The 576,716-nt window shown below is 39.9% G+C and overlaps 1 protein-coding gene across 1 annotated transcript; it reads left to right on the top strand.

The window, feature by feature from the left end:
• Nucleotides 1-92,824: 92,824 nt before the first annotated feature.
• On the top strand, nt 92,825-573,062 carry LOC127570314 (cadherin-18-like). The gene is made up of 13 exons (XM_052015743.1): nt 92,825-93,135; nt 266,225-266,369; nt 448,962-449,433; nt 470,394-470,688; nt 484,994-485,113; nt 547,062-547,229; nt 549,197-549,384; nt 549,494-549,747; nt 555,390-555,526; nt 556,322-556,443; nt 556,953-557,070; nt 559,725-559,976; nt 572,474-573,062. The coding sequence occupies exons 3-13, from the start codon at nt 449,212-449,214 to the stop codon at nt 572,962-572,964; spliced, it is 2,367 nt and encodes a 788-aa protein (XP_051871703.1). The 5' UTR covers nt 92,825-93,135; nt 266,225-266,369; nt 448,962-449,211; the 3' UTR covers nt 572,965-573,062.
• Nucleotides 573,063-576,716: the final 3,654 nt, after the last annotated feature.

The following is a 576,716-nucleotide window of genomic DNA, read 5'->3' as shown; positions in this document are numbered from 1 at the left end:
AATTCAATGTGATGATGTGTTCTTTGACACACTTCAGAAGGATATCATGAAGTGCTAGACCTCCTACTCTGACACTGCAAAAGCCCCAGTAAAATGATGCAGTTATTCATGCTGTTTCTCCAGTAGTACTTCTACTTTCCTCTTAAAGAGGGATCAAAAGAATAAAGCTTGAATTTCCAGGTTATGGAGCAGAATATCATCTTCACCAACTGGAGGGGAATCTGATGGAACAGTTCACCTGAATCTTATAGAACCTGTTCAATATCCATTCCTTTGAATGCAACATTGTGCAGAATAGACAGTTTTAACACCAGTGACTTAGCAGTTTGCAATTCTAAGTTACCAACTGGCAGAAAAGAAAGTATCAGCGGGTTTACTACTGAGAGAAACACATGGAACAGCTACTGAGAAGAATGGTTGAAATGTCAACATTCAACAATGAGGATAAAATTATGTTTTTTTTTCTTTTCATAGGACACAGGCATCACTGGGAATTCAGCCACTGAGAAGGTGGTAGACCTACCTCTCGAACTACTACAGTCCTGGTGGGTGAAGGGGATCTTAATTAGCTGAAAGTCAAATTTTCTGTTGATTGTGACAGGGAACTGAACATCTATAAATTTTGCCCTTGTTTTAAAATGACAGGGTAAATCAAATGTATTAAACAAAAACTGACCATCTGGCTGTATGCTAAAGTTCTAAATTATTGGAGTAAAACCATGGGCAGAATTTCTGTCAACTTAACAATGATATCAACTTATCAAAAAACTTATCTGACAGACAATGTTTTGAGTCTTTTAACCCCACTTTTATTAACAATTTTTACTAATTGTGCAACTAGAACAAATTTTATGAGGCTGTACACCTGCTGGGATGTTTTGCCCTCTCAAAAGACGTGCTTAAAATTCAGAATGCTTTCCTCCTGGCATTTTTGACCATTCTTTTTAATGTCTATAAAATAATGCACAATGAGTGCTTATGTTTCTGGTGAGCTCTTCTAGCAGAGAAGAGATGCACATCCAAACACAAACTCAAGTTTATCCTTTTTGATTTTTTTTCCTTTACTTGCAAAGGAAGTAGCAACATATAACCACGGCTGAGAGCGACTGCTCTATGGTTACACTCCCCCACAAATCTTACATAGGCTAGGTTAAAGGGAGATTCGTGGCTGTCTTTCATAAATCCCCCCCTTCAATGCATTCAAATAGTAGAGTTGGGACATTCTCACTTTTAAGTCTTTATTCCTTTCACAATGTGACTTGTGTGAAGTATTCCAAGCAGCAGATTGTACTGCTTTTTTTTTAACTCTTGCTTCTGTTAAGTGGTTGCAAATGAGTAGTTTTGAACTTCAGTGGTGGTTGATGGGATTCTTCCTAACAACTGAAGTGGTAAGTTTATGGAGGGCATTGCCTATCTATTTTGGAATCTGCCTTCTACTGCCCAAGTTGCACAGGGTAACCTTACTCCGTGGTCTGATATTTTTCCACATTCTACCATTTTCAATGACTCCTTGGTTATGGAGAGGACCCAAATTGTTTTCAGGATAAATGTGAGTATGATTGAAGCATGGCAAATTTCTCACCCTGCAGTCTGATCTCCTAGAGCAGGGAAGCAGGCCCTTCGTCCCATCGACTCTGTGCCATTCATCAAGCACCCATTTACACAAACCGTACACTCATCCCATTTTAATTCTTCTCTCATTGCCATCGATCCCCAGAGATTCTACCACTCACCTCCAAACGATGGACAATTTGCAGTGGCCAACTAACCCACGTCTTTGGGATGTGGGAGAAGCTGGAGCACCCAGAGGAAAAAAAATGCTGTCACAGGAAGAAACTGCAAACTCAGCACAGACAGCACCAGAGGTAAGGATTGAGCCTGGGATGTGGAAACCATGAGGCAGCAGCTGTACTAGCTGCACCACTGTGCCACCCCTGTCTCCTGGTTGCTTTGTATACAAGGAGAATTTGTAGGGAATGAGGATTTGCTTTCCCAAGCAAAATCTGCATTCCAGAGAGTAATAAAGCATTTGAAGCATATCCAAGTTGTAATTAGGTGTTGTAAATTGTCATGATACAATTGCCTGTTCAAGTATAAGGTTAATGATGTCATTCCCAATTCAGGGTCTGTTCTTTGATATATAAAATTTTCAATAATAGCAAAAGTGAAATTGTCATCGACCATGTCTCTTGGTTGGGGGGAGAGGGGTCAGTAACTAGATGAGGATTGGGGTGTGGTTGGGTTGCAGGGGAAGGTCACTGGCTGGGGATGGATGGAGTTCTTCTGGAATGGTTGGAACCTAGATTCTGGGGCTCAGAGGGTGATCTTCACTGTAGACTGATACTTGGTAGGGAGCCAGGAACGTCATCTATGATTGGGGCATGGAAGGGTGAAGGGAGTGTTCACTGAACATAGCGAATGGAATGGGTGGGTGTGCGGTGCGGACGATAGAAACCATCACCAGTATCGTGGCTGAACAGGGTGGGAAGGGGATATCTTTGAGAACTGGGGCCTTGGATCAGGAGGGGCTGTCACCTTCACAAATGTTGACCTCAGAGGAAATAACTGAATACTGCTTCTCTAAATGTTCATATTACATCATACTGGCATCAATGATGAAAATCAAAATGGCCTGAATTTCATGGTCAGCAAGAAAAAGGTAGAGTATAACTTTCAACACTTTGAGCATGGCCAGTTTTAGAAAATCCCCACAGTGTTCAGATGAGTTAAATATTTTCATGCATCTATTTTCATTGCAGTAGAAACTTTCCAAAAATGAAAAGGAAACATGGTTTCCTGAACAATGGTGAAAAAAATGCATGGCCAAATCTAAAAATACGAAGGAGACTTAAACAAAAATCTACTGTCATTCATATTTTATTGATTAATGAGAGTTGAAAATTATACTTCCGTGCTGACCGAGAGCAGTACAATGCCATTCATCACATAGTTAAGTCGTGTTCATACACTGTCATTTCTACCAATTAAACTACTGCCCTTATGTTTGTTTATGAGGTGATCTGTGTTAAGCCTTTACCATGACCATCAGTTGTTCTTGCTTCAATGATCAAACAGAGGCTGGCCTGCTGATGATAATCTTTAATTTTAGAAATCCAAATTGCTGGTCTGATTTCAGTTTATGATGTTACATTGCCAGTTGAAACTCATTTTGAGGCTAAATGAACACAAGAACGCAAAGAAAATGTTGATAATTCCTTTCCTCCCACAGATGCTGCTTGACCCTTTGAATCCCTCCAGCAGCTTGCTTGTTGTTCCAGGTTCTGGCATCTGCAGTCTTGTGTCTTCATGAAAATAGGAGAAGAGTGGGCCACTCGACCCCTCAAACCTGCTTCACCATTCAATATGATCATGGTTGATCTATGCTAGCCTCAATTCCTCTCCTTTCCCAGTTCCCCATAACCCTCAATTCCTCCACCTTTCAAATATTTGTCTATTTCCACCTTAAGTATATCTAATAATCAAGCTTCCACCACTTTCAGGGACAGAGAATGCCAGAGATTCAGTAAGAGAAGAAATTTCTACTTACCTCACTTTTAAAAGAACAGCCCCTTATGTTGTAGCCATGTCCCTTTGTTTGTGACTTTCCCCACTAGTTAAAACATCTCAACCACTACCCTGTCAAGCCCCCTTGGGATCTTATATGTTTGAATAAGACCACCCCTCATTCTTCTAAACTAAGGATTAGGTTTTCTTGACTGATAAAGGGACAGTAGAGAATGATGTGAAGTGACCGGCTGAGAGAACCTGTTTTGAAGGGCCTAATTGAAGGTGAAAATGCCCAGTGTAGGGCACCACTGGAGTTGAAAAATACAGTACTGCAGCAGAAAGGAAAAAGTGGCAGATGTACAGTATAAATAGGCACATGGGCTGAAGAGAACTGATTTATACTATTACCATCAGAATAATACTGCATTACTTGTCTTTGGTAACTTGCACCAAACCTGCATAATGGTTTTGGCCACTGATATTTCTCAACTCTGCTGACTGGATTCCATTAACTGCAGATGTAGGTACAACTGGGAGCCAATACTCTTGTACGTTGTGACCAAAATTAGTTTCCCCACTGGTGGAATTTGAGTTAAATTACGATGAAGTTTGCACAATTTAGGGCTCCATTCCTTTAATTTAAAAGGTTGAGAGTTGATTTCATCAAGGATTTCAAAATATCAAGGGGGACTCACAGGGTTGGTAAAAAGAAACTATTGAGAAATGATAGCGAACACTTCTATGGATCATGGAAAAATAAAGGTTAATGCAAAAGTTAATGCAGAACATATTAAAAGACATCTAAAGTGTTGTTCTTTATTACTATTGAAAGACTCAGTCATGTTTGCTGGTTTCATTGATTGACTTGCCTTTTTTCTAATATATGTTAATGGCATTTGTAGAAATAGTTTTTCATTCAAGGATGCAGCATCTTGCTGCTCTATATAATCAATGTCTCAACTGTGAAAACCCATTGCTGCAAAGTTAGGTCTTCCTCTCACTCCTGCTTTCACTCAACACGGGTTTGTCAATGCAGCTGCTGTATAATGTCATTGTCTTAAAGCAACTCATGTCCTGATTCAGGGCAATCAATGTTCAGCCACTCCTCAATACTTTCTACATTGATATTCTCATCTCTAACCATTTGCTGCAAAATAACTGTTTGAGCTGCTCATGAAATTTCTTCACCCAAGCTGTTATCACTGTTTGCCTCTGGAGAGATGTTGTGTCATGATCTGATCAGTATGATTGGTTTCACCATACTCCATACTCTGGAGTCAGAACAGGCAGCCTCTTCTAAAAGGATTATAAACCATTCCTCTTACTAAGATGTTTTTGTAACAGTCCATACCATTAATTTCTTTTGAAATAATGTAATCAATCCCTAATTTAATCTAGACAAGTGTGAAGTAACGAATTTTGGGAATAAATTCTGTTCAGACATATAGCGTAAATGACAGGGACCTTAGGAGCATTGATGTATAGAGAGACCTTGAGTGCAAGTTCATAGCTTACTGAAAGTAGTGACACAGATGGATAGGGTAGTGAAGAAGGCATCTGGTATGCTCACCTTCATAGGCCAAGGCATTGAGTATAAGACTTGGAATATCCTGTTGTAGCTGTAAAAATCATTGGTTGGACCACACTTGGGGTATTGTGTACAGTTCTGGTCACTACACTGCAGAAAGAATATGGTAGCAATAGAAAGTGCAGAGGAGGTTCACCAGGACGTTGCCTGGGATGGAGATTTCAGTTATAAGGACAGATCGGAGATGCTGGAATATGTTCCTTGGAGTGGAGGATTCTGGGGGTGTGGGGGAACCTGATACAAATTTATCAGAGACATAGATGGGGTAGGTTGTGAGAAAAAATTTTTTTTTCATAGCAGGGATGCCTAAAACCATAGGTTTAAGGTAATGAGTAGGAGAGTTAGGGGGAATTGGAGAATTATTTCTTTCATCCATAAGCTAGTTGGAATCTGGAATGCACAAGAGTGGGTGGTGGAGATGGGTAGTCTCACAACATTTAAAGTATCTAGGTGAGCACTTGAATCATCAAGGCATTCAAGACCACGGGCTAAATACTGAAACTTAGATTAGTATAGATCAGTATATGATGTTTGAAAATGGACATGGTGGGATGAAGGATCTGTTTCTGCACTGTATGACTCCCTGACTCTATGTCTTTATGCCCATATTGTATATAAAAAAACCTAGCAGCAACAGAGAGGGTGTACAGTAGATTAGCACAGATAATACCAGAAATAAAAGGTGATACACATTATTAAAGGTTAATTAAACTGGGTCTTCTTTCTCAAGAGAAAAAAAGGCCAAGACGTTAACCAGAGGTCTTTAAAAGGATGAAACATTTTGATAGAGCAAATGCAGAGGGAATGCTTCCATTTGTGGTGAAGAGCACAAGGAGAGGTGATTCAAATCAAGAAATCCAATAGCGAATTCAGAAGCAGCTTCTTAACCCAAGAATGGTGAGAATGTGGTTCCTATTATTTTGTTAGAAGTATAATAGGAAAGATCCCCTAAAGCCAGTCTCCCTTCAATGATGACCACAATTATACTTTAAAATCTATCCATCAAAAGCACCCAAAACTGTTGCTCTCTTGGTATTCAAATGTGCTTGCATGAAAATGTGAAATAACTTATCAATATAGTTCAATATTTTACAAAATCAATACAAGAACTTTGTAACCAGACTATCTCTGCTCAGATTGATCTGAAGTCCCGTGACCATAGCTACCTACTACTGAGCAGCTTTGGGTACTTCTAATCAACTGGAGAAGCAAGCAGAGAGAATCTAATCAACTGTCTTAAAATCCCCTTGAGACTACACAGAAGGTGCAAAGGCAAAATATAACTATTTTTTTGTCTTGAAATTCTGACAACCTTCAGTGCAGTCAATTGTCCATCCTGAAGAAGGGTCTTAACCCAAAAGATTGACCGCCTGCTTTTCTCCACAGATGCTGCCTGGCCTGCTGAGTTCGTCCAGCATCATCGTATTTTTCAACCAATAGTTTTCTCAATATATTCAACTTTGTTTTAACATTGTCAGATTCCTGAGGCTGAACTGAGTTTTTAAAGCTTTTGTTGAATGTCTATATGCTCACACATTAGCCTCTATTAAAATAAAACAATGTGCTGGAAAGACCCAGCAAGTCAGAGGGAGAAATAAGGGTTAATGAGTCATCTGAAAGAAGTTAGAGATTTAATAACCAGAGAAAGGAGGAGCAAGAGGAGAGGGAAGAGCAAAAGAGAAAGTCACTAATATCATGGAGAGCAGAAGAAACTAAGTGACAATTAAAACCAAAAGAAAGTGGAAGTGGGATAATCAAGGACAGAAAAGATTAAGGAGCTATAAAAGGCAATTAAAAGCAATTAATTAGTTGAAAAGCAATGTGAATTTTCCCATGGCTAGGAAATGGAAAAACATTGTTCTTTCCTCCCATTAAGTATATGTGAATATTGCCAAAACATTCGAGTACTGCTTCACCTGATGATTTGAAATATCCCTTGAAACATCAAAAGCAGAAAGAACATAAGAATCCCAAAGCCTACGAATTCCTGTCCAAGTCGCACATCAACCCAGCTTGGAAATACATTTCTGTTGCTTCCTTGTCAAAATCACGGAACTACTGATCTAAGTAGCACCACGGAAATATCTTCACCATATTAACTATAGCAATTCAAGGAAAATCTGAAGAACAAATAGGGACAGGAAACAATTGCTGATCTTGTTTGCAACATCCACATCCACAAATGAAGAATAAATCCCTGTATAACTTATTGATACTAACTTAACGATAGCATTATGGCTTTTCAGCACAAGATTAAATCATTCAACCTGTTGTGCCTGTACCAGTGTAAACTCCAGTTTAGTGATATACTGTACATATTGAGAATGTCATGCATTTGCATCCAATTAAATTTCATTGTTGTTCACCTGTTTATTTAATTCCCTCTGAAATATTGCAATTAATTCTGCATCAACAATCGTGTGAGGTGAAGCATTTTCTATTTTAATCAGTTTTGTGTGATGTAATTCCTTTGACTATCCCCCTTTCAAACTATTGCACTAATTATGAATTTATGATCCTTTCAGCTTAAAGAGAAAAAGCATACAACAACTGAAATACAGACCAATAGGATGCAATCTTTGCTGTTACCCATTCAAAATGCTTTGTGATTTTGGATGCTTCCATTTCTTTTCTTGCAAGCCTTTCTTGCCTTTGCAAATAAAGACATTTTTTTCATATCCCCTCATATCTGTATTCCCTCTGACCTAGTATTATCATAATGAATATACTTTGCGCTTTTTCCAAGGTTTGTTTAATGATAGTGTGCTGTAGCTCCATGGAGTAGGCTAATTGCAGCTTAAACTACGTGTCTTATAGATACATTATTAAGCCCCAAATAACAGAATAAATAAAACTATGACTATCACATACACAGCTTGTTGGGGAGATGGGGGTGTGGGGGGGGGGGTTACATCTTCAGACAGCTTTTAAATTTGTTTTTGGCTGTCAGAATGCCTGTAAATGCCAATATTAGACTTAATTGCTCACAAAATCAAGCCACTGTGAGTAATCCACCCAGATAAAGGTTACCGTTTCCCTGACATGGAGAGAAACCCCAATTACTCAGGCTCAGAGCTTCGGCCAAGGTTAGCAAACACAATACGCAAGGGTAAAGGAGGAGCTTATCTATTAAATCTGTACAGCTCAGCGGCACTGAGCAGCAAAAAGCTCCATCTTTTTAACAGGCCATGTATTTATGCTAACAAGTGTCCTCATCTTCTGAACAAATGTCTTACTCAGCAGTTTATTGAGCACTTCTGAAAATCCAAATATACTCCAATGGTATATTTGGCAATTCATCTATAGACTTGGTAATTTTTCTTGAAAAATTTAATTAAGTTCATTAAACATGGTCTAAACCACACAAAGCCAGATTGGCTATCTCTAGTTTGTCCAAACAGCGCTACTGCTTGTTAATCCTATTCTTCCTTAAGATTTCCTGCAGTTTTATTGGTCAGTAGTGCAAAGCTGGGAAATTATAGAGGTGATGGAAGACTGGACAGGGGGTAGCTGAGTTTTCGATCATTAACAAATGTGGAAAGCAAAAGAGAGGACTTGACATTTAAAACATCTTTCACAACATCAGAATGGGGAGATGTCCTTTACGGTCAAAGACAAACTTTTGAAGTGCAGTCGGCGCTGTAAAGTAGCAAATTACAGGCATTCATTTCTTCTTGGAAAGCTTTCACAAAACATCAAAATGGCAACATTTTAATCTGTTTTAGTGACAATAGCTGAGAGAAGATTAGGATATGAGACAAACTTCCCAGCTCCTTTTCAAAATGATGCCAGAACATTTTCAGTTCAGTTGAGAAGGAAAATAGGTTTTTGGTTTGAGACCTGGGGATTTCTGACAGGCTAGCTCTGCCTCAGCACTGCATGGAAATATCATCCCATATTTCTGCTCAAATGTCCGGAATAGGATTTGAAACCATGACTTTGTACTTAGGGGCAAGGGTAATAACAACTGAGTCAAATTCTCACAAGCATACAAAAATATGTATCATCTTAAATCCATCAGTGGTAAATCCTGGTTGATATAAGCATTTCAAAAATTTAGGGTATCTGCTGCCAATAGAATGACTCTGTTTGATGGATGATTAATTAATAATCCATTATTAATGGATGTTGAAGGAAATAATTACTGATCTAATGCATTTGATCCACCACTCATACTGTTTATCACTCAGGATGTGTTTGCAGGAACAAAAGTGCTGGTGGACTCAGCACTAAGTGGGTCATTATAGCATTGCATACAGTACATAAAGATGCGTACAGGCAGTACCTCTGTGCCAGATACCTGGTCTCCACTGGCTCTACTGAAACAATTAAACTGTTAAAATAATGTTGTTGCCACATTGCTCAGTGTGTAATAAGCCAGCAAGTCAATATACAGAGTCTCTCTGCCTAGATGATTCACTCCACGCCAGTATTTCTAACCAACATATGCACCACAAACCCACTCTCAATTCAGACCAGTGTCACCATTCTGACCTTTCACCATTCTTCTTGTAGTTCATCATCATATGTTAGTCCAGCCACAACTTACAGGCTGCAAAACCAATGATAATTGTTAAGAAGGTGTTTAAAAGAACTAGAGGCCTGGCCAGGACAATGCATAATTTCAACCTAACTGCAAAGTTCCCAAGGCTGATGTTGTGACAATAGAGTCTCTCTTGCCCTTTACAAGTGTTGTGTGAAAAAGATTCTTTTGGGATCTTAAAGATGGAGGACTCTGGACACAGGCTTTGGATCTTAAAAGTAGTTTAATCGCAAAGGCAGATGCAGGAACAGAATGAATGGAAATGAATGCACACTCACACAGGGGACCGTGAATGTGAGAGGGGAAAATTGCAACGAGGATGAGATACACACACACACCCCCACCATAAACAAGGTACAGCTTATCAAGGGATAAACACTTCAATGCCTTGACCCAAACAAGCATTGGCCCTAACACGCCCTGGAATCTGACTAAGACGCTCCCAAACCACGTGGTGGTGCACACTCTTACCAGTGGTCTCTGCATTGTTGTCTCACTATTCCTGGGGCAGTTGAAATAGAAAGATCCAGGAATGTGCAGCACTCTTTACAGTGCTGGGAGGCTGGGTGGAGCCCAGCCAGGTGATTTAGACAGGCCAATGGCTTGGGGGGGGGGGAAGGTCAAGGACAAAGGTGTTTACCAAGGCCAATGGTCAGGCAGGTGCAGGAACAAAGGTACTCTCCAAGGCCAATCCCTATTCCCACACCTGATGGGTGAGGTGGAGCCAAACCTTGATTGACAGTGGTGTCATTTCTGATCCGATAAGCAATGCTGTCCTCCGACCAGAGGAGTCAGTGTTGTTACTGTCACATGACAGCCATGTGCTCTCCTACTACAACAAGGTGGAAGAATAGTCATTTCAATATACCTTCCTCCCCAAGCTTCTAAAGTGAGCACTGATAAACCTGATCAGGACAATGGGCATCTCCCACAGAACAGGTGGATGGTGGAACCATGTGGGAATCCAACCTTTGGAAACATCTATGTGATTCTTCTTGGACGCTGATCTACCACTACACATCTTACTTCTCACACCATACCAAATTACCCGCTCCCCCCACTCAACCCAAGACCACCTAACACTTAAATTTTCTGTCCTTGCTTCAGATGAGCCCCTGATGATCCAGGTACACTAAAAGACAGATGTATTAATAAACTCCAAGGACTTAAAAAACACTTTTCGGCTCAGTGGTATAATTACCCAGCTGGAAAAATCTTGGTGTAATTATTGGGATCATTAATCCTTGGTTTTTCAGATTGCTCTCTCTTTAAAAACTAAGATCTCCCTGTTGGAACATCACTTATTTGAGGACATGTAGGCAAATTAGAATGATTGTTGTAAACAAAGCAAATGAAGCTTATGTTTGGTAAAGAGAGATAAGAAATTGAATAAAGGATTAAACAATATTTTAAATGATACCAAGTTCTGAATGGCAATTTAATATTAAGGGAAATGTACAATCATTTTGAAGTCCAGTATTTGTTTAAAAGTTTAGTACTTTTTCAAGAAAGAAACCATAAAATGGTTGCCAAGCAGCTGAAAGTTAAAGAGCTTTTGGCCCTGATTATATTTGTTTGTTGGTAAATAGAATTCATTCTTGTATCGTTCATTGAATTACAGCTGTTAACTGAACCATATGATCCAAATGTTTCTCGTTGACTAGGTTTGGAGGGATTCTGCCCGGCATCGTAATCTTAGAGAATATATCCTTATTCTGAGAGAAAAGTGGGAGGAAGTAGACATTTCAACCTGATGGCTGGCACGTGCTGTATTTCAATGCAAGTTTAAAACAATGGAGAGGAATAGAAATAAACAGAGGAGTTTGGACATGCCAGGCTCCAACAATATACTGCAGCAGCTGAAGAAGGCTTCTTTGACAGCATCTTCCAAACCTATCATTTGAAAAGACAAGTGCAGCAGATGCATTGTTATGCCACCACGTGCAAGTACCCCTCCAAGTTGTACACTGCTGAATACTTATATATTAATATGTAACTGACTCAGATGTACATGTGACAAAGACATTACTATATGTGTCACAACTATATATGTGATAGTTGTTTTCAGTCTTCAATATAGAGTTAATGCATTGTCTGAAGATCCTGCTGTCTCCAAGAATTTATTTACTGCAATACTCACCAACTCAATACAGATAAAAGGCCATCTCCCATTGCACAAAATTGTAATGAGGATAGTTAAGGAAAAAAAAAAATCATGTTCAGAGAGGAAAAACAGTGCATTTTAGGGAAGTTCTTCAAATTACTGAAGAAATATGATTGACGGCACTAAACACAGTAGCTGAGAACTCCTGAGACAGGAAAGTGAAAATGGTTGAGATGTTGTAGTTTTGACAATTATTGGTGCACAGTTAGTTAGGAAACCTGTGTCTAGCACTCAGGCAGTGGCAATTAGAAAGGCACGGTAATCAGTAGCACTGAGAGAGATGCTGCAACTGCAGAAAGCATAAGAGAATTACATCCGGGAGGCTGAACATAATGAGTGCATCAGTGTCACTGTTTATATGAAAAAGAGCAGAAAATGGTGGCTCAGGTGTAGACAATTCATTAGGCATCCTTGCAGTACAGGCAGACAAGAATGTGCAAGGCAATAATGATGTAGATTGTGAGGTCAAGAGTCCGTCTTATTGTACTAGGGGACGACAAAAGTCTTCTTACAGTGGGATAGAAGCTGTCCATAAGTTTGGTAGTATGTGCTTTCAGGCTTTTGTATCTTCTGACCAATCGGAGGGAGGAAGAAGCGAGAATGTCTAGGGTGGAAGGGGTCTTTGATTATGTTGGCTGATTTATCGAGGCAATTGCAAATGCCACATAGAGTACCATAATTTTTAGTGAATGATGACTTTCCAATCGCAACTGAAGAAAACACTGAAACAATAAGAAAGCAAATGTCTGAAATGAGTCTACGATTAAATGTTCACATATTGGACCATTTCAGATGTGCCAAACCATGGATGCACTGCTATTTTAGAGCAGAAAATACCAGCTATTGAGTATCATCTAAAGAGTGGACACAACATACTCACTCCAACATCTTGAGAGGGCTAATCTTGGATGAGTCAGAATCAAAACTGGCATAGGAAAAACAAAGGCTATTGCCAGAAGCTTCATATATTGCTCTGAATCATAGAGTCATACAGCAGTGAAAGGACCCTTCTGCCCAACTGGTCGATGCCGACCATGATTCCCATCCAAGCTTGTCCCATTTGCCTATGTTTGGCTCATATCTCTCTGAACCTTTCCTATCCATGTACCTATCCAGGTACTTTTTAAATGTTGTTAATGTACCCAACTGTTGTAAGACAAGTTCATGAAGTCTCAAAGAGCAAGAACTCTGGACACAGTCTTTGGAGTTACCATGATTTATTTATAAAAGACAAACACAGGACAGGACAGGACAACGGGGGCAATACACACATACAGGTGATCATGAACGGGGGGGAAGAAAAATCGCAACAAGGGTGAGATGCACATACACACAACAAAATGGGTACAAACAAATCAAGGAAGAAACAGTATGACACCTGCCACCCTCCTTGACTCACTGCAAGCATCGGCTCTATGCTAGAGGGATAGTCTAACTAACTACTCTTAAGCAGTGCACAGCTTTCCTCAGCATCCCTCAGAGACAACAAAGAGAGAGAACCAAGCATGTGGCACTCTTTATACTGCTGGAGGGCTGGTTGGTCCAGCCCACGTAGTTCAAACAAGCCAATCGCCCGAGTGTGCCAGGTACAAAAGTGTTTAAAGCGACTAATAACTAGGTGTGCAGTAATGGGTGGGGGTGGAGCCAAACCTTGATGGACAGTGGTGTGTCTTCCAACCAGGTAAGTGCAGTGTTGTCACTGTCACATGACATCCACGGCCCTCCATGACAGCCACGACCCTCCACAGTACACTGACTCAACCACTTCCTCTGGAAGCTCATTCCATATATTGACCACTCTCTGCATGAAAAAGTTGCCTTTCAGGTTCCTATTAAATCTCTCCCCCTCACCTTAAACCCATGGCCTCTAGTTCTTGATTCTCCAATCCTGGGAAAAAGTCTGTGCACACTCACACTATCTATATCCCTCATGATTTTATACACATTTATAAGATTACCCTTCATTCTACTGGCCTCCAAGAAAAGAGTCCCAGGATGGCAGTTAAGGCAGTGGTATGCTTGTCTTGTAAGATGTGGGAGATCAGGGAGGTTTCCAGTGTCCCTGACCATGTTAAAGAGCTGGAGCTGGATACACTTAAGGTCATCAGGGATGCTGAGAGCATGTTGTATTAGAAAATTTAGAAAGATCTAGAAAATCTAATAAGATCTAGAAAATTTAGTGTCAGCATATACAGTTTATTGAGATTGCTGAATAAGATCGAAAGGTACTACAACTGTGTAAGTGGCTGACAACCACCTCAGAGTGTCTATATTGATTTTTATCAGAGAAGCTATGATAACTTTGTTGTTCTTATCAATGTTCAATCTAAATTAATTGAAATTCAATTGGGGCACCAAGAACAAATAAGAAGTTGAGATTTGCAACCCATGGGATGCCTGAAGATTTGGTGTCAGAAACTGGACATCAATTCTGGTGATATCTATTTGAATGCTTCATGATGACAATCAGTACAAAATCTACATTAATTCCCCTCTACCATCCTGCCTGCAATGGTGTAGTCAAAAGGTCTGTGCACATTCTCAAGGAAATCTCGAAGAGGTAAGCTTCCTAAGGTTGTTCTAGTTTAAACATGAATCACCGTTCAGTTAACTTCTGAGTCAAGATTCATACAAATCCACATTCTACCATGGGATTCATACCAGTATAGCTGTGAATGAATAATTTATTCCAAGCACACTTAAGTTTATACAGCCCAGCTTAGGAGAGAGGAACAGCAGTTGAAACAATAACAAAGTCATGATTCACATCCCAACAAAAAAAAACAGAGGTTTCGTGGGTTTCGCTTCGGCAGACATCAGGACTTCGGGACAGATAAGTTTTTCTTTTTTTTTATAGGATTTTTATTATAAGGTTTAGTTTTATAAGGTTCTTTTTTATAAGTTTTTATGTAAATTTTAACGGGAATAGTGGGGACTGGACTGTGCAGGCACGTGACATCAGCAGGTAAGGCACGGGCTGTTTAAAAAGCAAACCGCCATATCCAGCGGGCAGCGTTGGAGTGAGCAGCTGAGTGAAAGGGAGCAGAGTGTTTTGGGCTTTAGCTCAAGGAGCTTCGGTGTAAAGGGGTGAGGAAAGGTAGGTGACTTGAGTTCAGGAAGGAGTATGAGTGCGGTTTCCTGTACTTGGTGTCAGATGTGGGAGCTCCCGGAGTCTCCCTGCCTCCGGGAAGGCTACATCTGCACCAGGTGTGTCGAGCTGCAGCTCCTGAGGGACTGTGTTAGGGAACTGGAGATGCAGCTCGATGACCTTCGTCTGGTCAGGGAGAATGAAGAGGTGATAGAAAGGAGTTATAGGTAGGTGGTCACACCGGGACCATGGGAGTCAGGCAAGTGGGTCACAGTCAGGAGGGGGAAAGGGAAGAGACAGGTACCAGAGAGTACCCCTGTGGCTGTACCCCTTGACAATAAGTACTCCTGCTTGAGTACTGTTGGGGGAGACAGCCTACCTGGGGGAAGCAACAGTGGCAGTGTCTCTGGCACAGAGTCCGGCCCTGTGGCTCAGAAGGGTAGGGAAGAAGAGAGGAGGGCACTAGTGATAGGAGACTCTATAGTTAGGTGGGCAGACAAGTGATTCCATGGACGCAGGAAAGAAACTCTGAAGGTAGTTTGCCTCCCAGGTGCCAGGGTCCGGGATGTTTCAGATTGCATCCAAGATATCCTGAAGGGGGAGGGAGAACAGCCAGAGGTCGTGGTACATATTGGTACCAACGGCATAGGTAGGGAAAGGAATGAGGTACTGAGAAAAGACTATAGAGAATTAGGAAGGAAGTTGAGAAGCAGGACCTCAAAGGTAGTAATTTCTGGATTACTGCCTGTGCTAAGTGACAGTGGGTATAGGAACAGAATGAGGAGGAGGTTAAATGTGTGGCTGAGGGATTGGAGTAGGAAGCAGGGATTCAGATTTCTGGATCATTGGGGCCTCTTTTGGGGCAGGTATGACCTGTTCAAAGAGGACGGGTTGCACTTGAATCCCGGGGGGGACCAATATCCTGGCGGGGAGGTTTGCTAAGGTTACTGGGGAGAGTTTAAACTAGAATTGTTGGGGGGTGGGATCCAAACTGGAGAGACTGGGGAAGACGTGTTTGGCTCTCAAATAGAGAAAGCTAGTAGTAGGTATGATAGGCAGGTGATAGAGAAGGGACGTGCTCAGACAGGTTTGAGATGGGTGGATTTTAACGCAAGAAGTATTGTGAACAAGGCGGATGAGCTTGGAGCTTGGATCAATGCTTGGAGCTATGATGTGGTGGCAATTACAGAGACTTGGATGGCTCAGGGACTGGAATGGTTGCTTCAAGTGCCGGGTTTTAGATGTTTCAGAAAGGACAGGGAGGGAGGCAAAAGAGGTGGTTGATCAAAGATAGTGTCACAGCTGCGGAAAAGGTGGATGTCATGGAGGAACTGTCTACGGAGTCTCTGTGGGTGGAGGTTAGGAACAGGAAGGGGTCAATAACTTTACTAGGTGTTTTTTATAGGCTGCCCAATAGTAACAGGGATATTGAGGAGCAGATAGGGAAGCAGGTCCTAGAAAGGTGTGAGAATAACAGAGTTGTTGTGATGGGGGATTTTAATTTCCCAAACATCGATTGGCATCTCCAGACAGTGAGGGGTTTAGATGGGGTGGAGTTTGTTAAGTGTGTTCAGGAAGGATTCTTGACACAATATGTAGATAGGCCTACAAGAGGAGAGGCTGTGCTTGATTTGGTATTGGGAAATGAACCTGGTCAGGTGTCAGATCTCTCAGTGGGTGAACATTTTGGTGATAGTGATCATAATTCTATCTCCTTTACGTTAGTACTGGAGAGAGGTAGGAACAGACAGACTAGAAAGGCGTTTATGTGGAGTAAAGGGAATTATGAGGCTCTCAAGCAGGAAATTGGAAGATTAAATTGGGAACAGATGTTCTCAGGGAAAAGTACAGAAGAAATGTGGCAAATATTCAGGGGATATTTGTGTGGAGTTCTGCATAGGCATGTTCCAATGAGACAGGGGAGTCACGAGAGGATACAGGAACCGTGGTGTACAAAGGCTATAATAAATCTAGTCAAAAGGAAAAGAAAAGCTTACAAAAGGTACAGAGAGCTAGGTAATGTTAGAGATCTGGAAGAGTATAAGGCTAATAGGAAGGAGCTTAAGAAGGAGATTAGGAGAGTCAGAAGGGGGCATGAGAAGGCCTCGACGGGCAGGATTAAGGAAAACCCCAAGGCATTCTACAAGTACGTAAAGAGCAAGAGGATAAGATGCAAAAGAATAGGGCCTATCAAGTGCAACAGTGGGAAAGTGTGTATGGATCCAGAAGAAATAGCGGAGATACTTAATGAATACTTTATTTCAGTATTCACTACGGAAAAAGATCTGGGGGATTGTAGTGGGGACTTGCAGTGGGCTGAAAAGCTTGAGCACGTAGATATCAGGAAAGAGGAGGTGCTGAAGCTTTTGGAAAGCATCAAGTTGGATAAGTCGCCGGGACCGGATGAGATGTAACCCAGGCTGCTGTGGGAGGCGAGCGAAGAGATTGCGGAGCCTCTGACGATGATCTTTGCATCATCGATGGAGATGGGAGAGGTTCCGGAAGATTGGAGGGTTGAGGATGTTGTTCCCTTATTCAAGAAGGGGAGTAGGGATAGCCCAGGGAATTATAGACCAGTGAGTCTTACCTCAGTGGTTGGTAAGCTAATGGAGAAGATCCTGAGAGGCAGGATTTATGAACATTTGGAGAGGTATAATATGATTAGTAATAGTCAGCATGGCTTTGTCAAGGGCAGGTCCTGCCTTACGAGCCTGATTGAATTTTTTGAGGATGTGACTAAACACATCGATGAAAGGAGAGCAGTAGATGTAGTGTATATGGATTTCAGCAAAGCGTTTGATAAGGTACCCCATGCAAGGCTTATTGAGAAAGTAAGGAGGCATGGGATCCAAGGGGACATTACAGTGTGGATCCAGAACTGGCTGGCCAACAGGAGGCAAAGAGTGGTTGTTGAAGGGTCGTATTCTGCGTGGAGGTCGGTGACCAGTGGTGTACCTCAGGGATCTGTACTGGGACCCTTGCTCTTTGTGATTTTTATAAACGACCTGGATGAGGAAGTGGAGGGGTGGGTTAGTAAGTTTGCGGATGACATAAAGGTTGGAGGTGTTGTGGATAGTTTGGAGGGCTGTCAGAGGTTACAGAGGGACATAGATAGGATGCATATTTGGGCTGAGAAGTGGCAGATGAAATTCAACCCAGATAAGTGTGAAGTGGTTCATTTTGGTAGGTCAAATATGTTAGCGGAATATAGTCTTAATGGCAGGACTCTTGGCAGTGTGGAGGATCAGAGGGATCTTGGGGTCTGAGTCCATAGGACGCTCAAAGCGGCTGCACAGGTTGATTCTGTGGTTAAGAAGGCATATGGTGTATTGTCCTTCATCAATCGGGGAATTGAATTTAGGAGCCGAGAGGTATTGTTGCAGCTATATAGAGCCCTGGTCAGACCCCACTTGGAGTACTGTGCTCAGTTCTGCTCACCTCACTGCAGGAAGGATGTGGAAGCCATAGAAAGGGTGCAGAGGAGATTTACGAGGATGCTGCCTGGAATGCGGAGCATGCCTTATGAAAGCAGGTTGAAGGAACTTGGCCTTTTCTCTTTGGAGTGACGGAGGATGACGGGGGACCTGATAGAGGTATATAAGATGATGAGAGGTATTGATCGGATAGATAGTCAGAGGCTTTTCCCCAGGGCTGAAATGGTGGCCACAAGAGGACATAGGTTTAAGGTGCTGGGGAGTAGGTATAGAGGAGATGTCAGGGGTAAGTTTTTTACTCAGAGAGAGGTGAGTGCGTGGACTGGGCTGCCGGCAATGGTGGTGGAGGCGGATACTATAGGGTCTTTTAAGAGACTGTTGGATAGGTCCATGGAGCTGAGAAAAATAGAGGGCTATGGGTAAGCCCAGTAATTTCTAGGGTAGGGGCATGTTCAGCACAGCTTTGTGGGCTGAAGGGCCTGAATTGTGCTGTAGTTTTTCTATGTTCTATGTTCTAACTCATTAGGAAGAGGAAAAGAAAAGCAGTTTGGGCTATGTAAGAAAGTGAAAGCATTAAGACCAAAAAACAAGTACAAGGTGGAGGAGTGGTATATTGATGACATAGTACCATGCTGCAGTACTGATATCACAGAATGGTCATGACGTAGAAGGAGACTATTAGACCCATTATGTCTGTGCCAGCTCTCTACCAGAGCAACTCACTAGTTTCACTCCCTGCCTCTTCTCCATACCCTTGCAACTTTTATCACGCCATTTATTTATCCAATTCCCTCTTGAAGGCCACCATGCAATCACCTCCACAATATATTCAGGCAGTACATTCCAGATTCTGTTTAAAGTTCTTTTCACTCAAATTATTCTTAATTCTCTTCCCCTTTATTGTATGCCTGTGAATTCTAGTCCTCGATCCCTTCACCAACAGGAATAGCCTCCCACTATCTGTTCTATCCAGGCCACTCATCATTTTATTTACTTCAATCCCATCTCGTTCATCCTTTTCTGCTCTAAAAAAGAGATTTCCAGACTTTCAAATCTATCCTTTCAACCATAGTCCCTTATTTCAGGATCCATTCTCATAAATCTTGTTATGAGTATCTAGTGTAAATTGGAAAAATACACTGTTTCAGGAAAACGGGATTAGTGTGGATGGATCCAATGAGTAGAATTGATATGGTAGGCCAAAGGGCCTGTTTCTGTGCAGTGTGACTCTATGACACGACAACTCTAGAAGTGCACACTTTGGCTGAACAATTGCAGCAAGAAATACAACAGCAAATATTGAAGAACTATGTGATTATGAATTTATTCCAGAAATGGATATAGAGCCAACTGCTGAAGAGGGTAACACAAGACAAATATGGGTTAATTTAGGATATTTCATGTTTATCAGATCAAAAAGTAATTCCAGTGTCAGAGACCCCAAAACACTTAAGGAGTTCCAAGTAATTGATAATGACAGTTAAAAGATTGAACCTGTTATTGCTGAGTACTTACACAGCTGTGAAACACTTTTTCAGAGGGAAAACAATGTGGTATATTTGAATGGAAGAGAATCATGCATGCATTCTCTGTAATAAGATAAATACACATTTGACATCAAAATACATGTTAGCTGTTGCTAGCCTTCAAGATAGAGTTAACAAGAGTTCTAAACTCCTGGTGTTTCTTGGAGTTTATTTAATGGAGTATTCACCAACTCTAGCCACCGTGGCCACAAAATTCCTCCCAATACACTACACTGGTGAAGAGAATAGTTAACAAAAAAAAGATATTTGTCACATACAGAGTTAAAAAGTTTGTGCTTTAGAGAAGGTGTCCCAATACACCACACACTGACTTGGAATTATTTTGTCTTTTTCTCTTAATCATTAATTCTAAATCCTGGAACTCTCCACCAAAGAGCACTATGGGAGTATATATTCAACAGACAGTCAGCAGCAGTTCAAGAATAAAGCTTATCACCATATTCTCAAGGTAAATTAGAGACGGACAATAAATGCCAGTGATTCCCACAAACAGCAAATGAAGTCTACTTTCTATGAAACGGTTTGAACAATTTTAACAACGTTCCTTTCAAGTCTCTATCCACACAACACAATGCAAAATGGGGTGGTGTTAGAATTACTCCAGTACCTATTTTTCAGTAAGTGTTGAATAGTAAGTACTTTTGTGTGTTAGAGAACAATTCAATTGTGATTCTTAGCTCCATTCCTGAATTTACTCATGCCAATCAATGCTCATGAATGCGCTCAATAGCATATGTTGACACATGGGGGTATTTTTTTCTCTCTTGGCTAGGTGAAGGCATTTTAAGCAGAATTAAGCATTTGTGCAAACTTACTGAGGCTTGACTTCATGTGTGTATTGCATTAGTAGAACCCAATAAAACTGGAGATAAAACAGCAGAGGGGGCTGGCACACTTCCAATGGGGATCTGACCTGGACATATCCATTTAACGTTAATTGTTTTCTGTGTAGACAAAAATCTGCCTGTAGCAGCAGGTTCCACAGTGATACTGGCAAATCAGGAAGGGTGGCAGAGAATAGTTTTGGCAAAATTAAATGTCTGGGAAGTGTACTCCCGGGATTTTGTGCTATCTAATTCAAAGTGTGATTACCAAAATGAAACTTGGTCAAACATTACAGGCTCTTGTAACTCTTGGATGAAGAAGAGGCCTAGCACTGGGATAAGCAGTGGGGGCACAATCACTTAACCGAGTTTAACAGGAGGCTTATCAACATTCCACTGGCAACTCACCAATAAAACTAATCAACTAAAAACTGAAGCTATTGAAGTCAAATTGCTCGCAGCCAATTGGTAGATCTGTGGCTGTAAATTCTGAGTGTCTTACAGGTGCCCTTGGTGCAAATAATGTCCAAACTGCACAACGTGTGTGAAAGAAAAGGGAGTAAATCTATTCTTTCTAACTGTCCCCTCGCGTAGTTTCAATAGGAATGTGGGGAAGTAGAATTTATTCATTGGCAACCGGTGATTCAGAAAATTAGCTGGACCTCATTTGGTTTTGATCAATCCTAGGGTTAGGACTAATGGACTGAAAGGTCTTCTGACATGTTTTCCATTCTGTTTTAATATAATGATTAAAGCTCCTATATATTTAGATTTCAATATTAAACATAAATAATACATACTCAAAAATTTTTCAACTGAAGAAATTCAGAACAGAAAAATATGTGTATGCAAATAAATTGTGTGCATGTGAAGTAATAACAATTATATAGGTTTGACATAAAGGTACATATTAGTGGTTGCTAGCCTTCAATCTGGAGCTAACATGTATCCTAAAACTTGTGTTGACTCCAAGTGTTTATCAGCCAGCAAAAGATGACATGATTTAATCCAGTAAATCAGCAAATATGTAGAAGTAATACTTAGTTAAGAGAAACGTATCGCTTAATCAGACAAGCAATTCACTGGAGGTAGTTTTTTCTTGAGCAGTTCTACTAAAGCCTAACCCTCTTCCTCACAGTCTTCCATAATGGTGTAATCAGTAAACTTTCAATTTATTTTGTGCTTCTGTATAGACCTTGTCAAACGTGGATACTTAATGCAAAAATGAAAAGTAAAGGTTTTTTCAGATTGTGTCTATGGTAATCAGGAACAGACTTGGGAACTCATTGCCTGATTCACAAATATAAAGGAGCTATTAAGGTGATAGACTGCAATGTTCCATACAATTACCCACTTTAAACATCTAAGTGTGAAATGGTGTTTTTTATAAGTTTATATTGTGAGTAAAGAGACCTGCTTTAATACATTTTAGGACGTCACAAAATTGATTTGCAATTCATAGATATATGGAAACAAGCCACTGGGCCTGTGTAGCCTGCATAACATGGGTTGCCCACCCAATCCTTCTCCCAGTCCCCAAATCCCTATGCATACACATGAGGAGAAATACTTAAGTTTATACATCACCTTTCTCATGAGAAAATGTGAACAACAAAAGAAAGTTGCAATGCAGGAAATATGGCAGCCAGTTTTTTTACACAATTAACTGACCAAGTTATTTGTTTGATGATGAATAAGGGCCTCAACAATAGAAGTAACTCCTTGCTCTTCTTCAACACAGTGCCATGGCATCATTTTATGTCCATGTAAGAGTACAAACCAGTTTCAATATAATGTACCATCAGAGCATCTCATCTGACTGTGTAGCCCTCTCTCACCACCGCACGGATGCCAGTCTAGAATTTTGTGCCCAAGTTTCTGGAGTGGAATTTCAACTCACAACCATCAGATTCAGAGTGTTCCTAACTAAGCCGCAATTAATGCAAAAATAGCTTCAGTCACATTTACTGAGCTTCTCTTATTTCATTAATCTTTGAAACATTCAATCTAATTTTGAGTGTTTTGCCTCTATCCCTTATCCTGGAATTCCATAAACTCAGGTTTCTCCATGTTAAGGAGCATCTCCCTCCCTTCCAGATATCTTACATTTGGTGATATGCTGATGGGCCCTCATTCTTCACCTCACAACTGCAGGACACAGGGTCTCTTTCCAGCTTGTCACTTCCTTTCATAATTTTAAATGAAGAGAAGCCTGCAATCTATTTTTAAATTGTCCCAAGATTGCCTTCAGTTATTAAAGTGATCAGAAATTACTCATACTGCAAAAGAAAACATAAGGGTGGGTAAAGCCCTACGGTCAATTAAAACTCATCCATTGAGTACATTATTGCTCCCATTTTAGCATCCAGCTTTATCTTAAACAAATTAGGCCTTGAAGTTACTCAGTGGAATACCAGCACATGAATACTTAACATGTTCAGATGAAATTTATTTTTCCATTATTTTAGAAGCAGATCTGGTTCATTTAAAAGAAATGAGTGACTGACATTGTGAAGCTTACTGAGCGAATGCTGAAAAATGACTAGGGAGTTGGTAGTGTTTTTCCTTCTTTAAATCTTCCCTGCTGATTACTGTAGACATCTGTAAATTTTTGAGTTATTTCCATCCTGATATCTGCTTTGTTTAACTTAACAACCTCAAATATCTATCCTCTTATTTTGACTTTGTAATTCTACGACAAGATTTACCTAAACTAATGCTCTCACTTCCTTTGCTAACTGATTAGAATTTAATGGTCCTGTGTTGAGATAATGTTAACTGAAGACAGATATAACTGCTTGAATTTAGCCGGTGTTGCTCTGGTCTAAGATCATTTGTAGTTTGGAATCAGTGTTGTTATTCTTCTCTGTAAAGTATTTCCATAGATTGGTTTCATATCTTTTGATCAGATTTTAAGACAATACAACTCAGTTTGGTCCAGCACATTAACTAAAGAGCTTAGTTAAGGGAAAGGTAATCCAGTTCCAAAAAAAAAGGAAAATCTCTGGTTAACCAAAAAGGATTAGAATTGTTTGGAGTTATCTTCACATTCCAACAATATATCTTCGGCAGAAACCCCAAAGAAACAGTGGATACTTGTGATTATGTTTCTGAGCAACTTGCCAATAGTCAGTGGATGAAGATTTGGACAAATTTTCTTGCAGAATATAACCATGATTATATCCTTATAATCTGAGCTGACTGATGTTGTAAGAGCTTCAATTAAATCCACTTTTGTAGCAGTCAAAAGTTGTTCTTAACTAGAACTTAACTGTTTCTATGCATGAACAAAAGGGAGAGGGGAAGGGGGGAAAGGGGTGGGAGAGAAGGAAAGGGGAAATAAAAAGGCAGGGAGAATTAAGAAAACTCAAGGGGCGGAAAACATTGGTGGGAAGAGAAAAAGGAGAGAGAGGAGTGGTAATAGGATACAGAGTGAAAGGGCAAATAGAGAAAAACACAGGAAAAGGATATAAAATGAGTGTAGAAGAATAAGGAGAAAGAGGGGTAGTGAAATACATATAGGGGAAAATGGAATTGGGAGACAACATGTGAAATAGAGAGAGAAGTAAATGAAGAGAGAAAGAGAGAGAGAGAATAGGAAAGAGGAGATGTGCTTGTCTTTTCAAGAAAACTCCTAAAAGATATGCCTTTTGCAAAGTGGGAACTCAAGATGTTTTCACCATCTTTAAGAATGACATGGCTCATTAGGGATGCACAGTCACTTCTACTGTGCGATCTCACTGGTGTGGAGTCAGTGACAGTGGTATATCTAGCTTTGGCTGTAAAAGGCTGACTGCTGCTTGCAGACTGCTATCTCGTTAAACAGAATGTCATGTAACTGTGCCCATTTTGTCTTTAAACTCATAAGATCAGGTTAATTAAACTGGAGAAATCAGTTTTTAAATGATAAAGGTAAGACAAAAAGTCAACATAAACTGGCAGAAGTGAGAACAATTCCTGCTCACAGCCTTTATATTTCACACATTATCTTGCTTCATTCAAAACAGTCAGTGGTGTAATTTTTTTTTAATTTTAAGTTTTATTTACAACGTGGTAACAGATCCTTCCGGCCCAACAAGACCATGCCGCCCATTTTAAACCCATATTAACCTACCCGTACGTCTTTGGAATGTGGGAGGAAACTGGTGCACCCAGAGGAAACCCACACAGACACGGGAGAACATACAAACTCCTTACAGACAGCGACGGGAATCAAACCCCGATCACTGGCGCTGTAATAGCGTCGTGCTAACCGCTACGCTACCATGCCACCCCAAAGCAAAAATAAGCAAAGATATATAAGACCATCTTGTTAATAAAGGATGGGATAAAGGCATTGGAGAGAAAGAACTTTGGCTTAGAAAATTAAGAAGGGGAGTCAATTTAGGTGAAACTAAGGGGCTGCACTTATTGATGGGATTTGTCTTTAGATCTCAAACTAGTAATGATAATCCAGGGCATAGATAAATCAGAATGGTAGAGGCATATCTGATAAGGACAATATGATAATTATGGGGGAATTTAATCCACATATACTGTAGATTGGGCAAAGCAAATTAATGGTAATAGAATAAAATGTAAAACAAAACAGCCTATAAAAGCTTCCATACATATGTAAAAAGGCAAAGATTGGTAAAAAAAGTTAATGTGGATCCATTACAAATTGAGGCTGAAGCAGATTGGGCCTATACTCACTTGAGTTTAGAAAAATGACAGGTGATCTCTTTAAAATATACAACATTTGATGAACTCAATTCTGAAATGATGTTTCACCTGGGTATGGTACCTAAAACCAGTGGTCACAGTCGCAGAATAAAGAGCAAACCATTCAAAACTGGTGAATGGAAATTTCTTCACCTTGAGGGCAGTGAATATTTGGAATTCCTTACCCAAGAGAGAGATGGAATGATACTTAGGAAATCACAGGAAATGTGGACAGTACAGCAACATGTCACTGAGGTCTGAATGGTCTACCCCAGTTTCTTTTCCTTAAGTTCTTATATTAATTGAAGAGGAATATGCTATAAAACTGGAAAGGTGGGCTGTGGTGGATAAAAGTTTCTCTGGGAAACTTTATAACAAAGTTATAGGAAGATCATGTATGGAAAAAAGAAAGGTGCTCTGGTTTCCTTCAACATGACAAAGTTGTGTGGATAGGTAAGTTAATTGGCCACTGTAAACTGTTTATAGTCTGTAGGTGATAGAATCTCGGTTGATGAGAATATGGGGAGAGTAACCAAAAATGGATTAATGTCAGATTAGTGAAAATGGGTTGTCGATGGTCACTGTGGACTCAGTGTGCAAAGGGCCTGTCTCCATGCTGTATCTCTCATTGACACTGAGATTCTAAGGTCATTGTAAGGAGAAATGTACCAAGAAATAGAATAAGAAATAAATGAACAGATTAAAACAGTGCTTTCAACACACAAAAAAAATCAGTCAATTCAATTCCTAACTTGTGAGTTTCAGTTATACAGGACTGAATATCTGGGACTAGTTTCTTAAATCCCAACTTTCTTGCCTTTAAGAAGTCACATTGATCACTTTGACAAAACTATTTATCACTGGACCTACACACACAAAATGCTGGAGGAACTCAGCAGGTCAGGCAGCATCTATGGAGGGAAATAAACAGTCGATGTTTCAGGTCACAACCCTTCATTAGGACTGGTGAAGGGTCTCGACCCAAAACGTCGACTGTTTATTTCCCTCCATAGATGCTGCTGAGTTCCTCCGGCATTTTGTGTGTGTTGCTCCAGATACCAGCATCTGCAGAATCTCTTGTGTCTCCAATCACTTGATCTAATGTCTCCTCCTTTAGTTTAGTGTCAAAGATTGGCAAGCCGAGCTCTAAAATCTAACCTAACGTTCAACTGCAGTAGTAAGCAAGTGCTCTACTGTGAGGTTTCTGTCTTACAGATGAGATGTTAAATCAAGGTCCTCTCGGGTGAATGTTAAAATACTATGATGCTATTTTGAAGAAGAGCAAAGGACTTCTTCCCAGTGTCCAGGCCAATATTTATTTTGCAATCAACGTCACAAAAACAGATTAGCTAGTGATTTTTCATATTTCTATCAACTGAACATGCTTTGTACAAACAGAATACTTCATTTCCTATGTTTATAACACCAAAACCAATTATAACAATGGCTGTACTTCAGAAATGTTTCATTGCTGCTAAGTGACTTGGGACATGTGGTTGTGAAAGACACCATATAAATGTTTTGCTGCAAAGTACTTTGGGATGTTTTCTTTTACTAAAAGCAAGTTGCTATTGACCTCCAGCACTTGAATGTACTCCCATGTCCAGGGTCAAGACATGGTGTTAGCAATTTTTTAAATGATTACCTTGAGATGAAGCACTTCTTAGATAAAGAGAAATTCACACAATGGTTTTCCAAGGCGGCCAATGGAGCCAAAAAAATAACATGAGAAAGAATATTACAATGTAGAAAATAGAAGCAGATGTAAGCATGTACACCCTTGACTAAACTCTGCCATTCATAGAGTTCACAGTTGATCCCGGCTTTCATCTGCTTTCCCACCAGATTTCCATATTATCTACTTTACTCAATGCCCAAAAACCTACCAGTTTTGGCCTTCACAATTAACAAATGGGCATCCATAACTCTCTGAGGAAGAGGTTTCCAAAAATTACAAACATTTCGATGAGAGAGCCTTTTATCTCTGTCCTAAATGGCTTTTTTTTTTCCTAATTCTGAGTTCCCAATGTCTTGACTTTCCTGACAGAGGAAGCAGTCTCAGCAATCCCTCTCAGAACCTTAGCACACTGTAATCATTGAGAAAAAATTAACAACTTATATGGTGGGACCTAATATTTCTGCAGAAATGTGAGTGAGGGGGTGAAAAGCACCCTTTCCAATAAACATATCCATGTGCTCTGTTTGGCCTTAACCAACCACAATACCACTGAGTCTCATGATTTTATGTCCTATATGCAACCTTCATTTTATCATGTTTCTCATTTGCCTTTGCTTTGATCTTTTCATTTTTTCTAGGCATCATGATTATTTGACATATACTCTCATTTAACCTTAATAAGTGCTTATACATGTATCTTAAATTTGAAAAATCTTTATTTTTGGTCAAAACAAAAAGTAAGAGGTAGAGTCAATATATATGACTACATCCTCCAGAAATTACTTGCTTGCATTAATACTGTGGCCCAGAGAATATTTTGGACCACAATTTATGTATACAAAAGGATTTTTAATTTGAATACGCTGTTGTTGACTTGAAATTAAAATAGTATTTGAACCTCTAGGGATAGTTTCTTTACACCATTGTTCATTCCAAGAAAGGTAGATTGTGTCAAATCACTTTGGCCGATCCAAAGATGGCACTGGAATTTGCAAGGACCCCTGCTCTCTGGAATGGCCCTCCATGCCCCCATCTAAACTGGATCAAACAGCTTTCTTTTCTTCAAACCTGGAATCTGAATTTGGGAGCCATCGAAGTATTGGGGCCACTGGTCGATATCACCAAGATGATTTTTTTAAGTCATGGACAGCTGAAATGGAACATAATTCATTTGCAAAATGAAAGTGCTTCAGCTGCTTTAAGAAGTATTGGCTCAACCCTGGTGTCCAGGTACATGATCAAGGAGCCAAAGGGTTATTGAATCCTATTTTTATCCCTCCTTCCCTGGCACAATGAGGGCAATGTGAAAGAGTGCCTTATTGAGGGGTGCAGATTTGACATTGTGCTATAGTATAAAATGCATTTCAAGATGTTATTAAACTGGAAAGAGTGCAGAAAAGATTACAAGGATGTTGCCAGGACTCAAGGGACTGAGTTATAGGGAGAGCTTGGACAGGCCAGGACATTTTTCCTTGGAGCATAAGGCACTGGGTCCAGCAGCATCGGAGGAGAGAAGGAAATTGTCAACGTTTCGGGTTGAATCCCCGCACTGGGACCATTTTCTCGTGTTTTGTGATCAATTGGCAGGACAGTGTTTAAAACATGGAGAAGAGGGAATATTTGGTTGTCCCTTCCATCTAAATAAAGGGTTTTCCTTCTGAATCCTATTCCCTGTGGAAAATTTCTCCCACTCAGACCATTGTTCTTGATTGACTGAGCATCTGGTAGGAAGTCAAGTGTGCATCTATTCAAGCTGCTGAGTTCATGTTGATCAACTTATCTCAAACAATGAGTGCATATTTTAAGACACACTTCAAAAATACAATTATGCAAAGAAACTAAGAAAAGACATGGCCTGTCAGATTCATACTTATTAGATTGCACTGAATTCATTTACAACTGTATTCTTTGTGCATTATGCTTTTGTAATGCAAGGCAAGAGCAATTTATTTTCCACTTTCATATTCAGTTATCAAAGCTACTTCTGCAGATAGAACCTGGGAAAAGAAATTAACATGTCGCCATGTTTCACTTTTATGAATATTGCTTTCAAAATTGTTAAAAGCATTAATTTACACAGTATCCTGTTGGACTACTCTAGGAACTTAATCACAATATATAATATATATAAAGTCACACATTTCTACTGATCAACCACAAATAACCTTTTAATGTTGCAACCAACTGTCCTGAATAAAGAAGTAATTAACTGGCTAGTACAGCCCAGAACCATAATGGCTCATAATACATTTGCAAAGCTCTTGCTAACCCTAACACAATCATAAAACAATTTTAAATGAGTAGGTTAAAATAGCACACACAAAACATTGTGCATTTCATGTAACTGAGTGATGTACGGCCAAAGAACAGCAAGATGTTAGATTAAGCGTTATCATTTAATCTATGAATAATTTCTACAGTCAGCCACATTTCTCAGGAATAGATCTTGATCAGAGATAAGATTCTGGGTTGTCCAGTGGAAATCTCAGTGGAATACTCAGAAAACTAGCCAAATAAATCTTTATGGCAAACCGAAGGAGAGAGATCAGAAGAATTCTACAAATTTCAGGGTTGAGATATTCTCTCGCCTGGAGAAGTAATATCATATTGCAAATTACTCATTTCTGCTACTCTGGGCCTCTTTAAGAATATCTAGAAAGTAGATTCCTGGGAATGGGTTACCAACACTTTTGGAGTGAAGAACAATCTGGATGATATTGCTATTTAGTGTTGAAGTGACTAATGCATTTAATGCAAACTTTATCCATGTTCTCTTGGAACATAGTCTAATATTCAATTGATTAAGTTTTAATTAACATAGCTCACAAGGAAATTTCATGTGTAATTCTATGTTCAATCAGAGGAAACTTTCAGAATGGGGATTAGCCATACCTTGTCCATTTCAGAAAGGCTTTTCTCTTTATCAGTGCCATTGTGGATTTTGCACTTACCTTGTTAAGTTCATCAGTGCTCCAAATAGCATCTTAACACATTTATTTAAATTTGTGTTGTTCTCTTTTCTTTAGAGTTGTCCATAGAGTCATAGAGCACAAAAACTATCCCTTAGGCCCAGCATGTCCATGCCGACCTTTTATCCCTTCTATACTAATCCCATTTGCCCACATTATCCTTCTATGTTCTGCCTATTTAAGTGTCTGCATAAATCTCTCTTAAACTTTGACTTCGCTACCTCTACTCACAGTGCGTTCCATATATCAACCACTCTTTTCTCAAATCCCCTTTGAAATTCCTTCCACTCACCTTGAGTCTATGCTCTCTTGCTTTGGATACTCCTACCAGGGGAAAGAGATTCTGACTATTCACCCTATCTATGCTTCTTATCATTTTATATACCCCTATCAGGTCATCCCTCAGCCTCCTTCACTCCAGGGAAAATAAACCCAGCCTATCCAAGCTCTCCTCATAATTAAAGTGCTCCAATCCAGGAAACACCCTGGGTGAATCTCCTCTTCATTGACTCCAGTGCAACCCCATTCTATCTATAATGCGGCGACCAGAACTGCATGCAATACTCCACATGTGGTCTAACCAGAGTTTTGTAATGGTGCGACATAATGTCCCAATTTTTATATGTTATGCCCCAACCTATGAAGGCAAGTATGCCATATGCTTTCTTCACCACCCCACGTACCTGTGTTGTCACTTTCAGGGAACCTTGGACATCGTTCCACTTGTTAAACCTACAGCCTAGAATTAGATGTCATTGGCATGAAATAGACAAATGAAAAAATTGGCATTTCAGCTAAGGTTCAGGAAGTACTGTCATACTAGCAATGTCATTAGCAAAAATGTATCATATTCAAAATAACCACTGAACTTTCTTTTTTCCAAGAAATAAAGAAACCCATTTCAAAAAACATTTTTTGATGAAACATTTCTTGGTAATTGGAGCAGATGCTGTTTAGATGTCCTTTTTATTAAAGTGGTAGAATATGCAAAATTCAATGTCTATTCATAAGGACACTTGCAAATTCTAGAGGTTTCTTACCATCACTGAACTTGATTATTGGTGCAAAACAGACTCTGTACCACTTTATAATAACTACTGCACAGCTAGAGAACTCCATTGGAAGGCAATATGCAGAATCCATAAATACTGAGATATGTGCAGGGATTCTAAACAAACTCACCAACAAAGAAATAAGGAGCAGGGGAAAAAACTAAATTCAGCTCGGAACTCAAAGGCAACTTTGAACACTCCAATAAAACCTTATCTCAAGTGAATGGTTAACTGTGCTGAAGATTTTTAAACTACTTAGTATTTTAGGCCTTAGCTATCCTCTCGGGCAGATGTGAAAGATTTCACAGTACTATTTTAAAGTAGAGTTGAGAGTTCTCTGGGTATCCTGGCCAATATTTATCTGTCAACTAACATCACTGAAAGAAAAGAGTGTTCAGTCATGAGAAGAAATTTTCAAATAATGAGCACTGGAAGCATTCAATACTTCTCAGGATAAGAAAGGTCCTGATACAACCACTTTTTGAATGGGTGGCGTTGTATACGAGTAGAAGCTTCTCTTTGGCTTTGCCCTACTGTGTGCGCTGCCCCTGAGCATTTGTCTTCAATTAAAATGCAGTATTTCAGCAGCTTCACTGGAATTAAGGGAAATGTTACCATGCTGTTCTCACCAGCTCCCTTGTCAATCAGAATCGGATTTATTATCACTGACATATGTCATGAAATTTGTTGTTTTGCGGCAGCATACAGTGCAAGACATAGAAGTTACTATAACTTACAAAAATAAATAAATAGTGCAAAAGAAGAATAACAAGGTAGTGTTCATGGACCATTCAGAAATCTGATGGCAGAGGAGAAGAAGATGTTCCTAAAATATTGAGTGTGGGTCTTCAGGCTCCTGTACCGCTTCCCCAATGGTAGTAACGTGAAGAGGGCATGTGCCGGATGGTGAGGATCCTTAATGCTGGATGCCGTCTTCTTGAAATCTTGAAGATGTCCTTGATGGGGGGGCAGGTTGTGCCCATGATAGAGCTGGCTGAATGTAGAATCCTCTGCAGCCTCTTTTGATCCTGCGCATTGGAGCCTCCATATTAGGGGGTGATGCAACCAGTCAGAATGCTCCCCACCGGGCATCTGTAAAAATTTGCAAGAGTCTTTGGTGACATACTAAATCTCCTCAAATTCCTAATGAAGTAGAGCCTCTGGTGTGCCTTCTTCGTGATTGCATCAATGTATTGGGCCCAAGGATAGATCTTCTGAGATGTTAATGCCCGAGAACTCGAAGGTCTCACCCTTTCCACCGCTGACCCCTCAATGAGGATTGGTGCATGTTCTCCCACTTTCCCCATCCTAAAGTCCACAATCAATTCCTTGGTCTTGCTGATGTTGAGTCCTTTGTTTAACATCTGTTTTGCCGGATGTGGATCCTTCCCTTTTCTTCTTCCTCCTCCAGATCCTCTTTCACCTCTCCTTGCTCCAGCAATTGATCAGCTCTCCTGTTTGCTACCTGGTATCAGTACTGAAACAGAGTGAAACTCTGTCTGTTGAGTACTGAGGGTGCCCAAATGGTGTTGACAATGGAATTTCATTGCATGGTGGCTGCTGGCATTCCCCTCCAGACTTCTGATGATGTGCATCTTTCATTGTTTAGTGCATTCATGGAGCAGGGAGGGAAGATCTTTTCCCTCCTTGTCTTCAGCATGATCTTATCTTCAAATCTTTACCCCTAGGCCAGAGCCACTTCAGAAACATGGTTGTCAAGGAAGACTGCCTAAAATTGAATGAGCCATCCAAGTTTCCTGTTATTGCTCATGAGTCACCTACAGCTTGTATATTCAGGGAGTTTGAAATGCTTAAAATTCATGGGTTTTGAAAGGGCTATCACTGCCTAGGAGCCTACAATTCTGGCAAACCTCTATGCTCACTCAGCCTCATGTTATCAATGTCTTCTAGTGGGTCACTGTGCAAATAAAAGATTTCTTACATGGAGCTGCACATAGATTAAAATGCTGAAAACATTGTGATAACTGGCGATGGGATGCAAGTTGTGTTTGTCTGTTGTGAGGTTTCAGGTATTTCTCTGGACAACGGTGAAGCAGAAAGATTTTCTGAGAGCAAGTTTAATTTCAGTGATTTTGTCTTTTGTGTTTGCATCATCAGAGTTGCAGAAGGGTCATGTCTAGGTGCCCCAGCTTGTATTTCAGATACTTTCAACAGTTCAATCAAGTCATGAAAAGGATGGGACACATTTGTGCACCAGATGACAGTAGGAAAGAAGTCCATTTTGGTCTCAGCTGTAGGTGAAAGACATACAAGTTGATGACTCCAGCTATACTAGAAGATAATACATATATAACACAGGGATACAACTAGTAGTGCCACTACCTCACATCTTCAACAACTAGGTTTAATCCTAACCTCTAGTCCTGATACTGGGTTTCAACCTGAAACAACATCAACAATTACTTTTCCCTCTACAGATGCTGCCTGATCTGCTAAGTTCCTTCAGCAGCTCATTTCTTTTCTTTACATTCCAGCATCTGCAGTCTCTTGTGTCGCTGAAGCTCTAGTGTCATCTGTGTGGAATTTGCACATTCTCCCAGTGGTCATATGGACTTCCCCTGGATGGCCTGGTTTCCTAAGATAAGATAAGATAAGATATCTTTATTAGTCACATGTACATCGAAACACACAGTGAAATACATCTTTTGCTTAGTGTGTTCTGGGGCAGCCCGCAAGTGTCGCCACGCTTCCGGCGCCAACATAGCATGCCCACAACTTCCTAACCCATACGTCTTTGGAATGTGGGAGGAAACTGGAGCACCTGGAGGAAACCCACACAGACATGGGGAGCACGTATAAACTCCTTACAGACAGCAGCCGGAATTGAACCCGGGTCGCTGGTCCTGTAAAGCGTTACGCTAACCAGAACACTACCGTGCCTCATACCGGGCCTCCCACATACATATGAGCAGGAGCACACGGTGAATCCAGTAGGTAAATGAGCAATTCCAAGAAACAGATATGTGATTGGGGAAAGACGTGTACATCTTTCCTGGCTCAAATTTAGTCTACCTTGGTCTAAGAAAGATGCAGAAGGAGTGCACCCAGATGAATACAGAACCGACAACTACCGTTAACTACCGTACTGATTCCGTGCTGCCTCCTGTACCCGTGAGGAACTCATCCATTTCATTAACTTCACTACCAACTTCCACTCTGCCCTCACAATCACTTGGACCATCTTTGGCACCTCTCTCCCCTTTTTTGATCTCTCTGCCTCCATTTCAGGAGACGAGACTATCACCGGCATTTACTACAAATTCATTGCCTCCCACAGCTCCCTCGACTACATTCCACCCCCCCCCCACCCCATCTCTTGTAAGAAACCATTCCTTTCTCTCAGTTTCTCTGTCTCTGCCACATGTATTCTTGAGATAAGGCCTTCCACTCCGGGACATCCCAGATGTCCTCCTCTATCAGGAAACAGGGCTTCCCGTGCACCATGGTTGACAGGGCCCTCAGCTGTGTCTACTCTATTTCCCACACTTATGCTCCTACCCCTCCTCCCCCCCACCACCCCACCAGACAGAACAGGGATGTAGCTCCCCTGGTCCTCACTTTTCACCCCACCAGCCTCCACATCCAGCACATCATCCTTTAGCATTTCTGACAGCTACAATGTGATCCCACCATCAACCACATCTTCCCCGCCCAACCTCTTTCGACTTTCCCCGAGGATACTCTCTCCATGACTCCCTGGTTTGCTCATCCCATCTCCTGACCACCCCTCCCCGCTCCCCCACTCTCCTCCCATCCAACTCACACCCCCCCCAACTCCCATCCCATCCCTCCCCGCCCCCCCACTCCCCTCCTTCTTAGGCATTTTCCCTTGCAAGCATAGGAGGTGTAACACCTGCATCTACACCTCCTCCCTCACCACCATTAAGGGCCCTAAACAGCCCTTCCAGGTGAGGCAAAGATTTACATGCATCTCCTCCAACCTTGTTTATAGCATCCTGTACCCTTGATGTGGCCTCCTCTACATAAGTGAGACCAAACGCAGACTAGATGACTGCTTTGCCAAACATCTAAGTTCTCTCTGTCATGGCCTTCTGGATGTCCCGGTTGCAAGCCATTTTAATTCCCATTCTGACCTATCTGTCCTCAGCCTCCACTACTACCACGGCAAGTCTAGGTGTAAACTAGATGAACAGCACTTCAAAGTCCACCTGGGTAATCCACAACCCAACTGCATGAACCTGCTCCCCCTCTGTCCCTTTTCTCTCTACTCCTGAACTACCCAGTTCTCCTCAACAACCACCCCAGCCTTCTCACCCTGTACCTTTCCCCTCCCTGCCCACTCCATCTGCCCATCACTCACACACTCCTCCCATCCTCCCCTACCCCACCTCACTGTTCCCACCTGTCCAGCCCAGCTCCCTTATCTGATTCCATGCTCCATCTTCCTTTTCTATCAGATTCCATCATTTGTAGCCCTTCGTTGCCTCAGTTTATCACCTCCTAGCCTCTGTTGCTATTTCCACTCTTCCTTCCTCTATCTGCCCATCACCCCTCCTTACCTGGATCCACCAGCTTGCCAGCTCTTGCCCCTCCTCTCCCTTTTCCAGCTCCTCTTTATACTGTCTCCCTCCCCTCTGCCTTTCAGTCTAGATGAAGGATCTCGACCCAAATCGTCGACTGTCCATTTCCCTCCATAGGTGCTGCCTGACCTGCTGATTTCCTCCAGCTTCTTGTTTGTTGCTCCAGCTACTGTTGCTGATGGATTTTGAAGCCAGAGCTCAACACAACTGCGTGCTTCAAACAGGCAAAACAGAAGTAACAGTATGTGGCCACACTTCTGATCACCACTTCAAAGGAGATAATCTTGCACGTATATGAGATGTAACTCAGGGAAAATGGTTAATGGAAATCAACATTCAGACAGAAAAAAAAGTATTACTGCATTCCACTCTGGGGAAAAAAATCATTTCCCACCATGTAGCACTGAAAAAAACACAATGCAATAAAATGACTAGACAAGAGTTCCTTCCATGCTTTCATTTTATGTCAGGTCGATGAAGGCAATAACATCAGGACAGAGCTTTGCTGATCCAAGACTGAACTCTGACATCCTAAAATAGTCAAACTTTACTTGAAAATGTCTATAAATCATTGTCAGACATGATAGCCTTGATTTTAAATCCTTCCTTTGCCCTGCAAAACTGACACAAACAAAGCAGACAATTCCACCAATCTACTTGAAGATGCTTCACTTCCAACCAGCAATACTTTATTAATGCTGAGTTATTTCAGAGAAAGAGCTTCCAGTGTAAGCAATTACAATTATTATAAGGATAATTTAAATTAGTGTCCAATAAGGATTTTGTTTAAATCTTAAAAACATTAAAGCCCTAACCATTGACTTTCCACACAGTTGTCCACTGACTGTCAAAGGATAATGACCTGCAATAACTCCTATTGATTTTAGAAGCTATAACTGTTGATTTTGTGAGCTAGTTTGACTTTTCTGCATCTTTATCTCACTGCAAAACCACAATATAACTGTACGTGGCTGTTGCTTTAACTGCAATCTTCTTGATGCAGAAGATGGAGAGGATAAAGAAATACTCTGGTAGAAAATTGAAAGTATTGAAGAGAAGAAAGGGGGAGGAGAGAATTGAAAAAGGGGGAAAATAGACAGATGGTAAAGAAAGATAAGCAGGAAATATAACAAAGATAGTGTGATAGGAGGGTTAGAGTGGGGGGGAACAGGATGTGGGAAAAAACAAAGAATGGAAAGAAAGTAGTGAATGGAGGAAAATAAGGGGTATAACAGACACAAGGAGAGTGGAAGGTGGGAAAGAAGATGGGGAGGATGAAAGAAGAGAAGAAAAACATCAATAAAAACAATGATCCCAAAGACATGCAAGTTTAATTGGCCTTTGTAAATTACCCCTTGTGTGTAGGTGAGTGGTAGAATCTGGGGAGTTAATGAGAGTGTGCAGAAAATAATAATAAAAAAAATAGGATTAATGTAGGATTCGTGTAAATGGGTGCTTGATGATCAGTGCAGACACAATGGGTGGAAGGACCTGTCTTCATGCAGTGTGACTCTAAAAAGTAGGATCTCAATGACAACAACAAATGAGGAACTTTGCTCAGAGAGAGTCTTACCTACTTCTGAGGATGCAGGCCAAAGACTGCCTTCATGATAAGCTGCCAAAGGTTAAACGTACTCTGCTTGTGTTTCAAACCCACCCCACAACCTCCATGGGACCGCAGTTAATAATTAGCACTTTAATATCCTTGAGCTATTTGTTTCAACATTTCCTCCAAGATGGAGTGGATGTTGGAGCCTGGAATCTCCATGGCAGCTTTCATTTTGAAGGAACGTGACGCAGTATCCTTTGAAATGACCATGCAGCTCACAAAGGATCACTGAAATTCATAAAGTGGACTCTTCTATTCTCTACCTCAGAATTGTCAACAATTTGAGAGAACTTATGAATTGTCACATCCAGTAATCTGTGACTGGTAATAGGAATTGGTTTCCATTGTTTTAAACTTCTGTTGGATATTTAAAGATTTATATGATTTTCTTGCAATGCAAAGGGTAAATCCACAAATTGTGTGATGTCTCTTGTTCAATTAGTACAGTTAATGGCATCGCAAATTACTGATCATCAACAGGAAAAAAAATTGTTAATCCAGTGACTTAAAGGATCAAAACGTGAGCAGGCCTCCCATTGGTTACTCAGCGACAGAAACGCTGGTAGTACTCAACAGGCCAGGCAGCATCAGTGGGGAGAGAAACAGAGTTGAAGCTTTAGGTCAAGGATTCTTCACTCTTGAAGAGTTGTTGAGTTGACAATTTCAACAAAGTGCAACCCCAGTGGCTTGAGCAAAGCTGATGGTAAGCCACGGGAGATCAGCTCAGGCATGATGCTCGAGATGCTTGCAGCCATTAACCTCAAAGTTCAATCACACTTGGCTGTTTGAACACGTGTTGAATTACAGAAACATTTGAGCAAGTCAGCATAAAATATCTTAAAGGAATATACTTTGTGGGTAGAACGTCTTCAATTTTGCAATTTTCAACAATGTACCAGTGAAAATGACCAATTAAAATGGTTTGGCACTCTGTTTTGTTGGTGCTATATTTCAAATTCCCTTTCATTTTATTAACTGGCACATTAATCTTTTGTTTATTGACAGCTCCAGCTGTTTACTTGATTTTTTGTGCCTGAAGCAAAACTAACACAAAGATCTGCAGCAAAAACTCATTTAAAATTACAATGAGAAAAATATAAAATCAAGAATGTAATCGCTGCATAATCACCCTTCCTGTTTTCTCATAGCATGACTTCAATAAATAGAAGGTGTGAATACAGTTCGATATTATCTTCATTATCCTTCTATGAATATAATGGGTTTGCTAGGTTCTTAATCAAAGTTCTTATGGGCAGGGCCACAATAATTTGTCATTACAACTTGTCTGTTGGTAGATCCATCAGCGACTTTCTTGCTAGTTTGATCAATAGTCCTAGAGGCCTTTAACTATAGCTTACTTATGACCAGTCTATTCTTATTAGATCAAAGACCATAATATTTGAAAGCAATTTCATCTCTCTGGAACAGAAGTGCTCACTGTATGTATCATCAAGAATCTCTGTTTTATCGACCAGGCATTCATAATGCAAATAAATCACAAACTCAGCAGATAATTCGTAGAAAGGAACTGAGCAGGTTTGCTGAATCAGTTAAAATGTTCTTGTTACATTTAAATCTCTGTCAAGAATAGGGGAAATAAGAGATGAAGTGCTATAATTTGAGTTTATTCTTCCATACATTGCTGTGCTCATCATTGAATAGTAGGTTCTGCACACTGCTGATGAGGAGAAGTCGGACTCATTTTCAAATAAGGTGCATAATCAGTGGAGTGACTATTCTGCTCACCCAGTTATGAACTCAGGTGAGGTCCATATTCAGCATTTTTGTTTAAGTGCTTGCACTGAACAACACATACTAAGCAGGTGTTTGGTTTCAGTTCGATGGAGGAGAGGGTGGAGGGACCAAGGAAATGGTGACGACTCACTCCATTATGTTCAGATTTCTGAACATTCCATGAATACTTCCTCATTATTCCTCTTGCAGTATTTATTTATTTTTGTAATTTATGAACTTTTTAATGTCTTGCATTGTACAGCTGCCACAAAACAACAAATTTCAAATCACATGTCACTGATAATAAATCTGATTCTGAATCCTGTGCAGCTTCTTCCCCAAGCTTGTTTTTTCTCACTTCACTCTTTTTTATATTTTTGATTTTTCTCTTTGGTCTCCCTTCATTCAGGTAGATTGCCTTTGCTGTACATCGATTGTGCAAAGATGTTGCACAAGAATACAGTGCTCAATGTCTTTCTTCTCTTACTTTGTCATTACTTCTGATCTGCCATCTCCATTTCCTTTCACTTTCAGCATACAATTTCCTCAACCCTACCCTTCCTTTTGAACCCATACACCTTCTTTGAACCATCCATTCTGCCTCTTCTTTCATAGTCACTCATCTTCCCCTTAACTTTCTATCCACCAACACATTTCCTCCCATTCCAAAAAATGTGAAAGGAAATGGTAAGGATCCACAATGTTCAATTGATTTCCCTCATCATTTTTCCCTTCAACACTCACTTCTTGTTTGTTACTCTCAAAACAATTTTCTTTTTTCATTTTTCAAAGATCTTTTACAAAATGTAATAGAATCATGAAATAAACCCTCTCTGTATTTATTTCTTGTTCTCCCCTTCTTTCTTATGCTCACTAAAATTTAGGTTCTTCGAGGGCAATTTTGACATAATTGGTGAACAGGGTAATTCATGGGATTTTGTGCAATTGTCTTGAGAATGTCTTTAAGAAATACTTTAATGGAGTCACTATGTACTGGAGCTCAGCCCTTGATAAGACAGTGTTCTCAATTATAATGCCTTCTCTCCAGTTTGACTTGTTGGTTTGACTAGCAAACTTCATACCTGATGTCACGTGGTTCACATTTCTGCTCCTGCAAGGTCAAACCTAGAAACTAAGACAATAATTTTGTTTGGAACTCAATTAAATTGTGCTAAATTTTCTTCTAAAGTACCTCAATTTTATATACTACAGAAAAAATGGGGTGGATGTGTTAGTTCACGATTTGTGCTACTAAATTCTGTTGATCTAACTAAACAGGAAAACAGACCTAACCACTTGGTTTATTCACCACAATGAAATCCATTGATGCAACTGCCATTCAAGGCAGCTTCTAGAAAACAATGCAACTTCTTGAATATGACAATTTGTATGGCATTTCCCAGATCATGTATGTCCAACCATGAACTCCATAGACAGAGGAACTGGAAAGATACATTCAAAATCCCACCGGTTTAATCTTAGTATCATTATGAATGCTTACATATATTGGTATGTAGCTGATGCCATGTAAACTTTGCAGTGTTTTCGTATTTAATAGGCACAAGTCCTCTTATCCCTTCATAGAGTGGAATAGATATAGAATGCTGCATCAATGCCAAGTACCTGAAGTCTGTGCTCATTGTCCTCAGGCTCGAAATCCTCCTGTTTTGACTATTGCTGCTTGGTCAGCTGCCAAACACATTTAGCTCAAAATAAACCAGCATAAAATGGGGCACAAAGTTGTACTGTTAGAGTAGTCTTGTGACCACATATAAAAATGATCAAACTTTATATCAAATTATGCCTCAAGAGACCAATGGGATTTTAAAATGAACTTCCAAAACAAAAGATGAAAGGAATGCAGAAGGAATTCTTCATACAAAGACAGACACGATTGACTGATCTTATGAATACATTAACCAAGGAAATGGCTGAGGTAATCAGCCACACAACAATGTGAATTTATTCAGATTCATCCGTCTTGCCCATCAAATTCTGGTGCTCAACCCGTTAACAGATTTGCATACTAACACGGCGAGTAACCACCATGGTTCCACCGAGCCTGCATTGGTCACACATCCTTAGAAGCATCAGACTTGACACCGAGGAAAACCCACTTACCAGCATTTTAAAGTGCAAAGAAAATCAGAACTTTAATCTTTCATAAAATTTTTGTGGTAATGGTCAAAAATTAAACACTTTCTTGGGATGACAATTCACTAAATCGACTGGTTTATGGATGTCCAATAAACAGATAGCATTAGGTTAGTTCAATCAGAAGGAGAGGGAAGGGATATTGGGGGTGTGGTAGGAAGTTATAATCAATCACCAGTGGAAGTTTTTAGAGAAAATCATTAACAATTTAAAAGGCAACTGTGGACATATGTGATAACCTGCATACAAAATCAAATTCCACAGTCCTATTACTGAAATGTAAAGTATTTCAATCCTAGGAAAGTCAAAAGAATTGTGCATGTGAATAGTGTGTAAAGTTAAACAGGATAGCATAGTGATGGTATATACTGTACAATAAACCATTAAAACAACTACCCATGACCCTAGACCAATTTTACCCCACCCAGACTGATTCAGTTTGAAATCAGGAGTGACTGTGCTAATGCTGTTGTAGGTTCACCTGCTGCACTGATGATTCAGGTATCTCCGGTTCACTTGGTGTCTTTCAGTAATGCACATCCCAACTGTCAACAGAAATATGAGCTTTTTATTCCTCTTGGCAATATCATTAAGGAGGATTGGCAAGCATACATGGTTTGACACTCATTCGCTTGGAATTGGTTCAATCAAAGCAATAAAATAATTTTCTTCATAAGGTCTATATTTCATTAGCAATTAGTTCAAAGGTAGCCAGTTAAAATAATTACTTATATTCTGGAACTCTTAGAATCTTATTTTCACATAACATTACCATCCCAATTCCCTGCATTTACCCCAACTCCACACACTTGAATACACACACACACACACACACACACACACATTCAAGGACAAACACACACATGCAAAGAATAATTCCCTTGTAGAAAGCAGTGAACACAGCAGAGGGAAAGATCAAAGAGAGGAAGTGATCTGAGTGTGCGGCTTCTTCCATCTCAGCAGTTAAAGCAGCTGGCAGGAAGTGTGAATGAAGGGCAGAGGATGAAGTTTCAACGTGACAGTGGCACAAAGAGTACAGAGTTCAACAAAGTAGTTAAAATAGTCTAAGTGGTGTAGTGGTGGGTTTGACGGGGAACAGTAGGAACTAGAAACATTACTGACAAGTTACAAGAGAGTGAGTAGGGTGGGGGAAGGATAAATCACAGAGGTGAGTGATCAGATGAGCCAACAGGATGGAAGCCACCTAGGAGTGCAATTTCCCAACAGCATTGAGCTCTAATGCAAACTGTGATTATTTGCGGTACTTTCCTTTGCCATAAAACCCGTTATTTTCCACCCCCCTAACTGGGAGAAATTTCAGTTCAGAAATATTGGAAACAGTGAGAGAATACATTACCTGTCCTTCTTTATGGAGCATGGCAGGAGGCTGACCAGTTGTGGGAAACAAAAGATAGGCATAATTTTTGGCTCAAGGTGTAAGAATGCAAAAGGTTCTTCCCTTGGATAGGCTACTTCAGGGAGAGTCTGATAAAATAGTTGGTCCAAAACGTTTATTGTATTTATGTAGTATTGTTAAGTCTGCTTAACAATACTCCAAATAGAAGAGAATGATTAGTGCAGTACGTGTTCAAAGTTAAGTATGTTAAAAGAAACTATTCAAAGATGAAATATTCATCGATTGTGTCCACCCACAACGGGAAAACAACAGAAATCAAGAAGAAACCAAGGAAAATTCTGAGACTATTAATCACTATATGATAAACTGTCTGTAAGGAGTTTGTACGTTCTCCCCGTGTCTGCGTGGGTTTCCTCCGGGTGGCTCCAGTTTCTTCCCACATTCTAAAGATGTACAGGTTAGGAAGTTGTGGGCATGCTATGTTGGTGCCGGAAGCATGGTGACACTTGCGGGCTGCCCCCCAGAACACTACACAAAAAATGCATTTCACTGTGTGTTTTGATGTACATGTGATTAATAAAGAGCTCATCTTACTCCAGAGAAGATTCAGTACCTTGTTGACTTTGGTGATCTGTACAAAATACACAATGAGGAAATTTGAAATTTTAGTCGCTCCAAGAGATCTGTTAAATACTGTACAATTGAAAGTTACTATAATACATTTAAAAAGTTAATCATGTTCATGATAATTACAAGATCCAGGACTTCATTAGCATACAAGTTTTCAACAAGCAATAACTACAGGTTTGTTTGCATAAGAAAAAGATGTGAGGAATAGAAATCTGTACAAAGTGATGAGACACCCTATGGAAACTGGCAATGAAGGAATCAACATGCAACTTTGGGGAGCTGTATTGATATTTGAATAAATGAGGAACATCCAAGGTTCAGTGGCCAAATGCCATGCAACTCAGATCAGGCAGCAGTTCAAAAACTGCACGAAAAGAAAAGCATTTTTTCTTATCAGCTTAAATTGGACACTAAAATAACAAAGAAAATAAAGGTCACTGATCTGAAACATTGACTGTGCTTCTTTCTCCATTGACGCTGCCTGACCTGAGGCAGAGCCATTTTGGTATTTTCTGATTTTGTTGACAGTGATAAATAAGTGTGCAATGCAGAGATCCCCAGCCAATCTCCACAGGAGTTCAGCCCAGCATGACATTGGCCAGCAGCTTCTTCTTAAACGCCCCCCTGCTATGTTTGCTGAGTGAGATAAATTGCAAAAGATTACATAAATCCTTCCATCAATTGCTGGCCAATTTTTCCATAATTATAAGAAAGGCTTGATTTTCATGTCAGATTTTTGAATACATGGGAACCAAAGTTTGTCATTCACCAGGTATCCCAGTGAAGCTTTGGATATTTCTCCAGGGCTTCCTCAAATCTACAGAAAATCAAGAAAAACCCTGCGGAATTTCTGACTTGTACCATTTTAAGACAAGCTTAAAAAATAGCTGGTATGATTTTGATTTCTTTCCCCATGGGCAGAAGATTTATACAGCCACAGACTATTGTGTATTACCTGTTGTGCTTATTTGAACGTCTTGTTAACTGGCTGACCCCAGGGCTTCAGCAGGCAGGACAGTCAGTAAGTTTGAACACAAAAAAAATACCATTTAGTTTAATTAAAGAAAGCTATTTTGAGGATAACAATGCAGGTACAGTTTAGAGGATCACAAAGCTACACTGCAAGAAATAATTGGAACCCAAGTGTGAGACCACATGATTCTTAAAGTGCCAGGCTCCACTAAAACATGATGTCATAAATAACCATCCTTCTAATGAGAGAGATGCAAAACTATTCACTAGAATTTGAAAATCAAAAATACTGGGTGAACAGTTAGAAATGTTATTGTTTAAAGCAAGAAAAACAGCCAATGGATGCTGGTAAATATAACATTTTATGCTGTATGCAGTAAGAATTTAAATGTATATTTAAAGCAGGTATATTTAAAGCAGAGGTTGATAGGTTCTTGATTAGCAAGGGCGTCAAAGGTTACAGGGAGAAGGCAGGAGAATGGGGTTGAGAGAGAAAAATAAATCATCCATGATTGAATGGTGGAGCAGACTTAATGGGCCAAATGGCCTAATACTACTCCTATGTCTTAATGTCTAATGGTCTAATTAACAGAATAGTGTCTGTCAATCAGTACACTCAGCGTACTATGAAATTGTTATCACAGTTAGAATTAGGTTTTGGAGCAATTGAAGCATTTGTGCAAGAGATATGATTGTCCAGGCAATGTAATAGTTACAATCATGGGATAAACAACATGTATAGTTCAGTGACAGAAAACTCCCTTCAAGTAAGTTGCCTAGATCTCTTGGTCATGCAAGTAATGTGATTGAACTAGAGAAAGAGTTTATGATGTACTCAATATCTAATGTCCAGCAAGAAATCATTTGGGTGAATGTTAATGTCTATCAAAAGGACTTCTAATTTGGGGAATTAACCAAACTAGTCCATTGACACTTACAAGCATTGAAGCTTTCTTGCCATTTTAGACCAAGTACAGTTTGAAATCTGGGTCACTGACATCCCTGGGATTGTTCCCACTCTGTGATCACAAATGAAAACTGCCAGCTCCTCCATTCCAATCCCATCTGGCTCACCCTAGCTCAAGCACCACACACAGAAGAGGCTGGTATCTCTTTGTTACAAGTATTGGTGAATGGCCAGCTCAGTGATACATAGATCATAAGCCTTACAAAATAAAAGCATATAATTGACTGACAACAATCACTAAAGGCAAAAATTGAACCAACACTAGAAATTTTATACAAAGTTGAATATAAAACAAACTTAGTGCTTTAAAATATACTCAGTGCTATACTAAATACTTTCCAGGAAGGCAGAATTAACAAAAGATCCTTCTTTGAGATTTTTTAAATTCTCCTCTTTCACTGAGCTTGAATTCATTTCATGCTTTATGATGTAGTCTGCTTTCAGCTCCATTGGGATAATGCCAGTTAATAGAGATGGAAAGAGGTATGTTGGAAAGCAGACTGTTCCCAGGGTAAGACTTTGAAAACAAGAGAACCAATACCATCAGGGTCAATACACTTTCTGAGAAGAATCTTCCAACAATGATGATTTCCTTTTAGTTCTCATTTCTCAGGAACTGACTTTCAGTGAAATCAGACATCTATGATGAAATTCACCATTATCTTCAATTCACCAGCACAGCATTAAGTCGATTGAGGAAAAGAGCATTTGAAGATCAGGATCTCAGACTCATAAAAAAATACAAGGTCTACCCTTTAGAGTAATCCCTGTCCTCCTATATGCTTCTGAGACCTGGTCTACCAATGGCACGTAATTCAAGGCACTGGAAAGATACCAACAATTTGTCTGAAAAAAACTAATTTCTTTGGAAGAATGAGTGAATGACACAATGACAGTGCTACCTCCCAGGTCAACATCTCCAGTATTGAGTCCCAGATTACACTTTGTCATCTCTGACACACAGAGACAGATGGCATAATTGGTGGGGGAAGGCGGTGGTAGGAGAGAGAGCACACGAGAGGAAGGACAAGATTCAAGGATGTGCTCAAAACATTCTTGAAAAATGCTTTGACCCCACTGACTCTTGGAATCTCCAGCTCACGATTACTCAAAATGCAGAAATATTTGGGATTGTGTCAAGGACCTCGTCAATGCACAGGACTGCACCGAAGCTCCACATAAATGGTATAACAAACACATCACCATAGAAACTACCTTGTTATTTGTCCCATTCAGCCACCTCCTGCCTCACCTGTGAAAGAGTCTGCAGTTCCATTAGCCTTATTAGTCACATCATAATCAACAAAACCAGAGTGGAAGCAAATCACCTTTGACCTTGAGGAACAGCCTTAGAAGAAAAAAGAACTTTACTTTCTCATGCCTCTAGTTGAAGTAGTGGATTGTGCTTTTATGAAGATCTTTTCTTCAAATATCAATACCTAGCAGTCAACACAAGAGAGAACTCCCATTCATTTAATACTTTAGACATCCAACAACATTATGAACCATTTTTCTGCCAAGGAATATATTTGTGAAATATGTCTATTCCTGTGGTTTTGATGCTAAATTCAGTAATGGAATTGATATCGTTGTGTTGTTGCATTCTTTTCTGCTGGTTAGTTATTGATCATTTGGTGCATTGCAGATCACTTTCTTTCTTTCTTTGATCAGTTGCAAAGGAGAAAGATGGAAGTTTCCATCTTTCTCTTTAAGTACATTCACTGGATTCTCTTTCTCACTTTCTAACTCCCTGTTCCACACATTCTCCTTCTCATTCTTGAGGCACCACCTCTTGAAGATTGTCAATGATGGGTAGAATTACTTCATTTTGTACCTTTTCCCAATGAATGGAATGGAAATAACAAATGACTTATAGCAGGCAAGATTTGCCCATTATATTCATGCATTTTAACTCAGCACATTTTGACAGGTGATCTTACAAAATGTTTTTAATGGTATTCTGCCATTTATAAGTTATCTTCATTTGCCCTACTAATTTTTGTGCAATCCCAAAAATGCAAATCAATACAACCAAATAATAACTACAAATAAGTGATTTGATCTATTAAAATACTTAAAAAGGAACATTGAATCCTACAAAACCAAAAAGTACTTCATTGGGTGTGGATCACTTTGGAATGTTCTGAAAGGGACCTGGAAGTTGCTATAAAAATGTGTCATCTTACCTTCATTATGTAGTGTAGCAGTGAGCATTATGCTTTACAGTGCCGGCGACCCAGGTTCAATTCCGGCTGCTGTCTGTACGGAGTTTGTATGTTCTCTCCGTGTCTGCGTAGGTTTCCTCCCACATTCCAGAGACGTACGGGTTAGGAAGTTGTGGGCATGTTATGTTGGCGCCGGAAGCATGACGACATTTGCGGGCTGCTCCCAGAACACTCCACGCAAAAGATGCATTTCACTGTATGTTTCAATGTATAAATTTTTTTTTAATTTAAAAAAAATACAAAGATAGCATGCGACTAATAAAGATATCTTATCATACTGTGTGCCAAATCAGATCATTCTGAATGCTGGCAGGGCAGAGCCAACTCTGGAAAATGAGATCCCATACATGAACATTACTTAATGGCTACCTTCATGAAAGGAAGGTTATAAATAACACTTCCTTGAAATGTGCAGACAAGTTTATGTTAAGATCCCGGTCCGTCAATAGTCACCACTTGGCACTTTCATTTCATTGCACTCCCATTCCAATCACCACCTTGACAGTCCACTTGCCCTACCTGATCTTAGATTTTCAGTTGGACTTCATTCCTTATTCCTGAGAAAAGGTCAAGCTGTTTATATCTTAGTTCTGCAAGACTGAACTTTTGATATGCTGAAAACTACATCTAAAAGAGAATTGATTCTAAACATTGCAATAGCCTTCACTTTGAGCAATTTCTGGTGGAGCTCTTTTCTTTCTAGCCTGTACAAGGATAGACTAAATTTGTAGAAGATAACATTACAATTGAATGTAGTGATAACACTACACTTGTAGAAGATAACACTACAAGACACTACAGGTCAAATATGTTGGCAGAATATAGTCTTAATGGTAGGACTCTTGGGAGTGTGGAGGATCAGAGGGATCTTGGGGTCCGAGTCCATAGGACGCTCAAAGCGGCTGCGCAGGTTGACTCTGTGGTTAAGAAGACATATGGTGTATTGTCCTTCATCAATCGGGGAATTGAATTTAGGAGCCAAGAGGTATTATTGCAGCTATATAGGTCCCTGGTCAGACCCCACTTGGAGTATTGTGCTCAGTTCTGGTCGCCTCACTACAGGAAAGATGTGGAAGCCATAGAGAGGGTACAGAGGAGACTTACAAGGATGCTGCCTGGAATGCTGAGCATGTCTTATGAAAGCAGGCTGAGGGAACTCAGCCTTTTCTCCTTGGAGAGACGGAGGATGAGTGGGGACCTGATAGAGGTGTATAAGATGATGAGAGGTATAGATCGGGTAGATAGTCAGAGGCTTTTCCCCAGGGCTGAAATGGTGGCCACAAGAGGACATAGGTTTAAGGTGCTGGGGAGTAGATATAGAGAAGATGTCAGGGGTAAGTTTTTTACTCAGAGAGTGGTGAGTGCATGGAATGGGCTGCCGGAAACGGTGGTGGAGGCAGATATGATAGGGTCTTTCAAGAGACTGTTAGATAGGTACATGGAGCTGAATAACATAGAGAGCTATAGGTAAGCCTAGTAATTTCTAGGGTAGGGACATGTTCGGCACAGCTTTGTGGGCTGAAGGGCTGAATTGTGCTGTAGTTTTTTCCATGTTTCTATGTTTCTATGAATTCAATGTTAGTGGTGAATTAGAATGAAAGCTTGTTGAAGACATTAGATGCCTACTAGTTTGGAGTGTCAATGAAATGCAGGGATAGAGAATGAAAGAGAAAGAAAAATACATATGGGACAAATAATATAGAAGTGAGCAATTTACCACAACAAAAGAGATTATCATCCAGAATGAAATAAAGCTGACTACCGAGAATAAGAACCCTGAGAGATGGAAAGGAAAAGTGAACTGTGTAAAGGGATTATATCACCTGAAATGAATTATAAAAGCTTTATAGTTATGCAAGTATATAGTTCAGTTGTTTAAACAGTTTAAGTGATCTAGATGTAATTTGTCTGTGTTATCAATAGAATTGTGGATTGCCTTTAATTACATTCCTCATTCAAAATGTTCCAGGCAAAATGTTTTATTAAAGTTAATGATTGAACTCATCTAATATTTTAATAAAACAGAAGAAATATTTTTAATCTCATCACATTAGCTGGTGCTGTTATAAAATTATGTAAAAGAAATAATGGGCTCTACCTTACAGAAACTTTAATGGTGTGTTAATGACACATGCTGTGATTAAAACACAAATGAGCCAACATATTCTGGGGTTGAAGAGATTTGGAAGTGAAAATTCCTCTTCTTCCTCTGCATCCAACAGAACTTTCATCTGAAAGGGATTGCCAATCTTAAAATTCTTTTTTCATGCATCTTTTAATTAAGCAGTTTAATGCAATTAAACTTTTAATATTACTCCCCCCCCAATTATTACCAACAGTCTCTGATCATCAAGAGCATTTGCATTTTGATTCTAGTACCATCAGTGCAGACTATGGGTGGGGCCTCAATTTGCACTGCCTTAGCCCATTCCTCTTCACATAATGGCAAGGCCTCAAGGTTGCAAGAAACAGTGTGGCCATAGGAGGTTAGTGTGCAAGAGATAACTGGCAGGCAAAGTCTGGGTCTCATGTAAACTGACCCACTGATATTGCTTTTAGAGTATTACAATCTATCATTTTAGCCAGAAAGGGAATAAATGAAAAAAACCTATTTCCTATAGATCTTTCTCAATCCAATCTTCCTTTCCCTCATTTTAACTGATATTTATACATGTAATTTGTCTCAAATTCACTTAATTTTATTTCCTACCATCTCTTTGCTTCTTTTCCAGTTACTCAAGATAGAACATAGACCAATATGGCTCAGGAACAGGCCCTTTGGCCCATGATGTTTGAACCAACCATGCTGCCCAGTGAAACTAAACCCACCTGCCTGCACATGATCCATATCCTTCCATTCCCTGCATGTTCATGTGCACGTAAATGCCCATTTAATGCCACCATCATGTCTGCTTCTATCACCACTCTGGCACCTAACCTCTAAATAAAACTTAAGGATATACACCATGACCATCATTCACTGAGCTCTATCTCATTACTAGCTCACATTTCCAGCACATTATAGCACAAAACATTTTCAAGCTGAAGACCCCAGAGAAATATCTGCAGGGTATTTTCTCTCCAGCAAGCTCTACTTCTTTTTGTTGATTCTAACGTTCAAATTAATATCAAATATTGTTTTATTCAGCTCTTTAAAACCTTAAACAGTCAATAACACTCAAAGTACATCCACAATAGCAAGTAAAATGTACTATTCCATCATTCTTTGAATCAGTTAATACAATCAGCACAAAGTCATCATGTTAATTGTCAAGTTGTACTTTATCTTCCTAATTTATTTGTTGTATAATCACTTATAGTAATGATTGCAGGAACTATGCATGAATAATCTGAAAATTGATCATATCGAATGGCATTCCAAATGTTCTGGTATTGTTGATTGTTTGGGTAAACAAATGAAATGCCATCTGATGTTTAAATCTAAATTGAGTTGAGTACCATTCATCTCAAATAGGTGTCAAACATTTTTAAAATGCATCTGTTCAGAAGATGTCACTGGCCAGCAGTATTGACCATTCTAAATTGTCCCTTGAACTGAGATCTTATAGCCATTTCAGAAATCAGTGAAGTATCAATGACCTTCAAACCCACAGTCAGTTTTGTTTGCTTTGTTTACTTTATGGTCATAAAACTTCTCATTTTAAAATTAAGCTGTGATGCCAGACTGCAAGCTTTATATGACGCGAATACATTTGTTGCATGTATTTCTCCCACATTTAATGCAGTTAAGTGATATCTCCAAGTATAACATGATTGTTACTGCAACAGATTACATGGACCTCTGAAAATTAAATTAAAAAAAAGAATAAAACACCAGCCTTAATTTATGCCATTGTTTTACTCCATTAATCTGTTAAAGTTAGATGGTTTAATTCCAAGGTCTTTGTTTTTATCTGATGCTCAAGTTGTAAAATATACCACTGAGAAACAGAAATAGTCAAATACAAGGGCAGTCACTTGAGAAGAATAATCGATTTTGCATATTTATGAAATTTGACTGATGTGAAGGAATTTGGAGAATTAAGAATTGTGATTGGTTCTGACATGTTCTGTCATTAAAATCAGAACTGTGTCTGACAACAATGTTAATTTATCTTTAACTTTGATGGAGCAAGAATATTGTAAAGTTCCTTTACAAGACTGTTACCAAACATTAATTCACAATGAGCAATGTCAGAAGATTAGGTTAGTTGATCAAAAAGTTCAAAATTAAATGTATAGGTTTTAAGGGGTGTCTTAAAAGGAAGAGTGACAGAGGGACAGAAGTTGAGAACTTTAGAGCTTAAGGCTTTGGCAGCTCTTGGCATCGTGGCTGATATTGGACTGATTTATAGGGGGTGGGTAAAGATAACAACTTTGAAGTGCAGAGATAGGGAAAATAATGTTCTATTATGTCCTATTAACACATTTCCTTTTCAAGAACACCTTTTCCTCATTAAAAGCCATGCATTGCCCAACATGAAGTCATTCTAGGACAGCAAGCAAAGTCAAAGTTGAGTTTATTGTTGTATGCACAAATACATGTATGCACATAGCGTCATACATGCAGCATTCACAAGAAAAACATTAAAACACAGAGGGATTGGGTGAGAAGAATCTAGGGTGAAGTAGGACAGATCAGCAAAGTTTGGGTGGCCTCATATTTACTGTGTAGGGTCAGGGACAACCAGGAATCCTTTCAAATATTCAAATCTACAGGGAACAAAAGCACAGGCAGGGCTCTCTACATTAGATGACATCAGGCAGGGGAGAGTCAGGCAATGTTACAGTGATGGAAATGCGTAATGTTAGTGAAGGTGTGGACATGAAGTCCAAAATAAAACAGGATCCAAGTGTGAAGTGTATGGTTCAATTTCAGACAGATAGGGGGAGGGATGGAATTAGGAAACAGTGTTTGGTTGGGAACTGAGGCCATGATTAAGGCGAGGAGATTTTAATCACCTCAGCCTGCATCAAGTAGGAATGTGACTAGTTCTAATAAGTCATTGGTTATTACATAAGTCAATGTCTGCTGCTTCTGCGGCCAACAACAACTTTGAGCAGATTTTAGACCAGAAGACTTTTGTTTGTACTTGCAAAACCAATGATCCTTAGAAGCATTTGAAGATGATTCATAAGATGACCTTAATTTCCTTCTTCACAATTTGTTTTTGCAAGTTAAAGTCGAGTTTATTGTCATATGCACAAGTACATGTATGCACAGCTGCAATGAAAAACTTACTTGCAGCAGCATCACAGACACATGCATCATCTCAGCAGCATTCACAAGAAAAACAAATGTAAATTATATACAATAAGAACAAAAAAAAACAGAATCCATTTTAGAGCAGTGATCAAAGTGGTCACAGCGTTGTTGAACTGTAGTGATTAGGGTTGTGTCAGTTGGTTCAAGAAACTAATGGGTGAAGGGAAGTAACTGTACTTGAACCTGTTGATGTGGCACTTCAGCCTTCTGTACTTCCTGCCCATTGGTAGCTGCAAGAAGGTGGCATGACCTGGATGGTGGGGATCTTTGATGATGGATATTGTCATCTTGAAGCAGCACCTCCTGTAGATACTACCAATGGTGTGCCTGTGATGTATTGGGCAGAGTCCACAACTCTCTGCAGCTTCTTGCATTTCTGCACATTTGAATTTGAGAAGAAGTGTTATTGAATCTCAAGTTATTTCTGGCTTACTGCCAACACTTGAAGGCCCTGCAGGTGAAAAATTTCCTTAATCTCCATTTCCCTCTGCCTTACAAATGATGGCCAATTCTCACCCTCTCTCCCTGCCTCCCCACCACAATCCCTGAATCCTTCTTCCCAAGGATCCCCAATTCCTACTGCAATTTCCAACTACTCTACCCATGATCTGACTGCTTCGCCCACAACGTCTGAATCTCTCCCTTGATTATTAACTCAGTCTGTGATCTCTAATGTTCCTGGCCAGATTCCATACAATTGGGCTTCACTGAAAAATATCTTCAACCTTAAGGACAATGAAATGATTTGCAAATGTAAATGCAATCCAGAAGCAAAAGTATGCCAGTATGGGTGAGTATAGCAAAGTGGTAAGAAAACTGGCTAACACAATCGGTAAAATTGGATTAAAAAGGTTATGTTAATGATGTGACTCTACTAGCAAGAAATTGAAGCTACTTTGACCCTAACCAGAGCACAAGAGCATTGTGACATTGGTAATCAACAAATTATTTGAACAAGAACAAAATTGAGATATGATCATGTCTTATTATGAAATTGAATGTCAGGAATAAATTTTTGTCTGCTTTACTTAATAAAATGTTCAAAATATTTCCAGAGTGAAGAGGAAATTCATCCATCAACCTCATGAAGACATATTCAACAGTAACAGATTAAACTTAGATCTACTACACTACAGCAACGATTCCCCAAGTTTTGTACTTTTTGTTCATTACTCACTGGAATGCAAGATTGCTAAATCTTCCTCAGTGCTAGATGGCAGTTCAAGCCCACTATTGGCTGAAGGATATAATCCATCATGTTTGTCTGAATCTTTCAATAAAATAAATTTATGTTCAAAGGCACAAGTAATTGCAAGGGTGTTTCAGGAAGATTGAGCTTGAGGAGGGGAATAGAGGGATGTCTGTAATAGCCAATATTTATCACTGGGTTAAATTTTAACCACCTAAATTGGGTTGCGCTAGTCTGTTAGAGGACTGCTCACTCAGATATACAGCTGGCCAATTTTCACATTCTCTCTCATACAGCTGTTGCAGTTCATGTTATCATCACTGCTGTAAGTTTTAGAACTAAAGATGCACTTAAAGCCAGTTTTGAAGTGTTGAATAATGATTAAGTTTGAGTTACACTTGCAACAAACTCCAGTTAAGGTGGCAGCCTTCTAAATTCGTGACACCTGACACGTGATTATTATACTTCTATTTTCTGTAATGTTTTTAAAAATTTCCTGATTTAGCTTGTTGATCACAATCTCCCAATCCCTCCCAACAAAACTGCAAAATGATAATAACTTTTGATAGCCATCATGCATTCTTATGATGACTCACTGTTCTACCTTCCAACAGACCACTGGATCTTGCAAGAAAAACTGACCAAGAATATCCAGCTGTCCCAGAGCCTCCATCTCCACAATATCACTTACGTCAAAATGAATAAAAGCAATAGGCTGTGTGGAAGCTTCTGCGAGTCCAGGAGAATTTGTTTGTACAGGAGTATTCAAGTTAAAAGACAATATCAAATTCACAGCAGCTCCAAATCAACAGGAATATCCAAACACACAAGAGCATTAACCTGCACAGGATCATGTCTGCCTGCAGGAGAGGATCCAAACACACACAATTATTTGATTGTATAGGTGCATCCATAACAACCAACTGCACCCTGCCCCACCCCCAATTACCGCATCTCCTACCAAAACATATTCTCACACTCCAATGACACAATGGGCTATCCTCCATTTTATAAGTGCATCATACTTGGTGACAGTATTGAGCCTTTTGAATCACACACACAAGTTTCTCAGTGTTCAGACACCACTGCAAATCCCACAGTCAAGCAGTGATGAAAAGAATATACAAATCGTAAAACTTAACGCAAATCTCCTCAGGATCATATCTCATAGGCTTAAACCTTACACTGACAAATATATGCATTCAATTGCCAAATAAGAACAAGTCACATAATATATTTTGGATGCTTTGATTTCTGTATTGATTCAGAAAAGAAAGCATGTTTTCTTAAGTAGACCCAACTAAGCACATGGGCCCTGAAATTTTACAAAGGCAGTCTTGGGATGGGTGGGAGGCAAGTGGGGACTGCACCATTCCACTGAAGTTCCACAATTATTTGATTGTATAGAGATCAAGGGAAACACCACAGAACTTCAGATCATGTAATTTGCATTTATAACTAGGAATGGTAAGCTGTTTTACTTTTATTACACTCAGTGGATAGTTTATTCTTATTGAATAAATTGAACATCAGTTGCTGCTTCTTCTGCATTGTATATTCAGGGAGTTTTTAAATTTGGGGAATAATTACAAAAGCAATCGGTTAGGTAGATGTCACAGTCACTTGATTTAAGAACTGAACTTTTATTCAAAGAGTTTCATGTGTTACCCATTATAAGTGTGCATATTGTCCCGCAGTAAACAAGAAGTTACCCCATGAATAGCCAAAGTTGCTTGATGGTTCTTTGAGTGGCATTTGTGATTCTTTGAGAAATGACAGCCTGCAAACTAATTCCCTACGGGTTTTATCAAATTGCTGCTTTTGCACATTGATATCCTATTAAATTTCCTCCAGAAAGTTGGGGATGATGCTCAAGAGCTTAACTATTTTAATACTGAACTTGCTTTATTTTCTTGTGCTTCTCAACAGCTCTGGCATGGAATGATATTTGCAAGAATGCTGGCTCATTCTTACAGATACAAAATTGGTCTTAAATTGTATTTTATATTAAGCAATGCTTTCTTTTTGTGTTAATGCATTCTTTTCCCCCTTCCCTTTATTTCTCCTTTAGTATATGGTTTGACTCCAATCCATCTTTCTGCCTCCTCTGCTATTCCTTGATCTTCATCCTTGAATCTCACTGGTTTCCGAGATACCATTCTCCACTAGGATACCCCCATTCGCTGAGGTTCAATGTTGCCCTTGAGGCACCATTATCAGCTTGCATACCTGGCTACTGGCAGGGAAAAACTTTTGAGTTGAAAGGGATGGAGAAGTTTAATCATCAGGCTATCCACTGAAATGCCTGCTCCAGCAAAATAAAAATGGCCTGACACACAGTTTCATTTCTGGATCCATTGGACAATGTGACATGGAACAATGACAGCTGAGCCATTCTTTGTTTCAGAGAGCAAATTTATTCCCCAACTGGTCTGTCATATCAACATTGCTTTACACAGAATATGACATATTTCTCTCTCAGAGCTAATAAGTTCACACAAAATATAACCATCTCCCTGCCTAGCAAGACAAATGTTCCAATCACACTCAGGCACTGTTTACAAGCTGCTCACTTCATTCACAGTGACATCGACCAGCCAATAGTTTCACACAGACTCACCTGTCAGTAGCTCTCCTCAGGGGAATGAAAGAATATTTGCTAATTCTTATTTAAAAAATTTTATTTTCTTGCTTCATGAGCTATCAGCTCATCACTTCTGGTCCAGGAAGAGGCCATCTGGTCTCTCAGCTCTATCACACCATTCAAACTGATCAGAGCGGATCTGTGCTTTAACTTCATCTATCACTTTGTGCTGAAAAGTTTGCCATCATTAGTGAGCTAAAAACTGTTGTGTTTAGCACTACTGTCGCATCAGGGCCTCCTCGAAAAACAGAATTGGTCACAAACAAGTTTGCAGCAAGATTAGCAACACACGAAAAGCTGGAGGATCTCAATGGGTCAGACTGCATCTATGGAGGGAAATGGACAGTTGACATTTCAGGTCAAGACCCTTTATCTGGACTGAAAGATAGGCAGTATAGAAGGGTGAAGGGAAGCGGTGGAGCAAGAGCCAGCAGGCAATAGGTGGATTAGGAAATAGTGACAGAAGCTGGGAGGTGATAGGTAGAGGTGACAAAGGGCTGAAGATAGAATTTGATAGGAGAGGAAGCTGGAGTGTGGAATCAAGGGAAAGCAGATGGGAGTACTGGGAAGGGAACCCGTGGAGGGATTGTGTGGGGGTGGTGGGTAGATGGAGAGGCTGGAGGAAGAGAAAGAGACATGGTGATGAGGACTGGGTAATTCAGGAGGAGAGAGAAAAGGAACAGAGGGGAAGCAGTTTACTGGAAGTTGGAGAATTCAGTGGTTATGCTGCCAGGTTGTAGACTACCCAGGTGGAATGCAAGGTTCTGTTCTAGTTTGCTACATGCAAACTAGATCTTTCGGCAAGGTTAGTTTTATATCCACAAAGAAATATTAAATGATAACTTGCATGGTTCCTGATAGGATCACACTCACTTCAGTGCAGTTTCTGACACTTCTCCTGTGTGACAATGAGAGAAGGGTGTTAATCCTTAAAAATCACACTTCCCATGGCAGTCAGACAGAAGTAACATACACCACAGCTGTTGTACAGGTTACAGGAGCTGCAGGGAGAGCAAAAAGCTTCCAGATTTACCCATGTGCTCAGAACTGAGATACATGCCAGCAAGAAGGTCCAGTGCATCAGGGCAGCCAGGAGACCTTGTTGGGCCAACAGAATTGGCTGGCAAGAGGTGGCTGGAATAGTCTTCTCCAAGAGTGAAAATCCCCATATTCGTTATCTCTCATACAAAAACAAACACAGACAGACATATACACAGAGGAACATACACACTTGTGCATGCAAACAGTGATGCTACACATTAGCAGAATGTTCTCCTACAGGGACACAGATGCCTTGCATAAGCAGATCCCTATCCCAAGGGAATGCGAGAGCTCATCACATTTTGTGCAGGAAGAGACGTGGCCTTGCTGCCTCTTGCCCAATTTCATCATGAGTGGAGTCCTGCTCAGGTTGTGTGGAAAGCCAACTCTTAGGAGAAATGAAGACAGCAGCTACCAATCTCCTGTGACTCAAGATCTGTCAGTGCAGCTCTGAAAGTTGAATCAATGATGGGACGTTACTAGAAGATCATTGCACCATTTGTGTCATATTTCCAGGTGCTGGCCCTCAATTCGGCCCCATTGATGGTGCCTTGTTGTACAGCACATGGATTCCATGCACCACTAATTGCATAATGACACACACCTGAGTCCCATCAGGAGACTAGCATAAGAACCTTGGTTTCAATAATACTAGTTGCCAGAGTATTGGTCTACCTCAGGGTATTCTTTGTCTCCTGACTGCTTGGAGTGCTCAACTCTAGAGCAGTCCTGGTTTTGCTGTGTCGGGACTCTGTCTCAGAGTCCCGAAGCAAGATTCCTTCTAGTTGCCACCTGCATTCAGTTCTGAGGAAATATCCTGACTTCGGTTTTGTACTGGGGTTCTGCATTTGGGTTCTCCGCGATCTTGTGTAACATTGTGACAATTTATCCATCTCTTGCCCAGAGTTCACCAGGTGTGGAGGCTCAGGACATTGATGCTCCCCCTCAAAAAGGCTTTAAACCTCCTCCCTACACAGCCCATCAGGAAGTACTGCCCAGAATGCTCCTTCTGTTGACCAGGGCCAATTGCTTTAAGCCAATTTACCTCAGGCATGAAGTTCTCATGGGTCTTTATAGACAGCTATGTGGACTCGAGGTGAAAGGCAGAGATTTGCAGCAGGTGGATTGCAGCTATAAAGGGAAAGTAATGAGCTACCACTCAGACCTTGAAGCCCTTTCCCCTGCCCCCCCCCCCCCACCCCAATGAGATTGTTGAACAGGAAAGGTGCTAATGTGTGTAATTTTGGAGATAAGTATTTGAGTTTCCATTCATTAAGTTTTGTTTTAACGATTCTCAAAACACTGACAGTTCAAAAGTGTTCTCACATGTTTCTGTATGTGGAGATAAGTCACGTGTAGCAGTTGCTGCCATTGTTGCCTGGCCTGAATAGGTCACTAATGTTGTGCTCTTATGTCAACAAGCTCAAGCAAAACATTGATTGCAATTAGACAGTGAGTCATGCTTTCCCATTCTAAATGGGAGACTCACAAGAATTTTGACCAACACTGCAGCTACCATGTTACTCTTGCAATGATTGAGCATGACCTCCAATGTGAAATTGATTCCTATCTCGGAGCGCTTTCCCCACTGCTTTGTAAGCTCTAACAATGCTTACTGTGCCATGCAGTCCCAAGGCCCCTAATGATGGAATACTGCCTGTGGTGTCTCCACTAATATACCTATCAAATGTAGTCAGCAACAGTGCTGGAAAAAATATACCTTAGTTCTAGCACACACTCTTGGTGAGCATTGAAAGGTGTTTGAGCAGTCTGCAAACTGTTGTGAGGTTGGACAGTCAAGTCTCTTGTTGTCCACAGATTGTCTTTTAAACAAGGAGACAAGCAGAAATGTGTTCCGAGTTTCACTGAGACCATTCCAGCCTGGTCATTTGAGTTCCAGTATATATCGGCATGGTCAGAATCTTGTGTTGTGTGATCAGCAATGTCATTATTTGCCTGCTTGGTATCAGGGAAAGGTCAGACAGACTAATGTGGATTGTGATCAGAAGGGCCCAGTCCAATTTTGCCAATGGTGTGATTTCACCTGCAAATGATCAGTAATGTGAATCACTCTGGTAAAACTGATTGAGTTACAAGGTGATTAAAGAAACAAGGGTACATATCTATTGTTTCAGGACTCTTGCCTGACAAAAATTCTATGTCATTATGAACCAACCAACAGTGTAGTTTCTCCCAAGCCTACCTTTTATAATTCCCTTGACTTCAGCATTGCTTTTAAAGTTTATATCAAGTGTACAGCATAGAAACAGGCCTTTCAGTCCAACTGTGTTTATGCTCCCCATGAGCCTCCTCCAAACCATCTTCATAACAAGTCTGAGTGAGAACACTATTCTTGTACCAGTCAAATCTCTTGAGCTGCTGGTCCCTGAGGAATGACACTCCTGGAAATGCATTAATATTATTTACATTAGCCGAGATGAGATTAGTCAATGAGAACCCACAAGCACTTATGCAATTTTGTGTCAGCACAAAAAAATGCACTGCTTTGTTCAACTAAACTTCCACACTTAGATTGAGGCACATTTGCTGCAGTACTGTAGTAAACCATGGGAAATGAATGTAAACAGCAGCACATCCAGAAATTATAAAACCTTACAAACTAAGTGCAGGTACTTCCATTTACATAATACTTTCAGCAATAGCTAAAACATTCCAAGCTGCTTTCTGGAGCCTTTTCAAAAGTAAAAGCTATGCTGTGTCACACAAGGAGATACAAGGGCAGATGACCAAAACTTCAACATTGAGGAAGTTTTTAAGGTTCATTCTTAAGCAGAAAGGAGAGTTCAAGATGCTCAGAGATTGAAGGAGAAAACCCAAGTTTAGGGCTTTAACAGCTAAAGGCTGGGATGACGATAGTGGCTTGAAGTTTCAGGGATATGCCAGATACAAAACCATCTAGGGATTTAAAAAGAAAGCTTAAGAAATTGCTTAACCAGGAACTAATTTAGGGGCAGCACAGCAGTGTAGCAGTTAGTGTAATGCTATTACAGCACCAGTGACCTAGGTTCAATTCCGGCTGTTGTCTGTCAGGGGTTTATATGTTCTCCCTGTGTCTGCATGGGTTTCCTCCGGGTGCTCCGGTTTCCTCCCACATTCCAAAGACATACAGGTTAGGAAGTTGTAGGCATGCTACGTTGGCACCGGAAGAGTGGCGACACTTGCGGGCTGCCGCTAGCACCTTCTCAGTGACGCAAAAAGACACATTTCACTGTGTTTCAATGTACATGTGACTAATAAATAAATATCTTATCTTGTATCTTATCTTAAAGAACTGAATAGGACTTGGGGCGAGAGTCATTTACCTCCCCATCATGTCTGAAACATCAACATCCATGTAATGACCCAGGCTTGAAGTTCATCCGCCCTGCCTCTAATACTCCTTTCATTGAAATAAACATATCAGCCCCACCATGTTCCTTAACCTGTCTCTGCCTGTCCTTCCTTTCAGACTTGTTTGTCAGAACCTCTACCATCCCATCGATCACTCCACCTTCTGCCTTGCTGATCTGGTTCCTAACCCCTGCCTCTCTAGTTTAAACCCTCCCAAATCACACTAGTAAACCTCCCTGCAAGGATATTTGCACCCCTCCAGTTTAGGTGCAACCTGTCCTTCTTGTACAAGCCCCACCTGCCCTGGAAGGGAGCCTAATAATCCATATATCTGAAGTCCTCCTCCCTTACCCAGCTACTGAACTGCACTATCTTTATTTCTTGTCTCACTAACACATAGGACTGGTAGTAATCCTGTGATCACAACCATTGAGGTCCTACTTTCTAAACTTACTACCCAACTCCCTGAATTCTCCTTGCAGCACAGCATCTCCCTTCCTGCCTATGCCATTGGTACCAATGTGGATCACAACCTCTGGCTGCTCATCCTCCCCTCTCAGAATGTCCTGTATGCACTCAGAGACAACATTGACCCTGGCACTAGGGAGACAACACACCATCCTGGAGCCTCACATGCTACAGAATCACCTGTCTATACCCCTGACTATAGCATCCCCATTCACTATTGCTCACCCAGACTTTGCTCAACCCAGCTGTTCAGAGACAGACATAGTGCCACTGTTCCAGCTGCTGCTGTTGTTTTCCCCCCCTCCCCCCCCAAAACTGGAATACTTGTTTGAGAGGGGGAATGGCCACAAGAGACTCCTGCACTACTTGCCTACCTCTCCTGGCAGTGACCCATCTATCTGGCTGAACCTTTGGTGTGACCACCTCCCTGAAACTCTTGTCTATAACCATCTTTACCTCTTGTATGATCCTCAGCATACCCAGGCGCCACTCCAACCAATCCATGCAGTCAGGGAGGAGCTGCAGCTGGACACATTATCTGCAGACATACTCATCAAGGATACTTGACTGCTCCCTGATGTCCCATATCTCACAGGAGCATACCACTCCACTGACTACCATTACCTCCCCTTTAATACACTCTAAGACAAAATCTAGTGAAATTAAAGGAAAGCAAACAACTTAACTTGCACTTATATACCTTGTTGTTTCTCACCTCTTCACCAAAATCCATACTTCAATCTACCAACAGCATTGCCATCTCAAAACAGCTACTCACTACAGCCTGCCTTCCAGTAATTTGCTCCTCCTCTCTACTGCTAAAGCTGCTAGGACATAAAGCAACAAGTCCTGACCTGCAAACAGACTTTCAATTAGTTGTTTTTCTTTCCACAGGTGCTGCCAAGCCTGCTTAGTTTTTCCAGCATTTTCCATTTTCTGTGTCTTATTTTTATCATGTTGGTGCAGTTTTTAAATGCTGCTTGTTAAGTTTAGCCTGCTGGACACATCCCACCACCCTATTATTAACAAATTACACAAACCCAGAAGCTTAATGTACAAGTAACTGCCGCCATTAAGCTATTTTGGCTTGCCCTATCACTGACAGAACTCTGTTCTACACATCGTTCTCCCATATGTTCTCCTACTGAAAACTAAATTGCATCTTTCTCTTATATAAATGTTGGAAATATTCAGCAGGAAGATATTCATGAAACGTTAACTCTGCTTCTCTTTTCACAGATGTAGTCTGACCTGCTGAGTATTTCCAACATTTAACTTTATGCATGTAACCATAACAGTTTATTCTGCATTCTGTTATTGCCCTCCCTTGTACTTCCTCAATGCATTGTTGTAATGAAATGATCTGAATGGATGGCATGAAAAAACAAAGCTTTTCACTCTACCTCAGTATGTGTGACAATAATAAACCAATTTACCGATTTACCATTTTCTCTTTTTATTTCATTATTTTTATCCTTTTTATATTTTCTACATATGATTTTTTTCATAACCACGTGATACTAGGCTGGTGCAGCATTCTTAGGTTATCCAATTTCAGGATCCAATCTTTGATCCACGGCATAAGGGCAGTCCGGGTCAAGAGCACACACTGAGCTTAAATTTGATGACAAGTGCCGGAAACTAAGGCGGAGCTGCACAACAGTTCTTTTGCCTCCAAATTGTATTTCTCTACTAGAAGCCTCAACTTCAATTTGACCATCCTTGTGAACATCTTGTATCCATCTGTAAATATATATGTGTGGACATACCATGATTCTGTAGGGCAGTATAGTCACGTAGTGTTTTTGCTACTTAACAGTGTAACACTAATTAGAGAACTCAGTCAGTAGCCTGAAGACTAAGCATGTATATTTAAATGTTCTGTTTGTAAATAAATAACCATCTTTTTGTGTATGTATTGCACCTTGATGCATTTGTGAAGCCATTTCAACAACGGTATCAAAATCTTTCATAAATAGCATTGTCAGATGTTTACAAAATATTTAAGGCACAAGAACAGAGCATTCAGTGTTCAGAATCAGGTTTATTATCACTGACATATGTCGTGAAATTCGTTGTTTTGTCGCAGCAGTACAGTGCAAGACATAAAAATTACAATGTTACAAAAATAAATAAATAGTGCAAAGGACAAATAATGAGGTAGTGTTCATGGGTTCATGAACTGTTCAGAAATCTGATGGCAGAGGGGAAGAAGCTGTTCCTGAAACATTGAGTGTGGGTCTTCAGGCTCCTGTACCTCCTCTCTGATGGTAGTAACGTGAAGAGGGCATGTCCCGGGTGGTTAGGGTCCTTAACGATGGATGCCGCCTTCTTGAGGCACCGCCTCTTGAAGATGTCCTCAATGTTAAATGCTTCACGAGCCTCCTCCCACCTCTCTTCATCTCACCCATTGAAATGTTCTTCCAGTTGTTATTTTCTCATTCACTTAACTAGACCACACACAAAAATCAAGGTCTACCAGACAGCTGTTATCCCTACCATCACGTATGCTTCTGAGACCTGGACTACTTACAGCAGACACTACAAGGTACTGAAAAGATACCAACAAGGTTGCCTCTAGAAAATCTTTCAAATTCACTGAAGGGTAAGTGAACCAACATCAATGTCCTCTCTCAGGCCACTATCCCCTTCATTGAGGCCGTACCTACACACAGTCAGCTCCATGACAATGAGAGCAATTATTAGATGGACAGAGGAAAAGATTCAAGGATGTGTTTAAAGCCTCCTTGAAAAAAATTACAACATTCCTATTAACTCTTGGGTATTCCTGGCATAAAGAGTCACCATCGCACAAAATGCCCTCCCACCAGGCACCTCTGCCCCATGACTGGAAGAGTCTGCTGTTCTCAATTACCAGATACCAGAATCTTTTGTGTTTCAGATTCTTAGTTTAGTTCTCAATTACACTTAAACATCTTCTCCAAGTTTAACCTATAAAAACCCTTTATCATATTAAAGTCCTTGCTATGGTCATTTGATAGTATTGTGGGTCTCGTTTGGTAGTGCTCTTACTTCTGAATCTTAAGGTTTGGGGTCCCAAATCGAAATCATGAGCACAAAAGGCCTATGCTGATACAGGAGTTCCACTCTACTTTTTAGATTAGATAGTAAACTGAGGCCCATTCTCAGAAGGATGTAGAAGCTCTAATGCCAGTATTTTAACTAAAAACAGGAGAACACTTCCTAGTGTGATGGCCAATGTTTATTATTTGAACAACATCATGAAAACAGATTATCTGGTCATTATCACTTTGCTGTTAATCAGAGCCTGCTGCTTTTCCTACATTGCAAGTGACTACTTCATTGGTTGTAAAGGACTTTGGGATGTTCTGAAAAGGAAATGAAAAATGTAATATGCATGTAAGTCTTTTTATCATCTTTCATTCTTTTTTTCTAGAGAGAGAGGAGCCAATCTGTTCCATCTCTGCTGACTAGTTTACTCTCTCAGTTCTGATATCTTTCTTATAATTAATTCATTCTTCAAACGTTTCACCTGTCCTGGATTAGGGCAGTGCTCTCATCAGTGTGGAATTCACACAAGAGACGTTGAAAATAAAATGGACCCTTAGGCTAGCTGTCACCATCTCAGTTAAATGCCACTGATTGACCTCTGGCTGTGGGGAAAGTGTGGGGAAAGTGACCCGCTAAAAATCTTCCTCCAGGCAGTATTTTTCTTTTAAGAATATACCCTTTAATTTTACGTAAGGGAAGAGATGGTTGTAATTATGATAACTCTGAACTGTTCGTTGACAAAGTGCAAACTGGCATCATCCAAAATAGCACACAAAATGATATTAAATGGGTCTAATTACAGGATGATTATATCTGTCTGCAGAAGGCAGTTGGAGATGATAATATGCCAGAAGTTGAATTTGAAATACTGTGCATGGAAGAGAAATACAATGTTTAGTAAAAAATTATCACCATCCTAATGTAAATGACTTTGGTAAAGATGCACTCATTGGGAGACTGACTCCTCATCTTTCTCCTCACTTATAAGGCAGTGTAGGCCAGGGTTTTCTCTCTCTGCTTACTTAACCACATGTTCACCTCATACCTTGCTCAGGACCTCATACACAGGCAGAGAGGATACCCATAATCAAGAAACCTAACTTACACACCATGATTCAATTGTCATTAACCTTCTCTGCAAGGACAATCAAGGAATAATTTGCAATAATCTCAAAATTGGCTCATTATGTCTTATTGTCTGGTTAATGCAGGTGATACAACTAGGTCTAATTTGAATGGAGCTTATTACACGATGTCCAAAGTGATGAGTTCATTTTTAATATGAAAACTAAAATCCTATGATGTAAATTGAACACCTATTGCCAATTTTAAGCTGGAACAACTTGGAATCTATGCTTTGCAGCTGAACAGCCAATGAAAATGTCTAACAATGATGTGTTGAATTATAACTGTGGGGCTAGATGACCTATTACCAACCTAACTTCCCCAATCTCTGTAATCGCCAGCCTTCTTCACTTCTTGCAACTTACCTTCCCCTCTCCAACAGAAGTGTCAATCCAATAAGATTCTTCAATTTTTTTATATTTAAAGAAATGTGGAAATGACAAATATGCCCCAAGGGATCATATTCAGACAGATGTTGACATCCACATATCAACATGAGTTAACCATGGAAATGAAATACATTCTTTCAGTCAAAGCAATAATTCATTAACGTTTCAAGAATGGAGGGTAATCCAAAGGTTTATTTATAGGCAGTTCAGTAACCTACCATTTAGTAGCTGCAGAGATTACAATAACCATATGTAGAAAATGCCATGAAAATTAAAATTCAATAACATGAGAAGACATTTTTGCAAATATATTAATCCCAAAATTTTACAATAATTAAGGGTATAGTTAATGTTTAAAACATATCACAATGTACTATTGCACAACAACATTTGAATATAAAATAATTCAATAATTACCAGTTGTAACACTATATTATGTATGATGATGGAATAGTAATCCAGATCTGGATCTAGTATAATTATCACAGGAATTGATGTTAGTTACTTAATTAAATAAATCTACAATTAAAACGAAAACATATGTTAGTAATTGTGCCTGTGGAATGACTGGATTATTATTAAACCCCAAGGATTCAGGGAGGGAAATTCGTCATCTTTTCATACTCTAGTCTCATCACATCGTAATTGCCTCTTAACTGAAATGGCCAAGCAACTTGAGGGGATTTATGGATGGGAAATATATACTGGCCCAAATTTTGTGAATGAATGAATGAATAAAGCAAATTATCTTCTTCTTTAACCAAATTTATCACCTTCAGAAGCTGCTTTGGATGGCTTGATGCACGACCCATCCCTCATAGACCAATTTTCGCTTGACAACTGCTTGTTCTGAATAAATGTGATGGTTGACTACATTATTCTGAATATTATCTCCAGTAACCTTGGGTTCTTTCCAGAAGAAAAGATCTAGTTAAAAATAAGCTGTGGAAGTATCAGTTTGAATATATAATCAAACTCTTCACTAAAATGCTGCATTTTGTTTTGCTGTGGTATTAAATGAAGGAGTTACTTCCATTAAAAGAAAGGTAATAGGTTTTCACCTTATCACCATGCTGTTCAAAGCAAAAGTTTACTAATCGCTCTTCAGTTGAATCCTGCTGACAAAATAAATTCAAAACTAGCTAAAGGGTCTAAACTCTAAACCACAGTAAGGATGATTAGTCCTTAACTGTAACTGCTGATTCAGTATGTTAAGGAATTCAAAAATTTTCAGCTCTTTGCTTGTTAACTACACATAAGGAACTACTGCAGCTGCTGCCAGGAAACACACATTTTATCAGAGCAATTTTGAATTTATGCTCAGATACAAAATGTCAATATATCATTTATTTCCCTTTGCAAATAATTCCCAATCCAGGAACATTGCTTAACATCTAATCTTGCAGCACCACGGCATTATTACCCAATTATTTATGTTTTAATTGCCCAACATGTTGAATAATGTCAACATGGCACACATTAATTGACTTTCACACACTAACAACTTCATGCATATGACGGCACTCTCAAAGCCTTTTAATTTAAATTCAGGTGCAGCTTGAGTGATTAAGTAGGTTGTGGTGCAAGTATTATAAATCTGTTTATATTTGTTTTTATGCCAAAGGAATTGTAACTGAGGCACTGAATTTCTTAGCTAACTAGAATGGTCTTTGTGAGGAATGTCTCTGTCTAAGGGAACCATTAATATTGTAAAGCCCTAAGCTACTTTCCCAAAGTTTTTCTCATACAGAACAGCGAGCAGCCCTGAGGATGTGGCAAATGAAGAGTTCTTCCCATCAAAAAAGACCAAGCAGTTTTCATTTGCTGCCAGACTACTCAGCAAACTAGGAGAATTATAAAAATCAGGAAGCTGCCTGCAATGCAAGGCTTATGCCTATGATGTGTAACTACAACACCATTTACAACATATTGTACAGAAAAAGAAGCTTAATGTGCTTGTACTTGTTCTGATTAACCCATCTGTATTCACCCTACCAGAGATATTCCCTTCGTTCTATCCATCCCTTCCTTCCCCCCCGCGCGCGCGCGTGCGCACACACACACCCACACACACACCCACACACACACACACACACACACACACACACACACACACACACACACACACGTCATGTATATTGCAGGGACGGACATCAGTGCCATGACCAGTTAAAAGAATACTTTCAGCTTGGGCACTAAATTCTCCATGCTTTTTCCACCATAATCTTGGCTGATCCAGGCTGGGAGGAAAAGGAAAATATACCCAGTTTTAGGCAAGTGTGATGTGGACAATGAAGGTGGCATCAAGGGCAAATAATTAGACAGGGACATAAGCAAAAGGTACCACATTCAACAGAGTGACAATGAAGAAATATTGTACTATTAGGGAGAGAGACTGCCATATTGCAGTGTTAACTCAAAGTCTGAAAGGCAAGTTGCTTCCCTGACACTGGGCATAAGACTTCAAAATACCCATGGAAAACTTTTTAGTGGAGATGTAAGTCACATAAAGGTCACGCATAATGATATGTGCCTTTGGTCTTAGAACATCTAAGGAGTTAAATGAAAGAAGATACAGGATCTTACGTAGTAATCTCAGGATAGTTTTTTGTATCATATATTTAATACAATACGAAGAGAATGGCAGGCAGGCCAAAGGATCATGTAAAAGCAGGTGAAGGAGAGGTGTGGTTACTACCTGCAGACAATCGTACAGATTCTGGTTAGATCAAGTGAAGACAAGTCCAAAGGGATAAGCTTCGGCTGAGTTGAATCCACACCAGTAGATAAAGCACCAGCTGTGTCAGGTGACAGAAACAGATTATCATAAAATTCTTCTAATAATACTTCTTTCACAGCTCTTTGTTGTTTAATTTACCACCACAGGTATAATTTATGAAAGGTTCACAAATCCAAATTCACTACATACAAAACTTGAATGTTTTCTTTCTCAATGTGATAATCAACTCACACTTTGTTATTTATGACAGAAACCCATAGCCTGCACTTTTATTAAAAATAACTTTTCAAAAACAAAGTAACACACAAAAGACTGGAGGAACACAATGGGTCAGGCAGCATCAAAAATAAATCTTTAATTCAAAGCAAAGTGTTACTGCAGGGTGGTGATGATGGGTGGTGGCGGTGGCGATGAGGTGCGGTGAGGGGCAGAAGGGGGAAGATGGGCTACATTGACAATGCCTTCTATTCATTCCGAAAAGGCCTTAGGTAATGTTGTTGATACCCAGGACTCCCTCTTCAGGGACACCTGGGTGAGAGGCGGATGCTGGAGTTGAATGGACCCCTTGACAGTCTCCACCTGGACCTGTCGATAATTACCTTTGTCAAACCCAGGACCAACCCAATGAGGAGGAAGATCTTTGTTCTTACGTGTTTCAAGAAAATTGGCGATAATCATGGGGGATTTTACTCTACATACCGACTGGAAAAATCAGACGTTCAAAGGAAGCCTAAATAAAAAGCTCAAAAAGTGTTTTCAGGATAGTTTCTTACAACAGTACATGCTGGGGAAAACTAGAGAGCAGACTATAATAAACTTGGTATAGTTCAATGAAATAGGAAATTAATAACTTCATCACGAAGGTGCCCCAGGTAACAGCAATTATAATAAAACAGAAATTTACACTCGTTTGATGGAGGGAAGTATGGGTCCAAAACTACTATCTTTAACTTAACTAAGGGCAGTTATGAGAGCTGGCACAAGTCACCTAGCAAATTAGATTAAAGAAAACAAATAAATTAGGCTAATTTGGTTAAGAGGTCTTTCGGTCAAGATTCCATGGTAGGCAATTCAACTTTCAGGAAACACAGAACAGATATAACTCCAAGAAAAATTCCAAGCTGAGGACCAGGAAAATGATACTGAACAAAATGTTGGAGCTTCAGGCTGTCAAGTATTCGGATCATGATGGGCTTATTCCGAGAGTCTCTAGAAAAGTGGCTGGTGAGTTAGTAGATGCATTGGTTTTATTTTTCCAAAACTCCCTACATTTGGGGAAAGCTTCATTAGACTGGAAAACAGCAAATGCAATAGTAAATTAAGGAGATAGAAAACAGGAAACTATAGGTTGGTTAGTTTAACATGTTATTAGAAATGTGGGAAGCTGTTAATAAAGACATTATGACAGGCAACTAATCAAGCAAAGTCAACATGGTCTTGTGAAACTAAAATCATGTTTGACCAATTTATTGGAATTCTTTGAAGAAGTAACATGTGCCAGACATTGGAGTACCATGCACGGCAGTGCATGGGCAGGCATGGTAGTGTAGTGGTTAGTGTAACACTTTACAGCACCAGCGACCCGGGTTCAATTCCGGCTGCTGTCTATAAGGAGTGTGTACCTTCTCCCCTTGTCCGCGTAGGTTTCCTCCGGGTGCTCCGGTTTCCTCCCCCATTCCAAAGACTGTGGGCATGCTATGTTGGTGCCGGAAACGTGGCAACACTTGCGGGCTGCCCCCAGAGCATTCTACGCAAAAGATCCATTTTACTGTGTGTCTTGATGTACATGTGACTAATAAAGACATCTTATCTTATTAGCCAGGAGGGATTTTATTAGGTACCGCATGAACAGATATTGTGTAAAATAAGTGAACCCAGTTGAGGATGTAATATATTGACAGGGATAAAAGATTGGCTGCCTAATATGAAACTGAAATTAGGCTTAAACAAGTCCTTATGTGTTTGGCAAGATGCCACAGGAATCAATGCTGGAGCCTCAACTTCATTCAATTTATACAAATTGAACTTGGATAAAGACACTGAAAGAATGGTTGCTAAGTTTGCTGATGGTACAAAAAGTAGGTAGGAATTTAAGCTGTGAAGAGCACAGAAGAAGGTGACAAAGGGATATAAACAAGTTAAGTGAGCTGGCAAAGATCTAGCGAATGGAATATAATGTGGGAAAATGTGCAAATGTGCAATTAGAAATTAAACAGAATGTTATCATTTACTGCTAGGGCAACTTATACAAAAATAGAAAGGTTATGCTTTGGAAAAATGAGATATTGGTTATATCTCATTTGAAGTATGCTTACTGTAGTGTTTTCCTTATTTAAGGAAAGATGTAAATACATTGAAAAAAATTTCAGGGAATGTTTACCATTCCAATACCTGGAATGAGTCTGTCATCTTACAAAGAAAGATTGGACAGGCAAGTCCTCTATTTACTGGAGTTTACAAGTGTGACAGTTGAGTTGACTGCAACAGATAAGATCGCATGGGTCTTGACTGGGTAGATATGGAGGAGAGGATGTTTTCTCTTGTCAGAGAATCTAGAACTATGGGGGGTTGGGGTCACAGTTTGAAAATGAGGAGTTGTCCATTAAAGACAGAGCTAAGGCAATTGTTTCACCCCTTGGAGGGTTGTGAGTTTTTGGAACAATCTTCCTCAAAGGGTGGGTGAAAGCAGAGTCTTTGAACATTTTTAGAGTAAAAAAAAAGATGCTTGCTAAGCAAGTGGGTGAAACAATGTCCTGCCTACAGAGGAATGCGAAGTTGAGAACTCAGTAAATGGCTGTGCCGGTTTAAGGGTTGAGTGGTCCGCTCCTGTTCAAATCCATATGCTCATAAATTTGTATGTACAACCAGGACAATCCCTGGGCAGTTATACAGAAATAATAGACATTGTGGGGACATTTTTCTGCAATTCTGAATGAAAGGAAAATTGTACTGATTTGCTTGCTAGTTTGCATGCCTCCCTGACTTATTTTATATCTATCCACTATTCAGAGAAGTCAATTTGCCTAAGCACAATCAAAGAAAAATCTAAATCAACATTGTTACTTCCAAAGGGTCATTTCATTGCTCCTGACTCTGTTAGGCACTGGAGTGTATCTGTAAAGCATCGAATTATAGCTCAGAATAACAGATATCCAATAGTGAAGCCTATTCTGCACTGTGGCTTTTCACTTTGCTGCAAAATGAATTGTGATACCCTGCATAGAAATATGAAGTATAATAGTTATTGAGTTAGAGTCTTAAATATGTACAGCACAGAAACATGCCCATCAGCCTACCATGTCCATGATCTTTTTGCCCATCTACACTAATTCTATTTGCCAGCACGAGGTCCATGCCCTTCTATGTCTTGCCTATTTAAGTGCCTGTCTAAATGTCTCGTAAACATAAGAAATGTATCTGACTCCACCATCTCCTGGCACCAGCTGGCAGCAAATTCCAGATATCAACCACTCTCTGTGTGAAGAACTTTCCCCTCAAATCCCCTTTGAAATTCCTTCCTCTCACCTTAAACCTATGCTGTCTTGTTTTTGATATTCCTACCAGGGGAAAAATATTCTGATTATTTAGAGAAACAAAGGACTGCAGATGCTGGAATCTAGATAAAATGCACAATGAGATGCTATAAAATATTTTCTCCACAGATGCTGCCTGGCCTGCTGAATTCCTCCAGCATCATCGTGGTTTTCTGATTATTTACCCTAGCTATGCCTCTTATAATTCTATTTACCCATATCAGGCACCACTCAGCCTCCTTCACACAAGGGAAAACAAGCCCACCTTATCCAATCTCTCCCCATAACTGAAGTCCTCCAATCCAGGCAACATCCTGAGGAATCTCCTCTCCATTCTTTCCAGCACAATCTCATTTTTCTCATAGTGTGACAACTAGAACTGCACATAATAATCCAAGACTAGTCTAACCAGAGTCTTGTAAAATTGCAACATAATGTGGCAACTATTGTATTCTATGCCCTGACCTAAGAAGGCAAGCATGCCATATGTCTTTTTCACCACCCTACCCACTTGTGTTAACACATTCAGGGAATTATGGACTTGAACCTCATGGTTCCTCTATTCATCAACATTTCATAGCACCCTATCACTTACTGTAAATGTCTTACCCCTATATGACTCACTAAAATGCATCACCTCACACTTGTCAGGATTAAATTCCACCTGCCAATGCTCCACTAAACTTTCCATCTTATCCACATCCTTCTGCAGCCTTAGACAACCTTCCTCACTATCCATAACACCACCAACTTTCATGCCATATACAAACTTACTAATCAAACCTCCTACATTTGCATCCAAGTCATTCATATACTGTATATCACAAACAACAAGGAACCCAGCACCAATCCCTGTAATACACCACTGGTCACATACTTCCAATCAGAAAAGCTTCCTTCCACCACTACTGTCTCCCTTTGATCACAAAGCCAATTCTGAATCCAATTAGCTAGGTCTCCTTGGATACCATGTGCTTTAACCTTCTATGCCAGCCGATTATGCAGGACCTTATTAATATTTATCCTTCAATCAATATCACCAAAACAGATTATCTGAACATTTCACACTGATGGTATAAAACATTTCTTAGTGTAAACTGGCTGGTTTGTTTTCAACATTACAAAGGTGACTACCCTTCAAAAACTACTTTATTCATTGTAACGTGCTTTGGGACATTCTGAGGTCATGAAACTCACTAGAAATGTACTAGGTTCTGTTTTATTTACAACAAATCAGTTGGAATCATTGTCTTTAGGTATGAATATGAGCCATTAGACATTATGGAACAGGGTTCAAACACTCATGCTTTGGATAATTATTTTATGGAAGAGAAAATTGAGGGATTAATATTCATATTTATTTAAATGGATTAGAGATTTCACAGTGATTGAAAATAATAGCATTGGAACTACTTATACGAGGCATTCTAAGCATACAAAATATGGAAACAATTGAACTTTCTTTGACACTGGTGATGTTAATTTGCTTAGGTGTGCATGAACTACATGAACTAGTGAAGAATAAATTTAAAGACCTCCAGCAATTCACTAGATATTGAGGAAACCAAAAATATTCATTATAAATGCTTGGAATAAATCCATATTGGGTAAAATCAGTCCTGTTAATTTACTTCCAGTGTCAGATCAGTATTTGTGGAATATGTCTGAAGATCTACAGCAGTGAAGTGGCAGATATCAGTCACATTGTCTTACACTGCTGAATAGATTGGGATAAATGAGGCTCATCAAGCAATTAAGGGAAGCAAATATATCTCCTTAGAGACAGAGACAACAGATACTGGAATCTGGACCAACAAACAATCTGCTGAAGGAACTCAGCAAGCTGAGCAGCATCTGTGGAGGGAAAAGAATTGCCGACTGAGCCAATCCTGATGCAGGGTTCGACCTGAAATGTTGACAGTTCTCCTCCCCCCAACACCTGGTGCTTGACCCCCGAAATTCTCCAGCATACTATCTGTTACCTCTCCTTAGACATGGAAATCCATTGTGCTTAGAACAAAGCATGGACTGAATGTGATTTTTATTGACCTGACCAAAATCCTCTATGGTGTCAAAAGAAAAAGACTGCAGACTGTGCCACACTAACTATGTTACATAAGAAACTCCCTACAGATCATTCACCCTTTGTACTACTGCATGTTTGAAAAGGAGTGAAACAAGGTCATTATATTTTTGCCCCAGAACTGTTCAACATGTCTTTAATCATGCTGCGAGGGCATGCATTTGTTACCAATTTGATGACTGGTTATCTTCACAGACTCAAAGCTAAGATCAAGAAGCCGGAGAGCATTCTCACAGAGGGACTCTTTGCAGTTGATTGCTCACAATTGCCCACTGACATAAAAATATGTAGGTGATTGTTGGAGCTTGTTGGCTCTTTGGGCTCAACATCAATCGCAATGTGAAACGCACAGTTGGTCATGTAGTTTTCATGGAGAAAGAAACAGAGTCAATGTTTCGGGTCAAGGATCCTTCATCAGAACTAGAAAATTAAGAAAACAGGTATGAATTAAGTTGTAGAGAGGGCTGGAGAGAACAAAGGGAATATCAGTGTAAGGGTGTAGATCACAGTTAGAAAGTTTGTCAAGGTAACAATCAACTTATAATGCTAAAGTTGGAGACAGAAAGGAAAAATGAATAAATTGAAAAGGAAAAATACAGTTATATCCATAGAGAGAGAAAAAAACACAGGGGAGGGGAGGGGCAGATGTTGGAGTGGTATTCTGTATTAATATCTAAACAACAGATGAGGTGTTGTTCCTTGAGCTAATGCAGGGCATCGTTGTAACAATGTTGAGGACTGAAGACAGAGAGATCAGAGTGAGAGTGGAAGGCAATCTGCAGTGGCTTGTCATCAATCCAAAGGACCCCAGGCGAAAGGCTCAGGACAGAACCCACTGGCAGTCCTCAAAAAGATCAACATGAAACAAAAGTGAGATTAAGAAAACAAAATCAACTCCAGCTGCATATGACAAGTTACATAGAACTGCAATGCCAAACACTATAGCTACAATGCTCACAGAGTGGCTGACGCTGTACTTCAGAGTTACAGGTGTATTTATAGATGAGATTTATTACAACATACTGTTGACATAATCAAGATGACACTAAAATAAGTGGTATTGTAGAGACTGAAGTAAGTTATCAAGAATTACTGTGGGATCTTGATCAGCTAAGCAAATGGGCCAAGGAATGGTAAATGGAGTTTAATTCAGATCAGTACGAAGTGTTGCATTTTGGAAAACCAAATCAAGGTAGGACTTTACAGTAAATGGTAGGGCCCTGAGAAGTGTTGTACAACAGAGGGACTTGGAGTTTAGGTACATGGTTTCCTGAAAGTGGAGTCACAGGTAGACAAGGTGGTGAAGAAGGCTTTTGGCATCCTGGCTTTTATCAGTCAGAGCACTGAGTTTTGAAGTTGGGATGTTATGTTACATTTGTACAAGGTATCGGTGAGGCTGCACATGGAGTATTGTGTTCAGTTTTGGTCACCTTGCTATAAGAAAGATGTTACTAAGCTGGAAAGAGTGCAGAAAAGATTTACAAGGATATTGCCAGGACCCGAAGGTCTGAGTTATAGGGAGAGGTTGGACAGGCTAGGACTTTTTTCCTTGGACTGCAGGAGACTGAGAGGTGATCTTATAGTTGTGTATAAAACCATGAGGGGTACAGATAGGGTGAATGCACTGAGTCTTTTTCCCAGGGTTGGGGAATCAAGAACTAGAGGGCACGGGTTTAAGGGGAAAAAGGAAAGATTTATTAGGAACTTGAGGGCCAATTTTTTTTACACAGGGGATGGTGCATACATGGTATGAGCTGCCAGAGGAAGTAGTTAAGAAGGGTACGACAACAACTTTTAGAAGACGGTTAGATAGGCAAATGGATAGGAAAAGTTTAGAATGATGTGGGCCAAACACAGGCAAATGTGACTAGCTTAGTTGGGCATCTTGGTCGGCATGGACCAGTAGGGCCAAAGGATCTGTTTCCATGCTGTATGACGCTATGAGTCTATGACTATATCAGGAAATTAGTGATAGATTATCAAGAAGACCATCTTTTGTCCTGAATATCCTTCCTCCTATTCAGCACCTTCTACAGTCATAATAAGTTCCATGCTGTACACACCTTAAAGACTTGGAAGTTATTGTTACTATTGGATGTTGTTTAGTGCAAAATCGATGTTTAAATAAGAATATGACTCATCATAGGAGTTAAATATTAATGCATCTGTAGCAGGGTAACAATGAGCAGCGTAATAACATTTTAATAAGGTTTGTATTAACTTCCAAATTTTTTGAGTTTTCCATTAAAGGTCTATTGTCTTGAAATTAGTTTTTATGAATATTGGCATATGAATGTTTTGTGTTTCTTGTCGACTAATTCATTGGAGACATTAAACTATCAGTTTGAGTAAGTGAGTACCATATTTTAAAAAGCATACAAGGGAATTACATTTGCTATGTTAACCTAATGTTCAAAGAGACTAATTTCCAAGCATTTGTTTCAAGGCCAAATCGTAAAGTTAATTAGCAATGGTTTTGTGGGGCTTAATTTTTGTTCTGCATCCAAATGTGATGTTTTTATGTTTTTTCATGTAGTTTTGTAAATGCCTTTGCTGAGCCTCTAGTGGCTCAGCTGGTAAATAAAACATGTGTTTTCACAAACAGGAAGAATTCCAGTTTCAGGGGCTGAGCTGTACTAAGTTTTGTGTTCCTACACATGTTTATCACAAGGATATTCTAATTGTCCTCAAGCCTAAATAAGGAGAAGCTGCTTCAGTGGCTGAAGGAATATAAACCAGAGGGGATTGGTTTATTGATTGGTAGTAAAAAGAGAGACAATATCAGTTAAAGATTTTTATACAGAATAATTGCTGGAAACAGATTGATGAGTAGACTTCAATAAACAATTGGGTAAACATTCGGTAAGGAAAGTAATTCTGGCAACATTAGAAACTAGTCAGAAAGTGACTGATTTGATTGCTCTTTGCAGTAGCAGTGTCGACTCAATAGGCCAAACAGTCTCTGACATACAATTTTATAAACCTCCAATCCACTTGCATAAACAGACCAGGGAAATGTTAACCACAGTTGCCATCTGGTTTATCCTCTCTATATCTATGGCAGTAAAGACTGAATGTGACTCAGCTATGATGTTCACTAACCAGCATTACAAATGTTCACTTAAGGAAGATACCAGCGTGTTACCATTGTCTCTTGGAAACACTTTCTAGTGCACTTGGCTACATTGGCTGTCAAACTCTCCATCTTGGGGTTTTTAGACCTACACCCCATTAAAAGTCTTGCTGTTTGCATATGGTATCACATTAACCCAGCTCAATCTCTGATCACAGTTACATGGGGAGCGACCTAAAACTCTTGAGGAACAGTGAAATGTACTGAGGAGCAGCTGGATGTCCTCATTAAGCAGCAAAATACCATTTATGAGTCGACTGCTGCTCTCAGTAGATATGGGGATGCAACTCATGAACAACAGCCAGTGGTGAAGCAAAGCGTTGCTGAATGTGAACAGCCTGAGGTTCTCCAGGAACAGAGAGATGCTGCATGTCAACAGATTACTTCCCTGCATGAGCAGAGAGATGCTACGTGCAAGCAGATTTTTCTCCTACAAAAATAAGGAAATGGTACATAAGAATTTATCTTTCTTCCTCTGGAGCAACAAGAAGCCTCTTCATCAGCTTGCACTCCTCTGCAGAATGAGCAAAGTGTTGCCCAGATAACTAAGAGCATTAACTCCAGGCAGAGAAGTGAAGACAGCAAGGGCCAAACATCTGTGACTTGGGGTCTGAAATACTGGTGGGCAATCTAAGCACCAGCAGGTCAAAACACTACTGCCCACACAGTCCATTGACAAGTCATCTGATGTGCAGGTTCAAGAGCAAGTAATGCTCTTCCCTCACTAGGACTCCCACAGTGGAATCTCAGGCAGCACACTCACCCATGCCACATAGCCAGCCAAGCCAGACTGCTCATTCATTTGCCTTGGGCAGCTCTCTGAAGCTGGCCTGTGTTGGTCAAGAACTTCTTGTGAATTATGAAAAAAACATATGTGTGAGCACAAAGTGAGAGGCAACGGGCTTCCAATATCCAGACACAGAGATGTCACTACAGTGTAACATTAGGACATCAATGTCTGCCCAAATTGCAACATTTGAAAGCCAGGGTGTTAAAGTTCAAACCTAAATTTTATATTTTAAAAAAATTATATTATTTCATTTTTGGTTTTGTGTATGATTGTGAATGGGTAAGCAATGTTGAAGTTCTTCCAATTTTGGGGCAAACTTCATTGTGCAGGGATAAGTAATGCTGGTGTGGCAGTTGCGGGCTTGGCGTTATGCCTCACCTGAAAAGATTGCTACTGGAATGCTGCCAGCAGTATCACCACTAAGGCACCACTGAGCAGGTAAATGCAGGAAGAAACACTCCCTGTTGGTTTTAGCACACACTGTTGACTTTACGCAGCCTGCAGTGAGTTCTGAATCTCTCAATCAGGTCTCTAATAATTCTTTTAATTCTAGCCTCTTGGTTTTCACCAAATTTATTCTCTCAGCATTTGGTAGACATACATCACTTGCCACAGCCGTAAGCTCTATAGTTTCCTTCCTAAACTTTGTAGCCTCTCTACCTTGGCATGGTGGTTCAGCACTTAGTGCTGCTGCCTGAAACCTCCAGGGACCAGGGTTCAATCCTAAACCTTGGGTGCTGTCTGTGCGGAGCTTGAATGCGCTCTCTGTGATTTCCACATCCCAAAGGCATGCAGGTAAATTAATTGACTACTGTAAATTGTGCCATAATGGAGGTTAATGGCAAAATGAATCAGTAGGCTTGAGAAATAATAAGTTACAAGGATACGGGCAAATAAAGAGAGGGAGAATGGGGCCAATGAGATTTTCCCCTGGGAATTAGCATGAGCCTGATGGTCACCTTTTAAGTCATGGTAAATATAAGTATACCTCTTCTTCTTGCTCCTTAAAACTTACCATTTAGACCAAGCTCTTGGACATCTGCCTTAGTGTAGCCCATAGTCAGTTTTTTATTTGATAACATTCTTGGTAAGCATCTTAAGTAGGTGCTGTAGAACTTACAGTTGTTGTTATCCCTGTAGAAAAATCTTATGTTACATCATTTGGTGGTCAGTCAATACTGACTTTAATATATCAGAAGCTGTAGTACAACAGTTCCAGGCTCCAAAAACAGTTATAACCTTTAATTAACATACTTTACACTGTTAATTACACTGGCATTTTTTCTTCTACTTCTTCGGCAGTCCCTTGGGATTGAGGATGATTTGTTTCTGCTCCAGTTTTGTCAGTTCTGAGATGGCTAATGAGCCCGTTGTGGAAAATGCAGACCCATCCATGGATGGGACAGGACGTGGCCTATGGGGAGGGTTGGTGGGCGGTTTGTGAGCTGGAATGCTCCTTCCGTTGCTTACACAGGGCCTTTGTGTGTTCCTGATACATGGCCTCAAGGGTCTCAATACTATCTTGAATGCTCCTTCTTTATTTGGAGTGATCATGGGCCAGAAGTTCTCAGGAGTTGATGGGGATGTTGCGCTTCTTGAGGGAACTTTGAACACACCCTTGATTCTTTTTCCTTGTCCATGGGTTAGTCTAAATCTTTCACTTTATCTTTGGAGATTGAGATTTTTCAAAGCTCAATTCTGAGTGTATTGCCTGTAGTCCAGAATTAATTCACGGTAAACTTTATCAGACATAAACTGTGGCAGGTGAAACCAATCTGGTTTCTTATCAGTTGAAGAGCAAGCCTTTATTTGATGGATTATGAGAGGTGTAAATAGGTTTCAAGATATCTCATTACAGCTGAGATAAATGGTGGGTGATTTTACCAACCAGATCAACCAGTTTGAAATCAATGGGTCATAAATTGAGCTATATGTGACCATATTTATCATTCTCCCTTCGGTGGGTTAAGTTAAACTGACCTTTTAAGTATGGGACAAATCCACTTCCACTGAGGTGCTTTGGTTTAAACTGTGACGATTAGTGAAATGCAAATTGAAATACCAATCAATACCAAGCAGTTGTGTCTATCATTTTTTTCAACAGATTTCCTGCACTTGAACAGATTTTGGTCTTGAGCCATATCCATTAATTAGATTAGGCCAAATACAGATTGAAATTTAGAATGTGACTGTAGTTTTAAGCCTCGATTTTTAACCCAGCATCAATGAAGCAGACAGTAATTAACATGATGGTTGAGGTAATTCAGTCCCAAAGTACTGCAATTTTAACCAAGGACAGTTCAGATTTGGGGATGGTGAAAGCCATCGTGGCATGCTAAAACTTCGTCCATCGTGACTCCATTTTAACATTTAGGAAGTGAGAGACCCAGACAGCGTAGAACCTGGCTGCAAACTACTGAGTGAAATTGAATTGAGTAATTTATAAACAAACATTTGGCAGGAGTGGTGCCTTGGACTGCCCATTTCTCTCATCCATCCACCAACAACAACTCCTAAGCCTTTTACATTTAGGGCCTTTCCTGTTGCAGAACCTTTCATGAACTCCGAATGCCAAAATCAAAGCCGAATTTATTGTCATATGCACAAGTACATGTACGTACATTAACAAAATGTAGCCACTGTTACATATAGGGAATGAGGCAACACATTTGCGTACACTGAGACCCTGCCATCAGCAATGTGGCAACGTGATGGTGGTTGAGAGACTGGCTGGGATCCTGGGAAACTATCCCCTACTCCTTATCAAAATAGTGTCCTTGTGAAGACACAAAAGCCTGAAAGCACCAGGCTCAAGGACAGCTTCTATCCCACTGTTATAAGACAACCTGTCCCCGACTGCACTTTATTGTCTGCCTGCACTGCACTTTCTCTGTAACTGTAACACTTTATTCTGCATTTTGCTATTGTTTTCCCATGTGACAATAATAAACCAATTTACCAATTTGGCTCCCACACAAGGGAGCAGGCAGCTCCTTAGTTTATCATCTCTTCCAAAAGTCAACACCTTGGCCAGTGCAGCAGTCTTAAAAAAATCAAAGTGACCGTTAAGAAACAGTACAAATTAATAAGTTTGTTGTGGAAAATTAAATGTTATTTGTATGTTTTTAATATTAGCAACCTCCCATTAAAAAATAAGGAAAAATTTTTTCCTTTAAAAAATAAGGTCTCTTGATAAGAAGGAAATAATTGTTTGCATCAAGCTTAATTCCCTCTGACCGTGACCATAGCTGTTCACACTTAATTATGAGAAACTCTTCTGAGTGTCATTTGTTGAAAGTGTTTCCTGTTTAGACGCTTCTTCTGTTAGTTAATTTATTTTTCTCCATAACTGCCAGCCTGTGTTGAAGTCCCATTGTTTCTGTTCTCTTGCAAAGGAAAATTAACAATGGTCAACCATTAAAAGCAGATTATTCCAAAGTCATTATGCGTGGATTGATAACTAAAGTCTGTTACTATGGATGATTGAAATGGGATGTCAAGCCTGCAAAGCCAAAGAGAAGTGAAATGTATGGGCTGGCAGTGAAATTGAAATTTTCAAAACAATTTGTTTCTTTCAGCTGGTTGCCATGAATAAGGTGTACACATAGCAAATGAATGCTAATTACCTTTAGTTTTTGTGATTGGTTTGTTGAGCTTGTCAAATTTACTAAATTATATTAATTAGCCTAAAGATAACACAGTGTGATCATTACATTTCCTGCAATCATTTGCTTTTATTATTAAAAATCAAGCTGCTGGTTTGCCAGCATGTAATCTACAAGAAGATTATCTTCAGTCTCTTGATTAATTGCCATCCATATTGAGTCACATCAAGTCTATGGAACTGAAACAGACCATTCAACCTGACCGCTAGTGTTTTTGCTCCATGCAAGTCTGCTCCCACCAACCTTCATCTTATTTACATCGATACAATTTGTTTGAAACTAATTACTTATGAGTTGGATTAAATCATAATGATTTAGATGTAAATCTGTTTGGATTCTGTAATGTCTTCTATTTGTTGAACTTTGACTGCGAGTTACTTCTTGTTGAAAAGACAACACTGGAGCTCTTTGACAAAATGGTTGGATGTAGGATGCCAAAGGGACATTTCAATTCCATTAATTCTTTTACATTTTCCAATCAGTTAGCCCATAAGGTTTTAATCTTAATATCTGATAAACTGCAGGTCAACCCAGGGAAAATTATCATCTATTGAAATAATGAAGGGAATGTTGCATTTAAAAACAATAAGCTAACTGAAGAAATGGCCTGTTGAAATAATAAAACTGGAGAAGGGTTCTGTCAATTCTGTCCTTGACCATTAATGGTCATACCTCCAGTTTCTTGTAGCCCAATGCTCTGGACACCATTTACCAAACCCTTCCCCCAACTTTTATATCTCTCACCCTTTAAGAGATTTCCCAGAACCTGTTCCTTTGACCATAGTTGTGCTTTTAATCAGGAGTTGCTTCTTCTCTATGGTTTGATACCAACTTTTGTGTAATATTGTTGTAAACCCACAATAGGCTGCTCTGTAATGTTAAAGGGGTTGTCAAAAATGCAAGTTTCTTCATGGTATTTTCCAGATGGCAAGGCTGACAATTCCAAATGCAAAACTAAATCTTCTTGAGTGTGACCATCCATTTGTTTATGACTCACATGCATCAACCCACATTTTGTCTTTGGTCCATTGTGTGCTTTTGCTGATTGTTTCATCTAAGCAAAGCTTCTGAGTTTCTTTGAAGCAAACACTGCAGATGGGAGAAATCTGACGTAAACTGAGAATGCTGGAAATGCTCAGCGGATCAGGAAGCATCAGTGTGGAGAGAAACAGTCAACTTCAGGTCAAGGATCTTTGATCAGAGCTAGACAAATGAGAAAACAAGTGTGTTTCACATTGCAGAGAGGAGGAATGGTGGAGGGGAAAGAGATACAAGGAGTGTCTGTGATAGGGTGCAGAACAAAGTTGTCAAGATAACAATTACTTTAAATAAAATAGTTGGAACACAGTAATAGAGAAACAAATTGAAACACTAGAAATTGTAACAAAGATCTGAGACCCATCTGTGAAAAAGGGTTACATAAAATTGTTTAGCACAATATTATTGGATTAGTTCATTGCATTTAACTTTAATTTAATTGTTCCAATAAAAATCAGTTTTGTATATTAGTAATCAAACTAATATGGCATCTGTTTATTTCCATTCCATTCCATAGTTAAATACCTTTTGAAACATGGCCATTATTTTACTTTAAGAAAACATAGCTGATTTGTACACACTGAGATCCAGCAGAAAATAATGAAACAAATTACTGGATGATCTGTAGAGGAAAAACATGATTTAGTTGTTCTCTCGTGGGATCTGGGCATCACTGGCATCCTTAATTGGCCTGAAGAAGGTGGTGGTGAAGCATTTTCTTGAACCACTGCAGCATTTATAGAGTTTTTTTTATGAAGTAGTTTACTGTAACTGATTGGCTTGGTAGGCCATTTCAGAAGGCAGTTAAAAGTCAACTGGAGGCTGACAAGAGTGGCAGACTTCCTTCCCTAAAGACGCTTCATTAATCAGATGAAATTTTTTCAACAAACTGGTTGTATCACACTAATAATTTTTTTTTCTTTTTTTTTTGTTTGTTTACAGAATGTAAGTTCACCTACTATCATTTATCTGTTTCTGAACTTCTCAATTACTAGTCCATTAAAACAATCATGGTGCTGTCATTCCCGAAACAATGAGATTACCATACCTGATAACACATGCTGAGACACTGAAGAGTTTCTGTCATCTTTGATAATAGCATGGGACCTCTTGTGTCCACCTGACTGAACCTTGGTTTAATGCCCCCACAACCTGATGTGAGAATGATCAGGATCATAATTAACATTGACTAATTGACTGGTTTAATCATAATCTGAATTATTAAAAGGGATAAGATCTTCAGAAAGTTATTATTAATTAAATTGGCAGATTCTCAGAAACTAAAATTTACGTCTAGTTTCTAAAATATAAGGTTAAAGATTGCATTAAACAGTTTACCTCTTGATTTGCAGGTGAGACAAATATTCAGAAAAAAAGAATAACTTTACGGAATGCCTTTTGTCATTTCTTAAGCACCTATCCTCTGAGTTTGGCCTGAATCCATTCAAGTGTGGAAAATCAGTTAAGGTTCAAAAAGCAGCATAGCTCAGACCTCTTAAAAAGTTTATCAAAACCCAAACAAATATCGCAAACAAAGTGGGAGAAATACTAATACTACAAATATTATGACATGAGATGTTACATCATTTTGGTAACTGCTCATGATTTCTGTCTATAGCTCTGTGCATGTCATTGCCTTTTTCTTTGAGTTCACTTTCCTTATAATCACACTCACCATAACTTGATAAATCCAACCTTCCCTTCTGGTTGTACCATCTCTGTACTTACGTTGGATCTAGGAATGCTCGATGTCTAACCGTTTGCACATCAGAGATACTTGGATGGAGAAAAAATTGAATTTATCAGCAGCCTAAAGCTTGTGAACAAATATTTTTCCTGATGTTTACACTTACAAACCTCTGTTGAGGATACAGCATGAAACATCAGATTCATTTTGTTATCTATTCAATGACTTGTTACTTTTGAGATATTGTCACATTGTAGGGGTCCAGAAGAAAAGCTTGTCTTTGCCTAAACAAAAACTTCAGGATATCCTTTCCAGTTGAAATCCTGTTTGAAAAGTTCAGCACTGATACTGGATTCCCCATAATGCCTTGGGATAGAAAATAGTGTAATTTATTTGGTCAATATTTGGTTCAGCATGAGTTACACATTCTGACTGAAGGCGTCCTGTCCTCAGGAAATCCCCTATTTCACATCCCATTCATAATGTTCAAAATAATGTCACTGTGTTAATGTAGCAGGCACAATGACCAATTTACACACAGCAATGAGATAAATGAATAGGAATCTGGTTTTGATTTTAGGTAGATGCTGGGTGTTTTTGGTTTCTTATAGCCCATAAGATTGACTGGGTGTTTTTGGTTTCTTATAGCCCAGCTGACTAAACATCGCTTCTGAAGAAAATTGCCATTAATTTATTTACACTGATGCAAAGAATATTGTTTGTATTTTGACAATTTTCTTAAAATACACATTGTAAATATTAAATAATTGGCAAATTTGTATTCATTTAATGTCAACTATATCATTGTGTGATTAAAATAAATAGGAATGTAACTACTTTTAGCTAGACTGTGCCCATTTTTAACATTGGCACAAAGTACATTCATCACATTCACAGTTATTACTCCGGTCTCCACTGAAAGTAAATATCTGAGTATAATTTTATTTATTGCAGAAATGAGAAAAAAATTAATAGATAAATTGTATCATTTATAATTTATAATTGACATAAATTTTTTAAGTATAATTATGTTTAACAAACCTAGTTTGAGGATATAAGCATCTGTTACTGCACTTGACATTTATGAAACTTTCTTGACTTTTATTCACAGTTTCATAATGTGTTGTAGATTTTAGGAGCAATATCACTGTCACCAGTAATTCAGTGGGATGGGAAGTGATTGCTCAGATGTATTAGTATGTAGATGCTATTCAGAAAATTTTATACAGGTCTGAAAATCATGACAACTGAAATTAGAAAGAGTTTAGTTCCTGTTAATTTCCCATAGCAATATAGAAATATGTAGCATTGACATTGATTTTCTGACAACTCTGTCCAACAATTTCTGATGTAGAGATGATAACAAGATCGAAAACACAACAAAGCTCCCGAGAGCTGCTGTTCCATCTACCAATTCATTTCTCATTCCCAGAGATATATCCAACTGATTTGAAAGCATTGATTCAGTAAATAGGTTGGGGTGAACTTCTTTGATCTTTAGTTCAATATTTCCAAAATTCATTCTCTGCCTGGATATTCTTAGGTCATGGTATCAATGTTTTTTTTTACTATGGTTCATTTTAGATGCCTGTCTTGAGTAAACTGATGTCAGCATCACATTGTGTTTCTTAGGTGACTGCTCTTCTCATTGAGATATGAATTGTGAGGCAAAGAAAGACCGAGGATCATTCCGTTCACTGTTCATTTCTTGGTACTTCCTTGTTCCAATAACTATCCTCTTCCTTGCAATCAAATCATATGAAAGCTCTGAATGTTTGCCTTTAATTGTCTGCAAACTGAAACAGTATAAAGGGCACTCCTCACAAAAGCTATTCCATCCTAAAAACTGGGAAATCTGTCATTCAACAGGAAAACTGCACTTACCTGGTTCTATTCTGATCTATCCACTTTAGCCATTCATTAGTCTTATCCAACTAGAGATTCACCTTCATTGTCTTCTCTTCTTTTTCCTGCATCATTAACCCTGGAGTCGCTCAAGGATCTACCCCTGACACCCTTATTAGTTATCTGCTGCTCTCCCTCAGTGATATGAACATCATTTAGAAGAGGTCAGTTTCCACATGTATACTGGGAATATTCAGCTCTTCCTCGTCACCTTCTCTCTCAAACTCCTTGATTTGTCATTCTCCTTGTCTCACTTCCAATACTAGGTGAGCAAAAAAATTTCTCCTAACTAAATCTTATGAAGAACAAATCCATTGTCTTTAGTCACCATCACACATTCTACTCCCTATCTACTGAATCTATCCCTTTCCCTCACAAGTGGAACCAGATCATCCCTGGCCTTGATGACATCTGTTCTTGCTGACAAACCCCCTGCTCTCTGTCCTGCTCCCTTTTCACTAAATATTCATTCCTTTCTACTCTGCTTGATTCATGGTCACCGATGCTGCATTCCTTTATTAATCATGGAATTGACTTAGATTATTTTTCAGCCTCTGATGAGTGTTTCAATTCCTTCGGTTTTGATTCCACTTTCCTTCACTTCATGTGGCTATATTAGATTTGGTCATTCATTAAAACCTTAAGTATCCACGCATCTCCACAGGATTACTGAATCAACATTTCTTTTGGCTCATGATTAACTTTTAACTTCTTTTCAGTCAACTATATTTACTGTATGGCCTGCAGCAATGTACCCATTGACATTCTTCCTCTTCAATATCTCCTGACGTCACTCACTTTTTCCAAAGCTTAACATTGGTTTACTTGTGACTCAGTTCTTTTCGCATCAACTTCAGACTTAATTCAAGGCCCCCTTGCATCATTCCTAACCAACCTTCTGGTTATAAACAGCCATATTTCTCCTAATCAGGTCCATCCTGAGTTCTTATATACACACGTACGTATATGGTGTCAACTTTTCACTGTGAATCTTCCACTTCCTGTTCATTCCCCCTTGGTCTTTCTTAGGCTTTACTTCTCTTTATTTTTCACCCAGCTACACTTCATATAATTTCTTGTTATGCACATGTTGTAAATTTGTATGTTAAAGATGCTGAATAGAAGCAGGTTTTGTTGTGCCTTGCTTGTGTGACTGTGCCAAATCTGTAGAAAATGTTCTGATCAATAAGAGGTGATGTTAGGCAATTAGCTAGTACTAATGGCTTGAAAACTGGAAAAATAAAGGAATTTTCATTTATATTGCAACAAAGAATGTCCCAAAACACGTTACGTCAAAGAAGAAGTTTTGATATACAATATAGTCATATATGGCAGGCAAATTATGCACACGAAGGCCTCTCAAATAGTAATGTGATAATGAGCAGATAATCTGTTTTAATGGCATTGGCTGTGATATAAATATCGGCCAGGACACCCAGGAGAGATTTTGTCTGCTTTCCTCAAAAAATGCCTTCAGCGTGGAAGTGCAATCCTCCTTCAGTATGGTACTGCTTAAATATTACGTTCACATCCAGAATGAGACATTAAATAACTTCACCTTTGAAAAGACATTTTTAAACATCCATGGTTGTGTGTTTGACCCTGCTTCCAAAATTCTGTTGCTTTGCAGTTAGCTACTTCTGCATAACACACTGAGCACCGTTGACAATGCATACGTTTCTGGGCAATACTCTTTCACTCAGGCAGCTCCACTGATCCAGGTCTGATCCTGACCTTGGGGGCTGTCTGTGAGGCATATGCACATTCTCTCTTTGACTGCATGGATTTTCCCCAGATGCTCTGGTTTCTTTTCACGTTCCAAGACCATGCTGGTAGGTTAATTGCCTACTGTAAATTGCACCTGGGTTTGATGAGTGACATGAGGATCAGGGGTGGGAGGTGGGGTGGAGTGGCATGGGAGGAGAGTCAATAAGCACGTGAGAGGGAATAGGTCACAGGAAAAATAAATGGGGGGTTGGGAACGATGGGATTGCACTAAGACCCTGCATAGACTCGATGAATCACCTCCTTCAATATCTTAAGGAAATATGAGAAAAATGAAAAAGCCAGATTAATATTTCATGAATTATAAGCATACCATATCTTAATGTACAAATATAGCAACAACATATAAATGTAGCATACATATGATTCTTACTATTTAACATTCTTTTCTTTAGGCAGTCCTGTACAGAATCTTACCAGATTACCTATTTTCAATCTTCAAGCTGAAAAATTCCTGCAGGTAGTTTTTACTGATAGGAGAAAGTATATACCCAGTATGAACAAAATGACTGGCCTTATCTAAGTGACCATTTGTGCAAAAATGGCAAAAACTGAGATTTAGTGAATTTCCAAGAGTGCTGGGCAACACTGGCACTTAATCATTAAAACTGTGTCGCTTAACTAAAACCAAGCTTCCCAGCCAGAGTCCCAAGCAGCGGAAAGAATTTCCTTGCAGTAGAAAGAAGTTCAACTCCCAATGGGAAATAATTCACTTCCTGGATAAGCCTATCCTCTAGGTTTGATCTAATAAACCAAGATAGATGATTAATCCTCAACAATGCTATTGTGTATGCACAGTATTCAGGGACAATGTATGATTTATCAGCTAGACATAAAACATTGGCTCTGTTCCAATCACCATTTTCATCAAGCATCTTATTTTGAAGCCACTTGATTCCCTAAACCACACCATCAACTGAGCAGTGGGTACTCCTCATGAATATTGTGGTGAGATGCAGAACTCAGCATAAAATATGTGAATGCATCTGCACTGTCTTTCTAAACCCTATTCCACAGAATGTTTGCTTTATCAATTGCAAATGCAGAGCCATGCTGAAACACAGCCATGATAGGCAGAGGCTTATACTCGGTATGGCCCAGGTAGCATAACTCTCACACCTCTGTCAAAAAATTCCATGTTCAATTTCCAGTCTAGTGACTGGAGGAAAACTATGAAAACTGGCACTGTGATACTAAAGGTGTTAAACTGAGACCTCATCTATTCCCCTCATAGCATTATTTCGAAGAAGGACAGGATAATTATCCCTAATGTCCTGGCCAATATTTATCTCTCAGTCAACATTGCTACAATCACTTATCACCACTGCAGTTTTTGGAAGCTTGCTGCAAACAAATTTTCAGCCACATTTCAACAGTGGCTATATTTCAAGACTGAAAAAGTTTGCAGACATTTTGAAAGGTACTAGATAAATGCAAGTCCTTTAGTCTCTTCTGGTGGTCTTTCCTTCTCATTTGGTCTCAACACTTCTGATCTGTCGGCAGGGCTGACTTGTCAGCCATGTTGTAGACCAACAATAGAAAGGAAGAGCTATGCAGGTTAGCTTGTGACATATAATACATATCAATATCACGGAGAAACAATGAACTTTCTTATGATGGGTGCGTTCATCATTTAAATACACAACTAAAAAAGCACAAATCTGGGAATACTCAGCAGGTCAGGCAGCATCTGCAGAAAGAGAAACAGAGATAACCTGTTTCAGGTTGATGACCTTTCATCTGAACAGACAAAAGTCCTGGATTCAGTTCCTGGCCCGTGTAGAGCAGGGAAGTCTCATCGGTGTTCTGACGAGAGGTCATCATCAGAAGTCATCAACCTGAAACATTACCTCTGTCCATAGATGCTGCCTGAACTATTCAGTTTTTCCAGCATTTTCTGCTTTTATTTCAGATATCCAGTGTCTTCATCTTGTTTGCTTTTGAATTAAATACACTCCAGATTTTCTGGTTTTTATGAGTGAAAAGGCACATCAGCACAATAGCAGGCTAATTCATGACTCAGGATACTCAACACCCACTTCTCTGCCCTTATTTTGCAACATATCTACTTCATTTATGCACCATGTAATCTAAAGTTTGTAGGGAATCCTTGGTATAGCTTAGAACTAAAGATGGTTTATAAGCAATTCTGTGAATATTGTCATTATAACCACAAAATTGGATACTCCACACATGTAATGCTGTGTTGCACTGAAATATCCAAATGCAAATAACATCCACAGAATGAGTGTGATTTGGTAACAAAGAAAATATTGAAATACTACTCAGGTCAGAACTCATAATGACACAGAAGGAAGTCATTCAACTTATTGGATCTTACTGGTCCCCATTAACCCCATTCCCTCTCTCCTTATGTCCCTATACCCCTACAACATTCTCTCACACAAGCTCATCAAATCGCTTTTGATTATATTTTCCATTAATCTACACTAAAGGGTGATTTGCAGGAGCTAATTAACCTACCAGCACATCATTGGGCTATGGGAGGAAACCAGAGCAGCCAAAGGAAGCTCATGTGATCATGGAGAGAATGTGCAAACTCCACAAATACAACATATAAGGTCAGGAAAAAATCCAAGTCCTTGGAGCTGTGAGCCAGCAGCACTTTCTGCTTCATCACTGCGCCACTCACCCACTTTTTCCAAATCGTTTGAAATGTTCCCTCACTTTCTGTTCCTGCGCCTGTTGCATATTTCCAGCATTTTCTATTTATAGTTCAGATTTCCAACATCCACAGTAGTTTGCTCTGGTTTTGGATTTGTTTATTTTAAGAATTGGTTCTGTTTTAATTTCTACAGTTAGTTATATGAGTACAGAAAAAATGTAATTGAGAAAACTAAAAGATGCTTTCATAGGGCAGGCACGGTAGTGTAGCGGTTAGTGTAATGCTATTACAGCGCCAGTGACCTGGGTTCAATTCCAGCCGCTGTCTGTAAGGAGTGTGTACATTTTCCCTGTGTCTGCGTGTGTTTCCTCTGGGTGCTCTGGTTTCCTCCCACACTCCAAAGGCGTTCTGGTTAGGAAGTTGTGGGCATGCTATGTTGGCGCTGGAAGCATGGCGACACTTGCGGGCTGCCCCCAGAACACTCTACACAAAAGATCCATTTCACTGTGTGTTTTGATGTACATGTGACTAGTAAAGATATCTTATAACTTATCTTCTCTTGAATAAAACAGGACAAGATAATGAAAGTATAACTTTTTAACTTTCACATCTTATCCAGTTTTATTCATTGTTTGAGCACCAACCCACTTCTGTCACCTTACCCAACTAGCCATACTTCATTTTATCCAAACCTTATCCCAACCCCTGTTACCCAGTTTCTTTCCTGTCCCCCCCACCTGGTTCCACCTGCCTATCACCCACACACTCAACTCACTCAGTCCCCTCTCCCTCACTCACCTCCGTTCTCATTGGTCCAGCATCCCTCCCTTACTCTTCACCTTCCTTCCTTATCAGATTCCATAATCTGCAGCCCTTTGTTGTCTTCACTAATCACCTCCCAGCCTCTGTCTCTATCTCCACCCTTCCCTCCCAGCCTTAGTTCCATCTACCCATCAACTCCTTCTCACCTGGATCCACCTATCACTTGCCAGCACTTGCCTCACTCCCCCTCACCCTTTTATACTGGCTCCCTCCCTTTTACACTCTCAGTCATGCTGCAGGGTCTCAACCTGATATGTTGACTATCCCTTTGCACCCACATATGCTGCCTGACTCACTGAGTTCCTCCAGCAGTTTGTTTGTTGAACCATATGTCAGTCGTGATATAACCTATTCCCCCTTTAGAGTTGCATTACAGTCAGGCCTGAGTCAACTTTGTTCAATATGCAAACTTTACAGTGATGGATTGCAACCATGAGTCAGAATTCAGGCTAATTTTTCTACCCCTGATTTACAGACACTGAGGCCAATTGTCACAACTCAATCTGGTGTCCTGGCTGGGTCTGGCTTACGCTACACTAAACCCAACCTAAAGCCATAATTTTTATCTTTCACTGAATAACCTCACGAAGAGAACTTTTCCAAGTGTGCTCTGATGAACAATCCAGCCCATTGTCAGTGCAAAACAAAAAAAAAACGAGCTGTAAATTAAAGCATGAGAACATGTTTGAAATTAAATGGCAAATGACAGGAAATGAAAATAATCAGGCAAAGAACAGAGAAAGTCAGGACCAAGGTATCATAGAGTCAGTGATTATGTAACGCTGGATAAGTTTGGAAGAAACACTTGTAATGAGTCTTGCTGTAGCCGGCTTTAAATAAACATTGCACTGGTAATTACACAGTCAACACTTTCCACCTGCTTTATTTATTTAATCATTTATTTTCGGGCAATTCATGGATTGCATTCAGATGAACTTCTGTTTTAATATGGTACTTTTGCTCCCATTTTTATATGGATAGATTTAGTCGAAAGACTGTTTCAACTGCGAGAAAACTCCCATTGTTTGTACGAATGGTGTAAAACACTCTGGGGACGAGCAGAGGAATCCTGGATATTGATTGGCTGGTTAAATAGAGGCCTATTAGTTTCAGTGAGGCTAGATTGATTATACAGCAGTAGCTGGAGCACAGACGCAGAGAGAGCACTAGTAGAGCTATGTGACTGATAAGAGCTTGATCGCTCTGATACCTATCTCACTCTGGACACTGGAGGGTTTGGAGAGCTGTACGTTTCCACTCTCTTGCTGAACGCTGTCAGCATCCTAGATCCCCGTAGCTGAAGACATAAGGAGAGGGAGAGAGAAGCTCCTTGAAGAGGAAGACGCGAGAAAGACTGCACCTTGGAAAGCTTCTCTGCAACCGTTCAGCTCGGAGCATCTTAAAGAAGCTGCGAAAGGGACCGAGAGATCCCCTGAAGCTTAAAGGTGTTTTGAACCGGCGAAGAGCTTGAGTTAAAGCTGCACGAAGTATTGAAACAGCTGGTTTGCATTACTGTGAGTAAAATGAAATCCTTGATATCTACTTGCGGGGCGACCTGCAAAAAAAATTAATAATGGAGCTAGCGTGTAGGGAGGGACTGATCTGCTGGCCAGCTATGGGTGGAGAGATATTTTGGGGTGCTACTTAAAACACAAAGCGAAGCGATTGATTGTTACTTCTGGAGTACAGGGGAAGGTGAATCGGATGTTGAAAATGTCCGGTTACTCTCTAGTTCCTAGCTTCTCCACGAAAAGGGATACACTTGAAATGTCAAAGTTTCTTTTCGCATCTCTTTCCTTGCTCCCCGACATTTCCTCAGCCCCAGATGATCGGTTTGTACATCGGTACTGCAGTATTGCCAAGTAAGGTGCTTGCTGCATACAAGGGGGGACGCGAGATCCCCACTGCTACTGATGCACTTGCTATCGCTAAAACTTCTGCTCTTGATTTTTTTTAAAGATTTTTTTTTACCCCAGTCTAAAGAGAATGCGAATAGATGGCTCTGAGCCGATTTATTTATTTAAAAACAGCGATGCCGCTTCGGACTGCATTACCCTGCCGCTAACGGGTCTTGGATCGCTGAATAATACATAAAATAAACAGCAACGATAGAATAGTGAGCGAAATAAAAGTTGTGATAGACCCTTGAGCTTGCAAAAGAATTGGGTTTCCTATCAAGGTGTTCTTCTGGTTATGATGTGATGTACACTGTTATTCACGCAGGCTTATTCATTTCCTCGGTTTTGATCTGGGCTATGAGGACATGTATGTCATAAGCTGTAATAGTATGTCAGGCTTCACTGAAGTAGGGAGCTTGCACTGAACAATTAAATCACAAAGCATGGAGTATTCTGTGTTTCCAGCAAATGGTGAAATGTATTTTGTGTGTCAAGTGGGTCTCTCCTCTAGCAGAGGGAAATGTGGTATAAAATGGGTGGATTTTCTATTGCCGGTATCATCTGTAAAATATCTTAAATTATGGCTTGTTTATGTGAAAATGAAAGTATTTCCCTGAACTTTTTCTTTAACCTCACTAATGAGCATGGAAAAGGTGAGCATTCCCAAGTTTTTGTGTGTAAAGAAACCTTGTAAGAATGATGTAGAGTCCTGCTTTGCACAGATTGACGTAATTATACAGTAATACATTATTGATCCCAAAGAAGGTACAGGAATTGACAGTGAAACTATCTTTTGAAAGCTCTAATATTCTGTGATGGAGTAGTCTCTGCAGTCGCTAGGATGGTGTAATGTGCAAATCTCATTGCTGGGTCTTATTTGTATGTAGCATAAAATAGGGGAAAATTGTAACATTAACTTCTGAAAAATTCTTAAATGTTTACCAGCTAATTCTAATTGGATACCTTATTTGATAGAGGCTCAATGTCGCTAAACTTAGTAATAATTTTGCGTATATACACACATGTATATGTGTGCTCCATTTATCTTGGTATAACCTTAAAGCCATTAGTTTTTTTATGGATTTCTCTGCATGGCATACCAGCTGGAAGCAGGAGACTTTGACTGCAGGAAGTTCCAGTTGAAAGGATATTTTTTTTGTAGTTTCTATTGATATATTTTCTACAAATGTTTGTTTTATTATAACTTTATGCATTCCACTGCTTAAAATGTTAGCTGCTTCAGTAGAAGTAGCAATCAGTTGGTCCCTACTACAATTTTTAACCAGCTGTGACTTTTATAAGTACTAGATTTGTAAGGCAAAACCAACAGACAAGTGAATACAGAAATAAGGTAGCACAAGATGAGCAGATTTATCTGTCTTGAGTTTTATTCACAAGATACGAGGTTGAGATTGTACTGTACAATTTCTGCTTCCTGTGAAATACTGTTGTAGTAAAAACAACATAAAGGAGCTGGTGTATCGGAGGGCCAGGGTGTGAGGTTAAGCTTTTCTCTTGTGTCACAGTAATGTAGCTCTATTGTGCCAATGCATGAAGCAGTTCTATATTCAACATGCAAGAGTTTCACACACTAATTCATTACAGAGATGCCACTGGGGAAAAATACATCAAAGTATTGCAGAGTACAATCAGCAGGCTTGATTATTCCAGAGTTTGGAATAATGAAATGATTTTTTTTTTGTTGTTGTTTGAATTCTTGCTTTTATGACAATGGACATCATAGTGTTTAAACAGCTGATCATATTATATTGGATATCAGGTAGAGAGCAATCTGTCACCTTCTGTCCATTTCCGTGATGGAACAAAATCATCTGGCAGTTTAACTGAACTGAATTTTAAAAATAGATCAAAGGTAATCTAATGAAATGTTATCTTTGATCAGAACTAGTAATGTATTTTGAGTGGAAGAAATTCAACCACCTGTGGGTAGGTCTCATCACTTGGGGTGCTCTTTCACTTGGTTTCCCTCTCTCTTCCCACCTGCAGATATATAATAATTTTAATCAACCTTCAATGTGCAACCCTGCATAAGATTTTGATTTGTCTATGTGTACTTGGTTATGTCATCAACAGCGATGATTAAATAGAGATGGTAATGTGGGCTTCTAGGGAGCTGAGGTGCATCTGACTGTGTTGTTTGAAGGAAGCGGAGCCACGCTGGTTCCCATTGCTACTCCTTGCCCTACATTTTCCCTAGTGCTTTTTGATAAAGCCAAGAATGGGTGAACAGGACTTGATTTTGAAGGTTTGGTTCAGTTGGATACAGAAAATGCATCTAGGGCATTCAAGTATTTGCATGGCTGGAATGTGCTACAGTATAATTAACTAATTTGGATGTTTGGATCCAATCTCTTTCCCTCTGTCATTATTTTAAAATGCTATGGAAATATTTTGCAGATTAAGCACATGTAATGTCATATTTCAGGAAAAGTTTGCTGATTCAATATTTTCTGATCTTACAGTAAAAACAGATCGTATGTACATGTTTGTGTAATCTGAACTAAAATGAAAAATAAAGGTGTTTGGCTTTAAGACTGGGAAATACGGCAGGCAACAACTTTCTCGCTCATAATTGGTCAAATTGGCACAGTGGTAGAATTTGCAAGCATTGAAATGACTACTCCACGGATACCAGATTTTTTTTCCCAATTGAATATCTAGTTTAAAGCAGATTGTTTCAGGGTAATCTGGTGTCTGATACAAAAGAAAAGTGGGAGTAGGCCATCGTATCTGCTCCACTGTTTGAGAAAATAACTGATCTTGTACCTTGGTAATGACCCTAAATCCCTTTAATATCCAAAAATCTATCCCTTTTGTCTTAAATGCACAAGGTGATTGAGTCTCCACTGCCATTTTAGGTGCAGAGCCCTAAAGATACCCCACCCTCTGGGTGAAGAGGTTTCTTCTCAACTCTATCTTGAATGGTTGACCTCTTACTGAAACTATAATCCCTAGTTTTAGAGACCCTAGCTGGGGGTAAAAACGTAGAGTATACAAGCCATACCTGGTTACTCACAAAGGATGTCCACTATCTTAGGAGTCAATCTAATGAACTTTCTTACAAATATATTCTTTCATGGGGAGACCTAACCTGCACAATATTCTTGGTGTGGTATCACCAGGGTCCTACATAATTCTTGGGCTTCATGCACACTCCTTTGTAATGGCAGAAGAAATGTAAGACCTCACAAACAACTGCTTCATCAGATGCTCCAGCCCCATCTGTAGAAGTGTCTGTAGTTCTAATATTAACTTCAGTCAACATAGGAACCCATAAAATCAGAGTGGGAGCAAGTCATCCTTGAGTCTGAGGGACTACCTAAGAATAAGATGATGTAATTACAGTAAGATGTCATTTTTTTTTCTTGTCCTTCAATCCTCTTAAAGTTCACTGTATTATTTGTCTTCCTAATTGTTTGTTATGTGTGCACATTAACTTTCAGTGATTCGTACACCAGGACGCCAAAGTTCCTTCAAAGACCAACATCTTTCAATCTCTCTCTCTTTAGAAAAGAAGAATTTTTCTTTTGTATTCTCCACCAAAAAGATGACTTATTTTTTTTCTGCTCTAGTTCCACATCTTTGCCCATTCACTTGGCATATCTGTATCTCCTGAAACCCTTCTGTGTCCCCTCATTATGCACATAACTCAACTTTTATCAGTAAATGTATATCCTATAATTTAACCCCTCATCAAATCCTTGATTTATCTTGTGAACAGCCATGATCTCCGCTTCAATCCTTGTTCACCCTACAAGTCAGTCTTCCAACCTGGGAAAAAACCCTTATTCCTACTTGTTCTCTAGTCTGTAAAACAATCCATGGCCTATGCCAATATATTACCCTCAATCTTGTGCTCTACATTTGATTTTCTTGTATGGCTTACTGAAGGCCTTCTGGAAGTCCAAGTACAGGAGACTAATTGGTTCCCTCTATTCTTCTGTAAGTTACATTCTCAGGAACTCCAACTAATTTGTTAAACATAATTTCCCTTTTCATAAAAGTAAGGCAGAGGTATGAATTTAATATTTGCTCAGTGTTTTGGTTCCACTTCCCTAATAACATTATAGCATTTTCCCTGATAACTGATGTCTATGGAATTTTGGAAGTTAACAACCAGTGCATCCATTATCCTCATAGCCTCTTCTTTCAGTCTTGGGATACAGGTCATTGGCTTTTGGGAATTACTGACTTTCAGTCTCTTTACTTTCTCCCATTTTTATTTACGCTACTTTCTTTCACTTATTCATTCTAGAGCTGTTGGTCTCCCAACTATTTTTGGGGGTACTTCTGGGTTTTTTTTTGCTGTGAAGATGTCCGCAAGATGTGTTTAATTTCTCTGCTATTTTCTTATTCCCAATATATTTTTAATTTCAGTCTGTTAATCAGGCACATTAACTTCTTGACTAATCTTTCCCTTTTTGCATATTGGTAAAAGCTTCTGCAGTCTCTTTCTGCTTAAGAGAAAATTTGTTGGGGAGAGGTAGCTAGCAAATGTTCTTACCAGTGTTGAGCAAAACCAATTGAAATTAACTGACCTGGTCTCGTATTAAAATCAGTGTATTATGTTGTAACTACATCACCACAAAATTGAAACAACAGAACCTAGGTGGAAAGTTATCTGCAACAGTATGCTGATCAAATATGTGCATGTTGAAAAAATATGGTTGTTATTTATACACCTGTTTTTTAATTTCCCTGCATAAGATTATATTGCACAAATTATGTGTAGAAGCACATGTATGTCAGTGGATGGTTTGATCAGCTTCAGAAGAAGAAAGCCTGATTGATCTACAGATCAATCTTTCCTTGGAACAAATTGTTTTAGATGAATCCCATTTTGTAAATTGTATGTTGCTTGACTATAAAAGATCACTTTACTACCATTTTGTCCGTTAACTGTGCCTACTGTTTAATCGACAAAATCTATCAATGATTCCCAAACCATTTGAAATGTCCATGCTTGAAGATAAGTAACTATGCAGGTTCAAACTGATGAATAAATTTGTATTTTTCTCCCAAGTAAGCACTACTATACTCATTGTAGATAACTATTTTATTCTTACCAGCAATATGCAATCCTTTAGCTAGGGAGAAGAATGAGTAAGGTTTGTCGGGGTAGTGGGGGTTGGTGAAGGCAATTGTATTCTTGAGTACTAGTTTATTTTTAAAGTTGCTCTTTGTTGCAGATCTTGTTTATTCATTCAGTACATTCCTTGAAAGCTTAGCAAATATTCATAATGATTGTGCTCCCATTTTTTGTCTTGGCCAATGAAATGTGGTGTTATCTTTCATTGCTTTACACTTTTTCTTAAAATGAGAGGCATATGGTGATTTGGGACTTCAGTACATCCATCACTGAAATGTACATCTCCCACCACCTTATGGCAGCTTTGAGCTACTGCACATAGTAGAAGCAGAGCAGCTTGTATCTCCACATTCATGCTGCTGTTTTCTAATGAGTCACTATTGAAGGTTCTTTCCTCATTTCTTAATTCAGGAATGTTTGGTGCATAATATGCACTGTTGTTTTCCTCTGTGCTCCATACTCAATATAGATAGATATAGAAAATAAACTCTGCCTTATTTCTTGCAAATAAATGTTAAGTTCTCATTGCTGGTATTGATTTTGTTGTGTTGACTTATGGAAAACTGAAATGCAGAATGTTTTTTAAATGTTTTGATATGTATTTAATGTGTTAAATGTTAAAAGCCTAAACTGGGTTTCAGCAAGAAGATGCCCTCCCAGACATCGCAAGTGTATGTTCTATGACAGTTGCTTTCATTTGAAGGGAATTATGAATGAGAGCAGGATTGGGGTACTTAGCTTCTTGACCCTGTTTTGGCATTCTTTTAGATGATCACTCATCTGTGGCCTAACTCCAAACACCTGCCTTTTTCCTCAACCCTGTAATTTGTTAACCAGAGAGATTAATCTCAAACTGTAAAATTCATAGTTGATCTAGTATTGATAGCTGTTTGTGAAAGAAAATTACAAATTTCTATCACTGTGCTGAAGTGCAACCTAGCTATTCCTGAATTGCTTGGATCTAATTTTAAACTGTTACTTAGTCCTACACTTCCCAACAAGTGTAAATAGTTCCTCTCCATTTACCTGATGAGTTCCTTGATATCCTGAAAACATCAATCAAATCTTCACTCATCCTTCTAAGTTGCGTCATCTTGTGCTGTTCCTGGTAGATTGAATAGCTTATTGTGAATGCAGTACCTCTGCAAGCATGTTAAATGACAAACTCTTGAGCATTGAGTTATAGTCTAAACAAAAACAAATCTTGCATTTATTAGGTTTGGATTTCATAATCTTGCCTTCTGAATATAAATATGTGAATTAGGATAGGGAGTGGACAACTTGTCCCCTCAAGCCTGCTTCACCATTTAATAAGATCGTAGCTGATCTAATTAGTGCCCTTGCTCCACATTCCTGTTTACTTAAATCCTTCACCTGCTTAGCAGGTATTCTCTCGCGCGTGCGCGTGCTCTCTCTCGTGCGCACTCAATATTTGAAGAAACTGCTTCCGTTCCCTTTTGAGGAAGTGGATCCCAAAACTCAAGACCATCTCGGAGAAATGCCTCTTTTCTATTAAGTGGATGGCCCCCTGTTTTAATGGTGACACCCCCACCCCCACAGTTCTAGATTCTCCCATGTGGAGGAAATATCCTTCCCACACCCATCCCTTCAAGACTCCTCAATCTTCAGGCCCTTCTTGCCCTTCCTTACTCCCACAGATAGAAGCCTACCTTGCCCAACAGGGTCTTTGACCCACTAAATCTGTTCTAAGCATCAAGTGCCTTTTAATGTTAATCTCACTTGAACTGCATTTTCCCAGCATTCCCTTTTAACTCCCCTCCAATTCTACCATTCACTTATTCTTTGGGCATTTTAGTAGCCATTTAACTTCCCAATCCATGTCTTTGCGAGCACCAGGGGGGAAACCGATCTTCTCGCAAGAGAACATTTAAACCCCACATCAGTGATCAGCATCAAACCTAGGTTGCTGGAGATGAGGCAGCAGTTTAACAAGCTGCAACACTGTACCACACTGAAGACAACCCATATGGATATCAGTTTAGTAAACAATCTCTGAAGTGCTCAATGCCTTGTACTACTTCCTTAAGGAGGCAAATATTTGTACACATTACTCCAGATGCACCCTTGCCAATGCAAGGTAAAACTGGATTTGGGGGAGAAGATAGTCCACCTTTTGTCAGTATGTGCACATTAAGTTGTCATATATGGTACAACATCAGAGATTGAGATACTAGGCTAACAGACAATTCTGGATGACTGATCCATCAAGGTGTGTCTGTGGGGGGGGGGGGGTGGTGGCGGTGTAGATGAGAATAAATTTGATTAATTAAATCCAACATTAGTACATTTATTAAAACAACACCTGGTTCACATCCCCTAAAAAAAAATGCTTTATCTGGTCTGGCCAAAATGAGATTTCAGACCTCCCAGCGTGTCTGACTTTTTAACTACCATCTGTAGTCAAGGGGAAATAGAATTTTCCAATAAATGCCAACATTGACAGATTGTTGATGAATGAACCAAAACAAAATCAAACCCCACAGAAGAGTATGTTGCTTGAGAAATGGTAAGTGCCATAAAACTTCCTCACTATATGAAAATTGGAAAATGAAAACAAAAACTACAGATGCTAGAAATCTGAAATAAAATCAGAGAATGCTGGAAACACTGAGCAGGTCAGCTAGCTTCTGTGGAAAGTGTTTTTTGTGATTTTTATTATATATATATATATATATATATATAAGTACCTCCAAACCCATTTCTCTATCTATCGTAAACATTGGGAGATGGAACTATGATATCCACATTTTTATTTGGGGAGGGGTGCAAGGGGAGTGGGCTCTGAATTTCATTTTGACAAGTTGCCAGTGTCTGTATGACAATAGCAGAGTTTTAACTAACTTCAAAATATATCAGTAGCAAGAATTCTTTAAAATTGAAACAAATGCATTAAATGCTGGCAACTGAAGAGAAGAACTCTGAGCTGGGGTGGTATTTTGAGTATCCTCCTAAAGCAGATAACTTGTATGATTTTGTATATTGTTTCAATTTACAAATATTTATGCAATATGTCTGTATCATGCAGAGCTAGACTTATTTATTATGCAAGATTTAAATTTTAAGGATGAGCTATAAATTTGGGTGGGGGGGGGGGTGTTTGGGAGTAAACTGGCAGCCATATAAAAAAAACGAATTCAAGTCATTGTTATGACTTGTTCTGAGTGAGTTTCTTCTCATCCTGAGAATTAAACATGATGAAATCATCTCCCAATCTGTCCATAATGATTTGGGCTCCACTCGTGCTACATCCTCATTCTTTAATCTAAATCTGTCATCATAGTACTCCCCTCTTATTTGTCCAGCCTTCCATTAAGTACACCTATTCTATTAAGGGCAGGAGTAGGCCATCTGGCCCTTCAAGCCTGCACTACCATTCATTAAGATTGTGGCTGATCTTCTACCTTGGATCCATTTTCCTGCTCTATCCCCATTATCCATTTACTTCCATAATATCCATAAATATATTGATTTGATGGCTGAGCCTCCATAGCCATCCAGAGTAGGGAATTCCAAAGATTGCTCCCTCCTGAGTGAAGAAGCTTCTTATCTCTGTCTTAAATGGGCCACCACTTATTTTGAAACTGACTCTGGTTCTAGATACCTCAGCCAGGAGAAATATCCTCTCTGCACCCCCTTTCAAGCCCTGTAAGTATTTAGCGAGTTTCAATGAGGTTACCTGTCATCCTTCTAGACTTTGGGGGAATACAGTCCCTGTACACCACACTTGCCTTTCCAGAATCCAATCCAGTGAATCTTCACTGCACTCATTCAATGGCAAATATCTCCTTTGTACAGAGTCTTGGTCACCTTACCCAATCTGTTGGTAGGTTAACGGGCCACTGTAAATGTACCATATGTATAGATGAGTGGTAGAATTTAAGGAAAGTTGATGAGAATGTGGGGAATGTATGTGTATATGTGTGTGTGTATATATAATGGTCAGCACAGATGTAGTGAGCTGAAGGGCCTGTTTTCCATGCTGTCTCTGATGTTATGATAATGTTCCAGGTACAGATTCTCCAAGGCCTGTATAATTGTAGCAAGACACTTTGCTCTTGGTATGGAAGCCACAATACCACATCCATACTCATAGTGTGCTGAACTGGCATGTTGGCTTTCAGTGACCTCTGCATAGGACATCTAGGTTTCTCTGAAAATAAACATTTCCCAGTCTGTCATTTAAACTGCAACTTATTCACCTGAACTACTCCCTCTGGTAGCAAGTTTTGCATTGTCATCACTCATTATATAAAGAACTAGTTTGTGATTTGCCAAGGCAAGGTATAACTGTGATTTGTGTCATCTTGAGCTCAGTGGTTAGTGCTGTTGGTTATGAATCTGAAGATGGAGTTCAAATCTCAATCCAGAGAGAACCTTGATTTCATTTCCACTTGGGAGTGGTACTGAAGTAGTGCTTCAGTGTTGGAGATGCCACCTTTCAGATGCAGTGTTAAACAGAGGCCCTGTCTGTGCTCAGGTGCTTGTTAGAAAGGAGTATGCCACTATTTTGAAGAGCGAGGAAGCTATCTTGAGTACCTTGGCAAAATTTAACACTCTATCAACACTGTTAAAATGGATTATCTGGTCTTGCCATGTTGTCTGGGAGCTTGCTATGACACTTCAGTATTCTGGTGGTAAAGCACTTCAGGGAGTCTGAAGAGGTGCTAGAGGAATGGAAGTAGTCTTGGGTGAAACATGCCAGGAGTTATTTTTTTTCTATACCATGGCATTATCACTCAATGGAGATGCGGAGCAGAAATGTACTGTGTCTCAAGGGGATACAAAACCAGGGTAAATGGCCCTATAGTGGATGTTCAGTTCCTGCCAACTCATCATGAAGGCGAATGCAGGGCCAGCAGGAGGAAACTTAGGAATCTATTCCTGAATGAGGAAAACTAAATGGTGAATTCCACTGGGGAGGGGCACCAGGGGAAATGGTCGTGAAGCATTTGGGGCTGGTAGGGAAGATGAAAAATACTTGACATAATTGTAAATTTTCTACCATTTCAATGATGTAGATGTTATGAAATGAGCATAATTTTAGTGGTTTATATTGATGGGTGTAATACAAATATAACTGGAAACTTTAAGGAATTGAATGGTGAGTTACAGAAACTGAAGCCATCAGCACAGAAATGTGGCCCTTTGGTCCACTGCATCCATGCTGACCTTTTGAAATCCATCTACACTAATCCCATTTGTCTGCATTAGGTCCATATTCTTTGCCTTGTCTGTTTAAGTGCCAATCTAAATGTCTCTTAAATGTAGTAATTATATCTTGACCACCACTTTTGGTGGAAGTTCCAGATATCAACCACCCTGCATAATTTTTTTTTAAACCCTTATCCTCTTTTAAAATTGTTTCCTCTCACCTTACACTCATGCCCTCTGGTTTTGATATCCCTGTTGCTTTGTCATGTACCTTGCCTTGTTAAAGGTTCCTAATTGTATCCTTAACGTGGAATCTTTTTTGCATTCTTTACAAACGTACTCAAATTTTAAAACAAAAATCCATCTTTAAAGGCTCCAGGTTAGTATAAACAACTTAATAAAAAAAAGTCTTCAATGCATCAGCAGAAAGCAAAAGCATCCTGATATTCTTGCATGTTATTAATCCATGGAATAAATTTGGGTAGAATATCACAAAACAAAAATATTAAGCAAAAAGCTCGATCCTTCAGGAACTATGACATTTTCAGGTGAATGAGCTTGCTGGGGTAGTTTTTCTTGCCCATTTGTTATGTAGGAAATGCAAGCACTTAAAAGGAATGAAAGATACAAGAGGACGAAGACTTCAGTCTTTGCAGGGCGACATAGAGATTTTGTGACTACCAATCTCGTCCTAGTGACTTTATTGAATTTGAATAGAGCAATATTAGCAACACCACTGTTTACACCAACACTGCTGGACAGAAGTGTCAGTAGTCATCAAATCTGAGGCTTCATCTATCTTCCTTGATCATTCTCTTTGCACTGTTTCATGTTTACGCCTTCATTCCTTGATTTAGAGGCTGATGATCTTTCAATCAACCAATAATTGGTATTGGTTTATTATTGTCACTGGTTTATTATTGTCACATGTACTGAGGTATAGTGGAAAACTTGATCTGTACGAGTGGTATTCCAGACAATTCATTACACAGTGCATTGAGGTAGTACAAGGTAAAAAAAACAATAACAGAATACAGAGTAAAGTGTCACTGCTGCAGGGAAGTGCATTGCAGGTAGACAAAAAGGTGCAAGGGCAGACAAGGCAGATTGTGAGGTCAAGAGTCCATCTCATCATGTAAGGGAACGGTTCAATAGTCTTATCACAGTGGGATAGAAGCTGTCCTTGAGCCTGGTGGTATGTGCCCTGATGGGAGAAGAGAGAATGTCTGGAGTGGGTGGGGTCATTGATTATGCTGGCTGCTTCACCAAGGCAGTGAGAGGTATAGATAGAGTCCATGGAGGGGAGGCTGGTTTCTGTTATGTGCTGGGCTGTGTCCACAACTCTCTGCAGTTTCTTCTGCTCTCAGGCAGAGCAGTAGCCATACCAAGCCGTGATGCATCCAGATAGGATGCTTTCTATGGTGCATAAAAATTAGTGAGTGTCAAAGGGGACATGCCAAATTTCTTTAGCCTCCTGAGGAAGTAGACACTGGTGAGCTTTCTTGGCTGTGGTGTCCATGTTGTTGGACCAGGATAGGCTATGGGTGACATCAGCTCTGTTGTAATGCACAAAGCTGGAGGAACTCAATGGGTCAGGCATCATCCGTGGAGGGAAATGGACAGTTGATGTTTCTGGTTGAGACCCTTCATCTGTACTGTAAAAGGGGAGATGGCCAGTATAAAGGGGTGGAGCAAGACCTAGCAGGCAATAAATGGATCCAAGTGAGGAGGGGTGATGGGCAGATTGGGGGAGGGGAGCAAGGGGAATGCAGGAACAGTGACAGAAGCTGGCAGGTGATGGGTGGAAGCAACACGGATTGAAGATTGAATCTGATAAGGAGAAGGTGGAGCATAGAATTGAAGGAGGTGGGGAGGGCAGATGGGAACAGTGGGGGAGAGAAACCAGTGGGAGGAGTGTGTGGATGATGGGCAGATCAGTTGGGTAGATGAGGGAAAGAAATGAGGGGCTGGGGTGAGTGTAGAGAGAACTGGGTAGATCAGGAATAGAGAGATAAAGAACAGGGGAGTAGTTTGCCAGAAGATGGAGAATTCATTGTTCATGCCGTCGGGTTGTAGACCACCTAGGCAGAATAAGAGGTGTTTTTCTTCGTGTTTGCATTTAGCTGGCTCCTGGTAGTAGAGGAAGCAGAGGACAGACATATCTGTGTGAGAATGGGGAGGAGAATTAAAATGGCTAGCAACCTGGAGCTCTATTCAGTTACTAGGAGTTGTAAACAAAAGACCAAAGCCTCTTAGCTCAGGATTCAGCCCTGGGAGTTCATTCTTTCCTTTATCTCCTGTGCACAAACATTTTTGTTCTTTCGTCACCACAGCCTTGTCTCCCATCGCTTAAGTTTGTTAGAAAGAATGGATGTTGGAGCAAAATCTTTTCTTATTTATTGGACTTAAATTGAATTCTTTTAAATCTGAAATACCTTGGATGATTTTCTTATTATTTAAGTGTTGTGGACTGTTACTTGTGATGTGTATTGACCTGGCCTGGTTGATTATGTCAGTTGAACTTCTATTTCTTAAAGATTAGTTTTGCTTAAATTGACAATTTGCAATCTTGTTCAAAAACATGTTTTGAGATTTATTTAATATGCATGGAAAAGAATGCTAATTTACACTGTTTGAAAGTTAAGGGAACTTTTGTCTAGCTTAAGTGCAATTCCTTACATCAAGGAATCATGTCTATTGATCTAAATGATTTTATTCTAGTGTAATTAAGGCAAGTTTTTATGCCACAAGTTTTTTTGACTGACTAGATGGATTAGTAGCAAAATTTAAGTATAACCTTGGGGTTCAACATGTTAAAGGATCATGGTTATTTGACATGGGTCTCTGTAATGTAAATCCCAGTATATCCCAAATGCTAGTCTTGTTATCAAAGACTCTATGTAACATTGGAATTTAAAAAGAAACTGCTCCAATGGACCAAACCTATTAGTGCAAATGAGAATTAAAATATTTTGGCAATTCTTTAGAGAATTGGGGTGGGGGGGGTTAGTTTTTGCAGAAATTATGTATTGATTGCTGTTCCAAGCTTTTCCTTCTTTCAAAGGCTTTTGATGGGCAGCAGGGTTCCTGAGAGAGAACTCATGCACAGTAACACCTGTGGCCCAGCCACCATCTGGATCTCAGTCTGACCTGCTCCCCTCCATCTGACCCAGGTAAATGTAACTGGGTACAGTGAAATAGTATGCCAGGCCCACCAAGATGTGGCCTGACAAATTTCTACATGTAATTTGATTGCACATAATTCACCTGGAAATTGTTATTGTCCTGTCCCTTTTACAAAGTTTCCCACACTGTGCTCCACTATTGGTTTCACAGTGGTGTTGAAGTTATTTATTGTGTTTGTCATTTACACAACTTCAGTGTTTAAATTTAAACATGCAGTCAAATGTTATTGGAATCTTTTTTTTCTAATTTTAACTTGGCTGCAGTTGCAGGAGCATAGCATATGTCTTTAATTTTTGTTTAAATATTCTAGTTCCATCTTCAATTATGCTTTAGGATGCTAGAGTAATGCTGAGGTATTAGCCATTTTGGTTTTCAAAACCGCTTAAACCACTTTTTTGTGATGTAATTTATTTTTGAATTGGGATAATTTGTTTCATGTTTGTACTTGTTCTAGGAAGTATTAATTTAAATAGACAAGATTATCCCATAACAATAAGATCATTATCTTAATAATGTGACTTGCTCTCTGTCACACTTGTTCCAGACCTTCATATTTTCTTTACAAAATGTCAGTGTGTATCCAGACTCTGGCAGCAGTGGAAATATAATTTGCATCATATATTCTGCAGGGAATATTGCATTCATAGTTGATGACAGTAGCTAAGAAAAACATGTAGCAGTGGAATGAATACAGCAAAGGTGTTCCACCATCCAGGGCTTCAAGAATGGAAGTTCATGTTAGAAAATCCCAAGTGGGAATAATATTGACTCTAATATTCTGAAACATCTTGAAGGTGAAAAGGAAGGATTTATTGGAGCATAGCATTAAGGAATAGGAGTAAAACTATGTGTAGGTTATGTGGCCCCTCAAACCTACTCTATTGTTTTGTAAGATCATGGGATGATCTGATTTTGGTCTCTGCTACACTGCCCTGCCAGTTCCTCATAACTCTCAACCAACATCCACCTACCCCACTGATCAAAAGATTTGGTTTTCCTCAGCCTTGAATGTGGTCAATGATTTATCTTTGGCAGCTCTCTGGAGTAGAAAGTTGCCAAGATTTGTAACCCTGCTTGGGAAGAAACTCCACCTCACTTTTTGTTCAATACCAATTTAATCTGGTACAGATAAGACAATATTCAACCCATGGACAATGCTCTGCCCCTTTAAAGCTGTAGAAGTCTGAAATAAAAAAGGTAAGTATTAAGAAAATTGGATGTTCTTGGGCTTGATGTGAAACATGGGTGGAGGTTGGCTATTTTTCACGTTGAAATGAATTCCTTTTATGCATATAAATCGAACGGGTTCCAACAAAGTAGAGAGTAGCATTACAGAAATTAGTTTATTGTCCAGCTTTTCTTGCTAGGATATGGGAGGGTGGGGGGACTGATTTGAACATCAATTATGTGATGATGCTTCCATGTATGAAATGCCTTGCTAATGTAAAAACTAAAATTGCTTTCTAATAGCCCATTCATTTTGCTCTCTCTCAATTTACTGATACTTTAAATGAATAGCACTATTTTTCCATGAAACTTTATTTTCTACATAGTGTTGGTCTTGAATTGACTCTCCTACAAATAACCTGAAGTAGAATGGCCAAGAGTTTGAAGGTTCTTTTGTAAGTGTGAAATAAACGTAATAATGCAATAGCATAATAAATCTCCCAACTGCAGGAGAGTGAATTTGATCATGTTGCAATCTATTGCTGCTTTGTCTCCCTGTGTACCTCAGGTTTAATATCACTAACTGCTTCAACAAATACCAGTGTTCAGGTTGAAGTAAGTGGCAATTGGGAAGTTATTGAGTTGCCAAGTATAATGTCCTGGTGTAATTTGTTTCATTGTTTGGATTATATATAACTGCAATGTTAACCACTTTCAAATTCTGACTCTGAAGTTCTCTGAGAAAGTGCTCTTAATGCCCATAGACTGACTTGGACCTTCTATTCCACAGTAAAATGAAGTTATTTTTGTTTAAACAGAGGGCAACCATTAAAAATGGGATGTCAGTTAGCATCTGAAAGGGAAAGGCAGACTTGGTTTATATTTTATATCAATTCAAGACTAGCCCTTTTGGATGATTTTTATTTTGAATTCCATCTTTGTTTATAAGGCATTCTCTCCTTTTTCCTCTCTTCTGTAGTCTCCTTTAGCCCCATAACCTTTTGAAGGTACCTAAACTCTTCTAATTCTCTTTCCCCATTACCAAATTTAATCACTTCATAAATGCTTTCAGCTGCCAAACTCAACCTAAACCTCTGACTTCATGTTTTCCTCTTTTTTTGAGAAGACCTCCTTGCAGCCCAATTCTCGATGTCTTTACTCGTATATGTTGAAATGTCTTGTGCAACACCATAACATTTCCCAGTCTGATGGCACTTTTTGGCGAAATTCCAATGAGGAGAATTAAGATCATGCAACATTATAGGCAGTACACAAACAGGGACTGAAGTTCACAATCACATATGAAAAGTGCTGTCAATTAAAAATGTACTTGAAGGCACGCGTACACCAGCAAATTTCCTATATATTTGAAATATCAATATAATTCTTCAACTAATTTGTGATCCTGTGCAATGGAGCCAATTATGCTGATTTGTTCAAAGTATTTCCAATTTAGAAAGGTTAAAACAATGAGAAGTTGGAGTGAAGATTCTAGAATCCTGCCCCTAAATAAAACTCGGTGCTTCAATTTTTTTTGATCCATTAGGAAAACAGACAGGAAATAACCCAATTTATGTCAATGCTACAGTGATTAAATTTGGAAATAAGTAAGACCAGAATTCGAGTTTGGATATCTCAAAGGTCCCAATGCTGGAGGTGAATAGAGATGGGGAGGGCTTGCAAAAAGTTTTAAAAATGCAGATGGGAAACAACTTGACAATGTCATTTCAAACTTGGGCTATTTGGATCATAAGATAAAAGCAATGGCTCCAGGACCTGGCTCATTGCCTTTCTGGGTGGATGAAATACAAAGACTCAACATTTTGTAGAATAGTATCCCATCTTCTATTAAGAATTTTGGATCCACTACCTTGCTAACTCAATAATCTGGTCCAGCTACTGATTTATTGTACAGAGCTGCTTTTTGTAATTTTATACTTGCCTCCAAATCATTAGGTTTAGGGTTAAACTGCTGTTCCAGAAATTTGATGACCATTATCTAAGCAGTTAAGTGCAGAAGTGAGTAAGCATTATGTTTTGGATGAAATGGTAAGGTCTAGTCTTGTTTTTCACATAGTTTAAGAGTTCCCATGATATTTTGATGAAGAACAGTGGAATTATCCCTGGTGTCCAGGAGGGGGCAGGGTGGGGAGGTGGGGTAATCTTCCTTGATGCCTCAGTTTGGCTGTTTATTGGATTGCTGTTTGTCAGATCCTGCTGTGCACACATTGTTGCACCCTTGTGTGAATTGGTAACTACTCCATCTGTGGAACTTTGGAATAGACTGTGGCTTTAAAGAGTGCTGTATAAATGAAAGTTGTTTTGATATGTTTCTAACTTGACTTCATGACGACACTTTTGGAGAATATGGAGTTGTTCTCTTTTGAAGCAAAGAAAGATGAGGAGATCAAATAGAATATACAAGATCATGATTGATTTGGATAAAGTAAGTGGAGAGTTGTTTGAGTAGAAGATCATTTCAAGAACCAAGAGCACTATTTCAAAATTCTGATCAGATAAGATGGGGGAATAGGTAAAGTGCGATTTTAAAAAGAAATTAATGCAAAAGGTGATAAATTCATTGCTTGCAAGGATGGTGGTAATAGAATTTTAAAAAAAAAAGTCCCACAAATCCTGTTCTAAATGTCAAGGGTGGGTGATGGAACCAGAGTGCAGTACTGACAATAGTGCTGTACGAGGAACCATCATAGACTTGATGGGTGAAATGGCCTCTGGGCTTTCAATGACTATTGTATAACTCTGCGTGGAGGTAATGCACCTGCTTTGCTTTGCTTTGTTTTCTGTGTGTTTGGGCACAAGTGCATTTCTCTGCATTGCAAACTAAGAAACCCATTTGTCAAATCTTTGTCATAGCTTGCTGGCCTGACATATGAGGGGTCTTTACCATCAAACCCTGTCACATTTTGATAAGGTGTGTAAATATAGATGCAATGTGACAAAATTCAGAAAATCCTGTATCTTAAAATAACAGAGCAACGTGCAACAGAAGCTCCGGTTGTTGGCCTTTATTTGGAACAGTTTTCAGTTGTGCAAGTCCAATGAATAAGTACCTTTTGTTTTACTGCAATGGATTTCTGTAGTTTTATTGCTGTTTTGGGAACACTGAAAGGAACACTGTTTTCCTGGTTAGCCTATCTCCAATTCAGTGTTCTGCCAAAGTTATTGCACTGGATTAAAATGATGGTATTCTGTAATATAAATTGAGAGACAAAAGATTGGGATTATAGGCCTGGGTATTTTCTGACTTAACTGTGAGCAATGTTTACCTCAAGTACCAGGCAACCTGGGACTCGATGTAAACATAGAAAGCCATAAATTCCTCAGAGGTGCTTGCCAGAACTCTGGCACAAGCTAACTTGTGGACCCTGTACCATTGTTTCAGGCTCCTGCACTTCCCTCAGTCAAGTTGACCAGCCTGCAGAACCTGATGTGGGCTTAGTGTCTCTGTTAATTTTAATGGCAGGAATGACTGAAGCAGAGGGTAAAATGCAAGGAATTTTCATTTATCTTTTAATTGTTGATTTTACCATTCGAATTTTGAATTATAGGGTCATGTGATTTTTTTTTTGAATATGGATTTTTTTTCTGTAGGAAACTTTTAACTGAGCAATTATCAAACATTTAAATTGTTTTGACAATCGGTTTAGCTGGGGGAGTATGGATTTCAAGCTGTCAAAGCACTCGGTCACTGGATCATATTTGGGTCCTACCAACTGGTGCTATTCAATGTGTGGGAAGCCTTGCAGACCGGGTGGAAGTTGGCTTTGTGTGGGGAAGCTGCTATCTGGAAGTCCTACTGGATTCTAATCTGTCCTTGCACCTGCTAGGTAAAAGCACACCTAGGAATAATGAAGGAATTCTTGTAAGATGTATTGGAGGCAAAGATCCCAAGTTTAAAAAGAGATCATTGTAACAGCAAAACCTGGAATAAAATGGTGAGAAAGTAGAATTTGCGAGTGGTGCTTGAGCTGGTATGGAGGTAAAATTAAACTTCCTTTTTTTTTGGTTCTTCCGTAGAACTAAGAAGGGTAAATTGGGGTGGAAAAAGGAGCATTGCAATGAACACAGGCTGTGAACGTGTGAGTAAATACTACTTTCTTTTCAAACAACAAAATTGTTTCCATAATTTTGATTCTGAACTTGAGTTAATGTCAGAATGAGTCTGGACTACTTTGTGTAGGAGTCTGTGGGCAATGAAACCTATTTGGATTCCAGTGGCCATGGAATCTCTACGTAAGGCACTGTGCTGGAGTGCTAATTAAAGATGCTCCGAGTGAGCCAAGGGGGAAGAATTTCTGTTGAACTTCCAGAGCCCAGATGTCCCCAATAGAAATGGATTCACAACATAAGTGGGCAGGAAGCAGGTTTGGGAAGAAGCTCTCCCAAATGTATGCTCTGTGGCTGGAGGAAAAAAATTGAAGGGGAGAGGCCTTTGCCAGTTATGTTTGTCCTTGTTATAACATGGACATGGTTATGGAGAGGGTGGGGGGCTGGGAGAAGGAGCAGCAGGAGTTGGAACTAAATCAGAAGAGTCACTGAAAAGGGGGTGGTCTCGAGATTATTGCTCAGTCCATACTAAAATTGGTATAGTGACAGATCAAGAGTTGACATGTCTGCAGGGCTGGTGCTAGGGAAGAATGAATACAATCAATGTTGGTACATGAAGGTCTGAACAGAATTGAAATCTGTGCAGTCATAAAAGGGAGGGGGGGGGTCAAAGTTTTAATGTAAAATGGAAAGGAAAATCAAGGAACTTGCTGAAAAAGAAGGATGGACATAAATGGGACATGGAATGGTAGTGTTAATGCTTAAATATAGCATTTATTACCTTGTTTTTATTAAACTGTCCATACAACACTGAACACCCTCCAATGTGAAATGGAGGACTCTGGTCAGTATGGTTAAGGAACTAGATATTACTGAAACATAACTAAAAAAGATCAGAACTGGGATTTAAACATTGAGGATTATGATATAATAGAGGGATAAGGGAATGTAAAGTAGTTATGCTTGCTTATTAGAGGAATAGGGGACAGGGAAATAGTCAGTAGAGCCAGCATCAGTAACAAGGAAAAATAATTTGTATTGATTAGAGATGAGGAGAAAAATGCCAATGATTGGGGTAGTGTGCAAAACATCTGCTTGAAAGAAGAAATCTGCAAACAAACCATGGCAATGATTAGCAACAAACTCATCAGTGAGGATTACAACAACCCTGGCAGTTAATTGGTCAGAGGAAGAGAAAATGGAATGATTCCAATCTGTGCAGCACTCTCCTCCAGTGTTGACTAAGAACCAAGCAAGTGGAAATCTGCTACTGGATCTGGGAATGGTGAATGAGCCAGAGGTGATTGGTAAGGATAAGGGGACACCTGGGAAAGAATGACCATAATGTAACATTGGGATAGATATTTAGAAGGTTGTAAATTTGACAAAGGCCAATTTATCTTGGGCTGTTCCTAAGGATTCAGGATGACCTGCTTCCACTTCAGTTATAAGGATCTTAAAGTGACTGTTTCCAGCATCTGAAGTTTTCCTTTCCAATTTGTTTTGGGATTCTGGTGTTGGTCACATCAAAGATGTCACCTGCCCAACAGAACCAAATGAGTTATAATTAGTGCTGGGGATATTGGCCCAGGATAGGAGACTGGCATTAGTTTACTTATCCTTCCAATGTTTTTGAAGGATTTTGCAGAGACAGTGTTGGTAGGGTTGGGATCAGTGTTGCCCAGTAGATTAAGTTGTATGTCACATCTGAAGTCTAGATCTTTTTAAATGCCTTTTTATCTTAGCTGGGCAAAGGCTGTGTGGGAGAATTGAAAGGTGACTGGCGAATCACATCATCAATTATCTTTGAGAGGTGGCTCCTGAGAAATGGGAAGTGGCTCATTGTCAGAGGGTTGTGTTGTATGAGTGAGTAGGTTGACAATGCAGCAATGTTTCCAAACTCTCAAGGACTCCACGTGGGTAGTTCTTCTTTCAGACAGCATATCACTCTGACTGGAAGTTGCCAGAATGCTAGTGTATGGACTGCCCTGAAGTCTGCTTTATTTGGCACGTGAGGAGACTCTAGCCTCCTCTACCAAGAAAAAAACAAAACCAGTTTGAGAATGACCAGGATATCCATAAGCTAATTAACTACAAATACAAGGTGTTCCTGGATTTGAAATACCATGCCTCAAAGCAAAAGAAACAGTTCTGCACCAACCTTGAGGCAGAGATCCAGACCTGAAGAAAGACTCTGGATGGCTGAAAGAACATTAGGGGCCCAGCAGCTCTTTGGCCATGCCAGAAGTGGGTTCTTCAGTGCTGTCGATAGTTTCTGTGACCCAAATCCCACTCTACTGGGAGCCAAGAGCAGAGCTGACCTTCTTGAACACCTGCTGAAAGGAACTTTTCAAAGACCTCCTTGGTGTAACTTGTTACAAGACTCGTGGGGAAGCTGGCATATCCATTTCACCTTGTTCTCCCAGGTGCAGCTGGTGCTGTTTGCTCGTTGACTATTTCCCTTCTGGTGATGTTAGTTTGAAGTCTCTGCATGCATAGATTTGTCATGTACACAAACCTGATTCAATGTTGGGTTATGTGAAACACTGTGGGATTTCATAGTGGAGGGAAAAAATGCCCAAGATACAACTTCAAAGCCGCCTTTTTCTTTAATGTCTGTGTACATTTTTTTCATCTTGCATGTTACATTGTGAAAGGTAATGCTTATTCATATCCACTTGTGGGATTATTAACCTGTGGACCTTGCAATCTCTTAACATTAAAAAAAAGTAATAGAGCCCTTTAAATGTAAAAGCAATGAAATAAAGAATACAATGACTGTAGTGTGCTTTAGGTGTACTACAATGTCTCACTCCATATTAAATTCTATGGAGAATCTTTTCCCTTGTCAGATTGGAAAGGCATTCTTTCTTAATGTTTTTCTTTGCTCTACACTATACCCCACCTATTTTAATCTCTATTAGCTTCCTCAATAATTAAGCCTCTTATCTCAAACTTGAGCTCAATTTTTGTTCAACTAATGCTGGTTCTTTTGATTGTAGCCACAAAGCAACTCTCCAATCTACTTTTCATCACCATTGATTGTCTCCTTTCCTCCACTGGTATCTACCCACTTCCCTGCTATTTGCTTGTCCCCTGTAAAGCTATCAATTTCCACTGTGTTCTTCAATTGTTCACTTTTCTCAGTTCTTTTCCCTTGACATTTGCATTTGAATTTTATTTTAAGTTGCCTTCTAAATTGTAACTAATACACTGAACAGACCCTTTTTTTTTGATGCATTCAGTGGTACTGCCTCTGGTTTCATTTAATATCGATTTGGGAACTCTTGTGTAATGTCCTAGTTAATTGTTGGGTCACGATCACAAAGGGAACTGATGGCATTCATCTCTTGGCAGTGAAATGAGATCCAGACTTTGAGACTTGCTGGCTGACAGATCGCATCACTCTTCTCCATTGTAGGATTTGACATGGACTCTAATGGCAAAAAGTAAACTCACTGAGATTTCCCACAACGTTACACTGGGGAATCTCCTCTTTAGAACTGACGTTAGATGGGGAACAATCATTTCAATGGGGAAAGTGATTTGGTGTTTCTTTTGTGTGACTTTGATTTGATTTAATATTTGTTTCCAACATTTAATTTTGGCAAAAAATTAAAGTAGCTACATCTGTTTTAAATGTCTTTGAATCCCAGTCTTGACAAGAGGCAGAGCTCTGTCCTCCACTTTTTATCAATGGTGTTCTGGGAATGGGACCTCTGCACTACACTGCTGAAGCCTGCCTGCACTGCAAGGTACAAGGGCCACAGATCTGTCCTCTGCACCCAGCCCAGGTAAGTGGACCATGGGCAGAGGCTCCAGGAAAATGGGCTGGAGTGGGGCTCACTCAACACCAGCTGTAGGAAGGGCAGGATGGGGATAGACTGAGAAATCCACTCTTTCTTGTTTTAATTTTTGTATATTTTTTGAATAAACCACAATTAAACTCAAATTGCTGATCATTGGGGCAGATAACGAATTCACAGCTGTGATATAATCACTCTAGTACTTTCCAAATTGAAGTTTTCAACAGACATGCATTGATTTTCTTTAATCTTAATTGAACTAAATATAAATGATTGGGCAGATTATTTGTGCTGAACATGCATAGGCAACAATCCTAATACAGTATGTGGAGAAACATGAATGATGAAAGAAAATTGATCAAGTGTTGAATGAGAAGGTCATTGATTAAGGATAAACATGGAGACACTTGGTCAATATTAGAGTGGTTTGACGTAATTGAATGTTTAAGCATGAAAGGAAAGTGATAATCTTGCATCTAAGATTTAAAGCTGCATTGTTGACACATAGTGCAGTGCTGGACAAGTACATAATGTGATCTTTCCGCATTGTGTGCTTAACAAAATGATGGAAGACTGGTTTACCAATTTACTGCAAAAACAAATTGCTGGAAACAGTCAATAGGTCAGACACCCTTTGTCAGCACTGGGAAAGAAAGAAAATGCGAGTTGGCTTTTGGTTAAACAAATGGAGAAGAGGTGTGTCGAGCAAAGGGAATATCTTTGATATGCTGAGTCCAAGTGGCTTAATAGGGGCAGTTACAGTCACATTAAATGGCTGTCTATGTAATGAGTTGCAATGGTGAGATTATGGGATGCGCCCAGAAAGCTAAACCATATGGACAGAATTTTAAAAACTGAACCAACACAATGGGCAGAAATGGCCAGTTCTGATGCAGATGGAAAAGATGGACAATTTGGATCACTTTAAATCTACTCCTGTCTGAACTTGCAGTGCTCTAGTTGGACAACTAAAGTTGAACAATTTAAATTTGAGACTGGAAAGTTGAAATGTGTCCATGAGGTTTTGGTACTAAAGCTTATGTAGGGCCTTGTTGTAACAGCACAAGAGACCAGACACATTCAGGGTGGAAGTCAAATGGAGAATTAAATTGGCAGATAGTCGGAGGCTCTGTTGCTGCTGAAGGCCGAGAATGGGTGCTGTGCAATCCCAATCTACGGTTGGTTTCCACAATGCAGATCAGATCACACTGTGAGCATTGAATGCAGTACACTGGATTGGGGGAAGTACAAGTGAATTGCTGCTTCACCTGGAAAGACTGTTTGTTGGGGGGGCAGGGGGGTGCAGGAGCCCTGATTGGTGGGAAAGGAAGAGGTAAAAGGACAGTTACATTACTGCCATTGGGTGGGAGAGTGCCGCAAGAGGTAGAGTGGTAGGTGTGGACAGAAGATCGTATGAGGGGAGGAGCGGAGTGAATGATTCTCGTGAAATGGGGAGGGGGAATAATGGTCTGCTAGGGAATCTTGTTGGAAACTGTGAAGGTCCATCCATTGAATGTGGAGGCTGTTTGGTTGGGGATGGGAGGGAGATGCTAGGAAGGTGAGGACCACAGTAATGGTGCCAGGAATAGATGAAATGCAGTCAAAGGCTCTGTTCACCATAGGAGGAGGGAAGTTACTATTTAGGAAGAAGCTTTGGAGGCACCTATGTGGAATGTAACATTGTAGAAGAACTTGAAGGACCTGTGTGATTGGAATAGAGCTCGTACAGGAGGCAGGGTGGGAGGAAGTATAGTCGGATGGATGTGGGACTCTGTGGCGTTTAATGTACTGGGGGTGTGGGCCTGAGTAGAAACTAACTTGTTCCCCAAAAAACAAGTATGTGGGCACTCGCTATATACATCCTTTTTTTATCTGGAGGAAGTGAGATTCCTTCCACACCTTCTCCCACCACCACCACCACCACCACCCCCCCCCCCCCCCACCATCCATCTCAACTCTAGTGAGTACAGGCCAAGAGCCATCAAATGCTCCTTGTACATCAACCCTTTAATTCCCAGGATCATTCTTGTAAATCTCCTCTGGACCCCCTCCAATGCCAGCATAGATATGGGGCCCCAAATGGCACTCAATACTCCAAATGTGGTCTGACCAATACCTTAAAGCCTCAGCATTACATCCTTACTTTTATATTCTAGTCCCCTTGAAATGAATGCTAACATTGCATTTGCCTTCCTTACTACAGACTCAACCTGCAAGTTAACCTTCATGGAATCCTGCACTAGGACTCCCAAGTACCTTTTGTAGCTCCAATTTTGAAATTCATTCCCCATTTAGAAAATATTCTACACCTTTTATTCCTTCTACCAAAATGCATGGCCATACACTTCCCTACGCTGTATTTCATCTGTCCCTTCCCTGCCCATTCTCCCAACCTGTCGGTCCTTCTGCAGACTCCCTGCTTCCTCAACACTACCTGCACCCTCACCTGTCTTTGTATCATCTGTAAACTTGGCCACAAAGCCATCAATTCTGTCATCCAGATCAATAACCTGTAATGTGAAGAGTAGCAGACTCAACACCGACCCCTGCAGACACTACTAGTCACCGGCAGCCAATCAGAAAAGGCCCCGGTTATTCCCACTCTTTGCCTTCTGCCAGTCAGCGATCTTCTATCCATGCTAGTACCTTTCCTGTAATACCATGGGTTCCTCTTTTGTTTAGCAGCCTCATGTGCAGCACCTTGTCAAAGACCTTCTAAAAATCTAAGTAAACAACATCCACTGACTCCTTTGTCCATCCTTCCTGTTACTTCGTCAAAGGATTCCAACAGACTTGTCAGGCAAGATTTCCCCTCGAGGTAACCATGCTGACTTCAGCCTATTTTATCATGTGCTTCCAAGTACCCCAAAACATCATCCTTAATAATTGACCTCAAAATCTTATCAACCACTGAAGTCAGGCTAACTGGCCTATAATTTCTTGTCTTTTTGTCTCCCTCCCTTAGAGTGGAATGTCACTTGCAATTTTTCCAGTCCTCGGGAACCATTCCTGAATCTAGTGATTCTTGAAAGATCACTACTAATGCCTCCACAATCACTTCAGCTCCCTCTTTCAGAACCCTGGGGTGTAGTCCATCTGGTCCAGGTGACTTATCTACTTTCAGACCCTTCAGCTTCCCAAGCACCTTCTCCTTAGTAATTGCAACAACACTCACTTCTCCCCCGACTCTCAAATTTCTGGCAAGTTGCTGGTTTCTTCAGTGAAGACTGACACAAAATACTTAGTTCATCTGTCATTTCTTTGTTCCTCCATTACTACCCCTCCTGCATCATTTTCCAGTGGTCTGATGTCCACTCTTGTCTCTTGCTCTTTATAAACCTGAAAATACTTCTGGTATCCTCTTTGTATTATTGCCTAGCTTAACTTCATATTTCATCTTTTCTCTCCTTTATTGCTTATTTAGTTGCCTTCTGTTGGTTTTAAGTTTCCCAATCCTCTAGCTTTCCACTAAATTGTGCAATATTGTATGCTTTTTGTTTTGCTTTGACTTCCCTTGTCAACCACCATTGCCCATGCTCGCTTTTAGAATGCTGCTGCTTTGGGATGAACTGATCCTGCATCTTCCGAATTGCTCCCAGAAACTCCTGCCATTGCTGCTCCACTGTCATCCCTGCCTGGGTCCCCTTCCAATCAACTTTGGCCAGCTCCTCTCTCATGCCTCTGTAGTTACCTCTTCCTCAACTGTAATGCCGCTATATCTGATTTTTAGCTTCTTCTCAAACTGCAGGGTGAATTCTATCATATTATGATCACTGCCTCCTAAGGATTCCTTTACCTGAAGCTCCCTAATCAAATCTTGTTCATTGCTTAACACCAAATCCAGAATTGCCTTTTTCCTTGTGGGCTTGACCACAACCTGCTTTAAAAAGCCATCTCATAGGCATTCTATAAATTCCCTCTCTTGGAATCCAGTACCAACCTGATTTTCCCAATCTACCTGCATACTGAAATCCCTCATGCCTGCTGTATCATTGCCCTTTTTACATGCCTTTTCTATTTCCTGTTGTAACTTGTACCCCACATCCTGGTTACTATTTGGAGGCCTGTATACAATTCCCATCAGGGTCTTTTTACCCTTGTGGTTTCTTAACTCCTACCCACAAGGATTCTACATCTTCTGATCCTATGTCACTTCTAAGGATTTGATTTTATTTTTTTAGCAACTGAGTTACCCCACCCCCTCTGCCCACCTGCCTGTCTCTTCGATAGGATGAGTGTCCTTGGACATTTAGCTCCCAGCTGTGACCTTCTTTCAACCACTACTCTGATACCCGCAACATCATACCCACCAATTTCTAAATGCACTATGAGCTCATCTACCTTATTTCATATACTACGTGCATTCAAGTATAACACCTTCAGTCCTGTATTCACCACCCTTCTCAAATTTGTCTCCCATGTTGCCTTAAGTTAAATTCTTATCCCTTTCTAAACTGTCTTGCTCTTTATTCTAGAGACTTCAGTAACCTCTCCTGCACACTCCTTCCCTTTTACTTCATCCATATTCTTCCAATCCGTTGAAGCCACCCCCATACTATTTAGTGTAAAGCTCTATCCACAGCCCTAATTGGGCGATTCGCCATGACCCTGGTCCCAGCACAGTTCAGGTGGAGCCCATCCCATCAGAACAGCTCCCTCCTTCTCCAGTACTGGTACCAACGTCCCACAAATTCAAACTCACTTCTCCCACATCAATCTTTGAGCCACATGTTTAACTCTCTGATCTTATTGACTCTGCCAATTTGCACGTGGCTCAGGTAGCAATTCAGAGATTATTACCCTTTTTTGGTCCTGCTTTTTAATTTAGTCCCTAGTTGCTCAAATTCCCTCAGCAGAACCCTTTGCTTGTTCTACCTATGTCATTGGTACCCACCAGGACCATGACAACTGGATCTTTTCCCCTCCCATTCCAAATTCCTCTGCAGGTCAGCTGAGATATCCCAAACTTGGGCCCCAGGCAGGAAACGGCCTTCAGGACTCTTGATCCCATGCGGTAGAGAATTGTCTATTCCCCTGACTATACTATCTCCAATTACAAGTATACTTCTTTCTTTTTTCACCCCACCCCCCAGCCTCTTGAATGGCTCCCTGAACCAGTGTTCAGTTGCTCATCCTTCCTACAGCCCCCACTGTCATCCACACTGGAGCAAGAATCTCAGACCTGTTGGACAAGCTCAAGGGCTGAGGCTCCTTCAACATTACCTCTTGGACCCCCCTACCTGCCTCACTCAGTCACACCCTCTTGTCCCTGACTACAGACTGAATTTGAAGTAGTTAATCTAATGGGTGTGACTGCCTCCTGAAACGCAGCAACTTTGAGCCCAAGTTCCTTGCGCAACCAACACTTGATGCGAGAGCTGGTGGACCCCATCTGCAGCATGCAGCTACATCACATCACCTGATCCTGCATTCCTACTTCATTTAATTAGTTGTAATTTGTTGTGTTTTTATTTAACTATTATGTGTATGTACATATACATACAGTGACATGAAAAAGTTTGGGCACCCTGGTCAAAATTTCTGTTACTGTGAATACCTTTGCTCATTGCAGCCAAAAAGTTCTATTTTAACTTCATCAGTCCACAGGACTTGTTTCCAAAATGCATCAGACTTGTTTATACATTCCTTCGCAAACTTCTGACGCCAAATTTTGTGGTGAGGACCCAGGAAAGTTTGGAGAAAGGGTGCAGAATTTCATGAAAAGAACACCTCTCCAGCTGTTAAGCACAGGAATGGATCAATCATGCTTTGGGCTTGTGTTGCAGCCAGTGGCATGGGGAACATTTCACTGGTAAAGGGAAGAATGAATTCAATTAAATACAAGCAAATTCTGGGAGCAAACATCACACTGTCTGTTTTTAAAAAAAAAAGCTGAAGATGAAAAGAGGATGGCTTCTACAACAGGATAACGATGCTAAACACACCTCAAAATCCACGATGGACTATGTCAAGAGGCACAAGCTGAAGGTTTTGCCATGGCCCTCAGTCCTCCAACCTAAACATCATCGAAAATCTGTGGATAGACCTCAAAAGAACAGCGCATGCATGACGGCCCAAGAATCTCGCAATACTAGAAGCCTTTTTGCAAGGAAGAATGGGCAAGAATCCCTAAACAAGAATTGAAAGACTCTTAGCTGGCTACAGAAAGTGTTTACAAGCTGTGATACTTGCCAAAGGGGGTGTTACTATGTACTGACCATGCAGGGTGCCCAAACTTTTGCTTCGGGCCACTTTCCTTTTTTGTTATTTTGAAGCTGTAAAAGATGGAAATAAAAAAACTAATCTTAAAACACTAAAGAAATGTGTCATCTTTAACTTTATGCCTTTTGGAAATCAGGTCATCTTTTACTTGCTTAGCTATTCACAGTAACAGAAATTTTGACCAGGGGTGCCCAAACTTTTGCATGCCACTGTATATTCACATATCCATCCTTGCCAAAGCCTCAGATTCCCACTCCTACACTGGCCCAGTCTCTCTCAATGCCCACTCTGCTTTACCCTATTGGCTGAGTTGCCATACACTTAGCCAATCACACAACTTTAGGAAAAAAAAAGCTCCAAGCTCCTCCCCTCTGCTGCTCTGGCTGCTGCAACTGGAGAAAAAACCTCCCAAATAACTTCCTTGTGTGATAGCTAAATTAGAAAAACGTAGCTTGACTATCACTGGCAAGACCATCATTATTGCCCATGAGCAGGAGTGGTGAGCTGTCTTTGTGACCTATTTGTAGTCTCTTTTGAAAACACTGGCCTACTATTATGGGTAGGGAATTCTAGGATCTAGACCCAGCAACCATGAAGGAATGTTAATGGGAATTATTTGACTTTCTCATTGTCATACACTAGACTTGGGGAACCTGCAAGTGGTGGTATTTGGTATTGTACTTGCTGCCCTTGTCATGCTTGGTGACAGAGGTCTCTGGTTTGGGAAATGGTGTCAGAGTAGCCTGGATGAGTGTTGTGCATTTTGTAAACAGTATACACTGCTGCCACTATGTCAATGGTGGAGGGAATGAATGTTTTGGGTGGCAGATGGGGTGCCAGTCAAGTTGCATGATTACAAGAAGATTTGGGTTAATTGGAGCAAATCCAAACCTTTTTATGTGCCTCTATTAGGGTAACACTGTCCAGTGGGAATGTATTCTTGGATATCCCACCAGAATCCAAGGGAAATGACATGCTGGGCTGAAGATGACCATTGATGTTGCGGCAAGGTTTTGACAGATCTCTCAAAAGGAAATGGAGTTCCATTATTTTTTAAAAATTATATAACTTAAGGCTTTAAAAACATGTAAGCTGCACAAGGTCATATTTTGAAGTTCCCTCTACCTTCTAACTTTTAAAATCAACAAGCACTTGTGGCTCCCCCTGGCTGTTGTGGGAGGAATAGATTTTGACCAGTTATTTGTCCTATTAGTCATTCGTGTTTAATGTAAATCTGAGAAGGGCAGAAAATGAATTTCCCTCCAGTTATTCTCATTATTTGAGTTACTTGGCTGTGATACTTAAGTTTGATCAGCAGTAGAAAAAACATAACTTACAGGAATGATGGTTAATTGACAGGCTCAGGATATCCATGGCACTCCCAAGATATTTGCTGTTATTTTATTAGTGGATCGCCTTGGGTTTGGGCAGCTTGTTTCTGGAGTTGAACAGTTTTTACTTTTTGACAGGATCTTTCCAAAAATCTGTACATGTCAGATGAGAGTTAAGTTTTTGAGACACTCTAATACATTTACTCAAATCTGGATCTTATTCGGACTTTAAAATTTGAAATGTTAAAATTGTGATTGGCAAAAATAAGCCAGAACAAAAAAATACAAGGGCACAAGAAAATGGGAGCAGCAGTAGCCCCAAGGCCCCTCAAGCCTGCCTTGCCATTTGGGATGTTCATGGCTGATCTGCACTGCCTCTCCCCACCATTTGACAACTACAAGAGGCAATGGCAGTATATGCCATGAAAATTTAGCTTTTTACAGCAGCAGAGTACAAGGTGAGGACAAACAAGTTGACAAAATTAATCAATAAATTTTATACCCAACTACTGATGGTTCTAATCTGTGTGCTGAATAAGCCATTGTGTGAGGCTTTATTGTAGGAAGTAAATTCCAAGTTCTGCAGACAATTAGTAACTAAAGAAACTTGTGATGAGGTAATTTGCTAGTAAATCTCCAGCCTTTCAATGAAGTGTTGATCAGTTTAATTTTTAATTGGTATGGCAACTGCTCTACCTGTGACTGCAAGAAACTGCAGAGAGTTGGGGAGACAGCTCAGCGCATCACAGAAACCAGTCTCCCCTCCATGGACTCTGTCTGTACTTCTCCCTGCCTCAGTAAAGCAGCCAGCATAATCAAAGACCCCACCCACCCTGGACATTCTCTCTTTTCCCCTCTCCCATCAGGCAGTAGATACAAAATCCTGAAAGCATGTACCACGAGGCTCAAGGACAGCTTCTACCCTGCTGTTATAAAACAATTAAATGGTTCCCTAGTATGATAAAATGGACTCTTGACCTCACAATTTACCTAGTTATGACCTTGCACCTTATTGTCTACCTGTACTGCACTTTCTCTGTAGCTGTGACACTAACCTGCATTCTGTTGTTATTTTACCTTGTACTACCTCAATGCACTGTGTAATGAAATTGATCTGTATGAATGGTATGCAAGATGAGCTCAGTACACGTGACAATAATAAACCTTCAATTATTTTATTCATCAGCACATCGCTAGCAATGCCAGAATTCATTGTTCATTCCCAATTATCATTGAACTCCAGATATTCTAAAGGATAAAACATTCAGCTACATTGCTCTGGATTTGGAGTTTGTGCAGGACAGACTGGGTAATGAAGGACATTTTTTAATCATGAAATTTCTAAGACATGAAGTGAACAAGGTGGATTTTTATGATTGTAGTTTAATAATCACCATTATTATTTTAAGGAAGTAACTACATTTAACTCATTAAATTACCCAGCTCTTGTGGTGGAACTTGAATGTGGTTTCTGGATTATTTTATGTAAACACCTGCATCATTACCAGTGTAACTAAACCACTGAGCTCCTCAACACTAGCAGTCAGTCACATGACATTAGTTGAAAAGACATTAAATTCATATAACATTGCAAATTCTACTTGAAAGGGGTCTAATGCCTGATCTTTGCCCAAAGATAACAACAGACCAAGCAAAACTGGCTAGAAATAAAAACCTTGGAGATTCTGTATATTTAAAAAAAACCTGCTGTAGATATCAATCAAACATTCTGTTTCAACTCCATTCTTGGGGAAAGTGTTTAATTCTGCTAACTCTCTATCGCCTAGCTTCAGTGAGTGTTTTGGTGATTGTACCTGATCAGTGCAGGTGGAGCATGAGTTGTAAAGCCAGGAAGAGCATTGTTCCCCTCAAGTTGTGGATAAGGTGTTAGAGCTATGATACACAATATACAGTCCGTGGGATACATCTGTCAAACAGGATTATTGAATCTGTTCCATTTTGGTGAGTGGTGAGTGCACCACCCCCCTCCTTATACCTGAGCAGCTAGTAAGGCACTTGCACAAAGACCCAGGCTAAAGAAATCACTGAAGTGTTGTATATAAGTTACCACTGTGATGGGTGGTCAGCTACTGTTTAAAAGAAACTGTGGGGTTGTTCTTGCAATGGTGCACATTCACTGGGTATGTGAGCAGAGAGGAACTTAAGACTGCCCTGGGGTTCTGTACACAGGGCTTCACTTGCTTTTTTTTGTTTAAAAATGATCCTGCTTCAAGAAATGCTTTGATAACAGATTAAAGTGCCAAAGCTTATTAATGCCAAAGAAAATGAAATGTGTGACTGCCTTTTGATACTTGCCAATTTTGTACAGACTATTTTAACAAATTGTATATAAGTTATTATAAACATTTTAACAAATATAAATTTGTTTTGACTTCTAAAACTCCTGTAACATTTTTAAATTTATTTAATTTTTAATGTCAATTACCTGAACCTTTTGTCCTCTCCTTCAGAGTCAAACCTCTCTGAAACGAATGGAGTTGCTGAACCTGCATTAGTTTTAACTTGGTGTGCATTCAGAGGGCAGATGTGCTAGGAGACTGCAGGAAGCTGGCACATCACTGGACACCAAGCTCCAGACTGACACTGAGGAGCATTTCCCTATCAGAATTGCCATCTCTTCAATATGGCATTAAATTGAGGCTCAGTCTGCTCTGGGGGGGGGGGGGGGCGGTGGAAGCATAAAAATGTCATGGTGGTATTCTGGTAGAGAACAGTGGAGATATTCAATGCACTGCCCATTATCCCCTGGATAAGATCACTAGCACTACTTATTGCATTGTGATTTGCTTGCTGTGCACAAATTGACTGCCACCTTCCTTGCATTTCACCTGAGTACACTTCAAAAGAAATTCATTCGGTGACGTGTACTTTTGGAACACTTGCTTGAGTTCTTTGAGGATGTAACAGGGAGAGCTGATGGAGGGGAAACCTGTGTATATAGACTTCCAGAAGGCATTTGACAAGGTGCCAATAAGAGGCTGGTGCATGAATTAAAGGCCTATGGTATTAAAGGAAGAATATTTTAAACTGGTTGTCTCAGAAAAGAGGGGGTTGGAATAAATGGGTCCTTTTTGGACTTGGAGGTAACTAGTAGAGTACTGCAGGGATCAGTTCTCTGCCTGCAATTGTTCACTCTTTCCATTAATTCCTTGGAAAAAGGAATGGTATGTAAGGTTTTGAAATTTGCTGCTGACTTGAAAATAGCAGAAGACCATATTGTGAAAAGCGTGCTGTAATCCTGAAAAGGATATAGATTGAGTGGGTAAAAGACTAGCAAATGAAGTTTAATGTTGGGAAGTGAGGGGTCATGCACATCGATAAGAGATATTATTATCTAAATGGAGAGATTGAAAGTGAGTGAAATATTGAGGGATTTGAGTGTTCTAGTGCGTGAATCACAAAAAGCTTGTAGGCAGATCCAATGATTCGCTGAGAAGGCAAACAGCATTTTGGTACCCCATTGCAAAGTAGGTGGAGTTTAAGAACAAGGTTTTGTTGCAATTGTACAGGGTGTTGGTGAGGCCTCACCTGGGATACTGTGTACAGTTTTATTCCCCTTGCCTGAATACAGATAGAGCAACATTGGAGGCAATATAAAAGAGATTCACCAGACTAATTCCTGGGATGAGAAGGTTGACTTACCAAGAAAGATGAACTAGTTCAGGCCTGTATTCCTTGGAGTTCAGAAGAATGAATGGGTGACCTTGTTCAAACACAAGATCTCAAGGTGGCTTGACAGAGTAGATGTTAAGATGTTTTCACGAGTGGGGTAAGGATTGGGACAGAACTACAAGATGATAAGGAGCTGGACATTTAAAACCAAAGTACATAGAAATTTCTTCTCACAGGAAGATGGTGGATCTCTAGAATTCTCTGCCTTGGTAGGTGGATGTGGATAAATATTTGATAATCAAGGAATATGGAGAAATGGCACAGAAGAGGAATTGAGTCTGGCATAGATCCACCATGATCATATTAAATGGTAGGGCAGGCTTGAAGAGCCTGATGGCCTAGCCCTGATCCTATTTTCTTGTGTATCCTAAGGTTGCTAAATTAATGCACCCAAAGTAAACACTTTGTTTCATTCTGCTGTTGCTTCTCCTCCCTACCCCACCCCCCTCCCCTTCAGATGGAAGATGTGCTGCCTCCTTTATGCAGGTTGGTATCTGTGATAGCCCTGGGAGGGGAAACCAGAGGAGACAATTGCACTTATAAATTTGGAGCAAGATAACAGATGGCAGTTACCCATTTTAGTGCATGCTGACAATTGTGTTCATCATCGTACTGGATCTGTGGAGAATTTGATTACAGGTTATTTTCACTTTCAAGATAAAAGGCGGAGAAACTTAATTGCAAACCTTACAGCTCCAGGAAACTCCTTTCCTAAATTGCTCCTTCAGTTGCCCTTTATTCAAGTTAGCCGAAAGCCATCATTTCCTCTACTTTGGCTCTTTGTGGCCAAAAAGTATTATATAACATATAGCAAAGTACTTTGGACCAGACCTGGAACACTGCAACCAGATGTGAACATTCAACCTTGGGTTTTGGAGGGAGTGCAGCATAGATTTAGCAGAATTAATACTTTGAAGGTTAATTTAGAAGGAAGGAGCACAAACTAAGATTTTAAAAACAGAAAATACTCAGCAGGTCAAGCAACAAATGTGGAAAGAGAAGCTATTACTATTCAGGTGTTTCCACTTTCATCACAAGCAAGCTTGTATTCTCTGAAATTTAAGCTGATTGGATGATTTTGAAGTTTACAAATATGAATGTAACCTATTAATTGCTGCTCTTTGGTGGGGCAATGATACTAAAATATTTTCTCTGAAGATTTCAATGGACCAATTGCAAAGAGCAAATGCATGAGATGGAAGTAACTCCAAGCAAGGTGTGACCTGTGCACCCAGACCTTCTCAAGAAGGTTTAAAATAAAATTTGAGAACATTGTTGCAGCCCAGAGAGCAGAGAACAAGTAATGACATAACTCATCCTTAAAACAACAGTTAGCTGTAATATTGACCATGAATGATAAGACACTATTATTGTCAAATTTGGAGGCAAGCATTTTGGGAGTAAAAGTTGAGAAACCTTTTGCAAGCTGCTGGTGATTTATTTTTTTTTAAAAATCTTTTTTTCTATAAAAGGCAATTGATGACAGGTCAGCTCAGTTAAATCTGAAACTGATTTACTTGAATTTCCAGCTTGGAATGCTGCATTCAGTCATGGGGAAACCATGCAGAGGAGATGACCACCTTGCAGAATATCTCTGGTCAGTCTGCATGGTTGACCCCCTAAGTTTCCAGTTATGTCATTTTAATTCTCCCACTGCAGCTTCTATCTTTTGCCTCCTGCACTGCTCCAATGAAGCTCACTGTCAGATTGAGGAATAATACGTCATCCTTTAACTTGGCATATTACAGCCTTCAGGACTTGACGTTGAATTTAATCACTCTGCTTGTGTATCTAACATTTGCACCATTTTTAGTCCCTTTTTTTGCTTCTGGTATTATTTTTTTGCCTCCTACAGATGCCTTTTATTATACTATTTCAGCTGGCATTACTGCCCCATGTGTCTTCCCATCTCTTAGTCTCTACCCTGTATATACCTCTTTAGTTCTGTCCTCCCCCTCAATTTGTGCAACTTTTGGTATGTTTTCTTTCTAACTCTTTTAGTTCTGGAAAAAAAAATGTTATTGACTCATCTGCTTCTCTCTTCAGAGAGATTGCTTGACCTGCAGAGTATTTCCAGTATTATGTTTAATTTCTCTTTTCCCACCCCCCCCCCCCCCCCACAAAAACAGCTCAGAACATACAATGAACCATGTTCTTTTTGCTACATCTGATGTTTTCAGAGCGTGGGCTGCGTGCTCATATCTTGTGCTGATCAGCTGGCAGAAGTATTTGCAGACATATTCAACCTCTCCCTGCTTCAATCTCAGGTTCCCTCCTGTTTTAAGAAGACCACTATCATCCCAGCACCAAAGAAAAGCAAGGTAACATGCCTCAATAACTACCGACCAGTGGCTCTGACATCCACCATCGTGAAGTGCTTTGAGAGGTTGGTCATGGCTTGCATCAACTCTAGCCTACCAGACAACCTGGACCCATTGCAATTCACCTATCGGCAAAACAGGTCTACAGCAGATGCCATTTCCCTGGCCCTACACTCAGCTCTGGAGCATCTGGACAGTGAAGACGTACGTCAGACTATTGTTTATTGACTACAGCTCTGCCTTCAATACAATAATTCCAAGCAAGCTTGTCACCATACTCCGAGACCTAGGACTCCACGCTGCCCTCTGTAACTGGATCTTTGACTTTCTAATAAACAGACCGCAATCAGTGAGGATAGGCAGCAATACCTCCGGCATGATTATTCTCAACACTGGTGCCCCACAAGGCTGCATCCTCAGCCCTCTACTCTACTCCCTATACACTCATGACTGTGTGGCCACATTCTGCTCTAACTCCATCTACAAGTTTGCAGATGATACCACTGTTGTAGGCCATATCTCAGGCAGCGATGAGTCAGAGTACAGGAAGGAGATAGGGAGCTTAGTGGAATGGTGTCATGACAACCTTTCCCTCAATGTCAACAAAACAGAAGAGCTGGTCATTGACTTCAGGAAGGGGGGCAGTGTACATGCACCTGTCTACATCAATGGTGCTGAGGTCGAGAGGGTTGAGAGCTTCAAGTTCCTGGAAGTGAACATCACCAACAGCATCCTATCTGGATGTATCATGGCTTGGTATGGCAACTGCTGTGCCCAGGACTGCAAGAAGCTGCAGAGAGTTGTGGACACAGCCCAGCGCATTACAGACACCAGCCTCCCCTCCTTGGACTCTGTCTTTACCTCTCATTGTCTTGGTGAAGCAGCCAGCATAATCAAAGACCCCACCCACCCGGGACATTCTCTCTTCTCTCCTCTTCCATCGGGTAGAAGATACAGGAGCCTGAGGGCACATACCACCAGACTTAAGGACAGCTTCTACCTTACTGTGATAATACTATTGAACGGTTCCCTTGTGGGATGAGATGGACTATAACCTCACAATCAACCTTGTTGTGACCTTGCACCTTATTGCACTGCACTTTCTCTGTAGCTGTGACACTTTACTCTGTACTGTTACTGTTTTTACCTGTACTACATCAATGTACTTTGTACTAACTCAATGTAACTGCACTGTGTAATGAATTGACCTGTACGATCGGTTTGTAAGACAAGTTTTTTCAATGTACCTTGGTACAAGTGACAATAATAAACCAATACCAATGTTTTGTTTTGCAACATTCCTGATTTCTTTGGTAGCACTTTTTTCAACTTAGTGGTCTGAACTATTTATTAAAATATTCCTTTCCTTGTAGACCACTTTTTTGGTTAATGGGAGCTGATATTTAGACTACGCGGCAAGGTCCTCTGTCATCTCGTATTATTGTTGGGTGTTCTAAGTATAAAATTGGAAAGGATTAAGCAATAAATGCTGTCTCCAAGAATAGAGGAGGATGAAGGAAAACTTGCATTGCTTATTGAACATGAATAAAGGTCTGAGAATGACAAAACTGGATAAAACCTATGGTTTTACTAACTCAATGCACTGTGTAATGAATTGATCTGTATGAATGGTATGCAAGACAAGTATTCTCACTGTACCTCAGTACAAGTGACAATAACATTCTAATTCCTTGATCACTCTTACATTCATTGTTTCATGCCTGCACTATTCCAAGATACTTCATAGTTTACTTTTGAAATGTATTTTGCAAGTACCAGTCAATTTTACTCCAGGTCCCCCAAGTAGCAAATGAGACAAATTATAAATTTGCTTTAGAATTCCAGGCTCCGTGGAATACTGACCAAGCACTGCAGTAAATGCAGCTCTTCAAATAGTTGTCTGGAATTCAACAAGTACCTGGAATATTGTCTGAACCCTTGCCTGCATGAAGGCAGAATACAAGTTCAATGGCGATGATTCAGAGCAACAGCTGTGTGTAACATTCTTGTTAAATGGAATCTCTACAATTATACTGTGTCCTTCATCCTTCAAGATAGCAGAAACACAAGTCCATGATAGATGATTGTTGCATGGGTGATTTCACAGCTGAATGCACAAGAGGGATTAATTGTCAGGGCACACTGAGGCTTTGGCCCTCCCAATAATGATTTCTGAGATGGTCAGCACTGGCCAGGATGTCCTGTTCAACTACATTCCTTATTGGAGAATTTGAGTAACCTTTTTATTTGAAAGGAAAATGGGTGCAGAAGCTTTCTTTTCACCACCACCCCCCACCCCCTGAGCAATTAGATGTAATGTAAGTGTCTCTCTTCATGCCATGATAACCAAATTGGAGAAATAATTAGATTCAAGTATTGCAAACTATAATGATATGGTTATCTATTTTTAATATTACTTTTGAGCATCAGGGAATCTCCCAACAGAAAGCATTATTTCTGAGAAACTAGTTTTAATATTTCCCTTTCCTCCCCATTCTGCTGTGCTGTCGGACAGTGTAGTGTCTCGTACCTATATTACTATCTCTGATATAAGGTACATGCTGTGAAATAACTTCAACGGTGGGATTTAATTTGGTTGTCTGTTGGCTTCACTATTTTGAATGAAACATTAAGTGGGTTCAAAAATGTTTGTATAGATTTTAATTGGTATATTTCAGCAATAAAATTAGATTTCCTGGGGTTATGAGATAATGCAAGCCTTGTAGATTGGAATCTACAGCTTGTGCAGTAGAATGCAATTTATTTATTTGATTGCTGCTTTTGGGTACTTCCTGTTCACTAGAATCCATGCCTCCTTTTTCTATAGCCCTACCATGTAATAGTCCAATACACTCTCTTCTGGTCTTTGCATACTCTTTAAGCATTTATTCATTCATTCTAGCAAAGTAACTGATATGAAATTTTGTCTTTTTTTTCATAGTTCAATCTCTCTATGAATGAAAATACAAATGAGAAGTGCAAATATTACATTTTTTTAAAATCCCATCACAACACTATACTATGGTGCAAGTTTATCAGCATATAAATGGGTATCTGTTACGAGTAATTTGCTATTTTGTGCAATCTGGCAGGATTTTTTTTTGCTTTATCCCTGTTCCATATTTCTTGAGACAGCAATTTGTAGGATTTGCTTCAGGTCATATTCCTCATAATTGAGCATGCCATTGTTTGACTTCTTTTAATTAACACATAATCTGCTGACTGGTTAAGACATGAATGACATTGATAAGTGCAATGAATGATATTAGCTCACATGAAGCTCTTACTAAAGAGTTTGATTTTATTTATCATTAATATTACTACAGCTTCTTACTGGCCTGGGGAAAAAGGCAATAACAAACATTTTAGTGGACCCTAATGTCCTTTTTATTTAATGTGGTTGGTGGCCTTCCCATATGAAGAAGTAAAGCTTGGGGTGGAGGGTTGGCTATCAAGGACATTTCTGCCTTTCCTGTCACTAGCAATGGAGGGAAATCCACCATCTCTGACAAGCCTCTTTGAGCTTGTCTCTGGAGGAATTGCTTTCTAGCTACCATGCATTTCTGAACTTATTTCCAGAAACCTTTTGTGCGCTGATTCGTTTGATTGTACATCAGATGGTGATTATATTGATCATTGTGCTCCTTTGCTTGCCTCTAAATCTTGATAGAATTTGCTTTCCTTTCTCATACTTTAGACTGTCGTATTTGCTATGAATAATGATTGCTTAGTCTGCTCCTGATAATACTCATTTAGCTGTCTCCAATTATTTAATTCTTGATTCTTTCTACATTCTGGACACTCGTATTTGTATTGAGCGGCTCCATTCTCCTGCTGGTCAACACTCCTGATTTGTGTGTGTGTGTGTGTATGTGTATGTATATATCACTACCTTCCTTGCTTGTATCAAAATGCTTTTAACATTGTTCTGCTACACTTGGGATATTCAAAGTCCAATTGTTTTTTTGAAATCCTCTTCATGGCTTCAGTTCCCTGCCAGTAACATGTCAATGCTACTAATGGTGCTCTGTTCTCCTACATCCCCGTCCCCTTCAGTTTCCCAGATGATATGTTTGGTGATTTTTTTTCAACTAAGTATTCTACTTTCTCCATACACCTTTATCAGTTTGTATAGTTTTAGCTGTTGCAATAAAGATGGGGCTATCGTTATATCTGATTTCACTTAAAATCCTGGCCACATCAGGAGACTCCTCCATCACCATCTTTCAGTGCAAGCTTCACTAATACCACTTGTAATGGATTAAGTAAATAAGATGTCAGTACGCTTGTCTCAACCCAACTGTTAACCTATACCATACTGTTTCTTCAGCAGTCTTGTGGATTTGTTATCAGTCTGACCAGCTTTTCGGAAGCACTATACATCCCTTGCCGTACACTGCCAGAAGTCTGTTTAAAACCTGAAGTTGGATATGGTATTAAGTTTCCAATTATTTTCATTTATCCTTATCTGAAATCTGTGTGTTATTTGTACAGTGATCACTTAATGCTCTTTTCATTTTTCTCTGCAGCATTTCAGTAAACAATTCCCAGAATATACTTTGTGGGCTGATTCCTCTATTATTCACTTTGATATTTACCCTTCTAATATTCATGCATCTGCCCTCATTTTGTTATGCAGCCTTGTCATCACCATGATAATATGTTGATCACCTGCTTGCAGGAAAATCAGTAGGTCATTAATTTCCTTTTATTTTAACCTATACCTATTCCTCTGTCAATGTTGTCCTTGCACTGCAGCATGACTGTAATACTATACAGTTGATGAGACTGAAATGTGAATTCTGGTCAGGCAGCAGTAATAAAAGATCACTTAATCTTGAGTCTTATGATCTAATGCTGTTGCTCTGAATTATCACCATTGAACTTGTAAATGCATTGGACTGCTCTGACGTGCAGCACAACAAAAAAGAGCAATGGAGTGGACAGACTCTGAATCTCAAACCACAAATAAGCTTAAACTGGAACATGCCTCATTTCATTCCCATTAGTTAAACTTTTACCTCAGCAACTAGAAACAATGGCTGGAAGTATGAACTAGTCACATGACCTGTGAGACTTTGAACAATGAATCTCCGTAATGAAATGTACTAAGGGTGGAGAAAGAAATAGGAATGGTGGGGAAGGAAACGTGTTGATTTGACGTTAACTTGAAATATTAAGCAAACCAGAAGGCATCTGTCATTTCATACTCCAGAGTTATTAATCCAGAAAAGAGGTGAGCAGATTGTATGAAGTGAGAAATGTAAATACTGGTAGTGATTTGCATAAAGAAAAGGCTCTTTACATTCATTGCATCTGCTGATTCTTATAAGTGCATATGCAGAATATGCTGGTATTTTGAACTATTTTTGTTTCAAATTTTGGTTGTTTGGAATTTTTGGGGGTGTACTAAATTTTCTACTTTCTAGATTGGGAAATTTGGTACACCCCCAAAAATCTGATCAATACAATCCCTAATGTAGTAGGGAATCCTGGGGATTTCACGCAAAAAGACAAAGCCACAAGATGAGGTGCATCCCACAGGCATTCAATTAAGCATTGCACTCAGTTGTTTCCATTTCCTTGATAAAGTGGTACTTCAGCTAAAATAATTCTTTTGCAGTAAATATTTTCTGGGCTGTTGAGGATCTCCAACATATTTTGAATTGGTTATAACAGGGTAGAAAAGAACCATTTAAATTGGAGGGAGCTAAAAAGGGGAAATTAGCTTTGAAGGAACATGATTTTCATCATTACATGTTAAGCACCTGCTTTAATTTTCTGTATTGACTGGTGTGTTTAACTTGCTTTATCAGCACAAATGCAGCAATTTTTTGATAGTTATTGCAAACATTGGGAGAACCTGTATTAATGCAGAACTATTCATTTTAATAACATTAGGCATTATGATGAGTGTTTAGTTTAAACTTCCATTAAAAAGAAATTGTGAATGATCGATGCTCATAATCTTTATGAACAATAATGTATGAAACTGTAATCATCAGGACCTGCAATCTGAAATGTAGTGAGTTGCATTTTCCACATTAGACTTATTAACCACCTCAGAACCCACAAACTGAAGTGGAGATGTGTCATCTTTGATCTCAGTGGGCTCTTTCTCAGAGAGTGCAGTGCAGGTTGACAATAAGGTGCAAAGTCATAACAAGGTAGATTGTGAGGTCAAGAGTCCATTTTATCGGACTAGGGAACTGTTTAATAGTCTTATAACGGGTAGAAGCTGTCCTTGAGCCTGATGGTATGTGCCTTCAGGCTTTTGTATCTGCTGCCTGATGGGAGGGGGTAGGAGAGAGAATGTGTAAGGTGGGAGGGACCTTTGATTGCGTTGGCTGCTTTACCGAGGCAGTGAATTGTAGACAGAATCCGTGGAGGGGAGGCTGGTTTTCGTGACATGCTGAGCTGTGTCCACAACTCTATGCAGTTCCTTGCGGTTTGGTGACTGCTCTGCCTGAGACCAAGCCCCCCTCATTTAGCACGATTACAGTGCTATGTGACGTGATAGATGTCCTGCGATTTGAAGGTGGCCTCTGTTTCTCCTAATGCAGTCATAGGCAGAAGAAATTGCCTCTGCTAGGTTGCTGAGTATTAGATCCAGTACGTTTATCCATGTTGTTGTTTGCTACCTCATCTTCTGCAAACCCAGTCTGACAGCTATGCTCTTCAGGACTTGACCAGCTCAGCTTGTGTTGGTGTTACCAAGCTGTTCTTTGTGATGGATGTTAAAATCTCCCATGCAAAATACATTACTGACTCTAAACAGTGCCATGTCCACCTGAAAGGGCAGATAGAGGCACATGTGCAAAGATATTACCTCTAACCTGAATCTGTGGTTTAGGACTTGGGAATCCTGAGATGCAGGTACTACCACCGAGCCAAGTTGCACAAATGTATGATGTAGTTAGCAACTCTCCTCTTGATTCCTGGAAGTCTTAAATTAACAAATATCACTATTCCAAAGAGGAAGAAATGTCTGATGCATCAAAGGATACAGTGTAGGATATGAAAATGTATAGTCCAGTTTTCTTGTTTGGAGTTGGAGGAAAAATCTTGTATATTTTTAATCCAAATTGTCCAAGCACTAAATGTAGTGAAGCCTAATTGTATGGGGTGTGTTACTGAATTTGTAGTTCTAAAGCCCAAGTCATTAATTCAGAGATGGTAGCTGAGAATTAATTACATAATCTGGAATAAAATGAACTTGTTGATGGAGACCATGAATCTACTGGATTGTTGTAAAAACCCATCTGGCGCATTAATGTACTATAAGGTGAAAATCTGATGTCCTTACCAGGTTTCACCTATGTGTGATTATTAATCTGTATGGTAAACGTGCTTGAATTTTAATTGTTCTTACAAATGCCCTATTATGCCTCTCGGTTCAAGAGCATGGCAGTTCAGTAGTTAATGCTGCTACCTCACAGCTCTGAACCTAGATTTGATCCTGACCTCAGATTCTGTGTCTGTGGAATATACACATTCTCCCTGTGAATGTATAGATTTCTCCTAGACGTTCAGTTTTCCTCCCATATTCCAAAGATGTATGGGTGGTAGGCTATTTACTACTGCAAATAAGTGGGTGGTAGAAGAATTGGGGGCTGTTGATGGACATGTGAGAAATTCTAGGTTGCAGAAATTAATTGGAGCAGGGGGTGGGATTGCTGTGAGAGCCAGTATAGACTAAATGGGCTGAAAGATTGCCTACTATGTCTTAATGAAAATCCTCCTTTTGTGATGAATCACATGAATAAATTGTTTTATTAAGAACGGGTTATGAATGCTGGCATTCACCAGCAACAAAAGTAAGGACAGCCGGTGCATGGGAAATTATTTGAATGCTACTGTATATCATTGTCCTCCTTCACTGAAGAATGGAACTCCTTGCCTAGCAGCACTCTAATAGTCCCCTTACTACATGGTCTGTTGTGGTTCAAGGAAACAAAGTTACTGTTGCATACTAGAGCATTGTCGAAAAACTGGCCTTGCTACTGATGGCTGGCTCACCAAGGTTGAATAAAAATGTACAAAGATTTCCCATTACTCTAGGAGACGATGAGTAAATAGGAAATGTCATTGTGAATATTTAACGAAAACATTTGTCTCAAAATGGCTTCTGGAGGGTTCTACTAGCAGCCTGATCCGAAGGTGAGAGAAATTGTACTTCAAAGTTTGGTGGCTGTGAAATGTGCATTTAAAGCAAAGCTGCTGCAGTTATAAATGAAACGAAGAGCTGAAGTCCAGTTTTCCAATCCTGTCATCTGGGGCTGATAAAGCTGAGTCACTGGTGCAGATCCAATGAAAAGGCTAGAAGAGGTTGGGTGAAAATTGCCACATGATATGGAGGAGGACAAAAATGATTTAATCTTTTCAAAGGGAGGGCTCCGACAAACCGGATAGATACGACTGTGTTTGCAACCCATCCAAAAACACTACAATCCGATGTGCAATGACGAATGCAGGAAACGTTATAAAATGAGGTGTTTTGAAATAACCTGCTGCAAGGAAATTGTTAAAGCACTGACAACTACCAATGATGAATTGCATGTCTAGGAGTTGTTCTTCCATGCATTTAGTTATTTATGATGACAATACAGACAAATAATGACAAGTAGATCAGAAGATAAATGACAGGATCATAAATTTTTAGATTAATACTGTTGCAGATACCACAGTCACATTACAACATGTGTATTGAGTCTGTCAGTGTCCCTTGGTACAGCCATTAATTGACAGCCCATACAGCCCAGGAGGAAAACGGAATTAGCACAGTGTGATTGCTAAGTAGAATATGTGCAAGGGAGAGATATCCCAGCTTTGAGTTATGGGTCACATTTAAATGATTTGTTGAGCTTTATATCTGCAGGCAAATTGATTCTGATAAAGCAAAGATCTGAATAAATATGTCTGATGACATTGAGTAGGTGAAATGTGAGAAATACTGATAGTACTGAAGTATGATGCCATCGTTTACAATGTGCATCTCTCATCTCTCTTGCTCTTTTGCTGTCTGTCATTCACTCACTCTCCCTCTGTTCCATTGTCAATAATACCCAAATAAACTATAAAATATAGTTGGGTGCCATTGAGAACCTCACTGAAGCTTGAGAATATTGTATAGTATTGTTCAGAGTTAGAAATTGATCTCAACAGCTCTGAAGAGGTTAAATGAAGCCTTGAAATGGGGTGGGGAAAATCTATTGGGTTTGACTTTTTCATGCCCCCTTATTGACTGAAGCATATTTATTTTCCTCACTGGAAGATCAGTCAGCTGGATTTTGGCAATTGCCACTGTGCCCAACTGGACTCGAAGCTGCCTTTAGAAATAACAGCAGAAAATGAGCAGAATTTCTGAGGAGATTGAATAGTAGGTGAAGATTACAGACTGACATACTCACACTTTTGAAAAGCAATATGCGTCAGAGATCATCTTAATTGGGGTTAAACTTCAAAACAAAAAAAGAATTGAGCTCCCGGTATGGCCACCGAATCAATGGACAAAATAGGTGTGGAAAATTTGTCAGCAAAGATGGAACAAAACTAAAATAATGTAAAGTTACAGTTATTAACACATCAATTCTTCACCATCTTCCTGTTCCTTCCAGTATTGCTGGTGGGTTACGTTAGATTTTGGAGATGGACAACAATTTGAACACCTTTTATTAATTAGACCTGGGTTTGGGAGATCCATGGATTCCAGGGAAATGTGATCTGGAGTAGGCATTCTATCTGACTCTTAGATCTCATGAGTACACTGAAAACATTAGAAATAAAATTATTGCTTAATTGGGAATTAACGTGTGCTTATGGAAATGGAATGACAGCTCTGTCTTGCTGTCGAAGAGTGGAGTCCCAAGTTCTGCTGGGGAAAAATTGGCAAAATATCCTTTTCTGTTTCCCAATCAAGGAGTATTTCACTTTGGAGTGTTTAGTTGAGCCACAGATGTGCAGTTGGGGTACAGTGGATGAACTCCAATCTTGTGAATTGAGCGTTTTTGGCTCAGTGGCAGTTTCTCCTGACAGTCTTGAGAATGTGGTCACAGGATGAAATTCAGCTATGTAACACAGTGGTCAGGAGACACTCCACTCTAACTCTGGAATTGTCTACTGAGAATGCTGTGGTTGCTTGGGCATTGACTACATTCAAGGCTGCAAGGAAATCCTGGGATACGGGATTCAGTAGGGTGGTGATGTTGATCCCAAGGATTAACATTGACTTTGAATGGTGGAGGAAGTTCAAGTGACCGATTTGGTCTACACTTTTACTTGCTCTTCCCTCAGTTCCTTTTGAAATCTGAAGTGGAACAGAAAGCTGTGGCTTGCCCTCCTTTACCCCTAGCCTGAAATTCACAGGATGAGGTGGTGACTTTCTTAAGGCAGTGTTCTCTAAATGTGTGTATCAACCAACTTAATTTCTGGGATCTTGTTCTTGAATGTATAATCAGAATGTAGTTTCATACAGCATCAGTGCCAATGCTTTAAGATGCAGGTAAACATATAGTGATGCCATGTGCAATGTTGCAGCAATTGGGAAAGAAAATAATAATGGTTACATCAGGCTCTGAAGTATTGATGGAATCAGAATGGATAAACGCTCTATCTTGTTGAGAAATTATTGGCTTGTAAATGCTTTTCCTATGCTTGAATGTGGGTTAACTTTGTTAGACAAGGACGTGGAAGTATCTGGGATAAAGGCAACACAGATTGGCCATGCCCTTTCCCATGATACTGCCAATATTCCCATTGTCCCTTTTGCAAGTGATTGCCAGATTCCCCCACAGAGTTGCCTGGTATCACAATAGGAGGAATCAGAAAACTCTCCATAGAAATCCAGATCTTTGGTGTAACTTTGCCATTATATATGAAATCAGTTGCAAATTATGGGTCACTAAAAATCTGTGAACTTTCTTTGGTCTGGCAGTTTCCATGGAAAGAGAAATAGTTAACATTCCACATCAAAGACCCTGCATTCTGACCCTCTGATTTTCCACAGGTGCTGCCTGATCTGAGTGTTTCCAATATCTGCAGTTTATGGATTTTCATGGTCCACTAAAAGATAGTTTTTGGATAATATGCCATTCATATGCAAGACTGAATATGCCTGAAGCATTAACTCTGACGTAAAAGAAAGGCCACTTTCCAACTGTAATAGGATGCACATTTTTGTTACAGTGCTATTTCAAGCTTCCTCATGGTTTCAAAAGCTCTAAGAATATCATTCCTAAATTAATACAAGGAGAATTGAAGAGCTAAGCATGAATGAGTTTGAACTTGGAAAAATTAATATCTTGAATACAAAACACTACAATTGAAAGTTTAAGAAAATTACTTAAATAAAGAATTGTAATATAACACTTTCTAACCAAGCCATTTATTTTTTTTAGTTGCGTGTCAGGTCCTGTACTTCGCTCACTAATTCCCATTTATTGTTTGTGGCAATTATTCTCCATTTTCACAAAGTGTGCTGGGGGTGGTATATGGTCTCGTGATGGTCTGCCTTGGGTTTTGATTTGAGCACAATGGTAATTTGAAAATATTACTCAGCAAAATGAATGTTATTCAATACATTGTAATTTTGACAGTGTCACCTTTAAGGTCAGTAATGGCAGGAATTATTTCTGCACTTTTGAGCGTACTTGGCTGATCTGATTTACTGCTTACTCTCTCCATTTTCTCAATACTGTTGACGCCTTCATTTAAGCTGTAAATATGGTCAGCTTTGCAATTCTTGCATTTTCACAAAATCAGCAAGTTTCACAGCAAGTTGTATTGGAGAAGCAGTGGAAAAAATTCACTTTCTATTTGGAGGGTTCACTGTGCCAATCAAAATGGTACTTTACATTATAGATGCCTTTTCTTCCCTAGAATAAAGTTATTGTTCTTTTGAATGATGTATCTGTCTAACATTTACTTGCTCTATCCAGTTGTTGACATATTTGAAGATCCATTTTTGATTATTGCTCTCATCTTAAAAAGATGAGTAAAGGGAATTTATTCTTGGATATCATCAAAAATGTCAGGAGAAGTTCATTGAATATGAAGAAAAAAGAGACTCCAAAATATTGAAATATTTTGAAAAGGGAAATGGAATTTAAACTGCTAGAAATACTAAGCAGATTTGGCAGCTTCTGTGGGGAGAAGCTGGAAATCTGCAAACTACATTGGCTCCCATTTCATCAATGTGGGACTTGTCTGTCATCATTTGTACTGCAATGTAAAGGCTAGAGAAGTACAGGACTACAGACCAGCTTCCCATCCTCCACGTCAAGTTCAGCTCATCCAAGTCTACTGCCTCTTTCTTACTTTGAGCCAAATCTTATCATCCGACACTGAGCAGCTTCTACCCAACGCTACCTCGCTTTTAAAAAAATGTCACCTTTCCAAACTCCATGTTCTTGTGCCTCCCTGCCTTTTTTACAATCACTTACTACTCTTCAAAAACCCTAGATTCTCCGATTCTGCTCTCTTGCACATCCACCAATGGAGGTGTGCCTTTTAGCTGCTCAGGCCTTGAGCTCTGGAATTCCCTTTGTGAATTGCTTCCTCTCTCCATCTCTTCCTTTTACAGACACCAACATGTTTTTTTTCTGTTCCCTCTATAAACATTAGATAGTACCATTAAAATGTGTTTGTTCTGCTGTGAAAACCTTAGGACACCTATACATTTGTGAAAGGTCCTGTACAAGACAATGTTTTGTGTATCACGAGATTGTTATTATCCATGTCGCAGTAAAACATTTATGATTTGCTTATTTCAAGGCAATCTGTCCTTGGTCTTATCTGAGTCTAGTAAGTTCAGTATTGCAATTATCAACTAAGAGGTGAGAAGATGGTGCTTGTACGGTGATAAACCTTCATGCATGTAATCTGCTGAACTTTGAGATCAACTAGGTGTTGATAAAAATGGCATCATAGCAGATTACACACATGAAGGTTTATCACCATACAAGAACCATCTTTCTCACCTCTTAGTTGCATGAGGCTCCACCATATTTTCAGCTGCTGAACATTGAGCTTTTACTCGATAGTTGAGTACACATACAAGCTGTTGGGATAGAGACTAGGGCATTGGTGCAGTGAGGTGGATATAGGAGAACACAACAATCTTAAATAATTATATATTTAAAAAATAATGGTGCTGGCAATCTAAAGCAAAAATGGAAAATGCTGGAAATGCTCAGCAGATCAGGCTGCATCTGTGGGAAGAGAAACAATCAATGTTTCAGGATAGAGACCCTTTGTCAGAGCTGAAAAGGAGACAAAAGAAGTTAGTAATGCTGTGGGGGAGGAGGATATCTCTGGGGATGAGCTCCAAACAAGGTTCTGGTCAATGACTGTATAATTATCTCATTCTTTTGTCCATGTTCTTGCCAACTACTCCTGTTAACACAGTTGTACAGCTTTGAAATTAGCCTTTTGGTCCAACTCATCCATGTCGGCCAAGGTGCCTTCCAGAGCTAGTCTCAGTTGCCTGTATTTGACTCGTATCCCTCTAAACCTTTCCTATCTGTGAACCTGTCCAAATGTCTTAAATGTTGTAATTGTGCCTGCCTCTACCACGTACTCTGGCAGCTCCTTCCATGTACCCATTGCCCTCTTAATGAAAATATTTCCACCCCCCCCCACCCTAAACCTATGCCCATTAGTTTCAGACTCTCTGTGACCATCTACACTCTCCGCTTGCAAACCTTCATCTCCCCATACATTAAATTTGACAGTGACTAGAGTCCCAAGAGGAAATATCACTTTTTAGATTGGGATTTAGGATGGAGACTCTTAGTGTGGACTTTGGCAGTTCTTGGGATTGAGGATAACAGGCCTGCATTCTGGTTCATTGGGTTCTGATATGGCTGATGAGGCCATTATTGGACCTACAGACTCTACTACAGATGGGGTAGCAGGTGCTTGACAGAATGGCCAGATTGGTAATTTGACCATCCCATCGACTGTGACCATCCACCTTATCTATGCTTTTCATGATTTTATAACCTATGAATCTATGTAAGGCCACCCCTTTGGCCCACTTTGCTCGAGGGAAAACAACCCTAATTGTGAAATGCAGTGCCAATCAAAGGCCATCTTGAGTACTAATTGGTAAATTGGGTTATTATTGTCATGTGTACTGAGCAACAGTGGAAAAATTTATTTCGCACCTTGATGGGCAATGATGGTGGACACTCCATTATTCTGTAGATGCTTGACTAGTTTATTGTCATTTAACTTTTCCATCCACCAGATGCAAGTGTGGTACATTGGAATAATATTCAATCCCGAGTAGGAACTGAATAACAGATTTAAGGAAAAGGGTGGTTTACATTTCAATAATACCTGACCTAATCAAACACTTTCTGAGGCATGGTCAAACATTGAAAGTGGAAACTCTGCTAATTACTGCTCGGCTAGATCTCTCAAAAAAAAACAAGTTTGACCAATTTTAATGAATGCTAATTTCCGGATTGAATATTAGCCAAGACTCTACCAATAACCTTTTTGCTCCTCTTCAAAATAGTACCTTGGGATTTTGTTGACTTGCAGAAGCAGACAGGGCCCCAGTTACACATTTTGCCCCAAGGAAAGCACCTCCAGTAGTCCAAATATTCCTTTGTATACACTGCAGTGCTGGTTCAGCTTTTCATGTCTATGTCACTGGAGTAACATTGGAACGTGCAACATTTGCATTCAGTGGGAAGAGTGTGAGCCACTGAGCCATGGCTACCACATCATAAAGGCATGATTGTATTTCAATTTGCACATGCACTCAGTGCACTTAAACTGTCTATGTAACTTTACCACATGGGTCCATTTATAGTTAGCTGGAGCAAAAAGTTGTAGCTATTTGTAAAATGTCTGAATTGTTGCATATCCTGCAGCAGTACCAGATAACCTTTGCTCTTATCAATTACCATCCACTGTCCTTGCCAGGAGGAGTGCACATCCTCTCAAACAACTCAACTGCCCACCTGTAAGACACCTCTCGCCCTGATCTATGGAAGAATCTTTAGGTCCCACATTGATTTCAATGGCTACCTTGGAACCCACAGAACTGGAGTGGAAGCACATGTATCCCAATAGATTGCCTAAGAAGACTGTCCTTATGAAAATGAGGTTAATCCTAGAGATTTCTCATATTAACTTGCTTTGGGTGTCGAAACCTGCCAGTACTTCAATTTGAAGTGACTCGCATGTGAATTTAATTACTTGTTTTATAATCATAACTTGCCTTATTCCCCTTTGCATCATAGTGCACATTTTCTTCTGTCAATTATGAATCTAAGTGGGGTTCTCTGTTAATAACTGGTACACAGCCAAAATTATAATATCCTGGTCCTAAGTGGCAAGGTGGCACTTTCTTTCAAAATTTTACTGAACCATTTTCTCGATAAATTACCAACTGCACAGCTAGATTAATTAACTTTTGGAACTTGTACTCATTTATCTTACAATATTCCTTGAGAAGATAATGTGCACTGTGGTTGGCACTTAATATTTTTGTATTCAAACTAATGAGTAAAAAGATTTTGCAGTTGTACTGTTGTAAATAGCTAACATTTTCTAAAGTGCTATTCCCTGCAATGGATGCTTTTTACAAAATTTGTCCTGAAGTGTTTTGCAGTTTAGTAATGGCAGCCAGTTAATACCAGGAAGGTCTCACAAACTGCAAACAAAAAATGTTTCTCAAAAGATAAGTATTGGTCACAAGAAGACTATGATGTTTATTTGTAGTATCTTGGTATGTTTGATTTCAGGGTAATGATTAATCTGTCATCTGAAAGACAGCACGTCCAACAGACTAAAATCACAACTTATTTGCCATATAGCCTTGTTTTATACATTCCTTTGTCCTCAAGGGACTTTATTACAACCAGCAAAGCAGAAATGGTATCAAACTAAAATGTTTGAGTCTTGGATACGTACCAGCCCCTAAGTGCCCAGTAGTCATGAAAGCCTCAAGCATACAGTGGAACATGTATGCTCCTTCCTCATGGACACTGGCCCTAAATTCAGAAGAGAGCAGAAAATCAGGATGGACAATGACCTGATGGCCTGCTACCTGGAACTGCAAATGGTTGCCATGGTGAGGCCCAGTAGACAGACTGATTAAGTGATTCCTTGACTTGCCTGCATTCTTCTGCATTTGTCGCCCAAAGTTTTGGACAGTGGAGCTGAAATGCATTTGAGGAACTGTCTCGTCAAGTATTCGGGTAGGGAGTAAAGCCTCTCACATTTCATATCTACATGGTACATGGTCCCATGCTAGTCCATATAAATTACAGTTGCATGAAAGTCATGAACGTATTTTTTTTTTAAAAAAGTCCATAGCAGGAGCCAGTGCTATGCAACACTCTTCACCACTAATTCCTGTCTCTTCAAAATCTTCCGAATCCATTGGCAAGTTAAGCAAACTAACATTAACGTCCTTCTCCTAGGCCAGCATTACACTCAGTTGGTTCCATTAGGCAAGCCATGTTCTTCACATTCCTGATACCAGACTTCTGAAACATGGTCAATATATTTGGGAGTGGGAAGAGATGACCAAATGAACAGAGAAAAATTCAAAGTGTTCAAAATCTCCTTGGGGTGGGGTGGGAGAAGAAATTTGGAAACCTGCTTTCCGCAGCTGTGAGGCAATAGCACTAACACTCAAATTACCAACCTGGCCATTCTGTCAAGTACCTACTGCCCCATCTATAGTAGAGTCTGTAGGTCCAATAAGGCCTCATCAGCCAAATCAGAACCCAACGAACCAGAATGCAGGCCTGTTATCCTCAATCCCAAGAACTGCCTAAGTCATACTAGGACTCTTCATCCTAAATCCCAATCTAAAAGGTGATATTTCCACTTGGGACTCTTGTCACTGTCAAATTCAATGTATGGGGAGATGAGGATTTACAAGTGGTGAGTGTAGGATGCCTTCTGTGCTATTTCTGAGAGAAAGTTGAAATTGTATGGGGTTGGCTCACAAAAATGTATGCAGGGTTAGGGTTGAATGAGCAATCACAGTTAAGCTTTGGTTCTGCACCAAAGATGGTAGTGGAGGGATGTTTGTCAGATTGGAGCCTGTGACCAGCAGTGTGCCACAGGGATCAGTGCTGGATCTTCTGTTGTTTGTCATCTACATTAATTGGATAAGAATGTAGTTGGCATGATGTAAGTTTGCAGATGACACCAAAATTGGTGATATTGTGGACAATGAAGAAGGTTGTCTAATGTTAACAGGTGATTGACCAACTGGGAAAGTGGGCAAGGGAGGGGTAGGAAGAGTTTAACTCTGACAAGTGTGAAGTGATGCGTTTTAGGAAGTTAAGAGGGCAGGATATACCCAGTGAATTGCAGGACCCTGGGGAGTGCTGTTGAACAGAGACCTGGGGTATATGTACACTGCGGTAACACTGGTAGAGAGGGTAGTGAGAAAACATGTATCTCATGCTTGCCTTCACCAGCTAAGACATTGAATACTGAAGTTGGGATGTCATGTTACAGTTGTACAAAAATATTGGTTAGGCCACACTTACAGTGCGGTGTGCAATTCTGGTCACCACACTGCAGGAAAGATGCTATTAAGCTAAAAAGGGTGCAGAAAAGATTCACAAGGATGTTGCCTGGATTGAAGGGCTTGAGTTGTCAGGAGATATTGGATAGGCTGGATCTGTTTTCCCTGGAGCAAAGGAGGCTAAGAGGTGACGTGATAGAGGGATATAAAAAATTAACTTCAGGAAAGGGGGCAGTGTACATGCGCCTGTCTACATCAGTGGTGCTGAAGTCGAGAGGGTTGAGAGCTTCAAGTTTCTAGGAGTGAACATCACCAATAGCCTGGCCTGGTCCAACCACGTAGATGCCACAACCAAGAAAGCTAACCAACCCCTCTACTTCCTCCAGGAGGGTAAAGAAATTTGGCATGTCCCCTTTGACACTCTCCAACTTTTATCGATGCACCATAGAAAGCATCCTATCTGGATGCATCTCAGCTTGGTATGGCAACTGCTCTGCCCGGGACTGCAAGAAACTACAGAGAGTTGTGGACACAGCTCAGCGTGTCACGGAAACCAGCCTCCCCTCTGTGGACTCTGTCTTTACCTCTCGCTGCCTTGGTGAAGCAACCAGCATAATCAAAGACCCCACCCACCTGGGTCATTCTCTCTTCTCTCCTCTCCCATCAGGCAGAAGATACAGCAGTCTGAGGGCACGTACCACCAGGCTCAAGAACAGCTTCTGTCCCACTGTGATAAGACTATTGAACAGTTCCCTTACATGATGAGATGGACTCTTGACCTCACAATCTACCTTGTTTGACTTTGCACCTTATTGTCTTCCTGCAATGCACTTCCCCGAAGCTGTGACACTTTACTCTGTATTCTATTATTGTTCTTACCCTGTACTACCTTAGTGCACTGTGTAATGAATTGATCTGTCCGAACGCTATGCAAGACAAGTTTGTCACTGTATCTCAGTACAAGTGACAATAATAATACCAATTATGAGGGCATAGATGGGGTAGATAGCCAGAGTCTCCTTTCCGTGGTAGGGGTGTCTAAAAATGAAGGGTGTAGGTTTATGGTGAGAGGGAGGAGGTTTAAAGATTAGATGGGTAATTTTTTTTTACACAAAAGGTAGTTGGTATCTAGAATGAGCTGCCAGAGGAGGTGGTAGGAGGAGCAGGAACAGTAACAACACTTAAGAGGCATCTGGACAAGTACTTGAATGAGCAAGAGATAGAGGGATATGGAATTGATGCTGGCAAGTGGGATTAGTATAGATGAACATGATGGTTGGCATACTTGCAGTGGGCCAAAGGGCCTGTTTCTATGACTCTAAAATGCTGGAAACAGTCAGCAGGTCAGGCAGCAGCTATTGGAAAGAGAAGCAGTTAATGTTTAAAGTCCAGGATTAAGTTCTGAATTAGGGCTGTTGACAGGCAAGTGAGAAGAGAATAAGTTGCAGGGAAATGTGTGGGGTTTGGGACTGATGGGAATGCTCTGAGACCTGTATGGACTTGATGGGCTGAATGGCCTTCTATGTCATGAGAAATGTGAGTTTCATGGTTGCATAATTTTGGTTTGTATCCCCAAACTCCAGGGTGGGGTTCATATTATTCTTGGCATCTATCTTCATAATTGAAATGATAAATAAACTGACAGTGTAACATTTGCAAATGGCTTTTAATTTTGTCGTTCCCTTGTAGTTAAATTAGATTTAAAGCCACTTGAGCTTTGTGTTTGACCAATAAAGAACATAACTGCATGGTAATAACTGTTACATTATTGAGTTTATTTTTGGGGATATCAGATTTAAAACCAGAAAGATTGTTATGTATTAGTGCTTTCATATTCTTGGGTGTAGATGCAAATATTTCTTAAATGTAGCTACTGTCATAATATAAGAAACACAGCAATGATTTTGTGCACAGCAAGTTCCCATAAGCAGCAATGCAATATTGACTACATTCATTTTGGATGGATGATTTGGATGCTGGTTGAGTGATTTTATATATTGCTTATGACATCAGGACACAGCTCCAGCAACCTGATTCACTCCTGAACTCAAATGCTGTCTGTATAGAGTTTGCACGTCCTCCCTCCGACTATATGGGTTTCTCTCAGATGCCTGGATTTCCTCTCACATCACAAAGACATGCTAGTAGGCTAATTGGCCATTGTAAATTGTCCCTGATACGGGTGGTGGCAGTAGAATTGGTGGGGTGGGCGAGAGAGAAAGAGGGTGATGGTGGTTGATGGGCATGGAAAGGTGAATAGATTATAGGGGAGTCGGCCAAGAGTGATGGGAATGCTCTCTGAGCCAGCATGGATTTGATGGGCTGAATGACCTGCTTAACTGTCATGAGGAGAAATATACATATCCTCTGCTATTTGAAATAATGCCTTGGGATATTTTACAATAATGCACACATATAAACAAAAAAACTTCTCCTGAGTGAAATATAACCATGACCATTTCTGCACTATTTTCCATCCCCAGGGGAAATTTGAGTGGGCATTTCCTACTGGAAATCATGTTTGCAAGAGCTCATGCAGTTCCAGGGCCAGCAATGCAGTACATGCAATGATATGATTCCTCCAGAATGCATTTCTTTATTTCTTATTTTGGTGTTGCTGTGTGAATTTTCGGGGACTTGTTTCTCGTGATTACCAGTCACTGACTGCTCAAACCATCCAAGGTTCCATAACGTAGCATCATTGCCATAAATAAACTGACTTATAAGACAAACAATAATGGAAAAGCTATTACCTTGCACTTGCATCCTTTATTGATAAGCTGAAAGATGGGAATAAATCTAGTTTCAATCAAGCATGAGAGAACAAAATTAGAATCTATTTTTAAATAATGTTCTGTTTACTTGTGATTGACAATCATTAATAATAGTGGAAACTGAGAGGAATTAAAATATACAAATTAAAGTCAAGAAACATGCCAGATTTCTTGGGATATAATCCTGACTCTTTTAGCTATATCCAGTTCTGCTCTTCAGTTCAGATCACAGTGAACTTTGACAAGTTGGATCTAATTAGTACGGTGCAGACTGGAATAAGGTGCCATTAGGGGTACGTCTGGTTCTAGGTCTGGAATTTTCAGTCCTCATCTTAATATCTCCATTCGACTTCCACCACCATTTTGAGAAGGGTTCGTAGAATTATAGAAATAAAGCACTTAAGGCTGTTCAGCCCATCAAGTCTACGCCAGCCAAAATTTCTACTTCCTGTTCCTAGTCCTAGTCCATGGCCCTGATATTCTGCTGAATCTCTAATTAAGGTCTGTCACGTCCTTCTGAAATTGTTCCAAGAGAAGTGATGGAATTTCACCTGAAGCCTAACTTGAGCATAATCCAAAGGTGTGGTATCTAAATCAAAGTCTAATATTGCTCACCAATCTCATCAACATATCTGTATTCTATAACGTACGAAGCTGTGCATTTCTTGCCAGCAGACTATTTGTTGCATACATTTTAATGGGACTGGTGTACTTGCACTAGATTTAAGTTGCCAGAGGTTCATTGGGCAGAACTCCCAGCTAGACAGCAGGGTGAAACATGCCTGTAATGGCTTAAACCCATACCAGAGCTGGACTTTGGGGCTGGCATCTGGCTGGAAGATCTGCTCTTATTGTGACATAATTAGAATTGCATCTTTACTTATTGTCACATCTTCCATCTGAACATGAAATAATGTATGACTGTATGTATTTAAATAAAAATATACAAATGAATTAAAATGTGAGGAACTGGTCAGTAATAAGTTGGATAAACATTCAGTTGGCAATGATTTATTGTAGTTACGAAATGATGCAAGGCAATTTCCACAAATGGTATCCAAGGCTTACAGATTTAATTTGTGTGTGCACTGAATTGCAAATGTCAGTGTAACTCAGGAGCTGGTTCACCAGTTTGTCTTCAGCAGGGCAGGAGATGTAGCACCCCCCTATCCAGGTAACTTTACAGCTTGGTCTTTGATCTGTGGCATGACTCATCTGGTGTAAAAGCAATATGTTTTACAAGTCTCCTGGCCCTTTCAGAATCTTTCTAAGTTACTTACAAATCGTTTTAAAGTTAGAATTGAAGTACATCCCCCACTGCTTTTCATAGGTTGCCCAGGAACATCACTCTACAAACAAATCCATGCATGCTGTTCAATATGACTCCCAGCAGGGCAGCACGAGCAATCTAATGGCTACAAATCGCACTCACCAGCTAACTACCTGTGTCTGATAACTGTAATGTAGTGGAGACAGAAAGATGTAACCATCGAAGGTGGATGGCTTAAAATCTGCATTGTTGTAAAAAAAAAAGGGGATGACAGGAAATCAAAATTAAATCTGTGAATCGTGGAACTCGGAAGCCTCAGAAATACACAGCAGGCCAACAAGCATCACTCTATTTAGATAATTTCTTACTGGTTCACACTGAGACCTTTTCATCAGAAATTAAAGTCTTAATTTGTTGAGACTCCTCAAATGAGATAACAGGGCATAGAGAACTTCTGGAATTAGCACTGATATCAGACTCTTATGCTGGAGATAAATGGAAACTGGTGAACGTTTTCTTGAGGATCCTAAATGGGAAAATACTTGAACTGTCAGGAAGTGGCAAACCTGGAAAGTTCTGCGAGACTTTCCACTCAGAGGACTGGGCAACAAGTGAAAGGATTAGAACTTTTGAATGTGTATGAAAGTGGCAAATTCTCATTTCTGATGCACCAGCTCGATCTTTCTGCCTTTTGAGGAGTCACAAAATTCTTTTCTTCTCACAAATTCAAATGTTCAACTGTCTCCTTTGGCTGTGGTAAGGTGAATGCTTAACCAATATCAGTATCATCTCATAGAAATCCAAATACATTTCCCCCTGCCAAAGCAACTTTTTAAAGCAAGGTCAAGCTGTTGGGTTGAAGACCACCACCAAAATTTAAGAGAAGAACAGAAATCATGAAGTGATAATTAAATGATGGCAAGCTTGTGTTTCTAAGACATGAAGTTTATGAAGTGAGAAATAGAAACCGGTGTAAACCATATATCCCATCAAAAGTGCTCTTCCTTCCCGTGAGGTCATGACAATTGGCAGTTTCAGCAATTAATTTACTGTTCGCTTTCCATAAACAAGCACACCAGTATCTCACCATGCAGTTTACTTTTTTTTCCACATTGTTTCAAAACAGAAATGAATTTACGAGAAGAATTTTGTGACTCCTCAAAAGGCAGAAAGATTGAGCTGGTGCATCAGAAGTGAGAATTTGCTACTTTCATACACATTCAAAAGTTCCAATCCTTTCACTTGTTGCCCAGTCCTCTGAGCGGAAAGTCTTGCAGAACTTTCCAGGTTTGCCACTTCCTGACCATGATTCGGGACAGAACACTTATAAGTCACTAAAAACAATGTTGTTTTGTGGTCTAAAAGATAGAATTTCTGTCCCTTGCCATCTAAAGTGCCTGAAAATATCTTCACAATGGCTCTACTTCCTAATTGTGGGATTATTTTTCTGTGTGGAGTTTCCCACTGATGTGTTGCAAGTTCTCATGGTCCTCAACATGAGATGTGGCAGGTGTGATTTTTGCAGTCAGAAAGGAATACACTACAATGTAAGCAACACTCTTTCAGCTACAGGGGATTGTTACTACTGATGAATAAATGCTAAAATGATAGGATGGGGGTGGTGGGACTTATTCCTAAGGAGAGAGGCTGGTGAAAAAGAGCTAAAGCCTGAAGAATACTTTTTATGCAAGAGAATTTAGGAGATCCTTTGTAAGGATAAGAGTGAGAATAAATGCTTATTTCAGGGTTAGCCACAATGCAGGCAAATTCCTATATCCATTCTACCTGCTTCTGGGTACTGAAGGTAAAATTCATAAAGTCACCTCTCCTTAGGTTTGAGTGACCTCCCTAATGCAACAGTGTGTAGTAAACACTGAGATGTAGCAGAGATCAGCAGCAAAAGCCTGAAATGACCCTGCAACTAGGTACCTGAAAGTAATTGTGACACTGATCTCCATGGGCAAAGCAATCAATGCATATATGGGATTGTATTTGAGTTTGAAGATCTCAGTGAGGACAGAGAATTCAGTCTGAGTGTTAGCCCTTTAAATAACACATCAAAGGGAAATGGGCCAAATACAAGCAGATTGATCTGAGAGTAAATCAGGACTGACATTTGTCAATGAGGCAGAAAATCTCACTGCAGATAATATTGCATGTTGCATTATTTTGACTTTAGGGAAGTCTTGCAATAGGGAAAAAGTGTTCCAGGGGAAAAAAAAACATTCCAGGGAAAGTGATATTCCTGATAGTTCTAAGTGTTTGCTCTGATTCAAGTTGATCCAGTTTGGTAAATTGGTTTATTATTGTCACATGTACCAAGGTACAGTGGAAACTTTGTTTTGCATGCCATCCATACAGATCATTTCATTACAACATTGCATTGAAGTAGAAAATAATAAAAATGCAGAATAAAGTATTACGGACACAGAGGAAGTGCAGGCTGACAATAAGGTGCAAGGACATAATAATGTACATTGTGAGATCAAGAGTCCATCTTATTTTACTAGGGGACAGTTCAATAGTCTTATAACAGTGAGATAGAAGCTGTTCTTGAGCCTGGAGGAACATGCTTTCAGGCTTTTGTATCTTCAGCCCAATGGGAGGGGGTGGAAGAGAGAATGTCCGGGGTGGGTGGGGTCTTTGAATATGTTTGCTGCTTTGCCGAGGTAGCGAGAAGTGTAGACAGAGTCTGTGGAGGAGAGGCTGGTTTCTGTGATATGCTGAGCTATGTCCACAACTCTGCAGTTTCTTGTGATCACGGGTAGAGCACCAATGCATCTGGATAGGATGCTTTCTATAGTGCGTTGATTAAAATTAGTGAGAGTCAAAGGGGATGTGCCAAATTTATATAGCTGTAACATGGCTTCCTGGTGCATACTCAGTGCCCTAATCAATGAAGGCAAGCATTACATATGCCTTATTTACCACCCTCTCTAATTGCATGTCTGCTTTCAGTGAGCTATGGACTTAGACCCCAACAGCATTAATGCTGTCGAGGGTCTTGCCATTAACTCTACATTTTCCCCTTATGCTTGACCTTCCAAAGCGCAATAACTCATTTTTTTGTATCCTCCTGAGGGAGTGGAGACACTGGTGAGCTTTCTTGGTTGTGGTATCCACATGGTTGGATCAGGACAGGCTTTTTGGTGATGTTCACTCCAGGGAACTTGAGCCTTTTGACCTCAGCACCGTTGATGTAAAGAGGAGAGTGCGCTCTGCACCCCACCCCCCTTCCTAAAGTCAATAAGTAGCTCTTTTGTTTTGCTGACTGGATAATTTTGTTTGTCAACTGGTTAATGCTGTTGTTTTCCAAAAAAAAGTGTGAACATATTTTTCGCCCCTAATGGTTAATTTTGTTACCACCATTGGCTGCTGGTGTTATATTCAGAATGCATAGTCTTAAAATGGGTTGGGAAGTGACCTGTGAGGAGGATGCAATGAGTTTGAAAAGTGATACAAACAGTTTAAGTGAGTGAGCAAGAAATAGCAGATGGGGTATAATGCAGGAAAACATGAAATGGTTTTCTTACCATTATGCTAGTTTTGCAACCTTAAGAAATGTTGGTATGCACAGGGATCTCATCGACACAAAGTAAATATTGCAGGTTCAGAAAGCAATTGAAATGACAAATGACATGTTGGCTTTAGATAATTTGTCCTTTATTATCTGTGCCTGGCCTGAATCTGAATGTGTGGGTAAACTAGCCAAGATTCTCAGAGGAGCTCAACCCCAGAATTCTCTGAAAGTAAAACACCGCAAATATGTTATTAAAACTGCAGCAGAATGATATGAATTAGGATTATATGATAGTAACCTTACATAGCAATTCACTCTTAACTGTACCTTCCACTCACATGTAATTAGCTCTTACTCAGATCCTGGATGCAGCCCACACTGGTGATCAAATGAAGCAGTGGCCCTGATCTGTGTAAATTACTTGGGCCTGTCTATGGTTTCTTTGCAGATTGCCAAGGTTTGCCCTCAGACCCTCACCCATTCCCTTGTTTAAAATAGAAAAGAATCACCTCAGTGACGTTTGAATGACACATCCCCTCTACTTGTAAAATGTGTATCTTAATCCAATTAGTCCAGTGCCATCAATTTTCACTGAAATGTTGTTGTCGTGGGGAAAAGATCTGAGTTTATTAGCATTTGGAGAGGTTATTTTTGTCCATGGAAATTCAGTAGCTAGACTGCAGTCTCTGTGGAAGAAACAGATAATGTAAATTGTGTCCTTCCATTAAACTTGCTTGTGAAAGAAAATTATTATTATTGCAGAACTCCTTAGTTTACAGCCTTTTTTATTTTAAAAGTTACCTCACAAAAAAAGGTCTTGGGATGTTTGGTGACATTCTGGGTAAGATTTTTGGTCAAGGTTGTTCGATCAGGAGTTCGGCAGGCCAGGCAGCATCCGTGGAGAAAAGCGAGCAGTCAACACTTCGGGTCAGGACTCTTCTTCAGGACTGAAGATAGGAAAAGGGCAAGCCCAATATATAGGAGGGAAAAGCAGACCAGTGATAGTTGGACAAAAGAGGAGAGGTGGGGTGGGCACAGGTGGTGATAGGTAGATGCAGGTAAGAGATAGTGATAGGCAGGTGTGGGGGAGGAGGGGAGAGCAGATCCACCGGGGATACATATATTGTTGAAGATATCTGCCTACATCACTTGATGTGATTGAACAAGGCTTTGATGAGAGCTCATATGGAGCACAGTGAATGAAAATATATATTTATGAAAAAGAACTGCAGATGCTGGAAACCAGAAATAAAAAACTGAAAATGCACTCAGCAGGTCAGGTGGCATCCGTGGAAAGAGAAAGATATCTAACAATTAATGTTGGAGATCTTTGTCAGAATTGGGAAAGGGAGATTTGAAAAGGGTGGTTATAATTTGCAGAGGAGGGATTAATAGGACAAAGGAAATATCTGTTGGGTGAGGCCAGGTTCGATGGTTTATTGAGGGCATTTAGAGAATGATTATGCTTCTTTGTCTGGTGTCTGTTGCTTTTAGCAATGCTGTGGGATACATCCAGCTGGTCAGGAGAGAGCAAAGCTGAGCCAATGTCACAGATGGATGACTTGCCACAGAAATAACTAATTCTGATAAGTCATGACAGAGAAAGCAAATTGCCTGAAATTGGAGGATTCAGTATAGAGATGGGAAGGCAGCAATATTCTATAAAGGAAGATGAAATGCTGTTCCTTCAACTTATGTTAGGCTTCATTGTAACAGTTCAAAAGGTGACAGACAGATATGTGGGAGAGGGAAGGAGAATTAAAGTGGCAGGCAGGGGGAGGCGTGAGGTAACTCCTGCAGACTAAATGCAGATGCTTTGCAAAGAGATCACCCAATTTGCACATAGAGGCATAGCGTCATATGTTTTCTCTAATGCTGACGAGACATAATGTGCACACTAAAAGCAGTAAGGTAGATGGAAAAAGTGCAGATGAATGGGTGATTCACCTGGAAGGACTGTTTTGGTCCCAAGATAGTAGGAAAGGAAGAGGTGAAGGACATGTGTTGCATCTCCTGCAGCTATATGGAAAAGTGCAATAAAACCATAAGTGATGGAAGAGGGAACCAGAGAGTTGCAAAGGGAATAACAGAATGATGAAAGGGAAGATGTGGCTGGAGGTGGGTCTTGCTGGAGATGGCAGAAGTTGCACTAGATGATCTGTTGAACATGGAGGTTGGTGGAGTAGAAGGGGGTTTCTAACCTCCGTCTGTCCAGGAGGAGATAGGACGAGAACAGAGATGCAGGAAATAGATGAGATGTAGTCAAGGGCTCTCTCCACTGTCTACAACCCTCTGCAGCCTCTTTCTTTCCTGCACATTGGAGCCTCCATACCAGGTGGTGATGCAACCAGTCAGAATGCTCTCCACCGTTCATCTATAGAAAATTGCAAGAGTCTTTGGTGACAAACGAAATCTCCTCAAACTCCTAATGAAGTAGAGCTACTGGCGTGCCTTCCTTATGATTACACCAATGTGTTGCGCCCAGGATAGATCCTCTGAGATGTTGATGCCCAGGAACTTGAAGCTACTCACCATTTTCACTGCTGACCCCTCAATGAGGACTGATGTGCCTTGGTTTCCTCAGATTTCCTGAAGAAATGATTCTATTATCGTCTGGAAGGCAATGACATGATGTTTAACAGTGGGGTCATGGTCCAGAGGGAGGTATCAGGATGTGTCTGACAGCTGATGTTTGCCCTTCTATGAGATAGAGATCAGTTTAACAAACTACAACTGTACCACCCCTTTCGTCAAGGTTGATGACTATATTGGGATTGGTTCTGAGTGCATAGGGTTCTGTGTGTTTGGAGGAGATAGGTTGGAATGAGGGGAGTGGAAAAAAAAACGAGGCAGCCAATGTCCCTTCGGCAGTTAGAAATGAATAGATCAAGAGAGGGAAAAGAGGACAGAGGGAGGGGTCTAGGTCAATTGGGAATTCTGGAGACCAGCTGAAGAGCCAACAATCTGTGAAGACTTCGAGCCAAAGAATTGTGTCCGGGGTTAAAGGGTGAACACATTGAAACATAACAGAATTCCAAAAAGGATGGGCAGGGTATAGTCTGAGAGGTGGCTTCCTCCAGCTGGAAAGTCTGGAATTAAATGATATGGTTCCAGGATGAAGTGTTTTTTAGGAGTGAGGTGAGGACAGTGTTGTAAATCCTTTGGAATTCTCTATATCAAAAGACTGAATATCTTTCTGTCTGAGATCAATAGAGTTTTTTTGGAAGCTTTAGAATATGAAGACATGAAGATCAGATGGTAAAGTTGACTTTAGGTACTGGATCAGCCATGACATTTTTCAATGTTGGAGCAGGATTGAGGACCCTCCTTCAGCTTCTTATGTTCCTGTAGCTTCTCAGCAACGCAGGGACACAGCCTTCCTTATCCAGCTACCTCATTACACCCACTGCTATGAATGTATCCAAGGCTATTTACCATTTTATATGGGAAACATGTACATTGATAAATTGGGATACCGTCTTTTGGAACTATGTTTTAGTTAAAATTGTGGACCCATTTCTTCAGTGATTTTTTTTTCAGCTTGGAGAAAAATGTTGAGGAAAAGTATGAATTAATTTCAGATTGACTTGAGGAAAAGTTATCCAGGAATTGGACACAATAGCATGGGACTAAGTTATTTTGCACACATTAAAGTGATCATTTTCTTGTGTGATTCACCTCGAGGTTGACATTTGTCTGTTTTTCAGTCATGCAGCCAAAGATGCTGTAGACCATGCAGAGCACTGCTGACTTCTGAGGGAAATCTCTGACATTTGTTATTAATTACTAAAAAGCACGTTATGCAAGGTTTGGGAAAGAGACAGCAATTAAAGGTCTGCATTGTCACCTCGGTGTCAAACACACAGCATCTCCCAAACTTGTTTTTTTAAAGGCCACTTGAGCTCCCTTCACTCATTACAGCCAGTACTTTTTGAACACAGTTCTCTTTTGAACTGCAGGTTGCTGATGCCCTTATTCAGTTGGCATGGGGTCCATTAGAGTCGATTTAATGAGCTATTCATGTGTTTGGTGGGAATGGGTGGTGATGTGGGTTGGGGTTAGGTGGCCGGGGTGCCTACATGATGCTGCGGAGATTGCCGTCCCTCCCTCGCCACCTTCATGTTTTCCCTTGTCTCCATGTCGGCCTTTTATGCTGCTGTCTTCCGGCAGCCACTGAGGGAGGTTCTGATTCATCTCTGAGTGGTCAGCTTGGTGGAGATGCAGCAGCTCAAAGCTGTGGGTTGAGGCCCTGAAGGGACTCACATTCCCTGCCTTAGCACGTGAGTGTGTGCAAATTGTCTTCTTTGTAACATTTTGCCCAATGTTGTGATTTTGTTTCCCCACCCCCTGCCAGAAGATGGCAACCGATGCTGTATGCTTAGTGCACCAGTACAGCGTGAATATCAATTTCTTGGCATGTTTTGCATAAGGCTTTGCTTGGGTATGTGAGTTATTGAAGTTACATTTGATTGACATGGTCTCGTCTTCACTTTCTGAAGATGTATACGTACTCCATATCATTTTAATTAAAAGAGACATTTTGTCGTTAAATCAAAAATCAGATGAATCAATTATTAATCAAGGTTTACTTCAAACTTTGCTGAAAAAATTAATTTGGAACACCCAGCTTAATATGTCCAACTATTACTGAGCAATACCAGGGCTTGCATTTAATCATCAATTCATTGTTGCTAGGGAGGGGATTTGGGAAGCTTTGTTATGCCATAAGGGAGGTGACATTTGGTAACCGGTCATGAGATAATTTGTGTTAATAAGAGCACTTCAACAGATGGGCAAATGCTGCTTGGATGAATCTAATAAGTAGGGCCATGTTTTATAATTTTATTATTTATATAGTGAGTATCATTTGTATTTAGTTTTGATCCTTGCATTGTGTAAAGATTGCATGTTACATCTGAATACCTCCTTTACATGTTGGGCAATTTGTGTCATCTACCTCATCTGTTTTGTTTGATGCTGTGGCAGCTTTGAGTGGAGGGATTTTGAACAACTCAGAGAGGCAAAATAGAGTAATTTGTTAATTAGAATTGTGCAGCTGTTGTACACTGACTTTTGGATCAGTAAACCTGTGGGTTCTTGTTTTGTGGGACTGGACTGGTCCATCTGCCATGTCTTGCATGTTACATTCACTGTGAGCTAAGGTTAAAGATCTAGTCAGAAGTGTCATAATTAGGTCCATACTGGTGTTAAAGAGCGAATACCTAACAAATTAGCTCCTCCAAAAGCTCACAGTAAATTTGGCTGGATGCATGCTTGCTGGAACACTAAATTTGTCTTCCATTACATTCATTGCCAAGCTGAGAAACTATTGCCAACCTTGGTGTCCTGCAATGGATTAAGGAGGAACATTTATCCTTCTTTGTGGTGTAGTCCATTTAAAATCAGGTATCAGAGACTTCATTGTGAAAAAGTGTATATTGTAGGTTTAATTAAGAGATGCCATGATTGATTGTGGTCTAATTTCTTGACCTGTCTTCAGTCCATATATTGGCATGACAACCATTTAAGGACCAACAATGTTCTTTCTTTTAACAAACAATAATTTACAGTGTCAACTCTTAAGTATGGAAAGAGTTATTTCTGTTGCTATTAATAGATATCAAACAATCACGTACATCAACTTCAGTTATTAAAGTTGGTGTATCCTGTCATATAATGCGTATCCATAAGACTTTCGATGTTGGGCTATCCACACCTTCCTGTGCATCCTTCTGGTCTTATCTTATTGTCACAATTTTTGTCAGATTTTTTCTTAATTTAATGTGATAGTTTGTGTTGCTATTATACATTTAAACAACTGTTTTGAGTCTTCCAGACATTTACCAGCAAGCATGAAGTCACCTGCCCTGTCAAAAATATGCCCTCACATCCAATTTCATCTCCTTCCCAGCCCACTGTCTCAGGTTGAACCAGATCAACTGCAATCTCACTCTCCTTTCTGTCTTGGGCCCTTTCTATAAAGACTTGGTAAGTAGACGCAACGGATTTTACGGTATATTCTCCCTATAACTTTTGGATGTCACAGCATTGCCTTAGCCCACCTGTTCATCAAATCCTCTTCTGTGCCTTCTTCATCTGCTCTTGGTCAAGATTTCACAGTTGTTCTGAAGTTCACTTGTTCCTTCCAGGGATCACAATAGGAATCAAATTTACTGCTAAACCACGTTGATCTAATTGGTTTCTGGACAGATCATCGAGACAAACAGTAAAAGCTAGTCAAGCAGTGAATATGGAAAGGATTTCAAGTCTTTTATGCCCTTTCATAAAGTAGTAAAAGCTACTATTGATCTGCATTATTATTTATAAAAAATAAAGACCTTTCATTTATATCATACCTTCTCAAGATATTAAGATTTCCTAAAGCAATGAGATTCTTTTCTTGGTCATTGTTGTAATGTAGGAAATATTAACATATAGTTTGCACACAACATCAGCATGATAACTAGCAGATAACCATAGGATCTCAGAAAATGTACAACCCAGTAAGGAGGACATTTAGCCCAATGTCTGTGTCAATCCAAAAGGCCCAAACCTACCTTCCAGCGCTAGGCCTGTAGCCCTGCAAGTAACAATCCTTCAAGTCTACAGGCAAGAATGCAAGGTTTAGTGAAACTAGTTGCAGATGAATATTGGCTAAGGGACTGGAGAAAATGGATCATTTAAGTGGCCTTCCATTCTACTTATACCCAAGGTGAGAAAATATGTTAATCTCAGTGTCCTACAGTTGGATTAGGGAGGAAGAAAATGGCAGGATGAATAAAAATATTCATCCTTCTTTGTGATGTAGTGCATCTAAAATCAGATACGAGAGACTTCATTGTGAACATGTTTACATGAAGACACTATAGCATCATTTATTCTGAGGAGTCTACAGGATGTTGGTTTATCACTTCATCCAAAAGAAAGCAAGGACCAGCACTCTCCCTACATTAATTGTTGTGTTCAAATGTCCACTGAGGGATTTGAACCAAAAACCTTTGATTTAGAGTTGAGTGTACTACTAACGGAGCCATACTTGACACAGTTAACTTGGTTTTATTCCCAATACTACTAGAATTTTTAAGTACCTTACCACTTGAGTTTTCTGTTCTGTTTCCAGATTTTCAACAGTTATAGTATTTTGGTTTTGCATTTATAGTAAGTCATAGCTAATTCTCTACCAGATGACTTTGTGAATTGCTGGAAAGGTTGAACAAGTCAACTACTTTAAGAGATGTGCTCCTTAATTATAGAAATTTGGGGCCATATTCTGTTGGTCATAGGCTTGATCAGTTAGCTGTCTAAAACTTAAATCTATCAAGCTCGATGACTGTCTTGATTATGAAAAGGGAAATATTTTTGTTACGCTTTCTTCCTTTGGACAACCAAAGAACAGATTGGATACCCTTGGTTGGCTCAAGCAGAGTGCTGAGACAGAATATGCTGTATAGATGTACATAACTGTAATAGGTGAAATGAGGGAAAGTAAGGGCTGCACAATGGTAAGTTACTGCACTGGTGGTCGAGAGGCCTGGTGGTATGAGTTCCAAACTAGCCAAGGAATTCTAATTTGGTCATTTCTGCAATAAAATCCTACATCAATAATGTTGACTGCTAAAGTATTGGGGTGTCATAAAGATTCATTTAAATAGCTAATGTTGTTGAAGAAAGCAGATGTGATATCCTTGCCTATTCCTGAATTATGTGCAGACTGTGAATTGCCTTCTGAAGTGACTTAGCAAGCTGTTTATTTCAAGGTTAGTCATTCAGGGCATACTGAGTTTGCCAGTGATGCACACAACTCAATATCTTTTTAAAAATGATTACACTAGGAATCCTAAGAAAATTGTGTCATTCAAAATGATTTTTGGGAGTTTTTTTAAATTTTAAAATTTTAGAATAAGCTGTTGAATATACTTTTGTTAAGGAAGGAAGACGTTTGTCTAATTTTGATTCATTTTGGTTTGACAAACATTTGAAGAAAGCAACTCTTGAAAGAAGGTTTCAATCAATGGAAACAAATTGAGGTGAAGATTGCCAAAGATGTAGTATTTAAAATTTCCCATTTCATTTATTGCATTCAGATCTAGTCCAGTCTAAAATTTGCCAGGTTATACATTTGTCTGAAGATGTATAGTCTAGTGCGGTAAAACTTGCAATCAATGCTCTTTTGTTCACAGACTTCCATCTTTTAATACAGTTCTCCAATTCCATAATCACTTCACATTTCAGCATAATTTTAAAGGTTGCTCAGTGGAGAGGGGTCATAGTATCACTTCTTCAGTTTTCAGAGAGCAGAAGACGTCCTTTGAATTGATTCTGGAAAAAAACTACTTTTAATCCTTTCAGTGGAATGTTGTATGACTAGGAAGGCACGCATTTGTTGCCTATCTCTAATTGCCATGAATCGATGCACCATTGGGACAGTGCTATCCAGATTGCTGAGTGGATTGCTGGTGGAAGGAAGTGGAGTATAATGTATTCTCTACCTGAAATATAAGTAAATTAATTCATTCTGACCTTGAATCTGAATACACATCACTGCCCAGTTGGATGAGAGAATTCAGGAAACACAGATGTTTAAATGTCAGTCAGGGTTAAATGGTCCCAGTGTTTCTTAAATGAGGACAATATGGATGCAAACTCTATTCAAGAGATTGGAACACAATGTGAGCTGTAGATTAGTTCAGTGAATACGTCCCAAGATCCCAAGAGTTCCCTTCCTCTTCGCTATCTTTTGTAGCAGATGAGTCTTCAGTTTAATATTTTCTCTGAAGCACAATCCTTCCGACAGGAGACAACTCCTCAGTGTTACTCTGGAGTATTGCCCAAAGGGACTGGGGCTTCAACATGTGACCATCCAGCGTTCTGAGCAAGATTATTCCTATTGAGCTAAACTACACATTTATAATTCAACACAAAAGGAAAACATAGAGGATCAAAGTTTTCAAACCCTAAAACTGGACAGGCTACTGAATGTTCTTTGTGCAATGCTTGGGCAATCGATCTCCTTTTGGTCTTTCAGACTTCTGTTGGCTGGAAATTTTTGCATCAACATGTGAAATAATGAGAATGCCTTGCTATGAAACTTCCATCTCTTGGTGAAATAAAGATTGTTGTTTCCTACTGTATGTTTCAGAATGGAATCACTGGTGTTTAGCTATTTAAAGAACAGTTGGTCATGGACTTGCACATTAATACTGTAAGTTTCTTCTGTCTAAATCCATGTAGAATCCCATGGAAGATCCTTAGTTTTGCTCAGGGTCCCCAGCATTATGCTGGAGAACAGCCACTTGGATCTGCTGCCAGATTAGACCAACATAGGATTCAAGACCACATTAAGTTAAATATGGATTATAAAGCTTCAGATTAGAAGACAACTCAGAACTTGCTATATAAAATGATTTTTGCTTTTGTTTAATGTTTTGAAACATTAAAAAAACTCTTGTGGTTTTATTTGATCACTTAGCTATGAAGATTCTGCTTCTGCTCAGTCCAGTGAGATTGGTCCATTACATCTGGACTAAATGGTAATATGGGGACCAAATCAACCAGATCTGTTCCATTGGCCATGATGTTAGATCTATGAAACAGTCTTTTTTCCAATTATGAACACACTGTTGTAATATAAAAGCAGCATCTCATAACCACCTCTGTGCATGCCAAGAAACTCTGATATAATCTATATATGGATTAACTGTTTTGGTTTTGATGCAATAGTAAGTTTTGCTTTTTCCTTATGGTTCTGAAGTAATCAGAAATAGATTTATTATCACTGACATATGATGTGAAATTTGTTGTTTTGTGGGAGCAGTACAGTACAAAGACATTAAAATTACTATAAAAATAAATAGTGCAAAAATAAAAGGAATAACAAAGTAGTATTCATAGACCGTTTAGAAATCTAATGGCAGAGGGGAAGAAGCTGTTTCTGATTCATTGAGTGTGGGTCTTCAGGCTCCAGTTCCTCCTCCCCAATGATAGTAATGAGAAGAGGGCATGTCCCGATGGTGTGAGTCCTTAGTTACAGATGCTGCCTTCTTGAAATAGCATATGAAATTTTAGAACTTGTGAGAAACTGTTTATCTATTCTTATTTTCACCTCTTAATAAATCCAGTTATTGCAAAATGCACAATCTTAAGTGTTGGTTTTATGTCTGTAATGTCATAAATTGGTGTGAATGAATTTTGTCATGAAGGAAAATTGCTAATACTCTGCCTTCATAGGAAGTAAAGCATCCAGTATACCATTTCTTACAATTTACTAACTTTTTTGATCCTGGATTAGGTTAGAACTTGTAGATTAACTTTTCTGTGAAGTTTATATATGTTCTTTGTTGCATTTGTAAGTAAAATGAACATCAACAAACCAAATAGGCTAAATCCCAATAGTGAGCAAATAAAGATACAAACTAAATTTCAGTGTGTTCTTAAAACTTTAATGCATTTACATTGGATTACAAGGCGGTAAATGCGATTTATCAATGTTGCTTGTAATGAATATGCAAACTGAAGCATTTTATTATCAAAAAGCATACAAAATTGTAAGCTAGAAATGGTCATGCCAGCCAAAGTAAATTCTGTAATGAGTAGTAAAATGTGACTTGTGTATCTGTGAAATCAAAATGAGCAATGATATATAATTGGGACATATTTCACATTGCACTGTGGAATGAAGGGTTTAGATAATTAAAAAAGCACATCTGGTGTCTTGGATGATAATGCAGTCACACTGAGTGGAGGATCTTTAGTTAAAACCTTAGTTGATACATGTCCACCCCTCACACTTGTCTTATACAAATGACGATTTCGATTTGGTTAATTGGTGAATAAAACCTCGTATCATTTGTGGTAAGCTAGTGGCCTGTTTAAAACGTTATCTTGTAAAACATTATCGTGGAAGGAAATCTGACCACCTTACCTGGCTTGGCCTATTATCTCACTCTGAATCAATAGAAATATGCTGGATTCTTAAGTGGCCCAGCAAACCATTCAGCTCATGAGCAATTAGGGAAGGGTATCAAAAGTTTACCTTATCAGTGATGCAGGTCCAATGAATAAATACATTTATGTATTGGACAAATTTGTTAACAATTGGTTATCACTTAGGCATCAATTATAAAGGTAAAACTTACAACTTATTAAGTGCACTGACTTTAATGTGTATTTCAGCAAGTATGTACCTCATAATGAAGCACTTAAAAGCAAAATTTTGGGGCAATTTCAATCACCAATTTCACACAGTTAACGAATACAGGAAACAGGTAGAAAGATTGTTGATTGAAGTCTTAAGTCTGTTGTGAGATAAGGTTCTTTGGAGTCTTAAAGATAGAGGACTCCAGACAATCTTTGGAATTTTAAAAATAATTTAATTCACAAAGACAAACATGGGGACAGAATGAATGGGAACGGATGCACACTTGCACACACACGCAGGAGATCATGAATGTGAGGGAAATCGCAACGGGGGTGAGATGCACGTGCGTGCACACACACACCAAACTGATTACAGATGATAAAGGAATAAACAATACAGTGCCTGACCCCCTGAATCTTTGCAAGCATCAGCTCTAACGCTCCCTAGAATCTACTAGGATGCTCCTAACCCTTGTGGAAGTGCACACTCTTACCAATGGTCTCTTCAGCATTGTTCCACGATTCCTGGAGCAGTCGAGAGAGTGAGCCAGGAACATGCAGCACTTTTTATAGTGCTGGAGGGCTGGGGGGGTGGTCCAGCCCAGGTAATTCAAAAGGTCCAATGGCTTGGTGCCAGCAAGGACAAATGTGCTTAAACGAGCCAATTGTTCAGGTGTATACTTGATGGGTGGGCTGGAGCCAAACCTTGATTGACAGTGGTGTTGCTTCCAACCCGATGAGCAATGCTGTCATCGGACCAGGGGAGTCAGTGTTGTCACTGTCACATGACAGCCATGACCTTTCACACTACAAAGTCGCTACCTGATCTTTACGTTGTTCAGAATTGAATGAAATTTGACACTCATGCCAAATTGACACTTTCGAAGAATCTTTCTAAAAAGCACTTTGCAAGCTATTTCATTATTTTTTTTAAAACATCAATCGTGAATTGCATTCAAATGAATTTAACACAAGCGTCCTGCAGTTTTAAGAATTGCTTACTGGAATTATCCTGAGGACAAAGGCTTATCAAGATAAGATAGTCAAGAAGAATAACAATTGAAGCAAGGTGGTAAAGGGCAACTGGCCAATGGATATACAGAGAAAATGTGCAAGAGATATTTGAAAGAAATCAACTGGAAACAATTAATATGTTTCTAACTGAGTTCAATGAGAATACCCTGTCAAATCATTCCAACACAATTGCATAGAAATTCATCCCGGGTCAGCAGTGATAAGAGTGCTCTGTCATCATGTCAACATGTTTCACTCAACCTCCAAAATCAGCTCCTTTGAAAATCAAAGGAGTGAATTTTAGAGGCAAAGTGGCAACTCATTGACATTACTTTATTGCGTGTTTAGCCATACCAATAACGATGACTTTCTGAGCAAATAAATCTCTCTGAAGTTGGTAGTTTCGGGAGTAGTTTTATGTGGTGTTTTCTTTCAAGAAAAAGTCTCGTGTTCCCTAAGAACTGGATGTGACTGTCATCTATGATCTTGAAAGTATAATCCATCCCTTCTCTTTGTGGTGTCTTTAAAGTCAAAGTCAAGTGTATTATATGCACAAGTACATGTATGCACAGGTGCAATGAAAAACTTACAGCAGCATCACAGGGACATAGTGTCGTACAAGCAGCATTCACAAGAAAAACATAAATTAAACATAAATTACACAATTTTTACAAGAAGAACAAAAAACAAATTCCATTTTAGTGCAAAGTGGTTATCATGTTGCTAAACTGCGGTGATTAAGGTTTGCTGGTTGGTTCAAGAAACAAAGGGTTGAAGGGAAGTAGCTGTCCTTGAACTTGGCGGTGTGGGACTTCAGGTTTTTGTACCTCCTGCCTGATGGTAGCTGTGAAAAGATGGCAGGGCCTGCATGGTGGGGATCTTTGATGATGGATGTTACCTTCTTGAGGCAGCGTCTCCTGTAGTGGTGGGGAGGGATGTGCCATGATGTATTGGGCAGAGTCCACTAATCCCTGCAGTTTCTTACGTTCCTGCACCTTCGAATTGCCTTACCAGACCACGATGCAACCAGTCAGAATACTTTCAGAGTACATCTGTAGAAGTTTGTTAGAGTGTTCGCTGACAAGCCTAACCTCCTTAACCTCCAAGGAACTGAAGACCAATGTACAGGTTCCAATTGTCAAAATGTTTTTGTTTTGCTTCCTGTTTGGATTTTGACAGCTTTTGAGAATCTTGAACAATATGTGATGTTTGCAATTATAAATTCACAGTACTAGATAGTCCATGAAGGAAAAACTGTGTTCTCAGAAGAGTCATCAAAATTTATCTTCCAAGTAATACCAAGAACATTCCTTTCAGTCTAATGAAAAGTGCGGATAGTACTGTAGGAAAGAAAGTGCTTGCTAATGAGCACATCAAAGCTACATTAGACTTCTTTTTGATTTTTGTAAAATGTTATCAATGGTTTACAAAACTTTGGAAATGTTTGTTACTCTTACAGCCCCAACAGCATTTTATCAAGAATCCCAATCAGTTCGCCCCTTAGATATAATCTCACAATTCTGGTATCATTAGATGTGTATTCCTTTAGATTTGATTGTGTAATACTGATGTTTCTTTTGAGCAAAATGAGTACTATTAACAACAAAATGATTTTGAGTCAACAGAAAATAGTGAACAGTACAACATTTGACCCAGGAACATTTTATTATTTTGATTTGAAATTCAAGGCTGACTTCATTTTTATCCTTCACATTGATGAAAATAGGAAGACAAACTGAAATAGGCACTTAAAATGTCTGTTACAGATAAAACCTGCAGTAAGTAAGACAAAAAGCTGAATTAGCTTCAATTGTTCTTCTGGGGTTCTACACTTCAGTTAGCCTATCAGCTTAAAATAAAAAATAAATTTGAATAAACAACAATCTTATCCCAGATTTGCATGCAAATTATTTAAATGAGGAGTTTAGATCCTTTTCCCACCATGTTTTCAATTATATGAATTCAGCTTTTATTATTTACTGGCCAAGTAATGCTATCAAACTGTGTACCTGGATTGGTCAGCAATTATAGTTAATAATTCAATCAGGATTTGGAACTTACTATTTAGTAATTACTATTTAGTTGTGCAATACATTCTTACCATTACATTTAATTTCATCACTACTGATTATTGTGAGGGATGCACATCATCAATTATTAGTAAATTGTATTCTGTGTTGTATTAAATTTAGATTAGCAAGATCATGATAACCTGCATTTTTTTTTAAAATTTCTCCATAATGCCTGGAATTTATACCACAATAGGGCAAGATTTTCCTGCATCATGGATGTACACCATAAATATTGTGGACCATAAATATGACAATTTTGCAGTTACTTTACTACTTATTTTCTGGCGTTTATAATGGGATTGCACTGCAGTGATCATACTGGGGAATCAAAAGCTTTGCTACTGTTTCCTTCCAACAGTTTGATGAATATGTTTCCCATTAATGTGGCAACTAAGATATCTCCAGAAATAGTGGCACACAATAACATGCACAAGGAGGGGTACAGGGGTATTGGACATGATCCTCCACCATTACACTTAATTGTAGTCACTTTAAGATCATCTGTATCTGCATACATTGCAGTATGTGTGCTTCCTAAAGTTAAAAAATAAATCTGCAAGGCAATCATCCTGGTCGCCTTTAGCTTCACAATTAATAGCTGAGGGGTAATAAGAAATAAAACTAGGTAGCTGAGATAGCTTTAAAAAATTACATTTATGTACTGAGCTAGAAATTGGTTTACACAATTCCAAAGAAACAAATGTTGTGATATTGAAAATTAGCTTATCCTGGAGTAGAGCAACTTTGCACACATTAGGTGCCTAAGCGTCCCTTGGGAAATATGATGCCTCATTTACCTGCAGGATTTTTTGGTCTCCCTTGTACCTTTTCTTTGGTTTACCCCAACCCTTCTGTGGTGGTCTAATATGCAAAATATTTCACTTCACTGACTCAAAAAACAACAGCTCTCATTTAGCTTAGCATCATACAGCACAGAAACGGACCCTTTGGCCCACCATGTCTGTGCAGCCCCTGCACCTCACTACACTAATCCTACTTACCCGCATCAATTTCTGCTTCACCCTACCATGTCCGTGGAAATGGCAAACTGCATGGGGACCGGGCAGGGTGGAGTTCAGGTGGACCTGAAAGGGAGAAGTCAGGGTGGAGCTCAAGCAGACCTGAAAGGGCGGTGGCCTGGTGGACAGTGTAGGGTAAACCAGGAGCAGGGATGGACAGAGTGAAGGGGCCACTAAGCAAGGAATGAGCAACAGCAATTGGCCACAGGATGAAGCGGGGAGAGCAGGGTGATTGGGAGTGCACTGAGCAATGTGAAAATAGTCACAGAATAACCAGGATTTACTATTCCTATTTCTCCTGAAGCAGTGCCATTTAAAGGGCCAAAGCCTAACTATATTCTTCATTCTAACTGTGACCACTGACATCTTCACACTTTTGGCAAGAACTGCTTTGCGCATGAGGTCGGGATCATGATCACATTCAACTTCTTAACCTTGCGGCCACTCTGAGCAGCTGCTGTTGATCTCTGCCACACCTCACGTTTGTTGGTCATTGCTTTATAAGAGCACACAAGGTGATCGTAGGCATCTGCTTGCACTGGAGGTTTTGCCACACCGTAAAAATTCATAAATTGTACCCCTCTTCCTTGACAGCTGTCAGTCAGCTTTCTGTCAGAATGTTTCTCATGAGGCTATCCAGGTCCCATTGACCCTCTCAGTGCATTCCTTGTAACTGGAAGACTGTTGCTCCCATTGTGGTTATTGGCAGCAGCAATCACACCTCTTGTGTCACATGCTTAAAAACAGCAAGAGCTTATAACTCGTTGATAGGGGACATAATGCAGAAATCAACAACATCAGTTTCAGTTTTGCGTACAAATACAGCCATGCTGTTCTATGAATCCTGCCTTTTACCTTTACCTTTCTCCTTGTAACTTTCACAAACACTAACAGTAACTTGCAAAATTGTTTGAACACCAAAGAATATGTGTGGAGCTGATTCTAGTCATTGCCTTTCACAGCCTCAAATTGACTGAAATTGGTTTGCAGCCAATGAAGTTAAAAGATCATCCTTCACCAGCCCAGGTAGCACCTATAGTTTTCAGTATTGGCTGACATTGAATTGGGCTGAGAACAAGCTGGCATACAGATAAATTGTGATCACTATTGACTTCAAAGAAGATGTAACAAACTGTTGGTTGGGAGTACTGACTAAGCAATCCCTCATAAAGTTACAATATTACATCTGTAGCTAAGTATGTGATGCTATTACAAATAAAATTTAGAATTCAATTTGCCTTTTCTGCCTGATCACTTTGTACTTGAAGATTTTTGACTTATAAAATGTTACTTTTTGATTATGTGTACTTGCAGGTTTCTTTTTCTCAAAATGAATCACTACACTTTTTTTCAGCATTAAATGGTATTTGTTATCCATTGGTCCACTCTGTCACCAACTTTCTGCATCCTCTTTAGTTTTCTAAAACCCTGATCGGGGAATGGGCAAACTTTGATGCCCTAATTTAGTGCAACTCTTTATTAACATAAATTGAAATCTACTTCAGATTCCTTGGACATAAGGATCCTCCAGGTATTATTACTCCAACCATGTGGAAATCACCTATGTATCCCTACTTATGGTGTTATGTTCTACAATAGCTACAAAGCTAAAAGCTACAATGCTTTTCATACCATGTAAGAGCCCTTTAATGTGGCATCTTATCAAACACCCTCTGAATATTGTTCATTCAGTTGCCACACTTCCTTTATTTATATACACTGTGATTTCTTCAAACCGTTCAATTGGATTAGATCAGCATGACTGCCATTACAAATCCATGCTGACTTTCCCTGATTAGCCTATGCCTCTAAGTTTTCTCTAAATTGATTCACTAATATGGACCAGTAAATTAGTTGTCATAAGTTTCTGTTGTTGCTTGTTCCAGTTTTACATTAAATACTTTGTCCAGGAATTTCTTTGGGGCTGTTTGTGCTTTGTTAAAATATTCTTGCCAATGGAAACCCATGCACTCGTGTGAGAAAGGTTGAGAGCACTTTCGACTAAAGTCAGTAGTGGAGCAGCTCAAAGGAATTTTCCCGCCATTGAAAATAATCTGGCCCAGTTTACTGAAATTTCCATGAGTCTTTGGGTGGACTAAGTGATAAATAATGCTACTTGTTCTTTAAGTTCATCAGAACATGACCACACGAGAACAGTTCATCAAACCTGACGGCTGGTCCTGGTACACCAAGTATTCTAATGCATCTCTACTTTTTTCACAATTCAGTAGTTACCAGCTGCCCTCTCTTTCTTTGACTTGGAACAATCTGCACATTATATGTCCTGTCTGATTTTGTTACACTGAATAACTTCCAAGGCACCTGAAGGATCTGCACAGATGCCTTTCTCACATTGTAAAGGAGATGCAATTACCAAGAGGTCTTTCAGCATAAAAGATCATAAGTGTACATGATATATATATTTATTTCTGTGATCTTTTCACAGGCAATAGTACTATATTACTCTGCCAAAAATACAATAATAGGTAAAAGTAGTGTGAACACATAAACAAACATCATTGCCAAAATATCAATGTGCACTTCTTTAAAACTTTAGTATCACATATGAAGAGATGTCTGATAATTAACAATTAGATTCATTGCAAAAATGACACAGTGGAAACAATTGGATTGCTTTAGAATTGTCACCATCATATTAAATAGGAATTTTCCCCAGCTGCATAAACCCCCCTCTAATGAACAAGGAACTGATGCATTGCATTAGAATTGGAATTTTAACCTCATTCACTTCAATGACATTGAATAAGCAGGCTGGAATAGGAATGGGTATATTTCAAATCATGCTTACTCTTGGGTCTTGAAATGTAAAAATTGCTCAGCAATTGAAATGGTTTCTTAGTTCTTTGATAAATGAGTTTCAATTAATTTTCAGCCACTTATTCATAATTGTGGTGATACATTTCTTATCACAGGCATATCTTCAACCAGGGGACTATCTATTAGATGTTATTTTCAGGCTACGCTGTCTTCTTTAACATCATTGTATTCACTAGTGCACCTTCAAAGCATTTATGTTATGGAAGTGATTTGTTTTGCTTAATTTATTGCATTAAGACTATATCATGGCTGTGAACATCTTGGAAACAACATTTCAACCTGAAGGTCAGCAAAGGTTAAGTGAGAATTATAACAAAGTTTATTTTGAATTACTTTTGGAAGATTTACTAATGATGAAGAATTGCAGTGGCATTTTGAGAGTCATTTCTATCTATGTCTCAAGAGGATTGTTGCTAAAGCAATAGGATAATTTTGTTTGGTACAAGAAGCCATTCTGAAAAGAAAATGGTGCCTAGCAAAGAAAGTATTAACCAAAATCATTTGCAAAAAATGAAATAAGAGACTGGTTGAAAAATGCTTTGGGATTTCCCAAGCTTATGAAAGGCCCTATGGAAATGCCATTGAAGTATCTTTCAATTATCTTGCAGGCCTCACTGTTCAGCTCTGTGGGATTAAGACAGCGCTATCCTGGGAGTGCCAAATAACACCCCTCCCCCCCCAGGACATTGTGGTCCAAGTTCCTCTGTGCGATTTCATGTGCAGGCAGTGTATTGAAATGCAATTAGAATTGTTTGGTAGGTTAAGAGAAATGGCCAACACACAACAATAATTTATTCTTTTTTGGATAAACAACAATGTTAAATAGAAAATATTATCCAGGTAGAACTTCCAATTGCACTTTGAGTCATGTTTGGGGAGCTTTGTCTAGTTGAAGTGGCAGTAGAAATCTTGATGTGTCATTTTGTCTTCAGATGACAATCTGAGGGTGTTGCATCCACTCCAGCACTACTCTGGAAAGCCAGCTTGGAAGTGAAGCTAAGTTCTAATAACTCCAGCAGATAATTGTTATTTCTATAAATCATAGTATATTCAAGTTTGCATTTATACAAGATAACTTAGAGTGGTGTGTACGTGCATGTTTGCACATTAAGTACCTGCTTTGCTTGGTAGCTTCTTCACAATTCTACTTGGATAACATTGTTAAGAAAGCTTTTGTTTTGTCTCTGAGTATGGCTTAGATGCAGAGCATGGAGCCTCAAAGATCTGCACATTCAGTGTAAATCAATTTCTCAATTAATTTGCATCTAAACTGCGGTTAATAAAACTAAATTTTCTCATTTACGATTTATCTGTCATTGAGGAATGCCATTAAAGGAATCAAATTCCACATTTACAAGCCCATAAGTTTTAAATAAGAAAAGGTAACTTGGAAGTAACAGTACAAAGATATCTGAGTTACCTGGGTTTTTAAGATTGGAATTCAATCATTTCAAAGTAAAATAATCAATTCTGTCTCTCTGATTCGGAATATGATTCTGTCTCTCTTATTAGCTCTCTCTCTCTTGTATCTCGATCAAAAACTTGTGGCAGAGCTGCTAGGTTGCCTGTTGAGCACACTTCAGGTAGCATACTTATATATGCAAATTGCTGCCATGCTCTCAGTTGATTGGCTCAAATGTTATGTTCATAAAAGAAGAAGCTACCAGCCTTAACTTTCCACCATTGGTTGGATTTCTAATAAGGAACATGCAATCAAATCCTTAAAGAAAAATTACAATATTTTAAGCTGCTCCCTTGCCCTTGATGCTAATTTTATTTTGCTAATATCGTATCTAATATTATTAGAAATAAACAAGTTGACAGGCTTACACTGAAAATGACTAAACTGTCGCTATAACGTCATGATTTTTTTTTGGAAGTTCAGTTTCTCTCAATTACTTTTCTTGGTGTGTTAAGCAAACATGATTGAGGGGAAATAAAAGTGTCAGCAGGAAGCAATTGGAATTAACAGGGTAGATGCTGAGGGGGATTTGCAGGCTTGAGGCTAGATGCCAAAAGCCTGTCTCCTCAAGCTGGAGAGTCCAGAGCAAGGAATATAGTTGCAGGGCAATTGGTCACCCATTTAAGACTAAAATGAGGAAAAATGGTTTTATGCAGGAGGTATAACTTCTTGAAACGCCCAACTTCCATGGCTGTGGATCCTTGATTCTTTTCTGAGATCTTTGAATATGAAGATTGTGCGGGAAGCAGATCCAAGACATGGTATCAGTTGTGATTGTATTGAAAGGCAGAGCAGGCTTGAGGACTCTCTTCTATTTCTTGATTCTGTGTATTTCATTTCTGGGTGTTCATTGCAAAGTGTTAATTACTGGACATTCTTGCATTTGGAATGTGCACTGTAGAAAGCATCCCACAAATCTCATAATTTTCTCAGTAGAACAGCAATAACTGTATGAATTCTTAGGCAATGATTGTAATTATGGGGTAGATTTTCTGTTGTGTCAATGCCACCGTCTGCCTATCTTTCACCATTTCTTCCAGTCTAGGCCCAGTGCAGTCTTCTGCTGAGATGGCAGCCTCCAACACACCAGTGAGACCCAGGACAGCATCATAAAGCAGGGACTTTCTGACAATGCAAATCACCCTCTGTGCTGACACAGTGGCTTTGACAAGCAGTGAGCTCAGTCGCCAGGTTTATTAACTATTATAGCTCTTTCTAGATGACCTTGGAATTCAATAACACCTATTAAAGAAATGAAATTCACATTTGAAGAATTAAAATTATCCAGGATTTCTACAGAGATAAGACCCAGCAGAAGTTCTGGCATCTGAGTGGAAGAACTGCTTGATTATGTTTCTCAAAAGCAATCTCATGGGTGAGCTTCAGAATCTTTTACTGAGGCAAGGGTTGATAGTAAGGATATTTTAAAATCATGAAGCAAGAAGCTAGAACAAAACAAACCTTGTGGAACTTTGATTTAATGGAATATAGTAGTGATTGTTTGTTTGAAAATTAACTTAAACAAATGCTTTAAAAACTGCAGAGGTAGAAAATCTTCAAAAAAGAGATGCTGAAAACACGCATCAGATCAAGCAGCTTCTGCGAAACAGTTAATGTTTCAAGTGAATAACCTTGCATTAGAACTGAGGGACTTAAAAGTTTCCAAGCAAAGATGATGGGGAAAAGGGTAGTGAAGCAGCGGGAGGATTCATTTATTTAATATTTAAAATTAAGAAACATAAATTCTTTTCACCTCAGCATCTGAGTTCCTAATTGAGTAAAAATTATATATTCTTCATCAAGTGAATGTCAGGGAATGAGATTGAGATTGGTAGGATGAGGAAACGAAAGATATTCCAGGGAAGATATCTGAAGCTTTTGTTAAAGAAAGGATTTGCATCATATTGTACCTTTCACAAACTTAGAGCATCCAAAGGATCTTTACAACAATTTTTGTTATATAGCAGGGCAGTCAATTTATGCACAATAAGCTCATGGTAATGTTAATTTCATAATGACTGGAAACATTTCATTTGTCGGTGTGGGGTAAACATTAAACAGGACACTGGGGACCTGCTTTGAAATATTGTTGTGGGATCTTTAACATCCAGCTGAGAGAGCAGGCATGTCTTCCATTTCACATTTCATCTGGAGGACAGCATGTCCAATAGTGCTGTACACTCCCAGTACTACACTGAAGTAACAGCCTAAATGCTTGTGTTCAGTTCTCTGGAGTAATTGTTGAAACCACAACCTCCTGATCCAACAATGAAATTACTATACATTAAGACATGACTGCCATTTTATTAGACGATATTAATGCATTAGGGAGATGGATAGCACTTCCGACTAGAATTAGGGTTTTGATGAGAATGCCATTGGTGGAAATAAACTATGCTCTTGATTTTTTTTTCTTATTATGGGATGCATCTTCCCTTGCTCTGGGTTGTGTGCCTCTGTGCAGCCCTCGGCACAGTCTTCCCTGGGACTCTCCCAGTACAGGGCTAGCTGAGCATAAGCACAGTACAGGCAGTGATATGTGGCAGGGACTGGGTAGAAGATGCCAACACCAGCACTGGAAACAGGAACTTCACTGGAGATACCCAGGTAAATCTTGGCATCCAGGTGTAAGATCTGGCCCATGTGTGTATCATCTTAATTACACAGTAACCTTTAGAAGAATATTTCACTTTTTTCCAACTGTGATGGATAATTTTTGGTGACTGAGATGAAAAATATTTTTCTTTCCAAATGATTTTAAAGCAGCTAGAGCAGCTTCTAACAGGCAAACATTTTCATTTTATTTTTGCTTCAGAGACTGGCTGACGGATGAAATAGACTGTGGTTAATTAAAATACTGCCCAATGGTTTAAGTATTTGAGAAAATGACTCGTCCCATCAGGTCATATTTCCTTCTTGGATCCTCAAAAGACTAACTGCTTCATTAAAAAGTGTTTCTCTGCTTTACTTATTCTTTTTATTTCCCAGAATGTAAAATATTAATGTTTTCATCTTAATGATAGCCATTGGCGTTTTCAACAAGAGGGAAGCAGGAGACCGGAGTAGGTCAGAATCTCTAATCGGCTGCATCCTCAAAAGAGTCTGCCAGAGAGTAATCAGATATAATTTCAGCAACTTTGATGCTCCTCACACTATGTAAAATAAGATTAGTGGGTCATTAAAACAACAGGAGTTTGCAGCCAGTTAGGATCACATGGTCTGCAGAAAAGAATCAAACGGCTTCATGATGAAAGTATGTTGAATTGTGAAAACAAAATTAGAAGTGTCACTTTTTAATCTTGAAGAAAGAGGCAATAAATAGTGGAATTTGCAACAGCAGATTGCTGTGTTCCTCAGATTAAGCTGGGGCACCAGGGCAGAAGCATATTGGTTTAATTTGATAAAAGTGAGGAGTTTGTTTTCATACAAAGAAGGTGAAGTCATTGAATGGATGTCTGACCAAAACCTTGGAGGCAAGAACTTCAGATTTATTTAAGAATCAATTACTTTCTCTAATTGGGTATGTTGGGATCTGTGGATCGATGATTAAGTCCTCATCCATTGTTAGTGTTGGATTGTGGGCTAAACAAAGATCGAGTGGGGGGGTGGGACATTTGTATTCTTCTCTGTCATCCTTTTCCTCCCTAATGAATCTATTGCAGCAATATTTAGTAGTCTAGAAGAGAAGCTGCATCAGTCGCTATTCAGGGGTCATGATAATGGCGTGTAGATCCGATATGAGCAATCTAAGGGGACTTATATTTAACTAGCAGGTTGAATGTTTTATTACTGTAATCGTTACTGAAGTAGAAAAGCAAGGTTGTATCAAAAAATCACAGTATTTTGGATTTTCTCTCATTGAATAAAGTGGAGAAGTATCCAATAATATTATTTTGCAATATTTAAACATGGTTCTGGCATTAAACACTCTTAATTGATGCCAACAGTAGTGTCATGGAGTCATGCAACATGGAAACAGGCCCTTCGGCCCAACCAGTTGCCCCTTGGTTTCCTATTAAATCTCTCCCCTCTCACCCTAAACCTATGCCCTCTAGTTTTTGATTCTCCAACCCCGGGAAAAAGACTGTGCGCATTGACCCTATCTATGTCCATCATGATTTTATACACCTCTATAAGTACATCCCTCATTCTCCCGTGCTCTAAAGAATAAAGTCCTAGCCTGCACAACTTCTCTCCATAACTCCATCCCTCTAGTCCTGCAAAATCCTCAAATCTTCTCTGCACTCTTTCCAGCTTAATGGCATATTTGCTATAGCAGGGTGATCAAAACTGAACACAATATTCAAAATGTGCCCTCGCCAATGTCTTGTACATCCCAACTACTACACTTAATGCCCTGACCAATGAAGGCCAGCATGCCAAAAGCCTTCTTCACCACACTGTACCTGTGATGCTACTTTTAGGGAACCATATACTTGTACTCCAAGGTGCCTCTGTTCTACAACACTCCCCAGGGCCCTACCATTCACTGTGAAAGCACATCATGCAAAATTCATCCACAGTAAGAATTCCAACCTCATCTTTGTGATTGTTCTTAATTAACTCTGATTTAATTAACTCTGTGCTATTTAAGACAACCAATTTGCATTCTTTGACTTCACTGTGCTCGGTGATCTCTTCCAATTTCAAACAACCTTATGCAGTGATCATGACTGGTCAGGGTTGTGGTTACTCTTGGCTTCTTTAGCCTTTGGATCGTTCTTGGCTGCTGCTGCTTCTGTCTACCTAATCTCACAGTTTGCTGCTCGAAGCCACATTAGGGAAGGCACCCAAACTCCATACTTGGGGAAAGGAGACATCAGTTATTTTTCTTTCAGCTGACAGGAGGCATTTTCTTATGTTAATGAGTTCCCCGTTCAGATAATGCTTGCTTGTTCTTGCAGGGAGCTTTCTAGCCCTCAAGAATTTCGGTGTCCCCATGCACAAAGAAAGTTCCTCCTGCAGGTACTATTCCTTGTGTCTGGGTCCATCTGACCTCAGGGAAGCATCCAACCATCCTCCTATCATCGAAACAACCATTTTGATGCTGTAGCAGCACTCCTCGTTAACTGGACAAATGTTGCTTTTACTAAAGGTATGTGTCTTTAAGAGCTATCTGCAAAAATCGCACCTATTGTGTGATACACTGAGAGCTGAAAGAAGCTGCCACATGTCGGTAGGGAACACTGTACTGAAAATGACAAGGCCAGGCTCAGTGCAATGATACACAGGGAAACCTGACGATGCTGTTCCATGAACCTCCCAACTGAAGTTGTTGCTGTTTATACAACTTACACAAACAGCCCTTCTTTTTCTTCTCCCCCAACTCCTTTGTCTTTTTCCTGTGGCTCCTTTCCCCAGCCTTGATGACCTGCCTATCTCCTCTTATCCCCTCCTCCATCCTTTATTCCATGGTCCACTGCCCTCTGCTACCGGATTCCTCCTCCTTCAGCCCTTTGCCTCTTCTACCGATCACCTCTTAGCTTATCTTCCCCCCCCTCCCCCACCCACCTACCTTCCCCCTCTCACCTGAACTCGCCTATCACCTGAACTCACCTATCCCCTGCCTGTGTGTACTCCTCCCCCTGCCCCCCTCACCTTATTCTGGCTTCTGCCCTCTTCCTTTCCAGTCCTGATGAAGGGTCTTGGCCCGAAACGTCGACTGTTTATTTCCCTCCATAGAGGCTGCCTGACCTGCTGAGTTCCTCCAGCACTTTTTGTGTATTACTTACACAAACAGCACTATGGTGACCCACAACACTATTATTAATGCCAAAAATAAATGGAAAAATGCAGTTTTTTGGCCAGTGTCCCAAACTCCTTCAATACTGCAGCAGATTGTCAGACTGGATTTTATGCTTGAAGTGGACCTTGAACCCTTATGAATGAGTGCTACAGACCAGTGATAATTTTTTCCCTTTCTAACTCAAGTGTTGTGTCAAACTGGAGTAATTCTATTCACAGCACACGTTTGGGAAGCAAACTTGTAATCTTCCTGCTATGTTCCCCCACCCCCCACCTCACCACCTATCTATTTCTGCCACTGGAAAGGATGCAAAGGCTCTGTGTGGTGTCACACACCAGAGAAGCTGCATGTTGAGTATGGTCCAATTTTGTGGATCAACAACAAGCAAAGTTAGTTTGCCTTTAACCACAGATTCTGGGCAATGACCCCATGTTGGCATACATTTGTGCCTAATTATTAAGCTATAATTAATAGCCTTAAAGTAGACTTGTTTCCATCTAAGGTTAGTGGCCTGGGTTTTGCTGGCATTCCTGCAAGGAACCCTCACGGTTGTGTCAGAAGTTAGGGACACCAGGATGAATGCACAGGTCAGAACTTCTGGCTGATCTCCAGTGGTTTTCCAACTCTCCTGCATGCCTGGTTGGCCAAACTAAGTCCAGTGTGGGACAAGAGTTCGCTCAGATTCCCCAGCACAAGCTTTGGAATCTGCTATTGGGTCTTGCGCGAGGTGAGATATACAACAGGAGCTATGACCCTATCGAATTCAGTGAAGGGAATTTAAAAATAAGATCTGGAAGATCTAAAGAGATGTAATAATACATATTAGAATAAGTTATTAATAGCATAGAAAACAACTTAAAAAATAACTTCTCTGGAAATTTCTTTGTTTTTGTTAATCAAACTCGCTTTTGATTTGTTCTAAATTTATTCTAGAGTTTTAGAAATTATTTTGTGGTACTACTAAATAAAACATACGTGGCAGTCCACTGCAGTTTTGGATCATCTTTAAATGATGAATTTATTTCCATATTCCTCAGAGGGTTTTGTGGTAATACACTAAGGCTGAGAGCAGTCAAAAGTTATCATTGTAAGCTTGAAATGTTCTGACTTTCTCCGTCTTTGGAGTTCATGCATGCCAAATCTGTTGTGCTGGGGTGTTGAACAGAGTGGAAGCTTGTCCACAGTGAGTATGCAAGAATGTCAAAGAAATAAAGGGCTCTGTCAGTTCCTTGAGTTCAAATTGCAGCTAATCAGTCATGGAAACATCATTTGACTGTGTCTGAAATGATCTGTGACAAGTGTATATAAGTGCAGGAATTGAAGTTGCCACCTTGGTAATTGGCAAGATAAGCCTTTAAGTGTCATGATGTCCTGTCTGTCCTTGATGCTTTCACTTTGTATTGTTTCTCTGTCCATAGAGTCATACAGCACAAAATAAAACAAGCTCGTCAGCCCACCACATCCATCCTGACCATCAAGTGCCCATATATACTGATCCCATTTACAGATACTCAGCACATAGCCTTCTATACCTTGCTGATTCAAGTGATCATCTAGATACTACTTAAATGTTATGAGAGACTATGCCTCTACCATCTCCTCAGGTGGTGTGTATCAAATTCTAAACACTCTTTCGGTGGAAAATTCTTCCTCAGATCCCCTCTAAGTTTACTTAGCCCTTATCATTCTGGTCTTGGACATCTCTGCTAAGAGGAAACGTTTCCTACTATCGACCCTATCTATGTCCCTCATAACTTTGTATTTCTCAACTAGGTTCCCCCTCAGCCTCCTCCACTCCAAGGATAAAAAACTCAGCCTATCCAGTCTCTCATCATAACTGAAACCTCCATCCCAGGCAACATCTTGGCAATCTCCTCTGCATATACTCCAGTATAGTCACACACTTACAGTGTGGCGACCAGATTGCACACAGTACTCTGGCTGTGCTCTAAGCAACATTTTATGTAGTTGTACCTTAACCTCCCAATTCTTATATTCTGTGCCCTGGCTAATGAAGGCAAGTATCACATATGCCTTCTTAATCAAGTTATCTTCCTGTGCTGCCACTTTCAGGAATTCTTGGACTTGTACACAAAGTTCCCCTGTTCCTCAATACTCCCTGGGAGTTTGTCATTTATTGACTATGTCCTAGCTTTATTAGTCCTCCCAAGATGTATCACCTCATAGTTATGAAGATTAGATTCCATCAGCCATTGCTTTGCTCATTTAACAAAATTGTCATGATTGTCCGATGGTCTAGTTTACCCTCCTCACTATCAACAACATTTTCATGTCGCCTCAAATCATAACTCCTACATTCACATCCAGATTGTTAATGTGGATAATAAACAGTGAGGATCCCAGTGTAAATCTCTGGGGTGAACCACTATCACAAGTTTACAATCACAATATTTTATGTAGTTGTACCTTAACCTTCTTACCCTTAATATTTTATGCCTCAGTTAATGGACCCTCCACCATCACTGTGTGGCTCCTATTAATAAAGCAATTTTAGATCCATTTTGTTGGTTTTCCTTGGATCCTATAGGCTCTAATCTTTTGGTCAGGTCTCCAATGTGGGACCTTGTCAAAAGCCTTAGTGAAATCCTTGCAGACTATTACCAATCACCCTGCCCTTATCAATCCATTTGGTTACCTCTTTAAAAAAAAATCAAATTGGTCAGGCAGGGTCTCCACCAAACAAATCTACGCTAACACTCTTTGATTAATTCCTGCCTTCAAACTGTAAAATAATCCTAGTCTCAGATTTTTTTTTTCTACTTACTTCCCTAATAACTGGCATTGGATTCACAGGACTGTTAATACTTAGCCTGTCCCTCTCGTCCTTTTAAGTAAAGGTACCACATTTGCTGTCCTCCAGTCATCTGTGGTGAGCAAAGATTTAAAAATCTCACTCTGGGCCCCAACAATCTCTTCCTTTGCCTCCTGTAGCAGCCCCTCTTTACTGAAGCACTGGCTTGCACTGGCACATATAATTGTGCAGTGCAATTTGATGTTTGTAGTTCATTTGATGCAACATTGCTTGAAAGGTCAACCTTTCTAGCTTTTTTTTGGGAGAGACTGGGTGGTTATGGCATGTTGATTCTGCAGAAAACAGATTAAGGATGCCTTAAAGCACAACTGGTTGCTAAACTTATATTGAAATAGTAAAGCCTAAATTCACCATTATAATTCTAAGTTGGTCAAGGGCAAATTTCTACTCCTCAGTGGATCCCTAGATTGGACAAGAAAACTAGGCATGTTTGACTAGTGCAGTAAGACTAAATCTCATGTCAGAGTTAGGCTAATGGGCCATGGTGCGTGACATTAAGCAACGTGAAAGTTTCAGAACATCTTTCAAAAAGCATTAACAGTAAGACGTAATTAGAGATTTCCTCGATGACTTGAATTGTTCCATGAACGTTTGTTTCACTTTTCAGGGGAGCTCTTCCTAAATTTACAAGTATATTAAAAGACTTAATTTCACCCTTTTATGTGGACATTCTGACAGTGCAGATACAATTTTCTGTTCATGTACAAAAGAGGAGAAACTGCTAGAAAACAAAGAAATTGTGCAAGCTAGCTATCTGATGAGAAAACAGAAGAAAATATGTGGGTCTGTCACTTTTTGAAGAAAGAGAATGTTTGATTTTTATATACATGAAGGACAGCCTTTAAGAGAAATTAAGCTGGGCCTTTCAAAATATTTGACTCTCTGTTAAGGATTACTATTTAGCTCTATAACAGTTCTTGAATGAGTGGTCTCCAGGTTACAACAAACACCTTGTTTGTCAATTGGATCAAAAAGATTTCTCCCCAGACTGATTTCTGTCCACATCAAATTATCACTCAATTTAGATAATTTGAAATAAAATTAACAAGACCTGCCTGGCCATCCAGTTGTGCTTTTAACCTTATCTCAAATGAAACTGCATTTCAGCTAATAATCCAAAGTATTGACCTAATGGAGGACCTTGACCTTTTCAATCTAGCAGAAAACATTCTGATCTGATTAACTAACCGTGCACCTTACATCAACTACCCAAGTTTTATTTGTATTTTTGCTTGCAGTGGATTGCTTCCCCTCTTAGATTTCTGCAGACATAGATTTTGTTAATATTTTTATATTCTATTCATGTTTGCTTTGATGGATTTTGCATTTTAACTTATCCAGACTCCCCAGCAGATGAGCAATGCTTTTACTTCATTATCAGTGTCAATCCCAAATAAAGAAGGAAGATTATGATCAGGTAGAGCATCTGGCTGCGAAAGATCTCCAAATCATTGTGGGACTGATCCAATAAATGAACCAGTAGGGTCAATAATCTGATTTAAAGCTAGGTGTGGAGCCAGGAGCTGCAACAAAGGTCCTGCTTTGACAGAAAAGGCAAGGGAGTAAGTTGAGAAAGAAAATTTTAACTCAATGAGAAACTGACAATATCACATTGACTGCTGATTTTACACCTTACCAGATTTTTACTGTCTATGAATTTTGGGAAGTAAAACCTGCCCATTTGTGGAAAAAAAACAATTGGATGATCTAATATAGATGTCCGATCTGGTAGGTGAGGCCAAAGTTGCCCTCAAGTTTCTGCCTCACTTTTGTATCTCATTACTTAATGTTTCTGAAGAATGCCTTCTCATGGTTTGTTTCATTATCATCTGATGTAGACAGATGTTATCAGTAAGAATGCATGACTCCAAGTGAACCAAAAATTGACCATAATTTCTATCCCTCAGTGCCGTGGGGAACCTAGTGCCAATGTTGAGCTTTTCAAACAGACTAAACTGGAAAGAAATCCTCATTGACATCCTTTAGCAACTGATAAACTCAGAGATATCTTCCATTATTTGTTGTGCTATTGGTTGGACATCAAATATTCTTAAATTGGACAATTTGAGGTCTTGCAGTGGGAAACAGGGATGACAATGTATAATTAAAAGGAACAGTTGAATCAGTCAAATTGGCATGGCATGATTTTTGGATTATAAGTAAAGAGGGCTCAGAGAGGGGAGCAACTTGGAAAGAGCTATTGACAGAACATCCTGAGTGGTCATCAGTGTGCACTGCCGAATAATATCTAGAGCTAAGAATAAGCAATATTTAGAGTTAAAATTTAGCTTGCAAGAGAAAAGCAAATAGAATTGACCACCTGTAGAGAGAGTCAGATACTGAGGGTTACATTTAAGGATTAAAGCTGTGTAAAGTGCAAACACGGAGGTCCTATTAGAGTTTGACATTTGTAGTATTCTACATCATACTTTTACTAACTTCAAATATTATTATGTAAATAATATGCAGGCTTTGTATTTATATATTTTTTTACTCATTTGTTTCTGGTTTTTAATATTGTTTGAGTTCTGGGTTATGCTGCTCTGTGAGCCTTGACTGGCATTCCCCACCTGAATGGGTTCAGGCCAAATTCTGAATCGATGTAGGAGAAACCTACTAAACTGGTCTCATCGACCATCATACAATTCACATAGGATCTTGGGAAAAATTGTATCACCAGTTGTAAATGTGTCAAAGTAGTATTCACCTCACTAATCTCCACACATGGTTTGAAATGGAGATTAATATGCCAAGGTTGATCATCCGAGTTTGTTGTTTGATTGAAATTTTTCTCTCACTCAGAACCATGTGAGGAATTTGGGAATGGTGGTCAATGAAGATCACAGGATTTCCCATTCAATAAAAATGACCCATGTAAAATTCTACATGACCCATTAATTATAGCATTTGAATGCTCGGTTTGTTTCCTGAATGAATAAAACACTGCTCCATAAAATCTAGATTGTAGATTTCTCCTCAAACTGAAGGATTCTAATGGGATAATACTTGTCAATTGCCAACACTCACAAAAATCCATGTGATTCCAAAATCATTGACTTTTATTGAATGGGTGCATGTTACCCGTGCTTCACAGAAATAACCCTTGCCATTGCTTACGTAGGCACATGTAGGGGATGGAGTTAATTTGCTACATGCTTTTGTTCATGGTAGTCATTTTCAGAACAAGGTCTTCAATTCTGTGTAGTTGAGTAATTTGATTTCAAAGATACTAGCCAAAGATACAAAATGCTGGAGGAACTCAGCAGGTCAGGCAGCATCTATGGTCAATGGATGGACATAAACAGTTGACGTTTTGGGTCAAGATCCTTCATCATGACAGCCAGGGTGATTGATTGGATATAGTTCCTTGCAAAGAAGAAGAGTGCAGCATGTTTTGTAAATGTCTTAGTTTAATTGGGGAAAGTTAAACACCAAACAAATCCAAGTTTGTGAATTGGGAAACATATTACAAGGAGTCGCAAAGCACAAGAGTCTGATGTGTAATGTGTAAGTGAAGAGAGTCACTTGCACAATTGTTTTAACATCAAGCAGATCAGCATTTTATATATTATTGTTATAATCTCAACAGATGTGTGAAATGAAGTCCAATGGTTTCAATTCAGATTAGAGTATTGGTATTGGTTTATTATTGTCACGTACCGAGGTACAGTGAAAAGCTTGTCTTACAAACTGATTGTATAGGTCAATTCATTACACAGTGCAGTTACATTGAGTCAGTACAGAGTCCATTGATGTAGTACAGGTAAAAACAATAACACTACAGAGTAAAGTGTCACAGCTACAGAGAAAGTGCAGTGCAATAAGGTGCAAGGTCACAACAAGGTAGATCGTGAGGTCATAGTCCATCTCATTGTATAAGGGAACTGTTCAATAGTCTTATCACAGTGGGGTAGAAGCTGTCCTTAAGTCTGGTGGTACGTGCCTTCAGGCTCCTGTATCTTCGGCCCGATGGAAGAGGAGAGAAGAGAGAATGTCCCGGGTGGGTGGGGTCTTTGATTATACTGGCTGCTTCACCAAGACAGTGAGAGGTAAAGACCAAGGAGGGGAGGCTGGTGTCTGTAATGCGCTGGGCTGTGTCCACAACTCTCTGCAGTTTCTTGTCCTGGACAGAGCAGTTGCCGTACCAAGCTGTGATACATCCAGATAGGGTGCTTTCTATGGTGCATCTGTAAAAGTTGGTGACAGTCGAAGGGGACAAACCAAATTTCTTTAGCCTCCTGAGGAAGTAGAGGTGCTAGTGAGCTTTCTTGGCCGTGGCTTCTACGTGATTTGACCTAGACAGGCTGTTGGTGATGTTCACTCCCAGGAACTTGAAGCTCTCAACGCTCTCGACCTCAGCACCATTGATGTAGACAGGTGCATGTACACTGCCCCCTTTCCTTAAGTCAATGACCAGCTCTTTTGTTTTGTTGACATTGAGGGAAAGGTTGTTGTCATGACACCATTCCACTAAGCTCTCTATCTCCTTCCTGTACTCTGACTCATCGCTGTTTGAGATACGGCCTACAACGGTGGTATCATCTGCAAACCTGTAGATGGAGTTAGAGCAGAATGTGGCCACACAGTCATGAGTGTATAGGGAGTAGAGTAGGGGGCTGAGGACGCAGCCTTGTGGGGCACCAGTGTTGAGAATAATCATGCCGGAGGTATTGCTGCCTATCCTCACTGATTGTGGTCTGTTTGTTAGAAAGTCAAGGATCCAGTTACAGAGGGAGGTGTTGAGCCCTATGTCTCGGAGTTTGGTAACAAGCTTACTTGGGATCATTGTATTGAAGGCAGAGCTGTAGTCAATAAACAATAGTCTAACGTAGGTGTCTTTACTGTCCAGATGCTCCAGAGCTGAGTGTAGGGCCAGGGAGATGGCATCTGCTGTAGACCTGTTTCGACGATAGGCGAATTGCAATGGGTCCACGTCGTCTGGTAGGCTAGAGTTGATGCGTGCCATGACCAGCCTCTCAAAGCACTTCATGATGGTGGATGTCAGAGCCACTGGTCGGTAGTCATTGAGGCATGTTACCTTGCTTTTCTTCGGTACCGGGATGATGGTGGTCTTCTTAAAACAGGGGGGAACCTGAGATTGAAACAGGGAGAGGTTTAATATGTCCACAAGTACTTCTGCCAGCTGATCAGCACAAGATCTGAGCACACGGCCAGGGACACCATCTGGGCCAGGTGCTTTCCTCATGTTCACGCTCCGGAAGACTGATCTTACATCCTCCACAGTGATCACAGGTTCAGCTTCATTGGTGGCTGTCAGGGCGGATGGTGACAATCCACTTCCCTTCTGTTCAAAACGCGCATAGAATTTGTTAAGTTCATCTGGAAGGGATGCACTATTGTTAGCTATGCAGCCCGACTTCGTCTTGTAGCCTGTTACGGCATGTAAGCCCTGCCATAACTGACAGCCAGTCAGGGACTCTATTTTGAGTCAGTATTGCCTCTCAGCATTCCTGATGGCTTTCTGAAGGTCATACCTTGATTTCTTGTACAGATCAGGATCACCAGATTTGAGTGCAGCAGTCCTCTCCTTCAGTAGGGAGTGGATCTCCCGATTCATCCATGGTTTCCTGTTTGGGAACACCCGTATTGTCTTCTTTGGTACACAGTCCTCCACACACTTGCTGATAAAGTCTGTGATGGTGGTGGCATACTCATCAGGGCTGGCAGCTGAGTCTTTGAACATGGATCATTCTACTGTCTCAAAGCAGTCATGTAGGAGCTCATCTGCTTCCTCAGACCAGCACTACACAACTCTCCGTACCGGATCCTCCCGTTTCAGTTTCTGTTTGTATGCAGGGAGAAGGAGCACATCCTGGTGGTCTGATTTCCCAAAGTGAGGACGAGGGGTGGCTCGGAAGGCATCTTTGATGGTTGTATAGCAGTGGTCAAGGGTGTTGGCGCCCTGGTGGAGCAGGAGATGTGCTGATAGTATTTTGGTTAACACACTCTTGAGGTTGGCCTGATTGAAGTCCCCTGTGATGATGAAGAGGGCCTCAGGGTATCCTGTCTCAAGGTTGTTGACCATGGAGTATAGCTCATTGAGTAGTTGGTGAATGGTGTTTTGGAATAAATAGGTAAGCAAGAATATTGTTAGATAGGTGTGTAATCTGTTATTTAGCTTAACAGAACACTGGTAACTGGATAGAGGCACAGAACTATACAGCACACAGACAGGCCCCTCAGCCCAACTCCTCCGTGCCAACCAAGTTGCCAAACCGCGCTAGTTCCATTTGCCTGGGTTTGGCTCACATCCCTCAAACGTTCTTATCCACATAACTGTGGTAATTGTATCCGCCATTACCACTTCCTCTGGTGGCTGGTTCATTTTTATCTGTCTCTCTCTGCAAGAAAGGCGTGTGGGCAGCAATGATAATGTTGGAAGTAAAATAGTTGCAGCTAGGCTGGCTCCTTTACAAAACAGCAATGTAAAAAGTGCACAAGGTCATTATCCTATGATCCTAAAAATCTGATATTGCTAATCAAAATGACTGATCTTCAAAATTATAGCTCGCTTTGCAGGCACCACAGTGGTGCTGTGGTTATTGCTGCTGGTACTCAATCCTAGGCAACAGTGTTCGATAATCTCCCTGAGTGCTGTCTGTGTAGAATTTGCGCATCTTTCCAGAATGTGTGGGTTTCTCCCATGTGCTCTGGTTTCCTCTCACATCTCACATGTAGTGGTAGGTTAATTGGTCACCCACAATCGTTGGGCAGATGGGACTTTTGCCAAGGCCCAGAGAAGATGCTAAGGCAATAGCTCATTGTTATTTTCAAGAACCAGTTTCTCATTTCCACCAAGCAGGAGATCAGAAATGTGGCAAAGTAATTGCACCTGAACTAGTATAGATGGGTGGCTGGAGAATTACACAGAAGGTGGGGGTGGGGTTGTTATTTATGGCCATATGAAAAAGAATACATGTTACAGGGAATAAGTGGGGAAATGGGACCCCTTGGTATGCTCTAAGAGCTGGTATAGCTTAACGGGCTGACTGGATTTTCACATCACACTAGACATTTTGAGATTTTACTGGATTTCATCACTTTGTTCATTCCCATTATAACTGTTGGAGCCATTTATCACTACTATATTACTTTGCAGTAATATTGCATTCTAAAAGCTTTATTAGATTTAAATTACACAGCATCCGATGACCCTGTGATCTCTGTCTCGAAGGCTGATGTCAGAACATCCTTCAAGAGGATGAACCCTCGCAAGGCTTCAGGCCCCGATGGTGTACCTGGCAGGGTACTGAAAATCTCTGCTGCCCAACTGGCTGGAGTGTTCAAGGACATCTTCAGCCTCTCACTGCTGTGCTCGGAGGTTCTGAGGGCATCAATCATACCAGTGCCCAGGAAGAGCAGGGTGATCTACCTCAATGACTATCGTCCGGTAGCACTCACATCTACCGTAGTGAAGTACTTTGAGAAATTGGTTATGGCTAGAATTAACTCCTGACTGAGCAAGGACCTGAACCCGCTGCAATTTGAATACCACCACAACAGGTCTACAGCAGATGCAATCTCACTGGCTTTCCACTCTGCTCTGGAGCACCTAGACAACAGCAAAACATACATCAGGCTACTGTTTATCAATTGCAGCTTGGTGTTCAACACCATCATTCCCTCGGTATTAATCACCAAGCTTCAAAACTGGGCCACTGTACCTCCCTCTGCAACTGGATCCTAGACTTCCTTATTGAGAGACCACAGTCAGTGCAGATCGGTAGTGACATCTCCTCCTCGATGACAATCAACACCGTGCACCTCAAGGATGCGTGCTTACCCCACTGCTCTACTCTCTCTACACTCATGACAGTGTGGCTAACCACAGCTCAAACGCCATCTATAAATTTGCCGATGACACAACTGTTGTTGGCAGAATCTCATATGGCAATGAGGAGGCCTACAGGAATGACATAGATTGGCTGGTTGAGCGCTGTCGCAACAACAACCTGGCACTCAATGTCAGAAAGACCAAGGGGCTGATAGTGGAATTCAGGAAGCGAGGTTAGGAAAACACACAGCAGTGTTGAGGTGTCAACAGTGGAAAGGGTGAGCAGCTTCAAGTTCCTGGGCATCAACATCTCAGAGGATCTATCCTTGGCCCAACACATTGATGCAATCACAAAGAAGGCACACCAGCCGCTCTACTTCATTCGGAGTTTGAGGAGATTTGATATGTCACTAAAGACATATTTCTATAGATGTATGGTGGAGAGCATTCTGACTGGTTGCATCACTGCCTGGTATGGAGCCTCCAATACATAGGATCACAAGAGGCTGCAGAGGGTTGTAGTCTCAGCCAGCTCCATCACAGGCACGACCTTCCCCATCATCGAGGACATCTTCAAGAGGCTGTGCGTCAAGAAGGCAGCATCCATCACTAAAGACCCTCACTATTTGGGACATTCCCTCTTCTCAGGGGAGGAGGTACAGGAGCCTGAAGACCCATACTCAATGATTCAGTAACAGCTTCTTCCCCTTTGCCATCAGATTTCTGAACGATCCACGAACACTATCTCACTATTCTTTTTTTTTGCACTAATTATTTATTTTTGTAATTTATAGATTTTTATGTCTTTGCACTGTACTGCTGCCACAAAACAACAAATTTCATGTTATATGTCAGTGATAATAAACCTGATTATGATTAATTATCCATTCTAATTGCAATATTTTTGTCACTCTGGATTTGTACAATACCTTAAGAGTATTCCCTACATTCTATGTTCGATTAGTGTTTCAGAATGTGCTCATTCAACAGAGAAGCAACAAGTGGATTTTTGTGCAGGTATTGACTGACGGGGATTCTGCTTCTGAATCTCTCCTCACTGGAATTACCTGGCAGTAGTTATGGGAAAACTGAACAATGTTTAGGACACAATCTTATCAGTATTGTAGAAGAATCTGAATTGTTTGTAGATTGATTCCCTGCGGGGCAGCACCACTGCAGGCATGACAACTTAACATAGTGGTTTGACGAGCCTCAGAGGTGGAGGAAGGTAGGTTTGTAGGAGCGAGCCAAGATGTTTAGAAAGAGGTGTTGGGGGCAGATAAGAATAGAAACTGGGAGCATTAAGAGTGGCAGCAGCCTAGTTTAGTTTCAAAGTGTTAATTCTACTTCTCCCTGGCTCCAGAAAATTATCCCTATAGACCGAGCTGCTAGCTGAATCCATCTGTGTGACTCAGTTCAAAAATGACAATTGGCTTCATTCTGTACCACAGGACCATGCTTGGCATTTTGATTGGATCAACATGCTGATTCATGCCACTTTGGTTGACTATTAATGGGGCTGAGGCTAAGGTTATGGAGTTGTTGACGTAGGGCAATAGCTCATTGCTCGCTATTTTCAAGAGCCAGTTTCCCACTTCCGCCAGGCAGAAGGTTGGGAATGCAGCAGAGCAATTGCACCTGAAAATTTTGACACAGCCAGAGAGCATTTTGACACAGCCAGAGAGCATTTTGACACAGATAAGAGAATTGGAATGCCATTTTGGACTTGTCATGCTGAGTAACATGGTAGGTCTTTAAGCCATGAAGTTTGACTGAACCACATAAAAGAGTTACTAACCTGAATTCTTGACTATTTTGTTCTGAATCGCAAAAGGTTGGTTTGCAGGTACAACAGGTTATCAAGAAGGCAAATGGAATGTTGGCCTTCATTGCAAGAGGGATTAAATTTAAGAGCTGGGAGGTTATGCTGCAACTGTACAGGGTACTGGTGAGGCCACGCCTGGAGTACTACGTGCAGTTCTGGTCTCCTTACTTGAAGAAAGATATACTGCCTTTAGAGGCGGTGCAGAGGAGGTTCACCAGTTTAATTCCGGAGATGAGGGTGTTAGCCTATATGGAGAGATTGAGTTGCCTGGGACTATACTCACTGGAATTCAGAAGAGTGAGAGGGGATCTTATAGAAACATAAAATTATGAAAAGGATAGATAAGATAGAGGCAGAAAGGTTGTTTCCATTGGTAGGTGAGACTAGAACGAGGGGACATAGCCTCAGGATTGGGGGAATAGATTTAGGGCAGAGATGAAGAGAAACTGCTTTTCCTAGAGAGAAGTGAATCTGTGGAATTCTCTGCCAAGGGAAGCAGTGGAGGCTACCTCATTAAATGTATTTAAGGCACAGTTAGATAGATTTTTGCACAGTAGGGGAATTAAGGGTTATGGGGAAAAGGCAGGTAGGTGGATCTGAGTCCACGGCCAGATCAGCCATGATCTTATTGAATGGTGGAGCAGGCTCGATGGGCTAGATGGCCACCTCCTGCTCCTATTTCTTAGGTTCTTATGTTCCTCCTCTGCAGGTAAGAAAATAAAGGAACAATTTTACACTGAACTCACACAAGCATTATGTAAACAACCTTGTGATTAATCATATTGCAACAAGTTAATGCTGGTTTGTGTTCAAAAACCAGCAATTTAATGGAAGCATCACAACAGATCATGAGACACTGTGCTGTTATGACATTTCAAAGCTATATAGTAACGTTAAAACTGAATTCATAGAAGACTGCCAAAAATCATGTTTCTTCATTGCATTAAATAACCATCTTCACAAGTGGTTACATTAGATGGTAAATAAGTTTTATTTATTCAACGGAAATAAGCAATATGTGCATAATTGATCTGCTGTGATGTTTTTAGCAGCCACACTTTCCGCCTTTGCATGCATCTGCTTCACAGCCGGTAATATACAGTTCCAATGTCATGGGTTTTGTTCATCATGACAGCTTAACCAGGCACATATCTATGGTCGAACTATTGAACTCAATGAAGTCCTCGGTTTGGTGGTGATTATTGACTGCAGAACATATTCCAATGCATGCTTAAATTGACATGGTTAACCAAAACACAACACAAGGGAAATCATAATCCACCACAATGCTCATATCACACGACGGTGGCAAATATTGACAAGTTTGTGAAAACTGAAATAGTAAAGAAATTTGCTATAGGTGGCAAAAAAGTAGGAAGACACGTAGATGTTCTTTTTCTTGAAGCATGGTAAAAGCAATTCCTCCCCAAACATTCTGATTTTTTTTTAAATTGAGTGTGAAGGAGTAAGATATTTATGACATCACTTTCTTATTTTGAAGTTGTAGGTTTATAAATTCCCTGAAATTGTGAGGCTGATATCAGGAACATTTGTCTTCATGGTCATGTGCATATTGTGTGTCCTGAGTGCACTGCTAGTAAGCTTGGTGTGAATCTTGCACATTGCCAAGGCATTTGCTCCAAGAGGCAATAGTTGCTTCTGGGATTCCTTACTCCACAGGGATCAGCAGCGATCCAATCCATATCTGATCCATCAGGCTTCATAGAATGTTTGAATGATACACCAGCCTGTTATGTAGGTGCTGATTCTGAAAGAATTATTCATTTGTCCCATTTTCCCTAAATCCATGTAATTTCTTTTCCCATTCAACAACAATCTGCAAGTAGATGTGTGGTTCCCTTTGGAAAGTTGCCGCTGAATCTGCTTCCACTGCCCATCCACACTGTGCTTTGTATCTCATCATAATGAACTCTGCCTTCTGGAAAATCATCATTAATACGCACCCTTTGGTTTCTGCAGTTGGCACTGAGAACTGACTTTCTGTATGTATCCAAAACTCTTGATGATTATGTAAACCTCAATCAAAACTCCTGTTAACATTTTTGCAAGCAGTCTACAGTTGGCCAAGGTAAGGATCAACATATAATTTGGAGGCCTTCATCATTATAATAATAATAATTTCACCAAATTAACCTTTGTCCGTCAAGTGTGCTGCCTGGATGTTTGTTTCTATCTTCAGAACACAAAGAAATTGGAGAGCTAACTTGATACAGAATAAACTCCGCAGATTCTGCAGATGCCAGAAATCTTAAACAAAATATTGGGAAATCTCAACTAATCAGGCAGGATCTGTGGAAAGAGAAACATGACCCGAAATATTGACTGTTTCTCTTTCCCCAGATGCGATCTGATCTGTTGAGTTTCTCCAGTATTTTCTAGTTTATTTTTAATCTCCTTGGTCGACATCTAGGAATTGGAAACTTTGCAGGGCATTTACTAATCGGAACACAAAAGTTAATACAATTAATCTGTAGGGAATGCAATGCGAATTGACAACCTGTTTGGGAGCTGAATTTTCTAAGCAGCACATTGCTCAAGAGAAGGAAATATCCTGCATAACTATTGCATTCTTTGGGCTTTCCTGCAGTTTAATTGCACAAGAAGGGTTGGCTCATAATTAGCTGGATTAAGTCCTGCTAGATTTTATTAAAGAGCCATAGAGTCACAGAGTACTACAGCACAGAAACAAGCCCTTCGGCCCATCTAGTCCATGCTGACCTGATCTTCTGCTTAGTCCCATCTACCTGCACTTGGACCACATCCCTCCAAACTCCTCCCATCCATGTACCTATCCAAACTTCTCTAATGTTACAGTTGAACATGCATCTACTACTTCCACTGGCAGCTCATTCCATGCTCATACCACCCTCTGAGTGAAGAAGTTTCCCCTTTGATGCCCCTTAAATATTTCACCTTTCGCCCTAAACCTATGACCTCTAGTTCTAGTCTCACCCAATTTGAGGGGAAAAAGCCTGCATGCATTCAACCTATCTGTACCCCTCATAATTTTGTATACTTCTATAAAATAAGATATCTTTATTAGTCACATGTACATTGAAACACACAGTGAAATACATCTTCTGCGTTAAGTGTTCTGGGGGCAGCCCACAAGTGTCGCCATGCTTCCAGCCTCATTCTCCTGTGCTCCAGGGAATAAAGTCCTATCCTATTCAACTGTTCCCTATAACCCAAGTCCTCAAATCCTGGCAACATCCTTGTAAATTTTCTCTGTACTCTTTCAAGCTTATTGATATCTTTCCTGTAGGTAGGTGACCAGAACTGCACACAATACTCTAAGTTTGGCCTCAAAAGCTTCTTATACAATTTCAGTGTAACATCCCGACTCCTGTACTCAATACCCTGATTTATGAAGACCAAAGTGCTAAAAGCTTTCTTTATGACCATATATACCTGTGATGCTAATTTCAAGGAACTATAGATCTGTTTTTCAGGTCCCTCTGTTCTACTACACACCTCAGAGCCCTACCATTCATTGTCTTAGTCCTACCCTGGTTTGTCCTCCCAAAGTGCAACACCTCACATTTGTCTGCATTAAATTCCATCAGCCATTTTTTAGCCCACTTTCCCAGCTGGTCAAGATCACACTGCAAGCGATAATAGTCTTCCTCGCAATCCACTACACCCCCAATCTTGGTGTCATCCAGAAATTTGCTGATCCAGTTTACCACATTTTCATCCAAATCATTATTACAGATGATAAACAACAACAGACCCAAGACCAGTCCCTGTGGCACACCACTAGTCACAGGCCTCCAGTCAGAGAAAAAACATCTATTACCACTCACTGGCTTCTCCCACTAAGCCAATGTTGAATCCAATTGGCTACTTCATCCTGAATGCCAAGCGACTTAACCTTCTGGACCAGCCTCCCATGCGGGACTTTATCAAAGGCCTTGCTAAAGTCTATGTAGACAGTGTCCACCACCTTTCCCTCATCAACCTTCTCGGCAACCTCCTCGAAAAACTCTATAAGATTGGTTAAACATGACCTACCATGCACAAAGCCATGTTGACTCTCCCTAATCAGGCCCTGTCTATCCAAATACTTGTATATCCTGTCCCTTAGAATGCCTTCCAATAATTAACCTATGACTGATGTCAGGCTCACAGGCCTATAATTTCCCGGCTTATTCTTAGAGCCTTTCTTGAACAACAGAACAACATTAGCTATCCTCCAGTCCTCCGGCACCTCACCCATGGCTAAGTACGTTATAAATATCTCTGTTAGGGCCCCTGCAATTTCTGCACTAGCCTCCCACAAGGTCTGAGGGAACACCTTGTCCGGCCTTGGGGATTTATCCACCTTAATATTTAGTTGGGGAAAGGCGAATTATGAGGCTATAAGGCGAGAACTTGAGAGTGTAAATTGGGATGACATTTTTGAAGGGAAATGTACCATGGAGATGCGGTCATTCGCCAGGGATCTCTTGCAGGATGTTAGGGATAAATTTGTACCGGTGAGGCAGAGAAGGAATGGCAGGGTGAAAGAACCATGGGTGACAAGGGAGGTGGAACAACTAGTTAGGAAGAAGGCGGCAGCATACATAAGGTGTAAGCAGCAAGGATCAGATAGGGCTCATGAGGAATATAGAGTAGCAAGGAAGGAACTTAAGAAGGGGCTGAGGAGAGCGAGAAGGGGACATAAAAAGGCTTTAGCGAGTAGGGTTAAGGAGAATCCCAAGGCTTTTTTCTCGTACGTGAAGAGCAGAAGGATGGCTAGAGTAAAGGTAGGTCAGATTAAAGACAAAGATGGGAAGATGTGCCTGGAAGCTGTGGAAGTGGGTGAGGTTCTCAATGAATACTTCTCTTCAGTATTCACCAAGGACAGGGGTATTGATGACGCTGAGGACAGTGTTGGTAAGGGTAATGTTCTAGAGTATGTAGATATCAAGAGAGAGGATGTGTTGGAGCTGTTAGAAAACATTAGGACAGATATGTCCCTGGGCCTGACGGAATATTCCCCAGGCTGCTTCGTGAGGTGAGGGAGGAGATTGCTGAACAGTTGGTTAGGATCTTTGAGTCCTCGTTGTCCACGGGAATGGTATTGGAGGATTGGAGGGTGGCAAATGTTGTCCCATTATTCAAAAAAGGTAGTAGGGATAGTCCAGGGAATTACATACCAGTGAGCCTTATGTCTGTGGTGGGTAAGCTGCTAGAAAGGATTCTAAGAGATAGGATCTATGGGCATTTAGAGAATCATGGACTGATTAGGGACAGCCAGCATGGCTTTGTGAAGGGAAGATCTTGCTTTACAAGCCCAATAGGGTTCTTTGAGGAGGTGACCAGGAAGATTGATGAGGGTAGTGCAGTAGATGTGGTCTACATGGATTTTAGTAAAGTGTTTGACAAGGTTCCACATGGTAGGCTTCTTCAGAAGGTCAGAGGCCAAGGGATCCAGGGAGGCTTGGCTGTGTGGATTCAGAATTGGCTTGCCTGTAGAAAGCAGAGGGTTGTGGTGGACGGAGTGCATTCGGATTGGAGGGCTTTGACTAGTGGTGTCCCGCAGGGATCGGTTCTGGGACCTCTACTTTTTGTGATATTTATTAATGACTTAGATGAGGGGGTGGAAGGGTGGATTAGCAAGTTTTCAGATGACACAAAGATCGGTGGGGTTGTGGATAGTGTGGAGGGCTGGCAAAGCTTACAGAGGGATATTGATAGGATGCAGAGCTGGGCTGAGAAGTGGCAGATAGAGTTCAATGTGGAGAAGTGCGAGGTGATACACTTTGGAAGGACAAACTCCAAGGTGGAGTACAAGGTTAATGGCAGGATTCTGGGCAGTGTGGAGGAGCAGAGGGATCTGGGGGTTCATATCCACAGATCACTGAAAGTTGCCTTACAGGTGGTTAGGGTAGTTAAGAAAGCTTATGAGATATTAGCTTTCATAAGCCGTGGGATCGAGTTTAAGAGCCGCGAAGTAATGATGCAGCTTTACAAAACTCTGGTTAGACCACACTTAGAGTACTGTGTCCAGTTCTGGTCACCTCATTATAGGGAGGATGTGGAGGAGTTGGAGAGGGTGCGGAGGAGATTTACCAGGATGCTGCCTGGATTAGAGAGTATGGATTATGAGGAGAGACTAAAGGAGCTAGGGCTTTACTCATTGGAGAGAAGGAGGATGAGGGAAGACATGATAGAGGTATACAAAATATTAAGAGGAATAGATAGAGTGGACAGCCAGCGCCTCTTTCCCAGGGCACCAATGCTCAATACAAGAGGGCATGGCTTTAAGGTAATGGGTGGGAAGTTCAAGGGAGATGTCAGAGGGAGGTTGGTGCATGGAATGCGCTGCCTGGGGTGGTGGTGGAGGCTGATACGTTGGTCAAGTTCAAGAGATTGTTAGATAAGCATATGGAGGAATTTAAAATAGAGGGATATGTGGGAGGAAGGGATTAGATAGTCTTAGGTGTGGTTTGAAGGTTGCACAACATGGTGGGCCAAGGGCCTGTATTGTGCTGTATTGTTCTATGGTTCTAATTCACTTCAATACAGCCAGCATCTCCTCTTCCGTGATCTAGATACGGTCCATCACCTCACTATTCTTTTGCCTCAGTTCTATACTTTCTGTGTCAGTCTCCAGAGTAAATACAGATGCAAAATTTAATGATCTCCCCCATCTCTTTTAGCTCCATACATAGATGGCCACTCTGATTTTCAAGAGAACCAACTTTGTCCCTTGCTACCCTTTTGCACTAAAAATAGCTGTTGAAACCCTTGGGATTCTCTTTCACCCAGTTTGCCAGAGCAATCTGTGTCCTCTTTTTGCCCTCCTGATTTCTCTCTTAAGTGTTCTCTTGCATTTCTCATACTTCTCAAGCACCTCAATTGATCCTAACTGCCATTACCCGATATGTGCCTCCTTTTTCTTTACGAGCGCAATATTCCTCGATAACCAAGGTTCCCTAAACCTGTTTGCCTTTTCTTTTATTCTAACAAGAACATACAGTTTCTGTACTCTCAATATTTCAATTTTGAAAGCCTCCCACTTACCAAGCATCTCTTTGCCGGAAAACAGTCTATTCCCAATCCACGCCTGCCAGATCCCTTCTGATGCCATCAAAATTGGTCTTACACCTCAGTTTAGAATCTCAACCTGAGAACCAATCCTATCCACCTCCATAATTATCTTGAAACTAATGGAATTATGATCACTAGATCCAAAGTGTTCCCTACACATACTTTTGTCACCTGATCCAGTATCGTGCTCCCTCTAGTTGGGACCTCTACATATTGATTAAGGAAACTTTCTTGAACACATTTGACATACTCTATCCCATCCAATCCGTTTACAGTTTGGGAGTCTCATCAAAATGTGGAAAGTTCAAATCACCTACTATCGGAACCTTATTTTTCTTGCAATTTCTTGCTGTCTCTCCACAAATCTGTTCCTCTAAATCCTGCTGACAATTGGGAGTCTATAATATAGTCCCCTTAACGTGGTCATCCCTTTCTTATTCTGCAGTTCCACCCATATTGCTTCAGTAGACGAGTCCTCCAGTACGTCCTCTCTAAGCACTGCCATGGCATTTTCCCTGATGAGTAATGCCACCCCTCCCCCTTTAATACCTACCTCTCTATCATCCCGAAAAAATCAGAATCCTGGAACATTGAGCTGCCAGTCTTGCCCCTCCTGCAACCAAGTCTCACTAATGGCTACAACATCATAATTCCACATATTGATTCAGCTCTAAGTTCATCTGCCTTATCAACAATGCTCCTTGCATTGAAATAGACGCATCTCAGAACATTAGTCCCACTATGCTCATCAACCAGTCAATTTCTGTCTTAAGAAATCTCTCCTAAGTTTAAGAATGTCAGCCAGCTCAGCAAGTTGCGACTTTATGCAGTGATGGTAGTGGGCTACTACATTCAAAATCAAGCAGGAAAAACTCAAATTAATTAAAAGGTATTTTGAGCATTATGGTTCAGAGCTCCGGTGGGTATCAAAGCTAGATAAACATGCAATTAATAAATCAATTAAAATGTAACATAACTGATAACATAGCTATAGATTAAGACTCTACAATCAGCATTCTGCATCCTTATAACAGGCTGCACAGAGCCCTGGTTTCAATTTGAAATACTCCCTTTGCTCTCACCTTTGGTTTCCTGGCATGGCACCCTTTCCTTTCACAGTCGGTGTTCCTTGATACCTCCGGTTGAAAAGATGCAATAGTATAGTTTTCAGAAGTTTAAAATTTCTATTAGCACTTGCAGGTTGTATTCTTGTAAATGAAATGTAAATAATCAGAAGTGTTTTTTGATGATTTGATCTTGCAGTTTGTAGTTGCTGCCTAATTAAAGAGATGACACTGAGGAGAAAGTGATGTGGTGTGAAACCATTTCACTTTGAATGGAAAGCAATTACATTCTTCGGCAATACCCCTCGGTCGGTTTAATTACTAAGATGGCATTCTTATTAACATGATTCTTTATCCATCAAAAAATGTTCCTTTGGACACATTAAATGTTCTTCAGAATCATTAATTGTACATGTAACGTCTCAACATCCACAGGCAATTTGTCCCATTAGATTTTGTCTGGGCATGTTTCATCAACATTTAGTCAAAGGATGGATCTGTTTAGCAGAAACCTCACTGCAGCACTTTCAATAGGACTGGAAATATAATCAGAATTTTTGCCTTAATCATAACAGGGAGAAAAAGAATACTGACAGAGCTTTTATATTCATTGTACTGCGTGTCTCCAGAAGATCATTGCAATATTCAAAGAGCTGGTCATTAGGAAGGAAATGGGTAGGACTGGGGAAAGGCCATTCAATTCAAATCTCTTGTCTTATCATTCATGCCTGTTTTTGAACCCACCCAAAATATATCTCTGGTACTAAACAAAAATATTTCTCTACCATTGATAAGGACCTATCTGTCATTGAGCTGGTTACTTAATCATCTTTCAACAGATATCTTGAAATGTGTTGCAATGATTCTTTAAATTATGCTTTACCTGAAGCCAATTTGTGGCTTGATCCTTTTTATCACATAAATCGAACTCTCTCCCACTTCTTCAGTTTCACTTCTTGACTATTTTTGTTTTTTTAAAAAAAAGTGTGGTCTAGAATTTACAAATGATTATCCTTCAGGGTTGTTGTGAAGTGCACTGACCAACATGTTGATTCTTGGCCCATCCCTGCAGTCATGATTAATACCTGAGGCCAGAGCGCTGCTGAATTCCCACTGCACACTTACTTGGCTCACTGCAGAATGTGCAAGGAAATATAAGGCAAATCCAAAACTAGAGTCAGATGTAAGGGTTTGGGGAAGCAAAAGATTGGTGATTGGAGGTCATTTGAGACTTGATGGATAATGGATGCAATTTTTCTCCAGAGCTGCTCCCTGATCTCAAGAAGTATTGGATACCAAGTGATATTTCATGTGTGAATAGATCTCAACTGCAAGTGATGAGTTGAATGTGGCCTGACCCAGAAACTTAGGAAATTAATGACTTTCAGAGTTTATTAAGATAGTGTTCTGTGCCCAGATTTCTGGCCCAGTGTCCATTGACAACCGTATCAGCCAGTGAGATAGAAGTGGAGCAGAGCTTACAGCAAAACAATCAATTGTTCAACAAACAGAATCTACTTAAAGGGGAAAGGAAACAGAAGCAACAACAGCTTGTCCCAATCAGAACAGCGCAGTATCTCCAGAAATTTAGTGAGCAGAGGATAATTACGTTTAAATTGTAGATAAACCAATGTCCGTCAGTTGCAGACTGGTGGTCAGAGATTGAGAGGGGATTTCTCCAATCGTCCCCAGTCTAACTGGCTATAACATTAACACGATATCCATCCATTAACAAAACATATATCTGATATCTCCTTATCTTCTCTCTTTCCTTTACTAGGATTGCTTTAATTCTCTCCATTTACATGATCATGAGAAACTCTTAACTGGTGTATGGATCCTATTTTTATGAGAGCACTGTAATTTCCTGGTCACCATTACTGACACCAACTTATTTTTCTATATTTTCTTGCTTAAGTTTAAATTCTACATCTGCCATTCTGGAATTCACTATCCAGATCAATAGTTCAGGTCTCTGGATACCAGCTTGGAAACTTAACCTTTATGCGATGGCACCTCTTGTATTCATTTGTTGGAGGCTGATTGATCACTTGGGTCTGTGAGTCATTCACCAATTTTATTCTTTACAAGCTGGGAAATTAGTGCACCGTAAAATGTCGGGCATCCATTTAATGTTCTAGGATCACACCTGAGACTAGATGTTCCTATTGACAGTGGAAAAAACTTACTCTTGTAATCATCAATAATGCTGCATATAGCACCTGCTTTGCAATTGTTTTTAGCAATTTGTTGTCTGTTTTAATGAGAATAAGGACCTGTATTTATGTAGTGCCATTCATGAACTTGGGATACTACAGAGCACTTTACAGTCGATTTTACTGCCATTGACTGTCAGCCAACAGCCAAGATCCTTCACTCCAATTAATTCTGTTTAATTCAGCTTGTGAAACTATTGACAGACACAAAAGAATGTAGTCAGCATCACAAATATATATAGAACATAGAAAAATTACAGCACAATTCAGGCCCTTCGGCCCACAAAGTTGTGCCGAACATGTCCCTACCCTAGATATTACTAGGCTTACCCATAGCCCTCTATTTTACTCAGCTCCATATACTTATCTAACAGTCTCTTGAAAGACCCTATCGTATCAGCCTCCACCACCGTTTCAATGAAATGCAACTATAGGTAGAGAGAATAATATTGCCTGAAATTTCTCAGAATCAGAATCAGGTTTAGTATCACTGACATATGTCATGAAATTTGTTATTTTGTGGCAGCAGTACAGTGCAAGACATAAAGACATAAAAATTACAATAAGTTATAAAATAAATAAACAGTGCAAAAGTGGAATAACGAGATAGTGTTCTCGGAGGTATAAGTAAAAAAAAAGACTCCTGCAGAATGGAGTCAGCAAACTTAAACATTGCATATCTGTGGTATGGAGCAGAGAAGAAGAGAAAATTCACCGAAGATGAAAAACAGAGTTCTTCTTTAGAGAGGTCCTGTCCCCCAGCAAGGGGTTAGTGAGAAATGAGTATGCAACAGACATATATTGAAAACACAGGGAGTTAAATTGATCTTCAATAGCGGCAGAAAATAGCAAGTCAGCAGCAGCTTAACTACCTGCCAAATGTTCTTAACTATTGACTTCATTGAATAGGCTTACAATTCTCTTAGCCTGTTTCAACCTAAACACCAAGAATTAATTTTCCCCTCCACAGACCTTTGGAATCGATGAATGGTCGCTATTCATTGTTCTTGGAATGTAAGCAGCAATTAACAGGACAAGACATCGCCACCTTCTCAGAGCAACTTGGTATGGGAAGTGATTATGAAGGATTGAAGCCTGTCAGACCACACTATTATCAACATGGGGTTAACTTGGGAACTCTGAGCCACAGGAGGATGAAGGAATGATGATAAATGATGCAGCTCGTTTTGTTGGATGACTTGGAAGGGAATTTAATAGTGATGGGTGTATTTGCACAAGGTTGTAGCTCTTACTCTTCGTGGTGTTGGCTTCTGCAGACTGTGGGGATTGCACCCAAAGTAACATTGGTAAGTGGCTGCAGAGCAACATGCAGACTATTTGGACTGTAGCCCTGGAACACTTGTGATTGAGGCAATGAATATGAGACAAGAGATTGGGTTAGAAAAAAATGCTTCATTTATTAACGTATAATCTGTGCACAAAACAGTGTTTTGTGCATGTTGCGTAGTGTTTGCAAATGAGAGGGCAGCCATGAGCTCAGCAAATAGCTGCTGTGTGTGAAACTCCAGGTTGGTGTCCTATAGCTGCTAGATGGAGAAGCCGTGTCCCAATTTAGCAAATTTTGTTGGTGACCCACAATTTTGTATTAAGGTAAAATGCAGCACTGATTTAGTGTATCAAAAATGGGTGAATTCCAGTCTGCTGATGGGTGCACAATGGCAATGTAATGTGGGGGAAAGGTGTCCATTAAAATAACTTGGCAAAGGCATTACAATTTAAAAGGCAGTTTACCTTTAAAGTTTTAGGCTTCAGAAATTCAATGAACAAAAGATGACCACAATATTATAAAGACTGTTATGAACTCACTCTGAGGATTTGGCATCTAATTATAACGAGGCTCAGTGCCTCAGAATGAAGCACGATTTTAAATATAACCAGACCTCAGCAGATTTACCTGGTCTTGTAAAACCTGTCAACTAAAAAAAAAACAAGGTTTCTCAGGTCCAGGAGTTAAGTGCCTTCCAACTTGTTTTAGCATCTTGTATTATTCTTCCCACTTTGGCCCTTAAGATCCACTCCCCTCATCTCCCCAGATCTATGACCCTTCTAATCATCCCCAAAGCTCTACTCACCCCACCCTTTGGCCATTCTGATCTACCTTCTGAGGTCCTTCTCTTATGCTAACCCACTGGTCTAGCCCATTGAGGCTTCGTATCTTCACTCAAGGTTTATAATCCCTCTTTTCCTCCTTGATTCTCTGTTGGACCGGTTTCAATTTGGTTGGCTGTAGCTGGGAAAACTGGTCAAAAGGTCCTGCCCTTAATTTTGGTAGATGTGAAAGAAATTCCATTATTGCAGGTTTCCTAACCTTTCAACTCCCAAATCCCCAATTTCTCCCCAACTTTAAGAAAATATAGGGCTGCTGAAACGTGCATTGTTCCATTCTTAATACCAGTATCCCTCGACTTGAAAATGTCATCTGAAAAGTGGAAAGGAACTCCCTGACTGTTTTTCCCTGGATGAAAACGTCAACAGGTGAGAAAAGAATCCTCCCCAGCAAAAACAAGGTGGAAAATGGATTAGAGAAAAAATAAGCCCCCATTTATTTCCCAGAAATATTTAATTCCATGTGGCAGAAACAGATGTAAAATGTTAATTGTTGATAGTACAAGTGACAAGAACGACGTCCCAATTAATTCACTTGTTGCTCCAGCTTTCATTAAGCTGGACAACAGATACCCAACATTTCTGCTTTCTACAAACTACTGCCGTTATGTTTTTCTGATGAATGTAACAGACATGGGTACAACTGGAGACAATGATATACAGATGTGGTTTATTGTCAGACCTATGACAATGTACAATATTGACTTGAGGCAACTAATTTGAAAAATATTGTAGTCTTAATTTTGCATTAAACTTCCTAATGTGAACTATTAAATGGCAGGATACTTTTAGTCAGCTGAGAATAGGAGCAAAAAATGACTTATTAGTATGCTTCCAGTTGTACCCATGTCTGTTACATTCATCAGAAAAACATAACGGCAGTAGTTTGTAGAAAGCAGAAATGTTGGGTATCTGTTGTCCAGCTTAATGAAAGCTGGAGCAACAAGTGAGTTAATTGGGACGTCGTTCTCGTCACTTGTACTATCAACAGTTAACATTTTACATCTGTTTCTGCCACATGGAATTAAATATTTCTGGGAAACAAATGGGGGCTTATTTTTTCTCTAATCCATTTTCCACCTTGTTTTTGCTGTCTTATAAGTATAATTATCATTGTTCAATTTCATTGAAGACCAATTACTCCGCAAGTATCTATAACATTAATATCTAAAAGAAGCAACATCACAAACATGCTCTCTTTGAACTGATTTGATCGTGGTGACCAGAACAGCTCTTCATTCCATATTATGTAGTGTGGATTTAGAAGCTATAAATCATGCCTCTGGTTATGAGAATGAACTATGGAACAATATGATAGTACAACAGGATCAATAATTATGATAAAGTTTAACGAAGGGAGACACAAATAAAGATGTTGCATATGACATGGGAAATAAGAGTGCAAATTCAACAGGAATCTTGGAATACAAACACACAAATCAAAAAGTAGCAATAAGGTTAAGAAGAGGATAAGAAAGTAGAGGTGTGGGAGAGTCAAAAAGAAAGATATACAAGACTGATTGCAGAACTATAAAGTTCTATCCATCAGGGAAAAATGAATAGGTTGAGACTCTTTTCTGTTGAAATGTTTAGCTTAGGTGAAATCTCACAGAAGTCTTTTAGCATTTTGGAAGGTTGTGATAGAGTTGGTATTTAGAAGAGTGTTCCAGATTGTGGGGCAGACCAAAACCAGAGGCCATTAATATAAGAGTCACAAAGGATTCAAGAGGGAAATCAGAAGGAATTTCTTTGCCTAGAGAATGATAAGAATGTGATCATTGCTCCCACAGTGAGCGGTCAAGGTGAATAGTAGAGATAATGTTACGGCGCGATGAAATGAGCTTTCATGGAGAAGGAATATTGTTATATGATGATAATTAGATAATGACCATATAATCTCTTTTGATGTTAGTTGAGAGGTAATTATTGACCAGCACATTAAGAAAAATACCATCTGCTATTCTCCAATAGCTCAGATTAAAAATAAGATGCTGAAATATTTTGTTCTAATATATAATCCTGATCTTATTACAAATAGAATACTGAAATGCTGAATCTTTGAGTGAAGAATCTATTGTATATCGAAGAAGATTTTAAGAGCTTATCTTCCAGGATTCTCCTTTGTGTGTGCCTGATTCAAATTGGTTTCTTGATGTTTTCAGCAAGTTTAAGAAGAATTATGGATCACAGGAGGTATCAATCATATGATCAAGACCAGAACACACTATAGTATTTAATCATGGAAAGTCATGTGTAAAGATCTTGCTGAGCTTGACAAATTGCTGTGCCTGATTATGACTCTCAACGGTCTCTGTATAAAACGTGGTTGAGTTGCCTTCAAGGTGAATGTTGAACATTGTGCATCAAAGATATGCCTGTGCCAAGTAAATGTGATGGGCACCTGGGATTAAGATAGAAGAAGAAATATTCTTAGCAGTTAACTATTATTCTAACAATTTGTAGAATTTTATTATTGGTATGGAAAGGCTGGTATATGAAATTAATTTTTAATGCTGCAGTGTATATAAATAAGTATGACATCACTGTATGGTGTATTTGATCATGTGTACATTGCCATGTTTGTGTGTACTTTCTGAAAAGAGCCTCAAAAGCTAGACCCACCTTTAAGAATTTTCTCTGCTAAAGCATTTCTAAACTACATCTAGATACGTTTCTCAATCAATATGCAAATCTGTTTAAGAATTTATATACCAACATTAAAGGGCATATAAAAACATAAGAAATAGAACCAGGAGTAGGTCATTGGCTCTTTGAGCCTGCTTTGCCATTAAACAAAATCATGGCTGATCTTCTACCTTGACACAACTTTCCTGCACTATCCCTTGGTTCCTCTCAAATTCAGAATCTCTGTTTTGAATGGATTCAAAAACTGAGCTTCCACAGAACTCGGGGGCAGTTAATTCCAAAGATATACTACTCTGTGCATTAAGAAATGTCCTAAATGGCATGCTCCTTATTTTGAAACTGTGACCACCTGTATTAGACTCCATTGCCAAGAGTAGCATTATCACTCCATCTTTCCTCTCTAGCCCTTAAGATTTATTTTCACATTGTAGTGGAGTCACCTTTCATTCTTCTAAGTTCATGAGAATCAAGGCCTAGCTTACTGAATTTCTCCTGATATGACAGGCCCATTGTGCTGGGATAGATGTTAATGCACTGAAAGCAATTCAGAGAAGGTTTCCTTGAGTTATAGTTGGAATGAACAGGTGGTCTTTCAAGGAAAAGTGGGAAAGACTTGTATCTGACAGAATTTAGAGGAGAGAGAGCTTGAAATAGGACCTGAAAGGTCCTGACTAGGTGAATGTGGAAAGGATGTTTCCTCTTGTGAAATAACCTAAAAGAGGAAACAATTTAGAAGGCGTCACCCACTTAAGAGAAAGATGAGGTGATTTTGTTTTCTCCAAGGGTCATATGTCTTTGGAACAATCTTTATCAAAGAGTGGTGGAAACAGTCTTTAAATAATTATAAAGCAGAGGAGGACAGATATTTGATTTGCAAGGGAATTAATGGTTACCACAGGAGATGTGAAAACAGATTTGAGGTAACATTCATATCAGTGATTATCTTATTAAATGATGGAGCTCGTTTGAGGGGCTGAGTGACTTATTCTGTTCCTGATTTCTGTGTTCATGTGCAACTATGCTGCACTCACTCTATAGCAAGTATATCCATTTTCAGGTAAGGAGAGAAAATGAATACAGTAAACCAGCTGTGATCTCTCTAAAGCCCCAGATAATTACAGCAAGACAATTTCACTCTTTCACTCAAATCTTCTTGCACTGAAAGCAAACATGCCATTTGCCTGTGCACCTGAATGTTAGATTTCATTGACTAGAATCCATAAAGTCCACATACACTTTGAGACAAACTTTAAGGGATGTTACCTCAGGCCCAGAGTTGTATCATACATGCTGTTGTCTTAATTGAATAAAGAATTCAACAACCTCCAACAGCAAGGTTTTGTTGGTCAAGACAAACCGAATGATTGAGTGGCACCCACTTTTGTGCCCAAGGCTGACAGCCTGTCTGAGTTTGTGGGTATAAGGTAAACTTCAACAGAACCATGGATGATGAATGGTACCCTTTATCCATATTGCAGGATCTGTGTGCTGAATTGGCGGGGGCTAAGACATCAGACGTGTGTGGACCTGTCTCCCTGCATATGCACAATTAAACATGGACAAAGAAAGCCAACACTCTCCAACAATCAGCATCTATTGAAGGCTTTATACATTTACCAAGCTTCCCTATGGAATGAAGTCATTACTCAAAGTACTTCAGACCATCATGGACAAAACTTTAAAGGGAGTTCAAGACAGTGTAACAGATGTATTGTTTTGATCATAACTGGCATGGAGGAGGATAATCTCCAGATACCTGAATATGTGTTTGGGAGGTTTCCTTAGCATACTGGTCAGCTACAGAAAAGATAATATGCTTTTGTGCAGAATGAAGTGTTTTATTTGAGGCTGAGGATGGATGCTACCAATGAACAATTGAATAAGGTAGCTTCAACCTTCTGTCTAAAGGCTATAAAAACTGAGAATTTCACTGAATTTCAGCCTTCGCTTGGTATGATTCAATATTATGTCAGGTTTCTGCTGGACTGCGCAATAGTACCAATACTTCTCCAGCAACTGCTGAAAAAGGAATAAAAACAGCGATGTTGAAAGGAACAGCAGAAGGTGTACAACCTTGGTAAGAAGTCGTAAGAGGGAGTCTGTCTGCTGTACTGACATAATTGGCATGGTGAAGCTCACTTATTGGTGCTTCCAGGTGTGGACCTGGATCAGTTATGATCCACAAATGGGCTGTGGTCAGGAAAGTCCTCTTTGTCATACACGCTGACAGAGAGTTCTTGTTAAACAGAATATTCACATTGGTCAATGACCACAAACTCCTGTGGTCATTCTTAGGCCCAGATCTGCAACTCCCTTAATGGTAGCCTCAAGAACACAGCAGTGGCCCATTCTTCTGACTTGAGCTGAATACAATATTGAGCATTTTATATCAACTCAGAACGCCACTGCAGATGTATTAACAAGATCACCTTTTAAAGACGCAGATATTAACAAAGAACATGCAATATGCACCCTGCAGGCAGTAGAGGGTGATCTTCTCATAACAATGGAGATTGCAAAATTAACACAGAAAGATCCTGCAGTTGAACAAGTATATGCATACTTCAAATAGTTGAACTGATCAAGGCATATGTTTGAATGAGAATATAAAACTTCCCAATCACAGCAAATTATATGAGTTGTCTACAATTCAGGGCTGAGTCAAGTGAGGACATGGAGTAGTTATATCCAAAGAGGTACAAAGCAGAATAATGAAATAAATTCATTCAAAACATTTGGATGTTGTTAACTTGAAGCCAAGAAAACGTACAGATTTGTCTATTGACCAAGCTTAGATAAGGATCTAAAGAAACGAAGCAACAAATGTGCATTCTGCTAAAACGGAAGATCTTAGCCACTGATGGCATCACTCCATCTGTGGAAGTGACCAATGAAGCTTTTCCTATGTGTCCACATCGACTACTGGGGTTGGAGGACAGCTATTGAAAATGGATTGATGTGAAGCATGTAGCGTCATCCACCACCACTGAATATAGAAGAATTCCATTCTATTTTTGTGAGATGTCTTTCTGAGGAGATGGTTTTGGATAATTGTTCCCAGTTTTAGTAACTTCAGTTTCAACAACTGATGAAGTGAAATAAAATCAAACATGCCTGCACATCTCTTCATCATCCAGCCTTGAATAGAAAACTGAATGGTGGAGAAAGAAGCAGTAAAGAAGTCAATCAGATCTTACACTGATGCATCAAATCAGATTTTGCTCTGAGCTGCTTATCAAGTCAACACTTCTCAACAGGGCATGTTTTTGCAGAAATATCTGTACAGAAGACTTGAGACATACAGCTGTGATCTGAGTCTTGTTCAGCTGACGCTGGAAGGGAAAGTGGAAAAAAAACACAGTTGAAGCAAAGCAAACACCATAGCACATGCTTTCAAGAGAAGAGGTCACGTGCTGAGACCACCAGATAGGTCGGTGATGAGAAAATGGGGTACCAAAGAGGTTGTGGAGTAATACTTTTATCTTGTAAGAATTGGTGATGAATTCAGAAAGGGTCAACATAGACCACTTAATTTCAGTGCAACAGAGCCTAGAGAGGAAGTTTGAATTTGAATCTGCTCCTGGGCACAAAATGTAACTGTAGAGAATCAAGAAATGATACTGACAGTGAGTCCAGAGATGGATGCTACATCAATGACATCTGTTGAGTTTCCAAGATTAACTCAAGCAACAGGATGAAGCAAATTCAAATTGTTATTAAAATTATGTAAATGTTGTTAAATTAGTTTTGGTTTTCTTTTAGAGTATAAATATCAGCATGACGTTGTTGTGTGATATGTGTATATCATTTTATGCATGTGTGTCGCATAAAAAGAATCTCATATATACCAGACTTGTCCATGTGTCCTTGGTATTACTCTGACACAGTTTGTATGTTGCTGCACATAAGACCAGGAGCCCCCAGGGCTTAGGGTTAGGGTTAATCCTGTTAAAAACTCAGATGCATCACAACTATTAACATTACAGTTGTTTTTGCAGTGAAAATAGTCCTTAAAATTCATGTCAAGTCAGTGAGTCTGTGAATTCTGCTACAGTTTAGCTTATGGAAGGAGCAATGCATGCACAACTTCACCTTGTGGATTTGTATGAACTGTGCTGATTTCAGAAGTAGCTGTCAATTCTCCACTGTAATGATGTAAAGGCTGACAATTTCCCCTGTTATCACAACATGAAGATTCCAGGCCAGCGTAATCAACAATTAAAACACTTCTGACATTCTTTGGAATCAATTTGGGATGCCATGTAAGACTCACACAGCCAGTTCCCTCAAATTCATTTGCACAACTTCCTGAAAAAAAGTGTTGTCTAACTGGAACTTGCTTAGAGTAGAGCAAATTTGCACTTATTTCTATGTGTCTTAGCACCTGTCATAAAGGTTGATTCCTGATTGTTCAGTGGGATTTTGTTTGTCCTAGCAATTTATTTCTGGTGTACTCCCCCAAATCATCTGCACAGTGAGCTCATATAAAATTCATCTGCAGTGACACTTTCAGCCTCACTGCTCTGATAACAACATTTGTTCACGGGAACAAACAGCTTTTCCTGACACCATTTCTCCTGAAACAGTGCATTTAAAGGTCCACATTTCAATCTGCCTTCAATGACATTCCCACAATCTCAAGTGTGACTTCATGTGTGCCTCAACTGCTTTATCTGTGGATATCAAAGTCCCAGTCCCATTCACAGTCAGCCTCCATCACTCCAGCTTTCTGATGCTGACCCCTGCCACGTCTCAGAATTGCTGCTCACTGCCAAGTAGGGAGACCACCGAAACTGAATATTGAAGGGTGGGAGTGGGCAGAGGGGGCAAAATACCTCACTTACTTTTCCTTCCGCCCACAGAAGCAGGTAGTATGGTTTCCTGTATATGCCTGCACTACATGCTTGCCCATAGTTCAGACATTCAGAGACTGCACTCAGGTTGTGGAAACCACCTGCTACTAGAAATTAGGTGTAGACCCTGGAGGGTCTCGAGAAGCTCTAAAGTACAGAGAACATCCTCCTACTTGGAATGTTCTTCATCAGTCTGTCCAGGCTTTTCTTACCCCCTTGGAGAATTATTCCATCCCTTCCCATTCACTTTGAAGCAACAACTTCATGCGGCTGGAAAAAAGTGTTGATGCATTGTGGTGTAACTTCTTAAGAGCTGGCTGCAGAGATCACACCTGCTAAGCTCCATATTGGCAGCATGTGTGAACATGCAGGATCACCAGGAGTGCTATGCTGAAACTGACAATGTTGTTCTAACACTGTGAAAAGTTTCTAACATTCCAGGTCTGATCCAAGCTGACAACATGGCAATTTTCAAGCAGGTTATCTGGGTATCTATTTACCCTTTGTGACATAAATCTTCACATCCTGGTACATTTATTACATTATGTTTTTAAAACCCTTCTTTCAATGTTCTGACATGATTTCTGTTTTCTTTTTAAGAATATGAAGAGCAAGTATTGGGACTATTTGTATTGCATGGTGAAATGAAAGATTCGAAGTGACCATTGATTTGGCCACTTTACATTAATAAAAGGGGGACTGGCTTAAAAATAAAAAAAAACACTATGATGATGGAAGTTCATTGTAGTTGGTGCACAAATTAGATGATGCTGAATTGCCAGCCTATTTAATACTTCCTGGTTTCCTGTACAGTTGCTTTCAAAGAAAATGAATATAATGCAAAGCGTTAGGTAGGTTGTCACTTTCATGCTTCTGGCCCAAGGGTGAATGCCACCCTATTATTCCTGGAGCTTCTATCGATTACAGAAGGAGCGGAAAGGCTGATCGAATGAGAATTCATCCAGTCAATCCATCAAGCTTTTTGACTGATTGGTTTGAATGGATCATCTCAATAAACCAAAGCATGTGAGCTAAATTAAGTTGCTCAAGTATCTCTTAAAAAAAAGTATTCAAACCTATTTCCACAAATAGTGTCTCTATATTGAAAAAAATGGTGTTTAGAATGAATGGCATGTTAATATGTACTACAGGCAGCAATTAAACTGTGCATTATGCTTAACATTGTTTTAGTTTCACAAAATAATTCAAATTTCCATTCAAATTTATTTGATAGTCACAAACGTAAACTAACACAATTGAGCAGCATTAACAGAGCTTAATTGTGCATCAGGTGATGAGTGACTCGTTCTGTCATGCCATGTAGATGGTGGAGTGGCCTTGGGATGTCAGGACATGAGTCACTTATCACCTGATACACAGCCTGGAATCTGCTCTCGTAGCCACAGCATTTATGTGGCTGGTCTAGTTGAGATTTTGGTCCATGATGACCCCCAGGATGTTGAATGGTGTGATGGTAATGCAATTGAATGGGAAGGGTAGGGGGTTAGAGTCTTACTTAGATGGTCAATACCTGACTCTTCTACAGGATGAATGTTACCTGCTTCCAATCAGCATTTGAATGTTGTCCAGATCTTATTGCATGCAGGCGTGAGCTGCTTCATTTGCTAAGTTCTGAATAGAATTGAGCATTTATGCAATCATCCATCAGTAATCAAGAAATCCACAACCAGTAAGAATAGGGAGTAACACATCTGGCATGATTATTCTCAACACTGGTGCCCCACAAGGCTGTGTCTTCAGCCCCCGATTCTACTCCCCTTGCAGGTGACACCACCATAATGGGCCGGATCTCAAATAACAATGAGTTTGAGTACATGAAGGAAATAGAGAGCTTAGTAACATGGTGTTGTGACAACAACCTTTCCCTCAATATCAGCACCATAGATAGCATCCTGTCTGGATGCATCACAGCTTGGTACGGCAACTGCTCTGCCCAGGTCCGCAAGAAACTGCAGAGAGTTGGGGACACAGCTCAGCACAACACGCGAAGCAGCCTCCCCTCCGTGGACTCTGTCAATACTTCTTGCTGCCTCGGTAAAGGAGCCAGCATGATCAAAGACCCCACCTGCCCCATACATTCTCTCTTCTCCCCTCTCCCATCAGGCATAAGATACAAAAGTCTGAAAGCACGTACCACCTGGCTCAAGGACAGCTTCTATCTCACTGTTATAAGACTATTGAACAGTTCCCTAGTACGATAAAATGGACTCTTGACTTCACAATCTACCTTGTTATGACTTTGCACCTTAATGTCTACCTGCACTGCACTTTCTCTGTAGCTGTGACACTTTACTCTGCATTGTTTTACCTTGTACTACCTCAATGCACTGTGTAATGAATTGATCTGTATGAACGGTATGCAAGACAGACTTTTCTCTGTACCTCGGTACAAGTGAAACAATAATAAACAAATTCCAATCAGTGAATGTCCCTGTTTCTGATCTAATGGAAGGAGAATCTCTGATAAACCAGCTAAAGATGGTTGGGCCTAGGACAATGCCCTGAGGAGGTCCTGTGGTGATGTCTTCATGTTGGAATGTTTGATGCAACAACCACAATAATCTTCCTTGGTGCACTGTATGACTTGAGCCCTTGGTGGTCATTACCTTTGGTTTTGCCAGAGCTCCCTGATGCTGCACTCAGCCACAGGCAGTCACACTCCGTCATTCATTTCTTTGGTTCGTATTTGGGCTAAGATTGTAATGAGATCTGGAGCTGAATAGATCTGGTGAACTACAAACTGGGCAGCAATGAGCAGGTGTAACAGTTTTTTTTTGTTGCTTCAAATTCCAGTATCTGCAGTCCCTTGTGTCAGCAATGAGTGGGTTATTGGTGCATAAGTGCTACATGACATTATTGTCAATGACAGCTTCCATCATTTTGGTGATGTTTGGGAGTAGACTGATTGAGTGGATATTAGCTGGATTGGATTCTTCTTGCCTTTTTAGGTACAGGACATACTGTACCTGGGCAAAATTTCCAGATTGTCAGGTAGGTGACAATATTTTAACTGTACTGGAATGCCTTGGCTAGATAGAAAGCTGGTTCTATACCTTTTGTTTATCCAGTGCTTTTATGTGTTTCTTTTAAACACGAAGAGTGATTTAAATTGGTTGAAAGCCAGCTTCTTTGGTGGTGTGGATCTCAAAAGGAAGCCAAGGTTATCATCTCTTCAGCACTTCTGGCTGAAAGTGGTTGTGGGTGCTTCAACCTTGTCTCCATCGCTCATGCACTGGGCCCTGTCGTCAGTGATGCTGGGGATGTTCTTGTCTGCATAAAGAAGCCCTCATAAAAGAGGAGTCAGTTTTAGATGATGAGCGTTCTATTTTTGAATGTAGAATTGATCAAGTACTGTCTACACCTCAGTTTTACCAAGGCACATGGTTTACTTGCATCAGTGATGTTCATGAACTGTGCGCATAATTTCAGCAGGAGTGAAGCTGGACCCCCAATAATTCCAAATAATGGAAGAAAAACTGCAGATGGAATTGGGAACACCTACAAAAGTCTGACTGAAATTGTTAAGTTAGTTAATTATTAATAAATGCAATAATTAATTTCATTTTTAATAAACCACAATGCAATTAACAGTATTTTAAATCTTCAGCTCCCAATGGTCTCCTAACATTCCATCTGTGGTCCCGGTACAATTAGATGCATGCTGGACATTGTATTTGTGTTTCTGTCTAATCAAAGAAGGTACCAAACTGATACTATGATAACTGTATTCAATAATAGTAGAAATTTATGGAAAGCTTATTTACTTTCACTGAAGAAAATGGTTGAATTTGGACTTAATTACTTTGAAAGCAATCTCATTATATTGTGTAAATGCACAAGAGGTGCACCGAAGAAGAGACACAGCAACACAAAACTGAGATATGAATGAACTGATCTTGCTCAGGTTTAGAGGTGCTGTAGAGCTAAGCATTTCCATCCTAGTCAGATTTTGACCCACGATCCATGTGAATAATTAAATATCACAGGAAGTTTGTGTTCTTCTGTTGCTTCTGCACAAGCTAATAACAAATAAATTGTCCTTTTAATAAATGGCGCCCATTAGAATTCTTCATGATCCATTTATCAAATGTCATACTTTATTGTTTCTCAAAGACTCATTAAGTAGCAGCTCCAGATGTCACTTTTTTTTGATAATTTCTTATGTCAATCCTTTCATTTGGTGCAAACTCTGAACGCATTCTGATTTAAATGCTATAATTTTTCTTTGGAGTATTATGATAAGAAGTGGTTTACCCCCAGGGAACTTGAGAAACATTAGTGTTTGTAATTTTTGTTTGTTCATTCATGGGATGCAGGCGTTGCAGGCAAGGCCAGAATTAATTGGTGATCCTAGAATGTCCTTGAAGGTTTAGGTGAGCTGTAGTACATGGGGTGAAGATACTCCAATGGTGCAGTTACAAGGTAGGGAATCCCAGCAGCACTGAAGGAATGGAATTTCCAAGTGAGGATGATGTGTGACAGTTAGCCTGACTTCAGTGGTTGGTAAGATGTTAGAGTCCATTATTAAGTATGAGGTTTCAGGGTACTTGGAAGCTCATTGATAAAATAGGCCAAAGTCAGCATGGTTTCCTTAAGGGGAGATCTTGCCTGACAAATCTGTTGGAATTCTTTGAGGAAGTAACAGGCAGGATAGACAAAGGAGAGTCAGCGGATGTTGTTTACTTGGATTTTCAGAAGGCCTTTGACAAGGTGCCGCACATGCGTCTGCTAAGCAAGATAGAAGCCCATGGTATTACAGGAAAGGTACTAGCATGGACAGAGAATTGGCTGACTGGCAGAAGGTAAAGAGTGGGAATAAAGGGGGCCTTTTCTAGTCAGCTGCCGGTGACTAGTAGTGTTCCACAGGGGCCACTGTTAGGTCCGCTACTTTTCACATTATATGTTAATGACCTGGATGACAGAATTGATGGCTTTGTGGCCAAATTTGTGGATGATACAAAGATAGTTGGAGGGGCAGGTAGTGTTGAAGAAGTAGGGAGTTCTGCAGAAGGACATGGACGGGTTGGGAGAAAGGGGAAAGAAGTGACAGATGGAATACAGCATTGCAAAGTGTGTGGTCATTCACTTTGGTAGAAGGAATAAAGGTTTTGACTATTTTCTAAATAGGAACAAATTCAGAAATTGGAGGTGCAAAGGGACTTGGGAGTCCTAGTTCAGGGTTCCCTAAAGGTTAACTTACAAGTTGAGTTGGTAGTAAGAAAGGCAAATGCAATGTTAGCATTCATTTCAAGAGGATAGAATATAAAACCAAGGATGTAATGCAGAGGTTTTATAAGGCATTGGTCAGACCACATCTGGAGTATTGTGAGCAGCTTTGGGCCCCATATCTAAGGAAGGATGTGCTGGCATTGGACAGGGTCCAGAGGAGGTTAGCAAGAACGATCCCGGGATTGAAAGGGTGAACACATGAGGAGCATTTGATAGTTCTGGGCCTGTACTCACTGGAGTTTAGAAGGATGAGGGGGGATCTCATTGAAACCTACCGAATATTGAAAAGCCTGGATGGAGTAGATGTGGAGAGGATGTTTCCAGTAGTGGGAGAGTCTAGGACCAGAGGGCACAGCCTCAAAATAGAAGAACGTCCCTTTAGAACAGAGATGAGAAGGAATTTCTTTAGCTGGGGGTGGTGAATCTGTGGATTTCATTGCCACAGACGGCTGTGGAGGTCAAGTTATTGGGTATATTTAAAGTGGAGGTTGATAGGTTCTTGATTAGTAAGGGCATCAAAGGTTATGGGGAGAAGGCAGGAGAATGGGTTTTAGAGGGAAAAATAACTCAGCCTTGATCGAATGGCAGAGCAGACTCGAAGGGCCGAATGGCCTAATTCTGCTCCTATGTTTTGCGGTGACTTGCAGGAGAACTGTTTCCATTTTATGATTTTATGATCACCATTACTATTCTTGTCTATTTCCTTGCAAAGCATTGAACTGAGTTCATATTTTCAGAACACTATTGTGAGATGTAAATGCATGCTGTGTGGATTACTGATCCAGTAATTTGACAAATGTGCCATTTTACCTCATTCAAGCATACTCAATCCTCAGCCTGTGTCGAATTTATTGTATCCCTAGAGGTGCTACAGAAACTTTACACCTGTGTTAATGTTTCAGACTTGGGAAGGGAAAATCCTATAAGATTCCCAGCCCCCATTACTATCTACAAGGAGTCTGGTCCAAGTTGGGCTTGTTTGTGGTGCCACTAATGGGCAAATATTCTCCTAAATCCACGTGGTGAGGCTCAAGCAAGACCAATGGACAGTTGTATGAGGTATTGCAGGACACCATTATGCATGCAAACAACAACTCCTGTTACATCAAACTTAATTCCCAAATGGTTGTCAAAGCTGAATTCCAGCTCTCCATTGCTCACCAAAACAGAGTCAGATCCATAAAGTTAGCTGTCATTAAAAAAAAAGAAAATGCTGGAAAAATTCAGCAGATCGAGCAACATCTATAGAAAGAGAAACGGTCAACGTTCTGGGTCTATCACTCTTTATCAGAACTAGGAAAGAGAACTACACTAGCTATTTTTCAGTAGGAGAGGAGATGGAGGAGGAATGTGTAGAAGAAAGGGAATGTCTTTGATAGGGTGTGTCGAAATGGCTTAATGGCTACAGTTACCAGCACATGTTTTGTTAATGGCATGATTGTGGGACCTGACGAGCAGGCCAGACTGCTAGCCTTTTTGGTGGAAAAAAACCTGTAGAACTGAATTGATGGGCTGGAGCTGATGGTGAACTGTGATACCCTTACCCTTCTTCTGCAGTGTGACATGTCCTGTTTATCAGAATGTAATGCTGGGGAGATTTTGAAATGACTGAAGTGTCATCAAAGGTAACTGATGTGAATAGAGGAGTTGATGCTGTTAATAGGGTCTTTCAAAAGGCAGATGATAACATGCACATATCAGATTTTTTCCAGAAGGGAGAACCATGCGTTATTTAAGCTGTGTCAGCATCTTAATGTCTCCCATATCTTAAGTGTCTGCAGTGTTTCTGTAATATGAAAGAGGATTAAAATCAGTCATTATATTTCTTGGCCAAACTTGTTTACAAGGAATCAACGTTGTTGTTGCCTGAATTCTCTATGGTTTAAGAAACAGTGGAGCAGTAAGCTGATGAATTATATTTGTTTAAATGTGCTCTGATATTCCTATACTTTGCAAAGACTCTGGCAGAAGAGCTACTAACAATTTTTCATGGTAAAGTGGCAATCTACCATTTCATCCATCTACACAGTCACTGCTGAGATCTTCAAAGTGCCAGACTGCTGCCTTATTGTTGGCAGCTTATCTTTGGCTGCTATAGTCACTGAAGTGATTAAGTATTATCTGGAGGACACCTGAATCAGCAGAAATTATGGTTTACTTAGTGAATAGGGAGTCTTGTCACTTTGTTGGGGTTCACATGTTCACTTTTGTACAGTGTAAGTGATGATATCTAATGCTGTCAAGACACTACAATGCTGGTGTGGAGCTATTGGCATTTGATGGAATGGGGAGCTTGTGTTGACATGTACATTTTATGAAGACATTATATCAATCTTATTTCCTTTTGGATGCTCCTACAGGCAGCCTCAATTGCTCCAATGTCTCTTTATGGGCCTTCGTGCCAAATTTTGTTTGATAACGCTTCTTTGAATTGCTATGGAGAATATAACCATGTTAAAAGAACTACATATTCGCTAGATGTTGTTTATACATTCTGATTGCACTTATAGCCTGAGTACATTATGAATTTTAGATTGATGAGATTGCACATGCACACTGCGGGCATCATGGAGTTGAAGCAAGTTGAGCTGGGAGTATGAAGTCCAGTCTATTAGTGGTCATGTGCAGTGTGCTCCTGACATCACCGATCATTCAGTGATTGCAAAGAATCAGACCATTCTCAGAGCTGCAAAAATTTTTTAAAAAGAGGAATATTTCAAGAAATGGTTATTTAGAAATAGCTTATTTGAATCCTCATGTGAATTTTGATGCACATTTGGGCTTTTGGATGCAATGGAGCTCTGTTAACAAGTTAAGTTGGGTTTTGGCAGAAGTGAATGGTATAAACCAATGTAGATACTTTTAAGTAGAAAGAATGCAAATTTATCTCCTCAAAGGCACTTGAAACTTAGCACTTTATTTAACTCAGAACAGGGTAACTCACCCCTCCAGAAGCAATGGCAACGTAATTGACATACGTTTGTTGGGTCTGGTGTTGACCCTGAACTGAACTTAAGTTTAGGTTGAGATGCCAAACTCGTCCTTAAATTTGACTTTCACACTTAATGAGGTGCAACATTAAAACGTATCAGTAAATCGAAGAAACCCATGAGCAAGGTTTTTCACTTTCCTTTTATTGGCGAATAGTAGTAGAAGTTCAAGGAAGGTAAAGGCCATCATTTAAAAATGGACATCTTAAAAAGCTGAAACATCCTTTCCTTCAAATCATCCACCCTTCCCAAAAGTGTCTCCCTCTGAATTTCCCTTCCTATTGAAATATTACCAGAGCTTCCCTTCTAAACTCTCTTCACTGAAATTTAATTCCATTCCAGTGGCTGGTAAGATGTCCCTGATTTTCCAGACGTTGGCTGCTGAGTCCCTTGCACTCCTTTCTGGGCCCGTCCTTTCCATATGAGACCAGCGGTTAGAATTGCTGTGGTCTCTGCCACAGGTCAACAGGAGCTATTTTTTTTTAAATGAAAATGTGCTACTAGTTGAAATCTCTTCACTACAGTTTTCTAAAATGAAAAGACTTGCCATGTTGATCTCTCCTAGTAGCAGAACTCCCTGAAGTTACCTATTAATCTCCTTGCCTTTCCAAAGACATTTCATCAAGGGAAGAAGTGTGTAAGCTTATCTAAATGTAGCTGGACCAAGGATGTTTAAACATAGATCAGTACAGCACAGGAACAGGCCCTTCAGCCCACAATGTTGTGCCGAACCAATTACATTAGTAATAAAATGTCCAACTAAACTAATCCCTTCTGCCTCCACAATATGCTACCATTTCCCTCACATGCATGTGCCTATCTAAGAGCTTCTTGAACGTACCTATCGTATTTGCCTTCACCACCACTCCAGGCACCCACCCGTCTCTGTGTAAAAAAATTTGCTCCACACACCTCCTTTGAACTTTGCTCCTCTCACCTTAAATGCATGTCCTCTGCTATTAGATATTTCAACCCTGGGGAAAAGATACTGGCTGCCTACTCTATCTATGCCTCTCATAATCTTATAAACCTCTATCAGATCTCCCCTCAGCCTCTGCCGCCCTAGAGAAAAGAACCCGAGTTTGTCCAACTAATCCTCATAGCACATGCCCTCTAATCCAGGCAGCATCTTGGTAAATCTCTTCTGCACCCTCTCCAAAGCCTCGCCATCCTTCCTGTAATGGGGCAGCCAGAACTGAAGACAATACTCCAGAAGCGTCCGAACTAAAGTTTTATAAAGCTGCGGCATAACTTCCTGACTCTTGAACTCAATGCCTTGACTAATGAAGGCAAGCATGCCATATGCCTTCTTTACCACCCTATCAACCTGTTCAGGGAGCTATGAACTTGGACCCCAAGATCCCTCTGCTCATCAACACTGTTAAGGGTCTTGCCATTAATAGTGTACTCTCTCTTTACATTTGATATCCCAAGGTGTAACACTTCTCATTTGGCGGGTTGAACTCCATCTGCCATTTCTCTGCCCATAAGAAGATGAAATGAAAGGATTTTACATTTATTTTTAAACTTAATTGTCCTGACGACATTTCAAGATCCTATTCACTTTCAAAACCCCTTCACAGCTCTGAGCTTCCAAAGTAGTTGGGTATAAATCTCACAGGGACTTGTCCTCCACAAAAGCCTTGAACATATAACCCTGAATGAATACTTCATCAGTTATGTATATGGAGGTGAATATACTTAAAGCAGTAAAAAAAAATCAATGTTCACAAAGAACTGACTTCTTAATTACAACAAAGCATGATACACTATATCGTAACATTCTGTCCCTGGTGTTGAGTTGGTATCTTGCTTGTAAAGTAGTTTTGCTTATGCTAGGAGTTTGTCAGTGCCTCTAAAGGCACATTAAACAGTGACATTTCGTTCAAACGCCTGCTGCAATATTCAGCATCACATGAAGCCCAAAAGTGTCTGCATACCACAGGCCTTTCGCACTGAAGACTTTCTTTTACAGTCATTGAGCATGCAAAGGGAATCAGTTAAATTTGTGCAACAAGTTGAGGTCAGGGTTGCATCCATGGTTGATTGCAAGGTAGCAAGGTTTTGAAGCCATAGAGTACAGCACAAAACAAGTCCCTCAGACCTTTTTGCTCATTTATACCAATTCCATTTGCTTGCATGAGATCTGTATGAGATATCTTGGCTATTCAGGCATCTGTCTAAATATCTCTTAAATGTAGGGATTGTTCCACTATCTCATCTGACAACTCATCCAACAACGACATTAACTACTTCCTCTGTGGGGAAAAAAACACTTTCCCCTCAAATCCTTTGAAAACTTTTATATCTTAATGGTATTGAGGTGAAGGAGAGAGTTGGGGATCACAGTCAGACAAGGGTAAATGCATTGAAGTGATGGCCAGTGATTGGCAGTTGAAGTAGAGATAGGATTGATCATTGAGAGATTAGCACTTGGTGGATACGGGTTAGGAATAATAGTTGAAGATGCTTTGGTGTATTAATTGATTCAATTTCAAATGAAAAGGTGAAAGAAATAAGAGGAACAAAGAGAGGGGATGAGAAGAAAAACAGGAACAAGCAAAAGAGCAACACACACACACAATGCTGGAGGAACTCAGCAGGTCAGGCAGCATCTATGGAGGGAAATAACCAGTCAATGTTTTGGGTTGAGACCTTTCATCAGACGTGAGTCAGAGGAGTGTTGATAACGTGCAACATTTAAAAGGTTGTCATCAGGGATGCAGTCCATGGAGGCCAAGTTCCTTGGCCTGTGGGTGACCTAATCCTTCATACTATCTACTGTTAGGCCTGATTGCATGATGGTACTGAGGATCTGGTTTGGGCAGACACCAGACTTGTACAGAAAACAAGGAGGAACGAGTTGCCAATATGAATCAGAGGCTGGTTAAGTACATGAGGTGTTCTCTCACCATAGCTGGCAGAAACCTGATGACAAAGTATAAAATAATCACTCTGTTGATCCACAGGGACCAAATCAGGCCCATTCTGAATAATTTGGCTGTCACATTCAGGCCGGTTAGCTTACATTTTATCTACAGGGTCATGGCAGAAATGTAATTGCAGGTTGACTATGTAGAAAACCACAGACAGGGAGGAAAGACACAGTGCCACACTAATCCTGATTTAATCCCTACATTTAAGAGATATTTAGACAAATGCCTGAATAGCCAAGACATAGAAGGATACAGATCAGGAGGTATGTAGACTCTTGACTTGCAAACACCAATTGTTTGCCATGTCCTGATGCTCTATCTGTCCCCCACTCTGAGAAAGTTGGGTATGGCCACATGGGCTGAGTAGGCACAGGATGTCCTGGACTTCAAACCTTTACCATTCACAGGCAGAGGGTCTTTACTACAGAGCCATTGGTAATGGCCAGCCTGTAACATGCTGGAAGCCTGAGAAGAGAGTGAACCTGACTGGGCACTTTAACAACCAGATAATTGATTGGTCTCATTACTGGATCTATCTGACCGGCACTAAGGTATAGCCTGGAGAAAGTCCAGGTGTGTGCAGTCCTTTAATGCGCCTGGGACTTCTACACCTGCCACTAGCCACCCTGTGACATGTCTCATTTATTTACTGTCTATATTAATGGCTTCAATAAAGGATTGAAGTGTACCTTAGCCAAATTTTCTGATAATGCAAAGAAAGATGGGTTAACAAGTTGTGAAGGAGAGACAAGGATCCTGCAAAGGAATATTGATAGGTTAAATAAGTGGGTAAGAAATTGGTTGGAGTATAATGTGGGAAAATGTGAGAATTAAGGAAGGAAGTATGACAGAGTACATTATTATTCAAATGGAATGATACGACAAAAAGCTGTAGTACAAAGGAATCTAGGTGAGCAAGTACATGGAACATAAAATGTTAGCACACAAGTATATGCAATTAGGAAAGCTAATGGATCACTGGCTTTTATTGAAGGGGTTTGACAATGAAGATGCAACTTCATAGAGCACCGGTAAGACTGCAGCTACAGTGCTACGTGCAGACATAGTCTCCATACTTAAGGAATATTGTACTGTGGGCAGTGCAGAGGAAGTTCACTTGGTTGATTCCAAGGATGAAAATTGATGTAATGAATTGGGTCTATACTCTGTGGAGTTCAGAAGAATGGTAGGTGATCTTATTGAAACATATTAGACTCTGAGGGAGATTGAAAGGGTTGATGCTGGAAGAAAGTTTTCCCAGTGAGGTTATCTCAAACTGGAAGGCATAGTTTCAGAAATCACCGACTTCAGATGGAGATAAGGAGGATTTTCTTCTTTTCCCTTTGTGACTGATTGGAGTTCTGTATCACAGAGTGCTGTGGAGGCAGAGTCATTTAATATAAGCAAGATGGAGGTTGACAGACACTTAAACTTCAAAGGAGTCAAAGGGGATGGAGAGAGAGCAAGAAATTAGTATTGAGGTCAAGATTGGACCAGCCATGATCATATTCAGTGGTGGAGTTGATGTACTTTTCTCCTATTTCTTATGTTGCAAGTTCTCACATTGTGCTGTGACACTGAACTACTGAGTTTTGTAAACCAGGCCAATACAAGATAACTACCCAGGTTGTGTTGCTACTCAGTAGTAATCATTTTATAGCCAGAACCAAAGTAATGCTAATGTTGTGTTATCCAGATCCATGAAGCATAACTGTCATACAAGGCAGACAAATTTGTGTCAAGGGGTAGCAGTTTTCTCAGAACCAACTTGGAGTTCATCATATTAGCTTAAAAGGCCATGATGGTGGTCCAGGCACTCTTAATTGCACTCAGAGTAGAAGTTATAGTCCTGTGTGTGCATGTATTCAGCAAATTTCCCCTGCACTGCTGTAAAACCTTGCAGTCTAGAGGGTTATAATGAAATCTGTAGCTAGCATACATTGTTTGACTGAAATATTCCATAGGGATCAATACTGGAGCTTGAGCTTCTCACTATATTTATTTATGACTTGGATGATGGAGTAGAGTGCAAATTTGCAAAGCATATGAAGTTAGGAGAATTTGGGCTTAAAAGTGTATGGTGAATAAAAATAGTGCTGCACAAGAGAATCTCTTTAGTTTTATGGTGGGCTATGGGGAATTGATGTTGCTGCCACGTGCCCAATGACTTTCCTGTGTAGACCTATTGCACGTGTGGAAGCCAGAGATTCAAATACACATCACGCATACGCATAGGAAAAAAGGGGTATGTGTGTATGTGAACAGAAAGATGTGAAGGGACATAAGCAGATTAAGAGAATGGACAAAATTGTGGCAGAGAGAGAGAGATCAGTGTGGATAAGCGTGAAGTAATCTATTTTGTATGAGACAAAGACAGATCTGAGAATGTTTTTAATCATGGGTGATTAGGAAGTAGCAAAGGGACATAGGAAGCCAAATACACAAATCATGAAAAGTAATGAACAGGAACAAAATGTAATCAAAAAGCTAATGGAATGTCAGACTTTATCTCTAGGAAATTAGAACTGAAGAGTGAAGAAGCCTTGGTTTGAGCCCATTTGGATCACAGGGTTCAGTTTTGTGGCCAAACCTTAAGAATTATAAAGATCTACACCCTGTTTTAATGCTGGGAAAATCCATTTAGCATAGAGTGCATGGAAGGTATATGTATGGTTCATAGAGGACCTACAGCTGTAGAATTCTGCTGCAAACATGGACCAAAGTGCCTTATAAAAAAGAACAGATCTTGTACATTTAATATTCTCAAGTCTTTACTTTGTACTGTATTTGAGGAAAGTAAGTAGGTTGTGGGTCGCAGAGGATGTGGGGCACAAGAAGGACAGAAACCTAGTTGTGGAAGGGGAGAGACTGGATGTTAGTTGGAGAGATGGAGCAGCCGGGGGTGTTGGGAATCACTACCTGAAGGATCAGGTGGAGATCACTAATGGGAATGAGGTTGTGATCTAATGCTGGGGAGGTCAGGCTGAATGCATGTTGTAGGGATGGGTGGTGGATGGTGCTGTTCATTTGAAATGTGGTTGAGAAATTGTTTCAGGCCCTGTTTGGGTAGGGAGGTGATGCAGCACTCCAGGGAAGGGTACTTTTTTTCAACTTACAGAGCTCCTATTTGCATTGATTTCCCCTGCCAGTTTCCACAGGCTGTGACTTGCTCAAAAAAGGTCTCATATTGTTGTCATCATTCCCTTTGGCCTGAGTGGCCTATGTTACCAGCAGACCATCTTGCCTGGCTGAATTTCATGGAAATGGCATCCGGGCATGCATCCCACATTGATGGAAACAAACCAGGGCTCCTCCAGATATAAACATGTCACACACTCTGGGTAGCTGGAAGCGAAATAGCAATCTTTGCAAATAATATGGTAAGTGTTTAGCGATTGGTTTTCCTGTGCAATTCTACTGTGTAGTGTATGTAGTTGCAGCTCTATGTGATTGAATTTCCTGGATATATTGTACAGATTTGCCAAAATGATTCCAGGTCTTAAAGGGTTGAAACAAGAGGACAGAATATGTAACCATGACTTTTGTTCCCTGGAGTTTACATGTTTTAAGGGTAATCTAATTGAAGAGTTTAACATGATAGATGGGTTCAATAAGGAAGATATTGGGAAGCTATTCTCTTTGCTATGAGAAACTAGAGCAAGAGAACATAATCTTAAAACTGGAATAATTTAGACTTTGGAATATGAAGTACAAATTCACACAAAATCTAATGAAAATCCACAGTCTGTTCATCCAAAAGGCTATGGATATCAGCACAAGTGTGCTCAGTAAACTTAAGTTATATAAGATTATAAATACAACAACAATGGCAACATGTGTTTGGATAGAAGCTTTAATGTAGCAAAATGTCCAATTGTGATTCATTGAAGTGATATAAACAATTTAACACTGAACTAGCTTGGGAATTATAAAATAAGATATCTTTATTAGTCAACTGTACATCAAAAAACACAGTTAAATGCACCTTTTGCGTAGAGTGTTCTTGGGGCAGCCCGCAAGTGTTGCCTCGCTTCCAGCACCAACATAGCATGCCTACAACTTCCTAACCCGTACATCTTTGACATGGGGAGAATGTACAAACTCTTTATAGACAGTGGCCGGAATTGAACCCGGGTCGCTGGCACTGTACTAGCGTCACGCTAACCAATTATTTGGTTAAAGAGTAAGATTTTAGAAAGAACTTCAAAGGATCAAGGATTAAACAGATTAAATTGTATTTAATTATCCCAGCCTCTCCCTTGACCTCAGGAGTGTGTATACTTTTAACTTCCCAACCTCCTGATGACTTTCAGATAAAGCTGAGTTTTAATGACAGAAAGCTGCTGGCTGGCACCTAAAGGCAACTTGAAGGAGATGGGTTGGGTGCAGGATATATAGGAAGTGTCAGAGTGGGAGAAGTTTGGGTGGTAAGAGATGTGCAGGTTAGGAAGGTCCTGGGAAAGGGAAAAGAGATTTTCACTCAGGAGAAAAAAAAGTCTGAGATTGGAAAACCCTACGTTTCTGACTAACATCTGGAAGAGCACTGATGCTTCTCTTGACTTCCAACAAATGTAGTGTGTGTCAAGGTCAAAAAAAGTGTAGATGCTGGAAATCTGAAATATGAACAAAAAAACTTTCTAACAGATGAGGCAGCATCAGTGGAAAGAAAAACAGAGTTAATGCCTCAGGTTGAGAACCCTTCATTAGAATTGGTAAAAGTAAAACAAGTTAGTTTTAAGTTGCAGGGAAGGTGGGGGAAGGGATAGATGGGACAAAGAGAATATCTTTGGGTGAGGTCAGGATTGCAGTGGGGAAAAGTAGCAGTTGATTGTTAATGGCAGCAGTTAGAGAGCAATAGCACAGACAAAGAAATGTACATTGTCACAAAACGTAGGGCCGCCAGAAATGCCCAGAAAGTCAAGTGTGCTATTGAAGAGAGAAAAACTGAACCACTATAACAGATGATTGACTTACAGCAGACATGGCCAGTGTGATACAGAAAGTGACTTACAGAGTTATAGAATTCAGTATTGAATCCAGAAGTCTGCAACATGCCCAGACAGAAAATGAGGTGCTGTTTTTCAAACTTGTGTTGAGTCTCATAACAGTGCAGAAGGCCACAGTCAGATAGGTCAGAGCGGGAATGGGATGGAGAATTAAAATGGCAAGCAACGGAAGCTAAGGGTCACTCCTGTGGATTAAACACGGGAGCTCCAGAAAGTGATCACCCAATATGCTTTTGGTTTCTCCAGTACACTGTGAGTGCAGTGCACAACATTGAAAGAAGTACAAGGGAGTTGCTGCTTCACTGGGAAAAACTGTTTGGATCCCTAGATGATGGGAAGGGAAGAGGTGAAAGGGCTGGTTTTGCATCTCCTGCATTTGCAATTTGTTTTTGAATGACCTCTCTTATTTCTGGATTCTCTCCCTGCTGGCAGAAAGAACACAGTTGCTTCTCTGTTCAGGCTTGAGTTAAAATTGCACTGGGGTTCAGTGAAATAATTGAATTTAAGTAGGACTCCCTCCCATCCATAGGTGTAGAGATATGTCTTGTCTCATTAAAATTGATGAAGGTGTTAAGCAGGAAAGACATGAGTGAGTAAATCACCCAAACAGACGTTAACTGCCCATCCAGAAAAAAATGTTCATGAAGATCTGTCACTGGTGAATCGTGTGCAACTGATTAAGCCAAAACATTTCAACTACTATACTTATCATTCCTGACAGAATTCTCAATGTACCCTCTTGCCTTAGAACAAAACTAAATTCCTATAGGATTTAGATTATTATGGAATCATTGAGGAGTACACTGCTGAGGTCCCAAAGGATCTCCATGTATACAGGGAGAATATTTCAACCAATGTAAATACTGAATGGGTCAGACCCCGGAGTCAGCAATTTCTTGCATAACTCTACAATGGCCTGTCTTGTGGTAGTGGAAAAGCTTATCATGTCTCAAATGACAAGCTACCATTTGGAATAATATCAAGTAGAGCCACAATAGGACCATGTTCATTTCCTTTGAAATAGTATACTTGTAATAATTCAATTTGTGTATGTATTTTACAGTGTTTTTATTATGGAAAAGATGCCTCCTTTTGGTCTAACAAATGATTAAGTCTATTTGAACATAATTAGGAGGTGGGATTTACTCCATCCTGACCCTTTTCCAATGTATGAGGTATTGCCCTGTAATCGTACCAAATCTGCATGATATTTTCTGTTGACTGAAATTCTTGTGTCACATGTAAACAAAACAGATAACAGTGAAATGTTACTTTTCTTCAACTTTCTTACACTAATGCAGAAAAATATGCATAATTCTGAGTTCTGGTACATACACAGTGGAAAAACACATTATATAAGAGATATTTAACCTACCCTAAAGTATAGAATTATTTTTGCATGTTGCCAATAATCTGTATTAATTATTGGTCAAGCATATGGCACCACTTAATTCTGTTGAGTTTCTATTATGTTAACAGTAACCATTGTGCCACGTGTGAGCTTTGTGCCATTGTTTTTATGAAATATTATTCTTCACAATTGTATTTTAATGAAAGCTGTTACAATCATCACATTAGTCAGAAATTGTCCCATTAACATATTGACTTATTTTCCATCAGATATAGGTATGCAATCTGTTTGATGCTGTAATGATTTACAAACAGCAGTATAGAAGGATTCCCCACTGTGTTTTATTACATAGCCTTTGGGTTTCAGGATTTTTCACAGTGTGAAACTCTATTTGAGAATATTTTGAAATAGTAAGAATATCACATATTAAGATAGTGTGTGGTGAAGGCATTATGCCTAATTAATACCGTGAATATTATAATGTAATTATTTTGCCCCCATAAATGGGTTCAATCAATTGTTTTAATAGGGACTTGACCTAGGGAAAGTTAATTGATAATAAACTGTTCATTTCATCTTCTGCACACTGAAATATACATGAAAAGCACCTAATCCAATTTCAGTGTTTTCAATAATGTAAAAACAGAATATAAAGTCATTTATGTTTTCTTTGCTCCTAATTTGTGTCATTGTGGTTTCTATACTTTCCTCCCACAACTTGGTATCCATGTAGAGAAAGTAACCAATAGTCATGGATTGAGGTATTATGCAGCTAATTTACAATTTTTTTTAAAGAAATGCATCTGATTTAAAATTTGACTGACTCAAATTATTGATTCATATTTGACTGGCTCTACCTGCCCATCATCCTCCATGTCATCTGGTTGTACCCATCACCTGCCAGGCCCTGTCTCACCCTTCCCTTTCACCTGCTTATACTGGCTATCTTCCCTTCACCTCTCTGTCCTGATGCAGGGTCTCGGCCTGAATTTTCAACCACCCCTTTGTCTCCACAAATGCTGTTTAACCCACTGAGTTTTCCAGCAGTTTGTTTTTGACTCAGGTTGGACAACTTTGTAATTTAATACGGCAAGTTAATTAAGATGAGTTGCATTGATGCAAAAGAATATTTCCGTCATCTAGTTCCACGCACAATTTGAAACATTTGTCTTAAATTGTTTTTTTCAACTTTATCTTGGATTGACTGTTTTAAATCTGACCAATTAATCAATGGGTAGAAGGAACCATTAACTTACAAAGAAAATAATATATTAAGTAAAAGGGCAAAGCTATGGTTGATAGATTTCAATGTTGATAAATGTGAGGTTACATGTTTTGTATTTAGAATCACAGATGGTGAATTTGCAAAGTGAGGAAAAACAAATAACAGTGGGGGGGCCACAAAAGGTTGACTTCCATTGAAATCTGAGAATAGTTGAATGTTTTAACATGTGGAGAAAGGGGAAGGAATGTAGAACAAAGGGGGAAGGGAGGATAGTATAAAAGGGAAGATCTGTATCAGCATCAATGGCAGGAGATTAAATTGGTAAATTGGTTTATTATTGTCACGTGTAACGAGGTACAGTGAACAACTTTGTTTGCATGCCATCCATACAGATCATTTCATCACATCAGTGCATTGTGGTAGTACAAGGGAAAGCAATAACAATGCAGAATAAAGTAAAAAAATGTTATAATACTAGTTGAAAGAAGATAATACTGGTAATTTTAGATTTCTTTGCTTCCTCCTAACTTTCTCTTTTTTCTTTTTGCTTCATTTTTTTCTGAATTTCTCTTCACAAGTGAAGAGAAGGCAAATTCAGTAATTTCCAATTCAGTGCATATATGCATGAGATTCACAATCTCAGATCGCAATTTCAAACCTAAACCTCCTGGGGAATGTCGGTGAGCAGAAAGGTTTGTGTCCTGTGTAACTGTTTGAAATTGCATTGAAATTTTTATGTCTCACTATTGATCTCTCTCAGCCTATCAGGTTGACTGTTTCCACTGACAAGAAGGTTGGTACCAGGAGATGCAAAATTTAAAAGAAATGCAGATAATGACAAATTGTTATTATCTGAATGCATTGCTTCAAAGAATAGCAGAATCAGATTACAATAGTATCTTTGAAGAAGGAGGAATTGTATTCTATTAAGAAATATGAAATAAAATCACTTTTCCACAGGAAAAAAAGAGTAAGTGAGTTGGCAGCATAGTCAAAGACCCCACCCACCCGGGTCATTCCCTCTTCTACCCTCATTTGTCTTCCCAAAATGCAACACCTTGCGCTTATCTGAATTAAACTCCATTTGCCATTCCTTAGCCCACTTACCCAGCTGATCAAGATCCCTCTGTAAATTCTGATAACTATCTTCACTGTCAATGACGCCACCTATTTTAGTGTCATCTGCAAACTTACTAACCATGACCATGCCTTATATATTCTCATCCAAACGATTAGCTATAGGATGACAATAGTAATAGCATCGACCCCTGGGGAACACCACTAGTCACGGGCCTCCAGTCCGAGAACAATCTAACAATCTTCCACCATCACCCTCTGCTTCCTACCATCATGCCATTCATGTATCCAATTTGGTAGCTCTCCCTGAATCCCATGTGATCTAACTTTCCATACCAGCCTACCACGTGGAACCTTATCGAAGGCCTTACTGAATCAACCCTTGTCTTTCCAAATGCTTGTACATCTCATCCCTCAGAATCCCCTTTGGTAATTTACCTACCTGAATTATAAATGAGCAAAAAGAAAATGTCCGGATGAAGGGTCTCAACCCGAAACGTGAACAGTCCGTTTCCCTCCACAAGTGCTGCCTGACCCACTGAGTTCCTCCAGCATCTATTTTGTTGCACTAGATTCCAGCATCTGCAGTCTCTTGTGTCTCCAAAAAGAAAAATCTACTCCTTTATCTTTATATTCTCTGCTTTTTTGAAGCAAGATTTTTTGCATCATTTACATTGCAGCTTTGTGTCTAAACTGAAGTTGACAACAGGGACAGTGACATATTTAGATACCACACGGGAACCATCAAATCATGAGTAAATTCAAACATTACATGGTGCAAGACTAATGTATTCCTATAAACCAGGAAGTGTATTGTATAACAAGTGGATTGCTTTTAAGTGTTATAAAACATTCAATCTATCATGTGCCATTCACTAAGACTGGCAGTGATTAGTTTTGATTTTTAAATGGAGCCTATTTTGGCACTTCACTGTACAATTATATACTGCTTCTGATGTTTAAATTGGTTTATAACTTGTGACATTTTTGCTTGTTAAAAAGCTCACTTAGGTTTTCCTTGATGTTGATTACTCTGTGCATTAGCAGTCAATTACTTGTTAAATCACAGGACAAAGCAATCCCTTTGATTGGCATTCCAGCATACTATTTTAAACAGCCACCTCCTCTCTCACAGGTACACCATTTCTGTAGGGTGTATCATCCTCAAGATGTACCACAGTATCTCATCATGACTTCTTCAACAGCAACCCCTGATTTTACCACGTGGAAGGTAAACAGCAACAGATGTACTTCTACTTCTAATGAAAACAGAAAAAGCAAGAAGTTTAAAATGTTGAGAAGTGATTCCATTTAAATGTACGAAATTTGCATGGGTCTAAACATGGTAAATACACAGCTGATGTTTTCCCTCCCTTGCATTATGTTTTAATTCATGGTTATTGATTACCTTCTCTATGCTGACACCAGGTTGTCAGAGTAAGGAATACAAACCACAATGATCACTGGGGTGTTTAAAACCAGTGATCATGGTCTCAAGGGGTCTGCCATTCAGAACTGAGATGGGGAGAACTTCTGGATATTAAGTGAATAAAAGGAAAGTAGGGCTGAGGTAAAAAGATCAGTCATGATATTGAATGGTAAAGCAGGTGTGAGAGGCAAATAGACTACTTTTTTCATGTTCTTTTGATATGTTTGGTAAATCGAGCAGCATCTGAGGAGAAAGAAAGATGATTAAAGTTTCAGATCAATGATATTTCCTTAGAATCAATATTTCCTTCTTTGTCAAAAGGTTAATGGTCTCAAACATTAACTCTTTCATTCTCCATAGATGTTGCCTGACCTGCAGAGTATTTGCAGTATTTTCCATATGTATTTCCAGCATCTGAATATTTGTTTTCATGACTTTATTCAGTCCAAGACCTCCTTGTTCCCTTCCAAATCAAACATTAAACTGTCCAGGAAATTCAATGTCATTTCATCATCATCAATTGGTCAAGATCCTGAACCCCCCCACCCCCACCCTCAGCACAATGAATTCATTTTGCCGCATGGACTGCAGAGGTTCTGATGATAACAGCCCACCAGTCTTCACCAGGACAATTAGAAATGGCTAACCTCACCAGTAGCAGCCATATTCCAGGAATAAATTTTAAAACTATCTGTTTATATATGCCATGAATATCATTGCAGCCAAACCTGAGAAGATTAAGCAAAACACGAAAGTCAAAATGGCTGTTTTAAAATGGCTCTCCTCCCTAATTATAAATATTTATACCTCTATTCCATTGAATTAAATTGCGTTACTCTGCATTGATCAATTGCATTTTATAAGGGTTCATTCTTAATCTCATTTTTGCAGTTTGCTTTTGTCACCTGCATCAGTATTAGGTTACATTATATTTGTGCTTCATTTGTTGGGTTATTATGATAGGTGTTGTGATGCCTGGGATAGATTGGAGGCGCAACAGACTGCAGATGCTGAAATCTAAAGCACTGCCTCCACAGATGCTGCTCAACTCATTGAGTTCCTCCAGCAGTTTATCTTTGCCTGGAATAAATTGGGGTGTCCACTTCTATTACTCATAGTCAACGTGCACATAATTGATTTAATTATGCAAAAGGTTTGATTTTCCAAGAATATGTTAAACTCTAATGTTTACTGTCTATCTACTGGGCACTGAAAGTCGTCAGATATATTCCATGCATAATTTTCTCTATGTTGTGAATATTAGGTCTTGGTTTTCCTCCTTCATTTTCTTTTAATGTCTTTCTTTGGCAACAACAGTGTGTTCCTGTCCCAATGAAGACAGCTGAGTTGGGTCCATCACTGCTGCATATAGTTGTCTTGGATTTATCAGAACAATGCCTTGGGGTTTAATGGGGTGAAGTTTTACTAAGGCACATGAACATACAAAATAAATGGATTGATGACCATGTTAAAGCACCAATCAAAATAATTTCATGTCATGCATGACTATGTTTCACTATTAATATTACACAATGCATTTCCACCTGTTCTCGTAATGAGTGCTGAGAATTCATAAACAGTAGTTGAATTCCATTCTGAACCTAGAGAGATGTGCCAAGTTGTATCAGGGGAACAGGAGACAATGAGCTCCTTGAGTCCATTCCACCATTTGATAACACAATAGCTGATCTGTAACCTTGTTTCATATGGTCTATTGCCGTAAATGTCTTTGTCCTCTCTGCTTTAATAAGTTTGGTTAACAAAAATTGATCAATTTTAGATTAAAATTAATAATTAAGCTAACATTTATTGCTCTTTTCAAAAGGAATTCTAAATTTCCACTCGCAATTTGCTGGTTAACATTTCCACTGAAATGTTAACCAGCAAAAAAGAACCTGGTTCTTTTTTTTTCCAATTTTGCTGGAAATTGACTGAAAACAGAGGCAAACTGTAGATTTGCAGATACAAAATACCAGGAAAATGTAGCTTTAATCTCTTCTGTGCACAATACTTCAAGGCATGCAAATATAAAAGAAGGAAAATATGTATGTCACATCTTCCAAGTGTGTGCCATTCTCTTCAACTGTAACTTCAAAGTATATAATTTTGACAGTCACACATTCAGAAGAATGCCTAAATTAAACAGTTTAAAGATTCCCTTGCGTTAAAAATAAAACTGTCATGGAAAAAGCTTGTCATTTTGGTCATGATTTTGCTTTGTCACAAAGCAGCAGTTATTAAATGAGTTTGCCTTTTGCTTATTGAGCTCTGAAATTGGCTTATTGTGGCTGTATACAAATGTCTAACAATGTGTGTAATCTCTGTGGAATGTTCTGCCAAACTGAACTGAGCAGGTGAAATGTGGCTGGTGATTCAATGATTTATTTTGGGCAAGTTGATCTGGGTGTAGGTACTTCAATCTGCCAGATAACAGCAAATATTGAGTTACTCCCCAGATGTTAACCCAGGTAAATGAACCTTCATTTCTTCAACCCACACAGCTCTTCTGCTGCACAGTAATTGTTGATTCACTGCTCTGCAGGAACGAGCAGAGTCTTTGTTCATCAAATGCATAAAGTTTGCAGGAGAATTTAACTTGCATCAACAAATGATGCTAATTAACATGTATAATTTTATTCACTCAATATCCATAGGATAAAGTCCTCCATCGACGTATTCTTGCTGTACCACTGTGCCCTCCAACAATATAGGCTCTTGTGTGAGACCCTGGAAAAACTTGGACCACATTCATATCTCACAAGCCATTTCTTGATGAAGGCAGATTTTGATGATGAAATTTACTTCAATCTTCAATGTGTCAGCATAGTCTTCACCTATGCTTCTGAGGCTTGGACTACCAACGGCAGGCACCTGAAAGCAAAATGTGGGCCATCTCTCTGTAAATATTATGATGTATAACAAAGCCATTATACCTCCCAACCCTTCCCCTTGCCCCCATTGAATGATGAGTAAAACATAATGGTCATAAATCTCTTTGACCTGAAAGCCAAGGTGCCACCATCCCACCAATAGACCCCTCCATTGTCCAACTGTTCAAGCCCAGCAGTCTGAGACTAAATAAATGATGGACTAAAGTTGTCAAGAAAGTTTAGAGGTGAGCTGAGATCCATTAACTTTGACTCTTTGTCTATTATATCTCTCTTCTAATTAGTATTCTCTGGAGTTAGTGTCTGAATGCTGTATGGCTAAACCAGTTTAGAACAATGTTTCCACCAGCTGTTGGGCCATCCACAGCTAATACACAGATGCCTCACACCTTGTGGGTGGGGGTGGGTAAGAGAGTCATCATTTACCAAAACCTCAACAGGACTGGCCACGATGGCTATAAGAGCAATTCAGGGGCTGAATATCCTTCAGTGAGTGACTCACTTCCTGACGCCCCAAAGCCTTTCCATCGCCAGTAAGTCAGAAATGCAATGAGATGCTCTTCACTTGCCTGAATAAGTGTAGCTCCAACAACTTTAAAGAAACTTGACAGCATCCAGGGCAAAGCAGCTGGTACCACAATTGGTACCCCATTTGCTACCTTTATCATCCATTTCTTTCATTGCTGGTCTATAGGGGCTGCAGTTGTTCACCTAAGCGACTCTAATGGCACCTCTCAAACTTGCAATGTCCAGCACCAAGAAAGATAAGGGCTGCAGGCATATGGGAACGCCATTACCTCCAAGTTCCCCTCCAGACTGCACACTACCCTGTTGTGGAAATACATTGCCAGTCCTCCATCATTGCTGGGTCTGAATCCTGGAAACTCCCTATCCAAGAGGGAGGAGTACCTTCCCCAGAAGGACTGCAGTGGTTCAAAGAGGTTTCTCCCCATCACATTCTTGAGGATAATTAGGAATGGGTATGAATGCTGTCCTTAACGATGACTAGATTCTGTAAAAATGAACAAATTAATAAAGGCTCTTTGTGACAGAAAGGCCAACTTGCAGATAACTTTCTGGACATCCCTAGACACTTTACAACCAATGAATGAAAATATATATAAAAAAATCTGCTGATGCTGGAAATCTGAAATAAAAACAGAAAATGCTGGAAAAACTCAGTAGGCCAGGCAACATCTGTGGAAAGAGAACCAGTTAATGTGGTAGGTCTAAAATCTTTTCTGTTTGTCTTTATTACAACCAATAAAGCTACCATGGAATAGTGAGATTACAACACAAATGCATAGCAAACTAATTATGACCAAATGCTTTATTTTTTTGGAAAGGAGTATTGAGGGATACATTTTGGATAATGCACTAGGGATAAATCAATTGATTTTCCTTGAAATAGTCCCATGCGACTTCCACCTGAGGGGGAACAGAGCCTTGGTTTAAAATCTCACTCAAAAAATGACATGCAAATATGTAGCACTCTCCGAGTATTGCACTGAGTTGTCAGCATATATGTTTGTGCTCAAGTCATTGAAACAAGCCTTGAAACCCAGGATCCAGGCAAGAGTGCACAGCTGACACTGTTAAATAGCTGACACTAGAAATCAGAAGGTTTTCTAAATCATTAGAAGTTAAGTAAAGTATGACATTGAAAGCTTATTTTAGTAGTCATTAGAGACTGCAAAGTCTTCAGGTGTAAAACTGGGATCAAATTTTCTTTAGCGAACATTCATTTTCAGAGCACTACTAGATCAGTTTTTGGGGATCAGACGTGATATTTTATCTTCATGACAGTGCCAACAAGTACACGAGGTGAAATTCTGTGGTGTCATAAGAGTGTATAACCAAAGAAAGGCAGGGATCAGCACCTACCTCCCCACCCCGCCCACCAACACATAACACACGCTGTTAAACTGAACACCTTTTTGTGACTGGATTTTTTAAAGCTAACTGAATAGAGAAAGACCTGTCAATGTTGTATCAAGAAAGCATTGTCGCAGAAGAAATAGCTCTAAATCATGACAGGCAGGTGAGGTTAAATGTGACAATGTATGAGTGGAGCAAGTGTAATTGACATGGTGCAGAATATGTTTTTCTGAGATTTCTCCAGTAAGTGAAAGAGCAAAGAGATTTCTTGTTAAATCACAGTCACATTTAAATGAAAAAGGATGGACTAACCTCTTGGCTTTAGGTTTGCTCTTAAGCTTTTAGATGGAAGTTGGAGACTACAGGAAAGATTACCTGCTTGATTGCCTAATAAGTTTACAAGTTCAATATTCACCTATTTTAATTCCATCTTTGTCAAACACTTAAAGGGAATTGAGTTCATCTTTAAGCACAACTGAATCCATAGATTATTTAACATCTTCCCTGATGTTATTTTTGGGTTATAGTTGATGGGTAGCAATTCCAGTTGGGTGTAACTGTTCGTTCACTGATATGTATTTCCGCTACCACCAAGACCTATTTCATGCCATTGACAGGCGTCATCAGTTGGTGCTCTTGATTTGTGCACCAGTTTTCACTGAGTCACAAAATAAGCCCTTCAGCCTGACTCGTCCGTGCTGACTGAGGTGCCTTTCTCTGCTAATCCCACTGTTCTGCTTTTAGCCCATATCCCTCTACTCCTTTCCTAGCCACGTACCGGTTCAAACGCTTTCTAAATGATGTGACCATATCTGTCTCTACCACCTTCTCTGGCAGCTTGTTCCATATACCCATCACCCCCTGTTTGAAAAACATGCCCCTCAGGCGTCCTTTAAATATTTCCCCCTCACCCTTCTGTTTTAAACTCCCTTATCCTCAGAAAAATACTGTGACTATCTATCATATCTATACCCCTCATGAATTTATAAACCTCTGTAAGGTCACCCCTCAGCCTCCTTCACTCCAGTAATCCTGGAATCCCATCTATTTAGATGGAGTTACTTGCTGAATGCAAGTGGGAAAGTATATCTTCACCTGTAATTTAGTTTAAATGAAATAGCTTTGATGGGTCTGGAACTCAACTTGGAGATTTTCAAACATAAAATAAAGGAATTCTGTTTGGCATGCCATCCCCATCCTAAAGGTATCCCAAAGCACTTCATAACCAATGGCTTTTTTCTGAAATATTGTCACTGTTGGATTATAGAACATGTGGCAGCCAATTCGTGCACAGCGAGGTCTCATGAAGAGCTTTGGTTTCAAGGCAGGATGCCAAATGTTAGCGAAGGAACAAGAGGACTTCTTGGACATGATAAGAGGCATAGATCGAGTGGACAGTCAGAGACCTTTTCCCAGGGAGAAAATGGCTGACACAAGTGGGCATAATTTTAAGGTGATTGAAGGAAGATATAAGGGGGATGTCAGAGGTAAGTTTTTTCACAGAACGCACTGCCGGCAGAGGTTGGGGGGCAGATACATTAGGGACATTTAAGAGACTCTTAGATAGCCACATGAATGGTAGAAAAATGGAGGGCTATGTGGGAGGGAAGGTTTAGATAGATATCAGAGCAGGATAAAATGTCAGCACAACATCGTAGGCTGAAGGGCCTGTACTGTACTGTTATGTTCTATGTTCTATTCGGCCCTACGAATCTGCTCTGCCATTTGATCATGGCTGATTTATTTTTCCCTCTCAACCCCATTCTCCTGCCTTCTCCCCGTAACCTTTAACACCCTTACTAATCAAGAACCTATCAACCTCCATGTTAAATATATCCAGTGACTTGGCCTCCACAGTCATTGTGGTAATGAATTCCACAGATTCACCACCCTCTAGCTAAAGAAATTCCTCCTCATCTCTGTTCTAAAAGGGCATCCTTCTATTCTGAGGCTGTGCCCTCTGGTCCTAGACTCTCCCACTATTGGAAACATCCTCTCCACATCCACTCTATTCAGGCCTTTCAATATTTGGTAGGTTTCAATGAGATCCCCCCCCCTCCCCCCATCTAAATGTCAGCGAGTACAGGCCCAGAGCCATCAAACGCTCCTCATACATTAGCCCTTTCATTCCCTGAATCATTCTTGTAAACCTCCTTTGGACCCTATCCAATGGCAGCACATCCTTCCTTAGATATGGGGCCCAAAACTACTCACAATACTCCAAATGTGGTTTGACCAACACATTATAAAGACTCAGCATTACATTGTTGCTTTTATATTCTAGTCATCACGAAATGAGTGCTAACATTGCATTTGCCTTCCTTACTACAGACTCAACCTGCAAGTTAACCTTTAGGAAATCCTGCACTAGGATTCCCAAGTCCCCTTGCACCTCTGATTTCTGAATTCGCTCCCCATTTAGAAAATTGTCTACACCTTTATCCCTTCTACCAAAGTGCATGACCGTACACTTCCCTATGCTGTATTCCATCTGCCACTTCTTTGCCTATTCTCCCAACGTATCCAAGTCCTTCTGCAGATTCTCTGCTTCCTCAATACTACCTGCCCCACCACCTATCTTTGTATCATCCACAAAACTGACCACAAAGACATCAATTCCATCATCCAGATCATTAACATATAACGTGAAAAGTAGCAGACATAACACCAACCCCTGCGGAATACCACTAGTCACAAGCAGCCAACCAGAAAAGGCCCCCTTTATTCCCACTCTTTGCCTTCTGTCAGTCAGTCAATCTTCTAACCATGCTAGTACCTTTCCTGTAATACCACGGGCTCCCATCTTGTTTAGCAACCTCATGTGCGGCACCTGGTAAAAGGCCTTCTGAAAATCCAAGTAAACAACATCCACTTGCTCTCCTTTGTCTATCCTGCCTGTTACTTCCTCAAAGGATTCTGACAGATTTGTCAGGCAAGATCTCCCCTTAAGGAAACTATGCTGACTTACCCCTATTTTATCATGTGCTTCCAAGTACCCTGAAACCTCATCCTTTATAATGGAGTCTAATATCTTACCAGTCACTGAAGTCAGGGTAACTGGCCTATAGTTTCCTGTCTTTTGCCTCCCTCCCTTCTTAAAGAGTGGAGTGACAGTTGCAATTTTCTAGTCCTCCAGAACCATTCCTGTATCTAGTGATTCTTGAAAGATCACTGCTAATGCCTCCACAATCTCTTCAGCTACCTCTTTCAGAACCCGGGGTGTAGTCCATCCGGTCCAGGTGACTAATCCACCTTCAGACCTTTCAGCTTCCCAAGCACCTTATCCTTAGTAATAGCAACAACACTCACTTCTCCCCACGATTCTCTCAAAGTTTTGGCATGTTGCTGGTGTCTTCCATAGTGAAGACTGACGCAAAATACCTATTTAGTTCATTCGGCATTTCTTTGTTCCCCATTACTATCTCTCCAGCGTCATTTTCCAGTGGTCTGATGTCCACTCTTGCCTCTCTTTTATACTTTATATATCTGAAAAACTTTTGGTATCCTCTTTTATATTATTGGCCAGCTTACCTTCATATTTCATCTTTTCTTTTTTAAACTTCAAACTTTATTTACACAGGACGGTAACAGGCCCTTCTGACCCAATGAGTCTGCGCTGCCCATTTTAAACCTATGTTGACCTATCCATACATCTTTAGAATGTCGGAGCAAACCGGAGCACCCGGTGGAAACCCACACAGACACGGGGAGAACATACAAACTCCTTACAGACAGCGATGGGAATTGTACCCCAATTGCTGGAGCTGTAATAGCGTTGCACTAACTGCTATGCTACTGTTCTGCCCCAAATCCACTTATTGGTTTTTTAGTTGCCTTCTGTTGGCTTTTAAAAGCTTCCCAATCCTCCAGCTTCCTACTAATTTTTGCAATCTTGTATGCCCTCTCTTTTGCTTTTATGCTGTCTTTGACTTCCCTTGTCAGCCACGGTTGCGTCGACTTCCCTTTAGAATGCTGCTTGTTCTTTGGGATGAACTGATCCTGCATCTTTGGAATTACTCCCAGAAGCTCCTGCCATTGCTGCTCCACTGTCATCCCTGCCTGGGTCTCCTTCCATCAACTTTGGCCAGCTCCTCTCTCATGCCTCTGCAGTTACCGTTACTAAACTGTAATACCAATACATCCGACTTTACCTTCTCCCTCTTAAATTGCAGGATGAGTTCTATCATATTATGATCACTGCAAGCTCTCTAATCAAATCTGGTTCATTGCTCAACGCCAAATCCAGAATTGCCTTTTCCCTAGTGGGCTCGACCACAAGCTGCTTTTAAAAAGCTGCTCTCATAGGCACTCTATAAATTCATTCTCTTGGGATCCAGTACCAACCTGATTTTCCCAATTTGTCTGCATACTGAAATCCCCCATGACCACTGTAACATTGCCCCTTTTACATGCCTTTATATCTCTTGTTTTAATTTGTACCCCACATCCTGGCTACTATTTAGAGGCCTGTACATAACTCCCAACAGGGTCTTTTTTACCCTTGCATTTCTTAACTCTACCCACAAGGATTTACATCTTCTTATCCTATGTCACTTTTTTCTAAGGATTTGATTTCATTTTTACCAACTGAGCCACCCCACCCCCTCTGCCCACTTGCCTGTCTTTTTGATAGGATGTGTATCCTTGGATGTTTAGCTCCTAGCTGAGATCTTCTTTCAACCACGACTGTGTTGTGCTATAAGCTCATCTACCATATTTTGTATACTGCATGCATTCAAATATAACACCTTCAGTCCTGTATTCACCACCCTCCTCAAATTTGTCTCCATGTTTCTTGAAGTTAAATTCTTATCCCTTTCTAAACTTTCTGCCTTATTCTTTGTTCTTGAGACTTCAGTAATCTCTCCTGCACTCTCCTTCTCTTTTACTTTATCCATACTCTTCCAATCTGTTAAACCCATCCTGATACTATTCAGTTTAAAGCCCTATCTACAGCCCTAGAAATGCAATTCACCAGGACCCTGTTCCCAGCATGGCCCAGGTGGAGCCCGTCCCATCAGAACTGCACCCTCCTTCCCCAATACTGGTGCCAATATCTCACGAATTCAAACACGCTTCTCTGACACCAATCTTTGAGCCATGCATTCAGATTGATGCTGAGGTTTCTGGCCAATGAGTTTAGCCCCATGACTTTCTGACCTAAAGCTAAGCCATCAAGGAAAAACCTAACATTCTTTTTAGCAACAGCCTTCAATGTTGCCTCGTCTTTTCCTGAACTTTCAAATGGTTAGCGTAACGCTTTACAGTGCCAGCGACCCAGGTTCAATTCCTGCCGCTGTCTGTAAGGAGTTTGTATGTTCTCCCCGTGTCTGCGTGGGTTTCCTCCGGGTGCTCTGGTTTCCTCCCATGTTCCAAAGACGTACAAGTTAGGAAGTTGTGGGCATGCTATGTTGGCGCCGGAAGTGTGGTAACACTTGCAGGCTGCCCCCCAGAACACTACGCAAAAAATGCATTTCACTGTGTGTTTCAATGTACATGTGACTAAGAAAGATCTTACCTTACCATTTCATGGGCATCTGCAACCCTCCAGTGCTTTGTGCAAAAGACTACTGGATAGAAATTCGTCCTCCATCAGCAGCTGCACCTTGTACTCCAGTGCTGCTGCTCAGTTCCATTGGAGTTGTACTACATGTTAGAACTTTGAATTGCATGCAAGACACCTACACACAAAGGGCACTGGATACACAGCAGTGACATCAGTCATTATAAAATGTAGAATTTGGGGCCATATGGCAGCACGATAAGGTGCAAATGAAGAGATTTTCATGAACAGGAAAATGTCCTCTGATGCGAGAACGAGAATGGGAAGCAGTTTGAAAAGGTAGGCCTGTAGTTGTTCTTGTTGCTGTGGTGAGTTGATAGGCCTGCTGATTAGCTAATTAGCCACTTAACCAATAAAAAGAAGTTAGGGTCAAGCAGAGCAGGTATTTTGGAACAGCTTGTGTGAGTGGACAGTATTATAGTGGGAGCTGAGGTTTTGGCTAAAGAGGCTTCACGGTAGCATAGTGGTTAGCATAATACTTTACAGTGCCGGCGACCCGAGTTCAAATCCGGCCACTGTCTGTAAGGAGTTTGTATGTTCTCCCCGTGTCTGTGTGGGTTTCCTGCGGGTGGTCCAGTTTCCTCCCACATTCCAAAGACGTACAGGTTAGGAAGTTATGGGCATGCTATGTTGGCGCCGGAAACGTGGCGACACTTGCGGGCTGCCCCCCAAAATCACTACGCAAAAGATGTATTTCACTGTGTGTTTCGATGTACATGTGACTAGTAAAGATCTTATCTTATCTTAAGAGGCAGAGTAGGTCAGCAGAGGCTTCTGGTAGGTTCTCTTTCTTTCGCTGTTATTTGTAATCCTCTTTGCATAGAACAGTGGGAATGGCAGTCAGGGCAGAAGTCTGCTCCTCCTGTAGGATGTGGGAAATCAGGGAGGCCTCCAGTGTCCCTGATGACTTCACCTGCAGGAAATGCGTCCAGCTGCAGCTCCTTACAGACCGCGGTAGGGAGCTGGAGCTGCAGCTGGATGAACTCCAGATCATTTGGGAAGCTGAGGAGATGATAGGTAGGAGTTACCAGGAGGAGGTCACATTGAGGGTCCGGGACGAAGGTAGTTGAGTGACCGTTAGGGGAGGGAAAAGAAATAGGCTGTCGGTACAGGATACCTCAGTGACTGTTTCCCTTGATAACAAGTATATTGTTTTGGATGCTGTTGGGGGAGATTAGTCACCGGTGGAGAGCCACAGCAGCTGGGTCTCTGGTGCGGAGTCTGGCTCTATGGCTCAGAAGGGAAGGGTGGGGGAAGAGGAGTGCAATAGTGATAGGGGCTTTGTTAGTTAGGGGGACAGACAGGAGATTCTGTGGACAAGAACGAGACTCCCGGATGGTATGTTGCCTCCCAGGTGCCAGGGTCAGGGCCATCTCAGATCGAGTGCACAGCATTCTTAAGGGGGAGGGTGAGGAGCCAGAAGTCATGGTGCACATTGGCACCATCGACATAGATCAGGGATGAGGTCTTGAAGAGAGATTATTGGGAGTTAGGAAGGAAGCTAAAAAACAGGACCTCAAGGGTAGTAATCTCTGGATTGCTGCCTGTGGCACGCGCCAGAGAGGGAAAGAATAGGAAGGTACAGCAGACTAATGAGTGGCTGAAGAGTTGGTGTAGGGGTTCAGACTTGTGGATCCTTGGGATCTCTTCTAGGGTAAGTATGGCCTGTACAAAAAGGACAGGTTACACCTGAACTGGAGAGGGACCAATGTCCTTGCAGGCAGGTTTGCTAGTGCTGTTGGGAAGGTTTAAACTAGCTTGGCGGGGGATGGAAACCGGAGTGTCAGATTAGAGGATGGATCAGTTGGTGTAGAAGTAGATGCGATGTGTGCAGAAAAGGTGAGGAAAGATAAGCGGGGATGGGGCATAAATGCAATCAGTTAGATGGGTTGAAATGTGTTTACCTTAATGCGAGAAGTGTTAAGAATAAGGGTGATGAATTTAAAGCATGGATCAGTACTTGGAATTATGATGTTATGGCCATTACAGAGACTTGGCTGCCGCAAGGGCAGGAGTGGCTGCTTGAGGTTCTGGGGTTCAGATGTTTCAAAAATAAAAGGGAAGGGGTTAGAAAGGGTGGAAGGAGGCATTGCTAATCAAGAAATAATATCACAGCTGTAGGAAGGGAGGACACCATAGATGGATCGTCTATTGAGTCAGTGTGGGTGGAAGTCAGAAACAGGAATGGAACGATCGCTCTATTGGGAGTATTCTATAGACCCCCAAGTAGCCATCGGGACATCGAGGAGTAGATAAGTAGGCGGATTTTGGAAAGGTGCAAAAATAACAGGGGTCATGGGTGACTTCAACTTCCCTAATATTAATTGGCACCTCCTTAGTGCAAAAAGTTTCGATGGGGCAGATTTTGTTAGGTGTGTACAGGAAGGATTCCTGACACAGAATGTGGACAGGCCGACCAGAGGAGAGGCCATTACTAGATCTGGTATTAGACAATGAACCTAGTCAGGTGAAAGACATCTCTGTGGGCGAGCATTTCGGGGATAGTGACCACAACTCCCTGACCTTTAGCATAGCCATGGACAAAGATAGGAGCAGACATTATGGGAAAGTATTTAATGGGGGTGGGGGGTAGGCAAATTACAATGGTATTAAGCAGGAACTTGGGAGCATAAACTGGGAACAGATGTTCTCTGGTAAGAGAACCAGCAGAAGTGTGGAGGTTATTTGGGGACCACTTCCATGGAGTTCTAGATAGGTTTGTCCTGCTGAGACAAGGAAAGGATGGTAGGGTGAAGGAACCATGGTTAATAAGAGAGGTGGAAGGTTTAGTCAAGAGGAAGAAAGGAGCATATTTAAGGTTTAGGAAGGAAAAATCAGATAGGGCTCTTGAGAGTTATAAGGTAGCCAGGAAGGAACTTAGAAGAGACTCAGGAGAGCTGGAAGGGGACATGAGAAGACCTTGGCAAGTAGGGTTAAGGAAAACCCTAAGGCATTCTATATGCATGTGAAGAACAAGAGGATGACTAGGGTGAAGGTAGGACTGCTTAGGGATAAGGAGGGAAAATGTGTCTGGAGGCAAAGGAGGTAGGGGAGGTCCTAAATGAATATTTTGCTTCAGTGTTCACCAGTGAGAGGGAATTAGACCCATGTGAGGTAAGTGTAGAACAGGCAAATGTGTTGAAGCATGTCAAGGTTAAGAAAGAAGCAGTGATGTAGCTACTAAAAAGCATTAGGATAGATAAAAGTCCCTGGGGTCGGACAGGATGTACCCCAGGTTACTATGGGAAGCGAGGAAGGATTGCTGGAGCATTAATGATGATCTTTGAGTCCTCCCTAGCCACAGGAGTGGTACCAGAGGATTGGAGGATGGTAAACATTGTTCCATTGTTCAAGAAAGATAAAAGAGATAATCCCAGGAATTATAGACCAGTGAGTCTTACTATTGGAGAGGATTGTTAGGGACAGGATTTATGAGCATTTGAATAAGCATAGTCTTATTAGAGATAGTCAACAAGGCTTTGTGAAGGGCCGGTCATGCCTTATGAGCCTAGTAGGGTTTTTTGAGGAAGGGACAAGACAAATTGATCAAGGTAGTGTGGTGGATTTGGCATAAATGGATTTTAGCAAGGCGTTTGACAAGATTCCCCATGGTAGACTCATTCAGAAAATCACGAGGTATGGATCCATGGAAAATTGGCTGTGTGGATTTGAAAGTGGCTTGCCCATAGAAGGCAGATGGTGGTTGTAGAAGGGGAGTATTTGACCTGGAGGTCAGTGACTAGTGATGTTCCGCAGGGATCCATTCTGGGACCCTGCTCTTTGTGATTTTTATAAATCATTTGGATGAGGAAGTGGAAGGATGGGTTGGTAAATTTGCAGATGACATGAAGGCTGGTGGTGTAGTAGATAGTGAAGAGGTTGTTGTAGGTTGCAATGGGATTGAGACAGCATGCAGAGCTGGGCAGAGAAGTGTCAGATGGAGTTTAATCCAGAGAAGTGTGAAGTGATGCTCTTTGGAAGAACAAACTTGAAGGCAGAGTACATGGTCAATGGCAGGATTCTTAGCAGTGTGGAGGAACAGAGGGATCTTGGGATCCAAGTACACAGATCCCTCAAAGTTGCCACACAATTGGATAGGGCAGTTAAGAAGGCGTATGGTGTGCTGGCCTTCATTAGCCAGGTGTTTGAGTTCAAGAGCTGAGAGGTAACGTTGCAGTTCTATAAGACTCTGGTTGGACCACACTTGGAAAATTGTGTTCAGTTCTGGTCACTACATTATAGGGAGGGTGTGGAAGCTTTGGAGAAGGTCAGAGGAGATTTACAAGAATGCTACCTGGGTTGGAGAACATGTCTTATGAGGAGAGATTGAGCGAGTTAGAGCTTTTCTCTTTGGAGTGTCGGAGGATGAGAGGAGATTTGATAGAGGTATATAAAATTACGAGAGGTATAGACAGAGTGGACAGCCAGCATCTTTTCCCCAGGGTGGTAATGCTGGTACTAGAGGTCACCCGTTTAAGGTGTGTGGAGATAAGTTCAGGGGAGATGTCAGAGGTAGGTTTTTTTTTACACAGAGAGTGGTGGGTGACTGGAATGAACTGCCGGGGGTGGTGGCAGGGTCCGATACGATAGGGTCATTTAAGAGGCTATTCGATAGGCACATGGATGAAAGAAAAATAGAGGGTTATGGGAGGTGAAGTTGAGAGGGGGTTAGATTGAATGGGGATAAGGTTTATATCGGTCGGCACAACATCGTGGGCCAAAGGGCCCGTACTCTGCTGTACTGTTCTGTGTTCTATGATGCAATACTTAAAAATAGATACAGGTTATGTGCATCTTTATTGGGGTGTCCTTTATAAAAGATAGCTCAGATGGAATGAAGAACCAGATGTAGGAACCTTAATCAGGTGAGGCCTTATAGATTTTTGGAGAGTGCAACAAGAGCTCCAAGTACAAGACAACATGGAAGTTATTTGGCAACTTATTTACTTTTTAGGAGTTGTTCTCACTCCTAAAAATCTCAATGAATCCTCTGTGCAGTGCCATTTCAGCACAGGAAAACAGGTCTTCTGTTAAACAAACTTGAATTTCCAGGCTGTTCTTTTATGGTTTAGTTGTACACTGGGAGTAATAGGGCATCAATTTTCCAGCTCTTCAATACAAACATTTTCAGTAGACTTTTTCAATTCTTTATTAGGTGTTACCCAGATACTGATGCCTCTTCAAATCAGTTGCAGATTAGCAGGAGGCACAATTCGTCAGATGATAGATGTACATTTAGAAATCCTTAACTGCAGATCGTGAACATAGAACATAGAACAGTACAGCACAGTATGGGCCCTTCAGCCCACGATGTTGAGCCAACTAATATAAACCTACTCTGTGATCAATCTAACCCTTCCCTCCCACACAGCCCATAACCCGACATTTTTCTTTCATCCGTATGCCTATCTAAGAGTCTCTTAAGTGCCCATATTGTATCAGCCTCTACCGCCATCCCCGGCGGTGCGTACTAGGCACCCACCACTCTCTCTATAAAAAAACCTACCTCTGACATCTCCCCTAAACTTTCCTCCTCTGACCTTAAACTGATGTCCTCTGGTATTGATCATTGCCACCCTGAGTAAAAGGTGCTGGCTGTCCACTCTATCTATGCCCTTCATAATCTTATACACCTCTATCTAGATGCCTCTCACCCTGCATTGCCCAAAAGAGAAAAGCCCTAGCTCGCTCAACCTTTCCTCCTAAGATGTGTTCTCTAATCCAGGCAGCATCCTGGTAAATCTCCTCTGCACCCTCTCTAAAGCTTCCACATCCTTCCTATAATGAGATGACCAGAACTGAACACAATACTCTATGTGTTGTTGAACCAGAGTTTTATAGAGCTGCAATATTACCTCGCGGCTCTTGAACTCAATTCCCCGGTTAATGAAGGCCAGCACATCATATGCCTTCTTAACTACCCTAGTAACTTGCACAAAAACTTTGAGGGATCCATGGACTTGGACCCCAAGATCCCTCTGTTCCTCCACACTGCTAAGAATCCTGCCATTAACCTAGTACTCCACCTTCAAATTCGATTTTCCAAAGTGTATCACTTCAATCTTTTTTGGATTGACCTCCATTTGCCACTTCTCCACCCAACTCTGTATCAATATTAGGGAAGTTGAAGTCACCCATAACAACAATCCTGTTACTTTTGCATCTTTCCAAAATCTCAGTGTCCTGGAGGCTATTGGGGGGCCTATAGAATACTCCCAGTAGAGTGATTGCTCCCTTCCTGTTTCTAACTTCCACCCACACTAACTCAGTAGATGATCCTTCCACGACGTCCTCCTTTTCTGCAGCTTTCTGGGAGAAATGTAATGCTTGTAACTTCACTAATAACCTGTCAGTCATTCATTAATATGACTGCAATTTATTTTGGTCTTTGTGGAGGTTTATGTCTGTGTAGCAAAGTAATTATGCACAAAAGCACAATTTTACCATGTTGCTATGCTGAAACTTGCAGGAGAAAATTTGCATATTTTTTATATTTATAAATAGACTAATGACTTGGCCTTACCTTCAGATATATATATTTCTCCTCATTGACATGAAAATGTGTCAGAATTAGCTTGTTTGTAATCAAAATCAACACACATTCTTTAGATTATTTTTAATTGGCACCTGAACTATTTTCTAAAAATAACATATTGAAATAGTTATAAAACAAAATATATGCTTGGAACAAATATCTGGTCATATGAGGATTTCATTAGATTCCTTTGATAACATGTTTGACTGAATAGAAGTTTGGATCTGTTGAAAATACGTTTTTTAATTCCCTCGTGAAGTGGTCATTGCCAACAAGGCTGACATTTGTTGCTTATCTCTAATTGGATTTTGAACTGAATGACTTGATAGATTATTTCAGAGGACATACAGTCAACTATATGGTTGCGGGTCTGGAGTTGCACGTGGGCCAGACCCAGTAAAGGCAGTAGTTTTCCTTCCTTAAAAATTATTTGTGAAGCAGAAATAAAAACAGAAAGTGCTGGAAACACAAGGGATTGATGAAGACCCTTCATCAGATCAAGTAATTCCGAGCAAGTCAGATGAAGGGTCTTCGACCTGAAACATTTGGCAGAGGCTGCCTGACTGTTGAGTGTTTCTATTATTTTCTGTTTTTTTTATTATCAGAATTCCAGCATCTGCAGATTTTTTTTGATTATTTTTTTCACTAGTGAATCAGATGGTTATTTACAGCAGTCTGGTCACATCATGTTCACCAGTATTGGTACTCCATTGATTTTCAGATTTATTAACCTAACTGAATCTCAGTTTGATTTTTTTTATTACAATTCACTTTATCATTCCCCATTGAATTTCCAATAAAATCCTTCTAAAGAGATACGTCTGCAACACACAAAAAGCTGGAGGAACTCAGCAGGTCAGGCAGATTCAATGCAGGGAAATGGATAATTGACATTTCGGGTTGAGACCTTTCACCTGCTCTGAGATTTCAGCATCTGCAGTCTCTCATGTCTCCAAATGTGCCTTGAAAGTTGGTTTCACCTTGATTTGGTGCACTAAAACTTGTTGGTTATAATTCTGGCACCAAATTGGGTCTCCCAAAAATGATTTCAAAAGAGGCTTAAAGTATTGTGCAACAACATCATTGTGGATTCCACCTCAAAAGGTGTAAGCCCCAGTCGATGCAATATCATGGGAAGCCAGCTTCAGGAAAGATCCTTCAGCTTTAAAGGCCCAACCCCCAATGGCCGTCAGACATGACCAATCCACAGACTGTCACAGGGAAGAGGAAGGCTGCAGAGGATAGGATCTATGAAATTACACATTTTTGTGCCTTTTATCGCAGGGTCAGCTACCTCACAGAGACTGGCCACACCTACCCCATGTCTGTGATCATCTGTTCTTCATTAGTTTCCTTTTCCAATAAAGAAGCCTTGTTAGTTTCAGCACAAACTGAGCACTTTGGAATGTGTATGAACAAATGACAGTGACTTTTGGAGGTGTGAGATGTATCCTTAAAAGCAGATTTTTTTTTAAATCTTGAGTAAAGCACTGTGCTTCTAGTTCTCTGAAGACTGTTCCACAATGGTCAATGTGGTTTTAAGCCACAATCTAAGATTGTACAGGCTGAAAATTGCCATGTGTGATCACTGATGTCATTGGGTGCTCTTGTAGGGATAAAGTGAAGCTTGCTATCAAGGATCATAATCAGAAGTCCCTAATTCTATTTTGTGAGTGGTGTGATTTCACCCAAAATAATCTACTCTGGCTGAAATTGATTTTAGGATCAAATTGTAGCACAGAATAAGGCAGTATTCTGAAATCCAGTTTCTAGTCTACAGTGTAAACTAGTCCTCTGTTGGCAGTAATTCTCCTGAGCTAGAAGGTTATTGGAATTGGTTTATTATTGTCAATTGTACCGAGGCATGGTGAAAAACTTGTCTTGCATACCGTCCGTATAGATCAATTCATTACACAGTGCATTGAGGTAGTACAAGGTAAAACAATACAGAATGCAGAGTAAAGTGTCACAGCTACAGAGAAAGTGCAGTATAGGTAGATAATAAGGTGCAAGGTCATAACAAGGTAGATTGTGAGGTCAAGAGTCCATCTTATCGTACTAGGGAATAGTTCAGTAGTCTTATAACAGGGATAGAAGCTGTCCTTGAGCCTGGTGGTAAGTGCTTTCAGGCTTTTGTATCTTCTGCCTGATGGGAGAGGAGAGAAGAGAGAATGTACCGGATGGGTGGGGTCTTTCTTTATGTTGGCTGCTTTACTGAGGCAGAGAAACATATAGGCAGAGGCCATGGAGGGGAAGTTGTTTTCCGTGATGTTCTGAGCTGTGTCCACAACCCTATAGGTCTTCTCAAGAGTCTTCACAGAAATCTAGGCTGAGACTATAGTGCAACATTGAAGGAGGAGGTTGCACTCATGGAGTTGATGCCTTCTGTGTAGGAAGTTAAATCAGTAGTCTCATCTGCTCTCTCAAATACCTGTAAAAGATGTTGTGGTACTATTTCCACGAAGAACAGTGTAGCGAATCCTAGTGTTCAAGTTGATATTCATCCTTCACATAATATCAATATAACAGATAATCTGTTCATCATCACATTGCTGTTGTGGGAGCTTGCTATACACAAATTGGCTGCTGTGTTTCCTACAAGAGGATTCAGAATTTCTGTGTTGGCACTTTGATATGATATGAAAAACATATTAGAAATGCAAAGCTTTTTCTTTTCCTTCAGAGATGGTTCTCATTTCTGAGCGTAGACCTTTTATCATTGTCAGTTATTAGCAGCCCTGCCCTGTCTATTGGTTCTTGTCTTTAATAGCTCCAAGGAAGACACTAGCACAGGTTCAATGATCGACAATGAGATGAAATGGCTCAGGGATCATCAGAGAGATGGACTGGCTTCCTCTGTTAGTGTAACAATCACAGAAATTCCTTCATATAGTAAATCTGATGAGAGATCTTTGTAAGTATACGTGTTTCAATTTTCTGTATTTTTTGTTGCTGAAGCTGTAATCAATCACACTGCCAATTTCTCCTCAACATAACAAATTCATGTTCAAATTCATTTTCATTTCCATCTAAAAATATTTCTTAGCAAAAATCATCTAATCAAACTACTAGATCATTGTCCCTGGGGTTCTGTCTTGTAGTTCACATGATTTATACATGGAGTCACTTGACAAATGAAAAGTTTTTTTTTATTATTGCACTTCAGAGAGGATTGACTTTTATTATTTTTGTTGTGACAATGTTGGGTGCAATGATTGAGAAAGAGAAAGGCTTGGATTTTGACCACACAAGATCAGATCTATATGGAAACTTGCCTGTTAATTTTTCATGAACGTATCAGAGTGCTGAAATTAAATATGTTTGTGTACTGTTTTTGTTATTGTATAATCTCCTGGAGGGCATACTTAGCCAGCAGCACATTGCTGGTATAAGATGGACATAATGCTAATGACATGTTAATAATTCAGTGATTCAGACATGCAATTTGAATGATAATCCTTTGGGACTAGTAGTCCAAGACCCAGAAACATTGCTTTGTATGGGTCAGGTATACTGTCTTGGAGGCAGATTTCTCTTCGCAACATCATAGATTGAATTTGGAAGTACATTTATAATTAGAGTTATCAAGCTGCAGAAACCTTTTGTGCATATAGTCTGGCATAATCATTCATGACATTAATAATACATTTGATAGTGAGCATCCAGTGTTATTAAAGCTTGAAATTCAGGTGCATGCACACTAAAGGCAGAATCAGAAAACGCACGAGGTATATGCAGAAGGTTCTATAGTATCCTGCCTTCTGTCGAAATTAAGTGGCATCCTATAATGTGGATAAAACATCAAAAGACTTCCAAATTGCAGAAAGAGGGAATCTGGATGAGAAAAGAAAATCATGACTTCTGCACACACATTTCTAGGCTTTCCTCCACATTCTCAATACTTCCACCACCTAGTTGTCCTCCTTTGGTTTATGCCTGAAACTAACCTGATAGAGAAGGAGTAACAAAAGATCCTTCACTAGCTGAGTGCATCCGATATTCTTGTCCTCCTATGTTTATTCCATTATCAACAATGCATTTAAAGGGTCTGAAAATTGGCAGTCCTCTCGATACTATAGAGCAAGTTTGAGTTTTGCTGTGTGAAGAACACATGCAATAGCTGCACATTGCCAGAAGAACATGCATAGTCCTTAGTGGATTTATATTTTGAGAGTGCATACGCATCCTATTAAAGATTCCTTGAAACAAAATGCAATGCTGAAATTACCATCCAGGCTCATTGACCTTGATTTTCCATGGGGATCCTACCAATCTGATTCTGTGATTTCAGTCAGAAACTGGATTTATGCTGAGACATACTGCCCCCTGGAACTTTAGGACCATTACTTCTAATCTTGTGAAATGAACTATGAAATGTGGGGAAATTAATCCTTAATTGTTTTTGAATATATTACCTTCTGATATTGATGGTCTAATTTTTGTATAGTGGATCATCTGTTATTTATAAAATCAATTGTTTTAGATTAACCTGAGTAGCTTTCTATTCAATACCTCTAATTGTATTTCATATTGATCACTTACTGAGTTTTTTCTTTAATGAAGGGTTCATGAAAAGATGAACATTTGTTCAGTGGCATTTGACTGTGTTAAATCATGTCAACAGTAATGGATAAATTGAACACTGCTTAACTAGAAATGATTCAAGTTGGGTGTATTTGTGGTTTTGATTGGAGATTGTCCTTTTGGAAGTGATTATCTATCTTCTTCTTAAAATCAACCATAAATTAGCCTTCCTTTTGTACTTAAATAACATCTTAGATTTATCAAAACAAGTCTTTCTTTCTGAAAACAAAACAACTGGAAGATTCTCCTGATTTTTTCTTGATCGGATTTATTTTTAACCAAATAATGGTTTTCACCATCAGAAACTGTGAACCTAACACCTCTGTAATAACACAGAGGCAAGAGCCAGTCAAGTTGGAAATCTGAAATAAAAACAGAAACCTTCACCAGGTCAGAAATTCCTGTGGAAAAGAAACAAAGTTAATGTATTTGACCATTAACCTTTTATTGAAATAAAAGGTTGCTTTTGATGAACAGTCATCAATTTGAAAAATTGGACTGGAATGCAGTGACAGCCAGCCAATGGCTTTGAGAATGGCTAGCTAGCTGCAAAGTGACAGCTGCAGGTTTATAGACTTCTACACTTGGGCATTTCAGTGCAGCAATCGAGAGCATGTTGGAGGTCAGAATTCCATGCATCTCACCACTCATTTTGCCCTTGGACTCACCATTGAATCCAGGAGCATTCTTTAGAGTCTGGGGAGACAATGCACTCCACATGTGGCCACTCAGATTTATGTAGCTGGCATATCTAGCACAGCCTTATTAATTTGAAGGGGTCAGGAAACCTTCATTTAGGAGTTAAGTTTAAGTGTGTTTTCTTCTTACATTTTGCTTTATTTCCTTAAAGCTATGTGCTCTCATATTTGACATTTCTACCCTGGGAACAAGACTCTAACTATCTACCCTATCTATGCCTCTCATAATTTTAGAAACTTCGATCAAGCTCAGCCTCTGACACTTCAGAGAAAACAATACAGGTCCGTCCAGTCTCTCCTTTTAGCAACTACTCTCTAATCCAGACAACATCCTGGTGAAGCTCCTCTGCACCCTTCCAAAGTCTTCAAATCAATTTTGTAATGGGGCAACCAGAACTGAATGCACTACTCCAAATGTGACCTAACCAATGTTGTATACAGCTGCAACATGACTTCCTGACTCTTATACTCAGTACCCTAAATGATGAAGGCAAGCATGCTATAGGCCTTCTTAACCACCCTATCTATCTGTATTTCCACTTCCAGAGATCTATGGACTTGCACCCCAAGATCCCCCTTTACATCAATGCTCCAGCAACAATATTCCGGCAATAGTATTGAAGACTTCTGCTCCAGGAACACATCTTAGCCAAGCTGTTCCAGTGCATCTACTGCACTGGCGTCTACCCAACAGTGTGGAAAATTGCCCAGGTACATCCTGTCACAAGAGGCAGAACAAATCCAACCTGGCTACTTACTGCCCCATCAGTCTACTCTCGATCACCAGCGGTTAGCGTGATGCTATTACAGCGCCAGCGACCCGGATTCAATTCCAGCTACTGTCTGTAAGGAGTTTGTACTTTCTCCCTGTGTCTGTGTGGGTTTCCTCCGGGTGCTCCGGTTTCCTCCCACATTCCAAATATGTACGGGTTAGGAAGTTGTGGGCATGCTATGTTGGTGCCGGAAGCGTGGCGACACTTGCGGGCTGCCCCCAGAACACTCTATGCAAAAGATGCATTTCACTGTGTTTCACTGTACACATGACTAATAATAGAAATCTTATCTTATCTTACCTAAGGGCCCTGCCATTTTACTGTTTATGTTCCCACTACGTTTGACTTCTCAAAGTGCAACACCTCACATTTGCCCGGGTTAAACTCTATCTGCTATTCCTCCACCCGTCTCTGCAACTGACCTATATCCTGCTGTATCCTTTGACAATCTTTTTCACTATCCACAACACCACCAATTTTTGTGTCGACTGTAAACTTACTGATCAGCCCAGCTACATTTTCATTCAAGTCATTTATATATATCACAACAACAGGGATTCCACCACTGGTCGCAGAATAACACCCCTCCACTGCTACCCTCTGTCTTCTATGGCCAATCCGATTCTGAATCCAATCTACCTAGTCACTGTGGATCCTGTGCATCTTAATATTCTGGATCAACCTACCATGAGGGACCTTACAAATACCTTACTAAAATCTATGCAGACAGCATCCATTGCTCTACCTTCATCAATCATCTTCATCACTTCCTCAAAAATCTCCATCAGGTTTGTAAGGCATGACCTCCCCCATTCAAAGCCACGCTGACAGTCCCCAATAAGTCCATGATTATTTTCCAAATATAAGTAAACCCTATCCCTAAGAATCTTCTCCAATAATTTCCCTATCACTGATGTAAAGCTCACAGGCCTATAACTTGCCAGATTCTCTCTATTGCCCTTCTTAAGCAAAGAAACAACATAGTCTATTCTCCAGTCCTCTGAGACCTTGCCTATGGCCGGTGAGGATACAGAGATCTCTGCCAAGGTCCCAGCAGTCTCTTCTCAATAACCTAGGAAAGATCCCATCAGGCCTTAGGGACTTATCCACCCTAATGTTCTTCAAAAGACCTCACCTCCTTGATATCAATATACCCTAGAATACTAATAACCCACCTGCCCCACACCCTTCGTCTTGGTGAATACTGATGCAAGGTACTCATTAGTACCTTGCCCACATCCTCTGCTCCAGGCATAAATTCATAAATTCCCGTTTTTTGCCTTTGAGTAGGCCTACCCTCTTGTTTTTAATGTACATATAAAATGCCGTGGGATTTTCCTTAATTCTACTTGCCCCAAGGACATTTTTGTTTCAGATTTCCAGCAGCTGCAGTTGTTTTGATTTTCATTTACTGTCGAAGTCTTTCTATGGGTCCAGCCAGGTGAAACAGCCCTTGTGCAGAGCTGGCCGTGCTGGAGAACTGAGGGCCCAGCTCCCGGCTGAAGATTCTGCTGGAACTATGCTGGAACAAATAGTGTGACTGAGGAAAGGTGTCGAGAGCTTTCATGGGGTCAGAAGCTCTGGCCCTTTATTTTGTCATTTATCTCATTACTGTTTCACCATCCTTGTTGTGCAGTTGTTGTTGCTACGGTACAACCAGGATCATTCTTTAAAAGTACTTTGTTTGCTGTACAGTGGTTTGGAGGTTCCCAAACGTTTGAAAGCAAATATAGAAATTAAACTCTTTCTTAAATTGTAATATTGAACTGATAATCAATGCAGCCGCAATCACACAAATATTTTCTACTTTTACATACACCTCTGATTCAGCTTTTATCAACACCTTTGTGAAACATCTTTTGACTAAATTATATATCTAATTACATTACTGCCTATAAATTGTACCATTTGTACATTTTAATGCATAAATCACTAATAAAAATACTTATGTATATGTTTTTGAAGTGTTTGCCCCCATTTCCAGCAGAAGTATCAGCCATTGGGAAATGGGACTAGGCACCCCTTGCTGTTGCTCATGTCAGTACATGTGTCATTTCTCTCCCATCATTTGTGCAAGTGATAATGTTGTCAATATGTGCTGCATTCAGTACTGCCTTTCTGACAGAAATTTAATCAACAGCTCGTGAGATAAGACCACTGTTGAATAAGGAGCAAAATATAGTCAATCAGGAACAATTTGTGATTGGGACATTGTTTTAATTAACGTTTCCTCCTTCACAGTCATTTCATATGTAGCTCTTTTACCGACAAGTAGTATTGACCAATCTGCAATGTCACTACAGAATGCTGCATTCAGTGGCTTTGATGATCCTAATGCTTGCAATGGATTGGGGCCACCAATAGTGTGGGACCTGGTCAGACTGCTGGAGAGTCTCCATGAGGAACCTGGAGCAGCATTTTCTTCCCCTGCTCCTCCCGCTCCCCACAGTTTTCCCTCATTTCCATGGCAGACTTTGTTCAGTTATATTGTGGCTGTCATGGAATGTGCACTTTAATTCAACTGACTCACATCCTAGCTGTGAACTCTGCAGGTAACTGCCATCTGTAAATGTGCAGATCATGCTTTAATGCTTCTAAGTGGCGCAAGACCACGATAATGATTTCTTAAAGTGAGGATGCCCCATTTTCACACTTTTTTCTTCACTGACACCAATATGGCATTAATGAAAAATTAGATGCATACCAAGTGAGGAGAAATCCAATTTCTCTGCCTTATTTTCTTGAATGATTGTCTTTAACTTTTTATGGCTTGTTTGAATTTGCACAAAAAAAGCAGTTAATTGGTTAGTTGAGATTTATAACCTAATTATAGCCAGTAATTGCAGGGGATGGTAACAACCAATGCATTTTTATTATCAACATATCTGAACAGATGTAGCTATTGATATAATTAGCCAAAGATTTTAATTATCATGACATCAGAGGAATTCTTGAAATAACATCTCATTAAATCAAACTTGAAAAATCAGTCACATTTACTTGATAAAACTGTCAATGAATGATAAATGCCTTGACATTTACTGATATGACACACTTAAGAGTGAGATTTCCTGGAATCTGGTTCTCATAGGATTCACTTTCCTTAGCTGTTTTCAGCTGGACTTGGAGATTATTGGAATTTGGCGTAGAGTAAAGGGCACTTAGATTCTTCACATTTCATTACAGCATTACAATGTCTGATCAATATTTACACAGTGTAAAACAAAGAAGAGCAATTCACTTTCAGGAACACCATCAGTGGTAAGGCAACAGTGCTTGCCATTGACTTTATAGAATTCTCCTCATAAAGATCGAGCAATCCATGTTGGCAATTTCTGCTTTTGCAATGCCTGCTGCTGATAGTTGTCTGTTCAGGAGGATCTCTGGCATCAAGCTACAGAGCAGCCAATCACATTGAAGAACTTCCAGCTTGAAAAGCGATGTTTAACTATTTTGTTATAACATTACACAGTTTGCTGAATAAAGATTAAAATACACACATTATTAAAATGGGAGGCTAAATATTATAATTGTTGTAGTATTTTTGTAAGAAGATTACTTGAGTTGTTTCCCTTTTAAAGGAAGACAATTATGTTTGTATTATTTGCTGAGTCTGGGATATCCAGTGTCTCTTTTTTTGCTAATTAAGGAAGAGGCAATCTCACCCTGTTGCCAGTTAACTTACATAGGGGATAGTGAGTTGCTGGAGATATTTACTGATTGCTCCTCTGTAAACAAAATGAATTCCAGTGGATGCCAATAAAATAATGCTGAGGATCACAGGGCAGGCAGACAAAGGGAGACAATGTGTGCATTCAAATATTTGCCTTCTTCCCAAATAGCTGACTGCCAGGCCACTGCAAGCCAATCATCTTTTGTTGTTGGATGTCATTGCAATAAGTAGCCTGTTCTCATTTTTACAGTTCCACCAATAACAAAACAAATTAGCATTTTGAAAGCAAGAATCTGGCAGGAAACATTTGAAAAAATCTCTCTCTTAATGGTTCTCATTTGAGATCAAAATTGTAAGCTGCTGTTTGCCATGCCATTATGTCTAGCCTTCATATGACTTTCATCAGTTGGAAATTTAGCAAGCCAATGGTCACATTGTACACAAGCAGCTTATGAATATAAATAAGAACTTGAGAGCATCCATTAGTGGAACAAAATAAAACACTGTGGAGAAGCAATACCCAACATATTCCAGCTATTATTGAACCCACTTTACTTTCAGAATGAATGGAGCCAATAATAATCAGCAATGGAATAAAAGTGAGTGGAATATCCTCATGCATAAGATGATAATATAACTGATGTTCCTCCTGATCCATAGCAGTGTCAATAGACTTTGCCAGTCTGATTATCCCCTGAGACCAGAGGCAATCCTCGCTCTATTCACCCAACTACAGCGCAGTCCAAATTAGCATTTTCTCTCCATGATTATGAGATTTTATGTTACTTTTGGGAAAAATTGAAAGATTTGGATGTTTCACAAGTCATCGTGAAGCCTGAGTTGGTTTGCAAGCCATTTAACCCCGAATCAAGCTCCTTCTGACTGTACAGACGTGGGGAGATACCCCCATCAGGAGGTATCTAACCCATGTCCCTTCCTTACTATTGGTGGCTTTTTTGCCAGACTGAAGCCTAACCTGTGTGTCGGGAGCAAGACTCGTGTTTTAATGGAGTTCTGTGTGGAGACCACAGAAGATGTGATTTGAAGAAAGGTTTTCAGTCAAATGCTGCTTTCTATAGGCCGTGCTGAAATGAAAAGAAAGATTTGGACTTTCCGTTGCACCTTTCACAATTTCAAGACATCTGACAGCACTCAGAGTTAATGAAGTACTCTTTCAAAGCATAGGCAGCATTGTGACCCAAGAAATAGCAACTTATTTACACACTTCCACAGATATGAAAAAGATCAGGAAGCCCGTTTTAAAGATGATATTTAAAATATAAATATGCCAGGACACTGAGATAACTCTCCACCTAAACAATGCCACGGGTGTCAAATTGACTTCTCAGCTGAAAAAGAACACCTTTTGTAGTGTCTCTTGAATGGGATTTGAGCCCACAACTTCCCAAACCTGAGGCAAGAGTGCTGTCAACTAAATCATAGCTGCATCTGTGCAAGCTTATGGATGCATGAGTAAATGAATGACAGCCATAAAATCTTAGACCATCTGCCTGGCACATGTTGCTATTGGATGAACTCGCCTTTCCGTGTTCTTATGAATCTGTTTCTGTTCTGAAAAAACAGTGGGCAGCTTTGAGCTTATCCAGATGCATTTGTGGTCTGTGAGATGGTGTATTGGGGCTCTCCATAGACCAACCTGCCTTATGCAACAGCTTGGACATCTGCATGTCTTCTCCTGACAAAGATCTAGCCATCACCACAATGGAAATTTTCCAGTTTTCAACATCATGGATGATCTCTTCAGTACATCAGAAGTCTGCTGCTGGACCCAGAGTGATGCAGCAATGTCATGATGCTCTTTGCTTTGCAACTATTGGCTATTATTCGTCATGGTTCAGCCCATTAAGTTTTGCAATATTGCAGGGAGCAACTTCTATATAATGAATGTATAAATAAACTTCAGTGTATGAATAATAGCTGGGCTTTAATATCAGTGTCTTATTATTGTGTACTTTGTATGACTAAGATCATTTTCTGATGCATTTGAGGAAATGTTATAGCTTTGGGTCAGAATATGCAAAGGATATTGTATCACCTTGTGGTTCAACAAGTGAGCAAAGGCTTATACTTTACCCTGAGGATATAAACTACACTCATCAGCAGGCTATGATATTGCTATTGTACCAGGCCCTTGATGAACTATTAGCCAAGATATCTATCACAACAGAACTTCCTCTTTGCCATCCTTGTATATGAGCTTTATTCAGTCAGAGTGCAAATTGGAATGTTGACCTGTTTCTGTTTAGGATTATTCATATTGTTCATTGATAATTTATTTCAGTTGCATTGTTGATCTTCCATTCATTTGTCTGCTAATGGTCAGAGAGGAAAGGATCTAATTAGGATGGGGATATTTGTTTATCAGCTCTCTTCTCTTTGCATTGAGATTCAAAAGAGGATAACCAAGGGTTACTTGTCGCGTACGTAGTTCTATCAAGGACACAAGGAAATAGTTTTCACTGGTGATCTTTCTACCCATTTTATGCCCAGTTATCTGAGTTCTATGGAAACATGCCAAACCTTCTCCCCTCCCCTCCCCCTTCCCCGCTTCCCCAACCTTTGGTTTTAGAGAGAAAATAGGAAGTGCTTGAACTATTCTAGGCCAAAACAATATATTTTTTCCATCTGATTCATCCTGAGTGAATGCAACATGCTCAGTGTCACAAATGGTTGCAGATAGGAGCATAAGGTAGATGAAGGGTAAAGTTGTCTGCTCTGATTCAACAAAATGTAAGAGGACTTGTTACAATCACTGCAAAATCCTTCCAACCCTCACACCAGATAACTTAATGAGCTGTATTAAATTGATAAGTTAGTACTGCTTAACAGTAACTTTGAACAATTTAGTGTGTCATTCAAAGGCCACTCATTAGATATATAACAAGAGTAGGTCAAACAACCCTCAAGCTGCCTGGACATTCATTATCATAGCTGCCTGGGTTTATCCTCAATTCCACACAGAACTGAATGAAGACTCACCAAACTCACTTCAACAGGACTAACAAGGAAGTTTGCATTTCATTGACATGGCTATCTCAGAAACTGCCTTCCTAAGGTTAATGCTCAGTGAGTCTTTCAGTTTAGATTCAAGAAAATATTTCTGCTAGATGTTAAAGCTTAATGCTGTGCTAAATGGAGAAGGAATCTCTGGTGTTGTAGCAACCAATGGTAAATAAATTAATGAAGTATACATTTAAATGCAAATGTTACAAACTAACTTTGATATTACACAATGCACACTGCTGAATAATCTGATTAAAATTATAATTCAGTAATTTAAATTTCAACAAATATTTGCAAAAAGGAAATTCACTTCTGCCTAATGACTAGTAGGATACATAAAGAAATTGTTTAATTATGACTTGACTAATTAATTATCATTCACAATGTAGAATAGTCAATATTTAGTTTGATGGCAATGTGCAGAAATGACATGTATTTCAACTAAAGCAGTATACGTTCTTCTTCCCTCTCACTATCCCTCTTTCTCTCACTTACTCTCTCTGTAAAGTCATTCCATAACTGTGCAAAACTCTGAGGAATTTCAGTCAGTTTTGAAGACAACCAGTTTGCAATTGATTCAATAAATGGTATTCCTGATAAATGGGGAATGGGGAAAATGGAGAGTGGAACTAATGGGGAGCTGACCTGACAGTGATCTGAATTTCTTGTCATTTTGGCTCTATGTAAAAAAAAGAGGAAAACATGTAAGGTTTCTATTGGAATAACTTGTAGCAACACAGTAAATGCTGGAAGAACTTAGCAAGCCAGGCAGCACCCATGGAGGGAAATGGACAGTTGAAGCCTCGGTTTGAGACCCTTCATCTAGTCCAGGTTCCTCCAGCATTTTTGTGTTTCTTCAGATTCCAGCACCTGCAGTCTGTTGTGTCTCTATAACTTGTAGTTATGTGTACTCAATGTGTTGTACTCTGCTTCTGAAATTCATTCCATTTAGCTTCAATAGATTGAACTTCAGAGAGTGGATTGATAAGGAATATAGGTCACTTCTGAGCAGGAATCAGTTTAAATGCAATGGAAAACATTTCCAATCCCCAGCTGGTCCTTTGAATTATAAATAATGTTAACCTATGATACTCTGAAAATAAATCTGAGTTGGTTCACTCATTGGAAATGTTGTGCTTTAAGGTATTACCACCGACAAGGAGAATAATTCAGTACTGGCTGCAACAAATTTACGGCATGTTATAATTCCAGAAAGAAAGTCTAGTTGTGTACCAAATGTGATGGTGATGGATAATGTTGTTCTCAGGTTCTTTTATTCTATTAGAGTTAAATTTAACAAATTCTCCTTATTTCAGTGAAAGAAGTTTGATTTCCTTTCAGTTTGATTTAACTCCCAGAAAGAAAGTTGGAGTTAGGGTGGAGGGAAGGTGAAATGGAAAGGTTAGATTTCATTTCTATTGGTCTTGGAGAATGAATGCTGGTGGACCAGCAGCCCATTATACAGATAGCTTGTGCATTGAAGCACTTTACATTTTTTTAAATCTGCTGTATAAATGGAAGTTTTGTTGCTCTTTTCACCACTGCAAGGTCAAAATTACCCCCATGCAATTATTGCCTACAAAACAATATTCATCCTGACTTTATCTTAGAATGCCAGACTTGACCTTGCACCTTATCGTCTACCTACAAGGCACTTCCCTGTAACTTAACTCTGTATTCTGTTATTGTTTATACCCTGTACTACCTCAATGCATTGTTTAATGAATTGATCTGTACAGACGGTATACAAGACAAGTTTTTCACTGTACCTTGGTACAAGTGACAACAATAAACCAATACCAATACCAATTGAAAATGCCTGGACTGGATTTCAATTTCCATGAGGCCTTTTGGCAGAGCTCACTGACTGCCCAGTTGCTCTAGTGAGAGACCGTCAGGAGAATCAAGTCTGTTCGAATTCGGGACCACCAATAAGTTGTACCCCATTTGTCCCATAGCTGTCCAACCTTCAAGGAATTCTGGTTACCTTCTGAAGCCAAGCCAATTGTGACAAGTTCCTTTGGGGGGTGAGATGAATAGTCAGGGTGCAGGGAGAGGGGTTGACAGGAAGGTTTGTCTGACTCAGCAGTCGACTACACTCCTCATCATACAGCCTCTGCAAAAATATAACAAAAAATTTTTGATACCTCCTTCAGAATAAAAAGTAATGGTTTCTGGTTAGGCTGTTCAGCGCTGGGGCTCGCAAGCAACCCAGTCTGACCCTTTGAGCTGTAGTTATAGCTCTGAATCAGGTTATGCATGATAATTAGGGTTTCTGCCAGTAACTGGTGAATGTGATTGGCAGTCTTAAGACAGTCGCTTTCAAAAAGGTGGTGACTGGAAAATCAGTGCTAAAAGGGTCATAAGTCTATCAATCTCCTTCTTTGGGCTTTGTCATTCTGTTAATGAAAATTTTAGCTTGTTAACGTTGAACCTCTGTAATTCATACAATTGTTTCCATGATTTAAGTTGTAAAGGAATCCTAAGTATGGAAGTCAGTTTTAATGCTTCTTGATTTATGCCTACATTTTTAAAAGTTAGTTTGTACAAGGTAATTCTGTTTTAATTTACACTGAATAAAGAAGATAGCATGCTGACATGCTACAGGGATTCAAAATAGAGTGAGTTCACAATGTGGCAGTACCCCAGTATATGGGAGGCAGAAATGTGTTTCAGTCATTTTGAATTCTGAGAATGAGTTTGCCATAATAGATCAGAGAGAAATTTCCCAATGTCTCAGTGTTTTGCTGTTTGTTCTTTGCCTTTCTAGGAGATTGTGTGCTTGGGAAGGGAGGTTAGGAGGTGGGTAGAAATGTGGAGAGAACTGAGGTTTGTGGCATATTGAAACTCCACAATAAAATGTAGAGCAAACTCAATGGACCAGCTGATCTTTTCCTGATGGTTACTTCTTGTTAATATTCACATGATAACTATGTGAGAGAAGAAGTTTAACAATATCAATCTTCTAATCCTTTAGGCATAGATGAAAAGAACTCATGACAGAAGTCGCAGATGTGTGCTCTGAAGATGTGTTCTGTTGGAAGCTGCCACACATTTAGCAAGATTGACAAGTTGACATTTGTTTATCACTGAGGAGTTTCTCTGACACCTTCTCCCGGATTGTAAGTTACTTATTCCCTGTCCTCTCAGTGGTCTGTATCTCTTTGTTGGTATGAGTGGGCTGAGACACACAATGTTTACACATTGTTTAATTGGGATGAAAGACTTTGTATTGTGTTGCTCCTGATGGAATATCAGTGATATTTACAGAGGAAGAAAATGAGTTGCAGACTCTTTGACTCAAGAAAATGACATTGAGGAATAAAAACTTTTATTCCGGCTGATGTCAAGGTCACTCTGGTACTGTGCTGAATCTTATTAGGTATATATCCAAAAAGCAAATATGTATTGCACAGTACCTGTGTAAGCAGTGACTATTGCTATTTAAAATCGCTTCTCATGCAGATGCACAGACCACATCTCCAGCCTGGGAAAATCTGGGGTCTTTGTGATGTGTTGTGCATTATCAGGTTCAAGTACAAATAAGGCATTAAAAGTTTTCTTTATAAAAGACAGAAAACACAACCTTCATTGAGAAAGGAATGCACAATCCTGGGAGCTTATGTCAGGTGACCAGGTAAAAATGTATTTGTCATTTAGACTTGGAGGCTACTGCTGTAAATTTCATTTAGAGTTTGGAACATAGCTAGATAGATATTCCAAACATCTAACTCATGGAAATAACTTTCTGCAACCCTAGATTTTTATCTTGCTACATTACTGAAGGAGAAACAGCTATCGTTTCATCTTGTAAAATGAAATAGAACCTCCAGATGCTGGAAACATGAAATAAAAACAGAAAACACTCAGAACACTTGGCAGGTCAGGCAGATTTTGCAGAGAGAGAAAAACAGAATTAATGTTTTAGATTTTAAAACTGTCATCTGATGAAGGTTCTTTGACCTGAAATATTATCTTTATTTTTCCACAGATACTGCCTGACCAACTTAATGTTCTGACAATTTCTATTCTTGGTTTTAGCTTATTGTTTTCTTCAAGAAAACGTTGCTAAAACACCTTTTCCTCATGCTTTCCATTGTTTTTGATTCTGTTCATTATTTACTGTTCCTATACCAGGCCACTTTCTCCACCCTCACATGTTAAATAGAAAAATATTAATAATAGAAGAGTCCTTGTTCATGAAACAAAATTCATTGTAAAGATATTTTTAATTGCACACCACATTGGAACATATAGTACGAACATTAATGGGTGCAGAAGTGACTAAAGTTTCATCTGAAATCCAGGCCATGTTAATGTCCAGCATATGATCTTGAAGGCACTGCCTGGATGAGTGGTGAATGCAGATTCACCATGGTATTAGATAAATATTTGAAAGGGGAATAAAAAAAATTTGCAGGGCTAAGGTGAAATGGCAGGTGAATCAAACTGACTAGTTTTCCACAAAGAACTAGCACAATTCAATTTATTTCCTTTCGAAAGTTAGTCAAACTTGTGATGATCAATGATGATGTCAAAAGTTTAAGTTTCACAATGCTTCAAAGGAAAACTTTTCTTATTTAGAGCCATATGGTTGCAGAATTGGAACATGGTAAGGGCAGAGAACTGTTGCAGATGGCAAATAACTCATTAACATGTTGCAATATCACACCAAATGTTATGCATATTAGTTGGGAAACTAAAAGTAATGGTGGTAATGTTTAATGCCTTTAATCGGCAGCTAATTGTCACAGATTATAAGTAAATAGCATCCTGGAACAGAATGTCAATGATATTAATGGCAGCCCCTTCATCTTCCACTCACAGCTGCAGGTTTCTGGCCTTCATGTATGTCTACCTCTCAAGATGGGAAGTAATTGTCGCATAAAACCATGCTGAGCTTGCCCCTCTATATCTTCTCTTATTCCAATGACTTTCTCACTTCCAGACCACAACTTCCTGGTATTTTATGCTTCTGTTTATAAAACTCACAATCCTGTGATTGTAACCACTTTCTCTGCCACTTCCAAAATATTACTCACAGATCCATGTGGTCTTGTACCACTTTTACAATTGTATCCTGAGTTATTTTGGTTCCTATTCTTTCAATTTGCATTGATCAGCATTAGATTTCACCTGCCATAGTGAAGAAATAAGTTCCTTTATTACACAGGGTTTTAAGATTTGAACCAACTTCTGGAGACTATATTTTGGGATTCAGATTGGTTTTTGTTGAAATTCAGTATACCATTTATGAAAATACAGAACTGAAATGAATAGGGGTGTTAATGAGCATCATTGTTAGGTTGGCCAGTTGGTACCAAAGTCGATGATTGTCCAGATGCAGTGAGGTATTGCCAGTGATTTTTCAGATCATGGAATCGTACAGCAAGGAAACAGGCCCTTCAGCCCTCTGAACCACACCCACTATCAATAACTCATTTACACTAATCCTACATTAATCCCATTTTATTCCATCCACATTCCGACCAACAACCGCCTACCCACCCACCCCTCCAGATTCCTCCACTCACCCACACACTAGGGGCAATTTACCATGGCCAATTAACCTGCCAACTAGCACATCATTGGGATGTGGGAGGAAACCACAGCACTTGGAGGAACCCACGCAGTCACAGGGAGAATGTGCAAACTTTATAACTCCACACAGATAGCATGAGAGGTTAATATTGATACTAGGTTGCTGGAGCTGTGAGGCATTTTTTCTACTAGCTGTGCCACTGCACAGCCCATGGGGTGAGTAGTATTCCAATGGACTGTTCAGGGGTAGGGTAGTGTCTTCTCTGATTGCCCAGTGACAGGATAGTACTCCCACTGCTTGTTGAGGTGCAGATTAGTACTCCCACTGGTTGTCGAGCTGCAGGGTAGTATTCCCATTGCTTGTTGAGGTACAGGATAGTACTCCCATTAGTTGTCAAGGTACAGGGTAGTACTTCCATTTGTTGTTGAGCTGCAGGGTAGTACTCCCATTGGTTATCAAGGTACAGAGTAGTACTCCCATTGGTTGTCGGGGTGCAGGGTAGTACTCCCATTGGTGGTCAAGGTGCAGGGTAGTACTCCCAGTGGTTGTTGAGGTGCAGAGTAGTACTCCCATTGGATGTTGAGGTGCAGGGTTGTACTCCCTCTGATTGTCCAGGCCAAGATAGTATTTCCATTAGTTGTCTAGGGCTAGGTAGTATTCCGCTGATTGAGCAAGTGCAGAACACTATTCAGACTATATAGCATTCATTTTGATTATCCACATGCAGGATAGTATTCCCATTGTTTATTCAAGCATAGGATTGAATTTCTGCTGACTGCGCGCTTGAAGGGTAGAAAAAATTCTACCAATTTCTGTTGAAGCAAATTCACCACTTTCAGTTTGGAGAGTGTAAATGTCCATGCTTTCTCATTCTACCTTACGCTTGGGCTGTCTCTCGAGACGTGGTTTGAGATTTTCGAGGATGGCAGGTTTGTCTTCCTTTAGAGCTTTTGAATACTTGCACCTACTCGAGTTCCATTCTTCTCAATTTTTGCCTTTGCTGTTTTTCCATCTGCTTTGTGTTTTGGAATTGTTTGGTCCCTGGAGGGAAATCATGAGACATTTTGATCCTCTACATCTCCAAAAATAGCTGCCCAGCACCATGAATATATACCAGGTATATTTTTATGATTCTCGGGAGATTAAGTCCTAAATATACAACCCTTCTAAGTGGGAATTCTTCATTCCAGTTAGTTTATTATGCTGTAATAAAATACTTAATAGTTCAGATAGCTTTTGAGGAGAAGGAAGTAGAGCTATCATTTCTGGTTGTTGGCCTAATTTGGACAGGATTTCCCAGCCAAACCTTTGGAAAGAATTATGTCAATATCATTCATTATGGTACTTTTGGTACTGGATAATTACAAAGCACTGAAAGTTCCTTTGGTCTGTTTGTTCAGTTTAGCAACATGGATGCATTGATGCCATTCTGTGATTCTGAAATAAAAGCAGGGTATGTTGGCAAAATGATTAATTTTTTTGAAAGTGTAACTATATCATTAGGTCTAGAGTGCAAATTCCACCATGATGGCAAGGGAATTTAAATTTAAGATATTAAGTCAATCCAGAATAGAAAACCTATCTTCGTAGTTGTTTAAAAAAATAAACAGCTGTTGGAGATAGGAATCTGTCATTCTAAAAAGATCCAAACTATACATGACAGCAGATCCACAGCAATGTGGATGATTCTGAACTGTCCTAAGAAATTACTTTGGAAGTCATTTTGTTCCAGGATAATATGGGACACATTATAAATATTAGCCCAGAGTGTAAATGAATAAAAGAAAAGCTATTCAAATGAAGCCTTTTTCAGTCAGAAAGCCTGTAGATATTGGACTGGATCTTGCTGAGCCTGGCCCATGCCTTGCATTTGCCCCTTGCATTAGCCCTGGGGGTCGCACTTACCTTGTACAGGCACAGAGTTTCTAAAGTTCTCTGTGGCTCACTGCTGAATGGAATGGGCCACAACCCTGATGATCAAAGACATTGACGAACAGTGGAAAATACCTTAAATAATTTTAAAAATTAAAACTTATTCATAAAAGTTAAAAAACTAAGAATTAATTATATTAACTGAGAATATATTTAAGTTACCGAAATCAGCTGAAATCATTGATATTAATTGAAATAATGTTTTAAAAAATCACACCTCCTCGTAACTTCAGGCCTGTGATCAGTGATTCAATTTAAATGAATGGGGCTGTGAATATTGTTATAGAGGTGAGCGCCCAGATGTGAAGTGTATCCAGCTCTGGAATTATGGATTCCATGTGAACTTAATGGTGATGAGGGAGATGGAGAAAGATCATATGTGAAAAATTCTAGAGATGTCCAGCATATGTGTGCAAAGGCCAAGAATATGTAAAATGCAAAAGTGCAAAGATATTTAAGAAATTTTGTGGCAATTCCTATGACAAAAGAGATTTCCCAGCACTGGAGAAGAAAAAATTTAAATAATTTGACAATTACAAAACTGAGAAAGGTATTTGCTAACTATGCCCGTCCACAGGTTGTATTCCCTAAAAAAGACCATTCATAACTCATATGACTCGATGACTCGAAGAGATTATTGAGTTGAGTTATTTTATTTTAGTTTATTTTGGTTAGCATTTTAAATGGGCATATTATTATGGATTTCCATTCATCTGGAAATGATTGAAGCTAACTGATACAGATCAGATTCTTCACACCTCCCATTTGTTGACTTGACATTTGATTATCTGTCCCAGTTGTGAGAGTGAGTATTGTTTCAAATCATTGCTCCACAGTGAATGGAGTTTAAGTCTTCAGATACAAAGGATCCCTGATCTGAGGCACAAAAATTGAAGATTGCAGTTCAGAAATCTGAAAAAGCATTGTACACTGACAATAAGATCTTCATCAATCCCAAGCTTCATAGTGTCTCTGATTTGTCCAGCATTCAGGATATTGAATAACTTAACATTTACTGTCATGAAATACAGGAGGGATCAAAATTATCCTTTTTGTTTTCTGTTGCCTGATCCATTTGCTGACCTTTTGCCTCCATTTATCTCCCTGCCTATTGTTTGAGACCAATTCTATTCACATTCTCAACACTCTGTTCGACTCCATTGAGCTTCCTCTCCATTCTCAAGCACGCACAATCCTCTCCAGTAACATCATGTTACTGCTACGACCTCAGCCCATCCGTTGCTGAAGAGTGAAAAAAAATCAACGTGTTTGGAATGACCAGGTGGCATGAAGCTACAGTTGGCAATGTACCTCTGAAGGAAAATTCATGTACATGCTTGTAAAAACTTAAACATCTCAGAATAATGCATTAATTCCAGCAACTGGTTATTAAGTGTACCATTCATGTTAACATCCTTAAGAAGGTAAAACCTCTATATTGTGTTACTTGAACTGATGTAACTCAGTGTAAAACTACTGAGAGGAATTATGTGCAAGACGTTCATTCCCATAAACAAAAGAATGAGAGAAGAGCTATTACTTGTATTCCAGATTGCAGAGATACTGTAATGAATTTGGTTGAAATTGAGAGCAGGACAAAGAAAAAGCCAGAACTCAAAACTGATTGGATTTTGTTCCATGTAATCGAATAATGACATGTGCTTTTTTTATATGAGGAAAAAAGTGTTGAGTCAGGGATTTGATTGGAATTGGGTTAGTGGAATCCAGAGAATCAAGGTTTAAGATGTGAAGTGGTTTGGTGCTGTTTTTCATTCACTTGGAATGTTTTTCATAAAGCTTTTGAAAGAAATAGCTGGGCCATTCTCAGTGAATTGTTCTGTAAGACATTTTGATGTAGATTAATTCTGGAATCTTTGAAGCTCTATTTAAAGGGATTACATTTGAGATATATTCATATTCTAATTAAAGAATATGGTGTCACAAGATGGAGATCCCAAAAGAATTCCTTCATTTATGCCTGAATATAAATACTGTGTTATATGAGAGTAGTCTTGATAACTATTATGTTAAACAATGTCTTCTTTTGTCCCAACAACAAAAAAAAACTGGATTTGGTCCTTATAGTGCATTGGCAATGGATATGACAATGTAAATCTCATCTGTGGCTACACATACAAATCTGAAATTTGAACACCAATGCACAGAATAGGCTGACTGTGGGCAAGTGAATTGTGTAATTGTAAGTAGTTTTTTGAATAGAAACTTTACCTTTGCTAGAAGATCTGTTCATTGGAGTAATACCAAAGAAATGACTAGTACCAAACCATGTAGGAGATACCAGTCAGAAGACCAATAACTTGGTGAAAGTGAGAAGCAAAAAGAAACGTTTTGAAGGAGAGTGCGGTGATAGCAGTGGAATTCCATCAGTTTGGGGCTTTGGCAGCTTAAGGCACAGTCAGTTGCTGAGGAATGATTAAATCTAGAGTTGAGCAGGAGGGCAGAATTAGAGGAGTGTAGATTAAATCTAGAGTTGAGAGGAGGGCAGAATTAGAGTAGGGCAGATACCTGGTTGGGTAAACGACTGAAGGAGATTGCAGAGATGGGGAGGGGTGATATCTTGTTGGGATTTGAAAGCAAGGATGAGAATTTTTTTTTAAAAGTTGAGATTTAAGAAGAAGCATGACCAAGACAAATATTATTAGTTTGGGTATGAAACAAATAAAGGAGCATTTCTGCCCGAAAGATGTTGGTCCCCAGATTATAAGAAGGTTCTTGAGTTTATTGAAGGAAGAAGTTTCCACTGGCTGGGTGAAGGGAAGAGGTCACAAGAGGGTGTGGGGCATTTGGTGGTAGGAAGAGGGATCACAATCTCAAGATATGGGCCTTTTGGACTGAAATAAGGAGAAATGTCTTAACTCAGAGGGTGCTAAACTGTGAAAGTCCCTACCACAGAGGCTGTGGAGGCCAAGTCACTGAATATATTTAAGAAGGAGTCATAGAGTCATACAGCATGGATCAGGCCCTTCAGCCCAACTCATTCATGCCAACTGTGTTGCCCAGTGAGCTAGTTCTATCTGCCCACATTTGGCCCATAGCCCTCTAAACATCTCCTATCCATTTACTTACCTAGATGGCTTTTAAACGTTGCTAATGTACCCACCTCAACCACTATTTCTGGTGGCTCATTCCAAATATGCACCACTCTTTGCTGAAAGAAGCTTTCCCTTTTAAATCTCTCACCTCTGATCTTAAACCTATGCTCTCTTGTTTTTAGAACGCCCTCCCTGGGAAAAAGACTATGTTCCTTCACCCTATCCCTCCCCCTCATGATCCTATATACCTCTATCAGGTCACCCCTCAATATCCTACGTTCCAGGGAATAAAGTTCTAGTCTATGCAACCTCTCCTTGTAACTCAGGCCCCCAAGTTCAGGTAACATCCTGGTAAATCTTTTCTGCACTCTCTAGTTTAATAACATCTTTCCTGTAACAGGGTGACCAAAACTGTACACTATACTCCAAGTGCGGCCTCACCAATGTCTTATATAACTGCAACATAGCTTCCCAACTCCTATACTCAATGCCCTGACTGATGAAGGCCAGCGTGCCAAATGCCTTCTTCACCACCCTATCTTCCTGTGATGCCGCTTTCAGCAAACAATGCACTTGCACTCCTAGGTTTTTCTCTTCCCTAACACTCCCCAGGACCCTACCATTCACTGTATAAGTCCTACCATGGTTTCATCTCCCAAAGTGTAATACCTCACATTTCTCTGGATTGAAAGCCATTTGCCAATCCTCAGCTCACATACCTAGCTGATCAAGATGCCCCGGTAATTTTTCCCAACCTTCTACACGATCAACAGCGTCACCTATTTTAGTACCATCTGCAAACTTACTAACCATGCCTTGTGCATTCACATCCAAATCATTTATATAAATTACAAACAACAAAGGTCCCAGCACTGACCCCTGTGGCACACCACTAGACACAGGCCTCAGTCTGAGAAACAAACCTCGACTATCACCCTCTGCTTTCTACCACTGAGCCAATTATGAATCCAATCTGCTATCTCTCCCTGGATCCCATGTTAATCTAACCCTCCAGATTAGCATGCCATGAGGGACCTTGTCAAAGGCCTTGCTAAAGTCCACATAGACAACATCCACTGCCCTACCCTCATCTACCCTCTTGGTTCCTCCTCGGGAAGTACTCCAAGAGATTTTTCAAACACAACTTCCCATGCACAAAGCCATGCTCACTGTCCCAAATCAGACCCTGTCTCTCCAAATGTTGTTAGATCCTGTCCCTCAGAATCCCCTCCAGCAATTTACCCACCACTGATGTCAAACTCACCGGCCTGTAGTTTCCTGGCTTGTTTTTGCTACCCTTTTTAAACAATGGTACCACATTATCCACTCTCCAGTCCTCCAGAACCTCACCGGTGGCCAGAAATGAAGCAGACATTTCTGCATGGGGCTCCACAATTTCTTCCCACAAGGTCCAAGAATGCACTTGGACAGGCCCTGGGGATTTATCCACAAAGGGCCATGAGGAAAAAGAGGGAATATGGTATTGAGAGGACGATCATATTGAATGGAGGAGTAGGCTTGAAGGGCCAAGTGGCCTAATCCTATTTTCTATGTTTCTATGTTAAGGAAGGTGGATGGACTTAAAATACAAATAATTTCACTGAATCATAGAACAGGATCTAGGGGTTGATTAGTCTCCTGAATTTTGATTCTTCTTGTGGCTGTTCCGTGATAGCAGCTATCTTTCACACAATGTTTGGGTCCTGCCAGCCACTCATAGGAAAAAGCTCATGCTCAGTAATTTAATTTTCCAGCAATTTTGGCACCAGGAAATAAATTATTACTGTCCATTCGGTTAATAGCTTGCCTGATTAGTGATCTTAGTTGCAGCAACTCCAGGAACGAGAGAATTTGCCATGCTTTTCCTTTTTCTTTCTTATTTTATTTCAAAATGCTCCTGAGCTCCTATGTTGCCCTGTTCACTGCAGCGACTTTGACTATGGTTACACTGTTTGTTGCATTGATTTTCTGTGTCTAGGACAAGAGATGCATCATCATCATTATGAAATAGGGCTGCCAAAAGTGATGTGATGGTAATTCTGGTACAATCACCACACAAGTGCAGTAAAATCATCAAAGATCTTCCTATCACAAAATGTTTGGTGAAGGAATGAAACTCAAGTTGGTCAGAATTGATTTGCTGGGACTAAGTGGTCAATTGGGATCTAATCAGAATTGTTTGGATCCATTGAAATGTCAGCCTTTTCACTATGATTGAGCACATCAATTTAGAGGTGGCATTGTAAGGGTAATGGGGGGGAAAATTCATTGATCAAGTACCAATTGCTCAGATGCCGTTCAATTCCAAAATAGCATTGATTTGGGGCTCTCACATTTGTGGCACTGAGTTATTCTAGGTGCCATTTCTGTTTGCCCTCTTACAGAAATTATGATCTGTACTATTAGCCTGTGTTGTCAATAAGTGAGTATTGCTATTTTGATGCCAACACCTACCATCTTGGAACTTAAGAATCCAATTAAAACCTATGCTTAACTTGGCACAGCTGAACTCTTGTTCAGTAGCAGGAAGCAACATAGCGCCCCCACTCATCATCGTCAGTCACTTGGAGGTCATTTGTCAATCCTGCAGGTACTTAGTGCTTTCTACAATTCTTTCAAGCAGTGGAATGGCAGGCGCTGTGCTGACTTCAGGGTGCAAACCAGTTGCCCCGAAACGTGGGTGAATTTTCAGGCATTTTCCTTGGAGTGTAGCAGTACCAGGGAAATGGGCCAGGGATAAGGACAGCAATACAAGCTGCCAGAAGAGGGAGGAGAAGAAGGAAGAAGAGAAAGGCTCTTAGTAGGAGACCATTCCTACAAAGGATGATCAGTGAATCATTTATGCACTTGAAACTCGCTGAGGAACATTTTGTGAGGCATCTGACCTTCAGGAAGGACATACATACTGAATATTTCCACCTGTTCCATCAGTACCTGTAAATTCAGAGCAGGTCAAGGACTACATTGTCTGTAGCTGTCAAAGTGGCCATGAAAATGATATTTTGTAAGTCGGGATCTTTCTATGCATTTGTTGGAGGTTGTGTGCTGCATTTCCACTGTTGCAAAAAGGATATCATTGGGTCTCCCTATTCCAAACAAACTGATTGCACTTCGTTCTCCCTTTTGAGAAGGAACAGATAGAGACCGTGGATTTGGGAAGTGTGCAGACTTCCTTATGTTGAATCCGACTGTTTTAATTAGTTTTTTAACATGTATCGTGTTTAGTACATCTCAAGTGGCTGCACAAGCAATTGCCAGTTCCTAGCTTACTGGTTCGTCCATCAGGTGAATATGTGTTTTCTCATTGGTTGGTTTTGCCGCAGGTATCTAATAGGTTTCCTGATTGAACTATTGTTAGCTAAGGAGTATCTCTTATCTCAGGTATAAAGGTGTTGTTTTTTGTTAATCTCTCTTGCTCTCTTCCCCACCTGCCCCCCCCCCCCCCCCCCCCACCGGCCCTAGCTCATCTTTACTTCCTTTTGTCTCGGCTCATCTCCTAGTAGTAAAACTAGTGCCATGTGCTCTGTGACTGTTTCTTTGTTTTAAACTTTTCCGATAAAACTTTGTGAAGCACCAAGTTGTTTTCAACTCATTCCTGGACTCCTGAAAGAACCTGCAGATTCGAAAATAACCGGATCCAACACTTATGATGCAGGATGCCATTGAATGCAGCAAATCATTCACCCCATCAACATCCTAAGCAGTCCTGTTACTCTCATTCTGTGGTATTCGCCTATGCCATTTACATCTGAGTCACCAATGCAAACCAAAGGGCAGTCACTGAGTGACAAAGCTATGTTACTGACAAGGCTCACAGCTCTAACATGGAACAACTGTAAGGTATAAAAGTGTACATGCTACAAATGCCTTTCCACCCCAGTGCTTCAGTTGGAGGCACCCTGTGACATCCAGCACAGCAGCTGTTAACGTTCAGCCAGCCCCACTGTCTGCTGTACACTCCAGACCATAATGAGGACACAGCCCTTTCCACAAGCATAACTGCAACTTAGGAGGGACAGGACCAAGAAGAGGAAGAACAGAAGGAGGGCTAGCAGGAAGAGGAAGAAAAGTGAAGGATGATTTGCCCATCCCCGATCGTCACCTCATGTGATAACAGAAAATAGGAACCCAATTTTCCATTTACCAGCATTGATTAGGTACAGTGTAAAAGTAAGCGCTTTACCGCCACACAGATTTTTTTCAGGTTATCCAGTATATAGTCCCTGTTAACTGGTGAGGGGCTGAAGCCTTCCAAAATACCCCCTATGAATGTCATGCCTACCTTACCACGTTAGCTAATGGGAAGTTAATTACTTGCTTCACACTGATAGTTTAATTCATTTCTTTCCCCCATTTCACCCAGGCACTTGTAGGATTTGCTCACTAATGCCGATTGTCTTCCAGCCTGGTGGGTGGAGTAGACTGGAGAAGCAGAAGGAGAAGCACATTAATCATGGCAAGGCAGTCAAATCTTTTATCCCTGTGTTCAAGGTTAGAAGAGTTGTTATTTTTGTCTGTCCTTCAATGCATTTCCTCTAGCAGCCGAGCTGAAAATTAACCGTGCAGTAGTGCATTTCTGTCACGGTTCAAAGCACTCAAGCTATTTAATGGTCCATTAATGAGGTTCTAAACATGGATGTTATTAAAAATGTTTAATGGTGCCTTCTCCCACTTGGGCATGGGATAATGGAAATGAGGCAGGATGACAGTAAATTCCCTTTCCTGAAATCCTTGACGAAGTTTGGTGGAACAAGGGAACATTTTACACTTTAAATTTTCTGTACTGTATCCTCCTTCAATTTGGATTTAATGTATGGAACAGGAAATCAATTGGGGTTTGGGAAAAAAAAAATGATGTTGTTTGTCATGTGTTTGCTGAGATCCAAACCAACGGTCTACTCTGGTTGGAGAGTAGCAGAGTTAAATCCAGGTTTTCTCAGTGCTTCTAGCTATAAGCGGCACCTTTGTTTTTCTTGAATAAAATTACCTTTATTCATCCTGTAAGTAGATATTCGGCCAAGTTCAGTCGCCACTTGCACCCTGTAGGCTTGTTCTTCACCACAACCTCACACGCTGGCAATGAAAGCTTGGGCAGAAACATACACAATCTTCTTCATAATGGGGCATTTTTGACTTTGGCTGACAGTGTAAGATAAGCAATATTGAAGTGGCTGCCCATCACACATATCCCCTTATTGAAGTCAACATGAATGAAAATTAGATGAGATACAAATGATGCTGCTGCCTCTCTGTCACAAATTATACACTGCTGCACTCACTCAAGATCTAACCCAATGATTGATTAAGGGTGAGAAAAATAGACACAAACAAAATCATAATGTGAAAAGTGTGCAAGAATCGTGAGGAGAGAGAGAGAGGAAAAATTAATAGAAATGTAATGGACCGATGAACAGGGAGGCATATAATGAAAATTGGACAAAGATAAAGAATTCACAAGGAAAGAGAATCATTTTTTTCTTCCATAAGCTGCAATCTAGTTTATATTTTTTTAAATGTTCATGCATTTCCTTTTCAGAATGTTCTTCTACTCGGATAATGATCAAACTCTCCCAAATCAACTGTACGCAGTGCAATTCAGGATAAAAATCCCACTGCTCCATCACAGGAATATTCATATCCCTTTTGCAGTAATATGAATTATTTCATTTCCCACATTAGTCATTCTTGTCACCTTTATATGACTGTAAATTTGATGATAATTGCTGCTCAATTATAGGCAGCTTTATGATGTGGTTTTTATCCATTAGAGTCATAGTAGGAGCTCCCTAGACACATTTCAACTAGGACTTGCACATCTGTTAGAGAGCCAAGCTCTCATCCTTCAAGAACGTAAGAAAGGAAAACAAAGAAACACAGTTAGCTTTAGATAATATGCATGGAACCCTCTTATCTATGGTTGAATGCGACCCAAGGTCACAGGAGTGAAGAATGAGCTAGATCGGCTGGTTGAGTGGTGTCGCAACAACAATGTCGCACTCAATGTCAGCAAGACCAAGGAATTGATTGCAGGCTTCAGGAAGGGGAATTCGGGAGAACATACACCAGTCCTCATTGAGCAGTCAGCGGTGGAAAGGGTGAGCAGCTTCAAGTTCCTGAGCGTCAACATCTCAGAGGATCTATCTTGGGCCCAACACATTGATGCAATCATGAAGAAGGCACACCGGTGGCTCTACTTCGTTAGGAGTTTGAGGAGATTTGGAATGTCACCAAAGGCTCTTACAAATTTCTCCAGATATACAGTGGAGAGCATTCTGATTGGTTGCATCACAGCCTGGTATGGAGTCTCCAATGCACAGGATTGAAAGAGGCTGCAGAGGGTTATAGACTCAGCCAGCTCCATCACAAACACAACCCTCTCCGTCATCGAGGACATCTTCAAGAGGTGGTGCCTCAAGAAGGCGGCATCTATCATTAAGGACCCTCACCATCCGGGACATGCCCTTTTCTCAGTATTACCATCAGGGAGGAGGTGCAGGGGCCCGAAGACCCAAACTCAACGAATCAGGAGCAGCTTTTTCCCTTCTGTCATCAGGTTTCTGAAGGATCCATGAAGCCATGAACACTACCTCATTATTCTTTATTTTTGCACTATTTAGTTTTGTAATTTATAGATTTTTATGTCTTTACATTGTACTGCTGCTGCAAAACAACAACTTTTACATCATATATTTGTGATAATAAATCTGATTCTGATTCTGAAGATCAAGACTACATTCAACGCAAGTTACAGGGATGATTTGGGCATGAATCAAGTGTATTGTAGTCCAAATTTTGTCCACAAATTCTTCCACCTAATCTAAGGGCATAGCACATATTTGAAATTTACCTTGGAGCAATATCAATGTACAAGAAAAGGTCCTGATCTTTTGTTTTAAAGACCTTTGTGCAAAATGCATGACCAACATTATGGGAGAGACACCTTGCAAGGTCTGAGTAGCGGTCCCCATCTGCAGACATCCTTAAAGGGAGAGCCAGAGAGACAGCTATAGAAATAGTAGAGAATTTTTTTTACCCTCTCAAGTCTCCTCCATGTGCTGGAGTGTGTGATTCTCCATTAGGGTATTGAGAATCATTGATCGTTGACCATTGTTCTCCTTTCATGCATCCACAGAAACAAATGAAAGGTCTTCAAATTTAGGCTATACTGCTTCCAGTCACCATGTTGCTGCGACTTTTCCTGGCTCTGGAGATGATGGTGGAACTCACTTCCACAGCACCGATGTTAACCTTATCTCCTCCTATTTCCAGTTTATTCATAGCAAGCCCCAATCCCACAACCAGACTACTTTGCAATGAAAGTAAAAAGCAGGACTGATATAATGGGCTGCTGATTAGCTATCACTTGTCAGTAACACTGATATTCCATGTGTCTTTTTTTGATCTGCTGTTGTCACAGTGAAATACCCTTTGGATGCAGGAAGAGGGATGGAATTAAAATGTATATTTGCAGTGTTGTTTATCAGGTGTTTATGCTTAAATTACATCAAGAGTATCCCCCGAGGCCTTATGTTATTCATTAATTGGCAATGGGTATTGCTAGCAAAACCAATATTTCCTTCCCCAATTATCCTTAATGTGAGTGGCTCACTTAAATTTTTCAGAGATAATTTCAGAGACAATCGCATTATGTTTCTGGAGGCCAGACAATTTCCTTCCCTAAAGCACACGGAAAAAGTAGTTGGATTTCTCGGACAATCTAGTAGCTTTAATTCCTTAATATATTTAATTAACCATTTTTGGACTTTACCTGGCACAATTGAAAAACAACAACTGCAAGTACAGGAAATCTAAAGTAAGAACAAAAAGTGCTGGAAATGCTCTGTAGGTCAGGCAGCATCTGTGGAAAGAGAAATAGAGATAATATTGCAGGTTGATGAACTTCTATCAGAATAGCAGTTGACCTTAGATGCTAACTCTGTTTTTCTCTCTCCACAAATGCAGCCTAACCTGTCCAGTATTTCCAGAATCTTCTGAATTTATTCCCAGTTGCCATAGCAGTTTTGATGTTGCTGGTCTTCTGATTTAATCACATTGCTACCAAATCTACTGGCATTGTAGCCATTCATTTGATGAAATGTTATTTGACATCTCAAAGCCATGTTCAGTGTCATGTTTAGGAACTCCATTTATCAATTATTCCAATATTTGTACACTTTTACTTAGTTTCCATTTGCATCAAAGAGTAAAACTTGTTTTATGTTTGTATGTTGTTTTTATGGTTGTTGATTTTATGGTTGTTGGTAAGTGTTTATGTTAGCTTCAGCAGCAACAGTGAATATTGCAGTCCTGTCCATCTAACTGAAGCCATTTGTGGTATCCAGGTGCTATGTGATATCCAGCTGCCATGTGATATCCAGCTGATAGTATTTAGTTAAGAGATTTCAGCTGTCATTGTCAAAGGGCAAGGAACAAGCTTCCCACCACTGCTGTGGGAAGTGAGGGTTGATTTAAAAAGAGGCAAGAATGAACACGAAGTGAATGAAAACCATCCATGCCCTGTTATTATAAACTTTGTTCAATGGTTCTTAATTATGTAGCTATCATTCCAGTATTCATAATCAGCTTTCACTACATGGAAATTAAGTGACAGAAGTGAGCTACCAGCCCATTATAAAGCCAGATAGATTTTCTTTTCGTTGACTTCAAGAATCAATTAACTTCAATCCCTTTTGTTTTCTATATGGCTGTCTAAGCTAAAGTCTGCCCCAATCGCACCCTCACTGACCTCTCGTACATTCTCTAGCCCTTGGTTGCAGCACCTTCAGCTGTCCGGCCCCTGCATTTTGGAACCCTCCATAACCCTGTCTGCCTCTCTTTTCTTCTCGCCACCTATTTCTTGGACTAAACCTTTTTCCTAATACCTCCTTCTTCATCTTGGCATCTGTGAAGCCCTTTGGAGTTGTAGCATCAGTTAAATGCAAATTGTATTGTTGCTGATACAAGATAATCCAACCAGAATTATCTCTTGTAAATTATCACATTGTCCCGTGACTGGAACTTTTCTGTCAGTGTTACTTTGTTTCAGACAATATGGTAAAAAAATATAAAAATCTGCTTTTGTTATTCAACTTATTTGATGAGTCTGTGGTGGTATTTGAAACTGTGCACAGCAAGATTATATGCATACTCAGGAATATTTCCTGCTTGATATTTTAAGTGAGTCATTAGCATACTTTTTAAAGAATTAATATAATTTTACTGGGAAGATAAAAAGGAGAGAATTTCAGAGTACAATTGCAATATGTTTACGTATAAAGACCACAGAATTTTTAAACTGTATCACTGACTCATGTCAAAAATCTACAAGTAAATAAATACGAAGATTAGGAGCTTTTGTGTAGGTCTCTGAAATAAATTGCTGAAGCTCAGCTACTCTCTTGATTCTGTCATACACATCATAAATCAGAGGCATATGACATTTTCCTTGTAATCTGTCACCTTGTAGGAATAATAGCCCAGTGATTAATGAAGTCACAACTAATTGCTTCTGTTTACTTCCTAAATGAGATCTTGAAAAATTAGGTTCAGTTTAATTACCAAGTGCTGTGTCTGCATTTGGAAATTATTGCTGTAATTACAGGTTGATATTTCTTTATATTATGATCTTGGAATGCGGCCTACCTTCAGGCTGCTTATTTATCAGTTTGTGTTGTTGGTTGGAGAAATCGATAATAAGTCAGACTGTTTGTATGGAAACATTTCATCCTTTGGGTCTTCCTAGTTATGCAGCACAATTATTCATTGACCCTTGCCACACGTGCAACTTGACAAGAAATTCAACAGTGTTCTTTCTTTTTTCCCCATGGACCGCTGTTGTGTCATGTAAAATACCTGAATAGAAAGCAAACATGTAAATGTGACCTTTGTGAGTCCAGTCATCATTCTCCATCGTACAGCCTCTGCCACTTTTACTGTCATTAGAAAATTAAAGCAGTGGTTCTGAATGCTATTCTTGTGCTACAAACTCGCTTCATGACTTTTGGGGAAAGTTAGCTGGCTGCTACATCTCTTTACATCTGGGAGAGAATGCTACTGAGCATTGAAAACGGTATGGAGCAAAACAGCTGTCCTGCTTGGTGGCCCCATGAATCAAGTTACACGGCATGTCATGGGATGAAGATCCTGCAAATCAATACCTTTGCAGGCTTGGACCCTGGCTGGTAGTGAATTAGATTATCTTAGCTAGGGTGAAGCTAACATTGCTATAATTAATCTTTGTATTGCTTGATTAGTATCGTGATAAACTAGCCAGTCTCTGCAGTGCCTGTGATTTGAAATGTTGGGACATTGGACTGACAGGATTAGAAATGATGCCGCCTCAGATGAATAGCTGCAATGCCTATGAATGCAGATTCTACAATATTATAGAAGCCTGAATCGATTTTGGGATATTTTTCTAGCCCAGTCACTGAAATAGTAAGACTTGAGCATAGTAAACTATCCACTTAAACAAATCATAAATGAGTGACCATGTCAGAGTTTCTGGGATTGGTATGTATTAAGAAGTTAGGCCAGATCTTGGGCACAAAGCAGTCATCAAAGGAATTTTACCCAGAGCTCAGCCATGAACACCAATTATTTGAATTGTGGTTGGAGATGTCAATGGCAGGTCCTCCAGCTGTTGGGTATCAAATGGAAACGTGTTTCAATGCTGAGGCCCAGATCCTGCGATTGGTGCCTCGCTTGTTTTAAGAATGAGCTGTTTACAATTGCTGTCTTGATATTTGTATGTTGATTCACTATTGTAAACTGGCTAACTCGCAGTTGACCTTCCACCAGCCCCATCCTGAAGGGGAAGGAAACCTGTTATTCTATTGAATTATCAGCCTGTAAGCCTTCAAATATTTGGAAAACATGAGCAAAAGCACCCGTTGTTAGCCCAGGTCCTTTAGTAGAGAAAGATAATTGATCCCAGGTATAGTACATCTGCAGTCTTTCTACTTTACAATAATATACTGTTTGAAATGTAATCACTTTGATACTGTCGGGAACAAGGTAACCAACCCATATACCACAAGCTTCCTCAAACGGCAAAACAAGCATGCCCACATGATATTTTTAGTGCTTGATTGCAGGATAAATATTGTCCGAGATCCTGAAGATATTTTGTTTTCATTTCTTTAACATAGTAGAGTGGGTTCATTTATAGTCACCAGTGTGGGCAGAAGGGTTTTCATTATGAGATAGCATTGTGGATGGTACTGCACTACCTCAGTTCTACACTGGAGTGACAGCCGAGATTACTATGTTCATACCTCGTAAGTAAGATTTGAATCCACAACCTAGTGAATCAGAGGTGCCAATGCTATCAAACAAGCCGTTGTTCCCTGCCTTGTGAAAAATCCTGCTCCAGGTATACAGGATGGAGTCTCACTGCTGGAATAGGAGTGCCAGGGTTTGAACTTCATAACGTAGAGTGGACTCGCAGTGCATTAACTATAGTAGATTTTGAAGGAAATGGAAAAGCTCTCAAGGGAAAATTGTTTTGGGTGAGAGTTCAATATGAAAGAGCAAAAATGACTGAAACATGTTGTTTAATAGAGAAGTTTAATCTATTTCTGGAGCCAAATCTAGGACTTGTCCTAGTTTGCATGTTACGTCATCAGTAATGTCACAGTTCCAGCTGAGGCCACCTCAAAAGCAATAGTCTTATCTGCAGCAAAACTGTCGCATGTAAAATTGACAACAGTTTTTCAAGTCATCCTCTTTGTTTACTTACTTCATGCAGCTAACTGCAAAAGTATTTTTGTTATACTATTACAATTTTCCTCAATATACTATACATTATGAATTAATTATCTAAATGCATTTGTAGTAATGCATATACTTGTGACCACAGTAATATATCTTTCAGCAAATGCATATGGCTGATGAGATGCTATTGTGCATCCATTGCCATCAATCAAAGATATATTGATTTTCCAGTATAGAAACCTTGTGTAGTTCATTTGAATTAGACCAGCCATTATGGATAAAATAAACTTCAACAAGTGCGCTTAATACCAGAACACCATCAACTACCTCCTGCCGTATGATACAAACCTTGTAAGGCAGTTCAGAGTTATTTTTCAAAAACAAGATAAAGGCACTGAATTACTTAAGGAGATATTACGGCATATGGCCAAAATGTAGGCCACAGAGGTAGGATTTTTGAATAATTCTTAAGGAGGAAAGGAAAAAAAAAAGCTGAGGGATTGAGGGAAGGTATTCCAGAGCAGAGGTTCTAGACATCTGAAGGCACAATGCCAATAGTATATTAAGTTTGAAGATGATCAGGAGGCCAGAATTGGAAAAGGAACAATATCTCAGAGAATAGAGACACAAGAGATTGCATATGCTGGACTCTGGAACAAAAGATAAACTACGAGAAGAACTCAGTGGATCAAGAAGCATCTGTGGAGGCAGAAGGATCGTTGACACTTTAGATGGAGTCCTGCATCAGGACTGAGAGTTGTGGTCATAGGAGATTATAGATGTATGGAGGGGCAAGACCATGGCAGAATTTGAAAACATGGATGATAATTTTAAAGTTGAGGTGCTGTTTAAATGGGAACCAGAACATAATGGACAACTTAACACAACAGCAATCAACTTTGATATGCTTTACCAACTTGGCATGTGAAGTCATTTCTAAACAAAACTGGATATTCAGCTTTTTTATGTTTACAAGGTAATATCACAGTATAAACTGTAGTTTATCACTTTGATCTGCTGAGCGTAAAGTTGAACTGATTGACTCTAGCTCTGCAATACTCTTTGATTTGTAATATAAGAGGTTATTCAATGTTCTGAAATAATGGATGCAATTTAATTGACCACTTTGAATTTAATTAACTTTGCATTCTAGGAAGTATACTTGAATTTATCAAAGCTGCTCTCACCTTGCTTCCTGAAACAAAAACAGGTTGAGATTTTACTTGGCACTAATGTAACACTATGTAGTAGATTGGAGCTTAACTCACCAAGACATTCTGGTGCCGTTGCACCATCCCAACCGCAAATGGGAGCTTTGGCTAACTTAAATCTGCAGGTGTGTAAATGCACCCTGTAATGCCATGGGTAGTCTGGGTAGTTAGAACATCAGAGAAATGGGAGTTATGTTCAACTGGGGCTTGAATTCCTGGAAAAGAGTGTGTGTGTGTGTGTGTGTGTGTGTGTGTGTGTGTGTGTGTGTGTGTGTGTGTGTGTGTGTGTGTGTGTGTGTGTGTGTGTGTGTGTGTGTGTTCATGTATGTGTGTACGTATGCGGGGTCTATGTAAATTCTTGAAGATTCCTGGAGGGGCGCACTGTATACTTGGCATAGAGGGCAGAATGTACCTGAGAATGGACATCAAAGTGAGAGAGAGGCAGAAACTACATCCTACAGAATGATACAAATTCTGCTATTGATGAAATAATTATTGAGATAATGGCAGCAAAGGATGGACCAAATCATTTGGCAAATAAGATTTGCAACACCATCCTCAAAGGGTCAGTGTAGGTCATATAAAAGGACATAAGAGAGAGGACTAGAGTCACATCAGATTCTAATGTGATTTTCAGACCCAATAGCTGAGAGGGCTTTAACACAATGCCATTGTACGCAGAGAAAGTGGTGAAACCAGGAATATCTGCACCCACCCTTCTGGCCAGAAAGCTTCCAAAAGAACATTATTGCCTAGAAATTGGGTTACACTCATTTTTTGGTGGACTGAAACATAGCTGTGTTAAATAACAATGCACAATTGAGCCCCTAATAAAATAAAATGTAGAACTCGGGTCTTCTTTTGTCAATGGAGTTCTTCTAGTACAAAGTGTTCCTAGTTATACCAAGACTGATCAACTTCAGTGATAATGTTTAGCTTTCTTTCCAGTTTATGCCACAATGGGTGGAATTGGGTATTACATAAACAAAGATGTCATTTGATGAAGAGGATGGAACAGCACCAGGCACAGAAATGTGAATGGCTCACTGATGTGCCCAGTCCAATTTTGTGCCAGGTACAATTTCACCTGGAAATGATTTCCAGCACAATCTACCTTGGATAAACTCAAAGTCAAACTGCAGGTTGCATATTTTTTGGATGCTACATAAACCAATTTCCAAGTGAGTGCTTTAACCATTGGAGAAATGTTAGGAGAAAATGATGGAAAGCATCTTCCAGAACTTTTGAATGACAGGTCTCAGGTTCTACAGGTCAAACTGATATTATCAGGTCTCTGTACTCATTGATCATTGGCATTTAGGCAATGGATACAGTGCAAGTGCTCTAGGTAGAGTCCACCTCCACAATGTTGTGGACTCCTTCCACTTTCACTGCTCTTTACATAGCGTGTGCAACTCTGTTGTGACTTAAGTGTATAGGTGATCTTAATGTTTGGCCATAGCCTTCCATGGATATTTAATGAAATAGTGCACCTTTCCAACAACTGACATCCTGATCTTACCACTATTCTGAAAAGTGTTGTTGCTGTTTTAACTAATCTCAGTAAATCAAAGGCTGTGCTGGTGCTGGACTTGCCTTTCCCACAAAGGTAAAGGGATCATTTTATGGCATCCCCTATGCCTGTTATGGCTAACCAGGAAATTGCACCAGCTTATTAGTAGATGTTTGAACCTATTCATCCTACTACCACTATAACCCCTCATCCCACACAAACAATGGGAAAAGAGCTCTACCGTTGTAGATAAGGTCGAGTAGTAGGCCAGCTGATATTGGGAAACACTTTACCTGTTGTATCACTCAAATACAAGTAGTGTTTTCTGAAGTAAATAAATGTTCATCTGATGTAACATAAGGCTTCATCTCGATCCTTATTTCACCATATAAGTAGTCAATCCACCTCTGGAGCAATCGAAGAAATACAGAGGTAACAGGTACTTCTCACTTTAGCTTTTGTTACATTACTAATTTATTCAGTTTTGAAAGCAGATATAAGGCAATATAAGTCAGCTGCATAATGCAAGGTACAATGATTGTTTGAGTGATGAACGTTGATGAACACAGCTAGATGGGCCTGAATTCAAGACTGGAAATTTCTGGACAAGATCAATGTGAACTAATAGGCCTTATGCTTGTAATAGACTTTCCATCATAGATCATACATGTAAGCAACATCTTCGGTTTCTTTATCCCAATCAACCCTGTCAAGGAAGCAGATGGAAGAATCTGTAAGTTAGTTCAGTGCATTTATTAACAGTTCTTTGAAGTCATCATTAGCAATAAGCATTAATGGGACAGAGACAGCAAAGGAACCAATATTAGTTTAAGCCAGTGCTGAAGAAGATAGGTATAACCTTTTGTCATTAGTTATTAAATGTTAGTTTGCTGCCTCATCCTGACTTTTAATTTACCAAGCATCCCAATTTATTTCATGACAGCAAAAGGTCCTACTAAACAGAGTACTGATTGTTTTTTTTTATTCTTGTTAACAATACTGTCGCTTTCCTGGCTGTTTAGCAGAGTGAATTTAACTGAACTCCCATCAGTAATGGTTGGTCCAGGATGGAGCTAAGTTAATTGGCCTGTCAAGACAATCATGTTGCACTGATGCAGCATGTAACTTTGAAAGTAACACCCAAAGAGCAATATTCTCACTCATCTAAGAAAAGATCTTTTTTTTTAATGGAAGAAGAGCCATGTTTATAATGTAACTTATTTATATGTTGTAAGTGGTACTGAAAATCTGAGGCTACTTAGCCTAAAAGATATGATAAGAATATATCTGCTGGTGCCTTCAAGTATTGGCCCTGGCCCCATGGGTTATACAAGGGCTTATTGAGAGGGTCCTGATTTGCATCCTTCAGATGGATCATCATGCCTTTTCTGTTCTTTTTCAGTTGTTCTAGGTTGTCGGAAACTTCAGAATTTCACTAACATGGTGGGGGATGAGGAAAGACAGAATGTGTTTTGGCTGTTACTTACCTTTTTAGAAACATATTCCCTGCCTTCTACCTCAAACAGGCTGTTATGATTTACTGAACTGAAAATTAACCTTGTCTTCATCTTTTTCATTGCCTGGATTAGTGGGGGAACCATTAGACTCCTTCTGGTAAGAAACTGAATCCATCCTGAACTATCAAAGAGGGAAATCTATTTTAATTGGTTATTGTTTAAGAGAAACCATTTGAATAATCTACTGGGGTTCTTTGAGGATATATCTAGTGGAGTTGTTGAAAGGGAACCAGTAGCTGTGGTGTACCTGGACAAAGTTGAGCATATGGAATTGGAGGTAATATTACTAGTGTGGATTGAGAGTTGGTTAACAGATAGTAAACAAGAGATAGAATAAGTGGCCTCTTGGGCTGGCAGGCTATGGCTAATGCAGTACTGGAGGAATTGGTGCTTGGGTCCAACTATTCACAATCTAGATGTTTTCATGTTTGCTGATGACGAATATGAGTAGTGATGAGAATGCAAAAATACTTCAAGAGGATATAGATAAATTGCATGAGTGGACTACTACGTGGCAGATGACAAGTGACAACAAAACATGAGGTTATCTATCTCAGCATAAAAATTAGAAATGATGAATGTTGTTAAATGGTGTTAGTTTAGGAATTGTTGATGTTAACAGGAATCTGGATGTCCTTGTACATAAGTAGCTGAAAGCTAACATGCAGATATAACAGGCAGTTAGGAAGATGAACAGTTTTGTTGCTTTTATTGTGAAGGATTTGGGTGCAAGAGTAAAGATAGCTTACTACAGCTATTTAGGCTCTTGATGAAATCACACCTAGTGTTGTGTTTTATAGTTTTGGTCTCCTTATCTAAAAGAGGATATACTTTCTGTAGAAGGAAAGCAGCTCCTGGGATTGTGATTGAGGAAAGATTTAGTAGGCTGAGTTTAGAAGAATAGGAGATGATTTCATTGAACTGTACACAAGTTCTTAGAGAGCTTAACAGGATAGATACAGGGAAGATATTTTCCCTTGCTGAGGAATCTAGAATCTGGGGTTCACAGTCTTATAATAATGGATTGACCATTTTGAAATTTCATCACTCAGAGATGAATCTTTGGGATTTTCTTCTCCAGACGGTGTGAAAGTTCAGTCACTGATTTCATTTGGAACTGAGATTGATAGATTTTAGGATATAGGAGAAATCAAGTAGCATGGGATTGACAGGAAGTTGATGTTGAGCTGGAAGATCAGCCATAATCTTGTTGAAGGGAAGAGCAGCTTGAGGGGCTGAATGGCCTAACCCTTGTGTTCTTATGCTGCTGATCATGCCTTTTCATGTAAATCATCTTACAAGCTATAATGTCTGCTCCTCAAAGGGAAATCATAACTCAGGTAACAGAACCATAGAACCATAGAACCATACAGCACAAAACAGGCCCTTCAGCCCACCATGTTGTGCCGTCCATCAGACCACCCTCACACTACCTAACCCCTTCCTCCCGCATATCCCTCTATCTCACATTCCTCCATATGCCTATCCAACAAGCTCTTGAACCTGTTCAATGTATCTGCCTCCACCACCACCCCAGGCAGTGCATTCCATGCACCAACCACTCTCTGGGTGAAAAACCTCCCTCTGACATCTCCCCTGAACCTCCCACCCATAACCTTAAAGCCATGACCTCTCGTCTTGAGCATTGGTGCCCTGGGAAGGAGGCGCTGACTGTCTACTCTATCTATTCCTCTCAATATTTTATATACATTTGGATTCTTGAAGCTTTTTGTCAGCATTGTTCCACATAGGAGGAAATAGCCTCTATATTTTAAGTTATAGTTCAATCAGAGTAAATCGTTGTTACTTTGATAAGAAGGTGAAGTCAAATGCTCTTTAAGAGCTATACTAATAAAGCATTGCTGTTTGAAAGTCTGGTTTTAACACAATTTTGGACTGAATTGTTGATTATAGTAATTTGAATCTGCTTGGAGGAGTTAATACAGAGACCTTTGGAGTAGTACTCTAGTGCTGATTAAAAACATTTTTCAAGGAGATCTATCTGTGGGATCTGTAGTCCCACTTCCACTGAAATGGGGGATGTCAGGCTGACGCACAGCAGCTGTCAAAGGGAGAGGGGATGCAGGTTTTTGAGTGCAGCATTAGAAATATTGATAAGATCATCCAAGAAGGACCTGCAATTGCAGAAGGTGTCCATTGTCTCTCCTGTCCTCCCCTCTTATCTCGAGGAACCATGTCTGGATTCATGTCCTCCTCCTATTTCTCCTTGAGTCCAAGAGATTCCGCAAGCAAAATTCTCCTTGACTGAAGATTTCTTTTTTTCTGGTGACTCCCATTAAGTCTCCAACAAAGTAGAGTAGCACAACATTCACCCTTTGTGGGTCATGTTCTTCAGAAATTATCACAACAATTGCTGAGGCAATGTGGTAAACTTTTCGCCAATTATCCCAGAGATCCTCCTAATGTGTTTAAAAAGTTATCTTCAAACTTCCACCTGTCAACAGAGAAAGGTGTCTTTATGCCTTGAAATCCACTGCAACAACTTGTTTACTTCTATTCTGTTTGATGCTGTTAGAAAAAGCATGATTTGGGGGGAAAAAAAACACACATGCACTTGGTTTGCTACCTGTGCGAATTCTTCAGTGTGACTGGCTGCTTAGCCAGTTTGATTACATTATTGTTGATGGACACCAGAAACCCCTATACATTGATGCCAGAAATAACCCTCAGAAAAACGGTAGCCCACTCCGTAATGGTCAGTAGACCTCAGTGAACTGATACTAGAAGCGGGAAAGTTCATTAGACTGAGAAAAAGGGCAAGGTTATTCCTTCAAGGTCACTACAAATGTAACGAATGCCTTTGTGAGGTTAAAGTCTGGAGCTAGTTGTCCAATGCAGACAGGATTTTCCACCATTAGCCCCAATTACAACAAGGCAGTGGAGATTTGGAGGTTAATCACTTAAGATTTTGCACTTTGTAATCTAATGATTTCACAGAGGGTTAAACTTCCAAATTTTGTTCATCGCCATCCAATGCTGCCTCGGTGTACCATCTGGTCAGTGGTAGGCTTTCAATTTACTTTCATCTAGCAGTGGCATATGTCCTGTGGAAACCTCCTGCTCCCTGTGGTACAACCAGCCTGCTCCATTGTAGATTAAGATAATCAGCATTCATTCATCCTTAGAAACACCTGGGCTTGCTATAGACCAGTTTTATTTCAAGGAATTATCATACCTCAGTAGAACAAGTGGTGCTGTGATAACTGTTAAGGTGGAAGGGTTTACACAGGATCTATAATCGTGTAATGAATGACTCTAGAATTTAGAACTTCATCTTGAGGCTCCCCAAGTATTAAAACTGAGAGCTATTAGCAGCATGTTGGATAGTTGACATTAGGTGAGTGGGAGGGGAAGGTGTTAATATTGATGAGTGGGTGATTTTGGGAGCAGTTGGGAAGGTAAAACTGGCAAAGTTGTCAGTGTGGTGGGAAGCTGGCTCCAACTTGGTGGCTGCTTTACTTAATTTAATTTTATTATGTTGCATATGGAATGAAGGTGGGCATACTTAAATGTGTTAATGGTTCAGTTAGAGCTTTATTATCACAGCCTTTCCAATTTACCTACTAGCCCATGGGTTTCTTGAGCTTTTTGAAAATCAGCAATAAAGTCAAAGTGAGAGCACAGGGGTAACAGAGGATATTGAGGACATGCCCTTGGGTGGTGAAAGATCATTTTGTGCTTCTGTTGAGATGTTCCTCCGCAAATTTTAGATTTTATATTGACAACTCTGAAGGAATTTACCTCAGATATCTGAATATTTTGGTGCGGCTTATGCTGTGTTTGTTTGGATTTCAGAGAAGAACTAACACCAGCAGATAGAGGGGCAGGGAGAGCTGCTCCTGTTTCCTTCAGTTCTTGTGTAGGAGCTGCTGGAACAGCAGGAGCTGCAGGAGCTGCTGGAACAACAGGAGCTGCTGGAGCTGCAGGAGCTGCCAGAACAGCAGGAACTGTTGGAATAACAGAATTTGCAGGAGCAGGAGCTGCTGGAATAGCCGATGCTGCAAGAGCAGGTGCTACTGGAATAGCAAGAGCTTCAGGAGCAGGAGCTGCTGGAACAGCAGATATTGCAGGAGCTGCTGGAACAGCAGATATTGCAGGAGCTGCTGGAACAGTAGATGCTGCAGGAGCTGCTGCAACAGGAGCTGCTGGAACAGTAGGAGCTGCAGGAACGGGAGCTGCTGGAACAGCAGGAACTGCTGGAACAGTAGATGCTGCAGGAGCTGCTGGAACAATAGGAGCTTCAGGAACAGGAGCTGCTGGAACAGTAGGAGCTGCAGGAACAACTCAGCAGGGTAGAGGGATAAGTCAGAGAGGGACAATTCCGAGGAGGATGTACCTGTCAACCATTAACTTCTTTTCCATTTACTCCCTCCAGTCTCCAGAAAACATTTTGCAGATCACTCCATTGACTGCTAATAAATGGATAAATATGCATACTGTTGGCTTATTTGCCCATGGAGGTAGTTATACCAATATTTGCCTGTGATGACACCAGTTGGATGAACATTTGTACTACTGCCTGGCTTGCCAAAGATGCTGGGGATAATAACACATAGACCAATTAAGGTAGCCACACATCACTCAAGTGTTTATCATTTGCAAAGGTTTCAACTCCATTGCAGGGGAGCTTCATGATATTTTTGCTCTGTGGTAATCATCACCCCTTGAAGCAAGCTTATTAGCTGATTGCTCAGGACTACCACTCAAAATGTGGCTGATTACACCCATGAGGAACCCAGTTAGTGAGGTCCAAGGACAAATAAAGCCATTGAGAAAACGATCTTCATGCCGAAGCTGCTCTTCCAGTGTTTGGTCCGACTTGAGGGTGTCCTTGACATACCCAAGGCAATGTATCATGTATACCAGTTGTTGGCTGTGAGTATGCATACTCTCATTTCAATGTAATGGTTGATATTCTTTCCAGGGACAAAGATATTATTGTAAAGGCTTGAGACATCATGGCAATTGCAATTGAGATAGACTTCTCCTATGCCTTTGCAAATATGTCAGTTATCATTGGGACTCCTCTTAGTAATTCCCACAATCTTTGCTGGAACTCCAGAAGTATCCTGTTGATTGACAGCCCCTCGGGTAATGGGGAGAAGAGATGCATTAATGAGAATAACAATACGTGTCAAATGGATAGACAGCAAAGATATGGTATTGTACAAAGCTGAATGTGAATGCCAATCCAGGGTGGGGTATGAGGCAGGACTCAATCAGAGAGGTATGGCTATACCAGCAAGTAAGTTGGTCTGCAAGGTCTGTCAGTAGAGTGAGGAGTTTATATGCACATCAGGATGTAGGTGAAGGTACTCTTGTTATATGGCTCTGAATTCTCACATATGCCACCATAATTCTTCTGCTAGTCACAGTGCTTACCTCCAGCCAGGACTTTGTGATTTAACTGGCAAGTTTCCTCTGTCAAGAAGAAACTGTGTTCCTTTACATCCCCTTACAAATCCCTGAAGCACCTTTGGTGCCTCAGGGAGTTTCTCCAGCAGTTTATTTTTTCATATTCCACCAATGCTCTGTCCCTCCCTGCTTCTGTTTCCATGTTTGTGATGTCCCTTTACCTTCTGGAGTTGAAATCAACTCATGTTGGTCATCATTGCACCTTCTCATGCTAATTGGTTTGGAATCCCTGAAGGGACATAATAATGTAGTGGATGAGTTAAAAGGTCACTGACCAAGTGCTCAATCGATCTTTGGATTTCATCCTTTCAACTGGGCAATATATCCTTCTCCCAGTGTCTGCGAATTAAAATCCAGTTCTGGTTCTAAGCAGTGAGAATATCTCCTCTCTATCGAGAAACAGCTTGCAAAGGATGCATTTTTATTTTTGGTCTTTGTATTTATGAAATATTTATGTCTGTTCATGTTGAATAATAATGTAGCAGTATAGAAGTTTTGCTGTTCTTGCAGACTTAGAAATTCCTTCTTCTCAATTCCCCTGGAAGAGAAGGAACAGAAGGAATTATAAATATCCTTAGTATGGTTACCTTGCACTTTGTTCCATATTGCTGATTTGCGATATTACCTAAGAAATGTTTACTCCTTTTTGGTGCCATATTTTGTTTTCTACATTACATGAATGACCATGCTTCAAAAGTATTTCTTTGGCTGTAAAAGACTTTGGGACATCCTGAGGTTGTGAAAGGTGGTTTATAAATGCTAATCCTCCTTTCTTTATTTTTCCTCTTTCCCTCTTCCTTTCCAAAAATAGTTAGATTATGTGAATATTCTACAGAGTTTACAGCACAAGTGAGGAGTATAATCTTCAAGATCAAATTCTGACTTTGTATAATCATATAGAGTGGGTTATTTTCTTATGTTTATCATGCATTGTCCTTATGGGAGACTGAACCTCACAGAGGTTATTCCAGTGTATTGGTACGTGCATTTATGTGATTTACGTTCTCCACGTTCATACAGTTAAAGACAATGGCTAGCAAAGCTATTGCGTAATGGAACATTTATCTGTGCTACCTGATTGCATTTCTAAGAAAAGCCAATTACGAAAAGTAATTAGGGATTAACCGCACAGTCCACAAAGTCCATGATGTTCCTTCCAGGTCTTCCCTGCATCTGATATGCTAGCATATGGACACCCTTGAAAGTGTGTTGTGGCATCCAATGTTGTGCTAATGCAGAGACAGGCCCTCACAAGACATGTGAGACCTACTTTGCCGGATGCTAAAGGGGAGCAACCTGAGCAGGTCCTAGCCCATGAGGTCAGTCACTGGGAACTAGCTTCAGATAGATTCACTTGAAATTAAAAACTTACTTGACATAACAGTGCAGTAATTGGGACCCAGGTTCAATCCTGACATCAGGCACTGAGTGTGGAGCTTGTGCATTCTCCCTGTGACTGTGTGGGTTTCCCCTGAGTATCCAGGTTTCCTCCCACATTGCAAAGGTGTGCTGGTCAGCTAACTGGCTTTTGTAAATCTCCTCTTAGTGAAGGCAAGTTCAAACAAATCAAAGGAGAGTTGATGGGCATTTGAGAGGGAATACGTTGCAGGGCCACAGGGAAATAAGGAGGGAGGGAATGGGAATCGGATTGCTCCATTGGGAGCCAGCATGGGCCTAACAGGCAATGAATGCAAGGACACAAGAAAATAGGAGCAGGAGTAGGCCACCTGGCCCCTCAAGTCTGCCTCATCATTCAACATGATCCTGACTGATTTACTCAGGCCTTAACTCCTCTTCTGTATCAGCTTCATACTTTCCTCTACTCCCCTATCTTTCACAAATTTATCTACCTCCTATTTCATATGGTGTTCTGTTTTATAATAAGTAATCACGTAACCTCAAGGCAGATCTCCCTCATTCCCCTCATGCTTCCTTTCACATGCTTACATTTTGACCCAATCTTTGAGGCCCCTCTCTTGCCTCACTCCATTTGCTTCTCTTCCTTGTGAGTCCAAAACAATCTGCAGCCTGCCTGCTTTCCTCCTTTTGCTCTGGAGTATAGACCTGTGAGTGGCTTAAGTATGTGAGGTATTTTAATGCACATAGTGCCTTTGGCCTTATGTGTACTGCGGTTTTGCAGCTCTGGGCCCTAAAAAATAAAAATTTTTGTTTAGTCCCACTATCACCCATTGACTTGCTCTGCCAGCTATTAAAGAATTTCTAGTCCAATCTTCCTTATCCTTAGTTTTGTTGAAAAAAAGTTTAGTTTAAAGCAAGCTTAACAATCTATGGAACGCTAATGTCCATAATTCCAGAGAAAAGAAAGGAATGTAAGACTTGCATATATTAAGTGAATTTCATAAACTTATGGAATCCCATTGCTTTGTAACCAGTGAAGTATTTTTTTAATGTAGGAACCACAAATTTGTAAAACATCCATGTAACAATAAGCAGATAAACAGTTTTAATTGCAGTGATTAAAGAATAAATAAATGGCCAGAATACTAGTGATAACTGCCCTGGTCTGCTTTGAAGTGGGATGTTTTTCAGCCACTTGAGAGGACAGGCGGGCCATACCTTGACAGTTGGCACTTCCAAAAATGAACAGTAGTTTCGATAATTACTTTTGAGCTCAAACTTCTAGAGCTGGACTTGAATGCAAAACCTCTGACAAAGAATAGACGGCTACGAGCAACATCACAAGCGTCGTTAATACGTGCTGTTTCTAACATAAATCAAAACAAGTAATTTAATCTATAATTCCTGCATTTCCAGCCTACACTTTATCACTTATTGCTGCGTCCTTTTATTAGTCACATGTCACCAATTTTTCAACTGCACCATCCCATCTCCTATCATCTCATAATGGAAACAATCAGTTCAGTCACAAATATGGTCAACATCACTGCAATGTAACATTGTGGATGGCCCTGGTTTGATTTGCCATCAGGGAGATTTGTGCTGTTGTAATGGAAAAGATTACAGAAAAAAGGAACATGAGAAAATTATCTGCAGGCAGAGCTAACTGTAACACTGATACCAGGCATGAGGTCATCACATCTTGAGAAACTCTAACTTACAGCCGTTCCTCACCTTAAGGATTCATTTGTTCAGATCGCCACATTGACAGGACTACTGAGAATGAAAAACATCAGAAGCTTGTAAATAGACTAATTTTATCACATAATTTTAAAGCATCAAAGCTAAAGGCAAGCAACCCAGAAGTTAGCTTCCAATCTGCTTATTGTAGTCTTCTGATGTTTCCAATGCAATTGTTTCTTGGACCAAATACTCTGTTTATTTGTGGTATTGTGACTTGTTAAATGGCTTTGCAGGGATGGGAACTAACTGATGGGACTCTAGTATGTTGTGGATGTATGGGTGTAAAGTTGTGCTCTTGGTTGCTTGTGCTAAACATAAAATACGGTTTTAGCTGCACACTGTAGTCCACTTCCAATATCATGTTCTATGTCAATGGTGCCGAACTTTGACAGTGGAGGACAATGTCTAGCTGATAATATTTTATATGTTTTGTGCAAGTAATGGTTGACAAATTCCCACACTAGTCTCTGTAATTTATTATATTCAATGACTTTTTCCAACCAGCACTTTTCAGAGCTGCCATGCTTTTGAATTTAAATGCTTTTACCTCTGAACTTGACCATAACAATTCTGTTCAGGCTGTTTTTCTTCTTCCCTTCTATATCAACCTGACCTCTTCCCAAACTGTGGCCCATATCCTAATTGGCAGCTAATTGTATTCACTGATGGGATTTGACAATCTACATTGGCTCCTGGTTTGATAACATCTCAATTCAAAATTATTCCTTTAATTTCAAACCCATTTTCCCTCCATGTCTGTATCCTGTTCCCAAACCTACAACCACCAAGATTTCTGCACTCCTTCGAATCTAGCCTATTGTACATCTCTGATTTTAGTTACTCCAACTTTATAGATCAAACCTTCAGATTCCTAGGTCTGTGACTCCGGAATTCCCTTTCTAAGTCTCTCCCTTTCTTTCTCCCCACTTTTCTTCCTTTCCTTAAAACCTACCTCTTTGACCAAGAATTGAACTCTTCAGCTCCTGATATATCTCGGTGCCAAGTTTCGTTCATTAATGCATCTGTGATGGGCATTAGGATGCAATATTACATTCATTTGTTTATATGGTTACAACTTATTGTTCTTGTAATGGTCCTTTACCCATTTGCAGACAGAATCATAATTTCCTTCCAACCTTGTTTAATTTAACATTCAAACATGACCAGGCTCCAACATGTATTATGTAAATGCACATTTATTACATCGAATTACAAAATTATTACCAGCAGTTTAGGGAATCATAACCTAGAAATTCATCACTGGTTGGTAGCATTACATGTGCAAAATAATAGAATAAATTTTAGAGGCCTGAGTGCAAGGTACTGTGAATGCTGCAGAGAGGTACAAACTAAAGATGAATTTCCAGACACACAATCTGTGAACCCTTGGTTTTCTCTGTGAAAATTGATGGCCTTGTTGCTCTGTTACCCTTCTTCTCCGAGGTGCTAATGAAATGATCTCTTATTGAAAAGAAACACAAAACTGTTTTTTTGTCTGTCCTCCTTGCAATGAGTCACTGCTGATGAAACGTAGAAACTTGAAGCTTTAAAGTGCGGAATTTCTCACAATGTGATTCCAGCTTGTTTAATTATGCTTGATAAAGCAACAGTCCCACATTTTTCATTGAGTTTTCCTTCTCACACATCTGTTCCAAAGTGTTCAACAACAAAAAAATGCATTTGATAAAATAATGGGAAGAAGTGTCCCTTTTAAGGGAAATTTGTTTTCGAAATCCTGTTATTTATGAATATTCATCAAGGCTGTGCAACTAATTTGATAATGACCCCTTGCAACTGCCAATCATGTGAGCAGCCATCTCCTCGGTTTTATATGTCAAATGACATCTGGCAGCAACATTTTACAGGATTAATGTAAACTGTCAGCTCGATGCAGCTGTTGAACTCCTGTGGAATATTATTGCTTTGCACCAGCATGGCACTCAAATGATTCCAAATGCCATTAGTCAATATTATACAAATATTGATTGTGCTTGAGACTAATAGATACCTGATCACTAGAGAGCTGAAGGCAATCTTTGCTTCATCAAATTCTTTTATTTATACTGGTTCACTCTGGCCAGGAGTGTGTGCATGAATTTGTTTAGATCACTTTATCCAGGATGAAGATTCACTCTGAGAAGTAAGGAGCCATGTGTTCCTGGGCCTGAGTCCAGTGTTGCGAGACCACTCTCTCAACTCTGTCATCATAGCAATCTGCACCCTCGTATCAAGTCTTTTGTTAGACTGCCATTGCATAAAAAAGGAATCCAATTCTGACGATATTTCAGATGTGAAATAGTGGCATGTGATGTTTATCAAATGTATCTGAAATTTTTTTTGGCAGTAAGCTTGATTAAAGAGCAAAGCAAGGGAAAAGTTGTTAAATTAACACTTCGGTTTAATCAATTTGCTTACCTCAAACTTAGGAAAGAACAAAGATTTACAAAAATCATTCCATTTTAATAAAGGGTCTTGGACCTGAAACATAAAACTCTGTTTTTCTGTCAACAGATACTGCTTGACCTGCAGGGCATCTTCAACATTTTCTGGTTTTATTTCAGATTTTCAGCATTTGGAATTCTTTTGATATTCCATAACTTAAAGTCGTAGAGTCTGTAGAGGGATATTTTCCCTTTGAATACCAGCACTAAGCAGGTGTTCTGAGTTTTGGCCATTGACTATACTCACTGCAGCACACTTCATTATATAGACTTTAGTAGAATTTGAGATATGATACTCTTTTTAAAATGTGGACAACATGTGGATTGAATTGTTCAAACAAAAGCCAGTACCGATGGCGGCAGACTTCAGTAAAAAATAAAAAAATTCTGCTAAATAAATTGAACATGAAGATTGTTCAGAAAATAAAAGAAATGGCAAGAAACATGGACAAATTGCCACTGGACTTTGAGCAAATAGTTTATATAACTAAATTGGATCACCATTTGATTGAGCTATTCAATTCACAGTGTCTATTTCCTCTTTGAATAGCCTCATTGCAAACATTTAGCACCCTTCATATTGGTTGGGTTATTTTTTGGAGTTTTTCCTTTTTGCAAGTTAAAGTTATGTGTAGTTGGTTTCTTTCAACTTCAGAAAATATGCATTTAAAAAGAGTCACTTCAGAAGTATTATTCTTATGAAACATTTTGACTGGTTTCTGTTGTGGTGTTCTGTTTGATATGGTCAACTTGACATGTTAGTCAGGTACAGACTGAAAGGCTAAGAGTTGCCTTTGAACCCTGCTTTAAGTGGCAACTATATTTATGTGGACAAGTAGAGTATGGATTCTCTTTGTTCTGAGAATCAAAGGAAGGTTGCACTTTGGTTTGTGAGTGCAGCAAGGACACATCTTATTTGTAGACCCTCATACACTATTAATTATTTTACTCCATTGGGGACAGTCTCCAAACAGCACTGGGAAAGTCTCTGAATTATTTTGAGTATTGTCCCTAAACAGCTTTGTGGCAGGAAACTTCAGTTTTTAGCCATATTTTTTGTTGACAAGATGAAAAGCAGATTCATGGAACAACTCAGTGGTGCAGATTGGCACACAAGAATTGTGAGTGTAACTTTTACATTGAAGATAAGCACAGCAAAAAAAGTTGTAATTTTGAATTTTTGTTGTAATTATTTTTAACGTATATCCTGTTTGGTGTTGGTATTCTTTACTCACCTGGACAACATTCATGAAGTGAGCTGATTTCTTGATTGAGTGCCTACTATCCTCAACTGGGGGAAGACAGGGCATTGGTACCTGATACATCTGGATGTTGTGTTCTGGGTCTTGACACAGACATCAAGAAATGCGTCACAAAAGTGCATCCCTAGGGCATGAAACCACTGATGGAAATGAACAACAATGAACCAGTTGAGAATATATAACTTCAATATCACACTTATCACCATGTTAGGAGAACACAATCAAGCTGTGTTGGCTCAATAGAAGAGGTCCAATTTAAAAAAAAGATTTAAGTATTGATGAGCAAAATAATCTGTAGTAATCCCATTGCCATTTCTGCAATTAAATTTTAAGAATAAAGTACCATGCATCCTTCACCCTTCAAAGCAATCATCATTACATGTATAACTACTTTGGTTTGTTGCACTGATTAACACTGATGCAACTCCTATTGTGATAAATGGTTTCTGTTGATACAAGTAAATGTTTCCCATTGAAAAGTTTGGAAAATGTGTTTGCACATAAAATATTCAATGGTTTATGCAAATCTTAATTTCATAAGGAATGAATTCTTACCTTCCAGAGTTTTTAATGACTGTGTATTCATTTTTAATTGCTTGATTTTAATTTCATAACTCTCATTGTAAATTAATTTTAGTTGCTATAGCTGTGATTAACATTCAGATATGAGTTGCAGTGGGAGAATAAATATGTCCTTCATTTGTGATTAATGGATTCTTGTGAATTAGTCTCATTATGAATGTAATTACATTGACCTGCCAACCTCATTCTGATAGCTGTATAGAACAAAGTACAGGCAGTGAGTTATATTGCAGAGAAGATAAGACAGTAGCTATCCTCCAATTGCCAACAATTGACCAAATGTGCCATCAGAGTCTCATCAAAACTGGAAAGATTTGGGGTGGGGTGGGATGGGATGGGATGGGGTGGGATGGAATGGAAGTGGTCAACCCATAAGATGTCAACTGGCAAGAGCTTGTAAAGACATCCAAAAATGTTTCATAGTCAATCAAATATAGTCATCATTGTAATATTGAAAGCCTGACAGCAACTTATGCATAGTAAGCTCCCACAAGCAGCTATCTGATAATAGCCCACTGAGTTCATTGTTATCTCCAGTGCACAAGTAGAAAAATGGGAAACTTGCTCCCATGTCTGTCTCAGCACCTTTCACACAAACTCAACTCCAGCCATCCCAACATGGATGCAGGTGAACATCACTGCTTTAAGAACTCCAGTGATGATAGTGAACCATGTGAGGATCGTACATGATTCAAGCAAGTTATGCAAGCTTAATCAGTGTACCCAAGCTGAGGATTGCAAATTGTGCCACAAACATGCATCTAGTTTTATGTAGGGTACACCAATTAATATTGTACACCGACAGCTTTGGAACAAACTTCATAGTGTCACCATAGTGTAGACTTTTAATGATTATCTGGGCCTTGATAATAATACATCATTTCATGGGATGGTTTCATTCTTTTATATTGGCAATGTCTCTGTAAGAGCTTCATGACAGATCAGAAGAATGTTCAATATAAATGTAATGCAAAACAGTCAATGCTCAGAAGAATATCAATGAATGGCATATATTATAAATAATATATTGATTTCAATATTTAAAGTTACAGCCTTATCTAAAGTTAAAGTTTATTTCCCAGTGCTTGGAGATCAGAAAGTACTTCATCTTTGAGGATTCCTATCCAAGAAAGCTTGACAGCTGAGAAACTGTCATAATGCTCTTTATCTTCTGTCTCATATTATGAAAGACATCAGTGTAATTGTTTCAGCGGTTCACTCTTTTTTTTACCATTATTGCTTTGATCTTCCTAAGTGGTTAGAACATCCTTTTTTTCTCCAATATTATACTATAAATTCCAGCCTCCAATTGTCTGGCTGTAATTGGCAACACTCTACTTCTGTCTCTGCTAAGATTAATTTGCACGTATCGAAAGGTTTGAAAACTATTGATCTCTTTATTTTTAATGAGTTCTTTCTCTAAACTCTATGTTGTAAGGAAGATGATCATGACACCCATTGCTGCTGCCTGAAGCCTAGCCATAGACTCCAGGCAATTTCTTATAACAAAGGTAGGAGCTTGCTCTGATGTATTATCTCATCAAACACCTACCCCTGGTTTTCTAAACAAAATGCTGGCATTTATATGTTCAGTTCCAGCCTACCACTGAAATGTCATTATGTTCACTACTCTCACTAAGAAAGCTTGTTTTAAAGAAGGCGGAAACTGGATTTCACAATGCAATTGATTCATTAATCCTTTGCATTAATTACCCTATTTTGGGAAAGTTATCACAAATTATTGGAGTTAAAACTTCAGGCCACCATGCTTATTTTCAGAAAGAAAGGTGACATTTCCCTGGAAGGAAGTTTTGAGTTTTGAGTCTTTCTAGACTTAATGGTACTTTTAACTTTGAATCCAATAATAATTTATCTGGAAAGTTATAGTTTTATCAAACAGTAAGATGGTTTCAATTCATTCTTTGACTATCTAACCATGAAAAGAACATTGTCCACATCTATCCCTACTGTCTGTCTCCCTCCAGAATTAGAATGTCATGGTTTTAAATTCACCCCAAAGAGGTGAGCACATAATCCATTCTGGCAGTTTGTTGCAGTACTAATGGAGTATGTCATTGTCAAAGGCTCCACATTTTGCGAAGGTGTTAAACCAATGCCTTATCCACTCTCTTGAGTGCATATTAAACAGCCAATGTAACTACTTTAAAGATGACCAATGGAATTATCTTCAGTGCTGTAGGCATTATGTATCCTTCAGCAAACATCTAGCAGCATAATTGCTGAGTCATTTGTGTTAAACATAGAAGCTTCTGAATTAGATCATGTAGTCTTTTAGGCAGTGTATGCTCAGAAATCGATTTTACTCAGCGTAGATTGTCCCAGTGATCATTTCTGTGTGAAGTCATTCCAAATGAGGAATTGGACAGGCCTTATCCGGTTACAAATCATGTAAACACACCTGATGTACTCCTAATGCCAGGCATGCACCGAATAGTGTCACTATTTGGGCATTACTGATTTCTGCCCTTTCCAAATAAAATGCAGCTCAAATATCTACCTACAACCGGTGAGGAATAATTTCAATTAAACTTCCCGTTGTTCTGGTGGCCCTGGCAGGTCTCCTGGTCTCCCTGGCTCATAGGACTTCCCTTTGGGAATGTATCTCTTTGGGACTTCTTACTACTTCTCTGTGAATCTGGGTGCTCTGTCCCTCTCCTCATCAGCCTTTACCTCCTTCATGGCAGCCGTACTGTGCTCTACTACTACCTGGCTGCCTTGTGAGCATTCCTTGAAGGGGCTGACACACATCTCTGATTGCAGTTGAACAGAGTGTGGTCCCAGAGGGAAACAGGCAACAGATGCTGTTTTAATGCATCATTCTGGATGCCAACCACCCCTAGGTTGTGTCAAATGTCTTTTTAACCAATTTTCCAATTATTTTTTGAGGGGAACCCAATTTAATTGGAACAATATTTTCCAGCACTAACTTGTATACTGCTAAATAGAAGAAGCTGAAGCAGGAGGAGAAAGTTCAGCTGCGACTAAGGTACATTTAGCTCTACCAGTGAACAATGAATTTCTAGGCAAATATCTGACTAGTTTTTTTAGTGCTCTCTAGAGATCTCAGTAGACATAGGTTTGCTCAAAGGGGAGGGAAGAAGAATACGTGCTTAGGGTGGAATCTTGTTGGATCTTGGCTCAACTGGTCATCAAAGTAGTGCACTCAGGAGGATGGACAAGGCATTGGATTAACAACTTCTGCAAAATAAGGAGTCTTTGACAGTTTCCAATTTCCCTGGTCCAAATCGGTTTACCTTCCAACAAGATTCCACCACCAAACAGCATATTTGCCTCCCCTTTTGGTATGTCAAAGGGATCACTCCCTTTGCGACTCCCTGGTCTGTTCTTTTGTCCCCACCTGCTACTCCGCATCAAGTGTGCTTTACAATGCAACCACAGGAGATGTAATGCTTGTCTTTCACTTCCTCCTTTCCCACCATCCAGAGACCCAAACAGTCTTTCCAGGTAAGGCAGCAGTTCACCTGCAACTCTTTCAATCTAGTGCACTGGATCCCGTGTTCACCCTGTGGCCTCCTCTACACTGGAGAAACCAAACGCAGATTGGGTGATCGTTTTGTGGAGCACGCACCTTCAGTCACCCACATTAATTCACCATCCCACTCTGACCTCTCTGACTGTGGCCTCCTGCACTGTTACAATGAGGCCCAATGTAAGCTTAAATAAAAACACCTCATTTCTCAGCTGGGCCTACTGTAGGCTGCAGGACTCTGTACTGAATTCTCCAACTTCAGATAACTTGCTCTTTCTTTCTGTTTGTATCAGAATCAGAAAGAAGTTATCTGAAGCTGGAGAATCACCAGACCACATCATTAACAACACATTAGACAGACAGACAAGCTTAACTGTCCATTGAATGACTACATTATTTCACCCTATTACAGACATTCTCTCTGTTCCACCCATTGCCTTCCCCCATCTTCTCTGCCACTTAGGCTAATTTCTGATGATGAGTCTTTGACCTGAAATACTAAGGGTTTCTCTTTCCACTGATGCTGCCTGACCTTCTGAGTGTTTCCATCATTTTCTGTTTTATTTCAGGTTTCCAGCATCTGAAGTTTATTTGATTTGCAGTTATATATTGGTAGAGAGTGTGAATACTCCTTACCTTTTTTAGATCCATTTGGTTCTTCAATTACACACCCATTAATAATCCTTTAAAAAATTAATTTAATTTAATTTGAAATGTATGCATTAACTCTTTGTATTGGGGGGTAATTGTGGAAGACTTATTAGTCTAGTAAGTGGACTGATGATCCAGAGAAAAGTCCAAATCCCACCATGGCAACTGGGAATCTGCATTCAATTAATTAAATAAATCTGTCTCTGAAACAAATGTTGACAATGGAGAGTAAGCGATAAGATATCTTTATTAGTCACATGTACATTGAAACACACAGTGAAGTGCATCTTTTGTATAGGGTGTTCTGGGGGCAGCCCGCAAATGTCACCACGCTTCTGGAGCTAACATAGCATACCCACAACTTCCTAACCTGTACGTATTTGGAATGTGGGAGGAAACTGGAACACCCAGAGGAACACCCATGTAGACATGGGGAGAATGTACAAACTCCTTACAGACAGGGGCCGGAATTGAACCCGCTGATGTTGTAATAGTACACGACCATGCAGAAATCCACAGTCCTTTATACAACCAGGCTCACAGAGGTTTGGATGAACCTTTACTGACTTCTGTAGTAGTTAAGTAACTTTGTCAGGGCAAAGAAGAAGAAACAATAAATGCTGATCTGACGACTAGTTTAAAAAAAGTGGAAAATAAATGTGGAGTATACTGGACTGGACAATGACAAAGGGGCAGTGACTACAGTGGGCAGTGATTTTAGTCAGCAGATGTTGAGCTAGAAATACAATTCTGCATATTTAATTGGATAAAAATGTGAGGAAAAATCATGGAGAATAAACAATGAGAGAGATAGAAGCTATCCCAAATTTGTGCTCTATTCCTGGCAACTGAAACCCTTCTTTCCTTCTTTCTTAGAATAAAAAGCATGTGAAGTGTTGTTTTCACAAAGGGAGTCTTGAACCCTGTCAGCATTGTATGCTATTGGCAAGTTCCTTTTTTTTTGATTCAACACCCATTTTCCACATTTTGATATTTGTTATTTCAGGCTAATATTGCCTGGATTTGATATCATGGTTCATTTGGCCTTTAGCATTCCCTCTTCTCTTCTGCAGCACCTGACCTTTCCTTGTTATCTATTTTCAGTGTAATGTTGCATGCATATTAAAAGTAAAACGGATGTACTGACCGGCAAAAACAAATTATTGCGCTGTACAACCAATGTACATTGCTTGAAGCCTCCTTTACTCAGGTTCTTTCAGCAGACTTCATTTTGTGAGCTGTTAAGCAAGGCACATTGGATCAAGTAAGTAATGGAGGGCTTTTATCTACAAAGATACTTCTGAAGCACAGCAGAAGAATTCAATCGTCCCCCTTGGAGATGACTATAATTCTAAGAATACCATGTCATCCCATGCATGAGACGAGCAATCTTGGTGTCTGTTTGGGGCTTAAAAGAAGGTGGAGATAACAATGCTTTATGGGTCATTACATCCCACCAGTGTTCCTCCTGGCTGGTTTGAATCTTTGCAGATGGTGGGACACACAGTAGCAGCATGACAATATATTCCCATCAGCAGGTGATTGAAGATGATAGTATTAGTGACAAGTGGTTAGTGTGAACATCAATTCCAGGATATGGGTAATGAATTCTTTATTTTGTTTTAAGTTCTGTTGCTGTATATGTGGATAGAAATTGTTTTGTGTGTCCCTGTACAATGCTGTCTTCCGATCTAATGGCCAGTTTTCATCTCAGCTTCTGACTTGATTCCAGTTAGTGATTTTAAAATCATCAAGAATGGGCTATTGGAAGTGGACTTTTTTTATCTTTCAAAAACAAAGGCGCAGAAATAGAATTAAGTTCAGGGAAAAGAGTTGTTAGTTAAAAGCAGAAAAGAGACCTCATGGTATAATTTTTGCAAACTTAACACTTCCCAAAGGATTTTTAAGTCAGTGGCATGTAAGAAATGCAGCAGACAACTTGTGTGCTGCAAGCTCCCACAAACAGGACCAAGTAAATAAAATAGTGATCTGTTTCAGCGATTAATTTGGGTTAAAGGAGTAATTTTAGGCATGCTACAGAAATAGGCCAAAGTCAGCAGTGTGTCCTTAAGGGGAGATCTTGTCTGACAAATCTATTGGAATTCTTTGAGGAAATATCAAGCAAGAGAGACAAAGGAGAGTCAGTGGATGTTGCTTACTTAGATTTTCAGAAGGCCTTTGATAAGGTGCCACACATGAGGCTGCTAAACAAGATAGGAGCCCATGGTATTACAGGAAAGGTACTAGCGTGGATAGAAGATTGGATGACTGGCAGAAGGCAAAGAGTGAGAATAAAGGGGGCCTTTTCTGGTTGGCTACCGGTGACTAGTGGTGTTCCCCAGGGGATCGGTGTTGGGTCTACCACTCTTCACGTTATACGTTAATGATCTGGATGAGAGAATTGATGGCTTTGTGGCCAAGTTTGCAGATGATACAAAGATAGGTGGAGGGGCAGGCAGTGTTTGAGGAAGCAGGGAGTCTGCAGAAGGACTTGGACAGGCTGGGAGGATGGGCAGGGAAGTGTATGCTCATGCATTTTGGTAGAAGGAATAAAGGTGTAGACTATTTTATAAACGGGGAGTGAATTCAGAATTCAGAGGCACAAAGGGACTTGGGAGTCCTAGTCCTAGAGTCCTGAAGTTTAACTTGCAGGTTGAGTCGGTAGTAAGGAAGACAAATGCAATGTTAGCATTCATTTCAAGAGGACTAGAATATAGAAGCAAGGATGTAGTTCTGAGGCTTTATAAAGCATTGGTCAAACCACATTTGGAGCATTGTGAGCTGTTTTAGACCCCATATCTAAGGAAGGATGTGCTGCCATTGGAGAGGGTCCAGAGGAAGTTTACAAGAATGATCCTGGGTATGAAATGGTTAATACATGAGCATTTGATGGCTCTTGGGCCTGTACTTGCTGGAGTTTAGAAGGATGGGGGGGGATCTCATTGAAACATACTGAATATTGAAAGGCCTGGATAGAGTGGATGTGGAGAGGATGTTTCCGGTAGTGGGAGAGTCTAGGATCAGAGGGCACAGCCTCAGAATAGAAGGACGTCCCTTTAGAACAGAGTTGAAGAGGAATTTCTTTAGCCAGAGGGTGGTGAATCTGTGGAATTCATTGCCACAGATGGCTGTGGAGGCCAAATTATTGGGTATATTTAAAACAGAGGTTGATAGGTTCTTGATTAGTAAGGATGTCAAAGGTTATGAGGAGAAGGCAGGAGAATGGGATTAAGAGGAAAAAATAAATCAGCCATGATCAAATGGTGGAACAGACTCGATGGGCCAAATAGCCTAATTCTGATCTGACGTCTTATGGTCTAACTTTGAAGCTCTTCAGAAAGTCCTCTTGCATCATTCTGTCCACCTGAAATTACCCCATTTAACATCTCATTTGAAAGAAGTTCCTCTGACAGCAAAGCGCTGGTACTTCAAAATGGAATTGACAGCTCACTCCAAGCATGAACTGAGATCATGTGTTCAAGTCTCTCGAGTGGGTCTTGATCCCTCAAGCTTCTGCCTCAGAAGTGAGCGCCAAGAATGACATTCAATTGAAATATTACAGTGCTGAATGAGTAATAATAGAACAATCATCTACTGAAATTAACAGTCAAATTGTTCATTGTGAGATCTAGCTAATTCAAGGACTATGACGGATAGGAGGTTTACAATATAACCCTTTGACTTAATTAGGAGTCGCTTCAAATCTTTTTTGGAGATGTTTTTGCAAATGGATATATGGACTAATACATAACACTTTTTGTCTGATGTTTCCTCTAGATACACATCTTACATGTTCAAAAAATCCTAGCCAGTTTCCAATCTTACTGCAGGAGAATAGTCAACGCTTATTCATTTAGTTGCTGACATATCTCCATATACTTTGAGTAACTTTGGGAATTCTGTGAGAAAGTGAAAATCTGAAAATTATGGCCCGAGCTTTGCTGTTGGTTTCCCACAAGCACTCTGACCCTGGTCTCCTCATAGAGTCCGGCATAAGAATGCAAAAGTGGAACAAACCTGGTGGGGAATCATAATAAAAAGCCCTCTGCAGGGACTGGATTCTTATTCATTTCATTGAAGGAAATGGCTGTGAACAGCCACAGTAAGTACTGATAAGTTTAGATTTTTGTGTACTTTTAAATGATTTTGATTGTCTAAGCTATTCAGAATTTTTGTGAATGCCACAATAGCTCTGACAGCTATGTTCTGGGGCATGTTTTAACTGATCGATAAGGCATTTTTTTTCTTTTTTTACACCAGAGTGTAAATGATGAAGGACATTTTGGAAAACCATAATTTTACAGACATGAATCCCAGTTTGCTCAATTAATTTAAACTGAGACATGCAGCTGTGATCAAGTATATATATATAAAAATCAGTGATGCCAGTTGACTTATTTAGAAGTTACTTTGAGAGATATTTTTGCATATGGTTTGCATCATAAATGTACAGTACATAATCACCAATCCGTGAGTAAAATAACTCTGAGTAGTTGCAATCTGGATCTCAGTGAAGACAAGAATAAAAAATGACCTGCAATTCAAACCCTAATTGGAAATAGTTGAATCAACCCACTAAAGTGGTTGCTGTTGGAAATGATAACAAGCAAGTAACACGGTTGGAGGTGAGGATGATTCATACAAATTAATCAGTCCCATCATACATTCTTAGCACAGTTGCCCAACTCTCCTGATAGTTAACCTTGATCTTTCAGGTTGATTTCTAACCTGTTCCAAGTTTCACAATTTCAAAATGTTCCAGTCACTCTGCCAACCTTCCAGTTTATAGAATCATAGATTGATTTAGCACAGAAGGAAGGTGTTTGGCTCACCATCTCTGTTGCCCAATTTATCCGACGACTCTGATTTTCTCTGATTGCCCAATTTTTCCTTTTACTTTGCTTATCCAATTTGCTTTTTGAAAATTTCCATCAGATTAGCTTCCACTACCCTTTCAGGCTGCACATTTCTGATCACAACTGAAAAACTGATTTCCCTTTTTTCACTTCTGATTAATTTGCTAGTCTCTTTAAATCTCTATCCTCTGGCTTCCAATTGTAATGAGATACAGTTTTATTCTATTTTCTCCTTCAAATTTTTGAATAGCATTATGAAATCCCCTAATCTTCTCCACACTGAGATAATGGAATAGAGGAAATGTGACATATATTGCATTTAATCATTGTGCATTTAGTTTTAAAGTCAACAGCTTTGGCATGTATTTGGCATAACTTACCAAGAAACCATTGATTCACTTGATTTAAATGTAAAATTTCAAACGTACCAGGTACAGAGAGGTATAAACAGACTTGGAAAGAAAATGTTTAGTGGGATATGGGCCAAACATGGGCAAATGGGACAAACTTCGATGGGAATCTTGGTGGGCCTGTTTCTCCGCTATGTGATTCAATGACTCATGCAATGATGGAGCAGAAGCAGATCTACAGACACCCTGAGTCAATGGGTTGTTGTCAGTTGGTAGTTCAGGTGATAGCACTGTTGATGCCTAATCTCTGAGCAGGCTGTAGATTTTTTTTATCAAAATAAACTTTATTCATAATAAAAGAAACTATATACAATAATAAAACAGTGCAAATCTTTACATTCGTGTACAGATCAATTCTTAATGTTACTTTTTATAAAACCCACTGCACCGATGCCACTCATGTGGCTCCCTGGGGGATACCCTAATCCCATATTTACAATATTTAAGGGGCCTGATCCCGCCTCTCCCTCTCCTGTGGCAGTAGAACCCTAGACTGTCGTCCTTCCCACTGAGGCCCTTGCGTTGGCTGCACCCAGCTCAGTGCATCCCTCAGCATGTACTCCTGCAGCCTGGAATGTACCAATCGGCAGCATTCCCCTACAGACATCTCACAGTGCTGGGAGACCAACAAGTTTTGGGCAGACCAAAGGGTGTCTTTCACAGAGTTGATGACCTTCCAGTAGCAGTTGATGTCTGTCTCTGTGTGCATCCCCGGGAACAGCCTGTAGATCAGAGTATCCTCTGTTACCCTTGCATCTTTCACCACACCCTCCTCGCAAACCCACAGCCCGCAAAGAGATGGGCGACCATCTCATCCCCAGCGCAGTCCTCCCGGGGGCAGCGCGCACTGGGGGTGACGTTCTGCTCATGTACAAAGGATCTGACTGGGAGGGCCCCTCTTACCGCCAGCCAAGTGAGGTTTTGGTGCTTGTTGATGAGTTCTGGCAATGAGGCATTCTGCCAGATGGTCTGGACAGTCTGCTCAGGGAACCACCCCACAGTATCCATCGAGTCCTTCTCCTGCAGTGTCTGCAGGATGTTCCGTGCTGACCACTGCCTGATGGACTTGTGGTCAAAGGTGTTGTTCTGGAAGAACTTTTCCATGAAGGACAGGTAGTGTGGCAATGTCCAGCTGACTGGGATGTTGTGTGGCCACGGGGCCAGGCCCATCCTTCACAACAGCCGGGACAGGTAGAACCTTAGTAGGTGACACTTAGTGCCCACGTACTTGGGTTCCAAGCACAGCCTGATGCAGCCACAGACGAAGATAGTCATCAGGATGAGGGCGACACTGAGGACACCTTTACTAGGGACTCGTCGGACCCACTCCATCTTGAATCCCCAGATGAACCAGAAGATGGTGTGGGTGATTTCCAAGCCGGAGGAGCGAGGAACAGTCCACACCTGCACCGAGTACAGCAGCCCTGAGAGCACCTCAGTCCTGATGACCAAGTTCTTCCCATTTATCGATAGGGAGCGCCATTCCCACAGTCCCAGTTCCTGCTTCACCTTCCCAATCTGCTCCCACCAACTTTTGTTGCTCGCCCCGGCCCCTCCGAACCAGATCCCCAGCACCTTCAGATAGTCAAGCTTGACGGTGAAGGGGACGATGGATCGGTCAGGCCAGTTGCTGAAGAGCATGGCCTCGCTCTTTGCGCAGTTAACTCTGGCCCCTTATGCCAACTCAAACTGGTCACAGATGCTGATCAATCTGCAAACTGACCTTGGGTCCGAGCAGAAGACGGCGACGTCGTCCATGTACAGGGAGGTTTTCACCTGGGTGACCCCACTGCCTGGCAACATCACCCCTCTGATGCTCTTGTCCTTCCTGATGGATTTGGCAAAGGGTTCTATACAACACACAAACAAGACAGGGGAGAGAGGGCAGCCCTGCCTGACTCCAGACTTGATGGGGAAGCTGCCTGTTTCCCACCCATTGATTTGGGCTGTGCTACAGATGTCTGTGTAGAGCAGTTGGATCCAGTCCTGATTCCCTCCCCAAAGCCCATTTTGGAGAGCACGTCCAACATGTACGTGGGTGATATCCTGTTGAAGGCCTTCTCCTGGTCCAAACTGACCAGGCAAGGTGTCCAACCCTCTGTCCTGCACATAGGCAATGGTGTCTCTGAGCAGTGCAAGGCTGTCAAAGATCTTCCTGCCTTGTACAGCACGGGTTTGGTCCAGGTGGATCACCTGTCCCAGAGCAGACTTGACCCTGTTGACAATGGCCTGGGACAGGATCTTATAATCCACATTCAGCAGAGAGGTGGGTCTCCAATTTCTGATGTCCTCCCTCTCCCCTTTCTGCTTGTAGATGAGGGTAATGGTGCCCTTCCTCATGGATTCTGACATGCTGCCAGCCCGAAGCATAGCATTGTACACTTCCAGCAGGTCTGGGCCCATCCAGTCCCACAGAGCCGAGTACAATTCAGCCAGTAAGCCGTCGCTTCTGGGTGTTTTGTTGGAATCAAAGGAACGGATGGAGCCAGTCAGCTCCTCCAGGGTCAGTGGTTGGTCCAGACTCTTCCACTTGCTGTCATCTAAGACCTCCATGATAGAGGACAGGAAGTTCTGGGAGGGGGTGCTGTCTGTGCCCAGCACCGCCTCCCAGAACTTACTGTCCTCTGGCATAGAAGGCTCTGCAGATCCTTGATATGTCTGTCTGCGAGGATGTTACTGAGCCGTCCTCTTCCTTAAGGCTGTGGATCACGGAGCTCCCCCTGTGCACCTTTTGGAAGTAGAAGCATGAGCACGTCTCATCCTGCTCCACGGAGTGGACCCTGGATCGGAAGATAATTTTGGAGGATTCGGAAACATGGAACTGGGCTTGCCGGCTCTTCGCCTCTCGGAGTTCCTCCCTCATATCCACTCCCTTTGACTGCAGAAGGAGGAGTTGCTGCAAGTCTGTCTGGAGTTATTACAGCTCCCTCTGACACTGTCTTGCTTTCTGGACCCCCCTGTGGATGAAGAACCTCTTGATGTTCTCCTTTGTCACTTCCCACCAGTGCACAGGAGAGTCAAAGAGGGGTTTCATGGTTCTCCAACCCGCATAATCCCTCTTTAGTTCCTCAATGCTCTCTGGGGTCAGCAGCTTCACGTTCAACTTCTACGTCCCCCTGCCTGCCTTCTGGTCCTCCTGTAGGTGACAGGAGGCCCGAAGTAGACAGTGGTCAGAGAATAACACCGGCGTGACGTCGGTGGATCTGACTGTGACTGGCTCCGACACGAAGAGGAAGTTGATCTGGGACCAGGCTGAGCCGTGCGATCTCGATGAGGTGGGTTGCGTCTGTGCTCCACCTGCAGGGGTGCTGAAGGTGTCGCGCAGCTTGGCATCTTTGACTGTTTCCGTCAAGAATCTGGAGGTGCTGTCCAGTCTGCTGTCGGCACTGCCGGATCGTCCAGCCGCATCAATAATGCAGTTGAAGTCACAAGCCAGAACAACCGGCCGGGACGTCACCAGCATCGGTGGGAGCTGCTGGAGGATGGCCGGCCGCTCGCTCCGCATAGGCGAGGCGTACACGTTAATTAACTGGAGCGGAGGGTTCCGGTACATCACATCTGCCACAAGGAACCACACCACCCCCCCCCCACCACCTTTCTGACCTCAATGATCGAGAAGTTGCCCCCCCCCCCCCCCCCCGCATCAGAATCCCCAGGCCGGAAGCGCGACAACCATTGCCACCCGACCACATCAACAGTCCATGGGACCACCATCACGACCACCCCCAATAGTTGCGGAGGTGTGGCAGCCCACACTCTTGTAAGAAAGTCACATCTGTCTTGACCTTGGCGAGGAACTGCGAGGCGTTAACACATCGTGACAGCGCGCTTCATACTGCGCACGTTTAGAGATGCCAGTTTTATCTCCATGGCTCTTTTGGAGTTCAGTTCCAGTTACACAGTCCATTTTCATTTGTCCTGGGCCCTTATGCCCACAGCTTTGGTGAACTGCATCACCGTTTCCGGGCTTAGGTATTGGGAGTGGTCTCCCACTGGATGTGGGGTCCCTTATGGCGAGGCTGGTGGTGTTGCTGGAGGGGGGGATCTGTCTGTGCCCCTGTTCCTTTCACTGGTAGTCCAGTTTCTTTCCTCTCCCAGTGCTGGAGTGCATCGGATGCAGTGCTGCTCCCGGTCTCCCAGAGCTGGGGGGGCGCCAGCCTCTGCACTGCTCCCGGTCTCCTGGCGCTGGGGATCGGCGGGCAGGGTTCCTCCCTCGCTTGTTCCTGTCTGTTGGTTCCCTTCCATTTTCTCCCCTCCATTTTGCCGCTTCCTCTGCCTCCGTCGTTGGCTTCTGCTGTTGCTTTCATCCTCCGATGAGGAGAGGTTGCTGGTGTCCATCTGTTGCATTACTCTTTTCTTTCCAGTACCCTTGTTTTCTGTGGCCCGTTGTCTCTTGGGTGGTGTCTTCTGTGCCTTCTTCCTCTTCACAACCTGCCATTCTCTTTCTTGTCCCTCCCCCACTCCCTCTTCCATTGACTCCTCTTCTTGGGGGGGGGGGGCTGGGAGTTCATGGCTGGGGGTTGGGAGCTCGAGGCAGTCGGGCTGTCCTCACCCCCCCTGGTCTCGGTCTCTTCTGAGGCCACTGTGCTGGTGGGGGGGTGTGCTGGTGTGGGGTGTGTCAGTGTTCCTCAGGGTGTTGTTGGTGCTGACACCCCCTCATTGCCTGTGTTGTAGGTACAGGCCCGTTTTGGGCAGGACTTGTAGAGGTGGCCTGCTTCCCCGCACAGGTTGCAACATTTGCTTTCCCGACAGTCCTTTGTTTGGTGACCTTCCTGTTTGCAGTTCTTGCAGATGACTGCGCTGCACTGGGCCGCCACGTGTTCAGGTTTGTTGCAGTTGTGACACACCCTGTGTTGTCCCGTGTACACCATGTATCCATGGTTCCCTCCGATGGCAAACACTGAGGGGGGGTGGATGATGGGTCCATTTGCGTCAACTCTCAGCTTGACCTTCACCTGGTATTTGCTGGTCCAGATCCCGAACAGGTCCTTGATGTCGACTCAGCTTCCTGCTCCCTCGATGTGACGAGCCAGGAAGATGAGGACATCCACCATGGGCACATGTGGGTTAAATATGTGCACCGTTACCACACGTTTCTTCTCGGTGGGGAGGGTGAAGAGTGGCTGAACCTTCAACAGTGACAGCGGAGCCTCATTCCCTTCTCCCAGAAGTCCTGCAGCAGCTTCTGCCATCCCGCCGGGTGCTTGAAGGTAATGTTGAAGCATCCGTTACCCATGAAGTCCTAGAGGCAGTAGATGTTCTTCGCCTCGAACTTGCAAGTATCCAGCAAGACCTTTCTGATGAAGATGTCCCGTGTGAAAGGGTTCCCTTCGCTGAGATCCTTCACTGTCAGTTAGACCGTATTGCGAACTCATCCTCCTGAGCAGGCTGTAGATTGAAGACCTGTTCCAGAGATTTGAGCACAAAACCCTGAGCTGACACTCTGGAGGGAATGCCACACTTCCTCAGGTACCACCTTTCAGACAAAAGGCTAAACTGACCTTGTCTGTCCCTCGAGTACTACTTTGAGAAAGAGCAACAGGATTATCCCCAGTGTCCTGGTCCATATCCATACCTCAACTAGCAACCTTAAGATGGGATTGTCTTGTCTTTAATATTCTACTACATGCAAATTGTCTCCTACATTATAAAAGTGACTTCTATAACTTAAATATATTTTGCAACTTCAGCCAACAAACTACCAAGCAAACTTTTGACACTAAGCCACACGTTTTAAAAATAACTCTCACTAAAATTGTTTTGACTGTTCTTTGTTGGCTGTAAGATGTTATAGGACATCCTGAGAAGGAAGTGAGAAGTGCCATATCAGTGAATTGCTTCCTTTTTAGAAGTATTAGACAGCGGAGAGATGATAAACTGCTTCTCTGGTGGTGTCGAGGACATAGGCCCACTGCATTTTCAATGTTGAACTTTGAAGCTAAGATGTAAAGATTATCAATAACACCAACATAGTTGCTTATCATCATAGCAAGCTTACTGGCAAATTTGTTGAGTTGATCCTCTGGTAAAGGTCTGTTATAAAATGTGATGAGGATTGCACTGCCACATGACTTGAGAATTAAATGCTTGTCACAAAAGATTACATCAGACAGCTTCATTTTTAAATTAATCAGCTTTGCACATGACCTTTCAATTATGCAACTCCTGTTTCTTACTGGATTCAGGAGATTTCTCTGCTCTTTTGATAGTCCATTTATTTCTTTCCCCTTGTTAAACCTATTCCACCTAATTTTCATCATTGTAGGAAGGGCTTACATCAATCTCTTGGGGTGTGACCTTCTGTTAATGATACATTATCGTTTTGACTCTTTGACTGTCTTCTACAGTCACCACTAATTGTTTGCTGAAAGTCATAGTTGGAAAGTGATGTTAGCTCTGGGAGGAAGCTGTGTAGAAGTAAATTGAATCAGATGGCAGACCAACCAAATGCAGACAATGTGAAGTCTGGGAGCTTAAAATACATTGCAGATGAGTGCAGAGAATAAGGCAGCCTGGAAGAAGGAGAGGAACAGATAGTGTCCCTCACCTTACTTCACCAAGTGTCCCTCTTACCTTCCCCTGCTGATGTCCCTCTGAATTCCCCCTGTCAGACAACTGTCTCCCCTTTCTCCTGCTGATGTCCCTGTCACATTCTTCATCCCTGTGTCTCACCCTTTCTTCTGCTTGTTGTCTCCCCTCTTCCTTTGCTATATTGTGTCTGTACTTTTCTTTGTTTTCTGTCTCTCCCTTTTCTCCACCAGGTATGTTTCTCCTCTTCATCTAACAGATGTGCTCCTCCCCTTCCTCTGCCAAGTGTCTCACTCCTCTTTCTCCTCCAGCTGTGTCTTTCCTTCCTCCACCTGGTATGCATCTCCCTTTCTCCTCCAGCTTCATCCCCCCTCTTTATCTGCCAGGTGTATTTTCCCCTTCCATTTTTAACTGTTTCCCCCCCTTCATCATTTGTAGATCTCCCCTTCCTCCAGTAAGTCTCTCTTCCTCTTTTTACAGTGGGATTTCAGTGCCCTGACTTCATTGCTCATCAGTTTCTTATTTTCATTTCGTTAGGAGTTGCAGTAGGCTTCCTCCGCCAAAGAAAGAGCCCACAGTTGCTGCGGAGGGTGTTTCAGTTGTGCTCAAACTGTTAAAGTCCTAGGAGAGGGGAAGAGGTCCATAAAGAAGCAGAGGAGCCCCCATCTCGACCACCACCGAACAGGCTACAGTACCAAGTTGTCCAAGGTAATTCTCAGGGGCTATACATGACAACTGAAGTACACTACTCAGTTTTCTTCTTAAGCCATTGACTGGGAGGGCCACCTACCATAGAACCACAGAACCATAGGACACTACAACACAGAAAACTGGCCATTCGGCTCTTCTAGTCTGTGTCAAAACTTTATTCCACTAGTCCCACTGCCCTGCACCCTGTCCATAACCCTCCAGACCTCTCCTGTCCATGTATATATCCAATTTATTCTTAACACTTAAGAGTGAGCCCATATTTACCACGTCAGATGGCAGCCCATTCCACACTCCCACCACTCTCTGAGTGAAGAAGTTCCCCCTAAACCTTTCCCCTTTTACCCTAAAGCCATGTCCTCTTGTACTTCTCTCTCCTAATCCAGGTGGAAAGAGCTTACTCGCATTTACTCTGGCTATACCCCTCATAATTTTGTAAACCTCTATCATAGCACGGTAGCATAGTGGTTAGCATAATGCTTTACAGGGCCAGCGACCCAGGTTCAAATCAGGCAACTGTCTGTAAGGAGTTTGTACATTCTCCCCATGTCTGTGTGGGTTTCCTCCGGGTGCTCCGGTTTCCTCCCACATTCCAAAGACGTACAGGTTAGGAAGTTGTGGGCATGCTATGTTGGCGCTGGAAGCGTGGCGACACTTGTGGGCTGCCCTCCAAAAATCCCTACGCAAAAGATGTATTTCACTGTGTGTTTTGATGTACATGTGACTAATAAAGATTTTATCTTATCTTAAATCTCCCCTCATTCTTCTATGCTACAAAGAATAAAGTCCTAACCTGTTCAATCTTTCCCTGTAACTCAACTCCTGAAGACCCGGCAACATTCTAGTAAATCTTCTCTGCACTATTTCAATCTTACTGATATCCTTCCTATAGTTAGGTGATCAGAACTGCACACAATACTCCAAATTTGGCCTCTCCAATGTCTTATACAACCTCACCATGACATCCTAACTCCTATACTCAATGCTTTGATTTATGAATGCAAGGATGCCAAAAGCCTTCTTTACAACCCTGTCTACCTGTGATGCCACTTTCAGGGAATTATGTATCTGAACTCCCAGATCCCTTTGTTCCTCCGCACTCCTCAGTGCCCTACCATTTACTGTGTATGTCCTACCTTGATTTGTCCTTCCAAAATGCAACACCTCACACTTGTCGGTATTAAACTCCATCTGCCATTTTCTGGCCCATTTTTCCAGTTGTTCCAGATCCCTCTGCAAGCTTTGAAAGCCTTCCTCGCTGTCCACTACACCTCCAATCTTAGTGTCATCAGCAGACTTGCTGATCCAATTTACCACATTATCATCTAGATCATGGATATAGACAACAAACAACAATAGACCCAGCGCAGATCCCTGAGGCACACCACTAGTCACAGGCCTCCAGTCTGAGAAACAATCATCCACTACCACTCTCTGTCTTCTCCCGCACAGCCAGTTTCGAATCCAGTTTACAGCCTCTCCATGGATACCTGGTGTCTGAACCTTCTGAACTAACCTCCCATGTGGGACCTTGTCAAAGGCCTTACTAAAGTCCATGTAGACAACATCCACAGCCTTTCCTTCATCTACTTTCTTGGTAATCTCCTCGAAAAACTCTACAAGATTCGTTAAACACGATCTACCATGCACAAAGCCATGCTGACTATCCTTAATCAGCCCTTGGCTGTCCAAATACTTCTATATCCGATCTCTCAGAACACCTTCCAATAATTTACTATTGTGAGAACAATTTCCAATCTCCTGTTGGCAGTACTTTGAGACAGCATGGCATTGCTCAGTTCAGCAGAGCTCACTGCTAGCATTGCTATGTGATTGGTGGGGAAGAAGTGGCATTCAGATGTGCGTCACGTGCAGTTACACATCATAAGCAATGTCCAGGCACCTTTATGTGTTAATGCCTCATACGGACGAAGGACTTGGAAAGGAAATTGCAAACTTCATGCATTGCACAGAAATATAAACAGTTTTCCAAAGAAATTATGCTGCTTAATGCACACACGCAATGCACTATGTGATAGAATTTCTAGACCGGTTTATTTTGTGAAAGGTTGATAACTTTTTTTCCAAACAATTTTGTTCTTAGGTGCTGATTTCCATGATGTGAACTTGACATCATTAACAACACCCTAAAGCTTTTGCTTCCAACTTCTGTGGCACACTCTGTCTGGGCCCAGCATTCTGCTTTATTGAAACTCCACAGATACTTTTTAAAGATGGCCCATGGGTTTGAGGGAGAGGGCACAGAGATTCCTGAATGTGGCACTATAAGTCCTAGCAGAGGCTATCGTTTGGCAGACCGTCTCCTATACCTACAACAAGGGGAAAAAAAAATCACCTCACCCTACTGCCTCACTCTACTGTTCCCCTGACCCCAGCAACTCCCATTCCTCTCATTGACCCTCAGAAAGATATCCAGAATTAAGCGCACACATTCTGTTGTTCACTCTTATAAATTATCCACTGATGTGGAGCAGCGTTGTATTCACTCTTTTTGAGCATAGCTCTTGGCTATTTTCTGGAATAAGTGTTGAAGAATTGTTCATGAATCCAGAAACTGTTCTGATAAACTTTACAAATCTTCAAACTCCAGCATGAAGCGAACATAAAATCTGTCTGCTTAGGAATTCTTTCTATTAACCATAAAAAAATGTATAGGCATTAAAAAAATGAAGTCTTGGACTACCTGAAGTGCTGGGAAACCTGAGGTGAGACTAGTCGGATGGTGGGGGGGTGGGGGGGGGGGGTGCAGTGCCGTTGTGGTTAAGTGACTGGAGTGGACGTTCAGGGGTTTGGGACAAATAATCCAGTGATGCCAGGTAAAGTCACACTACTGATACCGCACAATTCAAATTCAGTTAAATTCTGGAATTTAAATGAAGGTTAGCAGTAGTTCTGGTGTCCATAAAGCTGCCAGATTAACATAAAATCCCATTTTGTTCATTAACATCCTTGAATGAAATCTGCTGTTCTTGCCTGGCCTGTATGTGACTCCAGGCCCATGACAGTGTGTTGATATTTAACTCCCCCCAGAAATAGCTTGCAAGCCATGCAGTTCAGCGAGCAATTAAAGTTCAACAATGAATGCTGAGCTTGCCAGTGATGCCTGTGCCCTGTGAATGAATAAAAGAAAATGCAATTAGTATAAAGTTGTTGAAAGCTATGTTTAATTTTCTAGCACTTTAATTTTATTTTATAAGATTCCAGACTGCATTGAATTGCAGATTTGTGCATTGACTTCCTTCTGCTGTTTCTGCAATGATTACACCACTAACCCAAGGCTTCACTTATATCCAAGTAGTTAAATACAAATTACAAATTAAAATTCTATTCTGAGAGAGGTAATGTTTAGAGTGAAGGCATCTTAACTGCCCACTGGCTCGTACTGCAAACCCTCTTCTCAGTTTGCATGAAATGTTAATATGATTTTTAAAAAATGCCATCATTGCAAGACATGCCTTGCTAATAGATGTTAATACACTGGGAGCACTGTAGAGTAGGTTTACTCGAACAATACCTAGACTGGGTGAGTTGTCTTCTGAGGAAAGGTTGAAGAAACAAGGTTTGTATTTGCTGGAGTTTGGAAGATTAAAACATAAAGGGAATCGAGAGATACAGAAATCAGATAGGGAAGTGGAGCTGAGGTTGCTCAGTCATGATCTCACTGAATGGCGGAATAGGATTCAGAGGCTTTATGATCCAGTTCTGCACATCATTTTCATGTTTGTTTGCTATCATTTTAAAATAGTCTATTTTCTCACCACATTAATTATGCTGTTGGTGTGCCTCTGAGGGCAGCAACATTAATCATAATGTTTGAGTTCAGCTTAATCTTCCGTAGATCTCTTTCCTCAGAGGCACTTGTTGTGGAAGTATCCTTTGGAAGGCATCACTGCTCTACAGGTTCATGAAAGGCAAGAAATATCAATCCCACAAAATTGCCCAGCAAATGGAGTTCACCCTCTTTTTGTGCTCTAACACCCATTAAAATCCCCCAGTCAAATTTGTGTCTTTGAATAAAAACATTAAAACCAGCACTGTGATGCGTTGCCCACTCATTCATGTGCTAAAATGGCATCTGTACAGTTCCTTTTGGGAATATTTGAAGAGCTTGCAGCTGCCTGCATCAGTGCCATGCTGATTGTTGATGGTGCAAAGGAGATTCACCAGGGTGATGCCTGGGATGGAGGGCTTCAGTTATGAGAAGGGACTGGATAGGCTGGGTTTAGTTTCCAGCAGAGAATGCTGAGCGGTGACCCGAAAGAGGTATGCAAAATCAGGAGGGGCATAGAGTAAATAGTAGGATTTTTTTTTCTTCATAGCAGAGCTGAATAAAACTTGCAGGCTTAAGTTGAGGGAAATGAGTAAAAAGTTTATCGGGAATCTGAGGACATGTTTTTTTCCACCCAGAAGTTAATTAGAATCTGGTATGCACTGCCTGACAAGATGGTGGAGACAGATACCCCCCACAACATTTAAAAAGAATCTGGACAAGTATTTGAATCACCAAGCATAGAAGGCCACAAACCAATGGCTAGTAAATGAGACTTAGTATAGATGGGTCAACAATCTGCTGGAGGAACTCAGCGGGTTGAGCAACACCTCTGGGAGGAAAGGAATTGCTGATGTTTCGGGTCAAAGCCCAGCATCAGGACCAGTATCGGCAGTCTCTTCTGTCTTTATAATAGAGATGGGTACTTGATGCTCAGAGTGGACGTGGTGAACCCTGGAGTCTATTTCTCTGCGATATGGTACTATGACTGCTCGGAATGTGGTCAGATTTTAAATAAACTCCCTCCATTACAGGAACAGACCAGCTGCAGAAAAGGTTGTCGTGGAGAATGCAAGGGAAGGGAAAGGCAGTCATCTCGTGCATGATCCACTGTCCTTACCACATGTGACCCCTCCATTATAAGGTATGGGTTGATCAGTCTGACAGGCATTGCAGCATCTTACAGTGAGCTGCATAACATGGAAGGTCTGCAGTCACTGAAAGAACACATGGTGATGCTTCTGCAATAAGAATTGAACATTAAAGTGAGTCTGGCAGAGGCTGTGAAGCATTGATGGAACAGTAGGGATCCCTTAAGTCATATCTTTTTCCTGACCTTCTCCAGGATTTTCTCCTTGCGTGCTTGTGCATAATAAACAAAGGTTGTGAGTTGCACCATAATGCATTGGTTTAGTTCAGTAGTCACAGAATTGCCAGTTTTAGACACGATGATGTCATTAACTGTGCCCAACTGACACCAGGGAAATATCAGCCATGCCAAGTGGAATCACTCATGGAAGTGTCCAGGTCTAAGCAGTTTGGAAATGATTGCCAGTGCAATCTAACCTGTGGAAAACCACTTCTGTGGACAAGTTAAATTATAAATTCACAGATGACACCCTCAGATGACAATAAGGAGGTGTACAGGAATGAGATAGATCGGCTGGTTGAGTGGTGTTGCAACAACAACCTCGGACTCAACGTCAGCAAGACCAAGGAATTGATTATGGACTTCAGGAAGGGGAAATTGGGAAAACACGCACCTGTCCTCATTGAGAGGTCAGTGGTGGAAAGGATGAGCAGCTCCAAGTTCCTGGGTGTCAACATCTCCGAGGATCTATCTTGGGCCCAACACATCGATGCAATCATGAAGAAGGCACACCAGTGGCTCTACTTCATTAGGAGTTTGAGGAGATTTGGTATGTCACCAAAGACTCTTGCAAGTTTCTATAGATGTACGGTGGAGAGCATTCTGACTGGTTGCATCACCACCTGGTATGGAGTCTCCAATGCACAGGATGGCAAGAAGCTACAGAGGGTTGTAGACTCAGCCAGCTCCATCACTGACACAGCCCACCCCACCATCGAGGACATCTTCAAGATGAGGTGCCTCAAGAAGATGGCATCCATCATTAAGGACCCTCACTATCCGGGATATGCTCTCTTCTCATTACTATCATCGGGGAAGAGGTACAGGAGCTTGAAGACCCACACTCAATAATTTAGGAACAGCTTCTTCCCCTCCGCCATTGGATTTCTGAACAATCCATGAACCCGTAAACACTACCTCATTGTTCCTTTTTTTTGCACTATTTACTTATTTTCTAACTTATAGCAATTTTATATCTTTGCACTGTATTGCTGCCACAAGTAACAAATTTCATATCATGTAAGATAGTGATAATAAACCTGATTCTGAAGTTGCACATTAGTGTACAATTGGTCCCATTTCTAGGAAAATACCTTGCACTTACTGAGAAATTCACACTTCCTATGAGTAACCATTAATCTATAATTCAGTTCAATGTTTGAGATGATGAGTAAACTGAATTTTCATCTGACATTTGGCAGGTCTTTTATTCTTGATTGGACATTCTGAAATAGCTAGGCACGGCAAAAATTCAGTTTTTTTGTAAATTTTGGTTGTACCACATTGGTTTCCCACCTGTGCTCCTGGATGGGAAGTTTAATGATTTAAGCCCATCTTCTGAACTCAACACATTAATTGAGGGCTGCAAACAAGTGCTATCTGAGAGGATTCTGGGCTGTCCTTCACATAAGAGATTAAGTGGAGGTCTTATTTTTCTGTTCCTTTAAGTCAATTGGATATTAACAATCCCATGATTCAGTTGAGTTTTCCTGATGCCAAGGCTAAGACTCTGCCCTCAAAGAGTTCCACTCATACAAATTAAGGTATCATACACTCAGTGGCTTCTTCTGAAATTTTACTGTGTACAAATTTCTGAAACCTTGGTTAAACATCTTCTACATATCAGCAGTCACTTCACTTCACAAGGAACTCATCACATGAAATAATTTGAAATAACCCCAAGAGATGTAAAAAGGAATGACATAAATTCAGCTCTTTTGCTCACTGATCTGCTTTGGAGTTCTCCAGTTCTTTACCATTTGCCTTTCAAAGTTGCGCCAGTGTGACATATTCTTGCATGATCAATGTGATTTTTCTCACGGCATCTTTATGGATGTAAAAGAAATCATAGAATTATAGAAATATACAGCACAGAAATGCTCACACCTCACATCATCCATGCACACTCTGATGCGTGACCATGCTAATCCCACTTGTCTGCATTTGCCCCTATCCGTCTCTGCCTTTCCTATTTAAGTAGCTGTCCAAATGCCTTTTGTGATGGGCCTAAGTCTTGAAAGAAATCCATGCAATTCCAGGTGAAACTGCCACATCTCCATACATGAATGTTAGGAAGCTTGGGACTCCCACTAGGGGATGTATGAATGAGGAGATCTCAAAGTCATACTGGTTGTGGGATACCAACTTCTTGTAATTTGTCAGCAGTTATGCTAGTAAACTGCCTATTGAACCCATTCCATTATAGCTGGGGCATAAATTCAATGGAGAGAAATAATTTCAAGAGTTAGATAAATTTCAGATTGTTTTTTTTAATTAATAGTGTGTTTACATAAATGCAGTTAATTGGTTAGTAGTGTTTGAAATATTTTAACATGTGCTTTTATTTGTAGTGCTTCTTAATAATGTGGTTTACTCCTAAAAGTGTTTGAGTATTTGTGTGAATGTCAGGAACATTCAGAGACATAAATTATTTTTCAATTTTCTCAGCTAGATAACCTTGGCTTAGCCAGCTGCAAAAGATTTTTCAGTATTTCTGTGATCAGAGCTCTTTAAGGCCCCATTGTGAGAAGTAATTTACCATATTAATCATGTTGGTGCCAGCTTTGTGGAGGAAGTTGCCACTTGAAGATCTGCTCAAGATAAATCTGGATCCAGCAGGTAAATGAGCGGCAAACATGGAAATCTCAATATTGCCAGTGAAGCATTGGGCTATGTTCCTTGCCTTGAACTGCTATGTTTTCTGTTTTGGGTTTCACTGTTTAATACTTAACTTCTTGATGTTGATTTTTGGTACATTTCCCAAATCTTCCAGTCTGTTCTTTGGTGTTCCAGTTGGTTGCACAAGCTCCAACACTTTATTCAGATCACATTCCAGACTAAACCTGTTTGAAGTGCATCCTTCAACATCCTGAAATTGAAACTCATTCTGGAACCAGTAATTTCTCCATTCAGCTGTGGAACATTTCCACCTTCTCTCTGTCAATCAGTTCAAAGGAGAATTGAAGGATCGCCATGTAGCCAGTGTTATCCTTGGGTGTAAATTGATTGATGAGCACAGTTTTGGCATTGCTGAATCTATCACTCTCAATTGTATTTAAGCAGTCAACTCACTTTGACCATCTGTCAATGATAATTGTAGAACTCTTAAATATACTTGTGTTTAATGTAATGCAAGAGAGAACTTGAAGTTCTATACTGTGACAGGACATTTCAAAGTGATTTTAAAAACAAGTTTGGAAAATACATTGCTCTTCACAACTTCATGACAGTCCCAAATTTTGTACTAGTATTTCTGAAATTCAGATTGTTTGAAATCAATAGAGCTGAATTTCAGACAGATCACAATGTGCAGCTTCTCCCAAACAAAAGGCAGGTTTCTAATGTGCTTTACTTTTAATTGGTTGAGTGATAAAGTTACGCCAGGGTATCAGGAGAACTTTTCTGCTAATCTTTGACAAGGACCACACGATTCTTTGGGTGCACCTGAGAGATCAATGAGGATATGGTGTAGTGCGTGATCTGAACAAAGCCATCTCCCAGGGAGACCAACACTTTCTCAGTAATGACATGCTATTAGTATGTTGCACTGGGTGTCAGCCTGAATTATATGCTCAATTTTCTGCAATGGGACTATAGTCTAGAACCTTCTAACCCAGAGACAAGGGTGCTACCCACTGAATCATGACTGATGGGGAATTTGAGTATTGCCCTTTTAAATAGCTTTAGCTACCTGTGACATCAAATCAGCACTGAGATGTTATGAATGTACAACAGACATCATCATGGTGATTGCTGACCTAAGTGTCAGTGTAAATTTAATGAATGCACACTTGCACGGTAGTGTAGCGGTTAGTGTAATGCTATTACAGCGCCAGCAACCCGGCTTCAATTCTGGCCGCTGTCAGTAAGGAGTTTGTACGTTCTCCCCGTGTCTGCCTGGATTTCCTCCAGGTGCTCCGGCTTCCTCCCACATTCCAAAGACGTATGGGTTAGGAAGCTGTGGGCATGCTATGTTTGTGCCAGAAGTGTGGCGACACTTGTGGGCTGCCCCCAGAACACTCTACGCAAGAGGTGCATTTCAATGTGTGTTTCGCTGTACACGTGACTAACTAAAGATATCGTATCTTATCTTCAGTTGCTGGGTACAATATATGGAATGTTGTGAATGTGCTCCCCCTATTGTCCATCCATTTGTTTTTAGCTAAATGCATCGACATTTGTGTGCACTTTGCTTGTAATTTCCCATATGCTAATTATACATTGGGAACATTTCCCTTCACCTGGATTTGAACAAGCGGCTCAGATACTCTCACCCTCCACTGCAGCATAGAACATTTGTTAAATGTCCTGCAGAAACTCACCAAGACTTCTTCAAGAGGAGTTCCCATATCTATGACCTCTACCACTTAGAAGGCCAAGGGCAGTAGATGTAGGAACATCACCACCTCTGTACATAGGCATATTAACCACTTATTCATTATCTGAACTCCCTTCTTAACAGCACGATGGGAGTACCATGACAAGAAGGGCCACAATGGTTCATAAAACATCTCGCTACCATTTTCTAAAAGACAGTTAACAGTAATCTTAAATTGGGTAGTCTTGCTTCCATCCCCACCCCAACTATACCCCACTACATCCACACTTCTTTCCCAGAAATAGGATTGTGTAGTGCTGTTATTTTTCAGTATTACACAATTTAGAATTAATCTTACCTAGAGTAAATAGTGTCAGTGATCATTTCCTGAAGAAATTGCGTCAATCACCAAGTTTGATGCGATTATTCTGGTCATGATGCAGTTAACATGACTGATCTTTACCCAGGATCAGATGTACAACTAATGACATCAATTGACACTTGAAGTAGGTTTCTCATAGTTACAGGAGCTCATAGTTATACTCACCAATTCTTGTGGAAGAGTCTCAGGAGAACCAGGAGCAAAGCTGCTACATTCTTGATTTACTTGTGATTTAGAGGGGACACTCTGCTGATATTGGGAGAGTTCACAGGGCAACTTCTGAACTGACTGCTGTTTGTTCAAAAGTGTCCCAGGTCCAGAGTGTGGCTAAACAACCAGAAAGTGTTTTTTTTTGCAGCATTTAGTTACTGAACTAGTCATTTAGTGGGTGCCTCAGTGATGACACACCCACTGAATGACTGGAGACTTTGTGGCAGACACTACAGGTGACTGAGGAAATGTCAGGGACTAAGGGGTAGAGTAAAGCGTGTTTAGCAACATTTGTCACACCTGGATCACTCTGACCAATGTCTTTAGACACAGGCTTTCTAAGACAGGTCCCCTGACTCCACGTGACCATCTGTGAGAGCTTAGAGATGGAGTTCTTGTCATTTGCATTCAACTAAACAGGCCTAATGACTCATTCACTGACTCATCCGCATCAGCCTGGCCTTGTGAGCATCCCAGTTGGTGTGGTATGGATGCATGGACCTTGCTCCTACGGTGATCCCAAGCACCGGATTCTCTATGCCTCATCGCAGACTGCACTGTCCTTTTGCCTGGTGGATCCCACCATGACCCATTTCCCTCTAATCTTTTTCTTAATCCCATGTATTTCCAGTGGTGCTGTGGTGTGTCAGGCACAATGATAGAACATAGAACATTACAGCACAGTACAGACCCTTCGGCCCACGATGTTGTGCCAACATTTTATCCTGCTCTAAGATCTATCTAACCCTTCCCTCCCACATAGCCCTCCATTTTTCTATCATTCATGTGTCTATCTAGGAGTCTCTTAAACGTCCCTAATGTATCTGCCTCCACCACGTCTGCCGGCAGTGCGTTCCATGCACCCACCACTCTCATATAAAAAGCTTGCCTCTAATATCCCCTATACGTTCCTCCAATCACTCTAAAATTATGCTCCCTCATGTTAGCCATTTTCACCCTGGGAAAACATTTCTGACTGTCCACTCGATCGATGCTTCTTATCATCGTGTACACCTTTATCAAGTCACCTCTCATCCTCCTTCGCTCCAAAGAGAAAAGCCCTAGCTCACTCAACCTATCCTCAGAAGACATGCTCTTCAATCCAGGCAGCATCCTGGTAAATCTCCTCTGCAATGTCTCTGAAGCTTCCACATCCTTCCTGTAATGAGACGACCAGAACTGAACACAATACTCCAAGTGTGGTCTAACCAGAGTTCTATAGAGCTGCAAAATTACCTCGTGGCTCTTGAACTCAAGACCCCGACTAATGAAGGCCAACACACCATACACCTTCTTAATAACCCTATCGACCTGCATAGCAAACTTGAGGGATCTATGGACGTGGACCCCAAGATCCCTCTGTTCCTCCACACTGCTAAAAATCCTGACATTAACCTTGTATTCCGCCTTTAAATTCGTTCTTCCAAAGTGCACACTTCACACTTTTCTGATACAGAGTGGTTGTTATCATAATCACTCCCTCCTCTCTCTCCACTCATCTGTCATGGTTTTTCAACGATCTGTATCCTGCTAATCTGCTGGAGGGTGTGGTGGAGTGTTGTGGTGCACGTATTACCTGCACCACAACACCTTTGTAACAATGCAGTTGTGTACTGTAGATCAGTTGAAAAGGGAATCACAATGTAATGGGGTTGGTGAGCAGACCTGGCAGGTTTCATATAGCCTGTGCTTAAAAGATGCCTTGTCCTTTGGTCCCCCGCTCATCTTCTCCTTGCTGGTGAAGGACTGCACTCAATGAGAACCAAATCACCCTCCCCCCACCCCAAGCCCCACTCCCTCACACTTGTGTAGTTGGCCTTCCTCCTATTACTTTCTCTCTTTGCCAAAATGGAAGAAGTACATGGAGACATACAGCATGGAGATAGGCCCTTCAGCCCACCAAGTTCGCACTGCTCATCAACCATTCATTAACACTAATCCTACATTAATTCCCATTATTTTGGTTCTCCCCATATTTTTTATCAACTCCCCTCAGACTCTACCACTCGTCAACACACTGGAGGCAATTTACAGTTGCCAATTAACCTACCAACCCAAAATCCTTTGGCATGTGGGAGGAAACAGGAGCATCTGGAGGAAACCCATGCAGTCACTGGGAGAACAGGCAAACTCCACACAGACAATCCCCAAGATCAGAATTGACCCTGGATCTCTGGTGCTGTGAGGCAGCAGCTTTATTAGCTGTGGCACTGTGCCACTCATGATGGAGGACATTGTGTTATCTTTACATTGCCATACATTTGAAGGCTTGGGGTTCGATAGGGTAGAATGATGATGGTGCAAAGTGATGTAGGAGAGAATAAGATGTGGGGTAGGGTGCCTGAATGGAGTAACGGTTCCTTTGAGTAACAGTTTGCATTCGTGAATGAATATGTATGTGTATGTCTGGGAGAGAGCTGTATTTTTAATGTCCTTTAGCTCATTATATATAATTTATGAGGTCATGAAGTTTCTTGGGACACTCCTGCATTGAGGAGATGCCTTGTACAATTCTGGTCAACACACCATAGAGAAAGGATGTGATTGCATTGGAAAGGGTGCAGAGGAGATTCACCAGGATGTTCGTCAGTCGTTTCTGGAGGTTGAAAAATCGCCAGCCCTGTAAGAAGATTTAAAAGGACATTATTAGTAATTCTTAGAGACATAGAATTTAAATTGAAAAGAATAGATTCTGTACGAATGGTATGCAAGGCAAGTTTTTCACTGTACCTCGGTACAAGTGACAATAATAAACCAATACCAATGTTGCCTGAGGTGGAGTGTTTCCATTATAGGGAGAGACTAGATAGGCTGGGGTCATTTTCCTTGGTGTGGAGGAGTCTGAGTGGGAACCTGATAGAAGTGTGTAACATAATAAGAGGCATAGATAGAGTAGACAGTAGGACACTTTTCTCCATAACAGAGCTATTTAAAACCAGAGCCAAAGGTGAGGGGAGGGGGAAAATGGTTTAGAGGAGATCTGAGGAAGAACTTTTTCATCCAGAGGGCAGTTGGAACCTGGAGTGCACTGCCTGAGAAGGTGGTGGAGACAGGTTGTCTCACAATATTAAAGAAGTATCTGGATGAGCACTTGAATTGCCTAATCATAGAAGGGTATGGACCAAGTGCCGTTAAGTGGTGATAAGTAATTGATGGTTGGCATGGACATGGTGGGCCGAAGGGCCTGTTTCTCTACAGTATATTCCATGACTTCACGACTCTATAATTTAAGCCACTTCCCCACAAGCTCATTTTACATTAGTCCTGGCAAATCTCTTCACTTACTAGCTCACAGGGTCTACTACCTGGCATATATGCCACTTTACAAGAATGTTTGTGCTTCAGTAATTTCTGGAGCTCTCTTTATCTTCCCTGCACCTTCTGTATCCTCCAAGGCAGCCGTAATATGTGTTGCTGCTGCATGAGGAATGAGACTATAAAACTTTTCTTGATTGTTGCACTGCAATGTGTCTGCAGCTTTCTGTCTTGAGGAGCACAGGCACAGAGCACAACAATGTTTCAGTGCACCAAAAGTCAATGCAATCCAATCTGGCAACAACTTTTCCCTTCTTACTTTAGTTCCATTTTCTGACAATCACCCTTTATGTGTAGAATTGTGTTGTTAATTAAAACTAATGATTAATCAAGTTCACTCTGGGATCACTGAGGTCATCTTTAATCTCATGGATGAATGTTAGCAGGTCACTAATGACCTCATTAATCCTGATGTAGGGTCACTGTCTTTCTCATTGATCAACTATTAAGTGACCAATGGTTCTCCTGTAACTCCTGTTTCTTCTGTATGGACATATGGAGCACTTGGGTCCAATGACATACATCGTATGGTTATTGCCATTTTATAGTATAATTGGTTGGGTCACTGCACTGTGCATATTTGGATTATGTTCTCCAGGAATAGAACCAAAAATACACTGGAAAGGTAAGAGACAGATTCAGGTCATTGACTGTTCATCAGAACTGGGAATAAGTAGAGATAAAAGGTGTTTTCAAATGTAGAGAAAGCAGAGAAGCAAATGTGGATGGAGTGGTGGGTTGCGGTGGGATGGTGGTGGAGGTGGAGAGAACTCAGAGGAAGTAGGTCTGTGATAGGGTGGAAACCCAGAAGAATTAACTGACGAAAGGGATGATGCTACAATGTAAAAGAAGATGGTGGTATAGAATAGAAGGTCATTGGAAGAGGTGTATACGTGGAATAATTTCCTGTATGAAACTGTTGAACGTGGTGTCGAGTCCATACAACCGTAATACGCTTATTTGGAAGATATGGAGTTTATGTTTAAGTTTGTTTGAACAGGAGAGTCAATGACAGAGGTAGGGAGCCAAGCAAAGCAGAGATGTTCTGAAAACTCAATCAAGTAATTTGGAATGTGTGTCAGTAATGGTGGCATGAAGCCTCAAGGTCCAAGATAGACCGTCGGCTGCCCAAACCTCATGGTCCGAATCGTAAGTTCTTAGTGGTCTCTTTGTCACTGAAATCAGGACATTATTTGGTCAGTCCCTGCTGCCCATTACTGAGGGAGTGCTGTAGTGTCTGAAATCCAATTCTTTGTGTGCAATAGGAAAGGAACAAAACAAGGCATGCTAGACTGTTTCATCATTCGATGTTAAATGTCTCATGGCCAGCACACCATTGTGGATTTTGGCATCTGGTTAGTCAGATGGCCATTTTTAGAATATTATGGTCAGAGTTACTGCTGTTGTGGTATTAAGAACAATGGGCTCAATTGTCATGCCATTGGAACTGTGGTGTTTGGAGAGCTGGGATTGGGAATCCCTATAGAAAATGGATACCACAAACGAATCTTAAAATTTAAACTCGATGTCTGCCCACAATTGGAATCAGAAGTTAACATATTTTACATTATGATACTTGAGTCCACTCCACAGACTTGAATACAATATTAAGCGTCTACCCTAGTTCCGGTGGAGCACTGAACTGTCAGAGGTGACATCTATCGGTAGACTGAGAAAGATGACTTGGTACTGTTCCAAGGCAGAGATGGGAATACTGGACAGAGTTCTGTCCGTACCCTTCCTCCATGCATGTCAAAACACATTACACAATTGTTATCATCATTGTTTATAGGAAATTGCTGTGCACAAAATTGGCTGTTACCTTTACAACAATTTAACATTTCAGAAGCACTTCACTGGCAGTGGAGGGTTTTGGGACCTCTAGGAAGCATGAAAGGATCTCTATCAGGACAAGGCTATTTCCACTCATATAGTACTGCCTACACAACCTTGGGTCCATATTTCTGCCCTTGACTCTCCTCCTCAAACAAAGTTAAACATAAACTCTATATCTTCCAACTATACATATTACAGTGGTATGGATTCAACAGTGTTCAACAATTTCATATAATCATCCTGGTTGCACAGATTTCTCCATACTTAAAAAGGAGATCAAACATCAGCATTCCAGCCCTACCCTGGCTGATCAAAGATAGTGAACAATATCAGTGTGTACCTAACAACAAGAAAACTTGATTTCCTGAATGATGTATTTTTGCAGCAAACATTTATGCATTGACCTGGTTGGTTGCATTCTGCAGAGACATGTGGGAATAAAGGTGCTCTTTCTTCGAGAAATAATCAAATAAAACCTGCCAAATCGATACAAGTCTTCATGATTATACCTTCATGAGAGTTATTAAAGATTCAGACTTATAATTGAGTCAGTTATCTTTCATTATAATTGCAAACTCCAAATTAATTTTGCAAATTGTGAACTGATACCTCTTTGTACCTTCTTTCCCCTATATAGTACATAACTCACTTTTTTTATATAATTCTAATTCCCCTTTCTTGCAGTGCTCTTTCTCATGCAAATTTGCATGCGCAATTGAACACGGATGACATTTTATTGTGTAAATCACTTAGTAAAGGTTATCCTTTCAGAGGATTTATTTCTCTAAGGTGATCAAGAAGGATTAGAAAGGAATTACCAGAACCGGAACTGCCATTTGTTTATCTGCCCTTCAGTGAGGGAGCCTGATAGATTTGAGTCTTGTTTTACACCTGCCCACAGTTGTGTAGGCTGGCAGCATTACAATGAACTGAAGGATTGTCTTCCTACAGATTTCCCACTGACTGAAACTTGCTTCAGAATTGTTGTCTTTAAAGGTAGGTTTCAGAAGGGGCAGAGGGGAATGGAGAAATGTGTTTCTCTTTAGAGGAACTGGTAAACTAGTACCTTGATCTACAATGTCTAGGATTGAAGAGATAGATATCAATGAAGAGTGAAGATTGAAGTGTTGTTAGAGAATGAGGGGATACTTTACTCTTGGGTTTGGTGTGGTATAGGTTGTTTAAAAAAAAACTTTGTTTACAGTGTAAATTTAAAAATTGGATTTCTCCCAAATACACGGTTTCACACTTTGTGTACATGCTGCAAATTCACTTGCTTTTCTCCCACATTTTGCATTGATTTTATATACCCAGGAGCTGATTAAGTTTATATGAGCAGTTTCCTTGTAGCTCCAGACAATATCTTTTAGCTTGCATAAGATCTGGTAGAGCTGCAAGGAAACTGCTCATACAAACTAATTGATATGGCCTGGCTTGCTCTGTTATAAAGTGTAGTATATCTAAAATAGATGCATTGTAACACAATCAATTCAGGTTATTATTATGACATGAGCAGAATTAAATTGAAAGCAATATTCATAAATGTATTCAGTGCAATATCTTTCATTTCTCATACCCAAGAACTCTTTCTGACTAAGGGAAAATTACATTGAAGATTCTAGTCATCAAGATGGTATGAACACATTTTGAAATCACTCTTTATTTTTTTCTGGCAACAACATTCTTAACAGCTTGAGCATGCAGTTCTTTAGCTCTTGGCCCATCGTGGAAGAAAGCTATAACGCACCTTGCAGAAGAATAACAATGTGATCTTAAACCAAGTATATGATGTTAAGTAATATTTCTTAATTTAAGAAACTTTTGTCAGGAAGAATTATTATTTTAATTCCCCCTTGATGGTGCCATACAGTAGTGTGAGGTAGAACAATGTAAAACTGTTCTTTAACTCCATCAATAAAAAATTGAATTAACATGGTAGGTAAATATTAAATAAGTTACAATTATATGGATGGATTAGTTCCAATAATTGAACTTGATTTCTTTGGGCTTTGCAGAAGTGAAAAACAGCCTGAATGTATATTTTAAAATCAGTTTTGATATTTAAGATGAATTATTATTCTCCTTTCCAATGTGGTATGTTTTTAAATTTTAACTAATATACTCAGAAATCAGTTAACTAAACTGTAAGCACCAGATTCACAAACCTGACTCTCAAGTTTGCGTTCAAATCCGGCCACTGTCTGTAAGGAGTTCATACTTCTCCCTGTGTCCGTGTGGGTTTCCTCCGGGTGCTCCGGTTTCCTCCCACATTCCAAAGACATACAGGTTAGGAAATTATGGGCATGCTATGTTGGCACCAGAAGCGTGGCAACACTTGCGGGCTGCCCCCCAAAATCACTACGCAAAAGATGTATTTCACTGTGTGTTTTGATGTACATGTGACTAATAAAGATCTTATCTTATCTTATCTTAGTAAATGTAAACGATCTTCACTTTCAAGCAGTGCAGAGCAAACATGAACCCAGTATCTACGTTTGTGATTCTGGTTATTATGACCCAATGGTTCTAACCACTGCCCTCCAGCACAGAGTTTGTAGGGTCATTGGAAGAAACATAAATGAAGGTGGCAACTCCATTTTCCCTGTGTTTTGTTTAACACAGTTTAAAATAAGTTTATTTTCTACGTCAGAATTGATAAATCATTGATTGAACAAAGAGAGAAATTCATCCTCTGCTAAACGTGTGATGTAGTAACACATCCGTTTTGAACACCATTCTAGTTAAGTATTAAGTATTCTTGCCATATTTTCAGCAGCAGTTTGACAGCATGCACGAGGTGCTTCAAGTCTCTCAAGCCAATTAAAGTTTATTTCCAAAGTATCTGACCTTGCTTCAACTCAGATGCTGAGAGAGACAGCCGTCAGGATTGTAGCTTCCTCCACCTGTCTGATCTTTGTATTAGTCATGTAGTGGGTGGTACTGGGTGGTGATCCTGCACAGTGGCACTAATGATAGCAGGGAACAGTTCACTTGCAGACTATTATCAGTAATATTTTTAAGCTACACTTCTTATAACCGTTAAAAGTTAAGGTTATCCTTTTTCATCTTACCTAAAACTGTCCTGATGGTTGGAAAAGACAGGGCAAGAATTGGGAAAACAAAAAGTACTTGAAATAATCAGCAGATCAGGAAGCATCAGTGGAGAGAGAAAAACAGAATTAACATTTGAGGGCAATGTTCTGATGGAAGACTGTCAACCTAAAGTACAGGCCCAGGTTTTGGTGGACATTTCGCACAAAATTGTTGTCATTGCTTAGCATAAGTGCCGGCAAGTCTCAAGGCTCCTGTGTGAAGGCAGAAATTCTGAATTTACTGGGTGAGTCCCAATTTTGGGAAATCTAGTCTCAGATCCAGTGACATTTTACATCTGAATTCCTAAGCCTGTTAACTTAAATGTAGATTGGATGGCTGTGAGGAATAAAATATGCAATTCTTTATAATTATTGTCATTTAGCTTGAGTGTCAAGAAATTGGAATTTAAGCCTTTTTTATTGGTGTGGTAGACAATTGCTGCATGCAAACCTCATATCCATTTAGATCCCTTGCGGAGATTTGCAATATTATAACATAGAACAAAGAATAATACAGCACAGGAACAGGCCCTTCAGCCACAATTGTGCCGAACTAATTAAGCTAATGACACCTAATCCCTTCTGCCTGCACACGGTCCATATCTCTCCATATTCTGCATATTTATGTGCCGATCTAAGAGCCTCTAAAATGCCCTTATCGTATTTGCTTCCACCACTACCCCTGGCAGCGCATTCCTGTGAAAAACCTGCCCCACAAATCTCCTCTGAACTTTCCCCCTCTCACCTTAAGTGCATGCCCCCTAGTATTAAACATTTCAACCCTGTGAAAAAGATACTGGTTGTCTACTCTACCTATGCCTCTCATAATTTTATAAACTTCTGTCAGGTCTCTCTTCAACCTCTGTCACTCCAGAGAAAACAACCCAAGTTGGACCAACACTTCCTTATAGCTCATGCCCTCTAATCCAGGCAGCATCCTGGTAAACCCCTTCTGCACCCTCTCCAAAGCCTCCATATTCTTCCTATAATGGTGTGACCAGAATTGAATGCAATACTCCAGATGGAGCCTAACCAGAGTTTTATAAAGCTGTAACATAACTTCCCGGTCAAAGAATTTAAAATAGCATGGTTTATACCCAGAAACATGCACAAAAACAGGACCTGTTTTTTCAATTTAGCACACTCCCAACCAGTAACTCGACATCAATCAAAGAAGGGCATCAGGTTTTAAAGCCACCCCCCTTCACAATTGCACCAGTTCACATCCCACTGCAGTCTCTCAGGCACCTGTGCCTCACAGCCAGCCATCCCAGACTGCTGCTCCTGCTGGCCTTGTGCTGGCCCATCCCTTGGGACTCATCAACGACATCTATGCAAATTCAAGGGAAAAGGCATATCAATATAGTGCTCGTACATCGAAGAGCCCACATATGATTGTTCAGACCCAAATGACATGATTTACCATTTTTATGGTGTTTGATTTTTATTTGTAATACAAAATTCAAAACACAAGCGTATCCTTATGTCAGGAAAATTCTGTCCTTCATTGTGTAAGGATAAGTGACACTAATATGGCACCTGCTGGCATTGGTGCAACCCTACCATGTCTTATCAGGAAGGTCACTGATGTAATGTTTTCAGTTATTTCACCACTGGGATTCCCATCGAGTGATATCTCTGCAGCCAGGTGCTGCAGGAAACCTTCCCAGTTTTAACACAATCTGTGGACATTGGAAGGTGTGTGAGCAGTCTGCAGTGAGTTGCAAAGCTGCCCAGTAAGAAAATAATAGATTGTCCCTTTAAACAGTCACAAAGACAACAAAATAGCACAAAGTCCTCCTGGTTGTAATGTAATACTCCATTCTGATTGTAGCTTGTATCTTTAAGCTTCAGTCTGCGTTAGGAAGGGTCCAATTTCTATGGTAATGCTTTTAATTGCTCAAAGATGTTTTGAAGTGTTTTCAGATTTTTTTTATTTGATCATTTTTTGAATTTAATTATTGGTAACTTTTAAATGCTTCTGATTAGCAGCTTTGATGGATTGCAAAACTGGGGGCAATCCTTGCTGGCTGAAGAAGACATCCAAATGAGTTCAATGCATGGGGTTAGTTCTGGCCCAGCCATGAACCTGAATGCATCATTCAAGACCTAACTACCTCTCAGGGTCTCATTGGTTTGCTCCCTAACCATCTGGGCCAGCAAAATAGGCCATCCGGAGTCAGAGGAGGTAAATTCAGGTGGATTGGGAACATGGATAGTGAGTACAGGCAATGGCCTCATGCAGCCAAATTTGGGCCATTAACTCATTGTCTCTCTCCAAAGATGCTGCCTGACCTGCTAAATATTATAAGCATCTGTTTATCCTGTAAACAGTGTTATGAGTTGCATTTGTGAAACTTGCATAATAATTTTAACACAACTCACTCCATGCTCTCCCACAGCCTGATTTCACATTGCCTGTAGTTATCAAAGAGTAAAATCAAGCAAGTGACAAATGGGAGTTTAATCTAATTCACTCTCCCACCAGGCAGAGTCAGTAAGGGTTACCTTCATGACATATTAGCTGTCTCCAGTAAGGATAAAAGATCACCCACATGACCTTGGAATTATGCTTGGTGCTCAGGCTAATATTTATTATTGAACTAACTTTAAAAATAAAATGATTATCTGTTAATTATCACATTGCTGTACACAGGACTTTTTTATGCACACATTAGCTGTTGTATTTCTTGAAGTGCAAATATGATAACATTTCAAAATGGTTTATTTGGTGATAAAGTATCTTGGGGCATTCTGAAAAGGACATGTAAGACAGCAAATAAATTCAAGTCATGAAGCAGATGTTATCTCACTCAGTAACCACACCACATTATGAAGCTGGTATGAATTCATCTAAATTGAAACTATCATCCTCAAATTGGTCTGAGAAGTTTCACAGGCTCACCATTGTCCAGCAAATGTCATTTGAACTACCACCAAAGCACTGGCCTAATGCAAGAGGAAAGGACCTTTAAATATGCAAGGAAGAAGTTTTATGACATGAAAAGAAAATCTGGGCAAGGGGATGGACATCAGTGCCCTGCCTGACTGAAGCCACTGTAATGAAGTACTGCTTGGCTGTGGATTGGGTATTGTTCATCACTAGATTTCTCTTCCTGTTTTTCCAAACCATCAATTAATTCCCTTGTAGTAAGACTATAATTCTGTCTGGTGGTAATATCACAAATCTACCTTGCATTCACATTGAATGTAGACGAATTGAAGCCTAGGTTTTGAAGAAAGTAGAAGCCAGATTTGCAAAAAAGCATAGAACTGAGACAAACCAGGTAGCTCTTCTAAAGAGTCAGCATGGGCCAAATGGCCTTCCCAGTGCTGTAAAATTCTATGTGTCCATATTCCCAGTTGTGACACTTAGCTGCTGTGTGATTTCACATGGGCAGTCACTAGGTCTGATAATGCAATTCCAGTTTATTCATAAGCTCCTAAGGCTCTTATTTTTCCAGTAAGTGCAGAGACTGATTTTTGAGCAAATTTGGCAACAGCCATCAAAGGCTAAGATAATTTGCACCTTTGGTGCCTCATGTATTCACTTGGCCTCCGGCAGCCTGCAGCCAGCTCGAACAAGCCTATCTCCTTGTGTAATTGGTTCTTCTATTGACTTAAGTTTTGTTGGTGGGGGTGGGATGGTGGGCGTTAACTGGAAAGCTTCCTTGAATTTGTGCAATTTATTTTACAGAGGTTTATCACATAGGACTGCCAGTAGTGGGCAAACCAAACAATTGCGCACAGGTCATTGGAAGTATAAGCCCTTCACTCATTTTCCCAATCTTTAAACAAAATAAAACCTGCTCCAGGTTGGCCCAACCCAATTGAAACACCAACAAGAACACCTATGTGTTTTCCAACTTCTTGAATCAATTATACCTGTAAAATTTTGAGGCCTGTGCCAGTTTAAGCTGCTCTGTTCGGACTGAATTCAAACTGTGGAAGCCCAATTCACATTGAACACTTAAATAGCCAGCAACCCAAGAGGGCTTTCATCCCTCAAACATTCGCTGGAGTTAAAGATGGATTCCACAGAGAAACTATTCAAGCCACTGCATCACACACTCTTCCTGAAAGTTACTTATCAAAAGTTCACCAGTATTCTTTCAAAGTTAGGAATCATGGACTTAATGAGTTACACTACCAGCCTTGGGTCTTGGGAGTTGGAGAAGTTGAACAAGTTGTGACATATGGTAATAGGGTGAATTGTGCTCTCTGTTAGCAAGTGGTTCATGCCTCAGAAGATCTCAGACTTCTATGCGTGCTGGGCTAATCATGAAAGTCTAAGACATGTTGATGGCCAGATACAAAATCAGCTGACTGCCTGGCCCATTGCTAGATTTGCAATGAGTCCCTTAGACTAGAAAGCAAGAAGTATGATCCCATTAATGTGAATGGAGTCACTGATCCTCTGGGGGAAAAAAATTTTATTTTCTTATTTTACTTTATTTTAATGTTTTTGTTAGTTTTAATAAGTTTTAATAGTTATTTTATTTGCCTAATAATGTTATTTATGTTAATATGTTAATCATTTAAATATAATGTTTTTTAATTGCAACCATCAGAAATATTTTAAAAAATGTAAAAGCCATTGACAACCAGCAAGAAGTTAAAGGCTGTCGGGCACCCCTGGGGTAAGACCACAGGATATAAAGCCTGAGGTCTTCTTGAATTTCAAAGCCCATTCTCATGAGCAGAGGATCAGCTTCTTCAGCTCTTGTATCCAGAAGAACTAAATGGTGATGGAGGCAAGAGTTGCAAGTGGTATGTTCAACAATGAGCTTTTTATTGCATGGGTTATTTTTCTGTATCTGCTTTCCTCACCTATTATATATTGCTGACTATGTTTTTGATCTAAATACGTGCAACAGACAACACAATTTTCTCACATTTTTGTATTCTGTCTGCTGTTTAACAGTAGTATAACACACACTACATAGCATATGTGCTACAACATAATACCATGAGTTAGTAGGATTTACGCGAAAGAAACTTCATCTGAGTTTGGAACAGGAACTGATTTTGTGTTAATAAACTGAAGTGTAAGAAAAGGTCTGCTATAGTGGTGCATTGAATTTCACTTCTAAAGATCTGTTTCGTTGAAGTCAATGAGACAGATTGGAAGCAGAATGTAGTTGGAGTTGTTGTTATACTGTGCTGCTCAAAATCGATAGGTGCATTTGAAAAAAATCATATTTTCTTTTAATGAGGGTTTACAGATTCTCAGAATGTGTCACTATCCATCAGGTTGATTGATTAACAAAATAAAAAGAGAGAGGCTATGGCGGCAGAAGCAGATTCATGAGTATTGGGGAGAGAAGAGACTGCAGATGCTTGAATCTGGAGCGAAAAAACAAGCTGCTGGAGGCACTCAGCGAGTCGAGCAGCATCTGTGGAGAGAGAGGGATGGTCGCCATTTCAGGTCAAGACCCTGAATCAGGACTGCCAGATCTTGCTTGACTTGCTGAGTTCTTACAGTGGTTTTTGTTTTTGCTTCATTAGTAATATTTCAGCAATTGGACAGATATTGAAGGGAAATAATTTACAGGGCTATAAGGAAAAGCAAGGGCAGGGGATTAATTGTTCATTCAACCAAAGAGGTCAGTTGGGTAATGGGGTTCTTTTTGTGCAAGGTTTCTGCCAAAATATGAATTAAAATGTCAATAATAATTTTGATTTATTTAATAAATATTATTTTGAAATAGTTTAATAGCCTTTCAGTTTTGTGCAGTTTATGTGTGATTGATTGGGAGCTGTCTCAGTCTAATGGACTTCATTTCAGCTCTTGGTATCCCGCATGCATGAAATATTTCCATTGTATATTCCAGGCACTCCCAATTGCATCAATAGCCAAGTTCTTGTAGTTCAAATAAATGATATATATCCCAGGCAGGTGTGCTCACCTCATGGACTATATGCGTATTTAGTATTCATTGGTTGCATCCTCACTGCACTTTTGGCTGCATTTCTGTCCAGGGCTTTGTTTATTAAACTATCCTGACAGCTCCAGGCAAGTCTCCAGTCTCCATCACTCACAAGTATACTTTCTGAAAGATCACAAAATGATATTTTAGATTTGTTGAAGGAATGATGCTCCCATCAGGGTCGTAGTTGGCAGTCTGAGGCACTGTGACTCCCATGAGGATAGAATGGCAGAGCATACTCACCTTAGCAGTAAATGAGAATTCCTCCACTGAGACTTCTCCTGATATTATGTAGTTCCAGCAAGGTTATTTTGACACAACCTGTGTCACATTGGAAGGAAATCCTCCCGGAACATGCTATTGGCAGCTTTGTTGGGGTTGACTAATACATTGAACACAATAAGTCTCACTAATCCATATCTACAGGATGTACTGCAGCAACTCACCAAGACTCCTTAGACAGCAACTTCCAAACCCATGACCTCTACCAACGAGAAGGACAAGGACAACAAAAGCATGAGAACACCATCACCTGGAAGTTGCCCTCCTAGCTACACCTGACTTGGAAATATATCGCCCTTCCTTCACAGTCGCTGAGTCAAAATCCTGCAACTCTGTCCCTAACAAATTGTGGGTATACCCACATCTCAAGGACTGCAGCGGTTCAAGAAGGCAGCTCATCATCACCTCCTCAAGGGCAACTAGGGAAGGGCAATTAAGTGCTGGCTCAGCCTGCAAAGCCCACATCCCTTGAATGAATATATAAAAAAACACATCAATATCTTTGGATTGATTAGATTACTGCATATGATGTTTTCTGTTGGCACAACTGAAGTCAGCAGTTCTGCTACCTAAATTAATAAAGTTCTATGCTTTAAAAATTGGCAGTTTAATGCTTATGTATTATTGATAACAGAGTAAATTTAATTTGTAATATTTTTCTCTTGAATACAAACTCCATGGTATTTTCCATTATTCACTTGGTAAATGCACCTGTTTCAGAAGCTACTGTTGAATAGTGTAAATCTAGACCTCAAAAAGTAGTCCCATTTCTGGGTAGATAATGAGCTGGAACCAAAGTTGCGGATCGGGGCTCATCAACCTGTAAAGAGCTGCTGCCTCCTTGTGAAATTTAGCTTTTTGTTTTGTGGGGACACTGCTGGATATATAAATGCCTTGGGTTTTGAAGGGAAAATAATGATTGATAATTAATTTAAAAATATACGCACAAGGCCATAGGCTGAGCGAGGGCCCATCTTAACTGATCTAATCAGTACAAGTTTTCAGTTCTCCATTTCTGCATACAGACCGATCGCTCCCAGAGTTACTTCTTATGTGTTTGAACCAGCAATCCATATTTGTCTTGTTTCTGCAACAATCATTTCAATTAGTCTTTAGATTATTTTTTTCTCTATTATATCCAGTATCTTATGTTGAAACAGAAAATGCTGGAAATGGTTGCATCCGTGGATAGAGAAAACCATAGTCAATATTTCAGATCAATGAGCTGGGTGATGTTAGATAAAAGTAGGATATGATACAATTTTATACAGTGGGTACCATCAATTGTTTTACAGCTTCTCCAGATCCATCTTTTGTTTTTTAAAACATTACTCATTACTACTCCCTTTCTCCTGGATTTTACCATTTAATCCCTCCAGACATTCTTTCTATCATAGACCTTATTTTTCATTCTTTCCTGCCCTCTAATAGCTTAAAAAATCAATGCATCTTTAACCTTTTCCAGTTCCGATGAAATGTTAACTCTCATGTGCATTGGGAAAAATTAAAGGGGAGCTGATGCACATGTGTAAAAGAAAATAGATTGCAGGTGTTCAGGGAAATAATGAAAGGGCTAATGGGGTTGCTCCCCTGGGATCCAACATGGATTTGGTGGGCTGAATGGCCTCTTTCTATGTCATTAGAAGAATTGAATTGCATTGTTTCAGGAGTGACCATTAATTGACAGTCAATATTCACTTCCAGAACAACAATATTTTATTAATGCTGCATTGGAGGCTTCTCCCACGTAAGGTAAGTCCGTCTGCTTGCATGTCACATGGAACTGGCACTCCTCCCTCCCTGCCAACCCCTTGATCATCCTAGTCTCTGACTCCTATCCCTGCTATCTCCACCAACTATTGTTCACCTCCCCCACAACACCAATCAACTAAACTCACCTTTGTAACTTCAACCCTCTTTCAACTTTTCATCAACACATCTGCCCTGACCCCTGTCTCCCTTCCCCTGACTACCACCTCCCCTCCCCTTGATTCCCAATCACATGCTATCCAGGTCATGAAACGCCAAATCTCTCCCTTGGTCAGTCCCTCAAATGACCCCCACTCCTAAAACCCAGTCAACTGTATCACCCAACCTGCAGTCATTGGTCCTGAGGTCCTGATTACATAGTCACTCAATCTGGCCCACTTTTCCTGCACCTGAACCCACAATCACTCCACTTATCCCATCTACTTTTACAGCCCTCCTGTACCTCTGATCACCCCCACCATCCTCAAATTCCATTGTCACCACTTAATTTCAAGTAATGATGGGCCTAAGAAATAGTTGTGGCAAGTGGTACCATTGAAACTACTTTTGAATCAGGCCATTGTCCTGAAGCTTTCAATGCTTCTCGATAGTACGTCAATGGTTCTGTGGCCTAAACCTTCATATAGTTTTCACACAGAGGGTGGTGGATATATGGAATGACCTGCCAGAGGAAGTGGTAGAAGCAAGTATAATTACAACATTTAAAAGACATTTAAGACAGTTACATGGATAGGAAGGGTTTAGAGGGGTATGGAACAAATGCAAGGAAGTGGGACTAGCTCAAGTAGACAACTTGGTCGGCATGGATGAGTTGGGCCAAAAGGTCTGTTTCCTTGTACTATAACGCTATGACTCCATGCCCATCATGTTACTCTGTCCAACTTCATAGTTCCATTCTCCAGCATTGAGGTAATTATGTGGTCATTGCCGTACTTGTGTGTGCAGAATTGAATGCTGCATTTCCTCTATTGCAACAATGACTATACTTCAAACCAAAAAGAACTTTGTTGGCTGCAAAGCACTTTGAAATGGCATGAGGCTTGTAAGGTGCTACATAAATGCAAGGCTAGCTTTTTCTTTCAACATTTTTTCTTTCTTAGACATGCTTGTCTTTTCATTGGTTTTGTTTTTAAATCTGAGTATGAGTGCAGGAGTCACTCCAGCCTTCTCATTTTCTCCTGCAGCAATCTAACTATCCAGCTACTCTTGCAGTAAAGGTCCTTCAAGTCATGTCTTTGGTTTTCCATTAATTTTAAACCAGGTTTGACCATTATTATTTATTTAATGCTTTTGAGTGTTGAAATGCAGGCTGTGCTCTCAGCACATCACTAATTATATCTTGAAAGGATTTCTGCAGTGTGAAGTAGCATGTATATGAATACCTGAATGAGAAATTCTAACATCCTCTCCAGTTTTATGTATATTAAATTGCTTGGAAATCTATCCTCGGTCAGCACCACTAAACACACCATGTAGCAGCGGTAGCCTTTTATAGTCCACCTCTGAAACTCATTCCAATAACTTCAAAGGAACCGAATTTTGGAAACCAAGTACAATGCACTGCAGTCATTATATAGTGTATCTAGTTCCACCAGCCAAGGATCGTTCTTAGATAATTAAACTTTACTACCTCTTTTTCAGGTAATACTGTTTCCATTTCTTCCTTTTCATCATAATTTTGTTTTCTTCCATCAGCTGTCTCTCAATTATTCTGAAGCATCTGCTGAATATTCCAAGCATTTTCTGTTTTTAATTTCAAATATCCATCATCTGCAGTCTTTTTTTTGCTTTTCAATTACATTAAGAGTCCATTTTTAAATTGATGAAGCCCGAATTATCCTTTCTTACTCTTCAGTTCCAGATGGTTGATTTTGATTCTTAAAGCCAACATTTATGTCATATTTAAGCCTGCATACCAGACTGTTTATCTTAAAGATACATAACTTTCATATATAACCTTAAATGGGTATAATCTTGTTCAAGTACATCCTTCAGGCATTGTATTCATTAAAATGGAGGGGGATAGTGCAGAGGTATTGAATACTTTCTATTTTGAGCATCTGGTATCAACATCAATCACTCCCAGTGTGGGTAGTGTTCTGTTAGTTGAAGGCCTAAGTTTTCCTTTGTTTAGAGCATCTGTGTACTTCAGTTTTGAACTCAGGAAAGCACCCACTGAGAGGTTTTCTGTTTTTCACATCAACCAATCTATGGTTTCCCTGTCATTGAATTCACATCATTGTATGAACATTTAACATGTCTGGAAGACAATTCTGTGCCCACCATTAAAATGAAGCCTTAACTTATTTTAAATCAATGCTTTTAAACTGCAGTTGCAATAGCTGAACACAGTAATTTCATGCAATTGTTGAGCATTCCTATGCTGATGTCATGAAACTGTTCTGAGGAGCTAAGCATGAAAATTAGCAGCAAATCAGGTACAGTTTACAAGAGTTCCCATGGTACCATGGAATGAAACTTAGACTGCTTAAATCTAAATGTCTGGGCCCTTATAAGGAATTAAGTTCAGTTTAGAATTCAAATAAAAATGGACAGGTTCTCAGTTTTCTGAGGCTTCACTTATACAGTGAGTGTGCCGGGAAATGATTCCTATCCACCAATGCTGACAGCCAGAGCCCACCAGTTCCCCAGTCCTGGTGTGCCTGCAAAGTGACTTCAATCCTCTGTCCCCACATACCCACTTACCCCATCACCTAGAATGTATGAGCAAGAGAGGGGATAATCCAATGACATTGAAATTGTGCAGTAAGTGCATTAGCAGATGGATTCAGTGAGAACCATAGGTTTGTGGTATTCATGATTGATGGTCAATTAATTTGATCCACACAATGAATGGAGTGAATATGATTTATTAAAAGAAATGTACTTTGATCAGAGGTACGGTCTAGAGTGTGGAGGCTTGCAGAGTGAATGCAGATAGCATCTTGCCTAGGGCATGCTGCATGTTTACTGCTATCCTACAAGTCCAAAGCTCATGGAGAATTTGTTATGAACTTATTTTCATTCTTCTTTTCAAATGTGAAAAGGCACCTGTCCCCAAGGCCATGCTTGCATTGGAACAGACCGTGACAGTTGTTTACAAAAGCTTTATCTATCATCATCAGCCTCTGGAACTATCTAGCACTTTAAGGAAGAAATTTAAATGGTTAACAAATTATGAGGAACTTTAACGTTTCTGTATTACCCAGCCCATTATTCTGATTTTTTTGGGATAGTTTTTGTTTTGTCTCAGAGTAAATGATTAAGTGAATGAATCTGAAGAATTATTGAAAAATGCAGGCTGATGTAAATTTATTAAAATTATTACTGGGTCTGCCAACTTGGAGGTAATGTGAATTGTGAAGAGGATAGTAATAGACTTTGATATAAATAGGCTGGCAAAATGGGTGGATGGCTGACAGATGAAAGTTTATGCTGAGAAAAGTGAACTGTTATATTTTAGTAGGGAAACTTAGAAGATGCAATATAAACTAGAGGTTAGAGTTCTAAATGGAGAACAAAAACAGAGAGGCTTCAGGATGTATGAACATAGTTCATGGAAAGCAGCAGGATGCATTGAAAAGTGGTTAAAAGAGCTTACAGAATCTTCTGTTATAAATAGAGGCAAGGCTGATTCAAGAGCACCTTATGCCTTGGGCACCATTGAATTTCCACTTAACATGTCCACTACGCAAGCAGATGTTGGAACACTGTGTACCGATTACTCTGCAGGTGCTAACAAAATTTTAGGCAATTGAATTCTCAATGAGCGGCCCTGCATTCAACCAAGTGGATACATAGGATATAGAAAAGAAATGACAGGAAGGCCAGAGTCAGATTTCATAGATGACGCTTCTTCCCTTATCCTCGCATTCACCCGGCAGGTTTTACCGATATTAAAGCATAGAAATTTGTCCGCTACCATTTGTGCTAAACTCATTATACGTTAGCAACTGTGGTGCAAGGCAATGGTGTATAATGGTGGTAGTTAATTGGCTACTGTAAATTATTCCTCATATAGGGGAGTGGTAAGAGAGTCAGGGTGGAATTAATGGGCAGGTGAGAGAACGGTAGGAAATAAGTAGGTGCTAGGATTGATGGAATCTCTCTGAAAGATAGTATGGACTTGGTGGATGAAATAGGCTCTTTCTCCATTCTGAGAAACTGTGAATCAGTTGTACAATAGAGAATCAACGATGTTTTGTATTTCTCATGCTTTTATATTTCTGTTGACACTGAGCATCGTATTCATTCTCTCAACTACTTCTTGCTCCTCTGGGCTCCAGGCTGTTTGGACAACAGAATACCTTTCTCCACTGCTTTCCTGCTTGTATTGAGAAATTTGCCTCTCTCTTGTATAGAATCTCTCTCTTTGTACAATCACCACCTGCCTGATTAGTGTGAATGCAGCCTGGAAAGATAAAGACTCAGTGCTGATCCTGACTGGTGCAGCAATTGCCATTCTTCAAGGGAAAGGGGCTGTACACCTTCAAGCAGCAGTTGACATTTCATGGTTGTGAAATGGGATGAGGGGGCAGCTGTGATCGCTGCTTGGGGCTGAGGTGAGGAGTGTGGTTATCGGTTTAAGGAGGGGGTGCGGATGATGCTTGGCTGTGAGCACTGGGCAGAGCCAGAGGGTCGGGTAGACCTGAACGTGGTGGGCAGTGGGCAGGCTGAGGGAGAAGCAATTAGGTTGAGCCAGCTCAGGGTGTTCCCCTTTAAGTTGTGCAGAAACTGGTGCAGGCCACTCCATGCAGGTCTCTTATGCATGATCAGGGTTCTCTGTGGTAGATGCATCATGGAAAGCAAAACTAACAATGTGGAATGTGTTCTCCATGCTGAAAGTCCCTGATTTCCATTCATGTTGTACTTTGCTCAGAAATTTGATCACAAGTTACACAAAAGCATGATGTTATGAAAAATGATCTCTGGATACTTCTCCCAAAATACAAAGTCAATATTATTCCCTTCATACCTCTTTATTTATAAGATGCCTATATCATGATCTTATGCCATTAGAATTAATTTTCACTGTAACATCACCATTGTTCACCATTTCCTTGCCTTGCCTGTTACATTCTGAAGCTTCTTTTTTTATTTGATCCCACATGTAACTTACCAGGACCTTCAAGCTACATTGGCCATAGAGTCTTATTGAATTTTTAAAGTTGAATTCTTTTATTATTTCAAAACTGTCTTAGTTTCTACAGAAGCATGTTAAGCTTATTAACATTTGTGTAATTATTTATAGCTCTTGTCATAGTGGTAAGCCAGAAGCCAGGAGCTTTTCAAATCTCACCCCCATCCCTCCTCATATTTCTTGGAGGTTGTTGTATAGCAGTTACTTTAAGCCAGAGGCATGTTTCAAATTCCCCTGCTGCTGTTGTCAGATTTACAGGTGCAGAAGAAGCATTCTGCCTTGAATAAAGGATTAGATTCTGTCAGCAGCCGCTTACCGCATGGGCTGAGAAGCTGTTGATTCATTTTAAAGATTCCAGCACACACAGTCCTCATTATAACGTGACCCTCGAGAGGCACACACTTTGCATATTATAATGAGAAGCCTGCTAAAGTGAGAATTTTAAAACACAGCGCAATATGCAACTTGAAAAAGTCAGTGGCTAAGGTCCAGTAACCTTGTAACTGAAATAATGCTCCAGCTGAAAGAGTTTTAATGAGAATGTATGGGCTTGCATTACCACTGGAAGTAGTGCTGGGAGCTTTGCATGCTTGAGGGGGAAAGAGCGCTGTACTTAATTTAATAACTTTGTTTATACAACAGTGTATGAAAGATCAGCATTTTAGCAGTTAATTATGTAGCATATTCAGCACAAAAATGGTCATTTAGCCCATTTATTCTGTGCTGTTGTTCATGCTATGTTCCAGCCTCATGCTGTCATTCTAACTCTATCCCCAACTCCCTTCTCTCCTGTATTTATTTTTTTCACTTACATCTATCTATACCCTTCTCCTCAACCACACCGTGCAGTAGCGAGTTCCATATTCATATCACATTATACGTGAAGAGTATAAGAAATAGAAACAGACCCCTCGTGCTTCCTCTCACCATTCTGTAAGATCATAGCTATTCAGAAGTTTCATCCACCTTTCAGATATTTCTTCTGAATTCCCTGTTTGGTATTTTGGTGACAGTTTCTAGTTTTGCCCTTCCCTATATATGGAAATGTTTGCTCTCTGTACATCTCCTTCATCAAACTCCAGCTTTTTAAGGATGACCATTGAGTTATCCCTTGGCTTTTTCCAAGACGAAAGAGATGCAGCCTATTCATACGATCTTGATGGGATAACTACAGAATCCTAGGACATCCTTGTAAATTATTTGTGCATCCCCTGCATTGTCTCTGAATTTTTTTTGTCATACGCTAAAAACTAAATGTATGTATTGTCCCAAATATAGTCCAAATAAAGGTGGATACAGATTTAGCATAAAGTTTTAAAGTTTCAGTTCCATCTCTCTGGGAATTAATTCAATTAGCTGGTTTGGACTTTTTCATGTTTTTTTTGCCTATGTTATTACTTTTCATAGTTTTCAAATTTCTCTACCAATTATCACATTTAGATTCATGTTTGCCAAATAACATGTGACCACTTCATTGTTCCTATCAAAATCCAATACCTCATTCTTCCCTGTGTTGAAATTTATTTGCCAATTCTATAATTCTATTTATGTCTTTTTCTAATTTGTTTCAACCCTCACCCCAACCTCCTCATCCCCAAATATGGACATCCACAAATTTAGAATTTTTGATTCCGAAATATAAATTGGTAATACAAATTGTAAGCAACAACAGAACTGATATTTGTGAGGCTGTCACCAGAATAGTTTCCCATTCTTCCAATTCTCCGTTTTCTGTCTTGAAACATTATCGGTTCTTCATTATTTTAATTGAAATAAAAAATGGCAAGGTCAGCATTCATTGTCTATCTCCAATTGCCCTTGAGAAGGCGGTAGTGAGCTGCTATTTTGAAATGCTGCAGTTCCTCTGATGAAGATACTCCTATAGTAATGTTAGGTGGGGAATTCCAGGATTTAGACCCATTGACAATGAAGGGCCATCAAATGAATGGTACGTGATTTGGAGGGGAAACTGCAGGTGGTGGTAGTGCCATACACATTGCATTACTCCTTCTTGATGGTAGGGGTTTCAGGTTTGTAAGGTGCCGTTGGACCAGCTTGGGCAAAGAACAGCAGTGCATTTTATCGATGCAGACGTTGCAGCAATGGTACACTGGTGGTAGAAAGAATGAACGTTTAGGATGGCGAATGGAGTGTCAATTAAATGGATATCCCACTTAGTGCCTTGTAAATGGTGGAAAGGCCTTTAGGTGGCAGGAGGTGAGTTATTCAGGCAGGATACCCAGCTGACTTTCTCTTGTAGCTGTGGTATTTATGTAGTTGGTCCAGTTGAGTTTCTGGACAATGGTGACCTCCAAGTTATTGATGATGTGGACCTGGAGATTGTAATGCTATTGAATGTCAAAGATAAATGGTTAGATTCTTTCTTGTTTAACTGGTCATTGTGTGGCACTGAATGTTGTCTAGGTCTTGTGTTTTGCTGTAGTAAGTCTACAAATAAAACAGTAATTGGCATGCTATGGAGTGGTCTGGTAGTGCACCTCTTCCAGTACCAATGAAATTGTAGACTACATTACCTTCCTCATTAATTATATGAAGTTCCTTAGCCATCTGCTGGTCATAGTCATTATATTTTTGTTCTTGTATTATTAGATACATGGAAGTCCCTCTGTCAATCCTTCCTTTAAGTTTTAGTACTTGTATGCGATCTTTTGGGTCCGAAAGTTTTTTTCTAATGCTTAAATGTTTAATATATTTTTCAATGAATTGGTATTTGGTTTATTATTGTCACATGTACCGAGATACAGTGAAAAATTTTGCTACCATGAGTTTTTGTTTACATCCAGACAGATCATTCCATACATTAGTACACTGAGGTAGTACAAAAAGAAAACGATAAAAAAATCGAACATAGTGTTGCAGTTGCAAAGAAAGTGCAGTGCGGGTATACAAATAAGCTGCAAGGGCCATGACAAGGTAGGTTGAGAGATCAAGAATTCATTTTTATCATACAAGAGGTCCATTCAAGAGTCTTATGACAGCAGGATAGAAGCTGACGTTTAGCCTGGTGTTATGTGTTCTCAAGCCTTTGTATCTTTTGCGCAATGGAAGGGGGAGAAGAGAGAATGACTGGGGTGGGAGGGGTCTTTGATTTTGTTGGCTGATTTCCCAAGGCAGAAGGAAGTATAAACAGAAGGCAGTTTAAACATTTCTAACCTCATCTTTTGAAATCACATCCATCTACTTTGTCTACTTATTAACTACTGTAGCATTATAATGATTCAAAATTCCCACTAAAGCAAAACAGTCAGCTGTTGGAAATCTGAGATGAAAACAAAAAAGTTCTGAGCAGGTTAGGCAGCATCTGTGGAGCCTACATCTCCTTCTTGGTCCTCTGTTAGTGCCAGAATCCAATAAACAAGGTATATTTTTTTACCCCACACCAACCCTTTAACCAATTTGTTCCTTTTGTAGTGGTCCACAGATCAGTACCCTTGAGGTCCTAGTTTCTACTTTATATCTTAATTCCTGATACTCTCTCAGCAGGACTGCTTCCCTGTTCCAGTGTCACATGATCCACTGGTTTGGGCTGCTTTGTGTTACCTTCCACGTCCTCACAGGTAGCAAGACTATCACAGGGGGCTGGGCAGTGTCAGCATTCATGGGACTTATTTCACAACATGTCCTGAGTTACAACCACCAGTGTCTTCAACAGAAACATAGTCTGTATCCTAAATCTCTGTGTGTTCCTCTATCTTCTGGGAGAAAGAAAACTGCAATTCTTTTTCTTCCCTTATTTTTTAGATGTTCAGGAATTCAATCATGTGGCATCACACTTTTTGTTTGCTACATGATAAAGGCTGGTTTAAAAATAAAGTGTTTATGAAAATTGGGGTCTAAAAGCATGATACACAAAGCATGCAATTTTTATTCAGAGACTCTCAGCGCTTGTTGAGAGTCAACAAGCTCTCAACCTTTTGCACGCAGAAGGTCCAAATGTGTGCAGTGGCATATCAGAAGATGTGACGGACATCTGGATCCCGCTTCTTGGAATTTAGTGTTTGACTTTCCTGGTCTGCAGGGCATGCATGCAGATGCATGCTTTCTGTTTCAGTAATCATACACTGCAGTCTGTTTCAGAGCTACTTAAAGGAGTCAGAATCAGAATCAGGTTTATTATCTCTTACATATATTGTGAAATTTGTTGTTTTGTGGCAGCAGTACAGTGCAAGACATAAAAAAAATCACAAGAAGTTACCAAAAAATAAATAAATAAAATAGTGCATAAGAGGAATGGCGAGGTAATGTTCATGGGTTTATGGACTGTTCAGAAATCTGATGGTGGAAGAAACTGTTCCTGAAACATTGAGTGTGGGTCTTCAGGGTCCTGTACCTCCTCCCCGATGGTAGTAATGAGAAGAGGGAATGTCCTGGATGGTGAGGGTCCTTAATGATGGATGCCGCCTTCTTGAGGCACCACATCTTGAAGATGTCTTCAATGGTGGGGAGGGTTGTGCCCGTGATGGAGCTGGCTGAGTCTACAACCCTCTGCAGCCTCTTTCAATCTTGCACATTGGAGGTGATACAATCAGTCAGAATGCTCACTACCGAACATCTAGAGAAATTTGCAAGAGTCCTTGGTGACGCACTAAATCTCCTGAAACCCCTAATGAAGTAGAGCTGCTGGTATGCTTTCTTCGAGACTGCATCAATGTGTTGGGCCCAGAATAGATTCTCCAAGATGTTGACACCCAGGAACTTGAAACTGCTCACCCTTTCCACCACTGACCCCTCAATGAGGACTGGTGCGTGTTCTCCTGACCTCCCCTTCCCGAAGTCCACAATTAACTCCTTGGTCTTGCTGACGTTGAGTGCGAGGTTGTCATTGCGACACCACTTAACCAGCTGATCTATCTCACTCCTGTATGCCTGTTCGTGCAGGTCCTTCCTATGCAGGTCCCATTCTGGATTTGTGTGCCTGACACAGGTAGCTCCCCTTTGGCTTACTTACTTACTTGTCTTTCCTACAGGCCTCCTTGGTACTCACCATCATCACCATCCCTAGACTTATAGACTCTCAAGCACACCCCATTAATCACACCCCCAGAGCAATGCCAGCTCTCTGACCTGTTGAGCCACACCTCCCACCACCAATCACCAGAAAAAAAAACTTTTGGCTCAACCCTCCTACATCCCTCCTTTATATTCCCCAACCCTCCTGCAAGCATCTGAGATTTCTGCACTCTTCTAATTCTGGCCTCTGCATCCTTTAGTTTAATTGCTCCTTCATTCAGTTGCCTAAACACTAAGCTCTGCAGTTCCTTCCCTAAACCTCCCTGCCACTCCATCTCTTCCTCTCCAGAAAACCTAACACTTTGGCCAATACTTTGGCCATCTGTTCTCGTATGTCTCAATGTGATTTATTGTCAGAGTTTATTGGATAACATTTCTGCTTGGATGTTTCACTACATTAAAAGTGCTATATAAGTGCAAGTTGTTGGTGCCAGATAATTTCTCTTTGGTGTGGCTGGTATAATAGGTAATATGAACCCAAATGAGAGAACTCTCTGCCATTCTTCTAAGTACTGTTAGGGGATAGTTTTTATCTACCTGGACCTTTGTTTAATGTCAAATTCAAAATCCAGCACCTTTGATAATGCATTACAGTCAAAGCTACCCTTAAATGTCAGTCATTGTTTATCTTCTTAAATGAACATCACTTCCAGTCATACTTTTTAATTCAGTACCGCTTATTGTGTCAAGCAAATGGAAAAAGATTCTCAGAATTACAGACTGTAAGATATAAATGTTGTTCCTTCATTTTTTGTGCTTGACTGCAGGTATTTTATATTCAGTCCGCATGTTTCCTCAACCAGTGGTGGATAAGGGTCATTTCCAAGCGTGCCACAATGCCTTTCCTATTGATAATAACAGTGGTATTAGTTTGTGAACAACTTGCCATAGTCCTCATACCAGGAGAGTAAGAAGCAGGCATGTATCCCACAAGATATCCTGAGCTTGTAGCAAGGTCACGCAGGTTGTTTTCAACATCTTTCCACAGGCTTAGTGCAGAGTATTTTTCTTGCACTTGTTTTATTTTATTATTCCAGTTTTATCAACATAACCAGAAACAAGCCTTCAGCCAAACCTAAACACTTCTACTTGCTTATTTTCCTTAAGTGTGCTTTGAATGCTGAGCTTTGGATTTGGAATATTCCTTGTTTTGCTCAGTTCAGCATTAACAGAAATGTGCAATGTGGTAAGTGAAGTGCAGATTCTGGACTGGGACTGTGTTTTTGCATTTGCATGGTGGAAATTTCCACAATTCAGCCAGATACAAGGATGCAGAATTTCCTCTTTTTACTTTATAAATAATCCCAGCAATGACTGCACAAAGACACATGGACATGGACAACATTGATCTGCAACAGATCTCACCCAATTTTTTACTATATGGATAGCACTGCATGCATCCAATCATTTGTGCTTGATTTCCATTTTGTTCCACCTCTCAGACACATAAAATGGCTTTTATGCAAATGAGCCTTTAAAACATAACGATTTAAATGCATGTCTGTCATTCCTATTTTACAAGTTGACTATTGCAGGTAATTTTATGAATTCAAACTACCAGGTAGCTCACATCTGTTGCTGAGGTGATCAAAACCAGTCAGATCAGAGTTCTCTTAAGAAAATTACTTGATTAACTTGTGGCAATATCTTTTGCAATTATACTCATGATTGGTGATTGTACCCATTTGTCCTAGAGGTAGTTTTCTGTCATTTTGTAGCAGTGTTCAGTTTGCAAATTATTTTATATTCTGCTTGACATGTATATATAAAGCCAAATCCTTATACCTATGGAGGCGTACCAATATTGGCAGCTACTTCTTAATCTCCAAGCTCTGCCAGCTTCCCTGGTCACCCAGAACCCATTGCAGATAGATTTGCCTTGAAAATGGTACCATCTGGGAAATTTACTAAACTTCTATATAAGTTATGTTTGGAAATAATACTCAGACATTTCAGAACCTTCCTGGACGTCTTATTGTTACCAGTCCCAATTTGCACTGAACACTGAATGAGAAAGTTCTAGCATGCAGTGGAAATATTTCTTCCATAGCTAAAATGGACAAATTTACATCTCCATATACAAAGCGTTAACAAAGCAAATATCTATAAGAATGTTTATTTATAACACATGTAATCAGGAAGTTCAGAATTTCAGGATCGTCTCCAAATGTAGAGAAATAAAGGACTGCAGATGCTGGAATCTAGATGAAAAACACTATGATGCTGGAGGAACTCGAGCAGGCCAGGCAGCATCCGTGGAGAAGAGCAGGCAGTCACCATTGACTGCCTGCTTTTCTCCACGGATGCTGTCTGGCCTGCTGAGTTCCTCCAGCATCATTGTGTTTTTCATCTTCTCCAAATGTGCTTTTATGGTGAAGAAATGGTAAAGTAGCAAAACTATTCTATAAACTGCTTGCAATGAGCACAGCTTGCAGTTCATAATCATGTTTAAGCTTTTGCGGGTAATAGAAGCTCGAGTTCACATCTCCTGGCTGCACGTCAGAAAATTAAGGATTCAACCTAAAGTGTTATCTTTGCATAATATGGAAATGATTGAAGTCTACAGGAGAGATGGGTCTCACAATCTTCCTGTGGATATGGCTCTCGCAGGGGAGTGAGAATTAGTTAACTCACAAAAATCAATCTGTTAAACTGAGCTTTAAATTATATCATTGTTCTTGTTGATTTGAGCCTGGATAGCCTGATAATGCTGCAAAGGGCCTCTCCTCAGCTTCCTAAAGTAATCAACCTAAAACATTGTGGGTTTTAGTCTGTGTCACCCTTTGACATCCTTCCACATTTGTTCAAGATCTGCTGTAATTCCTGCAAAAAACAAAAGATATTTCAAAATTGGAACTTGGAGACAGCTGGTGCATCTTCAAGCCATTTGTAAAATTACTCTTAAATCCCTTATGATCCAGCACTCAAGCAAAATAAAGGTATTCACAGGGCAGGAACAATTTGCCCGATAGATTTATGACAGAAATCAAAGTCAAATTGGATTACAGCATTTTACAGGAATATCTCACACGTCAGCTGTAGATGCCAGCTGAAGCTGCATCAATACCAACTGCTAGCACTTTGGAAACAGGATGATTAAAGTATGTGCTGAACATTGAATAATGATTCACTGTTATCAAGTGGAATGATTTATTAGATGTCCTCTGATTGCCATGGAAGAATATTGTGAATACCCAAACATTATGAGGCCATTCCATTTTTTATGCTGCATAACTATATCTAGCTGCATTTTGTTGCATTGGTTCACACTGTTACAAAATAAACAGCTGACACATTGGAACGTTATGACTGAAAATCTTCAAACCATGATTTGGAAAAGGAGAATGGTTTGGAGCATGCACAGGTTAATGGGAATTAACTTCAAGGGGAACATTTGTTGAGCAGCTAATTAACTCACATACAGTCTAATGGAAAGATGAGAAAATTCCCACTGCTTTCTTCAAGCATTTCAGAGGGTTTGAGTGCTTCTTTAGCCCAACTCTTAGTTACCTTAGTTACCTTCCAACAGTTCATGCCAGCTGATTTTGAAGAAGATTAAAGTATCAAGAAAAAGTAATGGAAAAGCCCATGATTATATTAAGTAATCTTTGTCACATTCAATTACCTTTTCCAACTCTTTATACTTTGAGCAGTGACTAAAAGCTGTGTTAAAGTCTGACTCACCTGTCAACCTACACGCCTACTCACTCCCAACCCAGCTCCATTTCAAGGGCCCTCTCTCTGCCAGTCAACTCAATGTGCAATTCAAACGCTGCTCCAAGCCAGTTCTAATGATGCACAAGTCCACCTCCAACTGTGATCTGTTCACTCTCTTTGCCTCTGCAAGATGCTATAAGAGAATTTATAACAGGGAATAAAGAAATGGCAGAGGAATTAAACAAATACTTTAGTTCTGACTTCACAGAAGAGGACACAAATAACTTCCCAGAAATGCTAGAGAAATATGTGTTGAATAAAAAAGAAGGAATCAAAATGAAATTAGTAAACAATAATGTTGGAAAAAATTATTGGACTGAAGAGTCAAAATCCCCAGGGCCTGATAATTTGCATCGCAAAGTACTAAGACAGGTAGGTGGGCAGAGGTGGTGGGGTGGCTCTGTTGGTAAAAATGAAATCAAATCCTTAGAAAGAAGTGACATAGGATTAGAAGATGTAAATCCTTGTGGGTAGAGTTAAGAAACTGCAAGGGTAAAAAGACCCTGTTGGGAGTTATGTACAGGCCTCCAAATAGTAACCAGGATGTGGGGTACAAGTTACAACAGGAGATAGAAAAGGCATGTAAAAGGGACAATGTTACAGTGGTCATGGGGGATTTCAATATGCAAGTAGATTGGGAAAATCAAGTTGGTATGGATTCCAAGAGAGGGAATTTGTAGAATGCCCATGAGATGGCTTTTTAGAGCAGCTTGTGGTCGAGGCCACGAGGGAAAAGGAAGTTCTGGATTTGGTGTTGAACAATGAACCAGATTTGATCAGGGAGCTTAAGGTAAAGGAACCCTTAGGAGGCAGTGATCATAATATGATAGAATTCACCCTGCAGTTTGAGAGGGAGAAGCTAAAATTGGACTTATTGGTATTACAGTTGAGAAAAGGTAACTACAGAGGCATGAGAGAGGAGCTGGCCTAAGTTGATTGGAAGGAGACCCAGGCAGGGATGACAGTAGAGCAGCAATGGCAGGAGTTTCTGGGAGTAATTCCAAAGATGCAGGATCAGTTCATCCCAAAGAAGAAGCAGCATTCTAAAGGGAAGACAATGCAACCGTGGCTGACAAGGGAAGTCAAAGACAGCATGAAAGCAAAAGAGAGGGCATACAATATTGCAAAAATTAGTAGGAAGCTGGAGGATTGGGAAGCTTTTAAAAGCCAACAGAAGGCAACTAAAAATCCCATAAGCAGATTTGGGGCGGCACAGTAGCGTAGCAGTTAGTATGATGCTATTACAGCGCCAGCGATCGGGGTACAATTTCCATCACTGTCTGTAAGGAGTTTGTATGTTCTCCCCGTGTCTGTGTGGGTTTCCACCGGGTGCTCCGGTTTGCTCCTACATTCTAATGATGTATGGATAGGTCAACATAGGTTTAAAACGGGAAGCGCAGACTCATTGGGCCGGAAGGGCCTGTTACCGTCCTGTGTAAATAAAGTTTAAAGTTTAAAAAAGAAAAGATGAAATATGAAGGTAATCTGGCCAAAATATAAAAGAGGATACCATAAGTTTTTTCAGATATATGAAGTGTAAAAGAGAGGCAAGAGTGGACATCAGACCACTGGAAAATGACGCTGGAGAGATAGTAACGGGGAACAAAGAAATGCCGAATGAACTAAATAGGTATTTTGCGTCAGTCTTCACTATGGAAGACACCAGCAACATGCCAACACTTTGAGAGAGTTGGGGGGAGAAGTGAGTGTTGTTGCTATTACTAAGGATAAGGTGCTTGGGAAGCTGAAAGGTCTGAAGGTGGATAAGTCACCTGGACTGGATGGACTACACCCCGGGTTCTGAAAGAGTAGCTGAAGAGATTGTGGAGGCATTAGCAGTGATCTTTCAAGAATCATTATATTCAGGAATGGTTCTGCAGGACTGGAAAATTGCAAATGTCACTCCACTCTTTAAGAAGGGAGGGAGGCAAAAGACAGGAAACTATAGGCCAGTTACCCTGACTTCAGTGACTGGTAAGATATTAGACTCCATTATAAAGGATGAGGTTTCAGGGTACTTGGAAGCACATTATAAAATAGGACAAAGTCAGCATAGTTTCCTTAAGGGGAGATCTTGCCTGACAAATCTGTTGGAATTCTTTGAGGAAGTAACAGGCAGGATAGACAAATGAGAGTCAGTGGATTACTTGGATTGTTTACTTGGATTTTCAGAAGGTTTTTGACAAGGTGCCACACATGAGGCTGCTAAATAAAATAGGAGCCCATGGTGTTACAGGAAAGGTACAAACCTGGGTAGACGATTGGCTGACTAACAGAAGGCAAAGAGTCGGAATAAAGGGGGCCTTTTCTGATTGGATGCCGCTGACCAGTGGTGTTCCGCATGCGTCAGTGTTGGGTCCGCTACTTTTCATGTTATATGTTATTGATCTGGATGACAGAATTGATGGCTTTGTGGTCAAGTTTATGGATGATACAAAGATAGGTGGAGGGGCAGGTAGTGTTGAGGAAGCAGGGACTCTGCAGAAGGATGGACAGGTTGAGAGAATGGGCAAAGAACTGGCAGATGGAATACAGCACGGGGAAGTGTGTGGTCATGCACTTTGGTAGAAGGAATAAAGGCATAGAATATTTTCTAACTGGGGAGCAAATTCAGAAATTGGAGGTGCGAAGGGACTTGGAAGTCCTAGTGCAGGATTTCCTGAAGGTTAACTTGCAGGTTGAGTTGGTAGTAAGGAAGGCAAATGCAATGTTAGCATTCATTTCGAGACGACCAGAATACAAAAGCAAGGATGTAATGCTGAGGCTTTATAAGGCATGTTAGACCACATTTGAAGTACTGTGAGCAGTTTTGGGCCCCATATCTAAGGAAGGATGTGCTGGCATTGGAGAGGGTCCAGAGAAGGTTTATAAGAATTATCCCAGGAATGAAAGGGTTAACCTATGAGGAGCAATTGATAGTTCTGGGCCTGTACTCACTGGAATTTAGAAGGATGGGGGGGATCTCATTGAAACATACTGAATATTGAAAGGTCTGGATAGAGTGGATGTGGAGAGGATGTTTATAGTAGTGGGAGAGTCTAGGACCAGCGGGCACAGCTTCAGAATAGAAGAACATCCCTTTAGAACAGAAGAGGAGGTATTTCTTTAGCCAAAGGGTAGTGAATCTGTGGAATTCATTGCCTCAGACAGCTGTGGAGGCCAAGTCATTGGGTATATTTTAAGCAGAGGTTGATAGGTTCTTGATTTATAAGTGTTTCTGAGGTTACGGGGAGAAGACAAAAGAATGGGGTTGAGGAGGAAAGATAAATCAGCCATGATCGAATGGTGGAGCAGACCCAATGGGCCGAATAGCCTAATTCTGCCCCTGTGTCTTATGGTCTTATGGTGTGCCATGGAACAAATGAATGCATTGGTTGTCATTTCCCAAAATTTAAAGATTATGGAAGGTTTCCTACACATTGCAGACTTTCAGGTGTAACCCCACTTGTTAAAAATAAGGGAAAGAGAAAACGGGGAACTTCAGTTTGTTTAACCTAACATCAGTAATGGGGAAAACGATAGAATCTATCATAAAGAAAGTGATAGCAGGACACTTGAAAAGCATCAGTGGATTTGACCAAATCAGCATGGATTACTGAAAGAGAAATTATGTTTGACAAACCTACTGGAGCTTTTTGAGGCTGTAATTAATGGACTGGCTAAGGAAGAACCAGTGGATGTGGTGTATTTGGATTCTCAGAAGATTTTTAATAAAGTTCCATGTAAGAAATTAGGTTGCAAAGTTGAAGCACATGAGACTAAGGGTAGTATACAGGTGTGTACTGAAAATTAATTGATAAGTGGGAAAGGGTGAGCAGGATTAAGTGGATCATTTTTCAGAGTGGCAGATGGTACCGAGTTGGCTACTTTTGGGATCAGTCTTTTGGCTCTGGCTATTCACAATATGCATTGATAATTTGGAAGAGGGAACTGAATGTATTACCTCTAAGATTGCTGATGATACAAAACTGGGCAGAATTGTGAGTTGTTAGGAGGATTCAAGGAGGTTTCAAGTCAATTTGGACACTTTGTAAGTGGGCAAATACACAACAGATCAAATATACTGTAAGTAAATGTGAAGTTAACCATTTTGGTAGGAAAAACAGGATCATTTAAATGGTGATAGATTGGAAGATTTTGATGTACAAAGGGATCTGGGTGTCCTTGTACACCAGTGATTGAAAGAAAACATGGAGGTGTGGCAAATAATTAAGAAGGCAAATGGTATGTGGGCTTTCATTGCAAGTATTTTTGTGGATCAGAGAAAAGAGACCACCTCGAGTATTATGTGAAATTTTGATCTCCTTACCTAAGAAAATACATACTTGCCAAAGAAAATAACAAAGGTTCTGGGATGATAGGACTGTCATCTGAGGAGAGATTGGATCAACTATGTCTGTATCTACTGGAGTTCAGGAAAGTGAGAGGAGATCTCATTTGAAATGTATGGAATTCCAACAGGGCTTGATGGGATGGGCACAGGAAGGATATTTGCCCTGGGTAACATATCTAGAATGAGGGGTCACAGTCTCAAGATATAGGGTAATAAGACACTTTGACTCGAGAAGAGGAGAAATTTCTTCACTTAAGGTGGTGAACTTGTGAAATTCTCAACTACAGAATGTGCTGACAGCCAAGTTGCTGAATATGTTTGGAGGGAGATAGATTTCTAGGTGCAAAAGGCATTGAGGGCTTTGAGAGAGATCAAGCATATGATATTGAGACAGAGGATAAGCCATAATTGTTTTGAATGATGGAGCAGGCTCGAAAGGTTGAATGGCTTTCTCCTGCTTCTATCTTTCTATGTTCCTGCTGCTTATTAACCATGCAGAGAGTGACAAGGAGTGAGCAGGGTGATGTTCTGTTAACTCTGCTGTTCTGTACATCACTTGTCAAAGTATTGGAAAGGACTTTCAAAGACATTTGTGGCAATAAAACATCTTTTAAATTTAGTCCTTTAAAACAAATAATTAATAATTTCCTTATCTATTGAAGCTGCAATAATAAATACATGTCTATTGTTTCATACTCTCAATGCAGAAAGAAGCAAATACTATAATGATCTCCGCTGTACCTAATTCTCAGAAGCCCAATTGACAATCGCTTCTCTTGAAAGGAGATCTTGTTTTCAGGCCATTAGGAAATATGAAGATTATGAGTAGAAATTAGACCTTGTGTTTCCATTTTAATCCCATGAAAAGCACACAATGTTTTATTGGTCAGTGCCCTGTATCTTCAGGACACATAAGAACCTGACGTGCAATTGGGTCAGGTAAGTTATGAGGCCTCTGTGTCAGATGCATAAAATTAGTGTTAGGTTCTTCATTTACACTCTTAAGAAATCTAATGCCTGTTTTAAGATCCTTTGTAGATATTTGAAATTTCTCCTGTCTCTGTTACAGCCTGGCCAATTATAATGAAGCTTGCAGCACAATTTTGGGGCCAGCCTTAAGCATTATTGCTTTTGCTGCACTGAAGAATTTTCCTGTCTTAATTTTACAGCAAGGGAGATAAATCTGCTATTTTACTGAGAAGAAATTAATAAATCCTTACGTGAATAACTATTTTTTTCAAATCATCATTATCAATAAATTTGAGCTCTGAATCTCTGAACATTTCTCTCTGTGCTTGTTTACCCATCTCGTTCAGACAGATTTTCTCTCCCTAGCTGAAATTGAAAAATCAACTACACAATACCATTTTCCCATGAAACAAATGGTTTGAAATTCATCCCCCAGCTGTTTTCACATTATTTGAAGAAAACAGACTTTGAAATCCTGCCTAAAGAAATCGAAGTTGCTGCAAAAAGGAGAATCACACTGAAGTAAACTGGGAATTTCTTCACAATTTGCAGGCTGCACTTTGGCTGAAAACCTTGAGAACTTGTAGGATGAGTGGGAGTGAGCCACATTGTCCCTCGAGTTTCCTCTGCCATTCAATAAGGTCATGGATCCTCTTGTAAGTGTCCAAAATCTATCAATCTCAGCCTTAAATGTAAGTTACAGGCAGAATAGTCGAGGTAGGGGATTACAAAAATGTATAATCATCTGAGTTGAGAAATTTCTCGTCATCCCTGTGTTCAGTGGCTGATTTCCCGATTTCATTCATGATGCCCATCAGCCCATTGTGTTAGTGCTGGCTCTCAGAGCAATCCCATCATTCTGCTTTCCCAACTAATTTCCCTGTAACCTATTTTCTTTCACATGTCCACCACCACCACCACCTCCCCCACACCCCAGATTCTCTTTCAGCCTATCTGCACTCGGGGCAATTAATAGCAGCCAATTAAGCTACCGACCAGCACGTCGTTGGGATGTTGGAGGAAAGCGGGGTATCTTGGGGGCAACCATGTGAACATGGGGAGAATGTACAAACTCCTCACAGGCAGCTCCAGAGCTCAGTATTGAATCTGGATCACTAGTGCTGGGAGGCAGCAGCACTACCCACTGTAACATTTTACCACTCTTATCCAAAAACTATGCACCTAGTTCTCCAGCCTGAGGAATCAGCCTCTCAGTATCTACCCCTGTCAGTTTCTCTCAGTTCTATGCATGTCTCAATTAGCGCACTCTCCTCTAAACTCCAGTAAGTTTGAACTAGCCTTCCTCAATATCTCCTCTTTGCACCTTCATCTCAGGAATGTAGAAACCAAAGAGTGCACAGTATTCGAAATGAGCACTTGCAAAATCGAGCAAGACATCCTATTCTAGAGATTGGATTTCACCTATTTTTGGTACATTAAAATATCCTTGAATTGAATGCAAATCAGTTATTGAGTTCCCCTTAAACTAAATCACGAAATTGGTCTCAAATTCATTTAAAACAGCTTTAAGGTAGTTTGGACCAGAAATGTTTTAAAATCCTACCTGCATTGTTTCCATTGGTGCTCAGTTCCGTGCAGCTTTCTTAACTTTGTTAGGTGACATTTGGAGAATGGTATCAGCCCTTAAAAGTGCACTTCCCATGTTAACCAAACAGGAGCAACATAGAGAAGTGAAAGGCTACAGGGAAGTGGGAGAGTGCTCTCAGATTTATTGAGAAAAACCTTGGAGTCTTGGTGAATGAGCACAAGCCAGGATGGAGGATTTGTGTGCCAGGGAGACCAAGTGATTCACCAAAGCTAACAAGGAAAAACCCCGAAAGAAATTTGATTTGAGTTGTCTCCTCTAAGAGTGAGAATTCTTGATCAATGGAGCAAAGCCACAAGAAATTTCACAGATATACCACTAAAAATATGGCTCACTCCATCCCTCCCCCCACATGCGCGTGTGCACACACACACACAATTGCACAGACTGTAGCTGAATCCACAAACCACAGTCTTCACTCATACTCCTGTCTAACCTTCTTTCTCCCTCTTCTGGGACTACAAATGTGTGATAATGAAACGGTTATTCAAAGCATATGGGAAGACGGATCTGGCACTCAACATCTGCAAGACAGAGGTCCTCTGCCAACCTGTCCCTGCTGCACCACACTGTTCTCTGAAGGTCCATGGCAAGACACTGGAAAACATTGACTACTTCACATATCTCAGTAGCCATCTCATGGCAAAGGCAGGCATTGTTGATGAAATACATCACAGTCTTCCATGCATCGGTACAGACTTTGGTTGATTGAGGAAAAAGGGTATTTGAAGATCGAGACCTCAGCTGTGGCAAAAAAAAACTCATGACCTATTCAGCTGTGATAATCATTACCATCCTGTGTGATTCTGAGACCTGGGCCGTCTACAGCTGGCATCTCAACATACTGGAAAAATACCACCAATGATGCCTCTGCAAAATGCTCCAAATTCTCTAGAAGAACAAGCAAACCAATGTCAGTGTCCTCCTAGGTCCACAGCCCAGGATTGAGGTCCCAGCCACACTTAGTTGGGAACATAGGTCAGGCCAATTTGTTTGCCTATCCCAATAACAGACACCCGAAACAGACATTCTTTTCCATGCTCTGACTTGGGAAGATATTACCAGGAGGACAGAGGAAAAGTTTGAAGAAAAGCAAGATCACTGCTGACTCCAGGAAATCACTGCTCTGTGACTAAAGTGGACAAGGTGCATTTGGGATGGTACTGAGAACGTCAAGACCATGCATCAGGAGCACACACAGGTTCTGCATAAGTGACAAAAGGAGCAGATCACCTCACAAACAACCAACTCTTGTCAGATACCTTTTTCCCTGTCTGTGGAAGAGTCTATGGTTCCCACATTTGCCTCATTAGCCACATCAGAACCCACAACACCAGAGTGGAAGTAAGTAATCCTAAATCCCAGCAGGCTGCTTTAGAACTGTATCCATACACCTCTCCTCTCTGCCCCTTGATCTTATATTTCCTCCCACTGGGACATAGATGATGCCTATAAATAAATGATAATGGAAAGATCATTCAAGGTTCTTCACCTCCTCCTTTTATGCTAACACAGCAAGGTATAGAAGGAGGGCCACCTAGATGGATTGAGGTCCTCTTGCGTTTAGTGCCTCATTGGAATGGAGGAGGATATTCCCCTCTTCCTTGGCAGAGAAACCACTGAGATGTGAACAAGCTCATGAACTAAGGCTAAACTAACTTGGCATATATACTCGTAGTAAGTGTTTTATTGTGATTAAATACAACCCTTTTGAGTTGATGTACAGAAGAATTCTTTATTGGCATGTGTCCTGCTATAACACTATAAAGGTGATTTGGTCACAGCTTTTAACTGTGCCCATCTTTCTGTTTTGTCTTAGCAGAGTTATGAGGAGAGGCCCTCTCTTTTCCCCTCACCAGAACATCAGGGGGCCAAGCAGGTAAAAGGGAGGCTGTTACATCTCCTGTGGTTAAATGGGAGGATACCATGAGAAGGGGAGTGGGTGCTGGTAGAACTGGAAGAGTGAACCATGGAGTCACAGAGGGAATGGTTCCTTTGGGCTACTACAAGGAGCTTGGATGGGAGGAAGATATGTCTGATGGCAGCATCAACTTAAAGGTGGTGGAAATTATGAAGGCTGGTTTGTTACATGTGAATTACGGTGGATTGATGTTGAGGTCTTCTTCATCTGCCTTTGCCCATTCCTTTGGCCAGGAATCTTTAACCCAGTCGTAGGCCACTTCTCCCATTTTCAAAATTCCCAATCCAACCAGCCTACTTCCTCTTCTCCCTTAACTTTTCCTGATCTATTCATCGCTAACACTGAACAGCTCAATCTTTTCACTTCACTTTCTTTCAACTCCACTCTGAATGTGCAGCACTGAGCTCACTGACGACACATCCCAACATTCTCCTCAAACCTACTGACGAAGACAATGTGGTTTTTGTTCACAGAACTGACCTCTACCTTGCAGAAGCTTGAGGCCAACCTTCTGGCACCTCCTCCTCACACCTCCCTCTGGACCATGACCTCATCTATAAACATCAGGCCATTGTTCCCCATACAGTCATTGACCTCATTTCCTCTGGAGGTCTTCTCTCACAACTTCATAGTTCCCTAAACATGCACAACCTACTTCTACTCCTCCCACCCCTTCCCCTCCCCAAAGATCCAAAAGCAGAATAGTCCTGGTGGCCCATTGTTTGAGCCTGTTCTTGTCCTAGTAGACCTTCCTACCTCAACTCTATCCTTTCACCTCTTCAGTCTCTTCCCACTAACATCTGTGAGAACTTCAACACGTTCCACTACTTTTCCCCTCACCACTTTTCCACTACACATTCCAGAAATTTCCAGTTTCTGGCCCCCAACAATCAATCAGCTCATCTTCATGATGAAATTCCTGTCTCTCTCCTCACCTCCAGCTCACATCAGGAGGGCATGAGGACCCTTTGCTTCTTCCTTGGATAGAAGCCCAAGCAGATCCCTTTACCACCAGCCTCTTTTGCCTCACTAAATTCATTCACATGTTGAAGAGCTTGATCTTTAACTGCACTCACTTCCACCAAATCAAAGGTGTAGTTATGGGAACCCAAATGCTCATGTTCTGCCTGTCTCTTCGTGGGATATGTGGAACAGTCCTTGTTTTAGGCCTCCTTGCTCACCTCTTTTAACAGTGCAGGGATGAGTGTACTAACACTGCTTTTTCACTCTTGTACAGACCTCAAAATTTCTGCTTGCTGCCAGTTTCTACCCTCCTCTTACTTTTACATGGGCACTCTCTGACCGATCCCTTCTTTTATTCAGCTTCTCAGTCTCCATCCCCATCAGCTCCAATAGCCATTACAACCCACAGCCAGCTATCCTCCTCCCACCCTGCATTCCGCGAGGGTCCAACCCATTCTCCCAGTTTTTCTGTCTCCTTTGTATCTATTCTGCTTGTATTCTTACCAGTGCTGCCAAGATGTCTTCATTTCTCCTGAACCATAAGTCAATTCTGCCTGTGACATGTTTTTGTATTTTGCACTCACTCCCTCTCCAACTACACAGAGAAAATATAAGGCTCCCCTTGTTCTCACTTTCCACTGCACAAGCCTTCACATTCAACAATGGGTCTGTCAAAAGTTCCACTAATGCGATATCACTACTAGACATGTCTTCCCCTTCTGTCCCCTTTCAGCATTCTGAAGGGACCATTCCTACTGCGAGACCTGGTTTTACTTTATATCTCCACAAACACTCACTTCCCATCTCACAGCACCTTCCTTTCAATTGCCTGCCCTGTTGCTTATTCCTTTCCTCCCTTTCGGGGTCCCAAACATTTTTTCCAGCTGTCCTTGAACTTCTATCAGTGCAATGCATTCACTGGTCATGCAGCATTGAAAACATTCCAGTGTTCCCAGCATTTTCTATTTTTATTTTAGACTTAACAACATTTGCACGTTTTTAGTTTTTAGTTGTTAATGATGGCAACTGTGAAAAGTTAGGCGATGGTTCTTGGGGAGAGGGAACTATCAACAATGTCTTCTAGCGTGTGACCTAGGAAAGGAAATTGTATGGTTATCAGTTTAGCTGGGATAGGGTTAAGAAAGGGAATATAGATTGCAGGGACAGGAATAACTTGGAGAGTGGATATAAAGAAACGTGAGTTAATAGGGAAAATAATAGGTTCAGGATTATTAGAGAAAGGGAGAAGTTGGATGTGCAAGAGGAACAAAGGGATGTAACTGTTGAAGCTGAGGCAAAAGTGGTCAGAAAGTGCTTGCAAATGCTTTAAGCATTCCCAGCGGGAATTTGGTGCCTTTGCTTTTAGTTAATCATCTGCTCTGGGAACTTTTAACAGTGAAGCATCCTTGCGACCTTTGAAAGGCACAGTTTGAACTTAAGCTTGCACTTGTCAGATGTAACTACCTGCACTGATATTGTTATTCCTACACAGTTAACGTTAAGTAGTGGATATTTGACATAATTTACTGATTAACAGAAGTAAATCTGCCTTGATTAATTAAATACCTTTTGCAAAACCTCTGGTTTTGATCATAAAGCAGATTATTGTAACTAATCTGACGTTACTGCACTTCAAAAAAATAATGTATCACCTTTATCAAGTTATTTGAAAGACAAGTTGCTGCTACTGGGATAATTGGTACATCAACATTAAAAATAATGGATGATTGTTATGATGAGGACAATTGATTACAAGGAATCCAGTAGTTAATCAGAGGAAAGTTAGCTGCTGAAAGTTGTTTCCTTTTACTCCAGCGGACTGTGTTCAGTTGGCATTTGGGGTATTAAAATTAGTTGACAGAATTGATTCATCTTATTTATTGAACTTGTGCCCTTCTTAGACACAAATCCAGCCCTAACAATAGCACAGGCTTATCGGATTTGTTCTGAACTACCTCTTCACTGCTTAAGTTGATTCAGTTAATAGCCAACACTACAGTCTTCTGTTTGGAAGTTCATCTCAAAGAGATTGAAGGCATGCACTCTCCTACCTGAATTAAATTCAGAGATCCATGGAGAGTGCATTCAGTTTATGTCCTTACGATCTGAACTGTATGTGATCCCCTGCGGTTTATAGTTAGAGCAACATCAATTTAATTCAAGCACAAGGAAGCAGGCAATTACTTGCCTGATCAGTATGCTGGGTTTTCTGTTGTTTGATATGAACTGCTGGAGACTCACAGCAAATATTTTTGTATCAGCTTGAAGTCTCGCAGCCTGCACCTGAGTGGAAGTCAAGTGATTAGAGCCTTCACTTTGAGCTAACCTGTGACTGGGGATTCCTTATTGCCCAACTTCTACAGAAGCACCATGTAACACTGCTGTCCACTCTCAGAATGTGCATCTTTGAGATTCTGGTGGAGAATTAATGGAGAGGGGAGGCTTCTAAAATATTTTGTGAGACACATGGTCAGTTGTTTTACATAGTTCAATTTTGTAATAGCATAAGGAGTTCCATATTGGTTCTGTTCTGTTGACCATTACCTATAGTCCTCTTCCCTATCCCAGCATCTCACATCATCTTATTTAGTATGACATATTGGGATACAACTTCATTCTCAGTCACAAGAGTTAAGCAATTGATATACACATTGATGTCCACCCTGAAATTCAATGAAACAAGATCTTAAAAAGGAGTAACCCATATACTTAACTATTATATTGCATGTTTTATTTTGACTTCCCACCACATTGTTTCTGGCAGGATCAGTGGAAAATTGTCACGATGATTAATTTGATCTAATGGAGCTGGTGGCCATTATTTTTTGGCAACAAAAAAAAGTTGTGGAAACCCAACTTGCTTAGCACTTGGACAAAAAAAGTGCTGCAATCTTGTGTCCAGGTTTAGCTGGCTTCAGGTGATTTGCACAGCGAAAACCAATGTGTTGAATATAAAACTTCATTCTATGCAAGTGTGTTCTCTCTCAACATTTTCTCTGATACATGTGCTATATACATATTTTAATAAGGCATTCATGTCAAATTCTGTTTCTAAAATTCTGCTGCATTGACAATTTTTATTATAAAATCATCATTGGCTGTGCTCAAAGCACAAAATAACTACTTCACTTCCAGAAATCAATTCTTTTTAGAAGAATTTTAGAAGCAACTACAAAAAAAACTGTTATAATAGCAAACATTTAGTGCTACTGACAGAATGAATTTCTAGCCACATAATTTATATTATTAGTACAAAAATAATCGACGTATCATACGTGCTGCTGTCACCCTGCTGACAGATAGAGCGAAATGTATAGTTCTGTTTCAGGAAGAATGTGACATGTGGATGCAGGTATGGGCAATAGTGTGGATGGGTGACTTCATTTACAAAGAAAAGAAAATTACCACAAAAAAAAGCTTAAGCCTGAGACTGTATCAGTGAGAAATGTGATGTAGTTTGAAATGTGGATTGGCTTTTTAGATGTCAGTTTGCAGAATTGATCCAGTAATTTCTCTGCCATTTCATTCCTCAAGTATGCAGCCTGCTCACTCCATATTTCACAGTATTTTAAAAAAAAAACAAGATTATCAAGCACCTTCTTTCATTTGGGTGTGGTTTAGAACTGACCTGTATTTTGAACATTTTTTTAAGTAATTATAATTTGCCATCTTTCTAAAGTAATGTACCTGTAAAAATTGAAACCGGGAATTTTGCTTTGGAATGTTTTACAATATTTACTTTTTTTTTCATTGATGGGTGTGCAGCACTGGGGAGTCCAGTTTAATGTCTATACCCAATCACCCTTAAACTAAACAGCTATTAGAGAAGCAAGTTATGAGTTAACTGTATAGCATGGGTCTGGAGTCTCATGTGTTTGAATTATATTAAACCATCTGGTTTTCTTCCCTTAAGGATTTTCATTGAAAACAGAATGTGGAAAAGTAAGAGCAGGAGTAGACCATTCGGCCTTTTGAGCCAGCTCCTCCATTCACTATGATCATGGCTGACCATAAATCTCATTCAGTTTTAACAACAACTTAATAATTTCATGTTTACCATTACTGATACAAATGTTTTTTTTTCCAATCAAAATTGAATTAACTTACTGAATTTAGATTCACAGCTGCTATGATGGGATTCAATCTCACATCACTGAATCATTAGCACAGGGCTCACTAGATTACTAGTTTGGTATCTTAACTGTTATGTTACCGCACACCTTTTGTTGTCCTCACTATGAAGGTGGTCAATCAAGATAACCAATTGGAAAGGAGAAAATCCAGAATCCTAACCAAAATAGAAAGGAAAATACCATGACATGGACTCAGTGGTTGCAACAGAAAATCGATACATGGGAAAGATCTAAAATTAATTCTAAAATTGCTTTATATTGTCCAACATTCTGGGGTACAGTGAAGAACTTTGTTTTGTATGCCATCCATTCAGATCATTTCATCACATCAGTGCACTGAGGTAGTACAAGGGAAAACAATAACAGAATACAGAATAAATTGTTCCAGTTTCAGAGAAAGTGCAGTGCAGGAAGGCAATGAGGTTCAAGGCCTTAATGAAGTAGATTGTGAGGTCAAGAGTCCATTTTATTGAACTAGGGGACCGTTCAATAGTCTTATAACAGTGGGATAGAAGCTGTCCTTGAGTCTGGTGGTAAGTACTTTAAAGCTTTTGTATCTTCTGCCCAATGGGATGCGGAGAAGAGAGAATGTCCGGGATGAGTGGGATCTTTGATTATGTTGTCTACTTCACAGAGTCAGCGAGAAGTATAGACAGAGTACATGGATGGGAGGCTGGTTTCCATGATGTGCTGGGCTGTGTCCACAACTCTGAAGTTCCTTGTGTTCTCCAGCAGAGCAGTAGCTATACCAAACTATGATGCATCTGGATAGGATGCCTGCCTGCACTGCACTTTCTCTGAAACTGGAACACTTTATTCTGCATTCTGTTATTGTTTTCCCTTGTACTACCTCAATGCACTGATGTGATGAAATGATCTGAATGGATGGCATGCAAAACAAAGTTGTTCACTGTACCTCAGTACGTTGGACAATAATAAAGCAATTTTAGAATTAATTTTAGATCTTTCCCATGTATTGATTTTCTGTTGCAAGCACTAAGTCCGTCTATAAAAATTGGTGAAGGTCAAAGAGGACATGCCAAATTTCCTGCCAAAGATCCTGGTATACATGAAATAATGGGAAATGGTATTATTACACTTGCTTCAATGGCAGTACTTTTAGATTTTCAGCATTACTTTTCAGATTTTGATCTTTCTTTCACAAGTCATATCTTCTGTTGTGTTCTCAGAGAGTCATACAGCATGAAAACAAATCATTTGGCCCACTGAGCCTGCACTGAACATAAAGCATCCCTTTATACTAATTCTACACAAATCCCAGCTGAAGGGTGAGGCATCAGCTCTACTGCCTGTGTCACTGTGCTGCCCCATTGGCACAGTGTTTTGGACTGAGAGTAGATATATATCAGGCATGGGCTGCATATAGTTTTCTAACCACTTGCAATAATGGCCATGAACGCTCTGCAGAGTGGTGCCAGAATTTCTGACATGCACTTGCTATAATGCCCACCAAATTGTAAAATTACCCCTTTGGTTGTAAAATATTCATAAAATGTTAGTGCCAATTTAAACATGGGCCAACAGGCAGATGTAGCCCTAAAACCTTTATACTTTATATAATTTATGTCCCATTCCCATATCATTTCCACAATAACCCTGCCCAGCTACATATGCTACAGAGCCCAGAGATTTCATATGGTAGAATCAGACATCTGACAGAATCAGTTTAGGGAGTCATTGAATTATATGCATTAGATATCTTATGGTCATTCTTTGGGACACTGATGTTGCTCACAATGTCACCATTTATCATAATGGAGGCCTTGAAAGCAAAGGTGGCCTTATGGTAAAGGCAGTTGTGTGAGCAAAGTAGTGGTGTTTCTTCCTTCTGAACTGCTGCAATTGGTATGTTGTTGGTACACACACCTGCCATCAGATAGATTGGTAAAACTCTTGAATTTCGAGGTGGTAATGCTATTCCCTGTTGGGTGTCAGTGGCATAAAATTTTGGAATTGGGGCTCAACATGCTAACACTACTATATTGCCCCTTAGCCCATGCAACCAAGAACCAATTTTACCCCCTTGGCTTGGCCTGGATTCTCCAATGGATTGAAGAAATAGGTGCTGCCTGGCCCATTCATTGAAGGAGTGGATCTGCTTTCGAGGGATTCCCATTGTTTCAGATACTTAATAATGGAAAATTGCCGTCAAAAACCCACAGTAAATCTGTGGGTCATTGCCAGTAGAAGGAATGATGAATTTTGATCAATTGTTACTGACCACACAATCCAGAACGTCAGTGTTATGAATCCAAATTGCCAGTGGGAGACTCCCCTGCTGGCAGCACATAATGCCATGATTTTAATACTATTCATTTTAACAGTTGGCTCCATGTGACCAAATTTCTGAAATGGATTTCCATAAAAATTACTTTCATTGCTTCATCACATAACCTGATAGCAAAAATCTCTTACTCTTAAGGATTATGAAAATTGTGCAGCAATTTTAAAAGTTATCAACCTAAAATGTTAACTCTGTTTTTCCTCTCTACAGTTGATAGCTACCCTGCTGTCTATTTCCAGTATTTTCTGTTTTATTTTATTTCAGACTTTTATTGGGGAGTGTGATCAATTAAATAGTGCTTTGAAGCATAACCACAGTGGGTTAAATAGCCTTTTGTGCTGAAAGATTCACTGATTCTATCAATTCATAATATGCATTCCTCTCACTCTGCACTGGGATTAGTAATTTAAAATGTCAACATTTGTACTTAAGTTGATTATTATTCATTTAATCAAACAATTGAGCACGTAATGTACAATTTATAATAAATATCATTGCCTTTTTTTAACAAATCCTCAACATTATTTGTGTAGACTTAGCCACGTATCATTGCTTGTTGAGAACGTAAGCATACAACATGCGACTGTGTGTCTGCCATTGGCATTATATTATTAGGTTTTAAGATGCTTTTGAGAACAAATCAGACAGACTTAACTTATTTGTGCTGTAAATAGGACAGACTGCTTACAGGGTGCAGGGTTTAACAAAAGTTCTGTAAATGAAAACAACATGTTATGTTTTCCAAGAAAGGCTAGTAGCTGCAAACTGTGATAACAACAAATAATCAGACATTTGATGTATTGGTATTGGTATTGGTTTATTATTGTCATTTGTACCAAGGTACAGTGAAAAGCTTGTCTTGCAAACGGATCGTACAGGTCAATTCATTACACAGTGCAGTTACACTGAGTCAGTACAGAGTACATTGATGTAGTACAGGTAAAAACAATAACAGTACAGAGTAAAGTGTCACAGCTACAGAGAAAATGCAGTGCAATAAGGTGCAAGGTCACAACAAGGTAGATCGTGAGGTCATAGTCCATCTCATTGTATAAGGGAACCGTTCAATAGTCTTATCACAGTGGGGTAGAAGCTGCCCTTAAGTCTGGTGGTACGTGCCCTCAGGCTCCTGTATCTTCTACCCGATGGAAGAGGAGAGAAGAGAGAAAGTCCCGGGTGGGTGGGGTCTTTGATTATGCTGGCTGCTTCACCAAGATAATGAGAGGTAAAGACAGAGTCCAAGGAGGGGAGGCTGGTGTCCGTGATGCGCTGGGCTGTGTCCACAACTCTCTGAAGCTTCTAGCGGTCCTGGGCAGAGCAGTTGCCATACCAAGCTGTGATACGTCCAGATAGGATGCTTTTTGTGGTTGGTGAGAGTCAAAGGGGACAAACCAAATTTCTTTAGCCTCCTGAGGAAGTAGAGGCACTGGTGAGCTTTCTTGGCCATGGCATCTACGTGATTTGACCAGGACAGACTGTTGGTGATGTTCACTCCCAGGAACTTGAAGCTCTCAACCCTCTCGACCTCAGCACCATTGATGTAGACAGGTGCATGTACACCGCCCCTTTCCTAAAGTCAATGACCAGCTCTTTTGTTTTGTTGACATTGAGGGAAAGGTTGTTGTCATGACACAATTCCACTAAGCTCTCTATCTCCTTCCTGTACTCTGACTCATCGCTGATTGAGATACAGCCGACAACAGTGGTATCATCTGCAAACTTGTAGATGGAGTTAGAGCAGAATGTGGCCACACAGTCGTGAGTGTATAGGGAGTAGAGTAGAGGGCTGAGGACGCAACCTTGTGGGGCACCAGTGTTGAGAATAATCGTGCCGGAAGTATTGCTGCCTATCCTCATTGATTGCGGTCTGTTTGTTAGAAAGTCAAGGATCCAGTTACAGAGGGAGGTGTTGAGTCCTAGGTCTTGGAGTTTGGTGACAAGCTTGCTTGGAATTATTGTATTAAAGGTAGAGCTGTAGTCAATACATAACAGTCCAACGTATGTGTCTTTACTGTCCAGATGCTCCAGAGCTGAGTGTAGGGCCAGGGAGATGGCATCCGCTGTGGACCTGTTTCGCCGATAGGCGAATTGCAATGGGTCCAGGTTGTCTGGTAGGCTGGAGTTGATGCGTGCTGTGACCAACCTCTCAAAGCACTTCATGATGGTGGATATCAGAGCCACTGGTCGGTAGTCATTGAGGCATGTTACCTTGCTTTTCTTTGGTACCGGGATGATAGTGGTTTTCTTAAAACAGGAGGGAACCTGAGATTGAAGCAGGGAGAGGTTGAATATGTCCGCAAATACTTCTGCCAGCTGATCAGCACAAGATCTGAGCACATGGCCCAGGACACCATCTGGGCTAGGTGCTTTCCTCGTGTTCACTCTCCGGAAGACTGATCTTACGTCCTCCACTGTGATCACAGGTTCAGCTGCGTTGGTGGCTGTCAGGGTGGATGGTGACAATCCACTTCCCTTTTGTCCAAAACGTGCATAGAGTGCGTTAAGTTCATCAGGAAGGGATGCGCTGTTGTTAGCTATGCAGCCCAACTTCGTCTTGTAGTCTGTTATGGCATGTAAGCCCTGCCATAACTGACGGCTGGTCAGGGACTCTATTTTGAGTCGGTATTGCCTCTTGGCATCCCTGATAGCTTTCCGAAGGTCATACCTTGATTTCTTGTACAGATCAGGATCACCAGATTTGTGTGCAGCAGTCCTCTCCTTCAGTAGGGAGTGGATCTCCCGATTCATCCATGGTTTCCTGTTTTGGAACACCCATATTGTCTTCTTTGGTACATAGTCTGCCACACACTTGCTGATAAAGTCTGTGATGGTGGTGGCATACTCATCAAGGCTGGCAGCTGAGTCTTTGAACATGGACCAGTCCACTGTCTCAAAGCAGTCACGTAGGAGCTCATCTGCTTCCTCAGACCAGCACTGCACAACTCTCCGTACCGGATCCTCCCGTTTCAGTTTCTGTTTGTATGCAGGGAGAAGGAGCACAGCCTGGTGGTCTGATTTCCCAAAGTGAGGACGAGGGGTGGCTCGGAAGGCATCTTTGATGGTTGTATAGCAGTGGTCAAGGGTGTTGGCGCCCTGGTGGAGCAGGAGATGTGCTGATAGTATTTTGGTAACACACTCTTGAGGTTGGCCTGATTGAAGTCCCCTGTGATGATGAAGAGGGCCTCAGGGTATCCTGTCTCAACGTTGTTGACCACGGAGTATAGCTCATTGAGTGCAGGCTTCATGTCCGTCTGTGGTGGGATGTAGACTGCCATCAGGATAGGTGAAGCGAACTCCCTTGGCAGATAGAATGGTCAACACTTCACCTTTAGATATTCCAGGCTGGGCGAGCAGGAGCTCGCCAGGACCGTCAGTCTGACATTGAGTTAAATACAGTCACAAATATATTAGTTTAGTGGACAGGGTAAAAGTTTGATGCATACGGGAATAATGATGAGGCACGTCAATCTGAGTGGAGAAATGTATGCCTCTAATAATGATTGAAATCCTTCCTGGAGTAAAATGGATGCCTTTGTTGGAGAAAGAGAGGCTGTGATGCCATAGATATCGCAAGGATCTATTTCAGTAGTAGTACAGGGTGCGTAAACGTAGAAGTAAGCAAATTGATTCAAATATAAACAAAAATTAAAAAGAAAACAGTGAAAACGCATGTGTAATGGAAATAGGGTTATTCAAATAAGATGTGGATAAAGACTATATCCACAGGGAGGAGGAGAAGGGAATTAAGAGTGACTATCAATTCAGCGTAACTGGAGAGATTGTCATGGGAGAAGGGAGATTCATTTTCCAAGTAAAATATTAGAAATCATTGAAATAGAAAGAATAATGAAAGAATAAAGTAGGCGTAATGTATTATGTGACATGGAATAGTAAGTCATGAGGGAATCAGCAGAGGTTCATGGGAGTGAGATATTAATAAACTTTTGAGTTTATCACAAGTAATCTTGTTGACAAATGAAGTTCTGTGAATGGGAAACATTTATCTTGCCTCAAGGCTTTCAATATATCAAGAAAACGAATCGGAGAGATCAGGTGTCCTCATACCGGAAATGCAGAAAGTTATTATAAAGTGCCATGATTAATTAAGAAGGAAAATAGGATGTTGCCATTTATTGCAAGGGGTTTAAAGGTATGGCTGTCTTGCTGGAACTGTACATGATTTTGGTGAGACCATATTTGGAGTACTGTGTACTGATTTGGATTCCTTATTTAAGGAAGAATATATTAGCCTTGGAGGCAGTGCAGGAAGGTTCGCTATAGTGATTTGAAGCGATTGTTTTATGACAAAAGCCTGAGCAAACTGGGCCTGTACTCTCAAGTTAAGAAGAATTGAAGCATTAGGAAGCTTACCAGGGTGAATGCTGAGAGGATATTTCTTCTGGCCAGGGAATATAGAACTAGGGGGCATAGTCTACAGATATGAAGTCACCCATTTAAAGCAGAGATGTGGAGCAATTTCTTCTGAGAGGATTGTGAGTCTTTATAATTCTCCATCCCATGGAACTGTGGAAACCGAATCATTAAGCATATATGGGACTGAGATAGGAAGGATTTTAGACTCACGGAGAATCAAGGATTATGGAGATTGGGCTACTTTGGACTATAATTTTTTTCACACTGCCAACCTTGCACCCTTGTGTGCTGCACTAGTGTCACTGTTTATTTTGTTGTTTATTTTGCATAGACATAAGTTATGTTAATTTATGTTTATGTTAACATGTGGTTGTCTGTGTTGTACTGTGCTGCAGCTGCAAATAGCTATTTTTAATGGAATTTATACCCTGTGTATGCATGCCTATGACAACAATAAACTTGAACGTGAAATTGAACTTGGGTAGAAAAGTGCTAACGTCCAGATCAGGAGCCATTTTGTTATTGAATAGTACAGCAGGCTGAAGGGGCTGCTTCACTAACTCTGATCTTATTTCTTATGTTCTAGTCTTCTTATACCTTGAGGTTGGAAAGAAACAAACAACAGGCAAACTCTTGAGGTGGACGGAGTTTGGCTAAACCCAAGAAAACTAAGTGTGGTTTTGAGTGGAATTCATTTGGCAACAGTTTGCTGATGGGATACTGCAGTGATTAGACTTGGTCCCATTGTTTGTACAGTGATTAACAACTGGGAACATAAACATATTTTTCTATAAATGGAGATAGCACTAATTTACAGAGAAGAGGTTGTGACATCAGGGAGCAGGAGGAAGCAAAACAATACAAAGCTAGATGGTTAGTAGAATGAGCTGATGAGTAACAAATGACACTTAATTTGGGTAAATGTAAAATGATGAGATCAGGGAAGAGAATTAAGCAGTGGGATTATAAACTAAATGGATCTACGCTGCAGGATGCAAACAGGAAAATATCCAGAGGTAATGATGTATAGGGCAATGAAATCAACAGCAACACATTCTTTCAGAGTAAATGCTTTGCAAGATAGACTGCTAGATAGTAATAGAACCAGTGCATGGAGTCTCCTTGTCCAAGCTATTGGTCATCTGTCACACATTCCCTCATGTCAAATTTTCTTTCAATCACTGTTGTAAATCACCATTAGTTGTTTTACTATGTTAAAAGATGCTACTTAAATACATCTATGCTGTTGTGATGTGCAAAATGGGAAGGCTGACCAGATCTAGTCATAAGTTTACTGCTCAATTCTCAGGTCTTACTCGATCTAAGCATGACACTAGTGCGGTCATACATCCAGCACTGTGTACCTAGCCCCTCTGTGGCAGGGTCTGTGAGTTTCAAGTTAGCTTCATAAGTCATCTTGGTGGAAGTAACTTATCTAAACCTCGAGGGTCCATCTAAGAAGAAGACTTTTGGCTGGTGTCCTACAACAGTAGATATCCAGTCTCTGGAAACAGTGAAGAAAAAGACTGTCATAGTAAGATTTTGCTTGAGGTTTCAGGATTATGAGGAGAGGTTGAAAAGCCTAGGCATATTTATTCTGAAGAAGGGAAGTATTGGTGAGAAGATATTCAAGATCATTGAGAGGAAAAAAAATAAAGTGAATTCTGATGCATTTGAGATAGTGACAAATACTGCAATTAGGGGCAACAGTTCACACACAGGATATGGAGACAGATAATGGAGACAGATATTATGGTATTTCAGTGTAAATATTTAATTAAGTGGAGAATTGAATAGTATTATGTTTTGAATACACAAGGATAGACTGTGGACTTCCTTTAGTTACTGCAGTTTTCTATGCCTAATGGTGGATACCAAATCCAGCATTGAGTTGAACTCCACACTTGATAATGTACAGTGGCTCCTTGTAATGACAGTGAAAAATGATGATGATTGATATACTTTCCAAAATTGAACCTCAAAGTACTTTTTTTCTCTGTACCACATGATCTAAAATCAGTTTACCTGGGGTAGATTGCAATGACAATATTTTCAGGTGAAATTGTGCTATTTGTGAGATTAGACAGGATACTTCTGGGCATGACTCATGTTTTCACAACATAAGACTTAGACCCAATAAGTTGGTAATTTTGCAACACAAGTTATCATCTCATCATAAATTGGGGCTCAAGTATCCACACAATAACTGTGGTGGAATAGTCCTGGGGAAAACTTGGAGCAGATTATGTTATGTTCTTTCTTTACTGGAAGTTTGAAAGGATACTTTGCTGGCATTATGAGACCTCATAGGGGAGCTTCAGAACTGACTGCAATCTGTTCCAACAATCCCCCAAAATATGCAAAGTGTTTTCTTTAGCATTTAGCTGCTAAGTCACATGTTTAATGGCTGTCTCTGTGTAACATCATTGGCAGCACTCTGTTAGTGGTGGTCTGGGAACAGGGAAGAATCAATTTTGATGCTACTGCATTTAGGATTGTTTTGGATTTTAGAATAAAGAATAGGCAAATCAAGGAGAGTTGGGGACCTCAGGAAAATAGGCAAAGATGTGTCCATCTGCAAGGTGCTTATTCGCAAAACTGTTCTAACACATCAATGAGTGAATGCTTAATCCAATTACTCAAATACCTTGCCAAGTTTCCGAGCAGGAAAGAAAAATCACAAGATAGTAATGAACTTCACGTTGAAAGCTATCTCAGTGAAAGCCAGAATAACATGGCAGCAATTGCTTTAGCCAAATTACGTCATCATAATGTGCTCCACTGCTGTAAGATTCTAATGGTGAATGGGAAAGCATCTCTCACTGCCTTGGAGCAATCAAAAATTTTCTCAAGCACATTGACATCAAATACATGGTATTAGCAGACCTTCTGGGTGATGCATCACAGGGCATGCAGGAATGCCAGGAGCTGCTGTATCAATGTGACTTATCTGTGAACACTAAAGAATACTTTATGCTCTAAACAAGAGCACTTTTGAATGTGGCTAGTGTCTTGAGACAAAGTGAAATTAAATAATACATGAACAGAAAGTCATGACATTTATCTAATGAGTCTAAAAGCCTTGTAGCTGGATTTCAGTGTCCTAGCTCTACATGGCTGTGTTCCTGTGTGATTGCAGCCTCCCTGTTGAAAGGCTGCTGTTGTTCACTTTGTGTCCAAGCAGACACGAGAAGCTCCAGCCCTGTACGGGCCAGCTTCAGACTGCTGCCTGGGACCTATTGATGAAGAAATCTTGGATGACAGCCTGTGGGACATGGGGGAGCATGCTGCCTGAGAGGTGACTTGTTGCCCTCGAGGGGCATCAATATCCTAAAACTTCACATCAGATGAGTTCTCAGGGACTGGGTAGAAAATAACACTATAGTATGCTTCCAGTGAGACTGCAATGCCAAATTCCACCCTCCGGGCCCAGAGCAGGCCTTTCTGACAGATAAGCGCTTGATTCCTGACATCTTCATTCTTCTTCCCAGAGCAATCTGAGCAAAACCGTTCTCACAGTGAATAGATGTGTGAGTGGTGGGTGAGAGAGAAGTTGACTTAACTCTGTTCCTAGAGAGGAAAGAAGAGTTGCTGCATTTCTATTTGAGGAGAAGCCCGATCCACTCACACCTGGTAACTCCCTGTTCATGAAGGAGAGCAATCTGCTGACACTCTGCATCCCGATATTGGTGGAAATCAGCTGGTCGCTCTCATGCAATAGCCTGGTGAAATGTTAGCTGCTCATGGGTAACATCCCTGTGTATATTGAGAGCAGAAATCTGCTTCCAAATGGCACCTTGCTATTTAATGAGGATATCAAGCTGCCTCCTCTCACTGCCAAAATGTGTTCGCATAGTGAGGATCAGATTCTAGCAGGTTCAGGCTTAGACCCCATGAATCAGAAAGGCATCTTGTTACCTTTATCTGTCCTCCACAGTACTGTTGCTTGAACCAGTGAGGACTAATTGATCGGATTGTCACTGAGCCCTTGTAAGTTGGCTCCAGAGTAGAGGTCATGATCTCTTAGCCCCATGTAACATCTTGTGAGAGTTTGGAAATGGTCTCCTCCATACAGCTTGCCATGTCATGCATTTGGCCTATCAGGCCTGACATTATCCTTACCATCTCAGCATCAGCACCAGCCTGTTCATCAAAGCATCCCAATGGTGGCTCTCAACTCTGAGGTACAAAGGTGCGTGGACCATTCCACCCACCATCACCCCCACCTGCTCCCCCAATCTCTGGCAGATTCCACAGCACATGCCTACACTATGTGCCAGACTGCATCCCTGTGGAGGCTGGTAAACCTCTCCTTGACACATACCCCTGAAACTGTTTTCTCATAACACACTGTGCTTATCTCTGAGGTAGAGCTTTTGGATATCAGGCACAATGATGCACTGCAGTAATTTCCACAACACCCCCCCCCCCCCCCCACTGCCACCATTTCCCTCCTCTTCCTCTCCCTCCTTCCATCCCATATTCCTCTGCTCCATTTTTGTAATTGCTTGAGTACATGTGAGTGGGGTCTCTGGATCAATGTATATGTATGCATGAACTATATTTTAGTGGTTATCTTGTGATTTCTTCCAATATTGCTCCATTATCCATGTATTCTCATGCCTGGAGAAGACATCTCAGGCCATCTCCTATCATGCTGCTCCTATGTTGCCCCTGGTAGGTCTCCTGCCCCCTGAATTGACTTTGCTTTCATGTAGAACCACAGGTCATGTTTTAAAGCTTCTTTGTGGATATAAATGTCCTAATATTAATTCAAACTGACCAATTTTGCAATATTTTTGAGGAGACCCTAATTTGGCATTAACGCTAAATGGAACAATATTTTAGCACACCAAAAACATTGGAAAATCTAATATCTAGGCAAAAACTTCTTCATCCATGCTTAATACAAACCTTCTTGATAGAATGTCTATTGAACTCCAATCTTCAGCAGCTCATTCCTTGCAACATTAAAGTAATATGTTCTTCAACCACTTTTCTGAATGAGATTAACATTCTTAAGCAACATTTTCACATCAAGCTTCATTGTTTGCAAAGCTTTACAAAGCACCTTTAGTGCCAGCAAAAAGAATTGACTATTGATTGATTCAAAACCAGTTTTTGTTTAAATTATAGTACACCAATGCTTCCTTCCCATCATAGCACAGTTCTTCTATTCTTATTTATATAATTGTTTCAGCCTTTTTTGATTTTGTTTCATTCTAATAGTTTCTTTCTTCTAAACGAGTTTAGAATTATTTTATATATTGCTCAATGCAAGTTATTTTCTTTCAACGTCCCTCGTTTTTCTCTTCCTTAGGAAGGCAGCAACACCCAATAGTTTAGTTACCCAGCAGTTACACACCTTCCACATCTCACTCAAATAATCTGCTGGAGAAACTCAGTGGGTTGAGCAGCATCTGTGGAAGGAAAGGAATTAGAACACAGAACATACAAGATACAGCACTGGACAGGCTATTTGGCCCATGATGTTTTGCCAATCTTGATGCCAATTTATATTAAATGTCCCCTTCTTGTGTATCATCCATATCCCTCCATTCCCTTCATATTCATGTGTCTATCTAAAAGCCTCTTAAACTCCACCTTACTGCTTGCTAACACTGTTACCCTGGTAACCTATTCCAGGCACCTCCCACTCTCTGCATAAAAAATCTTGCCCCTCATGTCACCTTTAAACTCCTCCCCCCAACCTTAAAAGCATGCCCTCTGGTGTTTGACATTTCTACCCTGAGGAAAAGATTCTGACTGTCTACCCTATCTATGCCCCTCATAATTTTAAAAACCTCTATCAGGTATCCCCTCAGCCTCTGATGCTCTAGGAAAACAATCCAAGTTTGTCCAACCTGTACTTTTAGCTCATACCCTCTAATCCAGGCAGCATCCTGGTAAACCTCTTCTGCACCCTTTCCACAGTCTCCATATCCTTTCTATAATGGGGCGACCAGAACTGCACACAATACTCCAAGTGCAGTCTGACTAAAGTTTTATATAACTGCAGCATGATTTCCTTACTCTTATACTCAACACCCCTACCAATGAAGACAAGCATGCCATATACCTTCTTTATCACCTTATCCACTTGCGTAGCCACTTTCAGTGAACTATGGGCTTGGACCCCAAGATCCCCCTGTACCTCAAATGCTATTAAGAGGCCTACCATTAACTGTATACTTTCATTTGACCTTCCAAAGTGCAACACCTCATGCTAGCCTGGATTAAACTCCGTTTGCCACTTCTCTGCCCATCTCTGTAACTGATCTATATCCCGCTACATTCTTTGATAGTCCTTTACACTGTCCACAATTCCACCAATTTTGGTGTCATCCACAAACTTGCTAATCTACCCATCTACATTTTCATCCAAGTCATTGATATATACCACAAACAACAGAGGTCCCAGCACCGATCCTTGTGGAACACCACTGCTCATGGACCACCAGCCAGAATAACAGCCTTCCACCTCTGATCCTTGTCTTCTATGGGCAAGCCAGTTCTGAATCCAAAAATGTAATTCACCCTGGACACTATTTTTATCTTCTGAATCAACCTACCATGAGGGACCTTATCAAATGCCTTACTAAAGTCCATGGAGATAACGTCCACTGCCTTACCCTCATCAAGCACCTTTGTCACCTCCTCAGAAAGCTCTATCAACTTTGTAAGGCATAACATGCCCCACACAAAGCCATGCTGACTGTCCCTAAGCAGGCCATGCCTTTCCAAATGCGCATAAATCCTATTCCTAAGTATACTCTCTAATAGCTTCCCTACCACCGACGTAAGGGCCACTGGCCTATAATTACCTGGATTGTCCCTGTTCCCCAACAGGCACAACATTTGCTATGCTCCAGTCCTCCAGGACTTTGCGGAATTGTTGATGTTTCAGGTTGAAATCCAGCAGAATGTTTGTTGCTCCAGATTCCAGTATCTGCAGTCTCTTGTGTCTCACTCTGATAATTATGTTTGCATCGGTAGGCACAGCTAAGAACTGAAACAAAATCATTGTCCAAGGAAGGCATCACATTCATTACTGATTTTGTTCATATATGTTCACTCTCTAGCAGGGCCTAGTGGATTGCAATTTAGAATTTGAAATAGGACAAACTTTCCCCTTCTCATTGTGGGGATAACGTGATAAGTTAACAACCTCATTGCCATCTTAACTGATTTCATTGAAATCTGTATAAACTGAGCATTTACTCAGTCTTCTAATGTTACTTCTAATGTCTAATAATACTTCTAATGTCTATGGCTTGGTTGCTCAAGAGTTTGAGCAAATGATGAATAAAGAGAGACTGAAACAGTCCCTGAAAATGGTCTGGATATTGCAGTGGAGGATTAGTACATGCTTATTGATTCCAGCACTATGTTAGTTAACATGATTGCAAACTAATCTCACTCTTAATTAGCATATCTCAGCAGGAATCCCAGAACTGTAAGAGACTAACTCCACTTAAAATTAGCCTGCAAGACTTAAAATCAGCTTGCAATTTTTAATGGAGAAGTAGATACAGACTTTAATGGGAGCACAAGTACCTCAAACATTGTACCTTGCTGAGGTTTGGCTCGAAGAATATCTCCTTGAATACCCTGGAAATAAATGGATTCCTGCTGAGAACTCTTGTTCCCTGTTACAATAGCTGGCCCTGCTTTTTGTGCCTTCCACTCATCCTCTCAGCCATGCTGTATTCCCAGGGGAATGCCCAATAATATCAGGGAGCAACTGGTTTGTGCTAATGCCTTTACACCTGCCACTTTAAAATTTGACAAATTTAAAAACCTGAGAAAGCGGTAAATGCTTGGGTATTTGAGAAAAAGCTGGAGAAAGATTAATCATGGAAAGGATTCTTAGAGATAGGATCTATGGGCATTTAGAGATTCATGGTCTGATCAGGGACAGCCAGCATGGCTTTGTGAAAGGTAGATCATGTCTCACAAGCCTGATAATGTTCTTTGAGGAGGTGACCAGACAGATTGATGAGGGTAGTGTAGTAGATGTGGTCTACATGGATTTTAGTAAGGCATTTGACAAGGTTCCACATGGTATGCTTCTTCAGAAGGTCAGAGGGCATGGGGTCCAGGGAAGCTTGGCCACGTGGATTCAGAATTGGCTTGCCTGTAGAAAGCAGAGAGTTGTGGTGGAGGGAGTGCATTCAGATTGGAGGGCTGTGACTAGTGGTGTCCCACAAGGATCGGTTCTGGGACCTCTGCTTTTCATGATTTTTATTAATGGCTTGGATGAGGGGGTAGAAGGGTGGGTTGGCAAGTTTGCAGATGACACAAAGGTTGGTGGTGTTGTGGATAATGTGGAGGATTGTCGAAGCTTGCAGAGGGACATTGATAGGATGCAGAGCTGGGCTGAGAAGTGGCAGATGGAGTTCAATCCGGAGAAGTGTGAGGTGGTACGCTTTGGAAGGACAAACTCCAAGGCAGAATGCAAAGTTAAGGGCAGGATTCTTGGTAGTGTGGAGGAGCAGAGGGCTCTGGGGGTTTATATCCACAGATCCCTGAAAGTTGCCTCGCAGTTGGATAGGGTAGTTAAGAAAGCTTATGGGGTGTTAACTTTCATAAGTCGAGGGATCGAGTTTAAGAGCCATGAGGTAATGATGCAGCTCTATAAAACTCTGGTTAGACCACACTTAGAGTACTGCATCCAGTTCTGGTCACCTCATTATAGGAAGGATGTGGAAGCGTTGGAAAGGGTGCAGAGGAGACTTACCAGGATGCTGCCTGGTTTAGAGAGTATGCATTATGAGGAGAGACTAAGGGAGCTAGGGCTTTACTCTTTGGAGAGAAGGAGGATGAGAGGAGACATGATAGAGGTGTACAAAATATTAAGAGGAATAGATAGAGTGGACATCTAGCACCTCTTCCCCAGGGCACCAATGATCAATACAAGAGGGCATGGCTTTAAAGTAATGGGTGGGAAGTTCACAGAAGATATCAGAGGAAGTTTTTTACCCAGAGAGTGGTTGGGTCATGGAATGCGCTGCCTGGGGCTGTGGTGGAGGCAGGTACATTGGTCAAATTCAAGAGGTTACTAGATAAGCATATGGAGGAATTTAAAATAGAAGGATATGTGGGAGGAAGGGGTTAGATAGTCTTAGTCGAGGTTTAAAGGTCGGCACAACATTGTGGGCCAAAGGGCCTGTATTTTGCTGTACTCTTCTATGTTCTATGTTCTATCAACTTGAAAATAGAAAATGATATCCATAAATTGCACTAATGAGGAATACTTCATGGTGTTGAATGCATGGTCACCTTTTCATGAGTGAAAAAGGATATCAGATCTTCAAAATGGCGGTACCAGCATCAAATCAAGATGTACCTACTCTGCTTATTTCTGGTGGAAGTTAGTTGCTGCACAAATGGGTGCTTGGATATTAGTTTTCATCCTGGTACCAAAACAATATTGATACCATCCAAGCTGTGGGTGCTATGGGTCTGACAGCTGTATCCGATCAATCTGTGCTCTTGAAATTTGACAAGGGAATATTATACCTGCCAAGCAACAACCAGCTAATAGCTTTCTTGGCTCTGTTTTCATTCCTTGAAGTTCAATGTTGCTGAACAGATCTGTTTCCTTTATGTATTTGGTGGCTTCACTTGTCTATTTTTTAGGAAGCTTTGGCAATAACTCAACCATGATTGGATGAATAGATTTCATATCTTTATTTGGTTATTTCAGCAGGAAGCTTTTACATTGTTTGTACAGCATTTGCTCTACGCAATTGTACTTACATCTACCACGGAGATTTAACTTATCCAGTAAACCGTGTTTAATATATTTTAACAAAATTGCCCCAAGGAGATTTAAAAGTTTTCTGTAAATGAGATGGAAGTCCTAGACACGATAATTAGACTCAAAAGAAAAACAAAGCTCTGGTGATTGTACTTAACCAAGGTAAATAATGCAGGAAAGAAACAGTGAAGGGTTTGTAGACAGCCTGTATGAGAGAGTTGATAGAAACTAGGGAAGTAGCAAATAATGGGAATGGGATAATAGGGTGCCCATAGTCAATCAGATAGACTAAACAGATATAGGGAATTTTAAACTGTCTTTTAATCTTCCTTTCTTTTCAAGTATATGTCAGTTACCAATAATTAACAATGAAGTCAAAAGGGTAGGAAATAACAGAATGAAATGCTAAAAAAGTGAAATCAGGAGGTTTGGCAATGTTTATGCTGAGAAAACTAAAGCCATTAACCCTTCATCAGTTTAAAAGATAAAGACCCTTCTTAGCAGGTGTCTTCAACTACTTCCATAAACTGTTTGATGTGATGTACCTTGGCTTTTGAAGACATTTGACAAAGTGGCACCTGGAAGGATAGTAATTAAATCCAGAATTCTGGGTATTTGGGATGATGAAATATGCAGTATTAACCAGGGGACCTAGGAATGATTAATTATTTAGTTGAAAGAGGGAACAGTGAATATTGGAGAAGTTTTATCAGTGAAAAATGACACATAGTAGGGTATTTTATAACTCAGCAATAGAACCATAAATAAACAATAGAACCAAAAAAATTGCATCCTAGATCCAGGAACTCAAGGTAAAATAATCAAATTTGGTGGTGAAATCAAGCTAGGAGGGGCAGTTGAAGAATTACATATTGGTCCATATTTGTGTTAGGACAACCAAGCCGCTGCTGAAGTATGTTGCACAGCAACTTCTGGGGTTTGTGCATGTGAAGTTAGTGTGAGAATTTGGAAGTTGCTGTCTAATTTGCTCTGCTATGTCATAAACTTGGCATTTCTTTCTTAATCCCATCTCCACTGTTCCCACGCTCCCTTCTTATTTGTTCTGCTTTCTGGATATGATATTACAAATAATTTAATATTATAATTTACACTAACTGCTTGAGACTACATGTCTCAATACGAATTCTTCAGCCTGATAGTTAGAGACATGTTGTCAGTATAAAGAATAACAAGTGTTCCTTTGTTGCTGACTGCAAAATCCAGGTCAATAATTTGTATAAGATATGAAAGTCAGTAGAACAATGGTAGTTGGAACTTAGTGCAGACAAAAGTGATACAGATAAAGTGAAAAAAATAGATGGCACATATACTCCACGCAATGGGTAATAACAGAACTGAAGGAGTCTTGAAAGTCTTAATAGATGCTAAATATTCAAACTATGCAGAACCTCAATCACAGCCAATAGAATGATGAACTGCATAGCCAATACAGCAGAACACAGATCTGTGAAGGCAATAAATAAGTTTTATGAAGCTATAGTCAATTTACAGCTTTACTACTGTACCCACTCCTAATTGTGAAAAAATAAGACATCTGTTCAAGGACTGAAAGCAGTGAACAACCATTAAACTAATCTATCATGTCAAGGAGATGAATTATGAGATAAGACTGCAGAAACTAGGCATTGTCTTTGGAAATGAGGCTGCAGGGAGGTGATATTTGAAAGATGTCTATGGTTTTAAAGATATAAAAAAGTCAGCCTGGAATATTACTTCAAGCTAATCTGTGGAGGTGGAATAAGAAGTGACAGATTCAAAGTATGGAAATGTATATTTTAGAGCAAAAATCAGGGCATTAATCTTCCCAGTCACTCTTGATCCTGGTGGACTGCTTAAGATGGATAATCGATACCTGGAATTAACTAGTATCTGTATTATTAAGCAACAGTTGAACACTTAAGTTTCTATGAGTGGATAAATGAAAAGGCTGTAATAGCTTTTGTTATCTGCTATTAGTTTGTGATCCTGTGAGATAACTTCAAGTCAAACTAAATGAAATTTTCTGAATTATTTGTACATGTTTACTTGCATATATATAATGATGTGGTTGGTAAAAAGATGATTGATGCTTGAATTAAAGGAGATGTCCAAACTCTCTTAAAAACGAGGTATGGGAATAATGGTCTGTTTGGGAACTCAGTCATGTTATTGATTTACTTACAATGCAATGCAAATATTTACACAAATAGGAAGTAAATGTTTCCACCAGCCAACAAGGCAAACCTTTAATCAAACTATCAGAAAAGAAAGATTATTTTGCTGTTTATCTCACTGCTGTTCTTCAGCCATGATCTGACAAGGCCTCATCACTAAACCCACACCTGCACTTGCCAGACTGTAGTGATTGAGCTTCTATAATTGTTTGCCATTATCTACAATGGCTGGAAATAGCCACATTGAAATCAATGCTATTGTAAAGCAGAACGTAGTTCCTGTCTTATAGTCTGTGCTATGTTGTGAGCTCTCAGTTTGTTTTATAACTGAATTTTTGATTAACATTTGAATGATAGATTCAATCAACATCACCAAAGGCTTTATTTGAACGTAGATCAATACTGTCAAATCTTTAAAAATCTGGACTTCTGTAGCCAAAATGCTATCAGATTTTTCTTCAGCGTTACAATGTCAGTAGGCCAGCTCGGTCAGCCAAATCACAGTTGTGTTCATCCTAATCTTATGTAACATTCCAAGACTGAATAATCTTGTATATTTTAAATATGGGGACCATTCAAAATATGCTTTCTTTCTTTTTCAATCTTTTTATTAATTTTCAAATTAGTACAAAATAATATATATAACATTAGTAATTATACATATGGTGCAGAGAGATCAGGATAACAATCATAACAGTTAATATATATAATCACGAGTAAAAAAAAGTACCTCCCACTCTCTTATCAAGTGAACAAATACAAAAGGAAAGATTGAAAAGAAATGAAATTTAATTACATGAAAGAAGAACGCCCAAATCAAAAAAATTATAGATAATAAACACAAAAAAAACAAAAACTTCAAAAAAAATCTGGGCTGATATTTCTTCAATTAAAAAGAAAAACATTATTATGTCGTCAACTCTGCTCCTCTGTATTCAAGGGTTATTGAAAGGGATCTGAAAAAGGTCTGCTTATATCAAATGGAAGTATTGAAAAAATGGACTCCAAACTTCCTCAAATTTAAGCGAAGGATCAACAGTACCACTCCTAATTTTTTCTAAGTTTAAACATGCTATAGTTTGAGAAAACCACTGAAAAGTGGTGGGAGGTATTGGATCCTTCCATTTGAACAAAATGGATCGCTTAGCCATTAATGTGACAAAGGCAATCATATGACGAGCAGAAGCAGATAAATGGCGAGATTCCGTCACTGGTAACCCAAAAATTGCAGTAATAGGATGAGGTTGTAAATCAATGTTCAATACAGATGAAATAATGTTAAAAATGTCTTTCCAATATTTTTCCAAAAGGGGACAGTCCAAAACATATGTGTCAGGGAAGCCACCTTTGAATTACATCTGTCACATATATGATGATAAAAATGGGCTAACTCGTCCTTGGACATATGGGTCCTGTGAACCACCTTAAACTGTATCAAAGAGCGTCTAGCACGCATTGAAGATGTATTAACTAATTGAAGAGTATTCTTCCATGTCTCTGTAGGTAAAAGTATCTGGAGTTCTCTTCCCATTCATTCTTAATTTTACCAAGTTCCTCTGAACGTATTTTCATAATCCGATCATAAATTATTGCTATCTGGCCCTTCTGATAAGGTTAAAACCTAAAATTTTTTCCGTAATTTCAATTTTATACGGTGTCGGAAAAGAAGGTAAAGTAACTTTTAAAGTATTTCTAATCTGTAAATATCAAAAAAAATGTGATCTAGACAGATTGTATTTATTAGACAACTGTTCAAAAGATAAAAAGCAGTTATCAATGAATAAATCTCAAAAACATGTTATTCCCTTCATTCTCCATAAGGAAAAAGTAGAGTCAATTCTAGATGGTTGAAAGAAAAAATTAGATTGAATAGGACTTGATAAATTAAATTTATTCAATCCAAATAATTTAAGAAATTGAAACCATATCCGTATTGTATGTTTAACTATTGGATTAGTCATTTGTTTACTCAATTTAGTAAGTGCAAAAGGGAATGAAGCTCCTAAAATAGAAACTAATGAAAGTCCTTTCACTGACTCACACTCAAAGTGTACCCAACAGGGACAATGAATTGCATCTAAATCTTGTGCCCAGAAAATTAAGTATCTAATATTAATTTTCCAATAGTAAAATCTAAAATTAGGCAAAGCCATACCACCATCCTTTTTTAATCTTTGTAAATATTTCTTACTTAACCTTGGGTTTTTATTCTGCCATATATATGAAAGAATTTTGGAATCAATAGTGTCGAAAAAGGATTTCAAAATAAAAGTTGGAATCGCCTGAAATAGATATAAAAAATTTGGTAAAATATTCATCTTAACTGCATTAATTCGGCCAATCAATGATAAAGAGAATGGGGACCATTTAGTAAATAATTGTTTAATGTAATTAATTAAAGGTAAAAAGTTTATTTTAAATAAGTCCTTGCGTTTCTTGGTAATTTTAACACCTAGGTATGAAAAGTAATCAGTCGCTAATCTAAATGGTGATTGCCTATAAATTGGGACTTGCATGTTTAATGCCAAAAGTTCACTCTTATTAAGATTTAATCTATAACCAGAGAAAACACTAAACTGAGCAAGTAGTGATAATACTGCAGGAATAGATTTCTCCGGGTTAGAGATATAAAGTAACAGGTCATCTGCATAAAGAGATATCTTATGAGTCCCCTTTCCACAAGTAATACCAAATATGTTAGAAGAATCCCGAATAGCAATTGCCAAAGGTTCCAAAGCAATATTAAATAATAAAGGACTCAGAGGCAACCCTGTCTAGTGCCTTGAAAAAGCCTGAACAAGGGGGATCTCTGATTATTAGTAAGTATTGAAGCCATAGGTGTGTGGTAAATCAATTTGATCGCGGATATGAAATTTGAACTAAATTAAATTTCTCAAGCGTGTTAAACAAATATTCCCAGTCGACTCTATCAAACGCCTTCTTGGCATCTAACGAAATAACACATTCTGGAATTACAGATGAAGGGGTATATATAATATTCATTAACCTCCTAATATTAAAATGCAAATAACAATTCTTAATGAATCCTGTCTGGTCATCAAAAATAATTTGTGGAAGTACCTTTTCCAGTCTAGAAACCAATATTTTGGAAAAAATTTTAGAATCCACATTCAATAAAGAAGTGGGTCTATAAGATGCACATTCAGTCGGATCTTTATCCTTTTTAAGAATTAAAGAAATAGTTGTTTCATAAAAGGATTATGGTAATTTACCCACTGATTGGGCATCTTTAAAAATTTTACCTAACCAGGGAGAGAGAAGGTCAGAAAAGGATTTAAAAAATTCAACTGTATACCCATCAGGACTGGGTGTTTTACCCGAATTCATTGAAGAAATTACTTTCTTTATTTCTTCCTCCGAAATGGGTGCATCTAATATTAAACGTTCATTAAGTGATAATTTCGGAGTCTTCAAATTCCTTAAAAATTCGTGCATTGATGTAGAATCCTCAGGAGATTCTGACTGATATAAAGCAGAATAAAATTCTTGAGAAGATTTGTTAATTTGACCGTGGTCTACCATGTAGTTACCGTCTCGTTTATGAACTTTAATAATCTGATGTTTAGTTGAAGCAGCTTTCAGTTGGTTGGCCAACAATTTACCAGATTTATCACCATGTATATAAAACTGACTTTTGGTTTTGAGTAATTGATTTTCAATTGGAGATGTTAATGATAAACTGTGTTGTAATTGAAGTTCTGTTCTCATTTTATAGAGCTCCAAACCAGGAGCATCAGAGTATTTTTTATCAATTTCTTTAATCTTATCAGCCAATATACATAATTCATTATTAGTTTGTTTTCTTCAATCCAGCAGAGTATGAAATAATTTGACCGCAGATATAAGCTTTAAAGGTATCCCATAATATCTCACTGGAAATTTCTTCAGTAAAATTGGTTGAGAAGAAAATTCTTGTTCTTTAATAAAATGGACAAAGTCTAAATCTTGCAATAAAGAAGGATTGAGTCACCATTGTCTAGCACCAGAGGGTATGTCCACTAATTTATTTGATAGTTTCAATGGCGCATGATTGGAAATGGCAATTGCATCGTACTTACAGTCAGTAACAAGTGAAACTAATTGTGTGTCAAGAAAAAATAATTATGATAGACATGAGAAAAGAATGAAAACTCTTTATCATATGAGTGTAGAAATCTCCAAACTTCTAAAATCCAGGGTCAACTAAAAAAAAGAGTTGATAAAAACAGCAGATTTATTAGGAAGTGCAAGTTTCGACACAGAGCTATCTATCGGAGGGTTTAGATAACAATTAAAATCTCCACCCATAATCAACGTATATTCATTTAAATTAAGAAAAGATGCAAATAAATATTTAAAAGACTCAGGGTGATCCACATTAGGTGCATAAACATTAACCATAACAACTTTTTTGTTATGAAGTAAGCCAGTAATTAATAAAAATCTACCATTTGGGTCTGAAATTGTCTCATGATGAACAAATGAAATTGAGTAGTCTATAAAAATAGAGAGTCCTTTCACCTTTGCTTGTGAGTTAGAATGAAACTGTTGACCCCTCCAAAATCTAAAAAAGCTCTGATTATCCTCTTTCCTAATATGAGTCTCCTGCACAAAAATAATCTGAGCATTCAGTCTATGAAAAACTTTAAAGATCTTCTTACGCTTAATTGGATTATTCAAGATGTTTGTATTCCATGTAACAAAATTAATCATCTTATCCATTTTAATAGACATAAAAAGGCATATGGTATGTAAAGGGTTAACCTTGTTGCTAAGGAGATTCATTAGCAGGAAGAGGAAAACAAGTTCAAAGAGGAGCCGGATATGATGACATTTCAGACATATTTGTAGTTTATCAGTCCAGAAGAAGAAAACAACTGACCTAAAAACAGCCCCACCCCCTACCCAGCAAAGCCTGAAAACTGGCCAATAGGCGGCCAGAATGCTACCCACTATTGTTTAGCCCCAACCTTTTAGTGGCAGGTCTCCAAGTTGAAAAGAATGCAAGGCACCATCAATAGTCTAAACAAAAAAAAATAGCCAAAACAATTTTTCAAATTGCAAACAGACTTGCAAAAAATACAAAAAATTCCAAAGAGAAAAAGGAAATCAGTCACTCACTTAAATTCTTAATTATTACCCAAACAGAACATTAAAAATGTTAAAGTAAAATAATAAAGAGAAAAAAAAATTAAACTAAAACATGGTAAGTATCCATGTTCCTGAACCAAGCACGAAAAAATTAACAAAGGGCAGGGAAATATCTCCGGGCATAAAAAGCATTTAAACCTGTAAGTTAGTCATTGCTTAGTAGACCAATTAAGTATGAAGTCAAAGAAAAGCACATTTCTTGACCATCTGGAGACAAAAAGTTAACCTTGGAGGAAATCCTCGGCTTTTTTAATGGAATTAAACCACCGGTGTGATTTGTTGGGAAGTGATATTCTCAGGCGGGCTGGGAACAGTAATGCAGGTTGGTATTTCTCTTGATAAAGCCGCCACATAATCAGTTTGTAAACCAGTGTCTCTTTCATAACTTCTGGGGTGTAATCTTCAACCAGATGAAACTTCCATTCTTTGTATTGAATCATTCCTCGATGACGAGCAATTCGAATCAAATGCTCTTTGGTACTGACATAATGAAATCTCAATATTACTGGCCATGGTTTTTGCTCTCCCGGAGGTTTTGGTCTTAACACTCGGTGGGCACGATCAAGTATAGGGCTTGTAGAAAAAACTTCAGTGCCAATCACATCCTTTAGAAGTTTAGAAAAGAATTCAATGGGATTACCAGATTCAGCGTTCTCGGAGAGACCGATAATCCTCACATTATTTCTCCGACTGCAGCTTTCTAAATCAATAATCCTCTGTCTTTGCAGTTCCAGTCATTGGTCACCATTAAATCTTTTTCCAGTAAATCCAGCCTGCGATTTCTCTCTTTGCCAACTTGATCCAGTTCAGCAATTAATTGCTGTTGTTTAGCACTCTCCTGTATGAGTGTGGTCTGTCTGTCTTCCATATCTTTTAACAGCGTTTCCAAAGTGGCAAACCTGTGGTCAAGCTTTTAATCCAGTTTAGAGATAGCTTCCAAAATGAGTTGAGGGTCTCCGTTACCCTTGCTACCAGCTCCAGCCTTAGCTCTGGTATTCATTCCGACACTTAGAAGTCAAAATCAATCTTGTAAAAGTATTATAAAAGTCTTAGTAAAGGGTAGTGCATAAGGAGTTAAAAGGTAAGTGGAGCAAAGCCAAGATACGACCTACTCCATGTAGCGCCAGCAAAAGACTCCAAAATATGCTAACACATAAAAGACATGAAGAACAAACAAAAATGTTTTGTAGATTTTTAAAACAATATCAGAAGAATTATATATCATAGAATTGTATATTTATCTCAAAACATGAAAAAGTCAATTGTTCTGGTGCTGATGATCAAATACTGAAATATCACATGTTAATATTTCACAAGATCACAAGATCACAAGACAAGGGAGCAGAAGCAGGCCATTCGGCCCATCGAGTCTGCTCCAAGGAAAAGGGAAAAAGAAATGGGGTGGGAAAAAAAAGAAAAAAGAAAAGAGAAAAAAAAACTATTCTAATCCCATTTTCCAGCCTTATCCCCATATCCCTTGATACCCTGACTATTTAGATATCTGTCTATCTCCTCCTTGAACACCCCCACTGATCTGCCCTCCACTGCTGTGCGTGGCAAGGAGTTCCACAATTTCACCACCCTCTGGGTAAAGAAATTTCTCCTCATCTCTGTCTTGAAACTGTACCCTCTAATTCTAAGATTGTGCCCTCTGGTCCTGGACTCGCCCACCAAGGGAAACAGCCTAGCCACATCTACTCTATCCTTACCTGTCAACATTTTAAATGTCGCTACGAGGTCCCCTCTCATCCTTCTGTACTCCAGTGAGTACAGTCCAAGAGCCGACAAACGCTCATCATACTTAAGCCCTTTCATTCCTGGAATCATTCTCGTAAATCTCCTCTGAACCCTCTCCAACGTCAGCACATCCTTCCTAAGATGTGGGGCCCAAAACTGCGCACAGTATTCCAAATGAGGCCTCACTAGTGCCCCGTAGAGCCTCATCAACACTTCCTTACTTTTATACACTATACCTCTCGAGATGAATGCCAACATAGCATTCGCTTTCTTAACCACCGATCCAACCTGGTGGTTAACTTTTAAGGTATCTTGTACGAGTACCCCCAAGTCCCTTTGTACTACCGTACTATCAATCTTCTCTCCTTCTAGATAATAATCTACCCGCTTATTTCTGCTTCCAAAGTGTACAACTGCACATTTCTCAACATTGAATCTCATCTGCCATTTCCTTGCCCATTCTCCTAAACTGTCTAGGTCCCTCTGCATCCTTTCTATTTCCTCTATGCTCCCTACTCCTCCACTTATCTTGGTGTCATCCGCAAACTTAGCCACACAACCATTTATTCCATCATCCAAATCATTGATGTACAAGGTAAAAAGGAGCGGCCCCAACACCGACCCCTGCGGCACACCACTAGTAACCGGTAACCAACCAGAACGAGATCCTTTTATTTCCACCCTTTGCTTCCTGCCAACCAGCCAATGCTCCACCCATTTTGCTACCCTAGCCATAATTCCATGACCTCTCATCTTATTAATCAGTCTCTTGTGAGGCACCTTATCGAAGGCCTTTTGAAAGTCTAAATACACAACGTCTACCGCCTCTCCCTTATCCACCCTACCTGTGATTTCTTCAAAAAACTCCAATAGGTTGGTCAGACAGGACCTCCCCTTCACAAAACCATGTTGACTAGGTCCAATCTTGGTTGTCCTGTTTGATTTTCAAATACTTCCATTTACTCAGTGATAAATTTATGAAATAGAGATTATGGAGGCAAGAGCATTGAGATTATTCAAAATGCAGTAAGATCCAATGAAAGTTAATATACTGTGAGATGAGCTTCACTTGGCTGAGTGGCATTTCCTCATTCCTTGTTTTCCTTAAATTCTTAATGTGGAAGCAGCATAATTTGAAGTACGCTTTAATCTCTTCTCTACTGAAATAATTAAATGAAGCTAGATAGGTTTCTTATAGATAGGGGAATCAAGGGATATGGGGACAAGGCAGGAAGAGGATATTGATTGTTGAGGATCAGCCATGATCTCAAAATGGCGGTGCAGACTCAAAGGGCCGAATGGTCTACTTCTGCTCCTATTGTCTATTGTCTAAGTATAGTTTGGTGCCAACCTAAATGCACAAGCATGATTCAACACGGAGATTCACATATTAAGCTTCATACTGCAGCAGATGGAACAATATCCAATGCAAAATAGATAAATTTTAGACAGAAACATCTGATTCATCCAATTAATTAATTGACTAATACAGGAATTTGAATTCTGTTTTGACTTCCAAACAAAAATAATTTAATATATTTCATTTTTCAATACATTTTTTTGATTGAGTATTCATTGTAGCTTACAAATTTCATTATTTTTATTCCAATCTTCCTTCTCATCACATAGTTTGGTAGCAGTCAAGGTACTAGGTCAGCAAGCAGTTCTAGGCAATTATTTTTTTCAAAAGTTCATCTCAATAATGGTAACCTTGAAACTATGCCTTGAGTTTGCATTCTTACTCATGCTGACCCATAAATTGTATGAGATCAACCAATAAAATTGGCTCTTAACTTCCTCCTCAGTTCAGAAGCAATTAGCAATGAACAATAAACACCCATATTGCCACTGAAGTAAAAGGCCCCAACCTAAAATATTAACTTTGCTTCTCTTTTCACAGATGCTGCCTGACTTGCTAAGCATTACTAGCATTTTCTGTTTTATTTCTGATATCCAGCATCTGCAGTTATTTAATTATAAGAAATTGAAACTATTTTACTCCAAAGACAACTGTTCAATCTTCTTTCTCCATTTGAGCATAGTTTCTCAAACTCTTCATTAATATATGTGTTGTAACTCCAATTGATTTCTCTTGACCATTATCCATTATATGAAGACAGTACCTCCTTCATAACTCACAGTGTCACATGCAAGCTTCAATGTGCATGTTGTTTCATTGTGAAGTAACAAAGATTGACTTCCAAGACTGTACTTACATAATTTATAAGCTGTTTGCTGTTCTAATCCCCAATTCTATTCTTCTCCTTTCTTTGGTAACTGATGTAATGGCACCAGTTCTGTTGCAAGATCTGGCAAAAAAATCTGACATGGTACTGAACCAGGCCAAGGAATCACCTACGTTCTGCAACTTTTTTCGATTCAAAGGCCTATATCTGTGTTAATGGTCAAATACTGCTAACTCTTATCTATATTCACCTGAGCATATGTATATGGCAGCTCTAGTTTGGTGAATACTTTGACTATTATCAATTTTGCATTTAGATCCTGTGAAGTGGACACTGAGCAATGCTTGTCATCAACTGGTTCAATGTCACCTTGTAATCACCGCATAGTCATACTGTTTGCTTTTGGAACCACTGCAATCAGCATTGCCTACTCAATCTAACTTGTCTTCAACAGAATTCTATTTTGTTCCATTCTACTGAACTTTTCCTCCTCCTGGTTGTTCACTGCATATGGGACAGGTCAAGGGTTACTGTAGGTTATTTTTTGCACTTGGATTGGTATGGATATGGCATTGTGACCTCTAATATCCATATGGATGTCGTGAATATAATTCGCTCTCACAGAATTTATGTGAAAATAAGTAAATAAATACTTTTTTTTCAACTCGCATTTCTTGATGGATGTGTAGTTGACACAGCTTCCCATTATGGAGAACTGTGATAGGGACCATCTTCTGGGAACCCAATCCCCCCACCCCCCACCCCCGTAATGCTGGGGTCTCCTGTACTACTGAAGACTTGTTAACCTACTGTGCACTTCTGAACCCATTTCACTTAACAGAGTAGCTTTCTTGTCATCACACGTAGTATCATTCTATGTTGACACAATCTCAGCTTTACTATCAATTTCCATGATGTTATTTACTCTTGAAAAAAACAATTTTGTGAAATCCTTGTTTGAATTGAAATGTTTATGTAGCTGATTGTGTCCCCCAAGGATTCCAATGTAACTAGCATGAGTCTGAGACATTTTGTTCTCTTCTTCTGGTGTTCTTCCCATTAAAAATGATGGTGCCACAGCAAAACACAACATTTTCCCTGCTCTTCCAGTGCCAGTTAGTTCACTGACTCAATTAATCTAAACAACTAAAGCCATGCATTTGGCACTGCAGATTCAAAACCTTTGTAACATATGTGGCTTATGTAGTATTGGTCCTTTAAGGATTGCAGCATATGACCAACAGCTCTCTGTGTATATTGCATAATATTAAGGGAGAATTTTTCAGAAAATCTCTCTGTATATGCTCTGTCTTCTTGCTGCATAGAGAATGGATACATGTAAACTCTTTGGTATAATAAAACACTTTATTTGTTTACCTCACCTGCTGTCCTCCAGTATCTTAGAACATATTTTCCCACTGTAATGGTTTAATCATGGAATTAGCAGTAGCCACTCCATTCTTAACTGCACGCCTGTTTTTGGGGCCGGTATAATGGGGATGGCAGGAGGGGTGCAGAGCAATGCCAGGGGAAGGTGGGATTTCCTCAAATGAGTCCAACGGATAGTCAATGAGACCGAATGCATTATCATTACTTATACCATCTCTGAACTTAGCTTGATTCCCCAATAGCTAATATTTTTAACCATAAAGATAGGTAAAATTTATTGGGGATGCTAAGGGAAAAAGTGGACTAGAGCCCTGTAGCCTTGAAATTCATCCCACTTGGAAGTACTAAACACGTTATATGTAGCAATGCATGTGTGTTGCCCTTTGAAGACAACAGAACAAATTTTGGAAACAGAGGAGGCTGTGGATCTAATTGTTATCAGTGTGTTTAGTGTTTCTGAGAAAGGATGAAGTTCTAGGTTCTAATCATGTAATATTCACATTGGGCCAGCACGTGCCTTAATGTCACACTTACCTTTGTAGCTCCATGTGCACTTCCAGTGTGGCCACTATCCTAAGAAGCAGAGCATCCGTGAGCTGGGTTGAGGCTGTAGGTAGTGGACCACAAGGTACTGTATTTCATGTATTAGTCTAAGCAGTAGCACTGGCAAGACATTCAGCTTTGTGAAAAAACATAGGCTGTTCAGTTCCTTCTCAATTCTGACCAGGATTAAGTAGTCTGACATTAAACTGTGGGGTGTCAGGATAAAGTACAGGAATTTCAGCTGTCTGCTATTTACGTTGATAACTAAGACAATGGGACCAGGCATATTGAATCAAAGTTCACAAATGATACATAGTTAGGTTGAAAATAAATTATCAGGAGGACCTTTAGAGTCTGCAGCAGGATGTAAACATATGTGTATGCATGACTTTGGCAGTTAAGTTATAATGTGGAGAAATATCCTAGTTGGCAGGAAGCGTATGAAAGCAGAACTTTGTTCAAATGTTGAATGATGATTCTTTTCAAAAGATTTTGAAGTCCTTATATAAGAACACAAAATATTAGCATGGAGCAGTAAGTAATTAAGAAGGTAAATGCAATATTGGCCTTTATTACAGGGTATGGAATTCAAAATTAAAATAAGTTTTGCTATAACTGCACAGGGTTTTGGTGAGGTGGCATATGTACTAAGTACAGTTTTGGGTCTCATTCAAGAAACAAAATTCTTGCCCAGAAGGCAGAGCAGATTACGAAGGTGTTATCTGAGGAGAAAAGATTCAGTACACTGGGTCTATATGGCTTGATTTTTTTCTTGGAAGTCTTATCTTATTGAAACATATGAGATCCTGATGGGGGCTGTGACAAGGTGAGTGCTGACAGAATATTTCCACTTGTGAGAGGATCTATAGTTTGAAAGCTTGGAAGTGAAAAGGGATCACCTACTTAAGACTGAGCCAAGGAAGAACTTCTCTGAAAGGAATGGGAATCACTGGAGTTCCCTACCCCAGAGAACTGTGGAGGCATAATCAATAAGTATGCTTAAGGCTGAGGTAGCTCTTTAGATTTTGAGGGAATCAAGGATTATGGAGACCGAGCAGGAACATGGAGCTGAGATCAATAATCGTGTCAATCTTGATCCCATTGAATGGTAGAATACAGGGCCTACTCCTGCTTATGTTTATTATATTCTTGATTTCTCACCTCAGCCATCAGCACCCTAACAGCCACTATATCTGATATTATAGAGGTGCATATCATGTAAAATCATTGGGGCATAGATAGGGTGAATGCACGCAGTCTTTTTCCAAGGTGTGGGGAATCAAGATCTATAGGGCATAGGTTTAAGGCGAGAGGGGAGAGACTTAATAGGAACCTGAGAGGCAACTTTTTCACCCAGTGGATGGTCATTATATGGAATGGGCTGCCAGAGGAAATGGTTGAGGCAGCTGCATTAACAACATTTAAAAGGCACTTGGACAGGTGCATGGATAGGAAAGCTTCAAAGGGATATGGGCTAAACATGGGTAAATGGAGCTAGCTTAGATGGGCATCTTGGTCGGCATGGACCAGTTAGGCCAAGGGTCTGTTTCTATGCTGTATGTCTCTGTGACTCTATGACTCTAAATGCAAGATCAGCCAATGCATCATCTGTATTGAAAGCTGGGTTCACTTGCCATTGGGAAGTCAGTCAGTAATCCTCATGAACTCCATGGAGCACAAAATTTGTTCATAGAGACTGGAATGTATGAAGTTAGAAATCACTACCATGATATCAGTGGATGTAGGGTTAGCAGTAACAAGTGAATTGACATCCTCATTAAAATAAATGGGTTGACACTTGCATTGAAAATAGTAGACAACAGAATTTATATGGGTGCATTGGGCTTCCGTTCATTAATGTAATTAATGGTACCTTTAAGCCTATGTGTAACTATTCATAGTGCTGGCCTTGCTGCTCAGTGAAGTATGGAATTGAAATGTAGCTGTGACATATATGGATAGGTAGTGCAGTACTTTTCTTGGGGCTGGATTCAAGATTTCCCTGCTGCTGATCCCAGAAGACAACTATTCTTTGCTTATCAAACCCAAAACCTCCATAAGGCAAATGTCTACATAATCTGTAGTAAAGCATTAACACGGCAGCACCCTGTCAAGAAATTCAGCTCATGTTTCTGCGTTAGTTGAGATTCATGTTGTTTTCCCTTCAGAGTGTGTGTAAGATGTTGTAGACTATTGTATGGAAATTTAGTTACAGTATATTCGCATTTTGTTAAAATGTTAGTTGTGGACCAGTTGGTGGCACCCTCACCTCTGAATGAGATGCTTGAGGGTTCAAATGCCTGAGTTTCCTTCACCACTCCACCATTCCTTACTAGCTCACGGTACAGTGAGGAATATAAGATACCTTTATTCGTCACATGCACATCGAAACACACAGTGAAATGCATCTTTTGCTATGAGTGCTCTGGAGGCAGCCCACAAGCGTTACCACGCTTCCGGTGCCAACATAGCATGCCCACAACTTCCTAACCCATACGTCTTTGGAATGTGGGAGAAAACCCACGCAGTCACGGAGAGAATGTACAAACTCCTTACAGACAGTGGCCGGAATTGAACTCAGGTCTCTGGTGCTGTAATAGTGTTACGCTAACCACAGTGTTCTTGATATTTCTCAGATTGAATCAAGTTAACAATCCACAGGCTGGGCGTTGAATCTGGGCTTTTCCTCCCCTGCATGGTACAATCTCACAGTGGGCAATTTGAAGTCTCACTCTCATTTGCTTGCAGCAACTGGTGGAAGAGAGAAAGATCAAAGGTTAGAAGATATCAACCAGGCAGCTAACATTGACCAGAAAATTAAGTGGCCAATTAACTGTTTAGCTGGCCATTGCAATCTGCCTCACATTAGTTGCCCGAGCTGGTGCATTGCACCCACCCCCCCCCCCCCCACTCCCCCAAAGTGATTGCACATATAATAGTGTCTGTCAGATGTGCTGCACAGATGCTCTGTTAATTATACCTTAGCTCGGGTATCCATGATGCTAGGTAAAATCACAGCTGTTATTCAGTCTCACAGTACTTTTCATTCAAACTCAAGGAGACAGCAAGTGGAGCAAGGTGCCAATTTCACCATGAATTTTGCATGAAGTCTATCTGAATTGCTGTTTCTCATATGACAAGACTATAAATTATATTCAGTGAGTTAGTTTCAAAAGAATTGCTGCAATTTTTTTTTTGCATATTTTCCAATTTGTTCCTGTGCCTGTTGAGTTAGGTGCAATTTTGGGGAATGATTTCTATTTGCCTTGAGCTCTTCTAAATCAGAGCACTAAAGGACATCCCCTGAGCTGAAGCATACATTCGGTGGTGGACTCTGGCCTCTTGATGAATGAGCTATAAGTTAAGTGTTTAGTAGATGCAATGGCTTTGCACAGAGTGTGAAATTTGTTAGCAGATCTCTTCCAAAGGGCTCATATCTCTCTGTCTGTGCACTCCCACTCCACCTGACTGCCAAAACCCCTCTGCCCAGGATTGATGAGTTTACACTGATGCTCAGCTCTTTCCCATTTCTCAGTGGTAGTGTGAATTCAGCTGCAAGGCTTTAATTAATTAACTTTCTTGTACAGTGAGACTGTCTGTTCCCTGCATTCATTGTTATTTTGTCTTGAAGTGCTTGATAAGAAAAGGAAGAGAGTGAGTGAGTGAGTGAGAAAGAGAGAGAGGTGGGGGGAGGAAACAGATGAAAAGGAAGGTAGGCACAGGCCTAACCAATCAGAGAGAAAGCCTTTAAGACGTGCAGAAACTGTTCATCAGAGATTAGAGATTTGAAATCACACAGTCGCATGCCTCTCAGAGGAGTAGGATCAGCGGAGACACTGATGCAGTGAAAAGCCTAAATCTTACAAATTGAGTAGTGTGTTAAACGTTAGGGAAATCAGACAAGGTAAGACTGATTCTATTGGTGGAATCTGAATTAAAGTGGTCTAATGGGTTGTAATTTATTTTTTTGGGAAGAGAAAATGGCAGGTTTGAAGTGTGATGTCAAGTCTGGCTATTGGATGCATTTTTATAATTGATTGCTTGTGTTATGATCTTACTAGAACCGTTGTGTGTTAAATATTAATTTGATGTTTGGTTGATCAGGCATTCAAGTGTGATTTTCCCTGGCGTATTGAAGACAAATATTTCTACTTCAAATGGAGGCATTACAAGCTGTATGAGATGGCAGTTTCCACTAAATGAAAGAAAAATATGAATTGAAAAATGGCTTTTAAATACACTAGTGAAATTATTCAGGAGAATAATCATAAGATGTTCTTTAAAAAGTCTTGAAAGTGCTTGTTAGGTAATGAATATTCTATATTTCATAATATAAATGACTAAATATGACAAACATTTAAGAATTATGACCAAAAGGAAACAATAAGTTGTCCATTTATGATATGACTTTTGAAGGACTATGCAAAAGTTATATATGTATTTTCAACCTCTTATTTAGTTTTCACATCTTCTTCAGATTTTGTATACAGGTCCTACACTGCTTAATTACACAGAGTATAAATTGTTAATATCTAAAATTAACATTTTTTATCACCAACCTGTTTTCCATACAGCTAAGTGTAATGGTGTGGCCCACATTTTATGGCTTGGAGTAAGCAGAGTGATAACATTAGGTGGCTGGAAGTTAAGTATTGGAACGGAGGCAACCATTTTTAATGGATGAAGTTAATTTAGGTAGATATTTATTTCAAAGGATAGTGTGGCAGGTTTATGTGTACTTCTAAGCCACAAGAGACTCTTGCTTAGAAATTCAATTACACAACACTGTTTTTTGCTGTTTTATGCAACTGAAAATTGATTTTTTTTTCCAGAATGAATCACAATATTGACTATTTCCACATCACTGTGTGCCACTCTGGATGTTTGACCAGGCACTTCCTGGCACCATCTTTGCACCAGTGACATGATTTCCCTCGGTCACCATAGAAAGTTCCTTATCAGAGGATTGTTAGTAACTTGCACTGCATTGTCTGGGGACATCCATCTTTGGGCATTCCCAGGACAACATGACCTTTCCAGCACAGCAGTAGACTGGGCTCTGTGCAGGCAGGTTAAGAACGTACTTTCATCCTTGGGCCTCTCTGCCATGCTACCTTGTTCCCATGACACCCCTCCAAACCCCTTCCCCCAACCAACCTCCATCCCATCCCCCTTCACACTGCAATTTTCCTCTCTGCCCTCCCACCACCACTCCTAAGGCAAATCCTCATTCCTGAAGCTTTCTAACCCGAGTATCCATGCGGCAGACCTAATCCCTGACACTCGCCCTTCAAATGGATTGCAGCCAACTGAGGGTGTGTCCTCAAGCCATCCAGAGTCAGGCCTCCAATAAGTGGATCAGGCCGCACATCTTTAGTGATAAACTCGTGTAACATCCAAAGCCTCGTGTCAGGAGCATAATGAAGTTCCAGCAGTAGCTAGAAAGGTTGTTGCCTCTCCACTGCTGTGCACATTTAACTTGCCTTTTCAGGTACATCAGCACATCTAAGCACCTGTCTTTAATTTAACACTGGTTAGTGCTTTCTAGATGTCAGTTTTCATGCTGCACAACCAAAATAATGGAAACAACTAATCTTGCAATGTGAAAACATGCAAAAATGTGCATCAATGCCAAAAATTGGAGAATATGTCAAACAATATTTCTGGGCTTCAAATCTAGTTGGCGTGACATCACAGCACATTTATTGAATGGACACATTTGGCAAATAAATATGTAGAGGATATAATTGGAAATTTCTAACTGATATGGACCAAGATACAGTCAATTAAATATCAAAAGAACTTGAAAGAGAAAGGAATCAGACAAAATGGAACTTTTCCTGAAACAGTTCCAAATCTGCTCACTGATCATTTTAGGAGGACTAGCTTGTGGTTCATCTATGTTTGGTGGCCCTTGATGGAAGTTGAACAGAAAACTGAAGACAAATGTGAGGAGAATAAATCTGCTGTACTCAACTAGAAAACAATCCAGGTAAGTTACATGTCACTAGTCTGTAGATGAGACATTTTTCATTATAATTTTCCTCATTAAGGGGTACTGCACCATTGGTGGTGCTGCCATTTGATTGAGATGTTAAACTGATTCTTTGTCAGACCTCTTAGGTGGCTGTAAAAGATGGCAGGTGTCCTGCTCGGTGTTTGTGCATCAACATCAGGGAAGCAGATTTCTGGTCATTAATACATTGTTGTTTGTGGGAGCTGGCCATGCAAAAGCTAGCTGCCATGTTTCCTACTTTACACAAGTGACTCTACTTCAAACATGCTTATTGGCTCTGAATGATTTGGGATACTCTGAGGTCACAAGAAGTATCTTGTTTGGCTGAATAGATGGCATGTACAAGACTATAAAGATATAACATCTATTTTTATGATTTGCATCAAAAATATTGTAAAGGATAATCTTATGTTAGTGCTTAAGGTGTTCCTAATGGTAGGGAACTCCAGGGCCAGATGTCACAGATTAAGAAACCGGCATTAAATCATTTAGGACTGAGATGAGGAGAAATGTCTTCAGACAAAGAGTGGTGAACCTCTGGAACTCTCTACCACAGAAGGCAGTTGAGGCTAAATCACTGAATGTTTTCAAACGGGATTTGAGTATGGCTAAGGGATCACGGGATATGGGGAGAGAGCAGAACATCACAGTGAATGTGGATTATCAGCTGTGATCATGTTGCTTGGGAGAACAGTCTTGAAGGGCCACAAGGCCTACTCCTACTTTTTATGTTTCTTTGTTTCACAAATTAACTTTAATCAGGAATTATCATGACTACACACTGTTGAATGATCCCTAGTCTGGTACCAGGAGTAGTTGAAGGAATGGGAAGCAGACATTAACTCCACTTTTCCCATGACAATGCCCTGATACAGCTGTGATCAGCTAAGTGGTTGAGCAGAGCTGAGTTTATAGAATGATAGATTGAGCATATTTCCCAGGGAGAATGCTTAAAGTGGCTGATGTTATCCGATCGCACTGAATCATTCAGTATCTGCTTGTTGCCAGATTCTACACTAGGTTGCCTTCTCTGATGGTTCTGAGATGTCTGGGGGTAAAGCAACATGGGTGTCCTCGTCTATGGATAATGCATCCTCTCTGTGCCCTGTTGCACAATTCCCAAGTGTTTATGTCAGACCAGGTGGAACATTTATCAATAATGTTGTCTTCTTGTCAACCAGCAATGGATAATGAATTTGTTTTCTGGAGTGAATATTTTTTTTCCATGGCTCAAGCTGCAATCCCCTACCCCATTTAAGTGCATTTTGCAGCCTTTTAGTGTTGTGTCCATTTATGGGAAATGGTCAACCAATGGAGCAGAGCTAAAGGAAGGAAAGATGTGCATTTTCATTGCACTTTTCACAGCCTTGGGTCATCTGAAAGCACCTTTAGAACAAGGTCACTGTTATAATGCAGGAAACACAGTAGTCAATTCATCTACAGCAAGCAATATGCTAATCATTTATTTACTAGTGAAGTCTTCAAGGAATAAATATTAGCCAGGACTGGAGGGGAATTCATCTATTCTTCTTTAAAATAGTTCCATGGGATCTTACCTATCCCTTTATCAAGACAGATAGAGTTTTACCTGGAAGGCATTTCTATGTGATCTCAACAGGACCCAACCTACAAGCATTGACAGCAGCTTCAAAATATTAAAACTAGACACATTTATGGAAGGGCATGGGGATCTTATTAATGTGTAAGAAGAAGAAATGATACATTAGGAATAAAAATAATTTAAAAAGGGCAAGGTAGGCTTTGAAGCACAATTATTAAGAGTATCAAAAAGCATGAAACCCCCCAAAAAAGGATAATATAGAGAATTAGACTGAGGATTAAACTAATGTACAGCAATGGAATGCAGTTCCTTATTGAGATCAGATTTGAAGGAGAAAAGTAAGCTTGTTTTTTTATTTGAAGGAGAGCTAATAAAACTAATCATTGGATAGTTAAGGGATGGAATAGAAAACTCCTTTTGAGAAGTAGTTTAGAATGAATGATCTTTGGAAGAGAAGTAAAACTGCAGTTGAAGCTACTTTTTAATGAAGTTGCATTTTATCGATTAAAGAGTGAATTCACTCAAATTGGGAGCAGGGATAAAATTAGTGTGGGACATCGGATTTTTTCATGCTTTTCTTTCAAAGATTTGATTTTAAAAAGTTTAAATAAAAGGAGAGATTATAATTTATACTGAGCAAACTTTTAACACTGAGATTGCTTTAACTTTGTGTAGTATCTTGCTATCTCTATTTTATACAATAGCTTAAATACGTTTTTCTTAGTCGGTTTCACAGTGGTAGCCAGAAGATGAAATGGATATTGGATTCATGGAGGCTTGTCCCTTCTGGAGATCAGTTCAGATGTGTGAAACTTAATGCGCATCTGGATAAAGTTTGATTCCTTTTTAATGCTGTCTCATTGATCAAGGATGATAGGCAAGTTTGGCTGTACCTACCTTTGGACTATCTGGGGATAAATTTTATTATTATTATTTCATCTATGGGATTGAAATATTAATCAGAAATTCGGATGCAAGCCTATAAATACCCATCCGTTACCAATGGACTATGTTAGGCAAATGGTTTAGCTCTAGGAGATGCTTCTATTGGACAGGAGTTAATGGGGAGTGGGTTCTTGTGAGTGGGGCTGCAGGGTAAACTTCTGTCAAGAAGATTCATAAAAATATCATTACAAAATGAAAAACTGAACATTGTATAATTGCCAATGAGGCTAATTTTTCAAGGTTAAGTTATTACAACAGCATATGAAATCATAAAAAAAATAACTGCAAGAAGGTAAGAAGGTTGACCAGCTCAGGTAACCACAAGAGAATACATCAAAATGTATGAATGGAATACAGGAAACACATTCATTTCTATATTCAACCAGGTGTTCATCTTAGGTAATCCATTTTTTAGGAATAACAAATCATTGAATACGTAATTAGATCCATGGTTACATTTAAAAAATGTGTTTTGGCAAAGCTAAGATGTTCATGAATAAAATGTGATAAGAATAATGTTTCAGTGGGAAAAAATGATGTTGATTGGCAATACCAAGCATCTAAGGAGTTGGCTGAAGGTAAATAGCATCCAATTATTTTCACTTCCCCCCCTATATGTGCCTGAGGCCCTTGTCCTTCATGGTGGTAGAGGCCATTGACTTGGGAGGTGCTGCTGGAGGACCCCAGGTAAATAACTGGCGTACATTTCACAGAATCCACTATTATGTGCTGAGAGTGTATGGGCTGAATGATTAGGATGCTGGATGAGATGCCAGTCAGATGGGCTGTTTTGACCTGGAGGGTGTTGAAAGTCTTGAGCCATATGGAAGCTGCACTCATCCAGGCAAGTGGAGAGTATTTCATCCCATTCCTAATGTGCCTTGTAGGTAGTGGAAATGCTTCAGCATGTTAGGAAGTGAGTCATTTGCCACAAGATACCCAGCTTCTGACCTGTTGTTATATCCACTGTATTGATGTAGATGGTCCAGATGAGTTTATGGACAATAGTGACATGCATGTTGGGGACTCAATGATGCCAGTTGAGGTATGTTGGTCTTATCAACACTACAAGCCTTTCCTAAAGTATAGTAATCCTTGTATCTCACCATGGCAGGTCAGCAAATACCATAAACATTGTTCATCAATATGGAGTGTCCCTATTATGGACAAACTGCTGAGCAGATCCACAAAATCTGGACTATGACATTTCACTAATGGTGTATGCTCATTTGATTCCAGTTCAGCATTCACTGTATTTGAAAAATAAATTGCCATTAATCTATTTCTCTTATGTTCATCACATAGTTCATCATTCTTTATGTCAATTCTCAAGTTGCAGAACAAAATAAATTGTTAGAAATGTACTGTTATTGTCAAAATAATGTTAACTAGAGTTGATTTAATACATTTGGAACCAAGAAGTTGCTTATAAATTTGACTTCTAAGCCCCAATACCAACTCATCAATATAAAATCTCAAATATCAAGCCTTGCAGTCAGAGGCTCCTCAATATATAAAAAAAATCATTTGTAACATGCTTGCAATAATGTTCCCAATACTAAGCCTTTTGTAACAAGTACTGATCCCCAATAGCAAGCCCTTGATTTTAATGTTACCCCAATGTCAAGACTTCATACAATGCCCTCATTGTTCATACCCAGTTCAAAGCTTCCAGTATGCTTGTCCTGTGTACTTGGATGCTAGGAATATGTCCCCAGTGCAGTTTCAGTCCTATTCCAAATGCCACTTCTATGAAAGCAGTCACCCAGGGTCAAGGATAACTTGCTTTTTGTCTGGTTTTGTGGGTTCTGAGGTGGCTAAAGAAGATTTTGTGGAAGCTGCAGTCTGTTCCACAGATGGGACAGAAGGTTACCGATGGTGCAGACAAGTTGGTAGCTTTTCAAGCAGTGCACTCTATACGTTCCTAACACATGGACCCAAGGTTCTCAATACCATCCCAAATTTTCCTTCTCCACTTTAAGTAGCCATGAGCAGAGATTCCCAGAAGTCAGTGGGGATGTTGCATTTCTTCAAGGAAGCTTTGAGCACATCCTTGAATCTTTTGCTCTGTATACCTGGTAATCTTCTCTGACAACACAGCTCAGAATAAAGTGTTTGGTCTGGGAGTCTGGTGTCAGACCTGAAAACAATATGGCCTGCCCAACGTAGCCAAATGAAGATAACCTCAATATTGGGGATGTTGGCCTGGGATAAGGCACTGACTTTGCTATGAATATCCTTCCAGTGGATTTGGAGAATCTTATGGAGTCAATGTTGTTGGTATTTTCTGTGCCTTAAGATGTCTGCTGCATTCTAGGTCCCAGAACATATAAGACTGCAGGGATCACAGCAGTTTCCTGGTAGACCATGAGTTTTGTGCAATGTCTGAGGTTTATTTTCAAATACCCTTTTCCTCCATCAACCAACGTCTATGTAGCTGCATTGAAGGAGGTGGTGAAATTCATCTTCAAAGTCTGTTTTCATCAAGAGGTTGCTCCCAATATATGGGAAATGGTCGACATTTTCTGGTGTTTTGCCATAAACTTTTATTATCAGAGGGAAGTGTGATAAAGAGAGGCAGTTTGGTAGAGGACTTTGGTTATAGATCTTGATCTTGTGGGTGTTGGTCCAGTAAATGTTGGACTTAAGGCCCATCCTCTCATATACTTCAGTAAATGAGTCAACAATGTCTTGGAGCTCAGCGTGTGAGCATGTGTAAATGTAAATTGTTTTTTTTTTATTGTCATATGTACCGAAGTACAGTGAAAAACTTTGTTTTGCATGCCATCCATACAGATCATTTCATTGCAACAGTGCTTTAGGGTAGTACAAGGGAAAACAATAACAGCATGCAGAACAAAGTGTTACAGTTGCAGAGAAAGTGCAGTGCAGGTAAACAATAAGGTGCAAGGCCATAATGATATATATAGTGAGATCAAGGGTCCATCTTATTATACTGGGGGACCACTCAATAGTCTTATAATAATGGATAGAACTTGAGCCTGGTGGTACATGCTTTCAGGCTTTTGTATCATCTGCCCGATGGGAGAGGGGAGAAGAGAGAGTGTCCGGGGTGGGTGTGGTCTTTGATTATGCTGGCTGTGATACTGAGGCAGTGAGAAATGTAGACAGAGTTAATAGAGGAGAGGCTAGTTTCTGTGATGTGCTGAGCTGCGTCCACAACTCTCTGCAGTTTCTTGCGGTTACATTTGCCATCCCAAGTCGTGATGCATCCAGATAGGATGCTTTCTATAGTGCATTGATAAAAGTTGGTGAGGGTCAAAGGGGACATGCAAAATTTCTTTAGCTTCCTGAGGAAGTAGAGACACTGGTGAGCTTTCTTGTCTGTGGCAGTTACATGGTTGGACCGGGACAGGCTATTGGTGATGTTCACTCCTAGGAACTTGAAGCTCTCGACCCTCTTGAGCTCAACACCATTGATGTAAACAGGACTGTGCACACTGCCCCCCCCCCCCTTCTCAGCTCTTTTGTTTTGATGACATTGAGGGAAAGGTTCTTGTCATGATACCATGTCACTAGGCTCCTTCCTGTACTGGGAATCATCGTTATTTGAGATTCGGCCTGCTATAGTCATGCCATCTGCAAACTTGTAGATGGAGTTAGAGCAGAATCTGGTCACGCAGTTGTGAGTATATAGGGAGTAGAGTAGGGGGCTGAGACACAGTCTTGTGGGATATCAGTGTTGAGGATAATTGTGGCAGAGGTGTTGCTGCCCATCCCTAGTGATAGCGGTCTGTTGGTCAGGAAGTCAAGGATCCAGTTTCAAAGGGAGGTGTTGAATCCCATGTCTAGGAGTTTGAGGATGAGTTTGCTTAGAATTATAGTTTTGAAGGCAGGGCTGTAATTAATAAAAAAAATAGTCTAACATAAGTGTCTTTACTCTCCAGATGTTCCAGAGATAAGTATAGGGTCAGGGAGATGGAATCATCATCAGCATACTGTAGCACATGCCATAACCCAATCCAGTAATAAGCCCTAATTATTAGGACTCCACTACTGCTCCCAATAGCAAACTCACAGTAATTTTCCCCTATGGCAAACCACCAGTAATAAGCCACAAAGTCAACTCCTCTTATATAACTCCTCCAGTAATGTGTACCTTGTGCTGATATCAAAATCTGAACAATAAATTCTCAATGTTAATTTTGTTCTCTGGTGTTGGACTCCAAGAGGAATCCAGCATTCGAATGCATGAGGAAAATTGCCAGCAAACACCCCTCAGAAGGTTTAGGGCAATTTTTTGTGGGAGTTCCAAGCTTCCTCACAATCATGAGGGAATGCTAGAACTTCAGGCATTCTTCAGGAAAATCTGGGCCACCACGTGTCTTGTATCATTTCAACACTTATTTGTAGGATGTAAGATATTTCATATCATTCTCGTTACAGTTCTAAGCAAAACAACGTATGGTACATTAATTTTCGGACTCAGTTTCTTCATACTCTGCTCTTCACATGCATAAGTATGACAAAAAATGTTTAAGAAGTAATTTAACTTGCTGCCTTTCTGGATTAATCTTATTTGTTTCCAGTCTTGTTTTTTCACACATTGACATCCAGGCAATAACATTAAAATGCATTTTTTGTTTTGAGTGTAAAACTATTTATGTTGCTACAATATCAGAAATTTCACAAACATACTGCATATATATAAGATTATGGCAGTTTTCTTGGTGTGATTTGGCAATGAGAAGCTGCCGCACCTTTTGGAAATTTTCATTTCTGGTTAGTGGGTGTAATCGTGAGAACTGCATGCCAATGATTCTGATTGGAATCGCCAGGATTCAGCTGCCTGCGGGTAAGTGCTCCCGCAGTTGCAAAGGACTGGTGCATCTGTCACCCATCTCTGTTGCTGGACACCATATGTTGATTTGCCTCTCTGTTTGGCCCAGTTAAGTGAAGGTGAATGGGGGCTGAAAACTGGGTGGCTGGTCAAAGTCAAATCAATTCAGCCGAACATACTCCCTGTTCTGAAGGTTGAACTTTAATGCCAGTAGTTCAAACTTGGGAAAAAATTGTCCTATTATAGCAATTGAAAAAGGATGTGACAATTTCTCAAATTACGTCTTTATGCTGTGCTTAGCACAGAAGATGGTAGAACTAGGTTCAAGTCAGGAACTGGACTATAATGTCAATATGTTAGGCACATGAGGCAGCTTTTTTATAATAGCTGAACTATATTTTGCTCACAGTTCTCTTTTATGTTTTTTTTCATTTATTATTTATGGTGTTTATAACAGTGACTACACATCAAAAGTACTTTATTAGCTGTAAAGTACTTCTGGGACATCCCGAGGTTGTGAAAAGCAACATAAAATACGTTAATAGTGCACAATATTTTCAGCGCAGAAACAGGCCACCTGAACTATTAGGTCTGTGGTGAATACGCTACACCAGAGTTTTCTGCACTTAACCCCATCAACATATTTTTCTGTTCCTTTCTTCTCATGTATACACAATCAGGTTAATTTAAAGAGACTTTATGCTCCTTGAGGTGACATGGTTCACATTCTATTTCAAGCTATTGATTTGTCTCCTCTGCCCCCTTGCAAAAACTCCCCAAATCATTCACTTCAAAATGAGTGGGTACTCTCAGCATTCTTCATCTGTAGATTTATATGGGAAGTGCTGGTGATCAATTCAATTGCATATTTGTGTTTGTGATCATGGCTGAGCCACTATCTCAACATTCCTTTTCTATCCTCACACCTGTTGATGCCTTCGGTGTCTAGGAATCTATCTATCTACCTCCTTAAATATGTTCAGTGACTTGGCCTCCAACATTTTTTTTATCTACAGCATGGTAACAGGCCCTTCCAGCCCAACGAGTCCACACCGCCCATTTTAAACCCAAATTAACCTACCCATACGTCTTTGCAATGTGGGAGGAAACTGGAGCACCCGGAGGAAACCCACGCAGACATGGGAGAATGTACAAACTCCTTAACAGACAGCGACGGGAATCAAACCCCGATCGCTGGCGCTGTAATAGCGTCGCGCTAACTGCTACACTGACATCTTCTGTAGTAGAGAATTCCACATGTTCATCACCATCTGATTGAAGGCATTTTTCCTCATTTCAGTTATTAATATCTAACCCTGTATCCTGACACTGTGACCCCTTATTCCGGATTCCTGCATCAAAGTCTGTCAAGCCCTGTCAGAATTTTATACGCTGCAATGAAGTCCCCTTTTATTCTTCTAAATTCCACTAACCCAATCTCTCTTCTTATAACAGTCCTACCATCCCTGAAATCAGCCTGGTGAACCTTCACTGCACTTCCTCTGTAGCAATTCTATCCTTTATTAGATAGAGATTAAGACTGCACGCTGTACTCCAGGTGTGGTCTCACCAAAACTCTGTATAGATAGAACAGTACAGCACAGGAAAAGCCCACAATGTCTATGTAGAAAGGATGTAGCAAGAGATCCTCTATATGTTTTTCATACCTGTATCATTCCTGCACTGAGTCATGGCTTAATTTTGTTATCAGAATAATATATAAGCTAGTTTTCAGAGTTCTACGCTGTTCTCATACCTTTACAGCACATTATATTGGGGAGCAATATTGTCTTTGTAATACCAACTTTCCCATACACCTATGTCTTCATTTTTGCCTGTACTTTTCCATCATCTAAAGAAAAAGTAATTAAATTTTAAGGCATGAGAAAAGTTTGCATAGAGATTGCAAACGATGAGTTGGTGATTGAATCCAGAAACAATGGGACAATGCACACAACCTATGTATTTTTGAATTCTGGGTCTAAATTAGCCCAGAGTATGAAGATAAAAGATCAATTTTTCAAGTGTGTCAGGCCACAATGTGAAATGAGTTAATGCAGTCTCAAGCTAATTGTAGTCACTTGTTGAATGTACAAAACTGTGCATTATTTTGCTGAAATTGGCATTAAATTGTACAACATTCCTAAAACATATTAAACTAAGGGAAAAAATGTGGAGTACATTTCAATATTTCACTTGGAGGACTTTAAGTAAATGAGATGGAAACTGTCTGATGAATCACGATTCACATTTCAAATTCATAATGTACTCCAAGACATTTGTTATCCTGTCCACACAGTTTAGTAAGAGATAATTCTACAGTAGATTACAGAAACATTTGGTTTCTAAAATGAACACAATCATAAATCCTCATTAATTATCAATATTTATCATAAAACAATAAAATTACTGGTTGATAGAATTGTTGAACATCAGTTCATAGAATTATCTAACTATTGGGAGGAATAATTTTCTTCTTTTTCTTTTTCTGTCTCTTTTGCTCAGCTCCCACAATCTTTTTATGCAACTGAAAGGAATGTGGCCAGGTTCGTGATAATTGTTGTACTGTTAATGTAGCAAGTCCATAAAACTGACATAAGACTGGTGACCTAGCATGGACTGTCTAAATAATAGCAATCTTTTTGTTTTGCTTGCTCCAAATAATTTTCCTGTGTGGCTTTCACATGAAAGCCATTTTGAAACAGGTTAAGTGAAAAACCATATCCCTGGATCATGTAATTTGGTTTGTGGATCATCAACAATAAATTATTCCAAAATCTGCTTGCACTTGATGTCAATTCTTTATCTTACCAGTGTTTTGGTGACAGAAAATGTCAAAGCTATTTACTTATGTGTCTGATTCCAATGGGCTAATAGTAAGAGGGAAAAACATATTAATATATTAATAAAACATGTATAACAATATATAAATATTAGGATAGAATTCAAAATTTGTAGTGTGCAAAGTAGAAAGTTCATGATTCTGTTTGAGAATAATGAATGGGAAACAATCATGGAAACTTGGGAATTTAAGGCCATTCAAATTGTCATTTTCATGCCCAAAAGAGAGGAAGAGAAGTAAAGTGAGGGGCAACTGTCCATCATCATCTGCACTTGGAAAGGGTTAACAGATTAAAGCTGGCTGATGAGAAGTTGCAAGGATGAATGGTGGAATGAGAGTGTGGATTTGAAGTAGAAAGACTGGGAAGAGACCTGCTTCCGAAAGCTTCAGCTCATATGTTACCACACATGTTCCATCTTACAGAAGCCATTTTGGTTAAAAACATTATTATTTATGAGATACCAAATATTGCATTTGATATTTAGGTCATGGACAGGATTGAAAGAATTAGCAAAAATTGCTGTTGTAACGTTGTGGCATTAGGGCAGCTGAATGGTGCAGCTAGTAGAGCTGTTACCCTGCAGCTCCATTCACCTGGATTCACTCTGACCTCTGGTGCTGCCCGTATGGGACTTGCACATCCTCCCTGTGACTGGGTGTGTGACAGTGCAGTTTGGTAGGTTAATTGGCTGCTGCAAATTTTTCCTAGTGTGTAGGTGAGTGGTAGAATCTGAGCGGATTCAATGAGTATGTGAGGAAAATAAAATGGGATGAGTGTAAATGGGTGCTTGATGGTTGGTGTGGACTCATTGGGCCAAAAGCCTTGCTTGTGTGCCTGGATGACTATGCATCTTATTGTCTACCTACAATGCACTTCCCTGTAGCTGTGACGCTTCACTCTGTATTCTGTTATTGTTATTAACCTGTACTACCTCAATGTACTGGGTAATGAATTGATCTGTACGAATGGTATGCAAGTCAAGTTTTTCACTGTACCTCGGTACAAATGACAATAACAAACCAATACCAATATTCAGGAGGTAGGTAGTATCTCTGGAAAGAGAAACAGAGTCAAGAATGAAGAAAGTGGAAGGAAACGTTTACACTGTAAATTGAGCTAGTTGTGGCAGATAAACCAGAGCAGATGAAAGTGAAGAGGTCATTGTAACTCATTAGTCACAAGGGTAGAACACTGTATTGTACAATAGTGCCCTCTAAAGTGACCCTGAAGAAGGCATCAGGTGCACTTCAAGCACATTGTAACAATTGATAATTACCGTTTCTTTACACGTAACAAGGAACAGGACAGCTCCACATTCAAACCAGAAATGTTGAATGACCAACAGGAGGAAGCACGTGCACTGAAGTGTGAGACAGTTGGAACAGAGAAAGTACAGTGAAGGTTGCTTGGATGTTGCAGAATGTTGCCTGGATTGGTGTACATTAGCTATAAGGAGAGATTGACAAACTTAGATTGTTTTCTCTGGAGCGTCAGAAGCTGAGGGGTAACCTGATGGAAGTATATAAAATTATGAGAGGCATAACTAGGGCAGTTACTCAGAGTCTTTTCCCAGGATGAAAATGTCAAATACTAGAGGACATAGCTTTAAGGTATAAGGCAGAAAGTTTAAAGGAGATTTACATGGCAAGTTTTTTTTTACACAGAGACTGGTAGGTGCCTGAAACGTGCTGCAAGGGGAGGAGGTTGAAGCAGCTATGAGGGAAACATTTAAGAGGTCTTTAGACAGACACTTGAAAAGACAGGGAATTAAGGGATAGACCATGGGATAGACAGGGAATTAGACCGTGTGCAGGCAGATGTGTGGTTTAAATTAGCATTATGTTCGGCACAGACCATGGGCTGAAGGGTCTGTTCCTGTGCTGTACTGTTCTATGTTCTATTTGCTCTTTGTATGTTTATTGTAACAAAGCTAAGTGTAGAACATTCTGGAAGCTCTTTGCTTCAGGGAGAACTGATCTGCCTGAGTGGAAATGAACATGCAGGAGATGTGCTGCTTCTCCTCCTGTAATTTCTTAAGTTCAATAAAGTGCTTTATTAGTTTAGTTTACCAGCTGATTCTACACTATCTTTGTGATGAAGTGCGAGAAACACACTGAGACAGTGATATTGTCAAAATATAACAGCTTACTTTTCTCCCCACTTGTTCGCTTATGTACATTAAAAAATATAATTTAAAAGTAGTGGTAAGAAAAGTAGTAATGGAGAACAAAGAAATGACAAATGAACTAAATAAGTATTTTGTGTCAGTCTTCACTTTGGAAGACACCAGCAATATACCAGAAATTCCAGAGTCAGCGGGCAGAAGTGAGTCTAGTTGCTATTACCAAGAAGAAGGTGCTTGGGAAGCTGAAAGGTCTGAAGGTGGATAAGTCACCTGGACCAGTTGGACTACACCACAGGGTTCTGAAAGGGGTAGCTGAACAGATTGTGGAAGCATTGGTAGTGATCTTTCAAGAATCACTAGAGTCAGGAATGGTTCCAGAAGACTGGAAAATAGCAAATGTCACTCCACTCATTAAGAAGGGAGGGAGGCAAAAGACAGGAAATTATGGGCCAGTTAGCCTGACTTCAGTGGTTGGTAAAATTTTAGAGTCCATTTTTAAGGATGAGGTTTCAGGGTACTTGGAAAAGCATGATAAAATAGGCCGAAGTCAGCATGGTTTCCTTAAGGGGAGATCTTGCCTGACAAATCTGTTGGAATTCTTTGAAGAAATAACAAACAAGATAGACAAAGGGGAGCAAGTGGATATTGTTTACTTGAATTTTCAGAAGGCCTTTTATAAGGTGGAACACATGAGGCTGCTAAACAAGATAGGAGCCCATGGTATTACAGGAAAGGTACTAGCATGGTTAGAAGATTGGCTGACTGGCAGAAGGCAAAGAGTGGGAATAAAGGGGGCCTTTTCTGGTTGGCTGCTAGTGATTAGTGGTATTCCGCAGGGGTAGGTGTTGGGTCCGCTACTTTTCATGTTATATGTTAATGATCTGGATGACAGAATTGATGGCTTTGTGGCAAAATTTGCAGATGGTGCAAAGGTAGGTGGAGGGGCAGGTAGTATTGAGGAAGCAGGGAGTCTGCAGAAGGACTTGGAAAGGTGGGAGAATGGGCAAAGAAGTGGCAGGTGGAATACAGTGTAGGGAAGTGCATGGCCATGCATTTTGGTAGAAGGAATAAAGGTGCAGACTATTTCTAAATGTGGAGAGAATTTAGAAATTGGAGGTGCAAAGGGACTTGGGAGTCCTAGTGCAGGATTCCCTAAAGGTTAACTTGCAGGTTGAGTCTGTAGTAAGGAAGGCAAATGCAATGTTAGCTTTCATTTCAAGAGAACTAGAATATAAAAGTAAGGATGTAATGCTGAGGCTTGATAAAGAGTTGGTCAGACTACCTTTGGAGTATTGTGAGCAGTTTTGGGCCCCATATCTAAGGAAGGATGTGCTGGCATTGGAGAAGGTCCAGAGGAGGTTTGCAAGAATAATCCCAGGAATGAAAGGGTTAACATATCAAGAGCGTTTGATGACTCTGGGCCTGTACTCACTGGAGTTTAGAAGGATGAGGGGGGATCTCATTGAAACCTACCAAATATTGAAAAGCCTGGATAGAGTGGATGTGGAGAGCATGTTTCCAGTAGTGGGAGAGCACAGGACCAGAGGGCACAACCTCAGCTAGAAGAATGTCCCTTTAGAACAGAGATGAGGAGGAACTCCTTTAGCTAGAGGGTGGTGGATCTGTGGATTTCATTGCCACAGATGGCTGTGGAGGACAAATCATTGGGTATATTTAAAGTGGAGGTGAATCGGTTCTTGATTTGTAAGGGCGTCAAAGGTTATGGGGAGGAGGCAGGGGAATGGGGTTGAGAAAGAAAAATAAATCAGCCATCAGTAGAATCAATGGGCCAAATGGCCTAATTCTGCTCCTGTCTTGTGGTCTAAAATTTGTACTGCTTTTTAAATTTGACTTGATTAGTAGATGTGCAGACACCCAACAGGGTTCATTTGGGTTCTCCATTCTCGTGTGTATTCACTTAATGTGCTTGTTGTGCTGTGTAGTGAGTTAGGAAGATGTTATATGCATGTGGTTAACAGTGGTTCTTAAAGGCGATCTGAGGGGTTAGTGTTTTACACAGAGAGTGGTTGATATCTGGGCATAGGTTCAGGGTGAGAGGTCGGAGAATTAGAGGGGACCTGAGGAGGAATTCTTTCGTACAGAGGGTGGTTGGAGTCTGGAATTTGCTGCCTGAAGTGACGGTGGAGGCTTCATAATACTTAAGAAGCATCTATACAAGAACTTGAATTGCCAACGCAAGAAGCCTATGGACCTATGTGGGTTACTGGGATTAGTGTAGATGAACAAAATGGTTGGCATGGACATGTTGGGCTTCAGGGCCCATTACTGTGCTGTACGACTTTATGATTCTATAAACACCTTTAAGATTTATTCATTTAAAGTCTTCATAGCGTGCTAAAAATACAGTTAATTGTCTCCTTATAATTTATTGAAATCTATCCACCAGGTAATATTATTGTGAATATACAATTGCTAATATTGCTTTGTGGTCCTCATTTTCTGCAATAAAAGCTAATAAATCATCGTGACATGTACTGCCTATGGTAAATTTAGAAATAAGTCTGGGAATTCTCAGGCTGGAATCAAATATTACAGAAAGCTTGTACTTCAACTGCTGAAAGCTTGTTTCTCATGCTGGGGGAGGAAAGAAGGTAGAGGGTGATGAGTGGAGGAGGGGTGGAGTGAATGCTACCTCATAGACGCCCAAAGCTTTTCTGGTATGCTTTTCAAGTAAGTTTGAGAATAGGAGAGCAGTTAGTGGAGTTAAGAAAGGCAGAAGAATATTTATATACAATAATGCATATTAAATAACATCTTTAATTTAGAAAGATATGCTTCACAAGAATTAAAACAAAACCGAATGGCAAATGCAATTAGGGGTCCTGTGCCCCATCTCATTGCACCTATAACTGAATAATCCAGAGAGAATAACCCAAGGATTAGCCAGGAAACTTCACACATTTCTTTGGAATATCCAGGTGGAAGCCTATTCTGAAGCCAATGAAGTAAACCTGTCCAGGTCTGGGGCCCCAAAAGAACTCTTCTGCTACACCACCAGCACCTCCCGACTCACCCCAATCTAACTGGATGGCTGGCTCAGAAATCCAGCCACAATTGGCAACATGATTATGGAGATTGGTCTCAAAATGGCTCGAGCACAGCACCTACATAAGCAAATGGTTGCCTCTGAAACCTTCACTACCTTTGGATTTTGAATGGAAGTTGAAAGGTTGTCTCCCCTTTGTAAATGGATAAGGTACCAGATTCACCTCCCCCCCCCCCACTTCAACACTAGGGCAGGAATGGTGTGTGGGAGCACTGAAATGGGAACACCCTCCAAGGAGAACATGCAGGCTTGGCCAGTCTTGACAACTGAACCTCATCACCGTAGCTTTCTTTGGAATCCCAGCCAATCGATTTACATCACCTGTTTCGTCTTCAATGATATGACAACCTGACTCATAAATGTGTACCCTAGAAAAGAAAGGGGCAGGAATGAGCAGCCAGGGTGTGGCAAGATCAATGCCTTCTTGCCAAGCAAGTGGTAAGTGGCAGTGGAATCTAGGACGGCTGACAATGTGATCTGATCTAGACACCTACAGATGACTGCCATGTTTTTGAATTATGTGACTCATTTTCTAGGGAAAAGTGAAATAAGAGCAAATTTCACTTTTTATTTTGTCAATTAATAAAGAAGATAGTCACTGTGCCATGTTAATTATCATTCAGTCCCAATAGGTATACATAACAACTGTGCTGCAAAAAAGGTAATAGAATTAACACCGAAGTATCTTTTGAAAGGCATTAGTGCTCATAAAATAATAAAAATGTTCAAAATATTATGCAAATGCAACATTTAGACCTAGGAAACAAAGCAGTGGGATTATTGTAGTTTAGGAGATTAAGAAGATGTTGAAAAAAACACAGTTTAATTGCAGTGGATTCTTTACTCATTTTTTTATTCCCACGCAGGTATTAGTTAAGGGCAAAATAGAGAAGCAGAAGGATTAATTCTTGTCTTGGATTTCTTTCTTGTAGTCAGACACCAGCTGTCTTATTGGAATTGTTTTTTATGTGGCTGTCTGAGTGTTGCATTTGGCAGTGTGAAGAGGGGGCACTGATTGTGGACAGCTGGGGGGCTGGAAGGTATTATACAAATGTTACTGAGCAGAAATCTAACATGGGTAAGACAACAATTTTTGTATCTTTATTAAAGTAGGGAAACCATCAAATCTGTCTCAGTCCTCCAGAGATATGATTACCTTGTTAATAAAGGTGAAGGAATTTCTAGATTCAGCAAGGGATTTAACTGCCTTTTTGTGACTAGAAATATAGATTCAGACATTTGCTAATAACTCAATGCACTTTCTGAGTAAATCCAAACCCTCTGTGTTCCAGTTGTAATCCTGCACCCTAATGGTTCCATTGTCATTTTAACGCATCTTTTATTTCGATGAGTGTCACTTGCACACCCGTTTCCAGCCACCACACAATGAAGCCATATTAAAATCTAGCACCTGGGTACACCAAAAATTTTCAAGGCTCTCATGTTCTGATCAAATGAGCTGCTTTGATGTATTGGCCTAGTGCTATAAAAATAAAGAAAATGCTCCGTGATACACAAATAGTGTGATGGGAACTGCATTATGCTATCAGCAGTCGCTCACGTTGTTTCACTATGTTCTCCATGAACACCTGCCACTGTATCGGAGCATCATGATATCATTTTCAGAAAGAAGCACTGTGCTGAAAAACAACATGGACAAAGGCACTCAGATTGACATAAACCCAACTACAGGCAGGATTAGCGCATGAAATTTGCTATGGAATGATTCTTGTGGCAAAGTGGAACAACAGTTGGTGGTGCTGCCTAACAGTTCCAGCAGTCCGTGTTCGATCTTGAACTCGCTCTGCTGCATGAGGTCACTCTAATGAGATCGTTCTGCTGCAAGCCAGCATGGAACCTATGGGCTGTATAGCCTCCTGTGTTGTAATAAGCAAATAAAAATGAATCAACTACAGTTGGCAGCAATTTTAAAACTGTTTCCTTGAGATTTTTGCTGATGTACTCTTGCATGTTAGACAATTCAATGGAGTAAACTCTGGCAAATGGAAGTGTGATCCAGTGAGATCAGAATATATCTCCCCTCATCCTTCAAACCCCACTAAAGGTGTGCTTATCAAGGGTAGATCTTGATTTTGAGTTGTCTCCTTTTTGACGTCCCTCACAGATTTTACTTCCAGAGACTGTATCTTGATGAGGGGAAGCAATGCGTAAATTGTAGAGAGTTAGTAGCATGTGCGTGGGAATTGCCTGCAAAATGTCTCTAGCCACCTTGGGCCTATCAGATCCAAGAATATGTTTGTTCCAGACAATATCGCAGACTAGACCGTAGCACCCTAGTTGGATGTTAGCTGGAAGCATCTCTTGTTCTTTCACCCACAAAACAACGGTTGGCATACGGCAGCATTCAGTGCAATATACAACCTAAGTGGTCCTTCCCTAAGCTTTGCATATTTACTGTAACAAGAGACTTCCATGTGAACTACAGACCATCCTTATTCACCAATAAGGAAAGTCTGTAGTTTGTTCCTGTATTAAGCAAGTAATGTCAAACAGAAAACAGCACTCTCACTTCCAAATTAAAAAGCAAGAGATTATTAGGGAAGCAGCACAATTCATCCTGCAATTTCTATGAATCTCACCTGACTAGTTCTCTCTCTTACCATGTTTCCAAATGCACTGGATATTGAATTCACTATTATATTGCCAGCAACTTTTGTCCCATAGTTTTTATAATTCAAGTTCAACCCATGATGATGGATTTCTCTACGTTTCATAAGAAATAGAAGTAGGAATAGGCCATTTGTCCTCTCATGCCTGTTCTGCCATTCAGTAAGATCATGGCTGATCTTTTGCCTCTGTGCAGCCTTCCTGCATTGACCCCAAATCCTTCAATGCCCTTAATATACAAAAATCTATCAATATTTATCTTGAATATACTCAGTGCCCTCGCCTCCATAACCCTCTCGAGCAAAGAATTACAAAGATTCGTCACCCTCTTCTCATCTCTGTCATGTATGGCTGACCCATTATTTTGCAACCATAGCTCTGGTTTTAGACATCTTAGCCAGCAGAAATGTTTTCCCTGCATCTACCCTGTCAAACGTCTTATGAACTTTGTATGCATCAATGTAATTACTTCATGTATTAAAGGCCAATATACCAGTTGCCTTACTAATGCAAATTAGGAATTGCAATGTTTCCAACTCCCTGACTCTCTCTCTGTTTCATGGCGTGCATACAGTACCTTGTGGAAGGAGAATCAGCACAATGAGAGTAATTATCTGAAAATCTCTGGTACAACTGCTACAATTTTCATCTCAGAAGGGTAAGGGCCTACTCCCCTAGGAAGTACTTGAAAATATATCTCCAATAAGACTTTTTCTGCTGCAGATCAATAGTTTTCACATTGCACAATACCCTACAAATTGCTTTTTCTACTTATTAATGATGTGAATAGAATATTGTACGCCACAGTGACAATATTTGTGAATCTCATAAAGATCGAGCTGTACAGGTACAAGTTTCACAGAAGAGCTTTAATGGATTTTTCTTGTGTAACTCCAGCTTGTGTCAGTTTGAGCCAAAATTATGTGTTCCAAATTCTCACAGCTTCCAGTCTTTAGTCTCACAGATGTGATCGCTTCAACCAACTCTTAAAGAGCATATTACAATACAAACAGCAATGTTATGTTGCTGCTCAATGTCTGCTTGGAGCAATGATGGGAAGAGCTTGGAAAGTGTTCCCATGGGGTCAGAGGGAACTGGACAGTCTGGTGGAGAACAGTGCTCATAGGAAGCATGTTCCTTGGCAAGGGGGCAACAGCGAAGCCCTTTTGGCAAATGTTTGCCAAGTGGTGTCTTTAAGGACATGAGTGCATTTAATAGTTGCCTGCCATTTGGGAAATCATTTTTCTGTTTTTATTTCAGATTTTCAGAATCTCCAGGGTTCATATTTTAATTTTCATTTTGTAAACTTTGATTGCTCTTTCACTTAATAAAAACAATCATATTTTGGACCAGTGTGGTTGAAAATCTCACTGTAGATGAGTTCTGCATGTGGTACTACTGGTGACTTCACTTTTACACATGAAGAGGACGATAAGGTGAACAAAATTCCTGCTGAAAAGTCAGGATTCAAATAAGAAAATAATTGCATATAATTTACCTTTGTGTTTTTCTTGTGAATGCTGCTTATCTGATGCTATGTGCCTGTGATGCTGCTGCAAGTAAGTTTTTCATTGCACCTGTGCATACATGTACTTGTGCGCATGACAATAAACTCGACTTTGACTTTGAAAGCTCGACAGATGTTAATGCAGCAAGGGTAGGTTGCAAGATTTTCAACTCTGTAGCTCTGTTTTGTCTTGGAGTTGTGTAAAGGAATTTTTAAGCCAATGTCCATAGAAGTGGATTATATCAACCCCAGATTTTACAGCAGCCCATTCCTTCATAGCCACCCTCCTTATTCCAAACAGTAAATGCCCTAACATCTGTTCTTATATCTTGTAAGTATAAAGCCTATTACCCTATTTTAGGACTATCACATTATTTTTCTGCTCTTGTTCATTTTGTTCAACAAATTTTCCACAACAGTTTAAAATCCCTTAAGTCAAATGCCTCCAATCTCTTTACTTCAGATGACAAAACATGTTATATCATTCTACCTGTTAGCACCAGTATGATTTTACAGTTCTACAAAAAACTGCATCTGTTAACTATCTTTTCTGGAGCCACTAACCTTCATTTAGCTTCATTGTTTCTCCATTAACAAATGTGCTAATCAACAACTTTTACCAGGTTTAAGAAAGCCATTTACAAAATTGACCTTGTGATTTGGAATCACAAAATCCCTGTGACAAAATTTTTCTCCTAGTAGAAGCAAGTACCAAATTCCTCAAAAAAATTCCTACCTATGTATAATCATAATATTTTGGTGCAATGGGGATAGACTACAGGATATTTCTTGAAATTAATACAGAAGGGAAATGCTTATCCATTTAGGTTAATGAGACCAAGAAGGTTACAGGCAGATGCACAAATCTTTGCATATCATGATAAGCATATTGAATTATGACCCCCTTGATTGTTTAGGTGTCTCGTAACACACTCTTGGCCTCATTTTTTTGTCACATTGCCAGTGCTGTCTGACATATGTCCAAGCGATTGCAGAAAACAGAAAAAAACATGTTTACAATATTTTTTTCATACTTGGCTAATAATGTTGTAGAAATGTTGCCTTGAAGCATTTGTATTTTATACGCTTACCTTGAAACACTGCTGATATTTTTTTTATTTCAAAATGATGGTACCATTTTCAATTGAGTGAAAAATTCCCTGCTCTTATTATATGGGACAATTCAGTGCAGGTTAAACTTATGAGAAATTATGGAAATTGATTTCAATGGAATTGATTTTCAGCCGCATAGTGCAACATGCATAGAAACATGTTTGGTGCATGTGAGTAAGAATGAATTTCTACATTGCTCGTTTCAGAACACTGTGTACAATTAGTATTTTATGGTCTCTTCTCAACTAATCTCAGCAGTGTGGATGAGGAAACTTTTCAAGAAGAGAACATTAAAAATTCACAAGGCAGCTAGGCAGGATGGAATCTGAGGCCACTGTCCTAGATCTGATTAAATATTGATGCACCGTAGCAATGAAACTTGCAAGTCGATCCCTGATCCGACTCCCAAACATTGAGGTTAAGAGGTGCAATATTATTTCTAATGCAATCGGTTTACCAACACTTGAGGTTTGCACAAGTTATAGTACAACTCTAGCTGTCTTATTAAAGTGCCCAAGGTCAGACTTGGGGCTTTCTAAACTTGGAAGGGAATATTAATAGAAGAAGTGATGTTTTTGCCTACCTGGACAAAGGAGTTGTTCTTGAAATCAATAATTTTGCATTGACCACATTTATTACTGAACTCAATTCAATTCATAATGTGGAAAGATTAACAGTATAATTGTGGCCTAAAAGGTTTTAAGTCGGTGTCTGTATTACAGCCAGAGTTGTCTTGTTCCTCCTCCTCTATTCCATCATCAACATTTCTTCCAGGTCCATTAGGAATGGTATGGCATTACTCACTGAACAACTGAATCCTCTCCATCTGCACCTATTCCATTGATAAGCAACTCTGTGTTTTTCTTTAATTATTGTCAGCATCTTGACATCGTGAATAGGATCATAAGGTACATGCTTTCAGAGAATATGCTTGCAACACAGCTGGAAACATCTGTTATTATAGATTAGAGGATGAGTGAAATCATTGTAGCCTTGAGCTGGAGAAAGTAGGGTAGTCATAATGTTTCTTCCTCCTCTTCATCTGTACAATATTCTCTTTGTCACAAAGGCTACCTACTTTCACATTGCTATCTCAACCGAAAAGATTCACTCACACAGGTCCACTCTGGGTCAAACTGAAATGTGCTTATTTGATCGATTTCTCTTCTGCAGAAGGCAGAAGGGCCTGATCACATTATAAGTGCAGACCATCTACTCTCTTTGATTGTACAAAGCATAGCGTTCTTATACACATTTAGGACATGAGGTACAGCTATTCTACCTGCGTACAGAGTTTCAGTTGTGCTCACATAACCAAGCTGAAGCAAAAAGGTGCATTATCAGCTACTTCTGACATCACTTTCCCCACAAGATTTTTATGTTCTTTGGAGACCCTGCATCTGGTCACCATCCGACCATATCAAAAACATTCCTTTGATTCCATCAATTAAAACTTACTCAACAGGTCCGTTATCACTAAGCATGTTTCATCTGGGGTTATCGATGCTCAGCAGGCTTGTCACTTCTCCCTGAATTCCTGCAGAGATTAATTATCTTAGGAAAAAGCTCGTAGCCACTTTTTTTTCCCTCACAGCACTCATTTATACTATTTCCTCTTTCTTTTAGGCCCGTTATCCCTTTTCTAGCTGTAGCTATCCCATAACCTGCTTATCTTGAGGCAACAGTTCAATTCGGTTGTTTATAGGTCTACACTGTCTTGCTTGTAATGCCCTGGCCCAGTCCTTAATTGTCACAGAGTTATCACAAAGACTACTATAATTGACTTCCAGTGAGGGAGGTTATCTTTGAGAGAACATTCCAGTAGGCTGTATGTTCCTTATTTATACTACTAAGTTTGTTCTCTCAGTTACACAAACCAAGTGTAACATTTGTGGGAGAGAAATACACTTGTTGTATTATGTGTTTTTACGTTATGATATGCAAGTCAATCAGACACCAGTCACCACTGCTTCAGCTCATCTGATGCAGAAATCCTCATTCATGTCTTTCATATTTGTATATTTGTTTGTTCCAAACTACCTGGTCAGCCTCCCTTGGCCTATTCTTTGTAAATCTGAAGTCATCGAAAATACTGTTGCCTGTGCCCTAACGTGTCTTCTGTCTTGTTCACCCCCCACCCCTCTGCTCCCTAACTGACAAACCCTCAATTTTAAAATTGCCATCCTTGTGTTCAGATGGCCATGTCAGAGTTTGCAGAAAGGATGAAACAAATAGTTTTGATAGTATACCATAGTTACAGTAACAAGTGGGTTACATGCAGTATTGGTTGTTAGCAATCATTGTTGTTTTAAAATTATACAATCTTTAAATTTGCGTTGTCTTAAAACAGCAATTGTCTCTGTTGTTTAAACAATATTTAGTGTGCGAAGTTCCAGTGTCTGTATCTCTGTGGAAAAATCCTCAACGTGTGGCATGGTAGCGTAGCGGTTAGCGTAACACTATTACAGTGCCAGCGATTGGGGTTCTATTCCCGCTGCTGTTTGTAAGGAGTTTGTGCATTCTCCCCGTGACTGCGTAGGTTTTTCCGGGTACCTTCTACATTCCAAAAAGACATACACAGCTTGAAGTGTAAGGTTTCTGATGTTCTATTTGTTAATCAAGGAAAATTTCAGATGTATATTTGTAACTGCCTTTGTGATAAACAGTTTGCATGTTGGTAGTAGTAACTCATTCAAGTAACTTATTGGCTTGTTACCCTATTCCTTAATTCTCAATTGCAGTTTAAGCCGTCACAGGGAGAATGCACAAACTCCTTACAAACAGCAGCAGGAATTGAACTCTAATCACTGGTGCTGTAATAGCGTTACACTAACCACTACACTACCATGCCACACGTTGAGGTTTTACCTGAGGATTTTTCCACAGAGATACAGACACTGGAACTTTGCACACTAAATTGCAGTTTAAGTAAATTAAGTAAATAAGTTTGCAGCGTTGAAGTAAATTGCAGTTTAAGTAAATCACACTCAAAGGTTTGTGTAGCAGCTCAGTTATGACTCAGTTCACTATTCCTCTCATCAGCTTTATCAACTCATGTATCTTCATGTGGCTTCTGAACATATTTTTCTTGCCATTTCCTAAGGCTCTGTACTGTTGAGATTTGTTGAAATACATGGAAATTACAACATAGAAACAGGATATTTGGCCCTATCAGACATTACATTGTTTACCCTCAAGGCTTTCAAGTAGGTCGAACCACATTTTGCCAACCTGATGCATTTTTTCCCTACCCTTCCCCTTCATCCACCTTCCTTCATTTAATCTTAAAAGTTGGCATGGATATGTTTCAGTCACAAAATCAGCTTGTGATCGCACTCTCTGATCAAAATGTTTTCTAGAATTTATGGCCACTCACTCTCTGCAAGAGCCACCAAGGTTCAGGTTGAATACCTATTTCCTGAGTTCTATAATGGTCCTGAATTTAATTTCTGTAACCCATTCTTTGGCTTATCTCTTTACATTGCATGAGTTCTTGAAGCTTAGAAGTAAAGTTTTCTTGGTTCTAAAGCTTTCTAATTAAAAATAAAAGCAGATTCTGGCAATCTGAAATCAAAATAGAAAATGCTGGAAAAACTCAACAGGTCAGGCAACATCTGTGAAAAGAGGAGCAGTTAACATTTCAGGTTCTCGTCCCACAGATGATGCCTGACCTCCTGTGTTCTTCTAGAGTTTTTTGTATTTTTTTTTCAATGTTATCCATAACTTTGTTTGATATGAAGCTACTGATAGTCAATAATCTTAAATAATATAGATATTTCATTTAATGTATGTATTAGATGCCGTTGTTTGTGGCGTTGAAATATTTGTTTTATTGAGCTTTGAAGTGTGTCTGTTTCTGCTTATTTTATGACTGTGTTTGTGGTATCTTATCCTATATCTTCATCTCTCTACTGAGTTGATCATACCAACATCCTTCAATGCTTTGGCCATCTCCAAGGGGCTTCCTCACTTGCCTCAGGATTTATCAAAACATAAGCAGGGTATTTTCAGCAAAGACTCCTCTTCCCATTTTCAGTACTGTCATTCCTAGGATCCCCAAGAATGAATCCATGAATTTTCCTCTTCCTCATCTGTACATTGATCCTCAGTGATATTATTCATGAATCCAGTGGCAGTTTCTGCTTTTGCATAGTTAACTCCCAGATCGACCTATCCATCACCCATCTTAACCTTTGCTTGCCTCTTATGTTGTCAATAATTGTTATTACCCATCTCACACATAATGTAAAGGTATATGCTGACTGTTCATAGGCCAGCAGTATGTTAAAAGGTGCAGGTTTAACATTACAGTCATGCTTTGCAGTAGATAATTACTTAATCGTTATAATGATTAATCTGTGACAGTAGATTACAAATTGTTTTAAATTTTCACTAAATCTGTATAATTGTGATGCATGGAAAGGGGATAATGCAAAACAGCTCAAATTTGTTTCATATTCAGATTTTCACAAAATTAACAGCTATTTATTCATTTGGAGATTTTAGTTCAGCTTGGTTACATCTCTGTGGGTACAGTGAAGTAAATGAAGAAGGCTATTTGTCCCTGAGCAAATGAGCAAGGTGTCCTTGTAGAGAACATGTGCTTTTACCCAACCAAACATTAATCAGATTTTATTTTCCTTTTCTAAAATTATTCCTGTTTCCTGAAAGTTTGGAATGGATCAATTTCATGTTCACAGATTTTAGATATGAAAGCCAAGAGTCTCATCTTCTAGTTCCTGGACATTGAGTAATGTCCTCTGACTCATTCTTATCTCTGTATCAGAGATTTTGGCTTAAAGCTTAACATCAAGCATTCAGCCCAATGCAGTACCAAGGAAGACCATCCAGAATGTAACATCCACACATTCAAGTAACCTATTTAGATGAAAACACCATAGCGCATGTATTAAACATGGGATGTGTTCTGACTTATGCTCCTTATTTGATCAATGCCACCAAACAATAATACAGTTTTAATTATTATCATCCATCTCATTGTTGGAGGATCTTGATTTCATGCATTGCATTAATGCATTGTAATGACATAAAGTTACAATGTGTGCATTCCAGCGGATGGTTGAAGTCTGGAACACACTGCCTGAGGGGGGTGGTTGAGGCAGGTACTCTCACAACATTTAAGAAGTATTTAGATGGGCACCAAATGCCATGGCATAGAAGGCTATGGGCTGAGAGCTGGAAAATAGGATTGATAAAGATAGGAACTTGATGGCCGGCATGGACACGATGGGCTGAAGGACTTGTTTTCATGCTGTATGACTCTATCACTCCATGATCCTGATAGCCTCAACTGTCTCATTATGAAATCTGAAATGTTAAATTAATGATTTTTTTCAACAAATTGCTGAGGATTATCAACTGAAAATCAGCAATATTTTGTGATTTGTTGAACTGTCTTAGCACTGCTTGGAACACTTTAAAATAAAATTATTTATAAGGCCTCACTAGAATGCGAGTATTTATTGCCCATTCCTATTTGGCCTTGAGAATATGATGGTGAGCTACTTTTTTGAACTGCTACAGACCCTCTGGTGAAAGTACTTTTGCTGCAAAAGGTTGTCAATTTATCCAGTAATTATCCTTAGTTGCGCAAACTTGGGAGGCCTTAGGTTAACCCCCTGATCTGTAATTACAAAAAGAAAGTAAATGTAAGGGAGTACTGAGCAATTGAGACAGTACGTCCTCATAAATGGATTTCAAATAGGGCAAGTCCACAGTTATTTCAATTTTTAAAATACTGATGTTTTGGAATTACAATTCATTTTAGTGCATTATCCGCTGCAGTGCATTCCAGCTAAAGAAAGGATATAAAATGTTTCAGCTATCATGTGAGGGCAACTTCAAGAAAGAAATAAAACATAAATATAGAGCTGTTAGTAAGACTTTAAATAAAAATTGCATCCGTGCCTCTGTTTGTGTGTGTGTGTGTGTGCGCGCGCGCGCGCGCATGGTCAGCGTGTGTCTGTGTGTAATTGGTTTATTGTTGTCACATGTACTGAGATAACATGAAAAACTTTTATCTGCATGCCATCCAGACAGATAATTCCATACATAAGTACAGTAAGGTGGTATAAAAAGGAAAGACAGAGTGCAGAATATAGTGTTACAGTTGCAGAGAGAGTGCAGTGCAGCTAGACAAATAAAGTGCAGGGGCCACGACGAGGTAGATTGAGAGATAAAGAGTTCATGTTTAGCGTATAAGCGGTTCTTTCAAGACTGATAACAGTGGGATAGAAGCTGCCCTTGTGCCTGGCGGTATATGTTCTCAAGCTTTTGTATCTTCTGCCCAATGGGACGGGCAAGAAGAGAGAATGACAGGGATAGGATGGGGTCGATGATTATGTTGGCTGCTTTCCCAAGACAGTGGGAAGTGACAGTCGATGGAGGGGAGGTTTGCATGATAGATTGGGCTGCATTCACAACTCTCTGCAATTTCTTGCGGTCTTGGGCAAAGCAGTTGCCGTACCAAGTTGTGATGCATCTGGATAGGATGCTTTCTGTGGTGCTTCTATAAAAATTGGTGAGAGTCATCGGGGCCATGCCAAATTTCCTCAGCCTTCCGAGGAAGTAGAGGTGTTGGTGTGCTTTCTTGGCCGTAGCATCCACGTGGCTGAACCAGGACAAATTATTGGTGATAGCTACACATCGGAACTTGAAACTGTTAATCATCTTCCTCAGCACCATTGCTACAGACAGGGCTGTGTATTCCACCTCACTTTCTTTTGTTTTGCTGACATTTGAGTGAAAAGTTGTTATCATAGCACCATGCCACTAGGCTCTCTATCTCCATGTATATCTTCTAAGAGTGTTCAGAAGAGCCTGATTTCCAATCATTTGTAGCCTCCTTGCCATTGGATCAAGGCCTTGCTCTCACAGGACCATGTGAAACAATCATTTCACGATGAAAGAAGTCACCCACAGGCATCTTCCACTCATCAGAACTGGAGTTAAAGGAAGAAATCCTTGATGCTAAAGGATTGTCTAAAAAGTTAAAAAGTCCATGACCCTGAGTACCAGGAATGCAAACTCACAATATTTACTTCATTTATCAAGCACCTGACAGAGAGATATTTACATCTGATTAGAACTTTCTACCAGCATATTGATTAGATGAGCTGTAGTTTATTGATTGCCTACTGCAAAGAATGAGTCTACTCTGATATAGCTTTGTTTGCTGCAGTGATAAAAGAACCAGGCTCAGTATAAATCAATGGGAAGCTTCTGGGGTTATTGGACATGGGAACAATTAAATAGGCACTTGGTCAAAGTTATACATAAAATGGAGTCCCTTCTAGAAACTAGGAATGAAGAGTAGAAAAGTTATGATAAACTTGTTTGGAAGAATGGTTAAACCATAATTGGAGCTGAGTAATTTGAGTCTCTCGAGTATAAAAAAAAGATTCTGATGATCTGGAGAAGACGTAAATTAGATTTATAAGAATGAAATCCAAATTTAAAGACTTTACCTATCAAAGAAGGTTAAACTAGGAACTGTTTCTCCTGAAAAGAGAAGGCTTAAGGTTTTTAAGTGGATTAAAGGGTTTAATAGGGTGGACATGGAGAAGGTGATTCTGTTTATAGCAGGGAGTAGAGCCTGGAACCACAAATATAAGATGGGCACCAACAGTACTACTTCTGTAACTTATTGAGGCATTCAGTTATAAAATTTGCTTTAACTTGTTGATGTTCTCAAAGAGATGAGATTCACAGCATTGTGTCATCAGTTAATTCATCAGTGCATTCTATACTGTACTTTTTTGTCACAGTCTTCCAGCTTCATTGGTGGAACACATAACAGGAAACTATATCCTTTACCAAAACACTGATTTTCTTCATGTGGATATCTCTGTTGCTGATTCTTGGATTGAATGTAAAAAGTACCCAATTTTCAAGCATGGATACTTCTCATATAGCTATTAAACCATATATTAATCACAATAAGAATGTGTTTGAAGCTAAAACATTAATGTTTTGCCTGTTTATTAACTACCCTCTTAGCCATGAATAAATAAAATTAGATATCCCTTGAAAACAATTTAATGGACAATCAATTTGAATCAATCCTTTCACGTCTTGATAACTATCCCAATAAAAATTGAAAGTGGTCATTGTTTTGAATTCGAGCAAGTTCCAAGCAGGTAGGAGGCTTCTGTGAAGTAGCTTTCCGCATTACATTGAGGGAAGATGAAAAATAAGCAACAATAGAACACTTAAAATAGTATCAAATTAATCATTAGCATGTGCCACAGTACAGAGCAAGATGCAAGAGGCCTGTCATTCCAAGTAATGATAGATGTATTGTTGACATGATGCAAAAACAAGGAAAACAGGTACTGTACATAAATTAATCTTGTGTGACTGCAATGTGCAGAATGTGTCCCATCGGTTCTCACAAAGCCAGCTCAAGTTACTTCTAGTCTAAGTTTGCCCTTCTTCTCCACCTTAAAGACCTACTATCATAAAGCCTTAAAGTCTGGTAGTTCTCCAGCCGTCCAATATAATAGGCACCTGGGGTAAGCAGTTTGCCCTAGGATGTCCCACTCCCACACTTTAACAGCATCAGGCCTGCCTCTGGGACCACCAGGCGGCAAGATCGTTAACCAAATCCTGCTTGGAAACGGTGTTCGGTGGCACAGTATTGTAGTGTCCCTGTACTGTCAGGATCACCTGTTCCCCCTCACTTGGCCACTTGGGTTACTCGTCCAAATTACGTGCAAAACAGATGGGAATGGGGCCTGCCATCCTAATTCAGTGTGGTGTTCTATTTGTGTTTCTGGTCCCTCATTTTAACATTGTTCTATTTTCACTAAGGCACTAGTTTCCTGCTGGATACCTGTTCTATGGTTTTTGGACAATCTACAGATGTTTCAAATTGTCTACATTGTTAAAACTCTGCTGTTGAGAATATCAGTCATATTTCTTACTCATCAGGACTGTATAATTCCCAATTTCCACCAGAACTCGCTCACTGTTGCATATTTGTGCTGATAGAATAAGATTATCAAGCAGTGTTGGAGCTAAGAATACCTACATGAGTATAAACCAAATGTTTACATTGTCTCCTTTCAAAGGAAACTAAGTGTGGTATATGAGCTCACCCACTCATATATTCCTCGCCCCCGAAATCTGTCCACCTTCCTGATATTTATTAAGAAACTTTGGAATAAATAGAAGCAGGAGAAGGATATTTGGCCAGTTGAGACTGCTCTGTCTTTTCATATGAACATTGCTGATCTTTTATCTCAATACCAAATTCCCACTCTCTCCCATCCTCCTATATACTTCTGTATTGAGAAACCATCTTAAAAATATTCAGTGACTTCGCCTACATTGTCTTATGAGGTAAAGAATTCCTCTGAGTGAAAGCCTGGCAAGTACTGTCAGAATTTTATATTCTTTAATGAGATATCCTCTGGGTCTTCTAAATGCAATTATGTACAGGCCTAATTAGCCCAGTCTCTCCTCTTATAACTGTCCCACCATCTGGGGAATCGGTCTGATGTACCTTTGCAGTGCTCCCTCTCTGGTAGGTATATCCTTTCTTAGGTAAGGAGACCAAAACTGCACACAATCCTTCAGGTATGCTCTCACTGAGGCTCTTTTACAATGAAGGCCAACATATCATTTGCCTTTTTAACTGATGTTTACTAATCCCTTGCCTAGAAATTCAGACCTGGTTGGTGGCAGTAACACAATAAGTGGTCACATCAGTAAGTTTTATCTGCCTCCAGAACTCATTCCATTTCAGTCAATGAAATGGTTATCATAGTGCCAATCTTATGCATCACTTTTAATGCTATTAACTAGGGCTAAATTTCTAGGCAACTATCTTTGAATCATCTGTCAGCTGTCAATAGTTTGAATTCAGACTTCAGTTGTCTTATATAAGGCTTGAAATACTGTAACTTCTGATAAATATTGATACTGAATAGTAAATACTTTCTACAAAAACACATCTTCTTCCCTGAACTTCCATGAAGCCTATCTAGCTTTTCTCTTTCATTCTGCTGGGATATCAAACTGAGCATAAGTTTGTTTTTAAACAGTATGTCAAATAAACTTAAAGTTGTTTCAAATGATCAATCGGTGAATAAGTATCAGAACCAGCCATTTTCATTCATTCAAAGAATCAACTTAGTTAGGAATTTGTCTTCTGCTACATGAACTAAAAGAGTGATGTAGAGATACACAGGCTTTGAACTCCACTTCTGAAATTTGATTTCATTGAAGTGAGTGGAACAGAATTTCAGAAGTGGTGTTCAATGCATAAACATTACCAAACTGCATACTGAGTGCATACAGTGGAGGACAGATTGTACCCTGATTTCTTTGATAATTGGAGGACCAAATCTCATAGTGCTCTGCTTTGAAGTTGACATTGACCCTGACTGTGATTTGATATTACAATGTGCAGTAAAACTCCAATAATCAGCTATCTAATCATTCGCAAGTCCTGATAGTTTGGCGCCTGACTCACCACATTATGTTTGGCGCCTGGCTCGCCACATTATGTTTGCAAGCTCTTTTTCAACTTGCGGGGCCCCAGTTCCTTTATGCCCCTCGCCCCACTTCCAACTCACCAGGGTCCCTGTTCCCACACTATCTTTCAATTCACCTGGGTTCTAATTCTAAACTCCTTTCCTCCTCACCGGGGCCTGTGGTTTCTACACTCCTATTCAACTCACCAGGACTCCCGTTCCCAAGCTGCTTTTAAATGACTGGGGTCCTGTTTCCTGCATTCCCTTTAAACTTAACCTGTTTCACTAGGAAATTTATGATAATACTTTGTCATATATAAACAAAGAAATTATATATGTAATACCCTTATTATCATAGTAACATCCTATGGTCCGGAAAATGTGCTGATCTGGCACTACCATGATCCTGAGCCAGATTATCAGAGTTTTACTGTACATTGATGCAAACTGTCATGCTATTACATGTTTGGGAGTCAACATGAATTCAGAACTAATCAAATGAGGGTGGCACAGTGGCACAGCTCTTAGAAGTGGCCAGTGATCCGGGATCAGTCCTGACCTCTGTTGCTGTCTGTGTGGAGTTTACATATTCTCCCTGTTACTGCATGGCTTTCCCTGCAATGCTCTGATTTCCTCCCTGGGTTGGTAGGTTAATTGGCCACTGTAAAATGCCCCTAGTGTGTAGATAAGTGGCAGAGTATGGGTGGGCTTGATGAAAATGTGGGGAGGATAAAAAAAATGGGATTAATGTAGTATTATTGTAAATGGGTCCTGATTCAGGGTTTCAACCCGAAACATCAACAATTCCTTTCCTCCCACAGATGCTGCTTGACCTGTTGAGTTCTTCCAGCAGATTGCTTAGTGCTCCAGATTCCAGCATCTGAGGTCTCTTGTGTCTCTCTTCTCTCGTGTAAGTGGGTGTTTGATGATCACCACAGACTCTGTGGGCCAAAGAGCCTGTTTCTGTGCTGTGACTCTGATTCGATGACTTTCCACACTTAATATCATGGTAAACAATGAATACTGGGACCTCCCAAAACTGAATCATTATTCGGATATTGAGCCCAATATGGATAATTCAAATCAAATCCTAGTGAGCCCAGACAAAATTAAAGTGCATTTTGCTTGGAAATATCTGTACTTTGGAGTGAGGTTTAAATCATTTCCACTAATGGAAGAAGACCTCTGCTGCAGCCAATATTACCACAGAAACAGATATGCCTGTGTACACACAGACGTACTGGTTGATCTTCCAGAAGCATTACACATATTAAGTCAATGTTAATGCCAAATTTTGAGGCCAGATGATAATTTGACTGTAATATTTAGACTCAGTTCAGTCCCCACGTTAATGTCAAGCATTCTGTCCTGATTTATAAATAATATATTGATATTATATTGTTTATTGTTAGGAAAACTTACAGCTATTTGGTAAGCAGAGCAGAAAAGCTGATGGCACAGCATATTTGCTGAATAGCTCGGAGATCCAGAACTAATGCTTTGCACCCGTGGTGGCAACGCAGTTTAATTAAAGCGTGACATTATTCACATAGGCAGTTCCCACGGTAATGAGGATTTATAATGGGAAATGGTTCAAAATGTTTACTTAGAAATTCATCCCAAGTATATAGTGTTAAATAGGCTATATAGTACTGACAGAGTATTGTACTTGGCTTCTGAAATTCAATTCCATTCAAGTGAATGGAATGGATTTTGGAGGCAGAGTACAATGTGTTGTTGATATTAGAAAATAAATTTAATGCTATTGTCCACATGTGAATTTCTAAGTAAAAGTTTATATTATTCTTCATTCAATCATAATATTAATTAACAATTATTTTGAGGTTGAAATGCCATCCTTAGTTACAAAAGAAAAATCCTGCAGAAGCTGGAGATCTGCAATAAAACCGCAAATACTTAGCAGGTCAGAATGCATTTGTGGAGAGAGAAACAGAGTTAATGTTTCAAGTCACCTAAAACATATGTGCTGGAGGAACTCAGCAAGTCAGGCAGCATCTATGGAGGGAAAGGAACTGTCGACATTTCGGGCCGACACCCTTCATCAGACTGATGACTGTTTCAAGTCATTGACATTCCATCAGGACAAGGATTAGTTCTGAATTTACTCTCTACTCTTAACTTCACATTGTCCATCTTCAACACTCCTCTTTCATTCCTCCCCTTCTCTTCTGAGGGATAGCAAACAAAATCCACTGAAAACCCACCTACTCCAATCGCTACCTCAGCTACACTTCCTCCTACCCTGCTGCCTGCAAGAATTCCATTTGTTTCTTTGTTCCTATGACATCTGTTCTCATAATGGCACCTTCTATTCCAACATACCTTCCATACCATTGCTGACAAGATTCTCGATGGTGTTCATTCCATTTTCCACACTTCATTTGTCATTCATTCTCCCCACTGCCAGAACCGGGATGGTGTTCCCCTTTCATCGACAATTTTTTCACCTACAGTCTTGCCAGTCAATAGGTCATCCTTTGCACTTCCTGACATCTCTATTGGATGCCAGCACCAGAAAGATCTTCCTCTCTCCTCCCCTTTCAGTGTTCTTTTGGGCTATTTCCTCCACAGCATTTTGGTTCACACTTACAACTCAACCAAAATCCAGTGCTGTCCAGGACATCTGCCTTTGACCTCCTCCCTTTCCACTGTCCAGGGCCCCAAATGCTAATTCTGTGAGGCAACCATTAGTTTGTTTTTATTTTCTTCTTTTAGTTTCATATATTGCTTTTCATATTTTTTCATGACATAGAAGCAGGCCAGTCAGTCCATTGAGTCTATGCCAGTTCTCGGAGCACAACCAGCAGTCCCATTCCACCCATCATGTTTCCCTTATCTGGCTCTACCTATCAGCAACAGCCTCTGTCTCTACCCTTTCCCCTCCCCTACCTCACCTGGCTCCATTTGCCTTTTTTCCCCTTGCATTTCCACCTATCAGCCACTGTCTCAATAATCCCCTCTCTCTCACCCAGCTCCATCTGCCCATCATCCCCTCACCCTCTATCTGGTTCCACATATTACATACCAGATCCTGCCTCACTCCTCCCTCTCACCTCGTTATACTGGCTCTATACTCTCAGTCCTGATGCAAGGTCTCGACTCAAAACATCGGCCATCCCTTTGCCTCCACAGATGTAGCTTGACCCACAGAGTTCTTCCAGCAGTTTATTTTTTGCTGCAGATTCCAGTGTCCGCAGTCTCTTGTGTCTTCATTTCCCTGTAACCTATTCTCTCTCACATGTCCATCAACTGCCCCCCCCCCCCCAACCTTCCTGCTGTACACAACACTAGGATAATTTACAGTATCTTTGAGATGTGAGAAAAAGCCAAAGCATCTAGATGAAACTCACACTTTCTTTTAAAAACATATTTCTACCAATGACTCCAGCTTGAATTCACTTTGAATCCAAACTTGGATCTCCTCCAACTCTGACAACAAATCACAATATGGTCTCACGTACAATATGGAAACCAAATGCAGATCGGGTAACCACTTTCATTCCCTTTTGTTCACTGCAGTCCTCCCTTCTCTCTCTCTCTCCCTGCATCTTAAAGCCTGCTTTCTCTAATTATTAACTCTTCCCAGTTCTGATGAAACATTGATCTCACAATTTACCTTATCATGACCTTGCACCTCTTTGTCTGCCTGCACTGCACTTTCTCTGTAACTGTAACACCACAGTCTGCATTCTATTATTGTTTTCCCTTGTACTACCTCAATGCACTGATGTGATGAAATGATCTGTATGGATGGCATGCAAAGCAGAGTTTTTCACTATACCTTGGTACATGTGACAGTAATAAACCAATTTGCCAATTTTTTCCAGCCTGGAATGTTTACACCATTTATCCCCATATATAGATGCTGCCTGACTTGCTGTGGAAAGGATAATGACCATGTACTGTTTGTAAGCCTGCTAATACATCCGAATAGAAAGATCTCTAAGTTATGTACCAGGCTCTTGGTGGTTTGACAGTTTTAATATTTGAAAGATTGGGATAACCAGATCCAAAGAAGTACTGTTGTTATGGAGAGATATGTGGCTTGAAAAGCATGAGGTATTAGATGGTTTATAAGTACAATGTAGGAGACTTTCGTGTTATTCAAGCCTACATAAGCCAAAACCCAACAAACTCTGAGACTGTTTAAGAATAAGTTGCCAATTGAGGTTAAAAGTTCTAAAGTTTTTGACAACTGGTTTGGGTTTTAAAAGTTAGGCAAACTCTGGCTAAGAAAGTATCTATAAAACTAAAGCAACGGATTAATCTTTCTACCTCAGGGTATGGCACAGTCAATGCACTTTGAGGATAAAAATGCTAATAAAAAGCAGGATTGAAGCGGAATGAAGGAATAGTCATCTAGAATGAAATAGCTGTGGGCCATTTCCTGACATCACTTTTGGTGCTTTTGATGCACATCTTTTATGAACAAATACATATATCAGACCAGGCTGAATTCAACAGTCTATCCTTCATCATTTAATGTTGATTTTCTCAGCTGAGTATAGTCTCTCCAAGTGCATTCTGCAGGTTGAAATGATTAAAAAGATTTTATTTATATATTGTTCCTGAGGTCAATGGAACACAATAAAAAAAAATTGATAAATGCACTTTGAAAGCCTGCATTCAGTACTAATTATTAATTGCAGTAATGGAAATTTCACTGTGTTTTATATTGGAATAAAGGATGCTGATCTGATTGAAGGACTTTGATCTAATGCATGCATTAAGGTGCTCTTGGTTCCTCAGCTGTAGAAGTACTTTAGCACTCTTTGTATGGCATTGGCTGAGCAGAATTTTTTGCCTTTTTTTAAAAAACTATGTAAATTAGACCAGATTCTTAGTTCATAAATGATCAACATAATCCAGGAAAAAAAATCAAAATCATTTACTGGTAAGAAGGAAGTACATCAGAGCCAAAGTGATCATCACAGATAATTTAAAATGGATGAACCTTGCTCGTGCATTAACATCCGTGACAGATTTTCAAAGGATTTGAAATCAGAATCGCCTGCATGTGCCATAACAACATCAATTTTGTACATTCCAGCACAACATCTGCTCGTAATGCCTTTTAATAATCTTGTAATAATATAATTAAATTGGTAGATTAATTGAAGATAATTGTGATTGAAAATTATTCAGCCTTCCAACAAAATTAATGCATTTACTTTATACCAATCCTATCATTCAGTGAATCATCATCTAGTTATAATTTTAAATAGAGCTAATGATTCATAAGTTAGTCTGATTTCTTAAATCGAGCCTGAGAATAATGCCCTGCAATATTAGTATTTAAGTGCTTAACCTATGTGAGACATTTTATTTATTCCACCAAAATAACAGAGGTGTTAACCTATTAAAATGTGTTACATTTTCAAATGCGAATAGTCACATGTTAATTGTAAATTTCTTGCAATTCACTGCATTTACTTGCTCAGTATTTAAAATAAATGCATTTGGTCTTCCCCCCCTAAAGATACAGGAGCCTGAGGGCACCAGAGTTAAGGACAGCTTCTACCCCACTGTGATAAGACTATTGAACGGTTCCCTTATATGATGAGATGGACTATGCCCTCACGATCTACCTTGTTGTGACCTCGCACCTTATTGCACTGCACTTTCTCTGTAGCTGTGACACTTTACTCTGTACTGATATTGTTTTTACCTGTACTACATCAATGCACTTTGTACTAACCCAATGTAACTGCACTGTGTAATGAATTGACCTGTACGATCGGTATGCAAGACAAGCTTTTCACTGTACCTCGGTACAAATGACAATAATAAACCAATACCAATACCAAGGATCAAAGGTAGAAAAAGAGTTTGGATAACAATCAATGTTGGCAGAAGTTGTTTTAACCAGAGACTTCAACAGAAAATTGCAAGTTGTGGTCAGCCACTATCATTATTATTGTAGCTCTACTGTAGATGAAAGTTTTTTTCTATTTTTATAGTGCTAAATGTGCATAAACCTAGAGATACTGAACGAAATTGGACTTCTGAGTCCTTTTGGCGGGGGGGAGTGGAGTAGGGGGTACTATGGTAACCCAAAGAGAAGAAATTCATCTTCTGTTGTACGTGTTGTGGGGCAATGCAATATAGGTTGAACTTCTTCAGTTTGACACTATTGCACATTTAGTGCATAGAGCAGAGGATGGATTTCTACCCAAATCCTCTGCCCAACTTCCAAAGAGTAGCCCAATTCACCAGTGTGAAACACTTTACACTACCATGCCACTTCTCTCTGCATGAGATTATCAGCCTAGTGACAGTTTTGTGTTGATGCCCCAAATCCATTGGGAATTGAATTTAGCTGTCTGAACTCATTTCACGTCAGTCCAAAATAGATAGCAGCTGGATGAAACTTAAATCCTCTTAGTCCCGGATAAGTTTGATCCCAGATCTCAGATCCCAGAAGTAAATAATCAGCTTCTTTACCCTGCACTCTGCACTGTCCCCAGCCAAATCTTACAAAACCTTTGGGTTTTGATTGGAAATATCATAGTGTTGCTCATGTATTAGCCAGTTTTTATGACAGCCGGCTAATCAACTTAATTTTAAATAAAAAGTTTAAAAAATGAAAATTTGATTTAAAAAACTTGCTTGTAGACCTTGCTGTATACTTCCAATGCTAAAAATGTCGTAGTTTTGACAGAAATAGATTTAGCAGAATTTAACTGGCTGAACACGGACCTGCTTAGAAATCTCATTCATCAGGTAGAATGGAGATTGGCCCACTTTCCAAAGTTTAGCGTTAATCAGGATTCATTGCTGCAAAACCAAAGTAAGGCAGATGCTAGAAGTCTGGAATAAAACAAAATTCTGGATAAACCTAGCAGGTCAGGCAGATGGAAAAGAAACGAAGTTAACAATCCAGGTCATTGGTCTATCGTCAAAAAATGGAACAGGATAGACATGAAGAGGAAAGATAGGAGGGAGGAGAAAGCAAATGAGATTCATCTTCTTTTGGATACATGGGAGATAGTAAGTTTGTGCATTGAACTGTGCTTCTGAAATTCGGACTCAAAGGCATTAATATAGATAGATTTCACACCCATTTCTCCCCCCAGTTATGGTTAGATTAGAAGGCAGGAGGCATTAAATGACAAAAAAGGGATGAGAAAATGGGGAAATGCAGACTATTAGCTTGATACCAGTAGTAGAGGGGTTGCTATAATTAAAGAAGTGGTGATAGGACACCTAGAAAGTAATAGTAGAACTGGACAGTCAACATAGTTTTATGAATTTGAAATCATGTATGGCAAATTTGTCTAGAGTGTTTTGATACTGTAACCATCCATAAAGAGGACCAGTGAGTATGGTGTATTTTGACTTTCATAAAGGCATCGATAAGGTACCACATGAAAGGGTATTAAATAAAATTAGGGTGAGTGGGATTGGTGGGTAATGCACTGGCATGGATTGAGGATTAATTAATTTACAAGAAATAGAGTAAGACTCAATGGCTCATTTTCAGTTTATGAGACTCTGACCAGTGAAATGCTGCAAGGATACCAGTGCTGGGGCCCAAGCTATCAATGACTTGGATGGGGAGACCAAGTGTAATGTTTACTGATGATACAAAACTGATTGCCAGTGTGCATTCTGAAGATGCAGACAGGCTTCCAGGAAATATAGATATATTAAGTGAATAGACGAGGACAGATGGAATATAATGTGGAAAAATGTGAGGACATCCATTTCAGCTGGAAAAGTATAAAAAAAAGGCTGAATGAAGTGAATATTCATCAGACTAATTCCTGGGAAGAGGGAATTTGTCCTTTGAGGAGAGATGAAGTAGACTGGGCCTATACTTCCTTGAAATTTGAAGAATGAGAGGCTATCTCATTGGAACAATTCACATGAGACATGACAAAGTTGGAATAATGTTTCACCTGGCTGAGCTGTGACCAGGAGACACGGTCACTAAATAACTCAATGGCCATAAAGGACTGAGATAAGAAGTTTCTGCACAGAGTTACTGAATCTTGAAAATGTTTTCTCCAAGATGGCTTTGGCAGCTCAGTCACTGAGAATATTCAAGAGGGAGGTTCATAGATTTTGGGATATTGACGGAATTGAGTTTGTTGCAGAAAAGCAGCACTGAGGGAAAGTATCAGCCATATGAGACAACAGGTACAATGTGCCACATGACGTCCTCCTCCTCCTGTTTTTTTACATTCTTAAACCACTGAGTTGTGAAGGCAATCACACAGTCTATTATCTCCATAAACCGTGATTATCAGTGCAATTTACTTTCCTTGCAACTTGAGTTTCCGCAACCTTTCACATTAATTTAAGAAACGTTGCACTAAATACTGGCCTTGCTCATGAAACTAGCCAAGTCCCTAATTGAATTAATCTCCATCCAAAGTTTCTACTAATTGTACTAATTTTCTGGTCCTTGAAATGACAGAGATTCTGGCTATTTTTAAAAAATCAATTTTAATCCTTTAAAATCAGCATATTCAAAGATGTTGGATTCAAATATTGATCAAGAATTCTTAATAATTATTACAAACCATTTTAAAATTTGTTAACATGCAAGAAATTTTGGGTCCAAAGATGTCAAGGATTACTTTTTGAAGTAAAGTTTTAGAATCAAGGTATATTTTAAATTTGATTGCACTGGTTCCTGGCAGATATTGTGGTCAGTGCATGCTTGGTGTTGCCTTTACTTTCATTTCATTGAATTTATTGGAATCTCATTCTTATTGATGTTTCTGGCCATTCGGCTTCAAGAGGAACCTTGCATGCTGCTTTTCATTGTCTAATAACACGAGTTGTGTCGATGCTTTTCAAATGTTTCAGGTAAATGACTTAGCAGAAGGATTTTATTTTGCTGATTATGTTTAATTATTATTTCTGTTATCTTCTCAATAGGTCAAACATGTTAAGTCCCAGGAAGATTTGTTAAGATCATCTATGGTCCATCAATATCCTGCTTGAGGGATATTTTTTCCATGATGTGAATAAGTATCGAGGTTTTCCCTAGTGGATGGTCAAGCCATGGAAATGCTCAGATCTGCTCAGGTTGCCTTCTGATATTGGATTTAACTGCGCCAGAGTCGCACTTGGAAAAAACATTTGACAACAGTAGAGGAATTTCAACCAGTCTTGTCTTGGTCTCACCATGAAAATTCCACCCATTCTTCCTTTGTGTCCGGTGCTGCTCTGCCTTGGGATTTTTTGCTTCGCATCAACTCTCCAGAACTCTATTAAGTTGACAAGAAATCAAAACAATCACTTAGAGGGAGAGAAACAAGTACATCATCGTCCTAAGCGTGGTTGGGTCTGGAACCAATTCTTTGTTTTAGAAGAACACATAGGACCAGAAGCTCAGTATGTGGGCAAGGTAAAGTATTCAGCTCTACAATGTCACATTGAGAAAACAATTATTTTTCAATATTGTTCCTTTGAAATCATGTCACTGGTGAAAATTTAAATCAAGTTAATAAATTCTCAATTGTCCTATTCTAATAAGTTATCATCATACCTTTCTTAGCTTTCTCCATTAGTGAAAAGCCAAAGAACATCCCCTGGATCCAAACTAAGCCATGCAACATGTTATGGCATACGGAACATGTCATATTTCTGACATGACAGTACAGGTTAATTGCACATAATGGCGATTCAGTACCAAAAGTGGGGCAATTAGGTTAACTCACCATAATGATAATGCCTAATATTCACCATTGAATAAATATTTATCACTGATGTAAGTCACACCCAGTAATATAGCAATATAAATTGATTTATGGTAGCTAATGCTGGAAACAATTATAATAGTTACCTGTAATTGACTACTGAAGCAGGTGTTTATCAGATAATTCCCAGTGCTGTTAAGTGTCTTGAAGAAATTAGTTATAATTTATAACATTTGGCAAAAATAAATATCAATTTTAATTTATTAATTTATTTTGTTTCTTTGACGTAGCATTGTTTGTTTTTGATTTGGTTATATTTTAAGTTCTCAAGCAATGGAATCCAAACTAATGTGGGTATCAAGTGATATCGACTCTGTTGATAGAAAAAAATATGAAAAATATCTTCCTATATGTGCAATACCATTACTATTTCCAAATCAGATTTTTGTTTATTGTTCATTGTTCAGGATGACAAAACCTTAAATGAAGATTTCCAATATTTCACCCTTCCAAAGTTGATTCAAATAAATAACATTGTTTACGTTTGCCATATTACAAGGGGATAGAGTTTTCTGGATTTCATGGTAATTTAATGACCTGTGGTAGATTTTTCTGTATAATATACTTGGATTTTACATAATGAGATCGCCATTTCCTTGCTTCAACCATCTTTGACAGACCAGTGAAATGACATTTAAAACACTTTTCCCAGCTCTTTGTCCCAAGCAATGAGACAATTGAAATTCACTCAACCTGAATATATAATCAACCCTCAAAAAGCCTACTTGTGTATTTGTCTTCAGTTAAAGTGCATATGCATTTCTGGGACTTTTTTTTCCGCTGTGCACTTGAGATAATCTACTAGTATTTCTTGGTGGATTCTACAAGGAACATGTTGGACAATTGGGTGCTTTAGGATAAAATCAGAGTTGTATTCACTTGGGGAAAGGAAATATGGAATGAATATTGTTTGGTAAAACACTTAATAGCATTGAAAAATAAATGTTTATTGTACCTCTCAACAGGCAGAATCATAAATTATTTTAGTTGATTTGAGTTATTTTGTATCAGGTGTTAGCTTATGTTCATAAAGGATACACCACTTTCCTAAACTTGAGATTTTTACCGTATTTGAAATGACTGGTAGCTAAAATGAAATAAATGCCGGATATATTTTTAAATAATTAACACATAAAATCCCACTAGACTGAAACATCCAAATAAGTGAAATTAGACTAATCCACAAGACTTCTGCTTACATTTAAATATGCAGTTCTTTCTATATGATATAACCATGAGATAGATTAGTTACCTGTGCACTTGCTTTTCTGCTTATGAAAATGTATCATGCTATAATTGTACCTTCTACTGATGGTTATTGTTCAATGTTTGACTTTAAAAGAGGAACTGTGCCACCTAGTCTAGTTGTCTTCAGTTTTGTAAATTCTTAGTATTCTCTCCTGTCACTAGTACTAGGAACGATAGATTAACATCTTCTGTTTTTATTTAACTTTACTTGCAAAACTAAAAACAGAAAATGCTGAAGATCAGACAGCATCTGTGGAGTGAAAAATTGAGTTAACATTTCAGGATGGTGACCTTTCATCAGAACTATGAAAAGTTATAAAAAAAAAGTTTAATTTAAGTTGCAGAATAGTGAGAGAAGTGGAGAGAACAAGAGACTAAGAGAAACTGAATGAGTCAAATGTTGCTGGTACCAGCTGAAAGAGGATGGTAAACGCTAGTAAATCACAGCCAGTCTGTTTGGAGGAGACGTAAACAGAGGGAGATGAAAGATGACAGAGGAGAGAGTGAAAGAATGTGCTGGAATTGTGAGACCTAAACTTTTCAGTTTCTGGAAAACTGAAATAAAAGAGAATGTGGATCAGATGAGACAGCATCTGTGGGCGAAAAAAAGCAGAGTTAATGTTACAAGTTGATGACCTTTCAGTCCGAACTGACTAGTCCTGATAAAAACTGGGAAGGTTGGCTATCTAAAATTGTTCAATTTATGTAGAATCCTGGAATTGTTTTGTGCTTTGTTGGAAGATGCAGTAGTGTCCTTGAGCTTAAGCTGGACTTCACTGAAATAGTCCAAAGGAAAAGAACTCTGAGTTGGAGTTTGATGAAGAATTAAAGTGGTAGGCAATTGGAAACACAGGGTCACCTCATGGATTGAATAGGGGTGTTCTGCAGAATAGTCATCTAAGTTGCATTTGGTTTCTCCCCTGTAGAGACTGCATTGTGAGCACCAAGCTCATTTGGAAGATGTACAAGTGAATGGCTACTTCACCTGGAAGGAGCATTTGTACCTCCTTATGGTGAAGAGTTAAAATAGGTTGCACGGGATAGATCAGCTGCATTTAATAAACCTTCACCATCTGCTATCAGCTGGTAGAACCACAACCATTTGAGTTAGTTGCTTTCCCTTGATCTCCATCCTAACACAGACTTTCTCTTTGTTTTCTCCACCCTAGCCCCTTTATTTTATTTCTAAGTTTTCCTAGTTCTGATAAGAGATCATCAAACTGACAGGTTAAATTTATTTCTCTCTCCACAGATAAAGCCTGACTTGTTAAGTTTTTCCAGTGTTTGCTGTTTTCATTTCAAATTTCCAGCACTGGCAGTCTTGACTTGCTAAATGTCTAATTGACTGAAGTATTATTTTTTTCAAAAAACGGTTTGTAGCCAAATTATTTAAATTGCAATTCTCAGAATAACATCTGATCCAAGCACATTTCTTGGCAAACAAGTAGCATCCAGCTGCAGTTGAAACAGACGCTTAGTTAAGATGCTCATTTCAATATGCAACATCATTCAAACAACTCTTGCCATTAATCTTTGATGAGGCATTGACCACAATTATCAGAAATATTTAACAGATTTTTCCTCTCCAAAAAGACAAGCAGCCACAAAGCTAAATACTACAGATGTTGGAAATCAGGTCAAAACAGAAACAAAGCTGATTAACATTTGTCTGGCAGCTTAAGTTCCTGTGTCTGCTGTTGATGAATGTTTGGCTAGTGGAGAAGTACTGCCTGGAATAATTATTTTGTTTGGAGGATGTTCCCTTCTGATTGTAGACAGCACTTATTAAAGTACCAGGGACACAGATTGTGCACTACTTGTTTGTAAAAAAAAAACATAATCTTGGTTCTATTAATATTTGGAGCATGAGTGGAAGTTTTCCATGTTTGTAGTGTGTTCTCCCGCATGTAGATTCCACACGTCCAAAACAAACACTAATGGAATTGGAATTGGTTTATTATTATCATACGTACCGGGGTACAGTGACAAGCTTGTCTTGCATACCGTTCATATAGATCAATTCATTACAGTGTATTGAGGTAGTACAGGGTAAAACAATATAAAATGCAGAGTAAAGTGCAACAGCTAAAGAGAAAGTGCAGTGCAGATAGACAATAAGGTGCAAGGTCATAACAAGGTAGATTGTGACGTCAAGAGTCTATCTTTTCGTCCCAGAGAACCATTCAGTAGTCTTATAACAGTGGGATAGAAGCTGTCCTTGTGCTTGGTTAAAAATGCTTTCAGGCTCTTGTATCTTCTACCCGATGGGAGAGGGGAGAAGAGAGAATGTCTGGGGTGGGTGGGGTCTTTGATTATACTTGTTGCTTTACCAATGCAGCGAGAAGTATAGGAAGAGTCCATGGAGGGGAAGCTGGTTTCTGTGATTTGCTGAGCTGTGTCCACAACGCTCTGCAGTTTCTTGCATTCACAAGCAGAGCAGATGCCATACCAAGCCACGATGCATCCAGATAAGATGTTTTATATGGTGCATCGATAAAAATTGGTAAGGGTTGACGGGGACATGCCAAATTTTTTTAGCCTCCTGAGGAAGTAGAGGCGTTAGTGAGCTTTCTTGTCCATGGCGTCCATGTGGTTGGACCAGGACAGGCTATTGGTGATGTTCACTACTAGGAACTTGAAGCTCTCAACCCTCTTGACCTCAGCACCGTCGATGTACACAGGAGCATATGCACCACCCCCTTTCTTGAAATCAATGACCAGCTCTTTTGCCTTGCTGACATTGAGGGAAAGGTTGTTGTCATGACACCTTGTTACTAAGCTCTCTATCTCCTTATTTGAGATACGGCCCACTATGGTGGTATCATCTGCAAACTTGTAGATGGAGTTAGAGCAGAATCTGGCCACACAGTCATGAGTGTGAAGGGAGTAGAGTAGGGGGCTGAGGATGCAGCCTTCTGGAGCATCCATGTTGAGAATAATTGTGGCAGAGGTGTTGCTGCCTGTCCTTACTGAGTCTTTGAACATGGACCAGGCTACCAAGTCAAAGCAGTCATGTAGAAGCTCAGCTATTTCCTCAGACCAGCACTGTACGACTTTCTGGATCCTCCCGTTTCAAACTTCTGTTTGTATGCAGGGAGAAGGGACCACAGCCTGGTGGTCTGATTTACCAAACTGTGGAAAGGGGTGGCTCGGAGGCATCTTTGGATGGTTGTATAGCAACGGTCAAGGGTGTTTGGACCCCTGCTGGGACAAGAGATGTGCTGGTAGTATTTTGATCACACACCTCTTGAAAGTTGGCCTGGTTGAAGTCACTGACAATGATCAAGAGGGCCTCAGGGTATCCTGTTTTCAAGGCTAGTGACCACAGAGTATAGATTATTGAGTGCGGGCTTCACATCCATCTGGGGTGGCATGTAGTCTTCTGTCAGGATAGCTGAATTGAGCTCTCGTGGCAGGTAGTATGGGCAATGCTTCACTGTTAGAAGCTGGGTGAGTATTCATAGAAGTGTTTGAATCATTTTCTAATATTCCACCCCTGTCAACTTGCAAGCAGTTGAAAACAAAATTTCTCATGGTTTATTAATAAGTGATTGTGAACTTTGGAGTTAACAACCTTTTTTTCGCTGGACTAAACATGCACTGCATATAGTACAAAACGTCCAATTGGATCCCCTGCAAACAATTGATGAAACTGGTCACAGCTACTTTAGTAACCTGATGGGCAAAATTTAATCTGGAAATAACTCAGCAGGAAAATCTAACCTTGAAAATTGCTAATAAGTATAATTTGTACATTAGGATATTGCACAAGGAATTAAGGTAAAGGGTGATCTTTTGATAAAGCCAGTGATAATGTAACTAAAACCTCCATACATGGTTATTTCCCCATTCTTCTCTGTCCTTTTATGTAGTACTTTGGCTTTATATTGCTTGCAGTTTAATTGGAAACCTGCAGCACACTGGAAAGCAGAGAACTAAAATTAGTATAACTACAAGGGTTCCCCTGCAGTACAAGGGGAGAGTGGGTGTAAAATTGTGTTGTGACAGGAGCAGAAGCAGCATTAGCTGTGTGTATAATTACAGCATGAGAGCTATATATAAGTAGCTGGTATCAAAATGTGAGACATGAATTTTTAATACAAGAAATTGGCCAAAAAATCAAGTTAAATATGACAGCAAGAAATAAGAACTGACAAAATAAAACTATGCAGACATCTTAGAGTATTGTAAATAATTACAATAAATCAGGTTTTCTGGGTTATTGTGGTCATTTGTGCTCTGTAAAATACCAGCAAGTATATTAAACTTGTTACCTCAATAGTTACCAAACTCCAATTAGACTTGAAAGTATCTAAGTTTGATATTTGCACATTCATCAACCTGAGGGATAAAGTGGTCTTTTAGCATAACACATGTTTCATGTACTGTGATTTTGGGTATATTGTAGGTTGGTCTGAGAACTGGATTGCACCAAATCCACAGAGGTTCAACTTTTGATTACTACTTTCAAATTAGTGACCAAGCTAAATGTTGCTGCCGAACTTTGATATTGGGCTTCTTTGTGAAAGAGGTGGATAAAAGAACTCCACTATCTCGTTCATTTACCTTTTCTTATTTTGATGTTCAATATTCAACTACTGAGTGACATTTACCTCAAAATTCCTTTCCAATTAGCAGCATTAAATATTCAGTTTAGTCACTTCAGCATACTATATGGTGCCCCTGATGTTATTCCCAGTGTTTATTGGTCAATAGAATCAATTTCCAAGGCAGGGTGCAGTGCACCTGTACTACTCTATTCTGCGTTTACCATTGATAATCAAGGATATAATTCTAGCATTGTATTGCTAGGTCAGGGAGAAGAGGGCAATTTTCCTTGAATGCTTTGTGTGCTGGAGAGCCAACATGGTATCTTAAACTGATACTCTGCTTTTATCTACATTTAACTCAAAATACTATTTTGGTGAAAGATTAGAAAGTTGTACCAGGAAGACTGGGAAAGGGATAAACTGGATTACCCCCAAAAGTGGACAAGAGAGAACAGATTATTGAGAAATAAATTGGAGAATGGGACTGTTGGGATTATTCCGGCATAGACTCAATGGGTTGAATGATCTACTTCTTATTTTGTGAGAAATACAGGAAATATATAATTACATAAAATGTATGAGAAGACATTTCTTCACCCAAAGGATAGTGAATCTCTGAAAATCTCTATAGGAGAGTTGTGGAGATTCAGTTATCAATTGTTGGATATTAAGGTAATCAATGGTAATGGGATTAGTGCAGGAAAGTGTTGTGGTAGAAATTGAGTTGAATGGTGGAGAAGGTGCAAATGGCACATTCTACTTCCACTTCTTACATTCTTATGCACACCACATAACATTTGTTGAATTCATGTGTTTAACATTGATTTTTTTCGCCATAAATACCGAATGACGTGTCTGGATAGTCTGTATATTGAATAAACAATCTCATCAAGATTAGTAGAAATTTAAATTGCAAAAACTTGCACTTCTATGGTGTCTTTAATGCAATCAAACTTTACAGGAACATTATTAAACAAAAGTTATATTAAAGTCATATTTTGACTTAGTATTAAAACAATCCCAAGGGAACCACTATGTTAAGATAATGTTCCAAAATACGGCAGAGTTGAAAAGTCACCTGATGAAAATCAAGAAAAAAAAACTACAGATGCTGGAAATCTGAAATAAAACAGAAAATGCTGAAAAACTCAGAAGATCAGGCAGTATGTGTGGAAAGAGAAAGCTAGCATTGCAGTTCAAAAACCTTCATCAAAACTGAGAAACTGAGATAGAGTGAAAGCAAGTTAGTCCACTTAGCAGTGAAGGAGGGGGAGGGCAATGGGTGGTAAAAAGGGAATGTCAGTAATCAGATGAAATTATGTAACTATTAAATGAGCAGTTAAGTTTATGTTGCATGATACTAATGTTGTGAAGTCTGGATCATCTTGTATAGTCTGAATATACAAATGAAAAAAAAATGGAAGAGAGAACTGGCGGGAATAATGGCCAGTCCTGATACAACAGAAAAAGAAAGAGCAATTATCTGAAGCGGGAGAATTCAATATTGAGTCCTGATGGCTGCAACTTGCACAGGCAAAAGATGAGGTGTTGTTACTCAAGCTTATGCTGGGCCTCATTGTAAATGCACAGGAGGCCACAGACAGGGAGTGGGATGGTGAATTAAAATGACAGGCAACTGGATACCCAGGGTCATTCCTGTGATCTGAGTACAGGTGCTCTGCAAAGTGGCCATTTAAACTGCCATTGGTTTCCCCAGTGTAGAGGGGGCCACATTGTGAACACCAAACACAGTGCACTAGAAATGGAAGAAGTCAGCAGTTTGGTTCTGAGAATCATTGGTACTTTTTGTGCTCTGCTGCTATGCAAAGTATCAACACACTCAACATCAGTGAAGCATCTTCTTTATCTGTAGTATTTGATGAAGAGAAAGGAAATCAGCTGATAGAAAAAAGTATTATTCCCAATTCTACCTGGAAACTGAAGCTAAAAGGTTTATCTGGTGAATGTTTCCCAATGTAACCTTGAAATTCTCCATCTGCATCATCAATACCATATGTCAGTGAACTCTGGCCCTCAGACAGATGGGAAGCTCAACCATAATTAATTGATTATTCTTGGATGTGAACAAGGCTATATTGAAATATGTCATGTGGGGTTAGGTTATTGGACTAAGGGTAATCAGTTGTTCAGTGTATCCAAGGCAGCAATTTATCATTGAATAACTGTGAACTTCTCATTGATGCTACTATAATACCACATTTGCTTCTTTCCTATCTGCATCTCAAAAGACCTCCAAGGCATCTGCCTCTAATCCACAAAATCAAGGCAAATTGCAAGCAGTTAATACACAAATGTCTTTGTAAAGAAGATGTTGTGATGCGATGCCACTAAAGAATTTCAAAGGATTATTTTACCCACCAAACTCCTTTGATGGGTACAATTCATTGAACAGACAGAAAAACAACATACTGCCTTGACAGAGATAATGATTGTATGAAGGAGAATGGAGCTGTAGTTAGACTTATATCCTGGGTATTAGATGGGCAGGTTGTTTGTACAAATTAATTCTTCTAGCATGGAGCTTAAAGCACTAGAATTCATATTGGGAATTCGGACATGGGGGTCCTTAAGCCCAGTAGGATTTGCTATCCACTCATTTTAATGGGCAGGAAGTCCTTTGAGGGTTGACTGATCTCCGAACTTGAATCTACTTCAAACAGGCAAATTGGAAAATTTTCCTTTTTGATGCCCATATTGACATTTGAGTCATTCTGCCTAAATCAACTAATTTAAAGGTATCCAGCCACTGTTTGACAATCAGCCTGAATGCCCTAGTTGAAAGATCCTGTAAATGTTAGCTTACCTCAGGAAAGGAAAAGAAGGTATTAATAACAACTGATGTATTTCTCTATTGGTAAATTGGTTTATTATTGTCATATGTGCTGAGGTACAGCCAAAAACTTCGTTTTGCATGCTATCCATACAGATCATTTCATCACATCAGTGCATTGAGGTATTACAAGGGAAAAAAAAAACAATGTAGAGTAAAGTGTTACAGTTACAGAGAAAATGCAGTGCAGGCAGACAATAAGGTGCAATGCCATATCAAGGTAGATTGGGAGGTCAAGAGTCCATCTCATCGTACTAGGGGACCATTCAGTGGTCTTATAACAGTGGGATAGAAGCTGTCCTTAACCCTGGTGGTATGTGCTTTCAGGCTTTTGTATCTTCTACCCAATAAGAAATAAGGATAGGATTATCTACGATGTTGACGCACAGGACAAAATACTGTTACAAAAGACCACATAATTAATTTGTTTCTATTCAATACAATGTAAATAACAAATAAGAGCAGGATAAAGCTGTATGACCTATTACTCCTGCTCAGCCATTCAATAAGATATTGGCTAAAATTCTATCTCAACTTCATTTTAACTTCCCTATTCCAAAGCGCTTGATTCTCTTGGTGTTCAACAGCTAATGATCTCAGTCTTAATTATATCAACAGAGTAACTTGTACCATAGAGTAGAAAATCCCACGTATTTACAATGAACTGAGTGAAGAAATCTCCTTTCACTCTTAAATGGGTGATTCTGCTGCATGTCTAACTGTGTACTATGATAATATTTGCCAATCTATGTTCATTTCTGAAGTATGGTTCCATTGATTTCAATAGTCCTGAATTTCAGAAACAAAAATCAGCATGCACATGGCATGTTTAGCACGTACAACACAATTTCAACACAATCACATTAGGTTTAAGATTCTCCTGCCTGGGGAAATAACATTTACCTTGCTAAGCCATTCATGAATTCATGAACAGTTTCAGGTTAACAGCAACATACCACACAATGACTTGGATTTTTCATCAGTAACCTGTCACAAAGAGAAGGACGACTATGCAGGACTTTGTGAATGCAGAAGTCTTGAACTTCTTGACAGTCCCCAGGGCTGATATTCCAAATGCACTCCAACTGCACTCCAAAGTTGGAATCCTCCAGGAATCTAGCAATGCAGAGTCAAACTCCTGCAATTCACCAACAGTTACATTGGGGAATCCACCCAATGAAACTGTGCAAGGTTAAGCCAGACAATTGTTCAGTAACTCCATTCATTTCAATGGAGAATGCCTAAAAGATGGATAGGTAATGTTCAGCTAATTCTCATCTTTGAATTAATTGAGATGATAAATATATTTTGTGATCTACTAGTCTTTGTAAGTGTATTAATTTTTATTTTTTATATAATCTTTTAAGATTTTTAATAGTATGATTAATTTGGAATAGTTTTTGAATGTAAAAACCAGCATTGACAGCTGGTTCATTCTAGCTTAACTGAGTGTCAAAGGTAGGGCTTGTTTAGGCTGTGCCCTATGATTTCATTTACAACTGGGGTCTTGCCAATATAATGAAGCTGGCTTCAGTCAGGAAGATTTGCTCCAGAAAAGTACTAGTCAGTGAATAGGATTGTGGGAAGCATGTGGTACTCACTATTAAAACTGAAAGTGCTCAAACTACAAGAGGGTTAGTTACTTATCGGGAGAAAACAAAGACTCGTGCTTCAGCCAGAGCCATTTATCAGAATGACAGCATCTTCTGTCACAGTCATAGCCAAGTTCAACTCAACAGTCCATCCGTGTTTAGTTTTGAAAGAAGCTTGTGCAGGAAGAAGTTGTTCCTTCACTGCTTAAGCAGCAACATATCAGTGATCAGATAGAATTTTACCTGCTGCATCAAAGTAGGTTGACATCCTTCTGCAATCTATTGGATGAATGTCTCTATGTCTGTACTTTTATTAATCCTCTTATCAGTATACACTTTCAATGTTATGTGATATTTGTTATATTTCTGCATGATTTAAGGATCTATCTGGTTATTTCCACAAGGGTACTTGAAATATCCAAAAACCTCAAGGAAAGCACCTTTCACTTTGGTATTCTGACTTACCTGCTTTTTTACCTCTTTGAGTAGACTTTATAACAGTAGCTATAACAAGGTTAAAGTTTTAATTAAAACTTTCTCAGACCTGCTGGGAGGCCCTCAACTTGCTCAACCATTGCAACGATTACTGTAGCAGCTAAATCACAACTCCAATCAGGTGCCTCGGAATTTGGGGACACCCTAAAGAGTCAACTAGAATAGTGCAACAGTGGAGCACCCATCTCTGTATTTTTGTTGGCTCTCTGCTGAAAACTCTCATTGTACCCAAAGGCCAGGGGAGCTAAAATGGGGAGTGGAGAATGTGTTCCCCAATACTTCTGCCCCAAGGCCAGGCTTGGATGTCAGCGGTCACATGTCCAATTGGTCCAGTGTTATGGTTGAGAGGTAAGGATCAGGAGAACGGAAGGTCAGCATTTGTATTTAGGAGACTGCACATTCTCCTTGTGATCTCATGGGTTTCCTCTGGTTTCCTCCCATATCCCAAGGACAAACAGTTTGGTCAGTTAATTGGCCACTGTGAATTGCCCCCAATAGAATCTGGAGTTGATGATAATGTAAGTAGGTGGTTGATGATTAATAGGGACTCGGTGGGCCAAAGGGCCTATTTTCCGTGTTCTATAAGAGGAAAAAAAGTACGATTTGTGTTTTGAAAGCAATTGGTGAGAGAAAGGGGAGGGAGGAGAGTCTATTCATTTTGGATTGGATGGGAGATGGACGAGGATATAGGTAGATACCTAACCAGAAAGCATCACAGTCTGTTGCTGAATTAGTGAGATTCCACTAGCCTGGGAATGGCCAACAAAGGGTGCAATGTTCCAAAATGAGTGTTATGCAGGGAATGGTCATATCATGCAGCCCTGAAAATGTTGCACTAGAGCTGGAAGGGTGCCAGATACCAGAAGTGCAAAATAGTTGTTGTCATGTTACATTCCTGATAAAAAAAATCAATTGCATTACACTGAATAATGGCATTAGTCAATTGAATTTCTCGACAAACATCAGCTAGTTCCTGGGCTTGCACTGTCATTTCCCTTTGCATATATTACAGGAGGGATAGGAATCCTACTTCTTTAACCTGAAAGAGCCATGGATGTAAACTGGAAGGGTTACACAGATCCCTATTTTGCTGGCGGATGAAAATAACCCCCTACTGAAGAGATCTGGTCCCAGATTGGACCAAGCCTCCAACAGGAACTGGGAAAGTGGAGAGAGCTTGTTTTAAATTCAACTCACTCAACTGACACTCAGGCATGTGCCTGGTCTCTATGACTGAGAAATGTCCCCATACTGATACAGATTTGCTCCTGTAGAACCCTAATTTTAATCCTGAGCTCATCATTGATATTGGTTGTGGAGTTTTGCCATTAGTTCTCAGTGTTGATGTACATGATGTAGATCTGGCCCACATCCCACAGCGGCAGCCACCTGAGACACCTTCCATTTCATCTGCGGATCCAGAATAGGTGACATCCATAAGGCTGTGATGTACAGGTCTCCACACAAGGGGGTTAAATGTACCAGATGTTGCTCTCATTCTGATGACTATCTTTGTGGCTACATCAAGCTGTGTGTAAAGCAAGAGTAAACAAGCACTAAGTGTAACAATATGCTGAGGTTCTACTTGCCCTGGTATTGTGAAGGACAGGGCGAGCCTCGTTGCTATGCAACATTCAATTCAGTTGGACATTGTCACAAAATCTGTTCTTCATAGAAAAGTTTCTGCAGGAAAAACATGTTTGATCACAAGTCCATCAGGCAGTGGTCAGCACAGAATGTCCTGCTGGCCTTGAGGGAGAAGGACACAATGGATCCTGTGGGATGATTTCTCTGCAGACTCATGAAATCATTTGGCAGAATGCCTAATCGCCAGAACTGACAAAAAACACCAAGCCCTCACTTGATTAGCAGTAAGGGAGACCTTCCCTCATCAGATCCTTTCTGCATAACCAGACTTTCATTCCCAGTGCATGTTGTGCTCAAGAGGAATGTAGTGAGGATGAGACAATCATCCAACTCTTCTTGGACTATGCATTTGCCAAGGAAGTCTAGAAAAGGATGCAATGATTATTGTCAAGATTCACCCTGTCCAGTTCCATAACAGAGGACTCTGTGTTCCATGGAATGTTCCTCAAAATTAGCTGCTACTGGAAGAACATTTGCTCAGAGAAAGATATACTTTGGTCTGCCTGAAACTTGTTGGTTTTCCAATGTAAGGAGATTTCCACAAGCGAATGCTGCAGTTGGCACATTCTAAGGTACAGGAGTGCATACTGACGGACACACTGAATCTCTGCAAAGGCTTTTTGTGGAAGGACTGTGAGTCCAGGGTCCTGCTTCCACTGGACACTGATGGGCTGGGCTTTATGTATCTCAAATGTTTCACAAGGAGGAAACATGAGTGACATTGACACACTGTAAGAAAATGTACTGAATGGATGGTACATTGGATGTAAAGAAAGATGAGTACCAATTATGAATAAAGTATATTGTTGAAATAAAAATATAGTTACCAAAATCACAGGTCAATTGTACAGGTCCTCAAATGTATTTATCCAATTAAATTTATTGTCGCAGGTTCTCCAAATCTGCAAGTTATTGTTTCCAATTAGACTGAAAGTTGGTGATATCCTCTCTTAAAACAGCCTGCAAAATGATTTTTAGCAAGTTCTTCTCTAAGAGCAACATTTCAGTTTTAGTCAGTTGTCAGCTTACAAGTGTATTAATAACTTGCTAACCTCATTGTACTGTATTTTCTTTGACATTTTATGCCGTAAGATAATTTTGGAGAATTAATGATTTTTAGTCACATTTCCAGTCTGTTCTGTTTTACTTTATCTTTTGTTCATTCAATATAAATGTCCTTTTTTGATCACTTGAACCATGACATAACAGTGAACAAAACAATTATTCTGTTTATTTGTCCCTATTACCAACATCTATATACAATATACAATATATACTCAAATGCATCACAGAATAATGCTCCCTTGGCAGCACATTTCAAATCAGCCTTGAAGATTGCTCCCTGCTGCAATATTTGATCTTTTTCTACACTGTCTGCTACTGTGGCCTCTTTGTGTGAAATTGAGGAGGTTGTGGCAGATGGATTGACTTGTGCTGTTGATTTGACCTCATTATTTTCATTGAGAGTACTTCGGACTCCTGCATTCATTTAGTAAATGGAGCCCTTCATCCAATAAATTTGAACAAGGCTTGAATGCAAAAGCCAAAGATTAAAACAAAATGACAGTGCTCTGATCCATTGTGGCAACAAATTTTGTCAGTATGTCTTTAGTTTTAACAGAAAAATATCATACTCTCTAGCAAAGTATAATGGCCAGGAGGCACCACTGAGCATTGTTGATTTTTCAAAAACTGTTTCCAATCTTCTACTTGATGTGCCATTTTCCACTGAGTACCCAAGTGGAAAGTGATTGGTACCTACTTCTGTTCATGTGAGAGAAGTTATCCTTAGCCCTTCCATTTAGCTTTTAGTAGTGTACGGATTTAAGTATTTTGTTTTGTTGTTTTGACATGGACCAGGTCCAAACATAGAAATTTCTACTAGTGTATTGCCCTTTATCTTAAATTACGTTCAAATAGTATTTGTTGAACCATGTCCTTCATTAATAACCGTAAATACACTTCAAAGTGCTTCATTGATTTGGGAACCATATGCAATTTCCTGCAGTCTGAAAAAGGAGCTAAATAAAAGTGAATAAAATATTTCTGCATCCCTTGTTTTTTAGAAATATATTGTGTTTTAGCATAAGACTCGGGTATTGGAAGCAACAATTAAATATGTCCATATCAATTTCCGTAAATACATTTGTAAAGAAGATGGAGAGAACTTGTAAACCTGGAAATTGTAACATGCCTAAAAATGTATGTTGAAGAAGCACAACACAGGGATGGGCAGGGGTTTAGAGGAATCTTGATGGGAAATGCAGGCTTCAATGCTTTATGACCTGTGAGACTCAAAGCATAATGCACAGAACTGTGGGCCTCACATGAGAAAATTTGCACAAAGTCTTTTACTCCATAATCTCCCTCTGAAGTTGGGAGCAGAGCCTGCAGGGGGAAAGCACTGGGGAACACTTTGGGTTGGTGAGAATAAGTTGGTGGTTGGAAGTGGATCCCAGGCTAGGAGATTGTAAGGGGAGAGTAAGTTATGAGGATTGTATGATGATTGGAGTTGGTTGTGGGCTGGGGGGTGGAAATCAAGGAGTTGATTCAATGATTGGTTCAATACTATACAGGTTGGAGGTCAAGGACATGATTCGGGGCAACAACCAGAGACCAACTTGGGGTTTTGTTGGTGATGATCAAGGGGGTTAGCTGTGGGAGAAATGATTGTTGGGGTGTAAGTTTATCTGCATCGACTAAGTACGCAATCATGTCATGTCAGTTTGTGGCAGGCTACTGAGCATTTTGTTTAAGGACCAACTACTGGGAAATTCTATAATCCCTGGGGCGTAAGTTGTTGTGCACCACTGAACAGGTCTCTCTGGAATTAAAGTGCTTTTCATATTGAGGTCTGCCACTGCAGGGCATGAGAGTAAGTCAAGTAAGACCAGGGACAAGGCTGGGGCTCCCTGGGGAGAGAGGCCCAAAGGTGGGCTCGATCAGAAAGGGGACTGGAGATAATTGGTAGATTGAGAATTCAGAGCTGGGATAGTGAAAAGGGTGGGGTTGAGGGTCAGCCTCAAGGGTTGAAAGACGTAGGACATCAGTATTCCAATAGTCGGGAAGGAAGGCTAGTGGTCAGGCCAGAGTTGGTAATTAGGGTGAGGAGGTCAGTAGTTGGTGTTAGATCTTTGGGAGTCAGCGGGGTTGGGGGCCTTGTTCTGGATCAATAGATTAGTTGTTGGGGAGAGGGTTGTGGGCTCAGTACAGTGGAGGAGGGGTTGGCATTGCTACTGATGTAAGGGATTAGGAGATCCAAAGGAGAGCCCGGTAACTAAATTACAAAAAGAGGTTCTACTAGGAATGGCTTCCCTATGCTGGACTGAGACTTATTCAGGCAGGTTCCCATTAAGTACTGCTAGAGCAGGTCTCACAGGTGATGTAAAGGTCTATTTCTGAATGAGTGCCCATGGTCATCATGGGCCAAACATGGGTGGACAGTGATTGTGCATGTCCAACTTCCTCCTCCCATTAACAAATCAGATGCAGAAGGCCCACATGGAAAATTCTGAACGTTGTACAACTTGTATTCCATTAAGAAAGCATTGGCTTTCAACTATCTAGGATATTCCGTATAAAGAAAAATCTGTAACAAAAGAAAACAAAATGCCAGCTGTAGTCATCCATTTCTCACAAGTAGTTGCATGGTGCAAAATTATACCCAAGTATTTCAATATATTCCTCCATGAGAATATTGAGAAACCATCCAATAAATAAGCCAAAAGATAACATAGAAATTATGTGCATGTTATCCAAAAACTTCGAATGCACTGATGGATCTTGATCATCTGCAGCATGTTGTGGGAATACTAGAAGTTCCAATTTATAAATGTTTTTGAATATGAATGAAACATCATTCTCTGGAATTTATTTGACTTAAGAATATCGTGAAAGGATCAAAATCTTGTACTAGCTTTTTTTGAATTCTCTCACTACTCCATTTCATACCACTAATATTTTGTATACCAGCTTCAGCTGAATATTCCAATGGCCACTGTAACTAAATTTTTCTGGGTTCCAGTAAATTGTGCTTTCACACTCTCACTGTTTTGAGCAACTTATTCATATACCAGAGTTCAATAATTGGTGTTAGCCTTAAATATACTTCCATAGTATGTTGTTCAACTCAAGGTAACCTGATGTATTTATAAGTATGAAGCTTTAGTAGTGTCAGATTCTTTTGATAATGAAGGTTAGATTTTTTTTCAAACACTTTAAATTGAAGATTGTCTTTCAGGCTGCAGTTTAAGTGTATTTGCTTATCCTGAAATGAATCATTTTGACAGTTAGCAAGCACATTATCAAATGCTGTCATTGCAAAAGGTACTGCAGAATGAGTAATAAGCTCCGCATTCAAGGGAATTATTTCAAGGCAATAATCTTGTCTCACTTAAGCTTCATTCTTGTAGGTGCAATGTTATGAAATTCCCTAACCTTCTGATTAGGTTACGAGCTTGTAATCACTCTTGGGTATCTATTAATTTCCATTTTATTCTCCAAAATTGTACATGTTATTATATTGTATTTAGTTGCAGTGGTGGTGCCTTGAAAGGCTTAATTTCAAATTTTGCAGCAAAATACATGTTAAAAAGAATAATTATAGTAATAATACAAACACAGAGCAGTCATCTAAAAGTATTTTGCATACACATTTATGGATCACTTTAGCAAATATGCTTCCACAGTCCTTTGTATCATACTTGCTGTTGGGTTATGATTACTTCATGCAGTATTAGTACAAGGGTGTGAATGACTGTTATTAGATTTTTACTTTATTTTTTTCACTTCTTCCAAGTATTTTTATTTAAGAGTTCATCTTCATATAGAAATGCAAACATGTATGAAAGAACATTTCCAACCCATAGATATTTACTCCACTGACAAACAGTGAACTTATCAATACAACATCTAGACAAACACTCTGAAATTAGAGGTGTGATTTTTTTTAAATGTATTTGTTGGTTTGTGTACAATAGTGGATTTTGTTTTGAAATGGAAGTGGGTTCCCTGTCTGATCATTAGCATCAACGTAGGTGGAAGTCTGGATAATCATAAAAGCAGTTGGAAAAGAAAATTTGAATTTAAGTCAAATTAAAGGGCAGCGCACACTTAAGGAGTACCATCTCAAACTGGGAAGAGAGCCTCAAAAAGCCTCTTAACCTATTTGTGAACTTTGCTGAAGCATAGTACAAAAATAATAAAGGAACAAGACCAACCCCAGACAAGTGAAGGAGCAGGTTCACATGTGACCATCTGTTGGAGGGCTCACTGAAGTAGAGATAGTATTTTGAGGGGTCTATGATGCTCCGTGTTACCAACCCACAGGTCAGAATACTTACAAGAGGGTGCAGCCATGCTGACCAATATTGCAATTACATATGTTTGAAGAACATATATGATACAGTGCTGCATATCCATCTTGTTTCTTTCTGCTGAGCCAGACTTTGAGAAGGCATGGTCATTGCCAAGGCAGTCGAAAAGTGTGGTGGTATGTTATTGACACTGCCAATCAGGTTGTGCTATTACCTGTACTATCTGGTGTGCCTTATTTTAAGTTAGGATATCTAAAAGAGGACGTGATGTAATTGAAGTAATTCTGAGCCAGCATGCCATATAATATTGATCAGAGACACACAAATAAGTGCAGAATTTTGTCAGCTATCCCAGCTGACAATTGACAGTTGAAGACAAACCTCCAGTTATCTGCCCACCTGAAATTTATTCATTTCCCTCTACAGACCTTGACGTACAGGAAGTAGCAGCTGAGCAATGACATTTTTAAAGCATTCAGATGTGTCTTTGCAGCTCCTTTGCAGGATTGGATGATTTCCATTGATGCTGGAAGTGGGGCAGGGAGAAAAAAATAAATGTTGTCAATAACCATAGAGACTTTGTGAAAGAGTTGTCTTTGATTTCCTGTGACTTACCTTGAATTCAACGTAAACAGTAGATGGGGTAAAGAATATCCACCAGTGAATCAAGTGCCAGCTTTTCCTTCTTCTCCAGTAATCAAGTTCCTGCCATATTGCCCAAGTACTGTATCCTGGGAAAACCTGGCAAAACCTCACATCAAAACAGTCCCATCCAAGCTGGTAACAGGCAGCTCTGTGATTTGTGTTTATCACCAGCTGGCAAGATATGAAATAATGTATCAAGTTGCTCTAATTTTCCACATTACTAAACATAGTCTAAATTTAGGACCGAAAACTTCTGACAAAGCAATTTTTTTTTAAATTTCCTCTTCAAGACTTCACTGTAGCAAATGTCAAACTTTCTTCTCATTTATAAGGAAACAGACTGAGTGTTGTACTCAAATAAGAGAAGGGAGAAAAGGTTTATTTTCTCAACTACAACCTCAAATGGACACAAAATTGTCTGGTACCGTTCACCAAAAATTAGATGATCTGTGGCACCCTGCAACAGTTGGTACAGGGTTAAAGGTGATTGGCAGTTGGCCTGTAGATTTTGGTGATGGAGGGTTCAGATCTGGCAGTGGAGAATGGAGTCTGTAGAATTGTAGAATTGTAGAATTTTGGAATGAATATCACCCATGTATTCCCTGGCCCTGTAGCATCATTAAGAAACCCAATCAACCTTTCCCCTACTTCAGCATTCAATGAGTGGTGCAACTAAGATTGAAATATCCACTCATTTTTTTTTATATTAGAGCCATATTCAGGCACTTTACTTTGAATATTTAGAGCACTCTCTACCCTATCTCCTAATAGTTTTGAGAAGGTACTAGTCACCCCTTATGAAAGCTGTCCCTGGAAACTGAATAAGGCAAGCTCAGCATGCATTTCCTCTGCATCCTTAATTATCTTCAGCCCTTTAATTTGACTTAAGCTCAAATTTTCTTTTCCAACACTGGCCTGCTTCTAAGTTTCCCCAGCCCTGAGGAAAGAAAAACATAGATGATGTTTGAAGATCCCTTCTCTTCTGTAATTTCTACTTTCTAATCTATATAAACTAATGGAGGATCGATGTAGAATGAGACCATTAGTTAGAATTTTTCCAGGATTACTGAGAAATCTTCAGAGCTCACTTTTTGTATGTATCAGAAATCATGTCAACAAAATGCTTAAACCCAAATTGTTACCTCAATCGATCAGTCAGTGATAATTTTGCAAATCAAATATTGCTCTTTTCAAGTTCAATTTATTGTTGTCATAGGCATACATACAGGGTATAAATGCCACAAAAATTAGCTATTAGCAGCGGCAGCACAGTACATTACAAGACAAGGACAAACATAAGTTAACATTAACTTAAATTAACACAAATTATACATAACTTACATGTGTGCGAAATCAACAACAAAATAAATGTAATGGCAATAGTGCAAGATTGAGAGAGAGTAAAAAAATATAGTCTGAGGTAGCGTTAAGGTTTTCAGGTTGGTTAAAGAACCTGTTGGCTGTGGAGAAGAAGCTGTTGTTGAACCTTGAAGTGTGGCTCTTCAGGCTCCTGTACCTCCTATCTGATGGCAGCATCGAGAAGAGGGCTTGGTCCAAATGGTGGGGGTCCCTGATGATCGATGCTGCCTTCATGAGACATCGCCTCTAGTAGGTGTCCTCAATGTTGGTGCCAGAGTTTCTTATTGTCCTCTCAATTTCAAGCTTGGAAAGGCTGAAGTGAAAGATGGAATATGTCCTGAGTAATTCATGCTAGTGAGCAACCCAACTTCAGTATTGTGGTGAGTGAAATTAGTTTCAACTGTCAGTAATACATTATAGATTTTATTAAAAATATTATTAGTTTGATGTAAGGTAAAACCTTGTAATTCAAGACTTAATTATAGGCTTCCCAGTATCCAATGGATAAAGTATTAGAAAGTGTAGCATCAAGATATCAAAGACAAATTGTTGCTTATTTGGTTATGTGCTGGCATTACATTACTAAAACTGACCTGAGATAGGACAGTGGAAATTAAATCGCCTTTCCATTCCTAATGAATACGTGAAAGAATATACATCGTGTGTTGTCAAGATTGGGTTAATCTGGAATGCCCTCATGAATGATTATGATCTCAGTTTACTTACACATGAAGAATGGGCAGGCAGGTAAGATAAAAATAATGTCCTTGAAATCCTATTACACAAAGTACGTGGAGCATACTTGAAGAAGAATATAAGATAAACTCAGTCAGATGAGATGGCTGGATATGATTAAAATGCATATATGCTTACATGTGTACTTATGCTTCTGTCTTTTTTTCGCAGCTTCACTCAAATGCAGATAAAGGCGATGGATCAGTAAAATACATCCTTTCAGGGGAAGGAGCTGGCTCTATATTTGTTATAGATGACAGCACGGGGGACATTCATGCAACCAAAAGTCTGGATCGTGAACAGAGGGTACATTACATTCTGCACGCTCAAGCTTTGGACAGGAAAACAAACAAGCCCCTTGAGCCCGAGTCCGAGTTTATCATCAAGGTGCAGGATATAAATGATAATGCACCAGCTTTCTTGGAAGGCCCTTACTCCGCATCTGTCCCTGAAATGTCTGAAGTTGGTAAGCTCTGCTTGAATTCTTCAACTGCAGTTTAACATATCTTGAATGAACTAGTTGACTCTTCTGCAGATTAATCCTCTGTATTATCTTACTGAAAATATACTAATAACCTATAATCTAACATATAACTCAAATCTGAGATAGTTTATGCTGTACATGGTCTATGGAAAGAATGGGCATGGCATGCAGAATGCTGTGTGCTCTCCTTTTATTTCTGTTATTTATACTGTATATACATTTTTCAGGTCTCATGTACTTTTAGACTCCCAAATAAGATGAAGAAAAATATAATCAAACATGTCTCCATAAAGCAGGAATTCCACCCCATCCCTGACCTATCACACTGAGCATCCAGAGACACAGTGGACTCACCCAGATTTCCATGTTTATGGAGTGCACCCACCCCATCATAGGCTAATAATGCATGACTTCCAGAACAGGGTAGCAGATACAGTGTGAAATAGCAGCAGGGGTCTCACACAAACAAGCTCCATATGACAGCTGCCCCATTTATAGTAAATCTTATGGTTAGAAGATTGTAACATTTGGTTTGAAGGTCTTTAATACCTTGACCCTAACAAATAGCCCTTGGGTGCCCCTTTCACTCCTGTAACTTGTTGAGAGTTCAGCAGAGATAGGAGGTTCAGCTCACTAGGAGGACCTCTGATTGATAATTCTAAACTTATGATATAACAGCAGATGCACATTGCACTCCATTTCTGAAATTCAAATCCATTGACTACTCTGCAGATGAATTTTGGAAGCAGAGTAAAATGCACAGCACTGCAATAGTCTAATCTACTGCTATTGATTTAGGAATACTTTCTTGGTGCTAATTCCCATTGCTGTCTCACCACTGAGGAGTTCCTCACTTTGTGTCTGTGTTTGTTGTGCACTGATTGATAGGAATTTGTTACCATAATTGTAGTCAGAAAATCTGTTAACATCATATCACGCAAACACCAGGATGGCAAAAGATAGGTGATATGCACCATGATCTGTTTGCATCCTGCAATTTTTATGTACTTCATTGTGATCAGATCCTTATCAATGAGAGAGATGGGAACACAAGGGAACCTGAAGTGAGAAACCCTTCTGCTGGGTTTACCTTTTTTTTTCAGGGACCTAGAATAGAGCAGATAGAACTTCTGCCACTCGGTTCCATTTAAAATGCCTACTGGACTCCATAACATTAAGAGCCAAAATCTTTTTTATAAATTGTAAACAAAACTTTTAGTTAATCTGAAAAATACCAAACAGTTTAAAGTGATGATAGTTACAAATACACATTTATATGAGTTTTCTTATACAGTAAAATAGTACGTTAGGTAGTCCTATCAGTTTGATTAAAGGCATCACTCCTTTTTTAATTCTTCACTCAAAATGGCTTCCTTAATGCAAATGTGATGTAAATTATAAGAGATTATATTTGAATTTAAAAAGCCAAGAATCAGTTCTGACTCTAAAAAGCAGGCACTTATTTCAATGTCTTTAATCTGTCTGAAATCCTGCAATGCACTGTAATCGTTTATGCCTCAGAGAGCTAAATCATAGCTTCAGTGTTGCATTTCCACTATTCATGTTCTATTTGCATTTGACTCATTTAATAAGCCCTGTACCTGGCAATGGTCCACACAAAGTCGGAAGTTTCAAATAATAGCGTAGCAGTTAGCGCAATGCTATTACAGCGCCAGCGATCGGGGTTCGATTCCCGTCGCTGTCCGTAAGGAGTTTGTACATTCTCCTGTGCCTGCGTGGGTTTCCTCCGGGTGCTCTGGTTTCCTCCCACATTGCAAAGATGTACGAGTAGGTTAACTTGGGTTTAAAATGGGCGGCGTGGACTTGTTGGGCCGGAAGGGCCTGTTACCACGCTGTAAATAAATTTTTAAAAAAAAACATTGTAATGAAGAAGGAGTGAGACCATTTGGCTTATTGTGTCCATGCTGACCAAACCTTTATCACTGGCTTGAACATTATGGACCAAATGGGGGTTTTTAATTTCCAGCAAAATACTTTAGTTCTGAAGTACAGTATTGACAAGACTTACATTTACGTAGTGCCCAGCACAGAGGAAAATGATCCAAGACGCCCACATGAGTGTAATTCGTGGTCATACCTCTCACAGTCTAAACTCCAGCTTTTACATAGAACGTAGAAGAGTACAGCACAGGAACAGGCTGTTTGGCTCACTATATCTGTGCTGACCACGATTCAGTCCAAACTAATCCCACCTGCCTGCATGTATTCTATATCCCGCCATTCCCTGCCTGTTCATGTGCCTGTATAAATGCCTCTTGAACATTGCTATCGTGCCTGCTTTCACCACTTCCCCTGGCAGCACATTCCAGGCACCTACCACTCGCTGTGTAGAAAAGCTTGCCTTGTATATCTTCTTTAAACTTTCCCCCTCTCACCTTATAGCTATGCCCCATAGTATTTGACATTTCCACCCCGGGAAAGAGACTCTATTCTACCTATGCCTTATATAATTTTATATACTTCCATCACCTCAGCCTCTGATGCACCAGAGCAAACCATCCAAGTTTGTTAACCTTGCCAAACTCTCTAGTCCAGGCAACATCCTGAAGAAGGTCTTCTGTACTCTCTCCAAATCCTCCACATCCTTCCTGTAATGCAGCAACCAGAACTGTGCACAGTACTCCAAATGTGGCCGAACCAAAGATTTATACAGCTGCAACATGGCTTCAGAGCATACAGAACATTGTGTTATCTGGAAATTTATTAATGAGCCCACCTACATCTTTGCTCAAAATGTTTATATATATCATAAAAAAAACAGAGATCCCAGCACTGATCCTTATAGAACACCACTGATCATAGACCTCTGGTCAGAATAATATCCCTCCACCAATACCCTCTGTCTTCTATGAACAAGCCAAGGTTCCTTGAACCTGCTCACCATCTTATGTCTCTTTCTTTAGCTCACTGTCAGTCTTTTGTAATCATTCACTTCCACTATGCTTTTCTTTCCCTCTCAGAATAATTTTCTTATGTAATCGATTGGATTATGAAATGATTACTTTGTTGTTATTTTGTAAGTTAGTCTTCTCTTCAAAATAATTTCTGTCTAAAAGACACCATGGTCTCAATCATTGTAGGAGTTCATGAAAATCAAATAATGCAAATGCTGGAAGTCCACAGTGAAAAGACCCTTCCTCAGAACTGACTGTCCCCCCCCCCCCCCAAAACGCTAACTCTTTTTCTCTTTCCACAAATGCTGCATGACCTGCTGAGCACTTCCAGCAATTTTTGTTTTCATTTCCGTTGGAGTTATCCGGCTGACAGCTGTTTTGGTTAAAAAAAAGAGAAGGGAGAATATGCTCTCACAAAATATGTATTTTTTCCTCCTCTTATGTATTCATCCTCAAATGCCGATAGATGTTTGTTAATCTACTGAAAGCAAAAAAAAAACAACTTATTGATAGAGATATCTTTAGTCATGGCGAATATGCTTGAATTGTTGCAACTTAATAACAGAACTGGTTGAAACAACTGAATATACCTTAGCCCTTATGTATGGCCTCAGCAATAATTTCACACTAGAACTTCTGATTTATAATGTGTGAAGTGTTAATGAACTGTAATTCAGAGGATTGGTGACCGTATCATGTGTTGCTCTGAGTTTGACAGAAAATTGAATTAAGGAACTAACATTTACATAGAGACACAAGAGACTGCAGATGCTGGAATCTGGAGCAACAAACAATCTGCTGGAGGAACTCAGCAGGTCGAGCAGCAGCTGTGGAGGGAGAGGAATTGTTGATGTTTTGGGTCGAAACCCTGCATCAATCCTGAAATGTCAACAATTCTTCCCCCCGCCGTAAATATGCTGCTCAAGCTGCTGAGTTCCTCACATAGATTATTTGTTGCTCCAGCATTTACATAGGGCCTTCACAACCACTTAATGTTCTGAAATGGCAATGAAGTACTTTGTTGAAGTGTGGTCTCTGGGAACTTTAACAAAATTATGAAACCATATGTGTGGCTTGGAGGGCAACTTCCAGGGGGTGATGTTCCCTGTGCTTTTACTGCCCTTGTCCTTCGAGCTGGTAGACGTCATGGGAAATGTTCCAAAATGTTGTAGGGATTCTGTTTGAGAGAAGGGCTTAATTATTATTCTTACTAGAACAATGGCAGTTTAAAGCTGGTCCAACAATTAGAAGGACAATATAATCCATTGGTTTTGTGTATGGATAACTTGAACACGACAAGGTGGTTGTTTAAATCATCCATCACCTTGTTGGTCACTGTGAATATAAATAACATCAAGCAATGAGGCACAGGTAAAACAGGCACCCTGAGGGACAAAGCATTGCTATCTTCAGTATGTGTGGCAGGTTAAACTAGGCATCTGTTGTCAGATGATGTGCTTTCAAGTGTAAATTATTTATTCTGTTCTGTATATTGCACTTGTCAGCAAGTTGCTATGACTGATCCTAGCTTCAGAGCTGAAGAGTGTTATACAAAATTGTGAACCTTAATTTATAATGTCTGTGGAAGTTTAGTGGTTAAATTATTGGCCATTAATCCAGAGACATGTTCTAATCCCACCATAGTATCTGGGGAATGTAAATTAAAGCAAATCTGTAGTAAAAAGCATCATGAAAAGTGGCTGTGAAAATATCACATCATTGTAAAAGCCCAGCTTTCCTTAAGGAAAAGTAAAATCTGCTGTCATTGCCCGGTCTCACCTGTACGTCACTCCACATCAACGTGGTTGACTCTTCATAGCTCTCTGAAATAGCCCTGTGACTTGGCCAAACAAGCCACTCTGTTCAGGGGAGAACCAGGGATAGATAATAGCAACATTCTCATAACACGAACAAATACATACAGAAGAAAAAAAAAATCAGTCATAAATGTGGGTCCCTGAGATAATTTTAAGCTTTTGTTGGGGAATTTTGTGTACCACATGGCCCCACAACAGTCTTCTGCCCCACTGTTCTATTTTTCCATGTCAAATTTGTATCGTATGACCTTTTACACACTAGGATAAAACTTGCTGACTGTGGCTTATGGAACTGCCTGTATTCAGTCATAGATTCATACAGCATGGAAACAGGCCCTTCAGCCCAACTGATCTATGTTGACAGTGTTGCTCAGTGAGCTGGTCCCATCTGCCTATATTTGGCCCATGGCCCTCTAAACCTCTCCCATCCATGTACTTATCCAGATGGCTTTTAAATGTTGTTAACGTGCCAGCCTCAACAACTAGTTCTGGCAGCTCATTCCAAATATGCACCATCCTTTGCGTGAAGAAGCTGCCCCTGATGTCCCTTTTTAAATCTCTCGCCTCTGATCTTAAACCTGTGCCCTCTTGTTTTCAGCATCACCTCCCTGTGAAAAAGACAATGTGCTTTCACCCTGTCTATGCCCCTCATGATCCTATATGCCTCTATCAGGTCAACCCTCAATCTGCTATGTTCCTGGGATTAACTATGCAACTTCTCCTTGTAACTCAGGCCCTCAAGTCCAGATAACATCCTGGTGAATCTTTTCTGCACTCTTTCTAGTTTAGTAACATCTTTTCTATAACAGGGTGACCAAAACTGTATCCAATACTCCAGTTGCAGCCTCACCAACATCTTATATAACTGCAACATAACTTCCCAACTCCTATACTCAGTGCTCTGACTGATGAAGGCCAGCATGCCAAATGCCTTCTTCAGCACTCTATCTAGCTGTGGTGCTGCTTTCAGCAAACCATGTACTTGTACTCGTCTCTCTCTCTCTCTGTTCCATAACACTCCCCAGGGCCCTACCATTCACTGTACAAGTCCTACCCTGGTTTGATCTCCCAAAATGCAATGCCTCACATTTATCTGGATTGAAAGCCATTTGCCAATGCTCAGCCCACATACCTAGCTGATCAAGATCCCCCTGCAACCCTCTACATTATCTGCAATAGCACCTATTTTGGTACTATCCACAAACTTATTAAATGGTACATTCACATCCAAATCATGTATATAAATTACAAGCAACAAAGGTCCCAGCACTGACCTCTGTGACACACCACTGGACACAGGCTTCCAGTCTGAGAAACAACCCTCAACCATCACCCCCTGCTTCCTACCACTGAACCAATTATGAATCCAATCCACTATCTCCCCCTGGATCCCATGCGATCTAACCTTCCAGACTGGCCTGCCATGAGTGACCTTGTCAAAGGCCTTGCTAAAGTCTGTACATTCAACATCCACTGCCCTACCCTCATCTACCCTCATCTACCCTCTTGGTTACCTCTTCAAAAGAACTCCAAGAGACTTGTCAGACACGACTTCCCATGCACAAAGCTGCGCTGACTGTCTTAATCAGACCCTGTCTCTTCAAAATGTTGGTAGACCCTGTCCCTCAGAATCTCCTCCAGTAACTTACCCACCACTGATGTCAGACTCACTGGCCTGTAGTTTTCTGGCTTGTTTTTGCTACCCTTTATAAACAATGGTACCACATTAGCCATTCTCCAGTCCTCCGAAACCTCACCTGTGGCCAGAGATGAAGCAAAAATCTCATGTAAGAACCTCCACAATTTCTTCTCTAGCTTCCCACAAGGGTCTGACATACAAATCCAGTCATTCAAATTAAATCAAATCCAACACTATGGCCTGCCATATGGAATCCACACTGTCCCAATTGTGCCAGAGCAACACCAGCATGATGCTGGGCAATTGGCTCTCAGATCTTATACCAGCCTGGCCAGGCCTAGACTCATAGAGTCATGGAGTTGTACAGCACAGAAACAGGCTCTTCGGCCCACTGTCCATGCTAACCATTGTACTAACCTATACTTGGTCTGTAGCCTTCCATGCACTGATGATTCACGTGTTGTAAGTGTACCTGCCTCCACCATCTCCTCAGGCTTTGCATTCCAATTTCCAGCCAATCAGAGACTGCAGCCATTCCAATAAGGATTCTGGAGGTGCAGATGAGGAGAGAAAGGGGATGGTAATTGATACTTCAAAAACTATTTGACTTTAATATATTAATTCTTATCATATTATTTTAATTTTTTAATTGTTTGCTTCAATTTTAGCAGTTAATCTGTCTGAATGTTAGCTATCTTTTAAGGGAAACTGTTAACTTTAATGGCGGCTTTGCCAGGAAACCAATTCTCCCTCCAGCATTGCTTTCCATCAAAGCTGTCAGGAGGCAGGACATCAGCATTTTGATACCTGAGGCACAGTCATCATTCAGAGCTCTCTGCCTGTTTCCCAGGTGCAGGTAGCCAGTGGTGATCTCATTGAAACCTACCAAATGCTGAAAGGCCTGGATAAAGTAGATGTGGAGAGCATGTTTCCATTAGTGGGAGAGTCTAGGATCCAAGGGCACAGCCTCAGAATAAAGGGACGTCCCATTAAAACTGAGGAACTTCTTCAGCCAGCAGTAGTTAATCAGTGGAATTCATGGCTACAGACGGCAATGGAGGCCAATTCATTTGGTATATTTAAGGTAGACATTGATAGGTTCTTGAATTGTAAGGGGGTTAAAGATTACGGGTAGAAGGTGAGAGAATGGGGTTGAAAAAAATCAGCCATGGCTGAATGACAGCGCGGACTTGATGAGCCAAATGGCCTAATTCTGCTCTGATGTCTTATGGTCTTTGACAGCAGGCAGAGTACCACCTCCCAATTAATGACTGTCATGGCATTATGTGGGCAGACCTCTGTAAAGTTGTGGATGTTGTGAAATGCAAAATTGAGAAGCTAGTGGAAGGTCCCAAAGTTGTGCTAAAGCTTCAGGTTCTTTGCCTAGGAGTGATAAACAGGATTGTATCTTTCTTTGGGATCAATTATTGCTCCATCCCAAAAGCTCCCAGGAAACAAGTCAGCCATCAACAAGCAAGCTGCAGATTGCTTTTTTTTATGTGGAGAATTGATAAATTCACCTGTTGAAAACTATTTGATTTGGACATATCAAATGTGTTGTAATGTAATCTTTGGTAGTAACTGGCCAAATATATCATATTACAAAGTTTATAAACAGTTGAAAAACTGTGAAATTAACACAGTTCTCCCACTTGTCCTAAATGTATTCATTGACCTTTTGATCCTGAATCTAAAAAATTGTTCAGGAAAGCTGAAGATCTGTAATGTAGACTCTCCTTGTTGATTCAAGGCTTTACAAGTGTTGAACAAGGCACTAGAAAGCAACAGATATGTTGTTGTGTCTACTGTTGGGACTCATTTTCATGAGCAATGCCTACACTACTTCCAATTGCATATTCATGCTCTGTTATTATAACAGTAATATCAAGTGCCTGTTGTGTGTTGATTGATATCATCGCTGCTTGCTCAGCCCTTTCATAAATACCTCACATACCTTTAAACAGGTGATTCAATGATCTGCCATTTGCTAACCTTACTTGAAATAAAAATAGAAAATGATGGTAAAATTCGGCAGGTCAGGCAGCATCTGTGGAAAGAGAAATAGTTAAAATTTCATGACTGGGACCCTCAATCAAAATTGAGTAGAGAGAAACAAGATGACCTTTTCCTTGTTTTCAGTTCTGATGATGGTGGCAGAGTGATGCACTCAGTAGAGGTGCTGCCTCAAAGCACCAGAGACCTGGGTTCGATCCTGACCTCAGTCCTGTCTGTGTGGAATTTGTATGTTTCTCCTGTGACTGCATGGGTTTCCTCAGGTTGCTCTGGTTTCCTTCCACATCCCAAAGGTTGGTAATTAATTAGCCGTGTAATTTGCCCCTAGTGTGTAGGGTAGAGGTAGTAGGCTCTGGGGGAGATGATTAAAGTGTGGAGAGTAAAAACAAAGGGATTCATTAGAATTATGAATTAGTATAAATGGGCGAATGAGATTATTAATTAGGTTGTGATTTTGTTACACAAATGGGACAACAAAAGTTCCTTTTATCCCACTGTGGTGTAGTAAGTAGGGGAAGGACCAAGTGTAGGTCTCAGTCTTGTAGGGGGCTTTAAATGTATTTGCAATTTAACAAAAAGATTTCGCTTAATTGCAACAATAATTGTACGTTATCAGACGTAATTGCTCTTCTAGGCATATTTTCAAATGTCACTATTATTTTTGTCGCACCAAAGCCATTGCTCTTCACAATTCAACCAGCTTTCATGGTGCTGAACAACATTATAGACAATAGATTGAGGTTCTTAACTATTTAGAAGAAATTGGACAGCTTACACAATTAATGGCATAGGCTTCTTTAAGGTTGATAATTTAACTAAATAGTTCTAAGAAGGTATTTTGATGCTTCTGTGTGAGTTTGAGAAGGCATACAATTAGGCAAAGCAGCAAATTATCCGAGTGATCCAGGTTCAGTTAAATGGCTGCCTTATTATTTCCATTCTGTTGGCTGATGTCAATATAAATAAATTTTATTGCATGGATCTTTCTTGGGAAAGGCAATTTTAGAGAGCCTGAGAACTGTAGACAGTGAGTGAAATGAAGAGGAATGAGAGACATCAACTCCCCACCAGGGTGGCAGGGACTAGAGAACAACAGATGATTCAGAAAAAAACAAAATATTCAGACACCTGAAGGAATAGAATGTGTGCAACTGGAGAAAGAGGGAAGGAGAAAGAAATTGATAAGTACCTGATCAGCTATAATGCAAAAACAGATATTCAGAAAGAAAGAGATACTACAGCAACACTTGCAGAGAAACAGCTTTAAAAAATAAATGCCTAGACAAAGTGGGAGTGGATACTGTGACTGCAGTCAGAGGCAGGTGGATAGAATTTGTAAGGAGAGGAAATGTTTCAGAAACCATAGAACAATAAAAAGTAGCTATATTGATTTGAGCAGATTTTGATTACAGCTTCTCTGATTGCACTTGCTCTGTGCAAGGATTGATGAGAGGTCTTGGCCTTTCTTCATTCTAATGCTTTATGTTCCTAAAGCTGGGTAATATTGACCACTCATTATTGACCACTCTATTTGATAAAGCAGGTATTCACCACTGAAAGCACCAGAATTTTAGCACAATGTAGAGTTCATACAAAACCTTGTACGGACTCCTACATGTATGCCAACCTCCATTAAAGCAAAGAATAAAATGGTCCTTTACTGTTATAGGTCATACAGTGGAAATTATTCTTGATTGATTGCACTAAATGGATGCTATCACATAGGCAACTGTTACACCCACATCCAGTTGCATTGACTGAACAACAGAACTACATATCAAAGGAGACATTTTAAGGGGCAATTGGTATGATACCAACCTGAATTCTAACCTCTGTGTAACATCTCATCTAGAAATTAAATAAGTTACTTGCAAACAATTTCAATATTAAAATAGTATGAGGCTGACATTTGACAGCATTTTTAAAATCAGGAGGTTAAAAACAAAGTAACTCCAATCTGTCGAAATCACAAGACAGAAAGTTTTCTAAGTATGGTTTTGAAAATAGATGAACAAACAAGTATACATCACTTTTGAAGATTGAACCTGAGTTAAATTAAAATGTGTCCCATGCACTCTTATTGAATTAATCAACCTCTCTAATAAATTGCTTTTTCTTTATGGTTCTCAGCCCATTTAGACAATATGGGAAGAAAAAAAGTCATACCTTTACATTTTGTTTTTAGTTTGACTTAAGTAGGAGAAGGAGCAGAAGTTAGCACCAAGCCCTCAAGCATACTCACCATTCAATATGATCACTGCTAATTTGCCCCAGACCTCAGCTCCTCTTCTGTGGCAGCTGAACATAGCCCACAATTCTCCAATTTTTCAACAACTGATTATGTCATCTATAAATACCTCCAGTGAACAAGGCTCCACCACCCTCAGAGATAGAGAATTCCAGAGATGAACTACTTTCTGTGAGAAGAAATTCATACACACACCTCAGTTTTAAATGACCATCTTCTTATCTTGTAACTCTTGTTTGAGGTTTCTCATCAGTGGAAACATCTCAGCATCTACCTTCTCATGCCCCCTTAGGATCTTATATGTTTCAGTAAGATCACCTCTCATTCTTCCAAACTCCAAAGAGTACAGATCAAAGTTTATCAGTTGTTTTTTGATAGGACAACCTTCTCATATCAGGTTAGCCAAGTAAATTTCTTCTGATCTGCTTCCTTTATTAAATAAGGGGACCAAAACTGTACTCGCTATTCCAGGTGCAGGAACATGAAGGAAATGTAAATTAAATATTTTGAGTCAATGTCGATAAAACTCAAAGGAAAATGTGCCATTTATAAACTCTGCAAATACTTTGTCCAAATTATCAACAAGCATGGGTGCAACTTGTGTTTCAGCATATTACCACTACTTGATAGTAATTTCATAGAAAATACATTTTAACATTATTTTTAAAAGGTGAATTTGAATTTAGGATGCTTGCCATACAGTGGAAAATTTATGGTGAAAGCCCCAGTCACTGACTATTGTATCATTTGAAAAGCTTTATGATCCTTACAATGTCTGTCAGTATTGTTAATTGCTTAATCAACCAGGGCCATTATTCTAACCAAAAATATGTTTGTCATTGTCAAAGATAGCTTGCATGCAACATTGATGATGCTTGTTTGAATGTGATTATGACTGCTATTTTGTTCATTAAAGCTCTGGGAGGAGTCCAAACTCACCTGGACATAGATCAAAGGAAAGATTATACTGTGGTTTCGATTAACAGTGTTTACCTTCATTATGTATGTACTGAATCTTCTTTAATGGCAGCTCAATGACAGAGTTCTCAAATTACAGAGTAATAGATCTGTCTTGAGCAGTGTTTTGAGTGTCACTGTCATTAGAAAGCTATGCATTTAAACTTTTTCAGGTAAGTCAAATGGATTTCAAGAATTAGTCTGTTCTGTAGAATAAAATACTTTAGAATTCATGGCCCCCAAGTTCCTGAGGCCTGCTGGCACTCTCCTGCAGCAAAATTCTCATTCAAAAGTTACTTGAATTTGCATTTCAGCCAATGTTTACAAGGTTTCAACAGCACTTATGGTATGCTGATAGGACAGCAATAAAATGCCTACACAGTTTCAGGGCTCGTCCACAGGGAGAGGGAAATAGTTTCTTTTTTGATTATATGTAGGTGGACTGTTAAATCTATAAGATTCTGTGGGGGTTAATCAGGGTTGATGCTAGAGGATATTTCCCCTTGTTGGGGAATCTAGAACTAGGGGTCACCCATTTTAGATGGAGATGAGGTGCAATTTTATCCTTGACCCCAGGGAACTGTTTAAGAGGTATATTCAAGGCAGAGAATGATAGATGTTTCGATATTAAGAGAATTAAGGGACATGGTGTTAGAGCAGGAAAGTCGCACTGAGGGAAAAGAGCAGATCATGATGCTGTTGAATGATGGAGCAGGCATGAGGGGCCAAATGACCTACTCCCATTTCTCTTTTTTATATTCTTAGAAGGTTCTGAACAACACTTCCATTTTTACTTTGGTCATAAGTATCCACGTTTGATGACAACATAAAAGGGTGCGTCTGTCAGAACAGGAAATAATTAGTGACGAGCAAGTTTATTGTTGATGATTAATTTGTAACAATAATCTTTAATTCATGTCTCTTACTATGAAAGGCTCAAAATGTCATTATTAATTGGTTTCCCAGTGGCAGGAAATAAAAACATGTCTAAATAGTTAAAACATTTCAGAAAGTTCACTTCTCATTAGTTGGGGGAATTAAGCCAAATATTTGACATGTAAAGGCCCAGAAAGCCCCTTTGTATTGTTTAGGTCTAATATTCTATAATTGAAGCCTGTAATACGAGCTTACAATTATACTCCGAGATGTAGAATTATTGAAGGTACAGAAATCGGTGAGTTTTGGTTTAAATGGCAAAAGAATTTAAAGGAAAAATCATACAAACTTATATAAAAGTCCAGAAGTGACATCAAAGCACAGAGGCAGGGAGTTGGAGAGATTAGAGGGCAGGGTGTACTTTGTGCTTCAGTCATGGAACAATCAATAATGGGTAAAATTTAAACAGCAAGTAGATGAATGTAGCTTTGAATTTGTCCCTCTGGCACAACAATTTGTGTTATTGCTTCACAGCTCCAGGGACTCAGGTTCAATTCTGACCTCGGGTACTATCTGTGCAGAGTTTGTATATTCTCTCCGTGATTGCATGACTTTCCTCCAGTGCTTGAGTTTCCTCCCACATCCCAAAGGCTGGTTCATTGACTATTGTAACTTACCAATGAGCGTAGGTTAATGGCAAAAAGAATCAAAGGAAATTTGATGGGTAGCCATGAAAGAGAATAAATTGCAGGAGTATAAGGAACTAAAGAGTAAGAAGTGGGCCTAATAGGATTGCTCCCCTGGGATCTGGCTTGGACTTCTGTGTTGTTACAAGGATATGAAAGTATCAAGCCTAAATGGAATGAAACAAAGTCAACAAGAAGTCTTGCATAACTGAATCTCAGCATCAGATCAATCATGCCTATTAATGATGAAATACTCAGAAATCATTAGTGTTTTGGATTCACTGGTGTCCCTAGGGATCAATGTTTCTAGAACATAGAAATATGCGGCACACTTCCATCAGTTGTGGCATATTGTACTTGTCCAGATCCATAGGAAATTTTGGCAGGGCAATCAGAGATGAGGTCTTGACCTTGGTCCTGCTCTGAATTTAGCTTCCACCTGACTCACCAATTTTCAATCTCTGGAGCCAGGGAAATTTTAGCCTTCTCATCTTTCAGTTGATATGGTATCATCAATGTGGCATGTTGTTACTGACATTAGCCTTGCTGATTGTGTTCAGGCCCTTGATGTGACATAAGAGATGCCAGAGTAAATGGAATTATTTATATGCAAAATCAAAGTAGATTTGATACAAAGTTTCATAAATCAGGGGTTTTTAGGTCCTCTTGAGTATGATTAATATTACTCTACTAAGGAGATCAAGATAAAGAGATCAGACGGGAAAATGGACTTGCATGATAAATTGTGACATGGTTAAATAAAGAAACAAGTCCAAATGGCCGACTAATCTACACTCACCTCCACTTCTATATATTCTTATGTTCTATCACTATTGCTAAATTACTCATGAAGTGTTTGAGATTTTTCAATCGCATTTAAATTTGGATCATTAGAGAGGATTTCTATTCTTTGGGTTCTGAGTGGGCCTTATAGATTAACTGTTGAGCGTACAAAGGAATAAAGTTTAATGAAATTATTTTCCTTCCAGTCGGAATGGTGTATAAAAATAAAACCTGTTGTAATGTTATTTGAATGTATGTCCAGAACTATAGTAACAATTTCTTGACACCCAAAGGGCATTGAGAAATGTTAGGGGCAGTTTCCATTAAATCCTTCTCTCTGTGTCTGTGTGCAGGTACTTCAGTACTTCAGATAACAGCTACAGATGCTGATGATCCTACATATGGGAACAGTGCAAGGGTGGTGTACAGTATCCTGCAGGGACAACCGTACTTTTCTGTGGATCCCAAAACAGGTAGAAATCAAAGACTTCCTTCTTTTCTCTCTAGCAGTGCTTTTGGAAATTGTACCTCAGATCAATATTACCATTTGTGCATTATGCCTTTTTATGTTAACATCATGGGCAATGTTGAATGAATCAATATAATTTCAACTTTTACCAGAGCTGAGGATGGAAATTCCATGAGGAGAAATTTGTCTTTGTTAGTGCATAATGGTACTTGTACCTAGAAATTCATCCACATTTGATAAAACTAACACCACTATTTAGTAATGGTTACACATTCTACTTGGCACCCGGTTGATTTGGCTCCATTGACACTGGAGACATATTTAGAAGCAAAGTGAATATATAATCACTACAGCAGGTTTAGCATTGAAGAGTGGGGATGATTTTCTAGGTAATTTACTTTTGTGGCACCGGAAGTGTGCAAGTGAGTACAACTATATAACTCGATGGCACAGTAATGCAGTAGGTAGTACTGCTGCATCATTGCTCTAGTTTGATCACAATCTCTGGTGCTGACAGAGTGGTGTTTGCACATTTTCCCTGTAACAGTATGGGTGTCTTTGGGGAGTTCCAGTTTCCTCCCAGATCCCCAAAATGTGATGTTTTGTAGATTAATTGGCTTCTGTAAATTACTCCCAGTGAAGGTGAGTGATAGGAGAGTCAGGGTGAAGTTGATGAGCATGTGAAGAGGATAGATTACAGGGAATAAATGGAGGATGTGATTGATGGGATTGTTCTTGCTACAGGCTTCTTTCTTTGTTGTAAGAAAATGAGAGCCCAGGTTCGTACTCCCATTGCAGTGCGACAGATTGAAGATGATTTTTTTTCCCTCTGAGTCTAGTTTTATTCCAAGTTCAGGGCTCACTTTTCAGAGAACAACTACTTCTGCTTGTTTTTGTTGCTTTTGTTTTGTGAATGTAAATGGCTTCTAAATACTTCTGTTGTCAAAAAAACATTATTACCTAAGGCATGTGCTGCATAAAGTCCATGCTTCTGAACTAGTATTGAGTTGAAGTTCAATATGCAAAATCTAGAAACTAAAAAAAATGTTGATACCTCAATGTCTATCTCAGCTGGTAGACAGGGCCCAGAGTGAAAATCTCATCAGAAAGCTGGCACCTCTGACAGATTACCACCCCTTCCTTCTGCAATGGAGTGCCAACTAGATTTTGGACTTAAAATTGAGAAGTGGTGATCCAGACCCATAATCTTCTAGCTCTGGGGTGAAGGTGTTATTACTGAGGCACTTTAGAGTACTAAATATGAAAGCCTTAACACCTAAAATAAAGATTGTGTCTCACTTGTACCTGTGGTTACGGCTTAGCGACACTAATCACTGAGAAAAACTACTTCATATCTTTAGCAACCTTAGAACCCAAAACTAAAGTGGAAGCAATTATTCTCAATCTCAATGAAATGCTGAAAGTAAGAATCGGTAAAAGAAGATTGAGAGCAAGACAAGTGATAACCTGATCGAGTTGTAATTGTGCCAGGTTAGCTTAAATGGTTGATGAGACTCCAATCTGTGTTTGCAACTCTAGCTAGTTCAATTGAAATCCATCTCCTTAAGAACTAAGGCAGGCCGGGGCTCAACATATTTTTGTCCTCTGGAGTTTTGGTCCCACTGCAAGCCTACTTTTGCAATAAAAAGAAGCATGAAAATTGTCCTCCATGGGGTGACTTGGACTTTGACTATAGTAGAAGATGGGTGATGACCATTATACATTTGTCCAGGCTTCTTTTGAAATTTCAAAGCAAAGTGCATGTCAAATGCACAATGCTATATTGCCCCTTCACACTAACAATACGAAGATAAGTGTTTCCATTTATTCAAAAGCATACTGTGCCAAATTTTATCAACAGATTATTTCCACACAATGTTCTATATATTTTTCCCACACTTATTGTTTGAAAATATGTAGCTTGTATGGTCAATCATCTCTTGTTGATCATTCCGTATTGTCAGTGCACAGTCCAATTGGCTATTTCTTTCGTTTCAATTTTTTTTTCTTTTTATTTCACTGAAATTGGTTTCCTTTCTAATCAGTTGCTTTGATTGCTGACAGTCCTCCCTCCTTCTTAATTTTTATACTGAACCAGATTTGGTTGTGATTGCTGTTCTTCAATTGGAGACCTGTGCTGAAAACCAAAAGCAAATCTACAATGGGACATATTCTCATTTTGTAAAGGCAGCATTTAGTAGTTTCCTCTCTATCTGCCTTGCACGCATACGACTGCCACTGCACCTCTCTGACACCCGTCAAAAAGCCAGTCATTATTAACTACCTGGTCAGGGACTCCTCTGGGAGAGTATCCACAATTAGTTCCATAGAAAATGATGAATGTGATGTGAGTTACTGACTCAACGTAAGTGGCATTATAATCTGAGCTCTTTATTTTTCTCTCATATTCTGTTAAATTAATGGATTTATAGAAATGAAATGTATGTGTCCAAGCAATTGTATCATTTTTTTTCTTTTTTAATGGGCAGTAAAAGACATTAATCAGGCTCATTTATGTAAATATGGTTGAATGATTCTATCAGAAGTCTTCATTGAAAGGCCTTTTTCAAAGAATAAATCCAGTACCTTAAGTCATGACATATATGAGTGTTGCTTAAACATATTCTGGTATTCAGTGTACAAAAGTAAGTGTCAATTTCATAAAGGTGCCTTGTCCCTGACAAGATGTGCGACCTTTAAAAATTCTCTTCACCAGGAGTTTGCCTGGATTGGAGGATTTTAGTAATGGGGAAAGATTGGACAGATTGAGCTTGTTTTCTCTGGAGCGAAGGAGGCTAAGATGTGACCTAAGCAGAGGTATATAAAATTATAGGGGGAATTGATAGTGTAGATTGTCAGAATCTTTCCCCCATGGTTGGGAATTTAAAAACAAGTGGGCACAGGTTTAAGGTGAGGGAGAGGAGTTTTAAGGGAATTTGAGGGGATTTTTTTCTACACAGGGAGTGGTTGATATCTCAAACTTGCTGCCAGAAAAGGTGGTGGAGTCAGATATAATCATTATGCTTATGAGACATTTAGACAGGCACTTAAAATAGAACATAATGTGGCAAATGGTATCAATATGGATGAGCAAAAAAGGTTGGCATGGATGTGGTGGACCAAAGAGCCTGTTACTGTGCTATACAACTCTATGAGTCTCTGACTCATTAGCAGAGATGCTTGATCTAAAGCTGAATATCGACTCCCTTCATAGTACTCTGAATACTCCTTTGTCTCATTTGAACTAAATAGAAATATATAAAAAATAAGTAAGTTCTGAAACCACAAGTTTCCTGTATTAAACCTGTTGGTCGGTGAGTTTGAGACCAGGATTCATTGTCCAAACATTAGCACCAGTCCTTTCAGGACTGAAGTTAGGAAATACTTCCACACTCAAAGTGTGGTAAAAGCTTGGGACTCTTATTCACAGATAGTAATTGTTTTGACTCAATATTTTATTGTAAACGTAAGATTGGTAGAATTTTGTCAAAAGTTATGGGGCAGAGATGGGCACATGGACTTCAGTCAGAGATCAGTCAAGGCCTTATTAAATAGAAGGACTGCCTGAAGGAGCTGAGTGGTCTTCTCCTGTGTTGCTCAAGTGTATAATTAAGAAGTAATTAAGGCACTTACTGTCCATCAATCTATGTTCGGCTAGGAAATGCAATTAAGGAGCCAAATCTTTACTGGAGTAGTGCATCCAACAGTATATGCCATGAGCTGGAATTGGCCCTGCAGCCTTAAGTTCAAATGTTGTGCCAATTAAGTTGCTGAACATGCACGCTGATAAGTACTCAGTGAGGGAAGCAGGGCCTCGGACACCAGAATGAACAGGACAAGTAATAGGGTAGTCCCGTAACCAATGAAATTGAAGAATTCAGGGGAAAATGAGCTCAAGACTTGAGAGTGGAGTGAATGGTTAAATTCAAAATCAAGGCCGGAGGCAAATAGAAATAGAAAAAATGTGTGAATTGAGAAAAAGAAAACAAAAGGTAGGGAAAAAAAGAAAATTAACATTTTAAAGTAGGTATTTTTAAAATTTCCCTTAATAATTATGAATTTGAAGTAAATGAGACTTCATAGCTTTAAGAGTTAACTTTTAGTGTAAGAAAGGTTGATTGACTGACATTAACATTTATCACACTGTTAGAAGTGATATTTTGCTTATAATGGCGAAGCTGTGTGATTTTAATGGGAGAATACAGCAATAGGAATAAATAGGAAGGCTCATGATGAGATGTTGTTTAACAAATTTATTGGCAGATTGGTGTAACTCAGACAGCAACTTTTGGATATTGACATTTAATCAAGCATTTGTCCCTTGTTTAAAGTTGTTGTACTGTCCATAAATAATCAGCAGTACAACTGTTTGAGCAATTAATTGACTGCATCTGTGTGCAATGCTTTCTGTTGTGATGCTTTGATGCACGTGGTAAACATTACTGGACTAGATGCTAAAATCTACAGGTACACCATGGGAGTGTGCAGCTTAATATAGTTCATGCTGATATACAATAGAACATTACACCATTTTGTCATAAGAATCTGTTCAAATTACAATTTCTCCATTAAAAGCATTTTTAGTCAAGCATTACAAATTATTTTTAAATATCTAATGATTAGCTGTTTGAGATTATAAGAAGCCTTGGTTTTTTTCTTTTCACTAATTAACATATAAACAATTTAAATCAAATCACCAATTGGCCTTGGTTCAGTATATCACCTCTCAATCTTATATCCCTTTTAATAAATGAAAAGAAAAAGCAGTAGAAAGTTGGATTCATATTATCAATTTAACATTTTAAAAATCACTCTGGTGCTTCACAGTGCTGAGTTTGGAAATCAATGACGAGCCAAAGCAATAACATAACAGCAGAGTATGGGTTGGGTTTATAAAGATGGATATAAATAAGCAGGGATAGGAGGGATTTAAGATGGAGATATGGAGAGTTCGACAGAAGCTTTTCCAGAGAGAACATAAACGAGTGAAGGTATTTCCACAAAGATATGATAAAGATTGGTAACAATGTACAAGTGACGAATATCAGCAAGAAACAGAATTCAAGAGAGATTGTATGATGAGACAAAACTGTAGAGTTAAGGAGGGACAAGACCATAAAGAGTATTAAATACAATGCTTTCCCTGCCACTCAATTTCCCTGAGGTAAAAGTCCCTCAGATTTCCCATTTCAACCACCTGGTAAGGACTGCCTGCAGGTTCCAATGACATTGCCAGGACCTGACATGCATATGTCAAAGCACAAGCTTTGGGTAAGTTTCTGAAAGAGCAGGTATAAATAGAAACCTGTCAGATTTAAGCCACTGCAAGTAACCTGGCCTATCTTAACTGCCCACTTGGCTAGGTTCCATTGGGAAGGTAGGGTCCAAGTCATTCTCTGAATATTGGTCTTGGGCACACCTCCTACAGGGAAACCCCCATGAGATGTCCCAGAAACCAAACCCACTATGTATCTGGATTTCATTAAGATCGGATTGGAAGTCAGCCAATGGCTTTAAAATGAGTTCTGGGAATCAAAGTATCCTGGACTGCAGCAACTGAACTTCAAACTCATGCACTGAATCCTCAATCGAACGTAAAATCGAAAGAAAGGAGAGATCTGTTTCTAAATCCATTCTGGCAATTGAAAGCTATAACAGTTTTGACCTTAAGTTGGATTAATTAATTCACAGGTAACAGACATTTAAGTGGTTTTCTCTTCTTATGAAAGTGAGAAATGATTTCTTTTATATATTCATAATTTAATCCTATGTATGTCGTATATATTAATTAACACCTTCATGAGACTGGCAGAGGTTTAATTAAAACATATGCATTGGTCTGGAACATTTAAAACAAATGGAGAATTTATAGAGGGAAATTATCCTTAATCTCTTTCATTTTGATTCATTGTTAATCAACATTTTGCTAACTGTTATGTACCAGCAACAAAAGAAACACTCTGAGTCATATATAAGTGTTTAAAACTACTTTATTAATAACTACTTATGATAATAAGAAAAATAAAAGTATAAATGTTAGAACGTTAGAAGTAAAAATGTTAAATCTTAAACATTAACCCCAAAAACTAAACTCGTAGTGTGTGTGTGGCAAACTCCCAAACTCCAAGTCCAGGATTAATTCTCATAGTTTAGTTCAGCAAACCGTAAGGTGAAACGTGAGCAAAGGCTTCTTCAACAGCCACCATTGACTGAAGACAAGACATAGATGTAGAGAGAAAATAGAGAGTAATTACGAAATCCAAATGTTCCACGATGGAACCTATACACCTCAGTGTCTACTCAGCAGTGACCACTCCACCGCATCTTCCTCACCGCAAAATTCTCTTGAATCGTGGCCGTCCACACAAATACCTGCTTCCTTCTACAGGTCAACAACAAAGTGAACTCTACTGCTTTATTCTGAAGTATCTGCCACCCCAAAAGGCATCCAAGATGTGGCCGTCCACACAAATACCTGTTTCCCTCTACAGGTTAACGACAAAGTGGACTCCACCGGATTACTCCAAAAATCCATATGTGGATTGTAGTGACAGGCACAGTTATTGTTTTTCATCCATCATTAGAGACTAGCAGGCTGGTGTCTCTCTCTCTCTCTTTCTCTCTCTCTTTCTCTCTCTCTCCCTCTCTCTCTCCCTCTCCCTCTCCCTCTCTCTCTCTTCCTCGCTCCTCTCACTGACTGCTTCAAAAACGTCATTACATCCTTTATCTTCTGTTGTCGTAACCACACCACACACACACACCACTATGCTCTATCTTAAAAGGACATTCATCAATAGTAACCTAGTCCGTAACATAACAGAAACCTGAAATAATAAGCACCAGGAAGTTGTTCCTCAGCACTGTCATTGTCATCTGTGAGTTATGGCTCTGCTAACAGTCATTGCGGGTCACAACACTACAGAAAGAAATCAAAGAGGGGAAAATCTAGTCTTCACACTGTCATACTAAATGCAAACAGGGGTACTGGCCAGCAAATGTGCTCCTACAGCAGGTTGGATCCATTGGAGACAATAGAACCAAAAGTTGGGACATGAATATTATTGACAATCAATCCTCCCACATGTATTTAGCGCCCACAACCAAAGGCAAGTTACTGCTCAGAGAGTTTGAGGAGCACCAATGGATTATTCCTTGCACTCCACAAGCAAATGGTCTGTCCTATAGCAAGGAAGTTACAAGAAATGACAATGAGTGTTCCATTGCACCAATTTTTCTAACCCAAAGCAAATGCCCTCTTCATAACTCAGAAAATTACATTCAGCATTTACTTCATTATATCTTCAGTAATAAAATTACTGCTCCACTGTCTATTAATGTGAATCTCTAAAGACATGTCCCTACTGACAATGACTTATGGTAGGAATATTTACTTATTATGTGGCTGCTCTCCTTTATGCATTTAACAAAGGTATAATACAATAAGGGAAGTGTTATATTTTTAGCCAACTTTCTTTTCCAGTTTTACTGATCCTTATTCTTATTTTGTTCAGTTGACAGTGTTACTGCCTCCCCATAATTTTTCCCTGGGGATCTACAAGTATTCCCTTCATCTAGTGATAAAAATGTTCCTCTCTCGCTCTTTTTGAATCTTTTTTCAGCACCTTCACCAACTCCATGCCTAATAATTCAATGATGTTCTGCCCTTTAGCTGGTTCTACAGTGGATTGTTAAGCATCTGGTATGAGGAGGAGAGGTCACACTTACTCATTTGTGCCATCCATCATGTTGCTGAAGCAGGAAAATGGAGACACAAGAAACCATGACTCAAATAGAGATTAGGTGCTCTGCAAGAACTAATGGAGTATCATGTCTGTTTGAGTCTTTCTATGCACAATTTGTTAGATATGAAACAAATCTGTGCTTAGAAAAGCTTGATCTACTTGTGGGCTAACCTAAAGGGAGTCCTGGAGTCTATCAATGAACAATAAAAGCAAGATGTTGTGTTGCATACAGCAGTATAACTTATGGCTTTTAATATTAAAGTTTATAATTGCAACTGCCATATTTTCTGTTTTGAAGATCCAGGATTACTTCACCCAGCTCCACTGAAGTGCCAATTTGCTTCCTCCTTTTCACCTGGTACCTTCCCTAGCCCTGTGTTTTTTGCTACTCTTTATTTCAACCCTCATCCCTCTAGTGTTTCCCAGTCAGTTCCCTGCCACTGCCATGATTTAATAACTGTGGACCAAGGTAAGGTGTTCATGAGTCACCAGCCCAGTTCCACCATGAGGTATCTGGAGTCCTTCAGTCTCATAAATAAAGCTTGGGGCCTAATACTGGGTGCGTTGTCCATTCTGTGTTCCATATGCAAACAAATATCTCGACATTTAGCCTTATTCAGTTTCTCTTGTAAAAAAAAATTATTCATCTCAGAACTTCATCTCATTTAAGCAAAGAAATAATTCATTGGAAATGATGACATGATCATTTTATTATTTTCCTGCAAAAATACCCACCAAATCTTTGCTCTATGTTTTGTGGAAATGAGAAAGGATCTAGGAAAAGTGGATTGGGATAAGTTGTTTTCTGGCAAGGATGTGTTCAGTAAGGCAAAATTTTGAGAGTGCAGAGTTTGCGTGTTCCTGCCAGGATTAAAGGCAAAGTTAACAAGCATAGGGAACCATGGTTTTCAAGGGATATTGGTGCTCTGGTTAAGAAAAAGAGAGAGGTGTATAGCAAATATAGGCAACTAGGAACAAATGAGGTATTTGAAGAGTATAGAAAATGTAATAAAATGTAAAAAAGGAAATCAGGAAGGCAGAAAGAAGACATGAGGCTGCATTGGCAGAGAATGTGAAGGTAAACCCAAAGGGTTTCTACAAGTATATGAAGAGTAAAAGGATAGTAAGGGACAAAATTGGTCCCCTAGAAGATCAGAGTGGTCGTCTATGTGTGGAGCCTCAGGAGATGGGGGAGATCTTAAACAGTTTTTTTGCATCAGTATTTACTCAGGAAACAGGCATAGAGGATATGGAAGGGAGGGAAACAAGCAGTAGGGTCATGGAACATATAGAGATTAAAGTGGAGGAGGTGCTTGCTGCTTTACAGTGAATAAAGGTAGATAAATCCCCCAGGCCTGACAAGATATTTTCTCGGACCTTGAGAGAGACTAGTGTAGAAATTGCAGGGGCCCTGGCAGATATATTTAAAATGTCCTTAGCCACAGGTGCGGTGCCAGAGGACTGGAGGGTAGCTCATGTTGTTCCATTGTTTAAAAAAGGCTCTAAAAGTAAACCAGGTAATTACAGGCCTGTGAGCCTGACATCAGTAGTAGGTAAATTATTGGAAGGTATTCTGAGAGATCGGATATACAAGTATTTGGACAGCCAAGGGCTGATTAAGGATAGTCAGCATGGCTTTGTGCATGGTAGATTGTGTTTGACGAATCTTGTAGAAATTTTTGAGAAGGTTACCAAGAAAGTAGATGAAGGAAAGGCTGTGGATGTTGTCTACATGGACTTTAGTAAGGCCTTTGACAAGGTCCCACATGGGAGGTTAGTTCAGAAGGTTCAGGCACTAGGTATCCATGGAAAGATTGTAAACTGGATTCAAAATTGGCTGTGGGAGAAGACAGAGAGTGGTAGTGGATGATTGTTTCTCAGACTGGAGGCCTGTGACTAGTGGTGTGCCTCAGGGATCTGTGCTGGGGCCATTGCTGTTTGTTGTCTATATCAATGATCTAGATGATAATGTGGTAAATTGGATCAGCAAGTTTGCTGATGACACTAAGATTGGAGGTGTAGTGGACAGCAAGGAAGGCTTTCAAAGTTTGCAGAAGGATCTGAACCAACTGGAAAAATGGGCCAGAAAATGGCAGATGAAATTTAATGCAGACAAGTGTGAGGTATTGCATTTTGGAAGGACAAATCAAGGTAGGACATACACAGTAAATGGTAGGGCACTGAGGAGTGCAGAGGAACAAAGGGATCTGGGAGTTCAGATACATAATTCCCTGAAAGTGGCGTCACAGGTAGACAGGGTTGTAAAAAAGGCTTTTGGCATCCTGGCATTTATAAATCAAAGTATTGAGTATAGGAGTTGGGATGTTATGGTGAGGTTGTATAAGTCACTGGTGAGGCCAAATTTGGAGTATTGTGTGCAGTTCTGGTCACCTAACTACAGGAAGGATATTTGTAAGATTGAAAGAGTGCAGAGGAGATTTACTAGAACGTTGCCGGGTCTTCAGAAGTTGAGTTACAGGGAAAGATTGAACAGGTTAGGACTTTATTCCTTGGAGCGCGGAAGAATGAGGGGAGATTTGATAGAGGTTCACAAAATTATGAGGGGCATAGACAGAGTTAACGCGAGTAGGCTCTTTCCACCTAGATTAGGAGAGATAAGTATGAGAGAGCATGGCTTTAAGGTGAAAGGGGAAAGGTTTAGGGGGAACATTAGGGGGAACTCCTTCACTCAGAGTGGTGGGAGTGTGGAATGGGCTGCCATCTGATGTAGTAAATGCGGGCTCACTCTTGAGTTTTAAGAATAAATTGGATAGATACATGAAAGGGAGAGGTCTGGAGGATTATGGACTCGGTACAGGTAAATGGGACTAGCGGAATAATGTTTCAGCATAGACTAAAAGGGTCGAATGGCCTGTTCTCTGTGCTGTAGTGTTCTATGGTTCTATGGTTATGTTTCTGTCCACATTTATAACATCAACATTCATTATATAGTAAAATCCATCTGTAATATACTTCTTAAGAGTTAGTCACAGAGTGTTTGATATTGAGGCATGGGACAAAGTGCCGCAATGTCAAAGGAGAAGATGAAGGAGAAGGAGAACAAGAACAAGAACAAGAAGGAGTAGAAGCAGCATGATGATGAAGATGATGATGTGCATGAAAGACTCACTGGCTCACAGTGTTGATTGTCAGTGAGGAGATGTTACTACCAATCCGCACTGACTGTGGTCTCCCAGTAAGGAAGTCGGGGATCCAGTTGCAGAGGGAGGTACAGAGGCCCAGGTTTTGAAGCTTGTTGATTAGTACTGAGGGGATGATGGTGCTGATCTACCTTGGGCCCAAAACATTGATGCAATCATGAAGAAGGCATGCCAGCAGCCCTACTTCATTAGGAGTTTGAAAGGATTTGGTATGTCACCAAAGACCCTTGCAAATTTCTACAGATGTACAGAGGAGAGCAACCTGACTGGTTGCGTTACTGCCTGTTATGGAGGCTCCATTGTGCAGGATCGAAAGAGGATGCAAAGAGTTGTAGACTCAGCCAGCTCCATCACGGGCACAACCCTCCCCACCGTTGAAGGCATCTTCAAGAGGCTGTGCTTCAAAAAGGCAGCATCCATCACTAAGGACCCTCACCATCCAGCACATGCCCTCTTCACGTTACTACCATCGGGGAAGAGCTACAGGAGCCTGAAGACACACACTCAATGCACAGCTTCTTCCCCTCCACCATCAGATTTCTGAATGGTCCATGAACCCATGAACACTACTTCATTATTCCTTTTTATTTTGCACTATTTATTTTAATAATTTATAGTAATTTTATGACTTTGCACTGTACTGCTGCTGCAAAACAACAAATTTCATGACATATGTCAGTGATTCTGATTCTGTTAAAAGAGAATTAGCAAGATATGCAACCATGTGGTACTTTTCATAACAGCAGAATTTTCCAAAATAATATTTATCCATCACAAGTTTTTCAAGGGTAGTCACTGTTATACAACTGTGAGTTTTGTGGTCAATGATAAAATGATGGAGTTTACTGCTGATTTTGAATGTACCTTCTCACTAAAGCGAGGGCAAGTTAGCATTCTGGTTCTGTGACCAGATTAGCATGAAGACACATGGAATATTGAGTGTAAACACCACCTGTCAACTGAGGAATTTAAATTCCAGCAATTAAAAAAAAGGAAAATTACCATAAAAACTGATTTGTTTCACTCATGCTCTTCCTACCCAGTCGGATAATGTTCCTAACTCAGAACTACCCTCTGAACTGGCCCAGCAAGCCATTCCGTTCAGGGGACAATTAGAAATGAACAACAAAAGCTAGCTTGCCAGCAATATCCACATCCCTAGAATGAATAAGTAACTTCAAGGGCTTCATTGGCATGAACCCCACCCCCCCTCCTTTCCCAATGTCAGTTGCCATCTGGAATCCGCTGTAGGTGATTTGTGGCATCAAGCTGGCTAACAACCAATTAGACTGAAGAATTCTCAGGGACGTCAAACCAGATAGCAATGTTTAACTAAAAATATCTTCAAATATTTTACAGAATGAAATAAAGCTTGGGGCATGCATGTCATTAAGGTAGTTCAAATATTATAAACAAACTTTTGCATACAATTTTAAAACAAAATAACAATTCTGAGGGAATGAAAATCCACACAGAGTTTTTCAGGAACATACAGGATATTCAGCAGTATTATGGCTTGAACTGTTGTTAGCTCAACAAAGACTGCAACAGCCAAGGTGGTGGAGCAGCTACTTCTGGATTTTCATCTTCATTTGTGCATCTATCTCACCAAGAAATTGTTGTTAGATTGCCTCTATTATCATCGTGAGAACAGAGAGCCTTATTGTTATTCTCGCTGCAAATTCTGGGCTATTATAGGAAATACAACAGTTTAATTTGTGCACAGCAAGCTGCCACAAATAGCCATCTAATTACAACAACATAATAGTTAATAAATAACAATTTTACAATGAAGATGGCTGCATGACTGTCTATAAACTAAGTGTTATTTGTGATTAGTGTAGTGAGGTAATCAGAAAGTAGTGCACGGCATGGAAAGTTATTCAAATATTTCCAACACGTTAAATGAAAAAACAAGAACAATTTTTGAAAAAACAAACCTGTCAACAGATGGTGTGATATGACTTCAGCTTGAGGGTGTGAATAAGCATGAGGAGATGTATTCTAAATACACAGAGGTCCCAACTTACTGACATACATGTACCCTGCTTGCTTAGGCCTCGTGTCATATGAAAGATTTCTCGGTCCCAGCTGTAGGTCAGATTCAGGGATTTGGAAGAATGCAAATACTGATTCAAGGACAGAAGTTTTCACATTCTCCTACCCACCTTAATTTGAATTCTGTCAGCAACACTCTCATTAATAATTTCTAAAGCATTGGTGCCTTTATTGTTCCCTCCATGCTGGAGATTTCCTTATCCACAATTATCAAGGAGTGAATGGAGGTGCAAGTGAATGTTACCCAATCACTTATTTTTAGCCTATCCAGAGGTCCAGTTGAACAGCCACAACTTGCATTCATATAGCACTATTCATCTTGCAAAGTAGTCCAGGATGCTTAAAACCACTGTATTTCTTTATCCTCCAATTTGGAGGATAAAGCAATTGCCATTGATAGATAGTTATCTGACTTTCAAATTGCCCTACATGACAGTTGCCATTTAATGCAGGAAATAGTGGCAACTCCTGGCTGAATCATTGAAGGGTAACCCTACCACCTGTTTCTGTGTCATCTCAACATCTATTCTGTCAAGGCCCCTTGGGATCTTATATATTTGAATCAGATCACCCCTCATTCTTCTAAATTCCAACGAATACAGACCCAAACTATTTAGCCTCTCGTTGTAGAACAACTCTCTCATCACAAGAATTAACCTAGTGAATCTCCTTTGGACTGCCTCCAATGCTGCTCTATCCTTTTTGAGGGAAGGGGACCCCAAAACTGGCCACAGTATTCCAGGTGTGGCCGCACCAATATCCTGTACGACTGTAAAAAACAAAATCCTTATTCTTAAATTCCAACCCTTCACAATAAAGGCTGAGATGCCATTTGCCTTCCTAACTACTTGATGGACCTGCCTGCTAACTTTTAATAGTTCATACTAGAACACCTAGATTCCTTTGAACTTCCTTCATTTGCAGTCTCTCTCTATTCAGATAATTATCCACCTTTTGATTCCTCTTACTAAAGTACACGACCTCACATTTCCCCACATTTAACCCCATTTGCCCAATCACTTAATCTGTCTATATTTTTCATCCTTCGCATAAAAATATTTCCTTTGTCTTCCCTTCTCATTATAAACCCTCTTATTTTTAACATTTAACTCCCTGATTTTTAAGCCTCTTCATCATTGTGCATATTTTGCCCTGGATAAATAAGGTACTTTTTTTGAAGCTTTCTCTTTCCCATCTTTCTTTTTTAATCACACCCTAAATGTTAAACACCAGAGTCAATTTTGTTTGGTCACATCCAAATCTTTCTAAGGGCTTTGATTGCCTTGCATAATTAGTCCTCCCCACAAACTGGAAACCATGTGGTTATCTAATTACAAAAGGCAAATAGTGCCATGCTTTAATGCAATTTCAAATATCAAATCTGCTGGGTTAATTACATCAGTAAGATGATAATGCCATTTTAATTGGGCTAATGCCAAAAGTGCAACAGTATTTTTGATATAGCAAGGCAGGTATGAAGCTTATGGGAAGGACAAAAATGCCCTCCAATTAAGCAAAAATCTTTCCTTTAAGAGACAGTTATTCTCCTCCAGGGTCCGATACAGAAAGATGAAGCTTTACCCAGGTTTGGACAATCCTCCAGCAAGACCATCAGGAACTATCTATGCTGGGAATTGTCAGGGGTTTAGAGATGGTGGCAGTAAGGAGTGTAAAATAGAATATAATATGGGAAAATGTGAAGTTGTGCATTTCATTAGGAAACATTAAAAAGAAGCATTTTATCTAAAAGTGAGACGTTGCAGAGATGCAGAGGGATCTGGATATCCTAGTTCTTGGCGAAAGGCTACTGTGGAGGTGAAGCAAGTAATTAGGAAAGCTAACAGAATGTTTCTTTGTTTATTGATAGGGGAATTGAGTACAAAAGTACAGAGGTAAATGCTTCATTTGTATAGGACATTGATAAGACTACATCTGGAGTACTGTGTACAGTATTGGTCTCCTTATTTAAGGATGTTAATGCATTGGAAGCATTTCAGAGATGGTTTACTAGACTAATACCTGGAATGATGGGTTGTATTCTGAGGAAAGGTTAGGTAGGCTAGGCTTGCATCCACTAGCATATAAAAGAGTGAGGTCAGACTCGATGAATGTGGAGAGAACATTTCCTATGATGGGAGAACTTAGAACTAAGGGTTAAGGTTTAAAAAGAAGGGGTCACTCATTTAGGACAGAAATGAAGCAAACTTATTTTTCACTCAGAGTGCCACATTTTCTTCTCAAAGGGCAGTAGGAGTAATTTTCTTGAACCTGTTTAAGACAGAAGTAGATATTTGATAAGCAATGCAATGGAAGATTACTGCAGGTAGATAGGAATGGAGAGTTGACATTGCAGTGCGATCAGCCATGATCTTATTAAATGGTGGAGCCAATTTGAGGGACCAACTGTCCTGTTCCTGCTCCTAATTTTATGTTCATGTGTTCTCTATCTGCCTTAACCTTTAACGCATTCAAATCAACATGCATATGAAAGCACTATTACACATGAAATGCCAGTAATGCCTAATATTTATAAAATAATGACTATTGCTGGATAATCTCTCTGGCCCTGAAAAGCTTAAATTCATATGTGTGGGTTTTCAATTGCTCAGAATTAATATTTCAACATTCCATCAATTTTAAAATCCATGTGAATATCTTCATTTTTTTTTCACTTTCTGTAAAAAGGTTTACTGTCTGTGTAAGTTTTCCAGTCTGAGTGGCAACTCTGCCAGCTCAATACTGTCATAGTTTTGGACATCTCAGGTCACCTATAATCTGCATTTGATTACAGCTGACATCAGGAAAGGGGAGAGCAATGTCACTGAACTTGTTAAAGGTTTGTGGATAGGTTTGTTTGTGGTGAAAGGCGAGCACTATCTCGTCAACACTGACTGCAAAATACATTCCTATTGTTCTGTCTTCATCCGTTTTATTACCAAATTTGCCTTCTTTTGATATCTGTTTCATTTGAGTGTGCTTGTGCCATGCTCTTCTTTTGCACACCCATGTAATCACTCTTTTCAAATGATGCAATGATCCTTAAATCTTATTTGCTTATCTGGATCATGTTAAAGATTAAAAACAACAAATGCATTCCATTGTTCAGCAAGTTGAAACAAAACCAACTTTAACCTCTCATAAAATATGGAATTAACACAGATAATAATCAGAATACTCAGGTGACTACACTTATGTGGTCAGGTAATATCTGTAGAGGGCAAAACAAAATGAATGTTTCAGGTGCATAAGCTGAAATACTCCACACCCTTAAGAAAACCAATGAATACAAAACAAGCACTTTTTCAACGTAATGTTCTCCCTTTCATACAGGCTTTTCAGATCTGCAGAAACATCCCCTTCTTCTCTGTCTCATGGGTCAAAACAAATAATCAGTATGTTTTTCCTATTTCCAGATGGAACTCATCTTACACTGTTTTCATCAGGCATGACACTTCTGTATTTTCTATCTTTACATTCAATGTGCTCTCCTACTCATCTCACCACTTCCCCACCTGCATTATTGCTCCTGATCTGCTCTGCTCCCAGTGTTGTGCTCCATTAATCACCTTCCAAGTTGCAATTGATTCACAACAGATAACTCCAACAGCAAGTCCCAGCAGAGCAGCAGAATTGTGATGGGGTAAGAATCCAAAATTTGAAAGGATAAACTTCAGCAGAGTTTCAGCAATGGTAAAGAATAAAAGTACAAACTAAGCAGCAGAAAAGAAATGTGTGCAATGTATGTCGATTTATGGTTAAATTTCTTTCCTGCGGCTTATTACCTTTATTAACAGTCTCCACCTATAAATTCATTCCCAACATCAGAAGTAACTCAAAGCTGAATTGATGTTAAAAAAAAGGGCAGCAACATTTTTGATTTTTCCATCAAAAAATACAAGTTAACTCATTTCACTTGACATCAACATGACAAATTGTTGGACTTTCTATTTACATTCAATTCCCAACCAATAATTTCATACCCTGAGCTTGCTCCTGGCTTCTGCAGTGAGAAAGGCCAGAGAAGTGTAAGTTGGAGGCTAGCCACCTCTATTTTTTTCTTTATGGAGCAATGAGATATTTAATGACAAGTCTGAAAAAGAATGAGGGATACAATTGAAGAAGATGGAGGGGAAAAAAGAGGAATAAGAGAGAGGGGTCGGGGAGGGGGGATAATATTATGTCACAAAGAGAAAAGGGATTGGAAGAGCCAAGTGAGAAATGGTAGTGGATAGAATGAATAGAGCAGAAGAAAATAACAGGGAAAGAGACGGAGGCAAGAAAGTAAAACTCGACTTCAAAATACAATTTCAAAAATAACACCGTGGGACTAGGCTTAAAAATGTATTCAAAGTAAATCTACTTGTGATTATAGTGCACAGATCAATTGAAATACCAGAGGGCTGTATTTAATATTTATGATCTACATACATATCAGTTTCACCTGAGATTTCAATCTGTCCGAAAAGTTGCATGAACCTTCACAGTTGGGCTCTGCCAGGAACGGCAAAGTGCAACTGATGAAAACAGCATCTAGTGGCTACTATGCTTGCCCATATGGTCTAGTCTAGGTATAAGAGACTGTTCTGCAGTCTAATTGTGGGTAAATAATTGGAGAGGTATTGACTCTAGCCAAGATAATGTTTTTAAAAATCCATCCGAAAAAATAATCACAACTTTTGGTCAATTGATCAAGAATATTCAACAAATTTAATATGCTCAGTTGTGCCCACTGGGCAATCATGCTTCTGGGTTGAAAAGTTGCACTTTCAAGACCCATTCCAGAAATTTGAATGCAAAGATCTAGATTGACATGCCAGTTCAGTATTGAGGAAGATGCACACTGTTTGGAGGTGATTTCTTTTGGATGAGATATTCAGCTGAAGGTCTGATTGTTCGATCAGGTGATGTAAGGGATGTCATGAAAGAAGAGGGGACTAGCCCACGTGACCTGGATAATATTTATCCTGTAGCACAAATCATCTGGCCATTATTACAATTAGTGTGAGCTGACTGTGATCATACTGGCTGCCACATTTTCTACATTATAAAAACGATTACTTTGGACATCCTAAGGTTGTCTACCATGTCATCAGAAATAAATCTCACCACTTTTTATTTGATAATCCAATTTTGTAAAGCACACATAAATAGTACTTAATTCTGAACTCTTTGGCTTTGGTTCATAGAATCCTGTAGTGTAGCAGTTAGTGTAACGCTATTACAGTGCCAGCGACCCGGGTTCAATTCTGGCCGCTGTCTGTAAGGAGTTTGTACATTCTCCCCGTGTCTCTGTGGGTTTCCTCCAGGTGTTCCAGTTTCCTCCCACATTCCAAAGATGTACAGGTTAGGAAGTTGTGGGCATGCTATGTTGCTGCCGGAACTGTGGTGACATTTGTGGGCTGCCCCAGAACACTCAAAGCAAAAGATGCATTTCGCTGTGTGTTTCAATGTACATGTGACTAATAAAGATATCCTATCCTATCCTATAATCTAACCAGATCCAAAGACTTACTATCAGTCCTGTTTCATGCACTGAAGTAACAAGGATCTCAACTTGTCAGCATAATGAGCTGGTCTCAAATGAAGTGAGCACTTCTGCTATTTGCCCAGTAATCCCTGTGGTATGTTATACATAAAGTAGTGCATTTGCAAAATAGAAGAGTTACTTCATATTATTGAAGGGGCATGAAGGAAAAGTGGCATTCTGATGGAAAAACTTGATTCAAGGGAAGAATAACACTTGCATTTATATTTTTCAACAGTTTACCACATTCCAAAGGACTTCAAAACAATGAAGTAATTAGAAAGAAACAATCACTGTTGTTATATGGTCAAAGGTGATATTTATTTTAGACATAGGGTCCTATACACAGCAATGAGGTAATGATGATAACCTGTTGATTGGGAGTGGGAGTGGGATGGAGAATTAGAGTGACAGCTCAAAAGTGAACACTCTGACCTTTCTATATTCACTCTCCTACACTGTTCCAAAGAAGCTCAACATAGACTGAAGGAATAGCAACTATCTTCAGATTTACACAAAATGCTGGAGAAACTCAGCAGGTCAGGCAGCATTTATGTCCTGATGAAGGGTCTCGACCCGAAATGTTGACTGTTCATTTCCCTCCATAGATGCTGCCTGACCTGCTGAGTTCCTCAAACATTTTGTGTGCATTGCTCCAGATTCCAGCACCTGCAGAATCTCTTGTGTCTCTGTGTGTGTCCTCATCTTCAGATCTGAAATATTATGACCTTTAGAAGTTAGCAATGAATTCTACAGTTTCAAATAATCCGCTATTCCAGTCCTGTATCTTACATTTTTAGCATTTGGTTTACTTCTTTATCTCTCTCCCTCCTCCCATTCACACCTCCTTCTGTCACACTTTCTGTTATTCAGTGGCCTTTACCACCCTATTTTAGCTGACACTATCATCATTTATGTCAATCAGACTCTGTGGTATCTACACCATCACAGACCCGTCCTTTTATTCTCTGTGCCCTCCCCCCTCCACACACACACTTTCTCTACCACTATGTACTTGTTTCACTTCTATCTTTTCCCATTTATGATGAAAGCTCATCAACCTGTTTCTCTCCTCACAGATGCTGCCTGACCTATTGAGCAGCTCAAGCATTGTTGATTTATTTCAGATTTCCAACATCAGCAGAATTTTATTTTGGAGCAGGAGAAATTTTTGAATTGGTTGGGAGGGGAGTCAGGACCTTGGTTTAATGCAACATCTGTTGGCATCTCCAAGAGTGCAGCATTCCCCTGGCACTCCATTGAAGAGCATATGCTGAAGTCTCCAAAGTAGGACAGGCCATCCACGGGTAATAACTGGGTTTCATTTTTACAGACGCCCATAAATCGATTTTGTTCATAAGTCAGAAAAAACACAAAAATCACTGGATATAGTAACCATATCTTCACAGTATTCTTACAAATGGCATCAAAAGCACGCAAGACTGATAAGAAAGAACAATTACTAAAAGTGAAGAGAGAGAGGAAACTAGTTCTTCCATATGTAGGAAGAACTTTTGTACGTACGTTGGACTTTTGAATTTAATAGCATTATGGAAGCTCGTTTGTATGTAGGGGTGTCCATAGGTCAGGCATTTGTAACCTGGGGACAGCATGTATGTGAACCCTATAACCTGACTCAGCTGAACCGACAGCTGATGCATATGCATTATCCCATTAACCTGATCAGCCTCAATTCCTCTTCACTTGCTTCTGCATTGTATGATATCGATCATTTCTTTAACTATAGATCCATAAAAAGGTTGTTTTTTTCCCCATGAAACCAGATCAATTTGGCACTTTATAACATTCTAATTGCCTGTGAATGTGAAAAAGTGTGGCAGGGAGGCTAATAGTATAGGATCAAATACACTCATCCCCTTACATAACACTGTCAGCCTCATTGCTTCCTCTCTTTTGTACTTACTTTTTGGATTACCTCAGAAAAAGTGATGGTGGCCCAGTCCAAGGTACATATGTTGAACATTGTTTTGACCTATTTTTGTTAACTTGCATCTGCTATTTGTAATGACTTTCACTTTTACTTCATGAGTCACTAACAAGAAAATAGATACCTGTGCACATTAGCAGATGTGTTGGGTTCTGTGTGTGTTACTGTCTCGGCACCATTGCTCTTCCACATGAGACAGATGCGCCTTGAGGGCTCATTGCTTCAAGACGTCAAGCTCAGCAGTTGGTCTTTCTTGTTCTTATGCTTCACTTTTGAATTATATCTTAATGGCAGATAAGAAACAGTAAACTTTCTTAAAGTAACGTGCCAACATCTGCTGCTACATTTGTTCAACACAAAGAGATATTCAGAACACAGAATTCCCTGAAACATGGGCAATACTTTCACTGATATTTTTCATTTGCTTTTAAATTTACACTGCCAACTCCTGAGCCTTGCCAAATGGGCTGAAGATTTCTCTCAAGAAGCAGGTGACACTGTGGTTATTGTCATTTTCATTTGTCAAAAAGCTCGAGCGAAACTCAGGAATATGTGCACTGTAAGGTTAAGTTCCATAGCCAGATGAGGCAAGCAAACACGCTAATGAAAAATATTTATTGTAATTATAATAGCTGCAGAAAGGTCTATTTACAATTATTACATGAAATGAAACCCTTCAAATAATTTACATTTCATCTAATGTAGGATTTCCTGCTTGATTGGTTTCCAGATGCACCGTCAATTATTGCAGTGAATATTTTGACAATAGTGTCTCACAGCTAAATACTTGCAACATTGATAGGAAGTGCAAACTTGGTATTTTTTGGAGCTTTTGGGAACTTATATTTACTTCCTTTTTGACTTTCTAATCAATCTGAGTGACTACTGAAAAAATTGAGAAATTCTGCAGGGTTACCTAATTTACATCAAGCAGGCATTAAATATAGAACAATGGATGAAAGTTATTGTAGAGTTTCAAATGATATCTTAAGCAAGTAAAATGAAATAGATTTGCTTAATGAATGTTATCAGAATTTAGATTACATTCCAGATGAAAGTTCATCTCACTATCCAGATTTCACAATGTTATTAATAAGTTTCAGTAAAAAGTGAACATTTCCCAATGATGGTTGGATGTCTAAGTTACAATAGTGATTACAATAGGCTAGTGCAATATAACATCTGGATAATAATAATCACTTGACATATAGAAGGCAATAACATGCAGCTATTCCTCTATTTACAAAAGTGAGGCGTTTCTGAAAAGCAATTTATCAAGCAAAATTTCACAAATTAAATAGACTAGCCAGAATGCATCATGAAAATTTTGGTGTGATGTAGAGTAGTGTGCTATTCATTATAGTAGAATGTCGTAAATTGAACATTGATTAATCAAATATATATTTTGCACTTAGATGTATGACTGATGTAACTTAATCTCTTATCGTGTTATCATTATTGCACCTTTTAACAGGTTTCTTTTTCTTGATCCTGTTTAATTATTCCTTTCATATAAAATAAAATGCTTTGATGCTTTAGGTATTGACCTGGCAAGTGAACGGTCTGAGCATGGCTGGGCAGGTTGTTGGTAAATGGCAAAAGCAAAATATTGTAAATCTGAACTAAAACACAAAAAGCTGGAAGCACTGAGCAAGACAGGCAGCATCTGTGGAAGAAGAAGCAGAGTTAACATTTTAGGTTGATTAACTTTTACCAGAACAAGAAAAAGTTAGAAAAGGAACAAATTTTAGGTAGTAGTGAAAGGTGAAGAGAACGACTGGGAAGTTCTGTGGGAGTATGGAAGCCAGAAGAGATTGTTAGATAAGTGATGGTGGTGCCGGCTGAAAGAGGGTGATAAAGGAGTCAATGTAAGTAGAAAGAGACAAATAAAATCTATAATATCAATCGTGGAAAAAGAAAAAAATACTGAATGCTGGAACTATGAGAGATGAAACTGGAATGGAGTCAAAAGCAGTGATGCTGTTCCTTAAGCTTGCATTGAGCTCCATTAGAACAAAGGGAGAGGCTGGGTCAAAGTGGATTGGGATGGAGAGTCCCCTTCCAATTCTGCCATTTTAGCCAACTTTCATTGTTTCACCACCAGGGATTGTGCCTTCAGGAGCTCAGGGGCTAAGCTCTGGAATTCCTACCTTAAGCCTCTCAGTCTCTCGAGCTCTTTCTCTCTTCTTCTGACGTTCCTTAAATTTAACCTAATTGGCATTTTGATCATCTTCCCTAATATCTCCTTATGTTGGTTCAGTGTCACTTTTATTTTCTCATAACATTCCTGTAACACTTCTTGGGACATTTCTACAACATTAAATGTGTTCTATATACTGTAGATGATGCCAAAGCAGCTGGAATCATCCTTGTTCTTCCAATTGAAATCTCCCAAATGCATCAATGCCTTGTCTAAGATATGGAACCCAATATTTCATAGACCATTCTGAGATTGCACATAAATTATGAAAGCTGGAGAAATAACTTGTAGTCAGATAACCTTGGGATTCATTTCTGTATTTAATCAGCACTTTGAGTCAAAATTGTGTGCATAATTCATTATGATATCTTATTATTTATGTATAAGATAAAACAGAAAGTGCCATAAATACTCAGCAGGACAGGCAGCATCAGTGAAGAAAAACAAAGTTAATGTTTCAGGGCAATGAAATTCATCTGAAACATTAATTGTACTTCTCTTCTTATGAATGCTGCCTGATCAGCTGAGTATTTCCAGTAGTTGCTATTCCATTTTAGCATTTGTCACATAGCTTTCTATTACTAGTATGAAAATTCTGAGGACTCCATTGAGTCGTTTTTTGGCCGAGAGCTTTATTTATAACTGTCACCTTCTGCTGAAAAACACTATGATGCTGGAGGAACTCAGCAGGCCAGGCAGCATCCCTGGAGAAAATCAGGTGGTCAACGTTTCGGGTCAGGACCCTTCTTCAGAACTGAAGATAGGAAAAGGGGAAGGCCAATATATAAGAGGAAAAAACAGAGCAGTGATAGGTGGACAAAAGAGGGGAGGTGGGGTGGGCACAGGGAGGTCATAGGTAGATGCAGGTAAGAGATAGTGATAGGCAGGTGCGAGGGAAGGGAGAGCAGATGTCCAACTTCTTTTCTAACTGGGGCTTCCCCCCAACTGTGGTTGAGAGAGCTCACATCCATATCTCTGCTATTTCCCGCACCTCTGCTCTCACCCCCACCCCTCCCAGACCCAACAGGGATAGGGTCCCCCTTGTCCTCATATTTCATCCCATCAGCCTATGTATCCAACAATCTGCTCTCCCTTCCCCCGCATCTTCCTATCACTATCTCTTACCTGCATCTAACTATCACCTCCCTGTGCCCACCCCACCCCCCCTCTTTTTTCCACCTATCACTGCTCTGCTTTTCCTTCCTATATATTGGGCTTCCCCTTTTCCTATCTTCAGTCCTGAAGAAGGGTCCTGACCTGAAACATTGACTGCCTGCTTTTCTCCATGGATGCTGCCTGACCTGTTGAGTTCCTCCAGCATCATTGTGTTTTTCATCTAGGTTCCAGCATCCACAGTCCTTTGTTTCTCTTCTCTGTCACCTTCTGCCTTCTGTTTCCAAACTAGTTCCAAATTAATTTGACAGAAAATAATATTAAATTAATCTTTCTTTGATAAGCCTTTTTTCCCTGAAATTGGGGAATCATTCTCCAATTTCAATGGACAGACTTTCTTATGTAAAAGTAGAAAATGCTGGAATTACTGTGGAAATCAGGCTGCACCCATGGAGAAGCTGAGAATGCTTTCAGTCCAAAACCTTTCATCATCACTGGCTCTCTGTCAGTTCAGGTAGCTCCCTTTCTTCTGCTGACCATTGCTGCTTGCTTGTGAATGCAGGTATCTGCCTGTGGGCATACCCATCTTTACTGATGGACCTAACTCTCCTCTAGTGGGCCTCCACTGGTTTGCCTCTGCAAAGACGAAAGTGCCTGAGACAGTGAACTTCCTATGCTACCTTTCAAAGAATGTCACTCACATTGCTCTGTTATCCTATGCCTTGCAACACCTTGGCATTCTTTGACCACCTACTCCCCCAGCATCCTTTTTGCTGTATCTTCAGAAAGATCTCTGGGAGCTGCCAGCATGCTATTTGCTCCCAGAGATCTTTCTGTAATCTCATAGTTTGGCTAATCAGTTTGTCCACAACTAAAGTGCTTCTCTATTAAACTATTCTAGTCCCCTAATGGCTTGTGACTGTCCTCAATTCCATCCTAGTGGATATTTCTATAGGAACCACATATCCCACAAGGAAAGAATCTCCACCATGCAAGAAAGAGATAATCCAGGAACAGAAGCAAAAGGCTAACTCACCTGAACTGCAGTTGCTCTTGACCAACTCATTTCCCACTGATTTCCTGCACAGAAATGAAACCAGACATCCTGATATAATTCACCCCAGCCATCTCTTCCAGAACAGCCAAGCTTAGCATTTTGAGAGACTGTGGATGGCTGACAGAAGCCCGAATCATTAAACTTCACAGTTTCTTGGAACTGACTCTCAAGGGTCATGAAGGGGAGTGTGTTAAATATATTTTTCCAAAGTCCTTTCTGTTGTATTTGCCTGTTTTAATTTCCTTGGGCAAGCCTTTGGAGGTATTAATTCTGTTAATAACCTAGAGACCAATTCTGGCCCAGGACACTGAAGTTAGTCAAGATCAAGAAGCTCAATTTGATTACATATCTGCTAAATTACATTTTCATTCTGATCTGATCAGGACAAAAACATCTTTATAGGATCATTCCTCCAAGCTTACTGTAATTGTTGTTTATTTGGGATCAAACTACATGTTTGCATGTGCTACATGGAGTAAGTTGTTGTGGAAAGGGTCCCCACTCTCCTTTCTCGGCTTCATGTTTGTCTCCAAATTCACAAAAGAATAGATGTTGCCAATTCTCCCTTCATAACAAATTACCCTTATATAACTAATTGAGAAGGAGCTGGCAGTTCTCTCTGTACATGTGAGGATTTAATGAGGAAGGAACATAGTAGTGACTACATGATATTAGATTCCATTGCCAAGAGTAATGTGGTGGTTCACTCTTCATATCTTAGTAATTCCTTTAAACTTTGTTATTTCTTTGGAGCTCCATTTGTGACTCCATTGGAAGTAAAGTATGTGATATACACATGTTTATCTTGTTTGAAGTGAGCATTTACCATGTAAATTGACTAAATCTTTGATAACCCTCCTGTTGGTAACTTTGTTTTACTATGTTAAAGGTTCTATATAAATGCAAGTTGTTGTTTTAGTAAGATATCCAAGATAAACTTTTTGGTAATCTTGACTATTGAGCCATTTCTCTGGCTACAAAGCTGTGGACATGAGCTTTGCTTTCTCATTCATGCATACTAATTGACAACCACACACACACATAATGAGCTAAATAGCTTCTTTCTGTGCTACATAATTCACCATCTCTCTTCAGTGTTCCCCTTTCACACCAGAGCAAATGTCTACTCACGACACCTTAGTTTATTCCCAAAGAAAAGGACATTAATTATATCGAAATCTTCAGTAATTATTATTATTTACAACATTTTATAGCTGTTGGTAAGTAAACAAGTCTGTGTATTCCCATATGTTGGGTTTATAAGGTACAATTATGAAAACATATATAATAGTCAAAGCTGTAAAATATTTTTGATAATCACTGTCTAAATTGAAGCAAACAGGTTGGGGTTAAAATTGTGATGCAGTATGTCCATGTACTTGTAAGGGATTAGGTAGAAATTAGCTCAGGGTTAGTCTGAACCTAACCTGAACAGGTGTTTAACTAATCACTATATTCGTAAAGTTCTTATCAGGCATTCAGGGTGGCTATCTAAGATAGAAATTAGGCTCCAATAGTCTGTAAATAGGAGGCCTTCCACTTGTTAAAGGACTCTATTTTCAAAATTTGACAGCAAAGGCCAAGAGTTTTAAGACATTCAGACTTAATCTTGATGTATTTGTACATACATGTGAGGACACTGGTGCCAGTTATCGATGTTAATTTTACACTAAATTGGATAATAAAGATCTGATCGATAGAAGTTCTTGAATAACGTTGCAATACAAAAAATGTGTTAAAATAAAATCTACACAATTCCTTTTGATTGAAGGCAAGTAATATTCTCAAAGGAAAGAGCACAGAATTTTTTTTCTGATATAATATTCACCACTTAGGAGGCATTTGAACTTATTAAAAGATTGTACACTTCAATTAACACCAAAGTATGAGATGGATGCCTTTCACTTACCTCAGGGGAAATGATGTAACCATTCGTGAATCAATGCCTGGTGAAGATGATTGACAAAAGAAGTGGAAAGAAGATAAGGAGAATTGGTTTCACTCAGGAGGTAGTTGCAACTATCAAAAAAGAATTGGCTACACACTTGAAAAGGGGAACAATCTGAAGAGTAGGATTAATTGAATCTTTAGCAAAAGGTCCATATTACCAAAATGGGCTGTATGATTCTGTCAGCTCATTGTGCATGAAAGCCATTTCTCAATTTAATATGTTACTTTTATGTAATGGCTTGGGATGATCTCAGTAAAGGAGATTTCTCCTTAGTTTTAGGAAATTTCTCATCAAGTTTATATCACTGAAGCAAATAAAAGGCAGAAAGACCTTACCTAACATTTTAAGTGATTTAAGTGTGTCCTCAGTTGTGTGCATTAAATGTACAAAGGTTTCAAATTAACCAAATTTCAGAAGTTTGCATGCACCACAAGCATCATATGTTGCGAGTATACTGATAAGAAACTTTGTTTAACAGATTTTTATCAATTTTTCATTATCAATAATTGCTTTATTTTACTTGGTTTCATTATGATGAGAGATAATTGTCAGTTTATGAACTTGTGTTTCCATAGGGAGTTTTGCCTCCGAAGTCAGAATGTCAGAAGTGCCTCCCCTTTGATTTTCAGTTCATGCAGTTAGTTACAGGTACTGCTTGCCAGAGTTCCTGTTATGAGACTTTGTAAGTTTTATAAAATTGCAGTCTGGTATGATTACTGACTCCTTTTATGACATCACCTCTTTGCAAATTGTCACCTCTCCTGCTACTTGTTTTATGCTATGACACTGCATTTACCACTGAAACAAAAATATATATTTAACAACTGAAAGAGCTTCAGTAAATGAAAAAGCAATTTATAGAATTGGCCTTGTGATAGTAAAAGCCTTCTCCATGACCCGATACTCCCTTTTAGACATTTCAAAAATTGAGCCAGTGACATCAATTGTTTTGCAAAAGGATATGTTTGGTGATCTTTCAATGCCGGTTCTTTCAAATTGCACTCTGTATTGTATAAATGCATTGCTTTATTAGCTCCAAAGCTGCATTTATGAATATTAGTGCAAAAATGCTTAATAGAGCCAATTTTGAACATGTGCTTTGCAGCAGCTAACATGCACCACTGGCATACTACATGTTGCATATATCAGTTGCAGATGAAGGGATTTTATACCAATGGATGTTCTGCTCAAACAATTTAGTTTCATTGTTTTTGCAGATTTGATTCCACTGACATTTGGTGGTGTGGGTTGTTTGGAGCTTAGTGCATATGACCAACACTTTAAGCAGTTACACACCATATCTCTTGCCTTATGTGAAACAGAGCAAATTGTTATGCAAAACAGAAATAACCCAAGTATTTTTAAAGATAGCAATGAATATTAATAGCAGCTGCAGCTTAATTTTTTTTAGTTTCTTTACAATTTTTCTGTTGCAACTGACTCTAAAAATCTGCCTCATAAAATATTCAAAAACATGAAAAGCATTTAGTATGCTGAAGGAGCACTTTGGTGTAGATTGTGCTGATGGCAAGCTGCTGGTACAGTGCAGGAGCACTGGCCAGCTGCATGTGGATGTCAGTCCGTTCTGGACTTCCACACCTGCACACGGCAGAACAAATATATAGCAACTCGCTAAAGGCCAGACAGGGGTGCATCTGACTTTGTTCTCTTCCTCTGGATTCACCACTAGATCCAGTGGCACTTGTGTATTATTCTGAGCTAAGGGAGCAGATACACTTTGTACTTTCCCAGTCAGCATTATGCCAGCCATGACGAGCGCATCCAATATAACCTGAGTTATATCATATGAGTTGTCTATTAGACCAGAGCAATAAAAGCTTGAAGATGCATGCTTATCAACTAATGCCTGGGGACAGGGAGAAATTTATCTTTGGTCATTAGTGTTAAATGCATGAAGACTATTAGCCCCCCTCCATAGATTTATTTCCATGGGCTGCAGTGGGTCTGATTTTGCAGAAAGTAGTCACTCACACATTTTGCACAAATGACCAAAGACAATTTTCTCCTGGAGTTTTCTCCCTGACATTTCTGATCAGTTAACAGAAACCCATTCCAATGGCAAAAGTTAATGCTCACCTTTTCCTTACATTCAGACAATGAAGAGGCAATCAAGGAATGCTGGCAATATGAGAGAAGTTCTGAACTCTCTATAATTGGGAACAAAAATAAGGAAGGAAAGGTTGGTGGTCATGATGCGTGTTTAAAAAAGTAATCATGAGTCACCGGAGTGATCCTTTAGCAATAAAAAATGAACTGCAATAAGTTTTTTTGCACAGAGATTGGTTGATATCTGGAAAGCAATGCCAAAGGAGGTGCTGGAGTCAGATACAATCAATGTGTTCAAGAGATATTTAGACAGACACTTAAATAGGCACAGTATAGAAGGATACAGTCTTAATGTGGGCAAGTGGGATTAGTGTAGATGGGCAAAAAGGTTGACAAGGACATGGTGAGTCGAAAGGCCCATTTCTGTACTGTACAGCTCTATGATTCTATGACCATAAGAAGTGATGTTACTTGAAGTGGCTGAGCATATCATGCATCGACTAATCAAACTGATCATGTGAGTGATATACTCAAGCCACAGATTTGAACTGAAATGATGCTTATTAATGTTGGATACACAGTGGCTATGGATGACAAAGAAAGACCTAAGTGAGAAGAAGGATTTTGAAAGCTGAAATAAGGCCATTACTTTGTAGGTTTATGGAGGAAGCAGTGTCAAGAGACTAAAATGGCCAAAGGAGACAAAAACTGAAAGTGGTACTGGTGGGAGGCTTAGGTGGTAATTTGTTCTGGAACTAAATCTGCATAGGTTAGAGCAACCAATAGCCAGATGAGATTAAGACAGGAAGAGAGCAGGATTATTAAGGAAAGCTGGAGTGATTGGAGCTTGCCTTGTCTGTAATCAGCATCTTACTGGCAGCAGTGACCTGTAAAACACTATGACCTAGATGGTGGGTATGGATGTGGGAGTTAAGGCACAGGTAAAGTTATTATTTGTTGTCATTTGTGGAATGCACCTGAGTTTTATTTTCTTAAATTTCATATGTTTCTTATTGTTATTCATCAAAGTTCAGGAGGACTTAGTTGAAAAGGGAATAAAGTAGGAGAATAATTAGTTCAAAAGAAGTATGAATTGCCTGAAGTCACTTTAATTACTCTTGTTCAACACACAGTCATTTCTTCTGACAAGCTGATGGGCATATTCTTGAGGAGGTGGATTTCATATCCCACCAGGTTAGTCAGCTGGGTTTGTAATGCTCCACTCAATTTTTTTTGCAGTAGACTGTAACTGATAAAACATGGTCACCAGGTCAATTGCCAGTAAAGAAAGAAAGGAAAGGCTTATATTTATGTAGCACCTCACATGCCCCTTTCAGACATCTCAACTGAATAACTTATAGGATTAGTCACTATTTACATGGAGGAACTTCTGCACCAATTAATAGAAATGTAATAATGACCAGGTAATCTGTTTTAGTTCTGTTGATTTGGACTTCAGTATTGGACAAGTTGCTGGAGGTAACCTCCTTGCTCTTTTTTGTTGTGATCTTTTATGTCCACCTATGAGAATAGGCAGGGCAGAGTTTTAATGTCTCACCCAAAAGCCATCAATACCAACATTCAGTACTCAATTAGTATGGCACTGGATTGTCATCTTAGACTCGTATGCCCAAATCTCTGGATGGGACATATTGTTCCAGCATCTGCAGATGTCTGTCATGATCTGTCTCCGTTCATTAAATCTCCTGAGACATTGGTGTCTCAACTTGTTGAGTAAGTTTATCCTCTGGTTGTACAGTTTGTGTGATCAGTATGGTATCCAGCTAAATGAGTCTCCATGCTGAACCTGCTCCTCTACGGCTGGAGGTCTGTGAGCAGCATGGTGGAATTGGTCCTAGAACTCCTGATTCTACTTGTGTGACTGCTGTAGGTACTGATGTGACTTTTTTCTCCTGCTGTGCTGCTCTTGCTCCAGTTGGTTTTACTGTTATGGCCCTTCACTCTGCTGGTACTGTTCACCTTGCTCTGTGCTCCAAAGTCACATTGCATAAGTGACACCCAAAGCTGAGATCTGGTGTGCATTCCTTCAAAGTTGTCAAAGTAACTTCTAAGGTCTCGAAATTAATCTCTCAGCATAAATTCTGCTGCAAGGCCTTTTGTACAAGAAACCAAGTAAGTAGCTGTGAAGCTTCACTCTTTATTGGGACATTTCCATGTCATTTTTTTTACAATTGTCATTGTGTTCTCTGCTAGATTTCAGTGGCAAGTTTCAGGAAAGCTAAGAAACCTTCATGAACCCAAAATTAAATTGAAAATATATATATATTGATTTAGTTCCAACTGAGCCATTAAATGCTCCCAAGGCAATTGCTGATGCACAGACTAATGCACTGATGTTAAATGTGGAAATCATTGAATTGAAGCCACAATTGCCATTTTCAACAGTTTTATTTCTACACCTGTTTCCAAGCCAAAAATTCCCTCAACACTGGATATATTTTTTTTCTGATGCAGACTATTTTTTGTGCTAGAAGAAAAACATACAAGCAACAAAGAAATATTAAATGGCTCCATGATAGAAATGATTGATTGAAAGGTAGTAAATGGATTGTTATCCATTGTCAAATTATGACTTGTGATGCCGAATCTGATTAAAATTGAAGGCCTGTGCATAAAGAGGAAATTTTCTTTTGGCACTGAGACGACCTTTTGCACACAGAATATTGAAATAACTAATGTGTGATGTTCTGAATTATGATAAATACAAAGTACAGGTTCAACACAAGATAACTTTCTTCATAGAGAATGTGGCATTAAAATGGATTGCAATGTTAAAAAGGTTGAATGAAAGAACAAAATATTCCAACTAATCTTGAGTTTACTGCTTTGTCTACCTTTTTCTTTAAGTTAATGATGTTAACATTTTAACCCTACAACAGCATATGCCGAGCCTATTGTTATAATCATAACCTTCACGCAAATAACAATTGTCCGGCAGTATTAGGAGTGTGGCCTGGTACGTTCAATTAATCCCTATTTTGAATCACTGACAAAATTGCTGCAATATTGAAATGTTAGCACTAAAATGTTCATATACTATCTTACAGCAAATTAGCCATTCTGTGCAGGAGCAACTCAGTGCTGTGGAACACAAGCATCCTCCATAGTTGGAAGAGTGGACATTGTATAATTGCATTGCTAAACCTGATCCCTTCATCTTAAATTACACAATCTCTGAGCATTACGATGGCATTATATATCCAGTACTTTTAAGCTTCAAATTTAGAAACAACAGGAGCACAGTTATCATATAGAATATGTGGTGCATTATTGGTCTTTCTGTTCTTTACACAGTCAATCCCAATAAAAAGCGGCATTATCTGTAATTGTAAGGATTTAAGAATGAAGAACATTCTTCAGGGAATATATAATAGAGCAATACTATATCTCCTTCAGGAAGGCAGAGACCCATAAGTTCAAGCGTATCACTGAAAGGACGAGGACAAATTGTTTTTCCAGACTGATTGTCTTACCACACAACATGCTTTATTCCATGTGAATATTGAAGCAGAGAAGCATATGAAATGTTAAACAAAGTGAGATGGCACAGAAATGGAGCAGAGAAGATGCAGGAATATTATTTTGTAATTTCAACATCACTCCTCATTCTAATGACTGCATATTGAATATCAACACAGCTGGACAAAATGGGTGAGAGGGATATGGGCCAAATGCAAGCAAAAGGAATTAGCGTGGAGAGGCATCTTCGCCGGCAAGGCCAAGTTGGGCTGAAGGGCTGTTTCTGTGTTGTATAACTCTATGAATCTACAACAGAATACAGTCTAACACAGAGTATGGAGAATTACAGAAAGACTGAAAATAGGTGCAAGAGCAGGCTGCTTGGGCCTTTGAGTCTGCTTCGCCGTTCAATACAATCACGGCTGGTCATAGCATCAGAGTCGGGCAGAATCAGAATCGGGTTTATTATCACGGACATATGTCATGAAATTTGTTGTTTTGTGGCAGTAGTACAGTGCAAGACATAAAGACATAAAAATTACTGTAAGCTACAAAAATAAATAAATAGTGCAAAAGAGGAATAACGAGGTTGGGTACATGGAATATTCAAAAATCTGATGGTGGAGAGGAAGGAGCTGTTCCTGAAATGTTGATTGTGGGTCTTCAAGCTCCTGTACCTCCTCCCCAATGGTAGTAACATGAAAAGGGCATGTTGCGGGTGGTGAGGGTCCTTAATGATGGATGCTGCCTTCTTGAGGCACCGCCTCTTGAAGATGTCCTTGATGGCGGGGAGGGTCGTGCCCGTGATGGAGCTGGCTGAGTATATAGCCCTCTGCAGCCTCTTTCGATTTTGCACATTGGAGCCTCCATACCAGGCGGCGATGCAACTAGTCAGAATGCTCTCTACTGTACATCTGTAGAAATTTGCAAGAATCTTTGGTGACATACCAATCTCCTCAAACTCTTAATGAAGTAGAGCCACTAGTGTTCCTTCTTTGTGACTGCATCAATGTGTTGGGCCCAAGATAGATCCTCTGAAATGTTGATGCCCAGGAACTTGAAGCTCTCACCCTTTTCACTGCTGCAATGAGGACTGGTGTGTGTTCTCCCGACTTCCCCTTCCTGAAGTCCACAGTCAATTCCTTGGTCTTGCTGACGTTGAGTGTGAGGTTGTTGTTGTGACACCACTCAAGCAGCCGATCTATCTCACTGCTGTACACCTTCTCATCGCCATCTGAGATTCTGCCAACAACAGTAGTGACATTGGCAAATTTATAGATGCTGTATGAGCTGTGCCTAGCCACACCGTCATGAGTGTAGAGAGAGTAGAGCAGTGGGGTAAGCACGCATCCTTGAGGTGCACTGGTGTTGATTGTCAGCGAGGAGGAGACGTTACTACCGATCCTCACTGACTGTGGTCTACCGATAAGGAAGTCAAGGATCCAGTTGCAGAGTGAGGTACAGAGGCCCATGTTTTGAAGCTTGTTGATTAATACTGAGGGGATCATGGTGACACAGCAAAGAAGCAGACAATTTGTCCACCAGACCATGTCACCCACTATTAACACTAATCCTATGTATCCACATGAGGTCTGTCGCCTTCTATGCCTTGGCAATTCAAGTACTTGTCTAGATGCTTCTTGAATGTTCTAAGAGTATCAGCCTCCACCACCTCTTCAGGCAGCTCATTCCAGATTCCATCCACCTATATCTTCTGTCTTAGTTCCATTTGCTCACATTCCCCCATATCCTATGATACCTTTTGTATCAAGTAATCTATCTCTTTCTTATGTATCCACCCATCACCTTACTTTCATATCAGGTTCCATAATCTGCAGCCCTTTAATCACCTAATCACCTCGCAGCCTCTGTCACTATCTCCACCCTTCCCTCTCCCCCACCTAGCTTCATCTGCCCAGCAACCCCTCATCACCTGGATCCACCTATCACTTGCCAGCTCTTGCCCCACCCCTCCCCCTTATCTCTTTAAACTTATAAGAACATAAGGAATGGGAGCAGGAGTAGGCCATCTGGCCCATCTAGCCTGCTCCGCCATTCAATAAGATCATGGCTGATCTGGCCGTGGACTCAGATCCACCTACCTGCCTTTTGCCCATAACCCTTAGTTCCCCTACTATGCAAAAATATCTCTAACTGTGTCTTAAATATATTTAATGCAGAGAATTCCACAGATTCACTACTCTCTGGGACAAGCAGTTTCTCCTCATCTCCATCCTAAATCTATTCCCCTGAATCTTGAAGCTATGTCCCCTAGTTCTAGTCTAACTTACCAGTGGAAACAACCTTCCTGCCTCTATCTTATCTATCCCTTTCATAATTTTATATGTTTCTATAAGGTCCCCTCTCATTCTTCTGAATTCCAGCGAGTATAATCCCAGATGACTCAGTCTCTCTTCATAGGCTAACTCCCTAATCTCCAGAATCAACCTGCTGAACCTCCTCTGCACCTCCTCCAGAGCCAGTATATCTTTCCTCAAGTAAGGAGACCAGAACTGCACAGAGTACTCCAGGTGCGACCTCACCAGTACCCTGTACAGTTGCAGCATAACCTCCCTGCTCCTAAACTCAATTCCTCTAACAATGAAGGCCAACATTCCATTTGCCTTCTTGATAACCTGTTGCACCTGCAAACCAGCCTTTTGCAATTCATGCACAAACACTAGCAATTCCCCCTGCACAACAGCATGCTGCAATCGTTCACCATTTAAATAATAATTTGGTATTTTATTTTTCCTTCCAAAGTGGATGACCTCGCATTTACCAACATCGTACTCCATCTGCCAGACCCTTGCCCACTTTCTATCTCCCCTTTTACACTCTCAGTCCTGATACAAGGTCTCAGCCTGAAACATTGACTATCCCTCTCCCTCCACAGATGCTGTCTGACTCTCTGAGTTCCTTCAGCAGTTTGTTTTTTTTTGCTCCAGATTTCAGCATCTGCAACCTCTTGTGTATCCTTACTGGTTTGGGCCTTCCCGAAAACATTAACAAACATGACCAAAAAGGATTATTATTCATCATGCTCTGCAGCCACCAGCATTGCATTATAATGGGGTTTCATTCAAAAGTAATTACCTGGAACTGTAATATTTTTCCTTTTTTGAGTGTGTGCTGTCAGGGCACAGCTAGCAAGTTAGTCACTAGATTCGGCGTACTGTGGATGAGGAATTAAATTGGTTAATGCTACAGATGCACTCAGGCTAATGTTGAAAGAGTTGATGCATGAAGGTAGAGCCAAACACCCACACACTGATTCCTACCGCTATTGTTGGCCGTCATGCAGAAGGCTACATGAAGGCAATGGTTCCACAGTAAATCTCAGACTCTTTAGACCTAAGTTGTAGTTGTTACTTAGTGGTTGTGCTTGCTACCCACTGAATAACTGGGTGGGTAGGTTTCATGATTTGCGATGTTTTGATGGGGATCTTGTTGCTAACATTCAAAAACTAAAACGCTGCAGACGCATGAATCTGAAATAAAAACACAGAATGCTTGGAATACCCTGTAGGTCAGACAGAATCTGTAAAGACGGAAACAGAGTTAAAGTTTCAGGTCTGGGACCCTTCATCGAGGTTAACTTTCCTTCTTCTCTCCATAAATGCTGTGCAACCTATTGGGTATTTCAGGCACTGTTTTTATTTCTTTCTTGCCTTTGCTGCAAAGTTTCCTACTGCAGATGTACCACAGGTAGTCTCTGATGCCCACAGAAACCAAAAGAGTAGGAAGGAAATTTGGAATAAATCTACATGAAGTTCAGATTCCTCAGATTCTTGAGAATCACTTGTTAATTTTGAGAAAGATAGGTGCCCCTGACACACTTGTCTCATTGTTTCACAGTAGGTTGTATTGATGCATTTCTACACAAATGAATGTATTTATGCTTAAAGTAAAATAAAATCATTAAAAACAATGTTGTTAGCATAGGATAACAGTCAGGAGTTAAACTATTAAGCATGTCCCTGATACTGTTGTGCATTTGGTAGTAACAATCCTTCATAATATCAGCAAACAGACATGTGGCACAATGGTTAATTGAAGCCTGTGCTGGCATGCTGTAATATAGTTAAACTGAGCAGCAAGAGCTTACTGTGTTGCTATGGAATCTTCAAAGACAGTCTGCAGATATATGATCTTCAAGCAATAGACCCAAATGGCCCCAATTCCACTTATTCACTTCTGTTAGTGCTGCACATGCTAAATTTTCAATTGATTCACTTTGAAACAATTCTCAATGCAGAAACACAAAATTAATTGATAGTACTTCATCATGAACATTGTCCAGAAAGATAAATCAGACTTGTTTTTCAGTCTTATCAAGGATGATTTTTATTTACCATCTATAACAATTTATTTGGGCACCTATATTAATCAAAGCTTATTGAAGATGATTAAATGCGTTAATTGAATTTGAAGTTGTGAAGTGCGAGGATAAGTGATTCTTTCAACCAAAGTACAGCACTGAATATTCTTTTTAATTATCACTTTGAAAGAGGCATGTCGTCCAATGTGTACTTGATACTCAAAGCATGTGGGCACATTGGAATGAAGACAACTATCCCTGATGGTAAAGAACTTTTACCAAAAGCTACATTCTTCTGGGAGTCCTTATCACCTTCAGTTCTTGTTTCTTTCAAAATCTGGAGGTTTGTCAAAGCCAACTTGATGCCTGCTGTTTGATTTAACTCATCTTTTTGTCCATTTCATTTTAGCTGATGTGGCAACTCAGAATGTCAGCCTTGACCACTTATGTTTCACAGTGATTGGCCTGCAACATAGTAAGGGCTGAATGTTTACTTTAGCTTTGCTTGTCTGGAGCACCATCTGAGAAGGGACACACCCTTTTCCCTAAAATTTGTTGACTGTTTTAATTTAGATGTCAAGTCTGATTGTTTTAATTTAAGTGTCAAGTCAGAAATGCATTTGTAAAATTATTCCTTCTATCTGATGAATTCACTTGCTAAAATCTTGATGTCAGTAAAGTACACCATGTACACTTATGTCTCAACTTATGTTCAGGAGGTTTATGGTTGCAATTGCAAGATCCTTTATCATTGCCAGCTCAATGTAGGCAACAATTGAGATATTTCAACATAAATATGTTTTTGGTAGCATTTTTTCTAAGCTTTAAAAATATACTACCAGCAGACAGGAATGAAAGAGATAGAAAATTGTTTGATAGATAGATAAGTAGATAGATATTTATTTATTAGTCACATGTACATCGAAACACACAGTGAAATGCATCTTCTTGCATTACTGAGAATGTGCTGGGGGCAGCCCGCAAGTGTCGCCACTCTTCCAGCACCAACATAACATGCCCACAGCTGCTAACCTGTACGTCTTTGGACTGTGGGAGGAAACCAGAGCACCCAGAGGAAACCCACGCAGACACACAGGGAGAACACACAGACTCCTTACAGACAGCAGCGGGAATTAAACCCGGGTCGCTGGCACTGTAATAGCGTTACGCTAACCACTACACTACCTTGCCGTGAGGAAATTGATTGCTGGATATAATTTGAAAAATAAATTACCTCATTTGTGAAGATTCAGAGGGCAGTTGTTCAGGACATATCAAGCTTGGAAAGAAATTTGAGTGACCGTGCCACAGGCATTTTCAACTGACACAGCGGCTAGGTTTTAAGGCTTTAAAAGGAGCGGTTTGGGGACTTCTGGCAAAGAATGAGATTGTATGTTAAGAATTTCATGCAACAAGATGAAGACACAGGATGGCATGTGTACATAAACTGACATTGTTGACTCTTAGAAGGAACAAGACAAGAATAATGACCAACATAGTATTAATAAAATAATAGAAGTTTTGAACATTAGAAATATGAAGATTGAACATCAGCCAATAAGGTTTAATTTACTTTGAATTGTGTGCTTGGAGACTTTGTCTACTGTTTAAGTTCAAATGATATACTTATTCAGCTAGACATGACATAATGCATTGGGCATCCTTTGATTTTTAACATGATAAACACATTTGCTAAACACAACAAGATTTCACCAGTGCTAAGAAATAAATGCATGTAAAATATATTTTAATCTACTTCTTTACCGGGGACATAATGCTTCAGAGTGTAATGATAATATTATATTTGTTCCTTTCTTTTACTAAGTAAATCCAGAGAACAGTCCCTATTTTATTTGAGCATTTTGCTCACAATCCATTTAGTTTGTTAGCTGGATTTCTAAACAGCATAGCATTTCTTATTTGTTTCCATTGGAACCTATCTTAGGGCCCATTTAACATCATGAATTTTTCAACATTAAAGCACTTTGGCAAATCAACAGAGCTGAGATTAATATACAAAGGCATCAAAACCTCTTCATGCTCAGTCTGTGTGTCAATTATCATTTATCATTAGTGCCATAAAAAGAGTGAATAGCACTGGGATTACTGAATGAAATACTTCAGTCTTTCACAACTGTTCTGCTGAGTTCTATGGCCACTTTTGTTTTACATTTTCTCCAAAGTTCCAGTCTTTTTTTTACATTTGTTTTTTTATCATCTTCCGGAACTATTGACTTTGTGCATTTTTATGTCATCAAATATTATTGAAGATGCAGCTAGTTCTGGTAAATTAATCCTTCTATATTTAAAGTGGTAAATTATTTTTTAAATATCTGATTTCCTTTGGAATTCATATTCCTGCTAAACTGTAAATGAACAACTTAAATTGGTAAATTGGTTTATTATTGTCGCATGTACTGAGGTACAGTGAAAAACTTGCCTTGCATACTGTTACATACTGAGCATTGCGGAAGTACAAGGTAAAACAATAACATAATGCAGAATAGAGTGTTATAGTTACAGAGAAAGTGCAGTGCAGGTAGACAATAAGGTGCAAGGTCATAACGAGATGGATTGTGAGGTCATGAGTCCATCTTATTTTACTAAGGAATTGTTCAATAATCTTATAGCAGCGAGATAGAAGCTGTCCTTGAGCCTGGCGGTACATGCTTTCAGGCTTTTGTATATTCTGCCCAATGGAAGGGGGGGGGGCGGAGAAGAGAGAATGTCCAGGGTGGGTGGGGTCTTTGATTTTGCTGGCTGTTTTACTGAGGCAGCAAAAAGTATAGACAGAGTCCATGGAGGGGAGACTGATTTCTGTGTCCACGACTCTCTATAGTTTCTTGTATTCAAGGCAGAGCAGTTGCCATACAAAGCCATGATGCATTCGGATAGGATGTTTTCCATGGTGCATGGATAAAAATCGGTGAGGGTCAAAGGGGACATACCAAATTTCTTCAGCCTCCTGAGGAATTAAAGGTACTGGTGAGCTTTCTTGGCCATGGTGTCTACGTGGTTGGACCAGGACAGGCTATTGGTGATGTTTACAACTAGGAACTTGAAGCTCTCAACCCTCTTGACCTTAGCACTGTTGATGTAAACAGGAGCATGTGCACTGCCCCCTCCCCTTCCTGAAGTCAATGACCAGCTCCTTTGTTTTGCTGGCATTGAGGGAAATGTTGTTGTCATGACACCATGTCACTAGGCTCTCTATCTCCTTCCTGTACTCTGACTCATCATTATTTGAGATTCGGCCCACTACAGTGGTATCATCTGCAAACTTCTAGATGGAATTAGAGCAGAATCTGGCCACATAGTCATGAGTGTATAGGGAGTAGAATAGGGGCTGAGGATGCAGCCATGTGAGGCACCAATGTTGAGAATAATCATGGCAGAGGTGTTGCTGCCTATTCTTATTGATTGCGGTCTTTTGGTCAGGAGGTCAAGGATCCAGTTCCAAAGGGAGGTGTTGAGTCCCAGGTTTTGGAGTTTGGAGATGAGTTTGCTTGAAATTATTGTATTGAAGGCAAAGCTGTAGTCAATAAACAATAGTCTAACGTAGGTGCTTTTACTGTCCAGCTACTTCAGAGCTGAGTGTAGGGCCAGGGAGATGGCGTCCACTGTAGACCTGTTTCGGCGGTAGGCAAATTGCAGTGGGTTGAGTTTGTCTGGGAGGCTGGAGTCGATGCGTGCCATGACCAGCCTCTCAAAGCACTTCATGATGGTGGACATCAGAACCACAGGGCAGTAGTCAGTAAGGCACATTATCTCGTTTTTCTTAGGTACTGGGATGATAGTCATCATCTTAAAGCAAGTGGGAACCTCAGATTGAAGCAGGGAGAGGTTAAAAATATCTGCAACTACCCCAGATAGCTTATCTACACAGGATCTAAGGACATGACCAGGGACACCATTCGGGCCAAATGCTTTCTGTGGGTTCACTCTCCGGAAGACTGATCTTATGCCGCAACAGTGACTGTGGTTTCAGGTGTATTGGAAGCTGTCGGGGTGGGTGGTGACATTCCAATCCCCTTCTGTTGAAAACGTGCATAGAATGCATTAAGTTCATCAGGAAGGGATGCGCTGTTCTTGACTATGCTGCCTGACTTTGTTTCGTAGCCAGTTATAGCACATAAGCCATGCCATAACTGACGGCTGGTTTGGGTCTCGATTTTGGATTGGTATTGTCTTTTGGCATCCCTGATAGCTTTATGGAGATCGTATCTCGATTTCATATAGGTCAGGGTTACCTGATTTGAACGTCACAGTCCTAGACTTAAGTAGGGAGTGGATCTCCCGGTTCATACATGGTTTCTGATTTAGGAACACCCAGATTGTCCTCCTCGATACATAGTCCTTAACACAGTTGCTGATAAAGTCCTTGTACGCTCATGGTAATGTTAAACTCTTCTTCTTCACAGAAATTTTGTCTGAAGATGAAGAACTGTGGCTCACACTCTAAGTGAGAAATAAATCAATAATTAAATTTCGATCACAGGAAACTTGTAAAATGTACCACCAGTCCAAAAATGCAGATGCAATATTCAATGTAGACAACGAGTTGTATCAAATGGTTGAATAACATCCCATATATATCTGTCATTGAATTACTGAATGTTAAATAATACCATTAATAGGTTATTGACTGAACACGATTCAGAATAGATGGGTCCACATAAGTATCAACCTTTGTAAGGATAACATCTAGAAATATTTAGTTTTAAATTACCAGATTTATTTAAGGTTATATCATTCTATTATTCCAGGGTAGGGGATTTCTACTGTTTTGAGGATTTGAAATGATGTAACATCAAACATCATTAACAATCCAATATTGTCATTAATCAGCTTATTTTCCTCTCCTTCGGGTATAGACATGGGAAAATCCATTGTGTTTATTAGAATGATATTCTTAATTTTAGGCTTTGTCTTGAGTGTGACAAAAAATGTCACTCAGACTTGATATCTTGCAAAATTGACATGCATAGACAGAACATGTAATGCAAAGCATGTTATGAAGGAAAATGAATGAAATTTTGCCTGTGGAAACTTACAGGGTAAATATTTAGTCAAAAGTTTCTGAAGTTATATTACAAATCCCAGAACATTTTTTTCAGTAATTCCATTCTGGAGCATTGAATTACAATTTCTTAATATTCTTGCAAAGATGATATCCATTTTTAGCAATTCACAGGTTGTTATTTCAAAGCCAGAAGCATTGTCATGTTATCTTGAATAGAACCTCAGGATGTTAACAGGAGCATTTTCGTTGGCCACTGTTCACATGCTCACCTGGGCTCCTTGAATTCACATCCACATTCTGTTTGATGAAATTGTCATCAGGTTTTACCAGCGTTACGCCTGCTGAATTTAGGATACACCAGCATTTACAGTCAAGGCCAGGATCTGGATGGGTTTACTCCTAAGGAATCAGCACTTCCAAGATCATTGGCATTTCCTGCCATTTTGTTAAGCTCAATCTTTTTATATAGGCATTTTGGATTAAGATTTTTTACTGGATGAAAACCTTTTCTGTAGTTTAGTCCTCTTGGATGATGGGTATTAAGGATCCTAAATCTTATTTTGATTTTTTTTTTAACTATGGACTATGGACTTTTGACTTCACTAGTTATGGTGCAATTGTCATGAGGTAGCAATCAACTAAAATCAATTTCAAATTTCCCACAGTGATCCAACAATATTGTTTGGGTGATAATAGTCTTCAAAGGAGATTGGATAAATACTTGAAAGAGAAAAGAAAATTGTAGGGAAGTGGGGAAAGGGTGTTGGAACAGGATTAAATTGTTTTTTCTGTTGTGCCTTTCATGGCTGCTGGATTTTCCAAAGTGTTTTGCAGCCAACTGGTGGTCTCGTGTCCAAGTTTAGTGTCCATATAATGTATGAAGAATGGGAACCAATTCGTACACAGCAAGATTGCCGAAGTGGGACTTAAACCTGTTGATTCAGAAGCAAGGGTGTGAATATAGGTGACACTGACACATCTGGAGGGGCCAGTGTAGGCTGAATGCTTGCCTTTTATGCTATATTGTAATTCAATACTTGAGTTCAATAAAGGTGTTATGTGGATAACTCAAACAATGCCATACAGATCAATAACACATGGGCAAAATGGTTGTTCAAAGAATTTTGGGCTCAATTCCCCACTTTATGTTGACCACTGTAAGGATTATTTTTAAGTCACCTGGGATGTTGCAGCTGGTATAAAAGATGTTGTAACCAGAACAAATGTCCTATTGAGCAAATCAGTCCTGGTTTCTGCTTGCAAGTTTGGGAGAACAAACAGCCTACAGGAATGTTCTTTTAGAGTCATAAAGAGGCCAGAGGCTTGATCCTAAAGCAATTAAGCTCTGTAGGAATGCAGGGAGAGGTGAAAGCTTTGGGAATATCTGGTTGACAAAATATGGCTACTAATCACAAGCTTGAATACAAATGACCTTTGATGGAATTTGGCACAGATTGATCTGTTGAATCAAAGGGATGTTTCGCTGTGACCAGATATTGACCGGGAATAGACTCTGATTGGTCAAAAGGTAACAGTTAAATGTTTATAGGTTAATCTTGAAAATGTTTATCTACAATGTGTAACCTTGGAATTGGATATTACTGGTTGCATAAGATTATGCTAAGGTTATAAAAATCACTTTATGAGTTGTTATACTTAAGTCACACTGGAACTTTGTATTTGAGTGACTTCTTTGCACATGCTTGACTAAACCTGTGAACAAAGTAATTTGCGTCTTGACTGATTAGTATACACATAGAGAGTAACTGACTCCCTCAAGAACCAGTTATCGAAGTACCACATTAATGGAATTCATGTTTTTATTTAACTTCTCAATGTGCTGTTTGAATATCCTATCTGTCTAGTATACTTCCAAATTTTATTAGATGCTTACTCTACTTAACATAAAACATAGAACAGTACAGCACAGGAACAGACCCTTCGGCCCACGATGTTGTGCCAAAATAATTAAACTAGTAATTAAATGCCTAACTAAACTAATCCCTTTCCTAAATTAATCCCACTCTTAAAGATTGTTTTTTCTTTATTTGCTTCTTGGAGCTTTAAGGTGAAAGTACCCACCCATATTTTGTCAGAACAGGCAACCATGGATTATGTGTGATAACTTTTCCCAAGTGTGTTCTGAGCATCCATTAAGATACTTGACTTTCTTCAAATCTTTCCAGTTGGGTAGTGATAAAATAATAATGTACATAGATAAATCTTTGCATTGTGAGCAGTATTATTCAGCGCTGGGTCAACTCATTCTGCTAGGTAGGTCACCGATGTTTCTGACCATCCACTTCAATATAGAGAGGATGATCCTGGAGAGAATGAAAACACCATGCCCCATTTTACCATCTCTCATGGCACTTGCCAATTTCAGAATTACTACATAAAGATTCACTGTTTTCCAAACAGCCACTAGATCAACAACCATAAGAATTTTGCCCATGTCAAAGCCAACACATTACAGAAAATAAACAAAGCCATGGATGAATTTGGAGAGAATCTGAGATTCAGGCTAAGGTAACTGTAAACTAATGTTTACTCTACAGTTGATCTATATTATGTATGAGCAATACAGAACTGGCACTGAGTGTGAACAATTTAGTAATTTCCATTGTTCAGCATTAATTGTACAATGCAAAACATAAAGTTTGCAATAAACCACATAAAATTACTTGTCCCTTACAAATTTAAGACACATTGAATGGGTTTAAACATCCTTGAATGGAACTATCCAAACTTGCATAGCAGCTCAATCAGTATTGTTTTCTGTTCCCATTTCATTTCACTTTGATCTACCTGTTAATAAACCGAAACCTATTTACAAGAGGTGGCAGAAGCTCAAGTATGCCTGCAGACAGCAGATAACCACATTTTGCATTTAACTTGGCCCTGATGATAAGAGTACACCATCCAGGGAAAATCATAGAGTCTTCCCATTTGTCACCATGAAAGCAAAAACATCAAAAAAGTATATTAATTACTCAGAGGCTCAAAATGGAACTGGGAGAAAATTCTGAAGGGAAAGATTGATGATATTTAGTTGTCAGTTTCCTCTGCAAGACCCAGAATGCTGCTGGAAGACTGACACATAGTTCACTCTTTGATGAGTTATAGGTACTACCAGAACTTGCAAACCCAGCTCCTAGTGAGTGCAGTGAACTCAGTGGGAAACCACAGGAAGGGATTTGGACTACACTGTACAAGTAAACAAGTTATTTCATTGGTCCCTTTGAAGCACGTAAACACCCAGAGCATATTCTTTTTTTGTTAGTAATACCCCTTCTGTTTTATCACTTGGTATCTTGGAGTTGCTCTTTGAAATATCACCATACAAATGTTCAGTTCATTGATACCAAACTCCATTTTCCATCCTCTTAACAATAGGATTAAACCCTATTTAACAGGTGAATGACTGTGTTAAATTTGTTGGGCATTAAGAATTTATCTCACAATGCAGCTGCAGTCAGTTAATAACACAATATTTTCAAATGCTGTTATTTGCTTCCTTTACTATCTCAGGATTAATTTAAAACATGTTAGTTCAGCTGAGATAAAATTAAATGAAACATGCCCAGAAATGTGTCCACCTTTAGAAGCACGAAATGTGCAGTTTGGTAATGGCTGTGCTTCGTGTCCCATTTCAGAAACTGGGTTCCATTATTATCAATGACACACAATTTCAGGAACAGAGTATAACATGCAAGTTATTGTGTTTCACTGTTACTGACGAGGGATGAATTCCTGTTTGATTTCTACATCTGGCACTTCCCACCCAGTGACATCAAGAAGAAGCCAGATCAGCTTTAGTGTTTGTGCCTAATTTCAATAGAATAGAACCGATTTTGCTGTTGATTATGCCACATGCTTTTTTGTACAAGTGGACATACCCAAATATAATAAGATCAGAATTTTCTTTGCTTAAACACTTTCACAGTCTTGGCATTTTTCATCTCTGCAATCTCCATCAACTGCTGATCTATACCCAAAACATTGAAGAAATTTGTCATTGTTCACTCGCTGTAAAACTACACCCAGTTGCACATCGCATTCCACTTCTGAAGTTTGGCTCCATTGACCTCAATGGAACCAAATTTCAGGAGCAGAGTGGAACCTGAGCAAACGTTATGTAAGTTTGTTTAGCACAAGTGACCAAAGACACATTTCAATATCAGTCATTAAGGGCAATGTAATCAGTTGCTGTTCTTCATGACATCATTAAACTTGCTGTCTATTTTTCAAAAATCACCAGCAGAAACAAGTGATATGTAAAAATGAAAATTGAGAACTACTACCAGAATGTGAAAAATGGAAAGTGCACAGTAGGAATAAGATACAGATGTGCCTCACGTACAAAATGATCTGTGGAATTCATTTTGAAATAAATGTCAAGTTTTACTCTTAACTGTTCAGGGCCCACAATACTGGTGTTTGGAAGTCTCTAATTTACTCAGCCTTTTATTTGTTTCTCATGACTTTGCTTCTTGATTAATTTTCTTTCATTACATTACTTCATTGAATATTATTTTCTCTAAAAACCTTTTTCTTACATTATTTTGTCATTGCTTTTGCTGTTATAGTTCTTTATATATATCCAGTTGCCTATTTTTATATCTATTTTATATATTATTTTTATATTTTTACATTAAACCATCTTAGTCCCCCTTGTAAGCAGGTTTTGTAAAATTAATGCTATTTTAATGGAGTCAGAACCACCGAAATGAAATGGTTATATTTTTGTTAAAGTAGCAAACAGGAGCATTTAACAAAAAAGGGTTAGTGCATTGTAAATAATAGACAAAGGTATATTGGTCCAAGAACATCACGTCAGTTATCCTGAGCCATCTTCTACTGCAATTTGGAATTGCCTGCATGTATACAGAATCTATGAACGTTAACAGAATATGCAATTTTGCATTTAAGGAAGAGTAGTCATTCACAATGGTCCATAAAAATGATCCTTTTAATGCTAACAAGTCACTCACGTAAATGGTAACACATTCCTTTGTCTTTTTGTAAAACATTGCCTATGGAAAAATTTGAACCAAATTGCATTCAAACAGACTAGTTTGGACACTTCGGTGGGTTAGTGCAGGAAGAGCCCACAGCACTTTTTACATCCCTCCCCATTTCTCTTTCCATTAACTTCACTATAATTTGGAATACAGGGTGATAGAAAACAATCTGCTGACTCACTAAAGCCTGCACCATTGTACAAATCCTAGTGAACCCCATTCTCGTGCCTGCATAGATGCAGATATTAGTCAAAGCATACTGTGCCACAAAAAGAAACCATAATCAAGGCAGAAGATCACCAAATTTAGATGGTGTTGACCATTTTCTGCAACTAATGCGGGATCCACAAGTACAACTCAAAAAAGATCACTTAAGTGGGCAGTGAATGTTAATGTCCAATAACAGCGCAGGCATGTGTGAACAAAGGGAAGTAACAGTTGCTGAAGTTATGTTCAAAAGCATTATGCAAATAGAGAACAGTTAGCTTGGATGCAAAAAAGCAGAGGAATAGAACTAAAAATAACCAGTCACTATAGCCAGTTACATTAAACAGTCCATGACCAGAGTAAAAAGGGCACCACTGGATGGAACTACCATGGGCTGAAACTTCATATCCCAATCCCTGTTCTCTTTACAGGCTAAGTTTAGAAATAATGAGAGATCACTGTGGATAAAATGACATGGAACAGCTCACACTCCTTCAGACAAATATTGTAAATTGTTTTTTTTTTCCGACTCATTTGCAGGAGGTGGGCATTTCTGGTAAGATCAACATTTGTTACTTGTTCTTGCTCATCTATGAACAATGTAACCATGCATCATTTCAGTGGGTCTTTAAGAGTTAACAACTTTCCGTGAGCCTGGTGTCACACGTAGGCCAGACTGGGTAAGGACCAGCTGATTTCATTCCCAAAAGGCAGCAGTGAATTAGATGGTTTTCATGGTAATCCAACAACTTCAAGTTCACCATTACCAACACAATTCAAAAAAAAATCCAGAGTAATTGAATTAATAATTAAGTTCCCCTAATACAATTTTTTACTCCCTGGATCAATACTTGAAGTCCTAGATTACTAGCCCAGTAACATAATCATGGGGATGAGCACCAAAACTGGATTGAATGACTACTCAGAGGTTGATGGAAAGTGCAAAGCTGTGAAATAAAAGAATTATTTAAGTCTTTATGAAAGAGACCTGTTGTGAACAATTTTTGAACTCGTGAAACATCAGCAAATGTCATATAACAGCAGAGGCATGTGTACACAAAAGGAAAGTAATAGTTGCTGAAGCTATGTTCAAAAAGATCATGCTGATACAAAATAGTTAGGATGCAGAAAAGCAGAAGAATAGAACTAAAAATAACCGGGACAACAATTAATGATGTACAAACTCAAAGATCCATGAAGGTGGCAGCACAGGTAGATAATGTGGTTAAGAAGGAATACAGGATACTGGCCTTCATTAGATTGGGCATTGAATATGAGAATAAGGAGGTTATACTCTAACTTTACAAAACATTAGTTAGACCTCAGCTGGAGTACTACATACATTTCCGGTCACCACATCAGAGGAAAGATGTGATAGTGCTGAAGGGGAAGCAGAGGAGATTCACCAGGATATTGACTGGGATGGAGGAAATTATGAGGGAAGACTGGATAGATTGGGTCCATTTTCCTTGGAGCGGAGGAGATTAAGAGAGGACATGAATGAGGTATTTAAAATTGAGGGATATAGATAGGACAGATTGCAGGAAACTTTTCCCCATATCAGAGATAGATAAAATTAGAGACCGTAGATTTAGTGGAAGAGATAAGAAATTTAGAGGGGATCTGAGGGGAACCTTTTTAACCCAGAGAGTGGTGAGTACCTGGAATACTCTGCCTGAGATAATGGTGGAAGCAGAGTCCCTGCGGTCTAGATGAGCACTTGCATCGCCTGGACATAGAAAATTATGGGCCAAATGCGGGAAAATGGGCCAAGTGCTGGAATATGGGATTATTATGGACTATCAGCCTGGATGTGATAGGCCAAATGGCCTGTTTCTTTGTTGTATGACTCTATGACTCAATAAACAGCAAAGTGTCCCCAAATGTATATAGTTGCACTTCAATCAGAATGGACGCTTTGTCCTCTTCACAGAAGCAGGAGAATCCCATCCTTTAAATTACATTTGAAGCAGCCACCAGAACTTCACCAGCCAGTATTGATCCTACTTGAAACACTTGCAGCTGAACAGATTTTTATGATGCAGAAGGCAAGGACAGAGTCATTGAGCTTTGATGTGGAAACAGTAGCTGTGATCAAGCTATACAAAGAAGGGTAGGATGCTCTCCAAGTTGTGTTGAATGCAAGACCTTAGTGAGGATTTATACAAGCGGAGGTAATTATTCTACCAGGAATTAATTGTTTGCCTCCTTGCAAAGTGATCCAGGAAGAGTCAAACACACAGTTTTACTCAGTCATCTCCCATATGATGGATCATTGGGTGCCTGGATTGCAAACTGGCATTTGGCCTGAGTCAACATCTGTGCAATGTGAAATGAAGACCTTGATTACTCAGGCCCATGTGTAATATTTACATGAAACCATGAATGAGGGATTGTAAGATCTCATTGATTGGCAGTCTTCATGAGCAGAAAATCACCACCAATGCCAAAAGTGGAACAGGACAGCAGTGACAGCATAGTATTCACGGCCCCAGAGTTTGTAGGCAGCATGTAGGCCTGAAGCAGTGACACTACACATCCTCTGAAAGCCAAGAGTCTCTGGGAAATGTGGCAAAGGATTCCTCTGGAACTAATCCATGTGCAATGAGTTAAATCGCAGATGCATGTTGCAGGCCTATTATCTCCAATGCTGTTCATCAGTTATCTGTGTCACCACTGTATAGACCCTTCAACTAGCAGAGAATCATCACACACCAATGCCATGAAGATTTTAATTAAGCATGTAATCCAATTATAACAGCAAAAATCAGTAGGTATATATAGAATCACAACACAGTTTAATAAAATTGATTCATATTTTCCTACTTTTACAATATATCATTTCATTGATCTGTGGAAAACAACCTTTCTGAAATTAATACTGATGATATTTGTAGATCATTACAGAAAATATACATTGAGAAATAAAAGGTAATGCTAATGTCCAATTGCAGAGGTCACTGGAAGAACTGAACTAATTTCCCTGTCTCCCTGATTATTTTGGCTCATCTACTATTACTGTATATTCTGCACCAGGACTCTGTAGTCCTGGCAGGGGTTTTATTTGCTCTGTATCCAAGTGTCTGCTGACACATTTGGTGCCAATACAGTGGCATAGCAGTTATGTTGCTGGACTAGTAATTCAAAGGCATAGACTTTCATGAGAAGATAGAGATTGAATTCTACCTTGGATGCGGGGGATTTAAAATCAAATCTGGAATTAAAAATAAGCTGGTATTAGCATCAACAAAACCCCCAACTTGTGTCATTTATGTCCTTCAGGGAAAGAAATCTGCCATCCTTAACCAGTTGGGTGAATATGACTCCCGACCCACAGTAATGCAGCTAAATGGAGACACAAGAGACTTCTGATGCTGGAATCCAGAGCAAACAACAAACTACTGGAGGAACTCAGGGGGTCAGGCAGCATTTGTAGAGGGAAATGGAGAAGCAAATCCCCACCCATCCCTCTCCTTCCCAGGCACCTTCTCCTGAAACCATAGGCGGTGTAGGGACACCTGTCCCTACACGTCCTCCCTCACCACCATCCAGAAACCTAAACAGCCCGTCCAGGTGAGGCAGAAATTCGCATGCACCTTCTCTAATCTTGTCTATTGCATTCGGTGCTCTCGATGTGGCCTCCTCTACATCAGCGAGACCAAGCGCAGACAAAGTGACTGGTTTGTTGAGTGTCTGTGCTACGTCTGCCTTGGCCTTCTCGAGCTCCTGGTTGCAAGCCACTTTAATTCCCCTTCCCGTTCCCACATTGGCCTGACTGTCCTCGGCCTCCTCCACTGCCAGGGTGAGGCTAAATACAAACTAGAGCTGCAGCACGTCGTATTCCTCTTGGATAGTCTACAACCTGATGGCATGAACATTGAGTTTTCCAATTTCATGTGACCTGCTCCTCTTCTGTCCCTTTTCCTCTCCTTCTGGTCCACCTAGTTCCTCCATCACAGACCCTGTCCCCCCCACAGCCTATCACCCAGTTTCTTTTGCCTCCTCGACCTACTCCCTCTGCCCATCACACACACTCCTCTCACTGTGTCCCCTCACCCCACTGTTCCCATCTGCCCTCCCAACCTTCTTTATTTGGTTCCATGCTCCACCTTCCTTTCCTATCGGATTCCAACATCTGCAGCCCTTTGTTGCCTCCACCTATCACCTCCCAACCTCCGTCGCTATTTCTACTCTTCTCTCCCCCACCTGGCTCCTTCTGCCAATCAACACCTCCTCACCTCGATCTACCTATTGCTTGCCATCCTTCCCTGTCACTTCTTTACACTGGCTATCTCCCCTCCATCTTTCAATCCAGATGAAGGGTCTCGATCCAACACTTCAGCTATCTGTTTCCCTCCACAGTTGCTGCCTGACCTGCTGAGTTCTTCACACAGTTTTTTATTTGTAATGTAGCTGAACCTCTGAAGTGAGCTTGATGCCAGAGTACCAATGCCAGACTCACCATAGGTACCCACATCTTGTCAATAAATAATTTTATAAAAAAGCTTCACTGCAGTCTATGACCCACTACCCTATGTGCTGAGGAAACTGTTTCCGGACAGTTTCAGGCATCCAAAGCATTGCTCAAAACCTATGTCACTTATTGGTGGGAAATGAGAGTGGAATTTGGCATCAGCCTGAAATGGTTGCATTATCAGTGATAATAAAACTGGTATGAAGACAGTTAAACCATTTACCGATGAAGGGGTTTGACTTGAAATGTTAATTCTGTTTCTCTTTTTGCAGATGCTGCCTAACTTGCTGAATGTTTCCAGCATTTTCTATCTTTACTTCAGATTTCCAGTATCCGATATTTTGTGATTTTGATGGACCATTTTCCCGATTACACCCCTTTTCAGAGCCACTGTTGAGCTGCAAAGCACCAATCTGATGCTCTTCAGCAGTTCTCCAGGTGTGAAAGGCTGGTCAAGAGGGAGATAAAGAGAGAAGTATTTAAACAGCCACTTTCATGACCTCAGAGTGGCCCCAAGCTTTTGTTTCTGCATTTGGAACATGGTAGCTGTTGTCATGTCGCAAATGTAGCAAACAATTTGCAGTCAGCAGGTTCTCATAAACAGCTTAATGAACTTCACCAGATAATCCATTCCTTAGCAGTGATTTGTGAGGAATACAGTATATATTGACATAACCATAGGAATAATTTTGGAGCAACACTATTGTATATTTTTTGCAAGCAACTGAGCTTTGTCTTTACATTGCAATTGACACAACCTACCTTTGGCAGTGCAGAAACTCCTCTGTTTCAACCTCGTCATTTGTGCTTATGTTTGTGCAACAGGAATTGGGCCCTATAACTTCCTAGCTCAGAGGCAAAGATGGTACCAACTGAATCACAGCTGACCGTGGTGCTAGAACACTGCAAGAGTACCATTCCAAGTGTCACAGGAAGTGGAGGGGTAGTGGGGCTTCTGGTGGAATGGAAACAATTCTGTCGGGTTGAAATGCAAGCCAGCCGTGGACCATGGAATCTTTATGAAGACAAAAGAAAGCTTCTTGTTCTTTTGACTCTAGGAAAAACCTAGATTTTCACTTAGGTGCCTCTTTAAAGACTATATGTTAGACTGCTGACTCTTTGGAATCAGCTGGGTATTGGAGAACAATTGGGTTATCAATGTAGTCCCTATCGCCAATCAGGCCTGCTGTTTCCTCAAACTAGGCATTGACCATTGACAGTGAAGTACAGTGTGCACATGCTATTGTTTGTGCTTATATAATCTTTAATGAAGATCAAGTAATGCAATATTGGAAACATTAATGCAAAAGTCTGAAATATATTTGCTCAATATTTTAACAAAGGCTAATAGAGTCATATGGCACATCAAGTCCATGCCAATCATCAAGCACTGATTCATTTTTATTCCTTCATGCTTTCTTCAACTTATCCCAGATTCTACCACTCACTAACTCACTAAGAACAATTTACAATGGTCGTTTGACCTACCAATCTGCATGTCTTTAGGATGTGGGAAGAAACTGGAGCACCTGGAGGAGACCCATGAGTTGACAGGAGGAGCATGCAAACTCCATACCAGAGGTCAGGATTTAATCCAGGTCACTGGAGGTGTGAGGCAGCAGCTCAATTAGATCTATCATGTGCAATTTGTTAATCCTTGTGGTTTCACCTCTGCAAAGTGCTTTGAATATTTTATTAAAGGCATTCTATAAGGTTAAACATCCAGTAAAAAGAATAGGCAAAGTGATTTTCATCAGTCCATGGCTTGCCCTTCAGTGAATTTTAACCTGATGTATTCCTTTACGTGACAGATTATTTTGGGGAGCAAATGCTACACCCAGAAGACATTCAAACTGATATCATGCTTTTGATCTTAATGTGTAATGTGCCTTAAACCAAAACTAGTTCTAAGTATAATGTCCCAACTAAACTAAGTTAATTTAACCGGTTGTATGGTTCAGCTTAGTTGGATCTGAACTCTTATAAACATATTGTTGAGGTAATGTGTTTGGTTCCGCTTAGCTGAATTTGAACTCGTATGAAGCACATTGTGAAGGTAATGGTAGAAAAATCATTACTTTTTTCATCTCAGGTTGCTGTTTAATTTAATTTAAATGGCAATTTCAAAACTAGGGAACACAAGTATGAAATTAACAAGCCTACAGCAAGACTGGAGATTAGAAGAATTATTTACTTTTTCTTATTCCCTCCAGAGTTGGGGATGTGTGGGAAGCATCCCAGCAAAACTGGGTATTGCTGTGTTGATTAAATCCTGTAAAGAAAGAACTGAATGAAGGACTGATTAAGAAGAGGATTGAAAGCTGAGCATAATTACAGATACTGATAACTGAATAATTAATGGTTATGTGCTTCTGGAACTATATGAATGTTATCTGAGGAATGCAATGGGTCGGGGTTGAATAATATTAGATTGTTTTCATGTATTTTGAGTTGATCACCTCAGAGGTTCAAGGAGAGATTTAACAGAATTTTTCTTTTTTTTTCTTTGGAATTGTTTATTCTCCTGGAGGCTAATCATCTCCCCCAGGAGCTTAATTAAGGTGAAGTTCTTGATAGCACAAGTTCTGCCTGACCCACTTTAGAACTAGGTTTTTTCAGGACCAACAGATTCTCACTTTTTATATTTTGTTGTATTGCTTGTCTCTTAAGGGATTTTACAATGTTATTGCATGCTATGTATAAAATGTAAATTCATCTAGTTTAATACCCTTTACTGTGAGGAGACGATGCTCATGCAACATAATGATTGGAGGTAATGGAAAGAACTAGGAAATCAGGAAATCTATTCCAAGCTGACTTTGGAGAAATATCAGGATTCTTATTGCAAAAATGTTTGGTGAATTAGAATGAAATAGAACTCATTTCCTATTCTGATGGCTTTTTAGACCTGCATTCCTTATGGCGTTTGTAAGAAATTGAGATATAAACGTGATTGACAGCCATCTGTAACCTCTAATCATCATTGATGGGTTTGGAAAACTGAAAGAAATAAATTATCAGATGCAAGAGATGCTTCTATCAAGAAAAATCTTTGACAACTGTCAATCGCGTATTTGGTGAAATTCATTTTTTTCCTTTTTGTATGTGCTGTAATGTTAGTCAGATAGGACGATACGATTTACTCCTGCCAACAAGTAATAGTCTATAATACCTAACCTAAGGCAATTTGACCTTCATCGATGTCGAGCTGTTAACAACTCAATGTTTGCTTCAGCAGACATTTCAGAAAGCAAAGGACTAAGCATTCTCTCCTAGTTTGTATATTGATCCTATTGTTACTTATATTCCCATAACCTGCAACTGCAAAATAGTAGTTTACGACATACAAGGAGAAATGTCGTATATGTGAGATCAATTTAGATAAGTCTGATCACCCGTACCCTGATTAAGGTTCTTGCAAATATTCAGAACTGAGGGTCAGGAAGTTGCAATATGGTTAAGGCTTTGAGTGGGATACAGAAGTAAATATTGGGCCAGGGTGTCCTGGATCTGACCTGCACCTAGCAGAAGTAGGCCAGGTAGTCTACTCCTGCTACCACTTTCTTGTGCTCAAATCCGTCCATTCAGAAAACTTGTCTGGAGTCCCCAGCAACAATAAAATCAACTATCTCTGTCATTTTGAATCCCCTGCTGTTGCTCTGAAATTCTTTTAATGATAGTCACTTGCAGAAGAAAGAGGTTTCCAAAAAATTCGATTGAAAACCTCCAGCAGGGAGCTAGAAATCACATGACTGCCTCTACTCAGAAAACTCACCCCCTTGGAGCCTGCCTGCTTACATTAGCTTACTATTGGATATCCAGGATCAGCCTGAATGTATCCAGGAGTGCTGTTGTTAATCTGTCAGACTTGGTGCAATGGACGGTTTTTGGGAGGATGGGGAATTGAGATTTTCTAGACCGGCAAAACATATTAGGTGGTACGCCTGTACAGAACTGAAGGTTGTCAACATCTGTGAATCTTTACTTTTGGTCTTCAAAGTTAATCTCTGAACCAATACCACTGAAACTGGTAACCTGACACAGTGTTGTTTTTCTGGATCTTGCTATGCTCAAAATGGCCAACGAAAATGATCTGAGAACCTATTTACAAGAAGGTGTTTTGTAGTCAATGCTAACCGCCAAACTCCCTGACCAAAACCGATACTGCCACACACCACCAATCCTTCCTTTCCTTCTCCTCTTCTTCTCTCTTTCCTATCTTCACCTCACACTCACCTCCCTCATTTACGGTGAATAGAAAACAAAGTGATGGATGATTTCCAGCCCCATGCATACCCAGGTCCCGCTGGTCATCTACAAAAATCAATCTCAACCTTAAATAATCTCAATGATCAATCATCCACTGCATTCTGAGCTGGAGAAGACTAAAATTTAGACCCCTCTGCATAAAGAAGGTTCTCCTTGTCTCAGAACTAATTAACCTATTCTTTATCCTGTGACTTTGCCCTTGAGATCCCGACTTTCCATCTGGACGAATCCATCTCTTAGCATCTATCCTATCAATCCCTTTCAGAATTGTGTATGTCAAAATGAGATCTCTAAACCACCTCCCTGTAGTCATTTTAGTCTGCATTCTGTTATGGCTTTTCCCTTGTACTACCTCAATATACTGATGTGATGAAATGATCTGTATGGATGGCATGCAAAACAAACTTCTTCATTGTACATCGGTACATGTGACAATAATAAATCCATTTACCAATTTACTGTACATTTAGAATTATGTTGTAGACATCTTGGGTGATTTTTCTTAAACCCCACTTAATGAAAACCTTCCATTTCATCTCCAGCACTATCCCAATTTCCCTCAGTCATGGTAAATAGAAAGAATAAGAGAAGTTCAGCAGCCCTCCAGCTCGGGTCCCACATATCAGTTGTTCTAATTGTTGCTATTGACTAAACATGATATTAATGTCCAAAATGGCATATGAATAAATGGACAGAGAAAAAAAGCAGCAGTAGGTCTTACAAACCTGCCCCATCATTAATTAAGATCAAGGCTGATCTAATTGTAACCTCAGCTCTGCATTTCCATCTACCTGTGGCAACCTTTCACCTTGTTGCTTACAAGTTAACTTTCTACGTTGCCTTAAAAAAATTGAAAGACTCAGCTTCCACTGCCTTTTGAATAAAAGAGCTCCAAAGGTTCAAGACTTTTTGAAAGAGAAAAAAAAAATCACCTCTTCTCTTTTCTAAATGGGCAGCTCCTTATTTTTAAAAGTGACCTCTGGTTTTAGATTATCCCACAAGATGAAAGAAACATCAAGGATCTAACTAATTCCTGAATGAATTTATGATTTGTTTAGTGCCTCTACTACCTTACATCGGAAACCATTCCAAATGTCAATTACATTTCTTTGTAAAGATCTTTTTTTTTAATTCTGTTATACATTTTGCTTTCATCAGTTTCCATCTATCTTTTTGTTCAGGTATCCTGATTTGCACTGTTCCAAATTAACCTCGACTGTGTCATTAACATCTTTTTTTGATTTCAACATGCTGCTGTCTATTTTTCAAGCTTAAATACCACATTTTCTATAAATTTTCCTCATTGCAATGGTTAGATGCCAGGAGCTAGATCAGTCGCTCTTCTATGAACTCATTTTGCTCAAGGAATGGATTTATCAAGGCAGGCACTCTACAGCTTCTATTTTATACTCTACTGATGTACCGATATAATTAAAAATTCTATTGTAGCAGCTAGCTACACACTACGAAATGAAGACACAGAGTCGCTGGTTTCGAAATCAGAGGTCGAATGCCGACCGGGGCGCAGTGCACCTTTAATAGCCGAAAACTTCCTGCGCTACAGTTCCCGCGCTGACGTCACGCGTGGGTCACCTGACCTTCCCGCGCGTGGGCTTTCCCAGCCCAACACTGGGGAAGAAGGAGGACCCCGAGCCATCTTGGATCGGGGCCTCCGACGACGTCGCGATGTCGGGAGCCGGTTCGATGCTAGTGCGGTGAGTCACTACATAACCCCTCCCAGAACAGGCAATACCGTCGCGAAAACCAGAATTAAATAAACTATGACTTGGGTGGCCTGCCCCTGCGCCGCGCTCACTGTACCACCATGGGTTGGTCCGAGTCTAAATGAGCCGGCTTCAGCCGGTCAACCGTAAACACCTCCTCACACCCCCCAATGTCCAGCACGAACGTAGATCCATTGTTCCCGACGACCCAGAATGGCCCTTCGTATGGCCGTTGCAGCGGTGATCAATGCGCGCCCCTCCTGATGAAGACAAACCTACAGTCTTGGAGGGAAGTCGGCATACGGGTCGGGACCTGTCTGTGTCGCGAGGTGGGAATCGGGGCCAGGCTTCCAAGCCGCTCGCGCAGCTGGTCGAGCGCTGCGGCAGGTCTTTCCCCTGGCCCCCAAGGGGCTGGTAGGAACTCGCCCGGGACGACTAAGGGCGTTCCGAAGACCATCTCCGCGGACGAGGCATGCAGATCCTCTTTTGGCACGGTGCGTATCCCCAGCAGTTCCAGGGGAGTTCGTCTACCCAGTTGGGCCCCTTAAGGCGGGCCATGAGTGCCGACTTCAGGTGGTGATGGAACCTCTCCACCAGCCCATTGGATTGCGGATGATAGGCGGTGGTGAGGTGGATCCGGGAACCTCACAAGTCAGCGACGGCAGACCACAGGCCGGAGGTATCTGCGAGGGGAATGGCTTCAGGCTAGCGGGTAAAAGGGTCGACAATCATGAGGAGGTACCGTGCTCCTCGGAAGACTGGAAGGGGGCCAACCAGGTCGACATGGATATGATCGAACCTCCGGCGGGTAGGCTGAAAATCCTGCAAGGGGACCTTGACACGCTGCTGTACTTTCGAGGTCTGGCAGTGAGTGCAGGACTGGGCCCATTCGGAAACCTCTTTACGTGGGCCATGCCAGATGAACTTGTCTGACACCATCCAGACAGTAGTCTGGATGGATGGGTGTGCAAGGCCGTGGATGGCATCAAACACCCGTTTGCGCCAGGCAGCTGGGGCGATGGGGCGGGGTCTACCCGTGGAGATATCACAGAGCAGGGTGCACTCACCGGGGCCTGCCGGAAGGTCTTGCAGTTGCAGGCCCAAGACTGCGGTGCGATAGCTGGGCATCTCCATGTCCATTCGCTGTGCCTCAGCTAAGGCGCCGAAATCCACCCCCTGGAACAAAACCTGGATGGTGGGCCGTGACGGTGCATCCACGACCACATTCTCTTTCCCCGACAGATGGCAGACGTCAGTGGTGAACTCTGAGATGTACGACAAGTGCCGCTGTTGCCGTGCTGACCAGGGATCTGAGATCTTGGTGAAGGCGAAGGTCAACGGCTTGTGGTCAGTGAAAGCTGTAAACGGCCTGCCCTCCAAGAAGTAACAGATGTGTCTGATGGCCAGGTACGACGCCAACAGCTCGCGGTCGAAGGCGCTATATTTGAGCTCTGGTGGTCGAAGGTGCCTGCTGAAGAACGCCAGCGGTTGCCAACATCCTTCGATAAGCTGTTCTAGCATGCCTCCGACCGCTGTGCTGGAGGCGTCGACCGTGAGGGTAGTCGGGACATCCATGTGAGGATGCACCAACATGACCGCATCTGCCAAGGCCTGCTTGATTTCGACGAACGCGGTGTGAGTCTCTTCTGACCAAACAATGTCCTTGCTTCCGCCTGACAGGAGAGTAAACAATGGGCGCATGATGCGGGCCGCGGATGGTATGAACCGGTGATAAAAGTTTACCATAGCGAGGAATTCCTGCAGGCCCTTGATGGAGGTGGGTCTTGCAAAATGGCGGATGGCGTCGACCTTCGCAGGCAGGGGCGTGGTGCCATGTTTGTCAATCCGATGACTCAGGAAATCGATTGTCCCCAGCCCGAATTGGCATTTGGCTGGGTTGACAGTCAGGCCGAAATCCCTCAGGTGAGAAAAGAGTTGACGGAGGTGCGTGAAGTGTTCCTGATGGCTGTTGCTGGCGATCAAGATGTCGTCGAGATATATGAAGGCGAAGTCAAGGTCGTGCCCCACCGCATCCATGAGTCGTTGGAAGGACTGAGCAGCGTTCTTGAGACCAAAGGGCATCCGGACGAATTCAAAGAGGCCAAAAGGTGTGATCAGCGCCGTTTTTGGAATGTCGTCTGGATGCACCGGGATCTGGTGATACCCGCGGATGAGGTCGACCTTGGAATAAATGGACCACCCCATGTAGGTTGGCAGCAAAGTCCTGAATGTGCGGCACGGGGTACTGGTCCGGAGTAGTAATGTCGTTGAGGTGTCGGTAATTGCCACAGGGACGCCAGCCTCCGGCTGCCTTGGGGACCATGTGTAGCAGAGAGGCCCTTGGGCTGTCTGACCTGCGGATGATCCTCAGCTCCTCCATTTTTTAAAATTCCTCCTTCGCGAGGCGGACCTTGTCTGGGGGTAGCCGCCAGGCATGGGCGTGGAGGGGAGGGCCCTGGGTGGGGATGTGATGCTGGACGCCGTGCTTGGGCAAGGTGGTGGAGAACTGGGGTGTTAGTAAGGACGGGAACTCTGCCAGGACCCTGGCAAACTTGTTGGTTGATGTGGTGACGGAGTCGAGGTGTGGAGCCAGCAGCTTGGCCTCACCCAACGAGAACGTTTGGAAGGTCCTGGCATGTACCAAATGCTTACCCCGCAGGTCAACCAGCAGACTGTTGGCACAAAGGAAGTCTGCCCCAAGGAGTGGTTGTGCGATGGCTGCCAGGATGAACCTCCAAGTAAAGCTGCAGGTGCTGAACTGGAGGTGTACCAACCAGGTGCCAAAGATCCGAATGGCGCTGCCGTTGGCGGCTCTGAGGACGGGTCCTGGTGTGCATTTGCGAGTCTCGCGGTCGTTAAAGGCACGACGCTAACTTCGGCTCCAGTGTCCACGAGGAACCGACATCCGGAACACCTGTCCCACACATGCAAGAGGCTATCCGGGTGGCCAGCCGCCATAGCCATTAGCGACGGCTGGCTCTGGCGTTTCCCGGAAACCTGCATGGTGGCCGGCATCTGCAGGTGTCAGCGCCCCACTGCTGGTGGTAGAAACACCATTGGTCGGTCGGTGTCTCAGACCTGGTGGCGGATGGGGAACGTTCAATCGCCAGGTCTGGCCTGCTGGGCTGCTAGGTACGTGGCGTGGCAACGCGCTTGACGGACGCCCCGCTCTCCTTTTTCGCCCGCCTAAGGACATCCACCCGGGTGGCCACCTTCCAGCGTTCACTGAAATCGGCATCCGCCAGGAGCAGGGGGATGTCGTCGGGTAACTGCTCCAGGAAGATCTGCTCAAACAGCAGGCAGGGTTTATGCCCGTCTGCCAGGGCCAACATCTCATTCATGAGCGCAGAGGGGGGTCTGTCGCCCAAACCATCAAGGTAGAGTAGGCGGGAGGCTCGTTCGCGTCGGGAAAGGCCGAAAGTCTCGAGAAGGAGGGTCTTGAACTTATCGTACTTCTCCTCCTCCGGGGGCACCTGGATGAAATCCTCGACCGAGGCGGCGGTGTCTTGGTCGAGGGCGCCCACCAAGTAATAGTACTTGGTGTCATCCCTGGTGATCTGGCGAACCTGGAACTGGGCCTCGGCCTGGTTGAACCAGACACTGGGCCAGAGGGTCCAGAAGGTGGGCAGTTTAAGGACTACTGCCTGTACCTCTTGCTGTGCAGACATCATCGGTCCAAAAACGTTTGGGCCCGTCGGGGTCACCAATGTAGTGGCTAGCTACACACTACAAAATGAAGACACAGAGTCGCTGGTTTCGAAATCAGAGGTTGAATACCGACTGGGGCGCAGTGCGCCTTTAGTAGCCGAAAACTTCCCACGCTACAGTTCCCGCGCTGACGTCACGCACGGGTCACCTGACCTTCCCACGTGCGGGCTTTCCCAGCCCAGCGCTGGGGAAGAAGGAGGACCCCGCGCCATCTTGGATCGGGGCCTCCGATGACGTTGCGATGTCGGGAGCCGTTTCAATGCCAGTGCGGTGAGTCACTACACTATCCCCTTTATTTACCAGTTAGTTAACATGTTCAATGTTCAACCTATTTGTCACAAGAAGTTTTAATTTGTTAAACTTGTACTTCAGTCAACTCTGAAGTTATTACACTATTATAAATTGTTGATGTAGAAGTGTTTCAGGATAGGATAGATATTAAAAGTTGTTGTCTTCAGGCAGAGTCAGACACAAATTAATCATATTTCACAATAATGTTGTGAATAAGGCATTTTAATTACATTACGAGTAATTCATAGTCATTGAAGATGTAAATACATTTATGAAATTAAATGGTAAGTGATTTCGTCCATCAGAATTCTCTGGTTAATTAAAGTCTAAAAGTTTGAAACGGAAAATATTGATGAGACAAAATGACATACATTAAGTGAAATTGCTAAAATGTACTTTGTTTTATAGTTAATTATGTCCAAAGCAAATTTTCTTATGCTATATTTTGACTTTAGCATTATTATTGTATTATAATACAATTATAATACAGCCCAAGGTCTATATCAAATAGATAATACTTAATCTTACCCCAAGCCTCCATAGAATTGTATTCCTTGCTGTTGTTTTCTATGGATACTAAACTGTTGATTTTCTTTCCACTGTTTTGCAGGAATCATCAGAACAGCCTTACCCAATATGGACAGGGAAGCAAGAGAACAGTATTCTGTCGTCATTCAAGCCAAAGATATGGCCGGACAGATAGGAGGACTGTCGGGCTCTACAACTATTAATATCACGCTAACCGATGCCAATGACAATCCTCCCAGGTTCCCGCAAAGTATGTGTCAATTTTCAATTAATGCGATGCATGTTCTAAGGTTACAGTCTGTCTCAATAGAGGGGTATGTCATATTACAAATGTATTTTAGATTACAGAGTGAAGTGTATTGTTTTCATTGTCTCTCTGCTTTCCTGACTTTGTTGAACAGTGCATCAGCAGCTACGCACCTTCACTAGTAGTTTGGCTGGATAAAAAGTAATCTCTTTGAAAAGAAATATGAAAAAGAAATAGTTTTCGACCCAACACTAACTATTCCACTGTCATTAGTGTATTTGGCTAAATTGTTGTTGTAAATGTAGGTTTTATTTCAAAACTTAAACTGAGGTATTCCCTCCCCAAATTCGAAAGAGGATTGCGTGAATATTGAGGCAGCAGCAGGAGAGTTGGGATTATAGCCTGGATTAGAGTCAGATCTTGCCTATATTTTGAGGCTGTTAATTATGATCTAACAATAACATCTTGAATTTTAAAGTGCTCCTATTAAAGACAAAGATCCCATGCCAAAGCATAAAACAAACTTTGATGTCAAACTGAAGAAAGATGTTAGCAATATGACCAAAAGATGGCCAAAAAGAGAGGTGAAGAGACAGGAAGGTTTAGGGAGAAAATCCTCTCTAATGGGCAGACAAAGAGAAACAGGATGCACAAGTGGACAGGAATGTAAAGCTGTTGCAGAGCCATCAAGCTAGAGAGAAGCGAAGCCAGACAAAACTTAAACTTGAGAACGTAGCGGTTGCTACCGCTAAATAAAACAAGACGCTAGTCGAAGGATTGTCAAACAAGAACTGGTTTATTTTCCCGCCTTGCGCGGGCCTTTTAAGGGAGACTGTTCCCGCCCAATGCAACCGGCAATGACGTAAGTACTACGTCATCAAGTCTTTCCCGCGCGCGGGTTCTCCCCGTCGCTCGGGAAAGACGAGGCCCGCCGCCATCTTGGGCCTCGTCGCTCCGACGCCGCGCGACCCGACTGCCGAGCCGGTTCGCCTGACCGGACGGTGAGTCGCTACAAGAATAATTTTAAATTTTGGTGTTGGAGAAGAAGGCCTTAAAGAGATTAAGAGCTTGTTTTTCTTTCTTTCCCAGTTCTGACAAAGGGTTGTGGACCTCAAATTTTAGCGGTTTCTCTTTCCACAGCTTCTGCCTGATTTGCTGAGATCAGCTTCTGCCTGATCTGCAAAATTTCATATTGAGCATTTTCAGTCTTATTATTTGCTTTAAAAAGATAGCTGGTAACGGAGAAAATAAATGCCATGGATTATCATTGTTTCTAGATGGAGCGTGGGATAGGGAACAATCTTAACAGAGGAGAGGAAAGCCCAATAGTGCTAGATGTGGTCTAACCTGATCATGTGATGGATGGCTAAACCAGCTGGAAACCAAAGCACTCAAAACAGTATGTTATGCATCTTAGATGGAGGTGTTTCGTGGCTCTGAGGGCTGAAGCTTGTCCTGACACATGGGAGGATTTCACTGACAACTAGGGCATCAAAGGTGGAAGTCTGACAGTGGTTGAGCAGGTCAGCATATCTGATGACCATAGAGCCTCCGAAAGTCAGTGGGCACTCGTGGCCCAGGAGAAGTTTGCGTATGCAGTAATTTTATTAAAATAATTGAAAGATTACCTGTGGTCAGCCTCAGATATCCCCAGACTATTTCCCCACTCTCTGACTATCCCAGACATTCACTGCAGCTGAGTTAACTGGCACAGTTCCTGCTGGACATGATGTAAGTCACATGGATTTTGGGCAAGAGACAGATCTAGGAACAGATGAGACCTGGGAGATAAAATGACCTGGGTTTCTTGCCAAGGAGACCCTAGGCAACCTCTGGCTCAACCTGTGTTTAAAATAAAAACATGAAAGCTTTGCATGTTATATTTTAGTTTAAGTTATGTGTGGCTTTGTATCTGTGATTTTGTTCTGTCAGAGATTATCGTTAAGTTATGCTCCTCTGTCTATTTCCAGAACACTACCAGCTCTATGTCCCTGAGTCAGCTACAGTGGGCACAGCTGTAGGTAAGATTAAAGCAATTGATCCTGACATTGGTGTGAATGCAGACATGAGCTACAGCATCATTGATGGAGATGGATTAGGCATTTTCTCCATCACGACTGACAAAGACACCAGAGAAGGAGTTATTATTCTAAAGAAGGTAACAACCTTTTATTTTCCTGAATTTCTAAACTGGGTTGTTTTGCATCCCACTAAATCTAATGGGCTGTTAATAATTGAATTATCTTTGTGGTCTACTCATGCTTCAGTCACTGAACTATGAAAAGAAGAAAGTATACACTGTGATGATTGAAGGTGAAAACACTCACATTGATCCTCGCTTTTGGAACATGGGCCCCTTCAAGGACACTGCCACTCTCAAAATCATTGTTGGAGATGTGGACGAGCCCCCGGTGTTTTCACTCCCCTTTTATGTGATGGATGTTTATGAAAATGCCAAACCTGGGACAATGGTTGGGACAGTACATGCACAAGATCCTGACAGTGCCAAAAGCCACATCAGGTATGAGCTAGCTTTATTTAATTAAAACCCCTAATCCGAGTATTTCGGTAAAAGTTTATATTCTAGCCTTGTTGATCAGTAAATTATGCTGAGATTCAATAACCTCTGCTGACAATCATCATAAGATTGCTGTGAAGAATGTAACAACATCAACGTTTCATATTTGTGACTTTTAATTCCAAATGCAATACATCAGTGTGAAATGTTCGCTTTGTTTCTCTCTCTGCAGATGCTGCCTGACCGGCTGAGCATCTCCAGCAGTTTTTGTTTTATTTCTGATTTCAGGCATCTCCAACATTTTGCATAGACAATATTTACTGTGTTTTCCGATGCTTCAAATTTTGAGAGTTGTATTCATAATTACTCGATAATGGCATTGGACCTAAGTTAAATTAAAATTGTACAATTTAAGCTTTAAAGCCTTCAAGAAGAAATAACAAAGTTATAACTTTCCAAGCAGGCCAACACATCATGCAAGGGAACTATGAAACAAGGAAAATTTAAAACAAGAGTCCTGAATATTGAGTATATTATAAAGATGAATAGAGTAGACTTAGAGGCAACAAAAAATTATATAGACTCACCAACAAATCTTTTTCAATAATGGATACAGTCTGCTTTTGCTCTTGCTAAAACAGTAGAACTTCACAAAATAATCTAAAAGCAAAGATTTATTCTAATTGGTTGATGGTTCTTTGGCATAAAACAAGTGTTGAATTGGAATTGACTGGAAGTGAATAATGTAAAGTGAATACTTTTGAAATATGGCATCATACTGTAGAAATTAAATTTGGATTTTTTCATTTAAATATCATTGAGTTAAACTTTTCAATACTCCTGTTGCTTTGATGAATTAATGAGTGAACGGGAAATGGCCCAGATTGAGAAGTCGATTGGTTTTAAATTCAAAGCATGCTTGAAGTTTTCATCAGAGAAAGTCTTGCAGCAGTCACAAAATCAATACAATATATGGTGTCAATTGGCTGAAGGAAGGTTTGTAAATTTTTTCCTCAGGGAAGACTCTTTGCAGTTTTGATGTTTAAATACACAAGGGGTTTTGATATGCTATAAATAATTTAGCTTTGGCTTTCAACAAAAGAATTATATTTCTTTTAAAACACAACATTAAAGAGTGATACTATCTTTCAAACCACCTTCACAATTTAGAAGAAATGGTAGATGGAAGGATGCTGAAACTACAATACAGTCACATCCATCATTTCGTGTTGCAATCTTTCATTAAAGACACATATAAAAGCAGACTGAGTGGTGCAATGAGATAGCATTAGCCTTTCCACCCCTGGTGCTGGAGATTGATCCAGGTCAGATCAATTTTCATTTCAACACTATCAGAAGACTTCCAGATAGACTCAGCCTAGAGAAGGTGGCCCACAGTGCAGAATGTACTGGGAAGGTGGTTGTTAAATGTGTTAAAGGATTACAATACTGTGAATACTCTTCTGAAGTGGCGTGAAGTCATGATACCTTCCCTGTTGTGTGGAAGGAAACATAAATTGCCTCTATAACTGACATGCAATTACTAATTACATGAGCTAAAGGAGGAAAAGTATTCTGTTCTCGAGCACTGATACATCCTTCATCTTTGGCAAAGTCTTTGGAAAATATAAATTAGAAAAATTTGACTAAGCCTGCAAAACTCAGGTCAACTTCGAATTTTTTTTATTGCCAGTAGGATTATTTAATGTTGTGAGTTGTTGTTTCTCCGTACCGTCATTTTTAAGTTATCTGACATTTTCACCTCTAGCTACAGATCTTTCCAAACTAGCAAAAAAAACCGACGTCCTGTTCTAATCAGGGTTTCCAATACATTTCTGATGCAGTTTCTTCAACGGTGCTATAAGTCAGCATCAGGTTGTATTAGCTGTTGGTTAAACTGAAGTTTGAAAAGGGATCCTGAGCATCTGTTGAGCTCTTATTTGCAGAGGAATTGAGTATCCTAAAGTCATAATACAGCACAGAAGCAGGGTCTTCAGCCCATCCCATCTATGCTGACCATCAATTCCCATTGACACTAATCTCATTTACCAGCACTTAGTCCATACCAAAAACTACTAGAGATCAATGTGAAACACAAAGAAAATATTTGGAGATAAAGACTCAATTCTCATTGTAATATTGCTATGTTATCCTATGTTAGTACACTTCCTATTTTAAGAGCACTGCCTGGATTTCCTCTCTAAGACCGAGTAAAGTTCTGAATGCACACAGTGTCCTACATGTGGTAAAAAAGAAGGCAGGCATTTGTTCTACATTATGCATCAGTGATCTTGTCTAATTAATCACACACATCAAGGTTGTAATTTACACTCATTATCTAAGATGAAAAAAAGAAACATTCAGCAGGTCAGGCAGCACCATTAAGATAAAATAAGATATCTTTATTAGTCACATGTACATCGAAACACACAGTGAAATGCATCTTTTTGTGTAGAGTGTTCTGGGGGCAGCCCACAAGTGTTGCCACACTTCCGGCGCCAACGTTGCATGCCCACAACTTCCTAACCCGTACGTCTTTTTTGGAATGTGGGAGGAAACTGGAGCACCTGGAGAAAACCCATGCAGACACGGGGAGAATATACAAGCTCCTTAAAGACAGTGGCCGGAATTGAACCTGGGTCGCTGGCGCTGTAAAAAGTTACGCTAACCGCTACATTACCATGCCTGCCCTTAGAGAGAGAAACAAAGTTAACACTCCAAGGCAAGAACCCCTCATTCGATTAGAAAAGATTGGAAATGTAATAAGTTTAATTAAGTACAGAGGCAGGGAAAATGACAGGGAGAGGGAAGGAAATTTGAAAAGGAAAGGACTGAGGTAATGTAGGAGGCTGAGGAGAGAAAAGTCAGAGATGGAATAGTGAGGAGCATTAAAATGACAAAAAAATATCTGGAACTGTACTTTCATATCCTGCATTCTTCAATGCTGTTTCAATGAAGTTCAAACGGCAGCTTAACACACAGTACCTCAGTTTATGACAAGGTGCTTTCCAGCCTCCAGAGTCAACAATTTCAGATCATGATTCCCGAGTATATGGATATTGGTGAGGATTCTGCTATTCCCAATCACAACTCATCCAGAGTATCATTTGTTCCTTCATATGTAAAATTACATTTCTCTTTTACCTTCGCTGGTTTTGTCATTTATTTTCTCATGGCTTCTGTGCCATCATAGACATTTTGTTTTTGCATTTTCTGACTCTGACTCTGTACTTGATTAAACTGTTATATCTCTAACTGATTCCAGACCTATTGAAAGAGCACCATCCTGTAACTTTAGCTCTATCTCTTTCTCTATAGAGGTGAATGAGACTTTAAACCTACCTGCCTCCTCAGATGAACATAATATATCCCAGGTACAGTTTAAAGAAGAACTAGGCTATTCTCCCCAGTGTCCTGAAAATGTTTATCACTCAGTCAACTTCACTAAAATAGCTTAGCCATGTTCATCCAGGGAAACCCTTCATGTGCTAAACAATCCAAGCTTAATGGCAAGTGGTGTTACTTACACAGTAAGTGACAAGTGAAGTCTACTTCCTCAGGAGGCTAAAGAAATTTGACATGCCCCATCAACCCTTACTAATTTATATTGATGCACCATAGAAAGCATCCTATCTGGATGCATCACAGCTTGGTATGGCAATTGTTCTGCCTGTGACCACAAGAAACCGCAGTGAGTTGTGGACACAGCTCAGCACATCACGGAAACCAGCCTCCCCTCCAATGGACTCTGTCTGTATCTCTCGCTGCATCGGTAAAGCAGCCAGCATGACCAAAGACCCCACCCACACCCCATACATTCTCTTTTCTCGCCTCTCCCATTGGGAAAGATACAAAAGCCTGAAAGCACCGACCATCAGCCTCAACGACATCTTCTATCCCACTTTTATAAGACGATTGAATGGTTCCCTATTACAAAAATATAGATTCTTGACCTCACAATCTACCTTGTTATGACCTTGCACCTTATTGTCTACTGGCACTGTGCTTTTTCTGTAGCTGTTACACTTTATTCTGCATTCTGTTATTGTTTTACCTTGTACTTCCTCAATGCACTGTGTGATGAATTGATCTGCATCAATGGTATGCAAGACAAGTTTTTCACCATGCCTCAGTACATGTGACAATAATAAACCAATTCCAATATTGAAAATTGACATTTATACATACTTTGAGAACTTATTCTGGATCTCCTGTAGCACTCACACACAGACTTCAGATATGTTCAGTGGCATCCAATAGTTTGCAATACATGCTAGGTTACCAGTTCAGTCATTGTTTCAATCTGCTTGCTTAGTTTGCATTGACCACAGACTGCCCATGCAGAAATAAGTTTTCACAGCACTTGTGATGTCTGCTTCAGCATGACCTAAAGTCAATCTGGCTGAGCAGATCCCAGGCTGACACAGGGACCCCATCTCCCATAGGTTCTCTTTAAAGTAGCTACTTAACTAGTTCTTCTCTGGTCTATCTAATCCCACTGTCTCCCCCAAAGAGACCCCTTCCAATCTCCTCACTGCTCTGTCAAATTAACTCTTACGTTGATCACAGATCACTCCCTTCCAACTACTGACCTCAAAGCCCAATCACAAATGTCATTCATTCCCCAATCACCAAAGCTACTCCCATCTCATAGCACATCCTGTCCCCTTGCCCACTACCAGGTCTACCTGCCATCACTGTCTACTGATCTGACACATCCATGATTACTGGCCAGTTGACTCTTATCCCAACCCTTCTACTTAACAACTAGTCACTTACCTGATTTGTTTCACACAAAATGAAAGTCCCTTTGTACCACATGTTTCCCTTGGCCTGTTCCTCCACTGCATTTTTCTGGGCAGGTCCATGAGCGAAATGTTTGTTGTCTAGCTGCAAAACAGTTGTATAACTTTCCTCAGAGGCACTGACCAAGTTGCTATTATTTCATTGATTTTGCTGGTACCTTACACACATTCCTTTTCTGCAACTGTGATTATACTTAGGGAAAGAGACTTGCACCTGCCTATCGCTATCTCTTACCTACATCTACCTGTCACCACCCTGTGCCCACCCTGCCTCCCCTCTTTTGTCCACCTATCAATGCTCTGCTTTTCCCTCCTATGTTTTGGGCTTCCCCTTTTCTCATCTTCAGTCTGAAGAAGGGTCCTGACATGAAACGTTGAACGCCTGCTTTTCTCCATGGATGCTGCCTGGCCTGCTGAGTTCCTCTAGCATCATAGTGTTTTTTTTTATCTGTGATTATAGTTACATCTGATTTAATTGTTTGCAAAGTGTTTGGGGATATCCAGAAGCTGTGGAAGGGGCTTTATAAATTCCAGCCCTTCATTTTCATTCCAACCTTGATTTTTTTTTAATTAAAAGCTTGCTAACTTTTTTTATTTTGCTCTTGACATTGTTCTGGTGAATGAGATTTGAGTTTGAGTAAATAAAAGACTTCTCTTAAACAATAAACTACTCATCATTATAAACACTTTAATGTATAAATTCTCTGGTTAAATAGGAAGATATGAAGAGCATGTTTTTTTGTGAAATTAAGTTGAAATTCATTTATATAAGACCAAGAAATGATATCTAGTTGTGTCTTCTTGTGAATCTTCAAGTAATTTTTAATTGCTTCCTGTTAGATTCTTCATTGAACATGACGAGGAAGCAGAGGGGTATTTCAGCATAGATGCTAACAGCGGGGTTATTAAGACCACAAAGGAACTTGATAGGGAAGACGTACCTTGGCACAATATTACAATCTTTGCATCAGAACTTGGTAAGTGTGTGAGCTGAAAGCTTTTACTATTTTAAGTAATTCCAAATTTATTGAGTTTAGGGGCCGTCAAGTTGGTCAGGCATTTTTCAACCTTTCTTAAATGGCCTCCATTGAGCCATGTTGCCCCCCCCCCCCATTTGAATAAGTTCTTTGTGATAAACAAAATTTATTTGAATTGCAAATTTTTTATGTCATTTGTTGATTTATTTCAAGCTGTATGAAATCTTGGTGGTAATTTCAGCCTAACCTATTTGTTGAGAAATTGAAGGAATCAGATCAGCTGCTAGTTTTAGCACTCCATCTGATTTTCTGATCCATTGACCTTGACTTTCCAGCCTACAACACATCATTGTATTATATTTGTCAACCAATTAAACAAATAGTTTTTCAGTTCATTCACACAGGAAATAAATTCGTGTTTTACATAGCTAATAAAAGGATAAAAATATCAAACATGCAATTCAGTTGGATTTACCATGCCTTCATAATCAATAAAGCTAGTAGTTAAAACATCAAAATTGTATTTAAAAACCATGGACAAGATCTTTTGAAACTGAAGTTGTTCGTTGAGTTATCTCATGCACTTGTATTAGTTATTGGAAAATCGGTACATAGTCCTGGCAGTTTTATTTACTGGACACAATTTCAGTTCTCTTTTGCAAGTTTGTCAAATTGTCCTTCATAAATACATAATTTAAGGTCATATTAGTTTTATTATTGTACTATGTGTGTATTTGTGCAAATTTTAGGTATGGATGGTTAAGACTATGTAATTTTATTTTCATTATTTTGTAGACAACCCATCTCAGATTACTCAAGTTGCTGTTGCCATTCAAGTTCTTGATTTTAATGATAATGCACCAGAGATTGTGAAGGATTATGACACAATTCTTTGTGAAAATGCCAAACCTGGTCAGGTACAGTAGTGTTTTTGTTTGCAATAACCATTACAGACCAGTGGCGTTATCATTTATGATATGGGAAGAAAGCCAGCAGCAAAATTACATGAATATGATAAATATTATAGGCTAGAAATTCATCCTCGGTCAGAAGCTCTAAGCCTGTTATATAATGTTCATTAATGTTCTATTCCACTTCTGAAATTAATAAATAAAACAAAAAATTCCACTGACTTCAACAGAACCACATTTTGGAAGCAGTGTACAAGGCCCAAAGGTTAACATAGTTGTTCAGTGCAGTCTATCAAGGATGAACTTTTGAGCTGGAATCTTAAAACTTTGTGTTTCTTTGTCTAATGTAGTATTCAGGGTAGATGTAAAATAAATGACACATTTCAATTTCCTTAAGTAAATCGTGTAGTAATTTTTGTGGGAACATATGAGGAAGAGCTTATCAAATGCATCAAGATTAATATTAGGCACAAGTCAGATTTACAGAATTCGTATCTTTTCTTTGCTACACTTAGGTTATTCAGACAGTAAGTGCTACAGACAAGGATGACTTTGCCAATGGACCACGATTTCACTTCTCCCTTGTGGACACTTTCCCGCCAAACCCAAATTTTACTCTGCGGGATAATGAAGGTAATAATCCACATTCAGAACATAATCAGCCTGAAATTCCTTCTAGAAAAGTGTTCCAATAAAGTGTTACTATGCTCTGAACTGAATTGAGGGACATGAGAATGTTTTGGGGAGGAAGAGTTCAGACAGAAGATCAGGCATGATATTTTTCAATGGTTGAGCAGACTTGATGGGAAAATGGTCACATTCCTGCTCCTATTTTTCATTTTCTCCTGTTCTTTAAAATGTTCCTTTTCCAAGTACTACATTTTGATCGTATGCCGGAGTTTTCCTTTGATTTAGTAGTTTATTTTTTATTGTGAATCACTTCAATATACTACTTATTTTCAGTTTCAAGATTGTTTCTCTTCCTCTTCCATTTTAATTGGCTCTATATCTTCTATAATGGCTGACAGGTAACTAGAGCCCTCACACAGTTAATTTGGTGTTCATGTAGTTGCTAGGTTACTTCTCCAATCTGTCACTGACATCCTGAAAACATGACATAAACTAAAAGTTAAATCTCAACATGCTGGTCAAAGGAATTAAAAATCACAACTCTGGCATTTTAAGTTAGCTCATATGCTAATCGTGAATGTGAAGATATGCTAATATGATTATGAATTTAGAAATCAGTAAGTTTGCATATTTATATTTTGAGAAATAAAGACTGAATACATTTTCAAATGCAGTGATTAATTTGAAACTTGTTTTTTTTTTGCTTGGTTGACTTGCTAATTGTAGAAATCGTGATTTATTACTTTGAAGACAAGTTCATGAATTAATTAAACAAGTGCATGATCTGTTGATAAGGAAGATGGTTCAAATATATAGTTTTCTGATAATCTACTTTCTGAAAATCATCTAATTGGACTGATTTACTTTTGTACAGGTGATTAAATTTGAAACAACCAATAAATCCATGCAGCATAATGTTTTAACATTATTCCTGCCTCTTCATCAACTCTCATTTCACATACATATTTTCAAAGGATCGAAGTGACGTCAAACACAAAATCCTTGAAACTAGACTCCACTAACCTATAAATACTTAGTACCTGTGATATTATTATTTATTATGAATATATTATCCCCTCCATTGCAAAACTGTCACAGAATTTCACATCAATGTGTTTTGCAGCCAACATTTGATGAAATGAATTTTAAAACATAAGTATTTTAATGTGTTTTCGCTTTCATATTTATGGATCTGTTAATGCGTGGGAACAGATGTGCTTTAATTGACAAAAGAATAAATGTGAAGTGAAAAGTCACTTTGATCCAAATAGTGATTTAACAAAAATGCCTTTCAGGGGTGAACTTAGGAAACATTTGTTCACTAAAATATGGCAAGTACATCTAAGATATGTGTGAGAATGATATGCAAGTAGTAGAATCATAGAAATTGATGACATAGAAGGAGGGCATTCAACCCAGTATGTCCATGCCAGCCAGAAGGGAACAAAGAATGGTAATAAAATGTTGAACTCTCTTCCCCAAATGGCAAGTGATGCTAAGCCCACTGTTAATTTTGCATCTATTATTTATAGATTTTTATAAACCAATTGGTATACAGAGTTCCACATCCATATTCATTTCCAGGTCACAGATCAGCGATCAACAAATGGCAGAACAGGCTCCTCCTGTTCCTATGTTTCTATGACATGTCCTGCAGTAGGATTGTACAGCACAGAAACAGGCCCTTTGGCCCACCACGTCCATGTTGTCTGCTGTACCTACCCACATTATGTCCATAGCATTCTGAGCCATAGCAATTCAAGTCCTTGTCTAGATGCTTCTTAAGTGTTATGAAGCTTCCACCACCATTTCAGGCAGCACGTACCAGACTGTAACCACCATCTGTATGAAAGAATTCCCCTTCAGATCCCCTCTAAACCTCCTACCACTCACTTTTAATGTATGCCCTCGTGCCTTAGGCACTCCCACCATGGGAAAAAAGATTTTTACTATCTACCCATCTATTCCCCTCATAATTTTATATACCTCTATCAGGTCACCCTGTAGCCTCCGCAATAAACCCAGCCTGTCAAGTTGATCCCTATAACTGAAATACTCCAAACCAGACAACAGAATCTCCGAAGCGTAGTAAGACATATGTGAGAATGATATGTAAGCGGCTTGTCAACATTTCCTACTACCCATCTCAATGTATTATTTATAGTTTCTGTTAAACTGAAAATGAAATGGGTGTAGCAGAAAGGTGGCATACATTTCATTTCATTCATGATCGAATGCCAGCAGTAGAAGGTCATCTTCCCATCAATCCACCCTCCCCAATTTTCCAAATAGGATGGAAAGTTGAATGGGCTGCACAGGGAGTGGCTATCTCCTAGCGTCCTGTCATCAGGTTTCTGTTTATATCCAACACTGAAATAGCTCTGTGGTTTAGGTTTAGTCATCAGATAGAGAAGGGATTTTGCCCTGTTACCACAGAAACTCTCATTGAACAAACAGAATTTCTTGATTGATAATTCCAAATACTTTACTGCTGCAAATGTTGTAACAACAAAAACAAATATGAGAGCATCTTTGCTATTCAATGTATTTTATGACTTTTTCTGTCCTTTTAACAGAAAAAGCAATGATCATACAAGCAAATCCCTTAAAATGAATTGTATTTTAATTAACCTGTTATGTAATATTTGTTGTTATAGACAGCACAGCTAGCATTATGATACGGCGCAGAAAATTCAGTCGGCATCTACAGGAAGTCTACCAGCTACCAATTGTGGTTTCAGACAGCGGGTCTCCCATTCTGAGCAGCACCAGTACTCTAACTATTAGGGTGTGTGCTTGTGAGAGGAGTGGCAAAGTTCGAACATGCAGCACTGAAGCATATCTCTCTGCAGCTGGTTTGAGTACTGGGGCGTTGATAGCCATTCTGCTCTGCATTGTCATCCTGTTAGGTAAGCCTTCAGTAGAGGCAAAAATAATAAGAACTCAATGAAAGTGATTTTGTGACTGGAGGTGCTGGGCCAGTGGGGAAAGTGAGTAGCACAAAATGGATAGTAATGAATTGGCAGTGCTTATTTCATAAGTGGGGCCAACACCCAATATTCACTTGAGAAATTAGTCACCTGTACTTTTGATTTGTTTGTAATTGTACTTGGTGAGTTTCTTCCAGTAACACTCAGTTGATATTGTTGTAATTCATGATGTTTGATTAGCTTTTTAATGTATACTCATTGTTTTAATATTTCAGGATCCACAAAGGCATCTCCTACAGCCAGACAATGGTTTATTTAGACCTGCTGTGAACTGATAACTAGTGGGTTGACCCAAGTGAATCCAGTTCCGCAGTTTGCATTAGCTGCACAGCCAAACTAACTCTTAGTCATCACGCAGCTTCTGAGATCCAGCTGGTGTTGCTCTCCTGTGAAGAGCAGTGGGCTATGATTGGTGATGAGATTGCAGATAGCAAAAGAGAGTCCCACTCATGGCCATCCTGATGGCCACTTGACAACTTTACTGTCTAAAGGCCTTTACATTGCTTCCAAATATCTCTGAGCTTCAGACATTTGGAAAATTGAAATAAAAAACTTAAACATGTTTAACAATTTGACGCCAAATAAACATAGTTGCATCCAGCTCTAGAGAATAAAATCAATTTTCATACACTATGCTGAAAAAAGCACCATAGAGTCAAATTTGAGCTGCACCTATGAACTACTCTGAATCGACTAGTGGTTGAGCTGTTATGCCATTTTGTCTCACTACCGAAGAAAGCTATTTCACACAAACGAACAATATCTCAGGGCAATAGCAGTAATTTAGAGGACTCACTATTTAGTTCCTACTCAGAGTAAGATCCATAAAAATTGAAGGGTATCCCCTCCCCCCAACTGTAAACTTTCCTTCATTATTTGTCAACCATCCCCCCCCACCCCCCCCCAACATTTAGGTTGGAAACGACAACCTGCAGCGTATTTCAAACCAATGTTTCAGCAGAAGAGACAAACAGTCTCTTTGAAGTCCTGACATCTTTTCTCTATAAATGCATAATAGTAGTGGTTTCAGTTTCCCAATAAACTCACAGAGAAGAAAAATGACACTAATAAAGCTAGTAATCTGTTTAGATTATCTTTGCTTTGAGGCAGAGCAGACAGAGTCATCTGTGATGTGTGGGATAGTCTTGGTGCCCCGAGGATTTGCATGGCTTATTTTCTTTCCTGCAATGTTAAATCAGCGTTCCTGCTGTGAAACATCTTTTCTCATATGTGATTTACCTAACACTAAATAAGATGTTTGCATCTTTCAAATTCAACACATAGTCATTCCAATATTTTTCTTAGATCTAAGCTAGAAAGGGAAGGAAGCTAATTTCTGAGTGCTTTCTAATGTACACAAAACAGCATGAATCAGAAAGTACTGCTTAGGTGTTGTTTAAAACAACATACTTTTCTTTCATGCGGTTTAATTCAGCTGATAAGGATGAATTTGCACATCATTATATATCTCAGGAAATCCAACATTAATTTGCATCCGTTTAATTATTTTTGAAGCATGGTCAGTATTTTATATGCACAAATGTGCGAGCAATTTTGCGCACTGCAACACTTCACAAACAGCTGCTATCTGTTTTCCGTGGTGTTAGCCAAGAGATTGGGAGTTTTTATTTGAATAAGTTTGTGCGATCTTTTACAGCCGACTGAAACTCCATAACAGACAGCTACAGAGCTTTATTTTTATATCTCATCTGGATAAAGCATATCTTGCAACACAGAATCCTTTCAATACAGTAATGAAATGTCAGCCTAGTGTAACCAATGCAGTATTTGAGCCAGTTATCAGAGGTGGATCAAATTAACTTGCTTTGTTTTTCTCTGTTGCCATACCTCAGTACTATCCATGTTTTAAATTACAGAAAGCTCTGTTAATATTACAAAGGCTATAGCTGGGGAGAAAGTGTTTACACGCCCATTTTCTGTTCATAATTTTAAGCAGTATTTGCCTTATTTTTCCGCTCACACATCTGTAACCAAAGATAGAAAGTTCTCTGGCCTTCGGGCAAAGGGTTTAAACATGCTGGCAGCGAGCAGCACTTTCTAAAGGAACTAGAGTTCTAAGATTTAACATAGACTCCCAGCCTCCTGGCCAACACTACTAGTAAACATGTCCTTTGGGGATTGTACTGTGTGCAAAGTTGCTCGCAAAAATCCAGAACATTCCACTCACTGGAGTCCAACAGTGGAGACCAGATATGCTTAAAATCCTCAGCCTGAGGCAGACTTGATATAGGATCAGATTCCCTTGTCATTTAACAAGGGATTCCTAACCTTGACATTAGGAGGAAAAGGATTAAGATTTTTTAAATGTTTTTAATACAACCATGAGCTCTTCTTTTTCTTTTTCTTTCTTTTTCAATCTTTTTATTAGTTTTCAAATTAATACAGATTGATATATAGCATCAATGTTTGTACATGTAATACAAAGAGATCAGGATAACAATCATGGCATTGATAATCATAAAGAACAATAAAATATAAAAAAACTGTAGATCCAACGATCTCTTAGTAAATGAATATAATATGAAATAAAGGAAAGAAAAAGATTTATTATATAAATCTAAAAAAAGAAAGAAAAGAAAACCCAAATCAATAAGAAAAATTATAAACAATATAAACTAAACTAAACAGAAAAATTGCAAAAAAAAACAAACAACAAAAAAAAAGAAAAAAAACAGGGCTAAAATTTCTCAGTAGAAACAGAATAATATTATGTCGTCAGCTCCGTTCCTCTAAGTTAGAAAGTTATTGAAAGGGGATCTACATCTTGTGAAAATATTGAATAAATGGACTCCAAATATCTTTGAATTTAAATGAAAGATCAACAGTACCACTCCTAATTTTTTCCAAGTTTAAACATGATATAGTTTGAGAAAACCATTGAAAAGTAGTAGGGGGTATTAGATCCTTCCATTTAAGCAAAATGGATCATTTGGCCATTAATGTAACAAAAGCAATCATACGATTAGCAGAACTTTTTATATATTATGTACAGCAACTTGAAGCATTTGTAAGTGTCTCCAAGTTATCTTCTGGTGGGGGTGGATTAGAGATTCATCACTTGGCCCTCTGTGTCTGGCCCTGGAAACTGTAGGTAGTTGGAGTCCAGGGGTGTTAGGAGTAATCCAGCTTGATTCAACCCAATGTAGTCTTGGACATAGACCACTGAGTTCCCAGTTGCTAAATCTGACCTAATGAAGATAAATTAAGGGGCAGAAGTTTGAATGTGTAATGGTGAGTTGACTGCCTGCTTTGTCCTCAAATGCTTGTGCATATTTTTTCTATCAAAGTATGATGTAAGCCAAGCTGTTGGCTGGCTTTCATCTTTTTTACGCAAACATTGAAGACCAAGTTTACCAATCTGTCACCGTCTTGACTTTTTTTGTTAGGTCATTTTCTATTCCAACTAACTGGATTTCTGGGGTACTTCCTCTGAATCAAAACTATGGAAACTTGGTAGAATCAATGGATTTCAATTATTGTAGCTCAGTTCTCATGTTTTCATGTTTTTCATAGAAAACATAGAAGAGATCATTCAGCCCATTGAGTCTGTGCCAGCTCTCAGAGCATTCCCACCAGTCTTATTCCCCCATTTATTTTCCTGAAACCCATTCTCACTCATATGCCCATATACATTTGATAATCCCCCTGCCACCTACACTAGAGATGATCTACAGTAACCAAATAACCTACCAGCATTTCTGGGGTACTTCCTCTGAATCAAAACTATGGAAACTTGGTAGAATCAATGGATTTCAATTATTGTAGCTCAGTTCTCATGTTTTCATGTTTTTCATAGAAAACATAGAAGAGATCATTCAGCCCATTGAGTCTGTGCCAGCTCTCAGAGCATTCCCACCAGTCTTATTCCCCCATTTATTTTCCTGAAACCCATTCTCACTCATATGCCCATATACATTTGATAATCCCCCTGCCACCTACACTAGAGATGATCTACAGTAACCAAATAACCTACCAGCATTTCTGGGGTACTTCCTCTGAATCAAAACTATGGAAACTTGGTAGAATCAATGGATTTCAATTATTGTAGCTCAGTTCTCATGTTTTCATGTTTTTCATAGAAAACATAGAAGAGATCATTCAGCCCATTGAGTCTGTGCCAGCTCTCAGAGCATTCCCACCAGTCTTATTCCCCCATTTATTTTCCTGAAACCCATTCTCACTCATATGCCCATATACATTTGATAATCCCCCTGCCACCTACACTAGAGATGATCTACAGTAACCAAATAACCTACCAGCATTTCTGGGGTACTTCCTCTGAATCAAAACTATGGAAACTTGGTAGAATCAATGGATTTCAATTATTGTAGCTCAGTTCTCATGTTTTCATGTTTTTCATAGAAAACATAGAAGAGATCATTCAGCCCATTGAGTCTGTGCCAGCTCTCAGAGCATTCCCACCAGTCTTATTCCCCCATTTATTTTCCTGAAACCCATTCTCACTCATATGCCCATATACATTTGATAATCCCCCTGCCACCTACACTAGAGATGATCTACAGTAACCAAATAACCTACCAGCATTTCTTCGGGATGTAGGAGGACACCCGTGAGATCACAGGGTGAATGTACAAACTCCATACAGAGAGCGCACGAGATTGGGATTGAACCCAGGCCGCTGGAGCTATGAGGCAGCAGCAATGCCTGTCGCACTATTTTTCCTCTCCAGTTGTCAAGTTGATCATAATCTCATGTTATTATGAAGAAATGATCATTTGATCATAATAACATGAGATGCTCAAGAATTATTCATCTTTTGTCGTTTGGATTAAGATGGGTTGGTTCATCGCTGAGATAAAATTGACATTAAACCAAGAATGGAGATAGCAGAAGGGTTGATCAAAAGTTTATTCGATCAACAATACAGTAAATGAATCGCCTGATGTATGACCTCAGTGGTTGAAGCCAGACTCTCAGATGTTGCGTGAAGAAACTGAGTATTCGTCTGATTTGGAGCAATATATATTTCCTGGAGCACTGTCAGCTGAGGTGAAAAAGGGACAGGAAGTGGTGCAGCTTAAAGAAATTTAAATATAAGGATGAGAACTTCACTGCTACAGCACAGGGGTTATGGGTGAATGAGACATGGTCTGAATTACGGAGTAATCTGCAGGACTTTAAGCTGAATGTTAGGGATGGCAGAGGATGAAAATCCAGCCAAATGAGCTTTGCAGTCTGCAGGTGATATGGATAAGAATTTCACCAACAGATGGGCTGAGGCATGGAGACAACAAATGGTCAAATGGAACAGCAAAGCCGTAGTTCAACCTGGGACATTGTTCTATGAGGCAGGTGGAATTGATAGTAATGATTGTTGGCTCAAGGTTTGAGGGAGCTTCCAATCCAAACTTTTGCATGACTGAGACAATATGGAAAACATCAATGTGTCATCAACTGTGGAACTAACTAAATGCAATTTGGGTCAGATAATAACATATTTAGTGCTAACCAAGGGAGTGTGAATGCTCATAATGCTAAGTGCTCATTTCCAATTTATTTTGTAATCATGCAGTGTACATTTTGAAGCAGTCAGCCAGATGATTGAAAGAAAAAATGTCAATGAGGATATTAGCCAAGATGAAGGTTGCACAATGAACAGTGTGTTTGGAGTATTTTATTGTTTTAAACAGATGTCCTGTTTCACTTGCTTGCAATTTACATAATTGAAAGCTGTATCTGCAATATCCCTAGCAGGTGTTTGAAATGCAATGCTGTGTGACTGTTGTTAAGTCACTAGCTAACCGCTTTGTCCATTGTCTTATCTAATAAGACTTGTTTGTAGATCACAAAAAAGGCTAGAATTCCCCCCACAGAGAACAGTGGTCACCAGCCACTGCATTCAAATAACTTATTACTGCCTATTCAACCTAAATCGTTTAATCATAAAAGATAAGTGCAGTGACTGCTTTTGATCAATAGTCTGGTTCCTGGAACAAAATTACATTTTCTACCAGGACATAATAAAAGGATTCATGGGAATGTTAGACACCAGTACTGGAGGAAAAAAACAGTAAATCTCTCAGCAAGTTCTGCAGGGATAAGATTATCGTTGCTAAATATGCTTGAAGCATGGGACAAAGGAGACAATCACTAGAAAGATGACCTTTGGGAAATCTACAAGTATAGCCAAGTTAATAATTCAAGTTTTTTTTAGTTGTCATGATGTTTATGTGGTTTGAAAATGTTTTATTCCCATTTGAAAAGGGAATAAAAAAGGAAAATAAACAAATGATTTTGAAGTATTCTTTACTTCAACAAATAACTATTTTAAGAAGGAAAGGTTTTGTAAACTGGCAATTATGAAACTAATTCATGAGCAGGTTGATAAGAGGGTGTGCAATGCTTGATAAAAATTGGTTTAGTTTTATGTGATAAAAAGTAATGGGTACTTGGGAGTAATTGCAAAGCAGTAAATGATGGGAGGATTTATTTGACATACACATCATTTAAATCCTAAAATGAGATTATGCACTAAAGTTACTGCAGGCTATCAATTACATTTCTTTAAATGTATTTATCATAGACTTTATGGAGGGTTTCATTCAGTTTTGCACTTTGAGCATATTTGGGAATGAATGCTGATCACTGATCCATTCTGAGTTGTTGATGCTCGGAGACATCTGCACTGAATGATTCATGATTCAGTGTTTTCCTGATTAATAAATGGAAGCTGGTTGCTTGAAAATAATCTGGACAATGAATGGCCACATGATTCTTCAACAAACCTACTCATTCTTTAAATGATCTCTCCATACCAGAGACAGACTATCCAATCAGTTAATTCCCTAAGGCCATCCTAATGCTGGTAATAATGGAGCTCCAGTATATTTCCTTTATAATTGCAAATGTTCATTTTCCTTATCCATTTACAAAATCAAAGTATGACAAATGTTGACCCATTACCAACATAAGTACAAACAAATATATATATTTAATAAAGCAAGATGTAAGTTTGGATTGGATTGCCACTAGGAATAAATACATCTGAATTAGAAATGTAAGCCTGACTATAAAGCAATTTCTCAGCAGAATTAAAAATAAGTATTTTTCTTCCTAGTTTAGATACTGCACAATATCTTCATTTAGTCCAGGTAACAGAATTGTTGTTATTTATTTGTTAATCTCAATTATATTTATCACCCTCACAATTAAGTCAAGGCTTCTGGGTTCTATACTAGCTATCAATCACATACTTCTTCTTGAGTGTTCCTTTGGAATCAAGCATCATTTGCTTTCATTCCAGTTCTGTGAGACAGGAGGTGGCTGATAGGACGGTCAAATAGGTTGCTGGTGAGGTTGTGTGCTCCTTCTGCCAGTTATGCTGAGTGTCTCTATGCTTGGACGTGAGATCCTCAGTGCCATCCCAAATGTACCTTTGCCTCTTTGAGTGGTCATGGACCAGAGATGTCCAAGAGTTAATGGAATTGTTGCGTTTGTATCAAGGACGCTCTGAGAACATCCTTGAATCTTTTCCTCTATCTGCCTGGTCATCTTCTCATGACAGAGCACAGAGTAAAATGTCTGTTTTGGGTGTCTGGTGTTGGGCATTCAAGCAACGTGGTGTTTCTCATGAAGCTGCCTGAGAGTAACTAGCACTTCAGTGCTAGGGCTGTTGGCCTAGAAGAGGGCCCTGATATTGATTCACTTATCCTTCCAGTGACTTTGGAGGATTTTGTAGAGACAACATTGATGGTATTTTTCCAGTGCATTGAAATACCTGTTGTAGGTAATCCATGTCTCAGACAAGTATAGGATAGTGGGGGACTTTGATGAGTTTTGCATGAGGTCATGCACCCTTCTCCTCAGATGGCCAAAGGCTGTGCAGCTGCACTAAAAGCTGTGCTAAATTTCATTCTCTGCATCTGCCTTTCCTGAGAGGAGATTTCTGAGATATGGGAAGTGGTCCAAGGTTTTGGGGTCTCAATGTGCACCTTCCTTGTCGGAAGGTGGTGTTGTACAGTGGCAGCATGTTCGTAGAGGAGCTTTCTCTTGCAGGTATTGAATGTAAGGCCCATCCACTTGTGTGAATATAGAACAATACAGCACAGGAATAGGCCCGTTAGCCCATGATGTTTGTGCTGATCATGATGCCAATTTGAACTGCACATCTGCCTGCACGTGGTATACTTGAGTGAATGAGTCAATGATGATTCAGTTTATGAAAATGCATAATTGCTAATGTGACCTGTGTACCAGCTCCACATAGTTGTCACAGGCTGAACAGTCTCCCATTTTAGCTTTAGATTAGCTCCACTCTAATGGGAAGGTTGTTGGAAGTGTGGTGCAACATTGCATCAAGGAAGAGTGCCCCGGGACATTTTTCAATGATGCAGCCTTGCTAGAATTCAGGTTTGCACGCCTCCTCAAGGCAAACATCATCTGGAGATAAAATTTCTGTGGGCAGCCAAATTGAAAAGCCTCTCCACAGTCCCTCCTTATTGAGAGTCAAAAGCTTTGTAGAGATCAAAAAAGGTCATATTTTTGGTTGGTGCTGCTCCCTGCATTTCTCTTGGAGATGTCACACTGTCAAATTCATGCATACTGTGCCTCTGCACGGGCAGAAAGCACAGTACTATTCAGGGACAAGCTGAGAACATAATCTCGCAGTACATTTGTGTTGTTATGTCAAGCATTGGAAAGATCAGTGGTGCAGTTTCCACTATAAAGCAGCTGGATAAAAGAGGAATTGTTATTAGTCTAATGATTTACATTTCACAAAAGTTTCTAGTCATAAGGAAAGTGGGTCTATTAAATAGAAATTACAGTTCGCTGTGAAAGGTCACTGAGCCAAAGATTAAAGGAAAAGTTATAAATCATCCAATAATAGATCTTAATATCTTTTAATGCCCAAACCATGACAAAACTTACAGCAGATTTCCCTCTTATTAAATTATTTTATTTGCCATTGCATTTTGTCTCTGTATAATATAATTAGTCTTAACTTACTGAATTTTAAAATTTTGATATCACCAGTTCTATACTGCTATATTTTCTTTTGATGCCAGTATCATTTTTATTGTCACAGTAAATTAGTTTTAGATTGTTTTTAATTTAATCCTATAAAATGTTTAAAGCAAATAATTTTTACTTGATTTGATGTATATAAGTTACAAACTTGTATAGCTGTTCCTAGTTTAAATTAAGCATTTGTTCTGTAGGCTGCCTTCACCTACATTTCCTGAACAAAAGATAAAACCAATTGGTCTGGATATAAGGGAGGAATATCAACAGTTACCCATATAATTGATAGGAAATTCAGACATGAAAGGCTTAAAGTTGCTTGAATATTTTTAGCAGTCTTGGAAGGTCTTGAAATGTTTCTGAATATCAGAGATACTCAAGGCCTTTGACAGGTAGCTAATCCAAGAGACCTGGTCTATCCAGCCATGAAAGTTTCTTTTCAACTGTTTCATGGGAGCAACTTGTTCTGGCTTCCACTGCATGACATTGTTTATGTGTGAAAATCCTTGTCACTATGCAATGACTTACACATTACAGGCTGGATCTGCATGGAAGCACAAATTGACTCAAGGGGATCCATAAAAGTTATATACAAAATTGATTTCTAGGTCAGCACCCAGCATTGGAAGCATTTGCTGATTGCAAGATCCAGCCATTGCCTTCTTCCTTGCACTCGTCCTCCTAAATGCGCTTCTGCAGGATTGAATGGAATAAGATGAGATGACTGAACATAAATTGACTTGTTCTCTATCCACACTTTGCAAGTGAACAAACCAGTGCAGGGACTGAGCAGTGAACATCGCATTCTTTGTGGGATAGATCACATTTAACAGTACTCGAAGTTGTACTGAGGTGCTGTTCATTCCGAATTAGGTGTGGCAGTTGTCTAGTGACATATTGATGAAGGAGTCTATTAGAAGTCATTGGTCGACTCTGGGAGTTGATTAATCCAGGAAAAAAATGGAATGTTAATTGGCCTTGAAAAAGACAGAACTCCATTCACAACTTTCCAAGGTTATCTGACCAGCTGCACTCAGGAATTCACATTTTGTTTTGTCTCACAGGTGTCTCAGCATGTGATAGAATGATAGTCCCAATGACGTTGGACGAACATGTCAGGAACAATAGAATCCATGTGAGGATAACAACTCACTTCCTAGAGCAAGAGTATATTTTGTGATAAATTGAATATCCAGTTTCTCCTCCACCTTTATACAGGTAGCCAAGGAAGTGTGTTTTCTTGATGGATGAAGATAGAGATAGCTTGTACTGCTATCCCCACATCCTGGTAGTGGTTTCATGGAAGGCAGGTACCAGAGATGCACCTCTGGTAGCAGGGGCATCAAACAGCTCTTTGCAAATGGAAAACTATCTTGCATAGCCCTTCATAATGGGGGCTGTCCACAATGGAGAGCTTTGGTTAGCAATATATTTCAGGCCAAAACTTGTCAAAGTCTAGGCTCCTTGTTGTCTTCTTGTGTGTCACCATGTACACTTTTCGTCACCGGGCTGTAGCATCCTCAGAGACATCCATGGAATGGAAGTCCTTGAGCAAGTGTTTAGAAGGATAAATGAGTGTCTTCACACTGATCCAGTGATAGGTGACTGGATCCCCTTTACTCAGTCCAACTGGAGGGAAAAAACAGTAAGCAAGATTAAAATGAGATCTTAAAGAGCAGGTTTCACATTAAATTGTCAGAACAATGAATTATGCAATATCTTCATGTCAAAGTTTGCCATAGTTGGGGTGAAATTCAATAGGATGCAGACAGAGAGACAGAGTGAAAAGGAGTGAGATGGAAGAACAATATGCTGTTGAAGACCAATAGCTTGCTGGCATCTGCCATGCAGTTTCCCTGCCTTCAGCTCCTGATGTCTGCAAGTTTCTTTCTGAGGCCACAGCAATTTATGAACCCATTTATCTCCAGCCCATTTGAGTCAAACTCATCACCAATCTGTTTACAAATACACTGATAAGAGAAAAATTAAAACACAAATCAGTTTGTTAGCCAATAAGATGCATTGCAGCTTGAAATGAAAATGAACTGCATCTGTGATGGTTTATTAGAGATAGCCACAAATTCTCACACATTGGACATAAAATCGATCCAGACCACATGAATAACTCATTCTTATTTCATTTATTTTATCCTATACATCAGCAAACCTGTTCATTAATAAATTAAAAGCTAATCTCCTGTACTCTGAACACTGAACAGGGAAACAACAACTTTTCCAAAGTGCTTTGATCATGGTACAATGGAGTATGGTGTGAGGCCTTCTGCCAAGTTCCTGGGGATGGACCTGATCTCCCGTTCAAAAATTTGAAATAAATTCACCAATTCCATGTTGCTTTTAAGAAACAGTCAGAAGTCTCTAGCTTTAATAGATTTAAGAGATTAAAGTTTAAGAGATTTAACATTCAAGAATAATATCCAGGCTGACCTATCAATGCAGTGTTGACAGAACCCTGCATTACCTCAGTGCTATCTTTCAAATGAAAAGTCAAACCAAACCCTTTTCCTCTCATAACTGAGTGGCATAATTTAGAAGAACTAGAAGACATTTATCCCTGGTGTGTTGCCAACATTTATCCCATAGAACCATAGAACCATAGAACAATACAGCACAAAACAGACCCTTCGGCCCACCATGTTGTACCGTCCATCAAACCACCCTCACACTACCTAACCCCTTCCTCCCGCATATCCCTCCATCTCACATTCCTCCATATGCCTATCCAACAAACTCTTGAACCTGTCCAATGTATCTGCCTCCACCACCACCCCAGGCAGTGCATTCCATGCACCAACCACTCTCTGGGTGAAAAACCTCCCCCTGACATCTCCCCTGAACCTCCGACCCATAACCTTAAAGCCATGCCCTCTCGTCTTGAGCATTGGTGCCCTGGGAAGGAGGCGCTGACTGTCTATCTATTCCTCTCAATATTTTATATACCTCTATCATGTCTCCTCTCATCCTCCTCCTTTCCAGTGAATAAAGCCTAGCACCTTAAGCCTCTCCTCATATTCAATACTCTCTAATCCAGGCAGCATCCTGGTAAATCTCCCATTGTTAACATTACAAAATAAAAGGATGACTTAGTTTTTTCAAATCACCAGTTTTTGAAGCTTGCTGTACTTAAATTGGTTGCTTTTTTTTCCAACTTTACAACAGAAACTGAACTTCAAAGGTACTTGTTGGCTGTAAAGTGCTCATGGTGTCCTGAGATTGCTTTATAAATTTCTTTGTCTTACTTTGTTAAAGTAAATACCTTAGAGCTGGAGGCATCGGGTGAAATTTCTCTGCCATTTGTGCGAGTAACTTAGCCTAACTTTGCATTAAATGTAAGGAGTAAATCCTACATTGTTCTTCCCCTGAAATCTCATTGCTTCCACTGTGTTGCTTCACAGCTATCATTGTTCTGTTCATCACTCTGAAACGGGGCAAGAAGGAGCCACTCATTATCTCAGAAGAAGATATTAGAGAGAATGTGGTGACATACGATGACGAGGGAGGAGGGGAAGAGGACACAGAGGCATTCGATATCACGGCACTGAGAAACCCTGCGGCAGCTGAGGAAGTGAGATACCGGCGAGACGTCAGGCCTGATGTACAACCCTTGCCCAGACAAAGACCCCCCTCAGCCCTAAACAGCCCTGATATTCATGAGTTTATTAAGCAAAAACTGCAGGAAGCAGACTTGGATCTAAGTGTTCCTCCATATGACTCTCTCCAGACATATGCATATGAAGGCCATGGATCCACTGCAGGATCGATCAGTTCATTGGATTCAGTCACTGCACACTCGGAACAGGATTATAATTACCTTGGAGACTGGGGACTTCAGTTCAAAAAACTGTCCGAATTGTACGGAGTAGAGAAATCAGAAAGAACCACTTAGTTTTCATTACCATAGTAAAACACTGTATGTAAAACACAAAAAAAATCAGATTTTCATTTCTTAAGCTGCAATTGTTACACAATTTTACTGTAGCAACAAGTGCCCTTTTAATATTTTGAAACATGGGTTCAACAAACAAGCAGAAGGAACACATTTTGAAAATATAAAGAATAAACAAAATATTTTCCCTGGTGTATATTTTTTATTGTTTAATAAAGTTCATTGTTCCATAATAAAGACACTGTGCTACAGTTTAAGATTAGGCAATTTGGTTCAATATAGTATGACAGATAAAGCTCTGGAGTTAACTTTGTGGAGTTGTAGAGCTTCAGTATCATGCTTTATGAAAAGCCTTGATTTTTCATTCATCCAAGATGCCACAATTAGGTAGACTGGGTGAATAAGTTACAATTGGTACAAAAGACAGACAGGCATATCATTATGATGATTTTGACATATATTTCAGTACGTCCCAAAGCACCTTATACCCATTGAAGTAGGCTCACTATTGCAGAGTAGGTAATGTTGCAACTGATTTGTGCACGACAAACTTCACAAATGGAATGTGATAATAGCAAACTGTTTTATAATAATGTTGAGTAATGGATAAATATTGGCAGGGTTGAGGAGGATGTCTCTCCTGTTCTTCTTCAAATTAGTGTCATGGGACCTTTTACAACAGAGAGAGCAAATGGAACATCCTTGTAACATCCCATCCAAAAGAAGGCACCTTCAGCAGTCCAGAGCTTCCTTCTACTGCACAGGAGTAACAATACTTTATCGTAACATAGATTATAATTGGTGATCCATAACATTGGATGATTAGATTAGTAACATTACTTGTGTTGATTCAAGTCTAAAATCTTCAATTATCCAGTGCAGTTAGAATATAATTGTTTCTTTTCTTCCTATTGAAAAGTATCTTTGATGCATTTAAGCATGGTAACCTGATACAGTTTCATTAAGACAACTTAAAATTAGTATAACATTAAAATGAACATTTTAATCAGCCAGCCAATGTTGAGGGTACAATGGCAAAGTGGTAATCTTATTGGACAAATATCCAGAGACCTAAACTATTGAACTAGAAATGTGAGTTCAAATACTACAATATAGGTGAGAGATTTAAATTTGAGTAATTAAGTAAAACTGCCATGAAACATCTGGGTGGTTATTAAACAAAACACTTGCTACACAATTTATTCAAGGAAGGAAATCTGTTGCTTTTACAGCTGGGCTACCTGTGATACCCCATTCATCACTGTTGAATCTGCAATGCCCAATCAGGAATAGATAATAAATGATGGCCTTGCCAGTGGTGCCCACCACTGAGGATGAATGATAAAACAAAAGTCTAATTTCAAATCAGAGAATGAATTTTAATAGTTTTCTTGGTGTATACTGCTCAGTTTCTACATATTTTTAAATTACATATTTTTGATATGAATCTTTTAAAACACCTCTAATAGTGTCTGTGGGCCTAAGGAAATGAGTACCATTTGAAAAACATTCCTAATCCAGTGCAATCTCAGAATAGTCCTGTGAAAACCAAGGTGGACTTTAAGAGCTTGGGGGGACTGGTGAGGGGGAATTCTTTGTGTTGTGATCCTATTGTTATCAACACCCTCTAGTGGATGAGTGCACAAATAAAAATGGTTTCTTACATAGTAAATGCACATATTAATTGCTGAATTATGAGTATTATTTTCCTCAATGTCTGAATACATTGAATGGTGCCATCATGATAACTGGTGATAAGAATGAAAGAGGACTGATTGAGATATTTTCAGGAATAAGTGTTGCTTACCTTTCGTGACATTTTTTGATTGTTTCTTTAGAGCTGTGTAGCAGTATCGTTTACAGGATTGCATGTCACAGAGTTAACCCTCTGTGCATACATCAGTGGTATCAAGGCAGAGTCAAATCAAGACGATTTGGTGCTTAAGTTTCATTCAATAATTTCATCGAGTAATGGACTGAATATATTTTCACTATAAACAACATTGCAAAAGTGGAGAAAGAGTCCATTTTGCTCTCAGTTGTAAGTGCAAAGACATATGTATGAAGGAAGCCTTACAGTCTCCAATCAGACCAGGTGACAGGATATTTGAAGAAGTAAAAACAGACAACAGTGGAAATAATCAGAAAATAGGCAGCATCTGTCATTTTTAAACTTGCAAGGAAGGAGTCCAAGAGAAGATAGATGTCACAGATTTATGTTGCCTAGGAGAGAGTACTGGAGAATATTTGATTAATAGAGAGTCATAGAGAGAAACACATGGAAACAGAACCTTTGGCTTGCCAAGTCCTCACTGCCCATCATCCATCCATTTACACTCATACTGCACTAATCCCATTTTTTAAAATATTCTCCCCACATTCTCAGCAACTTCCCCCAGGTCTTACCATTCACTTATGGAGGCTAATTTACAGTGGCCAATTAACATACTGACGCACATGTCTTTGAGATGTGGGAGGAAACCGGAGCACTTGGAGGTAACCCAGACATTCACAGGGAGAATGTGCAAACTCCACACAGACAGCACCTGAGGTCAGAATTGAACTTTGGTCTGTGGCCTGTGAAGCTGTGGTTCCTCTAGCTTCACTGCTGTGTTGCTTCAAAACAGTTGAGCAGCATAAGTATGGTATCTAGTCCTATAGGCCAACAGAAGTTCAACGACCAGAATCAGCATCAAAACTATGAGTGTGGTATAAGTTTGGAGAGGATTGTCCTGTATTACATAGTTTCTGGAATCCAAGATGTGCATATTCAAAGGAGGCTCCTCAGTAAGAAGAAACTGAATTTCCATCATTTGATATTGCTCAGGCAATGGAGACACAAATGAACCAAACACAGGATTTGCAATATTGTCTAACAAGGGTCAGCAGGTAATAAGTTGGGGCTTGGCTCTAAAACATCTTCAGGAAAAGGCAGGAAAAACCTAAAGGAGAGACATTATCATTGTGACAGAACACAACATCAAGCTCATGATTGCAGATGCAAAGAGTCTACATGTTGTAATTGAGGGATACCTGTCAACTGTTTGCTTAAAAGCAAAGCCATCGTGAATTCAAGCAACCAAATAGTGTGAAATCTAATGAAAAAATAGTAAGGAACATTGGAGATATTAACCATATGAAGAAGGTGATGAACCAGATGGATGATTTTGCTTGTTCATTCTAAGTCTAAAGTCTACAGAACCTTTCAGTATGCCAATATACACTGAAGGAAAGGAAATGCCAGTGGAAGTTGATCCTGGTGCTACAGTGTTGGAGATCTATAAGCAGAATGGACAGTGAAGCTGAGGGGGTCATCTGCCTCCCTGCACATCCATATTGAGGAAGGGATCAAGATCATAGGGATACAGTATATGAAATTGGAATGAGTGAAGATGAAATTTAATCAATTCTCACTCTTCTGGTTCAATACGCACAAAATGCTGGAGGAACTCAGCAAGTCGGGCAGCATCTTTATCACACTTCTAGTTGTCCCACAGCAAGGATCAGTGGAATCCAGAGATCTCAGCGGGTTGCTGGCTGGGAGCACATTACTGACAAGGGGACCAGTGAGATACTTAGCCCAAGAATGATGATTTTAAAACAGAGATTTTAATTAACCTAGAAGCAATTTAGGTTGAAAATGCAGAGGTGAGCCTGATTTTGTCAGAGTTAAAATATGGGCATTGAGGTTTTGATGAGCTGAAATTTATAGGGATGAAAGGTGCAAGCCAACTCAAAGTGCGCTGTAATAG

Source organism: Pristis pectinata, chromosome 5 (assembly GCF_009764475.1).
Source record: "Pristis pectinata isolate sPriPec2 chromosome 5, sPriPec2.1.pri, whole genome shotgun sequence".
Taxonomy (NCBI): Eukaryota; Metazoa; Chordata; class Chondrichthyes; order Rhinopristiformes; family Pristidae; genus Pristis; species Pristis pectinata.
The sequence above is the reverse complement of the archived record's forward strand: the minus strand, read 5'-3'. Positions and strand labels throughout refer to the sequence as shown.

Coding starts and splice junctions, on each gene's coding strand:
- LOC127570314 (XM_052015743.1), top strand. CDS start 449,212: ATGAAAATTCCACCCATTCTTCCTTTGTGTCCGGTGCTGCTCTGCCTT. Junction 485,114..547,061: donor TTCTGTGGATCCCAAAACAG/GTAGAAATCAAA, acceptor ACTGTTTTGCAG/GAATCATCAGAACAGCCTTA. Junction 559,977..572,473: donor CTGCATTGTCATCCTGTTAG/GTAAGCCTTCAG, acceptor GTTGCTTCACAG/CTATCATTGTTCTGTTCATC.